At 38.1% G+C, this 419,731-nt stretch overlaps 52 protein-coding genes, 2 long non-coding RNA genes, 3 other non-coding genes and 5 pseudogenes across 77 annotated transcripts; 36 read left to right on the forward strand and 26 right to left on the reverse strand.

The window, feature by feature from the left end:
* Positions 1-1,091: 1,091 nt before the first annotated feature.
* LOC141828907 (uncharacterized) lies at positions 1,092-9,783 on the reverse strand. Of its 3 annotated transcripts, none has more exons than XM_074716297.1 (13): positions 9,520-9,783; positions 9,345-9,443; positions 8,138-8,239; positions 7,845-7,988; positions 7,174-7,268; positions 6,963-7,092; positions 6,781-6,885; positions 3,305-3,411; positions 3,171-3,222; positions 1,908-1,997; positions 1,741-1,825; positions 1,610-1,674; positions 1,092-1,257 (listed from the first exon to the last, which is right to left on the reverse strand). In XM_074716297.1, the coding sequence occupies exons 1-13, from the start codon at positions 9,775-9,777 to the stop codon at positions 1,171-1,173; spliced, it is 1,419 nt and encodes a 472-aa protein (XP_074572398.1). In that variant the 5' UTR covers positions 9,778-9,783; the 3' UTR covers positions 1,092-1,170. The 3 variants fall into 3 exon arrangements, with proteins under 3 accessions (XP_074572398.1, XP_074572396.1, XP_074572397.1); XM_074716295.1 differs by having other exon boundaries at positions 6,954-7,092; positions 9,520-9,777; XM_074716296.1 differs by having other exon boundaries at positions 6,963-7,268.
* A 1,592-nt stretch (positions 9,784-11,375) lies between these two features.
* LOC141830198 (uncharacterized protein At4g38062) lies at positions 11,376-14,719 on the forward strand. The gene has a single exon (XM_074717682.1). The coding sequence runs from the start codon at positions 11,376-11,378 to the stop codon at positions 14,280-14,282; it is 2,907 nt and encodes a 968-aa protein (XP_074573783.1). The 3' UTR covers positions 14,283-14,719.
* Positions 14,720-15,522: 803 nt separating this feature from the next.
* LOC141829313 (pentatricopeptide repeat-containing protein At1g26460, mitochondrial) lies at positions 15,523-20,656 on the forward strand. Its single transcript, XM_074716758.1, has 7 exons — positions 15,523-16,174; positions 18,207-18,423; positions 18,617-19,096; positions 19,539-19,745; positions 19,854-19,991; positions 20,073-20,261; positions 20,349-20,656. The coding sequence occupies exons 1-6, from the start codon at positions 15,558-15,560 to the stop codon at positions 20,256-20,258; spliced, it is 1,845 nt and encodes a 614-aa protein (XP_074572859.1). The 5' UTR covers positions 15,523-15,557; the 3' UTR covers positions 20,259-20,261; positions 20,349-20,656.
* A 636-nt stretch (positions 20,657-21,292) lies between these two features.
* Positions 21,293-25,780, forward strand: LOC141828889 (phosphoserine phosphatase, chloroplastic-like). Of its 4 annotated transcripts, XM_074716279.1 has the most exons (9): positions 21,293-21,552; positions 22,038-22,141; positions 22,232-22,274; positions 22,363-22,495; positions 22,589-22,696; positions 23,337-23,430; positions 24,308-24,457; positions 24,531-24,584; positions 25,477-25,780. In XM_074716279.1, the coding sequence occupies exons 2-9, from the start codon at positions 22,052-22,054 to the stop codon at positions 25,603-25,605; spliced, it is 801 nt and encodes a 266-aa protein (XP_074572380.1). In that variant the 5' UTR covers positions 21,293-21,552; positions 22,038-22,051; the 3' UTR covers positions 25,606-25,780. The 4 variants fall into 4 exon arrangements, with proteins under 4 accessions (XP_074572380.1, XP_074572377.1, XP_074572378.1 ...); XM_074716276.1 differs by having other exon boundaries at positions 22,038-22,274; XM_074716277.1 differs by having other exon boundaries at positions 21,293-21,403; positions 22,038-22,274.
* Positions 25,781-26,816: 1,036 nt separating this feature from the next.
* Positions 26,817-29,603, forward strand: LOC141828891 (protein SPIRAL1-like 3). Its single transcript, XM_074716280.1, has 3 exons — positions 26,817-26,893; positions 27,356-27,678; positions 29,352-29,603. Exons 2-3 carry the CDS (start codon positions 27,370-27,372, stop codon positions 29,433-29,435), a joined length of 393 nt encoding a protein of 130 aa, XP_074572381.1. The 5' UTR covers positions 26,817-26,893; positions 27,356-27,369; the 3' UTR covers positions 29,436-29,603.
* Positions 29,604-30,917: 1,314 nt separating this feature from the next.
* On the forward strand, positions 30,918-33,982 carry LOC141828888 (COBRA-like protein 1). The gene is made up of 6 exons (XM_074716275.1): positions 30,918-31,122; positions 31,809-31,888; positions 32,041-32,497; positions 32,641-32,800; positions 32,886-33,163; positions 33,370-33,982. Exons 1-6 carry the CDS (start codon positions 31,059-31,061, stop codon positions 33,660-33,662), a joined length of 1,332 nt encoding a protein of 443 aa, XP_074572376.1. The 5' UTR covers positions 30,918-31,058; the 3' UTR covers positions 33,663-33,982.
* Positions 33,983-36,987: 3,005 nt separating this feature from the next.
* LOC141828880 (uncharacterized) lies at positions 36,988-43,586 on the reverse strand. Its single transcript, XM_074716265.1, has 6 exons — positions 42,659-43,586; positions 40,317-40,956; positions 39,189-39,352; positions 37,970-39,066; positions 37,801-37,884; positions 36,988-37,424 (listed from the first exon to the last, which is right to left on the reverse strand). The coding sequence occupies exons 1-6, from the start codon at positions 43,317-43,319 to the stop codon at positions 37,062-37,064; spliced, it is 3,009 nt and encodes a 1,002-aa protein (XP_074572366.1). The 5' UTR covers positions 43,320-43,586; the 3' UTR covers positions 36,988-37,061.
* Positions 43,587-48,019: 4,433 nt separating this feature from the next.
* Positions 48,020-58,563, forward strand: LOC141829996 (protein SUPPRESSOR OF PHYA-105 1-like). 3 transcript variants are annotated; one of them, XM_074717468.1, is made up of 8 exons: positions 48,020-48,038; positions 48,883-50,398; positions 52,411-52,568; positions 54,743-55,580; positions 56,538-56,684; positions 56,961-57,278; positions 57,350-57,409; positions 57,807-58,563. In XM_074717468.1, the coding sequence occupies exons 2-8, from the start codon at positions 48,908-48,910 to the stop codon at positions 57,996-57,998; spliced, it is 3,204 nt and encodes a 1,067-aa protein (XP_074573569.1). In that variant the 5' UTR covers positions 48,020-48,038; positions 48,883-48,907; the 3' UTR covers positions 57,999-58,563. The 3 variants fall into 3 exon arrangements, with proteins under 3 accessions (XP_074573569.1, XP_074573568.1, XP_074573567.1); XM_074717467.1 differs by lacking the exon at positions 48,020-48,038 and adding an exon at positions 48,099-48,274; XM_074717466.1 differs by lacking the exon at positions 48,020-48,038 and having other exon boundaries at positions 48,618-50,398.
* Positions 58,564-59,095: 532 nt separating this feature from the next.
* Positions 59,096-61,553, forward strand: LOC141829486 (uncharacterized). 2 transcript variants are annotated; one of them, XM_074716967.1, is made up of 2 exons: positions 59,096-59,884; positions 61,218-61,553. In XM_074716967.1, exons 1-2 carry the CDS (start codon positions 59,177-59,179, stop codon positions 61,422-61,424), a joined length of 915 nt encoding a protein of 304 aa, XP_074573068.1. In that variant the 5' UTR covers positions 59,096-59,176; the 3' UTR covers positions 61,425-61,553. The 2 variants fall into 2 exon arrangements, with proteins under 2 accessions (XP_074573068.1, XP_074573069.1); XM_074716968.1 differs by having other exon boundaries at positions 61,234-61,422.
* Positions 61,554-62,640: 1,087 nt separating this feature from the next.
* LOC141830187 (enoyl-CoA delta isomerase 2, peroxisomal-like) lies at positions 62,641-63,557 on the reverse strand. Its single transcript, XM_074717673.1, has one exon. It carries the CDS (start codon positions 63,523-63,525, stop codon positions 62,779-62,781), a length of 747 nt encoding a protein of 248 aa, XP_074573774.1. The 5' UTR covers positions 63,526-63,557; the 3' UTR covers positions 62,641-62,778.
* LOC141830189 (uncharacterized) lies at positions 63,445-67,493 on the forward strand. 2 transcript variants are annotated; one of them, XM_074717675.1, is made up of 4 exons: positions 63,445-63,526; positions 63,852-64,234; positions 67,044-67,251; positions 67,390-67,493. In XM_074717675.1, exons 1-4 carry the CDS (start codon positions 63,482-63,484, stop codon positions 67,408-67,410), a joined length of 657 nt encoding a protein of 218 aa, XP_074573776.1. In that variant the 5' UTR covers positions 63,445-63,481; the 3' UTR covers positions 67,411-67,493. The 2 variants fall into 2 exon arrangements, with proteins under 2 accessions (XP_074573776.1, XP_074573775.1); XM_074717674.1 differs by having other exon boundaries at positions 67,044-67,255; positions 67,377-67,459.
* LOC141830186 (B3 domain-containing protein Os01g0723500-like) lies at positions 67,421-68,782 on the reverse strand. Its single transcript, XM_074717672.1, has 3 exons — positions 68,522-68,782; positions 67,816-68,442; positions 67,421-67,732 (listed from the first exon to the last, which is right to left on the reverse strand). Exons 1-3 carry the CDS (start codon positions 68,606-68,608, stop codon positions 67,490-67,492), a joined length of 957 nt encoding a protein of 318 aa, XP_074573773.1. The 5' UTR covers positions 68,609-68,782; the 3' UTR covers positions 67,421-67,489.
* Positions 67,646-68,324, forward strand: LOC141830191 (uncharacterized). Its single transcript, XR_012601932.1, has 3 exons — positions 67,646-67,818; positions 68,016-68,099; positions 68,207-68,324. It is a non-coding gene; the product is annotated as an uncharacterized LOC141830191 (long non-coding RNA).
* A 2,687-nt stretch (positions 68,783-71,469) lies between the features above and the next one.
* On the reverse strand, positions 71,470-78,353 carry LOC141830185 (glycerol-3-phosphate acyltransferase 1-like). The gene is made up of 4 exons (XM_074717671.1): positions 75,834-78,353; positions 74,756-75,670; positions 72,470-73,580; positions 71,470-72,372 (listed from the first exon to the last, which is right to left on the reverse strand). The coding sequence occupies exons 3-4, from the start codon at positions 73,127-73,129 to the stop codon at positions 71,521-71,523; spliced, it is 1,512 nt and encodes a 503-aa protein (XP_074573772.1). The 5' UTR covers positions 73,130-73,580; positions 74,756-75,670; positions 75,834-78,353; the 3' UTR covers positions 71,470-71,520.
* Positions 78,354-78,512: 159 nt separating this feature from the next.
* On the reverse strand, positions 78,513-78,970 carry LOC141830190 (uncharacterized). Its single transcript, XR_012601930.1, has 3 exons — positions 78,884-78,970; positions 78,689-78,781; positions 78,513-78,530 (listed from the first exon to the last, which is right to left on the reverse strand). It is a non-coding gene; the product is annotated as an uncharacterized LOC141830190 (long non-coding RNA).
* A 305-nt stretch (positions 78,971-79,275) lies between these two features.
* Positions 79,276-81,325, forward strand: LOC141829960 (uncharacterized). The gene is made up of 7 exons (XM_074717423.1): positions 79,276-79,541; positions 79,632-79,716; positions 80,286-80,394; positions 80,468-80,556; positions 80,619-80,683; positions 80,761-80,839; positions 80,982-81,325. The coding sequence occupies exons 1-7, from the start codon at positions 79,291-79,293 to the stop codon at positions 81,126-81,128; spliced, it is 825 nt and encodes a 274-aa protein (XP_074573524.1). The 5' UTR covers positions 79,276-79,290; the 3' UTR covers positions 81,129-81,325.
* Positions 81,326-81,626: 301 nt separating this feature from the next.
* LOC141829777 (fasciclin-like arabinogalactan protein 9) lies at positions 81,627-83,480 on the reverse strand. Its single transcript, XM_074717291.1, has 2 exons — positions 83,407-83,480; positions 81,627-82,440 (listed from the first exon to the last, which is right to left on the reverse strand). Exons 1-2 carry the CDS (start codon positions 83,478-83,480, stop codon positions 81,627-81,629), a joined length of 888 nt encoding a protein of 295 aa, XP_074573392.1.
* A 2,433-nt stretch (positions 83,481-85,913) lies between these two features.
* On the forward strand, positions 85,914-100,815 carry LOC141829417 (uncharacterized). Its single transcript, XM_074716877.1, has 14 exons — positions 85,914-86,291; positions 88,777-88,938; positions 89,430-89,495; positions 92,601-92,744; positions 92,871-92,984; positions 93,077-93,178; positions 93,252-93,437; positions 94,214-94,303; positions 94,385-94,519; positions 95,794-95,916; positions 98,395-98,480; positions 98,750-99,362; positions 99,459-99,536; positions 99,618-100,815. Exons 1-14 carry the CDS (start codon positions 85,998-86,000, stop codon positions 100,692-100,694), a joined length of 3,270 nt encoding a protein of 1,089 aa, XP_074572978.1. The 5' UTR covers positions 85,914-85,997; the 3' UTR covers positions 100,695-100,815.
* A 1,737-nt stretch (positions 100,816-102,552) lies between these two features.
* On the reverse strand, positions 102,553-107,570 carry LOC141828990 (calcineurin B-like protein 4). Of its 2 annotated transcripts, XM_074716390.1 has the most exons (10): positions 107,469-107,545; positions 107,131-107,188; positions 106,331-106,468; positions 105,409-105,491; positions 105,249-105,308; positions 104,869-104,977; positions 104,642-104,694; positions 103,845-103,925; positions 103,218-103,330; positions 102,553-103,060 (listed from the first exon to the last, which is right to left on the reverse strand). In XM_074716390.1, the coding sequence occupies exons 3-10, from the start codon at positions 106,413-106,415 to the stop codon at positions 102,994-102,996; spliced, it is 651 nt and encodes a 216-aa protein (XP_074572491.1). In that variant the 5' UTR covers positions 106,416-106,468; positions 107,131-107,188; positions 107,469-107,545; the 3' UTR covers positions 102,553-102,993. The 2 variants fall into 2 exon arrangements, with proteins under 2 accessions (XP_074572491.1, XP_074572490.1); XM_074716389.1 differs by lacking the exon at positions 107,131-107,188 and having other exon boundaries at positions 107,469-107,570.
* Positions 107,571-119,614: 12,044 nt separating this feature from the next.
* LOC141830016 (protein RADIALIS-like 4) lies at positions 119,615-120,465 on the forward strand. The gene is made up of 2 exons (XM_074717487.1): positions 119,615-119,998; positions 120,227-120,465. The coding sequence occupies exons 1-2, from the start codon at positions 119,706-119,708 to the stop codon at positions 120,249-120,251; spliced, it is 318 nt and encodes a 105-aa protein (XP_074573588.1). The 5' UTR covers positions 119,615-119,705; the 3' UTR covers positions 120,252-120,465.
* On the reverse strand, positions 120,436-125,448 carry LOC141830015 (protease Do-like 1, chloroplastic). Its single transcript, XM_074717486.1, has 8 exons — positions 124,946-125,448; positions 124,735-124,857; positions 124,342-124,513; positions 123,134-123,171; positions 122,733-122,931; positions 122,509-122,661; positions 121,552-121,686; positions 120,436-120,718 (listed from the first exon to the last, which is right to left on the reverse strand). Exons 1-8 carry the CDS (start codon positions 125,404-125,406, stop codon positions 120,641-120,643), a joined length of 1,359 nt encoding a protein of 452 aa, XP_074573587.1. The 5' UTR covers positions 125,407-125,448; the 3' UTR covers positions 120,436-120,640.
* Positions 125,449-126,728: 1,280 nt separating this feature from the next.
* LOC141829499 (protein LIKE EARLY STARVATION, chloroplastic) lies at positions 126,729-132,711 on the forward strand. Its single transcript, XM_074716989.1, has 4 exons — positions 126,729-127,161; positions 130,120-130,754; positions 130,832-131,028; positions 132,116-132,711. Exons 1-4 carry the CDS (start codon positions 126,753-126,755, stop codon positions 132,495-132,497), a joined length of 1,623 nt encoding a protein of 540 aa, XP_074573090.1. The 5' UTR covers positions 126,729-126,752; the 3' UTR covers positions 132,498-132,711.
* A 7,350-nt stretch (positions 132,712-140,061) lies between these two features.
* Positions 140,062-142,981, forward strand: LOC141828887 (type IV inositol polyphosphate 5-phosphatase 7-like). 2 transcript variants are annotated; one of them, XM_074716273.1, is made up of 11 exons: positions 140,062-140,091; positions 140,187-140,274; positions 140,490-140,558; positions 140,716-140,803; positions 140,887-140,991; positions 141,079-141,561; positions 141,654-141,789; positions 142,057-142,250; positions 142,342-142,450; positions 142,533-142,681; positions 142,759-142,981. In XM_074716273.1, the coding sequence occupies exons 1-11, from the start codon at positions 140,062-140,064 to the stop codon at positions 142,979-142,981; spliced, it is 1,674 nt and encodes a 557-aa protein (XP_074572374.1). The 2 variants fall into 2 exon arrangements, with proteins under 2 accessions (XP_074572374.1, XP_074572375.1); XM_074716274.1 differs by having other exon boundaries at positions 140,187-140,271.
* A 4,822-nt stretch (positions 142,982-147,803) lies between these two features.
* Positions 147,804-151,977, forward strand: LOC141828886 (uncharacterized). The gene is made up of 4 exons (XM_074716272.1): positions 147,804-148,069; positions 148,376-149,284; positions 151,286-151,333; positions 151,413-151,977. Exons 1-4 carry the CDS (start codon positions 147,875-147,877, stop codon positions 151,854-151,856), a joined length of 1,596 nt encoding a protein of 531 aa, XP_074572373.1. The 5' UTR covers positions 147,804-147,874; the 3' UTR covers positions 151,857-151,977.
* Positions 151,978-152,208: 231 nt separating this feature from the next.
* On the forward strand, positions 152,209-156,824 carry LOC141829778 (myosin-binding protein 7-like). The gene is made up of 4 exons (XM_074717292.1): positions 152,209-152,374; positions 152,426-153,699; positions 156,382-156,428; positions 156,541-156,824. Exons 1-4 carry the CDS (start codon positions 152,209-152,211, stop codon positions 156,626-156,628), a joined length of 1,575 nt encoding a protein of 524 aa, XP_074573393.1. The 3' UTR covers positions 156,629-156,824.
* A 1,093-nt stretch (positions 156,825-157,917) lies between these two features.
* Positions 157,918-160,542, forward strand: LOC141829779 (uncharacterized; annotated as a pseudogene).
* A 1,244-nt stretch (positions 160,543-161,786) lies between these two features.
* Positions 161,787-163,544, forward strand: LOC141829688 (U-box domain-containing protein 30-like; annotated as a pseudogene).
* Positions 163,545-165,103: 1,559 nt separating this feature from the next.
* On the reverse strand, positions 165,104-165,301 carry LOC141830256 (U2 spliceosomal RNA). Its single transcript, XR_012601945.1, has one exon. It is a non-coding gene; the product is annotated as a U2 spliceosomal RNA (small nuclear RNA).
* Positions 165,302-170,311: 5,010 nt separating this feature from the next.
* On the forward strand, positions 170,312-172,817 carry LOC141829159 (sulfite exporter TauE/SafE family protein 4-like). Of its 3 annotated transcripts, XM_074716576.1 has the most exons (11): positions 170,312-170,656; positions 170,729-170,888; positions 170,962-171,224; positions 171,305-171,347; positions 171,424-171,479; positions 171,558-171,644; positions 171,725-171,775; positions 171,876-172,115; positions 172,200-172,293; positions 172,372-172,512; positions 172,593-172,817. In XM_074716576.1, exons 1-11 carry the CDS (start codon positions 170,456-170,458, stop codon positions 172,670-172,672), a joined length of 1,416 nt encoding a protein of 471 aa, XP_074572677.1. In that variant the 5' UTR covers positions 170,312-170,455; the 3' UTR covers positions 172,673-172,817. The 3 variants fall into 3 exon arrangements, with proteins under 3 accessions (XP_074572677.1, XP_074572675.1, XP_074572676.1); XM_074716574.1 differs by having other exon boundaries at positions 171,424-171,644; XM_074716575.1 differs by having other exon boundaries at positions 172,200-172,512.
* Positions 172,818-174,213: 1,396 nt separating this feature from the next.
* On the reverse strand, positions 174,214-174,696 carry LOC141828877 (uncharacterized). Its single transcript, XM_074716262.1, has 2 exons — positions 174,387-174,696; positions 174,214-174,285 (listed from the first exon to the last, which is right to left on the reverse strand). The coding sequence occupies exons 1-2, from the start codon at positions 174,694-174,696 to the stop codon at positions 174,221-174,223; spliced, it is 375 nt and encodes a 124-aa protein (XP_074572363.1). The 3' UTR covers positions 174,214-174,220.
* Positions 174,697-176,524: 1,828 nt separating this feature from the next.
* Positions 176,525-177,182, reverse strand: LOC141830107 (small ribosomal subunit protein eS30z/eS30y/eS30x). Its single transcript, XM_074717595.1, has 3 exons — positions 177,099-177,182; positions 176,835-176,972; positions 176,525-176,718 (listed from the first exon to the last, which is right to left on the reverse strand). The coding sequence occupies exons 1-3, from the start codon at positions 177,100-177,102 to the stop codon at positions 176,672-176,674; spliced, it is 189 nt and encodes a 62-aa protein (XP_074573696.1). The 5' UTR covers positions 177,103-177,182; the 3' UTR covers positions 176,525-176,671.
* Positions 177,183-177,465: 283 nt separating this feature from the next.
* LOC141829225 (serine/threonine protein phosphatase 2A 57 kDa regulatory subunit B' kappa isoform-like) lies at positions 177,466-180,599 on the reverse strand. Its single transcript, XM_074716646.1, has 2 exons — positions 179,361-180,599; positions 177,466-178,052 (listed from the first exon to the last, which is right to left on the reverse strand). Exons 1-2 carry the CDS (start codon positions 180,522-180,524, stop codon positions 177,687-177,689), a joined length of 1,530 nt encoding a protein of 509 aa, XP_074572747.1. The 5' UTR covers positions 180,525-180,599; the 3' UTR covers positions 177,466-177,686.
* Positions 180,600-181,403: 804 nt separating this feature from the next.
* Positions 181,404-184,165, reverse strand: LOC141829227 (uncharacterized). The gene is made up of 2 exons (XM_074716648.1): positions 182,969-184,165; positions 181,404-181,674 (listed from the first exon to the last, which is right to left on the reverse strand). The coding sequence occupies exons 1-2, from the start codon at positions 184,078-184,080 to the stop codon at positions 181,635-181,637; spliced, it is 1,152 nt and encodes a 383-aa protein (XP_074572749.1). The 5' UTR covers positions 184,081-184,165; the 3' UTR covers positions 181,404-181,634.
* A 203-nt stretch (positions 184,166-184,368) lies between these two features.
* On the forward strand, positions 184,369-188,624 carry LOC141829226 (heterogeneous nuclear ribonucleoprotein Q-like). Its single transcript, XM_074716647.1, has 9 exons — positions 184,369-184,493; positions 186,057-186,444; positions 186,520-186,636; positions 186,730-186,870; positions 187,011-187,187; positions 187,287-187,491; positions 187,581-187,744; positions 187,856-187,938; positions 188,257-188,624. Exons 2-9 carry the CDS (start codon positions 186,088-186,090, stop codon positions 188,366-188,368), a joined length of 1,356 nt encoding a protein of 451 aa, XP_074572748.1. The 5' UTR covers positions 184,369-184,493; positions 186,057-186,087; the 3' UTR covers positions 188,369-188,624.
* An 831-nt stretch (positions 188,625-189,455) lies between these two features.
* Positions 189,456-194,902, forward strand: LOC141829304 (putative arabinosyltransferase ARAD1). Its single transcript, XM_074716748.1, has 9 exons — positions 189,456-190,052; positions 190,986-191,159; positions 192,452-192,609; positions 192,692-192,839; positions 192,960-193,075; positions 193,156-193,294; positions 194,222-194,332; positions 194,464-194,532; positions 194,594-194,902. The coding sequence occupies exons 1-9, from the start codon at positions 189,522-189,524 to the stop codon at positions 194,711-194,713; spliced, it is 1,566 nt and encodes a 521-aa protein (XP_074572849.1). The 5' UTR covers positions 189,456-189,521; the 3' UTR covers positions 194,714-194,902.
* Positions 194,903-195,506: 604 nt separating this feature from the next.
* Positions 195,507-210,769, forward strand: LOC141829224 (transcription elongation factor SPT6-like). 3 transcript variants are annotated; one of them, XM_074716643.1, is made up of 18 exons: positions 195,507-195,575; positions 195,719-195,861; positions 195,954-196,010; positions 196,141-196,267; positions 196,340-196,427; positions 196,514-196,649; positions 196,754-196,868; positions 196,964-197,165; positions 197,275-197,463; positions 197,553-197,660; positions 197,764-198,156; positions 198,381-198,491; positions 198,602-199,381; positions 202,616-202,745; positions 202,816-203,981; positions 204,079-204,288; positions 205,134-205,542; positions 208,747-210,769. In XM_074716643.1, the coding sequence occupies exons 2-18, from the start codon at positions 195,828-195,830 to the stop codon at positions 210,606-210,608; spliced, it is 6,117 nt and encodes a 2,038-aa protein (XP_074572744.1). In that variant the 5' UTR covers positions 195,507-195,575; positions 195,719-195,827; the 3' UTR covers positions 210,609-210,769. The 3 variants fall into 3 exon arrangements, with proteins under 3 accessions (XP_074572744.1, XP_074572745.1, XP_074572746.1); XM_074716644.1 differs by having other exon boundaries at positions 196,144-196,267; XM_074716645.1 differs by lacking the exons at positions 195,507-195,575; positions 195,719-195,861; positions 195,954-196,010; positions 196,141-196,267 and having other exon boundaries at positions 196,337-196,427; positions 196,756-196,868.
* A 1,914-nt stretch (positions 210,770-212,683) lies between these two features.
* On the forward strand, positions 212,684-212,881 carry LOC141830262 (U2 spliceosomal RNA). Its single transcript, XR_012601951.1, has one exon. It is a non-coding gene; the product is annotated as a U2 spliceosomal RNA (small nuclear RNA).
* A 350-nt stretch (positions 212,882-213,231) lies between these two features.
* LOC141829500 (uncharacterized) lies at positions 213,232-217,644 on the reverse strand. Its single transcript, XM_074716990.1, has 5 exons — positions 217,254-217,644; positions 216,055-216,132; positions 215,078-215,177; positions 213,939-214,081; positions 213,232-213,641 (listed from the first exon to the last, which is right to left on the reverse strand). The coding sequence occupies exons 1-5, from the start codon at positions 217,572-217,574 to the stop codon at positions 213,432-213,434; spliced, it is 852 nt and encodes a 283-aa protein (XP_074573091.1). The 5' UTR covers positions 217,575-217,644; the 3' UTR covers positions 213,232-213,431.
* Positions 217,645-218,779: 1,135 nt separating this feature from the next.
* Positions 218,780-233,824, reverse strand: LOC141830231 (putative transmembrane GTPase FZO-like, chloroplastic). The gene is made up of 11 exons (XM_074717716.1): positions 233,228-233,824; positions 230,787-231,340; positions 230,598-230,666; positions 229,044-229,241; positions 227,056-227,187; positions 225,418-225,504; positions 224,867-225,307; positions 224,545-224,712; positions 222,369-222,599; positions 219,959-220,074; positions 218,780-219,240 (listed from the first exon to the last, which is right to left on the reverse strand). Exons 1-11 carry the CDS (start codon positions 233,745-233,747, stop codon positions 218,958-218,960), a joined length of 2,799 nt encoding a protein of 932 aa, XP_074573817.1. The 5' UTR covers positions 233,748-233,824; the 3' UTR covers positions 218,780-218,957.
* A 1,602-nt stretch (positions 233,825-235,426) lies between these two features.
* LOC141828819 (uncharacterized) lies at positions 235,427-237,384 on the forward strand. Its single transcript, XM_074716207.1, has 4 exons — positions 235,427-235,761; positions 235,847-236,761; positions 236,851-237,084; positions 237,167-237,384. Exons 1-4 carry the CDS (start codon positions 235,537-235,539, stop codon positions 237,329-237,331), a joined length of 1,539 nt encoding a protein of 512 aa, XP_074572308.1. The 5' UTR covers positions 235,427-235,536; the 3' UTR covers positions 237,332-237,384.
* Positions 237,385-240,973: 3,589 nt separating this feature from the next.
* LOC141829388 (uncharacterized) lies at positions 240,974-247,738 on the forward strand. Its single transcript, XM_074716847.1, has 8 exons — positions 240,974-241,288; positions 241,407-241,691; positions 242,130-242,183; positions 242,263-242,472; positions 245,377-245,522; positions 245,598-245,695; positions 247,032-247,156; positions 247,235-247,738. The coding sequence occupies exons 1-8, from the start codon at positions 241,097-241,099 to the stop codon at positions 247,388-247,390; spliced, it is 1,266 nt and encodes a 421-aa protein (XP_074572948.1). The 5' UTR covers positions 240,974-241,096; the 3' UTR covers positions 247,391-247,738.
* An 891-nt stretch (positions 247,739-248,629) lies between these two features.
* Positions 248,630-266,872, reverse strand: LOC141829274 (protein LONG AFTER FAR-RED 3). Of its 4 annotated transcripts, none has more exons than XM_074716710.1 (15): positions 266,759-266,872; positions 266,496-266,644; positions 265,755-265,856; positions 264,172-264,244; positions 262,014-262,120; positions 261,787-261,910; positions 260,294-260,488; positions 259,714-259,799; positions 257,362-257,469; positions 252,447-252,542; positions 252,284-252,382; positions 252,087-252,161; positions 250,787-250,918; positions 250,576-250,691; positions 248,630-249,019 (listed from the first exon to the last, which is right to left on the reverse strand). In XM_074716710.1, exons 1-15 carry the CDS (start codon positions 266,841-266,843, stop codon positions 248,845-248,847), a joined length of 1,722 nt encoding a protein of 573 aa, XP_074572811.1. In that variant the 5' UTR covers positions 266,844-266,872; the 3' UTR covers positions 248,630-248,844. The 4 variants fall into 4 exon arrangements, 2 of the variants coding, with proteins under 2 accessions (XP_074572811.1, XP_074572812.1); XR_012601875.1 differs by having other exon boundaries at positions 248,901-249,019; positions 250,576-250,711; XR_012601876.1 differs by having other exon boundaries at positions 249,005-249,019; positions 250,783-250,918.
* A 4,097-nt stretch (positions 266,873-270,969) lies between these two features.
* On the forward strand, positions 270,970-273,151 carry LOC141830080 (scarecrow-like protein 3). Its single transcript, XM_074717561.1, has one exon. It carries the CDS (start codon positions 271,526-271,528, stop codon positions 272,945-272,947), a length of 1,422 nt encoding a protein of 473 aa, XP_074573662.1. The 5' UTR covers positions 270,970-271,525; the 3' UTR covers positions 272,948-273,151.
* A 326-nt stretch (positions 273,152-273,477) lies between these two features.
* Positions 273,478-276,730, reverse strand: LOC141828805 (uncharacterized). Its single transcript, XM_074716195.1, has 3 exons — positions 276,639-276,730; positions 275,305-275,342; positions 273,478-273,821 (listed from the first exon to the last, which is right to left on the reverse strand). The coding sequence occupies exons 1-3, from the start codon at positions 276,709-276,711 to the stop codon at positions 273,708-273,710; spliced, it is 225 nt and encodes a 74-aa protein (XP_074572296.1). The 5' UTR covers positions 276,712-276,730; the 3' UTR covers positions 273,478-273,707.
* A 2,151-nt stretch (positions 276,731-278,881) lies between these two features.
* On the forward strand, positions 278,882-280,696 carry LOC141830054 (uncharacterized). The gene is made up of 2 exons (XM_074717534.1): positions 278,882-279,009; positions 280,064-280,696. Exon 2 carries the CDS (start codon positions 280,083-280,085, stop codon positions 280,470-280,472), a length of 390 nt encoding a protein of 129 aa, XP_074573635.1. The 5' UTR covers positions 278,882-279,009; positions 280,064-280,082; the 3' UTR covers positions 280,473-280,696.
* Positions 280,697-280,962: 266 nt separating this feature from the next.
* LOC141829343 (eukaryotic peptide chain release factor subunit 1-2-like) lies at positions 280,963-283,875 on the reverse strand. The gene is made up of 3 exons (XM_074716794.1): positions 283,811-283,875; positions 281,305-282,752; positions 280,963-281,215 (listed from the first exon to the last, which is right to left on the reverse strand). The coding sequence occupies exon 2, from the start codon at positions 282,718-282,720 to the stop codon at positions 281,419-281,421; it is 1,302 nt and encodes a 433-aa protein (XP_074572895.1). The 5' UTR covers positions 282,721-282,752; positions 283,811-283,875; the 3' UTR covers positions 280,963-281,215; positions 281,305-281,418.
* Positions 283,876-285,071: 1,196 nt separating this feature from the next.
* Positions 285,072-287,842, reverse strand: LOC141830023 (pentatricopeptide repeat-containing protein At4g19220, mitochondrial-like). Its single transcript, XM_074717502.1, has one exon. The coding sequence runs from the start codon at positions 287,840-287,842 to the stop codon at positions 285,089-285,091; it is 2,754 nt and encodes a 917-aa protein (XP_074573603.1). The 3' UTR covers positions 285,072-285,088.
* An 11,137-nt stretch (positions 287,843-298,979) lies between these two features.
* Positions 298,980-307,356, forward strand: LOC141829602 (uncharacterized protein At1g51745-like). Of its 2 annotated transcripts, XM_074717113.1 has the most exons (4): positions 298,982-299,634; positions 303,767-304,074; positions 304,171-304,830; positions 305,402-307,356. In XM_074717113.1, the coding sequence occupies exons 1-4, from the start codon at positions 299,438-299,440 to the stop codon at positions 306,751-306,753; spliced, it is 2,517 nt and encodes an 838-aa protein (XP_074573214.1). In that variant the 5' UTR covers positions 298,982-299,437; the 3' UTR covers positions 306,754-307,356. The 2 variants fall into 2 exon arrangements, with proteins under 2 accessions (XP_074573213.1, XP_074573214.1); XM_074717112.1 differs by having other exon boundaries at positions 298,980-299,634; positions 303,767-304,830.
* A 1,047-nt stretch (positions 307,357-308,403) lies between these two features.
* Positions 308,404-312,955, reverse strand: LOC141829607 (nucleolar protein 12-like). Its single transcript, XM_074717119.1, has 6 exons — positions 312,317-312,955; positions 312,185-312,243; positions 311,833-311,902; positions 311,584-311,706; positions 311,333-311,461; positions 308,404-309,053 (listed from the first exon to the last, which is right to left on the reverse strand). Exons 1-6 carry the CDS (start codon positions 312,899-312,901, stop codon positions 308,601-308,603), a joined length of 1,419 nt encoding a protein of 472 aa, XP_074573220.1. The 5' UTR covers positions 312,902-312,955; the 3' UTR covers positions 308,404-308,600.
* A 2,108-nt stretch (positions 312,956-315,063) lies between these two features.
* On the reverse strand, positions 315,064-316,519 carry LOC141830006 (uncharacterized). Of its 2 annotated transcripts, XM_074717476.1 has the most exons (3): positions 315,746-316,519; positions 315,313-315,660; positions 315,064-315,226 (listed from the first exon to the last, which is right to left on the reverse strand). In XM_074717476.1, exon 1 carries the CDS (start codon positions 316,470-316,472, stop codon positions 315,765-315,767), a length of 708 nt encoding a protein of 235 aa, XP_074573577.1. In that variant the 5' UTR covers positions 316,473-316,519; the 3' UTR covers positions 315,064-315,226; positions 315,313-315,660; positions 315,746-315,764. The 2 variants fall into 2 exon arrangements, with proteins under 2 accessions (XP_074573577.1, XP_074573576.1); XM_074717475.1 differs by having other exon boundaries at positions 315,313-316,519.
* A 4,690-nt stretch (positions 316,520-321,209) lies between these two features.
* Positions 321,210-321,293, reverse strand: TRNAM-CAU (transfer RNA methionine (anticodon CAU)). The gene is given in 2 exon segments: positions 321,210-321,245; positions 321,256-321,293. It is a non-coding gene; the product is annotated as a tRNA-Met (tRNA).
* A 3,373-nt stretch (positions 321,294-324,666) lies between these two features.
* Positions 324,667-327,763, reverse strand: LOC141830160 (pentatricopeptide repeat-containing protein At3g57430, chloroplastic-like). The gene is made up of 2 exons (XM_074717644.1): positions 325,614-327,763; positions 324,667-324,683 (listed from the first exon to the last, which is right to left on the reverse strand). Exon 1 carries the CDS (start codon positions 327,732-327,734, stop codon positions 325,650-325,652), a length of 2,085 nt encoding a protein of 694 aa, XP_074573745.1. The 5' UTR covers positions 327,735-327,763; the 3' UTR covers positions 324,667-324,683; positions 325,614-325,649.
* Positions 327,764-338,636: 10,873 nt separating this feature from the next.
* On the reverse strand, positions 338,637-340,998 carry LOC141829237 (putative inorganic phosphate transporter 1-4). The gene is made up of 3 exons (XM_074716661.1): positions 340,916-340,998; positions 339,879-340,507; positions 338,637-339,812 (listed from the first exon to the last, which is right to left on the reverse strand). The coding sequence occupies exons 2-3, from the start codon at positions 340,367-340,369 to the stop codon at positions 338,780-338,782; spliced, it is 1,524 nt and encodes a 507-aa protein (XP_074572762.1). The 5' UTR covers positions 340,370-340,507; positions 340,916-340,998; the 3' UTR covers positions 338,637-338,779.
* Positions 340,999-345,394: 4,396 nt separating this feature from the next.
* Positions 345,395-347,262, forward strand: LOC141829410 (putative inorganic phosphate transporter 1-4). Its single transcript, XM_074716872.1, has 2 exons — positions 345,395-346,028; positions 346,095-347,262. The coding sequence occupies exons 1-2, from the start codon at positions 345,448-345,450 to the stop codon at positions 347,125-347,127; spliced, it is 1,614 nt and encodes a 537-aa protein (XP_074572973.1). The 5' UTR covers positions 345,395-345,447; the 3' UTR covers positions 347,128-347,262.
* A 2,411-nt stretch (positions 347,263-349,673) lies between these two features.
* On the forward strand, positions 349,674-351,071 carry LOC141829780 (putative inorganic phosphate transporter 1-4; annotated as a pseudogene).
* Positions 351,072-353,703: 2,632 nt separating this feature from the next.
* On the forward strand, positions 353,704-356,694 carry LOC141829405 (dehydrodolichyl diphosphate synthase CPT3). Its single transcript, XM_074716866.1, has 2 exons — positions 353,704-354,236; positions 355,568-356,694. The coding sequence occupies exon 2, from the start codon at positions 355,568-355,570 to the stop codon at positions 356,399-356,401; it is 834 nt and encodes a 277-aa protein (XP_074572967.1). The 5' UTR covers positions 353,704-354,236; the 3' UTR covers positions 356,402-356,694.
* A 1,225-nt stretch (positions 356,695-357,919) lies between these two features.
* LOC141829566 (uncharacterized) lies at positions 357,920-363,111 on the forward strand. The gene is made up of 8 exons (XM_074717077.1): positions 357,920-358,123; positions 358,215-358,236; positions 360,556-360,612; positions 360,692-360,773; positions 362,009-362,104; positions 362,288-362,412; positions 362,502-362,520; positions 362,611-363,111. Exons 1-8 carry the CDS (start codon positions 358,024-358,026, stop codon positions 362,890-362,892), a joined length of 783 nt encoding a protein of 260 aa, XP_074573178.1. The 5' UTR covers positions 357,920-358,023; the 3' UTR covers positions 362,893-363,111.
* A 2,868-nt stretch (positions 363,112-365,979) lies between these two features.
* LOC141830044 (BOI-related E3 ubiquitin-protein ligase 1-like) lies at positions 365,980-368,285 on the forward strand. Its single transcript, XM_074717526.1, has 4 exons — positions 365,980-366,046; positions 366,120-367,218; positions 367,303-367,529; positions 367,605-368,285. The coding sequence occupies exons 2-4, from the start codon at positions 367,164-367,166 to the stop codon at positions 368,088-368,090; spliced, it is 768 nt and encodes a 255-aa protein (XP_074573627.1). The 5' UTR covers positions 365,980-366,046; positions 366,120-367,163; the 3' UTR covers positions 368,091-368,285.
* A 9,715-nt stretch (positions 368,286-378,000) lies between these two features.
* LOC141829782 (uncharacterized) lies at positions 378,001-388,831 on the reverse strand. Its single transcript, XM_074717293.1, has 3 exons — positions 388,260-388,831; positions 386,295-386,860; positions 378,001-378,596 (listed from the first exon to the last, which is right to left on the reverse strand). The coding sequence occupies exons 1-3, from the start codon at positions 388,829-388,831 to the stop codon at positions 378,001-378,003; spliced, it is 1,734 nt and encodes a 577-aa protein (XP_074573394.1).
* A 189-nt stretch (positions 388,832-389,020) lies between these two features.
* Positions 389,021-390,545, forward strand: LOC141829783 (small ribosomal subunit protein mL103 (rPPR7)-like; annotated as a pseudogene).
* A 13,085-nt stretch (positions 390,546-403,630) lies between these two features.
* On the forward strand, positions 403,631-407,543 carry LOC141830045 (wall-associated receptor kinase 1-like). The gene is made up of 4 exons (XM_074717527.1): positions 403,631-404,606; positions 405,162-405,635; positions 405,993-406,142; positions 406,326-407,543. The coding sequence occupies exons 1-4, from the start codon at positions 403,664-403,666 to the stop codon at positions 407,501-407,503; spliced, it is 2,745 nt and encodes a 914-aa protein (XP_074573628.1). The 5' UTR covers positions 403,631-403,663; the 3' UTR covers positions 407,504-407,543.
* Positions 407,544-411,913: 4,370 nt separating this feature from the next.
* On the forward strand, positions 411,914-416,493 carry LOC141829379 (wall-associated receptor kinase-like 8; annotated as a pseudogene).
* Positions 416,494-419,731: the final 3,238 nt, after the last annotated feature.

A 419,731-nucleotide genomic window follows, 5' to 3' on the forward strand; every position in this document is an offset into this window, starting at 1 on the left:
TACTTTTTAATTTATTTTAATATTTAATATAAAATTAAATTGAATCAGTCAATCTACAAAATTAATAGAATTGTAAAAGTTAAATATCTAAATTATCAATATTATAATATTTAAAATGGTAAAAAAAATATTTTTTTAAAAATTACATCATTTATTGCACTTAGTCTAACTTCATTGGGCGTGGACTATAATTCAAATTTTATTCATAACATATTATATTTAAAATATTTAAAAAATTTATAATATTAAATCATCCATACGGATCCATCTATACTTTTTAATTTACTTTATTATTTGATAAATTTTTTTTTATAAAATTGAATCAGTCATTTACAAGATTAATTAAATATTTAAATTACCAATATATATATAATAATTTTTTAAAATTACACCATTTATTGCACTTAGTCTAACTTCATTCGAGATGGACTATAATTCAATTTTTATTCCTAACATATTATATTTGAAAACTTTAATAAATTTATAATATTAGATGATCCATCTATACTTTTTAATTTACTTTAATTTCAATAAATTTTTTTAATAAAATCAAATCAATTATCTACAAGATTAATCAAATTATAAAAAGTTAGATATCTAGATTACCAAAATATATATAATATTTAAAATGGTAAAAAACTGATTTTTTAAAATTACACCATTTATTGCACTTAGTCTAACATAATAACATTTTGAATATTTAAATTTCTCGTGAAAATGTTATGTAACAAGATATTAAAAAATTATTATTTAATTTATTAAACTAATAGCGTTCTAAGCTTGCTATAATAGTTTAAAATCCTTGCAGAAAGGTTGTACAAGATCTTATAAGATATCATGTAACTTGTTAAATTATTATAAAATATTACGTTGGCTAAGATATCCAAAGATTATAGTGTAATTTACTTAAATTGTACATCTTATGTTGCACGCTTACTAAACACATTGTATAAAATAATTTATTTTATTTTATTTTTCTTATTTAGAATTTAGAATTTAATATTTAGATATAATTAAATTTATCAAACAACATCATTATTATTTAACATATTATCAAATACATATCATACTAAAAGTCTGAAATTGTAGCCCCTCTATCAGATTTCCAGCCAATCACTTCCTAAGATTGTTTGAGCTTTATGTTTATCTTAATCTATATTAGTTCGCAATTTACCTGAAATAGGCAGCTTCCAAAGTCTTTGCCTTCTCCCCTGCCAAAAGCGCATCGGGCATACCTTCCATAGAATATGCCTTTTCCTGGATAAAACATGCATTTTGGAATGCATTTTATTTATGATGGAATTTAAAAGCAACTTCAGAACTAGGATTTGTTTTACTAAGTGAGTTTAGAAGGCTGTTACTGCGAGCAAACAGTATAATCTTTTTGTCTGCCATTGAATAAATAGTATCATAGCGAAGAAAAAGAAAAAAATATATGAAATCGACAATCAAAGTCCTACATTGAAAATATATGAAAAAGATTTTGAAATTATAAGATGGAGATATCTATATTGGTATAAGATCTTTTAGATAGAATTCAAAAACAAAATCATAAGGATATGAGTCCAAAGTGAACAATATCATATAAAGTTGCGGGATTCAAACGTACCAGCAACCGCCACAGGAAAGGTGCTCCTTGCCTTTTACAAACTTGCTTCTTCATGACTTCAATAGCTGTAGACGGCAAGTTTCAGAACCTACAGACGCTCTAAAGCAACTTTTAGATGGTAAAGTTGGTACCTTTGGGAACTTGGCCAATGTTCAGTAAGCTTATGTACCAAACTTCGTTGAAGACATCGAGCTGTTCATCAGATGCTCCGATCATCTAGGACGTATTTTAAATGAAAAATTATTTTAACTGCCACAAAGAAAGATGACTAAAGAAGCTGCGTTGCCGAGTTTATTACTTTAAAGTTGGCGGCATCAAAGTCTGGACCAAGCAAATCAAAGACTTTAGCAAGGTTACCTCTTCCGTATTCATACATAGCCTGTGCAAGCTGAAACAACCTTGAAATTAGATAGTAAAGTTCAAACGAAAGCATAAACTATCGTCTAGTGCAGAAACATAGTGTCCTCAGCAGGAATCAATCATAATTAATCAAATGTGGCATTCAACTAGCAGTTTTAGTACATTGAATTGGGTTATCCTATGATCCGTTGGAAGACTTTCCTGCTCAATCATAATAAAAATAGGGGGAAAAAAATTAAAAAGACACCCCTTTTTATTAGAATCGTAAAAAAACATCTCTTTTTCATTTATTATCAAAACAATGCCCCTTTTTATTAGAAATGCTTTATTTTCGGTGTTGTTGTATCAGCTATAGAATCGTAACTGCTACACAGTTGTAGCAGTTATGATCTCGTAACTGCTTCAACTGTGCAAACTATGATCTCACAGCTGCTACAATTTAATGTTGATCAATGTTGACTAGAGATGAGTTGTCTATTTTATAACAATTATGATTTATAGTTATTACAACATAGTGTTATTAGTGTTGACAAGAGTTGAAGTGTCCATGTTGTAGCAATCATAGCTACTATAACAATGTCAACTAAGGGTATTTTTGGAAATAAAAATGAGCCGAGGCAGGATGGGATACCATTTTGATAATAAATGAAAAAAGATGTCCTTTTGATGATTTTAATAAAAAGGGACACCCTTTTGATTTTTATCTATAAAAATAATTGATCTTACGATTAGTAGATAATATACTCTATAATTAAATGAAGTGCTTAAGTAAGTCATAGTGGAAAGCACAGGACGCAGATTCAAAGCTTGTGTCCATATACCTAAAATCCTTGACCATTCACAAGTAATGCTAAACACGCCACTAATCACAAATGACCTCACCCAACCCACCCTCTCGACTTCCAAAAATGATTCTGCAGTGAACATTGGCAGAATTTAATTTGTCCAGAGGAAGCAAATCCCTTTAAGAAAAGCTAACTCTGGCTAGTTGAACAGGAGTTTAGGCCAACGCTTGGTTACTATTATAATAGAAATCACAGTATGGACTATTGATAATATTTTAAGATGGAGGATTGTTTTCCAATTTTATAAAATTATACAAATATCACAAGCAATAAACATAAACAACTTTCTAAGAAATGCAGGGAGATCTGACAAATAGATAGACCAACATGATCAAAATCAAAGAAAGAATGCAAACCTGTATTGCAGCACGCATTGACTGTTGCTTCTGGCTGCTCAATGTAGAAAATCTAAAGAAAGTGGACCATTGTCAAAATAGTCACGAAAACTATCACTTATTTCCATATAACAATGGAATTGATTAGTTCAGACCTTGATTTAATTGAGTCAAGTAATCCCTCTGCTTCATTTCTCTCATTTGTGCAAGTCAATGCCCACAGTGCCAGTATATCTAGCAACCATTCAACATGCCATACGGACTGCAAGAAATAAGATGCACAAAAAAATCTGCTGATTAACTTAGTGATATTATAACTATAACACTACAAATTAGTACAGAATTGGATTAGCAGATAAATAAAAATCAAACTGGACAAAATTGGCCGAACTGGAATGAATGCTTCAAAAATGTTGAACTAGCGAATGAATCATGAATTATAATTGCAGCCACGAGTACAAATGCCACGTTGCAAAAGAAATGGTAGTGTGGTAGAGTGACAATTGTTGGAATAACACTTACAACGGAATCTTTTCATAGTTACAAACATGTTAAATCTTTACAGCGAGATGCAGAAAACTTTATGTGGTAAATAAACCATACCTGAATTCAGAGACATCTACTCTGTGCTATCCCCAAAATCAAAAGTCAAAAATCGAAGCATGATCTTCCGCAGGGGTTAGAACTTCGGCACCGTGTATCCTCACTGAATGAGGAAGCAAGGAATAATGAATCAATCCTTAACCCTGTGGGGATCACACCCTATATATAGCCTAATACCCGCTATCGGTTATCAACCCATTAATGATAATGCATGGTGAGTTTAAGCTAACCGGGTCTACACATTTAAAATCCACATTGGAAAACAAACCCAATAACAAATCAATTAGATCACTTTAATGAGTTTGGACTTAAGCGAGGTATTTCCAAGAGAGTTATGAGGTATTTGCAGAGAACAAAGGACTATATACTCCCGTATCAGAGATCAGATCATTTGGAGGTCATTGGTATTCAGATGCAGATTTTGTTGGATGCTTAGATAGCAGGAGGTCCACCTCAAGTTATGTCTTCATGTTGGCGGGAGGGGTTATATTATCGAAAAGTGTCAAACAGACACTAACAGCTACTTCTACTATAGAGACACAATTTATAATCTGCTATAAAGCTTCCAACCAGAGGAGATGGTTGCGAAACAACATCATAGTGTTACAGATAGTCGACGGTATTGATAGGTTGTTGAAGGTCAACTGTAACACTGTGATGAAGTTTTTGCAATTATATCCCCTAGTTGGAAGCTTTGTAATAGGTTATAAGTTCTACCTCCATAGTGGAAGTGACTATTAGTGTTTGTTTGATGTTTTTCCATGATATAACCCCTCCCGCCAATATGAAGATATAACCTGAGGTGGACCTCCTGCTATCTAACCATCCAGTAGAATCTACTCTGATATAAATTGTTGTTTTTCTTACAACACCATGGAAGATTCTTTTGTCAACTCATCCTTCGATTTTGTTTGTTAATCATTGAGAAGAGATGAATTACTATAAAATCATAGCATCACCAACAAAAAGAAGTGACACTAGAGTTGGAGAAACCAAAATGCATCAATATCAAGTTCCTATGCTTATTAAATTCCAATTATGTTAGTCCAAGTACACGATAATCTTTTGATATTAGTAAGGTACGAACATTAGTTGAGATAATGTTATATGTTTTTTCCTTTATGAATATTCTTCATAATTGTATCATTAAATAAATAACATTTGTAGTTGATCTTCAAGTATAACTAAAGTGGCAATTAAGAATTTTCACATCAACTTTTATCTTTCTCTCGATTCCTCTTCCCAAAGTTTTAGCATGGCCAATAATACGACACCTCTAAAAATTGTCAAATATCTTAAAGATTGTTGAATTTATTTTTAGAAATTGTTCTTAAAAGTTTTTTTTCGACAAAATCATCAACTATCTTCTTGTTAGAACATATTTAATTTTCAGTTGCACCAAAAGTATAGTAGTTATCAACGAGGGCATCATGGTTTGTAATTTACCAAAGGTGAGGCTTCAATTGCATACATTTTGAAAATTTACAACCTCACCAGCCCACTTGACTAAACATTGAAGGGCAGCCCGATGCATGAAACTCCTACCAATCTAGGATCTCGGGGAAGGGTCTATTATACGCAGTCTTATCCTGCTTTGCAAGAGGTTGTTTTCGAGACTCGAACCCATGACGTTTTGGTCACACGACAACAACTTTACTATTGCGCCAAGGCTCCCGCCACTTGACCAAACATTAAATCTTCAAAAGAACTTTAATGACCTTCCAATTGTTAAAATCAATAATTAGATGCATGAATGGATACTTACATAAATGCGAATATGTTGATGATCTCATCCTATCATTTTGACTGCTAGAAGAGTAGCAAATAGAAAAATATAGTCTTTTGGTGGTTAAACCAAATGGTCAAGGCATAAATGAAATCCTATGAACATCTTAAATGCATTGGTGATCTCATATTAGTGTGTTTTTAACCCATAAAAGTTCATCAATATATATTAGTGTGTTTTTCAAAATCACTTTAATAAGCTTCCTATTATCAGTATCAAAAAGAAGTAAGGGCATAAATAGATTCTTGGGCACACCATGAATGTATTTACAACCTCATAATGTTCTTCCCGTTATCTAAAATCAAAAAGCAAGGACTTCAGTGGACTCTTGGGAGCCCTATGAATGCATTGGTATGTCTCAAACTTTCATTTTCACCATCGGAGCACAATCAATGTTTCATTTATAAAACTATCAATACAATAATAGTTTCAAATTGTCCCTTTCTAGTAAAATATTTAGTTATTTCCACTCACATTCCACACTATATTCTTACCGCCAAAATGAGGCATACTAATAGCACCAAGTGATGTGTTAGAAAGACAACTATCAATTTTTGTGACCAAATAAATTAGTTGTTACTGCCATAAAAATCCAATGGCATCAAACATATAGCCTTAATGTAAATGAGCCTTAGATAAATTTCAGAAAGGGCTGACAAAAAGAATGCCGATTTTTTTTGCATGAATCATATTTAGTGTGTCATAATTGATAAAGACTAAGCTTGCTTGTACAAAACACAAACAAAGAAAAGGCAGGGAGTTAGAAAACAATAGAGGAAACAAGAACATAAAATCAAGTGTCATTAAACTAGTGCATCCATAAGTTAACTATATGAACAAAGCATATCTAATTGCCATTCAATCTCTTATATTAAATTATACTGATATGGCTTAAAAATTGGGGGTTAAATTAAGATTTACATGATATTGTATTTTTCAATATTTCAATAATTGTTTAAAGTTTTTTTAAAAATATTATTATTTTGGGTAATTAGACTTGACTTGGGATAATTGCGCTTTATTTTTGGTTTATAAAAGTGGTTTGGATCTCTAATGTAATCCATAGTAAAATTTTCCCACTTGGTGAGATTTTTTATGTGAGATTGTTCCTAGTGCTACATCATATACTCTCTCATTAGCTAAATTATATGCATTCTGATCAAGTCATCTTTAGGACATAACAAGTCAATGGCATACTCTTTTTTCCTTCAAAGTTCATTATTCTTGGGACAAAATGCAGACCTTATCCTTTAATGCAGTTGCTTGAAACTTCAGCCGTTCAGCAATATCATGGGTATGGCCACGCAGGTGGATTCGAAGCAGCAACCCTAGAGCATTGATATACACCTGAATGCACAAGAGAACATTCAGTATTGCAAGCTGGAATGCAAGTCTAAAATATATCAATAGCCAACCAGGCATACTTCTACTGGCTCAGCATCACTTCTCTGCAGCTCCTTCCAAATACTTTGGTCATAAATTTCAAGAACCTTGTTTAAAGGAGAATCACCTTCCAAATAACAGACAGCAACATGCCACCAATTATGTGTATACCTAAAGAATATTTTAAACAAGAACATAGCAAAGCATAATAGAAAGCGTGTAGATCCAGAATTGAAGTCAAGAATTGCATACATGAAAGATGAACAGGAATTCCATGAGGAAGCGCAAGCTTCCATGAAACTTGTGGCTTCTCTAAAACGACACTCATTTTGAAGAACATGGCACAACTTTGAGGGGGGAAAATAGCACATATCAGATGAAGATTTACATCAAGGAGACATAAAATAGAAAATTTGCATCCCAACATTCTGTTGAAAATAATAAAGCTTAAGATGAATACAATATGCAAAACAAATAAAGAAAAAGGCATGGAACACTGGAAGGTTTATCTACAAGTTAGTGAAAAACTATCCTCAATACCAGAAGGTTTGTCTATATGTTAGTGAGATATTATCCTCCATTGAATCATCCTTATAACCATTAAAGAGAATAGATGATAAAAAGAACAGAGAGACTCATTATTACAAGTTATTACTCCATAAGAGTTCCACTAACATAGCAGTCACAATTTTTTAGTAGTAGCACAATTTATAGTTCCTCTGAAATCAATCGTTTTTATGGTGATGTTCAGCAGAAAGTACAGATTTGTACATTTTAATTCTTTAGGTTCATAAAAACCGCAGAGGATTTTGAACTCCAGTTCACATGAAAATCAAACCACTAAAAAGGGAAACTACTTATTCAGGGGACCTAAGAAAAAAAAGGCTATAAATGAAAACAGTTGATGACTGCCATTATCTTACATTATGTTGTGACCAGATATCACAGCTGTTGATAAACAATCCTTTTCTTGCAGCTCCTTCAGCTTCAGTCATTCTCCCAAGCTCCAACAATGGAAAAGAAAGCATACCATAGATATAGCTATGATCTTCATTATGTATCAGTACCTGCTAAATAATTACTGTGTATAGTACTAAGCAAGAAGCATTTTTCACCACAATAAACCTGGGTGCTATATCAGAAAGTAAGCGTTAGTTGACACACAAAACTGTCAACTAATTAAATAAATTCTAGATTAATCGTATAAGAAAATAACCTGTTGAACTATGCTAAGAGACACAGCAGGCCGACCTAAGTAGAAACATAAGATCTGTACTCTCTTGAGTGATAAAAGATCCTTAGGAAACTCCTTCAACAACTGAAAAGTAAAATTACAATAAAAAACAAGAATAGGTGGATTTCTTGAAAAAAAATTACCATTCTAAAATTTTCATCCATAACATGTCCATTAATTGACAAATTGCATTCATAAGGTAATCTAGAGGAAGAAGCATAAGAAGCCAGTACAACAGATCAAAAAAAATCTAATGATTTTTTCCCATGCATTTCATTCCTCCAAAATATGAATCACATTACAAGAAATGAAAGGAAGACCAAACACGAAAATCCAACAAAGGATTGCAATAACAAAGAAAAGCAAAAATTCTTTCTGTCTCTAATAGGCACTTTACTACCATTGGAGTTTGCTTGAGCATTCTTTTGATAGAATTACTCCAGGTCAAATTTCAACTTATTTCCGTAGATGAATGAACCATCATCTGAAGTATCAGTAAGGTAAGATCTTATTGGAGAAGTCAAGGTGGAACATAATATGCAAAGGATTTGCAATACTTTTGAAACTAAGGCACTTGGATGGGCATTAAAGATAGGAGAGTTAGTACCTAGTAACTCTACAATATTTGTATTTATCTTCCATGAAAAGGTTTACAGGAATATAATTACAGAAGCATGGTTGATTCGAGGTTGAAGCAGAGATATGCCAAAGAGTGTGAAAATTCAAGAATTTGTGCTGGGCTCTTCTTTGCATTACCAACCGTAAGTTAACTTATTTTATGTCTTGCTTCTTTGCTCGTAATACAGTTGGATGAAGCCGTTTTACGTTTTTATTGCTTCAGGAAAATAATAATAATGATAATAAATAAAAACCATCTCACGCGAAAAACTTTTAAGCGACAAGTGAGGATTTGATTACTCCCACTTGATTCTGGAATCCTTGACATAGTTCCTACGACAACAACGAAGATCATTATTTTACCCCACAAAACTGAAGTTTAAAATAGTCTACAGATTAACATTTCTAAAATGTAAAACCATTGCTCCAGACAAAAGCAAAGAAGCGTCTGCCAAAAAAAAAACATTTTCCCACCATCGTCAAAAACCAAGACAAGATCCTCACAATAAAAAACAAGGAAACAACACAACATCGAGAAATAGAAACCAAAGAGGTACCATATACCACGAACCTCGACGTGCCGGCCGAGCGCCATTTCCTCGTCCTTGTCATCTCCCAACAAACAAGAGATCGCCGCGACCACTGCTCTCTCGTACGGAGTAGCATTATCCTAAAAATGAACATTCCTCTTTCGATAAAAGCAAGCGAATAAATCCAGTGAGAAAAAACGAATGATTCGGTCGAACCAAGGAAGCATTGGCGGCACGGAGTAGACGGTGAGCCTCCTCGGGGTTCTTGGTCGCGACGAAGTGTGCCGCGAGGGCGTTAGCTAGGGCGCACGACGGATCGTAGTTGGCCGCGCGGAGGATGACCGCTCGGCCGCGACCGTAGGCGAGGACCTGCTCGCAGTAGGCGTCGATGGCGTCGATGCAGGCGCCCGAGGCCGTCCTCACCGGGTACCCCCATCGGTCCCTCCTCGTCGTCGCCTCCTCGCTGCCGCCCATCTCTCTCTCCCGATGGCGACCGTCGAGCTGCCTCTCTTTTTCGAGTCTCCCGCGGAGTGGAGCATTTATGCGAAGCGACCCACTGAACCCGCATAAAGTGACAGCAACGTGGGCCTCATTCATTGGTGCCACGTATGCAAACGACGTTGTGAGTAATCGATTACGAAGAAAAGAAAAGAAGATAAATTTTAAACCAAAGAAGCACGAAGATAATATTATTTATTTAAACTATTATTTTAGATATGATAAAATATTTTTCAAAATAAAATTTTGAATTTTTTTTAAATAAAAATTTTGTACCGTCTTCACGAATCTTATAGCACGTTAACGAGCCGTACCTTTCCCATTCCCCAAACACGATGCCCTAATTTGAACCGGTCAAATTCCGGATCGCCCGCCCAAATCTCAGCCCGCTTCACCCAGAGCAAGGTAGATCGAGCGATCGATCGGGGATCAAAGTGTCGCGCCCGCCGCTCTCGCTTTCTTCAAGTCCGACAGCTCTTAGACGACGCGGCGACGGCCGGTATGGAAGCTTAGACACTGTCCATCTCGCACTCGCATCTCTTTCTGTTCTGAATCCAGTTTGTTATTTTCTTATCTTCTGGTGTTAATTTAAGCGCGAGTAAGTTTGTTTGGTTCTAAAGGCCGGATCTTTTCAAGGTTTGCATCGACAGTGGAACTCTGAAGCTACTTGTCTTGCTGTTCTCTAGGTCTTCCTATTTCTGCTTTGTCTTTCCTTTATAATTCTTTCGATATAATTTTTTGAGTTCCTTCCGCTGAGCATTTTTCTTGATCTGTTTTGGTGAAAATGATAAAAAGGCGGCATTTTAGCTAACCCTAACACCTACATGCGTTGAAGCACCTGGTAATTAGTATTTATCAGCTAACTAGCCAACACTAGCGCATTAGAGTTCCTCCCTAGCTTCACTCCTTCCGTTCGTTGATTCTTATGGAAACTCAGGCAACGGGTTATTTCTTTCGAGTATGAATTAATTATCAAATATTTCACAACTGTACTAGACTTTTGAACTCTTTGTCCTGCTCTCACGTAAAGTTTTATCATTTTGTGTTTGAGAGTTCTTTAGTAGAGATGATAAGAAAGTAGGAAAAGAATTAATTTCCTCCAAATTCCAAGATTATGATTTTCTCCCTGTTCTAATGGAAATGGACGTCAAGGAATTGCAACCAAATATTTTTATCATGGCGTATAAGTTAATTCCATCCTTCTACGTTAACCTTCAGGTAAACAGTGGAATGAATTTTGTTTTTTTTTATCATCTGGTTAATCACTTTGGTCTTCTACTTAGTTTTTCTGGCAGTTTGTTTAATTGCTCTTTTCTCATTTTTAATGGGCATTTCAATTGGTCTACAACCTTGTTATGGGTGCTAAGCTCTGTATATATGTTGATTAGCAACCATTCTATATTCTGATTTGTTAGTCCCAGGATTGTGAGTTGTTTTGCCCTTGATCTAATTGCTAAATTATAAGAAAATGTTTCCTTAAATATCTGTGATGTTTTTGTTCTCTCTATTGGATTCTTGTTGTGATAAAAAATTCTTTTATACATCAGGGAATTAGCAGCATAGTTGTCCTAGAGATGGAAGAAGTGTGTAGAGAGTTGGATGATTTGAGGTCTGAAATGAAGACTCTCAAAGAAGATTACCAGGAAAAGCTTGAACTGTATGGGAGTTTGAGGCAAGCTCATGAAGTGCAATTTGCTCGACTTCAAGAAGCAAAGCTGCAGATTGAGAAGCAATCTAAGGAGATTGATGAAAAGATTGAGGAGCTATCCTTGTCAAAAGAATTGTACGAAGATCTTCAGTCACGATTCACGGAGAAAGAGGCTGCACTTAAGCATTCAAATCTTGTAAACGAGAATCTGAAGACCACTATTAAGATGAAGTTGATGGATTTGGAAGCAAGGAACAGTGAGCTTGCTCTGGCTTTGGATGAAGCAAACACAAAACTGGAAGAACAAGAGAGGACGATATGCTCCTATAGATCAGAGATTGATGGGCTCAAGGGTCTTGCAACATCTCAAAAGAAGTGTGATGATGCAAAGCTCAGGACTCAAGCTCCTAAAGAAGTAAGGAGAGTAGAAGAAATGCTGGCTAAATTAGAGGAGGATAAATTTGATGTTGAAAACAAGCTTAAGTGGAAGACTGAACAATTTAGTCATCTTGAAGAAGCACACGAGAAGCTTCAAACAGAGTTTAGGGTCTCAAAGAAAGGGTGGGAGTCAGAAAGATCAACTTTAGTAAATGGGATCCAAACTTTGCAAACAAACCTGGATTCTCAAGCAGTAGTTATTGATGAACTGCATTCGAAATTGAAGATGTGCAACCAAGCATTGGCCCACGAGGAGAGCCGAAGGAAGTTCCTTGAAATTCAGATTTCTGAATCAAAAGCACGATACGACAACATGTTGTTTGACTATGAAGAAGCTAGATCTACAATAGAGTCTTTGACAGCAAAACAAGATGAAGAGATTGCTTCCTTGAGGATATCTTTGACAAGTAAGACTGCAGTCATTAAGGAGATGGAATTCAGGAGAACTCAACTAGAACATGAAAATCAGGAGCTGCAGGCATCTGTTAGAGAATACCAAGATTCTCAAATAAATGAAATTGATACTACTGCACTGAAGCTTCTCAAGAAAAAATTTAAAGCTTTGGAGCATACCCACAAGGGTTGCTCTGAGAAGCTGAAAGACAGGGAAACTGAATGGAGAACCCAGATGCTAAAGCTAGAAAAAGATTTGGATGATTGCTTTAATCAGTTAATTTTCAAAGATAAGGAGCTGTTGAACCTGGTTTCTGAACTAGAAACCTGTCAGACTTCCTTAATGCTACAGAAATTAGATAACGAAGAGATATCGACAGTGCTTACTATAGTTGAATCAAAATTTTATGAGTCTTGCTCGGCTATTGAACACCTGAAACTTGAGATGGCACAGCATAGTGTAAATGCTAGAGAAACAAATGAGGGTCTGACCTACCAATTAGAGAGAAAGAATGCTGATCTTATCCAGGTCCAGGCTGAAGCGCAGGTTGCGACTCTGGCAGAACATGATAGAATTGAATCATTTCAGATAAGGGACGATCACCTAGAGAATGTTGTGAAGAAATATAGTATCCTGGAGAAAGAGCTTGATACATGCAAAGAGATGCTTGAAGAGTCATATAATAATATTGATAGCATAAAAGAACAGGCTTCTAACACAGAATCTTCTATCCGAGATGACCTTAAAAGAGCCTTAGATGAGCTGGGTAGAGCAAATTGTGCTGTTAATGAAAAAACAACTGAGCTGACTAAGATGAAGTTTGAACTGCAGCAAAAAAATCTGGCTATCAATAGGATGGAGGAAGACAAGTTTGATTATGAAGCTGCACTGAATACTTATAGAGGTGACTTCATGGTGATTAGAAACAGATTGGATGTCGCAGTTGCTGACAAGATGATAGCGGAAAAGGAACTCAAGCAAGTGAGAGAAGATGTTCTGAAATTGAAAATAGAGAAAGACCAGATAATAGAAGAGCTTCAGCAAAATGTATGTTCACTCAAAGAAGATAATCTGAGGAAAGAGTTTGAAATGTTGATTCTGTTTACACAACAAGTTGAGAAATTATCTGAAAAAGAGAATCTTTTTGAACTTGCAAAGGGCATGAACATGAGACTTGGAGAAACTCAAAAGGCACTCAGTATGATAGAAGAGAAGTTCATAGTGAAAAAGATGACGGATTTGATGGATCTGGAGCAAGAAAGAGCCAAGTTTATGTGTGTTGTGAAAGATTGCGAGAAGTTTATTGATAGTCTTCAGCACCATTTTCTTTTACTTGAGGAAGATTTCTGCTGTTTTCTTGATGCTACCAGTTGTCAACTTGAGGAGAAGCAAGTTCAGATCCAAAAGCTTTCAGATGATCTGGAGTTAATCACCAGATCTTTTGTACTGAAAGAGCAAGAGTGTCACTTGAAGACCCTATTGTTTGCTGAACAGGAAGAGGAAATCACTACTCTGCAGTCGAACTTGAATGCTGAAGAACTAGTGTCCTTGGAGTTAAGAAATTGCATAAAACAATTAAGAGAAAATCTATCAACGCAAGGTGTGGAATATGAGAAGCAGTGTGCGAAATTACTGAACGAGCTGCAGCAGTCAGAGATTGAGAAAGGAAACTTGGTGGATCAATTAGGAAAACTCAAGAACAATATAGAGATCTTTCATGATGCAAATGGAAAGCTCTCCTTAGAAAAGAATGAGTTGATCCAAGAAATCTCAGAGGTCAGTGACATGTTAGTCATGATCTCTCATGCTGACGAAAGATTGACAAGGAACTGGGAGAGCATCATGCTGAAAGCTACATACGAGAATACTGTCAAAGAATCTGATAGGATGTATCTGCTCAACTCTGGCTTAATGGAAGACAATATTCATATTGCTCTTGTAAAGAAAAATGAGTTACAAGAGCCGGGCAAACGATCACCATTAAAGGAGCAGAACCGCTAGTTCTCCAAAGAACCAAAAGGGGTATTCACAAAAACAACAGGAAGGAGCAAAGAGGAAGTGAGAACTACACTACACATGCTCCATACCACGGGCAATTTATTAATCTTGATCAAGTGTGACAAATTTCCTGCATGTTCTTTTGTGTAAGCAAATGGAAATTAGTTAATTAGATTGAAATTCCTTTCAATCTATTACTGGAGTCTGATAATGAATGTTTCAAGCATGATATTACTGGCCTAATGGATGAAGCCACCACACTTTTGATGCAGCTGGATGCTCACCTTCACGCAAGTTGTTGTCTTTCTATTATGTGCTGAACTTGTTCACTAATTAGAGAAACCATCTTTCTATGATTGTGTTTGTTATCTCATTTGTATTGTCTACTTTGGGCTCAAGTCTTCGTGATTTTATTTTTGGATTTTATCCAAAAGGTCTTATATCAATATAGATATTTCCATTTTATAACTCCAGGATTCTATTGGGCCTGTTTAATCCGATGAAATTCATATATATTTTTAAAATAGTATGAGGTATGACATTTTAGAACTCCAAAATCTTTTCTATATATTTCCGTTGGGACTCCTTCTCACCCCTTTTAATAGTGGTATTCCATTGAGATACCATTATTAAATTTGAAATATGAGGTATGATATTGCCTACTTTGAATTTATGTTCTTAGTGACCAACTACAGTTTCCCAATTTACCTTTTCACAAATGGTTGTGGGATTGATCGTGTGGGGCTGCTAAGGTGGTGGATTTCACCTTTTTGTAAAAGAAGAATTTATGTTCTTATGATTTTATTTTTAGACTTTATTCAAAAGATCACATATTAATATAAAAATCTTTATCTTATATTTTCAAAATTTTTTATGTATTTTTAATGTGAGACTTTAATTGTATTATAATATTATAGTCATAATTAAATTTTAATTATTTTTGAAACCATTTTAATGAATTTTTTATATTAAATTAAATTTTAATTTTAATAATAATTTAATTTTGTATAAGAGTCGAAGGGGTTAGGGGTTAAAGGTTTTTTAAAATATAAAAGGTCGAAACAGTTAATTAATAAAACAGAACCATTTTTGGGGTAAAACATAATTAAAAATGTATTTTTAGAGTATTTCCCCTTAAATACATGTATATATGTGCATTAAACCGGACATAGTTATTGTCTGGTCCGAGTTAACTAACTCAACTTCTCGATCTCAGTGAAGTAACTACCAAGCGGCTCAAAAACCCTAACCCTTGCCGAACCCTCTGTCCCCAAGCCAATGGCGGCGGCGATCCTCCACCGCTCCCGTGGGCTCCTCGCCAAGTCCCTGCCCCAGGCCACCGCCCCCGTCGTCCGCGTCATCTCCACCTTCCCCTCCCTCTTCCAGGTGCCCCAGCCGCAGGAGGCGCCGACTCCCGACACCACCGCCCCCCTGCCCCCCAACCCCTCCACCGGGAGTCCCTTCTACCAGGAGAATTGGCGCAGCCCAAACACCAGCGTCGGAATCGGACCCCTCGGAGGTCAGGCACTCGTCCCACTGGGGTCCGCTGACTACGCTCGGATGATGGATTACTCCGAGACTGTCGACCTCTCCAAGTTGATGGATGATTTCGCTGACTGTATGACATCGCAGAGCTGGTCCGATATCAAGCAGCGGTTTGAGTTCTGGATCCGCTTACTGGATGCCAGCGGGAAGCCCAATAAGCCCGACGTCCATCTCTTCAATCACTATCTCAGGGCTAATCTGATGATGGGGGCGTCGGCGGGTGAGCTCTTGGATTTGGTTGCTCAAATGCAGGATTACCAAATTGCACCAAACGCTGCGTCGTATAACTTGGTTCTCAAGGCTATGTTTCAAGCGCGGGAGAATGAGGCTGCACAGAAGTTGGTGGACCGGTAAGGATATGGCATTCTTTTTGTCTTTTGAAACAATTTGCATTGAGCTTCGTTGCATCACCAACCATTTTTATCGGCAGTTCATGATGCTTTATGAACTGTGGTAACTAATGTTAGTAGGTTTTCAAGGAAGCTTTTAACTCTTTCAATACTAATTGTTATGAACATCAAGGACCGAACACCACAGGCAATGCTAACTAGCCTAATTGGAATAGAGGTGAAAAATGCTAAATATCCTTGATTTGTTAGAGAAGAGAAACAATATCTTCTTAGAAGATGGAGAGGACACCTATAACAAGGAAGGAGGGAGAACTCCATGGGTGTGCTTGCATTAGTCCTCCAATCACTTGAAAGAAAATTGACATCTCTAATCATCAACTCACCGTCTCTAGTTGTAGATGAGTTAAACATGTGTTCTTTATCGTTCCATGTTACTCATCTTTTCTCATGATAATGACAAGTCTCTGAGCAAGGATTAGCCCATGGTTGGTTTGATGCCGTTTTATGAACACCATGATCTAACACACATTGAAATGGAGGAGAGTCAAATACTATATATTTCGTGTTTCATTCATTTTTGTGAATTGAAGTAGCCTGACAATATATTTTGTTTGAGATAAGAGAGTCAAAGACACTCAGCAGAATGTGAAAGTAGTCTGATGCCATGGAAGTAGTATGTATGACCAAGATCTCAAATGAATGCATTGACCCCTTTGGGTGTCTTTGGATGTTATCAAGATATCATCTACATAAATGTGAATGCATGTCACGGTTGAAGCATACCTATAGGAAATAGGTATCTGTCTTGGATCCTTGCACAATCAGACAAACTCCTAGAGCTCTTCTATATCAGAATGTAGGTATGACTCAAAGTCCTCTTTTCTTTCCTTTTCCCTCTTCCCCTCGGTTCTTGCATTTCTGCATCAAATAGCCATAAGTTACAAATTGTTTGCTGTGAATCTGGAATATACTGCATATTAGTTGTGGAATTCACAGTCTTAATGAAATCTTCCACAGTCTCCTTTCTAACCTTCCTTCCTGAAGTCCATATCAAACACTTGGATTCTCAATCTCACAATGGATTGAGCAGATCGTTCATGATCTTAGACAAACAATTATTTCTTTACACCGTTTCTTTATATGTACCACTCTTTTTGTCCTGTATAATGGGAATATAAGGATCAGAATTTGATGATGTTGTTAGGTTTACATTTAGGTTCACTAGCTTCTTTGTTTTACTAATATTACAAGGATCTTTATTGTTGTGTTCTTGATTTATTAAACCTTGACATGTGGGGATTATGCTTGGAATAGTATAAGTGCTATTCACATTTTCTTGCCTAGATGTTGTGGAACCTGAGCTACAATGTTGCCTTTGATGAACCAACTAGTGTTTGATGAGATGAAATTACAAGATGAGTTGCTATTTCTTTAATGTGAATAATTTTGCCACGCTAGATGGAAAGAATTGTCTACACACTAAAAAATAACTAGTTTTTGAGTTGAATCCCTCAATGAAATGCTACATGCATATATCATGTGTACTTATATTAACTGTGGAATTTTGGGGGAAACTTGAACCATATGCACCAGTCAATCGGATAACAGAAAAAATATTAAAAAGTACACTTTATTTTACTACAATCATAGTGATCTTTCTTGTCATTTCCTGATTGATTGTGAATTGCTTTTGGCATCATTTCTGAAATACTACTCTTCTCTTCTATTAGTTTAATTTCCTATATTTATATCATATGACTTCTTATATACATACTTCTGAATTGTATGACACCATATCTTGGCTCACATGAAAACTGATGTGTATACATAGATGAGGATTGATGTTATGGTTGAAGATAATATTGGCAAACTGCTATGCATAGCATGAGTTCTGAGCTGCATAGTTAAAATTAGTAATAATGTGGCTTATAAGATTGTACAGAATTCCTTTTTTCCTCAGAATGGAAAGTAATTAATGCCTCTCTGTGCTTCTTTATAAATAAAACTATGATTTTTTATTGATTGGCTTCAGGATGCTACAGACAGGCACTATGCCAGATGATGAATCATACAATTTGGTAATTGGCCTTTTGATTCTAACAAATCAGATAGATTCTGCATTGAAGTATATGGATTTATCTATAAAGTCTGGTTATACGATAACATTAGATGTCTTTATGGATTGTGTACGGAGTTGTGTTAGAGCTGGGAAGCTGGACACCCTAGCATCCATTATTGAGAAATGCAAGGTACTCAGTCAATCTTTGTGCAGTCAAAAGCTATTTCTAATGTATAATACACTGTGGCATATGTCTCCATTACCTGCAATGGGTTTCTGTTTATTGCTATCTCGATACCGTTGTTATATTAACTTTGTTTTCTTGTAATTTTAGCTTTATGTGGTTTGTTTTGATTTGGTTTTTCTGATTGGTGTTCTTTCAGACAGCAGACCAAACCAAAGCCTTATGCCCTAGCTGGCATTTGTGTAACCATATTGCAGATGTAGCTTTGCAAGCAGATCATAGCAAATTGGCATATTACGCCTTGGGGTTTCTGGCCCGATGGATTGCTCGTGGTGAGAATACTAGTCCAGCAGTTCTTCTTTCTGCAGAGGAAGGTTTAGCCATCTCAGCATTAGCCACCGCAGGAAGAAAATTTGACTCTACACTTTTAGATGCTGCTTGGTTAATTCTGCGACATTCATTGCGTAAAAAGAAGGCCCCGAGTCCTGAAGCATATATTGCAAAGATATATGCACACGCATCATTAGGACAGCTGCAACGTGCTTTTTCTACTCTCAATGAATTTGAAACTGTGTATGGAAATTCTGAAGACACTGATCAGGAGCTATTTTCTCCTTTTTCATCTTTATACCCATTGGTGGTTGCTTGCTGCAAGAATGGCTTCTCTACATTGGATTCGGTATGGAAGCAGAAGTGCTTATTAGTGGCATTTACTTCTTAATTATATATATGCATTCAGTGGTGGCTCTGGTGTTTTTCCTTTTGTGCCAAGTGTACATTTGGGAATTTAGGGAACTGAATCTTGACATATAAGTTTTTTGTAAGTTGAATCAGGTGGCAATTATCTCAAGTTTTATGGTAACCCTCATTGAAGGCAAGTTATAAACCAGTAGAATATTCATTTTTTAGGGAGCAACAACACAACCAATAATGCAATATCATATTCTTTCTATTCTCTTGATAATTTTCTTTTCTAATGTGTCAATGGGCATCTACAGGCTATTAATGTTAGATCATTTTGGATATTTTAACCTCTCCCAACTTGTCTCTGTATCATCTGTGGGTGTAAATTACTATTGTGAATTTCCAATATTCTTATTCATGTGAATTATTTATTACAGGTGTATATTCAGCTGGAGAATTTGAGTCAAGCAGATCCCCCTTTCAAGTCTGTTGCTGCTCTGAACTGTGTGATACTGGGTTGTGCCAACATATGGGATCTTGATCGAGCATATGAAACTTTTGGAGCCATCAGTGACAAGATTGGATTGACTCCCAACATACATTCTTATAATGCTTTACTGTCTGCTTTTGGAAAGCTCAAAAAGGTTTCACTGGCATAGTCTGTGGCTCATTTATCAGTATTTACTTTCATAACACTATGATGATCATGTTACACTTCTCTCTGTGATAAATTCAAGCATAATTGATGGCAGACTGATGAAGCTTGCGAAGTCTTTAAGCATTTGGTGAGCTTGCACGTGAAACCAAATGCAATGACATACTCATTGCTTGCCGATGCTCACCTAGTCAATCGGGATCCAAAAGCTGCTCTCTCAGTCATCGATGAGATGGTATGGCCCCTTAGTGAACCCACTGATCAATGTTCATTCCCATTTCAACCTGTTAAAAAAATTGAAATTCTGTACTTCCAGATCGAGGCAGGTTTTACTCCTTCAAAGGAATCGCTAAAGAAGCTACGAAGACGCTGCTCTCGGGAATTAGATTTCGATAGTGATGAAAAGGTACAATCTCTCGCCCAAACATTTAAGTACAGACTTGGGGCAGAGAATCGCAGAGAGATGCTCTATAATCTGCAATACAGCACCAACTATTTGTAGGAGGTATCTTTGCTCAATCTTGACTCATATTTGTTACTCGAGTAGTTAATAGAAACAACTTGTTTAAACTATTTTCTATCCTTCTTTCAGGTTGATGATTTGCATCTGCATCCACAATACCTGAATCGCCGAATATGTAACCTGCACTTCGGTTGGATTCACCGGGCTGCTGGGTCTGTTTATTGGCTGCGAGAAACGGAAGCCGCTGGAGCAGCATGTAAACTTCTTAGTTATAATCTATTTTCACCTGCAGGTGAAAACTCTAGGATCAGTGATCGCTAGGTCCCTTGTTTCCGTTGATTTGATTCTGTTCCAACTTAGTCTGGTATTCATGTCTGAGTCTTCCATTTGCGAGCATATTAAATTTTCTAATAAAGTTGTGATTTGCTGGATGATAACGAAGTCCTTTGTTGATGTCGTTAGATGATTGATGGTTTATTCTTCTAAAAAAATGTTAAATCCCAGTCAGTCTCATGGACTCAATCTTTGGGGGTGACCGGTCCGGTCCTACGAAAATTTTCCACCGACCACCAGGATAAATCGGGAAGCGTATATGGCGGTCTGAAAATTTTTATAAATACGTCAGCTAGCTGGTTTATTCTTCTAATTTATGTTTGGGATAAGTCAGATGGTCAATTAAATTTGACAGATAAATAGTATTCTTTTCTTTATAATATATTTTTTAATCTGTCCAATTTAGTTTTCATATGATAATTCATTAAATAAAACTTTCATATGACATAATTAATGATTTGTAAAATAATAAGTGTTTAGTTTATATTATTTTTTGCTTTATCTCTAAGAAAAAAATTAGATTAGTTGCTGTTTTTTAACAAATTAAAATGTAAAATAAGTAACTTGATAATTTTTAATATCAAAGGGTTTTTTTTGAGTTTTTATAAAATGCTTTTAGCAATTAATAAATAGAATTGATGGTATTGGTTCTATGGTGGATCCGTTGCTTTACTATTTTTAATGCCTGTCATATTATTTAACTTTACTAGCTCCCTTTTGGGAGAAGAAGGTATCGAAATTATTTCGTCGCGTTGCCTCGGCTTCTCTTTCGTCTCCTCCGTCGATCTCCACGGCGATATCCTCCCCCGGCGATTCCTCCTCTGGTTTTGCTCTACCGCTCTCTCCCTCGGGTAAAGATCCATTCGATCCGACTGGTTCTGATTGTCTTTTTTCCATCGGAGTCGTTGTCGCTGCCTGCTGCTGCTGCTGCTTGAATGAACGACGAGATCATCCGGTCTAAATCATTCGGTTTCTGATTTTGGTTTTCGTAAGATAAAAGGTTAGATTTTGAAACAAATGCTTTCGTCCTTAACTTCTGCTTTTAGTGAAGCTATTCGATGCGTGTTCGGTCTAGGTTTCCTGCGAATCCATCTGTAGGATTGACAAATAAGTAGGTAAAGCTTGTCTATCTCGTGAAGTTGGTCGGCTAACTATCGAATTAAAAGAATTTTCTTTTCTGGTGCCTTTTGTTTACTGCTTCAATCATTTTTGTTAAATTGTTTTCTCAGTCTCTGTCTTATCTTGTTCTTCTAGTTGATTCGCTTCGTTTTGTTCTTCTTTTCGGCATTTTCATGCACTCTGAGAGTTAAAGATCACAATTTCCAGCGGTTTTGGATTACTTCCTTTCAGTTAACGTTGATTTCTTATTCATCTTGAGACAATTGTTAGATCTTGTATTCTGGTAAAGTTAGGATGTTTAACACTGCTATTTATTTCTCTGTGTTCACTTTCCTTTTTGCCCTTACATATGCTATTTATCTTTAGACTCAGCTTGCTTGATGGCTGCGTTAATTAGTGCTCGCGTCCACTCAGTTTGTTTGACCTACAAATGCCGTTCGTCTCCTCTTCTTCAAGTCACCTCTTTGAGGGTACCAAAATTATCACCTAAGCATCCTTTAACTTCTAGGAGAGGCTTAAAGTCTTTTTTCATTATGGCTGCATCTCTGCAATCGGAAAAGACCATCTCTACTACACAGTTCGCTAATGCTATACCTTCTGAAGGTTGTTCCCCGAACCTCTTTGACGTTCAGGAGTGGACTATTTTAATATGCTCTTTTAACATATATAAAATTGTCCTGACACCATGCAGAAGTGCTCAAAATCTGGCATAGTGCTGGTGCTGTATGCTTTGATGTGGACAGCACCGTTTGTTTGGATGAGGGTATCGATGAACTTGCTGACTTCTGTGGTGCTGGCAAAGCTGTTGCAGAGTGGACTACAAAGTCATTTCCTTTTCTTTCCCTTCTGTCATAAAGTAGGTTCAAATTCACAATAAATAAAGCTATTTTCTTCGCTTCTTATTTGTGATGATTCAGGGCTATGAGTGGCTCAGTTCCATTTGAGGAAGCTCTTGCTGCTAGACTTTCTTTATTCAACCCTTCATTGAAGCAAGTCCAAGAATTCCTGGAGAAGAGACCACCAAGGTAACTTTGACATTGTTAAAACTTGGCAATAGTAACCAGTTTGATTGAAAACACTCTATGTTAAAAATCAATTCAAGCCTATGTTTTCAATTTGACTTCATCAAAAGTGAAATTGTTAGATTATCTTTTCATATTCCCTAAACTCTTGCTTTTGAGAATTTTCTGTAAATATTTTATTCACTAAAAGTCTACTTGTGAGATTATGAAGACGAACTTTGACTAGGAAACAGATGGTGAACTGTTTCAAGAAATTATATAGGTTTAAAGTGACAGGATGAGAAATCATGTTGCCTCTTTTTTGTTTGCTCAGACAATGTCTGCTAGTTCAGTTAACACTTCTGCATGCATATGCTTTACTCAATCATCAATGCAGCTGTTCCTAGTCAATGTTTATAAATTGAGTTGTTGATCTTGCCCAAGATGCCTTATTTCAGAATGCAACCTGTTAATTATGATCGATTTGACTTGGATTTATTTTTTTTGTTGATTAGTTGTTTGGTTAGACACTTAGGGAAAATGACTGCATAGCTTTATTGATGCATGTATATACAGTTGCAATCATCTATGAATCTTCTACTAATTTTTGTGCTAATGGAAACAATCTGTTAGCCATGTATCAGTCATTTCATTTGATGTGCAGAATTTCACCTGGCATTGCTGAATTGATCAAGAAGCTGATGGACAAAGGCATTGATGTGTATCTTATATCAGGAGGATTCCGTCAAATGATCAATGTACGCTGCTTGACTTGTACTCTTCAAGAACATTGTAACAGACTAGTAGTATAACATGCTTCTTGAAGTTGGTATGGTCATACTTGGCAACAATTTTTTGTATAAAATCTAGAATCCTGTCATTATGCTTGACATGATACTAACCTTTTTCCCATTGATTTTAGTCCTGGGAGCCACATCTAACCAATTAAATATAATTTCAGTTTAAAGGGTAAACTTATTTTTTATCTGATTCAACACAAAAACTTTTCATATTATTTTACATGTTCTTCAATTGTGTCTCTAATTCTCCATTTTCTTCTCTCCTTGTGCAAACTCATTGGCCAAAGTAGGCATCTATAATTGCTATCTGCTTTAAACTGGTGTTTGAGGATTGCTCCAATTATGTGTTTGTAATTGATGATAGAAAATTACTCCAGCTGTCTACTTTTAGCCTTTAGATAGTGATAGAGAATTGCTCCAATGTGGCTGTTATTTCAAATCTTTTCTATATGGAAGGTTGTTTACACCTGCACATGATGTGGCTATTGTGTATTTTTTCTTTGAGTTTCTTATAGTGTTGACTTTGCACCGTAATAGAGTCACAGCATAGGTTAAAACTATGAGATTAGACCATAATGAATACTCAATGCTACTTGTTCAAGGGTGAGCCATCACTCATTCTATCTATCCTTTATCCACACACAAAATTAATTATTTTGGCATGCCATAATATATGGTTTTTCACTTTTCAGTAATTATATTTGCAGTCAAGAAGGTAAAGCTGTGTGTGTGTTATTGTTTCAGTGCTATAATATCTGCATTACAGTCATAAAGTTAATAGTTTCTCATATGCCTTGCCATTTTTCTGAAAACTGCCAAATTTTTTCTTTTGAAGCCTGTAGCATTGCAGCTTGGAATACCTCTTGAGAACATCTTTGCAAATCAATTACTCTTTGGAAATTCTGGTGAGTTTGCTGGATTTGATACTGGAGAGCCTACTTCGAGAAGTGGCGGAAAAGCAACAGCTGTACAACAGATACGAAAGGTCAAAATGGTTACTTCATCTCATCAAACATATTTACACCGAGTATGTCTGAATCCTTGTTTTGTATATGCAGGTGCATGATTACAGGTCATTGGTTATGATTGGAGATGGTGCCACAGATCTTGAGGTATCTCAGTCAATCACATTATAATTATCTTTAAAATTCCTCTTGCTGAGTGGCGAATACAGTTCTTTTTGGTTGGAAGCATACAAGTGTATTTAGGATCTTGAGATACTAATACCATTGAGTAAATGGCCCGGGAATAAAATGACCTAGGATTTTGATTTTAGCAATAATACTTCTCGAATATATGACAAAGGATTTGATTTGTGTAAAGGCTTTCTCTTATTATATGAGTATTTATGTTGTCAATGAATAAAAAGAACTTGAGAGAAATTGAAGCTAAACGAATAGGCATGTATCCAATGGGGTTGGGGTTCAAATGGTTGGAACCATAGCCTAACCATGAGAGTATAATAGACAAATCTCCTGTGAGTTCAGCTTGGGTCGCCATATGTATCTACTTCTCTAACACAATTTCTTACAAATAATTTCACTTAGCACCTCTGGATTCTCATTTATTATCACTTCAAAATGGATGATCCATCATGCAAGAAAGAGAAATAGACTGAATTCTCATGAAAGAAGCATTCCTATGTGTGACCATCTTTAAATCCAGAAGGAATACATGTTCCTTATTCTATTCCACATTCCAGGAACATATATATTACTCGTCTGTTCCATTTTCTGCAAAATATCTATTCTTACTTTATTCGACTATGGAAATGACATATACTACAAATGAACGAAGTTCAGTAAGCATAGGGGCTGATCGAGCAGGGCAGGTTAATCAGGCCAATAATAGAATCCAAATAAAGCATCTATTCTGTTAATGAATCCAGGAACAGAAATTACTAGTGTATTCTTTGTCCATTTCATGAACCCTAGTAGTTCATTCTTTCTATTCTTCACTCCTCAAAATTGTGTTTCAGCTTCTCTTTTTTGTGTTATCCTTAAGGCACGAAGGCCTGGTGGCGCCGACTTATTCATCTGCTATGCCGGTGTTCAGTTGCGAGAAACAGTTGCAGCAAAATCCGATTGGCTCGTCTTCGACTTTGAAGAACTACTAACCCATCTCACAGCATAATCTTTGCTGTGCCACTGTTTTTTTTCCTTTCACATTCTTGTCTGCGAGATGTTTCATTTTATTCGAGTTTTGTTTCTTCCTCATGTCAAAATAATTTGTTGAGTGTAAAATTTTGGGAGATGTCTCCTTCCTCTGTATGCCAATCAAACTGAATGTGTTGGCTTTTCCCACTTCAGTGTGTTGGGAGACCAGATTAGTTTGGAATGCATTTCATTCTTAGTTGAAAGTAAGTCATTTTTTTAATTTGTTGATAATCTAGGTATTTAAACTTTTGCTTGATCAATTTTGAAGATAGATAGTCTTTTCTTTAGTTTGCCTATCAAATAATTCAAAGGATAACTCATGTTTTTTTCTAGAATAATGGTGAGATAGTTAGGTCTGTCAATAATAGATTAGACATCTAAAGTTCGAAACTTACAATGAATTTGTGAGGATGTTTTTTCAAATGGATAGCGGATTTGAGAACGCTGACTATTATATTGAGTCACCATCTTTAATTTTTTATTTATTAAAAATGAAAAATGGTTGGATATACGATGTTAATTAAAAAAATTATTGTGTTTTTGTTTATTTTTTTGCTTCTGCATAAGGTGGAATCTGCTATTCCAGCGGCTTCACATGATCAGTCCTACGACCATTTGTGAAGAAGTAAATCGAGAAAGTTTATTGCTTAGCTTTATCGAGATTTGAATCCTTGTCCTTTTCAGTCTGTTTCATCATAATCAACTCAGCTATGTCTTAGGATATATTTTTATTTATTTTTAAAGTGTTTTAGGAAGACATTAAAGCAAATCATTTTGCTTAAATTCATCTCAATGTTTCCTTGAGATTAGTGATTATGTTCAAATTGATTTCCTTTTAATTTTTTTTTTATGGATCAACGTAAATGGATTTATCAAAGGGAGTATTTTATTATATCGGATCGAACATTTTTCCGTCACACGAAAATAGAAAATGAAATAGAGCCGTTGGGCGAAACGGCGTCTCCCTCCGATGACCGATCCTCAAAATAGAAACCGCTTTGTTTCCAACACTATTTTTTTTCTTACCAAAACAATTCGTACCCGTTATTCTTGGCCACCGCATTGGGACCCAGCGGAGTGTCCGCGGTTAATGTGGGTAAACTTAACCGGGTTAGTAGGTGCCCAACTAATGACGCATATTGCTTTCCTCTATAAATTTAGGAGAAGGGAGATTCTCGTGTTCCTTTTCCGTTTTCATTTCTCCTCCTTTTTCCATCCTCTGGGGAGTTCCCGATCGCCTCGCGGATCGGAGAAGAAGTGGGGAGGTGCGAAAACCTAATTCTAGTTTTGTGTTTAAATTCTTCTCCTCTTTTTGTTTCCGTTTTTGATCCTCAGATCTCTTATCGGATCAGGCAAGAGGTAGGTGTGGTACCCTAAATCTAGATCTATTCTCTTGCGGTTCAGATCTCTTTCCTCTCTGCATTTTGTGTTGGATCTGGGTTTTGATTTCGATGTTTATCGATTTTTCTTTGTCTTTGTTGTGTGTTTTTTTTGTCCACATTGTGTGAATTAGGCTGAAGACTAGCATGCTTTTTTTTCCTGGCCTGTTTGCATCGCGAAAAAACTAGTATTTGGAAATTTAAAAAATTTATAAAATAGATCTCAGAAAGTTACAGTATAACTGGCATTGTCTTAGTTCTTGTGTGGTTTCACGGATTTGTACGTTTCTGAGTGTTGGATTAGGGTTAGTGAAATTATCTTTTACCATTACAAAATATTATCTGCAGATCGAAAAGTGAAGATGGGCCGTGGAGTTAGCTGCGGAGGGGGTCAAAGTTCTCTTGGCTACCTATTTGGTAGTGGTGAGGCACCTAAATCTGCTGGAGAGTCTGCTGAACCTGTTCAGAAGCCTGCTTTTAAATCTACTGGAGAGTCCGCTGAACCTGTTCAGAAACCGGCTTTTAAATCTATTGGAGAGCCTGCTGAACCTCTTCAGAAACCAGCTCCTGCAACACAAGTTGATAGCAAGCAGATCCCTGCTGGCATCCAAGGGAGTCTAGCAAACAATTACCAGCGAGCTGATGGGCAGAACTGTGGAAACTTTATCACGGTAAGCATTCCTCACTTAGATCCCTATAGTTATCAGAAGAAGCTTACATTTTGCATGGAATATATTTGGAGAATTTTTAGGTTGTAAATTCATTATTGATGAATCACTGTGGAAAACTGGCTACTGGCACCTATATGTGCTTTTCTCATTTATGATTTATGAGATTCTTCATTTATATCTACCTTGTTGACTTTACTGTTTCCGTATAACCTATTATAGTTATTACTTGATTTTCTATATCATTTTTAGAATCTGTAACTCTTGATTTATATTTCTTCAGTTGTCGAAAGTGGAAAATAGAGCTGTTGTGAAACAAGTTCTTCTGTGAATTGTCTACATGTGAACAAACGTAACCCAATCCGAGTAAATTCTGTTCTCTTTTGAGATCACACTAAATAATATGTTCACTACAAACACTTCTTTAGTTTTCTATTCAGTGGTACCTCGGCTTAATTTTACATGCCAAAGAATTCCTTGTTAAAATACAAGATTAATGTATTATGATATGCAAGGTTTTCTGGAAAGGGTGAGAAGAAAGTGATGGTGACCCAATGGGGGCATCTTTTGTGGTGAGGTTGAGTCAGTGTTGTCAACTTTGGTTCATTTTGTGAATCATTATCGTAAAGTGTAAAAACAATTTTAAAAATATAAAATAAATTAAGAAAGGTTCCTACCTAATTTCAAGCTATACATCCTAAATATGTAAAATATAGTTTTGGCATATTAACGTGATCAACAATATTTTGAATATTACCTATTTTATTTGTTACAACAATTAAAATTTTGAAATGAGCATTTGTTGTAAGATCAACGTTGATGAAGAGAGGAGCGCAGAAGTTTAGTAATTGATGAGGGCAATGACTTCCACTTGGAAAGACTTTTTATTAGTCACTCTCTGCTCCACTCTTCGTGTCATTTTTAAGTCTCCAGGAGGATGATATCTTCTTTTACACCATCTTTCACTCTTCCAGTCTCTCCATTCATATAAAAAATTTACCTTATTTTTGATAATGGGTTGTGTTTAGTTTTGGATAGGTTGGGTTTAATCTGAGGGTTTAGGTTTATTGACATGCTGAGTAATTTTAATGGGTTGGATCCATATTTAGATCACACATCCAAATTATGAACAGTATGGTTCTAACAGCAAGTGGTCAGGGCGACCACATTTGCAGAATATGTAGTTGCTTAGGCTTTTAGATAAGCCATCACATTGCATATGTAATATAAGGCACCTCAAGGCTGTTCAAATGCCTAGGCGAGCTAGGTAAGTGCATATGCAGGCTAAGCAACCATCTCTGATATGGAAGTTTAAATCTCATAAAATGAGCTTGACTTTGAAATGTCGAGATTGCACATCGTGCATTTGCACAAGGTCAATATCCTTTCCCTACCCCTTCCACTCTCCCCTTCAGTTTCCCTCTAGTAGGAAACTCTGTTCACAATTGTTGCACAACTTAAAGTCCATAGTTAATTGTTGAGGAATATGCCTCTTATGTTTCCATACATTGTTTAAACAATACTTCAGTTTGCTAGTTATTTTTTAAATCAGTTTAGTAATCAGTTTGCTAGTTATTTGTAGTCTACTGGCTTCTCGATTATAAATAAGTTTCCGGGCTCAGTCAATGTCGTTCAATCTACATTTTGGAGCTCATTGTGAATTCCTCACCATGCAGGAACGCCCTTCAACGAAGGTGCAAGCTGCTCCAGGCGGAGGCTCTTCCCTTGGTTTCCTGTTTGGCGATGGCGGCAGCAAGTGAGGAATGCAATTTGTTGTTGCGTCTGCTTAAACTCTGCATCTATTGGTAAAGACTTGATCATGCATTATTATTATATCACTTCTTGTGGACAATGTCTCGGTTGAAGTTCCATGGTTCACTGCTATTTTCTACCCTTTGACTAATGAGTAATGACTCATTTTTACCCTATGGATTGTGTTTTTTTTATCTTTCGTTTAAGCGTCACTGGCAATCACTTGTTGTTTTAAAATCTTTATTCCTTTGATGCCAATTTTTACTTTGTTTTTGTTGTTGTTTTTCATGTCAATATTCTTAACGATTTCTGGTCTTCATATAAATCTAATATTAATATATAATTTAGGTGATTCTCTAACTTATGAGCATTGTCAATCAATTAATTTAATGGAAAATTTGAGGTGACAAGAATATTTCTAGCAATATAATCTTCCATAAGATTTAATGGAAGAATAAGTTAAGGGACATCACATCATAGGCTGATGTACGACCTTCACAGCATCTTCCTTTTTACTCCTCCATGCATTTGAAATTCCATCCAATTAATTAATTCCACTAGTTTTCTTTTTAATTCTTATTGAAAGCAAAAATATTTTTTATTTTGTTGGATGATGTGCTGCAAGCTATCCAAAATAAATAAATAAATAAAAAGTAGTGTGCATTCGAGCTGTTCGTGTGCTGTTACCCATGAACACTTCTACTCTTTTGTTGGTTAACACTCCTGTCTAGATACTAACAAACAAAAAGATGAAAATACCAAAAAAAAAATCAATATTTCTTTAAACTTAATTTATTTTCCCTCCGTCTTAAAAAATAATAATAAAGAGGCTCATGTTTAATGTTTTTAAATTTATTTAATAAACGAATCAAGATAAAAGTCTATCTTCGTAATATTTATGATATTTAAAAATTAATAATATTTACATATCTGAAGAAAAATATTGCATACTTTTTTATTTCTAAAAAAATTAAAAAAAAACGACGTGCGGACCGCGTGGATTTGAATGTATCGAAGAGCACGAAGTGTTTGACTTTTGTAATTTGTGAATATATTTTAGACTTATTATTATTTTTTCCAGCTGTAAGATAACGAGAAGAAGAATCTTGAATGAGCTTTACAAGTTACAACCTGAATAAACTATTTATTAAAAAACAACTATTTTTTTTTCTTTTATTATGTTGGGCTAAAATGATAATAAAATGAACCTCGGGGTGAATTTGGAAGTTAACCCACAAACCTTGTATTGCTGAGTCACCCCTGCAATTGCCACGGTGGGGTCCTGCTCGTGAGGTGCCACATCACCCATGAAGCCTTCCAGGTCTGACTCACTCTGCTTTCTTCGCCTTTTTTTCTTTTTTTTTTCTTTTTTTTTTCTTTTTTTTTTCAGTTAAAAAGTGGAGAGTGTGTGGACAAAAGGTTTATGCGAGCTTTTCTCCACGATAATAAGGAGGCTTTCAGTTTCCGCCTTTGGCTTTGGTCTCTCTCTCTCTCTCTCTCTCTCTCTCTCTACATCGCCATTGTTGCCGCGTTGAGTTGCAGAGCTCGAGGGGCTTGTCCGCTCTCGGCGACTTTAGGGACTGCCTTCCGCCTCCCCCTCTTCTTCCGCCACTAGGAGGTGCACAGCCAAGATGCGGCCTTTGGCCTTTTCCCTGGTTGCCTTTTTGGTTTTCTCCTCTCTGGCTTCTATCGTAGGTGAGCCCTCGTCGAGTTGCCTCCATTTCTTGCAGACTCAGTTCTCTTCGTGCCCTTTCTGTTCAATTTGCTCGGATTTTGGGTCTCCGGTGCCAAATTTAGCTGCCGATTGGTGCATCTCTGTGTTGACGATTCGGGAAAGGGGGGAACTTTTTCGCCTTTCCCTTTTATGTGGTTTGTTAAGTACAGATTAGAACGACGATTCATTACTGGCAAAATGATCGCTGTTCTTACAGGCTCTGTAGACTGCACCATCTTTTTTCACTGATTGTTACGTGGGTTTTTAAGGCGCAAAGGTTCAACTCTTGCATGGCTGGCTTCCTTCATTGGAGAAGTAGTGATGCTGAAAATATTACAATTTCCAAACTTTTTTTGTTCAAAAACTCTTGATGAACGCTGCTGCCCCCTTCCATAATTAGTGCAGATTGTTTCCATATGTGTAAAGAGAATGCATCATTTGGTTCATAGAATAAATTAGTCAAGCATTATTTGATCATGGAGTAAGGTAGGAACTACACTGGAACCTAATTTAGATGAGTTGAAAAACTTTATTTTGAATGATGAATTAATCGAACATCTTCAGTGACCACATGTTAAACATAGTCTTATAGTTTGTCATTCCATATATCTTTCTCTCTCTGCAGATTCATGCTGAAGGTTTGGTTTGGTTTTGTTTTGTTTTGCAGAAGCTTATGATTCCCTAGATCCCAATGGGAACATAACAATTAAATGGGATATTATGCAGTGGACACCTGATGGCTATGTTGTAAGTGCTTTTCAACATTATCAAAAGTCTTATGATCTGTTCTGCAGTTTCTTCAGCAACACACCAAAAGCTTGTTGAAATGAATTTTAGATGTAAGCAACTTGTATTGAAGATTTGAACTTTGAACTTTGATCTTGGTGTTGGTATTTCAGGCTGTCGTTACAATGTACAATTACCAGCAGTATCGTCACATCCAAGCACCTGGCTGGAATCTGGGATGGACATGGGCAAAAAAGGAGGTCATTTGGTCTATGGTAGGAGCACAGGCAACTGAGCAGGGTGATTGCTCGAAATTTAAAGGAAACATACCGCATTGTTGCAAGAAGACCCCAACGATTGTCGACCTGCTCCCCGGTACTCCATACAACTTGCAGATTGCTAACTGCTGCAAGGGAGGAGTTGTTAGTTCGTGGGTTCAGGATCCGGCCAATGCTGCAAGTTCATTCCAGCTCAGTGCTGGTCTAGCCGGCACATCTAAAAAGACTGTCCGTGCGCCGAAAAACTTCACCCTGAGAGCTCCAGGCCCAGGATATACATGTGGACCAGCAAAGGATGTATCCCCGAGCACATTTTTAACATCGGATGGAAGGAGAAAAACCCATGCCCTGAGTAAGTTGTCATTCTTTTTGTTTCTGATCATATCCTTCATGGTTCCTTTGATAACTATCAGAAGATGACTTTTGGATCTTAAGAATTTATTTCAGACAGTAATTCTCCAATTCTTTACATACTCTTTCATTGTTTGATTGCAGAGACATGGAACATTACTTGTACATACTCACAGTTTCTTGCGCAGAAGACACCTACATGCTGTGTATCACTTTCATCTTTTTACAACGATACAATAGTAAACTGCCCGACATGCTCCTGTGGATGCCAAAACAACCTGACCCAGCCTGGTAGTTGCGTCGAGTGAGTTTAAAGATGATTCTCTTCTACTGTCAGTTATTACATTTTCGTCGATTGTGTAACGACATTCTTTTGCTGATTGCCACAGGGCGGACTCACCTTACTTAGCTTCTGCAGTGAATGATCCTAGCAAAAGTGGGTATGCACCATTGGTCCAGTGCACATCACATATGTGCCCGATAAGAGTGCATTGGCATGTAAAACTCAACTACAAAGAGTATTGGCGTGTAAAGATCGCGATAACAAATTTCAATTACCGCATGAACTACACCCAGTGGAACCTAGTCGTACAGCATCCAAACTTTGACAATCTCACTCAGCTATTCAGTTTCAATTACAAGTCCATAACCCCATATGGAGACATAAGTAAGTAAGCAAGCTACTTCTCCCTAATCTTATTTTGTTGAACTGATTGATGTTCATGTCTTTTGTAAAGTATCTCTGTTTGTTCCTGAGTTTGGTAATTGCTGAATGCCTAATGTTGTTATAATATCCCTGTGAGGTAGTAGTTTCTGCTTTGTGTTGGTTTATCTTTATAATCATACTCGTCGAGTGGTTGCTTTGCGACACAGATGATACTGCCATGCTCTGGGGTATCAAATACTACAACGACTTGCTCATGGAAGCTGGACCCTATGGAAATGCACAGTCAGAGCTTCTATTCCGAAAGGAACCAAGCTTCACTTTCGCGAAAGGATGGGCCTTTCCAAGGCGCGTATACTTCAACGGCGACAACTGTGTCATGCCTCCTCCAGATGCATACCCATGGCTACCGAATAGTAGCCCTCGGTCGAGATTTACTTCATTTGTTCCGATGGTGGTGCTTCTTTGGGCAGCTTTGGCTTTGTCGTTGATTCATCTCTAGGGGGGCCTTGGAATTTTGCAATGTTCATACTTTCAACACAAACTAGTTGATAGCATATCACTGTTAGTTGGTTGGTTGGTCGGTCGGTCCGTCTTGCGGGTTCTAAACATGGAGAGGTCAGCCAAGCAGTCACTCAAAGTTCACTGTAATATAAATAAGCAATGGGATTTCATTCTCTGTTTAGTTATTTTAGTTCAACCATGTTCTATGTATTTTCCTTTCACATTACTGCAAGAGAAGGACAATGTATCTTGTAAGAATCATATAGAAGGTATATTTTTAGCTGTAAAGATCTTTTCTTTGTTGAGATTTAATAAGATGGCCTTATCTGTAAAAGAACTTTGTTGAGATTGATAGAATGCTGAATGTATCAGATCTTTCCTATTGTTCATTTGGCCTTATTGACCAAAGCATTTTGCTCTACCTCTACTTGGAATAAGTTTGGTTTGATTTTGTGAATGAGATGGCCGCTAAGACAACCTTTTGTTCAAAGTCTATATTAAAAAAATAATAAATTTATACAATATATGAGTGTTCCGGTTGGATCCCGTGAACGGTCAAACCACCAATCAAGAATCTGCCACCTCACATGTTGCCACTCTGGTTGGCGAAGGGACTTAAAGAAAAGTTGAGTGAACGGATTAGTAGGGTGTCGAGGATTTCTGTTAGACTACTTCGACGCTCAAGTCAGTAAAAGAAGGAGGAGAAGGAGGAGAAGTGTATGAAGTAGCTGGGAATCCAGAGAGATATCTTCATACCTGTGAGAGAAATTCTATACTCACAAGAGGGAATCTCCACGTTGGCATGAGGGCAGACTCCTATCATGACCGAGGAGACAAGCTCTGACAATCATTGTCAAGTAGTCTCGACATGTGGTATTCGGGGATCAAATTTGACAATCTCGTAATCGCCTGTGGCTCAGTAGTACTGATTATTTTTACCTTTTAATCGTAGGCGTAGACACAAGGAGATCCTGGGAACCAAATCTGACAACCTTGTAACTACACTAATTCTTTGATAGGTCTCACATGCTTGAGAGCTTTTGATATCTTCTGGGATAGAAATGACCGAGAGGGAGAGAGACAGAATTGAGATCGAAACAGGGGCGTAGGCAAGGCTGGGCTGCACTGGGCTTCAGCCCAGCTCCACAATGAGAGCCAATATACCCAACAATTAATATATTCAGTAATTAGAGTGGAGTCAATCCAGTCTAGTATAACAGCCCAATCCAACCTAACAATTAAAGCTAATATAATCCAAATTTAATAAAAACTCTATTTACATGGTTCGATGGAAATAAAAAAAAAGTTTTCTTATATTTGTCGTTCGACGCATCAAGGAGCCACTCAATCTCATAACGGTAACAGAGATTGTTCAGTTGGGATCTATTTTTAAAGTTGTTCAACATTATAGGTCCAAGATTATCTCATTTCCTTTCTATTCTTATTTCAATTTAGCAATTGAGTTTTATTTTATAATCATTTTCTCAGTTATAGCCGCCGCAACAAGTTTTGAAGCTTGCTATTATTTTTTTTTTCAATTTATATTGTTCCCTTAACCATTAGCCCTATTAAAGATAAATATTATATTGTTCTCTTATTAAAAAATGTATATTAAAAAGAAAATATAAATAGATACAAGGGCGGAGCCACACATACTTCTACCCGGGCTTTAGCTCGGGGGCCCATTCACAATTGCATAAGATGAAAAAGAGGATGCAAGTGAAAAAATTAAAAAAATAATAAGAATTTCTATTATAGCCCAGGTAGATTTTTGGTTAAACCATTTTAGCCCGGACACATGTATACTGCCATTGGATCGAAATGGCCGAGACAAGGACCGAGTGGCCAAGATGGTCAAGGTCGGAATGACCCAGACAGAGGTCGGGTAACCAAGATGATCGAGATCGGAAGGATCAAGAGATAGGTTGAGTGACCGAGCTTGTCAAAGTCAGAATGATTGAAAAATAGACCGAGTGAGCGAGCTTGTTGAAGTTGGTAAAACCGAGAAATAGACCGAGTGACTGAGCTTGTTGAGGTCAATAGGGCCGAGAGATTGATCGAGTGACCGAGCTTATCAAGATCGAGAGGGCCAAGATAGAGATCGAGTAACCGAAATGGTCAAAGTTGAAATAGTCAAGATAGAGGTAAGGTGACCAAGATAGTCGAGATCAAGCCAATCCACCTACAATTAACTATTAACCCTTTAATTTGCCACATCTATCTGCTTCTTAACTTTCACTGCCATGTAAAACTACTTAACATCCGCCACAGCCACATTAATGAGCAAATTTTAACTTTCATCTGCCATGTAACCCTTTAATTATTAGATGTATTTTTTTTTTGAAAATCCAATTTTTACATTTGATCGGTACAATCCTGCAAAAATTAAAATATTATAAATTTTTTAAATCTTTGTCCAACTTTATAAATAATTTTTATTGATCATCAAAATAAATCAAAAAATACATATATATCCATCTTGATAAACAATCCAACATTATAAAATTTTCAAACTCCTCATATATAATATATCATAAATAAAATTTAAAATTCTGATTTCGTAAGATGTCCGTCCCACTTTTTATCATTGCATTATAACCCGAAACACAAATTATTAGCTCGATTAGATATCAGAGAAGCCTTTATATTACTATCATACTTGGTTTTACTAAGATACCCCTATAACGTTATATTTTATTTGACACCTTTCACACTTTTATAAACCTAGTTCGTCGTTCACTCAAATACTCACATTATTTACAAGAGACCCGAGTAAATTACTGACATTTATAAAGAGTAGAAGTTAAAATAATAATTATGAAACTACAGGAAATATTTTGACACCATTATGAAACTAACTCTTTCCGAAAAATAAAATAAATCTAAAACGAATGGACCTATTCGAATTTTTTTAAAAAAAAACAAAATATATACATTTGGAAAAATATCAACCAAACCCAATCTAATTGAAAGCAACAAACATTCGGTTTAGAATTTAAGATATCGTATATGAGACGAGGAATTCATAAATTTGAATGCGAAACTTGAAAAAAAAAATCTCAACCGGAAGCAATGAAATTTAGTCTCAAAACTTAAAGAACTGTTCATAAAACTCAAAAAGAAAGCAGATTGCACGTCAATTTTTAGTGTCTTAAAAAAAAATAAAAAATCGGGCATGAGATGTGAAAGAAAAAGATTTACTCTCCGATAAAAACTTAAATACCGAGTAAAAGCGAGTAAAATAAAATCACTCATGAAAGATGGAAAAGAGAAAAGATGTAACAAAGAGAAGGGGGAAAAGGCCGAGAATGGAGCACGGCAAATGCACATTCAAGGTGAAAACAAAAACACTAAAAACCATGGCAGGCGATAGCATTAGCTAGAAAATTAATAACGTTCAATGTGTATTTTCGTCAAAATTAGGTATCCGACTTACACTTGCAGTATCCTCCTCTCTGGCTAGAGCAGTCTGATTAGTTTCGGGAGCATTGTTATAGGGATCGACCGCATCTGAAATGACAGCAGATCCAAGGTTTGGATCCTCAGCAGATAGAATGGCATTGTCAACCAACATGTTATTAGCAGAATCATCATCAGCGGATATAGCTAATATCTCCAAGGAAGCCAAATCATTGCCACTCCGTGCCGCCTCATTTTCTGAAGCTTTTTTAGGCTCAGTTTCTTCCGAACTCTCTGTCTGTAACGCTGCGTGATTCACGCATAATCTTCCGCTGTGCTTCCGATACATGAGCATGGCTTTCTGTAAAGAAAAAAGACCATAAATGCATAGGCATAGGAAGATTGGAAGGCCAAGCCAACCAGGACAGCTTTGAGCACATAAACTGACATTGATCAGCTTTCTGTCATCTGTTCTAAATGAACGCTACCTAGTCTTTTGTTATAGGATCTAATTTAGGTTCAGAATGAAACCAAATTCTAGTTTGAATTGTATCTGGAACATAAGCTTCTATTCGTGTCGACATAGACAAATAAAACACCAGTAGTCTTGGGAAATGAGGTGGACAAAATTGATGGGAAAACTCTTCTCGAGGAAAAATACTTAAGTTCATCATTTGTGAATGACTATATTTCCATATGAATTACTGGCATGAAATTTTAACAGGGCGAAGATATACCTTGAATATATCATCTTTTGCAGTGGGAAAGAATGACTTCAAAATAGAACTTTTCGTTTTCTCTTTGTTGCCATATGTATTCATCTGAAACAGAATCAACCATAAAACCAACTCAGCTCATGATTCTACTTTCTTATCAATATGCCAATGCAAGTAGTATACTCCGTACCTGGAAGCATCCATGGGAAGTTAAACTGCCGACATCTTTGATATCCAATATTCCAATTTGAGATGAGCACCTCTCGTACATCTCCAAACCCGCAAGATCAGATGAGATATCAATCCTGGAAAGGTAAATGGCAGGATAATTTGCTTTCTTATTGTCTGAAACAAAAGAGAGCTTGGATGTATTCTTGGATTCAACAATTTGAGGAGATTTCATCTCATTCTTAAATGTGGCAGTATCACTAGATCGCTTTTCGTCAATGCTTTCAGTTGGCAAAGATTTTGACTGGACTACTTCATCAGTTGGAGAATGTGTTGAAGATCCCTGTTCCTTTCTCAGTGCCAGAGTTTCCAGATTTTTGATGTTTTGATCCTTCCACATTTCAGAACCCATTCCCCAACCTCTACTGCCTATTAGCTGGCCATTCTCATCCCATTCTTGCCTTCCATAGGTAGGTGTCTCATTACCCAACAGACCATTGGTTCTGTCCCACATTTGCATTGGAGGTTGGCATAATTGATCAAGAGAATTATGCCAACTGATTGGCCGGCTAACACCAGAAAATCTCTCAGCCATCTCATGCATATGATACGAAATGCTACTATGGGCTAAATCCATAGGTCTAACACCAAACATAAGAGGAGGTGGAAACTGAGGCATTGTTGGATGAAATCCAGTAGGAGGTGGCCCATGCTGAAAGGGAAGAAAACCATTTGTAGCTGGTGAAGGCCAATTTGGGGCACCTTTCCATGCATTTCCATGTCCCTTTCCAATTCCAAGATCACTTGTCTGTTTGTTGTAACAATTATAAGACCTACGTTCACTACTATTTGCTCTATTATCATCTTGATATGGACCCAAGACTGAAGGGCTGTCAATCCCGACCCTTGTAGGTAGTGGAGGATGCATGTGATTAGGTGAACAGTCTGGAATATACCCACTTCTGTAAATAGATGATGACCCAATGGGCGTTGACTCCCTAGCAGAAGCAGCAGCCTGGGATACATCATTTCCTCTTCCTCTGTCTTTGTATTTAGCAGACCTTTGTACCATTTCAGCATCAAGGCTTTTCCTAGGTCTTTCAAATTTAGATGATCTTCCTGAAAATCAGTGGCCATAGATGAAACAAATCTTCCCTTTGACAAATTTGATGAACTAAAATCATCTGATGCAGCAATCATATCATACTATGAAGAGGCAAAAGTTTCTACTGATAATTCACCTGAATGGATGTCATCCTTTATAGTTAGCTTCCCTGATCGAGGAGCAGCATCCCTGTCACGAAGTCCTGAAGAAGTTATACCATCTCCTTTGGAGACTGCAGAGCAACGTCTTTCTTCATGTTCTGAAATTCTGTGAATTGATTCTTCATGCTTTGATGTATCCCTAAAAACAAAAAGGAGAATTAATAACTCATATTAAAGAATTTAGTGGAAACATGTAGTGAGGAAGAAAAAATATATAGAAAACAGAGCCAAGACAACAAGACCACAACAAGATCTTAGCCTTGTGGCTGTAAAAAATTAAGCAGGTTAACCCAGGTTGACATTGATTCCCGCGCATAAACTAGGCCTCAGTTACTACATCATGTAACAGTTACCATAGGCTGGGTTGTTCATAAGGCTGAAATCTATCAGTCCAATCTAGACTGACACATTTTCAGACTCCTGAAGGGCTAAACGAAACACAAGATATAATTAAGTACAGCTAAGATGAAAAAAGGCAACCACCAAATCATATGCATCACCCAAATGTAAATGACAGTTAAGTAATGGACTAAACAGAAAACAATAATGTTCCAAGCATTTGACTTGGCTATATAAATCATTTTCCACAAAACGAAACTAGATGACAAGCCATTATCTCCCAATCACTTGTTTAACTATTGCAGGCAACCTGAGATAATTTCTAGCAAAGTGAAAAATCAGACCAACTAATGTAGTATACTGCTATTAAATTATATCTTAACTTAAGATGAAATTCCAACAAATGCCACATAGATGATTGCTAATGTCAAACTAGAAGGTCAGGATATTAAATAAACCACAGATGTTGCCACTGACAATAAAACTTGTGCATTATAAAGATAAAAAAGGAGATTCCCAAAAAAGAATTCATTAAATTCAACTCAAAACCTCAAATAGCTGGCACATCTTAGTGATACAGCCAAATTCAATAGAAAAGCTCAAACATAAAATGTTTTATGATATTCCATCTTAGTACAGCATTTATTGTTTATATAGCAGGGGAAATGCATAGAGACCTGGATATTCTTTTGTTCAATTATCTTTAGAGACAAAAGAACTCAAAACTCTCCAACTCTTAGTGAGATTAGAACAACAATAACTACCTGTTTTGATCATTATCAGGATGTGCACTGGAGCTGGTAAAGCTTTTAAACTGTCTGTTCTTTGGACTTGAATCGACCTTCTCAGTATGACAATATGCTGATCTGGGTTTACCATTGTGGGAACTAGTCCTATGGACACTTGATGCAGTTTTCTCGACTTCATAACGCTCTTTTGTGCTTCTCAGCTTTAAGTCACTAATTTCATCTTTTTCATCAGAATACCTTTTCCTCCTGCTATCTTTGAGCTTAGTGTCAACAACATCGACAAAAGTACCATCCTGATCAGTGTCATGTAGTTTAGTCTTCTTATGTCTATCCTGTAATTTGTTTTCATCTCTGAATTTGTAGGATTTATCACTCATGCGATCTTTGGATGACCATTCATCTTGGTTCTTCTCATCATGGTGATTCTGATCTCTGTCATTGTCAATCCTATATTTACCTTTGTACTTGGTGTTGTCGTGCCTTTCATCTTTATAGCTTTTGTTCCGACTATGATCTCTAGAAGAAAGTCTTCTATCATCAAAGTCTCTACTATCCTCCAACCATTTATCTCTATCTTCATTCTCATCCCTCCGTGTGTGTTTATCTGGTCTCCTCTCTATCTCGGCACTTAGTAACACTTCCTGAACTTGCCTTTCTGTTACAAAATAGATGGAAAATGCAATCAAAATATATTAGATGATAACATTCATGATAAAGCACTAAAATATGAGCATGTAATGTGTATTTCTGTATATTATATCACAAAATACGACACAATAAATGACATCAAAAAGGAAAAAAGAAAACACAAGGCAGATGATAAAATATGAAAGATAAGCCCATCCATAAATATTACTGAAAATGCAAGCATGACTTCAAAAGATAATGATAATTTTTAAAAAAAAAAAGATTTGTTTTACCAATCACACAAATGAACAATGAAACTTCATAATAGATCCTGATAGCAGTGGATCAATATAGTTAACGAATATGGCATTATTATAGGAAAAGAAGATCAATGTCAAACAATGAAAACTAAAAAGATAAGTTCAAAACATCCGACAATCAAATTGCATTTTTGTATGCAACTAATATCTAAATTGCGACAGACACAAAATGAATATATATATATATATATTGCTAATCTCCAATTCAGTTAACAGAGAAATCATTAGAAGTTGCTTATCTTTTGTACGGCATCTACATCTAACTTCCAAAAATCAAAGGAGCAAGCATGATGGAAATAGCATTCTATTAAGTTATCTTTCTTAATTGTGTAAAGAAATTGAAATACAGTTAACCATTAGGTAGATAACAACAGCATACTATTTCCTCTGCTACTTGTGACTTATAAACGCACACATGGATATGCATTATCACCTCCAAAAGCAACATTTACTGAAATCAAAGCCATAGAATGACTTCTCACCCAATTTATACACATATAACCTATTCTCTTGATATCACTTGGTGCAAGATAGAAAATTCACATGTTGGAACATGTTGTATGAGCAAATGGAAATTTTAATTTATATATAATGAAGCATGAAAATTTCATACAAGGAACAGCTCAAGAATGGCAACATACAATTGAGCTTGATAATTTCAAATGGCGCTACCTCAAGCATTATATGAAAAACTCTAGGCTCCCTAGTCCAACATTTATCCAAATCCTTTACATCAGAGTGATGTTCAAACTTCAAGTAACAAGATATGTTCAGCTGTTATTTGGATACACGTGATTTATTAAATATCATCAAGCTATAAAGCAATAATTTGCTTCTATAAACTCATTCAGATCATGTTCACATCAACTAACAGTTCAACAAAAATGATTTCTAAACAAAATTTGACAGGATGTCAGGTTTCGAGGAACTTTAATACTTAGACGCTTCATCTATCTCTGCCCATGATAGATGCCTACACTCAGACCCCGATCCTATGAATGGGCATTCACCATCACTACTGATTGTGTAATTTTAGAAAAGGTTGGGTATAAAATCCAAATAGCTAAACTACTGGTATGCCTTTGCTACTCCTAAACATCAATCAAAAATCAACAGACAAACAACAAGGCACAAACTGTTCATATTTAGTTTCATATAGACAAATAGTGAAGATAATGATGCTGATTTTCCTTGGAAGTTCAGGCAGGAATCTAAGGTTGAAAATTGATAACAATAGAAAACACTGTTGTATTAACCAAAATGTCAGTATCTAATTAGGTGATGTACTTTGATTACAAGTTTGTAGAAACTATCACACAACGTGCATCTCCCTAATCAGTTAATTGTTACATTTGTCAGAGTAAGGTCTATATGCCATTAAATAAGGAAAAGGTTTGTGCTCACACTTACCATTGATTTTTGCATTCTTCTTCAATGCAAGTTCTTCAGTGCTTGACAGATCCCTAGAACCATGTTTCCGACTGTGTAAATCCTCTGGCTTCTCATGTCTGGAATCTTGGACCTCCTGATCGTTGTTATTCTCCTTCTCCTTTCCATCCTTATAATAATAAGTAACCTCTCTCTGACTTGAAACTCTCTCAGGCTTCCCCTTCATGGAGTCATTTCTCCCTCCACGATCCTCGTCCCTTTCATATGCACCATCGTACCTTCTGCTTGACCTATTCTTAGAATCAATAGCCTTTACCTTTGAACTTTTATCCAGCACCAACTGACCAAAATCCTCACCTTTTGACCTCTTTTCATCATTCTCCTTTCCGCCGTTCCACCGATCAGCAACCACCACCTCCTCGTTCCCTCTTGCTTTACGCTTTTTCTCACTGGAAGGATCTCCATTGCTACTGTTCAAAATATCTTTACCGGAATGCTCATGCATGGATCTCCATTTCTCCAGCTCCAGATCCCTAGAAACACTGGGTCCCGAAGTCCCGACGTTCTCCTCCTCTCTGGTTTTCCTCTCTCGGAGACTCTCCCCCTCCCCCTCCAAGGGATCAGAACGTTCACTCGAGCGCTTAGGCGAACGGTGCGAACGGTGACGCGAACTCCTCGGCATCTTCGAGAAACAACCGAAACCCTAATTTCCCAAGTAATGCCCGAACCACCGACACACAAGAAAACAAATCTCCTATACAAAACCTTGGTTCGAAATCTCAAACATCTCCAGCCTGGAGTGGATCGATCGATAGGGCTACCAAGGCGAGAGCCGCGTGCGAGCGACGACGAACTCCACGACGTCAAAGCAGAGAGATCGACAAGAAAACGAACAAAAATTCGTTCCTAGAACGGAAGGAGATCTAGGTGGAGAAAGACCGATGAGAAGGCGGCGCTACGGAGGAAGCAGCTGCGGCACCGGCTGCGGCGGCGACAGAGGAAGAGAAGGGAGAAGTGCAAAGACGAGACGGCAAGGGAGGCAGAAAACCGGGTTCAAGACGAGCCGGTTCAGCTCTTAGACGATGGCAACATTAAATGACTAAAAAGCCCTCATCTCCCCGAATTGTTTCGCCAAGATAAATTAGAGAGGTGAGGGCATTTTTGTATATTTACGTTTTCTTAGTGGTGGCAGTGTATCTTTTTTATTATTTTTATACCGACTTAAATTATTATCAAATTTTATTTAATTAAATCAAATGAATCTCTAAAAATTAAATATTTATGTCTTATTTTTCACTATTCTATTTGATATATTAGTTAGATATAATCTCAAGATTTAAAGACTATTTAATGATTATAATATAATATAATATATTTTATTAAGATAAATACATTGTCTAAGGAGAAGAAAAAACGAGATGACTCAAAATCAGCAAGGCATCTCTAATGTCATCATCAATCTATTTAAATCCCTACTTACATTTTTTTTCGATTTTTTTTTTAAATTTAAAGGTTAAGAGTATAATATTTAAATTTAAAAAATTGAAAAGTAAAAGAAAAAAATAATACTAGATGTACATGGGATAAGCAAGATAAAATTAACAGTATATATCAAACCCTATCTATTTATCGAGATATGATATACTGCGCGACGAATTCGTGCGCGCTCATGAGCAACACGTGATCCACCGTCTATCACACAATCGTGCACCAGATTTGAACCGTCCAAATGTGAGAATATACAGTGCCACCGTCCCGTTCCTTCTTAGCACGCCGCCAACAAACCACCGCGCCCCCCTTGTCCGATTGGAATCCGACGGTCGACTGGCAAGCACCACCTTCTGACCGATCAGGGCCCGGACTTCGATCAAATTTCGGTCGAAATCGGGCCCGCAATCGGGCACGCATGCACTGTTGACCTTGATTGGGCCGGATTATGATCAAATCGCGATCAGAGACTGGTCAAGGAAGGATCGTCGTGCGACGCTAGTCCTTCCTTGGCCGGTCTCCGATCGTGATTTGACTGGATTCTGACCAAATTTGTCGGATTCTGGCCACTATCTAATCAGAATCCGCCACCGAACGGAGCGCCCGCGAGGGGTGCATCGATTGCTCCTGAGGCGGTGGCAACGACGGTGGATCGCGAGTGTCACACACGGGTCGCGCAGCATGGGTCACACATTATATCATTTTCGTCTATATATATATATATATATATATATATATATATATATATATATATATATATATATATATATATATATATATATATAGTAGTTTTGATATTCTGCTCATAATTATATGACTCATTCGCATAGAAGATTTAGAGTGCCCGGAAGTATTCTAAACGTCCAAAATAATAACAACGTTACTTTTTATTTTTATTTTATTTTTAATTTATAATTAAGTCATTTAAGATTTTTTTCCTTATTTAAGGATGGAGTTATATTATTAAATACATATAAAATTTTAAAATGAAAAAATTAGTTATTCAGGAGTGATAGATTGTTATCTCATACTTCTTATTTGACATACTATGAGTAATTAATTTTTTTTTGTTTTAAATTTTTTTTATGTTTAATACTATAACCTACTCCTAAATTCTAAAAAAAATTTTAAACAGTTTAACTGTAAGAAAAAAAATAAATAAAAAATAAAAAATGACACTGTTATTATTTCGATTGTCTAAAACACTTTCGAGCGTTTCGAATTTTCTATCACGGACGAGTCACGCATTATAAGACGTATAAGATATCAAAAATTATATATATATATATATATATATATATATATATATATATATATATATATATATATATATATATATATATTTATATATTTATAACAATCCATACCCTGTGAATATTTAAATTTTTTTGTTTTAATTTTTTTTACTTAATGCTATAATTCTGTAAATCTTAAAAATGAAATATTAAATAGTTAAATCATAAATAAAAATAAATAAATAAATAATAAAAATTACTATTCGTATTTTGAATGTCTAAAAGTGATCCGGATATCCGGACTCTCTTATGATATCGGATTCGTGTATATATATTTATATATTTTTTCATAATCTGTTTTCACTTTATGTTTTTTTAGCTTGGGCAGGTTCGCTCATGGGCGTGCACCTTGCGCCTGCAAGTGCGCTTGTTCTCGCCAGCGGATTGGTTCGGCCACGCCTACAGGCGGCCTCGGTCGTGGCCACAAGCGAGCAACCTCGTGGCCCAGTAGCCACGATCAAACTCACTGGCGGCCATTATTTCGCCCCTGGCGCGAAGGGGCTCAGAGGGGCTCAGGGCCACAGGCCAGCGGATTGGAGGCTTCTTCACGAAGTACCCTGTAGACCTTTCGATCGTCTTGGGAAGAGCAACGAGAGGTGGCACTTGGCAACTGCCAGGCAAATTAAAAGGACTGAGAAAATAGCCAGTGAGAGAGAATGAATCTCACAAAGGACGCAACACAGAGCTCACAGTGCTGCATATAAAATTGCAGCAGTCGAACCCATTCGTGTCTATCAAGATAACCACGAACGAATGCGGATTTTGTTCGCTTCTAATAGTTTAACCGTTCCTTCATAGAACCTTAAAATTCTCAAATGCCATTTGGATCTTTTTTCACGTGGACTTCAAGCTCCGGGTCCGTTCCTCCCGGCCGACAGCCCCACACCTCCCGCGAACCAGCTTCACGTGGTGGCTGTCTCCCGGTCCCACCGGGCGGTGGCTCCTCGCTGACGAGGGCGTGGTACGGTGGTACCCCTCGCAGAGAGCGCAGCAGGAAGGGCCGTTCTTTTGGCCAATGGGACGTGAGCCTCCACGTCCTCGGGACTCCGCGTTGGCCCCACCGGGCAGGAGGGGCCCGCCGTTATTGGAGCGACGATGCATGGGGGAGGCCGACACGCTGCGGTCACGAAGGAGCCACGTCGGCTTGATAGCAGGGAGGTCCCAAAGGATATTTTTCAAATACCTCCTTGGTCTTTTCACACCCATCGAGGGGGCCCTCTTCCTCTTCAGGACTAGGAGTCACGCATTTGCAGTAGTTTTTGTCCTTTTTTTTATTTTTGATCAAAATCTTGTTCACCTGGATTTCCAACTTTTCACTAAACTACTTAATAAATGAGATTTTACATCAAAATCTGTGTAAATTAACACGATAAAGAAAATGTTTGACAATATTTATCGAGAGAGTTAAGTGACTGAGTTACCGATTGTCGAGTTGAGTGGTTGAGTTACCGAGCTGAGCCGTCGAGTGTCGAGTAGCTGACTGTCGAGAGTCGATTGCAAGGTATCTCAGGATTCGTCCCCCTCCAACGGTGCTTAAAGGTCACGAAGGATGTCATGTTTTCCAGAATAAGAGTTCACAAAGAACGTCTGTTTCTCAGAATATAACGACATAACCGTTAAACTGATCAAACACAGATTGTTATCGATGAATCAATTACACCAAAAGACTATCTATTACCAAAGAGGGAAAGTACAAGAAAGGAAAGCAGAGAAAAGAACCCAAAGGCAAAGATAGAAACGAGTAGAGAATGCGCAGTTAGAGTTAAGAGGGTTTAGACTTGCCCCTCTTACATAATTATGTCAGGGAAGAATGAACTGCTTTCTAAGCTTTTGTCGGAAGAAGCACTTTTCTAGAATCTGCCTTACCGGATGACATTCCTGCTTTACTGTATTGCTAGCAATAGAATAGCATATGAATGCTTTTTGTCTTAGTTTTTTTCTTTGTACTAACAATATTATAGAAAAGGTCTTTGAAACGAAGGGCTTGTTCTCGACTTTCATGTCCATCACTGGAGAGGGGAAGCACAAGAAAGGAAAGCAGAGAAAAGAAACCTAAAGACTATCTATCACTGGAGAGGGGAAGCAATTAATGGTATAATTGATCCGACATTCGATGTGCAACATGCGTAGGTTGCGTTCACACACAAGTTGCCTTGCGAGTAGTACAATTCAGGCCCTGAATTTATATCCATTGTGCACTCACACGTGAGAGAGAGAGCCTCTTCTTATACATTTATTCACAACATCAATACTTGTGATACAATATAAATCAACCAAGTTGCCCCTCAACTACTAATGTAGAACTAAAATTCCTTCGTATAAGAGTTCTCAATCTTTCCATTTCCTTGTTTCTATTCACATTTCCAACCCAAAAAACATTTTGGATGGAAGAATTGGATTTGATGTTTTTATTTTGTTTCCTTTGTAGAAATCTGATCGAATATGTAAAAATTAAAGCGTGGTAATTTCGTAGTTATGAGGGTATATTTATAAAATTTGAATTTGGAGGGAAATCCATGCAATTTTCCGTTAGTAGAGTGAGTCGGGTGATTCGCTTCCGCTGGGCTTTAAAAGCAACTGAAGACGGAGGAAGCGGATGGGGAGATTTTGGCTGCGAGGTAAAGTTTTCGCTCATTTTTAATGTATTTTTTTTGATCTGGAAATCATCTAATCCTTACTCGCTTTTCTGTTTGGAAAGTTGGATCCTGTTGATCGATTTGTTTTTGTTTATGTTTTTTTTTTCCCGTCAATCGTCTGGGTTTGGGAATCTGTTTGCTGCAACATCTGAGGGTAATCGTTTGCGTTCGAGCGGGAATCGTCTCCGCGATCGATTTTGTTCTTGCGGAGCCTCGAGGTATGCACGGTGACTAGGGTTTTTCTTCACACGGTGCAGTTGGTTAATGGCGCCATTGGCTCAAAATTGGTAGGAATTTGAGGTTCTTAAATCTTAAAAAAAAATATTTTTTTGTAATCGTTTGTGCAATCACATTGGAGAGAAGAAAAAAAGTAGCTGTTGCAAAGCGTAACGATAATCTTCCCCCCTTCGGCCTTTATGTTTGGTAATCATAGCGTTGCCCTCGATTACGCCTGTTGGATTCGACCATGTCGGCATTTCTTTATACTTGGATTAATAGCAAACATAGTGAAATTTTGGGTGGCAAGAATGTTTTTTCAGACCAGTAGTAAGTTATTGGTTTCCTACTCAAATGGAATAAGAAGAGTGGTCATAGTGCTCTTGGTTCTTCTTTTGATTGCATGGATGTACTTGTTTTTTTAGTAGTTCATTGGGGTGGGTCTCTGCCTATCTGATAATTGTTATGTAGCCGTTCCCAGTCTTGAGTTTAAATCCAAAATGGCCGTCCATTTGAAATCTTCTTCTAATCAATCTTTCTGAAAAAACATTCTTTGGTTATTCTGTTGTTATTGGGATCCCTATTTCTTACACAGTGTATATGTCTTCAGCGATTAAATAACCTGATGAAATTGCATGGAGGGGACAACTGAAGCAACTGAAAACACAGATACTGGTATTCCAAACGAGGCTTCTCATATTAAAAACATAGAAAGTGATCAGCTACCACAACAAGACAATGGAAAAACACTTGAAACACCAGGTCCAGAAGTCTCCCAAGATTCTGATTGGCCTGAGCAATTGTCTCTGCCGCAGTCACCTGAGATGAGTCTTCAAACTGTCTCTGGAAGAGAGTTCTGTTACAATATGGTAAATCGGGACCGTTTTCAAAGGCTGTGTACAAACTCAGAGCCTACTAACTTAGCACTTAAAGTGGAAGAGCTGACTTTGAAGAATTATAAGAGCCCTAACTTGTCCTTGGATGGTTGCTCGAGTAGTGGAAAATCCTCCACCATGGCACATTTATGGTCAAATTTTAAAATGGTTGCTGGCAAAGCAAAGGAAAAAACACAAAATGAGTATTTGCAATTGGGAAACAAGGATGCTGAAGGCAGAGCACATTTGGGTCTTCTTGACTCTTCAAGGCCACTGCCATGCATGCATTTTGAATCAAAAACATTGAAGATAACAGAGAAGGTTGAAGCAGCTGACAATCATATGATCTTAGATGATTCTCACAGTAGATTTTCTTCTCCTGGAAGCATCCAGACTAAGATCTTTTCTGCATCTGGATTTCAACAATTTTTTAATAGAAGTTTTATAAAGGGTAAGGGTCTTGCGTCTAGACATCAAGAAAGTCAGGATGCATTTGTTGCCAATGTTCACAAACAAAATATTATGAGACTTAATACCGATAGCAAAGGAACATCTATTTCATCACATAAGCAAGGTGATGTGGCAGATAGCATGTGCCTTTTAGGTGGTGGGATAGTGGCTCGTTATGAAGGGATTAGTCTACGTGAGTGGCTTAAGCTTAAGTGCCAAAGGATAAACAACATTGAGAGGGTGCAATTCTTTAGTCAGATTCTGGATCTTGTAGATGCTTGTCATTGCCAAGGTCTAGTTTTACAACATTTACAACCATCATATTTTCTTGTTATGCCTCTAAATCAGGTCAAATACATAGGATCTTTTATCCCGCAAGGACAGAAGGATATGTTGTCAGTTTCTGTAGAAAAGGATGTTCATCATGCTAGGTGTCTGGGCAAAAGGAAAATGCACATTAAACAAAGCAAGGAGCCTGGCGATTGTTTGGAACTGAAGTATCAGAAACTTACTGATGACAATATCAATGCATGTTCCAGACATTCTGGTTTTAGGGGAAAAGATCAAAGCCAAGAAAAAGGTGATATTTCCAGATCAGAAAATTTCAGATCTTATTTGGGTGGGCTGACATTGGACAAGCTTTACACAACTCATAGAGCAAGTTCATGCACCATCAGCCAACAGCCGATGTCTGAATTTTTGAAGTTGGAGGAGGGATGGTATGCTAGTCCAGAGGAACTGCATGATCGCATAACTTCTTTATCATCAAACATCTACAGTCTTGGTGTTCTATTTTTTGAGGTAAGGAGAATGGCACCATGAAATGATAATTTCATAACTCATGTTTGGTTCCAATTTGTTGATCAAAAAATCATTCAGGATTTTTGTTGCAGATATGTCATCATCACCATCTGTGGTTGGCTATATGAATCTGATTCTTCCATGAGTTCTATGCAAGATAATATCATTAGTAATATTAAAATTTATTCACTCATATTTATCTCATTGACTAATTATTTTTGACCTCCCTTTACTCTTTACACTGCTCATTATAATAGATTCATTTTTTTTAAGGGGAACCTTGGCGCAACGGTAAGTTGCTGTCATGTGACCTTGAGGTCACGAGTTCGAGTCGTAGAAACAGTCTCTTGCAAAATGCAAGGTAAGGTTGCGGACAATAGATCCAATGTGGCTTGATTTTTCCTTGGGATCTTGAATTGGCGGGAACTTTGTACACCCGACTGCCCTTTTGTTGTCTTTTAAGTATGTCCATATCATCTCAACCTATTTTCTCTCATTTGATCATTTTTGAAGCTACTCATTGGATCATTTGCATTTTTGAAGCTCTACTTAAATTATAATCGAATACTAGCAGTTTTTTTTTTAAAATCCTTTCAATAACTCCACATATCCTTCATAGTTATATTAACTAATTATATTTGTTGTGTTGTTCCCTAATAGCACAACACAGTATGGTGGGAAAGACAAACACATAAGGCTGTACGAGCTCTTTCCTTTTCAACCATTCATTCTTTATCCTGTTACTTATACCAACATCAATATCCATTTTTTAAATAATAGATCTGACATACCTAAAAGTCTAAACCTTGCACAATTTTTATTTTTGTCCATCTTAACAATTCCACCAATTCTTTCCTTATTACTGAAATTACATTTCATATGTAAGTTTTTGTTCTACTTTTCTTAAAACCTTTATTCTAAATTTCTTCTCGATAATTAAAGCTTCAAATTTAATCTAATTACACTCTCTTCAATTAACATCTATCTTTTGCAAATAACATACACAAGGAGGCTTATATTAAATATAATTATTTAGTTAGTTAGTTTACCTAGTACTGATGTGAATAATAGGGACTTGAAGTTGCTCTAATGTAAACCTACAACCATAGAAATCATGTCACATGCCTAGTGACTAACATTGATAAAACTACTTTCATACATATTTTCAAGTTTTATCACATTAATATAATTCTAGATATTACTTTCTTTCCAAAACTCATCACAGTATTAGTCTAGGGACTTTATCATAAGGGTTTTATATATCAATAAAAAAACACATGCAACTTATTCAATTTTCTCAATATTTTCTATTTATTGTCTTATTAAATAAATAACATATATGCTTGATCTTCCAAATATGACACAAAATTAATTTTTAGAAATAATTGTTTCATCTCCTATTGCCCTATCAATAATTCTTTCTCAAAGTATCATAATTTGACTCATCAACTTGATGCCTTCATAATATCATAATTTGACTCATCAACTTGATGCCTTCATAATTAGAATAACATTGTGTATTGCCTTTATTCTTATATGTAGATACTTAAAAATTTACCCTTAATTCTTTGGGCATCTTCTTAATTCTTTTCTTAACCAAATTTTACTACAAATAGATGATATACATTGCAAACTAATATGGCTGGAATCTTTTGGGTTCCTTCTTGTTGGTTCACTTAAACATCAAGAATTAAAAGCCAAAGGAAGCAGGAGTTTCGATTAATTGGTTTCCAAAGAAAAAAGGTGAAAACGTAGGAGCTATTCTTAAATCATTCTTAGAAAAAGATAGCTAGGAGAGAATTAGTATGCACCAGGATAGCTGTTGTTTACGTGCATTTTGGGTTTCTCTCTTGCTAGAGACCTTTTCCCCCTTAATTTAGACTCTTCTGGTTCTTAAAAAATCTAATTTTGTTAGTATCATATCATTGTGCCTGTAAATCAGGAGAATTTTGGGAACTTTTACCTCCTTTTCCCAGCTTATGAAATTGCCTCTGATATTTGTTTTCTTTCAGCTCTTTTGCTACTCAGAAACATGGGAAGTGCATTGCTCTGCAATGTCAGATATCGGTGTTCGAATCCTTCCTTCAAATTTTCTATCAGAAAGGCCTATGGAAGCTGGTTTCTGCCTTTGGTTGCTGCACCCAGACCCTTATTCTCGGCCAAAGTTAAGGTGCTTTTTCTGACTTTATAATTCATTCCGGGATTATGACCATTCATGTAACTGAGTAGACAAAAGAGGAGGAGGGACTAGAGTGAAGACCTAACCTTTTGTTTGGTGAGTGAACTCGGAGGTTATTATGGTAGCTAGGAGAGATGCAAGGAGTGGACATGATGGATGAGAAACTGATGGCAACTCCACATGGAGTAAGATGGAAAGGGCATGAGTGTGTAGGGGCATATGTAGGTGAAAGAATGTGAGGTATCCACAAGGCATGGTGCAGACGAGATTGTGGGCCTTAAAATTGTAGTGAGGTTTCATTGGGGGACACTACTTGTGGTAGCAATTGCTGATGGCGGGCTTGTATAAGTAGCTCATTTGTTGCCTCTTGTCATTCCGACACAACGTTTGAGTCAACAATGCCTCTCATTTCCACCTACCACCTACTATGACACCATCAAGAAGCTAGTTGGCTAGCTGGACATGACTTGTGCAAGAGTTGAGATGCAAGATGGCTGTGCAGTAGGGGAGGATATCATTAGAAGAAAGTGGAAAGAACATGTGGAGAAGGGTTGAAATAATGAGATATGGAGTAACAAAGAGTGTCGTGGAGGGAAGGTTGCAATGCCACATCAAGCCTACGACCTTACATCAAAGGGATCAAAGAAGAAAATTCTATTAATCATAAGAGATCCATTATATCCACACACAACAGACACATATTTTGCCCTCTATGTTTTAATCCATAATATCCTCCATGTTTTATCTAGAATAAAATTAATTTGTCTACAACTGAACTTTACCTTATTCAATTAAAAATCATTCTGCCCAAGTTAAAAGCTTAGATTGTGCTCAAAATCATCTCTAGTCACTAACTTCTATTAAAGTTGATTGTTAATCACTCATCATAATAGCTCAAGCTATAGGAAAAATACCTACTATGAATTATATTTCTATTTCTCCCTTTTCACATGTGGATGATGATGCTTGATTCAATTTGTCCAACCCTAACACTGGAAATAATAAAATACTATTTCTATGGGCAAGATTGGAATACAAGACCGCACACTCTGAAGTCCTATAAATTTATTAAAATTGATTGGTTAACCATTTATTATAAAAGCTTGAGCTATTTTGGAAAGGTCCCCGGGCCTATGGTGCCGCGGTAGGATATCCAGGTTGTCACCCAGGCACCCGCGGTTCGATCCCCAGCTATGGCGTATTTGCAGGAGTTTTCCTCCAAATGGGGATCGCAATCAAAGGATGCTGGGCATCTGGGTTGGCCGCTGCGTGCGCTTCCCGATTTACCCTGGTGGCCGGTGGGAAACTTCCGTGGGACCGGGCCGGTCACCCCCAGGGATTGAGTCAATGCGACTAACTGGGATTATCATTTTTTTTTTTTTGAGCTATTTTGGAAAGGATCAACCTATACTTTTATATTTCTATTGAAATCCTACCCATGCCATCTGAAATCTTATAGAATTTAAATAAAGCATTAAAAGGTCTAATTTCATATAGGTAATCAAAGATTCATTTTGGCTTAACCAAAGACATGTTAGTAATTATTATTTATAATTTGAATAAAATATGACTATACAATTTAAGTATATAACAACAAATGTATTTATATTGAACAATATTAACTTTTCAATTTGTTTTTATGCAATCCTAATTCCTAACTCAAATGACTATGCGATTATCCTCTTTTAGCATTTAAATATATCAAGTGGGAGGAGACTACTGGATGAACTTGGTCCAATGCTAGATTGGCAGTGTCCAACCTGTGCCATCTGGTAGCATGTGCTGATACTACAGGTTGGTAGCGGCTCCATGCTATACCAAATAAACTGAAACTTATACTGAAAGCAGCAGAGTTTGTGCACACCATATGTAGGCATAGGAGGCTCCTAGTTTCTTATGCTGCATGTTCCTTGCTTCTTTTTTTTTTCAGCAATCCATGTATTACTTAGAAAATAGTTTTGTAGATAGGCAGCCAACTGCTTTCACACTTAAGTTTTGTTTGCCTTCTCATCTTTCATTTAGCTATGTAAGTCATGGTTGTTGATAGTAATACTTTGTTCTATGACTTTTAGTTTTATGTGTTTCATGAATTCTATGTTTTAGCTACTTTGAATCACTGTGGTTATTGTCTTTTTTAACAGAAATAAAATATTTTTCTCGGACAGGGATATTATTTTGAGTGACCTGGTAAAAGAAAATAGAGAATTGTTAACCATAGATCATTCTTTGGCCTTGACTGAAGAGGAAGATGCTGAGGCTGACTTGTTGTTGCAATTTCTCTTATTGTTGAAAGAGAAGATGGAGAAGCAGGTGGGTGATCTTTTAACAAACCTTGAATGTATAAGAACAGATCTTGAGAAGGTTGATGGAGGGTCTTTATTGAAAGTTAAGTTCTCTTCGGGTGACAAATATTTGCCATCAAGCTTAAATTGTATCCCTGAATCTTATTCTCATGAGAAAACCATAATACATGTAGACAAACTGACTAGATCACCCCTGTCATGTCTATACAAAGAAAGGTTTTTGAAGAACATTGACCAGCTTGAGAATGCATACTTTGTCATGAGATCCAAAAAGGAGGCATCTGGACCCAATTCTGCAACCCGTACAGACACAGATGTTTTAAAGATGCGAGATAGAAATTACCATGTCCAACGCACTTCTGTTCCAGAGACAGAGGAGTTGGGAGCATTCTTTGACGGTTTATACAAATTTGCTCGATATAATAAGTTTAAAGTATGTGGCAGCCTCAAGAATGCAGATAGTGTTCACTATGCAAATGTGATTTGTTCTTTGAGCTTTGACCGTGATGAGGACTACTTTGCTACTGCTGGGGTATCAAAGAAAATAAAAATTTTTGAGTTTAGCTCTCTTTTGGATGACACAGTTGATATTCATTACCCATTGATTGAAATGACAAATAGATCCAAGTTCAGTTGTGTATGTTGGAATAGCTATATTAGAAATTATTTGGCATCAACAGACTATGAAGGTGTAGTTCAGGTCTGTACTGCTACGTCACTGGCTCTCACTGGCATCATTTAATTCAGTTCATTACATTTAGGAATTTGAATTTATGTACCATTTTTCTGAAGTGTCGTCTTGTTTCACTTACACCTCTTCACTGGCTCTCACTGATAATGTAGTCATTCTATTAGTTCTATTACAGTTTTCCCCTGTAACATGACCTAAAATGCAGGAAAAAAAATCATACGAAATGGTTATATTCATGGATCAGATTATCTGTATGAGAACTGATCATTAAGATAGAATTTATAATATCATAAATTTGTCTAGTCAAAAAATTATTAAATTTAATCATGAGGAGAAATCCATTTTGTGGTTCATCTATGAGTTTGTATAACTGGTGGTTGACCAATATTTAGGAAATCCTCTCCTGTGAAAAACTCCTTATTGTGATCTAAAATATTCTCAAGAAAATCATGTTTGACGTTTGAAGGTAATTGTTAATTTTGACTAGCTGATGCCTTATCCAAAAACTCAAGCTGATCCTTCAAATAATGTTGGACATTTGAAGGTAAATTGTTAACTTTGTTCCATTGGATGATTCCAGTGATTGCTGCAGTGACAAATTGTTGCAAGAACTATATTTCTTGGTATTAGGTTTATGAAGTTTTTAGTACTTATCATTTACTTCCCTCATAGGAAGAGGCCTGAGGAGTAGGATTAGAATATTAGAAGAAAAAAGGCAAATGTCTTACTTGTTTCTCTTAAGATCTAAAAACTCCTGTTAGTTGTCAGATTGAGTTGAGAGTATTGAGGCATAAGATTGGTTAGTCCAGATGCCATCTCATTTTCCTTTCTAAACGACATTTTGTCCTCTTCGTGATTTGTTTCGTGAAAAGTGCTTGCTAAAAAATGAGTGATATTATGCAATTTCTGTCTTTTTGGTTAAGATTTGCTCGCATGAAAATGAAATTTATCTGGAATGGAATGTAGTTATGGGATGCAAGCACTGGCCAAGGTTTGACAAAGTTCATAGAGCATCAAAAAAGAGCTTGGTCAGTTGATTTCTCACAAGTAGATCCAGCTAAACTGGCTAGTGGAGGTGATGACTTTTCTGTGAAACTGTGGAGCACTTATGAGGTACATTCTTCTAAGTAGTGTAACAAAAGCAACTTTTCTTCTTTCTCAATATAGCATGGATTTCAAGCAAATATCATTTATGAGGGAAGAGGCAATTATGCACTGATCAACAGATGTCATTAAGATTATAGACTCAAGCTGCAAGAGAAAATCTGATCAAATGTTTCAAATTCATCTTCATTTAAGAAAAATAATAGTTTTTCCCTATGATTCGTTAAGTGTTTATATGTCATGTCAAGCATTTTGCTAATTCCATTGCAATACATTGATCTGCAGAAAAATTGCATTGGCACCATCAGGAACGTAGCTAATGTCTGTTGTGTTCAGTTCTCTCCATACTCCTCCCATCTGTTGTCTTTTGGCTGTGCCAATTACAGAATTTACTGCTTTGATCTGCGAAATACTAGAATTCCATGGTGTACACTGGCTGGGCATGGAAAGGCTGTCAGCTATGTGAAGTTCATAGATGCAGAAACAATTGTGTCTGCATCAACTGACAACTCACTCAAAATTTGGGATCTGAAACAAACCAATGCAAGCAGGTTGCAAGACAGTTCTTGCAAGCTGACCTTGAGTGGTCATACAAATGAGAAGGTAAAGAACACTAAACTTTTAGATATTTTATTTTAAATTACGGTTGTTATCACTGACACTGCTTTCTGCAGAACTTTGTTGGTTTGTCAGTCTCTGATGGGTACATAACATGTGGCTCAGAAACTAATGAAGTAAGTTGTACTTGCACATACTGCCTTCTTCACGTACCAAAGAGTGTTCTTTTATGTTGTGCTATGCTTTGTTTTTCCAGCCATGTTGGTTTATTTTTTGTTTTCACCCAAAAGCCATCAGACTATTTTTTTTCATATCTATGCCGTGTTATTTGATTTATGAAGGAATTTTTATAACATCCAGATTTAATTTTCAACTTAGTTTTTTAATATTGAGTAGGCTGGCAGTTGACTATCTGTTACATGATTGACGAGAATAGAAGCCGCAGCTCTTGCTAACTTAGTTGGTCCATAAATATTGCACACTTCAATCAGAGAAGGAAGAAGATGGTTTCTTGACTGTTCTTGTCCTGGTTCCCTGGTTTTATCTAAGGGTGCACTGTTGTTTGCTTTGCAGGTTTATGCTTACTACAAAACTTTCCCTATGCCAATGGTTTCTCACAAATTTGGTTCCATTGATCCGATCACTGCACTGGAGACCAATGATGATGGCGGACAGTTTGTCTCAAGTGTTTGCTGGAGAGGCAAGTCAAATATGGTGGTCGCCGCAAATTCCACTGGCAGCATGAAAGTGCTGCACCTGGTTTAAGCATGAAAAATGTCAGGCTTAACCAAAATTTCTGGCATAACTACTCGTAATTCAGTCGGTTCAGAACGCGAAAATGGTCTCTGCACAAGTATGATATGGCATGAGTATGACATATCCTCGGCTCTTTCACAAAAGGCCCAGACATCAGGTTTGTCCTGATTTGGTTTTAACTACGACAATCGGAAAACTAACGACTCCATCTCAAGTCGTCCAAGCAGACTGGAACCTAGCACAACGAGATGAAACAGAAATTTTGGCTTCCCATGTACACTGAAACAATGTTTACCAAGATGGAAGCATCGGGACCTAGTGATTGCTGAAGCTGTATCACCTCCCAAAACTCAGCATCATCATATTTGCTCCTAGGCAAATCAGTTCCAGCTTGTGGTATAAAGATCTACTTCTCAGTGAATTTGGAGGGTGCTTTGGGTGGTTGCTTTAGGAGATTCATTGGTTGATGAAAATTTTAAATAGATTATGAATAGAAACACATGTTGTATTGTTGATTATAGATATTATTTTGTTGTTTAGAACATGTAATTTTAGGTCGTTTGTAGTAATCTGATCCATCTGATGTACATACATAAACAGGTTGTTTTAGAACAATCTTGTAGAAGTTCGATCATCAATTGATAAATTTTGGATTGTATGTTGAACATGTGATTGAATGTTATGATATAACATTTCATAATTATATTACTCTGAGGCATTTAAACAGTGTTCCATTTTTTGTTGTGCTAATCTGATCCATGAATTTCCAAAATTTTTAATTTTACAAATAATATTATTTAATATTTAAAATTGTAAATTAAAATTTAATTAAATCTTAATTAGATATTAAAATATGCTAAATAACCGAAACATATGTAATAGCTGTCATCCGATCCGATCTCGGTCGTGTAGGGTTTAGGACCCTCCCAGCTACCCGCGACATACCTGCTTTGCTGTTACATCAAGTAGCGGTGGGTCACGGGGGGACCCACATGAATAGCTACATCAGCTACTAAGTGTGCCGGTGGGTATGTAAAATCAGGTAACAGAAGTATTTCTTCATCCCGCTGTATTTCTTCTGCCCGCGTTTACTCGTTGCTTCTTGCGCCGCCACCGCCGCTTCCTCTCGTCGCCGCCCCAGCTACCTTTCTAGGGTTCGGTTCCTCCGTAACCGGAAACGTAGCCGGATGGAGGGACGCGGGTTCTGGCAGTACATGGTGGCCGGATCCGTCGCGGGCATGGCGGAGCACATGGCAATGTTCCCTGTCGACACCCTCAAGACCCGGATGCAGACAGTGGCCGTCTCTTCCGCTTCCTCCTGTTGCCCTCGCGGACAGCCCAACGTAGGCAGTTTGCTCGCCTCCATCGTCCGCTCCGAGGGCCCTTCCGGCCTCTACCGTGGCATCGCCGCCATTGGCCTCGGCGCCGGCCCCGCCCACGCCGCCTACTTTGCTGTCTATGAACTATGCAAGGGCCGCCTCGGTGGCTACTGCCATGATGGCTGCCACCATCCTCTCATCCATGCCGCCTCCGGGGTGGCCGCCACAGTTGCCAGCGACACCGTATTCACGCCTATGGACGTTGTCAAGCAGCGCCTTCAGCTACGCTCGAGCCCCTACAGCGGAGTGAGGGATTGCATAGTTAGGATGCTGAGGGACGAAGGGATCAAGTCGTTCTATGCCTCGTATCGGACGACTGTCCTTATGAACGCGCCATTCACCGCCGTTCACTTCAGCACATATGAGGCCGTGAAAAAAATTCTCTTTGAGATCTCGCCGGAGAATTCGAGTGAAGAAAAGCTCTTGGTTCACTTGACAGCAGGTGGCTCGGCCGGTGCTCTTGCTAGCGCTTTGACCACTCCGCTAGATGTGGTCAAGACACGGCTGCAATGCCAAGTATGCTTCCTAACTTCGTTTCTGATATTCAATTCGAATTCTCATCTTCTCCCCATTAAAGGATGAACCTTTAGGTGCCAAATTAATCCATATTATTGCCGAGCACTTTTGAAAAATGTAGAATGTATCTCTCTGTTTCCATTGTTGCTGAATATCAAGTACCAATTAGCTTTGTTTTTTTTTTAATTTCCTTAAGATCCTCAACGTCCATGGAAAACCAGTGTTTTGATCAAAAACATACATTATGACTATTATATAAATAATCTTGATGTCCAGTAGCTTCCTAATCGAATCAAGGTCCATATAAAATCCAAAGATGTTTTATAACTCTAGAATCTACTGGACATGTTAATTCAGTTTCATTTGCTGTTAGTATTGCTTTTATGTAAGGGCCAGTAAGCTCTTTGTATATCTTGCTCAAAGGTAATGAAATGTCATGTTAAGTGGTTCCCAAAAGTTATTATCCCCAATTAGAGATCCTCTACCTGGATATGTTGAATTTGTGCAAGGACCAACAAGGCTGTTTCTATAGACCTCCACATCATGAAAATGGAGAAACACAATTAGTACCAAACTAGGTTTATTTTTCCTTTTAAAATTTGATTTTACCACAGTGTTTTATAGTCAATACAACTATTTTCCTCCATTTGCATAACTGCCAAATTTTTTTGTCTCGGTTTCTTTACATATCCATTTCTTGATTGATTTGATGACATCCTTCTGCTTTCTAATGCTTACCAACATATGGGGTCTAGGAATATTGAAGTTGTTTCTCTGTTCTTTCTGATTTGTCATCAGTCATCACCTTGAAATTTTTCAGGTGTGATTTGTACCACTAAGTAATGAGGTCTATGCATAAGTATTTGTGCTTTTTATGCTACACTTCATCGACTTATCATACTAGCTGAAAATTTTTGAGCTTGTGCATTAACATTCTTCCTTGTCATTGTACAAGATGTATCTTTACATTGTATTAACCATAGTGAGGTATCTTCCCTACATACGAATTTGACCAAGATGATTTTGAATTTAATAAGAGATTAGCTTGCTTATTCAATATTCTTGGTGTCATATGGATTGATCCCACTGTCAAACAACTCCACTTAAAATCAGTTACTATTCTCCATTTCTATTATTTCTCCTTCATATTTCGGAAAGCTTGTTGATGTTTCTTGTTATGAGTTTTGAACAAACATCTGGTCTATGGATTTTGAAAGTTTACAAGAAGAGAAGGATAGAGCCTGAGACACAAACAAAAGTGAAAGCTATCTGTAATCTCTCATACCAATTACTGAAACTTTTTGCATGATTCATTCCCTTCATTGTCTCACAGGGTGTATGTGGCGCAGATAAGTTCGGTAGTAGTTCAGTTCACATGGTGATGAAGAAAATAGTGGCAAAGGAAGGGCCTCGAGCCCTGTTGCAAGGTTTGAAACCCAGGGTGCTATTTCATGCCCCAGCTGCTGCAATATGCTGGTCCACATACGAGGCTGTGAAAAGTTTCCTTCAGAAGAACACTCATGGGAGCTCTTCATCATGACTTCGCTGCAGATGAGGTGGCCGCTGATCAAATGTTTGATCACTAATTTTGCCACTTAATAGCTGCCCTGTAAGAATGATCATGTATTTTTATTTCACACCATAGTTTTGATCCTCCTTTCACCTTTTAGTAGGGGTGCAATCTAATCGAGCTGAGTCGAACAGTAAAAAGCTCGAGCTCGGTTCGTTTTTTCTATGCTTGAGTTCAGCTCAAGTTCGATTTGAATTTTAATTTTTAAACTCAAGTTTGATTCGTAATAAAATTAAATAGTTCGTAAACGACTTGAACTTAGAGGTGAGTAAAAATTCGATTAAATCAAATAAATCGATCAAACTGAACGAATTTAAAATTTTGATTCGGTTATTTTAGAATTTTAATTATTTTTTTTAAAAATTGATTAATTTAGTTTGATTTTGGTTTTAAAATTTTTTATTCGATTAAATTGAATTAATCGAATTCATCAAAATAAAAAAATAATTTATAAATTTTTAAGTAAGTAAATTTATAAATTTTTAATTGATTGATAAATTTTTTATAATATTTAAATAATTTGATTAATTCGGTTGAAAATTGAATTATTATATTTTTTATCGGTTCGATTTGTTTGATTTTTATTTAAAAATTTAGTTGGTTCAGTTTGTTTAAAAAATTTTGATTCAATTCGATTTTGATTAATTTGATTCGATTTTAATCGAATACTCATCCCTACTCGAGTTCGGTTCGAAAATGATTCATTTTTAAGTTAAACGAGTTTAGTTCGAATTTGGTTTGAAAATAACTCATTTAAAAATTAAACGAGTTTAATTTAAACTTGACTTGTTAATATATATATATATATATACACGTTCGCGAGTCTCTTAACGAGCACGTTCATGAACTTTTAAATGAACATGTTCGCAAGTTCACGAATTAAATATTGTTAAATTCGAGTTCAATTCGATAATATTTTCGAACTCAAAATCAAATTCAAGCTTGACTCGTTAACTTAATCGAATGAACTTAAATGAATTTTTTTTTTTGAATTAAGACTCGAATAGTTCTTGAGCAACTTACTCATTTATATCCTTATTTTTTTTTTTAGTTGATAGTAGCTTACTCAGAGTAAAAGGCAGAGAATTGTATTGTTTTTAGGTTTGCTATGAGAACAATGCTCATGCACAATTCTTAGTACTCCAGAAACATGGCTACGTTATAAAAAAAAGGGGAAATAAGTAAATTATATTAAGAAAAAGGGGCAAATCGCAAATTTTGTGATATTTATAAGGTGACAGATCCAAACACCATTATTGATACTGGCAGCCATTAACAATGTGACACGTTTAGCGTAGTGCCGTAAGCCCTAATCAGGCGCACCCTAGAGCTTGGAGACGAAGGTCTTCCCCTTCTCCTCGTCGCCCTCCTCCTCCAATCCCACCGCCGCGCAGGCCTCCGGGAACGCTCCCATCCGTATAGTCGCGTACACCCCGCCGTCCCAATTCCGCGCCGCCAGTTCCTTCGCCATCCGCAACGCCGCCTCCACCGTCTCGGCCGCGCTGCCGTGCACCGAGTCCACGATCCCCCTCGCCTCCGCCTCCGCAGCCGAGAACTTCTTCGCCCGCAGGGTCACGTCTCTCAGCGTCCTTATATCGGCGATCTTCGCCCGCATCAGCGACATGAAGTAATCCGGGAAGGGGAGCCCGATGTCGAGCTCGCTCATGTACAGGACGCCGCGATCCCCCCGCATCACGGCGTAGTCATGGCTGATCGCGAGCATGAACCCCGCGGCGGCGGCGTGACCGGTCACGGCGGCGACGGTGGGCATCGGGAGGGAGAGGAGGTCGGCCACCACCGGCCTGAAGAGGGCGACGAGGGAGGAGAGGCGCTGTCGGGAGGCGGAGGGGGTTCCCGCTGCGTTGGCCCAGGCGAGATCGAAGCCGTTGGAGAAGAAGCGTCCCTCGGCAGCGGTGACGAGGGCGTAGCCACCGGGGGCGGCGGCAACTTGCGAACGGATCTCGGCGAGGGATGATCGGAGAGAGGCGATCGCGTCGGCGTTGAGGCGGTGCTCGCCGTCGCCGGTGATGGTGAGAACGAAGACGCGGTCACGTCTCTCGAGGGCAAACATCGTGCGTATCTACTCTGGCTGCCGACTGATGGGAGAAGTCTTTTTTTTTTAATTGAAAAATTACTTTAAAATTAAATAATTTCGACTAAAGTTAAATTAAAACTATTCCACCCAATCGCTCACCGACAAACTCCGGGCCCCTCCCCCAGCTGTAATGGGGCAGTTGTTGTGGGACCCTGGCTTTCGTCGTGTGCGAGGTTCTGCGTGGGGGGAGCCAATCTGGGGACACGTTTAATTAAATCGAAATTAATTTCTTTAATTTAATTCATGGAAGGATTTATAGTATCGAAATCGGTTCTTCATTTCCGCCCGCTTGTCGTGTGCAGTTTCGGCGATCCCAAATTCCTGAACGCGAGAAGGAGCCTCGAATTCTCCGCGGAATGACGAGGAGCGAGCGGCGAAGTGAAGCAGAATCGAGTCCGGCGGCGGCGGCAGGAAGAGCGGGGAATGCGGGAGCGGACGTCGTCCCGGCGGAGGAGAAGGAGAAGGGGGGCTGTGTGGTCATCGACGTCGGGAGATGCAGCGGCAGGGAGGCAGAGGAGGATGGAGGCGACCGGGAGGGGGAAAGCGAGTGCCGGATCTGCCAGTTGAGTTCGAGTTCCGGGGGAGAGGGTTCCGAGCTGATCCTGCTCGGGTGCGGGTGCAAGGGCGAGCTCGGCGTCGCACACCGCAACTGTGCTGAGGCTTGGTTTTCGGTCAAGGGCAACAGGTAGGTTTTGAATTTTCTTCGATCTGCCTTAATTTCCTCGATTTCCTTTTCCCCCCTGCTTAGTTTGTGGTGTCTGGAAGCTGTGCGTATTTGACTTGGGTGCCTGTGCCTTTATCCGACGATTATGACGGCAAAGTTGCTTTTAGACAATTAGATCTAGTTTGAGAAAGAGTGTCCTTTTTCTAAGACTTTCTACTGGTTAATGCGGCAGAAAATTCTGGAGTTGTTTCATTCATCATTCTTGTTTCACTCCTTTTTATCTTTTTCTTGGATTACCATGTTCGAAAAAGTTCCTTGTAGGAGACATCTTTATGACTTTCTCTCCCTGGTTTGGGCCTAACCTTTTGACAAAAAGATGTAGCTTTTTCCAGGGAAGAAACTTCGAAGTTTTCCTTGTATAAGATAGTTTCTTATTCCATCATTTCCATGGCCATGCCATTTCTACACTCCATGAGCCGTGAGGACCATAGTCAAACCGTTGCAACTATAGTCCTTTGGAATTGGAGCATCATTCATGTCTCCAGTTGCGATCATTTACTGCTAAAAATAATTGTTCTCAACAAAGCGTCACATTAAGTTTCTCCATTGTGTAGCAATGTAGAGAGGATGGGATTTCCTCTATCTTCTTGTCATTTATGTTTGACATATGACCAGGTAACTCTTGTCCAAAATGAAGCTGATCTAGTGGTGCTGTTTAACACGATGACATCTGTGATCATATAGCTTCCTCTGTTTGAACCACATAGCCAGAGAATTATGACAATGGTAAGGAAAGCCAAGAAAAGAGGAAAGGAGAACATGAAAGAATGGATATAGGGTGATAAAATCGTTTCTTGAGAAAAGAATACAGGGATATGGAGTTGCATGACATGGGAGGATAACTTATTAACTAATCATCTTTGCACTAAATTGAAGATAATTCATATCCACTAACATATTGGTTTTGGAATGTTTCATAACGCAAAGAATTGGAGATTCTAATTTAGTCTCTCAGACATTTACGCTTTGTTTGGGAGGAGTTGAAGGAAGGGGAAGGAAAGATAAATAAGGGGAAAAGAACTTTGAACTTTGTTTGGAAAGGAGTGAGGGAAGAGGAGGGAAGGGTAAGTTTTAGCCTTCGTTAACCATGAAAAAGAGAGATTTTCTTACATTCCAATTTGGAATGTAAGGAAAGGAAAGACAATTCTAAATATTATTTGTTCGAATTTTATCTCTATTTTTAAATATTAACTCTTAAATAATTTATTTAATTATTTAATCTAAATTTTTTAAATTTCTCTAGTGGAGCACGATTTTTTCACTCCTTTTTTACATCAGTAAATTTTTATAGAAATATATATAAAAATACTGATCTATCTATTGTCGTATCAAAGTATACAGATTCTATATTTCGCATGCTTATTATATGTTTACTCATTATTTTTTTAAATTTTTTTAATTATTTAAATCGTAAATATTAATTTTAGTTGATCTCGTAAGGTGGTTTTAGCAAGAAAAATCTTAAATCAGTTCAATAGCTATACATATTTTTTTCATATGTAGATTTATTTTAAGAAATAAGAATATTTTTATAATTTTATATATTTAACTTTCATTTTCTTTCTTTTCTTTCTAAATAAAGTAACACATGTTACATTAATGAATTTTCCCTTCCTTCTAAACAAGAAGAATATAAATATTTTTATGAGCAATGATATGCAGAATGAAAAAATACAGCATGAAATCAACATGACACATTGCATGCAGTGGGTCCCACATCCATGCAATTGAGTGTGTTATGTTGGTTTCATACTGCATTTTTTTTCTCTTCCTTTCCTTCCCTTCCCTTCTGTTAATGAACCTTCTCTCACCCCATCTAAGCAGAGCGTTATTTAATTATTTTTTCTGATATAATTACTCTCTGTAAAAATAAAAACTTAAAATTTTGCATTAGTTGCATGTGGACAAATGAAAAGAAAGAGAACAGTCATAGTTCTCGTAATACAAGAAGCTTTAATTTTACCAACATAGAATTACATGGTTTTGGTGAATGTTTGAAACTAATTATAATTTGTTCATATATTATTTGCGGTGATTGTTTGAAACTAATTATGGTTTTCTTACTTCGAATGTATTTACTTCTAAGTTATAATCAGATCCATTGATCCATTGCCATACATTTTGTTGTAATTTTGATTCTTTTTTTGACACATGGACAAAGTAGGAAGTGTAATTGCTTGCTTTTTCTCAAACTAGTCATTGGCTAGCTCCGTTTCAAATCTTGCCGGCATTTATCAAACTATAGCCATATATATTACATAGATGCTATCATTATCTAGTAATTAGTCACAAATGATTATTTATAAGATACGAGAGAGACTATGGGTAATCATAAAGTTGACAAAGCAACAGCTGCACAAATTTGAGTGCACGATTGATGTTTAGAATGATATATGTAATCACATATTCATAACACCACTACCACAGCCAAAAACAACAGACTGTATATTTGCTATGGACTGCATGAATTGTCCTTCGTTTAAAATGATAAAAAAAAAACTCAAATTTGAACAGATACGGCCAGATCTTCTTAAGCTTACTGGCGTGTGTTTAGCATACTACTGTCACTGATACAGATCCTTACTTGCGTGTTCTATCTTTCTGATGTAATTTCTGATGTAAGCCTTTTAAATTCTTGAGGTTTCTGGAACTCGATATACAGATTATCCATCCCTACATATTTCTTGGTCAATCCATTGTCACCTCTACATATTTGAACATCTATAAAAAGGAAATTGTTTTTTACATAAATCATTTTCTGTGGATGCAGATGCTGTGAGATTTGCGGCTCCAGTGCGAAAAACATCAGCGTCGTCATGGACAGCAGGGTTTCAGAGGAAGGCCAGAGCAGGGGAGAGTCGAACGCACGCAGTCCGTCAGACACCGGCGAGAGGATCGTTTGCTGGAGGCGCCTTCCCGTCTGCAACCTGCTCATGGCTTGCCTTATAATAGCATTCATCCTGCTATGGTTCTTCCGCGTAAGTATGTTCTAAGAATTCGTCTCGAGTTTCTAATTCACACCATGAGTTGAGTTGTGGAACGCGTAAATAGTTCGATGTAATCTGTGAATTTGTTCTCTCTGTTTCCTATTTGATGATAATAGATAACTTCTATAGCTAGCTCAAAAGCCTCAATAGTATTAAAGCAGCAGGCTAGTTTGATGGTTCCAGATGGATCATTCACAAGATATCTATCAGAATAGCAGAGACCTCTGTCTCAAGCTTCCTCGACCACGCGGAAGATATGCACGCAGAGCTCGACGGGGCCGACGAGCTCCAGCGCGCAGAAGTCTCCTTCCTCGAGTTTGTTGGCTCGCACGAAGGCCGTCCACCCTTTGGCTATCTGGCACCTCAAGCTCGGGCTGTAGTTCACGGTCCATGACCTTCCGCTGGGGTCGCGGAGGACCATGCTCGATTTCTCCTGCGGAAGATGTTCCCGTGAAAACCGATTTGGGACATTCTGCAACCAAAGCTCGATCAGAAGCAGTGCAGAGACTCATGGCCCATCGACCTGGAAGAAGAAGAAGAAGAAGCATACGGTACCAGGTACGGTCTGTAGACGTGGGTGGGCGTCATGCGGACGACGATGTAAGGGAAGGGCGAGGTGAATGCGTTTGCTGCTCGCTGTGCTTTCGCCCTCTCTTCTTCCGTCGCGAGTCTTCTCGTCGATATTTTCTTGCGTTTTCTTTTCTCTCGAATCGCACGAATTGGAAGCTCACACTCTTCTGTTTTGATCTGAGCAGGAACAGGAGCAGGAGCAGGAGCAGGGGACGCAACCCACATTTCTCCCATTGGATTGGTTTCCTGTGCTTCGTGTTTTATGATCTGTAAGCTCAAAGCTTGTACAGCGGCTCTCGCACCTTTCTTCTTCCCTTCAGATTGAACAGGCTGCTTCCTCCACGGTTTGACGGCGAACACGTCTTCTCTCTCGCAGGCACTCGTGTCGAAGATCAACACCGTGAAGTGCATGTTGCCGTCGTACTGGAAGACGAGGAATTCGTACTCCTTGAGGGAGTGGTCCTTGACGAACTTGCGCCACCCTGTCGTCAGGAATGTGTCTTCCGGCGACCTGCCTAGTTCTACGTGCCATTTGCTCCCGCTGGGGCCGTGGAGGATCACCCTCTTGGACTTTGCTCCCGAAATGTGTTTCAGGAACTTCGGGGGGATCCTCTGCAATTCGAAGACCCGAACAAGACTGTGAATGTGGGATTACGAGAAAGAGGAGAGGCACAGGAAGAAGAAAGCTTGCCAGGTGGTGGGTGAAGTCGCCCAGAAGGACTTTGAAAAAGTGTGGCTTCCTATTCACCACTCCCTTCTTCTGCTTCTTCTTCTTCATCTCTGGCCGCCGCCGTTGCTGCTGCTGGCTCCACCTCCTCCTGGTTTGGTGGCATAGTTATGGATCTCAGATCGGTATCAAAAGCTTGTACTACTGCAGCTGAGTATTCAGCAGAGAGAGAGAGAGAGCAGAGGTGGTGGTAAAGAGGAGCCGGCGCTTCTTTTGAGAGCTCGCGCGCTCGCAACGCTGCGCCACTGGTCTGCTGCAACTGTCGCGACGGCAGGACGAAGGCGACCAACACGTGTCCAAAACCTGACTATTGCCGCTTTAAGCCTCCGTTACGTCGCTGGGTCGGATTCCCTTCGGGTTTAATTTAACCAGTCGAATCGAACCGAACCGGATAGTTGACTCAGTTAACTCTCTGACCTACTGACCAAATCGATCACAATTATACTTTTGAAATCAGCAACAATTTATTAATTAATCACGAATTTAAGCTTTTTGAAATATCCAAATAATATTTTTAATTTTAAATTTATCACCCCGTGTATTATTTTTTAAAATATAATTTTCTCCTCCTCCACACCCTATCAGGTCGATGGGCTTGATAGGTTATTCACATTTTTGTAAAATGTGGAATCTGCCACCTTAGCGGCCTCACATGATCGAGTTTCATAATCATATATGAGGAGGTAAATCGAGAAATTACAGTTGGTCATGACACAAGAAGGTATTATCTGACTTCGTCAGGATTCAAATCTTTGCTCTCTTTTGCAACGATAGGTTACTCACACAAGCTGACCTGATTGAGCATCCACTGATCACAATTTCATTTCGCGGCTTACAAATTCATTGTTAGACCTAGACGCAAAATGATAGCTAGATTTGATTACTAAATTATGACCGAATACTAGTTATGATATATTGCGACCGTTCTTACTTGAGTGGTTGTCAATCGAATAGAGAGTGAAGACGATGATGGACAAGTGAGGGAAAACTTATTTTCAAAAACGTATTGCAATTTTTGCTTGATTTAAGATTTAGATTTGTTTTAAAAAAAACGTATTACTTATATCTATAACTATTTTTTAAAAAACAAAAAAGGTCATTATTTGGATAGCATCCCTCCCTTACACATTCATAATTTTTAGGTCCTATTGTAACTTATATGTTTCTTTTCAAAATAAGATAACAAATCACTTTTTTTTGTAGATAATATTTTTGGTTTATTATTATCCTTTTATTTTTTTTTCATCTTCAAGTTACTTATCGTATGCATCTACTTCTCATCTTAGTTAAATCGGCATGTCACTTTCGTTACATCAAAATCACACGGTGTATTTTTATCATTCCCCTTCTTTTGTTTTTATTTAAAATTTGATTGTTCGTCGATTTCAGATCTGAGGACATAAATATATTAAAGAAACTTCCAAGAATACATTAATTTGGATTTAAAGTGATTTAAAATTTTTAAATTCATCAACCAATTTGGACGCATGATATATTAAAAAGACTTCCAAGAATATATTGATTTTAGTTCAAAGTGATTCGGAGTTCATCTATCAGACACAGAATTTAAATTGAGAATAATAAATTTTTAAATTTACAAAAATTTAATAAAATTTATCACAAGCTCGTTATAAGATTAAGACAATGATACTCATTAAACAACATCACTGGTAGATTGTTAAGACTCTAATGGTTCTAAAAATATAAATTTTTTAAATTTTTAAGTTCTCTATATCTATTAGTAAGTTTTGTTTGAAATTGACTAATAGACCATCTAAATCAGTTCAAACCAAAATTAATATACTCTTAGAGACATCCTTAATTTATCTATGCCCTTACATTTGAATTCGACAACATAAATTAGAAATAGTAAATTTTTAAATAAAAAAGAGAGATATAATGGAAATACATTGTGTGATTTTAATAATATAAAAATTAGATACGTGAAATGAGAAATCCCAAAATCTATATGCATATCATGGTTCAGTAAAATATCGATAGTTAAATTTAAGCCATTATTTAATTTTTTATAATTAATCTATATGGCTATTAGCTCTAATTATATTACAAAGTATGACACTATATATTTCTTTTCTGGTTAATTTTTCTATTTAAGTTTAACTCCTTTTATGTAAAATTCAAATAATGCACTAATATTCAATTTCAGGGTTATCAGATTTTGGCTCGGGTTAAATAAAAAAAAATCACAGACTCAGACTATAAGACCAGTACTGATTTTATTATTATTATTATTATTTATTTAAAATTTTATTATTTGTATTTTTTTGTAAATTCCAAATATATATATGTCATTATTACACATCCTTTGAACAACTAAAAATTTTTTATTTTAAAAATTTATTTATATTTAATACTATAACTCAATTTTTAAACTCTAAAAAATTTTTAATAAGTACTTAGCCATAAATAAATAATAATAAAAAATAAGACTGTTCTTATTTCGAATGCTCGAAATACTTTAGTACATCTAGAATCTTCTGTCATGGACGAGACGTACAAGATCAAGTATGCAAGATATATAAAATCTTATATATATATTAAAGAAATAAAATTAAAATAATATTCATAACTAAATTAATTTATATATTTGATAAATTTAATCAAAACTTACACCTTTCATGTGTGGAAAACTCTTAGATAGAGATTTCAACATAAAATGACGAACTGAATACCGTATGTATTTAAATTTATTTATTTAATATTATGAATTATTTAAATGGATTTATTTAATGGATTGAATAAACAGTAATAAATTCTTATCAAATCGATCATCAATCACACCGTTGCCCTCTGCATCTCATCCATATTTAGGATACGACAGATCTTTTTTCATATCGCAAAGGTAAACAAACAACAACTCATTTCAATTTCAAAGGTACTTGGCCTGGCCTAATGCTTCCCATTACATTAATTATATTGCGATTTCTTATGCTAATTACTAGTTACTGTTTCTCGCCTTCACGGCCGGCCGTCACCCCTTCGTTTCCGGCGAGCAACAGGTACTTCTCCCGCCGCGTGAGCCCAGTGCACTCGAACCCCAGCACCTCTGCTATGCGCCTCTGCACCGCGTTCGCCACCTCGGCAGAGCTCCTCCCGCCGGCGGGGAGCATGGGCGTCAGCACGTGTACCTTGTACACCGGCGCTGGGTCCATTAGGAATGAGACCGGATCCAACCACTTCCTCCCACTGGCCGTGGTGCCGTGCAGCGTCCCCACCCGGGTCTCCACCGCCACCGGCACGATGTCGTCGGCCACCTCCGCGAACAGTGAGCTGAAACGCAGCAGGTACGGCTCCCGGCAGGTGGTCCCCTCCGGGCACATCGCCAGCTCCCCCTTCGCCAGCATCCGCCGGATGGTCGCCGCGTCCCGGATCCGATCGCGAGCCAGCCGCACCGTCCGCACCGGTGCGATCATCTCCGACATGCGGCTGACGCTGTACGTCACCGCCGGCACCGGCCGCCGCAGCGCCGCCGAGAGCATCACGGGGTCGAGCAGCGTCCGGTGGTTGCAGGCGAAAAGAACACCCTTCCGCGCGGCCGGCAGCTGCCCGCCGAGGCGGAAACGGAACCCGGTGAAGGCGGCGACGAGGAACGAGAGGTCGTACGGCAACACGGTGCCGATCAAGATCCTAGATATGGCCAGCGGGACCGCAATCGGAAGCCAGAGGAAGAACGCGAGGGTGGCGCAGGGCGTGGGGAAGAAAGCGAGCCTGCCGTCGTGGAAAACCAGAGGCTTCGTGTACTTGCCCCTCGGCAACGCCGTCGCCGCTTCTTCCTCGTTCACAACATAAATTTCCTGCTCATAAAATAAAACGTATCCAATTTTGAAGCTCGCGACGTGTCATGCAAAAGTTGCCGCCGGAAAAGATGTCAGAGGAAGAAGTGCAGCGAACCTTGGAGTAGGTGGCGAGCAGGTGATCATGGCAGTTGCTGGGGCTCAGAACCGCTACGTCAGCCTCGCTCTCCCGAAACAGCTCTTCGAGAGCCTTCTGCCTCGAAAAAACAGAGAGGAAGCCGGTGAAGCGGCGGCGGTCCTCCTCCACCTGGAGCTCCGGCGCCACCACCTCGCTGACGCCCAAATACTCCCTCAAGAAGCCTTCCACCATGGGCCTAGGCATGGCGGTGACCACCACCCGCCGCCCCGTGCAGGCCGCGAGCAGCTCGCAGGGCTGGAGCCGCAGGTTCTCCAGGTAAAACTTGGGGAGTACGGCCCTGCGCACCAGGTCGACGGCTTCGGCGCTGAGCCCGCAGAAGGTGACAAAGGTCATGGCCCTCATCATCATGCTCTCCCTGCGAACGCGCGACATGAGCCACAGAAGAGGCCAGAGGAGCAAGAGGAGGGCTCGCAGCAGGCCACCGCCCTCGAAAGCCACGAGCATGAAGTAAGGGAAGGTGCATGTGGTGCTCAGCAAGGCGCCCTCGAAGTCACACACCAAGGCCTGGCCGTCTCTTCCATGCCAAGAGCCGCCGCCGCCGGCCACGGTGGGGGAAAGGGAATCCAGCTTCCGGACAACCCTGGAGCACGCGAAGCGCAGCAGCATAGGGACGACCATGGCCAGTCAGTCACTCTCCTAAGCTCCAAAGTGAGGAATGTCGATGCAGTGGAGGACTATATATAGCAATAAATATGGCACTAATTGAGGGCCCCGATGGCATTAAAGGGCAATGCCATGCATGGACTCGAGTTTGATACCGATTCTTCTCCACGCTGGGGAAGAGGGCCCGGCTCTGTTCCCTAATTAATGAACTGAGTTATTTTCATAATTCTCATTTTAAACACAGTTTTAGATCATTCTCTAGAACCACACTTGGTTGTCTCTCTGACAATGGACCTACGAATCAATACTCTTTCTCCTTTCTCAAAGTAAAGGGGGCAAAAGGAGGTGCACAAATTATGCATTGTACTTTGGAAGATCTTGATGGAGGATTTGAAACATCTACCCAAGCTTTTAAAATGGAACTCGATTGTCTAATACTTTGATCCTTTTGCAAAGTCTACTTAGCCTGCAAGGGAAGTAATGTCATTAGAGTGATAACAGCAAATGAGAAAAAATCAGTAATTATATGGCAAATGTAGGAATAGCTAAGCATCACAGTAACAAAAGTTGTTTCAAGGAGAGAAAAACAAATTAGACTCGGATCAGTTTTCCTACAATCATTCGAGGTTGAAGACGTCTGGTTAAGTCAGATATTTATTTAGATTCATGCTCTGCAGTTTTATTCCCAGAGTAGGTGAACATAGCAACACAGTAAAAAAACATTTTACTTTGAAGTAAAAAACAAACCGTGGCAACTATATGATTCACTTTGATCATGCAGGACATCTCTATCTGATTCACGTTTGATCATGCATGACATATCCCTATCCTAATTAGTAGCTTTAAATTGACATACAGTACTGTAGATTTACTTCTCTCAGATCTCTTCCCAAAAACAATCCAGTCAATCACATGCTTGCTTATACATTCTTAATCAAATACATGACAGTCCCCGAGGCAATGGTACAACGGTAGGACATTCAGATTATAACCTAGGGACCCACGGTTCGATCCCCAACTACGACGTATTTACAGGAATTTTTCTTCAAATAAGAAACGCAATCAAAAGATGCTGAGCATCTAGATTGACAGTCGTATGCACTTCCTGATTTATCCTGGTGGTCGGTGGGAAATACCAAACCGATCACCCTCAAAAATTGAATCCATGAGACTGACTGAGATTTATCATTTTTTTTAATCAAATACATGGCAGTATCATGTGTAAGATGAACCTTAATATTGCCGACGGTAGCCAATAATATGCAGGTGCAATACAAGATTGTTCTGTTTTACTTTACAGTTATGTTCATGTTTCCAAACAATGCGCCAATTACTCAAGGTGTTGAAGCCTGACATGCTTTTACTAGAAATGTCAGTTTGGTCGAGCCACAATAAAAGCAAGAGTGTTATAATTACCTCGCAGCAGAACTTTTCCATCATATCAAATTGCGCTAGAAAAGTGTCCTGACAAAATTAATTCCAAAAAATCCAATAAAAGATTCATAATGTTTTGTGGATGAAGTTAGTATACAGCAACCAAGAATAAATCCTGGTTGCAAAAGAGAGAAAAAAGAATCTGGATGAAAGAAATAATGGATATAATAAACAGTTAGAGATAAAGATCATAATGCAAAGGCTTACCTGTCCCTGTGCCCGTCCCTAATCCTCCGTGCATTGCACAGATGAACTTAGGAGTTGGGAACTATAAAAGCTTGTTGCTTTATCAAGATTCCCAGGAAGTAGTTTTTATGAGAGTTGCAACCCCTGCTCACTGTACCATGACATGTCGGAGTAGTCATGTCATAAAACAAGCCTTTCTCTGAATTCCTTCATTTTACTTCAATTGCAGAACCGACAAAGGATAGCAATTTGAACATCAAACTACTTTGGTGAAAGTAAAAACTCTCTTCCCATACCACAAGGGAATGACCATTCCAAATCATTGATGAAAGAAACACCCCCTGTTCTTCATCTGCGGATAAATTGCCTGATTCTTCTGTGTATTAAAGTCAATTGTTGGTTTGACAAATACCGACCATGAGAGCATTTTACGTCCGACTGACTGACTCCGTTCCATTAAGAGTTGTGCAAATCTCATCCCTTTTAGCAAGGAAAGGTTGATTATTTGTAAACAGGATGCCTCACTGATATTGCTGGAGCAGAAAGAGGAAGCAACGTTATGGAGCACAAGCAGAGGGAAATCGTTACTCCAGCAATAATATTATACAAAAGACGTTCATGTCTTCACTAGGAATTAAAGTTGCTTTCAACAAGTTTGTCGCAAATGAAAAATTCTGTGTGATATCTGCATATTTCAGATATCACACAGCGGCAACCCGGCACAATCTCATTGGAGCTGGAGAAGAGAGCCAAGCGGATGTTAGCCGGTAGGGTGGCACCACCGTGGTTGGGGTGAAGGGTTCACCATGGGCAATCCAGAGAAGCCCATCCATCGGGGTTAAAGGGGGCGAACCAGCGAAGCAGACGTTGAAGCCCATTTGCCCTCGGCTAGGTCTCTAAATCTGATGAACCACAGCAGATTAAGACTGCAAATCACTGTTAACTCATTCATATTAGTGAGTTACTTTCACACACCCTCTGCATGCGGGCAGATGCTTGCACCATTAACAACTGCAGACAAAAATGGCATGCAGAGAGAGCAAAATGCCTGGAGGTTTAGGCAACAGGGATAAAAAGGAAACCAAAGAGAAATTGGTACCTTGGCAAGGTTGCCCGAAGACAATGACGTGACAGAAGTATCTCAGCCTCTCAACCAGCTACTATGATTTTCTTGCCAAATCGAATTGTCAAATGAACGTGGGCAATTGCTTCTGCCATTAAACATTAGAGAGGGAAATGACATGCGACAGTAATATAACCAGGAGATTTAGGCAACAAGGATAAAAGGGAAATCAAATGGAAATTGGTGCTTGGCAATCCTTTCAATAGTTAAACAGGGGATTTCTAGCTGATGCAAGAGTAATAGTAACAACTACACCTGCCTATTGATTTCTATGCTATTATGATTTTGTAACCAAATTGAATTGTCAAATGCATGTAGGCAATTGCTTCTGCCATTAAACACTAGAGATGGAAATGGCATGCAACAGCAACATAGCCAGGAGATTTAGGCAACAGGGATAAAAAGGAAACCAAATAGATATTGGTGACCTTGGCAAGGTTGCCCTTCAATAGTTAAACAGGGGATTTCAAGCTGATGCAAGAGTAATATTACCAAGTACACCTATCTATTCTTTTCTATGCTACTATGATTCTGTAATCAAATTAAATTGTCATGTAGGCAATTGCTTCTGCCATTAAACACTAGAGATGGAAATGGCATGCAACAGCAACATAGCCAGGAGATTTAGGCAACAGGGATAAAAAGGAAACCAAATAGAAATTGGTGACCTTGGCAAGGTTGCCCTTCAATAATTAAAATAAGGGATTTCTAACTGATGCAAGAGTAATAATAACCACTACACCTATCTATTCTTTTCTATGCTACTATGATTCTGTAATCAAATTAAATTGTCAAATGCATGTAGGCAATCGCTTCAGCCATTAAACACCAAAGAGAGAAAAGGCATGCAAACAGCAATATGCCAGGAGATTTAGGCAACAGGGATAAAAAGGAAACCAAACAGAAATTGGTGACCTTGGCAAGGTTGCCCTTCAATAATTAAAATATGGGATTTCTAACTGATGCAAGAGTAATAATAACCACTACACCTATCTATTCTTTTCTATGCTACTATGATTCTGTAATCAAATTAAATTGTCAAATGCATGTAGGCAATCGCTTCAGCCATTAAACACCAAAGAGAGAAAAGGCATGCAAACAGCAATATGCCAGGAGATTTAGGCAACAGGGATAAAAAGGAAACCAAACAGAAATTGGTGACCTTGGCAAGGTTGCCCTTCAATAATTAAAATATGGGATTTCTAACTGATGCAAGAGTAATAATAACCACTACACCTATCTATTCTTTTCTATGCTACTATGATTCTGTAATCAAATTAAATTGTCAAATGCATGTAGGCAATCGCTTCAGCCATTAAACACCAAAGAGAGAAAAGGCATGCAAACAGCAATATGCCAGGAGATTTAGGCAACAGGGATAAAAAGGAAATCAAACAGAAATTGGTGACCTTGGCAAGGTTGCCCTTCAATAATTAAAATAAAGGATTTCTAACTGATGCAAGGGTAATAGTCACAACTACACCTGCCCAATCTTTTATGTGCTACTATAATCCTGTAACCAAATTGAATTGAATTGTCAAATACATATAGGCAAATGCTTCTTCCATTAAACACTAGAGAGATAAAAGATATACAATCAGCAATATGCCAGGAGATTTAGGCAACAGGGATGAAAAGGAAACCAAACAGAAATTGATGACCTTGGCAAGGTTGCCCTTCAATATGCCAGAGACTGAGAGGTACAAGAGGCAACTCAGCCTCTCTTATTGCTACTAGGATTTTATGACCGAATATCAAAAAGTAATGTACTAGAACATCAAATTTTTAACAGGAAAAAATTAAGCAAAAATAAAGCAAAAAAATTCTCTAAAATATGCTATGAATCATTGATATCTTTCCAATTGAAAAAGAAGAGTGGCATATCCAAAATTACAAAAATAAAAAAGCATTTATCAAATTTCCACATGTAACACTAGAACCAAAAGCTTTTTAATGTGGTAGCTTGATCAGAGAATTGCATGAAACTAGAATGCATTAAGCAGAAGCAGGGCTTCCAAAGGCCCAAAATAACAATGAAACTTGTCCATTCGAAAGGCATGCCCATTGTACAGTCAATAATTTGATGCAAACATTATCCATGAAGAGCATGTAACTGAGGTAACGCTGGGCTCTGCAAACTACAAATCAAAAAAAAACACATGTATTAAAAATGCACATGAGATAGCAGAAGAAGATAGACTTGGAAGCAAAACATAAGTAAATAAATAACAACATAACAATGCCAGTACTAGATATTGCAGAACTAAGATACCAACTAAATGAAAAATTTCAAAACAGAATCAATATGAAACCTTAGTTCATTGTTGATTGTGTATCAAACAAGAAAAGATAAAGTAAAAAAATTCAAGAACATAGAAATAGCAACTTAAGTTGTGTAATGTGGTTTAGCCTAAATGTGGACTTGGAGAGGCCTTTTTTTAAAGGAAGAAACTTGGTTTTGAGACATGGAACTGCTTGGTGCTCTCCCTCTTGCAAAGTTTAGAAGGAACCGTATCTGTCATGGCGTGAAGCCATCTCATCATGCATCTGCTCGACAACACCATTGAGAGTAATGTCATGGAACTCCTTGTACATGTTGTGATAACCTGTCCTGCTTTGGTACCTTAACCAGATGTCATAGTTCTTGATCTTAGTGGGGTTTCGGTCAAATATCTGCATTAGAAAACCATGGGCTTCATAAATCATGCCAAAATGATAAATAAACGAGAACAGAAGTAAACAACGAAAGAACACAAGAAGCCAGCATCAATGAACATGACACTTAGACACGTGATATCGAAAGCCCAGCAGAACTTTGACTTGGCACGGACCTCATTCGTTGCCGACAGCTTCATCCTGTAGATCTTCGGGTGCTCATCGGTCGCCGTTGATAGTCCCCTCCCAACCACTTGATACCGATGGAACTGCAACCAAGCAGCGAATGATGTTTCAAACTACAAACAAAAATCATTAGCCACAAAGGTCCAAGAACCGAAGCTCCATTCGGCGAGGGGATGATGGCAGACCAAACGACTAGGAACGGTACCGGAACCCGAGAATGGAGAAGGAATAAGTGCCACGATGTGGCAACGAACACTAACCCTGAAGGCGACCATCCGTTCGGTTTCCAGATCGCCTTCTCCGCTTCCTCTCCTCCCGCCGGCGGCGGCCACTCGATCATAAGAACGACACCGTTGGTTGTATATATAGATATTAGTGTGGGAGCGAAACCCTAATCTTGCTAAAACTGGGCCAGTGCAAGTGTGATGGATTCTGGCCCTTTTAACCCTTTTCAGAAGGGAAGTTGTTAAAAATATCTTTGAAATTTAATAAAATTTAATCGTATCATTCATCATTAATCATTATTCAAAATAGGCTAAATTTCAACCCTAGTTTAAGGCCCAACCTGGTCTTGACGCCGGAGACGCATCAGATGGGTGGCGGCGAAGCGGCGGCGGAGGTTGCGACTTCTAAACCCGTTCCCAAGGTTTTGGCTTTCAACCCCAACTGGGCGCAACTCCAGCAGAAGCTCAAGGCCCGCCGACCCTCTAAACCCTCGCGTTCCACCGATGTTGGCTCGGAAACCCTAGTGCGGTCCGTGTTGGGGAAGCGCAGGGAAAGGGAGGAACCCATTCCGGATGCATCGCCGCCGGTTGTTCTCTCGCCAACCTCCGCTGATTTCAGGTCACCTTCCTCTGCCCTCCGGTTCTAAGAAAGTGGATAGCTTTCTTCTTTCGGATGCGTTTTTCAGGTTCGTTATTCTTCTGGTTGCAGTTTGACGGATGCACTGGCTATGGACTGTGAGATGGTCGGTGTGAGCTCTGAGGGGAACAAAAGCGCACTTGGACGGGTTACGCTGGTGCTTAATGGTTTCCTATGTTTATTCTTGTTTCTCCCACACACAAAATGCCCATTCTCATTTCTACTCTTAGATTGCATTTTAGGTGAACTACGACTGCATTACTTTCTCTTGTATGTCACCAAAAGATAGCTCAATTTTCTTGAATCAATGAAGCATCTTTGGGCTCTGAGAACATGTATAGTTCGTGAACAATTGTAGCACTGAAATTTAACTTCCAGTAGCAATCCAAAATTACTAATTTAATTCTTGTTTTGATTGCATTTTAGCATACAATCAAGTTCATGGCTCTTCAAAGTATTTAGATTTGTGATTGGATTCTTATGATACAACATTCATCAAAGTATTTAGATTTGTATGCAAACTTATACATGGGACACAAATTGTGAAAACACTTGGTCCAGTGGTTTTGTTGTTACAATCCATCCCACCTTGTTCTGTTTTACGATTCTGTCAATATTAGTGTACCAATTTCCAGGGCTTCCCTCCATTTTATTAGGGACTTTGATCTAGAACATGATAGCTTGAGAATCTCTCATCATAGTCTCACTTTGCTACTTTTGTGGCAGGTGAATTCATATGGTAATGTGGTATACGATGAATATGTTCGCCCAATGGAGCGTATTGTTGACTTTCGTACTAGGATCAGTGGCATCCGGCCGAGGAACATGAAAAAAGGTCTGTGGTAAACTATTTTTCTTTTAGATTGTCTTCTATAGATGTGGGCAACATTGTTATTTATTCATTGCAGCAAAGGATTTCTGTGAGGTTCAAGACAAAGTTGCTGAATTGATTAAAGGAAAAGTCCTTGTTGGTCATGCTTTGCACTATGATCTAAAGGTACTGGCCTACTTGTTCTTATAATTTGTTTAGATTATATGATATTTAACTTTCATTTGAAGGTATTGTTGTTAAGTCACCCGAAGAAGGATATAAGAGATACCTCAGAGTATGAGCCCTTAAGAAGGTTTGACATTTTTAACTTCACAAACTGTTGTTTCAAAAAGGATACCTTCAATTATGTTTGACTCTAACCTTCATTAGGGGTAATCGGACGAGAGCACTAAAGCATCTTGCAGCCGAGATTCTTGGTGTTAACATTCAGGAAAATGAGCACTGTCCTGTAAGCATGATTCTCCCAGTAGTATCTGCTGCTTCTTTTAGTCTTAAGAAACCCTTCTAATTGTTACTAGTTGCAATGACATATCTAATTAGAAAATCATCCTTGATTAAGCTCAAAAGACTGGACCTTGTGCTTTTGTTAGATTGAGGATGCCCGAGCTGCAATGTTTATCTACATGAAATATAAGAAAGAATGGGAGAAAAGCATGAAGAAACAATTCGAGTTAAAGGCCAAGCTCAACAAGCGGAAGAAGAAGAAGAAGAAGCAGGTGGATGCAAAGAAAAGCTGAATGGTACTTCATTCACTTTCCAAAGGGATGGTTATCCAAAACGATCGTTCACATATTTTATCCTTTAGGGTTTGTAAACATTGAGGAGCTTGCTAAACGTAGAAAAAGCATCTGTTAAAAAGTTTCCTTGGTACAGTGATTTATTATAAGAACTTGTTTATCAGCGTGTGTATTAGTTTAGTAATATCATCATTATCATGGAGTAAAACATATTTTTTGTTTCCCAAATCCTTCTTAGGTGTTCAATTAAATATTGATGATTGTTGATTATGCACAGCAAGACTTCTGCAACGACATCATAAAACAGAGGATCTAATTAACCTCTCGTTTCTTTGTTTTTTTTTAAATATAATTTGAATTAATTAAATTCATGTGGTGAGCAGCATAAACAAACAATCTATCACCATATGTATTAATACGTACATCACAGAATCAAGAACAGCAATAATAATTAAGAATTAAGTAGCATTTCGATCGGTGAGATGGAAATAAAACAAATTAATTGATGAAGGCGAGGCAGTTGATTGCAATCGCAAGGGCGCCGAACGCCGCCATCAAGTTCCTCCAACCCGCGCGCAACCCAGCCGCGGCCGCGGCCGCTCTGTTCTCTCCCGCCGCCGCTGCCACGTCGGCGGCCGACTGCGCGGACGGGACCTTAGAGGCCGGCGGCGAGGACGCCGGGGATCTCGGCCCGAAGAGGTCGTAGGGCAGCAGCACCTTCTCGAGCGTGTACACCGCGAGCTTCTCCCCGTCGTCGAAGAGGCTGCCGGCGATAGGCGTCCGCACTACGCCGGTGGAGACGTTGACCCGCATGTCGCTGTCGGTAGTGATGTTGAGCGTGTAGGTGCCGTGGTTGCCGGAGGCCTGGGTGCGGACGGGGTTGCTGGCGGTGACGAACATGGGCGGGGAGTAGTAATGGGGCAGGAGGTGGTACAGCACCATCTCTACCTGGTCCTGCTGGGAGAGCGCGTTGAGGACGCCGGAGCGGAGGCCGAGGAAGGCGGCGTCGGAGGGGGCCAGCACGGTGAAGGTGTTGCCGGTGTCTTCGTCGCCGAGCTCCTTGTCCACCTGCAGATCCACCTGCGTCTCGCGAAGCAGCCGCGCGAACGTGCGATGGTGGGTCGCGTTGACCAGGATGGCGGTGATGTTGAGCGGACCAGCGGAGGGAGCGGCGACAGGGGAGTCGGCGGCGGAGGGCTTGGCGACGACGAGGGAGGCGGCGAGGAGCAGGAACGCGACGAGTGGCAGCAGCGGCAAGGGGGAGGAAGAGGAAGCCATGCAGTTGGAGGCCGTTCTCGGCGCGCTGACGATGCTCGATGAAGTGCCACCCAATTAAACGTTTTATTTATATTAATCGAGCTTTTTAATATTAAATCTGAGAAATTATGTTAATTAATTAAAACCGAATAATTTATTGTTGATGTGTAATTATCGAGAAGCTGGATTTGTCGGTAGACGAGAGCCATCATTATCCTCTTGACACTATACGAACTACTACTGTTTTTCATACTGTAAAATAGATTTATTAGAATATATAAGGGTTGAATTTTAATGAAATTGAGATAATGAGTTTTTTCTAGTTGTTCCCATTGAGATCGCTTCTCAGACATTATTAGCCACGCAGCACAAAAGGTTGACTTCGCAAAGAGGAATTGGAGACGATGAGTTCTGTGGGACTTGCAAGTACCAACACAATAAGAAGGGAAAGTCAGGGATGTCCTAGTTCGACCACTCCGACGCTTAAATCAATTATCGAAAAGAGAAAAGAAAAATACAGTATGATGAAGAGGTATGTATATGTTTGTATGCATACATATATCTGTACAGAAGGAAAATTATATAGATGAGAGTAGTGAAAGAATCATACAGTCATGCTTTGTTGTTAATTAAGGAGAATATTTACGCTTTGAGATTTTATCAAAAAATATGTCCCATCAAAGTGTGAAAAATATCTCGTCATTATCATAATAACATAAAATCGCATCATTCAACATCATACCCTGATGATCAGGTCACATAATTACTCATAATTTCTTAACAATGATTTGACTGGCTGATAAAGACAGGAGGAGAAATCGATATGACATAGGGGTCAGGAGAGATTAGCCGATGCAAAAGTTAGCCTTAAGTAAGGTTGAGCAGGGATTGGACACGACCAAGTGGAGTCTGGGCACGATCGAGTGGAGTCTTGGCACGCTTGAGTGGAGTCTAAGCTCGACTGAGTGGAGTCTTGGCATGGTCAAGTGGAGCTCTGGCGACCGTGGAGTTTGAGCTCGACCTCACTATAAAGGTAGTGCTCTCGATGAGTCGGGAGCTAGGGCTCTTACTTTTGGTACTGTGCTGGGGGGCCATGGTCGTGTGATCAGCTGAGCTAGTGTTCGGGCAGAGTGATGCCAAGCTGAGAGTCGGATAGAGAAAGAGATCGAGTTGGGAGTCGGGCAGAACGTGGTCGAGTTGGGCTTCTGAGTAGTAGATGAATTGGCCACTCTCGAGTAAGCTGAGTGAGCGGCTGACTCGGACCCCCGAGTGAGCCGAATGTAAAGTCAAATCAACTTTCTATCTGACGTGACTTGGATTTATATTGATCTTTACGAGCCGGATCGTAACACCCATAATAATAGTGATCTATCACAATGTAAAATCGTTCCAAATGTAAAATCGTTGGAACTTTTTCAATTTATAATATGTTAAATTGAACGATTTAGTACGTCCGTTAACACGTCATCCGTCAACGCGTCTTCCCTCAAACGTATGTCGTTAACTAGTTGGTAACCTGTGCGTTTCATATATATATATATATATATATATATATTGTCTGGATTATAAATTATTCAGTGATTGAATAATTGATAATAAAAGAACAATCTATGCTATATTATCGAGCAGGTATAATAAAATTTATTTAAAAAATTAAAAAGACATCTCTTATTATTATTTTCCTAAAAAAAGACTTATATCAAAATAACATTCCGACATAGTTCTCATTTTAAATATTCTAAACAACTGTTATAAAATATTAAAATAAATCAACTTCATTTGTTTTTATTTAATTTGGTCAAAAATTTGTAGTAGCTATTGATTTAAATAAAGCTGAAAAGTAATTTTAATCCAATTGAATAATTTAAATTAAGTTAAAACAATTTTAATATACGGTCATAGTAGTTATAATAATATTAAAATAAACGTATTTTTAAAATAAAAAATACATTGAAAATTATAAAAAAAAAAATAATCTGTGCATCACGACGTTCCAATAACTTCTAAGGGCATGTTTGGTAAGGGGTAATCAGGCTTGTAATATAATCAGGATTACATTACAAGATGATTTACTTTGTTTGGTAACATTTTAGAGATGTAATGTAATGTAATTGCATTACAAGAAAATAACCAAGATTTGTAATCTCGATTACAAAGGAAATAGTGTGGAATCTGATTACATTACGGATTTTATTTTTATCGTACCAAATATACCTTTCCGCTCCTCACTATCTCAATCTGCATGACGCTAAACCCTTCTCTTCCCTACATCCATCCGCACGCCGCGGCGCACAACCAGATCTGGCAACCCTTCGTTGTCGGTCCTTGCGGTGGTGTCCGATCTGGCGCGAGACCGCTTGGCGCTACAGGACTTCATGGCTCCACTCCACCACGAGGCGCGCCTCTAGTGGAGGGTCAATGGGTCGGCCTGCGACTGGGTTGGGGTCACCTGCGACTCCGCCTACACTGCTGTGCTCGCCCTCCATCTTCCTGGCGTGGGTCTCATGAGCTCCACGTCGACGGTACTATCGGGCGTCTCTCCATGCTATGCGTTCTTTCACTCAGGGCCAACCGACTCTCGGGTCCCATTCCCGCCGACCTCGCGAGTCTTACCCAGCTCCGCAGCCTATTCCTCCAAGGGAATATCTTCTCCGACGGCATCCCACCGGGCTTAGCCCGACTTACGCTTCTTTTCCATCTTGACCTCTCCAACAACAATCTTACCGGTACAGTCCCGTTCGCCGTCAATAACCTCACCAGGCTCACGGGGCTCTTCCACGAAAATAACCGCCTCTCTAGCAATCTTCCCAGTATCAGCATCGCCTCCCTCGAGAACTTCAATGTCTCTCATAACGAGTTCAATGGCTCTATTCCCCGAAGTCTTAAGTGATTTTCGACGTCTTCGTTCGAGGGCAATCCAGTGCAACCCCTTTTTTCCATCTCCGGCATTTGTCCCCTAAGGCCAACGAGGCTCCCACTCAGGGTTAGGGAAGAAGGGTATTATTAGTATTTTATAATAATAAAAATTATATTTTTTACTGAACATAATCATCATCCTTGTAATCAAAAATTACATGTATTCCTTCAATCAAACATAGTAATGTAATCTTGATTACATTATATTACATTACAAACTTGATTACATTACAACCTACCAAACGTAGCCTAAGCATTTACCGATTGAGTCTAAATTATGATGTTTTTTAATTTATTTTAATGATTAATAAACAATTTTATGGAATAAAAATTAATCTAAAAAATCATTAGACAACGTGGCACCGTTATGTGAAACCGGCACACCGGTATATAACATTAGAACCAGGAGAGACGAAAGATGCCGCCTCGCAGCCTGGCAAAGCCACCGCTACATCAGAAAAAGAGCGTTAAAAGAACGCAACGGTGTGAAAAAGGCAATGTAACACCATATCGGCCACCGCTACATCAGAAAGCGAGCGTTAAAAGAACGCAACGGTGTGAAAAAGGCAATGTAACATCATATCGGTCTTTTGTTTTTGAAACTCGACGGAATTTCTGCTCGATCGCTCTTCGTCCTCCTTCGTCTTGCCTTCCTCGGCAAGCGAGAAACGGAGAGTGGTAGCGAGCGAAGCAAAGATGATGCGGTTGTTCAACGGCAAGGCCGCCTCCACCCCTCTGACATCGTCGTCGAAGGAGAAGGGTGAGAAGGAGAAGGGAGCGTCCAGTTCAGACTCCAACCCTAAATCGAGTCGTTCCGCTGCTGCGCCGCTTGGCCCCGCCCGGCCCCTCCGCCTCGTGTACTGCGATGATCAGGGGAAGTTCCAGATGGATCCTGAAGCCATTGCGGCCCTCCACCTGGTCAAGGGACCTATCGGCGTTGTTTCCGTCTGCGGCCGCTCCCGGCAGGGAAAGAGCTTCATCCTCAATCAGGTGCTCTCTATTTCCCTCCCGTTACCTCTCGCTCCTTGTTGGCCTTGATGAATCCTTGAGAGGAGTTTGTGCTTTCTGTATGTATTTTTTTTTTGTTTGGGGTTTAGATTTCCAATTACATGTCTGAATTATGTTTGTTGATGCTCGTCGAACAACTGAGAAGATTTCCCATATTCAAACTAGGGCTTTTAGGAAAAATCGAAATACCCATTGAAGGGCTGATGATGTCACAATGTTCCCCGAGTTCCATGCACAGAAGACATCTTAATTCCTTATCATCCGATACGGATGGACCTATAGCTGATTAAGAGATAAGAGTGTTCAATTAAGGTGGGTTAGAGCTTGGATGTTTAGTGACTTTGACCTACCCAATGTGTCTTTTTGTATTAAATTTTGGTTTTTAAGAAAGAGTTTCAAAAGAACATCAAAGTTCTTCAATGCAAATCAAGTTATCACCAGGAAGGAGGGATTTTTTTTGGTGATCCTAACCAATGTCCATGTCATTTAGTGGGATTTGTGTTCCAATAGCCTAAAGGTGGTTATGTAGGATATTGAAGGATCTTTGGATGATCATTGAGTTTTAGTTGTTGGTAAAAGTGCAAATTGACCGATTAGAAATTGGCCTTTGGAAATATTCCCTACAGAGACTGGTTCATATAGAATAAAAAAAAGTGATCGATTAACTAGAAAACTTTTTCATGAGACCAACTGTGTATTTTATATAAGTTGTTCTCATATCAATTTATTTCAAATTTGATTGTCCAGGGATGTGAGTTGACAAGTAATTGATGAACTCGAAACGTAATTGTTTTGATGACTATGGTTGGTCTTTATGAATATTGTGGATTGATTAGAAAAATTAAAATAAAGGACATGGTGCTTATGTGATAGTTGAAGATGCATGGGCAGGACAACAAGCGTTGGTGCAATGTTAAGCTTGTTCCAGTTTAAGCTTTGTGACTAAAGCTGGTGCCATAAACAACCTCTTTGTTAAGCAAGGATGAGGTCATGCTATTTACCTTCCCAATATCGCATTGGTGGAGTATTTGTGTCTCATGCATTTGGACTGTCCTTTTCAGGATACATCTGAGTGATATTGGCATAGTGTTTTTTTATATGAATTATGACTTGAAGGATGTAGATGAAGCAAATATGTCCTAAATGCTATTCAAAAGAATAAGTGGGTTTGGAGTGATATGGTTACATGTAGATGTGTCAATAAGGCTATGCTTCAGTATGACTAGGTAGGCCTAGGCATGTTGTGGGTGCTGGGTGCAGATTTCTTAGTTGGCGGGCTGTGTTTATCACTACACAAAATTGGGCTTGTGTCGAGCACGATGAGAGACCAGGCTGAGCATGGTCCATGGGCTAAAACGACCCATTATATATATTATAAATTTTAGGAAAAAAACTCTTTTGCTACAAATTTTAAAAATAATTTAAAAGTTTACTAAATTATTTTAAAAAAATTGGAATATTCCTGTGAAATTTTATTGGGATTTGCTTTGGGCCTTAACTGCACAACTTAAGTGGAAGGTGAAGAAGGCCTCCTTGGCGACACTTGAGCCATCACTCATTTACCGCATAGGAAAAGTTAGAATTCTAAGCTTGTGTCATGATTTATTGTATTTTTATTATAAATTTAATTTTATAATTTTTTTATTAATATATCTTTGGTCCGTTTGGTTGGATAAGCTGGGCAGGCTCATGTACATGCTGGTTGGAGCTTGGATTGACCTAGGCCATGCCCAGCCGAACACAGTTCAACTCAGTCTGGGTCCGGCCAACATGGACTGAACTAGGCCATCCTGGGCTTGTGGTGCAATGATAAATATTTGGTTAAAAAGTAAATATGACATAAAAGGCAACATTCTGTACTTCTAGTACATACTTGAGCATGCACTAAGTAATAATTTCAAATGGAAGAATGTGAAGAGAAAAAGTTATCCCACTTGAAACTGAACCTTTACGATGTTGGAAGCAACATTCTTCAAAGGTAACAGTAATAACAGCAAGAAAAAAGCCCAAACTCTTGTCCAGTTCATAAGTTATTTACTGAATCAGAGTAGTGTGTTTAACTGTTGCAACAAAGAGAGATGGGTTATATCATTTTCTCATTTCGACAAATGAGATTTGCGTCAACATTGTGTTGTTAAATGAGCATCATCAGTTCTCAAATTCTTTATGTTATATAAAAGAGTGTAGTTGTTACTACCCATGTTATGGACATTCACCATCATATATGGAATCCACATATTTTGATTCATCTATTCAATTACATGTATTTTTGTAATCAATTGTTAGGCAATGCACAGTAACTAATTAATTGATATGGACGCTCCATTCTTTGGTTTTTCTTTTATGATTTTGAGTTAAAAAAATTCCTTTTTTTGTTCTTTATGCTTTATTTCTGGGTTATTCTTTTACATTAAATTTGGGTCTAAACTTGAAGTTTCAAACACCTAATATATTTCTTTGTTGGTAGCTTTTGGGAAGGAGCAGTGGGTTTCAAGTAGCTTCCACCCATCGACCTTGCACTAAGGGGCTATGGATGTGGAGTGCACCATTAAAGCGAACTGCTCTTGATGGAAGCGAATACAACCTTCTGCTACTGGATACTGAAGGAATTGATGCATATGATCAATCGGTTAGATTGCCTCTCCTACAATTGATTTCTTCATAATGCTTGTTGTTGGTCAGATTTTCTAGATTTTGTTTATTCTAGCGACTAACACATTATAGTCAGGATATAACTGATGGCACACACAACATGCCCATGAGGAAAATCAGGATAATTCTATTTTTTTCCACTCTTCTGCACTTGAAAATCATTTGCCCTATTACTGACCTACGAGATGACTTGGATCTTATGCACTTGGACAAAAACTGTGATTGGATCGAGTTTAAAATGGTTTAGTGGATCATATCCACTTCCCTATGTGGTAAATAGTACTTTGCTGATACAACTTTTTAATGGTGTAATCATACTTTACTTCATGTAGGAATAGTTAATTTAAGACAACAACTTGGAAAGTATTTTAGCGGCATGTCACATACTTTTCTTTCAACTATATACTTGTTCTTTGTTATATGTGCTAATATTATCTTTTGATAACTGACTATCTTTATCTTTGGCAGGGAACATATAGTACGAAGATATTTTCTTTAGCTGTTTTGTTGTCAAGCATGTTTATCTACAACCAGGTATGAATCATGTTCTAGGCTGTGATTATTGATCCTTCAAGGCAATTTCTAGAGCATGCATTTGAAAACTTTATTTTAAGTTTATTTTTTTATTTGTGTATTATAGGATCGAATGTGATAAAAAAAGTATATTCTAAAAGAAAAATATATATATATATATATATATATATATAGGACTTCTACATGATACATATTGACTAAATATATGATGAGAGACTAGACCTTTTGAGTTGGGTTTGGGAATGCTTTCTTAAAGTGCTTTAGATTGGCAAAATACTTTAGGAGTGAAATATAATGTTTGATGAACTTATGCCTAAGCTCAGTTTCTTAGCAGGAAAGAAACGTGCGGGAGAGAGAAGTGAGCGTAGGAAATAAGTTAATAGGAACAAGATAAGGTAATTAATCGTGATTTTCACTTTTTCCTTTTTTGTTTCCTGGGTGGGGTGGGAAGAAATAGGGAATTCTATAGCCGATGAAATTGATTGTTCAAAAATATAAAAACAATAAAAAGTAAGATGAGTTAAAAATTTTGATTTTTTTCATAGTCATTCAGGTGCCTAAATTGGTTCTTTTGGCTCACTTTAGGCGAAAGCAGTTTTGATCAAAAACTGGGGAAGTATTTTCCATGTAGTTTCTTTCCCTTCCTTTGTAGTCTTTTAAGGAAACACATGTAAAACGAAGGGAAAGGTGAGTTCTACACATAGTTTCTCTAACCACATTTCCTTCCTTAGGAGACATAGTGATGCAGCGGATAACTATTAATCTTGTTGATTTGCGTACAAATACTAGAAATAATGATGCAGCAGATAAGTATTGATTCCGTTGATTCGAACATAAATATCGAAAACAATCTTCTAAACTCTGTTGATTCGATAGAATATCAGGAGATAGACAATCAAATTTGACATTTGGGAAGAAACGGCGTGGCCGCAAATATTATTGATAAAAAATTAAAAGCCTTAAAACAACCAAACATGTGACCTTAACCTTGCAAAGACAAAAATACCCTTAAAACCCTAACTCGACAAAAATAATAAAAAGATTAAAATTGCTCTTCTGTTCTCGTATCATTCTTCGCATAGTGGAGAAAATTCGCCCTCAAATTGTTGGTCATATCATCATCAGAAGTGTTGTCTTCTCGGTGTAATGCAGTGGAAAGTTATTGAATCCGTTGATTTGCGCACGAATACTGGAAACAATCTTCTACAATCTGTTGATTCAGCAAAATATCCGAAAATTGGAAAGCAAAACTAGTCGTTCCCGAAGAAGGAGATGGCGGTTAACTCCACAAGATTAACCTCGCTCTGATACCATTTGATGCAGCGGATAACTATTGATCCTGTTGATTCACGCAAGAATATCGGAAATAATGATGCAGCGGATAATTATTGATTTCGTTGATTCAAACACGAATGCCAAAAACAATCTTTTGAATCTTGTTGATTCGATAGAATACCAAGAGATAGGCAACCAAACTCAACGTATTGATCAAAAACTAAAAATCTTAAACAACCAAACATGTGTTTAAATAGATTTAAGACTAACATTGCAAAGACGAAAATACCTTCAAAACCTAACTCGACAAAAACAATAAAAAATAAATAAAATTGCTCTTCTATTCTTGCATTATTTGTACCAACTGATGCAACGGATAACTATTGAATTTTTTGATTCTCTCATGAATATCAAGAATAATTGTCTAAAGCCCGTTGATTCGATAGACTACCAAGAGATTAACAACTAAATTTAATGTTTGGGAAGAAATGGTGTAGCCGCAAATTCTTATTGATCAAAAACTATAAACCCTAAAACAACCAAACATGTGTTTAAATAGATTCAAGACCCTAACATTGCAAAGACGAAAATACCCTCAAAACTCTAACTCAATAAAAATAATAAAAGACTAAAATCGCTGGTCTGCTCTCGCATCTCTAACCAAAGCATTGTGCACTCCGAAAGTCAATTCTCTAATTGACATTGGAGATTGTATTCTAAAAATTTGGAAAGGAGTTCTTTAAATACTTCCAAAACTTAAATGTGACAAAAATCAAATAAATAATAAAAAATGAGAAAGGAAAGGGCAACAAGCAAGAGCTTCATGCAAGCTCTATTAAATCTTTGCTCGCATACGCAAGCGATGGTTTTGTCATCTGCACAAGCTCCTTTGCAGGTAGGGGCAAGAATTGAACTTTCGACCTCCTTGCCTTGGGTTTACTTGTTTATTCTATGTTGATGGATCAAAGTCAGACCTTCTTGTTGGAGCTTGGGTTGGCCGAAGAGAATTCCCTGTAGCTAAAACTTTTACCAACTTCATGGTCTAGGCCTCGCAGAGGGGACCCTTTACTCTATTTAGTACGAGATTGCTCCCTTCATTCCCGAGCTATTGACTTATGTGATCAAAGCCTAATGAGTACTGAGTAGGAAGATCTTCATAACTTAGAAATCATTACTATGGGGAAAGAGATGTTGGTTGTTCAAGTGAGTGGAATATGAGGCTTGGGTCCCTAAAGATAGATGTTGTTTGAGGTTACCAGCTTATATATGAGATTTTGATGTACTTTCTGCTCCTGAGTAATTAATGAATGATTTCAACAGATATGGAGAGGGTTAGAATTCATGGCTATAGTCCATGAATGACTGTTTGGATAACTACTTCATGTTTCTATCTAATCAGTTATTCATTGATTCTAAGCTTGGCATGATGCAACTACTTTATATTTCGATTTTCAATCATTTCAATCTTCTTACTAATTAGTACTTTAATGATGAAAAATAGCTGACTGCCAAACTTTACTAACAAGAGTTAGAACATTAACATATCCAATCTTGTTTTATTGTCAACTGGACATGGCCATCGTCAGTCATAGCTAGTGTAGTTACTAATTTACCACTAGTTTTCTGACTATACTTTTAGTTCAAGAACTTTACTTCTACATGAAGTGAAGGAGGTTTATTTTGTATTTTATGATTTGTCACAATGAAGATCTTGCTTCATTGGAGCAACACCTAACATTTCCAGCGATATGGTAACTTGCTACCGCAATGCTCTCTGCTTTTAGTAAACATTGATCTTTTATAACCTTGTTTCTGTTATGGTTTCTTCAGATGGGTGGTATTGATGAAGCTGCACTTGATCGCCTATCTCTTGTCACTGAAATGACCAAACACATTAGAGTCAAAGCCTCTGGTGGAAAGGCTTCTGTGTCTGAGCTTGGACAATTTTCTCCAGTATTTGTGTGGTTGTTGAGGGTGATAATATCTTCTCTTCTTAATCAACCATTCTCTCTTTTTGCTGCTTCTATTATATTCTCCTAAATCTCTAACCATCTTTTGTGGTTATATGATCTGCTAATTGATCACGAACAATTTTTGCAGGACTTTTATTTAGATTTAGTAGAGGATAACCGAAAGATCACCCCACGTGACTACCTAGAAATAGCTTTGAGGCCTATGCAAGATGGAGGTAGAGATTTATTGTCTAGAAATGAGGTTTGTGGTACAGATCGTACATGCTATTTAGCAAATTAACTCATGTCAAATGGTTTCATATATTAATATGTGCAACTCAACATTTCAAACAGATTCGAGAATCGATTCGTTCACTATTCCCAGATAGGGAATGTTTTACACTTGTGCGGCCACTGAACAATGAAAACGATTTGCGACGTCTTGATCAGATCCCTGTGAGTAATCTTTTTTAGATATCTAATTCTTACAATCTATTTTGAATTGTAACATTGTCTTTCTCTCTTGCAGTTAGATAGATTAAGACCAGAATTTAGATCTGGCTTGGATGCATTGATCAAGTTCATTTTTGAGCGAACAAGACCTAAACAAGTTGGGGCAACTGTAATGACAGGCCCCATTCTTGCTGGTATAACACAGTCATTCTTGGAAGCCATCAACAGTGGTGCTGTTCCGACAATATCTTCTTCATGGCAGGTTATTCTTTAGAACTTTAGATAGGTCTTGTTAACAGTTCTAGCGAATTTCCTTTTGAACTCCTCACTGTCATTTGCTTTCATTATTGTTCATTAGTCTACTTATTATGTGAAACTGATTTTCTTGGCTATGCATTCTGTTGTTAAGCAACAAATAATAGTCACCGTTATTTTTTTCTTGATCAATGTCATGCCGTTTCTAAAGATACTATTAACTTCATTGCAAATGTCTGCCCTTACCCAATTTAAGTAATTTGATTGCTTGTGGGTTTTTTGTTTTCATGCTAGGTCTGGGACGCTTCAATTCTCATTGGAGATTAAAGAACCAGACTTCTAGTTACCATTTTGTTTCTTGCTATAAATTTAACATATAGATAATTCAATTACTCGTAGTAGGGCTTTTAGATCCGTATAAACAGAACTGAAGTTGGGTGATAAAAATTCAATTCATTAAGCTGAATTCTAGATTGCTTTCTGATTCATTTTGGAGCTAACATATTGGATTGATTGCTATATAAATGAGCTTAGTTGACATGAAATTATGTAGTGTATGCGAACCAACTCTGGAGGATCTAGGAAAGATTAAGAAGATAAAACATCATTTGCTTATAATTACTTTTATTCAGGTTCCCTTTTTGTGACCTGGAAGTAGTAGCATCTCTTGGTAGATTGGCAAGAGGGTGGTTTGACTTGTACTAATATAAAACAGACTTTCATGACTCATTATTTGCTTCTTTGAATAATGATTTCAAATTTTCTCCTATATTTCACATGCAGAGTGTTGAAGAAGCAGAATGCCGTAAGGCTTATGATCATGCTGCTGAGACTTACATGGCCACTTTTGATCGCTCAAAACCACCAGATGAGGTTTAAATCTACACTTTTCATATCTTATATGTTGTTAACACTACTAGTTGTTCTAGTTGCACTAACTTCAAGTACTTGTAGGCTATCCTAAGAGAAGCACACCAAGTTGCTGTTGACAAAGCTCTTGATGTATTCAGCTCCTGTGCTGTTGGCAATGGATTAGCTCGTCAAAACTATGAGAAACGACTCCACACTTTCTTCAGGGAAGCTTTTAAGGTAACTACCTGTGCCATCTACATGCAGAAAATTTTTCATCAGGAAGTAGGCAGCAAACTTTGCTATTTAACAATATATATTCAATCTTATATCTATATTTGTTATAAGAGATTTTTGCTAGTCCTGCTCTTGCTCCAATTTATATGGGCTTGATTTTTAAGGTTCAAGTAGGTGAAATGCATAAATAGGCTGAATTTTTTGATCAGCTGATTTACATGAATTTCTACTCTTGTCGCGCGTAATTAACTTTTGGCGACACGTTATCGTGTAGATGTAACAAATTCATGCTGGTCTTTTGAAAAGATATATGAAGGGAAAAGTTTCCTCTCCTGTCCCATTTTCCCCTGCATTGTTTTTTTCTCCTTTGATTCTAAGTGGCCTTTATTGCTGCTTAGACAACTCTGTGCTGATCAAAGGTAATTACCATAAGACAAATTTGCTTTTAACTGAATAATTTTTTAACAAAGACTTAATATCTCTAAGTATTCAGTTTGGAGCTTTTGATCATGATTCTAGTCGGGATGAGAATCATGCCTTTTAAATTGTAACATTTCATATAAACCATAAACTGACAAGGAATTGTGGTTTTTGAAATGTTAAAATATCCAAACACCTGTATAAAATCACATGACATGGATCATAGGTTAAATTTGGATGTCCAGCTTTCTCCATAGCATAATTAAAAATCTTGTTTGCTAAATAGTGCAAAAGAAGTGCAGTCTGATGATAAAAAAAATCCTTTAGATGTTATTTTGAGGAGTGAAACCTCCTTATAAATGGCATAGATAAAGGAAGTGCAGTTTGATGATCAAGAATACTTATAAATGTTGTTTTTATGGAAAACCTAATTAAATAGAAAAATTATTAGATAACAATGATGAATTGGAATCACTATGCTTTTACGTATTTAGTTTTTCTTCTTAAGTGATTTTCATTTACATGTAACTTAGTGTTTACAATGCTAAGGCAGCCTGTTACCCTTCGGAGCTCCATATTAGGAGTTTTGTCTGCTTCACTGTCTAACTGTTATGATCTGGTCAATCTTAAGAGACTACCATGCTGCACAACTAGAAAATTTTTGAATTTGTCCTGCAATTTAATATTTTCACTATTTGACAATCGGAGGAATCCATAGCTGGTTGGTTTTTATGTTTTGCTATCATATTGTTACAAAATCAGTTTATTATGTTTATTGATGCATGTGACATGCAGTCTATTTAGTTTATATAAACAAGGCTAAAATGTAATCGTGGTTAACTATATTGTTTGTGAAGGACTACAAAAGAACCGCACTTTTAGAGGCTGATATACAATGCTCTAAAATAATCCAAAGCATGGAAGCAAAGTTACGAGCAGCTTGCCATGCTCCTGATGCAAAACTTGATAGCGTGATTCAGGTAAGCTATACCTCTCCTCTGGAAACATATAGTGATACAATAATTGATGCTACTATGCACATGATGGCAAAATGTTAATTGCTGAATAGAAAATGGCATAAATCCCTGCACTTGTTTTGTCATAGGTGGTCTTCTTGTTAGTCATTCTGTTGGGAATTAGGACTTAAAACTCTTTCTGTTTTCTTGAATTTTCTGTACTTGGTTATAATCTATCAGCAAATCTAATCTTGTATACTTCTCTTTTGGCACTGAATCTCCTGCTGCTGGATGTATTGTGTCATGATGTCTTTTGAGAGAAACATAATGCTGTTTGTATAAGCTGTGGTCGTTCTCAAATTTGGTGGTTTTCATCCATTCTTCACAATGTCTTTTAGAAAACCAATTTAAGTGAATATTTATTTCTTTAAAAAGTCAATTTATATATTGTTTATGACTCCATATTAGAAATATATTCTCTTTTATCGATCTACATTTACTTCATGGGTCCATCTAAGCACTTTGGGGTATAGTTGGCGTCCAACTTTAGGAGTTTTCTACACAAAACATTCACTTCTATCTGGGAAAATTGGTGATCAATTGTAGTTTTAAGAAATTTTGATTCTCTCCATTTTTATATAACTTAGTTCCTTATCGTATTATACCGCTAGCAGAGGTCCACTGCTGCATAAGTTATGCTTATTTGACATACTGAACAAGTCTTGGATCTTGGGTAATTTTTTATTTAATTATTCTATCACTTAAGGAATAAGTACAAGCTGACTGTTCTAGAATAAACCCTTAAACTCCAGGTAAATCCTATTTGTGCGAATTCAAAAGGTAAAATATAACTTCTAAAAACAACAAATCACAACACCATTAATCAATGCCGTCAATTTGGGATCTGGTTCTCCTACTGTCTTTCCAACACTCTCCTCAAGATGGTGACTAAATATCTACTGATCTCAGCTTGCTGATGAGTGATTCAAGTCTTGTTGTTGGTAAACACATCTGCCTAGAGGTGTAAATGGGCTGGTCTGCCTATGGCTCGACTGGACATATTCTAGGTGCACTTAGCCTGGCCAGAGACGTCGGAGCTGTGCTCAGCTCAACCTGGCATGATTTGGGTCGTGCATAGCTTGATTATGCACAATTCAGGCAGTGTCAGACTGTGTTAAGTATGCCACTATATATGGGTTTGTGCTCAATGAGGGTTGCGGGCCTGAGTTGAGCTGTGCTTGACCGGTCACTGTCTACGGGCCAAGTTTAGCCCGTTGCTTTCTTTTAATTAAGATTAATATTATAATCATAAATATTAAATATTTTTAATAATATTTAATAAAAATATCAAATTTAATAAATGATTTTAAAAATATGTTACTGATTTTAGTAGTTTCAGCTTGACCCAAATCAGACCAGAATGGTTCATGCATGGCCTGATTTGGTCTGCGGCATGACAATTTTTGGGTCGAGGCAAGCCAGTTGTGTACAATACTACCAGCCCATTGACACCTCTACATCCGCCTCTTGACTTGCTGTAGAAAGACAAACCTTATTCCTCTTTCAACCTTCTTTATATTCTTCTGTCAATCTTTACATGCTTCATCTTATCACAGTGTGCTGTAGGTTTAAGCAAAATTGGCCATTGCTTTTTGTTATGATGGCTAGGTTGTTCTGGGCTCTGATTCCATGTAAAAAGAATTGGATCTTGGGCAAAGTTGATTTAATCATTCTATCACTCTAGAAGGAATGAATACAAGTTATTGTTCTGAAATAAGAAATAGAAAGTATCTCTAAGTAAAGTGAATCCCATAATTATGGAAAAATAAAATAGGTATAAAAAATTCTCAATACTACTACAAATCACAATCTTATTGATCCACTATCCAGGAGCTCCTACTGACTTTCCAACACTCACCAACACACTTCTATGCATTGTGAGTAATTCAAATTTTAGATGGCTGAAGGTTTTGTTTAAGTCCCATAAAATTAGGTATTCTAAGCCCTAGGGTACCATCTTCCAATCAACCTGAAGCTTGCCGAGCCCAAATGGTCTAGATTCACAACACCTGCACCTATCACAGTACACTTAAATTGACTGCACATAACACATGAAACATAAGAATCATACTAAGTATGCGATCTTATCAAGATAACATAAGAGTCATACCATGCATACAATCATATCAAGTTATCAACTGATGAACTTTAGCAAAATATAATAGGAAAAGAATGACAGGATCAAAATACAACATCACACTTTTCTCTCATATGATTCCTCTCCCTAAGCAACATCTTCGTCCCCACTTTCACAATATTATGCTTCACAAAAGAATTTTTTTTCAATTTCCACATGTACTTAATGTGTTGTTTGGATTCAGCCCAATTGTGATTATGGGCATTAGTGTAATGCTTTTCACACTTGAGCTAATTCTCTTTTTAATTACTTCCGTTCTGAAACATGGGCATAATGTTTTTTCTTGGATATTTGAACTCCTGCAGCTCTTGGACAGTTTGATTGGCAGCTTTGAGTCATCTGCTCATGGTCCCGACAAATGGAAAAAATTGGTTTCCTTCCTTCAACAAAGGTTCGTATTTCTCTTCTACAATTAAGTGAAAAAGTAGTAGGATGCAAAGTCAAAAGGCTCCAAAATGGTGGGATGGCTCCATATTATTATAAAACCAATTGCTGCAGGTTGTCAGATAAATTTTACTCTTTGTTGACTTGTATGATGATCCTTCAAGTCTATACTTATACTATAGTAGTCTCTAACATAGACTGAGATACAATTCAAAGTTCCAAAGCCTGATCAGCACACAACACAACCATTCTTATTATTTTCATTTGCTTCTACAGTTTGGAGGGTCCAATTCTCGACCTTTTCAGAAGACAATTAAATCAAGTCGAACTGGAAAGAAATTCACTCAAGTCTAAATGTAGCTTGAGTGAGGACAAGTTAAATTTGCTTAACAAGCAACTGGAGGCAAATGAAAAACATAGATCTGAATATTTAAAACGCTATGAAGAAGCTGTCAGGGACAAGGAAAAAATTTCAAATGATTACACTGGACATATTGCTGATTTACAGAGCAAATATAGCAAGTTAGAGGAGCGACACTCAAATTTACTAAATAACCTGGAACTTTCAAAAAGGGAATACTCTATTTTGAAAAGTAAATACGACGAGATAAATGCAGAGAAAAAAGCTGAGGAGGAAAAGCTTAAAGCTAAGGTTTCATCTTTGGAAGCTAGGATAGGTGCTGCTGAAGGAAGATTAGCTGCTGCCCGTGAACAGGCAGCATCTGCTCAGGAAGAGGCATCAGAGTGGAAGCGGAAATATGATGTAGCCATTGCAGATGCAAAGGCTTCCTTGGAGAGGGCAGCAGTAGCACAAGAACGCACTAATAAGAAGGCACAATCCAGGGAAGACACTCTAAGAGCAGAATTTACTGAACAACTAGCAGCCAAGGTAAATTTTTACCTGTCTGTTTGTGCATGCCCCTCTCACTAATATGAATTAATATCATGTGTATTTTTTTCATTCTAATTTTTGGTGATGAAACAGGATGAAGAAGTCAGAATGTTGACTGTAAAAGTTGAACATTTTGAGAAGCAGGCTAATGATTTGAAATTGAGGATGGAGGTAAGTTACAGTTTCAAGAGCTTCGAATTTTTTTTGACATTTGTAAATGGTTGTTTTCATCTAAATGTTACTTGATTGCAGGTTTTGGATGAAGAACGCAGAAGCCGTGAATCAGAGTCTTTGATTTTGAAAGATGAAATAAAACAGTTAATTGAAAGCTTAGAATCTGTTAAAACAGTGGCTCAGTCGCATGAGAGACGGGCGAAAATTCTAGAACAAGAAAAAGATCACCTTCAGGAGAAATATCTTTCGGAATGCAAGAAATTTGATGAAGCAGATAAGAGGTACAAGGATGCTGAAAGGGAGGCAAAGAGGGCAACTGAGTTGGCTGATACTGCTCGTGCAGAAATTGTAACAGCCCAAAAAGAAAAGGGCGAAGCTCAGAGATTAGCAATGGAGAGATTGACAATAATTGAGAAGGCGGAGAGGCAGGTTGAGAACTTGGAAAGAGAGAGAAATAGACTGGTAAATGAAATTGAGGAGGTTAAGCAATTGGAAATTGATGCTGTCTCAAAGGTTGCATCACTTGAGCAAAGAGTTGAAGAGCGTGAAAAGGAAATAGAGGAAATGCTGAGTGAGAACAATGAGCAGAGATCCAGCACCGTGCAAGTTCTTGAGAGTCTTCTGGCAACCGAACGAACCGCTCATGCTGAGGCCAACAACAGAGCGGAGACTTTATCCTTGCAGCTGCAAGCCACTCAAGGGAAACTAGATGCCATGCAGCAAGAGTTGACATCTGTTCGGCTCAATGAAACTGCACTAGATAGCAAGTTGAAGAGCGTTCGAGGGAAGCGACAAAGAGTGGACGATAACATTGGCACAGAGTCAGTGCATGATATGGACGTCGATGATGTTGCAAAGAGTAGAAAGCGAACCAAAAGTAGCACAAGCCCACTCTACTATGCTCACACAGAAGATGGTGGTTCTATTTTTAGAGGGCAGGATGATCATAATCAGAGTCAGGGAAATCAACAGGCTGAGATTGAAGAGGATTATAAAAGGCTCACCATCGGAAGACTCAAGCAAGAGCTTACAAAGCATGGATTTGGCGCACAACTGTTGGAGCTGAGAAATCCCAACAAGAAGGATATTCTTGCACTTTATGAGAAGCACGTCCTCAGTAAGGTAACTGCTTGTTCATTAACCCACCAACATTAAGCCTTGTGTGTTAATCTAGTACTTGTGATCTTTAGACGCGAGTTTTGAACAATTAGTTTTTTAGAAATGCTGATGATGTATACATTTAATATCTTGAGGGAGATCTTTTGGTTTTCTTTTGTATGCTTATGTAAATTTATACTCCTGACTGCTTGTGTGTTAGATTGATTCATGTCATACCTCATGTTTGCTTGTTTCTCTCAAAATGTGCATCAATTCAACTAGTGTGGCTCTTCCATGCACCATTCCTTTTAGGTTTTTAAATTCAGATCTCCCTTTTAGATCAAACCTCTAATCGTGCATTTGTTTGTTAAAACGTTTAGTTTTTTATTTTTCTCTTTTAAATAACATGAAAACAATTTTTAGGAAAAATCAAAAATTTTCCTGCTGAAATGGAAAAATGATGAGAATTTCCATTGAAATTCCCTTATTTTATAGTTTTACTAGCTAGCTCTCTGAAATGTGTATTTTGTATAATTTAATTAAATTTATTGAATGTTATATAATTTTAGTTAAATTTATCAATACTATGTAGAACAAGAGTGTGTTTTTTTTCTTCATTCGGGGCTCTTATTTCAGGTGAGAGGGATAAACTTAAACTCTTTTTAATAATGACAGTTATAGGGATTAGACTTTATGATTAATTTGCTTATCATTAAAGCAACTTATGGTTGATGAATGCAAAATAACTATATGCATTTACTGACCCAAAATAACTACATTATTTAATTTGTATGATATAAAATATACATTTTGCGCTTATGCAGCAAATGATGCATTTTTTAAAATATCAGATGATTACATGGTTTAGCTTCTCTTAATACTTTCATTTGCTTGCTGCTTTAGTCGCTGGATGATCTCATTGAATATTAGTCCACAATTAATTTAAAACTCAGTGCACGTTCTTTCCTATAGTTCCAGTTGGCTTGTGGTCCTTACAAAAGCCAAAGACTCAGTCACAAAAGCCACCAATTCACTCACAAAAGCCAAAGACTCAGTCAAGGTCAAGAAGTGCATCATACATCCACGGTACTCAAATTAATGGTGACGCTGGGTAGTTGGGATGTGAAGCTTTGAGCTTTTTGAATTTATTTGGTAATCTATCTATCAGGTTGTTCATCTTTAAAATTAATCGGATCATAAAAATTAAATATTTAGATTAAAAAAAAAAAATCAAGATCCGACCTCACCTATAAGATATACCTTAGTTGAAGAAGTGAAATAGTACGAGGTGGCATTTGGATGTTGGAATCAAGAGGCATCTCTTTTTTCATTTATTATTAAAATATATTTCATTCTAGTGCTGTAACATTTTATAAAAAAAATATTTTTATTTTTTTATATTATAATAATTATCATATTATTACATAATTATAGCATCCGATAACTATTATTCAATTGTAATTGTTATAATTTTTATAAAGCTACAATTGTACAATTATAAAAATTATGAAGTCACTTCTACAATACAAGATTAGTTGATATTAATCTAAAATAAAATGTGATTTATAATTATTATAATATAATATTAATTAACATTAACTAGTATTGATTAATATTGATAAAAATAAAATATTTATATTTTGATAATTATGTAATTTACTACAGTGTTATTACTATCAATAAGAGTTAAAATATTATTATAATATAATATTGATTAAAATTATTTATATTGTAATAATTATATGTTATACCTGTTAAAATAAAATATTTTTAATATTGATCAGAATTAAAATATTTATACTATAATAATTATTATAATTATATTACAGCTATAAATTACTAAGGATTAGCATAATATCGTAAAGATAATCTTAGAAGAAAAAAAATACACTAACATAAAAGGTGCATCATTTATTTAAAAGGTTCTTTCAATTTTTACCCAATCGAAAAGGTGCATCATTTATTTAAAAGGGAGACGTCCTCATCCCTCCCCTTAAGGACACGTGCAACCACTACCGTCCGCCGCCCCACCAACCGAGCATATCTAAATATAAGATTTTGTTTACCTCACTAAGTATGATATACACCGCACGTCTCGATCATTCTTTTCTGCTACTACTTCCACAATATTCACAATAACAAAAGGACGACAACATATAATTAATAGCAGCATATCCGTCCAAAATATGCTAACTAAGACTTGTACGGGTCCTGCCATTCTGGTGCTACTTCTCTTATGTTACGTATATGCAATTCTCAGCAACTACTGGTCGTAATCCTTCTTCATTAGGGCGCCGCAAGCATGCATCAATAAGCTGGAGAAGAACACGGGTGATGATATATAGTTTATATAATATCACATGGCGTCTGTGTCGCTCAGGTCTGCTTGCATGACAAAACTAGGAAATGAGGTCGTTAGGTCCCTGCATGAAACAAAATCCATATGCACCAAAATGTGAGTGGCGATCGTCGATACTGTCTGCCAAGATTTCGTTTGTAACAATGCTACAATGGAAGTGAATTAATAAATGTAGCAGACAGAAGTGACTGAGCAAGAATTAAATTCAGTTTAGGACTCACGATAAATAAGGAAGAGTCATGTTCTTGAGCAAAGATGGATTTTGGCTGACAAAATCCTTCCATTCATCTGGATCGATCTTCCCGTCACCTTTAGTATCTGCCTGATTGAAAGTCTTCAAAAGACAACAAATAAGAATTTGGTTTGGCAAGTGAAATCTACAACGGCAAAGGGTAGCTTAGTTGCGAACGAGCATATTACGATGTTAGGATCTCATTGTGACACCTAAAACGTTATCTTTTACTTAGATTATGATTTGTACAACACATTATTAGTTAATATCATTATTTAATTTTATAAGACCTTGTACGATTAACCATAGCTTGTAAATCAGAGCATTACAGAAAAAAAATGCTGGCAGAGAGGAGAATATAAAAACTAATTTGTAAGGTTACTCTTCAACTGATGGACACTTGAATGTTGAAGGTGTGAGGAGAGGAACAAAGAGCTTAATAAAGCTTGTTGATGCTGATGTTGCTAAGGGATTTAATTTGTTTACGTATGGCTGTCAACTATAAAATGCTAGAATTTTAATCAATATAGAAACATTGTTGCTTCTGGGAAATCCTACAATTTTTTTTGGAAGTTGATTATTTATGTAAAGATCCATCCAGGGGTGTAATACTCACCTTATTGACAATTTCTTCAACAAGTTCATCCGAAAGAGACAGATCTGATTCATTGAGAATAGCCAGCACCATCTCCTTCAACTGCACATCATATCAGCCAATGGAAATGATTTTCTCCAGATAAGACTAACCATAAAATGTCAAATTAAGTTATCCATCCATTTTCTTTTTAATTTTACTATATTGAACAACATCTGACAGACAAGCATTACTATCGACGAAGTTAATGCCCTGAGAATTAGTTACTAAATGTTTAGATGCAAAATAACAAGTATAAAGCCCTCCTATTCAACAGGGCATGAGACCAAATGCAGAGAATGTGGAGAACTGCCTCCAGGTAGGCCTCTAAAAAGCAAGATGTTGTAAGAGATTCTTTCCATCAAATTAAGTGTCCATCAATGAGTATAAACAAATTTATATCAGATTTAAAGTGGCTAGGTTGTGCAACTCCAATCACTCAGAGATGTTCAAGAAAAATAGAGACCCACACGAACATATGCAAAAGTTAGATGACAATCTGTAAGCCGTCTTTCTCTGTTGGATACCAACAATTGTCAAGAACATAAATTAACGTAACACAATCAAATATATTCTAAAACTAAGATGCAGGATGAATATGCATCCAATATGGATTGATTTTTAATACCCCCAGTATAGTTCTAGACGTTGGCAGTGAAATATCATTATATCAGTTTAGACAACAAAAGGCTAGCTCTTTCTCAAATGAAATAAGTCCTCGAAGAATTCATGGCAACAAGGAAATCTAGAGATAGAAAAAAGAAAATTCTTATGCTCACCTCCTCACGCTCTATGAAGCCAGTTCGCCTTAAATCATACAACTTAAATGCAACTGCAAGTAAAATGAAGCAAGCAAACGGAATTAGAAGTTAACATTAAATCAATTATTTGAAGACTTGTCCAACCATTCATTGTTGGAGGTTATTGTATAACGTAAACCAATTATTTCACTTCTAAGGCCAGCCAGAGCCTACAAGAAGGTAACTAATAATATTTAAGCATTTACATTCAATCTTCTCTGATTCCGGAGCTCTTGGGTGAAAGATGCTAAGCGACTGAACAAACTCTCCAAACTCGATAACCCCATTTCGTTTGATATCAAACATGTCAAATACCTGTAAATAAAACGCCACTATGAGCTTGAGCAGAATTATTCTACGGATAGCTTTTATGTTTGAGAAGAAATTTCACAAGTTTGTAAGTAAAGATAAACGATAATGCATGTTTTTGAATTATAATGAAAAAAAGAGAGGAAATTTAGCTATGGCCCAATAGATAATCATTCACCTAGAAATAAATTATTGGCATACTATTATGTTGCCCCAAGCAATAGCATATATGAACAAGGCTAAAATAAAAAATTAAAAAAAAACACAGCGAACTGACCCTGTCTGCAAAAAAATTTCTCCTGTTGCTGTTCCTGAACAAAGCAAGCTGGAATTCTTCCTGCTCAATGGCATAATTAAGAATAAGTGACAAAAGAAGCAACTAAGACAGCACATGATACCACATGAGTGATGTAGCTGTTAAACGCCCAATCATATACCTTGTGGATTAGCCCATCCGCAATGATCAAGCAACTCAACTTTTTATATAGCTCATTAAGTGCGTAAACCTCATTTACGGTGACTGTCAAATAATATTTCGGAATTTAGTAAATTCCTTTGCATATTGAACAGTCAAGATGCCAAAAGAATACTATCGATCCATTTTTCTGAAGCAAGCAAGCAGCTATGGACATACTTATAAAATATTGAAACATGTGAAATTTTAATCGCAAATAGAAAATGAAATCAATAGGAGTGATATGTCACACAAATTTACAGTAAACAGTATCATGCATCAAAAAGATTTTTTTTTTCATTAATTAACTAAAAATAAAAACCTCACCTGGTGAAAACGCAAAGTATTTCTTCCTCTAGAGTTTATGTTACTAATTTGTTTTTTGTTGATTGGACAAATATGGAGCCCACCTATTTGCTGCCTGATCTATCTGAATTTTAATCACAAACGATGATTGAAAAAAAAAAATCAAAAGTTGGGTGGGACCTCACAAGCGATGACAAAAAAATAGAGTTGGGTGTGTCAGGATGGAAAATGAAGGACGGCGGTGTGTAAAATCAGGAGTGATCCGACGGCAATAACAGGGAGTCAAACTAGAACCCGATCCTATTGTGTAAGGCATGAGCTTGGATGGGACATCTTGATCTTGCCCTATAGTCTATGACTGTTACTCGTTCTGTTGATGGTTGAATCCTTCGGTGCTAAGAGAGACAATAGAGGGGACGACGTAGGTGGCAATCACAGAAGCACGCTGTTGACATAGACGCCTTAATTGCTGAAAAACGCCAAACTAGTATTTCTTATGGCAGACAAAATATCAAGCAACAGTTCAGAGCGTGCATGCATGGTATATCGTGAAGCATGAACACCAACTGAATTGAAAAAGAAGAAAGAGGAAGAAATACAATTAGTCAGAGAAGCCAGGAACACAGGGTCGTCCTCGTATCCGACTGCGCGTTTGCCACTGAGCTTAGAAGTGCAACAGCCCATGATAAGTCAAGAAGTAGCTCAGTTCAGCTTGAGGCCGTGCTTACGGCGAGCTCCTGAGAAATAACACAGAAAACACGATCACATACATGTGATATGATAGTGTTAAACATAAAGAAATCGTTTTAGCTGAACCCACTGAAGTCAAAAACTGAACCATCCCATATGCAAACACATGATTTACAGCCAGACAAATACAAATTTGATTCTTCACCTATACTTTCTTATCTTCTATTTTTTTTCCTTTTCTGTGATTAGATAGGTGCTAACTGAACTGATCTGTCTCCAATCAATTCTTCACGCCAGCTGCAAAACTAAGCTATTTTATTTTCCTATATGGATTTTCTTTCTGTTAGATCGTTTGGGCAAATCTTGTGTTTATATGATTCATCTGATGTGTTTTTGCCTCCCTTCAAACGCTTCAATTTGTCTAAGCTATTTGTTTTCTTAAATGCACAATTGCACCCACTTCAATAATTTTCTATCTCCCTCACGTTTACTCCTCACTATCCAACACTTCCAGTGGACAAAATTTACTCCCCACCATCCGACCGCTTTGTTGAAGGGAGAACTTATTCATGATCATAAAAGGAAAAAAGGGGGTGTACTCAAAATCTCTAGCAAAAATTAAATCTCTGAAAGTGGCAGTGCAATTTTAGGCCAAAAAACCCAAGTTCATATACAGATCTATTCCATTCTCGCCGCAAACAGTATTTACCAGATGCAACCGGCGATCTCAGGATCACCACGCGATGCCATCACCTCGGATCTACCTCCTGATAATAACAATAGCATTCAAGAAAAAAAAGTACTAAATACCCCAAAAGATCTGTATTTGAATCCTCGAGTCCGTGTCCAACGCGGACTTCGATCTAAACCTACTAAACAAAAGACCGATTCCCCCAGAACGAACAAGAAGAAGGCAACAAGTAATCTGGTCCCCTTCGAAAAACACATTCCGGCGCCAGAACGAAAAACCGATCCGCATAATACGATCGAGACGAGAGCGATGGAATGAGATTAGGAATGAAGAAACCAGAGATTTCGACATCTTACCAAAGCGATTCCCACTCGTTCGATCTCGAGCCGCTACTGATCTCCGCGAGATCAGGGGACAGCCTCCTTCCTCCGTGGTTCCGCAACCGTGAGGGCTTCGTTGAATCCTAGCTACATATTTAAACAACAATGACGATTCAACAACTTTAAAAATTATTATTATTATTTATTTATTTATTTTTAAATTTGACTTTCCCCATAAAGTTTATTTTACAATGAGTCACAACTTTTTATTACTTTTCTAAAATTAGACATATTTTTTAAAAATCTCTTCCTGAGGAAGCCGCCGATAAACCAGGATTAATGTGACGTCAGCATCTATTTTTGTAATAATAATTGGGATTAAAATATTAAGAATCAAATTAATTGTCACAATTTGTACTAGATACCACCTAGATCGCTCACTAATGGTTCAAAATAATCACAATTATTTGCACTAAATACATTTTTAAATCAACTGTTTATTAAACTAATTTCATGCCTTATTCACATGCATAGTTCGAGTCGCTCCATCCAACTGGACCCGTTTGCAAGTCGAGCTGCACGATCCATGTCATGTCGGACCGAATTAAACTAGACCGCCCAACCGATTACATAATTGGGTCCAATCTTTGCCGACTTGATTTTTAAATTTTATTTAATTTGTGGGTCACACACAAAGTGGGATTAAAATTTTACAAAGTTAGGGATCAAAATATAATTAATTAATAATAAGTAAAGAATTTTTCATTTTGCCCTTTCATAATTTATGTGTTCTTTGTAGTATCTCATATTGTGGCTTAGCGCCTTCTTAGTTTTCTCGACCTCTAAGGATTAAATCTCAACTTTGATGAATTATCTAAGAATGTTAGATTGATGGACCATCCGTTATGAATGCTTTCCGATTTACTCTAGCAGCTAGTGAAAAACTTCTATAGGATTAATTAGTCGCCTCCAAAATTAGTCGATGTAAGTTGGATCCCCTGATGCCAACTAAAAAAAGACAAGAATCAAAGGGGTGATCTTTTACATTCCACTTTATTTTTTTATATAAAAATGTCTTCTATCTTCCTATACAATTACTCAACTATTTTTCATTATATTATTCTCATTGTTATCTCTTCCTTAAAATTTTCACTTAAATTTTGAATTGAAGATGCGTTATAGCAGCTATGAAATTTATAATTGTTATAACTATGAATGTTAAATAAGTTTTAAGATGTTATTAGAACTTTTATCTTGGTTGAATCATAAAACATAATATATTAAATTAAAGCTAGTTTAAAAATTTATATTTATTAATATTATCAGATGTAACTAATAACGATCTAAGTTTGCAAAAAAAATATCATTTAAAAATTTTTCAAAAGTTTAAAAAAATTAATCTTCTTTTTTAAAGATTATTTTTTATGTTATATATAGCAATTACAATTTCATAACTCCTACAACTATTATAATTGTAGCAGTTATGATTTCAAAACTGCTACGCCTTCTTGATTTTTATCTTTAAAATATTACTTTTTACCCTACATAATCTATTTTATTTTTATTCTTCCCCTCTTAAATAATTTTGTTGGATGAGTTATGTTGATGGTATATTCAATAAATTAACTTTTAATTTCATATAATGATCATATCATATGCCAAGGGAAAAACATCATTTAATCATTATAAAAAATAAGAGTAAATTAAAAAATTATAATTGATCATTATAAAAGATATAAAAGATATTATTTAGATTTTGTCAAAAAAAAATTAATTATATCTTTCTTGTACAAGAGAGATTGATCAGTTCTGCACAAATATGTTTTAATTAAATGAATCTGATACAAAGTCAAAAGGATCGATGGTTTCTAATTTAATGGGGGACGACCAGCATTGCTGTGCTCGACGCTGATGTTTTTTTTTTTTTTGAATTATTGCATTCGTTCACATAATTATGATTATGGAGCATTGTTCTCTCTAGGAAAAATTTCATTTAAAAGAATATATCAGATATATAATCTAAAGGAATGTTTGTTTACTAATCTAAAGTTGAGCTTCTCCTGCTAATTTAATGGTGGACGACGCCAGTTGATGAGCTCGACGCTGATATTTCCTTTTTTTTTATGAATTATTGTACGCACTTGTTGACCAAATTATTGAGCATTTTAAAAACGAAAACGAACGCTGTTGTGACCTCTGAACATTTCACATTTCTTTATAAAAAATTTCGTATATATATATATATATATATAATTTTTTATGCTGCGCTCCTTAACCCGCGCTCCTCGTCTGCGACAACCTGACCCCTCGCCGGTGCCGCTTCGCCGTCCGGCCACCGCGTCACACCCGATGGATGCGCCACTCGCTGGTGCACAGCCCGGCGCCGGATTCCAGCCCGATAGTGGTCGGAATCCGGCGAATTCGATCACGATTCGGCCGGAATCGGCCGCTCGGCACTGGCAGCTGAATCGCAGCCGGTTTCCGATCGGAGACCGGCCGAGGAAGGACCGACGGCGATAGCCGGTCCTTCCTCGGCCGGTCTCCGACCGAAATTTGATCGGAAATCGGCAGCGATTTGGCCGGAATCGACTGCCAGTGCCGAGCGGCCGATTCCGACCGAATTCGTCGGATTCTGACCACTATTCGATCGGAATCCGGCGCGGGGCTGTGCGTCGGCGAGCTGCGCGTCCATCAGGCGTGATGCGGCGGTCGGTCGGTGGTGGCCACCAGTCAAGAATATGTCACCTCAATCTTCATTGATCTCGTCGACGAAAGAATCTGAGGAGAAAGAAGGGTTAGCGAGACACCGGGGATTTTCGGCAGACCACTCCGATGCTCAAGTCAACAAAGAGAAGTGAAGAAGAAGAAGCAGTATATGAAGTTGAGTGAAATCGAGAGAGAGCCCTTCATACTTGCAGGGAGCTTATATATAGTCGCTGAAGGAAACATTCCTACTGTCATGAACGCAGACTGCTGAAGTGTCTTAAGGAGGCAAGTTCTGTAAATTGTTGACAAGTGAGCTGGTAATACATCATCAAGGGGAAGAATCTCAGATGATCTCTAACCACCCTACGGCTTAGCAGAGTTGATTATTCTCATCTTTCGACTGTAAGTATAAACACGAGGAGATCTAGAGGACCAGACCTGAAAACCTAATAACCGTCCTAGAGGTCGCACACTTGGTTGTCCCTTTGTGCGGAAGAGGGTTGAGAGAGACCGAGATGGAGCTAAGTAGAGGGGTCGGGCTGGTTGAGGCCGAGACCAAGATTAAGCGACCGAGCCGATCGAAGCCGAGAACAAGACTGAGTGGCCGAGCCGATCAAGGTCAAGAACGAGACTGAGTGGCCGAGCAGATCGAGGCCGAGAACGAAACTGAGTGGCCGAGCCGACCAAGGCTGAGAACGAAACTGAGTGGCCGAGATGATTGAACATATGTCTGAGCTGATTGAACGCATAGCCGAGTGGGCAAGACGTATGAATGTATAGCCGAGAACGAGTTATGTGGAGTGCCCGAGACGGCTAAGAGTGCGATGAGGTTGCACTAGTTGGGAACACAACGAGGTCGGACCAACCAAGAGTAAAGCTTAATTAGTGACCGAGCCAACTGAGGAACCTTCTGGTCGTGCCGAGTGAAGTTGAAGTCGGACTGAGTAATGGAGGTAGGGCCGAGCGTCATGGCAATCGGGCCAGTCAAATATGGTTTGTCCATTGACCTCTTGACTTGTCATGTCAGAATGATTATTGACCTTCTTTATCACGTAAGATCAATAAGGATCCGCCGTATCAATATAGAGGGGTGTGTTAATGAACAATGTGGAGGGATGTTAATGAACACCCCGCCACATGAACGCGTTCAATGTCTTGAACACGTTCATGTGGCAGTGGGGTGGGTTAGCCCCTGGCTGGCCCACCCCACATGTATTTTTTTTAATTATTAACATTAGGGTTATAACGAGGGAGCGTTGTGGATGGTCTAAAGTAAGGTAAGTCATTTAAGATTTTTTTTTCCTTTAGAATTTAGGAGTTTAGTTATTGTATTAAATATACCAAAAATTTTTAAAATAAAAATATTTTAATTACTCATAAGGTGTGCTGAATAAGAAGTGTGGGATAACAATTGATACACATTTGTGAGTAATTAATTTTTTTATTTTAAATTACTTATTACTCATCTATATCACACGGAAAAGAAAAGGATGACACGGACATTGCATCTAAAATATCATCTCTATCAAATTTTAAGATAACAGTTATATCAACTAATAGATAGTTACTATAATATATAATATTTAATTAGATTATGATCAAATAATATTTATTTAAAATATAATAAATATCATAATTTTTTAATTTATTTTTATTAATTAAAATATTATTTTAATTAAATTATCATTATCTAATAAATAAAATTAATATAAAATAATAATATTATTATAGAAACTAACAATCAGTACATGCTAGGTTCTACACCATTAATCATTATCAAATAATTTTCATTTAAAATTTAATGAGTGTCACGAAGTCCTTTTAATTTATTTTACTCATTGAAATACTATTTTAATTGGATCATTACTCTCTAATAAATAAAATTAATATAAAATAATAATACTATTATAAAATTTAATAATCAACTGCTACATTTATTGTATCTACCTGCTAACTACTCCAATTTAAATCTTAAAATATGATCCCAAGATATTTTAAATAGTACATCCATTTAATGTTAATTAAAAATCTCATGGTTTATCAAATATGGGCATCCTTTAATTATTTTTTTTTGCCAAAAAGAAAGTAAAAGCTAACGAGGTTGTCACTTTCTTTTAGTGGAAACACATATGTTAGATGTGTCGTTAGTAAAGTGCGACGGTGACTTTTGAACTTATTATTATTAGTTTTTATAATGCATACATTCAAATTTCCCAAGGGGGACGGTCCTCCTCTTAATTTATGGTCAAAAGCGAATTAAAGCTAAGCAGTGATAATTAAGATACTCCCGAAGAAAAAGAGAGATGTCTCTTACGTTATCCATAATATATGGAAGTATTAATGTAATTTCATCGAATCATTCGATCTGAATGCTACATGAAGAACATAAGCCAGATGATGGAACGGGGAGACCTAGGATGTAGAAGATCATAACATGAGTAATTCAGATCATAAAATTTAGAATTCCTATATATCTACTCATGTGGTACTTCATCATATGATTTATATAAGATCCATTTGTCTAGATATCATCATATACATCTAGAAAACCATATGCTTTGGAAGAAGCTTGTACAATTTGGGAAGGAGTTTTTGCTGATAAAAAAAAAGAATCCACTTCAACCGATATATCCTTAGGCACGACCATACATAATATAGAAATTACACTTAGAAAGGATGGACAATTAGCTAGAGCAGCAGGTGCTGTAACGAAACTGATAACTAATTCATCTATCGAATCGAATGTATCCAAAAATATTCATAATAATAATACATCAATAGTCATTCTCTATAGTCTTTATTGTCTCTATAAGGCCGTTCTAAGAATATTTTATTTGCGAGTTCTAAGAGTATTTTATTTACGAGGATAAACTCTTAATTTTTTTTCGGATGTAGATGCACTTTATGTAACGGGCTTTGTTTGGGCCAGGCCAAGTTAGGCCCAAACACCGCAATAAGCATAATAATATTCTGCGGACAAGTTCGCAGTCACGTTTATCCATTCTTTTGAAAAGTAATCGAACCGTGGCCACAGATGGGTAGTATTCTGATCAAGGGATCCACGAGGAGATCGAGGGTATTGTTCTTTTAGTGGCAAGGAATGATTATTATTATTATTATTATTTTATTCTTTATATATAAGTTTTTTAAAATTAAAAGTAAATTCTGTTTTTGAAAGGAGTTTTTTTGTCAGAGGTTCTCTTGTTCGGGCACCCCAGCTTTGCATAAGCATGAACGTGCGCCTTTGTATCTTTATACTCACAACCATTCTTTGATCCTACCACAGGCTGAGCTCTGTCGATCAAGATTTGCTAGCTAGCTCTTGGATGGCATCTCTATCTCATCGATGCATGTGAAAAAGATTCAATAATCTTGTTTGAAGATTTTACAGTAGTTGGTACCTACATTAGTACTGTGCAAAATATCTCGTTGGTGTGATTTTCCCCATGCAAAAGGATCGTTATATTAGAGTAAAAGTCCATCATGATTTATCCAGGCCCTGCTTAAGGTAAGGCCTATGTCTAAGGCCCCAATTTAAGCCATTATTATTTTAAAAAATTATTTTAATAAAAAAAATTTATATTAATCGAATAGTGTGTTCGTTTCGTGAGACTGCGGTACTTCGATTTTCGCAAGGTTAAATCACGCCTACATGGTTATGCATGAAAATTTGATGTCGTTTTATGCATTTGATGCACTGCTCACGCCTACACGCTTGCATGCATGAGAAGTTGCTGCATGCATGCATGACTGAATTGATACATCATTCTAAAAACAACGATAAGACTAATTAATTTTATATTAATTATAATCATTATATTATTATAAAAATATAAAATTTTATTTATATGTCAATATAAGTAATTTCTTTTTCTTTTATCTCATTTTATATCTTCATTTTTTCAAGAGCTAATAGATCAATACTGTATGCTCTGTAATTTTCTTTTGGCGATTTTCTAAAAGACATCCTTCTCTTCAAGGCTCAGTCCTTCTTCACTCGGTAATATTTTTTTTTTGCTATTTTTTTCTTCTAATTTTCTTCAAAATAGTTTTTTTATTTTGTATAAATTATAAATTATTAAAAAATCTAGCAATTTTATCAATTCAAAAAAATTTATTAACAAAACTTAAATATAAAATTTTAATTAATAATTTTGTATCTCAAAAAACTAAAAAATTAAATTTTATATAAAAATCTATTTTTAAATTAATAACTAGAAACTAAATTTTATATAAAAATTTATTTTTAAATTAATATTTTATTTTTATAAAAATTTAAATCTTCCGTTATCGGTCCCAAGTCCAAATGAAAAAAAGATGAGAAAAAATTTTATATTTAAAAAATATATATTAAAGATATTAAAAAATTTTAACCTAGGACCTCGTGAAATCTTAGACGATGGCCCTAGATTTATCTCCTTACGTAAGGCATATATCCTATAAGAATACTAAAGTTATGACTTCATCTTTTTACTACAACAACCTCGTTTGATGGCCGTTTATTTAATGAGTTTAATTTTCTTTACGACTCTTTTTATCAAGTAACTTGCTCATCAGAGATAATTAACAGAATCATATTTTGTGTGCTTATTTTGTTATGCAGAACTGTATTTTGTTAACTGTGAATTTGTGAAACAAAAGTTATGTTGTAATTAATGATGTTATAAAATTAATTAATTAATAATATAATAAACATCTAAATGAGATCGATTATATAAATTTTTTATCAATCTTTTACATTCTGATCTATACTTAAATAAATTTTATTTTATTTTATTATTTTTAACTAATTTTTTTAATTTCTTATTGATTAATATATATATTTATCGTGATTTCATATGCTAGTGATATTTACTAGTTACTAAGTATATATTTATATTATATTAAACATGTTTTTGATTTTTTTTTAATATCAGTTTTTTTTTTAATTTTTTAATTTTTTATTTTATTCACAGCACTTGTGTTTATTGCTTGCTTCATAACATAATATATGTTAAATATACTTTGCCGGAGAGAGCAGTGTGACTGAGTCGTCAACTGCCGAGTCGAGTGGCCGAGTTGCCAAGCCGAGTGCTGAGTGCCGAGTGGTTGACTGCCGAATGCCGAGTGGTCGACTGTCGACTGCCGAGCCGAGAGCCGAGTGGCCGACTGTCGAGACGAGTGGCCAAGATGCTGAACTGCCGGGCAAAGTTGCCGAATGGCCGAGGCGAGTTGCCGAATGGCCAAGCTGCCGAATGCTCGAGTCGAGTTGCCAAATGGCCAAGCTGTCGAATGGCTAAGCCAAGTTGCCGAATGGCCGAGTCGAGTTGCCGAATGGCCAATCTGCTGAATGGCCGAGCCGAGTTGCCAAATGGTCGAGCCGAGTTGTCGAATGGTCGAGGCATGCGTTCAACGCAGTTTTCTTAAAACAGATTTGTCCCCTCCGGCGGTGCTTAGAGGTAAAGACGGACGTTTGTTTCCCAGGATACAACGACAGAACTGGAAAACGATCAAACACAGATCGTTGCCGGCGAACTGATTACACCCGTAGGCTATCACAAGTTAATAATACTCGGTCGTTTCAACGTCAGTAATATAATTAATGGATTAATGGTACAATTAATAATATAATTAATAGATTAATGGCATGATTTGAAACGTCAGTAATAATACTCGGTCGTTTCAACGTCAAGTTATTAACTCATCCGTTACAAAAATGGAACGAGATGCAAAATATTGATTCATCCGCTTGGACAAATTCTGCCCTAACCGGTCTACCATTCGACACGCGCAGATCACGCTCACACACAAGTTACCTTGCGGACAGTGCAATCCGAGCCCTAGATTTGCAACCCCCTGCGCATCCGCGCGTGAGAGAGAGCCTCTCCCCTTGCATTTGTTTACAACATCAATGCTTGTGATACAATATAAATCAATCAAGTTGCCCCTCAACTACCAATGTGGGACTAAACTTCTCCATATGAGGGTTTTTTTGCATCCTTCCATTTCATTGTTTCCATTCATATTTCCAACAATATTCACCTTTACATAATATATCAAATAATATATAATAGACATGACTTACAATTTTAAGTCATCTAATTAATCAAGTATCCAGATTCTTAAGGACCTGATTAATCCTAGACGATTCACTTATTAAGTAAATTCAAAAGCACAAATGATTATTTTCACCTAGTGACCATTTTTCTATTATGATATAAGAGATCAACCGTGTTAAAAATAGACTTGACCAGACAATCCGTCCCTATCCAAACCAATTCAATCAGAAAAAAAAAAGTTGGAGTTGAGAGTTTTTAGATTCGGATCAAGTTGGAGTTGAGAGTTTTAGATTAGATTGAATTTATGTTAGATTCGGATTGACTCGATTGACTTAGATTTAGGGGTTAGGAGAATTTTTTTGATTAAATTAAATTTTATTTTAAAAATTAAAACATTTTATGTAATATTAGTATGATAATGATAAAATATTAAAATAAAAAATGAAAAAAATGATTATTCAGATTATATGGGTTTGGATTAAATTCGGATTTGAGTTGGGTTCCAATTGAGAATTTTTAATAATATTCTCTTTATAAAATTTAGAAGGAATTGTTTTTGGCAATAAAAAATAATAATTGACAAACTGCAGGGCAACAGCTTGGTAAAATTCACACAACATGGATTTGGGCCCCAGGACCAGGCCCAGTTCCAGGCCCAGCCCAGGCCCAGACCAAATTTCAATTGCCAAGTCAGTTAATCAATTCTTTTATGTTTGCCGCATTTCATTGTTTTAAAGAAGAAAAGTAAAAAAAATAATAAAAAAAGTTTTTTAACTAAGGAGAGAATGCTTTAATATTTTTTAAAACTTTATATATTTAATAAGTATATTTAAATTTATAACTCAGTTGTTTAATCAACTGATAATCCCAGTTAGTCGCATTTACTCAATCCCTGGAGGTGACCGATTTGGTCCCACTGAAGTTTCCCATCGGCCACCAGGGTAAATCGGGAAGCGCCAATCCCTGGGGGTGATCGGCCCGGTCCCACGAAAATTTCCCATCGACCACCAAGGTAAATCGGGAAGCGTCAATCCCTGGGGTGACCGGTCCGATCCCACGGAAGTTTCCCATCGACCACCAGAGTAAATCGGGAAGCGCACGCAGCGGCAACTCAGATGACCAATATCCTTTGATTGTGATCTCCATTTGAATGAAAATAAATTCCTGCAAATACGCTGTAGCTGGGGATCAAACCGTAGGTACCTGTGTGACAACCTGGATGTCCTACCGCGACACTATTAGCCCGGGACAACAATATTCTCTTTATAAAATGCAGAAGGAATTATTTTTGGCAATAAATAATAATTAATAATTGACAAACTGCAGGGCTACAGCTCGGTAAAATTCACACAACATGGATTTGGGCCCCAGGACCAGGCCCAGTTCCAGGCCCAGCCCAGGCCCAGACCAAATTTGAATTGCCAAGTCAATTAATCAATTCTTTTATGTTGGCCGCATTTCATTGTTTCAAAGAAGAAAAGTAAATAAAAAATAAAAAAACGTTTTTTTTTACTAAAGAGAGAATGCTTTAATATTTTTAAAAACTTTATATATTTAATAAGTATATTAAAAAAAATGATAAATCTCAGTCAGTCTCATGGACTCAATCCCTGGAGGAGTCAGTCTCATGGATTCAATCCTTGGGGATGGCCGATCCGGTCCCACGGAAATTTCCCACCGACCACCAGGATAAATCGGGAAGCGTATACCGCGGCCAATCCAGATGCCCAGCATCCTTTGATTGCATTCCCCATTTGGAGGAAAATTCCTGTAAATATGCCGTAGCTGGAGATCGAATCACGGGTCCCTGAATTACAATCCGGATGTCCTACCGTTGCACCATTATCCCGGGGATAATAAGTATATTTTAATTTATAACCCAGTTGTTTAATCAAATATAAATAAAGGTGGATCATGCAGTAATTAATTAAATTGGATCACAGCTTGCGAGGGAGCCGTACAGGCTCCTTTCTCCCTACGGTCCCTGTGGAAGCAACACAGCAGAACAGAAGAGAGCAGGGCGATTGGAGGTGGGCGTCAGTCAGTCAGTCACTACAAAAATTAACGAAAATGATTCTAAAAAAAGCAATCTGTTCTATCTGCGAGACAAAGAATCTGCGGCCCCCACGGGCGGGCGCAGCTGGTCAGGGCACGGTTGCTTGCAGAATGAGGTGAGTGGTTCGAAGGTCCAGGGCTCCATTTGAGATAACATCAATCTGGTGTCCTGTGCAAACCCTTCGGGCCCCGTGCTCTGGCCAGTCCCGCATTCACCGTGATTTACCTCTCCACAGATGGTCGGGGGGCCGATCGTGTGGGGCCGCTAGGTTGGCGGATTCCAACCTTTTGCAGAATGAGACAAAGAATCTGCGCCTTTTCGTTCCACTTACAAATTCCCCTAAAGCATTCGAGCAAGTTGGCCATGGCGCTCAATCAACAACCTCCCACAGCTTCAGCCAGACCAGCTGCATGCGCCTGGAGACGACGAAGAACCATATTCTGAAGGGGAGGCTGGATCAATCACCTCCAGAGTCAAAGGAAGATCAAAGATCTTTCTCTCCTTTTCTCCCCTTTATTTGCATGTCTCATGCAGCAAAAGCTAGATGCCGATTGTTGAATCCCCCCGCCCAACTTGTTGCTGTGCAGGAAAGGTGGGGGGAGGAATCACCAAAAGCTGAACTGATCTTTCGTCGTCGTCCCAAAAGCATTCCCCCAAGACTCTTCTCTCTTTCAGATCGTGACAGAGGACGAAGTACCACTCCTCCGCCAGCCGCCGGCGACGGACTGGCTGCATGGCAGCTGGCTCCCGTTGTCTGTCTGTCATGTCCCTCTCCTTGCAAATCAAACCAAACCCTGATCTGCTCTGCAGCTTTCCCCATGCTCTTGGAATATTTTCAGCAGTGGAATGAAGATCGTGAAAAACAGCAGATTCCAAAGAGCTCAGCCTTCTGGCCCAACTTGTCGACGATACCAAGATTCCGAGATGGATGAGTTCCGTCCTTCATCCACCGCAGCTTTACATAAAGACGAGCGCCTTTACATCTTTCGCCATAAACTCATTCTTTAGCTCTTAAATCTTGATTCCCTTTAAGAAGGATCTACTGTTCCACGGCGTCTCCATCTCATCCGTGAACATGAAAAATTAAAGATTATGCTGCATGCCTTTTCAGATAAGAGCCTTGCGTGCCACTCTTCGTGGTTAATCCGTCCAAGCGATGAACGACTTCGAAAACAGAGCTGAGGGCCAAAAGTTAATGAATCTCTAGGCGTAAGGTCAAAGACTGTCAAGGAGAGTAGTACTGGAGGAGGTACGTATACAAGTTACTATGAAGGAAGGAATTAATGGCGGATGCTGATTCCCATCACCACCCACCACTCCCCCCTCTCCTTTTGCATATGCTATTCCCCAAGTCTGCACCTAGCTCCCTCCTTATAAGGAGCTGCCTCATGCGTCTCTGCCACCATGCAACCGAGCGAGCAGTACTCGACTCTTTGAGCTGCGCGCGATTGCTGGTGGAGGAGGGATCGATCGATGGCGTCCAGTTCGAAGACCAGCTCGTTGAGGAAGGCGGAGCAGGCGTGGACGGAGGAGGAGAACGAGCGGTTCGAGATGGCGCTGGCGCGCTACGAGGAGAGCCACCCCGAGCGGTGGCAGAATGTGGCGCGCGCCGTCGGCGGCGGCAAGACCGTCGACGAAGTCAAGCGCCACTACGAGCATCTCGTCAGCGACATCAACCTCATCGACACCGCCAAGGAGCCTTTCTACAACTACCCGCCAGCCGCTGGCGGCCGCCGCCGCAACGGCACCGGCGGCCAAGATCCGCGGTACAGTATGCACCTTACATGAACAAAGATCGAACTGCCCCCATGCAGAAAAATTTTAAAGCATAAAATTAAAATATATTTTAAAAAATTTACGTGCCAAAAGGAACTGCATCAAGATCCATCAAAATTTTTTATTAATATTATTGATAAAGTATCTTTTAATCTTTAGGGTTTCACAGTCTCTTGAACTGTACACTCATTAATTAATCAAATTGCAAAATCTTGCAGGCCAAAGTTCTTAAAGTTTCAGTAGAAAGAAGCTGCCACACCTCGTTAGATGTGCTGTACGACGTATCCAGTTAGGAGTTTACAAGTGTATTTACCAATAAAATTTGTGGGAATGGCAGAGATCAAATATAGCTGATCTCGTAGTAGCCAGTGGCTTGCTGTGATTAAGTATTCTGCAAAATTGTAACGTATTGTTCGATCAATGGAACTTTGGATATGTGTGGCTAAACATCAAGAAACTGGTAAATGAGTACAAAAACTGTTGGTAATGTACAAAGGGCAATTTCCTTGATATGAATCTAACATGACATGATACAATGGAAACCAAGAGACTTTATATGCAAATCAGTAGTGATATGAGTGAAAATCCAGATGAAGTTTGTCAACATGCTGAGTGAGCCATTCTCGAAACCCTTATGATTCATCAGGCTTTGGCTCAAGAATTACAGGAAGTTTCTCTTTGTGGTCGCCTCGCAAAACTTCCACTGTCACCTATAAAATTATCAGGGCAGCAGAAATTAGCACAATGGAAGGATGTTATAACAAAATAAGGGTACAAGATGAATTACATTGGAAGGTGACAAACATAACAGTGAATAGTTAGAAGGTAAAATTTCAATGGTTTTGAGTTTCAGAGAACTCAGCTACATAGAATAGTTTACTTATATATTTGATGTTATAGGAAAAGGAAATGATTTAAGGGAACTAAGATTCAATGCAGAAATAACAGAAAAAGTTGGCAAATATATAAGGTTCAGGATGATTTGTAATTGCTGTTCCAAAAGTTAGATTGAAAACAATTGATCTAGTTTATGCCTTGTGGTTTTCACCCTTGCTGCAATAGCATTCAATATTGTGCAACATGGTAAAGGCAGTATGTTGTTCTAGTGCAGTTCTGACAACTTGATCAATGTTGCATCCTCAGTCAGCAAATTCACATGATGCTAGGCCCGTTTAAGGCATAGAATCCAAAAAACTGCTGGATCAAGGGCCATCTTGTCCTGCCCCAAAGTACACGCGAGGGCAATGGCACGGCTGTACAGTGAATAATCATCTCATGATCATATTAGGACTAGGAAATCATCCAAATTTATTTAAGCAAACATAATATTCTGTTTGACTGCTCTTCCTAAACCTTGAGATTGATCAACATAGATGTTAAAGAAACACAGTATGGTCAATTCCACATGTTAGCTGCTTCATGACCATTTTTTAAATTTAGTGAATAAGCACTTCAGACAACAAAACAATAGATTTGCAAAAAATCATCATCGAAATCACAGAGAAATTTGCGACTGTGTAACTCCATATGGTATAAAAATTACCGTTTCCCCAACTTTACATTGATCCAAGATCCGATATAAGTCACTTCCATTTGTGACTTTTTTCCCGTTCACTGATGTGATAATATCTCCCAAAACAAGCCTACCATATGCATCCCTCTTGGTTGGTTGCAGACCCTGCAAATTTAGAAGCACATGCAGGATTACACCATATTCCAACATCTAAAATCAACAATGAAATACTCCATCTAGACATACACAAGCAAAATCGTTGAAACTTCTTTGCCTGCTATACTTTACTCTTTTAAGGAATGCTACGGTCCATAACAATAAGATTTTTTTTAGTAATCATATAATAAGGTGGCTTAAATTTAGGGGAAAACGTAAAGTTTATATTGTATGTACATTCTACATTCTGGTGCAACAAAGACAAGCATTTACACAACTCTCCATTGAAGCATCACTTGGCTATCTTGATTGACCTATAAACTCTTTTCAAGTTTCAACTCATCTCAAGGCCCATATCTGGGAACTTAACCAACTCGAGATTCTTCTAAAGAGTATATTTATCATGCTTGTGGTTATATGATTTTACATAAATAGAAGAACACAAAAAACACCTTATCAATAAGTGATAGTTTATGCAAACATTGACAAATATTTCACGCTGCTCCTATTCAAATTTTTGAAACAAGGACTGTATTATGGTTCAGCTTTTCAAGTGAGACTTAAAGAAGCCAATTCCCATAAAGCCTCAACAAATTATTAACAGGATAATGGCAGCATGAATGGTGACACTTAATAGTCTTTCTTTTGATCATCAAATGCTAATGTTAAATATTTCAGCTTCATCACTAGACTCCTGGAATTCACAGTGTGCCTATGCAATATCTACATAAAATTGAGCATTAAAGCAAAGATTCATAAAGTGCATCTAAGAAATAGTGTTACAAAAGTTAGGCTAAGAGAAAAATTATCCCAAAAGTATCTATGCTATACCGCTTTTCCAGCTGGGCCATTGGGCGGAGCATCCAAGACAAGCACTCCACTGACTCCAAGCTGTTCAACTGATTGATCTGGTGCAAATTTTATGCCCAATATTGGTCTTGTCACTTTACCAAATTTTACAATCTGCTCTACTATACCACTAACCTATAATAACACTAAAAGTTAAGAGCTTCAATAATTAATTGATTTTGCAATAACGACTACGATCAACTTACTGTATCAACTGGAATGGAAAATCCAACACCAGAGGATGCTCCAGAAGGGGAGTATATAGCTGTGTTTATGCCTATCAAGCTTCCAGAACTATCAAGCAGTGGACCACCACTGTTACCAGGGTTTATAGCAGCATCAGTCTGTATTACATCCTGGATAGGTCGTCCTGTTGCTGCTGAGCTTATTTCTCTTCTCAGTCCACTGAAGAGAAATAATAGGGATGGGAAAAAAATTCAAACAAAACAGAAAAAAAGTGTCACATAGGCCATACATTAGTCACTTGATAGCTAAAAGATGAGACTTTTAATCTATCATGACATTCAACTGTTTTACTGCATCAAGCAGTTCAATGTTTCCAGTAGCCAAGGGTCATAATATCTATAACAGCTATGAGATCACCAACCTGATAACTCCCGTAGTAAGTGTGTGATCGAGACCAAACTGCAACGAGAAACAAAAACATAATAAACACTAGGGTAAGTTATTGAACCCTAGCTATTATAATTATAATAAATCATGATTGTTCATATCTCTACGAATAGGACATAGTGTAAGTTAGCATTCCTGATAAATGAATATTTAGAGAAAATGATATTTTAACTAATGGAGCCTTGAAACTTCTAACACAAAAAGAAAATGCGGCTTCTGCAATTCAAAAAATAAATAAATTTGAAAGTCCACATCATCTTCAGTCTTGTAATCTTCAGCAACATAACAACATTAAACCTGCATAATAGGGATTTTTGCTGTATAATCACTGTGAAGATTGTACAGATAGCTATCCAGAATGTTAATGAAGTATCATCCTTCTTTCTACAAAAAAATTTAGGTTGACTTCTTCCTTTTCCTCAAAAATACACCAGTTTCATTAACTTCAGATTCAACACCCTCCATGTTAGACATGATAGACTTAGCTCATTGGTTCATAAACAATGAATTTCTACCTATAAGGAACCTTCCTGGTTCATGGAACCATCATTTTGAACAGAGGCTGCCAAGGCTGCATATTTGCTTCCTGGGTGAATTTGGAAGGGACCACAGCCCGGTCTAACTTACAACTCTAATGTACTGTATCTCATACCTTCGAACATTTATCTTACAAGTGATGGACATTCTAAATCTTAGTTATATATTCTAACAATATTAGTTATATATAGAGAGAGAACCACACGCATACATCTATTCTATGTTGTTAATTAGTATGGATTTGTTAAATTTCATGTGTTTTGCATCTTAAGATTGACATACTTATAAATTAGATGTGTTGATCAATAATTTTTGCATATATATATGAATCGTTTCTATCAATACAGGTATTTTCAATATTTTTGCATATGTCCTTGCATAATCTATACAGGATATGCAATGGACTGACTGCATACCGCTTGCATATGTTTTATAAAACTTGCATGGAAAAAAATGAATGGACGTTTAGTGTTTTGGTGATCCTCCAATAACATGACAGTGTAGGTTGAATAGTTCTCCTCTGCTGCAGAATGAAAAATTTCTCAAAAAACTTATATGTTTATACTGATTTGAATGCCTAGTATGATGACAGAAGTCTATGGCATAAGAAGGCACTTGAAACAATAAAATTGTTGAATCACTTACAGGATTTCCAATAGCATAAACTTTCTGGCCCACCAGCAGGTCTGATGATATGCCAATCGGTATCGGTCTCAACTTTTCCTTCGGCGCATCAATGCGCAAAACAGCAACATCCTTGTCTTGGTCAAATCCCACTACTTGTGCTTCATATGTCGCCTGATCAGCCAGTGTCACCCTGTATATACCAAACAGGTGTAGCATAATCTCGATTTCCAAACAGATTGCTCAGAGCAAAAAAGGGAAGAAAAAGTATCAGAAAAGAAAAGCATATACGGGAGATGATGCAAAAGTTGCTCTGTAGGGAAAGCTCGAGTTGAACTAACAGTCGAACTGCACAATAAGTATTTCCTAGTAGTAATAACATGAATAGAGGACTAATCTGCTCTTCTCACCAACCTGAGGTCGGAGGCGCCACGGATGACATGGTAATTCGTCACGATGTGGCCTTTGGTGTCCCAGACGAACCCCGAGCCCGAGCCCTGAGGCACCTCCAGCACGTCCAACGTGAAAGCATCTTGCCTTAGATAAAGAAAAGAACCGATTTTTATCAACCACCACAATATCCGACTTATCTCAAGAAAGCAAAAGAACTGACGGGAATATCTACCGCGCAGCGAGGTTGGTGATGTAGACGACGGAGGGGGTGTTCTCCTGGAAGAGCCGGACGGTGGCGAGCTCGTCGGACTGGAGCTTCCTCGGGGAAGTGAGGACAAAGGCGGAAGCGGGACCGACGTCGGTAAGGATCAGCGAGGCCGAGAGGGCGACGGAGGCGAGAAAGGCGAAGAGGCAGTCCAAGGCGGAGGACAGGACGGCACCGCCACGGGAGGCGCCGGAGGGAAACCTCTGCAGGAGAAGAAAGATTCGGGAGGGGGAAGCGATCAACCTGTGAGATCGCTGCAGGACGAACCTTGAAGGAGCGGGCACGGAGGATGAATTGGGGGCAAAAGCTCTGATGATTCTGGGAGAGAGGGAGGGCAGCTTAGACGAGGAAGTGGTGGAAGAGGAGGAGGAGGAGGAGAAAGTGTTGATGAGAGAGAGTGGGGAAGTGGCGGATGCTGGAGCGGCCATTGACAGGCAGGCGAGCTGCTTGTTCTCGGCTTGCGGAGGAGCGGAGTTGAATTATTTCAGGATTTTAATTTGTGTGACTGGAAAATGGCCAACGTAACACCAGGCCGGACCAAACTAAGCCGGGCCCGGCCGCCCAACCGCCAGGCCTGGAAGAATCGCGAATAATAAATAAATTTTTATTCTTCATAAATAGAAAATTGTCATGAATCAAATAATTTTTTTTTTTTTTTTAAATAAATTTTTATTCTTCGTAAATAGAAAATTGTCATGAATCGAAAAAAATAAAGTATTTTTTTAAAACTAAAAAAATATGCTCCTAATTATCAAATAATGTTGAATATTAAGACCTTTAAAGGATCAATATAGTTTGTGAAAAATCAAAATGTCATCGATCGATAAAAGTTGTAATTGATTTCAAAATCAAAATCTACGTTTCGCGTAAATGGATCTAGACTATTAATTTACTCAAAATCGATTAAAAATGAATGAGAAATTAATTGTTCAAAATCAGTCCAGAATAATATTAATTGTTAATTAATGTTATATAAAACAATGCATGGGGATAGTCCCATATCATAGAATTTCGATGGACTTCCTTTTCTTTATTAATAATGCTGTGTTAATGAAGTTAATATAAAAAATCTATGTGCTCTCTTTCATGGACGAGCAGGTGCTTGCATCTGTGAATTTGCTGCTCGTCACTTGCCTCGCCATGTGTGTCGTTGGTTGTTGCTATTAAAAAATATCGTTTAAAATTTAATTAAAAAATATAATAAAATATTATTTTTACTTTGATCTTCGTCATTGAAAACAAATTACTGAAAATCCTAAAATTAAATTAAATTAAAATCTTTTCCGAGAGTGGCGACGAAGTAAGCATCGCCCACGCGTTCCATCTGAAGCAAACGCTTTTCTTTTCTTTTCTTTTTTTTTTTTAAAGAAATAAAAAAAGTAAAATAAAGCAATAACTCACCTTTACAAAAATAAGGGTAACTTCTAACATAGCCCAAGAATTATTATTAATTTCAAATTTTCAAAAATAAGGGTAACTTCCAACGTAGCCCAATATTTTGTAATATTTATTATGGAAAAAAAATTAAGCAATGATTTAATAAAATAGATATTTTAATCTCAATAAAATACATTGATAGATATTTTGGCATTAATGAAATTTGAGAGGGGTTTTAAAAGAACTATTAAATTTTAGGAGTAATTTGATAATTCCTTAAAAATAAAGAAAAAATAAAGAAAAGAAATAGCTTTTTATTCGCAGCTTAAGAGCCTCCACTGCTTCTTCTTCCCTCGGCTCTCAGTCTCTCGACGCTTCGCCGTCCCTAATCTTGTAGATGTCGGTGCACTTTGGCAGCTCACGCGCCCAGGCCGGCCTTGGCGGCCCACTCCTGCATCCTCTGCGGCGATGCTGGAGGCTCCGGGGCTCCGCCAAGCCCGGCGGCGACTCCTACCTCGACATGTGGAAGAAGGCCATGGATCGGGAGCGCGACCGCCAGGTCGAGCATTCGCTTGAAGTTCGCCGCCTAGTGGAGCCGTTGCCTTCTCTGGAGGACAAGACGAAACGCTTCAACGAGCTCCTTCAGGTGCCCGCCGAGGAGCGGGACCGGGTCCAGCGCCTCCAGGTCATCGACCGCGCCGCCGCGGCCATTGCCGCTGCTCGAGCACTCATCAAGGAAGTCCCTCCCCCAAGCGCTTCTGAAGTAAGGTCGACACCGGACGTCTCTGATCTGTCGACTCAAGAAGGTGATTCTAACCCCTGCTCTTTTAATTTGCTTATATGATTGTGAAGAAAAACAGTGTCATCTTAACATGCGATCTTTTCTCAAACGGTGGTAAATAATATATCGATGGCCCAAGATCTCTCTAACCTTTGTAGAAGAATAATAATCAAAAGAATAACTGAAAGCAAAAGAAATTTCTCTAACCTTGTATGAAGAAATTTTCAGGCCTAGCAATCTATCCATTTTATGGATAAAAGGTGATCCTTGACTCTAAGGCATGACTGTTAGAATAAACATGTAGATGATTCTCTATCAAGAGGCATAATCTTTGACATAGCTAATGCCTAAAAAATTAAAAATTAAATGTTTGCCAAAAATTAACTTTAATAATTCAATACCAAGATGTTCACAAGAATAATTCTCTGCGTGATGAACTGATCTCTCACGATATTGATAATACCCATTAGTTCTTGGCATCAAATAACTTTTTTCGGATGCAAGTCCTTATGTGATCTACACAGTTATCAAGGAGCATGAGTTGATTATTGAATTACTGGACATCTTTTACATTATCCTTTACCATTCTGTCATGATATAGTGACATTGATGAACTAGTTTTCAGATTAGATAGGGAGTTATATACTGTCCTTGTGAATGCTTGATAGTGGTTTTCTTCAATCCAAACTTTTCAATCCACTCTGCATCTCTATAACACCAAACATATGTTATTTATCAAACCTTGTTCTGTTTTAATACTTTCACAATCAAGCCATGTTTGTCTCAATCGTTTGGTGTCATATAGATGAATTTTATCCATTTGTTGAGCTATTTACAAGGCTATATCATTGAGATCACCTAGTCTTTCAAAAAATAGGATTAAGATTTACAATCATGGGGTTAAGACAATTTTGATTCTGGTTGCTCAGGTTAAACACAAATCTCAACTTTTTTCATTTAGTCTAGGAAATAGCATTGGCGGTTTTTGTACCCCTTAATAGGAATCACTTTTATTGTTGGTATGCAGCTTTGTTGATTGCGATATTTATTCTAGTCAAATCAGGTGGAACAGCTTACTTCCTATTTTCACATAATCTTAGCCATGGCTGTTTCACTGATCAGGTAGTAAGCGATATCTTATTTAAGGAACAAAAGGAAAGATGGGTTATACTATTATACATTGTTGTATTAGTAATCCAAGCCAGTAGCATTATACTCATAGTTAAATGCAGAATACATACAACAATAACAATCAAGCTTTTATTCCACAAAGTGGGTTCGGCTAAATGAAAAAAATGATAAATCCCAATTAGCCCCATTGACTATCTCTGGGGGTGACCGGCCCGGCCCCACGGAAGTTTCCCACCGGCCATTAGGGTAAATCGGGAAGTGCACGCAGCGGCCATAGACGCCCAGCATCCTTTGATTGCGCTCCCCATTTGGAGAAAAATTCCTGTAAATACGCCGTAGCTGGGGATCGAACTGTAGGTGCCTGGGTGACAACCTGGATGTCCTACCGCGGCACCATTGCCCCGGGGACGGTTCGGCTAAATGAAGAATACATAGTGTGGAGAATATTTAATCTGATCTAGCTAGGAACTAGGCATCTTTAGCATTGCAAATGAAAATAAGGGCACAGGAATTCCAAATGATAATTTCTGATTCTACTCATCTCTGGCTTTCTGATGATCATTTTGCTCCCTGCCAGTATCTCATTGTTGTGGCTTTCTGTTTTTGACATGCTATGAACAGGATGTGCCTGTTGATGCAGGTATAGGAATAGGCATATGCCAGGGAAATTATTTTGAGCTCTCCCGGTTTGTGCTAGTCTTAATTTTCATGAATTCATTCTCCGTAGCAATGGCATACAAAATTGTTAGTTCCTTTGTCATTGCTAATGTTTGACCTTTCAGAACCTTGCGACAGCATATATTCTAACATATTTCAGCATCTATGGAATAACACTTGCATTACTTTGCATGCTATACATATTTCTTTGTTCATATTTATCATTTATTGTACTAAGTATTACTCAAGCAAGGAATATCTGGAATATCCTCCAATATACATATTAGTTAATCTACTCTCTTTGTTTGGATATATTATAGATTTGAGACTAATGGATACTAGGTGCAAGAATATTTTATTTGTCAGGTGCATAGATCTCAGCTCTTAAGTCTTATCTGATCAATCAGAACTATCTTCTAAAAGATGAATATTTTGTAGCAATTAACTGACACTGTTATACTTTCTCTTTTTTCTTATGAGATGACACTTGAAGATTTCAATTTTTTTTTAAAATTATTTTTGTTCATTTGATGAAAAAAACAGTACATTAACTTTGATTGTGGTACAATTGGCTGCGGTTGTGATTTATAGGACAGATGATGCTATTTGTTGATTGGTTTAGTGTGAATCAATTGTTCAGAAGTCTGTTAGATACAATGGATGGTGGATGAGTGCAAAAGCTTGATTTTTTTCATTTGGATCTTCTTAATTTTAACCAGGTGATGCAACTCTAGAGTATCATAGATGAATTACTATTTCAATTTGAAGTGATCCATTTGAAGGATTCAGTTCCTGTTGGGCTCTTGTAGTTACCTTCAAATATCTGAATAGCTTATGTTGAAGCCACGACTTATTGCTAAATTAGATTAGCAGTTCAAAGTTGTTGAGTTGGTAATTCTTGATGGTGCACACTTCAGGTTCCTTGAAAAACAGTCCACTCACCATAGAACATAGCCTCAGACAATCTCCATACTTTCCCAGCACATTAGTTTATCTATCCATTTCATATTCCTCAGTCCTTCAGCCAAACTTTTGTATTTAGAATGTTTTCTTGTTGAAGTATTTTAGCATGCAAGCAAATTACCCTTTTAGCATGCAAGCAAATTACCCTTTGTTAGTTGTTGAAGTGTTTCACTTAATCTATATCCAATAACAACCATTTAGTTGTTTTTACTGGAACCCATTGGTATGGCAGGGTTGCAGGGTGGATATTCATCTCTCAACAAATCAGATGTTAAACAAAATGCAACTCCTGGCCCAGATTTTTGGTCATGGTCACCTCCAGACAGTATAAGAGACTTGAAATCTGCAAAGAAAACCATTTCAAAACCATATGCATCCAACATAGTGATTGAGAAAGAAAAGACTATTGATTTTCTTGCGATCCCACTAGAGAGCACATTACTAGACGGCCTGCATAATCCTCCTCTTCCACCTCTTCAATCCCTTGTTATGGTTGATAAAGTGGAAACAGAGACCACAGAAGGCATTACAATTGCAGAAGAGGAGAAAAAACTTGATAATTTATTCTCAAGTCATGCTGCTGAGGCTGCTGAAGCTCTTAGCAATAGTAATGCAGCATCAGAATATGGTATCAATCCAGATGGCTCTAAATGGTGGAGAGAAACTGGCATAGAACAAAGACCTGATGGAGTGATTTGTAAATGGACACTGACTCGGGGTGTAAGTGCTGATGAAATGATTGAGTGGGAAGATAAGTTCTGGGAGGCAGCTGATCAATACGATTATAAAGAGCTAGGCTCGGAGAAGTCTGGTCGTGATGCATTTGGCAATGTTTGGCGTGAGTATTGGAAGGAATCAATGGGCCAGGTGTGTCTTAATTGTCTTTTCAATATTGGAACGACTGGGTGCAAATGTTTCACTATAAATGTTTTTGATTGTCCTAGGACATGATGAGCGGGCTCATCCATATGGAGAAGACTGCTGACAAGTGGGGAAAGAATGGGGAGGGTGATGAATGGCATGAGAAGTGGTGGGAGCACTATGACACTTCTGGGCAAACAGAGAAATGGGCTCATAAATGGTGCAGTATAGATCCAACAACACCATTAGATGCTGGCCATGCTCATGTTTGGCATGAAAGGTATGGTTCAAACACTATTCTGTTTATTCTCTTTTTTAAAAAATTTATTTTCTGATGCAACCAGAAGTGACAGTAATATTCACTGAAACTTCTTAGCTAAACCCATTTAATTTGTTTTCTCTAATTTTGGTGTTAAAATATTGAGGATGTATATTGAGGATGAAGGGGAGTCTTGGTACCATGGTAAAGTTTTTATCGTGTGACCTAGAGGTCATGAGTTTGAGTCTCGGAAGCAGTTTCTTGCAAAGCAAGGATAAAATTGTGTACGATAGACTTTTCCCCGGTATCCCGCATTGGCGGAAGTTTCATGTACCGAGCTGCCCTTTTTATATTGTGAAGGCCTAACTTTTTGTCTTTGCCTTTATGAGCTTATTCAAATTCATTTCATACACATGTTACATTTTTGTGTGCCAATTTGATATATGAATTAGCTACAAGGCAAGCAATTTGGGAGTTATTAACTTTTATTATGAATTTCTGTTGCTTTATTATTTGATCTCTCTAGTGGTTACTTTTTTAGAATGAGCAAGTTTGTGTTTTTCTTGTTCAAGCCAACAATGTAGGAGGATTATATTATATGTTTTTAAGTAATCAAATAATATAAAGAGAGGAACATGAGGATGATTAATCAAATCTAGTGCGGGAGAGTTGGTAAATTAAATGAAGCACCCTCAATTGCCATCCAAAAAAGAGATATAAGGTGTAAAATCATATGGCTGTACACATTGATCAATTGTAAAACCTGTAAGGATCGATGTGTTTGAGAAATTTTGCATCATTGCACATTTAATCATAAGCATTGACAACCTTACCAAACTAAAGAATTTACAGCTTCTTGCATGCTTTCAAAGTTCAAATATGAGGTAGGGATGTGCTTTGATGGATCAAACAAACAGAAATGAGAAAAAAAAAATCCAGTGTGGTTAACTTTTATACATATAAAATATCTAAAATTTTGTCCTGTATTTAGCTTTAGATGATGCATGTATTTGCCTATCTAGTAATATCACAGTTTGAACTGAAACCTCCACTCCACTGCATGGATACTACCAAACTAAAGTTCTTATGACTAATCGTGTTGTTGCAGGTGGGGGGAGAAGTTTGATGGTAAAGGTGGCAGCATGAAGTACACCGACAAGTGGGCCGACAGGTCGGAAGGCGACGGTAGATGGTCAAAATGGGGTGATAAATGGGATGAACACTTTGATGCAAGTGGCCATGGGGTAAAGCAGGGCGAAACATGGTGGGAAGGGCAGTACGGTGAGCGGTGGAATCGCACATGGGGCGAGGGGCACAATGGCTCAGGATGGGTGCACAAGTATGGCAAGAGCAGCAGCGGTGAGCACTGGGACACACATGTGCAGCAGGAGACATGGTACGAGAGGCACCCCCATTACGGCTTTGAGCACTGCTGGGAGAACTCTGTGCAACTCCGGGCAGTTCGCCAACCGCTCGTCGATGCACAGTGAGTCGATTGCTCCAGTATTTGCATAGGTTGATGCCCGGTTGTGTTTTTTGCTCGTCCCACTTCAGTCGAATAATGGGTACCATGTTGACGACGATGTTGATTTGTTTCAGTATGCATTAGCATACGTATGTATACATATATGATACAAGATTTTGATAAGACTTCACAGTATGAATCAGAGATTTTGTCGACACAACTTGTTCATTCCTGAAGCTTCACCACTCACTGCCTTATCTAGTAACAAGATCATGAAGCATTTAACAAGATCATGAAGCAATTTTCGAAGTCAAACCTGTGAATATATTCCTTCATGTAGCAATGTTGCAAGATGGTGAAGTATTTTAGAAGACCAACCTGTGAATATATTGCAGCATTCTGATTGTTTCGGGTGACTTCATGGGTGTCTCAAATTATCAAATTAATTCGGTTTGATTATTTTTGAGTTAGTCCAATTTGATACATCGGTAGGGTTTAACGAGTTATATAATTGCTCAACCGAATTGAGTTAGTCTAATCTGGTAGACCAGCAACTAGGTTAACTTGATCCAACTATAGCTTAGATTTAGTGGATCATCAACCTAATTTGGCCAATTTAATCTGTCAAGGCACCAGTAATTCAATTAATCGATCAACTCAACTTGATCATACTACTATAATGTAAATGACTATTTATAGGAATCTCCAAATTCAAAGGATGCTGGGTGTCGAGCTACTTCCCGATTTACCCTGGTGGTCGGTGGGAAACTTCTGTGGGGCTAAGGTGGCGGCCACTTGAGATAGTCAATGGGGCTAATTGGGATTTATCATTTTTTTTATAGTGTAAATGACTAAATACCCCTAGGGCACAGTGTAATAGTAGTGTTCTCTAGAGCACTATGTGTACGGTTTGATTCTCGACGAAAGTATGTATATTTTCTATTTGATATAAAAACTATGAAAAGTAGCATGAAGTAGGATTACTTGAGTCGGACTACCACCTGGAGGAGCAACCTAGCTCATGATTCTAATACCCAAATAAAGCATAACGCTTTACAATGATGGATCGATAGTGAAGGTCAGATGTTGGTGGCTTAAACGTAAGTACTTTCTAAATGATTGGTCGAGGAAACTTCTATGAAATTAGGTCAATCAAAATTAATCGGTTTGAAGAACTGAAAATTTAGATTATAAAAAAAATGTAAATAACTAAATCAATCAGTACTTGATCAACTTGCATCAATCCAATAGTAGTCATTAAGTGTAGTCAACTTGGTTTCTTGGACAAACAAGTTTGAGTCTAATCTAATTGGTCAAGTCGATTTTATTAAATCTATCATGATGCATAAAGTAATTAAACAACTCCATTTAGTTGGTTGAGATGATTAAATCGATCTAGCTACACATAAATAGTTTTTCATTCCAATTTACATAACAAAACAAATAAATTAATATATATTAACATTCTTATAATTAACTCTTTGGAGCTTCATTACAAAAAATAATCATTTGTAAACTTGCAGATGACTATTTAGTGTGTTCACCACAGAAGTAATTAAGCTTTCATACATCCTCAGTGAAGAACAATCAAACTCACCAGTTCATTTTTCCCCCTGTTCTTTGGTCAGAAGTTCTTTTTTCCTTTCGATCGAATTAATTATTATTGCATCATTGCATGTAGATCTTCATGCTAATTGCTAGAAAAAACATGCTGAATGATTGATCTGATCCTATGAAAATTATCTGATCATCGAGTCAGATCACAATGAATATATAGATAGAGAGAGATGGAAGAAGGTTCAAATTAACAATTTTTAACAACAATTGTTATTTAAAAAAAAACAGTCAATCATCCAGTTTCTGAAGAAAATTTCTTGGATTGTGATCACAAGGATTAATTTCCTACTAATTGCAGGGAAAAAATAAAGGAAAATCTATTCAATTTCAACTTCTAACCAGAAAATTTGACAAAAAGTCTTGAAAGAAAAAAATTCACATAAAAAAGAAGAAAAGAAGTTAATCAGAAGCTCATCAAAGTTTCTGATGAAGTCGCATATAGAACCCGTGAATTCAGATTTAATTAAAGAGCACTCACCAAATTAATTTAGCTGGAACAAATTAAAAACCTCCAGTTCTATCCTCCAACTTGCTCATCAAAAAGGACCTTGAAAAGAAGACAAACAAACAAACAAACAAAACAGCATTCGGTAGAGATCAACACACTTCGCGGTGTGCTTCAGAAACCATTACAGAATTAGGGTTAGGTTCTTCTCCTGTGCCCCCATCAGCAGTTGAAACTGCCAGATGACCTGACCAGCTGCCTGAACATGATTGAAGCAGAGATCAAGGAGATCAGAAAGATCAGATCATGCTGGCAGCTTCAGCCTCTCATGGTGCACAAACTGAACCTTCTGCATGCGATAAATAGAACAGTAGAAAAGCCAAGCTGCTGTTTCTGGTTTGGCAGAGAAGAGAGAGAGAGAGAGAGAGATCAAGCTGAGGAAGGAGGATGAGCTGAGATGAGGAAAGTAGAGATAAATAGATGAGAACAAAGCAAAGTGAAAGAATGAGAGTAGTAACTAATTATTAATCTGTATCGTTAAATTTGTAGAAAAACAGGCATTTTATTTTATTTTATCTTATTTTATTGTATATTTTTGTGGTGGGCTACAAAAAAAGTTGAATCAAATTACTATTTTATAAAAAAAAAATTGCAATCGAGAGTGGTCCCAAGGGAAAAGGAAATTGATAATATTGTCTTTTTTAGCATGCCCAATGGTGAGCTTTAATTGCTTTAAGGAGCCACTCTCTATGATAATATATTCCTTCCTAAGGAATAGAAAAGATTTATTATTTTTATATCAGACATCCAAATTACACTGATTATTCTAAGATATACGTTTTGATCTCATAATATCAAATAAATTTAAGAAACAATGTGAGATATATGTTTTAATCTTATATTCTATCTATCAAATAAATTTAAGAAACAATGTGACTCATGATATTGCATTCTAGTGTTGCATTAGTTGTTCAAACGTCACATACATATATTGTATGAATTTTAAATCTTAATTATTTGAGAAAAATATCTTATTTCTTACCATCACATTGATGGCATTTGAATACTATAATTTTGATCCAAAAGGCTCAGCTTAAGCAATATTTATTTTGGAATCTTAATTTAATATTTACATTAAATTATAATTTTTATTTTTGCGTTTTTTGCTTTAAAAAATATTCTAACATAATTAATCTCTTTAATAGCATGATTTAATTAATGATTATATAAATTTTGTGACTGTGTTTTTCTATTTCGATTGCCATAATTGAGCTTTTCTTTGTTTAGCTTAATCATCTTTCCCCCACTTGCTTGCTTTCTAAAAGTGTGCTCTCGGCTCCCATCTACAATCATAGGCCTGAGTCAGACCCGACAAAATCTAATAGGCCCGAGCCCATGGCTCCGCGCGGCCACCGGCTGCCATTGACATCTCCATCAAACTTTTAAAATCTCTAAATTTAACGATCGAATTCGAATTAGTTCGACGGACTTCACTTCAATGTGGGGATGGAATAAAAATGACTGCGAAAGAAAAAGTAGTTCATCGGTTCAAGATTCTGGCAATCAGTCAGGGCTCCATGAATTGAAGCATCACGCATGCAGAATTGCTTGTTTCCTAGCGCAACTGGCAAGAGTTGTAGCACACGGCTCTTAAACTTTTCTTGCCACAAAAGCAACCCGCAGAATTGTCGCTATACGGGAAAAGGCAGTCGTCCTCGAAAGAGATAGCAGAGTTTCTGAGCTTCATTTGCTTTCGACTAATACTTTTCCTCTTTGATGCTTCACACAAATTAAACTTGCCGATTTACTATTGCATATGTATAAATATATATCGACTCTTTGAAGGATTTGCTTGATGATCGATCAGAAACAGATGAATGGAATTATGAACTTAAAGATCTTCTCTTCAATAGACAATGTGATGACTGGTTCCTCGAATTGTAGATTATTTAGTAGCTTGAAAATGAAGAACATGAAGCAAACAAAGGGATCAAGTTCAAACTAAGAAGCATAGATATAGAACTTCTGGTGTGTGCCAACGTTAAGGCGAAATTTGATGTGCTATCAAACAGAACAAAAGCAAATTTTCCACTGAGATCTCTTAAAACTTGGCTCTCTCTCAATGTTTTGTAGGCCTCAATGACAACGATGACTTCGTTAGCAATCAAATTCTCAAGACGAACAATCTGAAAGTTGTAAGTTAAATCTTTAGCATGGCCCTAGCATTCAAATATTTGAGGACCAACCCTTACAAAGCTCATCAAACTGAAATTGTTAGTGCCATGAAGTGAAGGCAGGCTATTAGATCTAACTCTTGCTCAAAATGGAGTGTAGTGCAAAAGCCAATCAGATCACTGATGTTTTCTCCAGAAAGCCAAATCGTAGCTACTATACAAATCCTCTGATGTTTCTGTGGCAACAATACCAAAGTGTACTAATAGTTTTAAGATGTCTATATCCAAATCAAATCAATTCTTACTGTTGATTATCCTTAACCTTTCTGAAAGTTGGACTTCAGTTTATAGGATACTTTATGCCCCAGAGATAAATGATGGAGAAGAGAGAAATTAGAGGTAAATTCATCAAGAATTAAATTAGGGACATAACATATTTCTGCTTGTGTTGCCACAGGTCACTCATTTTGATATGTTCCAGGAAACTATGTTCTTGCCAGTCTCATGCTTAAGGAAAATTAAGAGTATAAACTTACAATTGAAGTGGTATAGAGAGTTGCTTATGGCTCTTAATCTGGGAAGGAGAGAGTTGTGGTCCTCCGGCGTGTGATCCAAACTTGCAGATGACTCGGCGGCCGCCCTCGCCGTCCCCGGCCTCGGGGCTCTTCGCCACTGCCGGGTCGAACACCTCCGACATCTTCCCCCGTCGATCCTTGAAGCTTCCGCCTCATCGATCATAGCACGACACGTGTTTAGGACGTTGAGTTCTTTACTTGGAAAAGAAGAAGAACGGTCAGCGCCCCCAAGGAACAAGGGGCTGACGTGGAGGGAAGCAGAATCTAGAGGGATTCGGTCAAACACCAGAATCTAGAGGCGCGCGGAAATCCGACAGGCAGGATTAGCTAGCTAGGAGCGTATCCATGCTGGGGTAATCGAATTTATATGAACTTAAAGATTTGACTTTTGTGAAAGAATAAGAACCAAATGATTGGCAATAATCGAATTTATATGAAATAGAATTCCTATAATCTTAACTGGAAAGCCAGATGTACCATGCAACCACATATAAATTCAAAAAGAGGATCAAGAAGATCAAAGTTTGTAGTCTGAAATTCTTTTTATGTGATAAAGTTGGTCATATATATACCAATAATTACATAGAAGATTAGGAGAAATAATCTCCTTCTTTTGTTGTCATCTTTATGCTTTTTTATTCAGAGACAATAGAAAAAAAGGGGGGATTCAGCCACCGAGCCAGTCTTGATTCATGCATGACAATGACTGTCAAATCCTGCGACAAAAGGATGATCACACTGGATCAGATACCGTTCGAGCCCCGTCGCTTTCGATCTCAGTGGTCCATGAGAAAATGCGAGCGAGGCAAGTCACGTCCTGGAAGAAGAGAAAGGAGCTCACTACAGTGTATGGAAGTAGAATGCTAAGTCCCAGTTCCAAAGGTACTTTGCAGGCGTACGTATACATCAAATTTAAGGACAGTGACACTGGAAAAAAAGGCCTCAAGAATACTCTCCATGCTCGATATGAATGAAGCTGTTCACTTAGATGAGTGAGTGAGAGGAGTTCCATAAAGCCACAGAGAGAGATGCTTTGCCACAGTACGGACCGACGACCTTGTTTGACTAATTCCCCTCGCCCTTGGATCGTTATTAGTCTCCAGATTTGATGAAATCGGTTCTGGATGGATATGGATTATGATGACAAAGAGAATCTTAAGTCACTAATCATTGGCGCATGATACTGACAAATCCTGTAATAACCTCACATGGGCCAAGCTTATAGCAAAGTTTAGGTGTGCCTTTTTTAGTTGCATGGCCTTATTTATAGGCTTCTCGCCTTGCTCTGAAACATGGAAGCCCCTAAAGTTTGTGATCAGCTGGTTTATGGAGATCCATTGTTATATTGAGGTGAGTAGTTGAATTGTTTTTCTATTGCAGTCATGGTTGTTTGTTACTGTGCTTGATTGCCAAAGCTGTACTGTTAAAGACTGTGCCAAAGAGTTTGAACACAGTATCCCAAGACGGTCAAGTATTGAAATGCTTGGGAGCAGGGTAGTGAACCGAGAATGTGCATGGTTGCCTCGCAGCTGATTGGTCGAGGAGGATTTTGAATACTTTGTGAGGGGAAAAGAAGGACATGAGTGGCTCGATTTAAGAAAACAAAAGGAAGCCAGACGTTCAGATTCTGCATGGCAAACCTGAGGAAGGTAGTAGAAAAAAGGTCAGGTTAACCAGCCGGCAATGAACTTCGATGTGGATGGATCATGAGGTTTCAGTCGATCCCTTCCGTTCAGAGTTGGAACCTTAATTTGTTTCACTGAGGATGAACAATTAGTAAAGAATTTTTAAAGCATTTCGAGGAAGAAGGAAAGAAGAATACACTGTAAAAAGGGAGGAAAAGAGAAAATAAAAAAAGATATCCATGCAGAAACACACACACACATTTGAATGTTGCAGAAGGACTCTGAATGCTTTGCTTTGCTTTGCTTCTTTTTGTTTTCCGTTTACCTGCTCCATGGAAGAAGCCAAGGTGAGGAGGTGCTGAAACCTGACTGCAGCCAGTTGCTGTGAGGAGAAGATTCTAATTGCCTAATTGGTAGCAAGCAATTCTGGCGTGCTTTTGTTTTACATTTATTATTGTTTGTTGTTTTTCTGTTTTAGAAATTTCTGCTTCTTAACGAATTGTTTGCTTGCATTCACTGTTTTGGTTTGGTCTTGGATTTGGAGTAAAAAGCCTTGAGAGAAGCGAGAGAAAGAGGAGCACTTTATTCTCTTGAAATTGGATACTTTAATCAACTCCTAGGAAGAAGGATTTGAAGGAGAGAGTACTCCCTTCTCCTTCCCCTTCCCCTTCTCCTTCTCCTCTGTCTCTTTCACACTCTCTCACCACCACCATTCTTTTCTTCTCCTTCTCCTTCTCCTTCTTCTCCTTCCTCCTTCTCCAAAATCCAATCCTTTTCATTTCCATGCATTTGGTTACATACCTCCCAGTTCTCAGAATCTATACTTATAGTCTCCTTTCTTCAGTCGCCAAGCCTTCACATCAGAAGCCGTCTGGGGAAAGGGCAAAAAATTGCAATTTTTTTTCTTTTTCTAAAGAGAATCTGGCAGTGATCCTGTCTACTTCCTTTGGTCTTGTTACACGTTAAAATTAGCTACTAAGTCGATTGGCAAGGGAAGTAAAGGACTACCTCGTCTTTATTTTCCATAAAAAATCTCTGCTTCGCCATCCAGTTCTTGGGAGAATCCAAGAAACAGTGCGAGGAAGAGGGGAGTGGCTTCTTCCTGGTGTTCTATCAAATGCCTGAGTCAGTTGCATGAGGACATTCTGAAACAATGAAAGATGGGAGTTGGAAGAAAAGCAAGGTTTGATGTGTGCTGTTGTCTTCTTGGTGAGTGATTGGTGCGCCGAGCTTCATGGGTTACCAACTGAACTCTTTCTCTTCTAATTTCTCTTTCAGCTCTCATGGTCCAAGGCCTTTGTCAGAAAATGGTTCAACATCAGGGGCAAAACCCAGGACTTCCATTCAGATGATGTTGGAAGAGGTAGTAGATACCATACCTGTCTTCCTCATTAGCCTCTATCTTGTTTCTGCAAGAATATGAAAATATGGAAGATGTCTTCTTCTTCTGTCACAATTTTGTAAAGAAGAAATTTTTATTGTCATTTCCACAATCAGTGGTCTTCTTCTGCTCATTCCTGCATGCAAAACACAGCCTTGCATCCCTTTTTGTTTCATTTTGAATTGTGTGTTTCTTTGCAGGAGGGGAGGAGGAATGGAGGGGCAGCATTGCAGGGATGGAAGCATTCTCTGTCAAGAAAAGCAAAACAGGTCGAACAGTACATCCTCTCTGCTAAAAAGCTTTAGACCACACAAAAGAACTTGTCTTCTTCTTTTTATTAATAATATTATCTTCTTTCATAAGTTGCTTGGTATTGTGCTACTTAATATCCTTCCTCTTCATCTCTTTAATTTTCTCTGCCATTAGAGAGGTTGTCCAAGAAGAAATCTGATCAAGCTCGGCGAGGAAAGATTGATCTGAATGCATCTGAAGTCACTGAAACTCTTCATTATAGGTATTCCAAACTAGAGATATATAATTGACAAAAAATAACTCATCCAAATGCTAAAATGACTGCTAACTTCCATTTGTTGATAGGATCTTTGTTGCTACATGGAATGTAGGTGGCAAATCCCCACCTGGTAACTTGAATCTTGATGATTGGCTTCATACCTCACCTGCTGCAGACATATATGTGCTTGGGTACATTCAAAATTTTCATCATTTTCCATATTTTCGATAAGCTCATTTCAAGTGCATCCAGTGAAGTTGTTAAACTTGAAACCTCAGATTTCAGGAAATTGTCCCTCTTAATGCCGGAAATGTTCTTGGAGCAGAAGACAATGGTCCTGCAAAGAAATGGGTGGCTCTCATTAGAAAGACACTGAACAATCTTGCCGGCAATAGCAGCAGTGGTAGCTTCCAGACTCCCTCCCCTATTCCCAATCCAGTTATGGAGTTGGATGATGATTTCGAAGGAACATCTACTAGGCCAACAAGTTTTTTCCAACGTCGATCATTCCAGTCCTTGAGCCGTAGTATGAGAATTGATGGAGATATTTTGGCTCCACAGCCAAGGCTAGATCGTCGGCATAGTGTTTGTGAGCGAGTCATGTTTGCAAACAGAAGAAGTGACTATGATCCCAATTATCGATGGGGTGGCTCTTCAGATGATGATAACATTAGTGGAGATTCACCTAGCACAACAACATACTATTCGCCGGTGTCCTATGGCTATGGAGCTTCCACATCAATGGAGGCAGGGCAATCAAGGTAAGTAAATAAAAGTTGTTCATGTTCATATAAGCTATTTCATCAATGTTCGACAACAAGAAAAGAAACATGTTTTTAAATGGCTATTTCAGATATTATTTAGTGGCAAGCAAGCAGATGGTTGGAATATTTCTTACCATATGGGTAAGAGGGGAGATAAGAGAGAGTATAAGGAACTTGAAGGTATCTTGTGTTGGCCGAGGGTTGATGGGCTATCTCGGTAACAAGGTATGATTCGATAAGATCTTATCTAGCTTATAGTGCATACTTACTCTTTTTTTTTTTTTCAGAATTACAGTGCATATATACTATGAAAATTCCTGATCAAGGGCAATTTCTTTTCTTTTTCAATCATTGTATTGAAATAGATGTGCCATCTGCAAGTGTGGGATTGTTAATTTCTTCAAGGAGATTGGGAGTTAATTATGAATAGGAATGAAACATATGAAATCCACATTACTCGAACGATGCATTCTTAAATCTGTTTCTTCTCAGGGATCAATTTCGGTTAGCATGTCTTTGCACCAAACAAGCTTCTGCTTCATCTGCAGCCATTTGACTTCCGGACAGAAGGATGGAGATGAACTAAGAAGGAATTCAGATGTGATGGAGATTATAAGAAAGACTAGATTCCCACCGGTTGGTGGGTTTTATGATGAAAGGTCACCTGAAACTATCCTTGAGCATGAGTAAGTGTGTTCAAATTTGCTTGGTAAATAAGTCCTAAATTGTATTATGTAGAAAGCTCATGTTGTTGGTTTCAATCCTCTTTCTTTGTAGTCGAATAATTTGGCTCGGGGATCTAAATTACAGAATTTCTCTTTCGTATCGCTCTGCCAAGGCTCTTGTTGAAATGAGGAACTGGAAAGCTCTGTTGGAGAAAGATCAGGTAGCTAGGCAAATAACTTTTCATCTACAAGAAATTTTAGTTTTGTCTGAACATCTTCAAGAAATTTATTCCTTTAAAGCAGCTTCGGATAGAACAAAGATGTGGCCGGGTATTTCTGGATTGGAATGAAGGGAAAATATATTTTCCTCCCACTTACAAATATTCAAACAACTCAGACAGATACACAGGGGACGACATGAACTTGAAAGAAAAACGTCGAACACCTGCATGGTAACACCTTTGGTAGACTCCTTCCTTTCAGAATGTATTCAACAGACATATACTCATGACCTTGTTCAAATACTTAGGTGTGATAGAATCCTGTGGTATGGAAGTGGCCTCAACCAACTCTCTTATGTACGTGGAGAATCGAAATTCTCCGACCATAGACCGGTTTCTAGCATTTTTATAGCAGAAGTCGAGTCAATTAATCATAGCCGAATACAGAACATGAATTGCTCTAGCTCTCAAGTGAACATAGATGAACTTTTGCAGTTCTCAAATGGGTATACAGAACTGAATTTCTTTTGAAGATTGCATCAATACAGTTGGCTTAACACAGGATCTTCCATGTATATTCATTCAATTTTTGCGAAACAATCTTTTCACTGATCAAGGTAATTACTTTCTCTTCCATGCTATTAGTAACACAAAACTAGATCAAGTGTTTTCTCTCTACTTACAGTTCATATTTCTCGATTCCCAGCAACGGATTTGCTAAAGGTCAATGGTGAACTCAAGGATTGAATCCGACTCGTCTGCCTTTTTTCCTTTGATGTTCTGGTAAGTCCTATGAAAATCCTTAATGTCCATTTCTGCACTTCACCTTTGCATAACTTACATTAAACTTAAACTACTAGAAACTTAGTCCTTATTTGAAATGAACAGAATTCCTAGTTTTTTCTGTTTCATAAGAAAGTAAGAAACCTTATTCAAGAACTTATGTAGGTTATAGTGACTATTCTGCTTTTTTTGGTTATATTGTTTATCAATTTCAGGTTGGTCAGTCTTTCTTTGTTTAGCTAATAACTCATGTTTTTCATTGAAGATACAAACAGGAAGAAGCAAATAGCATGGGCAAAAGAGATTGGGTTTCTCATGAAAGATCGATATCTTCAGTTATATCGAGAATTAGATGGCTCTGAATTAACCAAGTTTGTTCAAATGAGTAATCAATGGTAGAGAAGCTTTTTTAATCCCATCTTCTTCTCTGGTCAACTCAAGAATTTTTGCTCTGGGTGACAAAGAGCTATAAAGAGTTCCTGACAGAACTAACATAAGCCATAGTTCATCATCAGCCACAGGCCCAAACTACTCGAGTCCTTTTTTTGAATTGGTACTTTTGATCATTTTATGTCAGGGCAGGTGAAAACTTGCAGTTTGGGGGTGGAAAAAGTAGGAAGCTGACAATAATAACATTTACCATTCTTTCTCATTTTGTATTCTAGAAAAGGGCAAATGAACATCTTCATGCACACTCATTGCACTGGGGATAAAGAAGTGTAGGCTATAATAATAAGCTGTTCCAAGAGCATGGCCAATGATCTTTCACTGCAAAAGGCTATTCTTATGACACTCTCTACAGAATCTGGTGTTGTTGTGTTCCTTCTTTTTGTTTCAAGGGCGGGGAGAAAAGCTAGAGAAGAACTGGTACGGTTTGAGCTTTTGGAAATTCTTTGAACAGAGAAATGGATCCATCTTCTGATATTCATTCAACTGCTCGACCCTGCTTAACCACTAGTGGATCTTCTTTGCTGAATATCTAAAATAAAGTTTTAAAAAGTGAATATTTTTTCTATCGATCAGCTTAATATCTTAATTATATCCATGAGGCACTAGTAATGGCTCCGGACGTGCATGGCTGCATGCATGGTACAGAGGACGTCTTGTCCAATGGATGAGGAACTAGATTTTGTACGTCATCATCCGCATGCTTCTTCGTCTCATCATGCATGCATGGTTTTAAATGCATGGTCTTGGATTGACCATAGCACATCTTTCACATCCCTAATCCAATTTCTTCAAGCGAAGTACCGATTGCTTTCGCCATCGCAAGCTGGCCACTGGAGCTTATATCACTTCATGTCATCGTCGAAAAGATCGACAGGGGAAATACAATCAAGCAAACTTGCTGTAGACTGACTGACTCGCCATCATCATCGATCATCACACCATTGGACTTCGCGACAACAGTGCCCCTGCTTCTCTGTCATTCACAGCGATCGACGACGCGAAAACCTTTCGTATTCACAGCGACAACTACTGCCTAATTCCACCGCCAGGGTAGGCGAGTAACGGGCATGCTGAGCTGCCTGTCACTGCTCATCGGCCAGGAGGAGAAGACAATTGGTACGATGGAACAATGGATGATGCGCGCGAGATTGAAGGTTTGGCGTTCGGTGGATGGACGAGGAGATGCGATGCGAGCAGAGGAGAGCAGAGCAGGAGGAGCAGATGATGTCAGGATTCTGCCATGTCTCTGAAAACCATGCCAGTAAGCAGTAGGTGCTTCTTTTAAGGAGGTCAAACCCCGGATCCCCATGCGCCCGCGCGCATGCCTCTGTCAAGCAGGAGGCAGCAGAGTTTGTAGGCTTTACGCTAAGTCCCACCTCGACTATTTGTGATAAACACTCTGAAATAAATATTTTTTTTTTCTGATTTATTAAACTATTAAAATAAAATTATTAAGAATAGTGAAGGATAGCTTACGGAAAGAATAAATAGAATTACTTATTTATTTTTGTTTTTCTTTCTCTTTAGACAGTCTCTGTTTTGTGGGAGATTGAAGTGGATAAGAGAGAGACAATGGAGGGGAGCTAGTTAAGATTTTCAGGTTTACTTTGTGGGACAAACTCCCAGCAAGTTTCTCAACATCCCACGATGACTGTAAATTTAGAGGCTAAGGGTCCCGACAATCAATAGGGTTGGAAACGAATCAAGCCGAGTCAAGTTTAGTGGTATTAAATTTATTTGATAAAATAGTTGAGTCAAACTAAATCGAACCTAAAATGAATCATTGTTTGATTTTTTTTTTATGAATTTGAGCTTTGTTTAAATTTAATTTAAATTTGGTTCATTTAGATGTTATTGAATTCTCAATTTAAACTTATTTGATTGTTTAAAAATTTTACAATTTTAAACTTATTTGATTGCTTATTAAACTTGATAATATAAGTTTATTTATTTATTTTGGAAGTTTATTTATTTATTTACCATGTTGATGAGAGTTTTATTGATGAACATGATTTCATAAATTTTGTTCATGAATAATTCACCATCCTTCCTCATAAACATTAACAAGTCAAATATATATGTTTATTTAATTTAATAAGTGTTTAAGTGTATTCATTTAATTGACTTTATGTGTATCGAATGAACATAAATAAGTTTATTACAAAGCCAAACATCAAATACATCAAATTTCAAGTAGAATTGTAAATGAGTCAAGTCTGTTAGTACCCTGGTGGTGTTTCGAGATATTGTTAAATAAGTTTAAGTTAGATCCTTGTTATACTTGATAAATGTGTCTAAGTGTATAGAGACTTAGGGGAACACATGTGTATCAATTGGTGAACCTTGGCAGAAGATGCAAATAAGTGAGACGGAAGGACGGGAAAGGAGCTGATGATCAAACTCACTTGATGCATCTAAGGTATGAAGAAATATGGAATAGTACTTTGATGGAAAGAGAAAAACACACGAAAGTGAGTCAAAAGGGCTCGGTGCATTCTAGGTGCAAGAAGTCAGAAGGAAGTACACTTAAGGCGATCGAGACATATCGGAGGAGGCGAACTCAGAAAATGATCAACTCAAAGCTGATCATTCCAAACGCCTATAACTGTTTCAAGTGCCTAGTGAGTTAAGAGATTAGATGTTAAATTGACATTGATTGGAGTATAATAGTCCTTCATTTGAGAGGAGAATTGTTAAGATTACAATCAAAGTTTCACATTAGAAATATATAGAAAAAATCATTGGTGTATAAGATGAAAGTATCTCCATTAATATAAAATCTTTTAAGCATAATTCAAAAATAAAATTACAAGGAGTTAATCTCAAATTGAATAATACCATATTATTATAGAAAATATGTATTTAAATTTATTCATTTAATTTAATAAATTACTTGAGCTTATTTAAATTTTTATCAATCGAATATTAAATTTATTTATGAATAATTTAATTTATTTACCGGCCTACCGCTCAGTGATTGTGAAAATCAGATAAGATGAAGACGATTAAAAATAATAATAATAAATTAATATATTCCACTAAACTCCCTAATCAGAAACCACTTGACGCTGTGGGAGAACGTACTGTTGCACAGAACGCTTGTTTGTCCTTTGTTAATGGACTTCTGTAAAATTTGGAAAAAAAAACATAAGTATACGTGGATATCTACTAATTCAAAGAAATAGGGAAATATATTGCATGGTTTTAACTTAAAAGTTATTGAAATAAAAATATTTTCAAAATAAAAATAGATAGAATATTATTTTAAAAAATAAAATAAAATACAATAAAAACTATTTTGACGATAACAAAAATAAAGAGTGCCCTTTTAATTTTAATTTTTATTTATATTCATTCCACATGCATAAAATTAATTAAATGAATAATATTTCATAGGCATAAAAATTAATTAAATGAAATAGATCATTTTAATTACATGCTCGATTTGTTAATGTGTAAATAAATCTTTTTATTAAACATAAATAAATAAATAATAATTACAAATAAATTCAAACTTATAATATTAAATTTACTAACCAATTAAATAAATTTAAAAAAATATAAAAACATCTAACTGAACTAAATCAATCATTTTAGCAGTCTAATTAATTTTATGCTCAATTTGATTTCACTTGGTTACCTTATTAAACTTATCAAAAATTTTAAGTTAAATTTTAATTTGGATTAATTTTTTAAAAGAAAATTTAATTATTTCTAAAATTTATCAAAATTAATAATCAAACTAATTTGGATCTTGATTTTTTTGCCGGATGCGATAAGAAATGTAACTCGATACGGCACTGGGTCCAGTCGGCCTCATAGTGGTCCCACATTTATACCTCCCTTTACAAATCGCCACTTCAGCACGGCGACACTTGTCATGCGTGTGTCAGAGTCTTCTTTTTTTGGTATTTCGTGGACACTGACATCTCCTAACTAAAACTGACGAACCAGTGAAATAATTACACGTGTCCCACGTGCGCCTCATTGGCTGTTTTAGTTTCGGCGGTTGAGAGACGCCTGCGACGCAGCGTAACCTTCTTCCCCTGAGTATTTATTACTTTTATTTTATAGTTGTCGGCTGAGGGCCAGCGAGGGAGGGGAGGGGGAAGGGGAAGGAGTCGAGGCCACTTGGCGGGGATCGAAACCCTAGTGCGGGCAGGAAGCGGATAGGGAGGAGACGGCGGCAGGATGGCGGAGGAGGACGGGCGGAGTGCGAGCAGCGACTGCACGTCGGAGGACGAGGGTACCGAAGACTACCGACGGGGCGGGTACCACGCTGTCCGGAAGGGTGATTCCTTCAAGCAGGGGGCGTATGTCGTCCAGGCCAAGCTCGGCTGGGGCCACTTCTCCACCGTGTGGCTCGCTTGGGATACCGTCCATTCCGTGAGTTGCCCTAAAATCTCATTTGGTCTTGATTCTTGATGTCCAATGAAATCTCAGCTATCTTTATCTTAGAATCATTGAAATGTTGCGGTAACTACTGTCAAATCCCTAAATCGCCTTAAACTGTCGATAGTGCGCCTCCCGAATGCAAGAAAACTTATTAGAAGTTTGGCCTTGATGGGAATATGATAGAAATTTGTTGCTATTTTATATTTATACACTTGGATACATGCCAAGAGCGGTTTTACTTTTTCGCTTGAAGTAGAGGAAATCTTGCTGAATTTGGGTTTGCGCCGTCAATTTCAGCGGTATGTAGCGCTGAAGGTTCAGAAGAGTGCGCAGCACTACACGGAGGCTGCCATGGATGAAATTAAGATATTGAAGCAGATTGCTGACGGTGATCCTGATGGCACTCGGTGTGTGGTGAAGTTGCTTGATCATTTCAAGCATTTGGGGCCAAATGGACACCATGTCTGTATGGTCTTTGAATTTCTTGGGGATAACCTTCTAACACTAATAAAGTATACAGATTATAGAGGGATGCAACTCTCCAAGGTGAAGGAGATTTGCCGCCATGTCCTTATAGGGCTTGACTATCTCCACCGGGATCATTCTATCATACACACTGATCTCAAGCCAGAGAATATTCTCCTCTTGTCTAGCCTTGACCCAGCCAAGGATCCTTATCGATCAGGCACTCCACTCATCCTTTCCACTGTCAAATCTGAAGATCCACCACCAATATCTCCTGCTCGGTCCAATGGTGATGATCTTATGAGATGCCAGAAGAAAAAAGTCAGGAGGGATGTGAAATGTGCAGCTGCTGCTACAGCTGGGAGCTCAACTGCGATAGCACAGGACACTGCTCTCTCAGAGGATAAAGGAGACTCAAAAGCAGTGAATGATGGTGGTGGTGGGGAGGCACACGATGGCACATCACATGGCCATAGGAGAGGGAGTAAAGCAACAAGAAAGAGATTGGCAATAGAGGCAGATCTTAGGTGCAAGCTAGTTGACTTTGGAAATGCATGTTGGACATATAAGCAGTTCACTAATGACATCCAGACAAGGCAGTATCGGTGTCCCGAGGTGATTCTTGGATCTAAATACTCTTCATCTGCTGATCTGTGGTCATTTGCTTGTATTTGCTTTGAGCTTGCCACTGGGGATGTTTTATTTGATCCACATAGTGGTGATAATTTCGACCGAGATGAGGTGAGTTTCATGGAACTTTCAATTTGTGTTATTATGATTCATTGGTTTGGTTCTTTGTGTTTAGATGATTCATTGGCTGGTTCTTTGATTGATACCTTAAATCAAGTAAAAAAAGATTTTGCTGCTAGAACTGCCGGTCCAAGTTGGTTACATATATCATACTCATTGTGCAAACTTTTGGCAATGTGCATTGTTCAATTCATCCTGTCCTGCTAAACAGAACTCTCCAAATTCTTTGGTTGATTATTATTCATCATGTTTCCTACTTTTCATTGAATTAAATTTCTTGGATTGTGCTTAATGTGCAACACATCTGGTGTTGTGTTTCTTAGAAGCTATTTTATCTTTGATGTGCTTCTCATAAGTCTCTTCTGTAATCAAACTAATGTTGCAATAACAATCTTGTGAACTCATGGCCCCATTAGGAGCTGGTGGTGCAGGCATCCCCACTAAAATTTTAATTTCTATAGAAGTAATATCCTCAAACAAATTTATATATTGTCCAGTTGTCTTTTGCTTCATTCTCCTTCAAGTTGTCTTAATTCACTGGTAAAAAATCAGCTCATAAGAAGTCTCATGTGTGTTTGAAATTAAGTGTTAACTAACAACAAAGGGGGCTGAAAAGAGAGAAGGATTTGATTGATTTCAAATGGCTAAACTTGGGGACTAGAAAATTTTTATTCTTTTTGCAGGTCATAAAACCTTTCAGGACTCAACTTGTCTTTGTTGAAAATCTTCCTCTAATAGATCAAGAACCTCACTTGTCAAGGTTCTTCCCCTTAAAGTCAACTATTTTCTCTCCATTCCATATCTTACCTCACTTCAAACCTCATTCAATTTGAAACAAATTTCAACTTTTTTCTGCCTTAGTGGAGAAACATCTCTCTTTTTTTTTTTTTGGCTTTTTATTATTCCAAATTGATTTATTATTTATTTTAGCCATGTGGTTGCAATATTTTTCTTTCAACCACAAGAGATATACCTATCTTAAGGCTTCCTTTCCTTTATATGATGTACAAGAAGACTATTTTTGTACACGTTGCAGCACCTATAATTCTATGCTGTATGCATCCCAATTAAGAGGATCTAATTATTAATATCCATAGAGGATTTTTAATTATGGTCAGCATAGCTGCAGTCCATTGGGTTTTTTTATCACTCAAATGAGTCACGTGTCCATTGGTGTTTGATGATGTTTGTTGACCTATTATATAAAAGGATATCCGAAACCTATTCTTGGAAATTACAAAATTAAAATGAAAATTTGAATGTTTTGAAGGTGCTTTGGATGTACCAAATCTGACCGGAAGAATAAAATGACCTTGAACAGTGCTGCAATTTGTGCCACCTTAAGCTCTATCTAGAAAAATTCAATAGTGGCCACGATACTGCAATTTGATTGTTACAATACAAAAAAAAAAATATCGGTACCACTTCCACATACCTCATGTTTCTTAAGCACAATCTTCTTTAAATATGAAGCCCCTTTTTTTTCTTATTATTATAGTGTTGCAAGATTTAGTTATTAGCAAAGTTTTAAGATAATCATTTGTATTTTGCAGTATGAAAAAGTCAATGTTATTAATCCGACTAACAAATTGGGCAACACACTGCAGATAAATTTTACTAGGAGCTGATAGAGACAATGATTGCATGATTTCTAACTGAAGTAGTAATCTACAGGACACGTCTGCTGGATTATATGCGTAGTGTTTTCCCTTAAAATTGATGGTTATTCCAGAAAGAATGACTACATTCAAACTCTTAGTTTCCAACCTTGTTTTTTGCTCTGGTCTCTTACCGGAAAATCCATCATTCAAAAATGCAAATTGTTTGAAATAGAGAAATCAATGTTTGGGCTTAGTAGATTGCTTATAGTAGTGTGTGCTAACTTCTGTTGCTTCAGTTTGCATTGCTAGAACCATCCAAGTAAATTAGTCTGTAGAAAAAAGAATTGTGTTTAATTTTTGTGTTGTAACCTTTTGTTACTTGTTTTTGTAGGACCACTTGGCATTGATGATGGAACTACTTGGAACGATACCTCGCAAAGTATGTGTACATTTTCAAAGGCAGTTCCAGAGTAACTCGTCATCAAATATTGTCTCACAGATATCCTTTGCCTTTTCAGATTGCCTTGGGTGGACGATATTCACGGGACTTCTTTAACAGATATGGTGACTTGAGGCACATCCGTCAATTGAGATTTTGGCCCCTCAACAAAGTTCTCATGGAGAAGTATGAATTCAGCGAACGAGATGCCAACGACATGGCTGATTTTCTGGTTCCGATACTAGACTATTTCCCTGAGAAACGTCCCACAGCAGCCCAATTGTTACAGCATCCATGGCTAGATACTGGACCACTGATTCATGAGCCAAGTTTGCCTCAATCAAATAAAATCCAGCCTTCAGCAGAAGGTCCTGCAGAGAAGCAGAGGAAGGAGAAAGATGAAAGGGAGGCAATGGCAGCAGGACTCGGTAATATCGCCATTGATGGATCTTCAAAGTTGGTAAAAGATCCTCAACCTCACAGCAAGTCATCCAAGGGAAATTTCTCTGCTTCCACGCAGTGATGTCTCCGACTTAAAGCAGAGGTTTGAGGTGTTTTTATTTTTTTGAGAAATGGAATTGCTTTGTCCTGTCTGATATTCTTGGAGGCTTCAACTGTGGATATTTGATGGGTTGGTTATTCAATTGTGTTGATGAGTTTTTTTTTAAAATTTAATTTTAATATTATAATTCAACCCTTAAATATTTTTTTTCTTAATCGAGCATTAGAAAATTATCTGGGCGCCCGAACTCACGTGGGCAACCTAATTTTAGCCCGTTATCGGGAGGTTCTCCAGTCTGTCTCTCCTCTCCGAACAAAAATAGAAAGCGCGTGTTTTCCCCGTGGCGTCGTTAATTTGCTGTCCGATAAGTGCAATGATTATTCCTTCCTCGTGGCCTCGCCCTCGTCTCCTCTCATTCATCCTCCGCCTCTGGTCTCTCCTTCCCAACGGCCGCCGGCGCCGGCGCCTGCGGGGCATCCCATCCACCAGCGGCGGCGATGCATCAGAGGGTGGCCTTCGAATGGCAACATTGAATCCTGGTTGAGGTTCCGCGGTTAGGTTTCTCGGAACCCATGGATTCCGGTGATCAGCTAAAAGCTCTAGCCTTTGGGGGAGGAGGAGGGGAGGAGGAGGAGGAGGAGGAGGAGGGGAGGGCTTCTTCGTCGGGAGTTTCTCTCCTGGGCGTTCCCCTTCAACCTCCTGGCATCGCTCTCTGAGACGGAAGCGGGACGCGAGCGCAGCCGATGCCCACATCCTCTCCTGCGTCGACCCCGATGGGGACGACTTCGAAACCGGCACCAGTGTTGCCAGGGTGGAGACCAGGAACGAGGAGGAGACCCTTCGCGAGGCCCTCCTCAGCCATCATCAAACGATCCAGAAGCTACAAGAGGAGCTGGAGGAGGAGCGGAGCGCCGCGGCCTCCGCCGCGCAAGAGGCCATGTCGATGATAGTTCGGCTCCAGCACGAGAAGTCGGAAATTGTCATGGAGAGCCGCCAGTTCCAGCGCGTCACCGAGGAGAATTTGAAGCATAACCAGGAGGAGATCTCGAGCCTTGAGGACCTTCTCTTCAAGCGTGAACAAGCTATGCAAGCCCTCTCCTGCGAGGTCCAGGCCTACCGCCACCGCCTCCTCAGCTACGGTTTTAGCCTCGATGAGGATGCGCCTCCTTCTGAACCGCAAACACCTGATACGGCGACCTCCTCCTTTGCCATCCCCCAAATCGAGTTCCCGCAGGAGTCTGAGTATCCTTCAATAAAGTGCATCAGCGACACTGGTGCCGAACTCGATAAGTACCCTTCTTGTGAGACTCCACGGGAGCACCTCCAGAAGCTGGAGCAGCGGATTTACCAGCTCGAACGGACGCCAAGTAGCATATTTGGGAACGTCATGGATAAGGGAGTTATCGTGGGTCATTCTCCACGAGCTCGGCCTTGGCATCTCAGAAATCTTTCCTGCGGAAGCTATGGATCTGTCCTGGAATTCAACAAGGGGGATGAGTTTCCGACATCGTTCGATGCCGTATCAGATTATGAGGAGATGAATGACAGAGTGTATACAGTGGATACGGTGCATGGCGTCAGTGATGACTATGTCAGCACACCAAGGGAGCTACACACTAGGAGATCTCGAATGGGTAATGTAACTGAGAAAGCGGAAATAACTAAGCTTAATATGCGTCTGCAGGAGCTTGAAGCTGATAGAGAGTCTATGAGACAAACATTGGTTTCCATGGGTGCCGATAAAGCACAGATGATGATACTGAGAGAAATTGCTCAGCAGATGTGCAAAGAAGGAACCATTGATAGCAGGATCATAAAGAAATCATCTTTTTCCCAGAGGTTTTCTTGCATGCCAATCATCAAGGTAAAAATTTATTCACTAATGTTTTCTATGTGTGCCTTTTACCTGTGTAGATCAAATTGCAATAGGCATTCACCTATGTGAACATGGAATAGAAAATTAGGATGGTAGTATTTGCAGAGATTATATCATGCATAGGCTAGGTCAATTTTTTTTTAAAAAAAAAAACACAATTACTTTGTTTGTCATTCAAAGTTGTTGGTTTCTAGAAGATGCACTTTGTTTGTCTTTACTTCCATAAAACAGAAAAAGGAGAAGCATCATTTAGTCATGAAAACAAAAGGCATTGGGTTAATTATCCAAAGCTCACCTTGCGAATCTTGATTAATTTTGAACCTTAACAAGGTGAATCCCAACCTGTAGCTTCTGTAACTAATCCCTTTTCCATAAAAGAAGGTATCGAGTTGATGTTACAATCATGACCCATGTAATCATGCCACATTAGCCATTTAATCATTTTTGTATTAAAATAGGTAACAGTTTTCATTTCAGAAAATCTTAGACTGTATTGATATCTGCAAGATGAAAATAGAGATTTTAGGACGAAATTTTATTGCCGCAATATAATTATGCAAGACATACTTGATTTAGACAGTGAATTTATCAAAGCAAAATAGAGTGACTAGTTGATCTTTGGATTTGTCATGCTTTAGAGATTGAGAGCAGATTTTGAATCATGGTGAATGTATTTCCACAGTCATCAAATGTAAATATTTTAAGAGGCAGATTACTATTTATTGTATGTCATAAATTAACTAGAAAACTCCATGGTTTATGTTAGCTTCCTATGTTTCTGTCGATTCTGTGGGCAGGATGTTTGGATTGCCAATCTTTTGAGTAAACCATGTGATAACAAGAAAATCTTCTATGCTTCTGTTGCCTTTTTATTTCTTAAAAACAGGTATATTATAGATATGAGATTCCATTATATTTTAGTATTCTATGCATGTTGAATCTCTTACTATTAGTCTATATTCTCATAATTCTTCATAATGTTAATGGGATAATGTTGAAAGTAGTGCAGGAAAGAAAAACATGGTAATGTTGTGTAACTCAGCGTGGGTTAGTAGTGCAATAGCTAATTATAATCTAGAAATTACCTGTGATGGAAGTTACCAATGTTTAAGGTTTAACTTCAATCAGTAAATAAATATTTAGTCTATTTCTTGATGATAACTGTTTTAGTTGATTACAATTATATATCGTAATTCAAGGGAAACATGTTTTAATTTCAGGTGCATTAATTAATTCAAATCAAGTTTGTGTCAGCAATCAGTGATCTAAGTGTCATCTTGGTGGTCATTTAAAAAGGATAGTGCATTGGGACCCAATGTATCATGATAATGAGCTAACTTGCTGGGATTTTACTAGGAGCCTGAGTTGTATTCTAATTTAATAGGATCTCATCATTAGCAACTAGATGGTAGCTTGTGTCATTCTGAGCTATGTATTTAGTGTGTATACAGTGAGGAGTTTGTTGGAATGATCAGCATAACCTTAACATCCAATGTGATCTTGAAGTTATCTTCCAAACCAATAGCAATAGCATGGAGTCAACCAATGTTAACCCTTCTTTTTGTGTTGTCTATCGCAGCTAGAAGAGACTTATCAATCATGTGAGGCTCAAAAGATGTTACCCTGTACATATCCTGAGTCTCCTAGGTCTCATAACAAGAGAAGAAGCAACAAAATATGCTCATGAGACTGGGAGGGATAAGAGTGTCATAGGTGGGGAAGCACAATTGTGCATTAATGCACTCTCGATGGGCTTTAGCAAGCTCAAGAATATCAGCTGTTGGAGCAGTAAGATGTTTTAGTTGGCCTTGGCCTATCAACCAAATCTGAACTCAATCTCTCTTAGGTAATTATCATCGAGCTGGAAGAGCATAAAGGACCACTGGTAGAAGGCAATTGAAAGATGTTTGAGGAATCCAGTATTTTGAATAGAGGGAATGAATTGAGGGGAGTTTATTGGTGACCATTTAAAAGATGTTTCCCCAAAAGAGAGATGCTTGTCATTCAAATCAAGGTGTTGCTTGTTGCTCAAAAATAGGACAGTAATGGTGAAACAACTTTGTGGTTAAATAGGATTGTAGAACATCGTAGGCGTTGAGATAAACATTGAGGTAGTATGTCACTGGTGGTTAACATCATGAAGGGGATCAATTGATCCCTACGCGAGACTATGGCACATTGGTGATGCTAAGTTGCCTTCCTTTGGAAGAGCTACCTTCTTGGATCGACAACATCGTTGACGTTGATATTGCAACAGAGGAAGCTCACGACAGGTCTTATTATTTCCGCAAAGAGGGAGTGACAGAAATCACTGTGACTCGATACAATGTTAGAAGTAGTGGGAAGTCATTAGGGCTTGCTACTTTGATAGCCTCCTCTACCTATGTCTATTATCATCAATGCAAGATTCTATTTCTCACCTTGTAACACTTGGTATTTATAATTGGATCCTCAACACTTTCATGACCCAAATCTGATTGATTGCCCAGATAACAAGTGCTAATTTCAATTTCAAATTTCGCTCATTCTCTTGATTTCAAATCTCTGATATGCATGTGTGTGTATTTATATATATATACTTACTGAAGTCAAAAGAACTCATCATGCCATGAGCCAAAATTTTTACTTCATTGTCATTATGTTTCCCCTGATTTTGTGCTGTTTCCGCAGGATGTCATTTCATTTGTTGTATTCTGTAAGAAGCCATCCCAAATCATGTAAGTTTCTACATTTCATTTTTTTTCTTCGAGTAATTACAGAGGATAGAATTCAGTAGTGTAGTTATAGAACTAATGCCTAACGAAGGTGACTTGGCTTTAATCCTTGTAGGTATACTGTTGGTATAGCAGCGGGAGCTGTTGGCTTTCTGCTCTTCTTAAACAAGCCCTGTCGCACAAGGCAAAGGAGGCTTCTCTAAACACAGGTGTAAGCATCAATTATCTCTGTCGAAAGCAGTAGTTTACTCTGAAGCATGAGCTGTGCAAGCAAATCCACTCCCAGCGGGTGTTAACTTTCCTCACATTTAATTTCCATTTATTATTTTGGTTTTAAACCGCCATTTTTTAATTTTTTATTATACTTGCAAAGTCACAAAACAACAGTAATTATTTTATTTTTCTTCTCGTTGAACTTAAATTTTAAAAAAAATGTTGTTAATAATCAGTCTCTTGGGGATTGGATTGTTTTAAGCTTGCTTTGTTTTGCAATCTAAGGCCTGGAGTAAAAGTATTATTAGACTAAAAAATATTATTATTTTGATTTTTTAAAAAATATATACGGTAAATTCTCAAAGGGCGACTTTAAATTTGAAAATGTTCAAAAAGCGCGTCAAAATTTTATTTTTCTTAAAAAATGTACTTAATTATCAACTATTGATTTTTTTTCTTTCTCATTTATATATAATATTTAATATTTCTCATTTGCATATAATATTTCTTTTATGTTTCCTCTCTTTTCTTTCTTTTTAAACTAAATTAAATTTTAATCGATAGATAATCATCTAAATTTATTTTTTTTTTATTTTAAAATTTAATAAAAAATTAAAAAGATGGTTAATAAAATATTATAAATATTTTTTTATTTTTTATTTTTAAATATTTAATTATAAAAGAATACAAAATTAATAAATTTGATTTTATTAATAATAAAATACAATAAAGAATTATTTTAGTGTTGGTTTTTAGAAATCAACATCACAACTTAAATATCAACATCGATGTGGTGTTAGTTTCTAAAGACCAGCACCATAATATTTTAAAAGTTTTAAATTATTTTGAGTACTGTTGGAAAAGTATTAAAACATAAATAAGAGTTTATTTGGACTCAGGTTTATCTAATATATTTATAGGAGTTGGAATGGTTCCGATTGAAAAGTGTGGAATGTGTAGAAGGTAAATATGATTAAAATTTTAATTGTGAGTCTTCTAAACCAAATTATAGGCTTGTGTAAATTGATACAAAATATGAAACTTTTCAAAATTTTTAAGAAATATTAGAAATCCTTTATGATGATAATGGAAGACATCCTTGAACTTCAGGGCACTACAGAAATCAAACTACTTCAAGGCTACCAATTTTCTTGGCTTTTGTAGGGATCAGGAATTTCCAATTTTCATTAGCATGATGTCTTTGTTGTTTGTTATGTCTATTGCTGTCTAAGTGCCTCAAGTGATTTGGAACGCCTTGAGTTGTTGGGATGATCAGGAGATGCAGCAGCATGTCTTATCTGGCTTTGGGGTCCGTTATGTTTTGTTTTGCCTTGTTTTATGGTGTGAAAGGTATTTAACCAAAAGGGTCTTGGCTTTCTGTCTGCTCAAATATGCTTCCAGGATTTTCTTATTCGTTCTGTAGTTTGTTCCCTTTTTGCTCAATATCATTATATCCCTCGAAGCTGAACATTATAATTTATGGCATGTTTGTAATGGCTATGCTTTTATGCACATACGTGAACAGAATCATTTGTGAGCCTCTCTCCCATATTCATGACTAAGATTTCTTGAAAAGAGTTGCTTTGGTAGTTTCTTCTTTAGTTATTCTTAAAAATCGGATTGTTTAACATTTTTTAGATCTTTATTGGTTTTTTTTGCCTATTCTTCAAAGGCTGAACATGTGCCAGGTATGTGAAGAATTTCAAATTTCTTTGGCTTCAACAACTTATGCCTATGCAATCTTTCAGATTTTCAAATGTCTGATGCCCAACTAGAGCATGCATATACTATCGATCGCCTTTCACCAAGATTGGCTGCTTTAAGAATTGAACTTTGCCCAAATATTATGAGTGAAGGGAGCTTTTGGAAAACCTATTTTGTGCTTTTGCATCCTAGACTAAGTAAACAAGATGCAGAACTTCTCTCAACACCTCAGGTAGGTTGGTATGCATTTGATAATTTGTTTGTTGAAATATCTCTATGTAATTGTGTTTTCTGAATATTTATTCTAGAGTCTTTTTCTTTGACTTTTGCAATAAGAAGGCGAGTTGGAATGCATGCTCAACCATACTATGGCAATGAGTCATTGATTTCCTAAAACAAATAATATTACAATCATGTAACAAGGACATTGCACCCTACAAGGGTATCAGTATCTTGTTAGGTTTGGTAACAGTCCTTAAAATGGAAGCACCATCACCTTGCCTTGTGCTTCTCTGCCAGTGTAAATAATAATATGATCTATAGATTTGATTAATCTGAAGTTGATGGACTCAGGAAATTAGAGTTGCACTAACAGTGATAGTGAAGTTAGTAATTGTGGCCTTCATCCCTTACATTTTGATCCTTTTGTCCCGATCTAAGCACATAACAAACTTTTGAAAACTTTCAGCCAATCATTTTGACATTAGAACCCATATTGTGTTTTTTTGTTCAGTAATTGAAGACTTTGAATTCCATAGAAGACTACAGTATGTCTTCTCCAGTGTCAATTGTGTGATGTTAAACCAATATGTTTCCACAAAATTTGGTAGGATGTGATCCTCGGAAAGTGGCTTTCTCCCAGTTTGTTAGTTTTGGTGAGAAGGTTGATTGCATGAGTGAAGGTTTATTTATCAATTTTTTTTCTGTTCCAGTTTATCTGGAATGGCTGTATATGATGGTGATTTGATCATTGTTATTTTGTTAATACTTAGGATCCCTGTACTTTAGCAGTATGATTTTTTTTTTCAGGTTGAAGCAACATAAATCAGATGGAAAAGTATCTTCTTAGCATTTAAAGTATTTGGTTATTTCAACTTCATTTAAAGTATATATTTTCTAATTCTTTTTTCTTTAAATTATTTTTGTACTCTTGTCCACAATTTTTTTTCCTGGTTAAATGATAAATTTTACCTCACTAAATCTTTTTTGATGTGTTCTTCAATGCGATATTGTATAAAAGTACACTTTGGGGGTCTGAGAGCATGTATATTTGAGTGGAACAAGAGGAGAAAGAAAGGAACATTAGTAAGGAAGAGTGAAGCAAGAAGGGATAAGGGGAAGAAAGACAGAGGAGAGGACTTGCCCTTTGCTTTCTACTTGAAAAGGGTGGAAATGAGGAAAAATGAGAAGAAAAAAATGGCTAGACTAGCCTTTGAGTTAAATTTACTATACCGGATCTGAAACCTTGTTTGATGGAGAAAATTAAACTTGACCTGGAATGTTTTGTATATTTTACAAGCAGATCATTGACCACAAGGGCTGCTTTCTCGCTTATGTGAGATTCTTTTGCTATTTTCGTTGAGTCTGTTTTTTTTCCTTCTCTCTGGTAAGTATCAAATTCATTTGGTATAATGGATATCTGTAGGTTGTGGAAGCTAGAGCTATGTTGTTACAGAAATTGCAGAACCAGACCAAGTTGGATTCACCAAAACTGGTAGATGTCTCCGATGGTAAATCTGAGACAGCATTCCCATTTTCGATGCCGGCCGTAGCCTAAGGATGCATTCGATACCTTTCTATCCGAGAACCAACAAATGGAATCCTTGCATGATGATAAGCACCCACACTCAATTGCAGCAAGTTTGATGGCTATCCACAAAACTGTTGCTGAAGAAGAGCGCCAAATGAACCCTTCAGTAAGTTCAATGTTGCCTCCAACCTCTCAGTCGAGGCGAACAGATGATCATGACTGACCAGAAGATGAGGCTTGTGATGCTACTTAAGTGAGCATCAGTATCCCTATTGTTGAGGATGTGTCTTTTAGTGATCTCCAGGAAGAAGACGAAAAATTGTGCCCCTAAAGCTCCGAAAAGATCGAGTCTGGTTACTATGAAGGGGCTCGACTACGCACTGTTCCCCGTGGCTGCAGACTCTGCAACTGTGATGTTCTTGGAGAGTCTGAATTGTTCTCTTGTACATATTTCCCTCAGCGTGTCTCAGCCGTGATGTAGCTTGAAATAATTCAACCAACTTAACAATTTGCACAATTAAAAAGCAAAGTAAGTTCATTGTGATTTTTTTATTTATAGAAAAGGAGATGCAAACACTTGTTGATTCTAACTGCAGTAAGATCTTTGTGTTGCTCTCATGCCTGTGAAGTTACTGATGATCTTGAAAGCGGATGCCATTGATGTATTGCTTTCCATTTCCCTCACAGACACTTAAGAGACTTCCATGATGAGGTAAGCTAGTGACTGAACGTCTCGAGTTCTCTCTATTTTGAATCTGTGGGGAGGTAAATCAAGAAACTGTAGTTGATGTATTTTTTCTCTCTCACATCTTAATTTACCTTTCGATCTATTTGGATATCACAGGATACATATGACCCTACTTGGTAGACATGATGCAGGATGAGGAGGTCAGGAGAGGACCAGCCAAAGTTGGGTGGTAACATCAAGAAATAGTATTAATCTTTTCCATGTCTCTCTCGGACTTTTGACCGAACAGATGACAGGCGAGTGGCCCGCCCCGCCCCTCTTCGTAAACTATTATATAATTTATTAAAAACAACAAAAAAATAATAATAAAATCGAATTAAATATTAAAGATGTCTGAAAACTTCAAAACTGGAAAGGACGTTGGGCTTGGGCAGGTGTCACGTGCGCAGCACGTATCTGCCCGGCTCGGTGTTTCCCTTTCAATTTTCTATTTTTGGTTATTTGTTGATCTTTTAATCTCCTCTCTCCCTGGTTCTCGCTCGACTGCGCTAGATCGAGCTGATGGAGCTGATCCGTTCCCTTCTCTTCCGACCTTTGACCTGGTGTTCTTGGAGTTCCTTACCTTTGGGGGCGGGGAGGTTTAATTAGTTTGGAGTTCCCTTTTAGCTCCTGATCTGGGCCTTTGCTCGCTTATCATTTCGCCTTTCTGATCTTTGGTGAAACCTGCGTGTGTCTGTGTGCGCGTGCTGGAGAGCTTTTAGGGTTTCGTGGTTGTGGCGGAGATCGGCCATGATAGCTCCATTATGCTGGTTATGATGGCGCATTGCTTCCTTTTGACCGGCGCCGTGGATGTTGCCTCCGGAATGAGGTGCCCTACGACGCCTGAAGGCCCAAAAGGAGCTCTCCGCTTCGCTCCTCCTATCTGCTTCTGATCCTTTCTGCGGCCTATTGTTCTCTTATTTTTGATTAAATATACAGTGAGGTTGAATTTTTCCGGTCTCCGGCGATGCCGCAGTACCGGCAACAGGCTTCGTGGAGGCTGGAGGGCGGTGGGCAGGTCATAGATCTGCATACCGCCGTCAAAGATGGGATCTTGGGCGGCGCGGGTGGAGGCGGAGGCCTCTTGACGGGGAAAGATGAAAAATTGGGGACTGCTGCTGCCGAGAAGCTCGACCTGAAGAAGATGATCCAGGAGCTCGAGCCGGTGACGGGCGCAGACGTGCCCTCGGTGTTCATCTGCCCCATCTCGCTGGAACCCATGGTAGATCCTGTGACACTCTGCACCGGCCAGACTTACGAGCGCGTGCACATCCTCAAGTGGTTCTCCCTGGGGCACCTCAACTGCCCCACGACAATGCAGGAGCTCTGGGACGACGCCGTCACCCCAAATCGGACCCTCCGCCAGCTGATCCACGCTTGGTTCTTGCAGCGCTACCTGATCTTGAAGAAGAAATCTGAGGACTTGCAGGCGACGGCCGCAGAGCTCGTCCGAAGCCTGAAGAAGGCCAAGGGGCAGGCCCGGGTGCAGGCCCTGGATGATCTCCAAAGGATCATCGCCGCCCATCCATCGGTCAAGAAGACGGTCATCGACTCAGGTGGCGTCGTGCATCTTTGTTCCCTCCTTGGCCCATTCACTTCTCACGCAGTTGGCTCCGAGGTGATTGCTATACTTGTCAATCTTACTTTAGACTCTGATGCAAAGACTAATCTGATGGAACCTGCCAAGATCTCCCTTGTCATAGACATGCTAAACGAAGGGACGATTGACACCAAGATAAACTGTGCCAAACTGATCGAAATGCTGATGGGAGAGAAGAGCTTTCGGTCAGAGATCGTGTCCAGCTTGAGTCTTTTGGTGGCCTTGTTGAGATTGATCAAGGATGAGCGGCACCCAAACGGCATTGCCATGGGCCTTAGCTTGCTCAAAGCTATATCTTTCCATGAGCAAGTCCGGAGTTTAATTGTGCGCGTCGGAGCAGTTCCCCGGCTCGTCAAGCAACTGCCCAATCTGTGTCTTGAGTTGTTGGAACCAGCTTTGCTCATATTAGATGACCTCTCGACGACAGCAGAAGGTCAATTGGCATTGAAGGATTGCCCTCAGACCATTCCTGATACAGTGAGGCTTCTGATGATGTCTGCGACTTGTACACGATGCGCATTGTCGATATTATGGACACTCTGTATGCTCGCCCCTGATGAATGTGTTCCGCTTGCTAAAGATGCTGGCCTCGAAGCCAAACTTCTGTTCGTCATCCAGAGTGGATGCGATCGAGAGGTAAAGCAGCGGGCCATTGAGCTACTGAAAGTCTTAGTTATTTAGCTACCCTCTTCATTTCCAAGTGCAAGCTTAAGACAATTCAGGAGATGATGGATGGATGGATGATCAGTGCTTTGAATTTGTTTGGGTTGCTTCGTTTGGCCGGCCGGCCGGCCGGCCAGAAAGCTACAATAGGAATGGGGAAACTAGTCTAGTGGTGCTTAATTTGGAAGAAGATCTGAAAAAGGTAAAGACGAATCATGGAAATTTGGCTCGTCTACGATGTACAGTGTGTATACTAGCAGACTCATTCTTATTAAACAAAAGAAAGCATCTTAACATGGGAGATTGTGGTGAGTGAAGAACAAGCTTCATGGCTTTGGATCCGATTCCAGAAGTTCTTTTTCTCAATAAGTGCCATGTTGCTTTCCCATCTTTTGCTTTTGTCAAATTTTCTGGATGTGTTTCTTAAGAGAGCTTGTAAATTCTTTTCCAGTAATTGTTAAAACTGCGAGATTTTTTTTTGCATTCAGAAGTTTGACATCATATTTGGAGATCCTTTAGTTTCTCTATATTTAGTTGAACTGAAAACATGTATTGTCATTGTATGCAGGGATCTTCACTTGCTAATCATTTCACAAGCTCCTTCTTCCCGCCACTTCTGAAAAATTCTACTGACAATTCCTTCTCTTCTCATGGTGATCAACGCCCCCATCGAGCTGCTAGCTCTCGCCTCCACGGACATCATCGCTATTCAATGAACATAAATGGCCACAAGACCACATGCAAGATGGTGATGGTGGATGATGGGGTTGAATCTGGGAGTGGATTCAATTATGGAGTTTTTGACGCTGTGCAGTCCTAGTCCGGAGAACAGCCATTTGGTGCATGATGGCGATGGTGCAGGATGGAGCTCGAATCTGCTCTTGAGGTAAAATATTTCCACAGCTAATTAGGAATCGAAGAATTAAATACCTGAATAAAAAAATAGCAAAATTATGGAGCTCGAATCTGAGAGTGGATTCAATTATGGAGCTTTTGACACTGTGCAGTCGTAGTCTGTGGAGATCACTCGACTGCTGCGGCCCCATCGGGAATTGACAGCACAGAGTGCTGAGTCTTCAAAGGACATGGGGGCTATAAGGCCACCTGTGGCTGTTCCCCCAACCAGCAGTTGGCCATGGTGGGCTTTATTGGATGCAAACAAATTGCCAGTTAGGAGTCCAGATCAACCCTCCTCATTCTCAGCTATAGTGGAGGACCAGCCAGTATGATCCATCAACGTGACCAGTCAAACAAAACTCAGATTGCTATATAACATACTAAACAAATAATTATTCTAGATGCAGTCATCTGTTTAACTCTCTTGACTCTATATGTCATGTGCATGTCTGTCTGGTCATTGTTTCTCATCATTCTGTCAAATTTATTGATCTCGAGTATGTTCGAGTTTCCTTTCTTGAATTCATAGTTAAAATACTTTTAAATAAAGTCTATTAGATATTATTTAATGATTAAAAGATTTCTTATTCAACATTTATTGAATTGTCAAGATATTTATGAGCTAGCTCTCGATAGTGAAATTTTGATGGGTTTGGGTCATCAACCGACCTAACGACCTTGCGTCCACATCTCATCAAGCGTGTGTCGACAACCATTAATCCCTATAAATACATGTTTAACATTTGCCTTAGGTTGCCAAAGATACTCATAAATATCCTCAAGCTTTAATCAGTTCATGAGTGATATGCTCAAGATTTGATAGGTCACTTTTGATCAAATTTACCATTGCTCCAGATATGCAATATATTAAATCAAAAACAAACTCAATTTCAGAAACAAACACAATTTAATACAATTTTAAAATCCATATTTATTTTACACTTGGTCGGGCGCGTCAATTTATTAGTTAAGCCAATTTTATTATCCACATTTATTTTAAATGGTCGGGTGCGTCAAGTTAACAGTTAAGACAAATTTTAATATCAATATTTACCTTATATTCAATCGGTCGCGTCAATTTATCGGTTAAGCAAATTTTAATATCAATATTTATTTTATATTTGGTCGGGTGCGCCAGGCCCTTGCAGTAGTGCAACGCAAAGGCGACGCGCGAGGATTCCAGTAGCAAGCTACTGTGACGAACCCTCTCCCCATAAAAAATTAATTTAATATCATAGTGGGCCGATGGCCCACGTATCAGATATTAAACTGATAAGAACAGATACTACACTTGATCTTAGCCAAAAGGCCGAGAAAGGTATGCGTTGCAGTTATGCATCCTACCTTCTTTTAAAGATCCAAATCGCAGCCGAATCGTTTGATTCAGCGATGTGGGACTAAAGTTCCACGCTATTAACCGTCTCATGCCATACCGTGTACTCGATGTAATGCCTACCTCGACTGCTCTTCTCTTCTGGAATCACACTCTCCGGCTTCTACCGGAGGCGCCGATGATGTCACCTGGAAGGCTCTTGGTGGCGTCCGTGTATTCGCTTCGGTCACTGGAGAGCCCCTCTTCCTTAGGGATCCATGGGGCGAAGCAAGGTATCAAATGTTTTTTAAAGAACAGAAGTGTTTTTCCTTTGTTTACGCGATTATAGATTTTATATCCTTTTTTGCATTCAAATTCAACACACTCAGAGACACAGGTAACATAAGCCTTTAAAACTTGCGAGTATTTAACTGCTGATCGATATCAGTAAGTTAACAATCAACGGAGATTTTGCTCGAATTGAAAATGGCAGTAAAAAGGACCCCAGATATATTGCTATTTTATCTATTTAGAAATTTATGGTGAATATTTTGGACGAATGGTAGCCATTGCATTCTAGCTAGTAGTTATTTGTCAACTGTTTCATCATCATTTAGCTTTACATTCTGAGTGCCTAAAATTTTAATGAATATATATTCGTTCTTGGGACAGCATACATTTTAAGGATTTTTAGATGCATGTGCTGTGAGAGTGTAGGTTCTACTTCTTCGATCTCTACGATCACTGGTGAATATGCATTTCACCAGTACATATTGACACATACTAGTTGGGAGCTTGCTATGATCTTAGAATTGATGTCCAGATTTTATGTAGCTGGAGTTAAAACTAATTGGGGTTGATGTTGGAACACTTGACAAAGTTTCTATGCTAATGATTCAGTCAACTCCTTGTTTACACTAATGTATTCTATTAGATATGAATCAGACAGTTTATTAACAAAGATCCTAGTCTGCTTTCTAAATACTTCAATTTTGTTGTGAATTGTCTCTTCTTCTTTTTTACAGAAAATTGTATTCTGTTGTAACTTTGACGAGCTCATTACATTCAACAAGATCATGAGAAACAGAAGAAACACATTGTAATGGGTAAATTTAGCAAGACTGATGCGACTATATTTTCATTAGTTCCTCCTTGCACACACCAAGTTGGCATGCTTTAAGAAATTGAGTTCTTTCATAATATCAGATATTCAGATTGTTTCATCAATCTCCATTGTTATTAATTGAATAGCCTGTAAACATTCTCAGAAATATTATAAAAACTGAACTCCTAATCAGTTTGCTGCTTCAGCCTGTAGTATTTGTATCACACGTAACAAAGAAGAAATCACATTTAGTAGAAGCATCTCGTAGAATTTAGGCGCCTAATAAATGTTCTAGTTAAGCGATGTGAGACCACGACAAATATACACATTAATTGAGAAAGAGGGAGATCAAAGAAAACTTGATTAGTAATGATAAAATTCATTTAAATATAGATGATGATATACTAGGGGATTGAGCCTAATGGCATAGGAGGATCCATATAGCTGACCCCATTTAATAAGATACAAGTTTGGTTGTTGTTGTTTTTTATTGTGGTGTTTGGTAAATGGTAATTTGTCTGTAATCAGAAATAGAGAAGCAGAGATGAACAGTGGAAAGCTGGGAAGTTTTTGGTTTCACATCATTAGACTTTGTAAGGTATAGACTGATATTTCTCTTATCCAATCTATTGGGATGGAAGTCACTCTTTACTTTCAGTATCATACTTTACTTATTGCATGGCATTTTCTTGAGGAAAAACTAGTTAATCCATCTTTTCTGCTACCCATCAATTTCTATACTGAATAAACAGATCCTCATGGTAATCTCCCAACCTCTCATGGTTGAAGGACCATCATTATCACTTCAAAAAGTGTAAGAAACAGAAGAGATTTGTGCACCCTGTGTAGCCTTGCAAGATTCCAGGTGCAACTTAAGACTAGTCAGGCAATCAGAAGGTGAAATGACTGTAGCATGTTAAATTCTCGCGCCAAATGTGTAAGTACTAATGGCAGATTCTAGTTTGAACTTTTCTCCTAATATTTGTAGCCAAGGACTTGCTAACCTCTTTCACCATAGATGAGATTGGACTCCAATTTAAACCTCAAATCTGATCTAAAAGGACTTTGATCAACTATGATAAAATCATGATTTGCTTAGGGCGGCCTCAATGGCAGCATAAAACTCAAGTGTACCTCCCAGACGAAGATCCCCTGAATGACTGACAAATGTTATCATTCACCTACTAATATTACTGAAAGTATAAAGAGGGTTCCTACCCTTCAGATTCAAGAATATCTATAATTAAATAAGTTAGTCTATTTTGTATTTACTTTCACATCCTTCAGAGATTGACTTGAGCATCATCCATGACACTGGATAGCACACTCAGCTATCATTTCCTTAAAGGATCTCCTTTAGATAGAGGCAGACATAGTAGTCCTTGACAAATCGACCAGGTTATTGTATTCCTATTAGATGATCATATTACTTCACAATGATTGATGGTAGAAGAAGGCTCTCAATGCCATTTGCCAAACCCTTCTCACAGTCTTCGGTTCACAATGCTCCCATGATCATCATGGTTGAATGACCCCTGGTCCTCATTCTATCCCTCTTGGTAAGACTCACCTGACCTTATGTGTTCAAGCAGCCTCTCATGATTTGCACCATCACCACCATCATCTTCTACATCCTCTTCTACAAATTGTATATACATCAAAGGCAGAAAAGAGAAGCCAGTCAGTTGAACACAAGAAAAAGGAATTTGGAGTTCCCTAGTTTTAAACAAGGATCTCCACCTTTTCTCTATTCGTAAGATAGAGGCTAGGTCGTCAAGAACTGACTAGTTGAGTTTCGGCGATGAAACAAAAACTAGCATGACTCTGCACACACTATATTCACTGAGAAACCAAATGACCTTTTCCTTAGCATTGGTCCCCAATGCATTCTCAAATAGCACCCCACTAGCTTCCCCTTGGCAGATTTGGGAGGTGGTGTCATGGGTGTGAGATGAAGAAGCGGCTAAGGTAGAACTCCCATACCATTTTCTGGATTGAGAATTGCCTCTTTGAAAGTACATCATCCTAAAAGTGCAAAGATATGAGCATATCAACGACTGTATCTCCACCATTAAAAGAAACAAATAGCCTTCTGAGCAAACTAGCTTCAACTCAATTATGACAACTTCAATTAACTTCCACACGGCAAGACTTGCTCCCTTGGCACACAATGGAAGGAAGAGTTAGACAGCATAATCATCAAGGTGAATGAGAACAAAGTAACTTTTAGCTAGCTTGGTCATTCTATTGGTACACCTCCTTGTATAATGTTCTCCTACATTGGAGGAAGAAAAAGAACCAAGTATTTGCTGTGAGTACTGTGTTAGAACAAAAATGGCTCCTTCTCGTTAGCCATGTTACCAGTCACATGCTGTGGATATCTTTGTGTTTATCTAATACTACCAATTTGGAGATTTTTGTCTGCACCTGCACTCAATCAGTCATCTCTCAATTATGCTGTACTCTAATTGTTTAAGGATCTCTAGTATTCCAATCAACCTAGGATAGAACTACTGCAATACTTAATCCTATATAGTTTGTAGGAGTGCTCATGTTAAAATAACAATTGATTTAAACATTTGGAGCATTTATTTATATGAAACATGTGCATGAATGAATGAATGAATGAAGAAGATAAGTTTGAGTGGTGAAGCTCTGTTCTGGACCTCAAGACCTCCCTGCTCATCCACTGCCGTCTTGCTCGAGCTAGTGATGAGATAGATAGAGCACATCCGACTGTGAAAGGGATACATGTGGATATGCGTGATGCATTAAAATATCTCATCTTGTGAAAAACTGCTTCTAGCTGCATGGTTCACTTTCGATCATTCGAAAAATATTTAGTTTATTTTACTTTCAACTAAGAAACCTGAGCAGTAATCATGAACCACAGACTCTTTCTTCTCTGCAACCTCGGAAACTGACTATTCGTTTCAGTGTTCGAGGCATGTAGTCAAGTTGATTAATGGACGTCGTTTTAACCGAAACAACCTTGAAGTTTGCAAGAAACGGGGAGATTTTTGTGTGCCATATTTCAAACGCCAGCCAAATTTGCCTTCTTCAACTACTGAAATCCATCCTTTTGTGGGAATTTGGCTGTGTTTCGTGATCGATAAGCTAGAAATAGAGTGGCATTATTATCTTTGTGGTGGCAGGGAGACCCCCAAGTCAATGCACAAGAGATGCATGCGAGAATGAAGCGAAAATGACATCTTTTATTGGAGGATAGTAACTTAGGGTGTCAATTCGAGTGAGTTCAGATAAGATCGAAGAAAGAATATTATAAAATAATTTCAATCCGAATAATTTGATTGACTAAATTTTTTTTTTATATTATCTTTACTTATAATTCTTCATTTTTATTTTAATACTTCATCATTGATATATTAATATTTTATTATTGATATACATAAAATATCTTAATTTTTAAAAATAAAATTTAATTTAAATTTTAAAAAAATCTTAAATTTAGTCAATCTTAAAACAAAAAACTTTTAATCCGAATTCGATATTTTTCAAATCGATTCAGATCGAATTGACAGGTCAGATTCATCGTAACACTCTTACGATGCCTCGTGCTATAAACTCTATTAATTATTAAATAATTTTGATCAAAATTATTATTACGTAATTAATACTTTCTCATAATCATTATTACGATTTTAGAAATCAATAATAGCATGCATTTTTGGAAGAAGAAAAAAATAACTCAAGTGTCATTTCAGAAATCCCAGGGTTATTTTAGAAAATTATTATTTTTTATTTTCTAAATTATTTTGTGAATTAACAAATAAATTCATTTTAAAAAAAATAGTATGAAACTGAAATTCTTGCAATTAAGAAATTTCTTTATCAATCAATATTTATTTATTTATATACCTGAGCGCTCGCCATCTCCTCCGTCTGATCTCCATGATCAGATAGGCAACGATCTTTTCTATCTTCTTCCTTCCAAAAACAAACCTGTGATTTCAGACGAGCTCCACTATTGCCTTTGTCTTCTCCAAAAACCTCCAGAGCAGAGATCTGTTACCGGGTGCTAACAGAGACATACGTGCTATGGACGCCGTCCCCGGCCTCTGCTCCGCCTACCGGATCATCAACGGCGGCGGCAGCAGAAGCTTCGCCGTCTACCTCGTCGCAGCGTCGTCCCTCGCCGTCGCCGCCGCCGCCGCCGCCACCTTCTTCCTGCCCTCCTATACCTCCGGCTTCTCGCGCCAGAACATCACCCTGTCCTCTCCCACAGTTCACGCTTGGCCTGTGAGTCGTCCACCTCCCGCTCCTTTATCTTTCTTCTGCAACTACGTATCTATTCGTTACCATCACGAGCAGGATCTGGAAGTGAGCTGGAGGAGCGCTTTGGCCACCGTCATTGGCTTCCTGGGCTCCGCCTTCGGCACCGTCGGCGGCGTGGGCGGCGGCGGCATCTTCGTCCCCATGCTAAACCTCATCGTCGGCTTCGACACCAAATCTGCCGCCGCCCTCTCTAAATGTACCACCAATCTCGATCCAAAGGGGATTTTTTTTTGAATTTTTATAAAACAGTATCTGAATTCCGTGTTCAGGCATGATCATGGGGGCTTCGGCCTCGTCGGTGTGGTATAATCTCCGGGTGGCGCACCCTTCCAAGGAAGTCCCCATCATCGACTACAACCTCGCTCTTTTGTTCCAGCCCATGCTTATGCTGGGCATCACCATTGGCGTCGACCTCAGCGTCGTCTTCCCCTACTGGCTCATCACCGTTCTCATCATCATCCTCTTCATAGGCACTTCCTCAAGATCAATGTTCAGGGGCGTTCAGATGTGGAAGCAGGAAACTCTCCTCAAGGTCGAATTATATCTTCCTTTCATGATTTAGATTCTGCGCGCTTCTCTGCGATACTCTGTTTGTTAACATAGCAACTGCAGATGGAGATGGGAGTAGCCGCTCAGCAATCGAATCAAAAACAGGGTCTGTAGCAAAATTAAATTTTGGCCAATTTATAGAGACTGATATATGATTAAATATGTATGTTCTTCTTCAACAGTGGATGTTGACACCAAATACGAGCCTCTCCTTCCTCAACCGGAGAAAACCACACTTGTAAGTGCTGCTCTTCCCTGCTCGAGATACTTACTGATTCTGTCACTGATTCCATGGTATGCTGATGAAATGCTGAAGGAGGTATTGATGTTCAACATAAGGTGGAAGGGGATCACTGTGTTGATGCTGGTCTGGTTCACCTTTTCACTCCTTCAGATTCTCAAGGCGCGTTCTTCTTTCTAAAAAGGTTCCTGAAACTTTTTTTTTCTGTGTGCTCTGTGCTCATTTTTGTCTGCACGTTGCAGAGCAAGTCGGAAAGCTGCAGCCTTTTCCACTGGGCGATCACCGTCTGCCAGGTGGGTGGCGTCGTAGTTTACTTTGGGACCTCGTTTTGGCCGCCCAAATATTTGTTCGAGATTGTTAATCGAGTTACCGCTGGTGGTCGGCGACGAGCAGTTTCCGGTGGCGCTGGTCGTGTTCGGGACGAAGGCGGCAGAGTTGTGGAGGGAGAGCCGCGCGCGGCGGATGCGAGGCGACTGGGAGTGCGTCTGCGAAGCCTCCATCGAGTGGACGCCGGTGCAGTTGCTGTTCTGCGCATTCTGCGGCCTCCTCGGCGGCACCGTCGGCGGTCTCCTGGGCTCCGGCGGCGGCTTCATACTCGGCCCCCTCCTCCTTGAAATCGGCGTCATCCCTCAAGTCCGCCTTCGATCCCAAACAAGCGTCGATCTATACGAAAAGAAACAAAAGAAAAATCTAATCTTTTTATCGTTTAAATTTCAGGTTGCTAGCGCCACAGCAACATTTGTGATGATGTTCTCGTCGTCTTTATCAGTGTTGGAGTTCTACTTCCTCAAGAGATTCCCCATCCCTTACGGTAAGCCAGCAATTGCTCGAAACCTGCATCAAAACACTCAACAGTTACCAAGATGTTTGTTCTTCCTGTGGCATGCAGCTATCTACCTCATCGCTGTGTCTGTGTTGGCCGGATTCTGGGGCCAGTTCTTCGTCAGGAAGATTGTGAAGATCCTAAAAAGAGCATCCATAATCGTCTTCATTCTCTCCTCAGTCATCTTCGCCAGTGCTCTGACCATGGGTATGCCTGCCTTCAGATCGCCACTAAATCGTATGTTTATGAGCATTGCTAACTCAAGTTGAATTCTTCCATTTTTTCAGGAGTTGTTGGCACACAGAAGTCCATTTCTATGATTAAACACCATGAATACATGGGATTCCTAAGCTTTTGTCAGAAATAACTAGTTTTTCTCAAGGTAGAGGATTAAATTGTCAGTAGAGATGCAGTCAGTGGAGGGTTTATCAGATCGTGTCTTGGTCTGTTTGTATTTGAAGAATTTATTTTGATTAGAAATCATCAGTTCATGACTGTGCACGATTGTTTAAGCTGACAGACTGCTTACAGATGAAAACTGAAATATATTGATGACAAGAAACAGCTAATTTGAATGATACAAAGTAGAAGATGAGAACAAACAGCTATTTTGAAGCACTTCTATAGCAAGCAACCTTCAAATTCAGAACAACGTCCACAAGTGTTCGATTCAATTCCTTCGAGTTAATTATTTTGTTTTTGTTTTTCGATTTGTTAGCAATGAAACGAAGAACACATTTATCTCTTCATCAGCCATCAGCCACGCACAGTAACTATCAACCATCTTTTTCTGAATTTTTCGCAACAATTCACTTCACGTTTGTTGTTTTTGCAAATTTCCGGAGATGACAAAGATTCAGAAACAAGGATTTGTTATCTCCTAGAATCAGGATCAAAAACCACAAGATTATATTTTTCCTGCAATCAAGGATTGCTTTCGATCTAATCAACTTAGAACATGAACTGTCTGAAAGCTGAACTCAGCTTCTTCACCAGCCCTTTTGCTGTCATTGAGAACTCATCCTCCATGATCTTATTTTTTTGGTGAATATGCCATTTTCAATCGTAACATTAACAACAATAATTTTCGATTATATTATTTTAAGCGTTACATTTTGATGTCATTTTCAAATGTCGTTTTTAAATATCACATTAATAACGTCCATTTCAAATTAATAAATTTTTTCAATTATTGGACATTTTGAAACATACATTGATATTTCAATTATTGGTGGTACCATATTAACGTTAATTCGATGTCAAGCGGCAAACAAAATTTTTATTAAATGGAAAGATATATAATTGATTGAATTAAACTAATTCCAAAATATGATTTTCTAATGATGAAAATTTGATCAATTAGATTCTAACAAAATGTGTATTTATAAATTCTTAATTAATTAATAATTTTTTTCATAATATTTAAAAAAATTATTTTTAATTAATTCAATTAAAAATTAAATTAATCAATATTTTATCAATTTAATTTATTTAAATTTTATTTAAAAATTCAATTAATTCTATTAATTTAAAAAAATTTGATTCAATTCAATTTAATCAATTTAATTCAATTTTAACAGAATACTTAACCTAGCCAGCCCCTCTTACTAAAGTAATAATAGTTTAACATTAAATAATTCAAGATAAATAAATTATAAAATTGTTAATAGAAAGATAGAATAATCATATTACAAAAATTAAAATTGTAAAATTAACTTTAATATAAAGATAAAATAATCCTAGCAAATAATTTAAAATAAATATTTTTAAAAATTAATTTTAATAGAATGATATAATAGATTAATTAATATTCAACTACACCATTAATATGATTAAAATATTACAAATATTATTACATTACAAATATTAAAGGAAAACATGAACATACTTAACAGCTAGCTAATGATCGATGTTTTCAGTGCGGCTGGTTGCGAGCCTTCTCCTTCTCCTTCACTTCACTTCCCTGCGACTCGTCAAAATCTTTCATGCAGCAGGAAAATAAAAGGAACAGGTTTAATTAAATCGCAAAATAGGAGGAGATGCAAATTGAGGCGAGCGCCGCCGGCCTGTGCTGTCCATACCTGCAGGGTGACCGTCCTTCGTCGACGGATTTCCGCCGTAGATTCCTCCAAAACCTTCCTCGTCGGACCTCGTCGAGTACCCTTCTCCGAATGAATGCGACATCATATCACCGTGATGATGCTCCTTCGCAGGATCCTTCTGCTGCTGCTGCTGCTTTTGCTCCTCCTCCTCCATCTTCTCTTCCTTATTCTTTTCCGACGAGATGAAGCAGACTCCGCCTGCAGCAGCTCTGCGACTCGACGGAGCTACGCGTGTGATGAGATTGGAACGATGACGAACAGCAACACCTCGAACTAAATTTTGAAGCATGTTACCGTGTAGGTAGGTATCTGCTTCTATTCCACTGTTTTTTTTTTATACAGACCTAGAAGCTCGTCGAAAGAGATACATACGGCTGGAACAGGCGTTGACAGTGCAGGTAGACACGTGTTTGTCGTTTTGACTTACACGGTTCACTACAATTTGTAACCGCTCGCCACGTTGCAGTATGAACATACGTTGGCAAAATGAGTAAAAGTATCTTCATACCCGCAGGAAAACGAAAAGAAGAAAGTATTTAGAAAAAAATTGATTTGGTCATTTTTATTATTTTTATTTTTTAGAAATTATTATTTATTTTATATTTTTCAATTTTATTTCTGAAAAATAAAAAAACATTTTTTAAGAAAACAAAAATAATAAAATATTTTTTTTTGAAAAATAGAAACTATAAAAAAATGCAAAAATACAATTTTTTTTCCCCTTTTCTGCATTTCCGTTCCCTTCTATTCAATCAAAATCTAAAATTTCATCCTCTATAAATATCTAAACCAACATTACATTCTCTCCCAAACCAAATAGCAAAAATCAAACACCGATAAAAATGAAGAACGAGGAAGGAGATCGATCAAACGATTAGTTCAACTCGATCCTTTCTTCAAACCCAACTCATACAAAAAAAAAACAACCAAATTTCTTCATAGATGACTCGTTATCTCTCAATCCTCTTCCAAGGCATCATCATTTTTCTTAATAGATATATCACAACCTTTTAATTCTAACTTATATTCTTCTTGTTTGAGAGGGAAGGAAGATTCTTATTTGAAAGGGAAGGAAAATTTATTAACATGTGTTATCTTGAAAAGGTTCATTAACGTAAAAGAAAAAGAAGGGAGCAAAAAAAAAAAAAAAAAATAAAAAAAGTATTTATATTCTCGTTATTTGAAAGAAAAAGAAAATTTATTAATGTCAACTGTGTTTTAAAGGAAAAGAAAAGAAATAAAAATTAAATATATAAAATTATAAAAACATCTTTATTTTTTAAAATAAATATATATGTAAAAAAAATATATATATATATATATATATATAATTCTGAGACCAACAAAAATTAATATTTATAACTTAAATAAATAAAAAAATTAAAAAATATTAAATAGACATATAATAAATATACAAAATAAAAAAAATTAAATAGACATATAATAAATATACAAAATAAAAAATCCATACACTTTAATACGACAAAAAATAAATCAATATTTATATATATATTTTTATAAAAAATTATTAATTTAAAATTTTAAAATTAATAAACATTCAAAATCATCAAATAACAAGTCTTACATTAAATAATAATAATTTAACAAACATTCAAAATTATCTAAGTACATAACATCTAAAAATATATTTTAACATAAAAATATAATTGAAATAAATATTTTTAAAATTTTTCTTCTTCTTCTTTATACCCCAATTTAGTATGTAAAGAATTATATGGATTCATGGACACGAGGAAAACTTATCCTCTTTTCCCTTCCCCTCCTTAACTCACTCCATCCCAAACAAAAGTCAAGCTTCTCTTTTATCCTTCCTTATCCATCTCTCCCTTTACCTCACCTCCTCCCGAACTGATAATGATATTTGAATTATGACATTTTAGTAATAATAATTAGAGTCTGTTTCCAGATTAACCAAATGGCACAACGTAAAAAAGGCCATCAAACAATTGGAATCCAGGAAAAAAAATCACAGGGAGATTACAGTAATCACAAATGTTAAACATTATGGTATAATTAAGTAATACTGGAAAGAAAAAAGTTGATGTAAAATCAGATTAAAAACGCCATTTTTTTAGAGAACAAGAGTGCGCAAAGAATTTCGTGGGCAAAAACAAAAATACTAATCGAATAGACATGAGGCATTCACAATTCCACGATTCAATCCATATCCAACTTAATCGATGTAATCTAAGATTAAAATAAAGAACAAATACACTGCAAAAACATAAAGTAAATACTGATCTTTACTTCTCTGACGAGTTTGGACCCCTCTTCTTCCCGAATCCAACAACTGCGAAGAACAAGGGGGAAAACAATCAGAGAATGCTCTGATGCCAAAAAAAATAAAAAAGAATAAAAAGAATTGAATTCCCAACATTTCATAAATTAGGAAGGCGAGAACATTACCGGCAGTGACAAAGCGGCGATTGTACTGCATACGCTTGTGGGCCCTCCCACGGGGCTTCTTCTTCTTGTCCTGCTTCGCAACCTTAGGCGTCTGCCCTCGGACCTTTCCGGCGCGAGCTAAAGATCCGTGCACCTTACCTGAAGTCCATCAGAAAATAATACGCCAAATTGGTTCCCGATAAGGAGGAATGAGAATGAGAATAAGAAGAAGAACAAGAACAAGGCACATCAATCATAAAACAAAGGAAGATCTCGATTGCTAACCCATTGCGTCGTGCGGCAAACAGGAACGGCCGAGGAGACGAGCTCTCTATTTTCTCCGGTGGCGGCTAGGGTTTCTAAAGGAGATCGAAGTTGGACTTTTATAGCCTCATAAACGTGACATGCACGTGTCTCCGCGACCGCGTCCACTGGTCTATAATATAATGCTTTATTTAAGCGAGGGAAAATACCACGTATATAATTACAACATATCCAACATTTTCTTCAACAATAATATTTAAAATTATCTTAGTTCTACACTAAAAGATTAACAACATATAAATTTTTCTCTACCAACAATCTCACACAATAAGTCCCACGAATATCTATAAAAAAATAAATCGAAAAATTATAAGCCTGAACGCAGCAAGATATTGACAAAATTCTGATCACAATCAATAGACGAAAACCATGGAATAAGCAATCTGCTTATGCTGATGATAAATATCGTCACAACAATGGATGCCATAACTCACCCAAGCTTTTCTCTATGACACATCTCAATATGGATAATAGTAACTAGAGGATCCAATAAGGTTCAAATACAACTCTTTGTAGGTTTTCTCACAAACCATACCAATCTCTGATACTTCAAGAGAGAGCAGCAACAACTGGAGGAGCAATAACAGGTCTTACCTGGACAGCTACGTTTCCAGTTACTGGTTGGAAAGCAGCAGTGGACTCCAGGTGCTCCCAAGTCATCCTTCGCTTCTGCATTAAATCTTGATTCACTTCCTCCTCCTCAAACTTCTTTTTGCATGCCAGAAATAGTTCTTCATCCATCTCATATAATAACTTCTTAATGTTTTGCGTCAGGTTCAAAACAGCTTGATTCCAATGACTGCGAATATTCCTTTCCAATGCTGGCAATATTAGTGGCATTACTGATTGCCAATTTTGTGATACCAAACTAATCACTCGGTCATTGTTCCACATGAGCAAGGCTCTCTCTGCAACCTGGAAGCCATGTAAACCCTTTTGTAAAAAGAAGGCACAAAATCACGTATTGAATATCATTATCATAACCAAATGTGCTAGTCCATACAGATCATTCCAATAACCAATTTACTGAATAGAAGGGATAGAAACACTTGCTTAAGAACTAAACATGATTCAAAAGGGTTTAGTTCACTAATTGCCATCTACAGACCACTATTACAATCAAACTAGTGATGAATTTTAGAATAAATGGAGAATCAGACTTAGAGTTTGTGATCTAAGCTCTAGGAATTACTGCATGTTCTTCACGAATACTCCCCACTACCAGGTTGCTCTTTCGTGGATCATATAAATGCTTACTTGGCCCGTAATTCATTGTTAAAGTCAGATTTGAAAGAGGCACTAAAATTGATGTACCTTCATTTATCAGATGCCCTATGAACAAGGTTTTATTAATCACAACCCATTTACATCTCAAGGACATAGCTATACTTCAAATTTATTCGGTGATTTAGTAAAGGACTCCATAAAGAAGCAGCAATCCAATTGTCTATTTGATACTAAATGACTGGTTAAACAATTAACTAACACCAAAATAAGTCCATATTAACACAGACATAATGACAACATTTAGCTAATTACAGGAGCACAGCATCATGGATAAGTAAGAACGGCCAAAAATTCATTGTAAAGGTTACATGAATAACTAAATTGCATATGCATTCACCCTGTGCTGTTGAAACATACGATACAAATAGATCAAGTAATTTCACATTCAGCACTTGCAAGTTCAACTGATTCAGCTGCAGTTGAGCTAGAATGGCATAGAATGCACAAATGTTAGAGATAAGTGAAAAAGTTTTCAATGCTTGAAGGTGTCAACTAGCTCAGTTGGTATCATGTTGGTGGTCTTGCTAGAATAAAATCCTAAATTTGTCTAGGGTAGAATTTATTCCTTTCATTCTCCTTGAGAAGAGGTTTTAAATGCTACCCCATAACTTCTAATAAGCTATTTCTTAAATTGTAAGGTCATTATTAAGAGCAAATAATGGAACATGAAAAAACCCACATTAGACTCTCTTTTTTTTTTTTTTGCAAGAAAACAGAAAGTATGAGGAAATTAATGTACTCGGTGACAATAATAATATTTTCAAGAAAACCTATCAGTGAACCTAACACAAGATTTCATCCCCATTCATCAGTAGGTCAAAAGGATCTACCTTTATGTTCACAATAACAAGATCAGACATAACTCCATTATGCAGTCAAAGTAAGTTTACATAAATAAGATAATTCGAGAATAACTGGTTAAAGGGTTTAGATCACCTGGAAATGGGAGCTATTAATACAATATCCAATCCTCTGGAACAAAGGAAGCATGCACTTCTGGATATCCACTTCATTAGCGGCTTCCAAGATTTCCTCCAACTCACTTAAAAACATGACTTCCTTCTGACTGTTAGTCACAGGCCAATATCTCAATAACCCATTTATAACTGCAATTATTAGCTTAGGTTCTTTCTCTACAAATTGTGTCACACAGTAAGTTAGCTGTTGATGATAGACACCTAGGGCTTTTGGCTTGTGCAGGGGTATTAGGACCCTCCATAAGAACAGTTTGTGCTCCTCTTTTAGAGGCAATGCAAACCCACTGATGACACTTCCGAAAACTTCAAGCAATTCAGCAATACCATTATGTCGGTTAGTCTCAAACACAAACTGGTAAAATATATTGCTCACTGCTTTCCGGATGAACGGACGATGCACCATGAATTTTCCATAGATTCTGTGCAAGATTGCTTTCAAGCAATCTCTTTCCCTAGGATCCTCGGAATCAAAGAGGTGCAGCAGTCTCACAATGAAAGAATGATGCACATACTTCTTTGCAATCTTGGCATCAAGTGAGGACGACTCTAAAAACTTAAGGAACAAATCATAGACAAGTTGCAGGTGTGACCAAGCTGGTTCAAACGCGGGTTCTTGCTCTTCAGTCTCGCCGCCACCAGAACTGGAGCGAGTATTAGGTGGGAAGGCCCTAAACAAGTTGCTAGCAAACATCTTACAGCTAGAAGAAATGGTAGGCTCAGTGAAACAAGAACCCTCAGCGTCAACGTAATCGATGATATCTAATAGTGCCTGCCGCTTCTTATCCTTCTCAGCAGAGTTCTTGTTGGGATCCGAGAAATCAAAAACAACACAACAAAGATTCAACTTGCTGACGAAAAGGTTCTGCTTTTCTGTATCAGAAACATCCTTGAATAGAAGTAGAGGATCGATGCTCGTTACTACACTTGACGGGAATATTGAAGAAGCAGTCCGCTTGACAGTGGTTGATCGGGAGGCAACTACATTACCACTGCTGGTCCTCTGTATTGGGTTCCCGTTCGAAGACGTCGTCACATCGCTGCCGGATTGGCCATGAGAGGAACGAGGGGAACAATCAGATTTGGAAGACTTTCGAGGTAATCTACTTAGGAATTGCTTCCACATGATGCCCGAGTTGGGAGTGGAGTCAGATCAAAAACTCATGCTGCCAAAGTTTGGCGACGAGAAAAAAAAAATGCCCCAAACCTACACTAAATTGCAGTTCGATTTCAGACAAGATAAAACAAAGGTACAAGAAAAAGAAACCGAAGCAATTGCAACGCAGTTCTGAATCGTTTTGAGAAGGAAAAAGGAGCATTTCTTTCGTAATGAAAAGAACGGACAATCTTGGCGTCAGAATTACTGTACTTTCCAGTAGAAACCAAGCAAACACAAGAAAGCATCCGAGATTAAAGAGCAAGCACAATGCCCACCCACCTGGCGTCAAGGCCGAGTAACCTGAAGCGAGCCCATCGAAGATGTCGATCTGGAAAGCGATTGCAAGAAGGAAGCCAAGGGAAAGAAAAACCTCAAGTGGTGGGGGAGTGAAATCGGACAAGGGGTTCCAAGATCACGGATCAGGCTAGAAAAACTCGATCAGAGACCTTGTTCGGAGAGAAGAAACCGAGTAACAGCCGGAACTCGATAGATCGGAGCCTCCCTCGTTCTCCCCGCGCGCTCATTCCGAGATCGGATGGGATCGCCCAGCAGAGGCGAGGAGGTTGGAAGAGGAGGAAGCAACAGTCCACGAAAGGGTACATACTGAAAATAAGACACAGCGAATAAAATAGCAACAGCAAGTCCCTCGTCCTCGAAAGCGACGGTTACGATTGCAACTGATGGCACACAAGAAGAATCTTAGCCGTCTATGCGGATCCTCAACTGGCAGGCCGATATATTAAAATTTAATTCAGAATAATAATCCAAGAAATGACAGTGATGTGATCTGATGTCATTAGTTTAAATATATATTTAATGAATTATCTCAAATAATTCATGTGATATTTAATAATAATAACTATATCATGCAAATGTATGAGTTACTGACGTCTTGTCCTGAACTCTTACATTGTCTTCAGTAGCTATTCAATATGATAGAAATATCACAGTTAAATTATTACAAACGAAAATACAATTTCCACAACTTCCAAGCACAACATTCTGGTTCTTAATCTCTTCTTGAACGTAGAGAGAGAACACAAATAGCTAATGGAAGGGAAGCAATCACTGGATCTATCATACAAAAGCAGTAAGGTAGAGGGAAGCAGAGATAAACCTACAACGAGAAGACAACAAATTAGAAGCCTAGAACAATCTGTGCTAAGAATGTTGAAGAAAATAAACATAGTGTCAAAGAAATTTCAAGGTTAAAGGCTTAAACCAATCAAGACAACAATCTGAGAAAACTTCTGAAGAAAGCATCCAAGCCCCACAATCTATTATTTGTGTGTATGATTTTACTGAATCACTCGTGTTTGATTTGCATTGCAAATCAGTCAATTATAAAACAAACTAAACTGAATAACCAATTTTACAATTGCAAATAATAAAATACATTTGTCATTGAGATTTTCTGAGGGTGATTAAACATACATGAATTTCCTCTTGATATTAAAATTAGAAAGCAAAAACTTATGGCACATAAACTCTAGTTGGATCAATCCTAACCAAACTGACAATTTCAAATTGGTTCACCTGTTAATTTGCTCCGGTTGTGTTTTTGAAAATTTCAATTTCATCTTATTTGGTTGGGTTTCAACAGGTTTGATTTGCTGCAATACTCGAGCTAATAAAAATCTCTCATAGAGAACTTATCCAATGAGGATATACTCAGCTTCAGATCACAGGACCCAGAAAATGCCATTAATTCTATAATCCAGATCTCTGATTTCTTGATCTCATATCCTAGTAATGCCTTTAAGTAAAAGCCATCAATTATAGCTTATGTTGTTACTAAATTACTTCAGTAAACATCAAAGAAATTTTATAAGTAGTCTATATGACAGGACATTTTTATCTGTATTGTCAATTACAATAAATAATCTCAGGTTTTATGTGAAAAGTTAGCTATAAAGCCTTTGTACATGAACCAACCAATCATAATATATTCATTCAAGATTAAGCTCAATGATTCACAGTTGAGAAATTTGCATGATGAGAATTTGATCAGATTAAATTATCAAAACTTGGTTGTGGAGATATGGTGTAAATCATTACTACTTGTAAAGTTGTATCAAATGGATCCATCAGTATGTCAAGCACCACATTTAATGTTACTGTACCCAGTAAAAACAGAAGCCTAGAACTTCTAGTCTTCTCTCAATTAGGAGTGAAGATTAAAAATATATCTATATTGCAACAAAATCCCAAATGTTATTAGAAAGCCATACGTAAATAAGCTACAAACACTAAGAAAATGTATCACGCACAATTTCAAATTTAGAAGAAAATTTGTTATCAATTTACCTAAGAAAATGGCCAGTAAGAAAGTACTGATAGAAAAAGAGATCAAACGCAGTAAAAACAATGAAGGGAAAAAAATTAACTATGTTGAAGTGATAGTAGATTACCCGCTCAAGTTCTCAGCAGAACCACTGGTATCATCATCGTCATTGTCTTCTTGTTCTTCATCATTACCATCGCCATGTTCCTCGCTTAATTTTGCAATTTCTAATTGTGCTCTCTCCAAAATTTGTCTTTTTTGCACCTCCAAATCCCTTTGGAACTCCTTTCTCATCCTTTCTATCTCTGACATCTGCTGCCTCTTGTTACTCTCCATCTTCTCAAAGATCTCCCCAAACTTCCTAATCGACTCAGCCAGCATCCTAAAGGAAGAATCTGAGCTCCACGATAAATTTTCCCTCTTTGGTGGAAACACATCAGAGTCATCCTCACTTACACAATCCCTCATCGCACTATTACCATCACAACTATCTCGGTGGACATAAGCATCAACACCATAGGGCAGCTTTGGTTGTGGTGGCGTTTGCGGCAGCGGCTGCTTTCCTGAAGATAGAAGGGGCGATGATGGCAGTGACATCAAAGCATCCATCTTCTTAAAATACACCCACTTGCTTCCAGATTTTCCGTCCGCTGTCAAAATCGCCTTCTCTTTTCTGTATTTCTTCTTTAGGGTATCGATACGGTTCCGGCACTGAGAATCCGATCGATGAACCCTGGAACTCTGCAAAACCTTCTTATGGACTTCGCTCCACTGATCTGGCCGGAGACTCTTCCTTCCATTCTGCATATAGCGATCACCCCAGCTATCGAGGAGCACAAAGGTCGATTCTTCCGACCACTCCGTCGGTAAAATCCGGGCGGGAGGCTTCGAGGGAGCCACGGGCGGAGCGGGCACATGCGGGGCAAGTTCGAACCCTAAATCAAATTTCTCGATCCGCCGACGCTTCTCGCGGTTTTCGGACGACGAATCAACGTCTTCACCGCTGGAGTCCCCATCGCGACCGCCTACATCATCATCTTCTTCGTCGTCTGAAGGTTGATCCGCATAGTTCTGCTTTCGCTTCTGCTGCTGCTCCTCGTCGTCTCTGGCGAGATCAGCTGAGTGACGACCAATTCGAGGAGGATCGGGGCGTGTCGAGGAGGAAAGGGCGTGCCGAGGCTTGAGGTGGCGGGGTTCGGGAGGATACCCGGCGTCTTCGTGGTCGGTGTCGTCGTCCATTGACGGAATCCAGGTGCTTCAGCCCTAATCGGAGAAACGTCCAAACCTATATCTTACTGTAAATGGCGAAAAATGCGATCCAGAAGCGACGCGGTACATCTTACCAACCAACCTCCTAAACCACTTTCGGAAACGGGTTCCGAAAAAATAAATCATATTGATAATTCGAATCGGTTAAATAAACGAATTTAAAACTTATTTATTAGTAAGATAATAATAATACAAAGGGCATTTCTGTAAAACCAATTAACGAATAAAAACAGCTGCTGCCGGTTGGATAGATTCTGTTCTCCGCCGCTAGGGTTCCCAAATCCCAATCCCACTTCTCTTCCAGTCTCTGGTGAGCGGGCGCTCCAACTACCGCCGCATCTCGAGCGGTTCCCATCTCTTCGTCGCCTGCGGTTGCTTCTCTGGTTAGTCTTTTTGCTCGCTTCTGCTCCACATGTCTCCCTTGTTTCGGTTTATCTTCGGTACAATTTAGTTATTTTAAGAAAACTTTTTTGTGGGATACATGCCTTCGAGGAAGCTCGAGGTTCCTCTCGCTTGCTGCCGTGCTGTGATTGGGAGAAAATGGCTAGGGGTTGACTATTTTTGGGGTGAGGACTTCGAGTGATTGTTCAGTGTGGCCCGGCTTCGATTTGCCGTTCTTGTTGTTAGGAAAGTGAGATTTTTCTTGACCTGATGAGTTGGGGGCCTTTGTCCTTGATGAGGTTCATCCCTTCATATTCTGAGTTCTGTTCCCCCTTGCCCACTGAACGGATTTTGATTTTGTACACTCGTAATTATGATACTGTAAGCTACCTCTTTGATAGATAAATGACGATAGGAGAATAAATTGAAGTTTAACAAAAGGTAAAACAAATAGAGAGACCATTGAGTTCGACCTACCATATCTGGTTGAGAAACAATCCATTGGCCTGCTTGGAGTAGATTCTTGGCTATTGTTGTCTTCTCTGGCCCGAAGTAAAGCCTATCAGGGATGGCTATATAAGTTCACCTCGAAGTAAACAATCTATTTATGCATATATGTGGGAATGCAATTGCCCAGGGTAGTAGAGTGCACGATCTCTCTTTTGAGAATTTGTTAGGCTATATGTCTGAAAAAATATATATAAAGTTGTTTTATATATTTAAGTTCTAGTCTGGCTCTGGCTTTGGAATATATGGAGAGATGATATGGGCGAGTTTTTGTTGTGAGATTGGAAAGTTTATAATGTGCATGCAGAAGAAGTTACTGAGTGATCAATCTCTTGACTAAGAAACTTGCACCAATGAAACTTAATCATCACGCTAAGCCATGTAGTTAGTTGTTCCCTAATAATATTTGGGTATGTGGTTTGATGATTGATCACGAATAGTTGATACTGGAATCTTATTTCATCAACTGATTAGCCTTATGAGATTAGAAATCATTTTGGATGGCTTAACTATTATTTTCTGCTTGCAGTAGCACTAATAATCTTTTCATTGAATAAGTGTATTTTCTGTTTAATAGTAGAATTCCTGCATACATTCTGTGATAACATTTGCAAAAATGATTGCTGTTCTCATTCTTTAATTTAGTTGTCAATATAATTTCATTTCATTGCTTATTTCTCACATCATTTTTTCCTTTTTCCTCTTTTTCTTTGATTCTTGTGCATTGGAAAATAAATATTTGTGCACATAGACCAACATGATTACATTGGACTTCTGCTTCATATCTTATTTAGTCATATTTTCTCGTTATGTTGCCTCCACGAGAATCACCTGCTTCATTATCATTGAAATATTTTCTCTTGCTTGTCTCTTAATACTCAAATTATTGTCAACCACAAAAAACTATGACTTTGGAATTCCTTTGAGCCATATCATGGCTCTGACTGTCTTCAGATTCTTGTTCTATAACACTTGTTGGCCTTTTCTATTTTCCTCATTCTGGTGTATCTATTTTCCTCCTCTTGGGAATGCTTTTTGCTCCTGTGCCTCTTCCACAGCTGCCCTGTGGGTTTCTTTTAAATACGCAAGATGCCAAGGGCGAGAGCCGCTTCTGTTCATTCAACTGAACCAGAAAACCCAGTTGAACCTGAGGAACAAGTTGACTTTGATCCAGAGATGGAAGAAGAGGTTGAATATGAAGAAGTAGAAGAAGAGGTGGAAGAAGAGGAAGAGGAAATTGTAGAGGAGGAGGTCGAGGAGGAACAAGAAACCACCACTACCAATGGAAACATAGATGGTAAAATGGATGAGGTAGAAAGAAAGAAGCACGAAGAACTCCTTTCTCTTCCTCCTCATGGATCAGAAATTTATGTTGGTGGATTAACTCTTAATGCATCAGAAGATGAATTGAGATGCTTTTGTGAGTCTGCTGGAGAGGTGACTGAGGTGAGCTAGATAATATTTTTCAGTTGTGTTCTGCATATTGGTAAAATCAATAATATTCAAGATCTGCAACAACAGGTGAGAGTGATGAAAGGGAAGAATTCCTCAGAGAATAAAGGATATGGATTTGTTACTTTCAAAACTTCAGAGTTGGCATTAAAAGCTATTGAAGAACTAAATAACACTGAATTCAAGGTGGATATCCTTCAGCTTTTTCTTTGTGAGTCACTTTGACACTTTGTTTTCAAAATCATTATTTGAATATCCATGGTTTTTCAATGTATTTAGGGTAAAAAAGTGAAGTGTTCGACATCTCAAGCTAAAAATCGACTGTTTATTGGTAATATTCCTCGGACTTGGTCATTGGATGATTTGAAGAAAGTTGTAACAAGTATTGGCCCCGGAGTGAATAAAGTGGAGTTGATAAAGGTTAATATTGGGCCTCACAACACCTATTTCCTTCTGTTCTTGTTTACAGTATCATTCCTCAAATCTAGCGTCGTTGTTATGGAAGTTTCATTATTTTCATAATTTTTTGAAATTAATTGAATAATTATTTCTTTTCTCAGTCTACAGACCCCCAAAACCCTTCTCATAACCGTGGCTATGCCTTCATCGAGTATTATAACCATGCATGTGCTGAATACTCAAGGAGCAAGATGTCCGCTCCAAAATTTAAGTTAGATGAAAATTCCCCAACTGTAAGCTGGGCTGATCCTAGGAGTGGGGACTCTTCTAGTTCTCAGGTAAATTATTTACAGCCTGACTTGTTACTATTTCATAGCCAACTTCAGATCTTTCCCAGAAACCTCTCACTTACATTGTCTTCCTGCTAAACCTTACAGGTGAAGGCTATTTATGTTAAGAACTTGCCAAAGGATGTGACAAACGATCAGGTTATGGAGCTATTCGAGCGTCATGGTGAAATCACAAAGGTGGTACTGCTTCCTGCAAAGCCTGGACATGAGAAGAGATTTGGCTTTGTGCATTTCAAAGAGCGGGTCATGGCTATGAAAGCACTCCAGCACACTGAGAAATATGAATTAGATGGTGATTCTTTGTTTTGCATTTTTTTTATCATGAAAATCTAGATGTTTTCTAATTATCATTCCGTGTTGCATATTGTTTCTCCTAAATAGGCGATGTCCTTGACTGTTCACTAGCAAAGCCTCCGACAGATAGTAAAAAAACTGAGCCAGCATTAAGTGCTCAGAAAGCTGCTTTGCTTCCAAACTATCCACCTCGGCTTGGATATGGTGTCCTTGGAGGTCCATATGGTGCTTTAGCCCCAGGGCTTGCTCAGGTATAAAATTCTTCTAGTTGCAAGTCGAAAGCAGTCGGAGATATTTACTTGATAATTGATTCCTCCATGTTTTCCTTTTGCCATGTGTTTCTTATTTTGTCTACCTTTCAGCCCATGATTTATGGAAGGGGGCCTCCTGCTGGTACTGCCATGGTGCCAATGATCTTACCGGATGGACGTCTTGGATATGTATTGTAAGTGAGCAGACTTTCTTTATGTTCAGTATTTGCCTCCTGTTAACAACTTAACTACAACAAAAAGAGTATCGAAGTCCTATGAATTCCATGAGAAGTTTAAACATGGTGCCATGGGTGAATGTCTCATCTCATAACCATTTTATTCTCCGTGTCAATCTTGATTTACACATCTAATCTTGTAACTATATAGGGTTCATTGATTCTATAAATTCATGAAACTCCAGCTACCTGGTTTCTTTGCAAAAATCTTTTTGATCAGGATATTGAGCAGTACAACTAACTACATTTGTCCTTGTGTTCCCTACAATGTTTCAGGCAACAACCTGGCGTTCCTGTGGCCGCGCAGCAGTATGGGCGAAACCATGGTAGCAGTTCAAGCGGAGGGAACAACGATAGCAACCGCGGGCGCAGATTCCGCCCCTACTGAACTCTTTGCTGATTCTTGTTTTGGTTGTAGCTACCAAGAACTTTGTACCGGGGGGCTTGCATTCCCAAGTTTCCATATCGACAACAAGTTCATTAAATTATCAATACTCTATTTGTAGGCTGGAGTGCTTGATTTTCTATTATACTTGTTAGTTGCTTGATTAGTAAAAACTAGGATGAATCAAACAATTTGGATCGTTTTGGTGATGCGTCTGTTTCACTTCTTTGATTCTTGTAGTTGAGCAGTTTACGAGTTATTTATTATTGGCAGATAATTATAGTAGAATTAAGGTCCAAATTAAGAGACGGCGTTCAAGAACTAAATTATCATGTTTATATAAAGGATATTAATTTTTTTTTTACATCCTATTCCCATACTGTTATCCACTGGCATGATCAGAATGCCGAATAACAACTTTTAAAAAATGTTTTACAATCGTATTCCAATACTGTTTATATGAATTAAGTATTGTTTAATTCATTCTTGTATAGAAATGGAATATATATATAAATAGATTTGATATTCTGTGTGTGCGGCACAGTTGACTCCTGTCACTTTTGGCCGCCTGTGCCATTCGTCAACCATCGGATCAGTTCGATCGATGCGCCACTCGCCGACGCATCAGTCGGCGTCGAATTTCGGTTGGATTGTGGTCGGAATCCAACGCAATTTGGTTGGAACGTGGCGGGCAGTGGCACAAATTACCACTGTCAGAGATCAGCGTGCCCCATTGCCGGCCGCGTTTCCGATCAAATTGCGTTGAATTCCGACCACAATCCGATCGAAAATTCAATGCCGATCGACGCATCGGCGAGTGGCGCGTCAATTGGACCCGGTCCGATGCCTGACGGTGGCTGGACAGTGCGGCGAGGGCGGTCGGAAGTGGTGGGGGTCGGGGGAGGCAGAATACTATGCATTTCCATATTTGGACATTTCTATATTTGAATGGTTAGATCTGACATACGATCGTGTGATGGACGATGGATCGCGTGTCGCGTATGGGCGCACACGATGGAGTACGTGTATATATATATTTTTTAGTGTAAGTGATTCTCCATTGTTCTTACACTAATAGAGCGGAGGCGCACTGAGATCAACGAGAAAGAGGCCCTCCTCACTACAAACGAATACACCACAAGATCGAACTGCACTCATGCCTCCACCGCATCAAGTTGCCCGATCCACGTCCTCCGTCGTCGCCTTCCTCTCTCTGCTCGCCCTCTTCTCCGCGTTCCTCCTCTTTTACTACGCGAGGTACTCTTCTTCGTCGAACTGCCTCTTGATCTCCGACTCGCTGGATGCTCCTCTTCACCTCTCCAAAGGAGGCCCTAACCCTATCCCTCCTGCCGAGTACTCCTTCCTCGCGTCGCTCGAGAAGTTCCTAGCTACGCGTGCACCCCCTTCGGGATCCCCGGGCGTAGCTGCCGCTAGCGATGGCGCTAGTGATGGCGGTGCTCCCTCCCCCGCCGTCAAGGCGCTCGACGACTCGATCTGGAAGGAAGAGGCGGAGAGGCTCTACGGAGAACCGATGGATCCGTGGTCTTCTCCCTCGGTGGTACGGGTCTACGTCTACGAGATGCCGGCTAAATTTACCTACGATCTGCTGTGGCTGTTCAGGAACACGTATAGAGAGACTTGGAACCTGACCTCCAATGGCAGCCCTGTGCACCGGCTGATCGAGCAGGTAACTCACGATCTCCATTGGGTTGTAGTTTCAAAGATCTGGACGTTTTATGTGAGCTGTGGTAGGAAAACTGATCTTTGATGCAATGTAAAGCACATTGATTTGGACAAGGAAAATCCTTGTTGATTCGTCTAAAAATTAAAGTTTCGGCGATCAGATTCTGATTTTTGCAGACACAGACCATTTAAATCCTTCTTATCTGGGAGCAAAGCAATGAATTTGGGTAGGACTACTTATTAACGCACAGAACTAACATATAATCCTCTTATCATGTTTTTAATTTTACAAACGGAGTTGTCAAAAGCCAATTAAAATAGCGACACATAAAATTTTGAAATTTGGAAAGATATTGGTTGATCAATCAACTTGGTTTAGGACCCTGAATAAGCATATAAAGTTACCGGAGCGTCGTTGGAAGACTGAAAGCAACATTGTTGGAAGTGCAAAAAATGTTGACTGTTTCCTCATCGGCTTCAGCTGCTACTATGCATTTGTTACTATCCTTTTTTCACTTGGTTGCTGATTGTGTGAACTCAATTTCAAACTTTTATTCTTGGTTAATTAGTTCTCTCGGATATTTCTTATGGATTTGTATTTAAGCTGTGTAACACAAGGTTTCTAAAGATATATTTTTTTAATTTCTTTGACTTTATATTTTTATTCATTTATTATTATTATTATTATTATTATTATTATTATTTTGCAATGGTTATTCTTTAGCTGGTACAGTTTGACGTTACTGTTCATAAGTAGCTCCTGGTTTTCTGTAGATAAGATATTAGTTCAGACTGGAGTCTAGTAATTCAATATTTTGATTTTTTGTTTCATGTAGAAGCTAACTGAAATTCATCTCTTATTCTTTGAATTAATTTTTCTATCAAGAGATGTTAGGTCATTTTAAACCTGACTTATTCTTTTATAATCTTTGTTCAGCATTCTGTGGATTACTGGATTTGGGCAGATTTGATTGCACCAGAGTCTGAGAGGCTTCTGAAGAATGTCATTAGGGTTCATAGGCAAGAGGAGGCAGACTTGTTCTACATCCCATTTTTCACAACAATTAGCTATTTCTTGCTTGAGAGACAGCAATGCAAGGCACTTTACAGGGTCTGATGAATGGCTCAAGGTTTATTTTATTTTTTTTGAGCTAACATATTGTTTATTGTGCTATCTTGTAGAGCATGCAGGGTGTGAATCTACAACCTCTTTTACTATCTATATTAGATGACTCTAAGAAATCAAATATTAGGAATATAAACACATTTACTGTTGTTCAACCTACTCCTTTCCCCATATTTAATAATATGAATGCAACTTAAAATGATGTATACCCATAGTGTTATTAGAATTCAGAAGTAAGAACCTCAAATTTTAATCTTTATATAGAGAACTTCGATATCTCATATGAGTTGGTTTTAATAGATGAATATGCACTCATTCCTTGTAACAGATTTGCATGACTTTGTATTCCCTCATCCTTCATGTGGAAAAGAGAGTGTCTAGTTAGTCCTCTCTGGTTTAGACATTTAGTTCATATTGAACTGAGGACTGTATGGTACTGAGACATTAGGATGAGTTTCTTACAGGTTAAAATTAGAAGTAATATGTGTAAGTTCACTATTCTTTGTGTTTCCGGGAATTAAGTGGCAGAAAAACAGAAATCATTATATTGACTAGAGCAAGTTATGACTTGTAAAAAGTTAATTTCTTGTGTATGACTGTCCTAAATCCAAAGCCTTGTTGATCTTATTGGGAGTGCTATACTAGACCTTCTTGTATAATGTGAGATGAGATGCCTCATTAACATATCCACACAAACATAACTCTGCTTGTATTTTTTCAAATTGTAATCATGTTCTTATAATCTATGTTGGCTAACCTAATACCATGAAAGTTCTTTTCAAATTATAACATTCAGTTCTTATAATCTATGAAAATGTGCTGTATATGCAAAGATTGTCTTCTCAATTCTTAATACTTGTTCTCATCTCTTCTCTTGCATTTGTTCTCCTGTTTGCTAAAATCTTAGTTTGCACAACGATAAGAGTAACTTTTGACTACTAACTTTACTGATTCTAGCAGTGTGATAGTATGTTGGAATTTGTGTTTTCTTCTACTTTATTATTGGATAACCTAAGTTGGCTTGTTCTATTTTGTAACATTATTCTCTTGTAGAGGACCTCAGTACAGTATGAAAATTTACTTCAATATACCTAATTACAGCTTGAATATTGTTCATGACTAATGTACTGTCAACACTTTATACATAATACATTTAAAAATATATCTGTATCAAAATTTAGAAGTAACATAGAAAATCTTTGTCACTCGCAATGAAGATTGCTTCTAGTTTGTTATTAGTATTCAGTTTCCTGTATCAGAATTTTGTGTGATTCTAGGAAGCTCTAAAGTGGGTGACTGATCAGCCAGCCTGGCAACGATCTGGAGGAAGAGATCATATACTTCCAGTCCATCATCCTTGGTCTTTTAAATCTGTTCGCCGATTTATGAAAAAGGCAATTTGGCTTCTTCCAGATATGGATTCCACAGGAAATTGGTAATTGTGTCATTTAGCTTTTTGAGTGAACTTGTGTGTCTCTGTTATTAGAGTGGTGAGTTGGCCTATTTGCCTTGTGTAGGTACAAGCCAGGGGAAGTCTGGCTGGAAAAAGACCTTATTCTTCCTTATGTTCCTAACGTTGATTTTTGTGATGCACAATGCTTACATGATTCTCAGTCAAAAAGAAGCACATTGTTATTCTTTCGTGGAAGGCTGAAGAGGAACGCTGTATGAGTTTGTCTCTTTTGATAATGCCTGATAGCCTTCTTGATGGATATGATAATCATTTTAGGCCCTTGAATATTTGGTTTCTGCATGCTAAGTCCTAAGGATATTTTCTTTATATAGGGAGGTAAAATTCGTAGTAAACTTGCAGCAGCACTACATAATAGTGAGAATGTTGTTATGGTAGAGGGAAATGCTGGTGAAACTGGAAAGGCAGCAGCGCAGGCTGGGATGCGCAAGTAACATGTTTATGATTCTAGATGTTCAATTCCTTTGGAAGCTTAATATTATGCCATCTTATTCTGTTGCATCCTTTTAGGTCCCTCTTTTGCTTGAGCCCAGCTGGTGATACACCTTCTTCAGCTAGGTTGTTTGATGCAATAGTTAGTGGTTGTATTCCAGTTATTGTCAGCGATGAATTGGAGCTTCCATTTGAAGGAATACTTGATTATCGTAAGGTATGTAGAATTTATGTTTTCATCTTTTCTGTCATGGAAATTCATAAATTGTGTGAATTAACTGCTCAATTGGTGAAGTTATATGATCATCATTAAAGTCACAAGTCTGATCGGTTTACCCAGTCATTGACAGTGGTCATGTTGTTCAGTAAGAAGTAAGAACTGGGCTAAAGTTTTAAAGCTCTTTCTTCTTGGAAATGCTCTAATCTGTTACCTAAAATTTCTAAGGTTATTGATAACTAAGAATTTGTTATAGACAAAATTATAGCGCACATGGAAATCTACTTGTCTCTTGATCTGCTCATATCTTGGTTGGGTAAGTTGGCTACAGAAGACCAAGTTGGGAAGAGCTTGGTCAAACTAGGATCTGGGCTAGACTCAAACATAGATGAACTACAAGGAGCATCATCAAAGTGAGTTGAGGCCAGTCAAGATGTAAGCACCTTGTCCTAGGTGAGTTAGTATGTGATTGGTTTAAGTGTCATGATTATTAAATGCTTAACCCAAATGAGCAAGCATTTGATGAGTGAGATACAATATGCCCCTAAAGCCAATGAAACTCTACTGTACAATCAAGCATTTGATGTATAAGGAGCCTAATTGTAATATTTATTTTATCAAATAAAGGTAGAGAAGGATTACTTAGGATTCTTCTTAGCAATAATTTTCCCACAATTCATTAATGTTATACTGCATAAGTTGTGATAGATGATTTTATTTTCTTTCTATGTCATGTGTGTTTGTCTGTCTGACTCATCCGACGCCCAAACAAAAAAGGTTCGAGATGTATAACATAATTTGGTTTGTGTTTTTTTGTGTTGAAGTACCAACTGTATATTATCACAAATTGTAGTTGAGAATCTTTTCTACATTGGCAGCGGTATGATAATGTCACATAAACTGAAGCTTTGCCCTTTTCTTCTGCAGATAGCACTTTTTGTCTCCTCTAATGATGCTGTACAACCGGGATGGCTCGTCAATTTCCTTATGAATGTGGATTCTAAGCAAATCATGGAAATGCAAAATAACCTAGCAAAGGTTCTTTTTAGATTTCATGGAACGTTTATTAGTTACACTTTCTATTTAGAACCTACTCAACGCTAATCGACTGAGAGAGCTGAAACAAGCCTTTTATATACCTTCATGTGCCATTGTGTTGATATTTGCAGTATTCAAGGCATTTCTTATTCTCGAGTCCAGCTCAGCCTCTCGGCGCCGAGGACTTAGCATGGAGAATGGTCTGTTCTTAATCTTTGAACTAATTGTTGATGCACTCAATACTTTTCTTGTTTCCAACAGATTGCTGGCAAGTTGGTAAACATCAAGCTGCATATAAGGAGGTCGCAACGCGTGGTAGAAGGTTCCAGAAATTTGTGCACCTGTGAATGCAGAACAGGAAACATCACCAGGGTAGCGTGAATGCCATCGTCTTTAGTATTCTACGGCATTTTTCTTCTTCTGTTATTATCTTTACCCATATTAGCTGTATAGAAATTTCTTCCACTATTGCATGTGTACGCGCATCTTGTAATTGCGATAACAGCTTCTTGCGATCCTTTGGTTGCCTAAACAAGTTCGCAAGTATTGAATTCTTTTTCATGTAGCCCATTTAATCCTGTCACTCTCTCGCAAGTATTGACTCGATGGGCCAGACAGTTCATTTAGCTAATTTATTGAATTGGTTAATATGTTTTGCTCGAGATCAAGTTGACCAAATTGAGGTTTAGAGCTTCCTTGTGTTGGGCAGACTAACTCGCCAACAGCAACTGGGTTAGTCATGATTTTAATTGTGATTACTAGGTCGAGTTATTGTTTGTTTGTGATTTTGTGATATTGATCAGGAGGGTACTGCTTGATTATGGCTAACTCGGACTCTATTGTGATTTCAATTTATCTGTTTGGCCATGTTTATTTTACCATTCTGTGATTAACTTTTCGTAATCGTCTGTTTGAGCGGCTGCTTAGTTAAGAATTAAGATAAGTGGGTAAAGAGTGGGAAGGTAAATGGTATTTTAGAAAATCATTGCATAATTTAAAATTTTTAAAAATAGAGTAAATAATTTAGATATTTAAAAATCGCTCGTTTAGTCACAAGACGACAACGTAAAAATTAATAATAGTTCGATTAATTTAGAATTTCAGTTTTTTTTAAAAAAATTATTTTAATTTATTCAGTTGAATTTCGATTCTCACGTCTTTAACGCCGGTGTCTGCGTCGCCTCCCTCTTGCTTCCGCACCGCCGCGCACTTCCCGATCTGTCGAGGCGCACGAGAGATAGTGGTTAGGGTTTCTCGATTGCATTTCCATATTTTCTCCTAAACCCTAGTGAATCTGCCTCTCTCGATCCGTGGTCGCCTGTGGTTGCTCTCTTCCTTTGGCCGCTTCCGTGACTCCCCGTTACCCTTTGGAAGTTTTTTTTTCAGCCTGGCATCGGGAAGCCCTTTACCGCATTCCCCAGCGTTGGGAGTTACTGGCTCGGTGGCTCTTTTCCACGCTACAAAAAACTAGGTCTGCGCATTCGAGTCGACCGAGATGAAAGACAAGGCGGTGAGCTCTGAAAAGAGAGGTACTTCTAGTATTGCTTCTTCTTAGATGCCATTCTGCGTTGTCTGCGTAAGAACGCATGCTCCCTGTTTCGATTTCTTTTCATATTTGCAGATAAGTTCAAAGGGAAACGAGCCGTGGCGGTTGATGCGGATGATGGTGAAGAGGAAGGTAGCATTGATTATTATTGTTGCTACGACTACTACTTCTACTATTTTTTCAGAACTTGGGATGACTAAGATATTGGATTTGGTATATGAGCTATATGCTTGATGAAATCATTTCTCCCCTTTTTGTGAAGAAGAAGAAGAAGAACAGGATGAGTATGAGCGAGATAGATTTATCGTGGATGACATAAAAGAGGAAGAAATTCAGGAGAGTGATGAAGAGATGCATAGTACAAAAAGGAAGAAGAATAAGAAGAAAAGGTAATGTAGCTTGAGGTTTCTAGGGTGACCTATTAGTAGCTGAATGTATCTTCTGTATGTTTTGCACTTAAGGCTTTTGGAGAAGAACTTTGTTCTTGATGAGGAAGATTATGAGTTGCTCGAGGAAAACAACACGAGTGGTTTCTGTCCACCCAAACCAGTATGTTTGCTGTTCTTGCTTCCTATTTGGATTTCATCTCGTGTCCTATGTCTTGTTCGAGTTGTTAACGATATGATTCTTTGCAGGGGAATGGTAAATTCAAGCGTCTAAAGATCGGAAGGGACAATGAATTGGAGGATCAACAGAAAGCAATTGGTTGGCATAGTCAAGGTGGCCGTTCAGCTGAAGAAAAACTTAAGATTAGCTTGTTCGGAGATGATGGTAAATATTTAAGTATTTTGTGCTAGCAATCTATGTTTTGTTGGGCTGTTATTGGTTGGAAGGGATTAGTCTTTTTTTTTTTCACCACACGCTGGTGGCCCTAGAGGATTTTGCTGATGAAGACGATCAATCAGAAGATAGGAACGTTCTTGGTGATGAAGATGAAATGGCTGATTTTATCGTGGATGAAGATGTGGATGGCGCTGGTGCCCTTGTGAGGTCTGATATGTTCCTCTTGAACTTTATCTTTTGAGAATACATCATCTCTTTTCTGATTTTCATAATTATCATGATTGTCAATTTAATTTGTATAGAAAATTGACAAAAGAGAAATCACACCAAGTGCTTTGCATTGCATCATCTACTTCACAAGAAACACTTGAGATATTTGGTGATCTTGACACATCTGTGAAAAAAAGATTGGACGATGAGTTTGAACCTTTTGTTCTTTCAGAGAATTGTATGACACAGAAGGATGACATTATACGAGAGAAAGATATTCCAGAGAGAATTCAGGTAACAAAGCAATTTGTTTGTCATTGAAATGTGGGATACTGTTGGGAAGTGCAGCTGCTTATAGATTAATTAACATTTTCTTATTCGTCTGATATTTCTTTTCTTGTAGTTGTATGAGAATACTACTGGGCCACCACCTATTGATGATCAGAATGTAGAAGAGGAGAGAAACTGGATTTATGATCAGCTTACCGATGGCAGATTCTCTCCTTTAGTTGGCTATGGTCAAGTACTCAATGATATAAATAAAGACAATATTGAGAATGTCTTAAGAATGATGCATGTGCAAAAACTTGATGTAGGGACTTTACTTCTATATGTTTCTGATCACTGATATCTAAGATTCACAAGAATGTGGATCGCTAATTCCTGTATTTTCACCCGCAGATTCCTTTCATTAGCATGTATCGCAAGGAATTATGTGATAGCTTGCTGAAGGATCTTGATGACAGTATGCAGGATGGTGACGAAATGAAAAGATTGAAGTGGCATAAGGTACTAAGGAAACATCATTCTAGTTTTTTGTGAAACAATTGTACAATCATCTTTAGTGGGATGATAAAGGATGTGCTGAAGGTGAATCTCATTTGTCTTTCAGATACTATGGACAGTTCAGTCATTGGACAGAAAGTGGTTGTTGCTTCAGAAGAGGAAGAGTGCTCTTCGTTCCTATTATGAAAAGCATTTTGAAGAGGAAAGCCAAAGAGTTGATGAAGAAACTGAAGAAACTAAACTCAATTTAAATAAAAGACTTTTCGATTCAGTTGTTTTGGCACTGAATGATGCAAAATCTGAAAGAGAGGTTGATGACATTGATGCGAAGTTCAATCTGTGTTTTCCTCCTTGTGAAGACGATACATATGATGGACAATTTAAGAGGCCTAAGCGAAAGTCATTGCACACTGTTTCCTATAATGCTAGGCTATGGCAGATTACTAACAAGTTTGGTGCTAGTCCTGAAACATTTGGGTCACTTCTTTCATCAGAAAAGGTGGCATATGCTAACAGATATTCTTATTGTTTAATAAAAGAAAACTATGTCACCATCTTTTTTTGTATTGGAATAGCCATCTTTTATGCTTGTTCTGGCTTTGCTACCACCTCTCTATGGTTTCAGTCAGGTTGTATTTATCTAATAATTTTATCTAATTTTTTGAGATATTAGGGGTAGCAAGTTTTGTTCTTCAACTATTAAACTACCTTTTCCCCTTTCAGATATCTAATGAAGTTGAAGATGACATAGAATCTCCTGAAGAAGTTGCTGCAAAGTTTACATGCTCTACGTTTGAAACTCCAAAAGATGTGCTTAATGGAGCTAGACACATGGTTTGATATTCCACTTCCTTTTTCTTCTAATATAAAGATGCTGCATACCTGTAATATTATTCTTAAAGCATTTTGGGTCCTTTTATATGTTGGGTTTTGTTCTTTGGCAGGCAGCTGTGGAGATTTCTTGTGAGCCTAATGTTAAAAAACATGTGCGCAATATTTTCATGGAGAAGGCTGTTGTGTCAACAAGTCCTACTCCTGAAGGAAATCTTGCAATTGATGCCTATCATCAACTTGGAGGTGTGAAATGGCTCCACAATAAGCCTTTAATTGAGTTTGTGGATGCTCAATGGTTGCTTGTCCAAAAGGGTGAAGAAGATAAACTGCTTCATGTCAGCATTAAACTACCTGAAGATGTCCAAATGAAATTATTGAGTGATGTTTCAAATTGTTTTCTGAGTAAAGGTGTCAGTAAATCTGGTCAGTTATGGAATGAGCAGCGGAGGATGATACTAAAAGATTCATTTCTCACTCATATTTTGCCATCAATGGAAAAGGAAGCCCGTTCATTGTTGACAGCTAAGGCAAAGAATTGGCTTTGTGTGGAATATGGAAAGCAATTGTGGAATAAGGTCTTGGTTGGTCCTTTCAAGAGGAAACACACTGATAGTGATTTGGAGAATGAATCTGAGGTAAGAGTTATGGCCTGTTGTTGGGGACCTGGAAAGCCAGAAACTACTTTTGTCATGTTAGATTCAGCAGGAGAACTGGTGGATGTGCTATATGCTGGTTCAATTAGTGTTCGATCCCAGGCTGTTACTGATCAACAGAGAAAGAGGAATGACTGCCAACGACTCCTGAAGTTCATGGTCAATCACCAACCACATGTTATCTGCATAGGAGCAACAAACATGTCTTGCAGACAGCTAAGGGACGACATTAATGAAGTATGCACAAAGTTTTTCATTTTGATCTTTTTAGTTGCCGGTAACTATTTTGGAGTTCTTTGTCGCAACCTTGTGTTCTAGTTTATGATTGTATTTTGATGTGTGCTATTGTTTGAAAACCTGCTGATGCCAATCCGAATTAGTTGAGTTCGTCTAGAATTGACTAAAGTCAAGTGGAATATAAAGTCACATTAGTCACAATTAGGAGTGAGATGTAAAATGGGTTTGATTGGCCAGAATAATTGGAGAATATTTGATATTTACTAGGAATTTGTATTTTTGGCTGCAAACTGATTGAATTGTTCTTCTGTATTCATTCTAAAGAGTAAAAGAGAGAATGAAACAAATTATATTAGTAAACAAAGCAATCTAAATTGAATTGTATATTATTTGCAAACAAAAAATCTAAAAAATTGAATAAAGCTTAAACGGTTACTATCTGAATATAGCCTTATAGATATTGTATTTAAATATGATCACTCTTTCATTATGCATTAATGGTGTACTCAAACATTATAAATTAATTAAATTGTGGCCTTGCATTGCCTTGTTAAGGAGAGCAAAATTTGACATGGACCTACCCTGCAACACATTCCTAATTTGTCTTTCCATTAATAATTGTGAATTGCCACATCACTAGTAAATTATCAAACTAGTGAAAGATGATGATGTGACATGCACAACAAGAAGATATTTATTTATTGGTATATGTATAGTTTTCACATGATTATTTACGAGTTGTACTTCATCATCATGATCTAGCTGTGTTATTCCAAATTATTTGAGGCTGGGGGTACATTAGAATTTATGGACAACTACATTGCAGTTGTAATCTTCTATTAGTGAATGCTTCAACTGATGTTTTCTTTGGTCTCCACCTATTCCTTACATCTTCAATACTAGTTGGTTCAAACTTGTCTATAACTGAATACTTCAACCAAAGATTTCTTTCTTTTACACCTTCGATGTTGGGTTTCTTTGGTCTCCCTCTATACTTTACACCTTCAACATCAATTCATTCGACTTGTCTTGTAGAATCTATTAATTGCCTTTCTACATTTCTGATTTTGCCTCACGCTAACAAGTGTTTCCTCTTTCCTTTAATTGTCTATTTTAAAATTGTTTAATTTTTGCAATCTAGAATTCCCTGATCTGATGTGTGATTTGAGTGGTATTGAGTTTTTCATTTATTTATTTGTTTTTATTTTGGCTGATGTCAATTCAGGTTTCAATTTCGTGTGATGTATACAATAATGCTTTGTCTAGTTATTTCTAATAACTATTTAAGAAAAATAATGAAGCAACATTCCCTGAGTTATGGGTTTTTTGAGTTATACAACTTGAATCGATGGGAATAGGAATGCATTTGTATGCAATTTTCATTCCCACAGGTGAGGTTTGGTGTAAAGTTTATAATGAGGAACTATGTAACCACATTTATATTGAAAAATTATTTCAACATATGAATTTTAGTTTTATGGCAATTAAATGCAGCACTTAAATTTCAAATGAGTGTGTTAGATGGAAAGAACCATCTTAAATGACCTATTGTTATTCCATTTTTTTTTTCAATTCCTTTCTTTTCTTTCTATTCTTGTGAATGTGATTCTTGATCATTAGACAGGACCTAATTTCTCTTAGATGGCAAACTGGTGGGCTTTGAATGGATTGATGGATTCTAGCAAGTTAGAATAAACCATATGTCATATATGGCGTTCACTATCTCCTTGTTTGCCCCGTCATTTGCTCCATTCTCCATCCTTTATCCATCCTCTCGCTCAGACTCTCTACTTCTATAATCTGTTCTGCGCTGCCTGTATTTTTTTTCTGATTGTAAGATTGTTGGGATTAATCAGATTTGAGGTTACCTCTCATTTTTGCAACAAATTTAGTTCATAATATTATATGCTGATAGGATATTTGCTAAATACAATGTAGACTCCTAAGTCCTGACCCATATGTTCTAGTAACTTCAGTTTCATTGTACTGTTACTTGTTACTTTTATTTGTTATGGCTTCTGAATTTTTGAACTTTTGAATGCTATCCAGTGACCTAAGAAAATTGTCAATTTAATGCTTTTAAAAAAAGGGTACTGCAGTGTGGTTGTTTAGAAGGTGGTTCATATAAATGCTTTACTGTTTTGAATTCTTTTAATTAGTGTGTTACACATGACGGAGTTTGATAAATTATTACACGCTCTTCAAATAAATGGTAAAGATTATATTCTATGATTCAACAGGTGCATGCCCAGTGGCCTTTATGTTTTTCTACACTTTAGATTTTATTTAAGACCTAAAGTCTTAGATCTGATTCATGTCATTGGATAGCTTATCTAAATTAGGTTGTAACTTAACTTGAAAACATTGTGTAGAAATTGCAGTATGGTACCCTATGTCAAATCATTGGTTTTAACAGTTTTTCCTACTACATACAAGTAAAAGCATTTATGACTTGATGTTAGAATTAAAGGTGCTGATGGATCTTTGCCAATTTGACTCAACCCAGATAAAAGTGAGCCAAATTGATAATTCTTGTTCGCTTTCAATTTGGTTGATATTAGTTATTACTTTGGTTCAGTTCAGTTTGAACCCAATGGACACCAAAAATATTGAAGTACTCATGTAGTACTTTTCAGGAAACATACAAGTTTAATATAGCAATATAAGTTGTTAACAGTTTTAATCAGCATAAAGAGTTCATGAAAAATACTTTACATCTACCTTGTAATATATAAGAAATGCAATTAAGATATAATATTTTAGACTTACTATTTAACAGGATACATGTTACCTACTGAAATGTTGTAAAAGTTTTATTAATCCTTTCAGGAAGAGAATTGTGCCTTTCTCAAGTTCTGTCTTTAGTAGTTTGTATGAGGCAGGGAAATAGGAAATACTAGGTGTTTGGTCATGCTGCTATTTCTTTTGTTGATTGCTATAGCCTCAAAAGACTTGGGTTTTAGCTTTTAGTTGTGTTCAAAAGGTTAATTGGTCAAAACTTAGTAAATTGAATTGACTTGGTCAAGGTTCAAGTAATCATTACAATTTCTCAAATGAGTTCATGTTTTGTCCATTGCAATATTGCATTATTGAATTTGCATATTGATAGTGGATATAACATATGGAATTTGATGAACCACTGGATTGTATGCAGATGGGGTCCTGTGGGTCTCTTTTTACAATAATGTTAATACCTAACATTTTTGTTTTATTGTCTTGTGGGTTATGTTCAAGATAATTGAGGATCATCCAAAAGAACTTGGTCAAGAATTGGAAAATATCACTGCTATCTTTGGTGATGAAACTTTGCCTCGTCTTTATGAGAACTCAAAGCTTGCTTCAGAACAACTCCCAGGTCAACCAGGTAAGGATTGTTTTCTTTAGAGATTTCACTAACTTCAAAATTGACCTTCTTAGATGTGGTTTTTCTAAAGGTATTGTGAAACGTGCTGTGGCACTTGGACGTTTTCTGCAAAACCCTTTGGCTGTGGTGGCTACTCTTTGTGGACAAGAAAAAGAAATACTGTCATGGAAATTTCATCCTTTGGAGCATTTCCTTAGTCCCGATGAGAAGTATGAGGTTGTTGAGCAGATTATGGTTGATGCTTCTAACCAAGTCGGTGTGGATATAAACCTAGCAGCAAGTCATGAATGGCTTTTTGCTCCTTTACAATTTATTGCTGGTCTTGGTCCACGAAAAGCATCTGTCTTACAAAAAGCATTTTTGAGGGCTGGATTTATTTTGAATCGCAAAGAGATTCCTATGGGAAAGATTCTTAAAAAGAACGTTTTCATCAATGCTGTTGGATTTTTACGGGTAAGACAGAGTGGGGTGGCTTCTTATAGTAACCACAATATGGACCTTTTGGATGATACTAGAATTCATCCAGAATCGTATGAACTGGCAAAGGATTTTGCCAAGTATATCTATCGCGATGATGCTCTAAAGGAGGCAAATGATATGGATGATATGCTGGAGGAGGTGATTGAACATGTTAGAGAAAATCCACACAAGCTTGAAGTGTTTGATATTGATGAGTATGCAAACAGTATATTTGACCAGTATGGAACAAACAAAAGGGAGACACTTTATGATATAAAGATGGAGCTTCTACAAGGGTTTCGGGACTATCGGGCACCTTTTAAAGAACCAAGTTGTGAGGAGGAGTTTGCTATGCTCTCTGGAGAAACAGATGATACCATTCCAGAAGGGAGAATTGTTCAGGTCACAGTGCGCCATGTACAGGAGAGTCAAGTCATTTGTGTATTTGATTCTGGTTTAAAAGGGATGGTGTCCTCTGATGACTTTTCAGATGAAGGATTTGATTATGAGAAGGTGCATGTAGGGGATATACTTACATGCAAGATTAAGCATGTGAATAAGAATAGGCACGTGGTTTACTTGACATCCAAAGCTAGTGACCTGCAAAAAGGCCCTTATATTGATAAGCGAGATCCTTATTACCACGAGCATAGAATTAGTATGGGCAGTGAAATGGTGAAGGTCCGGAAGAACAAGGAAAATGCGAATAAACCTTTGAGACCAAGGATGATTGTTCATCCCCGTTTTCAGAATCTGACAGCTGATGAGGCGATTGAGGTGTGCTTGATCAATTATATATAATAATTCACTAACCCTCTTGTTTACTTAAGCACTGCTTTACGTATTAAATCTGTGTTATAACTTACTATGGCAGTACCTCTTTCATAAAGAACCTGGTGAGAGTATTATTCGTCCCAGTTCCAAAGGGCCATTATTTTTGACGTTGACTTTGAAAGTTTTTGATGGAGTATTTGCTCACAAAGAAATAGCTGAAAAAGGAAAAGATCACAAAGATATGACAAGCTTACTTCAGCTGGGGAAGATACTAACAATTGATAAAGAGTCCTTTGAAGATCTCAATGAGGTAGCTGCATTATAATATTTCCCTCTTTGCATATTTCAACTTATCAATGTCAACCACTTCGTGGAGCTTTTAGTTTAGGGCAATTGTTAAGAATCTAAAGCAAATTATTGTAGCTTTGAAAGTGTCTCCAATCACATGCTTCATCACATATAATAATTACAAGGCTTTGGCTCTATTATTTTATATGTTTATATTCAATTTTGGATCAATTATGCATGAAATTTGAGATTATAAACTTCTGAACGAGATTTCTATTTTCTACTCTTCATTGCACTAGTAAAAAGGATAGATTAATTCTTATGTCTAGTATTTAATTGACATAAGACTAAATAATATTGTGTCTTAACTAAAAATGACATACTTGAACTTTGTTTAGTTCTGTTATCTTATCTTCTGAAAAGGCATCAGACAACATTTGCAAGTGACAGCGTTTAGATTTTGAGAATGAGGAACATAAAGAAACTAATACGAAGAGGACATGAGTTTTGCTTCTTATGGAGACCAAAACTTGGCGCACCTATTTTTGTTATCCAAAATTTTTTAGACTGAACTTCAGGTTGCCAAATGCTTTCCCATTCCAATATGCTGAAATGTTTTTTTATGCATTCCTCTGTCTGATGTTATATGAAATTTGTTGCTGCAAAATTGAAACTTTTGTCGTTTTTTTTAATTTTGCAATATAGGAATCTAATCTTTGGTTTTCCTACTTGACTGTGGTTGTGTCTTACACACCTTAGTTGTTCAACAATGATGCACTGTGAAACTATTTGCATGTTTTTTAAAAAATTCTGTTGGATAGTTTTGTGAGCTAACTTTCTAATGGGATCCGGTCTCTTGTCTTTTAGGTGATGCGCCGATATGTTGATCCACTGGTAACCCACTTGAAAAGCATGCTTGGTTTTCACAAATTCAGAAAAGGGAATCAGATAGAGGTTGATGATCAACTGAAGGCAGAGAAGGCAGCAAACCCAATGCGGATAGTGTACTGTTTTGGAGTTTCTCATGAGCATCCTGGGATTTTTATTTTATCCTATATTAGAAGTGCAAATCCACATCATGAGTATGTTGGGGTGTATCCCAAAGGTTTCAGGTTTCGGAAAAAGGATTTTGATAGCATCAATCGCTTAGTTGAATATTTTCAGAAGAACATAGACAAGCCACTACTTGGTGAGGGTCCATCTGTATGTACACTTGGTGCAGAGGCAACAACAGAAAATCCTAGATGGGTATCCTCTGGTGGTAGGGAATCTACAGGTAGTTCATTGTATCAATATCATTTTTGCTGATTTTGTTACTTTATGAAACCTACTAGTTCACCGAGTTGTGTGACTGAGCCAATGCCTTGGCTGATCAACTTCATGCTTTTGAAAGTTGATGTACTTCCCTAATGAATTATTTAAATTTAATCATTAGTTCTGTTGGGATTTTGATATTCATGGAGAATCTTCAGCTATATTTGGTTTTTTTTTTGACCTGTGTTCTTAACAACAAGTTGTTAAGAACAACAAACCGACCCCACCTAATTGGATAAGGCTTGGTTGTTGTTGTTGTTGTTACAACAAGTGCTACTATTTTTCAAAAAAAAATTACGTACACATACCTATAGTGCCCTGCTGTCTTCTCTTGGTCTGACAAGAACTAATTCTTATCCATTCACCAAGCCAGTTTGTACTGTAGATGCCACAGTGTGTTCTAGAAACTTTACATCAAATTGGGATGAAACTTTGATTTTTGTTCTGTCGGACCAACTGCAGTTATTAATATTATTTCTACCAGTAAAGAAGTAACTACTTGGTGGATGCAGAATTCTGAGTTTAGGACAAAATTCAACTAAGCTTTATTGGGAGGAGCAACGATTAAAGAGTTATTCATTGTTTGTTTTTTGGGTAGGGGTGGGGGTGGATACATATGAAATTTACCATCATTGACTAGCATGCTTGCATTGTTTGGTTGTGGTAATTGCCAATATCCAACCATCATCTGTATATCTATTATGCCCTGGTGCGAGCCATGCACTTTTATATAAATTGATTTCATAATTTAGCTAATATTTAGATCCTTGAAATCAAAATGACTGACTTGAATATTCTATTGTGTTGCTCCTGGCTTGCTTTTTTGGGAAATTGGGATTGTTTTATTAGCTTGATATTGTTTATTGTTTTGCTTTATATGTCCTTGACTGATTGTTTTGAACTAGAAGATAAATCAATAATGGTACTCTATATAGATGATGTTCATGCTTCTGCAGAGTTGCGGATTAATTTATCAATTATTAACGTCTTATGATCTTTTATATGTTTTGATCATCTTATTCTTGTTTTGTACTTAAATCATTAATGATGCATCTACATTAATTGGAGGTTCTTTTTGCCAGTTTGATTCTTAGATTCATGGTTTGATATAGCCGCCAATTTAACATAAATTTAATGCAGCTGATCTAAATGTTTCAGGCATATTCTTTACCTGTGAATGGTCTTTAATTAAAGGGCAAGTAGGTTACTAGGGAGGACATAAGCAACTTATATGGATCTACATTTTTTCTTAAAGTGAAGGGTTTTCTTTGAAATCTGTTTGTTTATATGTGTGTGTGTGTGTGTGTAATTAGAGACATCTAAAACACAATGCATTAGGTGATTAGTAGCATTTAACTGTTTATATATTTCAACACTTGATAGTTCTTGACACATTTTCTGTGAATTCTGGAAACAAAATTTTAGTATGATTGAATTGCTTCCACTCTGCAAATTATTATTGGTTGTTGAATTGTTCATTTCAAATTCCATGAGGTTTTGTTAGCTTACACTTGATAGTTCTTTGACACTTCATTTCAAATTCCATGAGGTTTTGTTAGCTTACTTCTTGACATGATTATTACATGCTCAGCTAGTTTGCCATAGCTTGGTGAAGTGGTCAAAAAAATCTGTCAGTGATTAAATAGTGACAATTCAAACTACTCATTTGATCTGTTATTTTTTGACCTGTTAGGTTAACTAGGCGCTAAGACATCGTAGATCCCAGGCATAAGGCATATGTACCTAGGAGAAGCAAGGCAAACTTTCAAAAAATCAAATATATGCTTTATATCAGTATCTGCAGCATACAAGTACATGCCATGTAACACAAAATGTGATTTAACACTTACATCGTTTATTAGTTTCCCTCAGTTCAAAAGAAATTCATTCGCAGTCACAGAAATGTAATTCTTGAATTCATATTTATGTAACCCATCAAAGAATCAGAGTCATATATTCCATGTTTTTTTGTATCATTAGTCATAACTGAGCCCATATAATGTTACATGACACTATTAGTCAAGAGCATCATTGTCACCATAAACCAGTTACAGTATACAACTAAGTTAGATAATCTAGAGGATGCAATCATGACTTTCAACATTCAAAAAATTGAGTTGTTAGGTGTTCTATTTTTTTTCTGCTCTTTTTTGAGGTCTAAGAAAAGATATAGGAATATAGAAAGAGATATGTGTATTATTTAGGCATATTTTTCTTGTGCGTTGAGCATATAATGCTGTCTCACCTGAACTACTAAATGTACCTGGGAGTGTGGCTCCTAGCACCATGGTGCAGCTTCTGAAAACACTGATTTTAAATCAAATTTTCTGTTGAAAAGATTAAAGGTTTTGATCATGAAGGATGAATATTGTAACATTATTTGACAACTCAGTGTAACTTCAGATGTATCACATGCATGTAACTTGTTAAAGAATATTTGTTCTCAATTTAAAGTGTATTTAATTACGGTTAGGTAACGAATATATCACGTATGGGACAATAGTGGTTAATCAAGTTGAAGTTATACTACTATCAAAAGAGATTTGTAGGCAGAAATGTTAGGTAGACCTGCAAAAAGAATAGTTATGCAATATATAAAGAAAATGAAATGATAAGAGAAGTGCTAAAGTGTGTGTCGTTGAGATAGATTATCCTTTATTTTATTGGTCTAATCACATGTTTTAGTCAATATGTTAAATCTGATGCTTCCCATCTAGGATTGCTTGAGAAAGGGAAGCATTTGACCACTAGAGCTTTCATTTCTAATCTTTATCAGGTACATACTTGGTTAAGGGCATTTACTGCCACCCTTATCTGGATTAGAATAGTGGCAATAGGTGAATGCTGCTCCTGAAATTCTATGCTGGATCGTCTTAGGGGCATATCAACCAGATTTACTTTGTTGATAGGGTTTATGCATTTTCTAATATTTCTCTCAAAAGTTGCTGATTTCTTTTGTACTTCCAGCTGAAAAGAGAATAAGATACTTGTGCTTCTGTGTAATTATTTTTGGAAGTCACTGTTTGACAAACTTTATTTGCTTCATTGCAAATAAATTAGTTACCCTTTATTGGCTACACATTTATGAGTTAATGTTGTCTTGTATTATTTATAAGTTTTACCATTGCCTGGTTAGTATAATTCTCTTTGTTGCTTTTCCTGGCAGATGGAAGATTTAACTCTAGAAATACTGGCAATCAACATGGTCATGATAGTGGGATACCTCGTCCAGAACGAGGGCGAGGTCGTGGACGTGGACGTGGTCGTGGAAGAGGAAGAGGGAATGATGTTGGTACTGATGGAAGCAACAACAGTGGTTATGAAGAAATGAAGGGTGACACTGCAGGTTCTGGCTGGGGTAGCTATAACATAGATGGCTCCAACAAAGGTGGCTGGGGTGGCGGAGATGGTGGTAGTGGCTGGGGTGGCAACACGAATGCGGGTACTGATGGTGGTGGGAGTTGGGGAAGTGTTGAAGGTAATGTAAGTGGCCAAGGGCGATGGGTTAGCTCAGGAGATAAAGGAAACAATAGTACTGATGGTGTCTGGGTTGGGAATAGCAGTGATGGCAGCAGTGCTGGTGGCTGGGGGAGTCTGGGAACTGGTGGTGATGAGTCTGCTGGGACTGGCAGTCAGAGGGGCAGTGGTGATGGTAGTTGGGGTGCAATGGATGATGTTGGTGGCCAAGGTGGAAGGGGCACTTCAGGAGATGTAGGATCAGGTGGTACTGATGCTGTCTGGGCTGGAAATAGAGGCGGCGATCGCTTCAGAAGTGGCTGGGGCAACCAAGAAACAGGTGGTGGAGTTAGAAACAATAGCGGGGATGGCCATGGTGAGAAGAATTGGTGTGGTGGTGGTGCTGCAACTGGTGGCGATAAGTCAGTTGTAGCTGGCAATTACAGAGGTTGGAACGGAAGAGGCAGTTCCAGTAGTAACTGGGGAGAAGAAGGTGGTGACAGTAGCTGCAGGGGCAGAGGCAGAGAAAGGAGTAGTGGTAGGAACAACGGTGGGCGGGGACAAGGTGGAAATGATATAACTGATCTTGGCTTGGTTGGTAATAGCGATGCTGCTGGCGTTGACGCCACTAGTGGCTGGGGAAGTAACCGACATGTGGGCAACAATAGAGGCAGTGATGATCCTGGTGGGAAGTGGGGTAGTGCGCCTGCGGCTACTGGTGGCGGTTATTCAGCTGGGACTGACAGTACTGGTAATAATTGGGGAGCAGTTGGTAATGATAGTAGCCATGGGGGCAGAGGTAGGAACAACAGTGGGTGGGGACAAGTTGGAAATGATAGTACTGATTCTGAATCTAATGGTAATGACCAAGGCAGGGGTAGCAACTATAGAAGCAGTAATGATGCAGATCTTGCAAGTGGTTCTTATGGTAGTGGTGACAAGTGGACTGGGGCTGGCAGTGGTGGTCGTAGCTGGAGAGGTGGTAACAATGGTGGCCGCAGGGGCCGGGGCAGAGCCAGGGATAACACTGACAGAGGTAGCACAGATGGCTGGGACACTGGAGGTGGCCAGGGCGGGAAGGATAAGTGGGGTAGTAATGGTGGTGGGGATAGGGGAAGTGGTTTTGATGACGTTATTAATGACATATCACTAAGCAACAGTGGTTTGGGTGGAAGAAGAGGCGGCGATGGTCGTTCTAGCTGGGGCGATGCAAATGCTGGTGGCCATGGGGGAAGTAGTCGTGGCTGGGTTGGTAATAACAGTGGTGGTAGTAACACGGGTGGCTATGGAAGTGGAAGCACTCAGGGTGGGAACAACAACGATGGCAATTATCAGGCACGTAGTTTTACTGATGGGAGCAATGATAAAGCAGCTGGCGCTAGTGGTGGAGGGTGGGGTGGCACTGCTAATTCTGGTTGGGGTGGCAATAACAATAGTGGCAGTAGCAAAGGTGGCTGGGGTGGCAACTCTGATGGTGGAGCTGGTAGTGGGTGGAGGATGGATAAAATCGAGGTGACTCAGATGTTGTTAGTCGATCTGACTGGTACCAGAAGTTGCATGTTGCTGGTGTGAATTTGCTTTGAGTTTGAGCAGTCTCAAAGAACATGCCTATTCAACCATTTCTTTGTGGCAACCTTGGATGTAATATTCTCTTTTGTCCTTTGTTCACAGCGTATCTAAGGTATTTTGTATGAACTCTTAATTTTTACTGTTTAAGTGGTGCTTTTCTCTCTTTGACCACAAGCTTGTTTCGTTATTTAATTAGATGTGATTATTATATTAGATATGAGATTTTTTTTTAATTTGGGCGACAGCTATAGAGTATTATGCAAATTTGAATTTTGACTTTTTTGATGAAAAATCTTTTAGATTTCACCCGATTATTGCTAGATCAAGTGTTGGAGTTTAAGAGTTCCTTTTGCGTTTACTGTATTATGATAAAACAAGATTCTTGTAAAAACGAACAGACCTGGGAAATGGACAGGGTAAGTTAATGTATGATCATTATTAAAGTAAACATACTCCCATGGTTGGTGCAGATGGTTTCTGTAGGGTATGCTATCAATAGATTTGGGGTCGATTTTCAAATGTAAAATATTCTGTTGGTTACCTCACCCTCTGCAGGTGCTATTATTATTAGGCGAATTTTTTTTTGTGATTTTATCTCATCTGGGAAGTGCGGGACTATTTTAGAGGGGTTATCAAAAGTGACGATTTCATCTTTTACTATCAATTATTAAAGTAAACATTTAAAATAAATTTATTTAAAGCTTAGTGTCGTTTGGTTTGACTGCAGTTATGTCTTAGTGGAGCATCTTGTTTTTTAGATTTATTTATGTGTGAAATGTGAGATCACAATCTACATCCAAAGATAGATTAATTGACTTGTAAGATTTAAATATCTTATTAATAAATAAAAAATGTATTGGAGCATCATGTTAAGAATTATTTTATTTTTTTGATTTACTTAGTGGATGAAATATGGAGCTGAAGCGCCCACTCATAAGGTGTGTCAGGCTATTACTTGCATTTTTTTATCTAACCTGAGTAATTAAATTTTTTTATATTTAATATTATAATTTAATTTTTTAAATTAAAAAAAATCTTAAATGACTTATGTTCCTACTTCGAGCGTTTGAAACCGAAAGTCTGAAATCTTCCGTAGCGCACCACGCACAAAGGAGACACGCAAGGTATTATATTTATTTATTTATATATAAAAACCATGTGAACTTTTGTCCCTCTTTTATTTTTTGACCCGATAACATTTCTGAGATTACATGCTACTCAATTCCTGACAAGGATTGAACAGAATCATCATCAGCATAGGAACTTTGTCAACAGTTCCACCACCCACCTTAATTAGTTAAACTCCAGCTACATAAAATCTTGACATTAATTCTAAGATCACAGCAAGTTCCCAACTAGTAGATGTCAATATGTATTGGCCAAATGCATATTCACCAGTCCTATTGCTAATGATCTAATTCAGTAAACCAACGTATTTGTGCTAGTAGAGATCAAAGGAGCAGAACCTACACTCGCACAGCAAATGCATCAAAAGAATCCTTCAAATTCATTAAAATTTTAGGCACTCAGAATGTAAGCTAGATGATGATGATGATGATGAAGGATCTCGATATGAATATTCGAATTGTTTCCCTACAGGTAACAAATAACTACTATAGCTAGAATGCAATGGCTATCATTCATCCAAAATATTCACTGTAAATTTCTAAATAGATAAAATTTCGATGAGCAGTGAGATACTTGCAAGTTTTCAAGGTTTATGTTTTCTGTGTCTCTGAGTTTGTTGACTCTGAATGTAAAAAAATATATAAAATCTATAATTGTGTAGACAAAGAAACAAGATACAATTATGTTCTTTGAAAAACATTCGATACCTTGCTTCGTCCCCATGGATCCCTAAGGACCCAGGAGCCTTCCAGGCGACATCATCGACGCCTCCAGTAGAAGCCGGAGAGTATGATCCCAGCAAATCGACAGAGAGCTTCAGCGGAGAAGGGGAGGAGCGAAGTGGTGAGCGAGGGGGGAGAACAATGGAACTTTAGTCCCACATCGCTAAATCTACCGCTCCGGGTGCGACCGAGATCTTTAAAGCGGGGAAGGATGCCAGGAGAAAACTCATACCTTTCTCGGCCTTTTGGCTAAGATCAAGTGTAGTATCTGTTCTTATCAGTTTAATATCTGATACGTGGGCCATCGGCCCACTATGATATTAAATTAATTTTTTATGGGGAGAGGGTTCGCCACAGTAGCTTGCTACTGGAATCCTCGCGCGTCGCCCTTGCGTTGCACTACTGCATAGGCCTGGCGCACCCGACCAAATCTAATTTAAATATCAATATTAATCGAATAAAAATTATATTTAATGGTTCTTCATTAAATATTTTTTCTCCAATCCAGTAGCTCGTTACATCGATTATATCTTTTTACTGTATAACTAATTTGGAATATTATTATGCTTGAAAATTGATAGAATTATTGTATAACTAATTTGGAATATTATTATGCGTGAAAATTGATAGAGTTATTCTAATTTGGAATATTATTATGCGTGAAAATTGATAGATTTGTGATGCTGTACTTGATCATTTCATGCAGAAACTTCATCTCAAATTTTGAATTAATCTACTGTTCATCCACTGGAGGTGGCTGAGAATAAAATTTGAAATGAGGAAGGTAGACAAATCATACAAAAGCAAAGGTCATAGCAACTAATACAGCTCATTTCATTACTTGTTCATCGTGTTAGTAATGTGCACCAACAAGCACAATGAAATGAAATCATATACTATTCTTGCTACTTAGTATTGCCGATAGAAGAGAGCTTGTTATAATCTACCTTACATCATATCTGAGAACTCGGAATTTTCAATCGGACTTGTGAAGGTTGTGCAAAATGTACAATGATGCTGATGACAAGCATATGCATATCGAGTAGCATAGAAGATCCATTCCAGTAGCTATCGTCACCATTTTGCTTCTTTCAAACATCTTCACCAGGAGAATCATGACAATGACATGCCCAACCTTCGTTTTTAGCTCATCCAGTGAGCTAATCTGCATCCACTTTGGCCTCTCCTGTATGGAACAAGAAACTCATCATTTTGTTTGTAGAAAAAGATTTGTTAGCAATTCCAACATTTTTGTTGCGCGTAGGCCAATTGGAACATAACTCGGGAAAGTAAAATTAGTTTCTTGTTTGAAGGATGTGGAGTAATACAACTTTGCTTGATTCAGTTAAGAGACAATTACCAGCAAGTCCAGAAGGAAAGAAAAATTGTTTTGAAGCAGAAATTTGGTGCAGAGTTGGAGCATTTGAAAAAAGATTGATTCCAGAGATTACTATTTTTTTTATCTCTTGAAGATTATTAGTACCTTTAAGGCAAACATCCCAAAGAGAGAAGATCCCTTTAGAGCACGATCAACACCGGAAGGTGTCTCAGGGGTTATATTGCTGATGAACAGTCCATATAAACCCATACCAAAAATCAGCATCACTGTTCCAGCAAGATAAACATCTGCAGAAATGATAAATTATCACTACAACTTTCGGGAAAGAAATAACACTTCAAGCAAGCTCGAAATACATGTCAAAAGAAGTTCAAACTCATCTTTTTTAAATTACAAATTCGTAGCATGTTTAACTTAAATGAATTAGCAAGTCCCATGTTCCAACAAGAAATTAAAATTCATATCCTGTTTGCTAACCATATTCTGTTCACATGTAGTATCAGTTGAGGGGCAGTTAGGAACATTATACTCTTTTGGATTACACTTTTAAAGCACAAATCAAGCTGCCAAAATCTATCAGAGTGAGGGTTGGCTTACAACCAAACCCACCCACACTCTATTTTGGAGCATTTTCTGCTTTGTAAACATGTAAGACATCAATCAATTTATATGCACCAGCTTGAGAGGGAGTGTCAAATGTACATATTTTTAACACGTATGGCCTATTATGCCATTAGGGTAATACCAAATATGGTATACAATATGTAGGACAAGAGCACCTAACAAAGTTACAATCTCACCCAAGACAAGACAAACTTGGTGAGAATGAGGAACCGAAACCACATTTGATATTTTACTTCATTTCCTAACACTATGCTTGTGATCCTATGTATCTTACACAATATAGAGATGATAACATGTTTGTCAATCATAAATTTTACTCATTCAAATTAATATGGCTTGCTATCCTTGATATGGTTAAAACTCTTTGATAGCAAGCTTTTACAGAAACTTGACTGATGCCTTCACTATTGCATATTTGGCATCAGTATATCGTTGCATGCTAGAACACACAATCCAGAATATTCTATTTTCTCAATCAGATTAGTTCGTACTTTGTTCTAATACATTTGGAAGTATACTACATGTTCTGGACCATAATAATAAAGCAATATAAGAATATTGTTGAAGCCTTGCAGAAGGGCCTTATCTCCTTAATGATTAATATGGTGGTATGATATGCAACAATCATCAAAGCCATAATTAATCAGAAATACACTTACCAATAGCCTCAACTAACCGGAGTACCATTTGTCCAGTATGAACGCCTTTAATACAGCTTGTCCAGTAAACCTTATATGCATCAATTATGTAAACGCAGCCCTAATAAAATGAAAATTTTAGGGAAAAAATATTCAAGGTACTTGAAACTTCAGAGGGACAAATTATGCTTACAGGAGAGTCAATGACATAAAAGAATATGAATAAAATGAAACATAATATAAGCCTGAATTTGTATGGAGTCTATACAAGTAACATCAACATTGAAGTTCGATGTTGTCTGATCTAGCTCCATATTCATACAACTTTTATTATAACAAGTTTGAATTCATCAGAAAGGGTTGCCATTTTTCATAACTTTGTATTTTCCTTTGTACATCAACTTCAATTATATATGTGCATCATCTAACTTCACAAGAAGGCACCAAATCACATGCACATTCTCCATTGACTTTGAAAATTAAAGTTCCATTAGTTTTGCACAAAGAGACTAGTGCTAACATATTGCAACATTTTGGTGAACACATTCATGTCATATGAATGTGACTAGTAATTTATCCTTGCATCGAGATGAATTGATGAATGGAGCGATAAGATCCATATAACCAACTCTTGGGACAAACATGAGTTGATGTGATGATTCATGTCAGCTAGTAAATATACTGTCGATTAGAAAATTGGAAAACTAAATGGTTCTTGTCTACAGTAATTAAATCAAAGATTAATGATATGAAAAAATCCCACTATAGAAACTTTTAGATTTTTGCATATGGACGATAATAAAGAACAAATGATGCACCACAAAAATAACATATTTACTAGTACCAGGTAAACTAGTCATGTAATGGTCATTGTTTCCCAAATTCAGAGCTATGAATGTGCTGTTATTAAATACATAATAGAAATAGTCTGTTTTGTTAGAAAAGGGACATACTTTATGTTTTTACAAGAAGAATATATTTAACTTGGAATAACTTACATTTAGAAAACATAATATAGATCCAGCAAGTGAGCCACCAACAGCCAGCAGGGCTAGGAAGCGAAAATCAAAAATTATCTGCATTTTAGTTCAGAAGTATATTTCATTATTTTGATAAGCTAGCAATAGTTAAAGAAATCCACTTATTTTGGTTACCAAAATTCAAGATTATACTATCAGTAAAATAGAAGTAAAGAACATTGACATTATACAAAAGCATATTAGAGCCAAAAAAAACTTCCTCTGGAATTCCAACTGCTGAGATTTTCATTAAAATCATATAACCATAAAGCATACATAGTACATCATATAATAAAATGTAAGACAAATTTCAGAATCGAAAGTGAAAATTTTGCTATTTTGGATTATTATTGAAGAATTCCTTGTGCCACCATGTGATCTGCAGTTCTTTGTGAATCTTGTCCTGTTCACCCAGCCCTCTCGCCTTGCCATAAGAAATTATGTAATAGCAATGTATTTTGAACAATCCATGGTAAAATCCATAAAGAGATTCTTGTTTCTCCTAAACCTTGTGAAGTGTATCCTTTTATTTTAGTAAAACCATATTGGTAGTCAATGGATGGAAAAACCGTATTTTTGTAAGGAAAGGGAGTTGAAAAGGATTTTACCTGCCCACTGTTATATTGTCAATTTTCTGGTAGTTACAATAATAATCAAACACTAAGGGGAACGAGAATCTACATGAGCACAATTGAGATAAAGAAGTTACTTAAATCTAGATCTTTTACCAAGTGGTACCATACTAAGTTGCTTGAAAAAATCAGTCTACAACATGAGCTGACAAGTTGTTGCCCCAGTACACTTGACCTGCAACTCATGAAATCGTCAATTAATTTAACCATGCAAAAGGCTACTTTTCCCCCCAAATTCTTGTAGCCAGAAATTTCCCTATACAAAGGTCAAAAAAATTCACTAAAAAATCCGGAAAACATTTAATTATTTGACATCTCCTGGTTAAAAACCCACATCAATAGATCACCTACAAATGTAAATTTTATTTTCACAGTAAATACCGCGTGGATCCCTAGTCACTAACTAAGCGAGATTTTTGAACTATTATGTACCAACAAGTGGTTCAGGAAAAGGGAATAGTGGTAAGTATGGAGATCATGAGCCAAACAACGAATTCGCCGAACCACAAGGACGAAGAAAGGAGGAATGGAAGCAGAGTTGCTTACCCTCTCGACGGTGGACTCCGTGGTAGGCACGGGGCCGAGGAGCGCGTTGGTGCTGGGATCGACCGTGAGCTTGTGACCGAACCTGGAATCGGGGTCGGCCTCGGCGCCCAAATAGGTTCCGTCTCGAGCGGCAGTGGAACGGGGGGCGTTGGGGATGCCTTCTCCATGGGAGCGCGAGCGAGGAGAAAAAGAGGCGGAGGAGGATAAGCTGCAAAGGCAACGGGCGCGACGGATCGGGGAGCTTCTGCCGGCTGGGCGGAGAACCGAGGAGAGGGGCGTCGACGGCGAACAGACGGAGATGGAGAGGAAGGCGGCTGCCATGGCGAGCGAACTGTGGAATCGATCGATCGAGAGAGAGCAAGTGAGACAATGACCAGCAGCGGGATCGTCGGATCCGTTTTGAGGTCGGTGGAGAGCCGATTGCAATTTCAATTTCTTTAGAAATAAAATAAAATAAAATAAATCTTTGGCCGTTTACCAAAAAGCCACGTGAGATTAATGGTTATTCGCCTGGTGTGGCGCGGTCAGTTACAGCCTCAAATTTTTTTTTAATAACATAAAATTACTCACGATTAAAATATAAAAATACATAAAATTTTGGATAAAATTAGATGGACGCCTTTATTTAGTGTCTTGTTTTGATTTTTTTTAAAATCATATGAAGTCCTATTCTCTTCTGTCATATATATATATCATACTAAATTTTATCATATATATTTACTCAAATACTCTTCAATATTATTCTATAATATCCAATACTATTATCTTTTATTTAAATTTTATATTATAACAACTATAATTACTGTTATAATGTAATTTAACCCATTGTCATAGTAATTAAATAAATCGTAATTGTGTAGTTATAATAATTATGAAATTTTAACTGCTATAACTACAATAGTTATTTGTAGTTATAACAATTACGATTTTGTAACTACTGTTATAATTATAAATAATTTATAGTTATGATAATTATGAAATCGTAATTATTATAATATATTTTATCCTAATGTATTGAAGGATATCCGTGTCATTTTATAAATAGAGTTGATCGAGTGGAGTGTTTTTTGATTAAAAAAATGATTAACACGTTCGATCCCTCCATCGCCGTCACGCATGAGCTCTCATGGTCCTCAACAGATTTCTACTTGAGCAAGTTGCCTGTCATATTTTGGACTTGTCTCATTTTTATAATTTAGAATTATTTATTTTTAAATAGGATAAGCCCTGTCCAACTAAAATATTAAATATCTTCGACATCAATTCTTTTCTTTCTTTACTTTTAAAGGTGACCAATGAATTGTTCAAATTCACTAAATATAATATATTTTGAATGAAATTTAAATAATAATTATTTAAGAAGTCCATCTCATCTCTTACTATCGCACAATAATCCTGAAACACATATCTGGTTCATAAACGAAGTTGTATTCTTACAACATCAAAGAAGTGGAAACGCATCTGAAAGTAATACCACGGCTGGAACATAAACGAAGTTGTATTCTTACAACATCAAAGAATATCGCTTGAAAACCCAACACAAGAAACTCTTTCTTTGCGGCTGAAAGTAAACTTTATGTACAATTGTTCCTCATAAGATACAGAGATTACGATACAGAAGGCTGCTATCGAATCCAACAGCACTTCACTAGCGATTCGAAACGTAGACCGAAGGGGCTTCTGGGGTCTGAAGTTGATTCGGCTTCATGAAACATGAAGGTTTTGAATTTCTACTCTCAGAGCTTGTAGATTCTGTTCAGCCTTTGCCAACTCCTCTTGGATTTCTATGGATCGATCTATTCTGTCCTGAGCTGCATCCGCATAAGGTCTGCTAATAACTTCAACAAACTGATTTAGTTTCTCCACGCTATTCATCAGGTCCTTCAACATAGCATCGTTGAGTTCGGTAGCCAACTTATCAGCCACCTTGCTGACCTTCTCCATCACCTCTTTTCTTCTTCTTGGAAAATTTGAAATTGCAAACCACCTGCAATGTCAAAAGAAACACTTAAAAAGGATAGGGCGATAATGGTACTTCGAAGCTCCATTCATCTTCGTGACAGAGCTAGAAGTAGAGAAAACAACTAAGCTGTCAAAGAAGATAATTATAACGAAAATCAGAAAAATAAGAAAGGATGATTAACTGAGAGATATACAACAGGCAATAAGACTAAACAGACTCGGTATTTTCATTCATCTGTCTCGAAATCCATACATGAAGGGCACAACATCTTTAATCCGAATTTTTGAGGTTTTTGAATACCTAACTAGAGTCTATTCACTATCAGCGTGGTTCGATCCCAATAATATCCTCCTCACATGTGCCCTGAAGCATGGTTTGATACATTTATCTGACAAGAGATTGTGTATCCTTAAGGTGCTACAAAGAAGGAAAACTGAGAATCGCCATTCTTGCTTAAACACATCATAAATATTCAAAATTGTTCACGTGGATTTTATTTTCTCAAACGACCATATGATTTTACTTTGAATGGTGGTTTATTCAATATTCATGACAGGCCATCTCCATTATCTCTTCCACTCTGCCTATGGCATCAGTGCCCAACTCCAAGCGTTGCTACAGTAGCTCCCAGCTCAAGAGAGAACAGACCAATAAGAGATAGAGTATATGATAGTCACCTAATTTTTGTGGGTAAGCAAGAAGTGAAATGAAGCTAAATTTAGTGAAAGGCCTTAATACTTACCCACCAGCTGAACAAAAAGCAAGAGCAAGGAGATCCTCTAAGGTGGTTGGCAAAACAGATGTAAGAAGCGAAGCAGAGAACCCTGCTGCTCCTAGCCCTCCAAAGGTCCCTACAACCTGTTAAAAAGTGAAAAACAGTTTATACTAATCCAGAAGCAAGAACAGCTTTTGTTAAAATAATTAAGCATATATCTAAAAGCATGATCTGCCTGCCTATATGTATAAGCTAGATTCAAGCTGAACAACATATAGATTACGTCTACTATAAGCAATCCACTACTAGTTCGGCATGTAATGCATGACAGAATAGGTCGAAGAAGGGAAAGAATGCATGCAAATTTGCATAATCATCAATATTCATGGCAAATACACTCTGCAAGTTGCCCAAGTAACAAAAGGAGCAAAAAGGGCAACTTTTGAAGGTCTCTTAGATCTAGATTCAACTATTTGAGCAACAGATGTAATTGCATAAGCTGAACTTTCAGTGGATTTGTAGAGGAATAAATAAGTGAAAGCAAAGAGCCTTCACAACTTCACATTTTTTTACACGGATTTTACACAGGAGGGGAAGGTGGTAGGTATCTTATATTAACAATAGGTATACGCCAAGGCATAATCTATTAGGTATGAAAGGCTGGGTACTACACCTGAGATTATGCTTAGTGGGATTATCCACAACCAGTATCCAGTACAGTTCATATACAAAACCAGTGGCTTGTACAGACGAGATTATCTATAGAAACAGTACCTGGTTGTGGAGAAAGTAAGGCTTCATCCTTTATGGAGTAAGCTTGAACCATAAGGATTAACAGACAGTAAGCTCAATGGAAACCAGTACCAACTAACAGTGTTGTAAAACACAGTCCAACTAGCCGCATATGCATCGCCTAGGATACAAGGGTTTGCATCACATACATGCAATATGTGGTCCCTTAGGCAGTTTAGGTGCTGAGGCAGGCCAAGCAGGTACATATGGGAGCTGGGTAGGTCATCTATGTGAAAAGGGAAAATAATTATAAATAGCTAAAACCTAATGGCTAGTTAATAATTTAAATTTTAAACCAGAGGAATTAACACTTCAACAACAAATTATGGCTCAAAACTGAGTTTACCTTTGTAGTTGTTATCCTTTCTGTTCTTTTGTGGAAAAGATGGATGAAAATCTTGGCATAGGGATAGTGTTAGCAGTAATTAGATGTACAGGGGAAAACCTAGGATATAGTGAAAAATTAATAAATAGAATCCACAAAAAAGAATCTTGCTAAAGCTCTGCGTAAGGGAAAAAGAGTAATTTAGGGTACGTGAATTTTTTAGCAAATGATATATAATGTGATCAAAGGTATTAGAGGAAACCTGCCTATTACTAATGTTTTTCTATTTTATGCCTCTCTTGTGGAGCCTATTTGCTAGAGCCTGCTCAAATACTCACAAACCTAATTCATTTGAGTCCTTTATATGTGGGTCAATCATTCTTCCTAATCTGATGTCTTAAATTGTTCAGCCGTTAGTATAAATAAAGACATTCATACCCACAACTTCCTAAACATTTATGAGTTTGTCTGCTTTGATCTTCAACAAGATTTGGGCATTCATAAAATTCTTTCAATCCGAACCTCATTTTGCATTTACATAAATGATAAATGATGTTCTATAAGGAGTATCCTGTTATACTCCATTTGTTGCACTTATATGTGAGCTAGGCAAGCCATCTGAGCCTTGACATCTTTGCCACTTAGATCCCACTTAGATCAAAATAAAATGTTTGACTATAGTAGGACCCACATGCTATGTACTTTGTGAGTCAAACAATAAGAAAACAACATATACAAAACATTAGTATAGAAAACATGAATATTCTAAGATGGATTTATGGAGTTAGTAGAAACCATAAAATCAAAAATACTATTTGTCGGGAGCAAGTGTAGCTCCAACCTATGAAAAAAGGAAATAAAATAAAATAGTAAAGATGTAACTTAAAAGACACAACTAGAGTTTAGTAAAGATAAGTTGAAACAATTAGAGTTGAATGAATGAGTAGAGGAGAAAAGTTATCTGTTTGATTAAAATGCTTTACAAAATCTGTACATTACTAGCTAATATATCCTTCCAATGGTGGGATAAGATGCATATAGCTGACCCCAAATATATGGGAGCAATTTCTTGTTGTTGAAGAGGAATCAGGAACTTGTTTTATAATTGCACTACAATCAGATCATTTTCACAAATAACCAATAGCTTAGGCATCATAATAATCAATACATTAGGTGAATGTATAATAAGCACGCACAGGATTTATCTTCCTCTGTCAACAACTTACAAAACTCCTCAGTAAACAAAAGGTTGTAAATAAAAGAGTAAATCAATGAAATAAACAAAAATGAGAAGAAAAATAAATGCAATATTTAACGAACCACTTCTCGTATTTCTTGTTCAAAAAGTCTTGCAGCTGCACCAGAACTGAAGTTCTCTATCACCTTAGAGCTGAAATCCCCAGACGCAATATCGATACCATATTTTTCCAGATGAAACTCGCCATTAGTATCAACTAATGCAGGCCACTGTTTTTTAAAGTGCTCCAAATAGAGCTTTGCTTCATGAGAATTACAGGACTCTAACCATTCTGAGTAATCAGCAAGAAGTCTCTGGAAACATCACCACAAAACAAAATAACTGTACAACCATTTTCAGGTAAATGAGATGGCATGATGTGAAACTAGCACACACAGGTTACACCTTCACCAGATATTTTCAGCAAGTCTGTTGAGTGAATTTAGATGAGACAATCAAGGATTCAAACAATTCAAGAAAATTGCATGCATGATATACATAAGACAACACTTCGAGTAGTTCCTAGAAAAGTGGGGGGAAAGGTAACACTTGGACTCAGGCTCTTTTTATAAAACATAAGCAAATATCATTCATAAAAAGAACTAGATTTCTGCATGGACCTTTTGCCATTGTCCATCTCGCTTGCTGCTTTATTGAGCTACATGAATTCAGTTCATTTACACATGGATTCATAAATGCTTGTTTAAAGTCAAGAAAAGTGATGGAAGAATGGAGGGACAAATATTTAGGCACAATTATGTGAAACTTGAGGTTCATATTTAAAGGTCACAAAAACAATGACAATGGGAAGGCAATTTGAAATTACATTGTCATTCAGAACTTTTCCAAGAAAATTTAACCATTTGCAATATCTTTCCAGACCCCACATTATGATCTGAACTCTGGAGAAGGTAATCTGATTTAATCATTTAAAACTTTGCTTGTTTCTTTTTGCCATTAGCTTAGTACAGTAAAAAAGTTTTTTTTTATTTACATTGTTTGGAATATATTGCAACAAATGAAATATTTTTTCAATTGATATCAGATCTAAAATCCAAGTAAATTATCTTATTGGAAACTTTTAGAAAATGTCAAAAAGGTAATAAACTTTAAATAAATTAAATTTTACTATATTTCATTTATTTCTATTAAAAAAATAAAATGGAAATAAAACAAAAAAATCAATCCATCTAAGAAAGGGTGAACAAAGGGCTACAGAAGGAAATCTGTTTTTAGTTAGTCATATCCAAAAGAGAAGGGAATATATGACATCACAGATAGTCCAACTTGTGGTTTCCTAACATTTGCCTTAATCTTCACGTATACAGCACAACTTATCTGTGCTAAATAAATGAAAATCGAAAAGTACCTAGAAATAAGACTCTAATTTATTTCCATATTTAGCTTATCTGCAACTAATTAGCCATTGAATTGTGCACTTCAGAGTGTTGTAATTTCCGTCCAATCGTCTTGGAACTCTTTGCCTATGGTCAGTTGTTGCCAGTTTCCATAGATGAAGTTATTAAGAGAGATATAGGCAGGCTCCTAACAGACTATTTTTATCTGCTTACATGCAGCATTGGGCAAAGAGAAACTTCTATTTGCAGCATTGGACAAAGAGAAACTTCTATATCAAAGATAAATAACATTTATCTTCTTCCTACATGCCATGAGAATTTCCAATCTTGTCTCAATTCCAATGTGTGACTTGCGCTGGGCAAATCCAGTATGTTTTCCTTTTCCAGTACTAACTTGTTTCCACTACCAACTGCCTTTTGCAGCCCCAACCTATGTATACTAACAATGAGATTAACATTGTAATACTTATCCTACCATTAAATTTATGAATGGAAAGTACAGCGAGACTTAAGTTCACTAAATAATTCCAGTTAATGCATAACAGTGTAATACAAATCAATCCAAACTCAAGCCACCATGATTTATTTGTTTTTATTTATTTATTTATTTTTCAAATAAATTGATTGTTTATGGTAAACATTGTATAATATAGATATAGTGAACTTCAAACCAGAGGTGACTATTCAGCAATTCTTGTAGTTCTATACTCATGGAAGTATCAACATGCACACTACAGTTACTAGGTCCTACTTAAAGAAGATGCAGAAGAGATCATAGATAATATGTTCAGTTAAACCAATTCCATGTACATTAATTGAACTAGAAACTATGCTTATGCTTAAAAGAAATGAAGAAAATGTTTAAAACATCTGACAGCATCAATTAGAACAAAAAATATACTTGTGCATCAGAAAGAGCAGGATCAATGATGTCATTTTGGAAAGTTGATGTAGTGAAGGTAGAACCAGCTCTTTCTGTTTTCAAAGCATATGTAGGAATAAGATCAATATTTGACAATCTGAGGAGGGAATCTGTCAGCTTCAGTGCTCGGGATTTTGCTGTCTCGACCTGCATTTTAAGAAAAGAAAGATGCTGTAAAGATAAACCATAATAAATTGCTTATAATCTTATAATATGAAGAAAATTCAGGAATAGAGATTATGCTGTTGTTTGTATGATCCCCTATTAGTACCCTGGTAATATTATCTATAACCATACATACCGCAGATGTGATACTCTTCCTCCATGTAACACTCTCACTCTCAATTTTTGCAGAATAGTCTTTTACACTGCTAAGGATTCCAGTGATTGAAATCAAATCTTCACTGGCAGTTTCATATTCTTGTTTTACAAGTGCTTGGCAGGAAGATAATAGCCTGTCAGCAATAGCAAGTGGTGTTTCAAGTTTCAACTTCACTCTCTCCAAACCACTTTCTGTTGTTCCATCTAAAAGACTAAATAAGAACTTCTCCAGCTCATAAAATTGACTGCTCATCCAACGACCATCACTAAATAAGGCTTCCTCATATTTTTCCGCACTGTAACTTGAAGAGGAGAGCTTCGCATCCAAAGCAGACCGTGCAGATACAGGAAATAACCTTATATCTTCTGAGTTAAGCACCTTACGTGCATTTTCTTTTACAAAGGAAGTTGCTTCCTCAAGCTACACAAAAGAATAAGTAGAACAGTCATTAAAATTAGAGATAAACAACATAGCTAAACAGCAGCACAAATTACAATGAAATATATCAGAGGAGGAATTCATAATCAAACCTCACTGCTTGTTCGATAAAGGTCCAATTTGTTTAAAACAAATACAACTTTTTTCTTCCACTGTTGGACATAAAGAAGAAAGGTAACCTGACATTTGGACAGATAAATAAGTCGGCACATACATAAATACAGAATTTCCACACCGCAGAAATATTTAACTGACATTGCTTAACAGTACATACCCAGAAACAGACTTAGCACAATTGAAAGCAAGAAAATGCTAAGCATGCAATCAGGTGAAGAATATCAGATTCTACAAAAGTTGTATTAGATACTAAAAACAGTGAAATTATATGATAAATCAAGATAATACCCATTATATTGTAGGCACTAATGGCTTCCTTAAAGTGAAATGAGTCTTGGAGGATGAATAGCTTGGCCACTTTCAAAAGATTCTAATGTTTGCAAGGATAAAAAGATTTGTGAGAGATTGCACAGTGAAATGAGAGATTGAGATTTCAATATCTGCTCTTCAAATAAGGAATAAACATTGGAAGAGAGACCATGTAAAATCCAATATTGCTCAAAGAGAGATCACAAAGAAAGACTTCATAAATTATGGCATTTACAAAGGACAATCTATCTTTTCAGAGTTACAATTAATAATGGAACTAAAAAAAACATCACAGATATGAGTGAGATCAGAATTCCAACATTTTTTCTGTTAGGGGAGGAATGTCAGAAAGTAACTAAGTTATTGGCCATTTTACTTTGAGAAAGGGAGAATGTGTTAAGGACAGATTTAAGTGAAATTTGGCACAAGCTCTGATAGAAGAGATGTTGAAAACGATAGATAAATAGTAATCTTGTCTTAAATCATGCAAAAAAGCAAACGAAGGGTGGTGAGGTAGAAACTATGTTAGCTAAATATTGTTACCTACCTCTAAAACTTGAACTCATCTAACCCCTCCATAACCGTGCTGGACAATGATACTCCAACACTGACGGCCCAAGATAACTCTTGATACTCCTATCCGTCATGTATAAATTTTTTTGAAAACAATCGTGTTTCATATTTTGATCCAACACATGTTTGATACCTGCATCCGTGTACAACTAACATAGATTGTCATAATAACCATTACAGAGAGTTCTTTTGTAATACTGATCACTTTAGTCAACGGAATCATCTAGAAGTTTGACCATTAAGTGTGAACCCAAAGAACATAAGAATCAGATGGAAGGGATGGACAATGTGTGGGGTTACAAAGATGATGTGCCATCATAAAAAGAGACAACCACATGATTTTGATGATAGAAAAGTAATTATAACATATGAATATCTGGTTGTATCAACAAATTTATGCAGTGGTACGCACCCACTTCGATACAATTAAAAATAACAAAACAAAAAATTGTCTCAAAATTACTAGCAGTGTAGCATGAGGGCTGCCATTGATAGAGGGAATTATTAAAATGTTACCTAAAGTATGCTAATTGCATTGCATGGCAAGTAATTAGATACAACCTAACTTTTCAAATAGGAGCACCAGTCTCTCCACTTATCATGCTCATAGAAAGTTGAATGCATCTTATTGTCTATTAATTGCATTGACTTTGTGTGATATTTAGCAGGTTTATAAGCAATCGAAATAACAATGTTATAGAAACATATAGTACTACACGCAAAAAAGTTACCTCACTTTCGGTCAATGGTCGATCTGCTGATATAACAAAGAGAATCAAGTCAGCACGGGGCACAAACTCTTCAGTTAGACGTTGTTGCCTTTGAAGAATCACATTTGTTCCAGGTGTATCTACAAGGTTCATCTGTTTAGTGCCAATAGGATTAGTTAAAAGGGATGAGATTCACATGTCAAACAAAAACTGAAGATCTATACTCAATTGAAAAGGTTGTTAAGTCCTGAGCATGAATGCTCAAAGATTCTTACTATATATATATATATTCTTAACTAGATACAGATTGAAATTTTAAATAATTACACTTCAACTGACAAATTAGTTTATACAATTGCAGTGCAGTAAGAAATAATAATCATTTAGATCATAATTTAGAAATAAGTAACATGCAGAAGTGAGACAAGATTCCAAAATAAGCAAACCCCTAGTGAACCAACGCAATGAGAAATCACATGATTAACCACAACAATAAAAAATTATGCTAAATCAGTAGGTGATCCAGGATTACTTCTCTGATTTGATCTATCAGCTCTAAATAATATGAATATATAAGAAATTAGTAATTCAAATTTCAAAATATTTGAATACACGTCACTATCTGGAGTTGATCACCAACTTCATAGCAGTAAAATTTTAAAAATTTTAAGAATGTTTATGTTAATGAAAAATATATAACTGTGAGGGAACTTTGTGCATATGGAGGTAATAGAAAACAAGGGTCAAATTGAACATAAAAATTTGAAGTTCTGCTCTCTTGCTTAAGTGGGATTAGTAGCAGCATGTGTATAAGTTCAACAGTTCAACCTTGTAGCCTTGGTAAGGCAAACTAGCTTAAAATCTTAAACTATAAAAAAACATTTAACTTCAATACCACTTTGAAAACAAGGGTTGGAAGACAACAAGAGGGGTCTTGTATTAACTAATTAGGCATGCATAGTAACACCTAAAACAAGCAAGAGAACCCTCAAATTTAAGCCATCAAACAAGCTATATATTTCCCAAAATCTAACATTTATGAACGATACATTTTTGAAACTCCTTGATCATTACAAACATCCAAAACCACTAGGTAAAACTCTCAATTTATCTTCATAGAAAACTGTTTTTGCTCCAAGTCCAACAACCTAAAATAGAGAGAAGCCGCCAACTCAGGAAGTTTCAGGCTAGTATTTGCATTCTTAGTACCAAACATTCTAGTATGATTTAATGGCAATTAATGGTATCTGTAAGATTATTTTTTAAGAATGTTACATTTGGAGCAAGAATAGCCCAAAAAACAGCAATTTACTGAACAGAGAGGTAAATTGAAATTTCTCTTTAACTTGCTAATAAATAAAGGTCATATTGATGTTCCTAAATGTTTACAGCTCACAAGCAAAATTCTGCCAATTGAGCAGAATGGACATTATTTGTATCATAATATCACTCATCAAAGTATTGAAAAGGACTTTAATATTCAAAAGGGGAGAGAATCCACTGGCTAATGTTGCCATCCATGTATTTTAGTATGCTTTCATAAATTTTAACTTTTCTTCTTGTAACGACCAGTGGCGAACCAGCAAATTTCTGATAGGACTTGATCCCTCCTTTTGGTGAATGTCTTGTTGAATTAATAAAGAAACAGTTGACAAACAAAACTTGTACCAATTAAATTAGTAGAGAAGACAATAAAATTAAACCCAGATCTTAATGAAGGACAAGTTCCTGATGGTAGTAGTGTTTGGTGGTTAATGTTGTATTTTCAAGCTAAATTATGTTGGTATTTAAAATGAGCTCTCTTAAATGAAAGGCTGAAATTTTAAATATGAAAATGCAATTAACTAAGTCTTTCCTTCAAGAGAGAATTCTGCAACTAATTCTTCTATTTGCTTATTAACTAAGACCTAAAAAATTGCTCAGAGATGATATGAAGCATGACTTTGAAAGAAATATGTAAGGACAAATAATTTGAACAGAATATTTTAGAGAAGTTTAGATTTACTAACTTGTTTGAGTATTGGAGATGACAAATAGCATATAAATTGTCCATCTGGATTTCTTTCACAGCGGCTGTGATTGGCAGACTCTGTCTCGGAATGCAAAAGCAGGGTGATCTCATTTGTAGTAGGCACCACTCCTTCCTTGAGATATCTCCGTCCAAGAAGGGCATTGATAACAGTAGATTTTCCAGAGTTAAATTCACCCTAAGAACAAAATGAACCATTTATCTTAGAAATAAGAAAGATTAAAATAGAAAAGGCAATTTCAGAAACATCCACTCAGATTTCTTTCAACAAGTTTATATTGCATAACAAAACAAAATGACTTAGCAGGGATCAAGGGAAACATTGCAACAATGTGCAGATAGTAATCAAGCTATTACTTGTCAGCCATTACAAAGTAAACAGTAAACAAAAAGCATACAACGAAATTATGAAGAAAGCATATCAACTGTTTTATGTGCAGCTCGCCCCAACAATTGAGACTAACCGTAACTATCATAGCAAAAGGTTAATAACTACATAATTGATTGTTGCACGAAGTTATAACAGCAGGGTTAAAGGCAGAGATGGTATTACATTAAAAATAGACATTAGGCTCTACCTCTTTACATCTGACAATAGGAGTCTGTCAAACCACCAATGGAAACAACAGCTAAGTATTGTGCAAACCCACATTTAGGGAATAGGTTCATGTGAAAATAATAATGGCAAAAATCACCAAAAAATATACCAACAACAAGAATTTATGATCAACATTGGAGTACATCTACTCAATCGCAAATCTCATTCCATAGTGGGCAAAATATACCCTTTCAGCTGTGTACATGAACAGTAACTCATCTCAAAATTTATATGTTTTACCCATGTTGCTTACTAACCATGCATCACTCATAGTGGGCAAATTGCCTACTAAGTATTCTTCCTCCTTTTATTCTTCCTCTTGGTCTTCTTCTTCTCTCTTTTTCTCTTCCTCTCATCATTCTTGTTATGCTTGATCCATCATTGCCCATTTAGGTCTCATCTCATGTTAGTTTCCCACTAGCAACTTTGTACAATCTTCACCCCTGATTAGTGTATCCTCCATTAAATGACATTGTGATTTCACTCTCTCTCTAACTTTCCCACGGGATCTCACACAATTCAGAGAAGTATAACAATATAATATATATGTACCTACATATGTAAATATTAAATTGAATCAAGTTGTTCCCACAAGTGGAGGGCATTACAGAAGCGGGTTGATTCAAAACTAGGTCACCGTGGGTAGGGTATCATGTGTTGATAGGCATGATACGACATCTTTATGAAAAGAGAACAAAATTTGTATTGATACATGAAATTGAGATTTTAAACTTTGTGTCTACTCATTACTATTAGGAAAATTTCATGATTTCAACTAATTTATCAGCATGCTTAACCTGTAATCATATAGGCACAATTCTAAATAAACATGTTTGGCCATGAACAGATAAACAAACATACCTGGCAAATCTTTCAGATTTCTTCAGCAACTACTTGCTAACTAATCGTATTAAGATATCTAATTTCTTAACTCACCACAATAACTAGCAAAAATGGCTCGCTAAGACGAGATGCAGCATCCACAAGAAGTGAAACATCCTTCATCTGCCATGAAATGATTAGAAATTTAACTAAAATCCAACACAAAATGAAGAAGTAAAGAAACTCAATTAAAATTTTATTATGGCATCTTCAACTACCAAATTTTTAACACTAGAAGATCACCATTGGTGTCGCTTTTTGAATGATAGAAACTGCTTCATTTATCAATATTCTTTCCCTTTCAATTAATTCTAGCTCGCGGTCATCTAATTTTGAGAATCCCATGATCCCTGCCTGCCTGTTATTTGCAAACCTAGCATCGTCCATTTTAGATCTTAAAGTTTGATATTTATCTTGCATTGTTCCATTGGCCATATATGGCATGGAGAACATCTTCAGAGTTCCATAATCAAAGTTTTTCAACTCATTCAAGCACAAAACTATTCCACTAGCACCTGCTTTCAACAAATTTGATGCCATGTTTGAAGGTAATCTGTCAGGAAAAAAGTCAGTTGCAATGAAGAAAAGTGGAACTTTCATCTGCTGAATGACAGAACTCCCGAGTATATCATCAAATTTGTCTGCCTTCATACTCATTATAAGAAAATCAGCACCTTCTGAACTAGAAGCACTTAAAGCAGAAGCTGTACTTTGTACTGTCCTTGCTACTAGAGGAAGATACACTGAATTGGACTTTGATTTCATCATCATGTTCCTGGCCACAAGTGTGGGAATAGCTGTAGGGAGAGGAGAAAATGTACTAAGATGCAAAATCTAGTAGCCCTAACTAATGAAAATTTTAATGACCGACAACACAATTTGTTTAGGCTTGCTTGGAAGGTTCATGGCTAAGAAAGGAAGCAACAAAAACAAGGTAAACAAAGGCCAATTTGAGATAGAGTCTAGCTGAGGTGATCAATTAGGTCTACCCACCTATGTCAACTACATGAACCTTATGCCTCCATTGGTCTCTATGCAGCTATATTACCTACTCAAACGAAAAAAATAGGATTAAGATTCATAATAATAATTTTAGAAAAATTTTAACATTTGGGCTTAATGCAACCCTCAACCCTTTTCATGAATCGTTTTGATTAATTGTGAATCAATCAAGTTGTAGATTGATTTGTTGTTAAATTGGATCTTAGGGAGCTGTAAAATTGAGAGGTGGCGGGTAGCTACATATTGGTTCAGATCAACAAGGCTGATAATAAGGTTTAGATGATTCAACTCAGGAGTAGGAGTATTATTATTGGAAGTAGAATCCTTCACTACTACTATTATTGGATTCAAAATTTGCCATCAAACACAAGTTTGTCCAAAGACTCAGAGTCAATCCTAATGAATGAAGCTACAACATCGTATTAACTCTGGGTTTTGATTGAACGGTTCTTTCATTGAATATCTTTGGTCATAATAGGCTTTGGAGCTTTATATGCTTCTTGTTGTATTTGTGATTAATGATTTGTTGTTGCCTTTTAAGTTGGTTCTAATCCCTTGGGAGATTATTTCTCAACTTGTGATTGTCATGTGATGGTATTGGTTGAGTTGATACAACGTTCGGAACTCGGGAGTGTTATGACGGAGCTGAGTGTTGTGGGAGGATTGTGCTCATATCATTTTGTTAGGGTTATATGTAGAATGGATGTCAATTGATGTACATGTCTGTAGTGTGTAGGAATTGTAGGATCCTATCCCTCATATTCAAATTGTAGTCTTACTCCTAGAATTTGATGGATTTAGGATGATTCAATTTTCTTTCCATGACTTGGTTTGTGTAGCTGTAATAGTGGATTTTTGTTAGCTGACTTCTTCTCAATTTAGATCTAGGAAGTTTGTGGATTGTATTTGTTAGCCATTGATGTTGTAATGGCCTATCATGTGAGGTGGTGTAAATAAATATGGTATGTGCAGTTTGTGCATGCTATCTCCTAAAAATTTTGCTGATAACATACTCATATTGGTTGATTGAATATATTATGGTTAATATTCTTGCACACTCACTGGAGTTTGTCAACACTCTGTAGTTGATTATCATTCATCTTGTTGATAGTTCTGGCCTTCTGGGACTGGAATAACTGGATGTTGTTACACCAGTTAGAGGTTTGGCAGTTACATTCGACATATTTTTTTTGATTCACTTATGCTGATAGATAGAGTTATTATGGCATACTTTCTACATTACTAATTAGCACATTTATGTTTATTCCTTGTCTTGCCTCCAGTTTTAAATGTTGATGTGAGTTGACTGCATTAGATTTTCAAGAGTTGTTGGGGTTATGAGACGGAGACACTTTATTAGGATCTTCGCTGGAACTTGTTTAGTAGTTATGGTTGCATGCGTGTCAATAGATTCCTGGAGGGTTGTCAAGAACATATTGATAAATGAGAAAAGCCAAATTGTTCTTCTATTCAAATTATGCAGATCTAACTGCCAAAAAACAACATTGCATGCTAGCGTGCTAGATAGTAAATGAACTCCCGTAGATTCATCATGATAATGGGCTCTGATATTAGAAATAAAAAAAACAGTTCACATAAATGATCGAACCCGATAGAAAATCAAGGAACTTGCTAACTAAATTCAAATGATTAAACTACGATAACATGGCAGGAATACAAACCCGAATCTGACAGAACCACTCCGTTCGCTCCGACAGCAGCAGCAATGTCAACGCGCTCGGCGATTAGAAGGTAAGCCCTGTCGCCGACCAATGATTTCAAAGCACACGCCGCCTCGTAAAGCCTGCCACCAGTCTCGTCGCCGCCGTCGAGCACAACCACTCCGACTCCTTTGGGCAAGGCAAAGTCAATTTCAGCCCCCCTTTCGAGCGCCTCGTCGACGCTTAACCGGAGCACCAAGGTGGGGATATTTATCTCCGGCCGCTTGAACCCGCCGGGGAACAAAGTCCTCACCTGCTGCTGTTGTTGCTGCTTCTGCTGCTGCTGCATCTGTTCTTGAGGATTGGGGAAGGAAGAAGGGTTGGGCCCGACGGCATTCACGGTTCGGGGAGTAGATCGACGGTCGGAGAGGGAGGGGCGCCGGCAGAAGGGAAGCCCCGAGAGGGGTTTGGGGAGGCGATGAAGGTGGGGGCTGCGAGCAGCGGCGACGGGCGAGTGGCAGTGCAGCAGGCAGGCTACCATCGGTGGCCGACGAGAAATTTGGACGAAGGAAGAGAGGGAGATGCGTTCGAGGGAGGCTTATCCACAACGATCCACTAATCCGGATTTCCGCTTGGCGAGAGCATCCATTTTTCAATTTCTCATCAGAATATTTTTCTTAAAATAGGAGAATACCTGGCTCCGTGATAGGCCGTCGGTTACTATTTTGGGAGGCGAAACGACTTCAACTAACCCACGATTCGTTGTTTTCGTTCACCAGTCACCACTCGTCTTATGAGTTATGATATTGAGTTTTTTTTTAATATTTAATAAGTTTGAGAAAAATCGATGATTTACAAAAGGACGCATACAGATTTCAATAATTCTCAAATTATGCATCATATTTTAAAAATTATCAAAAAAAACATATTAATTTACAATGGACATCTTGTTCTACGCCTCCCGCCTTTTTCATACTCGATTTCTAATGCATTCGAGTCACATTATCAAAAAATCTAATTTAAAAGTAAAATTTGTGATTTGCATAGACATAACCTCATCATGACTCTCACCCCTCTTTCTCCACCGTATGAATATATCCAACATAATAGTAGTGTTGTTTTGAAATTCAATAAAATTTACATCTTAATTTGTCAATGAAATTATAAACTTCAACAAATATATATATTCATTAAAAACAACGTGTATCCAAATCCAAAAAAGACAAACACAAATACTAAAGCTTAAACATGTCTATATTATATACCTTTGTAGATGATCTATCAGAAGTTGAAATATTTGTCACACCTTCTTGCATCATTCTGAAACGAGAGTATAGACAGAAAATAAAATTCTAAACTCGAATGTAGAGAATCGAACTAAATCAATATATGGTGTCATCGAAAACACTAAAATGAGTTGGAAAAAATATTTGCAAATGTTATGTCGTCGAAGATTACTAAAGTGAGTTGTCATCATCAAAGAGAGACACAAGAAAATTTTTACGAATGTTATCAGTCCAACATTCTTTGATTGCTGCGATTCTCATTTAAAGGAAAATCTTACGTCATAGACTAAATGACAATGTCAAATTTTTGCCATATAAAAAGTGATATGAAGTTGTATACATCTAACGGAAAAGCTAACATGAAAACTATTATGATATTAAATGAGCACATATAAAAAGTGATATGAATTTTTGTATACATCTAAATTATTAAAATTATTTTAAAATATAAACATTTTAAATTTGATTGGGATATAAAAAATCGAAGTAATGCGTCCTTCAATCATTTTTAAGACGATGCGTGATTTGAAATTTTTTAAAATTTGCGTGTGCATTTTGATAAATCGCGGTGCAAAAATTGACACTCACCAGGTTCCAGCTCCGCCAATTATTGACAGAGAGAGCGTGCCAGAAGCCTACCACGTTGTCGAAATAAATTACTAGCGATAATTCCTCCCACACCCACCAATAACGAGATAAGAAAGCAGCCGTCCCTACCAACCAAAAGCTTCGCTGTCCGGGGTCCACCTCCGTGCGTGACGGCGCCGTTAACTTGATCATCGACAGGTTTCCACCGTGCGTGACGGCGCCGTTAACTCGCCCGTCGACAGGCCCTGACACCACTGACGAGGAAAGAGAGGGACAGCCACGAGAACGCCAAGCCCACCACCAACGGCCACTTCCCGATCCGCATTCCGATAGAAAGAGAGAGAAGAAGCCGACGCGAACCTCTCTCCTCCGCTCGCCGGAAAGGAACACGAGATGGGCGCTTCTGCCTCCTTCGATTTGAGATAGAAAGGCGTCGCTTGACTTTTGCAGGAGGAGATGGAGCCGCCCGCCGCAGAAAAGGAGGAGAAGCTCGGCGGAGAAGCGAGATCGGATGGAGGAGACCGGAAGAAGGAGGTGGCGGTCGAGTCGTCGGCGGGGGAGACGAGGGTGTCCAGGTTGCAAACGCAGCATCCGGTGGCCCCTATCCAAGTCGCGCCGCCCGCCGCCGCCACTTCAGCCACCGCCTCCGCCGGCTACCAACCCACTCCAACCCTAAATCAGGTAATGCTCGTGATGTGAGATCGTTGTTTATTATTAAATGCGGGTGAGAGCGATTTCGAGCTAATTGAAAATGGTGGGAGATTAGGTCGACAGCCGCGCCTCGCTCAACTGCAAGGTGTACACCAATCAGATTTCACTGCTGCTCTTCGTCTTCCACCTCCTTGTGGCCGGCGCCGCCATGTGCTTCTTCTCCTACAAGGGCGTCCAGGGGTTGCTCGACTTCGGCTCCCCCAGGGCCCGAAGGGAGAGGCATGTGCTCAAGTTCTGGCTTCCGCCCATCGAGGGCGCCTCCGTCCTCAGCATCGTCCTCGCCTTCGTCTGGCAGAAAGCGGTGCGGTTATATCCCACCGTCATGGTCCACTTCATCCTCTGGGCCAGCTTCTTCGCCACCATGGCCGCCGGAGTCCTCCTCCTCTGCTTCTCCATCCCGACCACCGACGGGCTCGGCGTCGCACTCATCGCCTTCTCAATCGGCGCCGGACTATATACCTGCTGGGTCACTCGTCGCGTCGCTTTCACGGGGAAGATCTTCAGCCTGGCGCTGAAACCGGTGACCAAATTCCCGGACCTGAATGGTCCGGTCTACCTTATGATGGGCGTCGGGTTCCTCTGGATCTCGGCGTGGTGCTTTGCCGTCATCGGAGCCCTCAACTTCTACTACCCGCCACTGACCATCCTCGCGCTGGTGCTGAGCTTGGCTTGGACGGCCGAAGTGATGCGCAATGTTGCCAACTTGACGGTAAGCCGAGTGATCGCCCTGTACTACCTCCGGGGAATGCAGTCGAACACCCAGTTCAGCTTCCAGCGCGCCACCACCATCAATCTCGGCAGCGCCTGCCTCGGCTCACTCTTCGTCCCCTCCATCGAGGCGCTCAGGATCATCGCTCGCGGCCTCAACTTGTTGGAGGGAGAGGACGAGTTCTTGTTCTCCTGCGCTCACTGCTGCCTCAGAGTCATGGAGTCCATCTTCCGCTACGGGAACAGCTGGGCCTTCGTCCATGTAACCGATCGATTCCATTTCCACCCTCTCCGCATCTAATTTGTTGTTCCAATTGAATCAAAATGCGATCTTGATGAGGATGCTCACAGATAGCCGCATACGGAAAGGGGTTTGTGGCAGCGTCGATGAGCACTTGGGGGCTATTCGAGCGGAACAAGATGGAAGAGCTCGTCGACTCGGATATCACCAGCGCTGTCTGCTTTTTGACCGGCGTGACCAGCGGTGCCCTCTCGCTCATCTTCGCCGCGTCGTGGACCTTCTCGTCCCATAAGAACTACACGACCACCGTCTCTCTCCTCGCCTTCTTCGTCGGCTATCTCATGGTCAGTTCTCCTCTCTCTCCGTCTCGTCTCGTCTCGCTTCGCTCACTCGAGACTCCCTAATCCGTTCATCCCTTCCTCGCAGACTCGGATCGGCATGGCGCTGCCGCAGGCGTGCGTGGCGTGCTACTACGTCTGCTACGCCGAAAACCCGACCTCGCGGCTGTTCGACTCGACCATCAAGGAGCGGCTCAACCAGATCGAACGCGAGGGGACCGTGGCAACGCCTCGCCGCATCTCGACCACCTGAACCTCTCCTCCACACCGACGCCGGCCGGCTGTCCTTGCTCCTTCCAAGACGCGCCGTGCACGACAAACGCCCACCACGACCGCACCGACCATGCTCCCGTCTGGTCCGAACCAGCAAGCGCTGCGCGAATCAAGACTCGAGCCCGAGGACGCGCCTGCACCGGATGAACCAGAGCCGCACGCCAAGTGTTTGCATATTTGCCTCAGTGAAATAGACACGAGAATCGTAGTGACCAAGTGGGGGAGTCGTCGTCACTCGTCAGAGTTGTTGTCAGTGCATTAAGTGATGTGAGCGGTGGGTGCTGCATTAACTGTCATGGGAACGATCGATTTGATTGGGAGGACGAAAATGGCCACGAGACCAATCAACTGTCCTGTGCCTCGTACTTTTTTCTCCTAGAATAATTAATTATTTCATCATTTCGTTTGGCACGTGAACGCAACGATACAGCGCCGTCGTCAGCTGGATATTTTGCTTGATTCTATCTTGCATTTCAGTGGTCATTTTCCCAGACTGTTCCGTTCTATTTCATTTCACCGTAGAGAAGGAGTAGTTGAAGCTAGCTGCAGTTCTGAGCAATCCTCTCACCACGACGCTAATTAATGGCGTCTTGTTCTCCGTCCATTGCTGGACTACTCCACTTGCTCTGCCAACGAGTCTGCCTTTTGTCAATAACAACAAGTCCAAAAGTACTTCGAGTTGAGTTGTTCATCTGTCGAACAGAGAGAGAGAGAGAAAAAAAGCAAATAAATCAAAAATAAGAGAGATAATGGAGCATTGTTTCTCATTGTTCTTCATCAGTACTACTGTAGGTGATGCGGAGTGGGTGAGTTGGGAAGGAAGGCGAGGAAGACGAGGAGGAGCACCATGGCCACAGGGAGCAGGAGAAGGAAGGGAGGAGGTGGAGGGAGAGGAGGCAGCACCAGCGGCAGCAGCAACAGCAGCACAGCCGCCGTGGCCAGCGCCGCCGCCACTGCACTCCCACTCACCATCAAAGCAACACAAACAAACAAACCTATAGCTCCTCTCCTCTCCTCTCCTACCAGAACTCGGTGGTGAATGTGTCATCCACCAACTCATTCGCACATGCGTTGCTTCCTCCGACCCAGCACTCCGGTCCATATTTATACTACGTTTTACTAGCAATAGTGTTAGCTTGGCCAGGACCAGGCGCCCGGTTGGGTAGCCTAGTTGGTTTGAGCCAGAAAGTCAGTCCGAGCGAACCGAGCAGCCAACTAAATTGGCAGTTTAGGCAGTGTCGGTGGGTCAATCCATTGAACCTAGTTGGTCAGTTTGGATAGGTCAGGTTAAATGTATTGTTGCAGTTTTCTGTCAATTCCACACCACACTTATATATATATATTTGGCTTTTTACCTAACCACGTAGGTAAATTCAAAAACTGTAGTTGATCATTACGAGGAGAGCATGGTCTCGTCTTCGTCAAGATTCAACCCTTGTCCACTTCAACAAATCTAATCCGTCATAATTAACTCAATATAACGTCTTCTCAACGCACTTTCACTTTAGATCAATCAATCAGTTTCATCTATTTTCTTTTAAACAAATTGATAAACATAAAAAATTTTAAATCATTACAAACTAAAAGTAATATACTATAAAAACATGTATTTATGCCATTAAATTTGAATTCGATAGCGTAAATTGATAACAATAAATTTAAACTTATAAATGTTTGATAAAATTTATCATAAATTCATTATAAAATTTAGGATAATGATATTTACTAATCAATACTATAAATTGGATTCTTAGAGCTCTCTCGATTCAAAAAATATTAAAATTTTAAATTTTCAAATGACGTAGATTCATCAGCTAATTTCAAATGAAATAGATTTAAAGAATTTTAAATCATTTCAAATCAAAATTAATATATTTTTAAAAACATCTTTAATATATTTATACTTTCAATCTGAGCATAAATTGAAAATAATAAATTTTTAAATAGGTAAAATAAAAATTTAAAGATGTGCTCTACGCTATCTAATTTAAATTTGAAAGCGTAAATATATTAAAAAGATTTATATGATTTTAAATTTTTTAAGTTTATTAATCAATTCATTCATGATGAAATTGACTTATGGAACAGTATAAATACGTTATGTAATTTAAATATTATAAAAATTAAATATATAAAAAAATTGAAATTCGTACACACGATCTAGTAAAATATTGTATAATATTCTTTGTATTGGCCATTTGTGTATTATAAAAATTAGATATATACAAAAAAAATTTTGAAATTCGTACACACAATCTAGTAAAATATGTGTATAATATTCTTTGTATCGGCTTCATAGTAGACTTTTTTTTCTCCTTCATTTTAGCATTGAAAAAAATTATTTAGAAATTAACTAATAAGAGAATTTTAAAATATTATTTTAGTAATATTTTCCAAGAGTGTATTATTTTAGACGAATGTGATAGATATTGATATATTAAATGGAATTACGAGGAGGACCACTGTGCCTGTGTGCAGCAGCGGGCTTTAATTTGGAGTTATTCGCCTTATTTACTACTCTGCCATTTTATTATTATTATTATTATTAAATTATTAGGGTTCAATGAACCTAAACATGGGGATTTGGTGCCTTGCTGCCGCACAGTTCAAACGATCCTGGCAGTCGTGCGTTTTGTTTATCTTGCAATGCCACTGGTCTGATGGCCAGCTGTAAAATAGGGTGTCTAATGGATTTAATGTTTCATCATTGTTATACTAATCTCCTATCCATATAAAACATCTCCATTTTTAAAATAAAAATTAATTTAATTCTAAAATAATTTTTTTATTTTAAATTCGGATCAATCTAAATCAAATCTAGATCAATCCGTATCCGATTCGACCTGGACCACGACTCTCAGGCTATATTTCATGGAATATGATGAAATTAAGCAAATAATTTCAAATTTAGTTAGCATTTAGACATTTGAATGAATATAATAGGAAGATTTCATCACTTATAATTGATAATTTTCGCTTATAATTGAAAAGAAAAGTCAAAAGAGATTTTTCAAAGATATAATTTCCGCATATAATCGAAAAGAAAAATCAAAAGAGATTTTCCAAATGGATATAAATTTTCAACTCAGAATCTATTTTATGAGTTTTTATAAATATATATATATAATATAGTGTCCACATTTTAATTAAATTGTCAGATTGTGATTTTTTTAATTTCCAATGAATTTAATAATTTAATTCCAAGGCAAGAAGATAAGATGGCCATTCCCATCCTCACACAAAATCCCTTTTCCACAAAACGTGCTCATATTCCTAAATTATTTTATTTTTTTTTTCAGAAAAAACTAATTTATCAAGCTGAAATATAAAGTTTCTTCGTAAAGTTTTTAATATATTCTTATTAAATTTATTCACTATAACCGATGCATTTATTCATCTAGTACTATTTTTATTATAAAATTAAATAGAATATATTTTTTTAATCTTCTGTCCCTCTAAAACAACTTACAGAATCACGCTACTATTTTTTTTTTCAATTAATACATAAATCTAATTTAATATTTATGTATTTTTAAATCTAATTAAATGTTTAAATAAAAAAGGAACTCCTAGTATAACTTCCCATTCCCTTCTTTCACTTCCGGCGCCGCTGTTTGAGGACGAGAGATTAATTTCAAACTAACTGCGCCGCAGATATTTCGTTCCTCCACCGCTTCTCCGCCGCGGCGATTCCTCTAGTTCGAATCATCTTCTTCGATCTTCCTCGATCGCTCCGTCTCCATCCATGAGCTGCGTTGCGCTGACCCCTCTCACTCTCGCTCGCGCTTCCTCCGCTCTCCCGAGGAAGACCTCTTCGCGCCGCAGAATCCGAGCGGAGTCCCACTCCTGTACCTCCAGCGCCGCCGCAGAGAGACTCCCGCGCCTCGTGCTCCACGACTCCCTCGATGAAGCCGGAGTCGAGACCAAGCTCGCCCGAGTTCGTGATCCTTTTTCCCTCTCTGACTTTTCTCGGTGTCTGTTCGATCGTGGACGGAAACGAGGTGTCATTTTTTTTTAAAAAAAAATGATAATAAATTTGTTCGATGTTGGAGCAGGATGCCAGAGACGAGTTCGTGAAACAGATACAGAGGCTGTCGCGAATCGGCGGAGAGGCGAGCATCGTCGTCAGGGTCGGAACCGACCTCGCTAGGGCCGCGCTGCAGATCGCGGCGGAGGATGATTCGCTCATCTCCCATTCGTCGGTTCCGCTTCCGGTGGATTCTTTCATCGAACGGCTGGATGATCTTTCGATGGAGTTCTGCTCCCTCTACATGCCGCCTTTGAAGTCCCCGCCAGAGGTGTTTATTGGGAACCTTGAACGATATCTCTACGTTCACAAGGTAACATACTCGAAAACTAGATCAACAATGTACGAGATCATCGGCTTGTTTGGAACGCTCAAATTGTGCATTTTTGCAGACGAAATAAGCAAGAAAGTTGATAAGGAAAGTAATCTCAGTCAAAATTTGACAATGAAAATACCTGTCGATGAGTAAACATTTGGCGTTTCTGTTTTCCATGTTAAAAATGTGAACGTGGTCATTAATTGTCTTATGAATTTGTCGTCTTGATCACTATTTGATTTTTGATTAGAGGGAAAAGCCCATCGTCAATGCCATGTTTTTCAAACTATGTACTTAGTCAACATGAATTAGGCTGGGAATTCTTAAAATAAATGAATTAGGTTGGGAAATCCTTAACCATCTGTCATTCTTCTGAGATACATGATTTTTACCCTTTAATTTAGTCTTGTGCAACTCGTTTACATTTCTTTTTAGGGATTTCATAGAGCTGATGCCATGTCGGATGCTCGATCCTTGTATCTTCATTCGGTAATCTCTTATTTTGTCATTGATCTTGTTTGACTATTTCAGAATCTTCCTATTAACTCCTCTGTTTGATATTGTGCAGGCTTTGACTTGTCGATCAGGATCGGCAGGCATACTGTCACTCATATACTCAGAAATTATAAAAATGTTACGAGTGTATGGCTTTTTGGAGTTTGATGTGGAGGTCCATTTTCCTCATGACCTTAGTAGTCTTCCTAGGGGATATCAGAAACAGAAAAGCCAATTATCCGATCAATCTCATATTATTACGACGAAGTCGCTTTTGGTGAAGGTGAGTTCAAGATATTTTTCGATAGGAAAATTTGCATTTTTATTTATGCATGAAGCAAGTCATTGCCCAGTGGATTTGTGTCCTGTATAAGGGATAACCATTCTAGGTATGAACATCTACTATTACATCGATGAATGCACATGAGAAATATCTCAAAATATACGTTATGATTCATAACACATTTCGATTTCCTAGTCAAGACACAAACATGTCTCGACAACAAGATGCTCACAAACTTAATAACAATCATGAAATTCACACAAGAATCTGAAACTTGACAAAATTTGTGATGACTAAAGCACTCAACAAGTAGACCCCAAACTAACACATGTTAAGGAAGACTAACATAGCAGAAATTCATAAAATTACATCAAACAAATAATTTAAAAAAATCCAACAATACCAACATGTGAATTTCTGCAAACAAGAAAGCTCTAAAAAACATCTCAAAAACATTCAAAAATAACTCTCAACAAATATAGGAAATATATTTTTAATGTCAAGAATGTCTCTACACTTAAAAAATGGTCAATTCTCTTGCATCTTACTAATTAAAGATAACTCAACGCTCCCCATACTCAACACCTATGAATAACTTATGAGATAAAGAAATACAAAATAAATCAAATATGACTTTGCAACAAAATCCTCTGATCACATTGGTCTCATCTTGATATTTTACTCACAACTTTGCTCCAAAGAAGTGATTATTGCTCAATGGCATATATGAAAAGTGATGATTACAAAATTCAAGGGCATAAGGAATCCCAATCTTATTGGAAACACTAATACACAAGAACTAAAGCAATAAGTGTCAACTCTATTCTCATGGCTCATGTTTCTAAGTATCTCAAGTGTTGACATATCTACTACACCACTGTCCCTAAACATATGTATTAAACACCAAATGCTCGAACACAATATCCCCAATTACACATCCTTCTCTATCTATAAACACAATTCAATTTGTATCTTACTGAACACAAGATGAACAGTGTACATAGAACACTATAGTAGGTTGCACAATCTTACTGAATGCTAACGGTGCACTGAATCACATAGTATGATGCACAATCATCTCTATTAACTCCTCTACCATGTCTCTACTAGAATTTAGCTTTCTGCATTCTCACACATTAATGAATGCACAATAAACAAGAGAAATATCAGATCACACAGTAGTTTGTGCTTTGTTGAATCACAATTAGGTTGTATGCTACCAAATCATACAGCAGTTCACATACTGCAAAATTACATACTAGATTTTGGATTGACCTCCTTAACCAAATGAGTTGAACCCATAGTGGTAACATGGCCCAAGTGGTTCTTTCTGATCACCAAATTGTTGCGTTTGTTGTATATGTTACCTTTAACATGTGAAGTAAATGTTCTCATGATTCCAACCTTGTGATCTCATGAATGCCAAATTCAACCTTGTGGCACAGAATTATGTCTCGTAACTAGATACACATTCATAATCTTAGTTGGTATATATTCGAGATACCTAATTAAATGCACATAAGTAGCTCATAATTAACAGCAATAGTAACAATGCATCACTACTCACATTATGACAACTATACCTATGCACAAGTAACAATGTAACACTTAAGTTGTATGTGCAGGTCCCATTATGCATATTCAAAGATGGTTACAATACATGAGAGCCAACTCAAATGACAAGAAAATAATCCCTGGATTTAGGACTCCTTCTCTACCCTTTCCCTTCCTTGAGCTTAATACTCCCAGCCATCCCAAAATTGCTGAACTCTAGTTGCTCATCCATATTCCTTTTGAATGAGGACCTCAACCCTATTTAAATTCTCTCCCTTTTCTCCGCTCCTCTAACCTCCGAGCAAGCTATTAAATCTCTAATCACCAGTGTTCCAAACTACTCTTATTGCTCCCACTTTAATATCTTCAAATCATCATCCATAATTTTTTCCTCTCCTCTTCCTCCTCCTCCCCTCATGGTTAACACTCAAGCACTTCCCTAAACTCTGATTATGGGTTCTCACAAGCCCACACCATTATTTATGATCCCTCTAGCTCAACACATACAGCTCTAAATTCTGGGGTCCATTAATATGAGGTTTAGATAATCAGATGTAGGACTGGAATCATCTCAGTGAGTTTTATGTGATGTAAGTTGAATTTAAATACAAAGAGGACTTCTTGTGGCCATTGATGCCATCTAGAAAACCCTAGCTGAACCTCATCAATCTCCCCTTGTTTGATGCTTAATTACATTTATCATCTTTTTTCATAATCTTGATTATCGTCATCATTAACTATTGTGCCTAGGAGTTTTTTTATCTCCCTATTATTCTTAAAATTTGCTTGTGATTAGTATATGTGATAAATGACTAGTTATTCTTGTTTGCATAACAACATTCTTGGCACACAAAAAGAGGTTTGAAACACCTAGAAGCAATTCTTGTACATTTAATTGTATAGTACTTGACATAAATACTTTTTTTTTTTGTGTGAAACACGTAATGGTTATTGCATCACAGATGAAAATCTATGTAATGACTTCTATGCTGAAACGGAAATATGTAGAATAAAATTGTAGAGAAAAAGGGTGACTAACATCACTTTGTGATGGCATATCTTAACTTTAGGCATTATAGTTCTGTAGGTGTGACAATTGATGACTAATATGTGCTTACCTAGTACCTATTGTTTAGAGGAGGTATTATGTCAAAGCAATAATGCTTGACCTCATAAGTCTGATGGGATAATCATATTATATTTATCTATTATGCTCATTTTGTTACTTGGAAATTTTTTGAGAGAAAAAAAACTTTTGTGTTCCTTTTCACATGGTCATGCTGACATTTAACTTTTCTTGTGGTGACTAGTAAAACTAACATGGAAGGTTTGTAACATTGTCATTTATAGATCTTAAGGGATCTCAAGGATACTTTCTGGCCATTCCAGTATGATCGTGCTACTAGTTTATTTTTAAGAGCAGCGCACGCTGCAAATCTCACTTTTGGATCAAGAACTGTTGGAGAAAGACACTACAATTCACATGGCAATGTCAGGTCTGCATCTACTTGTCTAGAAAAATTAATATGAAAATGTCTAGCCCATTTTCTTATGTTTTTAAGCAACTACAGTGGTTTGGAAATAGCTTCTTCCAAGGCTGCTCATCATAGAATAGAGCGTGGAGTTTGGACTATCGCTCGTTTTGGTGATATGCGGCGTGCATTATCAGGTGTGTACCATTCCTATTGTGCGTTTCCAAGTTTACTGACCTTTTATTTTCATTCTTTTCTTCCACAGACCTTGGGTAGGAACATAGGTCACTATCACGGTGTAAGCACCATATGTGAAATTTGGATGATTATTACCAAATGAGGAATCCTAGATTATTCTATCAAAAAATAATTTTATATTTTGCTAGTGTTCAAGGGACAATGAAATAGTTACTTTATTTTGATTTTCTTTATTCCTCTTTTGTCAGGTTCCTCTCTTTTGCAAGGTGAAGAATAGATAAGTATCAATCTTATTTTATTTAGAAAATAAAAATGTGTAGAATTAAATGAGTTGGATAAATAAAGAATTTCATGATCTGCAAGACCTCTAAGATAGTGTGCTTATTAAAACAAATTGGCCAGATATTTATCCAGATCCTAGCAAGTAGAGGATTGAAGCATCTGCTATAACTGGTTTAGAATTTTTTCAGTAGTCCTTTGTTGTTATCAAGGAATACAAGTGAAAGCTATCTGTACTTAGAAAGTATAATGATTTGGTGATCCTAGAGTTAAAACCCTTGTAGATTCAATTATACATTTAGGGAAAAAATAACAAGAAACTTATATCATAGCTAATGTAGCATAATAGATAGTCCGATGTACATCATAAGCCACTCGCCCCTGATATAACATATGCAAATAACAGGTTGAGTAGATAAAGTCTTTTGGATATCAATCTTTGGAAAGCATTAAAGAGTGTTGAGGTACCTAAAGTACACCATGAGCTACGGATTACACCTCAACATATTTGGTTTAGAAGGATACAGTGATGCCAACTAGATATCTGATACTAATTGCGAGGGGTGTACATTGGATTGTTGTTGTGCTTGTGGTGGCTGAGGTCCTAAGGATTTTTGTTTGTAGAGGCGCGCAAGGCATGCTGCGCTCATGAGATTTCTAGGATGGTGTGCTTATGGTAGAACAACTAGTGATGAATCATTGTTTGCAATTACACAGGCGGATTGACAAGCGTAAAACATCAATGTCACCAACAGGAAGGCTTTCACTTATTCTAGGAAGTCCCCAATACCTTTATTTATTATATTATTATAACTTTACAATTTACACCATGTAATCGTCTGTAGTTAAAAATGATCCCTAATTACAAGATCCCTAACATTCTTCTTTCTCCTCGTATCCCTTCCTATCTTCATCAAAGTAAATTTTCCTCTAATTTTCCTTGGAATTTCTGTAGTCCAGATTTAAAGATAAATATATGATCACAGTGCTTTCTTTCTTTTCCTCTTAATTTCCTGTTGATGTCACAACAGCTTATTAATCTTTTTGTTGGCACAGCCTGTGAGAGACTCGTACTCCTAGATGCAGGTCATGAGGAGCTAAGAGATTATGCAGTTCTTTTGTATCACTGTGGATTCTACGAAGTATGCTTACAGTTCTTGAAGTTGTATCAAAGCACAAAGGTAAAAAGCCTATTTACCGGATCATATGCTAAGATGGAAACTACCTTTAACTAAAATCAAGGATCTTGTTCTGTTCAGGATTCTTGCAATTCGCAGCCTAGTAAAATGAAAGAGTTGGAGGAAGATCTTACTTTAAATTTGATGTCCCGAGTAAATCTCATTCTAGGAGAGGAAGGCTGGAGCAAGGCTGATGTTAGTACAAAATATTGGGGTAGAAACCTTGAGCCATGGTAGTTTTTTTCCATTTTGCCTGTAGTTCATATTGGTCATCTCGATTTCTTGATCCTGCACGATCAGTTTATCGTCACTGTAAGTTGTCTTATTGCTAACAGATGCATATAGAATGAAAATAGTGGTTATATATAGTAAGAAAGTTGTTTGTAGATGCATGTATTTGTACACTGCACTTACAGAACACTTGGGGAAAACTCTCAATTGATAGGTTTGTCTCTTTTCTGCTGCATTTGAACTTCAACTGAGAGTTCATTTGTTTGGTATAAAAATTGCGACTATGTATCTTGTAAAGAAAATTTGTAGTTTCTTGTTAATTATTGGTAAGATCCATGTCCCAAATAATTGAGAGTTGTTATTGGTATTCATGATTTGATTGGAAAGCTTGCATGAAGCTTCATACTGCCTTGAGAGTCAGGAAACTGTCCTTTCGAAAAAGATCTAAAAAACTTGCCAAATATCGGCATCAATCTCAAGATTTGATGATATTATTGCACATGAATTGGATGGACAAAAAGATTAAATTATAATGCTGTAACACCATTTTCAAAATTAAATGAGTATTATGCGCACGAATACAGATGGCTTTAGTGTTGGAGTGTGTTTACGTTACTCGTAAATAAAGCTTCTAATGCCAACAAATAATTCAAAATTGAAATAATTCAGATTTATTTTCTTAGACAAAAATCAAAGACTTTATTTTTTATTTCTAAATTTTTTATCAAAAAAATATTTCACCCTACTGTTATGTATATTTATATAAATATTCTTTAATATTATTTTATATTATTCAATATTATTAATTTTTATATTATAACAATTATGAAATGTTATGATATAATTTAATTCTCTATTATAACAGTTAAAAAATTATGACGGTTACAATCGTTATAGTTGTAATACTTACATTATCATAATTATTATAATAATTTTATCCTAATATATCAAAAGATATTTATGTCATTGTATCATGAAAGTTGGTACGATGCATGTTCTTTTAATAAAAAAATTAAAATAACACACCTCTCCTCTGATGATAGCATAACAAAAAGCACCCTTTTATTTTTGCTATTTTTTCTTTGATAAAAAAATGTTATAAACAACATAGCCATTCTTCTTAGATAATGATTCATAGTATGAAAAATACTAACATGAATACCAGACTAGATATGCGTGATAGTGTTAGGTTTTAGAAAACTGATCCAGAATGGAATGGAAACGTCATATAACCACCATCAAACCTCCCTTTTAAATCGTCATTTAAACAAACCGATCAAACTAAATTTGCATCTACAACGATTTGTTACAATTATGGTTACTGCACATAACATGGCAGGATCACCTTATAATTTGGAAGAAATAACTACTGTCACTGATCGCATAATCAATACCAAAATGGCTGACGAGTCTTTGATATCGAACATGTTGGAACATGGCTTACCAAAAATTCCACATTCTCAAGGATATACTTGGTTTCCATTAACATAGGTCGCCAGTACAGTAGCCGGTAAATTCTCCGAAAGTTCATCCCATGAATTGGCCGGCAACACGACAAAATCTGCATACTTGGCCTTGGACAGGCTGCCTAAATCTTTGTCGAGGAAGGCAGCATATGCAGCTGAAATGGTGGATCTAACATGGACATGAAACAAGAATAGTCATCATAAGTTCATAAGTACAACATAAATGACCTATAATCATGGAGTATAGCTACAAAACGCTTGGTCCACTCTAGCAGGAGATTAACATGGAAATGAACGTTAGGATCTTAAACTCTTATAAAGACATGAAGCAAGTCCAACTAGTGATTTGAATGTTCGGCTTATAGAGTTACTATGATTCAAACAATGGGATCAGAATTCAAATTCTAATAGAATAATCATTTCTTTTCGCTCAGGTTAGATATTCCTATCATCAACCAAAGCAATAGTCATTCCAACTTACCAAATTCTAAAAATATTGTTTGAAGTCATCAACATCCTACCTATCACTTGCACAGTTCTTGCAAGCAAACAGTGACAATATGGAGTATTTATTCTATTCCTTGAACCAGATTGTGGAATACATATTTCATTTCAATTCTATGACATCCCCAAGAATAAATATTACCATTTTACTCCTGAAAATTCCATTCCGTGAACCAAACATGATGTAAATATTTGATTTTCACCGTACTTAGAAAGCCCTGATGATTGTCACACAAGCTAATTGTGAGGTTCAAGACTGTCTTAACCACAAGAATACTATGGCAATATCCAACCTTGAACGTCCACCTGATTACACATAATCATGTATTATCTCCATTTGTAGCTAATACTTAATTTGTCAAGGCAAGATGTACAAAGCAGAAACTCAACGTCCAACTTGCTAAGGTAGACTACAAGATGCTGCAAGCATTCATTAACTCATGTTTCTTTACATAAGGCACCTCTGAGTACGATAACTAGAATGAATTGTATTTGTTGTGGTGACCTATATCAGCTATCAAACTTGAAATATCCATTAATCTCTTGGAGAGTCTACCAGATGATGAGTAAAGCTGACTTTCAGACTAAAGATCAAATGTGCAACGATTGTAAACACAATTTTGATGACTAAAGGATACATGCTGAGCACTTGGTGGACATGCAATATTATGATCCGACCATCACATGCCATGCATATGGATGAAACATCATACTATCGTGCTCACTTAAACAGACGGACAAGCTGGTCATGTGGAACTATCTCAACAATTGTGTATTGTAAAAGTTAACTTCACAAACTTGTTTTATATGATCTTTTATCAAGTTTCATATTTTGTTGAATTTATACATATAATAAACTTCGTAAAAATATTTAGAGACAAAAGATCTCATTTATTCAATTAAGATTACTTACATCCAGTCCTAAAAATTACTAAAGAAAATAGTTTTTTAATAAACAAGTTCAAATGAGTTTCCTATTTATAAGTCTAATGCTTCTTTCTAGTTGAGGTTGATGAGATTTTAATAAATAAGTATGAACATAAATTCTATGGTTCCCTTGGGACTGAACTTGGCTCAAGCTCTTCCAGTTTTTTTTAATGAACAATTTTGAATATAGTTAAAGCTTCACTTGACTACGGACCGAATTGTCTCACGATGTTTCCAGTAATATTCTTTATTAAATGATGACAAGAACCACTAAAATACAATAAGACATCTTACGCTTTCATGGCCTCATCCAAAGTGATACGCTCACTTGGAATCCAAGCCTTTTCCCATCCAGGAGGCACTCGGTGTATAGCAGTTCTGATAGCTCCTAGTGGATTGATATCAACAACCTAGAAAGAAATGCACCAAACTAACAACTCAAGTGATAGATTAAATTAAACCAAATCAGAAAATGAACATAAGTTTGGTTCCAAAAAATACACACTGGCCAATCAGAACCAAAAGCTACTGTTGCATTGCTGTCAAATAGCAATTTGAATAAGTATGATCCACTCTGAGCCCTCACGATCCCTAGCTTCTTTTCAGCAGACTCAGCATCATCCAGGAGATGGTCTGGCTGTCAACAATGATTTTGTTATTCAGTAGAATAATTTTACAAGAAAAGAAGTACAAAAAGAGGTGCCTTGAAAACATCATCATCATGTTTGACCACAGACCGAGCAATATTCATGAGTATCAGAACTTGAACCAGCCACACAAAACAGCTCAAACAGAAAATAACTTATGCAACAATTAAATTCAAGTATTTGAATTTCTGGCCGTTCACAGAGATCACCTAGTCAACAGGTTCAATAATTCACATTTCCATTTAATAGTATAAAGCCACAATCAGCATGTGCTTTGTAAATTAAAGAATATAATACCGATTCAAGCTGGTGGCAAAAACCACTTAAAATACACGTGCAAAATAGAATTTTTTTTCATCATGAATAAAAGTTAATCTAGAAAGGTTCCACTTCTTTAGCAAGTGTGGCATGTTCCTTGAACCATATACAAAGATAAAGGAAGAAAGCAATTTCATATATTGTCGTGTGTAAAGGACAAAGAAACAAAGAGGGAAGATATCTGCCTGAAGTCCGAATGACTAATGGCTAGGGCTTTTATATCATACAGAAATAATATCTTAAAATTTGACAAAAACTAACAATGAATTTCTCACTATAGCTCATGAATTGATTAGACAACCCGAAAAAATTGATGTTCAATGTTCAAAGCATCACAAAGTGGCAAGTAATAACTAAACCGAACACCCATAAAGAAAAGGATCAAGTGCTTATGCATGTGATGGGCAACTATCAATGATAATTTTGTATTATTTTCAGTGCTGAACCCTATTTTTCCCCCAAATTCTCAAGTGTGAAATCATTAGAAATGATTCACTGAGAGATGCTACTAAATAAGGGCTTGGAGATTGGAGAGTGAAGACATCCAGGACTACTTGGCTTCTTTGTAGTTTGTTTTTCTCCCAACCAGTGGGATATACAAGACTGACAGAACATAACCAGTTAATTCTCCTCTTATCTCCAAGAAATGGCATTCCTGAAAGCAAATTATGTTCTGGACATACATGTTCGAAAATATGGTTGAACAACCCACAATTCTACCTTAGAGAAGGCACAATCTACCATAAAAGGTATAAAGTTTGTTAGTTCAATGGAAAGCAATACTAAAGAAGTGAAATGTAATTGATTAAGGGGAAAAAAATTATACTTCCAATTACCTACCTGCACAGAGGCAATCACCAGTTGTTCACCAAAACGCTTGGGTGATTCTGGCACAAGATGCTGGCAATGTTCAATCTGAAACATGCTTAAGGTCAATTAGTTATCTCCCTAAGATGAAATTTCACGAAAAATAGGCCATCTTCCTGAGGCATTTTATAGTTCAAACTTCAAAAGCGCAAAGAACCAAAAGAACACACCCTAAATCTACGATCCCTCAATCCATTATAAGATGCAACAGTATTATACATATCCAGCACCATATCATTGGCTTTGTCTCCAATCGCATGAATTGCTACCTGGGTATACAGTTAACATAAATTAGAAAGAATTGAATAGTGAGACAACCATAACAGAAGATACCTGAAGTCTGCATTTGTCTGCATGCATTGTTGCATTTTGAAGCCAATTCATATCTGTTACTTGAAGTCCATAATTGTGTGGATCATTATCATATGCCTATCAGAACTCAGAGGATTTACATTGTCGATGTTGTATAACTTTATTAGGATAAAATGAAAGATGCGAGAATACTCATGAGCCTGACAGTGGTTATCAAAGTTGAAGTAGAGATCTTCATAAGTATGTCTCTAATCGTGTGCTGTAGTGGGTTGTTGGGTAATGTGGAAGCAGATCTAATCAAGAGAGCAGGTTAGTTGGAACGGTACACTGTGTGTCCTTGTGAGAATATAGTGTTTGAAGACCAAAAAAACTTTGTAGTTAGCAATGCATCTGGTGTCTAAGTGCATGTTATACAAACTATGTGCAGGAATAAGTTCAGTTTGGATGATTCATTACAGAAGTGCTAGTGGCGTGATTTGCACAGAAGTAATCTGTTGATATGGCTAGTAGTTGCTCAGTTTGAACCTAAATGAAAACTTCGATTTCTTCTTTTTCTTTTCTTTTTTTTTTGTTTGACTTATTCTACTATTGTCTTGCTCTTGTATAATTGTACCATCTATCTTTAATAACTACCAATTATTTGCATATACATAGAATTTGTAATCATGCTGACGCTAGTATGATATCATGTTAATGCATCTTTGCAGTTATCAATGAGAGTAGTTTGTGGTGAGGTTTTAGTCATGATTCCATATCATGTCATGTATTAACTGTTGATTATGCATAACATCTCATGATAGATATGTGATGGTTGGTGGTTATTGTTGATGCATGACTCATCATAGAGACATAGGATACCTATTATGGATATTTCATGCATGTGATATGTATTGTTTTCTGTAACCTTATACTTTACAGTAGAATGATAAGTATCTAACCATTTGCATGATAATATGATGGACGATTTATGGAACGCTTATGGCATATTGCCTATTGAATGTTTTATATAAGGTCCCAAATTATTTGCTCACATGTTTAATGCTGCTAACAACGAAATAGGTATCCCACTGGCCACTCTTAACGCTGATCAGTAAGTCTGAGGTGTTGAATGCAACAGCATCAAAAAACCACATTGTTTGAGTAGTCATATTTGTGTTTGAGCGGACATGTGGTACTGCTCTTGCCAATGTGGGAGTGTATGAGCACTCAATTGTCGATATATCTGCTCCTACAATGACATGTAGGTATGTAATGATGATTAGAGATGGAAAATGACTCGTCGTATAAGACTAAGAGACGTCTTAGTGAGACACCAGAAAAATCTCCAACGAGGAGCAATGTTTGTTTGCAAAAATTCAATTTTTTTTTTTCCTTTCTAACCAAATCCCACTTATCCATCAAACTTCATGGAGAAGGACTAAATAGGAGCGCAGGGCCACTTGGTTGTCGACATATACACTCTTTACACTCGACCTACATATGAAAGATAGGTATACTATATGATAATTAGAGATGCAAAATTAATCACATCGAAAGGAAGATATCTTAGAGAGCCACCAGCAAACCTCTAGAGGGCATCAACCTTTGTTTGCAAAAATTAAAAAAAAAAAACTTTTCTAATCAAATTCCTCACCCACCAAAATGCCCAATCCGTCAGGCTTCATCAAGAGAAAATTTCACTACACTTTTGTTTCCAGAAATGAAGCACATATTTATGCTAAGAAAGACAATATCACCATTCCAGCAGAGGAAATTTCACTAAGCTAACACCATCCATTATGGGATAGTGGAACAGTCAGCAAGAAGTATATTGCTAGATATCGTAGGGTCTCCCCAATAGTTAACATAGAGAAACAAGAGTGAGATAGTTGCAAGGCTATTCTATTTCCAAGTTACCCTGATTTTCTTTACATGTAGAGATTAGAGAGTGATGTTCTAGTTATCAAGACATTGAGTTGCCTTCACTGCCAGATCACAATGACACTTAATAGCATGGTTTAAAATTTCGAACCGTGTCAAAGTTTTGGTCCCGGACCGGAACGATACGTTTCGGTACCGTATTGTACCATGCCGATATAATTTCAATATTTTTTAAATATAAAATATATTAATTAAAAATAAAAATATAATCTAAATATTTAAAAATAAAAAATAATATATATAATGAGATAATTTTATTAAGCTTTAATTAAGTTTATTTAAATTATCTCAATCATAGATAGAACTTGATTAAAATTATTAACGTAAAATTATTTAATTAAACCTCTAAAATTTAACTCCGACATATTGTTCCCCCACGAGTTCAATAAAAACGTTTGGTCGTTCGGATCCAGAAAGGGGCACCCAAAACCTAAAGTTCCAAGTCCTTATTTTCTATATCACAGAGTTAGTCCAGAATATATAAAACAGGAAAATGACAGTTTTATCAACTGTCTGGTCTTGACTTTTAAATTTTCAGTGAAACCCTAGGTCAGACTAGCGTCTACTATTCCCTTCTAGGGAACACGTCCTCACCTACTTCTCTCAGGAGATTTTACCTTTACCAATTCGGTTTTCCAGACCTGTTGGACTTTTGCTCAGCATCTGACATTTAGCCCCCAGGACTTCCACCGCTAGACGCTCGATTCCCCAGACCTGCCTAGACTATCATGCTTGATGCTTTGATCTGTCAAGTTTTCTTGCCCAGTCTTCTTGACTAGGACTTCCTTGTCCAGTCCTCCAAATTAGGACTTGTCTGTCCAATCCTCCAAACTAGGACTTCCTTTGCCCAGTCGCAACTAGAACTTTCCTTTGCCCAGTCTTCTAGGGAACACGTCCTCACCTACTTCTCTCAGGGGATTTTACCTTTACCAATTCGGTTTTCCAGACCTGTTGGACTTTTGCTCAGCATCTGACATTTAGCCCCCAGGACTTCCACCGCTAGACGCTCGATTCCCCAGACCTGCCTAGACTATCATGCTTGATGCTTTGATCTGTCAAGTTTTCTTGCCCAGTCTTCTTGACTAGGACTTCCTTGTCCAGTCCTCCAAATTAGGACTTGTCTGTCCAATCCTCCAAACTAGGACTTCCTTTGCCCAGTCGCAACTAGAACTTTCCTGTGTTACCTGCACACTCAGTTCAGCTCATTAATAAAATTCACAAGCTTAACTTAAACCCTTTGTCATTATCAAAACTATGGTTCGATTATCCGGTACTCCTTGCACCAACATTGTTTACCATTTAAGCAAAGTGGCAAACTGATATTGTATAATCATTATTTTCAAAATGGGCTAACACATCAAGATCAGGAGATGTCAATCTGCTACTTTGTGATTGTGTTACTAGGACTCTTTGTTTACCCTTGTTGTACCGCCTCCAACACTAGACATCTGACACTCCTATTCAAAACCAACACCCTCGTTGACCACATTTAAAACATTTCATTAAAAAAATGTCAGACAACTAAATCCATTCTTATGTCAGTTGAGAATCGGGCGAAATGGGATCAATTGAAAGAAGAAGGGATCAATTGAGAATCGGGCAAAAATCAACAATTACAGATGTAAATATAAAATTTATTGTCTATGCCAGCAACTAGGAAATTAACATATTTAGTCAATGTTATCAGATGACTATGCATATTACATAGCCCTTAAAAAAATTTGACTTTCAAATTATTCTTGTCCAATTCTAATCTAGTAATACTACATGCCGATTCCCACCAGCCAATCTCAAATTTACTATAATACTACAAAATAGGAGTTACTCTCTGTACGAGTCGATTGTTATCTTAAACAAGTCTCTTTTGGAGGGAAAGGCATTTGAGTGGGTAGAGGGAACTGGCATATGTTGGAACCTACTCCAAGCTCATCCAACAATGTCTACCCACAGAGATCAGTTGAGGTGTATCAACAAGTTTGGTTTCCTCCCAACACATATTTTGCATCAAGATTATGAAATTGACCAAACACTAGACCCAATTTCTGAAAACTATGAAGCAATATGAGTCAAATTCAGTACAACAGCACCACAAAGACATTGAAAATTAGACAATTGGGCCGGATTTATAAGCAATTGTGATCGTTCAATTGTGTTAAGACTGCTGAAAGATCACAATGCTACAGCATGAACTTCCATCTTAAAGAAGTTGATTATTTGTTTAAGAAATTGACTACTAAAAAAAATTCAACAGATCTCTCATTAAAATTCCAAATCTAGCTCAAAGAAAGTTTCCACTTGCCCGAAGACCAGGAAAATACAATCGATAGGACCAATATTTTTGGCAAATCAACATAAAACAAGTGAGAATAATTGGTGCTCCATTTTTGTCATGTCTGCCTAAACATAGGACTAGAAAATTTTCAGTTTCAAGATGAAATCTGGAATCAAGTGGGTCTCGAAAGTTGCTAATTATCTAAAACTGAAATTAATTTCTTCCTTGGAAATTTTACTTCCTAGGATACATGTATTTGCAATTCAATTGATAGAATCTAAAGATTGAACTGCTATGGTACTCATTAACATTTGCTCAAACAGAAAACACATACATGTGCGCACCATGCTAGAAATTTCTTTTTGCAAAACCACTCTAGTGTGGAACTCTGCAAAACTAGATGGATCATGGCCTCATTGGTCAATTACAAATATACTATAGTATTACTTTTCAGCAACATGTAATTTAGTAACATTTTCATATTTGTGAAAAAATATGTTAGGCACAGCAGTTAATGGCCATTTCAGATAACCATATCTTGCTCATAACCTAAAGAGCAACAAGTAAAAAGTTGCAATCAATGAGAAAATGAATATATCAAAACCTCAGTCCTATGTTTTTGATAGTATCAAACAAATTACATATGTAATCTGATCATCCACCTACTCAACTATGCTATGACAGTACTTGTAATAAGATGGTTCTAATTCAAATTTATTGTGTTAGCTAAAACTGATTGATCACCTCATAGAACAGTGCACTATTTGAGCCCAAAGAACCATCTGCAAAAGCTTTGACACCACCAAAATGCATCCATTTACTGAACACTTTACCCTTTTCTTGGATGAGATCCTAAGAAATAAACAATTGAATAAACAAAATCACTTAAGATATACATTATATAATTCTACATTAAAGAAATAGTAGTAAGAACTAAATAAGATAAGATTGATCATAAGAAAGATGTGTTAAAAACAATGATAACTATAACCCTGACTTATGCAAATACATGAACAAAACATAAGAAAAAACAACCACATTGCATACTATAAGAACAATCACAAAAAAAAAGAAAGAAAACCCCCCCTTCATTTCTTTAGACAATACAAGTACATGAAAATTTTTACATGATCCAATAACTATTTGAACTACCCAGTAGCATGAAAATACAGGTAGAGAACTTCTGTTCTACAATTTGTCCACAACCAGAAATTTGCTGGTATTTCTAATCTACTCAATTAACATAAGAAAATCAACTGCGAGCTACTTACATTTCTTTTCATGTTTATGACACTTGCTGCACTTCTTTTTTCAGCATTAGACCTTATGCGTAGTTGGATTCTGCCCCAGGTTTTTGCAGTGGCATAGTGTTCTTTTTCTGTTATTATACTTTTGTGAGTGTTACTCTTGTGTACTATGTCCACCTCATGTGGATGTGTTACTAGCCTTGATTGGCATCCAGGTCAAGGGATGTGCCACTGGAATTGCCATGTTGCCAAGGTGAGTCGTCCTAGACATGGGAAGGGCCCATTCAGGGTGTGACACTATCTCTGTAAATTGTGCAAGTTAAAATGCCCCATGTGATTGTGTATTGGGGACAGAGAAGAGACAATCACTATCAATTTGTACAACCTACCAAACATGCCTTGTACCAATCACCTTTCCGCTCCATGAATCCTAGTGGAAACAAGTGGGCAGTAAAGTTTACTGCTCATAGATAGTAGATGCAAATAAAATATAGGTATATGAAGATAAAAAAAAAGTGGTAAAGATGGAGTGACTTGACCAATGTCCTGGACCTATAGTAAATATTGGTAGGATGAGATGTTGTAAGTTCGGAGAAAGGGAAAGATCACCAGGCATATGCTTAGAAGCTTCTAAGAATCCAATTTTTTTGCCAAAAGGCATGTGCCACACAAGCGCCAAAAGTACCTTCTTGAACTAAAGATGCCACTAATTAAGATGGCATACCCTGAGAAACTCACAAATGAAGTATCTATACTCATATGATATATCAGTAGTAGAACTAATATTAAAAGGTTTACTGCCAAGCAAACCATTGTGAGGAACTTTAGGATAAGAGAGCATTGGAGAAGTCATAGAATCCAATATTTTGTGTTTAACGGCAACCTTGTTCATAGCAAACCTACAAGAATTTTTAACATAACATACAGCTCATTCCAGGCTTAGTCTCCATGATCTGAATGGCTGTAAAATATAAAAACAAATGTTGGATGGGAGATGTATAGATGACACTGGCGATGACAAAAGGACATCATTGTTGTTTGTTTACCTAGATCTTGCTTGCGGTTGAGGAGGTCGTGTTGCGTAGGAAATTGCACAGATAAGCAGAAATGGAACAAGAAGTTTGATCTGAAGAGATGAGCTACTATGGGAGAACAGGAGACCTTGGGGGGGAGTCGACCTAACGGCAGCAGCTATAGGTTAAGATCACGAGATTGAGCAAAGCAGAATTACAGAATTGAGAAGTAGAAGAGATCAAAAAGAAAAGCTTAAGCAGAGGTCCGACACCAACAAGAGAGTAGCAGCAAACAAATAGCAGATAGGAGAAGATACTCTCATCTTCCACTGAGATGCTGTGGGCGCCAAATTTGAGAAGAAAGCTAGTCTTTGCAGTGGGTTTCCAGTTATTCAAAGCACCTGGTAGCGTTAGAGGAGCCCAGTATCGCACAAATAAATTACTAGGATAAACATATTTAGGATGGTAGAACCTTGATATTCTTTTGACTATGTGATGTATCAGAATGCACCAGACAAGTCTTGATAACAAAATGTGTCATTTATATTGCTCCACTAAGTCTAACTGAATAATAACTTGCATCAATATACTGCTTGGATTGATTGGTTGCACATTTGCCCTTACTATTAGTGTCATAAGATTCAGTTCAGTCCTTTGATTACACAGTAAGATATAGCCAAGAGGTTGATTAATTTAGAACAACTTAAGAGTCAAAGAAACAACAGCACAAGAAAATTCTTTCTTCTAATCAGTAACCAAATAAAGAATCTTAGCATTTTCATTATACAATATACTAAAAACTTCAAAAAGTACAAGGATATGGGAATGCCACTTACGGCTAATCGAGACCAAGTTTGCAATGGGAAAAATAAGCAAACTCTGATCAGCATTTTCCCAGAAGAATCAGCCCATTGGTAAACATCTGCAGAAATATACCAAGAACAGCTATGTAGTTGAGAAAGCACCTGACAAGGTGATGCTCATGAAGCACTCAAGTCTTGGTAAAGCATGTTTTCCTGATAATGATGGTCCACCATTAAATGGTTCTGTCTCTCAAAGAAGAAAAATGGCAGCCTTGACTCATTTTGTTACAAGTTATACAACAATACATGTTAAGTTGTATACTTCATATTTACAACTTAAGCATAAGAAATGACCTATGTTGCAGTATTAGAGAAATCTAACAACATCCTTAAGGGATAAACAAAATAGTAGGATAAAAGGCACCTTATGGGTGAGGATTGCATAATGCATTATGCCTTGACAGCCAATGTTAAAAATGTCTAAATCTATGAGCCTATACCCCACCCAATATTGTTAGGATAAACACCAATTGATGATGGTGATGATGATGATGATGGCAGGGTAACTTTTGTTCATAACTAATGACATAAGTTGGGGACACTCAAACATAACCTGAAAAGTCTTGCCAAACATGATGAACTGAGGCGCCTGGAAAGAATCTTCCCATATCAACTACTGTTGTCACTCCCCTGGAAACTGCATACTTCATTGCTCTTAACAAAGCATCCCTTCTCTCCTTGATTGAAACTTCAGGAATCACAGCTAGAACAAGCTTCATTGCAGAATCGACTAGCAGACCACTAGGATCTGCATGGTATAGAGGTACAAAGTAAACAAATTGAAGCAGAGATATATTATTTTAATGGGAGTAACTGTTAATATCTAATGGTATTCAGACTCTAAAACGTTTGAAAATGGTAACAAAAGTGTTATTGGCTCCCTTTGACAAAAGTTTCCATTGTCATTTTGTTTCTAATCCATAGCCATAAGGTGCTCTATCACCAAGGAGATCATAAGAACAGGTTTGCTAAATCAGTGACCATACAAGAAATTGTTGTAGCAAAATAAATCAAGCACAGATACAGATTTTCTTACCATGCACAAATTCAATCAATTTCCAAGTCAGGTTTCAATAGACTGAGCAACATTTGTTGTACTACAAAAACACTACTTGCAGCTTGACATGCACAAAAGTAACTTAGCAATTGCATGAAGTAGTCTCAAGCAAGACATGATTTCACAGTGCTTGACACTACTTTCTGTGCAAGCCAACACCAAGACTCCTGAACATGTATAATGCCTTTTGGTTTGCTTTGGTTGATATGCGATAACCCATCTCCCAACTTGTAGTGCAAATCACACAATCATATTAGAAAGTTCAACAAATGATTTCAATGACTTCCATAGTTAAGTTCAGATTTGCAGTCTTTGGAAACTCCCCAAAAGGTCTGTATATCTATGTTTCTAATATCCAAAATTAAGAAACATCTGAGGCTGACACCTACATCTCAATAGTGCAAACTAGCAATCAACTTTAACTATATAGAGTATCCAAATTCAGTCTTACTTACAAACTCTATAAAAAATCCTTATTCATGCCTATCCCTTCTGCCACTATTTCCAATTGAAATGAAACCTTAATTCCATAATGACATGCAAAATTCAGTTAAGTTATTTTTGCATAAAATATACCAACCAGAAGTAGCACTTAACCTTTGTTTTTTTTACCAGCAGCTTTCCTAGATTCCTATGGTGCTATTTTTAATCTATACTACATTGTCACAACCAAAGACCACACAAGACCATATTTTTCTGAAAAAGGGAATTAGAAAGAGTGTAATTCTAATGTTGTAAGGTGAAAATGAGGAGAATGTCAATGGCTTTGAGCTTATGATTGCCCTACTGATCAACTCATCCTCCTAAAAACATTATACTGCATACAAAGAGATAAGATAAATGACCTCATGAATCAAAATACTTGAGCGTACAAAGATTACCTCTGAAGTCCTAATTATATCTTGCATACACACTGTAATATGCTTCATACCATCTTTATCTTACTTGATCTAGCATACTATTGAATGAACTGAAAGCTTCATATTTACCTCCATCCAAAGTCTTCACAATGGTTCCACCAACTGGGTCAGATGTCCTGTTGCTAATTCCAGCTATCTTTAAAGCAAGTGAATTAGCCAGTCCCATATGACCATCCATTCGTGAAAGCCATACCTGTACAGCGCAATGTTATTAATACGAGATCAACATGTGTTATTGTGCTTCAACTTATAAATTTAGTTAAAACGCACACAGTAATCATAAAAACAAAACTCACAGGGTTGTTTGGCGTGATGCTATCTATCCAAGAAGAAATAGGTAAATCTCCTCCCCAGTTGTCATTATTCCATTGACCTCCTAATATCCATTCTCCGACAGCTTTACCTATCAAAGAAAAGTTTTTAGCAAAGTTAGAGGAATAAGCAAAACAATATCTCCACTTTACTATTATCATGCAAACAAGAAAAAAATGCCTACTTCAAAGTGTAGGAGCCAAAGGATATGAAACATAATAATATATAGGAAGTAAAAAGTCTGTCTAAATTTCAACAAAAACAGAAGTACAACAAATGGTCTTGGAAATGTTCTGTCTCAAATTTTGTCTCACAAAAGATATGTGAATGTTAGAAAACCAATGAAGTATAAAATGATATAACATGAAAATTGTAGAATGGGCCATGGGGTAAGCTGTTCGAATAAGCGCAATCACACACAAAAATGAGAAATTTAATACCAAACATGGACGAATTTCATAAATATGTGAAAGATCCATCTTCAAATTAGAATTACTCATAGAAGTCTCTATCCTAGAGCTCAGTTGCTCAGATTAAGCAACCTGGTACTATAATGGAGGAAAAAGAATGAAATTGTATTGTGGAATTTCTTATAATGGGTAACAATAATTTAGCAATAATACTTGTAAAAAATTTAGAGAGAGAGAGAGAGAGAGAGAGAGAGAGAGAATGAGCAGATACCATATAAAACTCTTTTGATGATGTATGGTAAGTACTAACTAGGCTAGCAATGACAAAAAAAAAATGATCAATTTGACATCCCCATCAAAGTTTGAATTAACAAAAGCAATGTAGCCTGAATCACTGGTTGGTACTGACAAAGGTGGCTTATGTTTATATTGATGTGAAATGTGTGATTCAATAACATGGATTCTAATCATTCATCCTAGGTAATTAAAAAATTGAGTTACTTACCCTCAACCTATCAGAGAATCATCTTTCCAGATAAAGAAAGGTGGTGTTGTTCATGAGTTTTTAAAGGATTTAACCTGGAAAAGTATAACTAAAAGAATGAGGATGTAGAGGATAACGAGACAGAAATTTGAGAAATTACTTTATCTCTTTTAATGTATTTAAAGCAGAGTGTTGAGGAATATTGAAATATTGGTTGTCTGTGCTTTAGAATGTGTACTGGTCCAACTTCACAACACAATGATTCTTTTATATGATATTTATCTTTGTGTTAAGTGTTAACTGTTATGGTTCACTTTAGTAGAAGTAGTCAGTGATCCATACTGGTCAAATGATGAGTGCAAGTGACCCTGGAAAACCTAAAACCCGTAGCTTTGGCTGTCTCAGAATCATATTGTTTGATTGGATTATTTGAATTAGTTAAGGAAAGAAAGAAGGCATTTCATCAAATCATGCCCCTAATATATTGTTTTTACCAAATCATACCCCAATGTTGAATTGTGCCCCCTCCAAATAAATTTCCCCCATTTTACCATCTATCTAAACCACAGACCCTTGAAGTTGATTCTGGGCGAACTCTATGTTTATACATCATTAGGACGTGCGGGACCAAAAAATGACATGAAAATAAATTCAAACAAGTTGATTTTGAGAGAAAATCAAGCCGCATATTGATTTCCGAATCAGCTTGCATATCATTTTTTTGCCAATTCACTCATGCAAGCTGATTCTGAATTAAACTAGCATGGGCAAACTCTTATGCACCAAAAAAAAAATATTTATTTTAGATGCAAATGAACTCAAACAAGTTTATTTCTGATTCTTTTAATCCGCCTATGTGAAGATTCACATATATTTAGGCACCATTAAAATGTGAGACTCCAAAATGAATATTAGAGGTACAAAGGAACTCAGACAAGTTGACTTTGAGCAAAAATCAAGTCAAAATCTGATTCACAAATCAACTTGTAGAAATCAGAAGGAGTAATTTATGAAGGGATTTTAAATTTGAAGGGTAAAATCAGAAGAAAATATGGAGGGGTGTGATTTGGTTAAAAAAAATAATAATATTGGGGAATCATCAATGAAAGAATCTTATTAAGGGTGTGATTCGGTACCAATTCATTCTTTTGGCATACCTTTGAATGAGTTTATCACATTCAGATCAACCAATGGCTCAACCATAATTTACATTAGTTGAAAAAAAAAGTCCATTGTATAAATAGAAACCTCTCAATGCTTCTTGGACCAATCTTACAAATTCTTCTCTACTCTTGATACCTCGAAGTTGCACTTGTCCCATCTGAAAGATTCACTGCCCATATAAGCCAAAATAGCATTGGAACAAATTCATTGTCAATTGCTGAGGCAGAGAAAAATACATTACAAAAGTATTTAATACCTGTATGAATCAGATACCTGTCCCAACTGAGTTATATTTAAACCCCTCGAAAAGAATATTAATAGAAAATAAGCACCGTTAAGAGGCAATGACTGGACCAGTTAAGTCAAGCAATACAGATTATGAGCTTACAGATAGTGCACAGAACAAAGACACATGTTTAAATTCATGAAACTAATCATATAGAACTTCAGCCCAAATGGCTACCTCGGTTATCAACAATTAGAGCATTAGTTACACAATGAAAACACTATGCTATCTCTCTAATATAGGCTGGCACCAAGAATTTTTTGTTAGTGATCATAATAGCTATTGAATTCTTCAAGACTAGCATCTTGTAATTAATGGCTGTTAATTATCATTGCACATTTCATGAAAATTGAAAATCATTAAACTACTCTACCAAGCTTTATCATAGATAGATAAGCATAATTAATGTGTCAACCCTGAAAGAATATTACTTATATTGAAAAGATACAGAAGTTTCATCTCTAGATACCAGTCTAATTTTTCACAGATATTGCAAGTTACCATCAGCCATCTTAATTCTTGGTATATAAATAAGATCTCTCATTAAATTGGAGTTTTTGGACATCACTAGCTTCTATCAGGCATCTTAATTCTTGTGTCAATATAACATTCATCGTTTACAAGAGTTTTTGTGCTCTGGGACTTGCAAAGGAACCTACAAGATTTTCTTGATTAGAATCAACCAGCATCAATCCGTGTCAACATATAGTACGGGTGTTACCAACAAAACCCAACTGTTCTAGCTAACCATTATATTGGTGCTTTGGAAGAGTAGATAAATTTAGCTGACTGAATTTTCTATTTAAAGAGTCCTGTGTGTCTTTTAGAAAATCAATGTTTCTCTGTAAGTCTTTTAAGTCTTGCTTTTGTAGTTCTACCTTTTGTATTAATTGTTTTAAGGTTATATGGTTCTGGATTTGGCAAATTTCTATAGTTTTTCCTAATCCTATTTGTAGATCTGTCAGTGTATTGAGATGTCCTGAACCAGAATGTAAAGTATGACTAGGCGATTGAGATTTATATAACAATGATGTTTGAAGGAGTCAGTTGTAGTTACTGTTCTACTTGGGTGGAGGGATAAATCTAAGTAGTCTAAGCTAGGTGTAAGAGTTGAAGTCATATGTCATGATCCTAAGTCTTAAAAGTTTTAAAGTCGTAAGGGTCTTTAGGTCGTCCAAGTACTCATTACTGAATTCAGACCAAGTCTACACTTTGAGATATGTTGAAAGGAATCTCTGACTGTATGTATCGTTGGATGCAAGTGAACGATAAAACAGAATTTATGATAGCCACAAAATAATGTGAAATATATAGGCAAGAAGCCTCAATCAGGAAAACATACATTAGCCAACAATAAAACAACAATATATAAGTATAATACCTGCAATCCACCAAATAGCAAGTGCACATGTGAATCAATGAACCCCGGAACTACAACCTTCCCATTAAGGTTCAATTGAGAAGTTCCATGTCCTATCAGACCCTGCAACTCAGAAGTTCAAAATATAGCACAACTCCAAGACAATTTCAATCTTCGAATATTTACTGCAAGTTTCTTAACAACATTACAACATTAGGAAAAAGTGCTATCTTTAATTGAGAAGGTGACTTAGCACCGAGACAAACCTCACACAGAGATAAATAGAGACTAGACACTTGTGATTGTATCGATTCGGCTCCACAACAAACAAGAAACCAACTTGACAAACCAAGGAACACAACTAATCATTATTAACCGGCTGCAATAGAATTACCAAATAACACCCAAAATACCAAATATCCTGAAAAAACTGAAAAATAAAGTAACAGCCCAAATAAAATTATTAGGGCTTACAAAAGGAAAAAAAAAAGTAGCAGATTATGTTCTTCGTTAAGAAGATACTGAGAGTGCAATAAAACTAAAACAAAATTAAACATACAGTAAAAAAGGAAAGAAAAAAAATTCATAATCTAGATAACATGAACGCCCCCCTCTTCCCCCGCCCCCACCCGCATTTCAAATAGAGATAAAGAAATAGAATGAGGGAAACGAAGGCATATCATCAATTCACCGACTTCTACACCAGTAAACATTAATGCGGAGAATGGAAAGGAGTTCTAGCTTGAGAAAGAAGACAGACACCTTGATGGAGGAATAGCTTCCAACTCGGAGAATCCGGCCGTCTCGGACGGCCATAGCTTGGGCAAAAGGAAGCGATGGGTCGCTGGTGTAGATGGTAGCGTTCATGACTACCATGTCCGCTGAAATCCCGAACCACCTCGGAGGAATCCCTGCAATCCAAACACAACATTTCTGTCCCTCTTCCAAACAATCAAAAAATTGGAATCCTTCTCTACTGCTCGAAGTCGATTTCTTGCAAGAAAGAGTAGGGAGATGGGTAATACATTCAGGGTAACGAAGTGGAGCGAGGATGATGGCCAGAAAGGCAGCAGCCACAACAGAGATCCGGATGAGGGCAGCATTAGCCATAGGAACAGCAGCCGGCGCCGGAGCGAATAGATCGGCTCGACCCCGGCGAAGAAGAGAACCCGGGGCAACCTGTGATCCGGCGAGGATGTGGGCAGTATTATAAAAATATTTTTATTTTTTAAATTAAAGGATGATTTAATTTTTTATAATATTAATATTTATTTTATAAATATAAATTAATTATTTTTAAATAAAAAATTAATTTGTTTACATAAGAGTATCATTCATTATACTAATTTAATAGATGAACTAATAAATCATATTCAAATTTAATTTATATATTTTAAATAAATTATGTGTTCAATATGTAGGCTTTGACGTATCAGTTTGAGAACTGATTTTTTTTTTTATATGTTTTTATGAAATATCATTAATGTTATATTATTATAATATATGATAATGATTTGAAGGGAAGGATATATTCACAATTAATCTATGAATTTATTAAATAAAGAAACAAATATTTATAGTTATCTAAAGTAGAGATTTTGATGAAGAAGAAAGGAGTGATGATTAATCTATGAATTTACTAAATAAAGAAAAAAATATTTATAGTTATCTAACCATAGCAGAGATTTTGATGGAGTAGCCTGAGAAATTTATAAAATTTAAATTGAATAAAGTAAATAAGTTATTTAATTTATCCTTCTCTTCTCTCATTGACTATCCTTGGGGGTAACTGAAAGTTTCTTACTGACCACCTATTGACTATCCCCTGGAGTGACCAAAAATTTCTTCTCCATTTGGAGAAAATTTTCTATAAGTTATTTAATCTATCATTCTCTTCTCTTCCCTCATTGACTATCCTTGGGATAATCGAAAGTTTCCTACCGACCACCTATTGACTATCCCCTGGGGTGACCAAAAGTTTCCTCCCCATTTGGAAGAAAATTTCTACAAATAAATCGTAGCTGGAGATCGAACCGTAAGTATCTGAATGACAATTTAGATGTCCTACCGTGACACCATTGCCTCGGAAACTCCCTCATTCCTTTCCAAATAAGGTTTAAAGTTTTTCTCCGATACAAAACGTAAATATTCTCAAAATAATAATATTGCAGTTTATTTCATATTTTCCAATAACTATTAACGTTTATTTTATTTCCTTGTTTCCAAATATGTACAACATATAACATCTTATGTTTAATTATGAAAATATCGATCTTTAGTTGGCAGATGTTTCAGACGAGTGCCAGAAGAACCTTTTTTTACACAGTGACATTGTTGAAGAGGTTTGCATGCAAAAACCACTTGGACATGTTGCTGGTGAAGACTAAAATATGCAATTCAGGGATGTAATATACAGTCTCAAGACTCAACTAAAGCTCCTGAACAACGTTTGAAAAATTTTGTTATAAATACTAATGGAAGAGAGAATACCAACTCGAAGGTAAAAAAATGAAACCTTCTGTTCCTCCTACAAGAGGTCTATTAGGATTTAGGACTTGTCATATAAGATTCTTATTTTGTTGGCCAAGGTTACACTTTGTTTCATTTAGTCTGTGAAGAACAACCACAACTAATTCATGAGATTGTTGCTCAAAAACAGGTTATAGTCTGTGGAGGGATATTGCATATTGGGCATGTTGCTAGTCCAGTTTGTGGACCTTTAGTAGGTCCTTGATAAATATAAATGTATCAATGTTCTTTTACTATATATAATTTTTTGTTTGGTGTGACAACTTTTAATTTGTTGCAGTCAAGCAACTGTGTTCGTTTGTCTTTGGTATTGTTTATTAATCATATTTATCTCATCTGTATCTGACTCCCATGTTTTTGCAGATATACCTAGATCGATCATATTTGAAAGTTTTGCATAATCTCAACCTCAATGTTCTGAGACGGTTGATCTGACAGATTCTCTGTGACCATGGAACCTGGTTTCAACGAGGACGAGGATCCTACAACTACTTCCTCAATAGATGAATAACTGAGTGAAGGATACCTTTGTTTTGCAGGTTAAAGAGTGTTTGCTCTCAATGGCTGATAAATCTTATAATCTCTTTTCCTATTGCAGATATTTATGCTCGCAAATCCAAATTCAAATTGATATAAGATTGAGAAATCGTGGAGATGAGAATTTCTGCGAAAACTTTGTAATCCTTATCAATTTGATGGTTTGTAAGTATACTTAATCCTTCATTTTTCACTAGGAATTTTATCATCAGCAGCATACATATGTATGTTTTCTTTCGTTAATTATACACGTCTATAGTGAAAAATACAAACCTAAATAGATGCTAACTAGAAACAAAGTCCAAACCAATAAGACACCACACAACCCTTATTCCAAACTTAGTGTTGAATTCTATGAAGGAAGTCTAAAAATCTGCACTCTTGAGAACAAACCTCATGTGGGAGGCCACCATGCATCCACCCCCCACAAACCAATTGAAGACAAAAGGACAGCCAAGTTCCCTCTGCAGTGATTGCCATTTTCACCTGCAACTTCAGCACCATCTAAAAACTGAATCAAATTCAAGCCAAAAACAAGAGAGACAGTCCAAGGATGGCACAGTGAATCCAAGGAGCCATGGCCTGTTCCAATCTTAACTTCTTGTAGTTGCTGCTTGGAAGTTTTTACCAGAGTCGATGATTCCTTGTCGCATGCCCCTCGCCATTTACTTCCATGGTTATGGTCGGTAACAAGTGCAGCTTTGGGTAGAAGCATTTGAATCTCCACATGCATTGCCTTGTGCCTGTGAGCAGGAGAGGCCAAGAGGGCAAGAACAAAGGAGAGGGAAGAGGGTGGATAGAAAGTTTGTTTGGCCTTGTGACTTGTCCTTGTAAGCTTTGATTCGTCTGCCTGCCACTGAACACAAAGTGGCCAAGCAGCATTGCCATTGCATTTGCATGAGGAGGACTGGGGCTGTACTCCAACCCTTGTTTGATTCTCCTCCCAATCCCAACTACTGTGTAAGAATCTGAATGGGCTTTGATGTCTGTTTGGCTTTCAAAATCACTTTACAGACCAATGACTTCACTTCCAATTACAATGATGGTGATAAGAGTTCTAAGGTAGCATTTGGTTTCAGAGACAGGGACACAAATACAGAGACAGAATAGAAATTTTTATCTCTGTCCCCGTTTGATTTTGAGAGACAGATACAGAAATAGGATTTCTGTCTCCGTCTTTGTCTCCATTTCTGTCCACTGTAAAAATGGAGACACTGAAACGGAGACGGAGACAAAAACTACCCATCTCCGCTTCCGGCACCGTCGCGCCGCCGTCCGGTCACCGACGGCCGCTAGGCCGGGCGCGTTGGACGCGCAACTCGCCGGCGCTCCGGCCGACGTTGGATTCCGGTCGGATTGTGGCGGAAATCCGGCCGGAATCCGACCAAAAACAGAGCCCTGCGCGCCCCAGCCACTGTTGGCCGGAATTCGGCCGGATTCCGGTCGAATTTCGGCCGAATCGGGGTCGGAGTCCGACCGCGGTCGACGCACCCGGTGCCGGCGCGTCGACCGTGGCCGGACTCCGACCCCGCCGACGCGTCGACCGCGGTCGGACTCCGACCCTGATTCGGTCAAAATCCGGCCGAATTCCGACCAATAGTGTCCCTGTCTCTGTATTACCAAACGCGATACAGAGACCATTGTAAATGCGTCCCTGTCTCTATTGTATTTCTGTATTTCTGTCTTTGTATTTTTGTCTACTGTAAATCAAACGCAGCCTTAACAGATGATAAAAGTAAACAAAAATGGTGAATTTGTGTTTTACATTGATTTTTTTGTTGTTTTTGGAGAAAAAAAAACAGAGAGAGTAAGTTGAAGAGATAAAGCAGTCAAACAAGTGCAACAAAAGGGCTACCTCAGTGTTGCCACCAAAGGGCCAAAAGGGCACCATCACCTGTCTCGCCTGCCTGCCCGAGCGTCTTTGTCCCCCTGTCCTTATCCGCCGGTGGATGAAGCCAGGGCGAGGTGCCATGCCGCTCGCGACGCGCCAAGAGCCAACGCTTGGACGCACCTTCGCCACTCGCTCGCTCACCCGCGCGTGAGACAAATTTCACAGGGAGTGCTATCTTTTGTTTGCTTCTGCCCCTGTCGGCCTCTTCCTTCTCGGCTACGGAATAAAGAGGCCGCTCTTATTCTCTGCGCTCCGCGACAAGCAAACCCCCCACCTCGCGTCATAATTGCTACTGTGCGAGGAAAAAGAAGCGAGAAGCGGACAAAAAGGCTTCGCTTTTGTCGCTATGGCGCTGGCTCTTGCGTCCAAGGTCCGTCCGTCCTTCCTTCCCCTACTTTCCTTTTAACCGCGCCTGCTTTGGTTTGGCTTTTGAGGTGGGAAGTGGGAAGTTGGGTGTGCCTGCTCCGGAGGCGGGGGGAGACTCGTTGCTGTGGAGATATTCGTGTTTCTAGCATCCGAGGCCTCGCCCCAGACGACGAGCTTGCTTTCTGGATCCCTCGCAGGAGTTTTGATGGCGAAAGGAGACTCCTTTGTCAACTTGTGAGATTACAGTTCTTCTTTTTCCTCCGCTTCTCTGTGCTTCCTCTGCAGATTTTCTAAGGCTTCGTTAGAGCTGAGAGAGAGAGAGAGAGAGAGAGAGAGTTGTGGGGAAAAGGCGACTCCTTTGAGAGGATTTGAGTCGCTTTGTTGCTTCGTCTTCCCGAGCTCGATCTGTTTAGGGTTTTTTGTCGTGATTTCTGTAAATTTTGCTCTATTTGTTGTGTCGGCGATCAAGATGGTGCCTTTGATGGGCAACGTGGCCCAGGACGACGGCTCGTCGTCGGTGACTTCGTCGCCGCTCAAGAGCTTCTCGTTGATGTCTCTTTCGCAGCCGGCGCTGTTGCCGTGCGCGCCGTGGCTGCGGGAGCTCAAGTCCGACGAGCGCGGGCTCTGCCTCATCCACCTCCTCCTCAACTGCGCCAACCACGTCGCCGCGGGCAGCCTCGACCGCGCCAACGCCTTCCTGGAGCAGATCGCGCTGCTCGCCGTCCCCGATGGCGACGCCATGCAGCGTATCGCCTCCCACTTCACGGAGGCGCTGGCGCGCCGCGCCATCCGCATGTGGCCGGGGCTCTACCACGCCCTCGACTCCGCCCGCGCGGTGGTCCTGCCCCTCGCGGAAGCCGCCGTCGCCCGACGCCACTTCCTCGACCTCTGTCCCTTCCTCCGCCTCTCCTACGTCGTCGCCAACCAGGCGATCATGGAGGCGATGGAGGGCGAGAAGGTTGTCCACATCGTCGACCTCAATGCCTCCGACCCGACCCCGTGGCTCGCCCTTCTCCAGGGGCTGAGGGCGCGGCCAGAGGGCCCACCTCACCTCAAGCTCACCGCCGTCCACGAGCATCGGGAGCTTCTCAACCACACCGCCATCCGCCTCTCCGAGGAGGCCGAGCGGCTTGATATTCCTTTCCAATTCAACCCCGTGGTGAGCAAATTAGACAACCTCGACGTCGAGAGCCTCCGCATTAAAACAGGGGAGGCGTTGGCCATCACCGCCGTCCTCCAGCTCCACACCCTGCTCGCCACCAACGACTCGGCCGACGCCCGCAAGGCGGCCCAACGAGCCCCACCGGCCGGAATCACCCAACAGCTATCCCTAGGCGATTACCTCGACAAGGACCATGGGGCGAACGGGCACAGCCCAAGCGCGGACTCGGTACTATCCCCGCCATTCGCCTCGACGTCGCCGGCGCGGATAGATAGCTTCCTGGCGGCGCTGTGGGGGCTGTCGCCGAAGCTGATGGTGGTGATGGAGCAGGAGTCGAACCACAACAGCGCGGCGCTGACGGAACGGTTCGTGGAGGCGCTGTTCTACTACGCGGCGCTGTTCGACTGCCTCGACTCGACTGTCCCCCGGCAGTCCGTGGAGCGGCTGCGGCTGGAGAAGATGCTGCTGGGGGAGGAGATCAAGAACATCATCGCGTGCGAGGGGTGGGAGAGGAAGGAGCGGCACGAGAAGCTGGAGCAGTGGGCGCGGCGGCTCAACGCCGCCGGCTTCGCCGCCGTGCCGCTCGGTTACTACGCGCTCCTGCAGGCCAGCCGCCTGCTGCAGGGCTTCGGCTGCGACGGCTACAAGGTACGGGAGGAGGGCGGCGGCCGCCTCATGATGTGCTGGCAGGACCGTCCGCTCTTCTCCGTCTCGGCATGGCGATGCTAGCGGTACGATCAACTTGTCAGCTTCTTTTCCGTTTCCATTTGTTTCCTTTTTTGCATGTAGATAATCTTTTTGGCCCTGCGGAATGCACAAACTTATTTGGAACAAGAATGTTTCTGTATGTTTTTCCTCCATTTCTTTTCCATTTTGTAATCGATCCTCCACTGAATTTTTGATAACTTTCAGTAACGCAATCCAACTATTAAGATAAAACGAGATAAGAGAGGATCAGGGCACAACTTATTATTGTAGCTTATGCAATTATGATGGATGATGGAAAGTTCTTCATCTGCAAGGACTGAGGATAATGGCGTGGTAGGACCAAGATTGTTCTTGGCATCTATCCTACCTTATCTTCATTTCCCTCGAGATGCCAATATCATCATCAGCATACACTGTTTAGAAAAGGAACTTTCTTATATGAGAGTATAAAGCTATTTTACGTATAGTTTATTTTATAAAAAGAATCTACATAACAAGAAATCAAGAGAAAATTTAGTGTGGACTTGGTATCACCCCATTGGTCTCTTGCTTTACTGTTCTTATGGATGAGCAATTCCTCCACAAGGGCAGAGCTGCTTGTTGAGGAAATAAACATTGAAGAACATAAAAATCTAGCTATGTGATACAAAAAATTGACTTCCCCTCAAAATTATTGGATGCTTAAATTTGACTGAAAGAAAGTGATACATTCACGATACATCATGCTCTTAATGCATCAAAACTAATGAATGCTAAGCTTCTCAAACAACTACAATGGAAGTCAGTACGATTTTCCACAATGTATCAAGCTCCCAGCTCCCATGAAGAGTCCAAAAACTGCTGCGCTTCCGAGAGTGGTTTGCCCAATATATCTAATCTTCAACAATCCAGGCACCTGCTCATCACATATTTCACGATATAACAATGAAATTTGTTTAGTCTCAGAACAATGGATAGAAAATCTAGACACTTTGGCAACCTCGAATGTAGAAGAATCAACAAATGGCTTATGAGACCAGACATAACATGGGATAAAAAGGGGCTAAAAGATTGGCCAGAAACATGGTCACACTTCTATTAGGCACAAGATGCCAGAGAAAGATAGTATCTTGGTTCCGAGATCTATTAAGCCCGTGATCAAAATTAATAAAAGCAGTATCATCAGTGCCAAGATGGACAAACAACAAGCACTGCAGAAGAGTTCCAGCAAACATCCCTCATCTTTTTCCTCGGATATTTTTGTAATAAGATCACCTAAGAAATTAACATGTTAAAAAAAATTGAACCATCATCATCAACATGAATGTGAAACATAACAATTGATATCATGGACAGGAGGGTACATTCTACACCCAACCATGATCAGTACTTGGACAACCTTTTACCAAAGGTTGGACCATGTGTATAGGAAGAAAGAAAGCTCCATTGCCTCGTATCTGCATTTGTACCAACTAACGTCATCCATATACCATGTTGCATAAGTGTGTTATTGTCATCTCTATCTTCAAGGATCTTTTGATTATTTTGACTACTCAAGTTCTGTGTAAGACATCTTCTATTTAATCTCCTCATTCTTCTCAAGCCCTCTTACACAAATTGTTGATCCTAATTGAACAATAGAATAAAGTGACAACAACCATGAGATTTTTCTTTCAATTGTTGTGATTTAACACAAGTGAAATGATTGGGGAATGCCAACCGAACTGCTCGACACAAATAATATAGGAGGCTTAGGAGCTCATTCGCTGGTGCTTTGGGTGCAAGCAAACACTATAACCAATATTCATCACACATGGAATTATGATGGTAAATATTCATTTCTGTATGGCAGGAGCTTCTACTAAACAGCTATTAACTTCAACAACATGATAGTTTCATTTAAATTAGCCTTTGCATTTACAATTTTTATCCAATTTTAGAAAAAACAGCCAACAATCAATTTAGACACCAACCATTTTTCAGTACAATAAATAATCTAGAATCAAATTAAAATTATATCTGGTAAGTATATAGTATACCTAAGAGCATGTATACAAATACCATGAAGTTTTGAGGCCTCTACTTAAATCATAGAAAACATAGGTGTTTGTCTAGTTCCTGAGGAGTTAACCACATCCTCAAGTTCTCATTCTGAGTGAAGCAATCAGTAAACAAGAGGCATCAAATATTCTATATCATTTCCCCCCCTCTTATATCTGTCAAAGTAAATACAGCATAATAAAACTTATCGCTTCTAATATGTATATTGCCAGAATACTAGGTCAATTAACCAATACAGAAAATATAATAATTTACAGACAAAAGGAAAGTATTAAATAGTAATTGCAAACTAAAGAAGAGGAAATTCTTGTAGGAAGATAGAAATCTGGGATAAATACCTTGTATCTGATAGCCTCATATGTCCCATAGACAGCACCTGCTAGGATTTAGAAAATACAGATATATCATGCATAATAGAAAAAGGAAACAAATACATTAGAATTTTGAATTAAATAAAATCTTATTTTAGGATAAGAAGAACTATATTATCAAAGAATCTCAAAATCACATTAAGAAATCTGAGTCCATTTTCTCATCTAATAGACCAAGACAACACTTAAGTCAGTGCACAGTGTTGGTAAATTAAAACACAATTTCCCTGTCCCATATTAGTATCAAGTATCAGATACCAAAAAACTAGAAGTTTGATATCAAGATATTAATGTTTTGTTAACTTGCAGGAAAGGAAATAGAAGGGGAAAAAGCGATTGCAAGTTAAGGACATGTAAAGAAAGGCATTAGCATTTACTTGGAAGGAAGTTTGCATGTAACAAAAATTTTAAGGTGCTGAGAAATTTGCAAGTTTCCATTCGTTTTCATTGAATTCCGGAAGACAAAATGAATGAAAATGGCACAAACTTGATTTCTCATTTCCTTTTCTGCCCTCATTTTCTTTCAAGTAAACAGATGAAACTATTGCTTCTCAATTAATTTCTTTCTCTTCCAACCAAATAAATAGGATTTGCAACAAACCATTATGATTCTTTTCATTTCCAATTCATATGTAAGAATTGTATCGTTTTATATATGAATTGTGTCATATTGTATGATATGAATCATGGATCCTATGATTGTACACCAATGCATAGGGTATTAAGTAAATTTAGTTGACTCTAAATTAGCTTTTAAAAAAATTTTGCGTGCACATAAAAATCACAAATGTCATATGCAGTCGCTATGTAGTCCCCTAAGTGGCTGCACATGCGACCCAACTTGGTCGATTATGGTATTAACTATGGCATAATGCATGATTTTATGAGTTAACTTGGTCAATTACAGATTTCCGATTCTTATCCAGTCTGGCATTTGCTATGCATTGAGGAATAGCGACAAAAGTTTCAACATCCTACAAAAACGAAGAGCCATTTGGTAAGAGAATCCATCTCACCTCACGTCTATAGACAAAAACGCGGATCAATCAACTTACAAGAAAAGAGCACTCGTCTTTCTAACACAGTAAAAAAACAAAACAAAAAAAAATCTTTTGACAATAAAGCGCATATATTGGCATCCCACGGACTAAAACCTAAATCACCTACTCTATAACAAAAAATGAATCTTCGACGCAGAGACGACTCGTTGAGCAAAGAGGAAAATTTTAGGTGGAGCTTTCGATCGGCGAACGAAAAGACGGGAAGATGAAGAGCAGAGATATGGGCTGGCAAAGGCATACCGACTGCGCCGCCGATCGATCCGCCTATCGCCGCTCCGGCCGTGACGCGAGCCAAGCAGCTGTCTCTCCCCATTTCTGTCTAGTCGATGAATCCTAAACCCTACCCCGTCTAATAACTTAAATATCATTAAATAGTAAATATTATTAAATATTTAATATTTAATATGTTCAATTATTAAATATTATTTAATATGTTCATGATGATTTTGATTAACTTAAATCTCTAGTAGTGTTTCAATTAGTATACATATTATCTAAATTTATATTTATTGATCAATTTTTTTATTGTAGTATACAATATTATCTAAATTTATATTTATTGATCATAAAATTTTTTAAAATATTTGTATAATTTTTCCATTTAATAAAGTAATAACACCATCTACTGGGATTATCATTTTTTTTATTGCACATTATTAGTGATGACTCCTTAAAATTAATTAAATGGTAAAAAATCAATTAATAATAGAATTTCATATTCTATTAATAAAATTATTTATTTGATTTTAAATTTTATGTAATCAATAAATTGTAATAAAATATCTAAATAATATTGTTGCTTGATATGTGGGATTTTTTAAGTATGTGAAATGATGCGGGAAAAAATCTCTTTGTTGTAGTAATTTTTAGAATAAGATATTAAATTTAAAGTATAAATCAATATATTATAAAAAATAATAAAAAAATATACACTCGTAGAGATGTGAGAGTATATTAAGATTAATCCTTTATATATTTCGGTGAAGAAATTAACATAAAATTTATCATTCAAGAAAAAAGAAAAAAAGGATTCACATAATTATATAGTTAGGATATCCTGTCCTCCTTCCCATCCATGCGTGATAATATAAAAGGTTCTAGAAGTTTAATACGGCTCAAATAAGTAATATGAAATCATTAACCTTAGCTTGGCTGCTTAGACCCTATATATTTAATAAGGTTTTGCTCCTAAGTAGGAGTGTAAATGAAGTTGCTTGCAAACTATTCGGATCTTAATTAGAAAAAAAAATTATTTGATTAAGTTAATAAGTCGAGCTCGAGTCTGATTTCAAATTTAAAAATATTATTGAACCAAGCTCGAGCTTAATAGTATTAGTTTGTGAGCTCGTAAACATATTCGCTAAGAGGCTTGCGAATGTGTTCGTTAAGACACTTGCGATCATATTCGTTATGAGATTCATTTATCTTATATATATAACTAAATATTATATGAATTATAAAAATTATATGTTAACGAGTTAAATTTGAATTAAACTTGTTTAATTTTTAAATGAATTATTTTTGAATGAAGCTTGAGTCATTCGTACACTATTTAATTTCATTACGAATTAAGTTCAAGCTTAAGAATTAAAATTTGAATCGAACTTGAGCCAGACTCTAGTTTAGGGAAAAATGAATCAAGTTAAGCTTGAGCCTTTTACTATTCAACTTGGCTTAATTCGATTACACTCTACCCCTCGGGTATAGTACGATGGTAAAAGGTAGTTAGCCGGGCCGAACTAGAACTGGCCTGGCAAGTTGGTTCAAAGGTGTATGGAGACATGTGTCATCAGTGAGTATTTAACTCTGTATTTAACTCCAGTCGACTGATGAGAAAAGTCAGTCAACTGGATTTTTGACAAAATTCAAGTGTAATTTCAGCAACATGTCTTTGTTGACTGAGGTGCTGTGGTAAATTTCAAAATGCACTTTTTTAAATAAATTTTAAAATTTTTAATATAATAATCTGAGGTGATGAACCGTGATATGGCGGGACCGTTTGTAACCGGGTTGGGCGATTAAGGTTAAGGGTCAACCTGCAATATAATTTTTATCCGAACTGATCAACGTCAATTTCTGATTTATCGGGTCTAGTACGATGGTAAAAAGTAGAATGCAAGGGTTCAAATCTCGGTGGCGATATCCTTCTCCGTCGTGACCAAAGGTAAGATTGATTTACCTCCTTTTAGACATGGATTTGAATTTCATTACACTCTACCTGACGGGTATAGTAAGATGATAAAAAGGTAGGATTGCTTTCTTTTTAACATGGATTTGAATTTCATATTAGATATTTTCGAACGTCTATGGAATTTAAATAACTGATGATGTTTGGATTGTTCATTTATATTTTTTGAATTTATAAAATTAAATTATTTATTTTTAAGATTACTCACTGTAAGAATTGAATATCTTAATTAATTTTTTTTAATGAGTAATAAGCATCAGGCCATGTGTTAGGTGGTACCACATTGCTTCGTGCTAATCCACACCACAGCCTCAAGTAATCCGAACCTACAGCTCGTACGGAAAACCATACCAACTCCGTCTCCTTATCAACCCTAACCCAATCACAGGGCGCTTCATCGGTTTCTCAAAGAGATATTCAGAGGTAATTAATAGTCCATGAGTAATTGCTCGCTCTGAATGTCATACCAAAAATATTTTTTTCACCATATATATAGATTTACTTGTTAATGCATTGGGATGATCTAGGGCAAACGAATTGGGAAACCGATCTCTTTCCGGCATTAGGGTTCGGTCGTCCAAACCTCTTCTTAGCTACTTTAGCATGAAAGATTGTGTTCTTTCTCAAGGTTCTTTATGATCTGCGATTTGTTGCTGGATGCTGAAAGATTCTTGTTTTTAGTCTCTGCAAACTTTCGCTTGGGAGTTTTTATGTATTTAAAAGAAGGAAAAAGATTTTTTTCCCCTAGAATTTGTTTAGCTTTTACGACTAGATCAGTACTTGTATATCTCATAGTTTCCGTTGTTCACCAGACTTTAGCTTATGATTTTTATGAGTTCCTTTTTATTATTATTATTTTTGTCTTGATTCCATAAGATTTGAAATCTGGAACTTTTGAGATCAATTGGTAGCCTGCACATGATGCTCCATGCAAAGCTTTGATATCTAAGATTTAGCAACACAAATATGTTCTCTGATTTCCCTCTCTTTTATCCTATTCTTTTGTTCTGACTTGTAGTTTCATCTGAGATCTTGAGATTGGCTTCATGTTAGTGTTTCATTTGAACAATCCCTAGGTCTCTGAAGGAACTCGATTTTGCTCATGTAGTAATGTAATTTCTGAAATGTTTATATCATTATCAGTATCTATGAAAAAAGTTTTACCTGGCAGAATTATAGTGGAGAAATGCTTGCTGTTGTATGTCTTATCCATGAAACTCATGCAAGGGTTCATGTGTTCCTTCTTCTATGTCTTTCTAACTTGCATCTTGTCAAATTATTCACATCAGTTAGATCAGAAACTGAGTAATGTTAGAGTAGAAATGCAGAATCATTTGTCAAGTATTGAAACAAAAATGTGAACAACAGTTCTGCTTTCAGAATACGAATTTGACTGTCTAAAGTAATAGTTTTGATATAGATTGGAGTCGACTTAGTCAAGAAGCATTCTAATTCTGCTTGTTTACCTTTCTTTCAGTAAGCGATAGGCGGTTTGAATGTCAATGAGTGGAACGGTAGGAGGGTCGTCTGTGAACCCAAATGCCCCACTCTCTGTTCTGATGTTGCTTCAACAAGTGCGGTCGTTGCAGGCATTGGTGGAACACTGGCTCCATCAGTTGAGGGAATTAGAGATTGCTGGCGAAGACATGTTTGAGACTGACTCTGTGGAGGTGGAACACTGGCTCCATCAGTTGAGGGAATTAGAGATTGCCGGCGAAGACATGTTTGAGACTGACTCTGTGGAGGCATTAGTCATGAATCTGAGCGCCAAATCTCCGAAAAAAGGCACGAGGCCTCGGTTGTTTCCGGGTAAATATCGGGACAAACCTGTCCGATGCATACACCCAAAGTGCAGCCCTCGCCGCATCATTCACCAGCCTCGCTGAGACTTCTCTTTATGTGGAGCCTGTTATCAGAGTGCTTCTTATTGTACATATATTGTCGGCTTGTTAGGATTGTAAAGCCACTAGCAACTGTTGAATCTTCAGTTTCAGAATTGTGGCGTTGGATGCTTGATACATAGCCATATCAGTACCAGTAGTGATAACCCTACTCACAGTCCCCAAAAGATTTTGCAGTTCCTAAACAAAGTTCATCGTGGCTTGTTCTACTTCTCTGTGATGCAACGAAATCAAAGTTACATGTTCTTAGCAAAGCAACTGAATAAATTAACAAAGTTGAACATTGGATCTTAGTGGTCAATCATGTTGAAACTAAAATTCTCATTTTACTTGGCATTGTCCTAACAAGGATGGAATTTACGAAATCTGCAGAATTAAACCATTCAGAAACATCAACCAAGTGTTTATTTTACGATGCAATTACAACAAACTGCGGGTTTAAACCATATAATAACTACTATTTTAAGTACCAGTAGAACAAACAGCTATGCTTATTATGATTTAAGATTATTTAAATGGTTCTATCATCGGCAACAGCATCAAGCTTTAAACTAAAAGGAGCAAGGATAACTCTTCCATATCGGGAAGAAGGCTTCAGTTGAGAAACATAAGTGATGACAGAAAATTGGTATTATCTATCACTGCTTGATTCCTCATTCCAACATTAACCACACTTTTTCCTGCATCGAAGTTTTCCATCTTCTGGCTTTAATCTAGTCCCGGGTGACCTGCATTTGATGGGCAGCTTCTCAGAGATCGATAAGGCAGTAGACTATAGCATCATAAATCAGTAACTACAAGAGCTGAGTTAACAAACCGTTGATATTGCTTTTGAAGTGTGCGCTTTTATCTGGGGGAGTACCAGTTCGGACTCAGGTTGGGCCAGCACGGGCTCTCCCTGGACCGAATCCGGTGAATGGTTGGCTGATTGCTATTCAAAATCTTGTTCATATTCTCCATCAGATATCTCATCAAAAACACTCAAGTCGAGCTGATAGCGAAGAATTCCACCAATACCACCAAAGCCTCGGCAAAATTGAGATCCCTCTTGAGACTTGTTGGTGACGAATTCAAGTGTACATCCAAAACGCTTGTATTCGTTGGCAAACCATTCCAGGAGTGAAATTTTCTCCTGCACTTCCAACTCAGCAGATGTGTTGGAATCTAGAAAGTTATATTGATCCGTCTCTTCGTCCTTTCTAAGATGTTTGACAATGATCTCTCCACTAGAACTGTGCTTGAGAACATACCTATTTACTTCCAAATTTTCCCACACTATTAGTGTCTCAACAGCACCCATTTCCAGGGCTTTCATGGTGTCGTCCGCACCGAAGCAATACTTTTCTGTGTTTTGACTTATTTCCTCAAAATATTTACCTATCAATTTCTTTTCCTGTATGAACTTCACGTTTGATAGAATCTCAGCAGATAGCTCGATGGCTTGGTTAAAACCATTCTCACCTCCATATGACACATCCACCACATTGAGAATTTTAGCCTGCAATCGATGATCAAACATGTCAGATTGGCTCAACTCTGTCTTAAAATCAGCAGATCCAGCCAAAATTAATCCAGCAACATTTGGCTGACTAGTGGCAGGATTGACAAAGAACTGTGTTGACAGCTCTGCAGTCTTGCGGACATAATTATGGCGCTTCTCCATCCTAAGTCGAGCAAACCGCAGTGCTGATTGTCCTCCTCGTCCATGCTTTTTTGGAAGGTCAACACTGAACTTATGAAGCACCTCGCGTGTGTTCCCACTTAAAGTGCCAAACAGTGTACCATTTCCATCCATAACAATGAAACCGAACTTGTCATCAGATTGTAAAAGTTCATTCAATGCCTCAGTATGAAACTTGTTATCACAGAGATAAAGAGATGCATTGATAGGTTTAAATGGCTCGAAATCAATTGTGACTTTCTTTTCTTTCCCATCCTCAGTAACTATGGTTCCTGTGTACAAAACTAGTCCATTTGAAGGAACCTTGCTGTAAAGCTTGAGTCTTTGCTGAGCAGAAGTAATAGCAGCTAATACAGATTGTCGATTGACTCTGCTTTTGATATTTGAAGCAGTTCCATATTCATCACCCAACATCTTAGTCACTCGAGACACTTGATCACGAGGTGGCATAATTAAAGAAATCATGCTAGTGCCATTACCTCTGGCTGATTCCAGAGCTTTGATTAACTTCTTGACCTTCCAGACCTGTATGTTCTTATCTGTTTCCTCCATTTCCAATATCCGTTTGCAGAATTGCAGGGGACCTGCAAAGGATTTTAAGTAATATGAGCAAGAAAAAGGAACAGAAATTCTACAACTAACACCAGAAGCTTCCCATAGCAATACCATATTTTGAAATATCTGAAAGAATGCAGAAGTTCTTTTAGAATATATTTTAATATTAAGGTGCATTACTATCATGTTTTTAAAATTAAGGTGTACAAAAAACCTCTGTATATCGTGGTCCTCAAAAGGAGATGCGGTTACATTTAATTAAAGTAGTTGACTTTCCATACAATTCAAGCATTGAAACAACTGAGACTTCCACATACATCCAGTTGAAACAGTGACCTTTGGTTCTGACAAATAGTTGTAATAACCAAGAACAGATTCCATCCAATTTTTCAAAGATCAAATAAGCATGGACCTCAAAGCATGCATCCATGTTTTCCCAACAGAAGAAGCAAGGACACACCTGAAAATAATAATAATAAAAAAGACTTGATAGCAATCGGATAGCAAAAAATACATCTAACCCTGGCTTTAACAGGAAACTTAAATAGATCGAGCTAGAAAACCTAACCTGATCATCAGTAAAATTGTCTCACCAGAAAGAATAGTCATCTTCCTAAATAGAGGAAGCTTCGTAGACCAAACATCCAGAAAAAATTGATGAACCCTCCTTGTTTCACAACAGAACATGCTAATAAATCTCAAACAGAAAATAAAAGGGGGGCAGATGTGAGGTATTCTAGGCCAATTTTAAATTGTGATGAACAAGCCAACCCTACAATCTATCTATAATTATTAATTTGGCTCTACAATCTAAATACAAGTTGATCGAGAGGAAATATTGACAACGTTGATTATGCAAACAAGATATTTTCTTCCTGTTTTACCACCAACGCTTCCGACGCTAAAACCATAATGCATACATGAGTTAACGATCGAGTAGGCGAAGAACCGCATCTCTCACTAAAAAAAAAACTTCAAATTCATATGATTCAAGCAACATGAAGTGAAGAATAATCGTAAGACAGATTTCAGATCGTAAAAGGCCAACAAAACATAAAATGTTAGCAGGAAAGAGAAGGAGATCGACCTCAAAGACTTCCCTCGAACAACTCCGACGAGCCGGCGAGGGCTCCTTCTCAGCGAGGCGTCAATCGTGGAGAGCGATAGCGTTGCATCGAGACGCGAATATATAAACAATCCAAGGCGGTGGCTCTCTCTCCTCAGCCGTGGAGATGACTCAATCGCACGGCTGACAAAAGCCTCGCTGTAGTTTCTTTCGCGTTACGGCTTTCCGCATAAAACAAGTGCTTTCCTAGCTCAAGCGAAGCACAAAACGTAACGTATATCAAACATCTCACTCGATGTCCACGTACCCCAAACGTTACCAGCGCCAACCAGTGAGTACATCTAATCCTTGAGCGGGTAGTGACGTGGGTATCTATGTCTATGTAAACGACGTCGCGCCGACATGCGTTAGGAAAATGATCTTATCGTGCGGTGACCATTTCAACTAATATCTAGTAAACGAGATTGCTATCAATGTTACCCTGCACGTACACATCCGTGCGCGATTCCCTGATCCTCATCGCCATTGCTGCCGCCCTGTTCGGCTACCGCCACGGCCGTGATCGATGTGCCGCTCACCTACGCTCCGTCGGCACTCTGTCCGACAACGGATTCCGACCAGATAGTGGTCGGAATTCCAATGAATTTGCTCGAAAACAAGACCGACCTGGCGCTCACCGCTACTGCCGGCCAAATCACGGTCGGATTCCGGCCAAATCGCGATCGGAGATCGGCCGAGGAAGGACCGGCTAGTGTCCTCGCCGGTCTTCCTCGGCCGGTCGGAATCTGATTGCGATTTGGTCAGACAGTGCCGGCTAAATCGCAATTTAGCTAAAATCTAACTTCCTTGGCCACAACTGAATCCGACCGCGATTTGGCCAGCAGTGGCAGTGGCGGTGAGCGGGCAGGGGTCACGTTTGGAGCAAATTCGTCGAATTCCGACCACTATCCGGTCGAAATCTGTCACCAGAAAAAGCACCAACAAGCGACGCATCGATCGCGCTTGAGACTGTGGCCGGCGGTGGCCGGACGGCACAACAAGGGCAGCGACAGCGCGGCGGTGGATAAAGGTGTTGCGCACGGATCGCGCAAGATAAGTCGTGCGGCATAACATTTCTATATATATATAAGTTATTTATTTGTTATAAAAATAATATTTTTTTAAGCTTAAATTTGCTGAACTTGGCAAATTGAGAATAAGATGAACTCCTTGATGCTGCAGGAGAATCTGCTTTGTCAACAATGGATTAGCCATAAGTTTGTATTGTATGCACACATAAAGCACAAAGGCAGCAAAAGGTCAGCTGCTAAGAACGTCAACAACACTGCATCCTGGTGGCTTTAGCAATCCTCTCTCACGAATCAACCCTCTCGTCTTCACAGCTTCATTCCACATTTCGCAGTTCGCAAACAAGTTTGAAAGTGTGACATAATAGCCTGTGTTCTCAGGTTCTGAGCAAAATAGCTTTTGTGCTGCTGTTCTGCCTATACTGAGATCGCCATGATCGCGACAAGCGCTGAGCAAAGCTCCCCACAGCCCTGGCTCTTCTTTGAAAGGCAATTTCTCTATAAGCTCTTGCGCATCTGTAAGTCTTCCAGCACGACCGAGCATATCAATCACATGAACACAGTGATCGACATTTGGTTCAATTCCGTGTTTCTGTGACATATCGTTGAAGAACTTCAATCCTTCATCGACGAGTCCACAGTGTCTACAAGCTGATAAAAGAGCAACAAATGTGCTTTTGGTGGTTTTGACAGCTGATTTGCACATGCTTGTAAAAAGCTCAATGGATTTTCTTCCCTCCCCATGCATCCCATATGCTGAAATCATTGAGTTCCAAGAGGCAACTGATCTTTCCTTGGAGCTTTCGAAAACTAGACTAGCAATGTCTAGTCTTCCAGACTTGCTGTACATATCAACGAGTGCTGACAATATAAATGTATTCTCTTCTAGGAAAAACCTGAACACATAGCCATGAACCTCCTTTCCATGTCTCAGATCTCCTAGTTGAGTGCATGCACACAGGATGCTAACAATGGTAAATTCATTTGGTACGCCTTCCATATTTCGAAACAACTTCAAAGACTTGCCGCCTTCGATGTTCTGCACAAAACCGGATATCATACAATTCCAAGTGCATACATTTCTGTCAGCTTCCACTTTGAACAATGCCTCTGCACTCTTAGAATCATTGCAACGAAAATACATGGTTAGTAATGCATTCTTTACACTGACATCAGAATCTACAAGGCTCTTCAGAGCTAACCCGTGCAGAGATTGGCCATAAAGCAACAATGCTAAGTGCCCACATGCTGATAAAGCGCTAGCGAATGTGATGGAGTCAGGTTTCACAGGAAAAAAGGAGTGCATGAATGTAAAATATCGTAGTGCATCCTTGTAAGAACCATTCTGAACATAACCCACTATCAATGTGTTCCATGATACAACATCCGATATTCCTAGAATGCTGTCTAACAAAATGGCAGAAGCATGCAGATATCCGGAGTTGATATACATTAGCATAAGGGCATTGACAGCTGAAACACTATGTGAGAACCCATACCTGATGAGGCAAGTATGAAGCGCCTTCCCAAAGTTAAGATCTTCAGGACAATTGCATGAAGGAAAAATTGCCATCAAACTAATCATGTTGCATCTCAGCTCACTTCGAAGCAACTCACGGAATAAGATTTGTGCCTCCTCCTTTAAGGAACTATTTTGACATAACTGAAATATCATTGTGTTCCATGAAATTATGTCCTTTGAAGGCATCCACTTGAAGAGATTATTTGCAGATTTAACATCACCACACTCCATGTACATGCCAAGCAATGCATTTTCTACTGAAGAACTCAGTGTGTCTGTTCCCCTACGAAAAGCATATGCATGAATAGATTTCCCTTCATAAAGTAGGTTCGAATTGCCACAAGCTGGAATGATTGCTACTAATGAAGTATCATCAGGACGAATCATGAATTTTGACTGCATTTCCAGAAAATGGATGAATGCTTCATTCACTTGACCATTATCCAATAATCCACTCACCATGGAGTTCCATGAAACTACATTCTTGTTTATGATACCTTTAAACACCATTGCTGCTGCTTCAATATGTCCATGTGCAAAGTAGAGTGAAATAAGGCAGTTTGATATAGTGACGACAGATTGATATCCCATTTTGATTGCAAGGCCATGCACTGATTCACCGACACCTGATAATTCTTCGAGCAAAGAACAAGCTGCTATCGCACTCAATAGGCTCACTGAATCTGCTTCGACATTCAAGCATCTCATTTTTCTGAAATTGTACAATGACCTTTTAGGTAGCTCATTATGTGTGCATCCATTGATCATGCAGTTCCAAGAAGCCACATCCTTGACTTCCATCTCCTTGAAAACTAGTTCAGAAGAACTAATGTCATCACACTTAGCATACATATCAATCAAAGCATTGCAGAGATTAACATCCACGCAAAATCTTTTCTTTATTATGGTGCCGTGCAAAGTTGTTGCATACTTCAGATTGCGAGTGCGAGAAAAGGCAGACAGCACGATCAGTAGTGTCGTAGAATCAAACTCTCCAAACTTCTCAACCATTTCCTGAAACAGAAGTATAGAACTTCTGAAATGGCAATTAAGAACAAACGCACTGATAATTGCATTCCACAAGATTACATCTCTAGTGACAGTCTCATCAAAAAGGGTTCGTGCAGAGTCCAAATCCCGAGCCCCAGCATATGCAGTGAGAAGGGATGTACGGGCCGAAAGGTCAGACAAGGTGTTGGTTTTAAGTGATAAGCAGTGAACAGAACTGACATGATCCAGCTCGAAAGAGTTGTGTTTTAGGAGACTGAGAAAGCGGAAGGATAAAATTGTCGGTTCAGTCATTTCGTCGAACAGGTGGTGGCTGTGGAACGAAATTGTATTTGAAACATTGGAGATTGGACTTGAGTTTAAAAATCTGGAACTCTGAAATAGCAATGGTGATGTTGGGATCCTGGAGGGGAGGTTTCTGCCAAGAGCAAGCCGTCCTAATGATCTCATCACCATCCACCTTCCTCAATCTCTTACTGGGACAGTGCTGCAGACATGGATCGGTTCGAGTGCATTATGTGCACTGCTTTCTACTCGGCAGGGGAAAGATTGACTAAAATTTCTCGTTGCAAATGGAAGTCCTGGTGTTAAATAGTAGAGGCGATTGAAGCTGTGATGACAAAATTTAGGGAGCCACATCAGGATTCAAATTATCATAAGTAAAATTAGCTATAAACGTAATGAAAATAAGTATTAAAAAGATTATCATAAGCAACACTATTTTATTGGATAACAAAACTATTAGAAAGAACTTAAATTTTCTCATTTTCATCATGTTGGTTTAGGATTTATGACATTTTTGTTTCAGAGGTTCGCTGCTTATACCTCAGCTGCCATGTTTATGGTACCTTCTCACAAAAAAGAACAACTTTCCTGTTGAAATATTGAAATAATAAGTATAAAAACACAAGAAAGATATACTTTATAGTTCATAGCGAAGGAGACATCTTTGTCCATGAACAACCCAACCCTTTTGGATCTTGTTAGAGTGCAATAACATTTAAATGGACACAACTTTAGTCCACCACTTGCAAAGAATCAACAACCATTATTTGGAGTCACCATCAGGAAACATAACTGTGATAAGTCACCCTCACAGGAATAAGAAACCACGACCAGACAGCATATATTAGGAAGAATGCTGAGACATTAAAGATATGGCATTGAGGAGGAGCTTCTCATAGCATAGAAGTAGCACAAAACTTTAACATGACAAGAATGATCAGTTCATCGCTGGCTCTCCCTTCGCCTAACATAACGGGTTCTATCGTTGTATCTGGGTCTATCTCTGTCATTTCTATGCATGGTTGCTTGGTCAATTCTCCGCTGTATCTCGGGAGGCCTTTGAACAATTTCCCCATTCACTAACAATTCAGCTGCAGAATCAAAATAGTTCAATAATATATCAGTTGCAATATTTGAACGTTTCATTTTATTGTTTCAAAAGATATTTTTTCTGGATCATCTACTTATGCTCAACTGAAAGCAGTAAACATTATTAATCAATGAAAACATGGGCAACTTCAACCACAGAGAGAAAAACAAAGAGCAACTTTTTTAATTGGATACCCCTTATTTAGTGACTATTTACATATGATCTGATACTACTTTCACAATGCTTATATGTTAAAAAGGAAATTATGTTTGTTATGAGTTTGAGAGAAATAAATCAAACATCATGCTGAAAAATGATGTTGGCAATGTTATTTGGGCAATTCTAATACACAAGTCAGCATTCTGGATCAATATATCGAACATGAATTAATCAGCTCCATGGTGGGTAAAGAATGAAGAACTGAATAAGCAAACAATATTTATATAGGACAAAAAGAATTTAGCCAAGATCCAGTACACATTTCAGACAAACTGTTATTGATAGCAACATCATATCAAAGAAAATAAAATTATAGTAAGTGAAGTTGAGTTTCCATTCACCACATTTGTGATAGATTTAGTATTATTCTTTATCAATAACTAAAAGAAAGTCCGTGTAAAAATTAAATACATGTTTGGTTTGCAAGTATAATTGGATTCCTGATGAATTTTCAGAATAGTATTATTAATTTCACTTCGAAGAATTGGCTAGAATACAAATTCTGACAAAATAGATGTTCTCTTTTACTTCAGCTCCTTCCATCAACCAAGTAATAGTTATTTAAATCTATCAGATTTTTTTTCCAGAAACGGGATAAGCAAACTTTTAGTTGTAAGAAGATTTTTTATCTTATGATGGCTGTTCCTTTTTTATCTAGCATAAATTTCTGCAGTTCCAACATAGAAATAGGAATGAAGCATCTATTCCTAAACTATGGATATAAATTCTTTTTCCATTCCTACACTATTAAATTATCCAAGAATAACAATTCTATTTGAAATCAATTTCATTCAGCATGCAAGAGGTGTTTACAAGAACAATCACTTGAAGTCTTAGCAAAAGAACACTGACCATGAAGAAAAATCTAACTCAAGAATGCAAAGAGATAAGCAGAGTAATCTAACACAAAATCCTGACACCAAACTGGAAAATAATAAGTGAAGCCTAATCAGATTTTAATGGTATATTTGTTTTGTAAATTACTCAAGTTTGCTTTGAAAATTACTGGTGAACTCAATGATATATTTGTTAAATTGCTCTTAACATTAGCTATCATTAGGTTCACAAAATTATCACATGGACTTTTGTATTTTTTTTTTGTTGCTTTTACTAACTATTAAGGCACCCTCATTTAATTTCTTAGATCTAGCACATATTATAGTGGAATTTTAGTACTAATACTGATAACACTAGCTAGCTGGCCTCAAGACATACAACTTGTTTTTTTGTTAATTTCTTGTTGAAGTTGACACACACTGTAGATTAACTTTTTTGGGCTAATCAGTTGTTTGATGCAAATTTCTTCCACACCAATATATTCTCAAGATCTTCCACAATACCAGTAATTTGGCCAAATGAAGTCCAAATCAACCCCGATTTGGACTAATAGACTCATCTCCACACTTACCCGATGGATTTTGTTCGACTCCAATCCGATTTTAATTCAGCACCTTCACTTCGTGTTCGATAATTCAGTTTGTTTATTTATTTATTTTGTTAAAAAAATCTAATACTTAACAAAACTTATATAGAAAATAATTTTATAAAATGGGTTGGACTATAGCCCAGGATCCATCACTGGTAGTAACAATGCTTGTTCCAGACTTACTGTCACTATAAAGTATTATTGGATCAGCAAGCTCCATCAATTTCCACAACTGGAGTTCCTTGGGCAATGATTTTGAACTTTTGAGTCTGGATTACTGTTAAAGCCCATATACATATTAGGGTTAAGGCCCATATTAACCCCTAGTTATCTATATATAGTTGTATGTAACTATTGGATGAGATATTCCAAATCCTATTTCGTCACATGGTATCAGAGCCAGGGGATTAGGTTTATCCGCCGCCGTCCTTTCTAGTTTTTTTCTTTTCTTCTTTCTCCACACGCCGCGGCTGTCCCGTCGCCTACAGCCCGTCGCCTACGCGCGCCTCGTCTCCGCGCAGCGCGCCTCGTCTCCGTCGCCGCGTGCCGCAGCCGACTCGCGTCCTCGCAGCGCGCAACTCCGTCGCCGCGTGCCGCAGCCGACTTTCGCCGCGCAGCGCGCCTCGTCTCCGTCGTCTCCGTCGCCGCGTGCCGCAGCGCGAGAAGAACAGAGGAGAAGCCGACTTTCTGCTTCGGAGCAAGCGACCAAGGGCGCCGACTTCGTTCCTCCTGATTTCGCCGCGCGTGTTCCTTCCCCTGCAGCGATCCTTGCTTCGCTGCCTCGAAAGGTCAGCCCGCCAGCGCCGGTTGAAGCGCGTGCCCTAGCCGCCACAGAGGCTTCCACCGATTGCCGCCTGCTTCCGTGTTCACGCCGGCGTCGCAGGCTTCCGTTCGGCCACCTCTCCAGTCGCGACGCGCCAGCAACCGCTACGCTGCCTCCGGTTCTTCTCTTACAAGCCTTCTCTCGCAAGCGACAGCAAGGTTCATTCTCTCCTTATCCTGCCGCCATTGGAACGAGTGCCATCTGCTTTTCTTTTCACAGCAAAGCAACGAGTGCCATCTGCCTTTAAGTGGACCTTCTGATGCATGCTTAATTGCTGCTTTCACATCATCATATAAAGCACTTTTCTCAAGACGGCAAATTAAATCCACAACAGAAACATTAAGTGGAGCCGCTGTTGTGTCTGCTCCAGCGCCGACTCCCTGTCCAATCTCTGTTTCTGAACAGAGAAATTGACCGAAAAGGAACTGACTGAACTAGTTGCCAGGTTCTTCCTATTATAGCTTCATTGAAATTAATCACGAGTATTTCTCAACATGTCTTCAATAAATGCAATAATTATTAATATCACCTTAGATGGTCAGAATTATCCAGAATGGGCTTTCTGTGTAGAGACTGCATTAAGGGGTTATGGTTTACTTTTTCATTTAAATGAATCTCCACCTGTGCTTAAGAATGATGGTAGTAATGCTGCTGCAATAACAGAATGGCATATTAATGATGGAAAAGTGATGGCTGCCATGGTCAATAGTACTAAACAATCCATGATTATGAGTCTTTCTAAGTTCAAAACAGCTAAGGACATATGGAACAACTTGAAGAAGCGCTATGTTCAGGATAGTGGTGCTCTTTTACATAATCTTATGCAGCAAACTCATGAAATTATGCAGAATGATATGTCCATTGATGAGTACTACTCTGCTTTTGATCGTTTGATGGGATCACTGATTTCCATGATACCAGAGTGTACAACTGTTCCTTGCCCAACACACAAGTTTATTGAAAAGTTTTTCACTTACAGATTTGTTATGGGAGTTCGGGCTGAATATGATTCTATTCGTACACGATTACTTCACAATTCTTCTGATCTCACTATGGCACAGGCATTGTCTGATTTACTTGCAGAAGAAACACGTCTCAAGTCTATGTCTTCTTCTGCATTTGTCTCTCATAGTGTGTTGGCAGCTTCTCAAAGGATCAGTGTACCAAAAAGCTTCTCTTCAGAGCCCTGTAAGCATTGTGGCAAGACTGGTCATCTTCCAGAGAATTGTTTTTCTATTCATCCAGAGAAGTTGGCTGACTATCGTGCACGTCGTGCTGCCCGTGGTACTGCCCGTGGTGCTCGTGGTCGTGGTACTGGTTCCACTCCTGGAGGTTCAGTGTCTATTGCTGCTGCTTCACCTGTTACTGCTCCTTCGTCGTCTTGGGTACTTGATTCAGGGGCTTCTTTTCATGTGACATCTGATCAGTCCCAGTTGGTCGCTTGCAAGCCGGTCACTGATGGAGCTTCTATTCGGACAGCTGATGGTACATCTTGTCATATCACTCATCAGGGTTCACTTTGCAATCCTTATTTTTCTGTACCTAATGTTTCTTTTGCACCTCAGTTATCCATGAATCTTCTTTCGGTTGGTCAAGTTACCGACCAAAATTGTTTTGTTGGATTTGATGATTCATCTTGTTTTATTCAGGACCGTCGAAGCGGGAAAGTGATTGGGACTGGCCATCGCCGTAAAGGTGTTCCTAGCCTTTACATCCTGGATACTTTGCGTCTTCCTTCTTCCATTGAAACTTCTGCTCGTGTGTCATCCGCTACATCGGGTTCTGTTTGTTCTTCCTTCGCCCAGTGGCATCATCGTCTTGGTCATCTTTGTGGGTCTCGACTGTCCACATTAATAAATAAAGGTTGTTTAGGTCATACAACTATTGAGTCTGATTTTCATTGTAAGGGTTGCAAACTTGGAAAACAAATACAACTACCATATTCATCTAGTATTTCTCATTCTGCTAGACATTTTGATCTTATTCATTCTGATGTATGGGGTCCTGCACCTTTTCCTTCAAAAGGTGGTCACAAATATTATGTCATTTTTATTGATGATCATTCTCGATATACATGGGTTTATTTTATGAAACATCGCTCTCAGTTGTGTTCTATTTATCAGTCTTTTGTCCGCATGGTTCACACACAATTTTCTACTCCTATTAGAGTTTTTCGTTCTGACTCTGGGGGAGAGTATTTGTCTGATGTTTTTCGCCAATTTTTGTCATCTGAGGGTACTCTTGCTCAACTCTCTTGTCCTGGTGCTCATGCTCAGAATGGTGTTGCTGAACGCAAACATCGTCATATTATAGAGACTGCCCGCACACTTTTGATTTCATCTTTTGTGCCTTCTCATTTTTGGGGTGAAGCTGTTTCTACTGCTGTCTATCTCATAAATAGACAACCCTCATCCAAACTGTCTGGCAAATGTCCCGGCGAAGTTCTTTTTGGTACTTCTCCCAGTTATGATCATCTCCGAGTTTTTGGATGTACTTGTTATGTTTTGCTTGCACCTCGTGAGCGAACTAAGTTGACTGCACAATCTGTTGAGTGTGTTTTTCTAGGATATAGTCCTGAACATAAAGGTTATCGGTGTTATGATCCTTCTTCTCGTCGCATACGTATCTCTCGCGATGTGACCTTTGTTGAGGATCGCCCTTTCTTTTATAACCCCTCTACTCAGCCCTCATATTCTCCCACAGAATCTACATCATTCCTGTGTTTACCTCCTATCTCATCCTCTGATGATGTCACTACTCCTCATCATATTACCCCCATTCATGCTCCTTCTATTTCCATCACGCCACCTTCACAGGGGACTACACCTCCTCCTGTACCACTTCCATTTCATCCTAAACCACCTATCACACATGTATTCCATCGTCGTCCCACAAATCTCACAGTGTCTCCATCTAGTTCTACCACCACGGCCAGTCCTGATTCACCTGCTGTTGATGTTTCTAATAATATTGATGAGTCTCATACTGCTCCTGATGAGTTACAGGTTGGTCCAAGATATAATTTAAGAGATCGTGCTACTATTGGTCCCGCTGCCAAGTATGGTTTTACATGTGTGAGTGTCGAGCCATCAACTTACCAAGAAGCTTCTATTATTCCGGAATGGCAACTTGCTATGTCTGAGGAGCTTGCTGCTCTTGATCGTACAGGCACTTGGGATATTGTTCCACTACCATCACATGCAGTGCCAATTACATCTAAATGGGTATTCAAAATTAAGACCAAGTCTGATGGTTCTATCGAGAGATACAAAGCTCGTCTTGTTGCTAGAGGTTTTCAGCAAACTCAAGGACGAGATTATGATGAGACATTTGCACCAGTTGCTCATATGACTACTGTTCGTACTCTTATTGCTGTGGCTGCTACTTCTTCTTGGACCATCTCTCAAATGGATGTTAAGAATGCTTTTCTTCATGGTGATTTGCATGAAGAAGTTTATATGCAACCACCCCTAGGTGTTGATGCTCCTCCTGGTCATGTTTGTCGTCTTCGTCGTGCTCTATATGGTCTTAAACAGGCTCCTCGTGCTTGGTTTGAGCGCTTTGTATCTGTGATACAAGCTGCTGGATTTTTACCTAGTGATCATGACCCTGCTCTATTTATTCATCTCTCTCCACGTGGACGCACTTTGCTTCTTCTATATGTTGATGATATGTTGATTACGGGGGACGATGTGGAACACATTTCTTGTGTGAAAAAGCAACTTAGTGAGCAGTTTCAAATGTCTGATTTGGGTCCACTCAGTTATTTCTTAGGGATTGAGGTATTACATTCGGCAGATGGCTACTATCTTTCTCAGTCCAAATACATACAAGACCTTATTCATAGTTCTGGCATTACAGATAGTCGAACAGCTGCGACACCTATGGATCTTCATTTACAACTTCGTTCTACTGATGGTACACCTCTTGAGGATCCGTCTCGATATCGGCGTATTGTAGGCAGCCTTGTCTATCTCACTGTTACCAGACCTGATATTGCTCATGCAGTTCATATTCTGAGTCAGTTTGTGAGTGCTCCTACTTCCATTCATTTTGGACATTTGCTTCGTGTACTACGGTACTTAAGGGGGACATCTTCTCAGTGTTTGTTCTATGCTCGTGATAGTCCACTTCAGCTTCATGCTTACTCAGACTCCACCTGGGCAAGTGACCCAACAGATCGTCGTTCTGTCACAGGTTATTGCATTTTTCTTGGTTCTTCTCCTCTTGCATGGAAGTCTAAAAAGCAGGTGGCTGTATCTCGTTCTAGTACAGAAGCAGAACTTCGAGCACTTGCCACTACCACTTCAGAGATAGTATGGCTTCGATGGTTATTAGCAGATTTTGGTATTTCTTGTGATGCTCCTACACCTCTTCTGTGTGACAATACTGGAGCCATACAGATTGCCAATGATCCTGTGAAGCATGAACTTACAAAGCATATTGGTGTTGATGCTTTCTTTACTCGGTCTCATTGTCATCAGAAAACAATTGCTCTTCAGTATGTGCCCTCAGAACTACAAGTGGCAGATTTTTTCACTAAAGCACAAACTCGAGAGCAACATCGGCTTCATTTACTCAAACTCAATGTTTCAGAACCTCCACTTCCACCTTGAGTTTGAAGGGGGGTGTTAAAGCCCATATACATATTAGGGTTAAGGCCCATATTAACCCCAGTTATCTATATATAGTTGTATGTAACTATTGGATGATTGATATTCCAAATCCTATTTTCGTCACATATCCTCCATCCATTTCCAACTTTCAAATGTGGCACTCATTAGATTACATGCAAGCATCCCTCTATTTCTTTCAGAAAGTCTTTTTAACTTTTTTTTTTCAAATTTTTTTTTTGCCTTGAGCTACTTTTATCGCCAAGAAGTACTTCATTTCCCCAAGGTCTTGAATCTTAAATTCGTCACTCAATTTCTTTAGTTTGTTAATTTCATGAGGTGATTACCTGTAATTGTAATGTCATCCTCACGTACAACCTGTCTAGATATCTTACCAGTAATGGAATGCTTTGTAAACAAATTGTGATATGGTTATCCTCGCTTGTATTTAAACAAAGCAAGAGTAGTGTTGAACCCCCTGAACCAGGCTCTGTGTGATTGCTTCAAGCCATATAATGAGTGTTTCAGCCTACGCACCTTTCTAATCTTTTCTCCTTTCTCGAACATTGGTGGAATTCTCGTGAGATTTGTTTTTCTTCTGAAGTTCACCATTTAGGAAGACATGTCTTATGTCAAGTTGAAATAATTTCCAATCAAAGTCAACAACCATTGAGATTAACACTCTTTTGGAATCAGCTTTGCCACAGGGGCAAAGTCATCATTATTTATCCCATAAGTTTATCATGAGTTGCCAATCTGGCCTTGTTTATGTTAATGCTTCCATCAGAGTCGTATTTGATATTTAATGCCATTTGCACTCCAACACTTTCTTGCTCTCAGGTAACTCTTTATAATCAATGCCTTTCTTTTCTCCATAGCTTCTTTCCACTTAGGGCCTTTGAAGGCATCATGGATATCTTTGGGGACTTCTACACTATCCAACAATGTAGTAAAAGTGGTGAACTGTGGGGACAATCCAGAATATGTTTAGTAATTTGAACATGGAATATCATAGGCAGTGGAAATTGCCTTAAGTTTATCTTTAGATTTTCTAAAAACTTCATTACCACAATTGTTCCAATGTGAAAATAGCAAGAAGGATTTTATAAAGTTACGATTATTATTTTATTCTTGGTATTATACATATATATATATATATATATTAAGAAAAAACTTGCAAGCCTGATTATTTTTATTTTCTTAGGTGTAGCAGACTAGTAACGGTTAGATAATTTGTTTAGGAGATTAGGGATATTATTCCGAACCTCTTGTTTCATTCAATCATTTATTAATACAATATAACAATTTCTTTGGAGATTCTCATGTTCTTCCTGTTTGAATGTTGACTGAGGCATGCAATTGCAAGAGCTGCTTGACTTTCTTTTTTCCTGTCTCTTGCCATGGTGCCTTTGTGTTGCCTCTTGATCATTCGAGCAATGGTATCTGCAAAAGTAATGTGAATTTGATAAATTAGCAAAACCTCCTTACAGAATGATTCATTTCTTTTTTGTTTACTTTTTTCTTTTCTTTGCAAATGATTCATATTCTTTATCATGTGACTATGGTACAAAAGATATTTTTAGTTGTGCTAGATGTTAATTGCCCATCAAGACTTTATTGCTTTCTTCGCCAACCTACACCCCCATGTTTACCTTATTACCTCAGGGAGAGAATGAATCCATATAAATGATCGTGACATTTTCATTTTGTAGGGTTCAGGCACCACTTCTATGGAGGTTTCAAGTTCAGGTGCCACACTGTAAGTAGGTTTCTTGTGTTGCAACACAAATACAACCCTTTTTTTAGAGTGCAGAAACATCTCTGCACGAGTTCTGAGGCTCTTGACATTCCTGAAGTTGGAAATTCGTTGAGAGACGCAGCCTCGAGTTTGTAATTGTATGTTCTGCTGGCTTAGAGCTTGGGCTTAGAGTATGTTTAATTCATGCCAAATTAAACATTTTGTCCCTAAAATTCTCATTTCATAAATTTTGATGTTCTCTTAGCAGTCGTCTTCTTTTGCACTGAATTGACATAAAATGCAATTTTAGTTCAGTTGGAATTCTTCCTTTGATCTAGTTGAGCCAATTTAGTCTTGGATTCCATGGATTGAATTGATTGACAACGCTCCTTTGTTCTTTGTGGGCAAGATGCCGGGACCAATGCGCCTAAGTGCTGCTCCAAATCAAGAAAAGTTAATTGTAAGATTTTTCGGATGGTTTTTTTCTATTGTGCACGAGAAATCCATCGCTGCTGCTGCCGCCCTCGCTGTGTCGTCCGGCCACCATCGGCCGCCGGCTCGGGCGCGATCGATCTGTCGCTCGTCGGCGCTTCGGTCGGCGTCGGATTTCAACCTGATTGTGGTCGGAATCCGGTGCAATTTGATTGAAATGTGGCCGACAATGGCCCGCGTCGGATTCCGGTCAAATCGCGATCGGAGACCGATCGAGGATCTTCGACCGGCGTCGGATTTCGATCGGATTGTAGTCGGAATCCAGCACAATTTGGTCGGAACGCGGTCGGTAGTGGCCCGTGTCAGATTCCGACCAAATTGCGTTGGATTTCGGTCACAATTCGGCTGGAATATGATGCCGGTCGAAGTGCCGACGAGCGGCACGTCGATCGCGCCCGGGCCGACGGGCGACAGTGGTCGGATGGCGTGGCAAGGGCGGTGGCAGCGGCGAGGGTCGGGGGCGGAATACTGTGCATTCTCACATTTAGACGGTCAGATTTAACGTGTGATCGCGTGATGGACGATAGATCGCGTGGCGCTCACAGACGCGCACGAGAGAGTCGCACAGGATATCATATCTGTTCTATTGTAACCGTATATTAATGAACAACGCCACGTCAGAACCAGCTTAAACCGGAGCGGTTCATCTAGTATTACGAACCGGACCAGGTTCATCTCCCCTCTCCGCTCGGATTACGCCAGCACGCAACGCCCTCGGTCGCGTGGATCACATGGATCCTCTCCTGCTCCTCCTCCTCCTCCGTTCGATGCCCATCGCGCGGGCGAACCGTCGCAGGATCCGTTGGATCATGATCTCATGCGACACAGGGAGCACGAGCCCGAGTCCAACTGTGCGGACCTTGCGAGCCCTTGCGTTGCATCTCCGGATCTTCTTCTCTCGTTGGCATTATTACGTTGAAAACGAGATCGGCACCGGTTGGCTTCTTCGTCGTCCATCTGTTCTTCTGATCTGAGCGAACGCAAGGGAAAAATAGCAAACAAATTAAGGAAAAAGGGGAGAAAAAATAGGACGGAGGAAGCATCTTCGTGGACTTTTTGGCGAGGAAGATCGGAGCGGCTCCAGCGGGGCGGTGGGGGCTTTAGTGGAGGAGGAGGCGGCGGCGGCGGTGATGGTGATGATGATTTGATGAACTTGTGGAAAACGTAATATTTCGAGGGCCTGCTATGAGGCGTTTTGTTTGAATGGAAACCCTTGCCAGGAACTCGCTCTGTTTGGTTGGATCTGAGAGAATCCGCTCTGGTGCTCCAGCGGCATTGACTGTCGGCGACTCGTCGATCGTCGTCAGTGCGGTGTTTGTTGCTAGGTTTGTTTAAGTTCTGGGAGGCGGTACGGAGGGAGAGAAGATGGGGGTTTCCGACGACGGCGACGGAGGTGGGATCGGCGTCGATTGCTGCGTCGGGACGATCGTCTGGGTGCGGCGGAGGAACGGATCCTGGTGGCCAGGAAGGATTCTTGGCCCTGAAGAGCTGTCGGTGTCTCATCTAATGTCCCCTAGGTCAGGGACGCCAGTTAAACTACTCGGAAGGGAGGACGCTAGCGTGTGAGAACTGGCTTTTCCTTGTTGATACTTCTTTGTCAAAATATGTTTTTTTACTGAAATTTTTGCTCGATGAACGGTATGTTTTACATGATTGTATGATTTTGCTTTCCCGGATACTTTGACCATTCTTGCATATATTCATCTGAAGTTCTATTTGCTGTTAGTTATTTTTCTAACTAGTAGCTATACTGTATGAACATATATTCTCACCCTAATCATTTTGGCTATCTTTCTTCGTGCATATGAAGAATAGCCGCAACCACTAGTGCAATTTTTAAGCATTTCTTTTTCTAATCTATCATCAACATTATTTTACAGACTCTTCTGTTTTTTTGAAGTCATAGTTTTATGTGTATATATCACTGGCATCTTAGTTCTCTTAACTTCTTACAAATGCACTGTTTGTAATCATTACCATTCATCTTTCTTATTCTATATCCTTCAAGTCCTCCACATCTGAATCCTAATTACCAGATTGGTGGTGTTATTTGCATCAACCCTCTTTATTGTTTGGTTTGCTGAGATATAACACAAAAATCAAGTCAAATTATGCAATGGCTCATTTATCTCTTAGAAACCATCTTTCTTACATGTGCTGCTATCTCTTAGAAACCCTCCTTTGAGCCTTCCTTTAATGACATTTTAGTTTGCTTATTTTTTTGTTGACCTGTTTAGCTTACTGATGACTTGAGGGACCCTCCCCCCACCTAATTGCCTTTAGTGCCTAGTCTATTAAATCCAAATCTGTACATTGTTATTTTCTTGTGTTGGCTAGAACTTTAATCTGTTGTTTGTCTAGGCCTGGCAATGTGGTCCCTTTTCTTTCTTTCACTAACTCGCATTATGAGGTTCATCTCATTGCTCGTCTGATGATTCTTGTGGTTGCATTCTTGAAATATTTTGGCATCTTTGATTTTTAATTTGATCAATTTTTCAATGTTTCCTTCATATCCTTCACTTTACTTCATGGCATGTTTTTGAGTTCTCTAGAATACTATATGCCAAGTAACCTCATAATGGATGTATCTTCTTGATAAATGGAGTACCTAGTAGTTCAGTTATGATTGTCCTATTGCTTTTTTTCACGGCATTTATTTTTTGGTTCCCTAGTATGAGTTAATCTAGTGGTAACTTTTGTACTTGTAGGTTAGTTTTAGCTGTCTAATTTCAGATTTTATGTCTTTATATTCATGTTAATGTTGACATCAAGTTAATGCAGCAATGTACTATGGGACAGTTTTTGTCATCAGGTTAGGAAGAGGTAAATTTTTATGCAAACCAACTTTATCATAATCAAGGAGTGATGAAACTAATGAAACTTTTTCCCAGAACATTGTAGAATTGGCAGTTCAGGCAAAGCTTGAAAAGGGTCACCTACAAGAAAAACTTCGAGGGCCTTAACAAAGAAAATTACAAGAAATGATAAAAACATGGATTGGAATGACATTTAGAGTATAGTTAGTGTTGAGTCTTTAGCTGCATGACACACTACCATCAAGTATCATACAAGTATCACCTTGTTACTTTCATATGAACTGTCAACCTTTTGGGCGAGCAAAGATTTGGAGATGATGGTTTGTGATCCCTATTATTATACCAGTTAAAATGCTTGTTGTCAAAAATCTGTGAACTGCAAACACGAGCTTGTATAGCGCCTATCAACCTTTGGTCGACCCAAGATAAGGACACTGTGGTTTGGCTTCCCTCCTATACAAATTAGCAATGTTTGTTGTCAAGGGTTTGTGAGTTAAAACTAGTTCTCCTATTAACTTGCAACATTTAAGGAGATAGAAAATTGTAGGTAGCACCTTATAGCACGTTGAAATTTGACATAACCTGTTTGAGTGACACAACGACTAAATTTGCCAGATTGAGTAAATGTAATTGTATAAATATCATAAACAATTCACAAATGAATTTGTCACCCTAAGGTCTGCAGGTTATTTCAGTTGCGTATTTGTTAAATTCAACTGACTTGCGTAGACTGAGCTATTTATTGGTGTTAACCAACTTAATCTCTTTAAGAGTGGACTGGATATATATTTATTTTCTAGTTGTTTAATTTTATGAGAACTTAAAAAAAAAAATCAACAAATGAAAAGAGCCCTTGAGTTAAAGAGATATGAGAAGCTTAAAAGAACAATCACTTATGGTTTAGTCCTATTAGAAAGCTACTAAGAAATCTCAATTAAGATGAAGTTTAGTCCTATTAGAAAGAAACTTCTTCTCGTAGATAGTAATGAATCACAATTTCATATGGTCAAATAGGGTGAGGGGTGTGATGATCATGGAAATGTAATCATGATTTCCTAATTGATAAGTGATATGTACTTTAAGCTATTTTCAATATATTATTGACTACTGGTGCAATCCATTATATTTTACATAAGTAAATCCACTATTCCATAAAACGCACCATTTTTCACCTTCATATGCCTTTCTAAAACCTTGGGATTCTGTGAGGAACTAGTTGAAGAATTGTAGCGAATAGCATCTTCCCATGGTACCAACTACAGGGTAGAGGCGAATTATATAGGATCACTCATTCAACCTTGCCATAACTTGTTGGACTCAATGCCTTAGCTATCTTTCACTTAATTGTGATCAAGCAAGGTTATTTTCGATCTAGAGAGGGTATTGTGGATTGAGATAGAATGTAATAAACTCTATCAATCAACAATGATGCTAAAACTATCTTCAATTAAAAACCAATTTGAATATACTTAGAACCCGACTAAACCCTATAACATTTCTATAAATATATATATTAACCATCGAGTGTTATTGAGTAATCTAGACTAAAAATATATATTTTATTAGTTATAAATTTTTTTTATCATTTGTTAATATTATATTAATAAATATAACAAGATTTGTATGTTACATTATTGTATAAAAACTTTCATTTTGATTTTATTACTCTTATTGACCTGATGCTACCAATATTTGAATTCTTTGATTCTATAACTCCCACCCCCTTCCTAATTTTAACAACTTTCGACTGAATGATATACAAGTCAACTATTTGATTTTTGAAATCTCAAGTGTATATGTGATACATTTTTTTAAATTAAAATTATTAATAATATATTTAAATAATGAATGCATCCCTTCATAATTTAAACAATCTTTAAATAAATATCTACTTATTATTTAAACAGCATATGCCTGCAATGACTTAAAGCTTTAGGGAGTACCATGAGAACCACCTATTATGTTGCTAGAGAAATAGATTAAATACCTTTGATAAAATCTTCCATTTATTTTCAATCCATTAAATCGCTGTAATGAATAACTCTTGGGCTTGATCAAAAGCAGCATGCATCCTTTGAAATTTACCTGATATGTGCCTTAGTCTCATCTCATTCACGGTAAAGATTCTTTTGTACAATAGCACTGCTAGTAATAGGATTGACAGCAACACTATCAGAATTTGCCCAATATCTTGGATAAAGACTAAGCTCCTTGTCAACTATCTATCTAACTCTGCATCATTAACAGATTTTGACTTCAACTGCAATATTTTTATCCAGTTAAACCTGGATAATTAATGAGACAGCTTTATGTTAGCTAATTTATTTTCTATATGTTGATGAAATTATGTGGGAGTTCTCTGCCTTTGACCCTTCTTCATGCTTTTAATATCTTGATTCTTGATCAATTTGATGGTTTTCTTTGGTTGCTTCTTGGTTTCATTTAATGTCAAAGTAACTTGTTAGCTTCACTGTGAACATGAGTTAACATATCAATTTTCTTTTTGGTAGACAAATTCAAAATGTTATCATTTGCCTAGCTTAGACAGATATTTAGCTCCTTGTAAAACTGTAAAAGCAATAGTTTGCAGAAGTCAAAGCAACATAATTTCCATTCCTACGTTGATGGCTGCTGTAGCATATATCATCGTTTCACTTTAATTGTTTGTCTTTTATGGTAGGGGGTTCCCTTAATCTCTCATTCCATTATATTCTGCATCTTCGAGAGATTTTCTACTGCACCCATTAGTATGGTGTGTTTGTAGTTTGTCTTCCTGGTCAGCTCTGTACCCAACCAAATTATTGGTAAATGATAAATAGATCTATTATTTCTTTATACACATTTTATTTATTGTTGCATTGTGCAAACGTATTGTCAGGGATTGGTACAACTTAGAGAAATCCAAACGTGTGAAGGCATTTCGCTGTGGGGAGTTTGATGCTTGCATTGAAAAGGCTGAAGCTTCTCTAGGAGTTCCTATAAAGAAAAGGGAGAAATACGCAAGACGAGAGGATGCTATTCTTCATGCTCTTGAACTCGAAAGAAAGCAAAATGAAATGAAACAGCAACAAGAAGGCATCAGATCCAATGGAGTTGATGCCAATATTTTAGGTGATCCAAAAGGAGAGTTCAAGGACTTGACACCTTCAGAGACTGTCATAAGAAATCAAGAGTCCTCGATGCAAGGTAAATGTTATATTCTGAAGTCTCCTACACTTCCCAGGAATGTGGATCTTTTGGATGAGGAAGAAAAAATGAACAATTCTTCAAATATACATGTAGGAAAGGATAGCAAGCAAACAGGACAGGAGGAAGGAATTTCTGGAACCATTCATCGGATGACAGGACTGCAGGATTCTGGCCTACGGACAGCTCCAAAGAAAAAACCTCTTCAGTCTGTTGCTTCTCCAATTACCAAGGGTCCTGTTGAAAACAATATGGATTGTCTTCCTAGTTCTGTGCATATAGTGAGAGGAAAAGGTAATGTCAGTAATGCCAATGGTTTCATGTCAATTAAAAGAAAAAGAACACAGTTACAGGGTGGTCTGGTTGAAGAATCTCTTGTCAAAAAGCGCGATCGACGTCGACCACTTGTTCAAGTATTACAAAGTAGTGCTAAGTTGCAGGGCTCTTCTCAGATTGATCATTTTCCTGAACTTGTAACTCTGGAAGGGGGACAAGATCATTTGGGTGATGTACATCGGGCAAAACGGAGCAGATGTGTCTATCTGCCATTGGATTCTGTTAATTTGCATGGTAATGGGGGCTATTCTGATGATGATGTGCAAAGACCATGCAACCAGTTTGAAATGGAAGATTGCCCTGACCATTCTTCTTTTGTAGAAGACTGCACGTCATCAGAGATGATCAAGATAAATGACTCTGATTCTTCGCTTATGGATTACTTGGAAACAGAGATAGAGGACGGAGATATCCTAGGAGGTATTTCACTTGAATGAGTCATGTATTAATTTCTATTCCTTGGTGAGAAGTTAAGATTCATGCCTTGCACATATTGTTTTTTTTTTCCACATAGTTTGCCACTACGTCCACTACAATTCAAAATGGGTAAAAGGATCTTGAAATTCTACTTGCTACAACTTGTGCCCCCCTCTCCCAAAACTTTAAAAGGAAATCCCAATTAGTCTCTAAAGAACCAATTAGTTAGCGTGTGTATCTTATCTTTCAAAAGTATATGGAATGACCATCAAATCAAATACCAACTTCAAAGACTGAGATTTTCTAAGTTTGAAGAGCAATAAAGATTATGACTTCAGCATTTATGGGTCAATTTGAAATTTATTTTAAATTGATCTTGAATTTTACTTATTCAGTATCTCCCATTTGATCTAGATCTTACTTAGCTTGTTATTGTATATGAAGTGTAATTGACTATTATTGTGCTTTTTTATAGTTATATTTCTTGCAATGTTAACGGCTAAAGACCTCTATTTGATCTGTTTCCTTTTCCATCTATTTCTCAAGAGTCACATCATCTATTGGTTGTTTACAGATACTGATCAATTGCTCACATCATCTGGACCAACAGATCACTTCCCTTCTGCATCTCATCTTTCAGAAAAATCTCCAGATATAGAAAATGATGAAATGCCCTTTTCTGGTTATGTTTCCCATTCACATCCTTATGAACATTCTTCTGCTGAGGTGGGAGTTTCTAAATGGCACATTAAGGGCAAACGCAACAGTCGAAGTCTAGTTAAGAGGCCAGTTGATGTTAGGGATGATAAAATCTGTGCCTCTAATTTAGATAAATTTGATGGTTCTGCAAGGGAAACTGCTTATAGAACCAAAGGTTCCACTTTGAGGATGATAAAAATAGAATCATCTAGCCATGTGAATGTTGAGCAAGATTTATGCCATATTAAAAGTGAGAACATTGATGCATCAGAGGAACTTGTTGGTAATGATGTTCTGCAGGAACAGATGAATGAATATAATGATCAAAGTTATCCTTTAGTCGCAAAAGCAGCTAGGGATCTTGGCAGAAGTCAGATTAGTTTCAAAAAATTGGAAAATGATACCCATTTAACCTCTGTATTTGGCTGGGAACCTGATGAGCTATCCGATCAAACTCAAATGAAATATTTGGAAGAATCTGATGAATGCTTTGATCCTCTTTATGCTTATTTCAGCAGAGGGATGGGTGGCTCTAATTTATTTAATGTTGATCTGAAAGTTAAAGCAAGCTATCAAGGTGAACATGTTCCTCTTGTTTCTTTGATGAGTAGATTGAATGGAAAGGCAATTATAGGGCACCCTGTGCAGATTGAAATCTTAGAAGATGGGTCCACTGATCAATATTTTCCTATCAATCATACTTTTCCTGATGGAAATACAACACACCAACCAGTCTGGAGGACTGCCAGAAGAACAGCCATGCAACGAGTTCCTCGGTCAAATCCAGTGACATCATCTTGGGAGAATGATGAAGCTGGACGATCTCAATGTTCAAAGGGAGGAAATAGATGCCTGCCCAATATGCATTTGGGTTATTCCAAGAATCAATTAAGGTCAACAAAGAAGAAAGTATGCTATCCTTACCAACCACTCTTGGGGAACTTCCATAAGAAGTCACATAAAAAAGCAAACTTGTCGAGCCAAAAAACTAGAACACTTTCATCTTTTGCATCTGAAAAGAAACTTGGTCGTGCGAATGGTGAAGTCAGGTTTGCTAGGGGTTGTAATATATTGGGTGGTCTCATGAAATCAGAAGGGCAAATGCCTTTAATCACATGTGTCCCTGCGAAGGTAGTGTTTAGCAGGATTCTAGAAGCAGTTGGAAGGTCATCATCAATCACAGCCCATGTTCGATTGTCAGATGCAACAACAAGAGACACGTCATAGGTAACAATTAGTGACTGTTGCAATATAGTCCACCCATTCGCTTCAGTGCTTCATAGGTTGACCTATAAACTTCACGCCAGATGGAATGGTTTGGAGTTTCACAATCCCATCAGTGATGAGTGAGAGGTCTTTGCAGCTAATCTGGTGATATTGCATGATCAGGCACTCAGGGCAGATGAAGCCTAGTTGCTGTTGTAAAATGTTGAGCTAAGAAGCCAAGCTTTTGCTGGGCCGAAACTGGACTTGGTCAGCAAAAGTGTCATTCGAGATGTTAATTTGCATCTTTTGGTTAGTTGACTCCATAAAATACTAACAATTCAATATACGCATCTCGTAAATCGTATAGCAAGCAATGCAACAGAGCCAGATCTGTAGAAGTTTATACTTGTTGCAAGCCAGTTATTTATAGTGTAGGTCTCAAACTAGTGTATGAATAGCAGCCAAGCAGGAACATTTCTATCATGTGAAGTTGGTACGAGACAATCTTCCTCACATCTGGACCATAAATTTCAGTTTGTATGCAGTCAGATATGTATATCTTTGTACTTGTTACAATTCAGTAATTAATTGATGTCCAGTGCTACAACTTCTGTGAATGACAGATGGAAACTTTATACTCTTTCCGTAGTTCATTAAGAATGGTCAATATGATAAAATTACGTCCTTTTCAAATCAATGTTTTCAAAATTCAGTCAGTCTGTCAGTCAGCCAGCCTGATTGATGGTCAATTGTTTAAGCGATTTCAAGATCAATTTACTTTGATTGACAGAGAGCTTTTTAATTTTCCTATGCATTTATCTGCACTAGTCATTCTCGAGAAGTTAGATATGTCATTTTACTAGCACCCAAGGCATTTGTTGTGTTCCAAAGCTACCTTCCTATACTTTTAATCTGTAATTGTCATTTGCCATTTCCTACTAACCAATGTGGCTAATTCACCCTCCAATTAAACTAGTTCTGTAATGAAAAATCGTAAACACCCTTTGGAAAACATTCCAAGAAGTATTTAAAGTCTGGAGGTGGGTGTGATTTCGTGGTAGTTGCAGTACTCAGCTCAAAAGATCATATTGTAGCTGCTTTAGGAGATTAAACATAGTTGGCGTGCGCCTTAAATATGTGGAGCATCTCGATTACAAAGCTATGTAGCAGACAAGATTCAATTTACTGGCTCATAAGAAAATCGTAAAATGAAATCGATCTGAAATCAAGAACAAGAAGCTTCGTGGATGTCGATTCATCAAATAAACACATCAAAATCAAATAAAATTGTTTTTATTTCAAGTCAATTTTTGTTTGACCACAGTCCGACTTGATTATATTAGATCAAGGAAATTCATTTGTTGGTAAAAGAAGAGTCATGTGCCTCTAAACACGAGGGAAGTGCAGTCGAAAGAAGTATACCTTGACGGGAATGGACTTGGTAGAGCATGCATAGTTCCTCAGTAGTCTTCGTGCCTTTGATTTGTAAGTCTTTTGTTGGCTCGAAGCCTCATATTCACGAGCTAAAGCAAGGGGAAAAAGGGTCTTTTAAGGGCACCAACATCAAATGGAAAAAAAAACTCAAAAATATAATCAGGTAAAGCAAGTAGTTGAAATTGCATACAAAGAACTAATTCACACTATTTGACCATCACCAAAAAATTCCAACAAATAAAAAGAAGCTCAAAAATTATAACAACAATAGTCATACCCAATCAGTTCCCAGATAATGGAATTTGGTAGGCTGTTCTTTTGACTATAAGCATAGGTTCACAATGCAAAATAACCTACAACTTAACGCTCATGGGGTCAATTCTCTTCCTCAGTTACATGAATGAAATATGAGACAGCTAAAAATATAGCATGAATTAATGTTTTCTTCCTTTCTTTTTCATGCGATTATCTGCCGGCATCCCACTGGCCATTTGCCCTTTTTTCTTTTGGAGTTGCTTTGCCTTTCTAGCAGCAACTGCAGGCCGCTTAGCTTCATGAGTCATCTTGGCTGGCTCTCCATCCCTCTTAATCTTCCGACCACCTTGACTGCTAGGTCTGCTCTGAAATTTCGACTTCTTGGGCGCACCAAACTTGCTAGATCTCATGCCTTGGTATGAAACATTAGTTACCTTCTCCTTAAGTTTGGTTTTTTCACCTGATGTTCCACTGTTATTCAGACGATTCTTGGTTTGTGGAATATTATTTCTTGTTCTTGATGCAGCAACAACACTTGGTGCTTTAGCATCCACGGCCTTTGCATGGCAAACTCTAAGAGCACGATTCCTGATCTTCCAATCCTTTTTCCAAACAGCTGAATTGGCAGCAGCCTGCATGTACAATATGAATTCCAATTAAACTCATTCTAACTATGACAACTAATGATCAGGATATCAATGAGATATCTCATAAAACTCAATTTTCTACCATTGTAAAAGATGGTAACAGGGACGAGGAGCCTAAAGCAATAAAGAGACCAACTAAACAATCTGAACAGCCCAGCAGGCAGATCATACATGTTTTTGGATATCAACATGATGCTCCCAAAAGAAACTGTAATATTACACAGTTTCACAGCTGTTCAAAATAATCATGTATTTGACAAGTTTCCTATTTTTAATATGGTTAAACAACATCAAGTGGAGTCTGTAGAAACAGTGTCATGAGGCAGTTAAATAATCTGGTAATCAAAACTTGTAGTTCATAATATTCTTGAACAAGCTTCATTCATCTATGACATAGTTTTCATATGTGTGCCGTTAACTTACAAATTCCTAAATGAATGGAATGAATCATTATAAGGATGGAAGATTTGAACTCTATCTTTGCAAACTAAGAAAACTTTGATCCCCCTTCTTGAATCAGGCAGAAACTGGCATTATGTTTAGATGAGTTCTGAGTTCTCCTTGCTAGATATATTGACAGGTAACAGTTGAAATTAAAGGCAGGTAATGAAATAAAAATAATCATACAAAGGGTAACTCTTCTGAGCAATATTTAACTACAGTAACATATCCACTAAACTAAAGTAATAACTAATTTTTCATATATGAACCTGTATGGGTGATTTATACAGAAAAGCTATGTCTACCCCATAGGTGAGGTTTATTGACACATAAAACCCCAAAAAGATTCGTCAAGCTAATACTAACATCTCCAGTTATTTACCATCGCCCACTAGTTTTGTTGTGATACAAATTTCTAGGTCTTTCAGAAAAAAAGAACAATCATAAAACAACAATAACCAGAGATATCATCAATGCACAAAATCACAGTTCTCCATCATTTCTTTCACCACGAAGTACTGTGTTTACACTACTGCTTTGTCAAGGTAGATGACGGAATACCATCGTGCTTCATCAAATTGTACTGTCTAGAAAAAAGACAAGATATCTAACATAGCCAAAGCCCAAGCATCGGAATCATGACCATTTATTGAATTAAAGAACAAGATTAATCACATTTGATTGGCAGCCTAGTCACCTTGATAGCAAACATAAGTAAATAATGTTATCCCGACCAACTATCATAAACTTCAGCTAATGATTTTGTTCAGGCATCTCAAATCTTTGGATGTCTTGAACAATGAAGAATTTTTTTGGATTAAATGAATGCTTGAAGATAGCTTGCACTAATTTCATGAGTTCATCATCAAAGATACAATGCATCTTCAAGTCAGGTGAAGGTCAGGACCAGATGCTACACACACAGACATATTGATGTGATAGCTGTTAATAACTGTCCTAAGATTTTCTGTTAGTGCTGATAGAAAAGCTACTCCAAATGTTAATAAGCTTCTCACAAACATATGCACCAGGAAGATGTTAATTAAAAGAAAAACAATCAAATTATGATATGAATTCAGATAAGAGATAAAGAAAATTTTCTGAAGGTAACTTATAGATTGTATAGGCTAGACATCAGACAGAACAAGAAGCAAAGCTACTAGTACAAAAGTTCAGAAGCAAGATGAAATATAGTACATTGAAATTCACAAAAGAGAGAGAATGATGGAAACATTTCTTGTGCTGCAGTAAATCTCAGACCAAACAAACTACAACAAAGGTGTTCCAAGGCACAACTAGAGGCCAGCAATCTGACATATAAGGCAACTGAAGGAAACAAAAATTTCTTGGTTTTAATTCTGAAGCATAAAAATACTAGGAAAATAATACATAGAACTATTCTAAAATGTATCAGCCGACCTGGTTTACAAATTTATTCCAACAACCAACAAGTTCCTAAGATTTTAGGTGGAATAAGAACCATAATCCTTTACACTTCTCAAGGTATAATGACAGATTGAGAAGCTCGATGAGAAAAAAAAATTGGAGAAACAATTGGAGCAAACTTTTGTTATATATATGATGATCCTCCTACTCCAATATCCTAATTTTATCTCTAACTTCCTATTTTTATATAGAAGAAATTGAATTATATAACTTTTCCTTCATTAGTTGATACTTCAACGAGAAAATTTGATTCGTGAAGGTTTAATTACTGTATTGCTTCCCAACGTAACAAGTTTGTGCAGAGAGTAGACACAATAATATAAACATAAGATCAGGGAGAAAAATATACCATTAGGATATAGTCTAGTCAATCATACCCGTGTTTTAAACAAGATATATGCAATTCCCTTTCCCAAGCTTGTATGAGGATCCCTAACAACACGTATAGCTTCCACATTAGATGCTGATATATCTGATCCACAAAACAATTGATAAAGCTCTTCATCCTGCAAGCCAAGCACAACAGGTAATTATAGAAATCCCAAACAAGTGAAAGGAAATAACCCCCATCCTTGATACAAGACATAAAGATTATATATGACAAACCATCAAATGTATAAGGTGGTACCTTCACATCAAAGGGAACATTTCCCACAAAAACAGTCTTCTTTCTCTCATAGAGGGAAGCCTCTCCTATCTCCTGCTTACGTGGTGGAGATGCTGTATCAACACGAATATGATTTCCTCCAAACTAAAGTCAAGCATCAGTATCTTAAATTAAAAGGAAGAATATAATCCAAGAAATTATACCAAACATCAAAAGGAAAAGGAAATAACTAACTAAAGCTTATGAGCATCTTCATCAACAAACACTCACCAATGTCATATTCAGAGATAATGCAGCCTTAGCTGATTGCTCATTTTTAAACACAATGTATGCATTTACACTGCCATGTAAAAGAACAATTACACAATGATAGATCAAAAATCAAAAACAGAAAATTATATGAGTATACTGGTATATGCATAAATAAAGCTGCAGAAGAGCACTTGTAGCAGGAACTATTAGAAAAAGTAATGCAAGTCCTCTTGCCAAGCATACTGCAATCTCACAATTCAAATTGCTTGGTTGTTTGAATCCCAGTAGAAGAATTCTTGAAAGAGAAATAGGATAACAAACTTAGCACTAAGAAGTTCCTATAACAAACTTGTACGAAGAACTCACTGACCGATCAACAGCATCATTAACTTTTCCCTTCAGTATAGCCACTTTTCTGGGAACCTTGGTCTAAATCAGAAAAACAGAACAATGAGGTTCAGTAGAAGTGAATATCCACGATTCCAAAGTTTCGAACACTCACATCAACAATCGGCACGGATCTAATTCTGACCGACTCAATCTGCCCAAATTTTATAAATTCCAGGGACAAAGCCTTTCTGGTGGTCTTCAATGGTAAATTACCCACGAAAATCGTCCTCGCAAGCTTGCTCTCATCATCAAACGATTTCTCGGGGACAACCTGTTCCGATGAGTCCGAATCCTCCGCTTTCCTCCTCTTCTCAAACGCGGCGACCCTTTCACCGCCCTCGGAAGCATTCTCCTCTACACCGTACTTTCTCTTCTCGTACGCCTCCTCAATCTCAGCCTTCTTTCTCTTCTTTCGCTTCTCTTCTTTCTCGTCACCAACTCGCACCCTTTTCTCGGGAAGAACCGAAGCGAAGGTCGAGTCGAGGACTTTATCACGCTTTCTCTTCCTCGCCACTGCGACATCAACTCCAGCGCGATCTTCTCGGTCCAAGGATTGCTCAGCGAGCAATAGCTCCGGTGCCGGCGAGGCGATGGGCAACTCCTGCTGGGGCGTGCGGCGGAATGGGTTATCGGCGGAGAAAAGAGACTGGATCACGTCGGATCCATTACCTGAATCCTTCTTATTCTTCTTCCCCATTCGAGGGTTCGACGGAGGCGGAGGAGGTTCGACGGAGGCGGCGGCGCCGATGCGTCGAGGGTGGGCGAACTAATGGGCCTAACGTTCCTCGAAGGTATATGTAGCATTTAGGGTTTCGATGGGCCGGCTACTAATGGGCTTCAAAATAAGGTTATAAATGGGCTTTAAACAGAAAATAATTCCCGATGAAGATAAAAGAATAAACTTTCATTTTTTTTTCTCAGAATATCAAAACATAATAATAAAATGGAATATTAATTAATTAATTAATTAATTATTATGAAGCATCTGATTTGACTTGGCTGCTGCATTATTCAGGGGAATCGGAGTAGACAATTTGGTCAACTGTAATGATGACTGAATTAATTTGATGGGACTCGAGAGTCACCCAAATCACCAGCAACCTACAGCATTTCACAAATGATTATTTCATAATGCAAAAACAATATACATACAAGGAAACTTAACTCTAGCTACTTTTTTTTTAATAATTCTTTAACACAATGAAAATAGTGTTTTTATTCTTAGTTGATTTTTGTTATGGGTGTTATAAGGTGGTTGGACTCGGTCCGTAAAGATCGGTCTAAGTCTGAGACACGTCGGACAAAAGGATGATTGGACCTTATATCCTGTATTAATCTCCAAGTTCGATTGGGATTCAAACTCCTGATTCCGCTCAGAAGCCTGACTCAGCTCGGCCACTCACTCATGGCCAGACCACTCGGGAGCTCGACTCCCGGCTCGACCACTCAACCATGGCCAGACCACTCAGGAGCCCGACTCCGGTTGGCTCGACCACTTACCCATGGCCAGATTACTCGGGAGCCCGATTCCCAGCTTGACCACTCGCCTATGGCTAGACTGCTCTACCTTGCCTATGGCTAGACTGCTCTACCCGAAGTCCAACTCAGTCGCTCACACATCCATGACCCTCGAGTACAATACCAAGAACAACTCTAGTCGGGGTCTAGCTCCCGACCTGACTTGGGATACCCCACTCGAGAATGCACGACTAAAATCGAGCTCCGACTCTGGGACTCCACTCAGTCGTAGTTTGGGGCGACCTCCTACTCATCTCGACTCAAGGCCATTTTCTCCATCGACTAGTTCCGTCCTGTCTTATACTAGACTGATTCCCCTTCCTATCATTAATCAGTCAATCAAATCATCGTCAAGAAATCATGAATAATTATGTGACATGATAATCTACCCTCTACTTGTGATGTCTGTTATCACAGTATGGTGTTAAATGATGCAACTTCATGCTATTATGACAAATGATGAGATCTTTTTCTCACCCATATGGGACATATGCTCTAACAAAATCTCCGCGCACACATATTCTTCTTAATTAACGACAAGACAAGTCTTTATCATTCTCTCACCCTTGCTTATATAACTCTCATGTTTTTGCATAAGCAAGTACGCATATACATGCATCTTCATCATATCCCTCAAATTAATTTTTCTCTTCTTCCGGTTATTGACTTAAGCATCGGAGCGATCGAGTCAGGACACCCCTATCCTTCCCTCTCAGTGTGTTGGTGTTTGTGGGGTCCTAGAGCTCTCAGTTTCCTTCCTCTCGCAAAGTTAACTTCCGGTGTTACGTGATTGGTGATGCATCCAAAAGGCGATCTTAACCGGAACAATTTTTATTTGAAGTTCTTTTTTTCACAAATCCCACGTGACATGAAGAATTGTGAGATAGTGAAAAAAAAACTATAAATTCAGATGAATAACTATTATTCTTGACATAGTAATTAATAATGAATAACGAGCGGATTTGAATTAGAATTCATATTCTTTATCCTTATTTATTATATCCATACTACATCTCTCTTTTCATCTTACATCCAATTTTCATCTTCATCATCATATAGAATATTTTCTATATTAATAATTTTTTTCATTTCATTCAACTATTATTATTCAACAAAAATATATTAAAAGTAATATCATATTTAAAAAATATACAGTTCATAAAAAATAGAATAAACATTTATATAGTTTAGGAAGAAACCAAGAAAGAAAAAGAAAATATCATATTTATTATTATTTTTTTAATATAATCAGATATTCGGATAAGATATAAATAATTTTATTAGAATCATCTTCTGTATTCGAAAATCTGGAGAAAATCACCATCCTTAACGGTGGAGGAGCCGAGTGTAGCAAGGTGGGTGGTGGAGCTAAGAAAGAAAAGGGGTAGTTTATCAGTCCATTATCTCAGACGATGCGTCCCTGCCGATGGCAACGCCTACCTACTTACTATTCAGCAGGCTTCAGCTAGCTCTGCGCCTAGCCATCAATGAACCCTGTCCATCCCTACAGGAATAAACAGTAGTCACACAAGATGACTCCAGGAAAAAGAAGACCCGACATAATGATTGAGGAGAGGCATGTTTAAGTACAGAATGTGGCCGCTGAGAAGCAAGGAGTAGGACCACTCAACAGTATACTTCATGCTGCTCTTGCAATTGATTTGATGAGATGGAAAGTTGTGGCGATGGAGAGCAACTCAGGAGAAGGACCATCGTCACGCACCTTTTTAACCTAAAAATATGCTCAGTTTTCTTGAACGAATATATCGTGTAGAATTGGAAGCTAAATATTTGGTGCAGAAAAAAACTGGAATCGATCGGGAATTAAGAAATTTTCTTTTTTCTGCATCATATTGGAAGTTCAGGGATTGACAGATGCATCAGAATTGCGTTTAGGCCTTGTCTTGCTGGTGGGCTCTAAGACCGTAAGACCATCGGCTTGAGAGGCATGCGAAAATACATCCGGAGGAATTAGTTTTTCCGGAAAAGGAAAAAAAAAGCATCGAGGGTTTGTTATGGTCACCGGAGCCGCGCAGTGAAGGCTATCGTACCTCCTTCGTCGTCGTCGTCGTCGCCGCCGCCGCCGCCTTCCTGCTTCGCAACGCCTTGATTGGGCTCGGGAAGTGCCATCGCGACCCCTTCGCTCTTCCCTCCGCCTCCCTTCCGGCGCCTGCCTCCGGCAAGCGCCCCGGCGCCACCGACCTCGATCTGTGCAGATTAGGCTGGTTTGTGTCCTCCAGCGGTTCGTTTCGCCTCCAGAACGGCGCCCAAATCTTGAATCCCCTCGATCTCGAAGGCGGTGGCTCGACGTCGCCTCCCGCGGGGTTCGATCTGAGAAGCTGGAACCCGACCGATCGCGACCGCCGGAACGTCGGCTCGCTCTCGATGAGCCGCAAGACGGGTCCCACCGCTCCGATATCCGCGCCGTCGCCCCTCCGGGAGCCGGATCTGATGGGCTCGGCGGAGGAAAGGGAAGAAAAAGATGAAGAGGAGGAGGAGGAGGAGGCGAAGCTGCCGCAAATGCAGGGGCGGATGCGGGCGCAATCCGGGCAGAGACGGAGAAGGCGGTCACGGAGGCAAGCGGGGCAGACGCCGTAGCGAGGTTGCGACGGGTGCTGCCAGCACTTCCACCCGACCTCTTCACCATTCGCCGCCATAACGACGCCGCCGTCGTCGTCGTCGTCGTCGTCTTCCTCCCGCCACAGAACCGCCTCCAAGGCATCGACCGAGAACCTACGGTCACCTCTCATCACTCTTTCGTCCGCCTCTTTGGTTTCGACAGATCAGTGGAAGTCTACTTTGGTGGCAGAGGACCGATGCCTTCGCCGCTTGTGGTCCCATATATAGAGGCTGGGAGGTGATCGTGTGACAAGTGCACCGCGGTTCACGATACCGTGATCAGGCTTGGTGCCACACAGGTAGGCGAATTGTGACAGGACTGGAATGATGCCCCCATGATCAGGGGTTTTTTTTTTCGCGTACATATATTTTAAAATAAATTTATAAGACAATATTATTTAAGTTCAATTTCTAATATTTTATTTTGGTATGAGTGCGTTCTGAAATGAATCAAACGAATAGTAGTTATAACACCTATATATTTTTAATAAATATTATTTAATCGTAATTAATTGTTAAGAATTTAACAGATAATTAGTACCATATGTATGTATTGTAGCAATTGATTGTTAACTTTTACCCAAAAAAAATATTATCTTATATTAATTTTACTTATTGGAGGATAGTAATATGATTAAAATAATAATTTCGATAAGTAAAATAAATGAATGGAACACTCACTCATTTCAAATGAATATTATTTAATCATCACAATCGATCATCTATCAGGTAGCTATTACAATATGTAATAGTTGATTGCTAGTTTTTATTAAAGTGTTATTATCTTATGTTAATTTTATTTATTGGAGAGTGATAATATGATTAAATATAGCTAGGGGTGTCAAAAATAAATTTGATCTGTCAATCCAACCCGAATCGACTCAAAAAATATTGGGTTAAGGTTGAGGGTTTTCATGTTCGGATCGGGTTCTGGTTGGGGGTTTTGGATCAGATTGAGTTCGAATCGAGTTCGGGATGACATGAGTTGACCCAAATTTAGAATTTAAGGGTTTTTAGGAGTTAAATCAAATTTTATTTTAAAAATTAAGATATTTTCATAAAATTTTAGTATGATAATGATAAAGTATTAAGATAAAAGTAAAAAATTATCAGAAAAAATAATAAAAAATCTGGATCGGTCGAGTTATTCAAGTTGCTTTAGTTATATGGATTCAGGTTTAAGGTCTTTTAGTTGAATTCGAGTTTGGGTTGAAATTTTTTATAATATTTTGACTTCAACCCAACTCGATCCACCCGAATTGACACCCTTATTAAAGTAACATTTCAATTAGCAAAATAAATAAAAGAAACTTCATGACACCAACTACATTTCAAATGAATATTATCTAATCACAATCGATCGTATAGAAATTAGTAGGTAGCAGCTACACGTTGTAGTTGTTACTCTTTAGCTTTTACAACAGTGTCATTATCTTTTGTTGATTTATAATAACTACCTATTAGCTTCTGCAACAATGTCATCATCTTATATTGATTTTACTTATTGGAAAGTGATAATATGATTAAAATAATATTTCAATGAGCAAAATAAATGAAAGAGACTTCATAATATCCACTATTTTAAATAAACATTATCTGATCACGATCGACCGTATAGAAGTTAACAAATAGCTACAAGAACATGTAGTATTGATTGCTAGCTTCTACAATAGTGTCATTATCTTATATTATTTTTGTTTATTTGGAGAGTGATAACATGGTTAAAATAATATTGCAATGAGTAAAACAAACAAAGGGGACTTCGTGACACCCACTACATTTCAAACAAATATTATCTGATTACGATCGATCGCGTAGAAACTAGTAAGTAGCTACTACAACATGTAGAAGTTGGTTGCTAACTTTTACAATAGTGATAATTTTACTTACGAAGAGTGATAATATAGCTAAAATAACATTTTAATGAGCAAAACAAACAAACAGAACTCTATGAGACTATGACACCCGCTACATTTCAAATAACATTATTTAATTACGATCGATCGTATAAAAGCAGATAGATAGCTTATTCAACGTATAACAATTGATTGTTAATTTATACAAAGTGTAGCAGTTGGTTGTGGTTCTTAAACATTAAATCCAATTCAGAAATATAAAATTTTTAAACCAAATACACATTGATAGTATTTTAAATTATTCATTTTAAATGGGCATCCATTTGACTTTAATTAGAAAAGAGTTGATCATCTAACATTTGATAGATGATGGGCGTTCTTAATAATTTTTTTGTTAACTTTTAATTGTCTTGTCTTGAGTAATCCAATGCAAAATTATATCTAATAAGCGAGGAAACAATTATTATGCTATTTTAGTATGTTGCCATTCTCTTAAAAAAATATGTATATAGTTTGTCCCCTCAACCTGTAATATTGTATAATATCCATTTTTAGAAGGTAGAATCACTTGATCTATTAATAAATGAGCTAATTCAAAAGTATTTTTTTTTGTCAATATATAGGGTTTAAATTTAAATAACAATATTGTTAGGAGAAAATTTGTTGTCTTTTCAAATATAAAAATCTAATCTAGTATGGGGATATAATTTTTTTAAAAATAAAATTTATGCAAAATATAAATATAATATTATGCATAGAGAATTTGTCAGGCAATGTTGTATAAACAATATTTATAGCTAGCATAAACTATGGGAAGCAATGAGAACATAATACAACTATTTTATTGATCCAATAATTGATGATGTTTGTACATAGTGAATATTATGCAAAATGCAACTATTTAGGCACATAATTATGTTTTTTCTAAAACATGATTTTTATGTATGTCAAATTGGAGTTGAAATGTAGAGAAATTAAATGATAGATGAGAATTGCTAGATGTATGAATGATTATCCATGTGAATCAAAGCCATTGAAAAAAAAGTAGTCTATATGATTTTGTGCATAGAATTTGTTTGGTCATCTCACCAAACAACAATCAAATTTCTAATAGTGCCCTTGATGCAGGGGCAATGGATGACGTGATTCTTTTTCGGATGGAGGTCAAGAGTCAAATGAAAGTCACGTCTATGACTGACTTGGCAGTACTAGTCAAATGAACTAGTGTCAATCTTTGTCTTTTTATGAATTCATGAACAAAAACTGCAAATATTTCCAAAACACATGACAACATATAAAAAAGAACAATTAAAAAGAGCAATTATGAAGTTGTCAGATCTGGTGCCTTTGAATCTTTTTTTTTCTGCATATAATGTCAAAAAGAAAAATAAAAACAAAGGACACCCGTCAGATATGGTCTCTTCATACACTTACATAAAGAGACCGTTCTAGCAAACAGAGGGGAGCTCTTCTTCTTCTCCGCTGGCTGGTTCGACTTTTTTTTTCTTCTTTTTCAGCAATTTCATTATTTTTTCCACGGAATACTAACTTGAGCGTCGGAGTGGTCTGTCGGAACTCCTCGGCATATTCTCACTTCCTGTTGAAGTGCATTTCAGGTTCTCATCATCCTCTCCCTCGAGCTCCGCTAGGAAGGAAGTCGATCGTTCGTTGATTGGTGGCTTGACCATCCACGATATTCAGCCAGAACAACCCTAAATCAAATTTCAACAAATGGATGAATGGATGGATGTGAGTTTCTTGCACATCTAAATGTCCTCTTCTCTGTCAACATCTCGATCGTTCCACAAGGTTTTATGTAATTTTAATACTTCTTAGCTAGCCACTTCTCGAGTAACATGTCTGTCATCTCTGTTCTAATCTCATCGCCTCTCCTTCCCCAGTGCGTTCTCCAAATCTTCTTCTCATTTGTTTCCTCTGTATCAATTTATATTGGGAAAACACAGATCCTATGCTCTCTTTCTACTATATCTGAATGGAGCTTCCTCATCATCATCAGTAAGAAAAGGAAAAACTAGATTTTGTGTTGTCACTGTGGATTCCCATTTCTGACATCTCTGGCAATACACTAGTTAATTGGTCGATATTGCTGATCGAGCTTCTTCCCCTTTCCAGTTCTTATCATGGTTCATCAAAGTAGCAGCATTCTGTCCTCTGGTTAATTGCGATAGGATCGGGCTGATCTAATCAGTGAGGCATTTAGGAGTTTCTGTGTGTGCGATTGATGCTCAGAATTGATGTCCGCCTGCCTGCCTTTAACCTGAATGCCCTCTGAATAAACTTTACGACTATAACATCGCACGCAACCGGCCAGATTCTGATAATCTTGCTATTCTGAGCCGCCATGAGAGCGACGACAAGCTTACAACCGACAACGAACTTTAGATGAAAGATACTCTGATGCACTTTGTGTTACTTAGGATGGCTCCATGGATCTGAAATCAGTGGGTGAGCGAGAGGGACACTCGGAAAAGCAGCAGCACTACTTTGCTCTTCTTCCTGTCCTGCCATAACGAAGGTTGACGAGGAGCTCCACTAGAGGGAAAGCGACGTGACTTCACGACTGACTGCCACCATGCATGCAGACACGCACGTACGCTGCAGCTCCACTATGTGGGCGTCCGTAAGGTCCCTCCGGATGAGACGATGAGGGGTTGGAGCAGGCACAGTTTGACCTCGACAGCCAGTAGCGTTGACATTTGTTGTAAGTACTGATTGGCTCTTCATAATTCACTGTGCGTGCTCAGACTTCACGAGGCGATGCCTCCTTTGCTTCTTTCTTCATTGGCATCAGGCTTCACGAGATTTAGGTTGTGTTTACGCTCAAAGAGTTTGAGGGGATGGATTTTTTGATGGGAAGAGGAGGCTTTTTTTAGTTTTGTGAAAATGATTTTAGGCAAAATATTGTTGATAAAATCCAGGAATGAACTTCGTAAGGCAGAATGTTGAATACGAGTAAATTAATTTGATTGTGAGGTGACGGCAAAAAGGAATTGGGGTGAGAGAGGCTCGAACTCTCGACCTCAGGATTCCTCAGTGCTATGAGACCTACGCGCTAGCCAACTGCGCCACCACCCCGTGTTGTTAATGGCCCAGATGTTGACTATATAATATAATTTACTTTTTGGGTAAGAAAATCTATTTTTTTGGGGAAAAAATTATTAACTCGCTTGCCAATGCAACTTATATTTTCAAAATTGAGTTATTCACATAGAACTAAATTAATTAAGCTTCTTAAAGTAATATCCAATTTTAACTCGACTTTTCATTGAGTAAAGTAAATTCCAATAATTAAATGATGTCTATTTCTCATACAATCCAATTGATATCTATCTCATATTTTTCTTCTAAATTTCTCTGAGATGCCAATCTCTTCAAAAATATCGATACTGACTCAACTCGATCAATCCGCATCGATGTCAACTGATCGGCCAACTAGGTTGCTTTCTTCCAGCGATACAACTCTATTATTGCCATTTCCACAATCCTTTTCATTAACAGGTCCCTGAGCTTTTGTTCAAAAAGTCTTCTCCAAGTTTCCAATTTCAGCTCTTCTTAACACGATCCAATGTCCAAACCACAAGAATCTTGGTAGCAGTGCAAGATCCATTAATGGTGTAAGGTGACGATGAGGGCAGGATTTTCAGTCTGTTATAGCGTCGATTTCTCTGTCATGGACTTTAGCGAGCAATGATACGGTTCTCAGCTAAATTTAGCTCAGTGATTTCCTGTTGGGGTGGAACCATACTGTTCCTACCTGATATATATATGGTAAAAGATTAAACTGATTTATTTAGTCAAAAGTTGAGAGAAAATAAAACTTATTTAAAAACATATATATGGAAATCTTAGTCAGCTTGGCTAGGTCAGCTCGGCCACACGCTCAACGCTCAGTTCAGCCACACATTTAGGTAAGCTTGTTCACACGCTCAGATCAGCTCGACCACACATATAGATGAGCTCGGCCACATGCTCAGGTCAGCCCGACCACACATTTAGGTGAGCTCGGCCACACACTCAGTTCAACATGGCCAGTTCAGCTCGGTCACATGCTCTCACAGTTCAGCCATTCATACAGCTCGGCCACATACTCTCACAGCTTGACCATTCATATAGCCCCGCCACATGCTCTCATAGCTCGGTCATTCATACAGCCCGACCACATGCTCTCACAGCTCGGTCATTCAGACAGTTTGCCCACATATCTTCCGACCTCACGCGTCAGATCAGCCATCAACGGACAAATACACTGATCCTTCTCCTTGGTTCAGATCGCCTTATCAGCTCATCCAAAATGACAAGGACAGGACCAAATTCCCAAACTTAGTCCTCGAAAATCCCGCACACTTATGCGCACAACCGTTGAATGAAGATAATCAACCTTGTTGGGTCATTGGATGTTTGGAAACCGTCAAAGGTTATGCCTTTAATACCGCATTAATGACACATTAACAGCTAATCACATGCGTTAATCTTTGGAGATTACACTCCCTCTGCTATTATATAAACTCCCGCAAGTATGAAAAAAAAAAGCTCTAGCCTTCTCTATACATACTACTGCTCTTTCTTTATTCTTTTTGCTTTCTCTGCTGACTTGAATGTCGGAGTGGCCTGTTAAAGAATTTTGACGCCTCACTGACCCCTTTGCTTAGCTCTTTCCTTTCAGGTTCCTTCATTGGTAGGATCAACAATAATTGAGGTGATATATTCTTGACTGGTAGCTAATACTTGATCGTCCACAATATTTAATTGGAACACTAAAGTTCTAAAGGAAGAAAGCATTCGAGCGAGTTGAACATGTTCAGACTATTTTAGTTATGGGCCAAATTTGTTCTTCCAAATCCACAATGATAGCACACTCTTCTCTTGCGTTAATGAAGTGGTTGATCTGTTGGTCTCACGACAGAGGATGGTCCACAGAATGCGTAATTAATGCAATTATAGAGACTTTGAATTCAAAAAGAAAGAGAATGTGTAATCCAGAATTTAAGATGATGATGATGAGGTCCATCATTTTTTGAGGTACGAGATGCGATTTGCTAACAATTTGATGTCTCCGCTTTTGTTCTCATCTCGCCATCATCTCCCTATTAATAATTCCTCCTCTCTCAGACGTCTCCGCACCGCGAGCCATGGAGGCCTCGAAGCACTACTGCTCCGGCGAGGAGACCTTCTCCTACCGGTGGCTCGTCACCCTCGCCGTCGCCGACGGGGATGACGCCGCCTGCTCCTTCATCGAAATGGACCCCGCCGCCGCCGCCTCCACGCGCTGGACCATCGACGTCAACGGCTTCCACTTCGCCAACGCCGCCGGAACAGAACCTTCCTTCCCCTGCCCTTCGCTCCCGCCGCCGCCGCCGACGCAGCCGGCGCTGAATTCCAAACCGACAAACCTCGAGCCCGGCGGCAACGCGAAGCCCAAGTCGACGGCGCTCATCCACGGCGCGGCCAGCTCGCTGAAGAGGATCCTGTGGACTTACTACCTCTGCCTCCTCGTGCCCCTCCGCAACAAGGTCAAAGGCTTTAGTTCGGCGATTCCGAAGAAGGCAGCGCGTAAGAGATGCAGGAGGAGCGCGAGCAGTGGCGGCTCGAGAACGGGAATCGAGTGGTGCCGGAGCAATGCGGATGTTTCCGTCCACGACGCGATTCTTCACTGCAAGAAATCATACGGCAGCCTCTGAATCACTCTCACTGTTTTGCAATCCATTCTGTACCCTTTCTCTGTTACTTGTTCTGATGCATCTTAGCAAGTTAGTTAATACAACCAGCCACTTCTAATATCAAAGTTAATGGTGTCCATTCATTCATTCAACCGAGCAGCATGAAGATTTTTTTCCCACTTCAATCAAGCGCAGTTGCCATCAAAAGCTCCGTTGCTGATTGATGTAGATCAATCATTTATATTCTCCAAGAAATCAAATCATTCCTAATAAGCGAAGCAGGTCTCCTTAATCCTTCGCTTAATCATTGAAATCCAATCAGTGGTGGAGGAAGGCCATCAGCCAGTGGCGCATCACCGTTTCTCATCGCCAAGCAATCTCATTGCGGGTCGTCGCCGAGGAACAGAGACAAGCCATTCCAGGCCACGCACTGTGTCCCCGGAAGAAGAAGAGGAGACGTGGGGCCGAGCTGGCCGCGTGAGAAGGCGCACCCGGGAAGCAGGGAGAGAGATGGGATGCGTCCTTCACCTGCCACTTGCTTCGTCGTCTTCCCAAGCGAGGCGAGAAGGTCCAGGACCAGGCGTGGGATGGCGTGTCAGTGTCAGCCCTGGAGGAAACAGGATTGCAACTGGGGATACGTGAAGACAGATCAGATCAGTTTCACAATTTGGCAGCTTGCTCAGAGAATCTAATCGCAAATGTCTGTCAGGTTTCTGAACGATTATCTTACTGTTCAAGGATCTTACAGTTGCAGAAAAGTCATGTTTGAAGGGAAGTAGGCAGCCAGTTGTGGACAAAGATCTTTGAACTGCAAGATGAAAATAGTCAAGAAGTATTTTGAATGTGAGATCTTGATAATCACTAACTTTGCCATCATGAAAGGAGAAAGCGCAACAATGCATTTGACAGCAGAATAAAGAGCAAAGGGAACTTCAGTTGATAGCCATGCAGCTGTTTGGCCCGAACGCTATCCTACAACATGAAAACTTCAGTTGTCCTACCGTGGACCAGGAGCATCGATTCAAACAATGCCCATCTTTATCCAGATTTAAATTCGGGGAACTACTCAAATAACTGAACAGAAAATCGCAAGTTGGTATGCCATTGTTTCACTGCATTAAACAGTAAACACTGACTGCAATCAGAAGAAATTAAGACTTAATTTGCAGGAAAAAGTACCTCTCACTGGTGAAACAACATCTCTAATCAGAAGAAATTAGAACTGTGAACCTGGTGCTTTTGGATTCTCTTTATGTACCCTAAAGAATTGTTTCATAGGCGATCCACAGCACAAGTTTCCACACCAATGTGTACGTTGATGAACAAAAGGACGTTAAACAGAATAAATTCAATTTCTTGTTATACTGCCTTTCCCTATTCAAGCTACAAGACAACAAGCCTAAAAACTTGCCTGCTTCATTAAATAGTGCATTTACAGTGGCTAAAGCTCATGGCTTCCTTCGTTCCTTTCTTTACAGGAGCAATCCTTCTCTCCATCCTAAAACCAATCAAATATGATCATTTTTTTTCAATTCCGCATGTAGTAGCAATATGCTCAGTTTGGGGATTTCATCCATATGGAACTTCTATCTTCCAGTTAGCAGATGGAACATGGAAATGCATTGACCAGGGGCATAAAGAAACAAAGAAGAATAAGCAGGGATAGCTCACTAACAATCTTACAATGAACAGTAAGAAGATTGCTCAGAGGTAGAAAAGGGAAGATGATAATGCTTACTAGTATCAGAGTGATCAATTTTGACAATGAGTACCATCAGAGTGTCTCAACAAATCCATCTGTGATATGCTCCATGATATTCCTCCAAACCTGATATATGCTATCAGTCTCTGGATGCCGTGTGTCGCCCACTATGAATTTAAACTGTTCCATGCCCGGCAACACAACATAACTCCAACCAGGCTCCTTTCTTGATCCCTCCCTTTTCATCTCAGCTCTCACCTGTGCAGCTTCATCCCACAGTCCAGCAGAAGCATATACATTTGATAATGCTACCCTCCAGACATTACTATCCGGTTCCATAACAGACAGCTCCGCAGCTGCTCTTTTGGCCATCTCAACGTTCCGATGAATAACACAAGCACCTAACAGTGACCCCCAAATTGATGGACCTGGTTTGATAGGCATCTCTTCAATAAATTTCTCTGCCTCAATAAGCTTTCCACTTCTCCCCAAGAGATCTACCACTGCAGCATAATGCTCTATAGTTGGCTCAATTTCATAGTCCCTTTGCATGACTTTAAAGCACTCGAAGCCTTCCGATGACAAACCCGAATGACCACAAGCTGAAATAACATTGACAAATGTTACAGCATTTGGTTTATGTGTTTGTGTAAGCCTGAGATTTTTGAATACTTTTAAAGCAGAAGCTCCCTTTCCATGGATCCCATAAATCGAAATGATTGAATTCCAAGAACCAAGGTCTCTTACATCCATCTCCTGGAAAATCTGGTTAGCGGAATTAACCCATCCTGACTTCCCATACATATCTATGAGAGCATTACAGACAAAAACATCTGAATTGAAGCCTGATTTGATGACTAAACCATGCAATATCTGCCCCTTCTCCAGTGAGGATATCATGGAACAAGCTTGTATTGAACTGATTATGGTTACAAAGTCTGGCATTAACTCACCTCCACTTGCAGCATGGAGTTGACTGAGGTAATCTAAGGATTCATCGGCATGATCGTTCTTCAGTAAACAGGAGATCATTGTGTTCCAAGATACAGTATCTCTCTCCTCCATCCTTTCAAAAATAAAATGTGCTGACTCAATTTGCCCATGCTTTGCATACAAATCAATGACGGAGTTCTCTACAATGGTACAATGAAGGAAGCCCATCTTGAACACACACCCATGAATGGCCTTGCCATGGTCCAAAGATCCTGTTTGGGTGCAACCATGGATAAGTGCCGCAATAAGATCAGGATCAAAGCACTCATTCTCATTTGGCGAAAAGAACCCATGGAAAACCTTCATTCCCTCATCAAAAAATCCATTCTTGGCATACATTATGGCGAGAGACTTTGCAACAGGAATACTACGGTGGAGTTCCCACTTAATGAGACAAGTATGAACAGCAGTGAACAAGCTTGGTCTTCCCAACAATGAGCAAGCCTGGATGATGCTCAACATCGTTACTATATTCGGCTCGATGCCCTCTTCTAACATTTCAACAAACAGAACCAGTGCATTCTCAAACATGCCATGGAGAACGCAGCCTGATATGATGGTACTCCAAGAAACCACATCCCTGGAACTCAAGCCACCAAGAAGCCTTTCAGCATCCACGATAGACCCAGCCTTTGCGTACATATCGATCAAGGAGTTAGATACGAACGCGTCATATGCAAACCCAGAGGCGACTAGGTGACCGTGAAACATTCTCCCCATCCTCTCGTCAGTCAGCATCCCACAAGCCCGCGAGACCGCCGCAGCCGTAAACTCATTGGGAGAAGGCGCCGTTTCCTCCGACAACATGTCAACGAAGACGCCGATCGCGTCCTCCGCCGATCCGTTGAGGCAGTGCGCCGAGATGATGGTGGTCCAGGAGACGACATCTCTGAGGGGCATTCGGTCGAACAGATTGAGGGCCAGGTCCAAGTCGCCGCATTTGGTGTAGGCGTCGAGGAGCGAGTTGGCGACGAAGAGGTTGGAGTGGAGTCCGGACTTGAGGAGGGCAGCGTGGGCGGCCGCTGCGAGGCTGAGGTTTCTCCGGGCAGCGGAGAAGCCGATGAGGCGGACAGTGGCTGCGGAGTCGAGGAAGATGTTGCGTGGGTCGGAGAGATTTGGGAGAAGAGGAAGAGAGGAGAGGAGAGATGGAAGGGAAGAGACCATTCAGTCCGCTGCTGCTCCGTTTCTGTAGTTTTTCCGATCTTGTCGTCGAGCCAGTTCTAAAGCTGGCTTTCACAGACAACCAACGACCTTAAAAAGAAGCGCTTTTTATAGTCTCTGCTCTGCTTGCCGGAAAAGCACTGACAAATCTTTCCGTGGGAGTGAAAATATGGATTCTGTCAAAGCTTCCTCTGATCTACCGATCACTGGACAAAGCACTTTCTGATACAGGTGGGCGGTCAGTTCAGTCGAGGCTCTCTGTTCTCAGCCTAAAAGTGCAGGCCTAGAAGAAGCATAAGATTAGCAACAAGTCCACCTCCTCCAAGACACTCCTGTGCTGCAGCCCATGAAGGTGTTGTACTGCTGACCTCTGCTACAGTCGTTAATGGGTCTTCTTCCAAAATCCAATGGCAAAGAAAAGAAGATGATTCTTGAGAAGAAATTATATCTGACGCAGAGATAGCTAAGGAAGATGATTCTTGAGAAGAAATGAGAGAGCTAATGTGCTCTAACACTGACCGTTGCGCTAAGGCTGAAGCTCAAAAATTAAAAATGATAAGGGCATAGGGCGAAAGTGGATAATATTGTACCATTGGTGCATAGGCAAAGGAGTTCCTGAAGGGGTCCTTCCTGAACAAACACTTACTGAAGCTTTCAGCAAGCACTTCAAAGCTGCTGCAGTTGGATAACAATCAAAGTTCCACATTGGAAATATAAAAAAATCCATGAAAAATATTCATTGATACGAGATTTAAAATTTTAGCCACAATATTATTTATGAAGATATATATGGATTCCATCAGATCTAACAAGCACTTTGCTGCAGTTGGTCGGTATTGTTTAGTTTCATCGAGATTTGAATCCTTATTCACTTTTATAATTATGTACCAACTCAATTATGTCCCCGAAGTAATATATAACTTTCTTCTCAGTTCATCTATGATGTTTTTTCATTGCTCTATCTCTTCCTCCCTGTTATTTTTAGATATTGGAGTCAATTTGGATTGAATGTTTGATCTTTTTCCTCCAAGTTTTGGCCTTTGATATAAGATAAATTACTGGTTAAATATCTTCGTATTCAAAAGTTAATTTTGATTTAAATTTTTTTCCCAAGAATAATTCATATAAAAAATAAAAATAAAAAACATAATAATGGTATTTATAATTGGAACTGTCATAAAAGACCACGCCATCTTTGGCAGTTACTTGAGATTGTCAGAAAAATATATATAGCGGTCCAACAACCATCCAAAGTCTCTGCAGCAAGTTATAATGTGTTTTCAGGCATTTGGGGCCTATTTGATAGCATAATTTTTTATAAAAATAAAAGAGAAAAGGTGTTTGGTGAGTTAATTTTCTGAAATTTAAATTTAAATTTTGTAAAAAAAATTGGAATATGAAAAATTTGAATGAATTTTAATTTATTTTCTGATTTTGAATTGTCTTATTAGATTGTTTAATTTACTAACTGAATAAATAAAATTTTCATCTTTGTAAACTTATTTTTTCTAGTGTGATAAATGTTTTTTCCTTCTTTTATATTTCTATTTCACTGAAATGAAATGAAATGATTTTTTTTAAAAAAAAAATTATGAACCAAACATAAAATTTACCATGACTTCTAAATTTTCCTTGAGCCAGTTGGCAGAACCACTGCTAACAATCAATTAGCTTTTAAAATATAATTAATCGCAAATAAGTACAAACAAAGATTTCCTTTCAGATTTCTGGGATCATTCACAGGATTGATCGATCCTTATTATATTGCAACAACAAACTAAAACGTGAAAAATCTGCAACTAAAATCTCAGAAAACATATAATCTGATGTGAAACCTGAAAAAATATGACACTGGACGACCGACTGTTTACTTTCCTGAAGCACAAGAAGCACCCACTGAAAACACTTCCTTAAGCTCCCAAGAATACCTCAAAATTGTGAAGCACAAATGACATATTTAAGAAGATGTAAATAAAATAGAAAAGAAATGCATGCATGATGGGGTTGATGATGAGACAGAAACCTTTTTTCATCAAGATGCAGCATCATTACAGCAATCTGCTCCTGCAGCAGCATCATTCAGATCGAAGATGAGTGGCGAAGCCTAAACAAGAGAACCAGATGCATTCATGATTTGGCAAAGTGAAGCTGGATATTGGGGGGAATGAAGCCTGGTCCGAGATCTCCAAACACAAATATCAATCAGAGACGAGATAATTAGTTATATTTCTGGATGCCCCGAACCAGACAACATTCCCCTCAAAGGAAAGCTTCTTAGGATCTGAGAGCGAAGATAGAGAGGTAGTTGTAGGGTGATGATCATAGATGAAATCATTACCAAAGAGAGAGAGAGAGAGAGAGAGAGGAGGGAGGAGAAGGTGGTAGTGGTGGTGGAGGAGGATTGAGGAAGAGGACAAACAGAATCAAGAGGGGATGGTTGGGGAAGGAAAGGAGTAAAGACAATATAAATAGGACAGTTGGCGAATGGTCCTTATTCAATGCACACAATTCTCTGTTATTTTGTGAGTTTTAGGGGAAGAAAAAAGAGAGTGATCTCAAAGAATGATTTCAACTTCAACATCATGTATGCGTCAATCCTCTCACTGCAGTCATCTGCATGCAACCTACAAACTACATGTACTGCTGCTAAACAGTGTCGTCCTGGTCGGAGGGAGTCACGTCATTCCCCTGTTCTTCTCCTCATCTCGGAATCCGGATCCCTATCGGATACCCTTCCAGCGATCACACCCTGAGTAGCTCAAATACAGAGAAGTTTCTGGCCTGAATTAATGGCTCGGCTCCAGAAACGTATTCATTCTGATGCTAACTTTACTAGGCGTAGGACGTACGTGGTGTCGCATTCCATGCCTCCCTCGAGGATTTAATGCTCGTCCATATATTTGAGGAGGGTTTCAGGACTTGGAAAACGAGAGGTTTCTGTAGCCCCACCTCCCGGACATGGACAGAGAGAGCCAGAGGAGCAAGTTAGAAATTCAAAGGCGTGCTTGGAGACGGTGTCAGTGCTCCTTTCCTCGCTTGGTTTCCTGGTTGCACGGTTTAAGCTAGCGAATGCCATTTCATCAGACATTACGCGATGGAGGGAGGGGACGTGCAAGGGCATCTGCATTAACTGATCCCTTTATATATGTCATGTGTTTGCAGGATTCAAGAGGAGATGAGATGAAGAAGTGATGGCCACCCATCAAGCCAAGTAGCCAACCTAAATATTTGAGCAAGAAAGCAGGTTTGCATGGGGCCTTGGACAGGGACACTAACTGCACTGCACTCTGCACCCTGCACCCTGCACTCTGCACTGCACAGATGGATATATTTCAAATATATATCAACCATTATAAACTTTTAGATGCTTTAGCTAGAACATTTGAACTTTGACGGTAGATTGTTGAAACTCTTCGATAATTCTTAATCAATAAATGTGGTGATATAAAGTCTCATTTTGATATATATTTGTTCTTGAAGGTCCACGCTTAATTCACATGTAAAAGATGGTCGATTCAATAGGATTGCCTTCGGAAGTGGTGAATTCAAACTTTACATCATCACGAGGCGCCTTTGACACCAGTTCTGGACCAATTGGCATCGAGGTAAACGAGGCGAGAAGGTCAACGCCATCCATGAATTCCGATCACCATGCTTCAGCGGATCAGAGAGGTGGTAGAAGCAAGGAAACGGGGAAACGCCGCGTTCGTTGACCAGCCTTGTTTCAACTCCGGCTCTTCCCGGGACCGAGCTGCATGTGAAATTGGGTGAAGTGATTCACGCGAACACGACAAGGCCTCCGAATTCCAAGCAGGACAAAGCAAGCAAGCAATCATGCGAAGTCAACCCGTGCGTAATTTGCACGTATAAATTCCCCTGCAGCCTTCCCATAAGCTGCTCATTCCATACCAACTCGAGTAGCAGAATGAATAGAATCATGCCGCAGCAGCAGGAGAGGAAGGGAGCGGCGGTGCCGGCGAAGGGGTGGGTGACGGTGAAAGTGGGGGAGGAGCAGCAGCGGTTCGCGGTGCCGGTGGAGCACCTCAGCCACCCGCTGTTCGCGGAGCTCCTGGAGGAGGCCGCGGAGGAGTACGGGTTCAGCCAGCCGGGCGTCATCGCCATCCCCTGCGCCGTCGACCACTTCCGCCGCGTCGAGGAGATGATCGAACGTGGCGACGGCGGAGACCACCACCGCCGCCGCCGCCGCCATGCTCCCTTCCATTTCCCCATTTGGAAATGAGTGTAGACAGAAGAAAAGGAGCTGTTGTTCAATCATTTTCTTAAATTTGTATATATTCACTGCTGAATCCTTTGATCTTGAAAGTATGAGAGCATGAATTTTGAATACAGTGGAGGAATTAAGATTGTTCCAAATGAATATAAACAGTTATTTTAAGATGGAATTTACTTCATCCAAGCTCTATCAAAGCTAGATTTGTATCTCTCATATAGTCATGAGTTAATAACTGATACAAAGAAGAACAAAGCATATAACTTTACAACCCTTTATGACCAAGATAGATTGTTTTGGTCGTAGAGAACGGGCCCTAGGAATCAAACCCGAATGTAGCGCATTGGGTGAAACTTGGAACTCAGTCGCCTACCCATTCAAGCCCGGCTTGACTCGTAGGGACCGAGCCGGATCCCCGTCTCCAGTCGAGCCAAGTCCCCATGATCATCTGAGCCGAATCCCCGTCTCCATCCGAGCTGAATCCCGATGAGACTCCAAGCCGAATCTCCGTCTCCATTCGAGCCGAATCCCTTGTTCGGGTCGAATTTAAGACCGAACCGAACCCCTAGCAGACCGAGTCCGAAGTCCTCAGAGATGTGGGTTCCTAAGTCCGAACCGAGTCTTCCAGAGGACCCGATTCTCCTAGTCGGCTCGGTCATATTATCCTTTTGTGATCTTGGTCCCGACTCGGTTCAGTCAACTACCTTTGTTGCTCTTCGTTGCCCTGCTCCATTAAATATCACTCCTCCCATCATACGATTATGAGTGACGCCTTTCTGACATGCCTGCGACCCATCGCGATTATACTCTGACAGGCATACGCGGAATGACCCATCAGTCGCAAGTCAATGATGGAACATATGCTCTGATCATCCCATTCTTTTTGACAAGATCTATATCAATGATGGGACACCGGCTTTACTTAGGATGTGACATGACTCCCTTTTCAGAGACATATAAGGTTTGTTCTTTTTGAAGAATAGGTATGCACTCACATAATCTGAAATTCTCTACTCGTTTTCTACTTCGTTCTCTTCCTCATTCATTTACTGACTTAAGCATCGGAGTAGTCGAGCCAGGGCAACCCCTGGCCTTCCTTCTCATGGTTGCTCTATTTGCAAGCTTCCTTGATTCTATGACCTTTCTCCCCGCTCGACCTCATCTGATCTCGATGCTGAGAGAATGGTGAAGCATCCAAAAGCAGATCTCAACAGGAACATAGATCATTCTTAAAATACTGAACAATCTTGGGTAATTCATGATCTTGTGAGGAGGTTTTGACTCTCAGGGTTGCTCCATACGCCATTTTTCAGATAAGAATTAAGCATCCATGTGCAAACACATTTGCATCTAATTTGTCTTCTACATGTTCCAGTAGGATGTAGACGACGACTAGCAATAGATAGTGTGCTACAACTCTTTGACTTCTACTTTCTCGAGGAAGAGAGAGCAGTCTGCACATCACTCCTTTTCTACTTCTTAAAGCAAAGAAAGTATTCTTAATGTTTCTTCTTCATCCTCAATTTTCTGCTCAATTTAATCTATATATATTTTAAGAAATTGCAGTTTGATCAGTTATTATTATTGTCTTCTTCTTTTGCAAATGCTTTTGCTGTGGACAATTTAACTAGAAACTCTTTTGCCTCTCTATCTGACGTAATAACACAGTTGTCAGCACTTTTGTTTTGACAACTTTCATTTACAAGTTATCAATGGCAGTCAATGCTCACACAGTAGAAATCATATTAAATTTTAAGACTTTTGTTTTGAAACTCTATAACATTCTCATGAACAATAATTATTATGCACTTGATCTTTGTTGGAGTCCAAAGAATGAATAGTCCTTTTCTCTCTTTTAATTTGTAAGTTAAGTTTTTACTTTTGATTTTTCCAAATAGAGATTTTGATTTTTCAAATTAAGCTCTGGCTTCCAAAATGCTTCGATTAGGTAGGTCTCTCATTTTTGTAAAGATAAAAAAAATACCATTCATTTTGTTTACTTTTAAAATGAACTAGATAATATACACCTTTTCAAAGAAGAAGTAATCTAGCATTTAAAGCGTATAAGATGAGCAATTTTATGACTTGTTAAATCAGCTAACAAAATTCAATTTTATGACTTGTACTTAATCAGCTAACAAAATTTCAATTCTGGCCTGTAAATCTAGTTTACAATTCTAGTTTCCAAACCATGAGGAACTAGTATAGATTGAGATCTGTTGATGATAATCGGGTTAGTCGAATCAATTGAATGAGTTTGACTAGGTGTTTTATACAAAAAGGACCATCTTCACTACATTTTCTATTAATTATTGTTTTTATTGAACTATAATATTTTATTCTATTGCAATTAAAAATCTTGAAAAATGTTTTTTTATAAGCAAGTGGAGCTTTATTTTCATTTTTTTAGCATTTAATTGGGGGTATCAATACAATTGAAATAGAAAGTTTGTTTTCATATATCATTACAAAGTGTACTTACAGAACACGACGTGTTAATTAGCTATTAATCCAGGAACATAAAACGTGTTAGCGATGCAAATGGATTTTGTAGAACTATTCGACAAACAAATTTTCCTAAGTCCTTGAATTGATAATTTCCTACCATTGACAACAGTGACAAATTGATTTAAGGAATAATGTTCAAATCAACAAATGTGTTATTTGATTTATCAAAAGTTGATGAATTTTGCTTATTTTTCAAAAGCTTGTATTCCAAAATCTTGTGGCCTGATTTCCCTAAACCCTATGAGGAAACACAGATCTGTTGATGATAATTGTATTAGTCGAATCAATTGAATGAGTTTGACTAAGGGTTCTGTACAAAATGATCATCTTCACCACATTTTCTATTAAGTATTTTTTTATTGAACTATAATATTTTATTCTATTAAATACAAAAAAAAATTAAAAATCTTGACAAATACTTTTTTTTATAAACAAGTGAAGTTTAAAAATCTTCACAAAGGTGGGTGGAAAAATAAGTGGCAAAAGGGTAATTAGTAAGCTGGAAGCTAGAAATCATATCCAGTCAGGCCTCGATCAACGTTAAATTCGAATCCAATTGAGTTAAATTTGCTCCCAATTTAAGATGACACCCAATTCTAGTAGGCTCAACCACTTGAGCACCTAACTTTAATAGGCTCAACCACTTGACATCTGACTCCGATAGTCTCGACCACTTGACATTCAACTCCAATAACCTAGACCACTCAGCATATTCCGATAGGCTCAACCACTTGGCACCCAACTTTGGTAGGCTCAACTACTTGCCACCTGACTTTAATAGGCTCAACCACTCGATACTCGACTCCGGTAAGCCCATCGCTCGACACCCATATTTCGATAGGCCCATCATTCGATACTTGGCTCGCGACTCTAGATCCTCCCCAAATGTGATGAATGTGGAACCACATGTGATCCCATGACCAACAAGAAATGCGGGACTACATGACCAGCTAGAGATGGGGAACATGGACCCTGAGATATCCCCTTTATTGGGTTGTGGTTGTTGCATATCTTGTTAGGGGGAGTAAGTATAAAAAGGTGCTCGCTCCCACTGGCCAAATATATTTTCTCACTTGGATTGAGAACTTCTTTCTACTTTCTAATTTCTTCTAAATTTGAATCATTAAAGATAACTTGAGTAGTCGCTATGCCAAAGTCTGCCTTGATCCTATTTTGATTTTCTTCGAGTTTTGCAGGGGACTAATGACTTTGCCGTTTTCTGTAAAGTGTCTTGACCCTGCTCCGGCCTCCACATTGGTTGTCTCCTCCTTCTTGATTTCAGACCAGATCATTGGTATTATTTTTTTCTTGATAAGAAATAATTAAACCAATTAGACAGGTTTATCTTCATTACACAATGCTCTTTGTCAAACTATAACTAACTTGAAGATGATCCTTCTCATATATGATCATGGAGCCCCCACGTGGAAGTGTTGGAGTGGCGAATCTTCTACTGGAGATGACGAAGGGTACTTGGGGAAGAGAAAGACGGCGTCATGAGGTTGTCAAGAAAAGCTGCTGCTTCTTGGAGGACGACGAAGGCTGCGGCGGCGCAGGGTAGACGACATCGTCGACGGCGTTGGACTTGCAGTGGAGCGTTTTGGCCCACGTCGCCCTCGTCATTTGACGGCGACGGCGAGCAGATGCGTGTGAGCTTTGTAAGTTAATGAGGAAAAGAAATGAAGGGGATTTGGGGGAGGAGGGTGGTCCTGCGGTTTGGATAGTAAAAGGCTTATTCAATGGTGGTTTTATCAGTGCACAATACTTAAGGATGAGATTTGAAATGAAAGGAGATTATTAATGTGTAAAGTGACGGATTTCACCTTTTTGGATTTGAAATGAAAGGAGATTATTAATTCCATTATTTTCCAATATATATATTTAAATTTAGAGAGACTTTTATTTTGTCCCTTTAAATAACATGAGTTGATTATACTCATTTAGCTAGTCTTCATTAGTAGATATCAAATTATTTTGTCAACTAATACTGAAATTTATGACACATAAAAACTGCAACAGACATACCAAACTTTTATTTTGAGTTTGATTGGTTGCCGAGTGCCTAGTTCACAGATGTACCTAACTTATTCTTACGGGTTTAATCTAGTTGGTACTCGGACGATAGAATTGTCATACAGATGTACCTAACTTATAAGTAAGTTTCATATGCTATATATGAACTCCCAAGTCAAGCTAGTACATATATATTTAGGTATCAACACAATGAAGGTGGCTCTTAAGTTTGGTTTATTAAGGTCTCTATCACATCAACAAGATAGTAGTAAAACCTTTATCATGCAACACTGTTAACTTTGAATGAAATCTTTTCACTTGTATATATTATCTGTTTCAGTTGGATATTGTGGACAGTCAAAGTCAATTCACTAGTGAAGAATTTGTCACTCACACACTGTCAATCCCGCCGACGAAGGGACCTAAGGAAAGAGGCTGAGCGAAAGGATTAGCGGGGTGTCGGAGATTCTCGACAGGCTACTCCGACGCTCAAGTTAGTAGGAGAAGGAGAAGAAGAAGAAATGTATGAAGTAATGGAGACTCCAAAGACTAGAGAGAGTCTTCGTACCTACAGGAGAAATTATATACTTATCAGAAGGAATCTCCATGTTAGCACCGGAGCAGAATCCTGTCGTGAGTGAGGGGACAGGTTCTAACAACCATTGTTAATTAATTGGCTCTGACATGTGGTATCCAGGGGATCAATTTTGACAACCTTGTAACCGTCCTATAGTTCGGCAGGGCTGATTATTCTTACTTTTTGGCCGTAGGTGCAAATGCGAGAGGACTTAGGGGACCAGGCCTGACAACCTAATAACCGTCATATGGTTTAGCTGGGCTGATTATTCTTACCTTTTGATCATAGGTGCAAATACGAGAGGACCTAAGGGACTAGGCTTGACAATCTAGTAATCGTCCTGATCCTTTGGCAGTGTTCGCATGCTTGAGAGCTTTTGTCGTTTCCTAAGCGTAGAATGGCCAAGAGAGAATGAGACCAACTTAGAGTCGGGCCGAGTGGCCGAGCTTGCCGAGGTTGGGAGTGGTTGAGTGACTGAGTTCATACAAGTCAAGAGGGTCAAGATCGAGGCCGAGTGACTGAGTTAGGAGAGGTCGGGAGGGCTGATAGCGAGGCCGAGTGACCAAGTCCGTAGAGGTCGGGAGGGCCAAGAACGAGGCCGAGTGACCGAGTCCGTAAAGGTTGAGAGGGTTGAGAGCGAGACCGAGAAACCGAGTTTGTAAAGGTCGGGAGGGCCGAGAGTGAGATCGAGTGGCCGAGTCCACAAAGGTCGGGAGGACCAAGAGCGAGACCCAAAGACCGAGTTCGTAAAGGTCGAGAGGACCGAGTAACCAAGATCTTCGCTACCACGGAATACCATTTGGGATCCCGCCGCATCATTATCTAAGCATGATAAACACTTGCAACATTTATAACATGCTTCAATACAAAATTCAAAAAGTGTGTAAATCTAAATCGAGTTAGAGGTTTAACTAAAACCATCTAAATGCTATAAACTCGAGAGTAAGTTTCTTTTCATTGTTTCATAGGTTATGGTGCAAAACTTTTTCCTAATCTTCTATTTTCTCCAATGCACACAAATACTTGTTTACCCCTTCTTAAATTCAAGATATCTATCTCACAAGATAGCTATCAAAGGTAAATAAAATATCATGCAATGCATAAAAAAAAAGGAGAATTTATTATTGAGAGACAACATAAAGTCAATATTATCGTGGACTGTTGCCATTGTCGATCAAGTTTGAGTACCTTGTTACCCTTGAGCTGTGGATCATATGGCTATATTCTGACCAAGATACCAGGAAGGGGCACCTTCCTCCTTGGGCCGTGGAATAAAAAAACAGAAGCAACAAAGAAGATTCTTATCTGATGATGATTTCTTTATGATGATGATTACTTATCTGAAGCATCATTTGCTGTTTAGTCAGTATGCATTACATTATTCAGAGAGTAGATGACCGAAACTAGATTCTCTCATTAAGACAACTCCCCAGAACAAGGATAGGATCCTGTTATTATATATACAGAAGACGTGCCATTTGATACCAGTGCCTTTCTTGATGCATGATCAAACTCCATGAACAGACATCAGAACTAGCACTGCACAGCTCCAATGACTCAAACACAAGTAGCAGAGTTGAAAAATAAGACTCAAAAGAGTAGTGTTTATTCATTTTATCACACTGCTATCTCTGCATAGGAGCGACAGACTACCAAGTCTTAGTTGTTTTACGATGAACACCGTGCTAAACTGTTGTGTTTCACGAAATGGCAAAAATCCTAAACGAGGATTGTTTTGCTGGGAGCTGCAGTGGCTTCCATCTCCTGCTCGCCCTCGTTCTCGCCGGACATTTCCTCGAGAGACTTCCCCTTCGACTCCGGCACCAAGAAAGTGAAGAGGAGGCCGAGTAGGTTGCAGGCGGCAAGCACGAAGAGCGCGTTCCGGACGCCGATACCGGCCGGGTATCCCTTGTCGCGCTTCGCAGGGTCCCTGCTCTGCGCCGCGTACTGGAACCCGAACGCCCCCACGATGGCCCCGGCCTTCCCCGCCGCCGCCGAGATTCCGTGGCACGTCGACCGCAGACGCGCCGGGAATATCTCCGCAGGCACGATGAACGTCGTACTGTTCGGCCCGAAGTTGGCGAAGAAGAAGGTCAAGGCGTACATGAGGACGAAGCCGATGTGGTTGCCCGGCGTGGTCCAGTGGTGGTAGGGCACGGCGAGGGAGAGCATGAAGACGGTCATGAAGAAGAAGCCCATGACCTGGATGGTGAAGCGGCCGATGATGTCGATGAAGGCGACGGTGAACCAATAGCCCGGCACGGTGCCGCAGAGCGCGATGAGGGTCTGGGCGCGGGCGATGCGGTAGACTTCCTCGATGGCGTTCATGGTGGCGGCCTTGGGGATCCAATTGATGGCGCTAAAGATGTCCTTTTGGAACAGGTTCTGGCTGTAGAAGGCGATGTCGAGGAGGAACCAGGTGGTGGTGGTGCCGAGGAGGTGCATGCCGTGGCGCCGGGCGAACTCCCTCGAGAAGAGTCCGAAGTTATTCGCCTGCTTCGAGGTCAGCTGCTCCACCTTTTCCTGCTCCTCCACGATTTCCACCTGTAGGACCCTCGACATATCGGCGGCCGCCTGCTTCGCGTTCTTCGCCACCAAGGCGGTGTACCGCGCCGTCTCCGGCATCTTCATCCGCCAATAGTAGGTCAGCACTGCCGGCGCAGCGCCGAGCATGAGAATGATTCGCCACAGGTAATCGGCTTCGGGCACGGTCGAGCCGGCGCGGTCCACTGCATAAGGCAGCGCGTCGAACCTGTTTGATAGAATGCGTGTGAGGCGATATCAACTAATAGTAGAGAAGTATTGAAGAAGACGGAACCTGCTATTGAAACCGGCAGAGAATATGAGGGCGACGATGCCGCCGGTGAGGATGCCGAAGCCCTGCATGGCAAAGACGGCGGCGATGAAGGCGCCGCGCGTCTTCTTGTTGGCGTACTCAGACATGATGGTGGCGGAGAGCGGGTAGTCGCCGCCGATTCCGAAACCGAGCCAGAAGCGGAAGAAGCAGAGCGTGGCCATGACGCCCTTAGCGGTGTGGCCGAAGGAGAGGCCAGAAGCCACGGAGCAGATGACCATCAGCATGAGAGTCATGCCGTACACCTTCTTGCGGCCCAACTTGTCGCCGAGCCAGCCAAAGAACAGCTGGCCTGAAAGCGTGCCACAGAAGGCGACGCCGTTGACGGCGGCGGAGATGTTGGGCGGTAGTGTGCCCGGCTTTTCAGAGGTCGGGTCGAAGTAGTAGATGCGGCCGAGGAGCTTGGTGACGAGGGAGATGCAGAAGAGATCGTAGGCGTCGGTGAAGAAGCCCATGCCCGCGACGATGATGGCGGTGAAGTGGTACCACTGCGTCTTCGCCGCGTCCAGCGCGTGCAGCACTTGCAGGTTGTCTCCTCCTGCCTGCCATTGCTCTGCTTCTTCCTCAGTTAATCCTTCCTTCTCAACACACAACTGCACATGATTAGCAGAGGCAGTCTTTAACACATACAGAACACGACGCAGAACAAATCTCTTTACATCCTTCAGAGTCAATCTAATATCAAAACATACAAAATATCTTCACTGGAATCTTTTGTCACGTAATAACCTTGAAATCTGATAAAAACAGAGAACCATGAACTCAAAAAAACATAAAAAAAGTTGAATCCAAACCAGATTCCCAAAGCATACATCCGAAAAGAAGTGGGTCGTGAGAAAATAAAAAAATAAAAAAAACCTTGAGCATCAGTCGGAGACACAGAAGTCAAAAGAAGATAACCAGATAACCATGAAATTAAGCTGGAAGAGAAAGCTTAGATCTCTTGAAGAAAGTGCACGAGTTGGAGGAGGCTACTGAAGTGTAATTCGATTCGCGCGTACCTGGTCTTTGCTTGTTGGGATTGGGGAAGATGAAGGTGAAGACGAACGCAGAAGATGAGTCGATATGGTCTCAGGGAAGGGGAAGCGCGAGGTATTAAATAGGCGTTGGGAAATGCGCTGCAAAGAGGAGGCATCAAGCAATTAACTTAATTAACATTTAGGCAAGAAGTAAGTTCCAGTTTAACCTGAAAAATGCAACTTAAACGTGCTGCCCAACTTTGCATGATGATTTCCCATCATGCAATAACTAGTCATTGCAATTGTGTTAGGAATATGGTAATGGAAATGTCAAGTTAAGCCATGAAATGACAAACAATGAATGAGGAATAAGTGATGGTCATTTCTTCCCTCCTCATTTATTGCCCAACAAGACATGCACTTGCCTTTCCGTATCAGTAGATTGGCTGCCCATGCGTTCCTCTGACAAGTGACAGACTCCAAAGATTTGCAATGGACTGATTTGTGGTCAGTATGATGCAATATCTATATCGCAGATTTACAGGAGTTTCATCTCAGCACTGTATGCACTTCTGAGTTCGCATCGTTGACTCTGTTCTTAAACTCAAATTATGTTTATGAGCCACTGTGTACAAAAGCAATCTTCTCCTTGCACGTAATGGACGACAGACAAGTGATCAGATAAGCTTAGATCTTTTCGTTACTGGAGAAATGCGATGCATCATTGCACTGTCCAAGATTTGCAAACTAAACGTGCACGCTTATCTTCACACAAGGACGAGAAGAAGAAGCCAAGCTGCAGGACAATTTTACTTTGGAGCTTCGAATGAATAAAGGTAGTTCGAGATATTGCATGCTATACTCCTTTATCATCATCATCATCATCATATGCATCAAAAGTCAAGCCTCTTATCTTGACTAATCACCAAAGATTCGAACTATATATATAATAAGAATTTTCCAATACCTTTTGAAGTCTAAAGCTGGAGATGCTTTCTTCTTTTTTACTTTTGGGATCTACGATTGCATTCTAGTTCATGAATGGAGATAAGCCTAAAGGTACACACAGCTTGATCTCCACAAACTAAACACTGCTCAAAGTCAAAGGTTTCATGCCTCGTTGTCTCATTTGACCTTAAGTCAGTGCATCAAAATTGGCATCGTCCTACATTCTCCTCCAATCACCTCAACTTTAGTTAGATTCTAGCTCCGAGCCTGTTGCTTGAATTGATTCAGAAAAAGAGATCCAGGGAAGACTTTGTGTTAGGATTGGAAAATGGCACTGTGATAAAGAAAACAGAATGTATATAAGCCTCTTAATATTGGAAGTTTGAAGGTATGATTGTCACTGTATTTGACTTTATAAAGTACGGATATGGACGTATAATTGATGTACATCTATTGGTAAAAAATTTGGATGGCACATTGTTCAAAATCTGTCAATTAGGAGCTAGCTCTCAATTCTCACCACGCTAATGAATTGTGTCTGATATCACAGCAACCCTCACTTTTCTCCATAATTTTTCCACGACGGGTGATACTGAGACATCACACAATGTGAAATCTAACGATTATATATATATATTTTTTGAAAGATTAAAGTTGATTGTAAATGAATCAAATGTTCGTGAATAAATTTGATAAAATTTAATTTAATAAAAATTTATTTATGTTCATTAATATACATAAAATCAATTAAATGAATAAAATAACTTGTTAAACTAAATAAATAAGTTTGATCATGTATGTGTTCAGCTTATTTTAATGTCCTGAATTAATGTTCATGAACGATATTTATAAATAATATTCATGAACAATATTTTTGAACTATATTTATTGATAAAACTCTTAGCAATATACTAAATAAATAATAAAAATTAAAATAAATAAATAAATTTATATTATCAAATTCAATAATCAACTATAAAAAATTATAAATATAAAAGTTTCAAATAATCATATAAGTTTGAATCGAAAGTCTGATAATATCTAAACAAATAAAACTCCTTTAGCAACTTGAATAAAACTCAAGCCAAGCTCAAACTAAGTTAGAATCAAGCTCAAGTTTATAATAAAGAGTTCAAGCTAAGCTTGAATAATTATTTCAATAACTTGATTTGACTTGATTATTTTATTAAATAAATTTAAATATCATAAAATTTAACTTGACTCGACTAATTTATGGTCCTAAAAGTGAAAAATACAATGATTTATTTGGGTTTACGATTAAGCAAATCAATTTGGGTTGAGAAAAATGGTAAATGAGTACTTATCCACAAGTTGAAAGCACTGAAGAAAAGAAATAAGAGATTTGTAATAACAAAGTCACGCAATAAATTAAATAACCTTATCTTCGGATGAAGACTATCACAATCAGATCACGCAGAAAGGAGAGATAAATCTATAAAATTTTTAATGAGAATTTGAGTATTATTTACAAAATTTAAATATCTTTTTTTTAAATAAGAAAAAGGAACTTTTTAACTTGTAAATTTATGATTTGAATAACTTAATCTTCTTTTTAATAAGTTGATTCCATTAATTTGGAAGTTGAGAACGATGTGGAAGCCCTCGATTTACTTGTGAAACTTGAAAAGCATGGAGGAAAATGATATCCATTAAATAAGTTGACTACTCGAATGATGACAATGTTGACAAGTTCACAATGTGCAATTAACAATACAAAAGGGACTTAATAACTAGCTCTTTTTTATTATTATTAGAAAATGTTTTGTTTTAGAAAATGAATTTTAAATTCATAAATTAATGGAAAATCTAAATCACTCATTTATCATTAGACTAAATAACTATTGGTGCTTAAATTTTACACACAATCTTTGTGGATCTTCGACACTCTTAATGAGCATTTTTTCCATTTATGGATAGAAGGAATGTAAATGATTAATCTAATATACATCTTAGTCCAAATTGAGGAATTTTTTTGCTGGAGATTTCGTCTAATTAGTCAGTGGTTCGGTCCCAATTAAGTTGACAAGTCGAATAGAGGTCTTGGTCATTTCTTCACCAGCCATTAATTTAATTCCGAAAAAGGAATTTATTTAATTGGATGCTAATCTTATATTGGGATATTTTTGTTGGATGAAAGTAAGAAAAGTCAAATTGGCGTCTCTTTTCGGCGGTTGACTAATTGGTGGAGCAGACTTGCGTCTGCGTCGCGACGACCGAATTCGTTGACTCCAAAAGATAATGCTCAGAATGAAGGCTCAATAGCTAGGACAGTCCATTGAATTTAGACCGATGAATCTGACCTATTCCTAACACAATGGCGATCGTGACCACCATGACCTAAAAGACGACAACAAATATAACCATGGAGTGAGTTTTGCTACCCTGCACTCCGCCTCGTACGCTCCTGTGCGCTCTCACTCCGACCCAGCCCTGCTCCAGCCGCTACTGCATCGCCGTCCGGCCACAGCCGGCGGCAGCATCACGCCCGATGGACTCGCACTTTGCCGGCGCACAGTCCGGTGTCGGATTCCGGTCGAAAAGTGGCCAGAATCCGACGAATTCGGCTGGAATTTGGCTAGATTTCGACACGATTTGGTCGGAAACGGCCGCTCGGCACTGGCAACTGATTTCCGATCGAATTCATCGGATTCCGACCACTATCTGATCGGAATCCGGTGCCAGGCGGTGGGCCCGTGAGTCGCGTTTCCATCTTGCCAGAGGCGGCGGCCGACAGTGGCCGGACGACGAAGCGGCAGCGACGGGCAGTGACGAGGGATCAGAGGAGTGCACACGAGTCGCGCAAGATACGAGCCGCAGCATAGCAATATACACCAAAAAAATTTAGGGCTTTAAAGGAAATAAACTCGATCAAAATTAATGTTATTTATTTGATTAGATAGTCAAATCAAATCGAACTGTGCTCCTTCCTAAATGTTAATTAACTTCAACTACACACCGACTCCTCTTCTCCTGCGCATTTCCCAACGCCTATTTAACACCTCGCCCCTTCCTCTTCCCTACACTACTCATCTTCTGCGTTCTTCTCCACGCCTTCGTCCTCCCCCTGATCCCAACAAGCAGAGACCAGGTACACATACGTCGGAATTGCACTTCAGTAGAAGAGATCTAATTTCATGGTTATGTGGTCTTTCAGTTTAACTTCTTTTGCTTTGCGTGTCTGCAACTGATGCTGAAGTTTTTATGCCGTCTCGCTTATTCCTGTTGCTCCTTGTGCTGACGGCTCAGTCTTGTAGATATTTCACTTTGGTGTGGGTTGTGTCCTTTTCGTATGTTCTCTGTTTTTATTAGATTTTAAGCGTGATCGGAAGATCCTAGTTAAGATGTTGTATGTGTTTGAAATTTGATTAGCTCTGGAGGAATCTTTTTTTTTTTAAATTATTGAGAGCTTAGTTTCTAATCAAACGTGACTTTTTGTTGGATTCAAGCACTTGAAAAGTGTTGTGGTGTCTGTCACGGTGACCGAATTATTTGTTCTTCGTCGTTTTCTGTGTGTGCTAAGACTGCCGCTGCTAATCTTGTGCAGTTGTGCGTTGAGAAGGAAGGATTAGTTCATAACTGAGGAAGAAGCAGAGCAGAGCAGAGCAATGGCAGGAGGAGACAAGCTGCAAGTGCTGCACGCGCTGGACGCGGCGAAGACGCAGTGGTACCACTTCACCGCCATCATCGTCGCGGGCATGGGCTTCTTCACCGACGCCTACGATCTCTTCTGCATCTCCCTCGTCACCAAGCTCCTCGGCCGCATCTACTACTTCGACCCGACCTCTGAAAAGCCGGGCACGTTGCCGCCCAACATCTCCGCCGCCGTCAACGGCGTCGCCTTCTGTGGCACGCTTTCAGGTCAGCTCTTCTTCGGCTGGCTCGGCGACAAGTTGGGCCGCAAGAAGGTGTACGGCATGACTCTCATGCTGATGGTCATCTGCTCCGTGGCTTCGGGCCTCTCCTTCGGCCACACCGCTAAGGGCGTCATGGCCACGCTCTGCTTCTTCCGCTTCTGGCTCGGTTTCGGAATCGGCGGCGACTATCCGCTCTCCGCCACCATCATGTCTGAGTACGCCAACAAGAAGACGCGCGGCGCCTTCATTGCAGCCGTCTTTGCCATGCAGGGCTTCGGCATCCTCACCGGCGGCATCGTCGCCCTCATATTCTCTGCCGGTTTCAACAGCAGGTTCCGTCTTCTTCAATAGTTCTCTACTATTAGTTGATATCGCCTCACACGCATTCTATCAAACAGGTTCGACGCGCCGCCTTATGCAGTGGACCGCGCCGGCTCGACTGTGCCCGAAGCCGATTACCTCTGGCGAATCATTCTCATGCTCGGCGCTGCGCCGGCAGTGCTGACCTACTATTGGCGGATGAAGATGCCGGAGACGGCGCGGTACACCGCCTTGGTGGCGAAGAACGCGAAGCAGGCGGCCGCCGATATGTCGAGGGTCCTACAGGTGCAAATCGTGGAGGAGCAGGAAAAGGTGGAGCAGCTGACCTCGAAGGAGGCGAATAACTTCGGACTCTTCTCGAGGGAGTTCGCCCGGCGCCACGGCATGCACCTCCTCGGCACCACCACCACCTGGTTCCTCCTCGACATCGCCTTCTACAGCCAGAACCTGTTCCAAAAGGACATCTTTAGCGCCATCAATTGGATCCCCAAGGCCGCCACCATGAACGCCATCGAGGAAGTCTACCGCATCGCCCGCGCCCAGACCCTCATCGCGCTCTGCGGCACCGTGCCGGGCTACTGGTTCACCGTCGCCTTCATCGACATCATCGGCCGCTTCACCATCCAGGTCATGGGCTTCTTCTTCATGACCGTCTTCATGCTCTCCCTCGCCGTGCCCTACCATCACTGGACCACGCCGGGCAACCACATCGGCTTCGTCCTCATGTACGCCTTGACCTTCTTCTTCGCCAACTTCGGGCCGAACAGCACGACGTTCATCGTGCCTGCGGAGATCTTCCCGGCGCGTCTGCGGTCGACGTGCCACGGTATCTCGGCGGCGGCGGGGAAGGCCGGGGCCATCGTGGGGGCGTTCGGGTTCCAGTACGCGGCGCAGAGCAGGGACCCTGCGAGGCGCGACAAGGGATACCCGGCCGGTATCGGCGTCCGGAACGCGCTCTTCGTGCTTGCCGCCTGCAACCTACTCGGCCTCCTCTTCACTTTCTTGGTGCCGGAGTCGAAGGGGAAGTCTCTCGAGGAAATGTCCGGCGAGAACGAGGGCGAGCAGGAGACCGAAGCCGCTGCAGCTCCCAGCAAAACAATGCCCGTTTAGTATTTTTGCCATTTTGTGAAACACAACAGTTTAGTCTCTCTTTCGATACTCACTGACGGTGTTCATCGTAAAACAACTGAGACTTGGTAGTCTGTCGCTCCTATGCAGAGATAGCAGTGTGATAATATAAATAAACAGGCCTTATTTTTCAACTCTCCAAGTTGTGTTCGATTCATTGGAGCTGTGCAGTGCAAGTTCTGCTGTCTGTTCATGGAGTTTGATCATGCATCAAGTTAAGGCATGGTTATCAAACGGCACATGGCTTCTGTATTATATATCTCTCTCTGGATCCTTAAGAGTTGACCAATTGAGAGAATCTAGTTTCGGTAATTGCTCTCTGAATAATATAATGGCATAATGACTACACAACAAATGATGCTGCAAAATAAAAAATTCTTCATCAGTTTGTTCCTGTTTTCTTTGTTCCTGTTGTCTTTGTTCCGCAGTTCGAGAAGTTGATCGTGCTTCTTTCCACGCTTGCAAAATGCAAGCTTGATAAAAAGGAACGAGTCGCTCCTTCTGGGTATCAAACTGCGTGAACGGCTCAAAATTAAGGGTGATAAAATATCAAAAATTTTGATATATTGATCGATGTCTACTGAAAATTTCAATATATCAAAAATTTAGATATGGTATTATATTGTATCAAGCTTTTCGATATGGATATCAATATTGATATATGATTTACTATTTTTTGATATTTTTATTATTTTAAAATTTTATTTATTTCAAAAAATAGGTTTATTTTTGGACAATACATTTAATTTCAATTTTAAAACTCCTAATCTGATTAAATTGAATAAATTAATATTATCAATTGAATCAGATAAAAAATTGTATTAATGTAGTGTTAATTTTCAAAAACCAACACCATGATGTTGAATTTAGGATTTCGATAATCAATACCACCTTAAAATTTGAAAATTAGCACCATTTATGATGATTTTTTAAATAAAAAGAACCATTTAGAATCAAAGAATTAATGAATTTTAAAAATATTTAAAATTATATTATTTATAATAAATTTTAATTTTAATTTATATGATTTAATAATTTAGAATCGATTAATATTTTTTATTTATAAAAAAACTATAACTTCATCTCTATTATATTTTTTCTATTTAAAACATTTATTTTTATATTTTTCAAATAAATATATAAAAAGTTTTATTGTTAGTTGTATATATTTTGTTTATTGATTCAATTTATTTGATTTTTACAGATGATATTGTATTGAAATTTAGATATACCAAGTATGTCAATGTAAACGCTATGAAATTTATATCATATTGAAATCTAATACATTGCAATTTAGTATATCTAATTTTCAATACTATATTGGTGTAATTTTTCTTATACTAAAATACATATATAATATCATATGTAAAATTCGATATAATATACCGAATCAACCCAACTCAAAACAGCATGTGTTGATTAAAAAGTTTGGGTAAAAACATATACTTACTTACCATAATCGAAAACCAGTCTAAACAAAGTTGCTATTTGTACTGTTTCTTGTAATGTTGGCATGCATTGGCATAGCCTTCTGTCCGCCGGAGCTGTGCTCTTCTCTTTTTCGAGTTGCAACAGTGCCAATGAATTGACATTGTTTCCTCTCCGTTTTCCTCTTTCCTGCTGGTTCTAGTAGGTTATATTATTTAGTTATTTTTTTAAAATTTAGGAACCTAATTGAACGTCCAAAATTTAAATGGGCTTATTTGAAAATGTTCAATTTGATTAATCTAATCATCTTCCTAACCGGTGCCCTAAACATGCTCAATTTGATTAATTTAATCATCTTCCTAACCAGTGCCCTAAACATGCTCAATTTGATTAATTTAATCATCTTCCTAACCAGTGACCTATTTAGTTATTTTTGCCCTACCCACTACGCCCCACCCCTCACGCTTCTAACCTATTTGGTACGATATTATAAATAATGTATTATTTTTTAATATTTTAATATATATTGAAATATCAAATAATTCTTTAATAAATTATTTATTTTTTAATTAAGATATTTCGGTATTTTGATTATTTTTTAAAAATATAATTATTTTAGATAATTCGATTAGTATTGATTTTTAAATTTTTAATTCGATTAAGTGAATAAATTCATATCATCATAGCACTGCCCTTGATTTATGATGATTTTTTTAATGAAAAGAACCCTTCTAATTTAAATTTGAAAGACAAATAAATTTAAAAAAAAATTAAGATTATTATATTTATAATACAATTTAAATTTTATTTATATGATTTAATAATTTAGAGTTAATGGCAGGCTGTTTATTTCATTTCATTCCTGCGTTATTCTCCTTTCTTTTTGTATCAGTGGTATCAGAGCCGTGGACGGCGTTCTCATTCAATACAACCTCCTCCACCATCGTAACAACTTTTTGTTTGTGGTCTCTGTCATGGTGACCGAATTATTTGTTCTTCCTCGTGTTCTGTTCTGTATGTATGTGCTAAGACTGCCTCTGCTAATCTTGTGCAGTTGTGCGTTGAGAAGGAAGGATAAATTCATAACTGAGGAAGAAGCAGAGCAGAGCAGAGCAATGGCAGGAGGAGACAACCTGCAAGTGCTGCACGAGCTGGACGCGGCGAAGACGCAGTGGTACCACTTCACCGCCATCATCGTCGCGGGCATGGGCTTCTTCACCGACGCCTACGATCTCTTCTGCATTTCCCTCGTCACCAAGCTCCTCGGCCGCATCTACTACTTCGACCCGACCTCGGAAAAGCCGTGCACGCTTCCGCCCAACATCTCCGCCGCCGTCAACGGCGTCGCCTTCTGTGGCACGCTTTCTGGCAAGCTCTTCTTTGGCTGGCTCGGCGACAAGTTGGGCCGCAAGAAGGTGTACGGCATGACTCTCATGCTGATGGTCATCTGCTCCGTGGCTTCCGGATCTGCTCCGTGGCTTCCGGCCTCTCCTTCGGCCACACCGCTAAGGGCGTCATGGCCACGCTCTGCTTCTTCCGCTTCTGGCTCGGTTTCGGAATCGGCGGCGACTACCCGCTCTCCGCCACCATCATGTCTGAATACGCCAACAAGAAGACGCGCGGCACCTTCATCGCCGCCGTCTTTGCCATGCAGGGCTTCGGCATCCTCACCGGCGGCATCGTCGCCCTCATATTCTCTGCCGGTTTCAATAGCAGGTTCCGTCTTCTTCAATAGTTCTCTACTATTAGTTGATATCGCCTCACACGCATTCTATCAAACAGGTTCGACGCGCCGCCTTGCCAGAACCTGTTCCAAAAGGACATCTTTAGCGCCATCAATTGGATCCCCAAGGCCGCCACCATGAACGCCATCGAGGAAGTCTACCGCATCGCCTGCGCCCAGACTCTCATCGCGCTCTGCGGCACCGTGCCGGGCTACTGGTTTACCGTTGCCTTCATCGACATCATCGGTCGCTTCACCATCCAGGTCATGGGCTTCGTCTTCATGACCGTCTTCATGCTCTCCCTCGCCGTGCCCTACCACCACTGGACCACGCCGGGCAACCACATCGGCTTCGTCCTCATGTACGCCTTGACCTTCTTCTTCGCCAACTTCGGGCCGAACAGTACGACGTTCATCGTGCCTGCGGAGATCTTCCCGGCGCGTCTGCGGTCGACGTGCCACGGTATCTCGGCGGCGGCAGGGAAGGCCGGGGCCATCGTGGTGGCGTTCGGGTTCCAGTACGCGGCGCAGAGCAGGGACCCTGCGAAGCGCGACAAGGGATACCCGGCCGGTATCGGCGTCCGGAACGCGCTCTTCGTGCTTGCCGCCTGCAACCTACTCGGCCTCCTCTTCACTTTCTTGGTGCCGGAGTCGAAGGGGAAGTCTCTGGAGGAAATGTCCGGCGAGAACGAGGGCGAGCAGGAGATGGAAGCCACTGCAGCTCCCAGCAAAACAATGCCCGTTTAGGATTTTTGCCATTTCGTGAAACACAACAGTTTAGGACGGTGTTCGTCGTAAAACAACTAAGACTTGGTAGTCTGTCGCTCCTATGCAGAGATAGCAGTGTGATAATATAAATAAACAGGCCTTCTTTTTCAACTCTCCAAGTTGTGTTCGATTCATTGGAGCTGTGCAGTGCAAGTTCTGATGTCTGTTCATGGAGTTTGATCATGCATCAAGTTAAGGCATGGTTATCAAACGGCACATGGCTTCTGTATTATATATATCTCTCTGGATCCTTAGGAGTTGACCAATTGAGAGAATCTAGTTTCTGTAATTGCTCTCTGAATAATATAATGGCATAATGACTACACGACAAATCATTCTGCAAAATAAAAAAATCTTCATCAGATAGAAACAAGAGAGGGTTCCTGTCTTAGTTTGTTCCTGTTTCCTTTGTTCCGCAGTTCAAGAAGTTAGATCGTGCTTCTTTCGACGCTTGCAAGCTTATTGATAAAAAGGAGCGAGGCGCCCCTTCTGGGTATCAAACTGCATGAATTGCTCAAAATTAGCGATTTACTATTTTTCTATATTTTGGTTATTTTAAAATTTTATTTATTTTTAAAAATAGGTTTATTTTTGAATAATACGATCTATTTTAGATTTTAAAACTCTTAATTCAATTAAATTGAATAAATCAATAATATCAATGGAACTGGACAAAAACTGTATTACTGTAGTGTTGATTTTCAAAAACCAAACACTATGATATTGAATTTAAGATTTTGAAAATCAATACCATATTAAAATTTGGAAATCAACATGATTTATGATGAATTTTAATAAAAAAACCATTTAGAATCAAAGAATTAATGAATTTTTAAAATATTTAAAATTATATTATTTATAATAATTTTAAATTTTATTTATATGATTTAATAATTTAGAATCGATTAATATTTTCTATTTATAAAAAAATAACTATAACTTCATCTCTATTATATTTTTTAAATATATATAAAAAAGTTTTATTATTAGTTGTATATATATATCTTTGTTATATAAAATTTTTTAGTAATTAGTTTTTTAATTAATTAACTTTATTCTAATTTCAACAACACTGCCCTATTGAATTTTAAAAATCAACATCACAATTAAATTAATTTGATATTAAAAATTAAATTAATAGATATTTTATCAATTCAATTTGTTTGATTTTTATTTATGATATTGTATTAAAATTTAAATATAACGAGTGTTTCAATATAAATGCTATGAAATTTATATCAAATTAAACATCTAATATATTGCAATTTAGTATATCGAATTTTCGATACTAAAATACATATTGGTACAATTTTTCTTATACTCACATTTTTGATACATCTAAAACATCATATGTAAAATTCGATATAATATACGGAATCAACCCAACTCAAAACAGCATGTGTTGATTAAAATGTTTAGGTAAAAACATAAACTGACTTGTATTACACCATAATGGAAAACCAGTCTAAACAAAGTTGCTATTATTATTTAGTTATTTTTTTAAAAATTTAGGAACCTAATTGAACTTCCAAAATTTAAATGGGCTTATTTGAAAAATGTTTAATTTGATTAATCTAATCATCTTCCTAACCGGTGCCCTAAACATGTTCAATTTGATTAATTTAATCATCTTCCTCACCCACCCACTGCGCCGCCCCCCTCACCCCTCAACGTCTCTAGGGTTCTAACCTATTTGGTGCGATATTATAAATAATGTATTATAAATTTTATTATTTTTTAATATTTTAATATATATTGAAATATCATATAATTTTTTAATAAATTATTTATTTTTTAATTAAGATATTCCGGTATTTTAATTATTTTTTAAAAAATATTTTTTAAAAATATGATTATTTTAGATAATTCGATTAATATTCATTTTAAAAATTTTAATTCGATTAATCAAATAAATTAATATTATCATCGGAATCCGACTCTATTAAATTTTAAAAATTAACACCACCCATAATTTATGATGATTTTTTAATAAAGAACCCTTCTAATTTAAAATTGAAAAACAAATAAATTTCAAAAAAAATATTTAAGTTTATTATATTTATAATAAATTTTAAAATTTATTTATATGATTTAATAATTTAGAGTCAATTAATATTTTTTATTTAATAGAAAATTATTATGCCTTTTCTATTTAAAATATTTATTTTTAAAATTTCCTTAGATCAAAGATATATAAAAAATTTATTTTTATTTATCTTTCTTATATAGAATTTTTTAGTAATTATTATTTTTAATTAATTAAATTTTATTCTAACTTTAATGATTGATGCGGATCGTCGAACACATTTTTGATTTTTGATCCTTTGTCCTCTTTCCTATCTATGTGTCCTGATTCGTTCTCGTAGGTTACATTATTTATAATCATTTTTTTGAATTAATATAACAGTTAGATTAATTTGAATTAATCAATTAACACTGCCACATAGTTTCATCTCCTTTGTACTCTTTCCTATCTGTTCTCGTTCTCGTAGGTTACATTTTAAAAAATTTAGGAACCTAATTGCATGTCCAAAATTTAAGTGGGCTTATTTGTAAAATGTTCAATTTGATTAATCTAATCATCTTCTTAACCGGTGCCCTACTTCATTATTTTTTATTTAATTTCCTGCCGACGCCAACGACCGCTTGCCCCCCACCTTCTAGGCCTTTTTCTTCCCCTCCGTTTGGACAGCGCCGCCCCGCCTTCTCCTCCTGCCTACTGCCGTTCTCCATCGTCGCTGTAGCACCTGCGCCGGAGGTGGTCGTCGCGGCCGCCGCTGCCTCGTTGGGGGTCGCTACGCGCGGTCGTCATCTTCGGTCAGCCGTAAAGGTTCCACCTTTCCTCGCGATAAAGGACCCCGCGCCCTAGGGTTTCTTCTTTTCAGCTTGCACGCTACGGGGCCTCCCTTTTCTGTGGCAACCGCTGTAGCAGGGTCTGAAGCTGCGGCGCATAAGGTTCTTCGTACTGCTTTTGACCCTAGGGATCCGGATAGATAATAAACAAAGATTAAGGCCGCCGAAAGTAGGCATACAACGCGACGGTCTCTACCGTCCAATTGATTGAAAAGAAACAGTGAATCCCCAGCGAGTTCCTCCCTTTAAATAAAGTCTCGCCGTCAGTTCCTTCCAAATTTTGGATCGGAGGTCGAGATTTTCCTTGGGAGGGAGAGAGGTATGAGCTACTTTCTTCTACTATTTCCTTTTTTCTACTTGTTTTAGTGCTGCCAATGTTTATTTGCGCTAGATTTCTTCTCATATTTGGTGATGGTCTCCGTTGTTTATTTTGATTTGCTTTAAAATAAAGCATGATATGTTCTATAAATTTTGATTTGCTTTAATATTTATTTTGCATGGGTTTAGCTTATCCCACGTTTTGTTCCTTACATCGTCTACTGCTTAGCAATCATACATCTTATGGTTCACCACTTATTTCTCATAACACAACATTCACAAATCATTTGCATTTTGATTAATCTGTAAATTTTGTTTTCGAGATGAGAATGATGTCACTTCTTCTGGTGCAACAACAACTCAGCAACCTTATATGCACGTTCATATTTGATATTCATGAGCCAACAATGGCACATAGCTTAATCCCTCTGCATAAGCCCATCAACTGGTAAAAACTCCTGAAGAGAAATATGTTATTAAGCTGAAGATCCTTTAATATATGAGATTCTAACCCTTTTTATAGACTCGAACCCAGATCTTTTATTTGTAAAAATACAATTTCGTTCCCTCAAATTTTAACAACTCCCTAATTATAAAAAACCTTTTATTTAAAAAATAGCAAAAAAATAAAATAAACACTAAACTACACCCAGTCACCTAGAAGAGGATCGAGAGTTTGACTTTGGTACCCTGCGAGAAATTGTGAAGATATAACATAATGATACATAATTTCTTAGTGACATGGCAACATTGAAAAGAAATGTAAAGGAAAATACATATTGAATAGCAAACTTAGATACTAGTGTAAAAATACATCACAATCAGTCAGTGTGAAATTTGAGACTAATTGAGAAGGAACCTGAGGCGAATTTGTAAAGAATCAAAATAGATTGAGAGGGAGGAATGAATCAAGATTACATTACTAGATATGCTCTTTCCTTTCACAATTACATGTCATACAGAAATACAATTATCCACCTCATGCTCAGATAGAAAGCTGACCTTCTGAAGTCTCAGTACGTGTGATAAACATGAGACCAAAGCATCGTGACAACATGACTAGTATCCATTTGTAAGCACTTAAACCTTGTGCAGCTTCAAGACATAGTAATCACCACGAGCATAGCATTAATATACAGTATACAAATTGTTATTTTGTGATTCATAATTAATATGCTTGGGTTGATAATGTGTACCATCTTGTACCTGTAGAGAGTTTTACTTTACATTATACATTCCCATTAAGTCTTTGCTTGGTATTTCTGAAAGGTTTTTTCTGTTTGATTGAACTCCGTTCCAAATATTGTCATTAATTGATATTATAATTTCCAGATGGAGAAGCATAGTCAAAGATCTGAACCAAAAAATCTCAACAGTGTATGGCGATTCTTGCGAAGGTGTCTTTTCTCAGTGCTCTCGTTTGGTCCAATGCCCAAGCATATTGCATTTATCATGGATGGTAACCGTAGGTATGCCAAGAAAATGAAAATCAAAGAAGGCTCTGGCCACAATGTAGGCTTCACATCCCTTGTTTCTAGTCTCCAATACTGCTATGAAATGGGCGTCAAGTATGTGACAGTGTATGCTTTTAGTATTGATAACTTTAAGCGAAAACCAGAAGAGGTTGGGTCCCTTATGCATTTGATGAAGGAAAAGATTGATCAACTTTTGGAGGAAGAGAGCATTGTGCATAAATTTGGGTTGAAGATCAATTTTTGGGGAAGCTTGGACCTCTTGGCTGAGCCAATACGGTCTGCTGCTGAGAAGGCCATGGTACACACTGCCAATAACACTGGGCCTGTTCTTTCAATTTGTGTAGCATATACTTCTACAAATGAAATTTTACGAGCCATTAACAAATCTTGTGCGCGATTAGAAGACAAAACAGAAGAAGTATGCTCAGATCCTGCTAACTCTATTCTTGTCACTGACTTGGAGGAGAACTTAGACAGTGCTAGCTGTTCAGAACCTGATATTGTACTCAGAACGTCAGGGGAGACTCGGTTGAGTAATTTTCTTCTCTGGCAGAGCACTTTTAGTCATTTACAGTACCCGAACCTTTTTTGGCCTGAATTCTCTCTTAGACACCTAATTTGGTCTGTTTTAGAGTACCAAAAGGTATACCCTTACTTAGAAGCAAGGAGAAGACTGTGCCAGGAAACTTAGATATGATTTCCTGGAAATTTTGGTGCATAGGAAGAACATCAACATCAATTGGGAGAGGTGGAGCTGAAAGAAAGAAAGAAAAAATCTATAAGATTTCCAGTGAAACAGCCGGAAGAGTTTTCTTCAGTGCTATAGTGGCAACTTTTTTCCTTTAGCAACTCTTTGTAAACTATTGTCTGAGGCGTTGGCTTCACTAGTTGTCTATTGTTCTATTAATTAGTAGTGTTTGGTGAACGATTCCATATTTTCTATGCTACTTGTGATGATATTTAAAGATAGAAAGGTTTTGTTCACGTTCTGGCCGATCATGCTTGGCTGGTCACAATGAAACATGTGCTTGACAGCTCTAATCATACGGATATCTGACACTTTTATTATCTAGTTGGAAAATATTTGTGTTTGACTTAGTGAAATTAGTGATTGTACAAGCATTGTTTGCTAGAACCACCCTCTCAAATCCTCAATTCAGTTGCTATGAGACAGTGTATGCGTATGTACCCATAAGAATTACATTATTATTAGTGACAAAACAGAATCCACAAACTCCAACCACAAGCCAATGCAGGTTGGTTTATGAACTTTTCAAGCACAAATGCAAGAGGACCAAAGACTGCAAGAGAAATCAGATGCCTGTACACTGCTAAACCCAGGAAGCTCATCCCCTGATCCAATGCAAGCTTGCAAAGGATGCTCGTAAACCAATTGCACCACCACCATGCCTACGTAAGGAGCAATAGCTTTCAGGTGACTCATCTCCATAGGAAATTCTCAGTCCAACTGATGGCTTTATTATAAATTGGAACTTAGCAAGTACTTCACGTTGGTGGTTTTCACTCATCCATGCATTAACGTCACAACTGAAGATTGCTGATGTGAAATCCAAGCTAGGAATGCGATTCAAGTTCCTTTGGTTTGGCACAGATTTAGGTCGCTCAGGGTGTAACTGAGATACTATAGTTGTTGTTTCCGAGACATAGCTAAATTGATTACGACGGAACAGAATTATAGAAGAGGACAAGAGTTCGAATCTCGATAAAGTCGAGATAATATTCTCCTTTATCGTGATTAATTGTAATTTCTCGATTTACCTTTTCACAAATGGTCATTGAGTCTAGGGCAGCACCCCATCCGTCTGTTTCGATGAAATGACAAAGAGCGAAGATGCAAAGGGAAGAACATATTCTTCATATCTATTTTATGCTTTATATTTTTTTCCTATTTTTATTATATCAATTAAATATATATTTTTTATTTCTTCTAGATAGAATTTCCATGTATTCCTCCGTTTTTCCGACGACGACTAACAAGCTACAGTCACAACTCGCCTTCGCATATAAGTAAAACGATTCACGCCCCATTAAGAAACCCACCTTTTTACCTTCCTCTCAACTGGTTGGATAAAGGGTCCCACGGAGGCATAGTGCGGTATGAGATTGGGTTGATCGTGAATAATCCGGGGAAAATGTATTTTCTTATCTTGCTTGACCCGCCATCGTAGTAAACAGCTGGGGGCGGATACTCGATCCCCACAACCGCAACCGAATTCGATAGCCTTTCTTCCTGATTCATCCCGATTCCTCAGAGAGTTGCTTGGATCTCGCGTCCGCGGTGGGTGACCGGAAATGGCGTCTCAGGCGTTCCTCGACAAGATGCAGCTCCGGCAGAACTATAGGAACCTCTGGCACACCGACCTCATGGGCACCGTACGAGCTGACTTCCCCTGTAAGATCTCCCCTTCTTCCCTTCTTCTAATTTCATCCAATAATTCTTGATTTTCGTGATCTCTGACGGATGCGCCCTATCCCTTCTGCAGTTTGCTGTCTGGCGCTTTGGTGGTAAGTGACCAGCTTCCTACCCTTCGATTCACCTTTATTTTGAACCCCATCTTGTGGATGGTTCCGAATTCCGGTTCGTTGCCTTATATATATATTTCTGTTGATAACCGGACAGATAGTGCCAAATTTCGGCGGATGATAGTTGCTATTGATTTTTTCTTTTTTACCTGAAGATCTAACGAAAAGGTTGATTTGTTCTACGAGTTTACATTGTGTTGAACTGTCGTGTAGCTATAAAGAATAAGGATCATAATTCAGATTACCCTCAACGTTTTCAGTGCCAAATGTGTTTTCTTTTGAAACCACCTTGCTGGAATTAACATAATCTTGTCCTCTAATTTTGCTCCAAATTCCAAATTAGTACCACTAGTAGTATATATGTTTCTGTTAAGATTAATTGGCCATCTAATATCTGGTGCAACGATTGAAGTTTTTTTGCTGAAACATGCTAATTGTTCTTAAGGATGTCTTCTTAGTGCACATTGCTTTCATAAGTTTAGCATGATCTTGCATAATATGCAGTAGAATGTCAAGCTAGACCTTCGATAATAAATGGTTTCCTACAGATTCTTGTAATAGCAAAGTTATGCAGCTAGTTTTATGTATACCATAAAAGATAAAACATTTGTTGCTTTTATGCTATATATTTTGTGATAACTGCACTGCTTCTCCATTCATGTAAACTTACTAGCAACTTGAGTAGTTGCGAGAACTTTTACCTTGCAGCAATGGTACATAGATAGCTGAAGGGGAATCCAAATGGATGATTATTTTTTTTCTCAATTAGCCACAATTCTTCTAACAATCATTTTGGAGATTGAATCTTTTTAACAAATGGGCTAGGGAATTTCAGTTAAGTCAGGGAATTTATATCTACTTATCTGGATATGTCACTAAATAACCACTAATGACAAAATAAAATCTCCCTTAAAGAAAATTTGAATCGATAATATATGGAGGTCCATGCATTTGACTCCTATTACCATTAGATTTAGAGATTATCTATGAACTTATCTGCAATCATAGAGTTCATTTTCATTCACTGGCTCACAATGCCTATTTTGAAAGTGAGATCCTTATGTTTTTTTTTCTTCTTGAAAGGTATGGATCTCCTCAGGTCTTATATGGCTTTGAGGATTTTTAATTTTTGTCTATGTGAGACAGAAGTCTTCTAATCAGAGGCCCTCAGTGTGAGCTAGATCGCTTCACTCTGTTCTAAAAATTGCTATCTTTTAAATTTCATTTTTGCCATTGACCTAGCAATTGCAAACTTGCACTTGTCATGGTATTATCCCTCCTTAAAGTGGGGCTAAAGCTTCCTTATCACACAATATTCATCCATCTTAGAGAGACTTGCTTACATGATTTATAGTCTTAGTTCTAAATATTTTTATTTCTTATTGAAATATGGTATATTGAATACACTTGAATGAGCCATCTTATAGACTTGATTCAAGCTTTAATTGACTGAGGGTTGATGCTCAATCATTCAAAATGAGTTTTCTTTCCTAGTGCAATATGTTTCCTTCATTAGGTTTCTCAAGTAGATTTTGTCTTTTGTATCCATAAAATGTTTTGTTTACAGATTAGTGTTCAATTAGTAGAAAGAGTGTCACCTTCTTACCAGGTTTTGTTCAGAAAGTTGCAAGACATTTATTTGGGCACCATGCTAGTATATCTCCTTTTATAATGCCATGGAATGCCTTGAAGAAAAGAATAAAATTGGTGGATGTTTGCCCACATCTTGCTATTAAGTATAAAGGTACGTGCTAGGGCAATGGCAGGCTTAAGCCAAGCTTAAGCTTTTCTGATGCATACGTAACCTTTATCAGCATCAGATCAAACTTGTGAAATAGGGAATTGCTTATGAGGATTAAAGTGGAAACATACAGGTGGAACCCTTTGCCCATTTCAGGCTTAAGCACTTCATCTCAATAGCATAGGATTCTCTTGATACTGATTTTAAGTACAAAATTTGTAGCATATGATTGAGTCCTTTGAGATTACTTTCATGCTTAAGCAATAAGCGTCATAACTAGTCAGCCTAAGATTCCCCTGATGTAAGCTGGTTTTTATAATGTAAATAGAATGAGCGTACATGCTACATCTTGTTCTGAATTGTGCTTATTTTTGTAAGACATTCAAATCCAAATTAATAATCCACGGTAGTTTGATTGATTGTTTAAGCATATTGTAGTTACACATTATAGCTATTATGTAAATATAATTATTATAAACAACTGTATTGTGTAGGTTTTTATTTTTACTAATTTAGAGTTTTTGGACATACTATTTAATTGATGTACTTGTTGTTTCTAGTGGACCATGTGTCTCGTACATGCTTCGCAAACGAGCTCTTTACAATGACATGTCAAGGTAATGTCAATGGACCAGTAATTTCTACCTTTGCTAGCAAAATTTGTAGAATATGATTTCTTACTCGTTTCATTTTTAGGTACACATGTTGTGCGGGGTATCTACCATGCAGTGGAAGATGTGGAGAAAGTCGGTGCCCAGAGTTTTGCCTTTGCACTGAGGTACTTAATAGTTATTTTAGCACTTCATTTTCCTTTATATTTTTTTACTATGATATATAGCATAAAGTTAGCTAGCCATGCCATATTAACTTGTACTGAGCAGAATAGTATTGAACCAAAAAGTAAGATCCATTTATTCAGTCTTAGATGTTTCTTATTTCTCCAGTCTCGTCACACCTTGAGTTATTTTGTCTAACCTGTACATCCACCAGTATTTGGTTTACTTTAAACATGAAAATACCATGTTTGACAATCTTACCCATGAGTATTATGAAATACACTGATTTGTTTAGCAGTAGCTGTATCTGCCATTATATGATGCACTATCTCTCATTTATCCTATTGTATATTTCAATGTTGTCATCTGTATATTGATAAACTTGGTGATGTATAGTAAATCAATATATCCACCAACTTTTCAACTATAGTGATTTTTTCATCATGTATTTACCCATATGCGTTCATATTTCACAGAACATTTGTATCACATTCTGGTACTCTTAACTTAGTTCCGTTTAACCTCAGGATTGGTTTATAACTAGGAGAGGAAAGGGAAGGGAAAGACAAACAGACACAAAAATTCATAATCCATGTGCATTTTTAATCCTCTTCCTTTCCTTGCCCTTTTATCTTTTCACTCAAGAAAACCAGCCCAAGGAATTTGCTTCTAGGTATTCATAATTCAAGTTCAGAGCTTAAGACTCCATCGATCAAAAAATATTCAAGTTCAAAGTTTAGGACATCCAACATATGAGATGAATGACAAGGTATAGTCCAGATTCGAGTTCATGACTTGGTCTGGATACCATATTGAAAATTTAAAAGGGTTGAAAGTTGATTGGCAATCATTATCCCAAAATCATGAGCAACTAAAAAGCGCATGATATAAGATTCAGAACCTAAACATTTTCTTCACTTTTAAATTGGCCTAAACCTGAATCATGAACTGAACTTCAACAGAGCTAGCCAAAGATGTATAGGTCTAACAAGCCAGTGACAGAAGATAAACCAACACTAAAGGGATCTGAAATTTGAGCTAGTCGTCTATGCAAATTCATGTTAACCATTAACAATACATATTTTGAACAAGGAAACGACAATTTTATAGATTTATGGTCTAATAGAAATAGATGTATCTTATATTTATTTTACTGTATGAATTTTTGCTAATATATCTCATAATATGTTATGGTTGGTATTTGGCTCAAACTTTCTTCTGCTGTTTTGTTCTCTAGGTTTTCTTGTGCTTTGGCAATTCTGTTGCCTCAACTCGCTTCTTGCTCCAAGATGAGTTCAACATACAGACTACTCAATGTGATAACTGCATTATTGTAAGTCCTCATTGCTTTATTGATTTCTCCTCCATTATCTAACTTTGTCAAGGTGTGGTCATGAATTCCCCCATGAGCTGCCCCGGCTCAAGGGCTAAGAACTATTCAAAGGCTTGTTTTTGGTAGGATTTGCTATCCGAAGCTAAAATCAGCAATTACCTTAATGTGGAAACTTGACTGCAGGGATTCATGTTTTGTCTACAACAAGTTGCTTGCATCTTTTCCATCGTCGCGATGATCGTCGGAAGCTCGGAGCTCCAAGAGGCTTCCCAGATCCTGAATTGTTTGGCTGACCTCGTATACTGCTCGTAAGAAACAAACTTCCTCCCTCATATTTTCCCCTTAAAACACTAAATGTTTCTAAGATCTGATCCATGCACTTGGGAATACTTTGCAGAGTCTGCGCATGCATGCAGGTATGAAAACTTCAAAATTTTGTATTTATTTCAAAGTATTGCATCTTCGCCTAAGTGGAAACAAAACACACGATCCATCGTTGCGTGCAGACACAGCACAAGATTGAGTTGGATAAGAGAGATGGCATGTTTGGACCAGCACCAGTGATGGCTGTGCCTCCAATCCAGCAAATGTCGCGGCTTGATCAGCCTATTCCACCTCCTGCGGGCTACGCCCCCTCTCAGCCAGTTTATGGGCAACCTTATGGTTATCCTCCACCTGCTGGTTCATACCCTCCTCCTGCTGGTTCATATCCTCCACCTGGCTCGTATCCACCTCCTGGTTCATACCCTCCACCAGGATATCCTCCTGCTGGCTACTACCCCAAGTAGAGGCATGAATCGTGAAGCATTCCATGGAGGTAAGAGTGAATATAATCGTAGATTATTCTGTGTGCCCAAGATTATTTCGATGAATTGAATTGCAGTAACATGTCGTGAACTTCGATGTTCGCATTGTGAAGTGGTTGAGAAACTATCATTGTCACTGTATTTGTCTTGACTTTGGCTCTGTTTAATCCAACTTCTCGTAGTCTGAGGTAACTTTTTTTCTGTTCTTCTATTCCTTTCTCATATTCTTGTTCCTTTGTGATATAAACAACATGCATAATTAGAGACATTAGATTTTGGGGACAACCATCACATCTGCAGTAGATTTTGGCATAGCTTTGACACCCCAACTTCATTTCTTTTCCTATATTCTTCATATTTATCAGCAAAGTTGAGCTCAAGATTCTGTTCATCAAGATTACATGCCTTAGGGCTATCATGTTGGTATGAACTTGTACTCTCTGGTCTCTGCTCTGGAATACACATCAAGATGGCCATTGTTGCAGATACCTACCCGATCAGAATGTGCAGTAGTTCCACCAGAGGTGCCATAAGCTGAAACAAAATTTCAAGGGTACCTGTTTAGCACGAATAGCACTGCCAGTCCAAAAGATGTCGAGGAAGATTACATAGACAACAACATAAGCGGAACAATGTTGGGTATGCACAAAATTTAGAAGATTACGACATGCATGGAAAGGTGGCATTTTTGTTACATGATAAATTAATAATACTGGTAAAATATTGTATTTAAACAATATCAAACAAATTAAGGAAAATTTTGAATTAACTTTAATCTCCATTAAAAAATGAATTAATGCTCATAGACAATGCGTTTGCAAACTATTAATTACAATTTAGAATTTACTAAATGGCGCGGCGCATATTATTCTTAAAGTACCACTGTAATTTTTTAATTTTTTTGAAAATATTTAAAAAGTATTTTATTTTGTCTTTCTTCCTATGGTTAAAATTAACAAAGAACAAGAATCTTATTTTGACGTGAAAAGATTATTAAATATTTGGGTTGAAATATTTAGATTACATTTTAATGATCAAAATCAAAGTAAGAATAAATGATCAAAATTTAATCATAAAAGACACATTGATTGATAGGCCTTTAGTGCTCAAAATGAAAAAAAAAAAATAAAGACAAATGTTCTCTTGTAAGAATTATAAATATAATAATTGTCTTATATTACCACTTTAATCATTGAAAACATCATATACTTTGATCAAAGCATTTTTGATATCTTCTAATAGTCAAAATTTAAAAGTAAAGTTATGAATAAATTCATGAGAGCATCACGAGGGCAATAATGATCTTTTATTGTCATCTTAACTACTACAAGATTATTAAATTATTTTGGTCAAAATACTTATACTTTAATGACCTTTTAGTAGTTAATTTTTTAAAAATAATAATAAGGGTGTGAATGGACTTTAGGAAGTAAAGATGATTTTATTTTATAATTTGACTGCTAAAAAAGTCACCAATATATATATTGATGTGTTTGATCAAAATGCCTTGGTAACTTTTTTCAATAGTAGCATAGTAATATAATGCAAATTGCTTTTTCCACCCCCTGACACCGCACCCTCCTCCCCTCCTCTCTCTCTTTCCCATTCAAATAACATTTTTACCCTTTTTTTTCTTTGTTTTTTATTTTATTTTACTTATATATATATTTTAATTTTAATTAATTTTTATTTAGTTTTATTTTTAAATTAATTTTGTTTATTATTTTTTAATTTTATTTAATTTTTATAAATAATAACTCCTAAAATTTATAATTAAAAATAAACAAAAGATTATAAACATATAAAAAAATTATTCAAAAAAATAAAACTGATAAAAAAAATTGAAAAAAAACTGATTAACAAAAAAATAAAATCAATAAAAAAACAAAATTTAAAAAATAATAAATTGAAAAAAATACAAGTATTATGAAAAAATAATAAATAAAATTAATTTAAAAATAAAATTTATATAAAATTGAAAAAATATAATAAACAAAATTGATTAAAAATAAAACTAAATAAAATTTATATAAAATTCTAAAAATAAAGTATTGATAAAAAATAATAAACAAAATTGATTAAAAAAAACTAAATAAAAATTAAATAAAATTGAAAACAATATCGTATTGATGAAAAAAATAATAAATTAAATTAATTAAAAAATAAAACTAAATAAAATTAAAAATATATGAGAGCTATTTTTAAATAAAATTAATTAAAAAATAAAACTAAATAAAAATTAAAAAAATAAAAAATAAATAAAAAAAAGAGGATAGAAATGTCATTAGAATAGGAGGGAGAGAAAGTGGGAGGGAGGGTGCGATGTCAAGGGGGTGGGAAAAACAACTCTCTAATATAATACATTTTGTATTTACGGTACTTTTTTCAAAAGAGATAAATCAAAAAGTTATAATTAACCATTGTGGGAAGGATATTTTTCTCGACTTTGTCGAAATTCGACCCTCATCCATTGTAGCAATATCTATCCTGCATTAACCATCTCAACACCCGCATTACTTTGTTAATACTAGTGTTAGTAGGTCATAGAACACTGTTTAAGAAATATTTATATCCTACAAAAAAGTTATATTATCAACTTCTTAAGACACTTGTGCATAGAAGGGTGAAGAGCTAGCAGCTTCACACAGATAGAACTCATCAGTCACAAAGAGATTTCTTTATTTTCAATATTTTATCAGGTTATATTTATTGTGGAGTAAATAATGCTCATATAACAACACAAGAGAATCAAATCAATCAAACAACAGTTCTGTAGCACCATCCAAACCCCATCTCAAGAGGCCAATGTTTGAAGGTGAGAATGAGATAAATACGACTCTTGATTATTTTGACATTTTAATTTTTTTTTTTTTTGAAAAAAGGCTCTACCATGATACTGACATGGAGATATCAATCAGTATCATGCAGTGAAAATAAAGAAGACAACAAAGAAAGAATGGAATCCTCATCCTTGTTTTTCACTTTTAATTTCTTTGTTGATGTGGAGATGAGGGAAATCCACATATAATTCAATTCCGCTGCCATCTTTTTCAGATTAACAGGAGCTTCGGAAGAAGAGAGATCAGATGTTCAGACACTCCTTGATTGCCACCTGAATGATCTCGATCAGTATCAAGTAAGATCTTGATTGGTGTTCGTTATTCGTGTACTGTTCAAATATCTTACTTAGCATAGTTTTTCTGTGACAGAAAATAATTAATAGCAAAAGGCAGCTGAAAATCCAGATCTCTTGTGAGAACCACTGATCGAAGAAGACGAAACATTGCCTCCTTGGTTGCAGTGACAGCAGTGGTAGAAACCGAAAGCGGGTGGCTCTTTTAATGGCGGATTCCATGCCCATGGCTTTCTCCATGACATTGACGTCCTTGGAAGTAATTGGCGTTCTTGAAAGGTTCCCATTTTGACAGAACTCAGAACCCCATCATGCGTTTTTCAGCGATGCAATGGACCAGAGAGCAGAAATAGGCTCCTGTTTCTGCTCTGCTATAACCAAGAAAAAACAAAGTGCAGATAATTGTTTTTAAATTCTTTACCTGACTGGAAAGTAAAAAAGTTCGTGTTCGAGTTCTCTTCTCTACTGTGATTCACCAGATGAACTGACCTGTTCATTTAATTTGTTAAAACGCTCTGTCGATGAAAATGAGTTGCATACACGGATGTGTTCTTTAAGAGGAAAGGAGAGAAGGATTGAGAAAGAGCTAAGGGGAGAAAGAAGGACAAGGGAAAAAAAAAGCAGCAAAAGCATCAGCAGCATCGAAAATGTGTTAGCCTAGAAAGTCTCAACACGAGATGAGACCCTGCAAATGAAGAAAGTTGATTCATTCAAACCAATAAAAGGAGTGGGGTTTTCATGGTCCCCTGCGCCTTCAAAAGGCCTCCACCTCCCTGTTCTTTACTCCCTGTTCCGTTCCTTAAGAGGCCAATTGTTGCATTTCTTATTCATCTTTTTCCAGTTTTCCTTGCAGCTTTGAAGCGAAGAGGACAGAGCAGGTGAAAGGTGAAGAGTGGAGTAGCAGGACAGAAGCTCCTTTTTTCCTCTCTCTCTCTCTTATTGTTCCATTCTGGTAGTTCAAGGCCAAAGCTGCTGCAATTTTCTGCGCCTCAATCGTGTTTGATTTTTCCATCAAGTTCCAATTTTGAACGGCTTGGTGGAGGATTTCACGTTGGTTTCGAAGTAAAGTTCGAACCTTGGCGATTCTCTGTGTAATCTGAATCCGGAATCGCTCGAGGTGATGATGTACTTCCCTCAAGCCGACGATGCATCCGCCTTTTTGTTCGCCAATGGAGGTGAGTTGAAGTTGCCGCCTTTTGATTGTTTTGGTTGCGTCGGTTTTAATCCTCGCCGGAGCTGAGATTGGTTTCGTGGAATAGCGGCGCGGAATCCAGCGAAGAGAGGGAGAGATTCCACGGAAGCCCCACCGGCGGCGGCGCCGCAAAGCCACCTTTCGTCCCTGCAACCGCATCCGCCGCTTGTGAGCCCCTCTCAGCTTCAGGTCCACTTGCCTCCTCTCGTCCCCACCGGCATTGGCCTCTCCTGTGATCTCGCTGTCTGTGTTAATCAGCAGAAGGATGAAATCGAGCGCTTTCTTCACGCTCAAGTAGAGCATTCTCTCCCTCTCAATCCGATTGCTTCTGTTTTTTTCCAATAAGACTAAAGAAGATTCTTGTGACAGGGAGAGCACCTGCGGCGAACGTTGGAGAGGAGTCAGAGGAGCATCTGCTTTTTATTGGTCGCCGCGAAGAAGTCGGCCGCGCTGCGGCTGCGCGAGAAGGAGGCGGACGTGGAGCGGGCGGCGCGGCGGAGCGCCGAGCTGGAGCACCAAGTCGCCCGCCTCCTGACCGAATTGATGACGTGGCAAGAGAGAGTCAACGCCGGGCATGCAGAAGTAGCCTCCCTCCGCGCCCAGCTCCAGCAGGCCGCCGCCGCGCTGCTCCCGGCGAAGAGAGCTGACTCGGCCGAGTCGGCCTTTAGCGGCGCGAACCGAGTCGAGGCTGAGCGAGCTTGTCGCGCCTGCTGGTGCCGGCCGGCGTCGGTCGTCATCCTCCCCTGCCGCCATCTCTGCCTCTGCGAAGTGTGCGACGGCGGCGGCGGGTCGGCGGACCCGTGCCCGGTTTGCCTATGTGACAGAACCGGCGAGGTCCGAGTCCTCGCCACTTGATACATCATCAAAAATTCTTTATCCAAGAACCCAAAAAAATTTACTGGGAAAAAAATATATCAGAGAACTTGTTGAATTTTCCCTATTTCTTTTCTGGATCGAAAAATTATTTACGATCAGATTATCCCTCTGTCTGATTGTGATCATGTGGCAGAGAGTTTACAGTAGAAATTCCATTGGCTGATACTGAACTTATTTCATGTTGGATATTTGGACAAGATTATAATTTAACCTTATAAAAATAGAACAAAATCTAAGGAAATACGTTCTGTTGAAACAAGGAAACACACTAGTTGCCATGATTTAAACCAGAATGGAATCAGTTTCAAATAACAAAGTGATCAAAAAATATGTCAGCAGCCAACCTGGAATACTGAAGTTGGGAAATGAATGGCTAAACATAGAAGTTACACTCGCTCTGTAGTTACAAGATTCCGATGAACTTGGAGAATCAGACATCCGAATGTAGATAGTGCCTCGTCTTATCTACACAAATCGACTCTGAATATTAAGCCCCTCCAGACATGAATTCTCCCTGCAAGGTACCTTAAACATCATGGTTTGTGAATCTTGTATCCAAATACCCTAGGGACGTATCTTTGCGACGGTTTTTGTGGCTTCAGGTGCCCATATGTCATCAGAAAGAGGTGAGGAAATGTGGTGCCAAAGTAAGCTCCATCAATATCTATGCAAAATCAAGTAAATTCAAATAGCTAAATCGTGCAACAGATGTACTTTAAGTTAATTTTTTTAAAGATAGATAGATAGATAAGCAGTTTGTCCCACTTGCAAAATTTAAAAGAGGTAGAAGGATACTGCCATGATATTTCGATCTTGGATAGTATATATCTTCACATTTGGGACAATATACTTTCACAGTACTAGATCTAGGAATGTCTGATTGTGCAACAGGAAGACAAGGCTGACCAGAACAGTAAACTCGAGGGCATCTTCCAAAATCATAGTTTTTGAACTTTTCAAGCTACACAAATTGTTACTAGAAAAATGTCATAACCCATGAAAAGATCAAGAAATTGAGAAGAGAAAACAAAAGATGTTTTTGTATACATTACCATGGAAGACATCCCTCTACTGGTTAATATATAGCGAACATGAATCAGACCATACAGCATCTCTGCTGCTGATTCGACCAACTCATTTTGTTCTTCTGTGAATGTGTCTCCTGCTCAAATAATAAGTCCACAAAAATTTCTGAGTTCAATTACCTACAGAATCTTGTAATCCACCAGTTAAAAGTAATCAAGAACGCTATAGAAAATTCATAAGCAAATTGAGTGATCCAATAAACGAGTAAAATGTAGATTACATATTATATTAAACATCTTCGTTTTTCTCTTTAGGTGTGCATACGCAGGTCTTTTGTTGCATATGCTTGGGGTGTTACTTTCAAGGATTTGGCTAGTTAGGAAGAGGATATTGGAGAGGCAGAAAATTTTCCTAACTCAAAAGACCATGGAAAATATTAAAAAGCCCAAGTATCATCCAATTCATTAACAAACCACCAAAATAGTGATCAGTCAAAAAGAAATAGTTCTACTGCAAAAGATAATGGTATTAACATTTGTCAAAATGAATCCAAAACATTATTTGATGTTTTTTATTTTATTTCTGCCTTTGATATTATATTTGAGCTCCTAAAGTAGATCATGAAATATGACCCTTATCTTATGGTACTGCAATTATCAAGTTAACAATCAAGGTTCAGGGAATATCAAGGGAACTCAGTATTATTTGAACTAAAAATGTATTTTGCATACAGGCATAATGGTTGCCAACATATATCATTTAGCATTCAATTTGAAGACAATTCCAAGGACTTAACAACAATAATTGCTGACATTCCAGTTGAATAAGGATCAACAAGGTTATTTATTGTATTATGTTATTTAACCCTTCTAGTTTTGATATGCTATATCCAGGTAGGATTTGGCATGACACAGATAACCACCAGAACAACAAATTTGATTTAAATTAAGCATAGAAAAAGATCTAAAAAATAGAGGCATAGTAGAGCTACACCTATAAATATATCTTATGAAGAGTTATTTACATGAATTAAAAATTTAATTATTAGATTTTAAAATCTAACATAATCTCCTCTTCTCTTCTTGCTGCCACCCAACAAGAAGGCCGCCACCAACCAACTAGGGTTCTTGTTGTTGTGGGCCATAGAACCTCTTCCAAAGCTCACCATTGGTTTGTAATCCACCTAGGATCAGTACCTCCCAAGAGCCAGTCATTCTAGAGCCAAAGGAAGTTGCAAATTGATAGTGAAAGCGAGGAACGCAAGAAGAAGCAATGATTGTTTCTCCATCGACAAGTATCGCTTATTCTTTTCGATTTGGTTTTTATTTCAGGGCGATTGTTGCCGCTGGAACATCCACACCATATTGGTTCGCTGACCCTTCTTGACAGTGAACCATATAACCTTTGAATGGAGGTGTGATCCATTCCGTTTAATCTGATTCGTATCGTTAGGTTGCTTCGAGCTGTCGAATACGGAATTAGACTGTAGGTTCTCTCTCGGATTACTTGTCTCCTCCCTTTGACTAGTATCACAGCGAATACATGACATGTGACTTAGAGAAGTCATCTCGAGGAGATCTCGGCATGAATACTAGTAAAGGCAACCTTGCTTAAGATTGCTAGTTGATATCGTTTCCACTCCACGTCATTCAAAAGGTATGAAGTTGTTTATATCTTATTTACGATTATGTTTGCATGTGAGTGATTCTTTGGATGGGTTTTTATGTAATTAGTGATAAAATTATTTATTATGTTTCCATTGTCATGATTTATGAAATCAAAAATTAAAATTATGTATGTAGAAATTCAATGTAGTTCAGAGCCACCCAAGGCGAGGGTGGCAAATTTGTGATGAACATAACCAGAATCCTAGCTATGTAAATAAACATTCTAAAATAAGAATCACATTTGGTCAATGTTTGCATTTAGTTTTTATGCAAGTATCCATTTAATCTATATTGTAGATAAACATGGTGTGCGGAGTCACACACAGAAGACCATGTTATCAGTTCCTTATAGATTATAAACAGTGTTCACAACCAAGATGGATTGGACAAACCATTAGAGTGGTTGTAGTATAATTTGGTTCTTAGTCTGTCTTGACTATAGAATTACACTAGTACACTAAGTATGTATTGAGCAGGACCATCTGAGGATTGTTCGATTTATACTGACTATATAATCGAACTAAACCTTTGTTACTATAGATGTACATGCTCTTAATCCCGATATAATAACAAACACATGTACTTAGTATGTACTTCTTTGATTCATCAAAGGGTGAGATTTAGAACGATAGATCAAAAGGCCCGATGAGTTGGAAAGTAGTATTATGTACATGGTGTGTTGTTGATTATACAAAGGAAACTGTGTCCTATAATCTAGGCTGATGATGTCCCCTTGAGGAGCTCATAAGGATTATCATGTAAATCCTGCAGATGGACCTTGTCCGCATGATAATAAAGTTGAGTGGTACTACTATTGGATTAGAAGTTGATTAAATTCGAGTTGTCAGTAACTCATTTAATTGACGGACATACGATATCTTAAACACAGGGAGATTAATGTACTTATAGTAAGAAGGAGCCCATATTGTAATATGGGATTGGTGCGGTAGTGCGATGATAACTCTCTAGTGGAATGAGTTATTATCGATGGACTTAAGCTGTGTGTTTGGTGAAGAACATGGGAAGCTTAAGCCCATCGAAGACCTAAATCAATTCCTCCTCTAGGTCCCTACTATAGTCTCTGGAAATCCTCAAATCTGTCTTGAAAGAATTCGTGAAGAAACAAGGCATTCGAACCCATACAAAGCAGTGTAATCGATCAACTGATCGATTACACACCTTGGTAATCGATCACTTGATCGATTACCAAAGCTCCGTAATACGGAGGCTGGTAATCGATCACCTGATCGATTACCAGGCTAGTAATCGACCACTTGATCGATTACCAGGCTTAATGAGAAAAAGTCATACCAAGTTTATGAGATAGCTAGGCTATAAAAGAGGAGGCTTGCAAAGGGTTTGAGACACACGAAACAAAATCCTTTTGGTGGCCGGAACCTCTCTTTGGTCGGCAGCCAGCCTCTACTCTTCTTCTTCTCTTTTCTCCAAGATAAAGAGAAGGAAGGAAAGCTTGCTAGCTATCGGAGAAGTAGAATTCTGGTGGAGATATTCTCAAAGGATCGTTGCCCATACAACGTTCGAGAAGAGGAGAGGAATACAGCAGAAGATCGAGGGGTCATCCACATCCTTCACAATAGTCCGAAGAAAAGGTATAATTTAATGTTTCCGCGTTAATTAAATTATCCTTTTTATCTTGGATCCTGTAAACCAAACACAAGAGCCCAATGATCTAAATGCGTCGATCAAACTTCGTTTGATCGACTATAAGGGCAACTTGAAATCATTTTCGAGAAAATTTTTGTTCTACAAGAATCAATCGGAACGGTTTTTCAAGACTTTCCCATCACCAAGTGAGGGTCTCGAGCCACCGATGGTGACTCTAATCTCTCTTGGAAGAAGTACAACCAAATGGAATGTATGATAGTTATCATGCTAGTAGCCGAGTCTGAACCTATACTAGGACTTGGCTTATGGATAGGTCATGTATTTTTTATTTGAAATGTGATAACATATTGGTAAATCTTGATTTGGCAACCATTGGGAGATTCTCATGAACCCAAAGTTTTATGATGATTCTTATTATGGAAAAGTGATAGGTGGTGTGTTTACCAATCACATTGAGAATATACAGAGAAAGTAGAGCGCTAGAAAGTTTAGATGGGATATTTGTGGTGCATTACTTGGTTATACTCATCATGTGTATCATTCCAATATTTTATTTTTTAAATTATTCTCTTTGGTTTATTTTCTTACACCTATATTGTTTCTCTTTTGGTTCCTGTTTGTCCCATTGCAACTCTAATAAGTGCTTTTGATTTGTGCATTTCTATATTTACAGTAGTGGAGTGTAGAAAATAAGCAAACATATTATAGTGTAATGTTGTGAGTAGCATTGAATGGAACTCTACCTTTATAAATTCTTTTGAGAGTGAGAGTAACAATACTTAACTTGTGAAGTTATATCATTCTTAGTTTATTCAAGTTGATTGAAATCACTATACTTGTTAACTTGTGTAAGAATTGAGTGTAGGCAGTTTCTGTAACTGCCCACGGAGTGCACGATGTGCACTCCATGATGGATGCGTCCTCTCCCTATTAAAAGGGATAGGAAAGCCCTAATGCAAGTGAGGCGTGCAAGTTAATCAGAGAAGGAGAAGAGGGGAATACCAGGCTGCCAGAGAAGAGGACAGGAACATCGAACGCGGGATTTGGTTTGTAAAAATCTGAGGAGATTTCCTTCGTAATTGTTCCTCGGACATGAGCGATCCAAAACATAATTTCACCAAGAACAGGTAACATTTCAGAAGCTTACAATGGTATTAGAGCAGTAAGTTAGATTTTGTTTTACTTGTTGAGTTTCTTTCCACGACGGATGAACAGAACAAAGAAATCGCTCTCTTTTCAGCACCCTTCTCTGTTTTGGCCAATGACGCACGTGTTGGACTTTCCGAGCCGTAAAAATCACTTTTGCGTTGCGGAAACCCCGGAAGTCCATGCCAAAGGATTCGTGCGAAATACAAAAACTATTTGCTTGTACATGTTAACATAAACTCTACATCTACATGAAGAGATCATTTACCCTCGGTACGTGCCCTTCCTGTATCCCGCTCGTCCAAACAGTGCCGGATCTCGAAAGCGTCAAGTGCCGCTCCTCAATTGGTATCCACACAGACAAGATGAGTGGAAAAACTGAAACAAAAGGTGTGCTAGCACCTCCACAAAGTTTCGGCCAGCACTAGAGGAGAGGGAGAAGGAGAAGAACTCTAAGGAGGAAGAAGGAGAGAATGAGAGATAGAATGAAAAATCAACCCCAAACCTCACATAGAGTGGCCGACCACTTCAAGTCTTCATCAAAGCCATTTAATCCCAATTAAATGCCATCAATTGCCATGAGTTACAAACCTCATATGTAACCTCCATGAGGTGGCAACCTTTGATGATGTGGAGCATCATCATTGGTCACCACTTATGCCACCTCAACTCAAAGTCAATTGGTCAAGTCAAGCATTGACCATGAGGTGGCATAAGTCAAGTCAACATAGACTATGACATGGCAAAAGTCAAGTCAAACTTGATGATGATGTGACACAAAGTCAAGTCAAACTTGACCCCCAAGTCAAGTCAAACTTGACTATAAAGTCCTCCTTCTCAAGTCAAGTCAAACTTGACTTCTAATCTCTAAGGTTGATCAAATCAACTCTACTAGTCTAGTTTGGATTACACTTAACCCAATTTGATTCATCACATGAATCTAATCCTCTTGGTTCATCATATGAACCTAATCTCCACCTAATTACCCTTTGTGTGTGACTCTATAGGTTCTTGTAACGTTGACAATGCTTCTAAACCGATTTAGAAACATAAGTAGTGAGCGGTATCTAGCAACACATCACGTCTCTGTGCCAGTAAACGAAGGGCCATATGCTAGTGCACTCAATGCAACAGAACAATCTGCTCAAGTCACTGAGGGAACAAGCAGTCCAGCTGATCACGAAGCACGAACGAAGAACGTTTCTACTGATCTTGATGCAACTGAACCGAAGGAAAATTAATGGCTCGTTAGGAAGGGCGAGCATACGATGGCTGAGGAAACCACGAGCTCTTCGTCGCGAGCAGTAGCATATGACGCTTCCTTTTAGTGTATGGACATTAGTAGGCTATTTTGTTCTTGATGTAAAGTGTCAGCAGCTAAACTGGGATTAATTCTCTGCCATTACAATGTGTGCATGTCTACATTGAGGGTCCGTTTGCTGTTTGTACTTGTAGGGAAATTTCGAAGTTAATCAAAATAATGCTAAACCATTTGTTCCAGTTGGATGTCGCAGATGGTCAAGCTATCAGTCAAGGATATGCCACCTCAACCGTTGGAGGTTCTGTCGACGAGAAGAACTTGAGGAAGAAGGAAACTGCACAAGGGGATTAGCAGAGCGTCGGGGATTTCCGACGGAGCTACTCCGACGCTCAAGTCGGTCCAGTAAAAAAAAGAAATAGTGCTTCCGGGATATAAGATTTTAGAAAGAGTTTTCATACTTGTCTTGGAGTTTATATACTCACTGAGGGAGATATCTACACGGAGGCGCGAAGTGGTTGCGGGGACAAATTTTGTACAACTTTGACAAGTGAGCAGACAGGATAGCATCTAGGGGACAAGGTCCACAGACCTAACAACCGTCCTATGACTTAGGCATACAGATCATTTTTATCTTTTAGCTGAGAATGAAAACCCGAGAGGATAGAAGCCTAACAACTTAGTAATCGTCTCTCTCTTGTGGCAAAGCCCGCATGCTTGAGCGTCTGGCTGCTAGGTATAGCTAGGCTGCCTTTAGATAGGGAGGTATCAAGGAAGGACAGTGTCAGAGTGGCATAGAGGGATCAGGTTTGTCGGGGTAGAGTCGGAGTGGCATAGAGGGATCAGGTTTGTCAGGACAGAGTCGATCGAGGTTGGAAAAGAGATTAAGCAGTTGAGCCGCTTTGGGCCAAGAGCAATGGCGGGCGGTCGAGGTTGAGATTGAGCGTACGAATGAATGAGAAAAGTAGCCAGGTCTATAGCTAGGTGGCCAAGTGGCTGAGACAGTCGAGTGCCGAGTAGCTTGGTGGTCGAGACAGCTAAGTCAATGCTCGAGACAACTTAGTGCCGAGTGGCTTGGTGGCCGAGACAGCCGAGTCGGTGGTTGTGACAGTCGAGTGCCGAGTGGCTTGATGGCAAAGACAGCCGAGTCGGTGGCTGAGACAGCCGAGTGCCGAGTGGCTTGGTGAAAATCGCAATTGAATCAGTCATATGAGATTTGACCATTGACCCATTAATCTATCAGATTGGACTAATTATTGACTCCCATCCTACCAAATCAGGCCTCTAAAGACCCTCTGATGAGTTGGGTTTTCTATGACATTTTATGGATTCAATTTGGATTTCTACATGAAAATAAAATGCTAAATGACATGAATTGATTGCAATTATGATTTGTTGAATATTTGGATGATTAATTCTAATTTTTGTGATTTAATGGTTAATTTGATATTAATTGAGCTTGATTTCTTGTAGGGTCCAAATTGAACCACGATTGAGCCAAATAGAGACCGAGTCAAGCCAAAATTGGTCAATTTGATAGTCCTAAAACATCATGATCAAGATTTGGATTCAATTGGAGCTGAAATCGGATCAATTGGAGCTTAATTGGATGAATTGGGCTGAACCTGAGCTAACACAGGCTGAACCAACTTAACCGAGCCGGCTTGCTACAGTAGCTAGTTATAATGAGAAAGAACACTGTAGCAAAATCGCGGTTACTGTAGCGTAGTTACTGTAGCACCTTCGTTCTCGCGTTTTTCAGTTTTCTGTTTCGTAGGTTTAGCGCAGGATCTCTAGATTTTTCTCTTCCAGATCATTCTCCAGCTACCAGAGAGTACTACAAATCCAGATTTGGGGATTAATTGGAGGCGATCGCATCTGTTGAGGGTTTCTTCAGATCGTCGTTGTCGCCGCAATGACCAGCTGAATTTTTCAGATCTAAATCGATCGGAGCTATCAAGGGCAATCCGAGGGGTTCTTTGAATGTTCTTGATGGTTTTCGAGCACTGCATCGCAAGCGTCTTGAAGAATCTTTGGCTGGACTTTCAGATTGGACAGAGCTCTGTTCAGCGCAAGCAAGGAGGGTTTTCGAAGCTGTGTTGAATCGAATTCAGTCAGATCAAATCAAGCTGGGTTTGATAGGAGTTTTTCGGGTAGTTTTGATCTTTGATCAAACTTGTGTGACGGCAAGGAGGAGATTGATCATTGAAGGGAAGATCTGAGATCGGTTTCTGTATTTTTGCTTCTGTTCTTGTTTCTGAAATTCCACATTTCTGATTTGTGTTTTGATTAGAAACTCATGAATTCGGTTTATTGGTTAAGGCTTTAGTTTTTAATTGAATGTTAATCTCTTTAGAATTTCTTTAGCTTCAATTACTCAACTTGTGAATTTCCTTGAATCTGAAAATCTCCATGCTACTGTTCCGTATCATGCATTGCTTTTGTATCAGGTTTCATCAATTTTCAGCAATTATACCCGTTTCATCATTGTGATATTGTTTTGTATCAGTAAATATGATTCTGAATCAGATTTTTAGAAACTGAATTGCTAGGGGAAGAGTTGAGTTTACAATTGCTGATTTGTATAAATTCTGAAGTTTTGTTATCAGATTTGTTTAGAAACTTAATCATGTGCATGTTTGATTCTGAATCCATTTACATTTCATTGAAAATATCAAAACCCCCATTTACATTTGAAAACCTAAAAATAGAACGACATCCTAGCTTGATTTAGACAAGTCTTCTACTAGTCCTTGGAAAATACGACTCGTGGCCCCTATATTACATTTTCTTGTGAGTTTAAGGGTTTTCGATTATAAATTCTAATTTGAGGCTCATTGACATCATTTGTGGGCTTATCACCCTCCGTATCATCATTATTAATTGATTGATTTTTAAAATATTTTTGAACAAAACAAAAAAGAAAAATGAAAATGAAAATGATACCAAAGTATTATAACTTTGTTGTTCGCCTGATTTTTCTTCGTTTGACTGACAATTTTGCTACAGAGGAGATTACATATAAAGGTTTAACAGACTTCATTTTATATTGTTTACATGGTAATTAACACTCATTAATCACATACATGTATAACTAGTTATCTTTGTAATTATAATTATATAATAATTCTCTCTTCGTAACTTGGCCCATTAAATATTTGTCTTCTCACTCATCGGACCAAGTGATGTCATAAACCCCCACGTCGGTATCGATTCCCAGCGCCGCCCACACCGCCGGCGAACCGTCCACCACGTTGTTGGGGCAGGGCGGTTGGAAGTCGTGCTCGTCGTCGCACCCATTCACAGAGTCGCACTCGTCCACCACCTTCGCCACCACGCTCCTCCCGTTCCCGTTGATCCTGATCATCTTGTGGCAGCGGCTGCCGCCGTGGTACCACCCTGTCGACAGCGCCACCACCAGATCCTTGTCGCTGTGGTACTGGCCGTCGCACTCCGAGGGGGCGCCTCCGTCGCAGTTCTCCTGGAAGCAGTTGACGGTCAACTGGGCGCGGGTGTTGCCGGAGACGGGCGGCGAGCAACGATACTGCGGGTAGGATTTGCCAGGCTGGCAGCAGTCGGAGTCGAAGCCGGGGTCGCAGTGGCCCGACTTTCCGGGGAGGTAGCCGCTGGGGTTGCAGGCTCCGATGAGCGGGCGGTGGGAGGCTGCAGGATGGACGACGAGCACCAAGGCTGCAACGAGCAACATGGCGATTAGTTGAAACAGAGGAGAATCAGAAGAAGCCATTGCTGTCTGTCTCTTTGCTTAATTCCGACTCCCTTATTTCTTGCTTAAATTGATTAAGTGGATGCAGAATGATAGATCCAATGAAGGACTGGCTATATATAGCTTCAATTCACTGGTTCCATCTTATATATGTTAACTAATTATCAGAATTGAATTGAAAGCAAGCGTACGTAGTAGTTTTCCTTTTCCGGATCATCTTAAAAAAAAGGACAGGGATAGCGTACGTAGTTGAATGACAAAAAATTATAGCCCCTAAAAGATTATAGCTTGGTCTTCGACCTCATTAGGAGATCGAATCTCTTCATAAATTCTCTCAACCGAGCTCAATCTTTCACGATAATCCATGGCCGACCTCATTATAAGGTCGGCGCAAGATTAAAGATACAAACCGAGCTTTCCCTAACCTCAGGGTCTATAACTCAAGTCCCTATAATACCCTAGGCATCAGGCTGACCTTAGTATAAGAAGGTCACGGTCCATGATACTTAGAACGAAGATGTGTAGGCTCCGTCTCCTTGCAACGAGCCCAACAAAGTACCGGTATCACATACCGACCTCATGACTTGGTCCCGATATCACATACCGACCTCATGACTTGGTCTCGATATCACATACCGACCTCATGACCTGGTCCCGACATCGTATGCCGACCTCATGATCTGGTCCCGGCATCACTTCCTTCAGCTATGGCCTACATAGCGAGTTTCAGAGCATACCTAGCTCAACTCCCCAATCCATCTAAGTTTATTGTATACCTGCACATCCCGACCACACATATACGAGTCAGCCCTTATCGACCTCAAGTAGCTGGATTGAAGCCAACAAATCACCACACTGACCTGTTCGTCAAGCTTAATAACTTACCTACAAGCATTAAGATATAGACCAAGTCCTCCTACTTGGTCCCACACGATCCCAGCCATCCAGAGAAGATAGTTTACGCTGCTAAACCATCAGATACGCGGAATCTGTCACAAGATTGATCCGACGATCTTGCCTCCACCACCAATTGCAAATATAGAGATCCGAGGATATCACTCCCGCCACCTCTATATAAATCCCGCAGGTATGACAATCAACCATCTTGAGTTCTCTCTACACGCATTACCACTTCATTTATCTCTATCCCTGACTTGAGCATCGGAGTGGCCACGCCGGGATTCCTTGGCGCCTTGCTAATCCGTTCGTTCAGTGTTTGCTTCTTCAGGCCCTTCTCATCGACGTGGAATTGCCGGTTGACGCGGCCTTATATTGTCTGGTGGCGTAACTATCGTCGGCAAGGAGCCGGAACAAAGATTAAACTGAGTTACTTAACAGAGAAAATTCAAGAAAATCTACTTAGGTATATGAAATGACATTACCATATTAGAAAGATTTATCTTTAAAAATCAACAATAACCATCATTTATTTCCCTTGAGCACATATCTCAAGCCAGAATGAAAAATCATGCTCCAAATTATAAATTCAGCAAATATAGACAAACGAACGGTCTTAGAAGTTGAGATGTAGTAAAATTATATGCAGATGGAATTAAAAGTGTATATTATTGACGCCGGATGGGATAACGATTATCTCAGGGGCAATATTAAATCCGTTGATTCAATTGCGAACGTCGAAAATAATCTTCTAAAACCTGTTGATTCAAAAGAATAATAAGAGATAGGAAAATAACGGCATTGCCGAAAATATTATTAAACCAATAAACTTCTTCTTCCTTAAACATCAACTCATAATATGTTTATATAGACTAAAATCTTAAGAAAGATTCCTAATTAAAAGGAAAATTTTTTAACAAATTTGAAAAGAAAAATTTCTTAATAAACTCGAAAAGAAAATTTTCTAATAAAAAAAATTTCTTAATAGACTCGAAATACTAAAAAACCTAAACGGACTCTAAATATAAAATCCTAAGAAAATTTCTTAACAAACTCAATCCTAAAAATCCTAGATGGATTTAAAAAATTCTAAAATAAAAAAATATAACTTTTCAAAGCTACTCTAAATACTAATAATTTTAAAAATTATTAAAAATAAAAATTATCAAAATTAATAATAAAAATTTTTAAATCCTCCTGCATCAGTTGCCCCAAGTTGAAAAAAATTCATCCTCGAGTTCATAGAAGTATCATCAGCATCCTTCGAACACGGACTCAAATGTTTCACATTAAAAATATTGGAAGTCTTCAAGTGACTCGGAAGGCACACATGTATGTATTATCATTGATCTTCTGCAGTATCTCACACGACCTAATCTTTAGATCTTCCTGCATCAGTCGCCCTAGGTTAAAAGAACTCGTCCTCTGTAGGGATCTATATGCGCAAAAAACCGATTAAACCGCATATAACGCAGCGAAAAACAGGATCCCTCCAGAAGATCCATGCGAAAACATACTCGTTTGATGATTCTACCTACTAGAATCGAGTTTACCTTCGATGCGTGCCCTTCGCAATCCCGACAGCAACTCTTGCCTTCAAGGTCGGCAGATCTCAACACGATTAGTGCGTTCGTGCCTCTACGGTATCCACACGAACACTGATATGGAGAAGAACCCAACTGTGGTGCTAGCCACAAAGGTAGGGTTCGGCCAAGAAGAAGAAGAGAAGAAGAGGGAGAGCAAGAGCAACCAACAACCTCTTCATCAAGAGCCTCTCACCCTCTTTTATAGCCCACCATGAGATATAATGGATGAAGGGGGAAATTAATATAATATTAATTCCGAAATTAATATTTTATCAATTCCCATGCATCTCATGCAAGAAGATCTTTTCCCCTTTCAATAAAGATCATGCATCTCATGCATACTAATCTTTCTCTTCTTTTAAGGAAGATCATGCAGCTTTTAATGATCATGCATCTCATGCATGATAACCATTTAATCAAATTCGAATTTGGCTTGTGTGACTTGAGTCCAACTCGAGTCTCACACAATCTGAGCTGACTTGAGTCCAACTCGAGTCCAACTCGAGTCCATCTCATTCCGAATTGACACTAAGGGCTAATTTTAACATCCTCGAGTTTAAAGTAGTGTCAGATGGTCGCTCAAGAAGAAGATCATCTGATATCAATTCAGCAAAATTTTCTAGTAGTTGCTAGACTTTAGAAATCTTTGTTGATCCGCTAACGAGTATAACATCAGAATGTCACGAATTGATCATCTTTCTTGTTGATAGTCTCAATCATCCTTTCAAGGCTCAAACGGGAGGTTGGTAGCCTCGAGTTCTTCTTGTCACAGCTCGGAGAAAATATAATTATATCGAAAGACATGAACTAATCGTGTTGCTGAATGCTCCTGCATCATATATTGAATTGGATATGTTAGTTGTTTGTTTTGAATAATGCATAAGATGTGTTTAATATTTGTGTTGTAAAGTTGAAGTATTATTTTGATGTAAACAGGATAAACGAATAGAAGCTATAGAAAATTGTACTAATTTGCGATGAATTTTATGACGAATATAGTTTCGTCGCAAAACTATCGTAACATACTGTATCCTATCGAAACTTTGATGACGAAAATAAGTTTTCATCGCTAATTTGGCGACGAAATCTGTGTTCGTCGTAAATCTCATCTATTTTCCATGAATAATTTTCACCCCTCCATAGCGACGAAATATATTTTCGTAGCATAGTTTGCGATAAAATATATTTTCGTCGCATAGTTTGCGATGAAAATATGTTTTGTTGCAAACTTTGTGACAAAAATTTATTTTCGCCCCAGATTAATAATTACTCAATTTTACGACGAAAATAGTTTCGTCGTCAACTTGTGACGAATTTGACGATGAAAACTTTATTCGTCGCGAAATTGACAATGAATAAATATTTTTTTATCGTAGAATTTTACGATAAGCTATTATTCATGAAAATATTTTCGTCGTCAAATAGTTTTGCAATGAAAATTTTTTTCATCATAAATTTCATCACAAATTGCCTTTATTTTTGTAGTGATACTTCTCCCGATTATTTTCCCTTTATAATATTAATTATATCTTCATCAATATCTAGCTATATATGTTTTTGAGACCAACTATAGAGCATCAATTTTATATATGCAACAGGTGGTTTTTACAAACTATATATATATATATATATATAGATTCTTGTCCATCTTTAATTCTTATATATCCTAATTATGTTTGATGGGTTCCATTGCTCAGACTCAATTGATAAGTATGAAGGAAACGTTGTAAACTCGAGCCATCGACTGATAGGACCCAATTGTTGGATCAACACAACTGCCAATTCCATTCAACAACATGAGTAAGCTCATTTGCATTCAACAACATGAGTAAGCCAATTAAGGTGGAAGAAGACATTTCAGTAGGATTTGCTAAATGAACAGCAAAAGGCTCTGTACATAACATGAAAGGGAAAATGTATTAATTATGGGATCTCTTGCACGGATGGTAGTCTCTATCTTCTATTGCCAGTTCATAGAGGTTTCCTGACTGCATATTTAAATCACTATTATTTGTGATCTGATATATTTGTTTCAAAACTTATTCTGTGCCAGTTCTTTGTTTTCTGTGTTCTGACATTGTAAGGATATATTCCTTTGTGATGGAATCCTTAATGTCCTCTCCCTTCCTCCTTGCAACTTCAATAGAGCCCTTCCTTTGACTGTTCGGAACTTGGTAGCCTGTGAATCAAAGTGCATTAGCGGGAACTGATGTTGCCGACGTGGCGCTCCAACGATTAAGTCAACTCTGAACAGAAGTAAATGACCTCGTGTGAATGCTAGCGAGCTAGGGAGAAAGCAATAATCAAGGAGAAGAGTAACTTCTGTTTGAGAGCTAGAAGGAGATCATATCTTCGCTAGGCTTTATATAGCTGCAGAGATAGAAAATCTACATAGACAATCATGTAAGCTCTAAGTGAGTTACGTAGATGACCGCACGAGTAAAGTACTGTCCACTAGCTAGTTTCACGCATGGAGCTAGATAGCGCGTTAATGTTCCCGTCAAGAACTCCGCTGGGCGCACACGTCACTTCCTCAGATGCACTGTGCGGGAAAATGGTTGAAACTAGCTTCTGATCGCCGGAGACCTGCAATCACAGACACCGTGAGATGGCTGGCCGGCGGGACCGGCGAGACCACTCCGATGCTTAAGTCAGCAACAGCAGGAGAGTAAAATGAGAGTAGAAGTAGTAAGCCAGTGACCAGAACATACCTCGCCCCTTCACAGGGGGTCGCCTTATATAAGGAAGAGGAGATCCGTACCCTGAGCACAGCAAGGTGAACCTCACTGTGCGGGTACTTTCTGTACGGGAGAGGAGTGGTGCCTTTAATGTTGGGGGCACACCGTTGTCAGAGGTGTACGTCCGGCGGCGCGTCGCCATACCTCGTGGCATGCTTGTCCGTTGGAGCGGTCCTAGGACAAGGAATGGAGTGGTCAGTGGTAGGGCGTACGACTCGGCCCCGACTCCCTGGGTCGAATCGGAGATGCTGCCCAGTCAAGGGTGCTACGGAGTCGGGCTATCCGGGAATCGGTGAGCCGGGTGTGCCACCCACTCGGATTATCTGGGAGTCGGCCCGGTGATATTATTCTTCTCCTTGATGGGCCCACCATGCTGTCGGGCTTGGGCGGAGACTCTCGGGGCGGTTACCTGGGAACCCGGATCCGGGTCCTAGTGCTTCTGCCGACTATCCCCGGATGGTTGACTCGACTCGGCCACGTCTCTCAGTCGGGTCCGGACCTGTATCCTTACGACCGTAACATCAGCCTTCCCGCTAGTCTAGTCGAAGGAGACGTGTGTTCGACTGACTAGACCGAGTCCGAGTCGAGTTACGCCGTTTGATATTCCTGCGCCAAACTGCCAGTGAAGGGCTGCCACGTGTCGGGTAGACATTGGATGACTCGGTCGGCGCACATGATCGGCATGGGGTGCTTTACTGCGGCGGGGTGTCCGATGGGACAGCCGAATCATCGCCATAATTGCGCCGTATCACGCCTCGGAAATCTGCGTCATCGGACGGCCGCCAGGAGATCCCGCCTTTTTCGACTGTCTGATCGGACGGCTGAGCTTCGCTAGGGTTTGGTATAAGTAGGGGAGGGGTTGGCGCAACAGCGCCTTTCCTCGCCGTCTTCATCTCCTTCTCTGCGTTCTCTCTGGTTTTCTTCTCGCTGCCGCTTCCTTTACTGCCTCAAGTAAGCTTTCTTCTCTCGCTGAGTCCCTTTTTCCTTCCTTAGCAGCGTCGTCCTAGGTCCTTTCTGGTATCCATGGCTTCTGAGGGGTCTGTGCCGTCAATGGACGCACCGTCCGCGAGTGTTCCGTCGACGGGGACACCGTCTGAGAGTGTTCCGCCTACCGGTCCTTGGTACGAGTCCGAAGTCACCAAGTTCACCGAGAGAACCCGCTCGAAGATGCGTCTGAAGTACGAAATCCCGAGTGAGTATAGGATAGAGGTTCCCGAGCCCCACCATCGTCTCCACACTCCCCCACCCGGGTACGCCACCTTCTTCTATGGTCAGCTAGAGGGGGGACTTCGATTCCCGATTCCTGCCTTTTTTCAAGAAGTGGCCGAGTACTTCCAGCTTCCACTGAACCAACTTGCCCCGAATTCTTTCCGACTCCTTTGTGGAGTCGTCTTAGTCTTCCGCATGCACCGAATCCCCTTAGACCCCGCAGTATTCCACTTTTTCTTTTATCCGAAGAAGATGAAGAAAGAGGGCGTCTTCTTCTTCAACTCGAGACCAGGCCTCCCTTTCCTGATCGGGTATCCTTCTTCCAACAAGGGGTGGCACCCCCAATTCTTCTACATCTCCCCCCCCCCCCCCCCCCCCGAGTCCGTTCGAACCACGTGGTCGTGGGTTCGTTTCCCACAGACGGCGCCAAAATATGTTCCCGTCAAGAACTCCGCTGGGCGCACACGTCACTTCCTCAGATGCACTGTGCGGGAAAATGGTTGAAACTAGCTTCTGATCGCCGGAGACCTGCAATCACAGACACCGTGAGATGGCTGGCCGGCGGGACCGGCGAGACCACTCCGATGCTTAAGTCAGCAACAGCAGGAGAGTAAAATGAGAGTAGAAGTAGTAAGCCAGTGACCAGAACATACCTCGCCCCTTCACAGGGGGTCGCCTTATATAAGGAAGAGGAGATCCGTACCCTGAGCACAGCAAGGTGAACCTCACTGTGCGGGTACTTTCTGTACGGGAGAGGAGTGGTGCCTTTAATGTTGGGGGCACACCGTTGTCAGAGGTGTACGTCCGGCGGCGCGTCGCCATACCTCGTGGCATGCTTGTCCGTTGGAGCGGTCCTAGGACAAGGAATGGAGTGGTCAGTGGTAGGGCGTACGACTCGGCCCCGACTCCCTGGGTCGAATCGGAGATGCTGCCCAGTCAAGGGTGCTACGGAGTCGGGCTATCCGGGAATCGGTGAGCCGGGTGTGCCACCCACTCGGATTATCTGGGAGTCGGCCCGGTGATATTATTCTTCTCCTTGATGGGCCCACCATGCTGTCGGGCTTGGGCGGAGACTCTCGGGGCGGTTACCTGGGAACCCGGATCCGGGTCCTAGTGCTTCTGCCGACTATCCCCGGATGGTTGACTCGACTCGGCCACGTCTCTCAGTCGGGTCCGGACCTGTATCCTTACGACCGTAACAGTATAAGATGGAATTAATCACTGAAGCTATATATAACCAATCCAATCCTTCATTAAATCTATCATTCTACATCCATTTAATCAATTTTAAGCAAAGAGAACAGACAGCAATGGCTTCTTCTGCTTCTCCTCTGTTTCAACTCATTGTCATGTTGATCGTTGTAGCCTTGGTGCGCGTCGTCCATCCTGCTGCCTCCCACCGCCCGCTCATCGGAGCCTGCCACGCCAGCGGCTACCTCCCAGGAAAGTCCGGCCACTGCGACCCAGGCTACGACTCCGACTGCTGCCAGCCTGGCAAATCCTACCCGCAGTATCGCTGCTCGCCGCCCGTCTCCGGCAATACCCGCGCTCAATTGACCGTCAACTGCTTCCAGGAGAACTGCGATGGCGGCGCCCCGTCGGAGTGCGACGGCCAGTACCACAGCGACAAGGACATGGTGGTGGCGCTGTCGACGGGGTGGTACAACGGCGGCAGGCGCTGCCACAAGATGATCAGGATCAACGGGAACGGGAGGAGCGTGGTGGCGAAGGTGGTGGACGAGTGCGACTCTGTGAATGGGTGCGACGACGATCACGACTTCCAGCCTCCCTGCCCCAACAACGTGGTGGACGGTTCGCCGGCGGTGTGGGCGGCGCTGGGAATCGATACCGACGTGGGGGTTTATGACATCACTTGGTCCGATGAGTGAGAAGACAAATATTTAATGGGCCAAGTTCTGAAGAGAAAAAAGAAATATTATATAATTGTAATTACAAAGATAACTAGTTATACATGTATGTGATTAATGAGTGTTAATTACCATGTAAACAATATAAAATGAAGTCTGTTAAACCTTTATATGCAATCTCCTCTGTGTAGCATTTTGATTAATTTCGAAATTTCCCACAAACAACAAACGGACCATCAATGTAGACATGAACACAGTTACAATGGCAGAGAATTAATCCCAGTTTAGCTGCTGACACTTTACATCAAGAACAAAGTAGCCTACTAATGTCCAAACATTTAAAGGAAGCATCATATGCCCCTTTAAATTAAAGGCTTTACAGGGAATACTACAAAGGAATAATTAATTTTAAAAATTGGATAATGTAGATTCATATAATAATTTTGACTAAAACTACTACATAATTCCTAACTCAAACAACAAATCTAATAAGATATATATAACTATTCTAGAAGCTTTAAGGAAAACAATAACTTTAAAATTTGGACAGTTTGTATTGATGTGTTAGATATTTTAATAATTGAAATAATTCAAAGGAATATATAGTTGCTACTTTTGAGAAAAATTGTGACTTTTGGGAAAAGTAATAACACTTGAGAAAAGTCACAACCCTTGGTCATTTCAATGTCATGATAATCTATAAAAGGGCTAAGTTGGATGAAAAACAAACATACTTTCTTGCTCTTCTTTCTCTTGTTTTCTGAATTGTCTTACTTAGTGCAAAGTAAAGGCAATTAGTTTTATCTAATCCTAAAGAATATTTGGTCTTTGTATTGCACAATTTATAGACCAAATGAAGTCTTAAGAATAGTATTTTGATGATGTACGTAGTAGTTTTCAAAATTGAAAAACAAAGATACATGATGACTTTATAGGTTGTGTGGAACACAACAAATAAACTATTTTTGATAGTTTCTGACAGTATAATAGTTGTGAACTTTGCGTAACCATTTGTGACTTAAACAACAAATCTGACAGTAAGAATATAGAACGACTCAATAGGTTTCTTGGGGCACAACTATTATAAACTTTGATAGATTATTCACGTGAATATGTCTTCCTTCCTTGTATGTCATGCAACTTAGCTTAGTAGAGAACTTGTAAGAAAAAAAGTAAAAAACTTGTACTGAAAAGAAAAAAAAAGGTTAAGTGTGAGAGAGAAGGGTTTCTTTAGAAATTACAAAATAAAGGCTTAACATACTTCATTTTATATTGTTTACATGGTAATTAACACTCATTAATCACATACATGTATAACTATTTATCTTCGTGATTACAATTATATAATATTTCTTTTTTCTCTTCAGAACTGGACCCAACTAATTAAATACTTGTCTTCTCACTCATCGGACCAAGTGATGTCATAAACCCCCACGTCGGTATCGATTCCCAGCGCCGCCCACACCGCCGGCGAACCGTCCACCACGTTGTTGGGGCAGGGAGGCTGGAAGTCGTGATCGTCGTCGCACCCATTCACAGAGTCGCACTCGTCCACCACCTTCGCCACCACGCTCCTCCCGTTCCCGTTGATCCTGATCATCTTGTGGCAGCGGCTGCCGCCGTTGTACCACCCCGTCGACAGCGCCACCACCAGGTCCTTGTCGCTGTGGTACTGCCCGTCGCACTCCGACGGGGCGCCGCCATCGCAGTTCTCCTCGAAGCAGTTGACGGTCAATTGAGCGCGGGTATTGCCGGAGACGGGCGGCGAGCAGCGATACTGCGGGTAGGATTTGCCAGGTTGGCAGCAGTCGGAGTCGTAGCCGGGGTCGCAGTGGCCGGACTTTCCTGGGAGGTAGCCGCTGGCGTGGCAGGCTCCGATGAGCGGGCGGTGGGAGGCAGCAGGATGGACGAGCGCCAAAGCTGCAACGATCAACATGACAATGAGTTGAAACAGAGGAGAAGCAGAAGAAGCCATTGCTGTCTGTCTCTTTCTCTTTGCTTAAATTGATTAAATGGATGTAGAATGATAGATTTAATGAAGGATTGGATTGGTTATATATAGCTTCAGTGATTAATTCCATCTTATACATTAACTAAAAATCAGAATTGAAAGCGTACGTAGTAGTTTTCCTCTGTTTTCCTTCTCACTCTAAAAAACAGAGTCATGGCTAGCGTACGTAGTTGAATGGCAAAAACCATTTTCCATATCAAAGTTATTTTATTTTTAATTGGATTTTAACATTTAAATTGTAAGGAATTAATTTGCTTAATATATTTTCCAAAGCTTTTTTAAAATATATTTTATAAAACGAAATATTAAAATCATAACCAATAATTTAGGACCTCGTGCTCTGTTAGTTCAGTTCGGTTTGGGCCAACGACGAGTCCCTATATAAACCGACCCTTGAGTTTACCGTTAACTCCACTCTCCAGATCCACCGTCTCCATTCCTTCCATGCCCGGCTTCTCCTTCTCCGGCGTCATTCCGGTGACCTCGTATCTACCCTCCGAGCGGCCTTCTCCGCCCTCGCCGCACATTCCGATCCCTCCGCTTCCACCGGTCGCAATACCATCTCTGCCCTCAAATGCGCGATCCTCTCCGAATCTGACCCCGACCGCATCGCCGACCTCTTCCAGTCCTCCGCGCACCTCCCCAGCTTCCGCGCTCTCTTCTCCCTCTCCGTCCACAAGCTCGCCCGCGCTCGCCGCCCCGACCTTGTCGACCGCCTTCTCTCCTCCCTCCTATCCGATCCAAGTCTCCCAAAACCGAGGGCTTTATTTATCATCCGCCTCATCTCTCTCTACTTTTCCGTTGGCATGCTGGATCACGCCACGGCCACCTTCAACCGAATTCCTCAACTCCTTGGCGGGCCCCTCTCCGACAAATCCCTGTCCGCCCTCCTTTCCGCCTACTGCCACAATCGCCGATTTGACCTCGTCATCGAGACCTCTAACCGTGCATCAAAGGAGCTCGACGTCGTTCCTGGAGTTGTCTCCTATTCCTATAATGTCCTCCTTCAGGCATTGTGCTAAAAAGGCGATCTTGAAGCTGCACGCGATGTGATTGACGAAATGGCTCAGAAAGGAATTGCTCTGGATATCATCTCTTTCAATACTCTTTTGAGTGGATACTTAAAAAATGGAAAAGATGATCAGTTTGAAGAAATTCTCAAGCAAATCATGAGTTCTGGGTTGGAGCCAAATGTGGTTACCTACAATAATTGTAGGATATCCAAATTCTGTCGAGATTTGAAGACGCTTAAAGCTCAAAAATTGCTGGATGTGATTATTTCAAAGGGGATCCGCCCGAACTTGACCACTTTTATTACCATAATTAGTGGATGCACAACAGAAGGAGACGTCGATGTTGCACTGAAGGTTTTCAAGAGGATGAAGGTCATGAAGATGACAAACAGGAGTGAGGGTGTGTCACCTAATGCACATATATATGTCATCTTGGTTTGTAGTTTGGTTGAGAAAGGTGAGTTTGCTGAAGCACTGGAGGTCTGCAAAGAGTGCTTGAATAATAATATGTGCCACCATTCAAGGTTGCGAAAGCACTGATTGATGGTCTGCTGAAGGATTCAAGAATTGACGAAGCAAAGGATGTTGTAGCACAAATGAGAACGGTAGTTAAAGGTGATGCCCTGGATGCATGGGACAAGCTTGAAGGTGAACTCTCTTTGTAGGCAGATGAGTTCCCTGTTATGGATTTCATCAGAGTCGTGTAACACAATTAGTTTAGTTCTTTTTTTTTTTGTTATAATCTCTGTTGGCGTATGAGAACTAAACAAATCTCATTCAATAACTTTTCATTTATTTAGCATCCATTAGCCTGCCCACTCCAACTAACTGAGTGATTAAATCGGCTCAATTAGTTCCTCATTGTGGTATCATGGGATTTTTGTGATTTTGATACATTGTATCTCTTGAATGCTTATAGAGAAGAATAGTAGTTCTGGTAATTGTCAAATATACATTGCTTTGTTTAATTTATTGTCAAATATATATTATTATGCTTAATTCTCACTGTTAATTGGTGCTCTCATTTTATTCACAGATTTCAGTTAAGTATCAGGTGAATGATTATCATGGTTTCTAATCAAATGTTCCTTGTAACAAACGAAATCTCTTGATCTAAATAAGTTTGAATTATACAGTTCTATTTATCATGTCCTTTTCTATCTCTGTTTCTTTTACCTAGTTTTATTTGCCTGTTTTATTATCCAGGATAACTTGATGTTGAGTTTTGTTCTTGTACATGAGTTTACTTCGTGCATTTATTATTATTTTTATCCATTTAGTTGAATTTCTGGCTCTTCAACTTCTAAAAAAAGGAAAATCATAACTTGGTGTATTGATTGGTTCAAATAGGCATGCATGATGAGCAGTGTTCTTATTGGTGATGATATGCAGCCTAAAGTTATCAGCTCTAGTAATGATGGCGTCTGATCTGTAGGTTCATTCCATTGGATTGTAGGTTATTTTCTTTGTAACGACTTGGATGCTGAGATCTCTTGTTATGGTATCATCTCTTGAAGCCAACATGATTACATGAAAGGCAAACAAGGTCAAGGATTCTAGAAAGTGCTTACATAGACTGGAAGCTTCCTATGGTTATCATCTCCTGAATCTTACATGATACCATGTAAAGGCAAGCATGGCCTGAAGATCATGGAAACTGCTTGCATAGACTTGAAGCTTCATTGTATCATCTTCTCAAGACATGATACAATGTGAAGGCAAGTTGTTAGGGCAATTGGGAAGATTGTGCGTACAATCGTCTTTCGGAAACTTAAGGGGAGGTTGTTGATCCAGTCGTACTTGAGTTGGGCTCATTTTGTTGTCTTGGCTAAATCTATGATTTTATGTTTAAATTAGACAAAACTAGTTTGTATTTGTTATAACTGATCTATTTGAAAAGTATGCAACTCGGCCATGTTGGTAGTTGAAGCCCTGAATTAGAGGCCTAGCAAGTGAAATTCCAAACTAGAGGTTCTAACAGTTGATTGACTCATATGGTCTAACATGCTTACCCCATCTAGTTGACTTGATTCAGTTGACCTATTCAATTTTCCTAATTGGCTTTCAAGCTTGACTATCTTGATTCATTTGGTCTAGTCAACTCACTTGATTGCCAAATTCATCCTCTTGGCTTGGTTGGCTTCCCAACTTAGCTTGCCCCATCCGTCATCACTTGATTAGTTTGGTTTGCTTATCCATTTGGCTAATAGATCATTAGCATAGCTTGCTTGATTTGATTATTACCTGATTATTTGTAAAACTGTACCAAGTTATTTAATTTTTTAAAGTAGTTTTACATTTTGAAATCATTATAGATTTTGCAAGAACCTTTAACCATTATTAGGTTTTAGTAGATGGTTGAACATTTGTGACGATAATATTCAATGGCAAAATTATGATTAGATTTTCTCTATTTATCTAAACAATTATGGCAATAATTAGTGATCGCAAAAGCTCTTAGATATATTGAGAAGAATATTTATAGCTCAGACTTGAAACCTCAACAAGCTAGTCGTCAAGATTTGTGATATCTTTTGTTTTAATGGTGAGGGCCATGTTGGCTAAACAACTTGTGAATATTGTGACTAATAGCGGTATGGAAATTGAAAGCTAGCTAATTGAATTGAAGTTCAAAGTAGACGTATATTATAGGCTTAGTTTGGAAGTCAGTCAACTCCACAAGACTAACCTTTCAGAAAAACATCCCAATATTATTCTTCTTCTTCTGTGGAAAATCAGGATGCATTATTGAAATTTCACATCACATTATTAAATATAACGTATACATCTGATAATTAATCAGGAAATTAATTTATATGGATTTTTTTTAGTTGGCATCATATATCCAATTTATGCCGACTAACTTTAAGGATGATCAATCTAACTCTACGAAAGTTTCTCATTGATTACTAGGATAACTCAAGAAGCACTTGCAGCGGACGGTCTATGAGCACCCAACGTTCTTAGGTTAACCACCCATTAAGAAAAATTCATCGGTTAAATTTACCAAAGTTAGAACTTGATCCTTAGATGTCTTAAAAACTGAGAGGGCCCTACTGCTGCACCGTAGCCTCGGGGATATATGGAATTCTTTCTTTTATGGAAATAATAGTGGTCGTACTCATCACGTTATCGTTCAAAGTCAAGTCTATAGCTGAATAATTATGGCCAAAAATTAAGAGGTTCCAAATTATATAAATCATTAAAAGGATGATTTTTTAAAAAAAATACTCCATCAAATATTTTATTATGAAAAATATCTCTTATTCCAATATTATTATAGCAACTACGACTAATTATTATAACATGTAGAAGTTATTCTATAGCTGCTACAATGTGTAACATCAAATATAATATTATTATAGTATTGCAGTAGCTATCTAGTAGGTTTTACAAGTGTGTAGCAACTACTTGGATAGCTGCTACAATTGTTTTAAAATGATTTTGGCCAAGTTAATAAATAGTATTTTGATATATAGTGTTTAGAGTTTAAAATTCAATGTTTTAGAATTTAAAATTTAGAATTTAGAGTTTAGCTACAATTGTGTAGCAGCTACTAAGTAGTTATTACAATTGATAACTGCTACAACTATTTTAAAATGATTTTGATCAACTTAGAGCGATTTTGATAAAGTTAAGCAATTTTGACCAAGTTGATAAAGAATATTTTGATATAATAATGCTTTATGTATAATAATTTTGATTAAAGTAAAATAATTAAAATTTTACGTTATAGCTGGTAAATCCTAAACTATAAAATCTTAAACCATAAATTATAAACTTTGAATATTATTATATTAAAATATAAGATCAACTTGGTCAAAATTATTTAAACTTTATTAAAATCATTTTAAATTGATAAAAACTATTTTAAAACGGTTGTATTAGCTATCTAAGTAGTAATATTATAATAATATTATATTAGGTGTTACACGTTGTAGCAGTTGCAAAGTTGCTTCTACACGTTATAACAGTTAGTCGTCATAACTTCTACAATAGCGTTGGAGATAATGAACAACATTGTAGTAACTATTCGGTAGTTGCTATATATATGTTATAATAGCTATCGAATAATTTTTATACATTGTAGCAACTACCAATAGCTATTACAATAACATTAGAATAAAGAGAATAACATCCCTTTGATTTCTTTTTGAAAAAGATGTGTTTTTTTATTGACTATTTACATAATTTGATATGTTTTTTTTTTAAAAAAAATTCTTTTAATTATTATTAGGTAACTGTAGATGGTTGAACATTTGTAATGACAATATTCAATCACAAATTATGTTTACATCTTTTGCAACACCACTATGACAAAAATGAGTGGCTACCCCTTTTTATTAAAAGGTGTTTCAATTAGAAAATATTAGATATGTTCAGAATTATAGTTAAGTCTTTTTGTATCTTAACGGTGACGTACGGCCGTGTTAGCTAAGCAACAGCAGTAAATGTAGTGACTAATAGTAGCGTGGAAATGGAAAGCCAATTAAATTGATGTTCCAAGTAGAAGTATAGCCTTACTTTGGAAGTCAGTCAACTCCACAAAACTAATCTTTCAAAAAACATCCGACTAATCTTCTTCCATGGAAAATCAGCATGTATGATTGAAATTCCACAAAGCTAACCTTTCAAAGAACATCTGGCTATGCTTCTTAGTTCTTCCATGGAAAATCAGCATGTATGATTGCTATTACTCAGCCCGTTATTTACGTTTAATTTGAAGTCAAGTCCACTGCTAATTTATTGTTTTAGTTGGGAATGCAATTATTTGATGATTATCCTATGGTCATTAATGCTTAATGGAAGCCAAAACTCACCTCTATAAGAATCCATTCTGCATTCGTTGGAGACATCGAAGGAGCAAGGGACGTAATTAGCCAAGAGACGATTAGTTCGCCAAGTTTAATTTATGCAGAAATATTAGCAGTGGTGACTGGTGAGTGCATCCTTCTTGCTTTTCCTTATCGTACTCAACCAATATTCCTTTTATTTAATACCAACGATCATGATCAGCTGTAGTTCGACATAGATATATAAAGCGTTTAAATGTTTTTTGATACAACCAGAATGAATGGGATCGGAGTTTTGTCTTAAAAAACTACAGTAAATGAAGATTAGTGCTTATGGCACTCCAGATTAGTGCTTGTAGAAAATGGAGAGTTAGTGTTTTTTTCTTTCTTTCTGGAAACAGCTTATTTTTTTCTAACTACTTCTTAGACATTCATTACGTTTTTCAAGTTTTAACATGATTCATGCATGTTTTCTAAAAAATTATTCCAAGCAGATTAATTAAGTTTTCTCTGTATTTTGTTAATTAATTATTATAGACTGTTCCATTTTTCGGAAGAATTAAGAAAACGACGAATAAATTTGCAACCTCGTGATTAATGATCTACAGTTATGTAAACTCACAGTTGGAAGTGATGCAAAATTTGTGCATGAACTGATTGCTTTCTCTTGGAATTAATATTAGTTTGATTGTACGTATGTATCTGGATTTCTTAATCAATCTTTCAATTTAATTTGCAGATTACTCTTTTATATACTCGTAAAGATAGTCGAATAGTAGGACAAATGGGATTCACTGAGATATTGCTACTACTGATTACATTGACACTAGTGAAAGGCTCCACAAATTCAAAACACAAATCAGAATTTTACTCTGCCTTCAAATTGTCTTAACCAAACATGTGGGCATATTAAAATTAAGTATCCTTTTGGCATCGGCAATGGTTGCTTTTATGCTGCTGGATTTAATCTTACTTGTTCGATCAATGACTACGATTTAGTAATCGTTATTCTCTAACACTATAATAGACAATCATTTTATTGATTTCACACCATCTTTACTCTTGTATTTGAATTTTGAAATTTCGATCGTTTCAACTTCAATTCTCCAATTCTAATGGAAGGAGATTCATCTTGGTCTCAAAAGGGCAATAAAAGTAGTCACTCAGAATATGGATCTCTATAATATTTAATTTATTGATGATGAACTAAAGTAATTTAAAAAATCATTCTTCCTTAATTTGAAAGAATTATATCCAAAATGTAAATATTACAAAATCTCTTATAAATTCCAATTGGGCATCGATTATGAGTCATTGAAGTGATATTTCAAATTGAAGTACCCAACGGAATTTAATGCCAAATGCTTTTAAAATTAATTATCTAGATTTTCATCGACTAGTGGAGGGACCGATTCAAGTTTATTTAAATATTCTGATAATAAATTAAGAGAATTATTAATTAGATTTATTTTTATAGAATATCTTTTTTTTAGTTATATTTGAGAGGTGTCCTAAGGTAATTACCTTAGATAATGTACTATTTATTGGATAAATAAAATTACTATTTGAGTGTACATTCTCTATGTATCTGATTAGATCTTAAACTCAATTAATGATGTCCACAATACAATGCATAACATGAGAGAAAATGTGATTGAATCACAATTAGTGGGTATCTCTACATATGTAATTATGTACGTATTGAAATATTTCCTAGTCGATGAATTGATGAGATTGGACATCATTAATTCTGTAAGATTAGTATACGTTAGACTCCTTAGTTTAACTAAGTAGTTGATCCTAACTAACTGGAAATATTGGGATATTGAGAGTTAACATATGGATGTTGGTTAAGGGTAACTAGTTCATGGGATGTGATCTACCATGATACTTCATGTGATTTTATACATGTCTATGAAGATCTCATTGCAGCTCAAGTGTAAGTTTCCTTCGACTTGAGGTATTCAAGTCATCTTGGTCATGAAAACTTATACTTTGACATCTTAAGCAAACGTCTCTTCAGAGGTGTGGATCCAGAATTATTGGGTATAAGTTGAAGTGTTCGAAGGTGATTGAGTAACCCATAGAGGATTCATCACTCCTTTTATTAAGAGACATATATCCTAAGGCCACTTGTCAAGATTGTTACTCGTAAGTATTTGGCCAAAATAGAAACACGTCAAGAGGATGATCTTCTTGGATAGATATTTGAGTAATTTGAATCTGTAGAATAAGAGCATCCGCAACGCGCGTTCAACGCACGTTAATAGGGTGATGTGGAGGAGGGAGGGAGCGACGTGGAGGAGGGAGGGAGGAGTGAAAGAGGAGAGAGGTATTTAACGCGTTCAGAGTTCTGAACGCGTTAATCGGTGGGACCCATATTTTTTTTTTTATTTTTGTTAACGCGTTCGGCAGTTCAGAATTCTGAGTGGTGGTCGACCAGGTAGGAGGACTGGGAAACGTTCCGTCGACAAAGCCCAGAAAAGAATTTCAGATTCTAATGTAGGAATTGGGATTTCCAAAGAAGATAATTGGTAGAGTCAAGTTTAAGGGAAACAAGATGGGTTATGTTTGGTGTAACTACCATAGGATTGGGGGTCTCTTCCTGTCCTGAAGAAGCAGCGATGAGGGATTGATGAAGGAGAAGCCATAGTGTTGTCAAAGCAGCTTGGAATACTACAATCAGAGGCTCCATAGCTTTCCGTTTCTATCTATCATAAGCGGAAAGCGACCATCCCTCAAAGTCAGTGTGGAACAAGGCTAACTTCGGTAAGAAGATGTTCGATGCAAGTGCTGTGGAATGGAGAGAAAAGATAGGACAGAGAAGGGGAAAGAGTTCAGTTCTGGTCTTACCACCACCACTGGTCGACCAGTGGTCGACCACCACCACCACTGGTCGACCACCACTGGGCGATCACGTGGCAGTGGACCCAGTCGATCTCTGTTAAAGGCGTTATAACGCCACGAGCGTTGCGGATGCTCTAAGGAACTACTATTGAGTTAGGCGTGATGTAGTAAGCCTAGTGGTGGCTGACATATAAACCATGTCCTGAACTAACACTACAAAAAAAATAGGGCTTCAGAGATAAAAAAATTTCATCTCTAATTAAAAGTCATTTTTTTGTCTCTAAAGAATGTTTGAGATGAAATATTCTATCTTAAAAATCTATTATTGAAAGCCCTGTGACTAATTTTGAGACAGAAATATTTCATCTTTAATTTTAAAAATTATTAAAAATTATTTATAAATCTATTTTTAATTTGATTAAATAAAATTAATTTCAAATACAAATTTGATTTCTATTTTTATTTTGAATCCTTCATTAGTCTATCTCAAATTACATAACAAATATAATTTTAATCTATTTATAAATCCATTTATAATTTTTATTTATAAATTTGTATATAAATTCCATCTCAAATTTTATTTTAAATCTGTCATTAATCTGTCTCAAATAACATATCAAATATGATTTTAATCCACTTATAAATCCCTTTATAATTTTATTTATAAATTAATATATAATTTTATTTTTAAATTTATCACTAAATTTATATTATATTATATTTTTATATTTCTTATCTACATAATATTTTACAATAAACAATCACACATTTCAAATAATTAAAAATATTTAAAACAATTAATTTCTAATGCAAAAGTATCATTCAATTAATCTTGAGATAAATAAATATTCACATCATCCAAACATATTTAATCATTAATCCAAAATAAAATAATTTAATCTTTATTTTGTCTATCATGATGCTCACAGGGATTAAATCCTTTTGAATATAAATAATTTGTATATCTTACCTCTTGAATCATTTTATGAACTATCTCTTTGATATTTTCTTCTCTTTCCCTACCTTTCTCAATAAGTTTTTCTTCCCTATGTCTATTTTATGTGATAATGAGTTTCAATTTATTTTTTCTTTCAATAATTTTTTCCTCCATCCTCTTGCTAGTAGCACGTATGTCATCAACTACACCAAATCCAATAAGTAATCAATGGTTATAAATAATATCACAGGCGAATATAATCAATGGTTATACAGAAATGAAATGAAAGCATATAGTTGAATTGCTTCCTTATACATACTACGATTTGATAATAAATAATGATGCAAAGAGTATCTCTCATTCCAAATGGATCTTTTTTACTTACACAATTTCATTATCATACCCTTATTTTTATTGGCAATAACTCTCATACTACAACCAATACATGCAAGGGATGGGATTCATATTAAATAATAGCATATAGTTGAACTGACTCTTAGCTTGCTTCATGCCAACTGGCGCGCACACCCTTTTGCAGACCTAACCATACAATGCATCAGGGCTTAGACTAGATAAAAGAAGTATAATATTGTAATAGGCGGATAAATGAATTTCTAACTAGAGTGCAGGAGGCAAGGCATGGAAAGTCCAAGAGGGAGTCTTGACATGGAAAGTCCTTGTAAGTGAGAAGATCGGAGCAAGACAAAAGAAAAGTCCAAGAGGGTCGGGGAGCGAGCTCTTGGCACGGGAAAGCCTTTACGAGGTAAGACAAATTAAGATCAAGAAGGTCGACGACCAGAGTCTTGATCAAGCGAGGAAAGAACTCGGTAAGATTTCATTTCAGCCATCTTTCACTGATTCCAGTCGACTGAAGGGTAAGTTCAGTCGACTGATACCTAGTTATTACACTTGATACGCAGTTTCAGTTGACTGTTTTTACGTCCAGTCGAGTCATTTTTAATCTCAGTCAACTGACTTTTAAGGACAGTCGACTGAGGCAACTCAGAAGCGAACAGAAGCCAGAATGACTCGACTGATCATTCACATCAGTCGATTGAGGTCACAATTAGTCGACTGAGGGTGAAATTCAGTCGACTTGATTTTGAATTCTGACAAAAATCTAGCGTGATATCAGCAGTTCAGTAGCCGTTTTCGGTGTTTGACCATATCAGTCGACTGGAGTGGTAAATTCAGTCGACTGGTGACTTAAAAACTGAACTGATATAAGAGGTGAGTGCACTTCGTGGAAGAACACTCACAACCTTTGAAGCTCCAAGCTCCTGTGCTCTAGTGATCAAGAAGTGATCTGGTGATCAACCCTAAAAGCTTGGAGCAATCTTGTGAACAAGAAGAAGTCTTCTATTGTGTAAACATCTTTTCCTTCTTCTTCATTCTTGTGTTTGATTTGTGTAAACTTGTTGTAAGAAAGTTTTTCCGCCTTCGGTGTTTGTCCGATAAGGAGAGGTATAGTGGAAGAGTGGCTGAGCGAAGATCCTTGGATTAGTCGCCTCAAGGAGGCGGATATCAAGTAAAATAACCTTATTAGCATTGTAGAGTTGTGAGGAAGTGTAGAGTGTCTTTCCTTCATCGACGAAAGTTCAAGAGAAGCTATTCAACCCCCCTTCTAGCTTCAGGAGGTCCTTACAAATTCATCCAATCAATTGACTATACTCATGTTTCAGCCTTACTAAGATTGAATTTTCATCTTGTCTAGTATTTATTTAACCTTAACCTATTAAGACTTCCTTTGTTCAATATTTGATCAACCTTGATTTGTCGAGACTTTCTGTTGACTAGCATCTAATCAATCTTGATTTGTTGGGACTTTATCATTATTGGCATCCGATCAACCTTGATCTACTAGGACTCCCTCGTTATCTAGCATCCGGTCAATCTTATCCTATTAAAACTTCCTTATTGTCTAGCATACAATCAACTTAACCTATCAGGACTTCCATCATCACTAAGTGTCCGATCCTTTATGAACCACTTGGACTTCGCTTCTCATGTTAAGTATCCAGTCCTCTTTGATTCACTTGGACTTTCCTTTTCATATCAACTCCCTATTAAACTTCCAACCGTCAAGTGTCCAATCACTCATGATCCATTTAGACTTTTCATCTCATATCAATTCCATGTTAGTTTTCTGACCGTCAAGCGTCCCGTTATTTATGACTAACTTAGACTTTTTGTAGGATCGTTGAGAGCGTTAGAGGAGGAGTGAATAGCGTTTTCGTAGAATTTTTGAATTTCGTAAAATGCTCGTAAATCTTTACGATCAAAGAAGCGTAGAATGCAGCGGAATCATAAGAGACACAAAGAAAGAGAATACTGATATTTACTTGATTCACAGCCATAGGCTACTACTCCAAGGCCCACGATCAAATGATCGTTTCCAATGAGCAATCAACTATATAACTCCTCTTATGAAAGAGAGTTAGCAATTACAAAATTTAGGATCAGTAACAACGATACCATCCTAATGAAAATGAAGTACAAAACACAATTATCGAAGGAGTGAAGATGCTGACTTCTTGTGCAGCTCTTCGGCGTTAGGACGATGCTCCTGGTTGATGTTTCGCGTGCAAACGGTCGTTGCTTGTCTGTAAAATAATGCTCCAAGGGATCTCCCTCGAGACTCTCTTATTAGCCTTTTCGAGCGCTTGGAAGTCTTTCCAGGCGCCTCCATGCTTCCGTCGATCCACCATCGACGTTGCTAACTCGGTATATCCAAGCGCCTGTATCCCTTTTCGGGTGTTTTTATGCTGACGTGGAGGTTCTGAATGAACCTTTGACTCTGTAACGCCTAGAAGCTAAGGTGTCCCAACCACTGGGACTCTGCCACCTCACTGCTTTACTGGTCCTGTTTCATTGACGTCTGATCGCCTAGAACCAATCCAGACGCCTAAAGTCCGATTGCTTGGATCCAAATAAGGGAGTTGGGTTAGATCGACACATATTGTTCCCCTTACCGGGAACGCCCCCTCACCCACTCCATTCGGGAGAATTTACCTGTTGTCAACCAAGTCTTTCAGATTTATTGGGCTTCTACTTAGCCTCGTTCCTCAGCCCCCAGATTTATTTGGTCCACCTGACCTGCCTAGACTTCCACTGCTAGGCATCTGATCCATCTGATCTGTCTAGATTTCCATTGCTAGATATCTGGTCCAACTGACCTGCCTAGACTTTCACCTGGTACACTTGATCCGTCAAGTCTTCTTGCCTAGCCTTCCAGATCAGGACTTCCCACCTAACCCTTCATGTTAGGTCTGTCTAGCCCTCCAGCCAAGACTTCCACTGCTTAGTCTCCACTAGGACTTCTATTGTCTAGTAGCTACTAGAATTTCCCTGTGTCTAGTCTCAACTAGGACTTTTCTATGTTACTTGCACAGATCAGCTTATTAGTAAACATCATACACTTAACTTAAATCTCTTGTCATTATCAAAACTAAGATTTGGTCATCTGGTGCTCCCTCCACCAATAATTTTCATATCTTATCAATTAATCTGTCAACTTTGAGCTATTTGACTCTTCGCTCAACCAATTTAATATATTAATCAAATATTGAAATTCCAACTTGAATTAATTACTCAAACTTGATCAATCTGATCAACATTGATTAAAAATTGATTGCACCAATAAAGTTATCCATCCAATTTAACTTATTTTGTCATCCATAAATTTAATAAGAATAAAATAAAATAAATTTTAGATGGATAAAAGATAGATGAAATTTTGGTTTTTTTAACGGTCATGGTAGGTAGATCCCCACTAATTTTAAAGTGTTTTAATTGTAATCGATTAGATATGTTCAGAATTATAGTTGTACTTTTAAGTTTAACAAGACATCATATTTTTTCGTATTTTAATGGGGAGGGGCTCAGCAACAGCTGTAAATATAGTGACTAATAGAGATATAGAAATTGAAAGCTAATTAAATTGAGTTCCGAGTAGAAGTATAACATTGACTTTGAACCTTACTTTGGAAGTCAGCCAACTCCACAAAACTAATCTTTCATATTGACATTGACTCTGGCTTCTTCTTCTTCTTATGTGGAAAACAAGATGCATGATTGAAACTTCACATCACATTGTTAAACACAACGCATACATACGTCTACGAAGTAACCAGGAAATTAAGCAATGTAATGGTGAGGGGGCCGTGTTGGCTAAGCAACAACTGTAAATGCAGTGACTAATATGAAAGCTGAAGTTCCAAGTAGAAGTATAGCCTTAATTAGTAATTTGGAAGTCGGTCAACTCCACAAAACTAACACTTCAGAACAACGTATCAGACTATTCTTCTTCTTCTGCGGAAAAATTAAGAGGATGTATGGTTGAAATTTCACATCATATTCTTAAATATAACGTAAACGTCTATGAAGATTAAACGAGGAAATTAATTAATTTACATGGAATTCGTTCTTTGGTGGGGACAGTACGCGTCGTAGTCATCTCATTATTGTTGAAGTCAAGTCCACTGCTGATTTATTGTTCTAATTGGGAATTAACGCAATTATTTGATAATTACCCCATGACCATTGTTTAGTGGAAGCCAAAGATCTACGTCTATATGAAGAAGAATCACACACCTATAGAATTCATTCTGCATTGGTTGGGGACTTGAATTCGTATGAGTAAGCTAAGGGACGTAATTAGCCAAGTGAGTATTGTTCGCCAAATTTTATACATAAATATTGGCAGTGGTGAGTACATCCTTTTTGTGTCAAGCTCCTTATCTCACTCAGCTGATATCTTTTTATTAAGCACCTACAATAATATTAGTGCTTATAGAAAATTGAGAATTAGTGCTTTTTTTCTGGAAACAACTTAATTTTTTCTAACTTCTTAGGCATTCATTACATTTTTCAAGTTTTAACATGATTATATTTTTTCTAAAATAATTCCAAGCAGGATAATTAATTAGATTTTCTCTATATATATTCGATCTGTTATTCCATTTTCGGAACAAGAAAACGAATAACTTATTAATTTGCAACCTCGTGATTGATGATGTGCAGTTACATAAACTCACAGTTGAAGCGATGCAAAATTTGTGGATGAACTGCATGCATGTTTTCTCTTGGAATATAGTTTGATTTTGAATTAAACAACTGTGTATATATGAATAACTGATCAATCTTTCAATTTAATTTGCAGATTGCTCTTTTTATATACTCATAAAGATAGTGGATTAGTAGGACAATGGGATTCACTGAGATATTGCTACTACTGATTACATTGACACTAGTGAAGGGCTCCACAAATTCAGCAAACACAAATCAGAATTTTACTCTGCCTTCAAATTGTCTTAGCCAAGCATGTGGGGATATTAAAATTGAGTATCCTTTTGGCATCGGCAAGGGTTGCTTTTATGCTGCTGAATTTAATCTTACTTGTTCATACGATTTCAATCCTCCGAGACTCCTATTGGGGAATAGCAATTTACTAGTAAAGGGTTTTGATATGAAAGAGAGATTGGTCTATATTGAATCACCATATGTCATATTGGACGTAGCTAAAGAGTCGATCAACACCACACTAATCGATCTCAAGAATTTGCCATTCTCTATGACTTGGCAATTTTATTTTGAACAATTTTCCACTACGATAACAAGTGAAAACTTCTTGTACGTGCTTGGTTGCAATGCTACTGCTAGCATAGTTGATCCCATAACCAATAGCATCGTGGCTGCTTGTTCATCAATATGCTCTTCCAATACTTCAACAATTGATTATGGATTTACGTCTGGCAATGGATTCTGTAGTATTAGTTTGTTTGACTTGAAATCTAGCCAGACTTCATTGGCTATTCAATTGTCTCGTCCCAATGAGAATGATAATAATATTCATACCAGTGGTAGGTCCAACATCACAGCCATCTTATGCAATGAATGTAGTCCCTATAACGAAACGGAACACGAAAGATTTATACAAAGGGAAAACAAAACGAGAGCACAGATCTCTCTTTATTGGTACATCAATGACCGTCCTTCGTGTAAAGATGCCAGGAATCATGCTTGTCGCAGTCCTAATAGTGAATGCCACGACGTCTACGGCTTCGATACTGGAGATTTTTATGGATATATTTGTCAATGCTCTTTGTATTATCAGGGAAATCCATACTTACCAGATGGTTGTCAATTAGGTGATACTTCTGAATCTCTTTATATGTGCATACATATATATATATACAAGCATGTTAAAAAACTAGTATTAATTACCTTCTTACCTCCATCGTGCTAATATTAATTTTGTTCACCATTATTGCATCGAATGCTTAGTTTAAAATTTCAAATTCATATTTGATAATATATATAGCTTATCCCTATGATAGAAGCGAGAAAAATTGATACATGCATTCAACCCATTTAAAATTTGAACTGATCAATTAATTTAAACAAATTTAGATTTGTTTTTAATTAGTTTGGTTTGGATTTCCATATTCAATAATGTATAAAAATTCAAAATCATGCGTATCATATGAATTAAATTAAATTATATCTCATATAATTAGCTAATTAATACATATATATGTTAAACATCTTTTGTTAACATTTTTATTTCAAATGGTTAGAATTTATGATAAGTGATTCATAAGGTTTGTTTTCCCTTTTTTTCTGATTTCATTTAGCTACATGCGTTGTTATATCTCTCTTTTAATTCACAATTTATAGTTCTGATGCATAATTTTTATGAATAGTAGAAATTGCAAATTTCGCACTTGTTCCTGCAAAGGATTGTCCAAACAAATGTGGAACTATCACAGTCCCTTTTCCATTTGGTTTAAAGGACAAGTGTTATCGATCCCAAGAGTTTGCCCTATCATGCAATGAGTCCACTCAGCCTCCAACTCTCCTTTATGATAACAATTTTAAAGTGAATGCAATTTCATCAGAGGATGTGCAATTGGAGGTGCTACAATATGGAGAACAATATAATTCATTAATATTCGAATATTTCCCTTCAAGTAAAGAACAAGTCATCTATAATTGGGTAGTTGGCTATGATACTTGTGACGATGCTAGGAAGAACAAGAGCGCTTTTGCATGTCTCGCTCAACACAGCTCATGTTTGGACGTGAATGTCACAAAAGATCATTTCAATCATTCAGCATATCGATGCAAATGCGTGGAAGGCTACGAGGGAAACCCTTACATTCAGAATGGATGTCAAGGTACTAAAACTATCTTCTCCTTCATATAAATCATGCGATGAAATAAGCAAAAGACAAATGCAAAGTACTTATAAAATTTTAATAATATATTTAATGCATTAATTCTCAACGAGAAGAGGCATTTAAATTTGATGATGATTTTGGCCTAACAATAACTAAATAATATTATTTGTTGCAACTTTTCTAAGTATAATTATGAATTATTATTGATAAATGGATATTTGGACTTAGATTTTTTATCTTAATATTTTATTACATGCAAATTTGGTCAATTCTTTTATATGAATGCAAATTTAGTAATATATAATAATATATAACTTAGACTTGAGAAATAATGACAAGTTTTGTGGATTTTAGATATCAACCGATGCAATTCTTCTTCAAATGTTTGTAAAGGAATTTGCACAAAAACAGAAGGCGGCTTCAATTGCACATGTCCTCTGGGAACATCAGGAGATCCTCTACATGGACCGTGCATCCCTAACAAAAAGAAAATACTTTTATTAGGTAAGATCTCAATTATATATAATGTTTGTGATCTCATTTGATCGATTATGCAACGGAATAAGTAAAAAAAATGGAATGAATACATAGATATATATATTATTCAACATCACTAAAAGAAAAGCTAATTAAGCTATTATAGGTGGAATAGAATTTATGAAGTTTATATATTGGTATATGATGCAGGGGTCTTTGTTGGTGCAAGCCTTGGAATATGCCTTTTGCTCTTATTCATTACATTGGTCATCCTAAGTAGGAAGTGGAAGGAAAGAAATCAAAAGAAAATAAGACAAAGAAATTTTCATCAGAATCATGGTTTGTTACTTCAACAACTAATCTCCACAGATGAACATGTTAAGGAGAAAACAAATATATTTTCTTTGAAAGAAATAGAAAAGGCAACAAATAATTTTGATGACACTCGAGTAGTTGGAAGGGGAGGGCATGGAATTGTCTACAAAGGAATTCTATCTGATCAAAGAGTTGTTGCCATAAAAAAATCAAAAATGGTTAACAAGAGGGAGATTGATCAATTCATAAATGAGGTTGTTCTTCTTTCTCAGATAAATCATAGAAATGTAGTTAAGCTATTTGGATGTTGTTTGGAAACTGAAGTTCCTTTATTAATTTATGAATTTATCTCAAATGGAGCCCTTTCGGATCATCTTCATGTTGTGCAAGGTGAATCTAAATTATCATGGGATGATCGTCTCAAAATTGCTACAGAATCTGCAGGAGCACTTGCCTATCTACACTCAGCTGCTTCTATATCTATTTTCCATAGGGATGTCAAGTCATCAAATATTCTTTTAGATGATACTTTAAGGGCAAAGGTGTCAGACTTTGGAGCATCAAGATTTATTCCTATTGATCAAACACACATAGTTACTGCTATACATGGTACCTTTGGTTACTTGGATCCGGAGTATTATCAAACTTGTCAATTGACAGAAAAGAGTGATGTGTATAGCTTTGGAGTTATTCTTCTTGAGCTTTTAACAGGAAAGAAACCCATCTACACAACTGATACTGGATTACAACAAAGTCTAGCAATTACTTTCCTTCAAACAAGAGAGAAGACGCTCTTTAATCTCATCGAAGATCGTATTTTGCAAGAAGGAACAGAGCAAGAGCTTCTTGAAATGAGTAGTTTGATAGAAATGTGTTTGAGTTTGAAAGGAGTGCAAAGGCCTACAATGAAGGAGGTTGAATGCAGATTACAAAGCATGAGAAATATAAAAATGAAAAAGAAAGGACTTTGCATTTCAGAAGGCAATGAGGAAATAGAAGGCAATGAAGAAACAGAAGGCTTATTCACTCTTTCATCTTATTCTTCCCCTGATTTAGTGAACCAAATAAATTAAGAAAATTACAAAAAATATAGCTTTAAGAAGGAATTCATGTGGGCACTAAATCACCCATAGTAGGTTTGTTTTATGCATATGCTAGTTCATGTACAATTGGTATATCCATGTGTTATTATCTTAAACTGTGTACAAGTAATCTTGCAGACATTGATGTATATATATGTTGTCTAATGTACATTCAATCTTGATTCTAAGTTTAGTTAAATTAAATTCCTACGTGTGTTAAAATAGCATAAATGACCTGTTTTAAGGACTGATGGTATTTGTTTTAATTAATCCAATAAGTTCAAATCATTAAAATTATCAAACTTCTTCTATTAAGCAGGATGATTTAAAGACAAATATATATAATAGAATGAACACAAGGGCATTTTATAATCAAACCTTAAAAGAGAGAGTCACAACCTCTAAAACCTTGGACTTAGTATATTATTTATGTATAAATATTATAATAATGTTAATAACTTAATTCCTTCGTTGTTCGTTTCCTCCATATTAATTTTCCTTTTTAATGAATAGAAAAGATAATCTTAACTGATTCAATTTTCAGTTTAATTTTTAAATTAACTTCAGGCATGCATATGATAATAAGAGTGTACTACCATCTCATTATAAACTATGTATAGCCATCTCTAGTCATTAAACTAATCAGCCAGTTAAAAAATAAAAAAAAAAGTTAGAAACTAAGTGCGCAGTCATCGTGCACTGGACAATGCATGAGCCGATGAGCGGGCAATGTTGGGCTACAAGCAAGCAGCCTCCTGGCACTTTTGACGGGCGGAGCCACTTCCTCCACGTGCATCGCACCGTCTCCTCCCTCAGCCTGCAGTTCTCCTCCCGGAGGAGGACCGCCTCCGCCTGCGCCACCCTCTTCTACTTCTCCCGCCGCGCCATCGCCTCGAAGCACTCCCGGTTCTCCTAAATTTTGCAAATTCTCTAATAATTTGATCTTGATCTCTAAATTTAGAAAAATTGAACTTCTAAAATTTTCAAACTAGCATAGATATACATTAAGCAATTCCTTGTATATACATTAAGGAATTCCTTGTATATCTAATAATTTGTTTAACAAGACTTCATACAGTAAGCCTTTTTATATTACTTGTATATGTGCGCCAATAATTATAATTGTGGGGATGCCTAACAGATTTTAGTTTCAATTTTTGCATTAAGCAATTCCACAAGTACTCAACTTTTTATTTTTAAAATTATGGAATTATTTTTTTAGAACCTTGCTTACTAAATTCATCATATGAAGGTTCAAATCTGAAGGACTTTACGAAAAGATGGTTAAAGATAGGTAATTCATATGATCAGATAATTAAAGATGAGTTACTTGTGGTGATTGTTAAAGTTTCAGTTTATAAAAAAATCATTTCAAAGTCGATTGAAGTATATCACATGAAGTGTAACAAAACAAACTAGAATTATCAAGCATCCTTTAGCTTTTATCTCTCTTCCTTAGCTTACTCCACTTTTGTGCTTCAATCAGAAGCTTGTTCTCTGTGTAAAGGCATCTATTAATATATGTAGGGCAGATTTACTATAGGACTTCAGTGTACGACCTCCTCAAGGCGGCGAAAGAGTTTGGGTTGTCAATCGCTCAGAAGAGGACAAGAGTTCGAATCCTGACGAAGTCAGGCAATACGTCGCGACCAACTGCAGTTTCTCGATTTACCTCCTCACAAATGGTCGGGTAACCGTGTGGAGCCGCGCGCTAAGGTGGCGGATTCCACTTTTGCAGAAATTGGGGTGTCAATCGCTGACTAATCAATCACAATTGGCATAGTTAAGAGACGCATCAACCCGCCCCCTCCCCCAAACCTACCCGGCCCCTTCAAACTTAGAATTTTATATCCACCCCTAAATATATGATTATCTTTAAAGATGTTAATGATACGGATAAAATTTGAGGTTATTTAATTTTGTAAATTAGAATCTCACTATGGCGTTGAGATCACTATAGTCTTTGTAGAAACCTTGTTAGTATTATGGTTTAACATTTTTGACGACAATATTTAGTATTAAATATTTGCAACAACTATTACGCCAATAATTAGTGGTCGCAAAAGAACTTGTGCATGAATCTTGGGTCTTTTGCAACGGTGGAGTGAATAAACACTTATTTTTAATATTGGTAATATTTACTAGTCAATATTTAGATTGTAAGTGAAATATACATCTTAAAATCCTAGTAGACCTAAACCACTGATTATAGTTAGACTTTGAATTTTAACAAGACGTATGTCAAGATTGGTGATGTCTTTTCGTATCTTAATGGTGAGAGGGCCGTGTTGACTAAGCAACAGCTTTAAATGTAATGACTCATAGAGGTGTGAAAATTGAAAGCCATTTAAATTGAAGTTTCAAATAGAAATATGGACTTGATAATTTGGAAGTCAGTCAACTCCACAAATTAAACTAACCTTTCAGAATGACATCAGACTATTCTTATGTGAAAAAACAGGATGCCTGATTGAAATTTCTTTTTATATTCTTAAATACATTGATTGTTTCTTTGGTAGGGATACTAGTATCGTACTCATCACGTTATTCTTTAAAGTTAAGTCTACTGCTGCTAATTTATTATTTCATTTGAAAATAAAAATAAATACTTATTTTTTATATTGGTAATATTTACTAGTCAATATTTAAATTGTAAGTGAAATGTACATCTTAGAATTATAGTAGACCTAGACCACCGATTATAATTGGACTTTGAATTTTAACAAGATGTACGTCAAGATTGGCGATGTCTTTTGTATCTTAATGGTGACGGGGCCGTGTTGGCTAAGCAACGGCTTTAAATTAAATGTAGTGACTCAAGAAATGTGAAAAATGAAAGCCAATTAAATTGAAGTTTCAAGTTGAAGTATGAACTTATTAATTTGGAAGTCAGTCAACTCGACAAATTAAACTAATCTTTCAAAACGACATCATCAGACTATTCTTACATGGAAAAACAAGATGCATGATTGAAATTTCTTATCATATTCTTAAATAAAATTGATTTTTTTCTTTGATAAAGATACTAGTGGTCGTACTCATCACGTTATTCTTTAAAGTCAAATCCACTACTACTAATTTATTATTTCATTTGGGAATAAAAATAAAAAAATATTTTTTATATTGATAATATTTACTAGTCAATATTTAAATTGTAAATGAAATGTACATATTAGAATTATAGTAGACCTAGACCACTTATTATAGCTGAACTTTGAATTTTAACAAGGCATACGTCAAGATTGACGATGTCTTTTTGAACCTTAATGGTGAGGGGACCGTGTTAGCTAAGCAACAATTTTAAATGTAGTGACTCATAGAGGTATGGAAATTGAAAGCCAATTAAATTGAAGTTTTAAGTAGAAGTATGGATTTAGTAATTTGAAAGTTAGTCAACTCGACAAATTAAACTAATATTTCAGAATGACATCAGACTATTCTTATGTGGAAAAACAGGATGCATAATTGAAATTTCTTATCATATTCTTAAATACAATTGATTATTTCTTTGGTAGGGATACTAGTGGTCGTACTCATCACGTTATTTTTTAAAGTCAAGTGCACTGTTGCTAATTTATTATTTCATTTGGGAATAAAAATAAATACTTATTTTTAATATTGGTAATATTTACTAGTCAATATTTAGATGATAAGTGAAATATACCTCTTAGAATCATAGTTTGATTATAGTTGGACTGTGAATTTTAACAAAACATACATCAAGATTGACGATGTCTTTTTGTATCTTAATAGTGAGGGGGCCGTGTTAGCTAAGCAACAACTTTAAATGAAAGTGACTTGAGGTGTGGAAATTGAAAACCAATTAAATTGAAGTTTCAAATAGAAGTATAGACTTAGTAATTTGGAAGTCAGTCAACTTGACAAATTAAACTAATCTTTTAGAACGAAGACTATTCTTATGTGGAAAAATAGGATGCATGATTGATATTTCTTATCATATTCTTAAATACAATTGATTGTTCTTTGGTAGGGATAGTAGGGGTCGTACTCAGCACATTACTCTTTATGCTAATTTATTATTTCATTTGGGAATAAAAATATATGATAATAATCTCACGGCCACTGTGTAATAGAAGCCAAAACTCTACCTCTGCAAGAAGACACGACAAACCTGTAGAATATTCACTCTGCATTCATTGCTTGAAGAGGAGCAAGAGACCTAGTTTTATACAGAAATATTAGCAGCAGTGAGTTGAGCTTAGTTTTTCTAACTTCTTAGACATTCATTACACTTGGAAGTGATGCAATATTTGTAGCATGTTTTTTCTTGGAATAGTTTGATTTTCAATTAAACAACTGTGTATATCTGGATAACTAATCAATCTTTCAATTATAATTACTTTTATTAGGTGCTGATAATGATACTTGATTTGTAGGACAATGAAATTCACTGAGGTATTGCTGCTACTGATTACATTGACCCTAGTGAAGGGCTCGACAAGTTCAGGAAAGGCAAATGAGAATTTTACTTTGCCTTCAAATTGTCCTAAAGTATGCGGTAATATAAGCATTGAGTACCCTTTCGGCATGGTAATGGTTGTTTTTATGCTGCTGGATTTAATCTTACTTGTTCGTATGATTTTAATCCTCCAAGGCTCTTTCTATGGGATGGCACTATCCAAGTAGTGGGTTTTGATATGAAATTGGGACAGATTCAAATTGAATCACCGTACGCCATATTGAACGCAGATACAGAGTCCATCAATACCACGTTGATCAATCTCACGAATTCGCCATTCTCTATCTCTGCACAATCATATGCTGATGATTCATCCACATTCAGTATGGGGGGCAACAGCTTATATGTGGGAGGGTGCAGTGCTACTGCCAGTATATTTGATCTCGTTACCAACAGCATCGTTGCTATTTGTCCGTCAATATGCTCTTCAAATGGATCCTGTCAGATTTCGTTGGACTCCTTCAAGTTTAACAAGACTTCATTGATTCTTCAGTTATATCGTCCAACTGAGAATGAGAATAATCATACGATTAACAGTGGTAGGTCCAGCATCATAAGCATCTTATGCAATAGAAGGAACTGTCCCTCTAACATAGGAGAGTTTCAAAGTTTTATAAAAAAGGAAAACAAAACAAGAGCAGAGTCCTCTCTTTCTTGGCATATCAGCGATCATTCTTCATGTAAAGAGGCCAGGAGTTCTTTGGCCACTTATGCTTGCCGCAGTTCTAACAGTGACTGCTACGACATCCCTGCTCCAGATTCCATCTCTTTTCATGATACAATTGGATATATTTGTCAATGTTCTTTGGGTTATTACGGAAATCCATATTTACCAGATGGCTGCCGATTAGGTGACGATTATTATTACCTTCTTACCTCCATCTTTTTTTTTTATTGATTTTGTTCACCATGGTAGCTTCAAATAGTGGTGTCCAACACTTAGTTCAAAAACTCAAATTCATATCTCGCTATGATAAAGGCGGAAAAAGTAAAAAATTTCAGATTCAGTAGTTTATATTTTAGATTAGGATCAATTTGTTTTATAGATTTCAAAAAAGTATGGGAATAATGTATGTGTATATATGTGTGCTATCAAATGTCAAACACTGGTAGCGACATTTTGGCAAATAACCTTAGTTATGCTTGGCATATTTTATGTACCTATATGTGATGATTGTTTGTCTTTTAACAGATACAAATTTTACAAGCTTTCCTGCGAAAGATTGTCCAGACAAATGTGGAAATATCACAGTGCCTTTTCCATTTGGGTTAAAGGAGAATTGTTATCGATCCCAAGAGTTTGCTCTATCATGCAACAAGTCCTCTCATCCTGCAACTCTTCTTTTTTATGGCGATTTAGAAGTGAAAGCTATTTCATTAGAGGATGGGAAATTGGAGCTCTCACCTTTTGATGAAGAATATCATGAATCAGAAAATAAATATATCACTTCTCTGAAACGGCAAAGCATCTATAATTGGATAGTTGGCTATCAGACTTGCAACGATGCTATGAAGAACAAGAGCACCTTTGCTTGTTTCGCTCTACACAGCTCTTGTTTGGACATGGATATAGCAAAAAATCACAAGGGTTATCGATGCAAATGCATGGAAGGCTACGATGGAAACCCCTACATTCATAATGGATGTCAAGGTATTAAATATATCTTCTCTTTTCTATATAAGAATGAAGTAACAATAAATATCCATATAACTACAACTAAAATAAAAATATTTACAACAAAAACAGGCATTTTATTTGAATTTGACTTTGATTGTTGAAAAGAGATGATTTTGATCCTTAGCTTAGCTTGTTCAATACAGTCATTGATTAGTATTATCAACTCTGTAGGTATAATTATGAATTATCATGGATAAATAATGGATATTTTCTTGCATATAAAAACAATTCTTTTACATCATGCAAATTTAATAATATATAGCTTAGACATGCACAAGGAATGACAAGTTTTGTGGATGTTAGATATCGATGAATGCAAATCTTCTTCAAATGTTTGTAAGGGAATTTGCCTAAACACATAAGGAAGTTTCAATTGCACATGCCCCCTGGGAACATCAGCAGATCCTGTACATGGAGCATGCATCCCTAACAAAAAGAAAATTCTTTTAATAGGTAAGACCTCATGACAAAATAGATCATAAGAAACCGATCGAGTATAAAAATCATATTGGTTATTCATTATAAAAGGCTAAGTTATAATTGATGGCGTAGAGTTTTATAAGTTTATATTGGCATATGATGCAGGGTTCCTCATCGGTACAAGCAGTGGAATAGGCCTTTTGCTCTTCTGCATAAAGTTGATCTAAGTAGGAAATGGAAGGCAAGAAATCAAAAGAAAATAAGACAAAGGAACTTCCATAGGAATCATGGTTTATTGCTTCAACAATTAATCTCAACAAATGAACTTGGTGTTGAGGAGAGAACAAATATATTTTCTTTGGAAGAAATAGAAAAGGTAACAAATAATTTTGATGAAACTCTAATAATTGGAAAGGGAGGGCATGGAACGGTCTACAAAGGAATTCTATTAGATCAAAGAGTTGTTGCCATTAAAAAATCAAAAACGGTTAAAAAGAGTGAGATTGACCAATTCATAAATGAGGTTGCTATTCTTTCTCAAATCAATCATAGAAATATAGTTAAGCTATTTGGATGCTGCTTGGAAACTAAAGTTCCTTTGCTAGTTTATGAATTTATCTATAATGGGGCTCTTTCAGATCATCTTCATATATATTTTACAAGGTGAAACAAAATTATCATGGGATGATCGTCTTAGGATTGCCACAGAATCTGCTGGAGCACTTGCCTACCTACACTCAGCTACTTCTATATCTATTTTTCATAGAGATGTTAAATCATCAAATATTCTTTTAGATGATATTTTAAAGGCGAAAGTGTCAGACTTTGGAGCATCAAGATTCATTCCTCTTGATCAAACACATATAGTCACTGCCATACATGGCACTTTTGGTTACTTAGATCCGGAGTATTATCAAACTGGTCAATTAACAGAAAAGAGTGATGTCTATAGTTTTAGAGTTATTCTTCTTGAGCTTTTAACTAGAAAGAAACCCATCTACTTAACCAAAACTGGCTCACAGCAAAATCTAGCAATGTATTTTCTTCAAGCAACAAGAGAGAAGATGCTCTTTGATCTAGTAGAGATTGTATTTTGCAAGAAGGAACAAAGCAAGAGCTCCTCGAAATAAATAGTTTGATTGAAATGTGTCTTAGTTTGAAAGGTGCCAACAGGCCTACGATGAAGGAAGTTGAATATAGATTGCAAGGTATGAGAAAGACAAGAATGAAAAAGAGAAGACTTTGTATTCTAGAAGGCAATGAGGAAATAGAATCTTTCCTCACTCCATCTTACTCTCCTTCAGAATTGGCGAACCTAACAAATTAAGAAAATTTCAGGAAGTATAGCTTAGAGAAGGACTTTGTGTGATCACAAAATTACCCCAGGTAAGCTTATTTAATGCATATGCAATCTCTTGTACAATTTGCATCTTAGTTATCACATTGATGTATTTGCTCTCTAATATACATTCAATCTTGTCTATGAATTTAGCTCAATTGAATTCCTATATTTGTTAAACAAGTATAGATGACCAGTTTCAAGGGCATACGATACTTGTTTTAATCAACCTAATAAGTTCAAATCATTAAAGTTATCAAACTTCATCCTTGGCAAAGGCATTGCTGCCATTTTAGTGCTTCCACCAGAATTATCATTCACCTTTTGCAAATCCAGAAGATAATCTGCTGATTCAATTTTCAGTTTGATTTTTAAAGCATTAACTTTAGAGCATACTTATGATAATAAGAGTGCACTACCAGCTCATTATAAACTATGTACAGCCATCTCTAGTCACTAAACTAATCAACCAGTTAAAAGTAAGAAAATAGGGCTACAAGAAGCAGCCGCCTGGCACTTTTGCTTCCTTCACGTGCATCGCACACGACGAATGGGCCCACTCGAACTTCCGTATCCTGTCCCACCAGCTCTACCGACGCCTAGCTCGCGCCGCCTCCGTCTCCTCCCTCAGCCGGCAGTTCTCCTCCCGGAGAAGCACCGCCTCCGCCTGCGCCTCCCTCTTCTCCTTCTCCCGCCGCGCCATCGACGCGGCCGGTCTCCTTCCTCGGCCGGTCCTTCAATTTTGATTCGGTAGAAGATCATATTTTACAAAAAGAAACAGCGCAAGAGCTTCTTGAAATAAGTAATTTGATAGAAATATATTTGAGTTTGAAAGGTGTGGACAGACCTACCATGAAAGAAGTTGAGTATAGGTTGCAAAGTATAAGAAAGACAAGAATGAAAAAGAAGGATTTTTTTTTTCCTGAAGACAAGGAGCGCACTGAATATTTACTCACTCTTCCATCTTCGTCAGAATTGAATTGATGAACCAAGTAAATCAAGAAAATTCTAGAAACTATAGTTTAGAGAGAGAATTCATGTGGTCACAAAATTATCCACGGTAAGTTTTTTTATGCACATGCAAGTTCATGTATAATTTGAATCCATGTGTTATCATCTTAAACTTTATACACGTAATTTTGAAGACGATGTATATGTTGCCTAATGTAGGTACATTCCACATTCTCTAAATTTAAATAAATTGACTACCTGTATTAAACTAGCATATATATATATATATATATATAGATGATTTGTTTAAAGGATATATGGTACTTGTATATCTGCATTTGGTCTCATGGATATGGATTAAGTTATGCTCAACTCTTCTTCTGTAAAAGGTAGAATTCGTCATCCCAACGGTTCTATACAATTGGTCTCACGACTATTTGTGAGGAGGTAAATCGAGAAACTGTAGTTGACCACGATGGAGAAAAGTATTGTCTCAACTTCGTCGAGATTCAAACCCTTATACTCTTCTGTAACTCTGTTCCATCATAACCAACTCAGTTATGTCTCGAGAGCAAATTACGCTCAACTCTTCTGCAAATTTATTTCATCGTAATCAATTCAATTATGTCCCAGGGCGAGTTACGCTCAACTCAATATAATGCATGATATGCAACTCAATATAATGCATGATATGCGTGAGGGTGTATTTAGACAGACGTTGAGACTGATTTCTGATGTTTTAATTAACCCATCGATCTCAAATCATTAAAGTTATCAAACTTCATCTTTTTAGGTAACTTCTTTTCTTTGGTTTTAGGACATCTCAAACACCTTCAGTCATCCTTTCATGATTTTGATTTCATTAGCAAATAGCACAGAGTAAGCATTGATTTTGATTTCATTTCCAGTCTTGAGTAAACATTAATGTGGCGAAGTGAAGCCGTTCTCACTGTAACTACACGGAAAGGATACATATTAAAAGAATATATAGATCATATAAAATGAAATTTGTTCATCATGTCATATTAAAAAAAATAGTGTTAAATTAAATTAGAATGCATTTTGATATTAGTGTTAATTCTTCTAACAGGGAGTTTTGTGACAAGCACTAACTAGGTTTACAATCGATCTTAATAAAGAATTAATTTGAATGAATTGATTTAGTCGTATTCTTAGTTCACTAAAATTTCGAGTTTTTTTAAAAATATTTTTGAGGAGTCTGAGTTTTTTAAAGCGAAGCCGCTCCTGCTAAAGTAGGCTCCGTCGGCGAAGCCGCCGCCTCTTCCCTATATGATCTCTTCTTCCTCCCCCTCTTCTCTCGATCTCTCCCATCGGGCATCGGTCATACTCGCAAGCATCTACGATCGTAGTGAGCACCGATGTCGCCCCTTGCTGCGAGATCTGACGGCACTCGAGATTTTTCCCCTTTCTCCTTTCCGTTTCGGCCACAGCGAGTCCTCGACGAGCATCAGCGAAGCTTGAGTTTCTATGAGTTCTACGAACCCCTAGAGGTGAGATTGCGTCGTTTGTTTTCCTCATTCAATTTAGTTTTGTTTCTCCCTGTATCCGTCTGACCTTGAACCCGTCATTCCTTTAGGTTGGATGTTAACTTGTTGTGTCCGTCTGATATTAACTTGTGTTTGGTTAGTGTAAATTCGTCATACATTCATGATTAGAATATATTCATTGTAGATTCAACAACTAATAGTGATTTGGGGTTGTAGGGAGTCAAAACTTTTGGTTTATCAGGTGTGTATTTTCCTGCTTGTTTGATTTCATTTATCTTGTGTATGATTAGATATAGAACATTGATGATATGAGATTAATTGTGTTCTTGTTTTAAAAAAAAGATTTTTTTTTTTTTGACGTATCTCTACTCTTGTTGCTTGATAACTTAGGGTTTTCATGATTTTAATTGATTCAATTTTGGGCTTTTACATTAAAATAAATTATGAAATGGATTGATTTGATCTTAATTGTCCTATATTGCATAATCTGAGGTTTGATTCTAATTTTCATGATTTTATGGCAATTTTTGGTATTAAATGTATTTTTATTGATTTTAGGGCTAACTCGAATCCGACTCGAGCTCAACCGTGGTCAACTCAAGTCAAAATTGCCAAACCGATCGCGCCCACACGGAGGACATGATTTAGATCGAGCTTGGTCAAAATCCCAGAATTTTTTGGAAGCCCTAGACTGCCCTAAACCTCAGATCAAGCTAAATCGTCGGATCAAGATTGGACGGTCAGGATCGGCTGATTAATGAAGCCTATATAAACTCGAACTTAGGAGATGAACAGTGGCTGCGCCTACTGTTCATCTTCGTCCCGCGAACGCCGGCCCCTGCTCAGCGACATACGTCCACGGGTAGCGATTTCCACCCAAACTTCATCCATTGCGTTCCTTGATCCACGAAGAGTACGAAGCCGGTCGATTGGGCATATCCCAGCAGCTGGATGAGGCTCGCCGGCGGGGGTTCTTCCGGCGTATCTTTTCCCTGTTTCGGCGTGTTCCGGCCAACCACAGAGAAATCGGGAGCTGCAATCCTTTGAGGGGTTCTCCTAGGAGCGCTAAGCATCCCGGAATTACCAGCAAGGCAATCGGAGCATCGTTGAAGCATGGAACTCCAGTTTTGCAACTTCAAACCCGCTGTTAGCGCCTGATTTTGCTCGGAGAGGGTTTTTCCGGCCAAATACGTGGTGCTGGCAACGCGAAAATCATCCGACGACCGAATTCAAGCTCCCAAATGGATTCAAAGGCTGATTGACAACCAGCCGAAGGGATTCGAAGGAGAAGGGATGCGATTTCACTGTTTTATTTCTGATTTCACATTTCGGCATTTCTGATTTCGTTCACTGTTTCTGTAATTTTAAGTGGATAGTTACATGGCACAACTACTCTACATGCTAGAATTGCAACCGGATATTTTAACCTAGCCGTTGTTTGTTTTTGTTCTCTAATTGCATTTTAGGTTTTAGCTTTTATTTCAATAATTTCGAGTGGAGTTTTGAACTAGGGTTTCATGATCATAGGTTTCGATTCCTAAATCTCTACCATCGTTTTAACCTCTCGAAATTGATTTGAAATGCACCTTAGGATTTGTTTGAGATTTAGTTCAATAGTTTCATTTTTTTTTTTTGGTTAGATTAGACTTGCACTTTTGATTTATTTGCTCATTTTCATTCATATTCCATTGCAAAACACCAAAAACCCCCATTTTTATTAGAAAACCCAAAAAGAACGACACGATAAGCTCAATTTAGGCAATTTTCTACTAGTCCTTGGAAAAATACGACTCGAGGCCCCTATATTTCATTTGCTTGAATTCATCGTGGGTTTTCGATAAAA

Source organism: Curcuma longa, chromosome 5 (genome assembly GCF_044706935.1).
Source record: "Curcuma longa cultivar G26 ecotype Majalengka, Jawa Barat chromosome 5, ITB_CL_G26_1.1, whole genome shotgun sequence".
NCBI classification, from domain to species: domain Eukaryota; kingdom Viridiplantae; phylum Streptophyta; class Magnoliopsida; order Zingiberales; family Zingiberaceae; genus Curcuma; species Curcuma longa.

Coding starts and splice junctions, on each gene's coding strand:
- LOC141829388 (XM_074716847.1), top strand. CDS start 241,097: ATGAGCTGCGTTGCGCTGACCCCTCTCACTCTCGCTCGCGCTTCCTCC. Junction 242,473..245,376: donor CGAAGTCGCTTTTGGTGAAG/GTGAGTTCAAGA, acceptor TGTCATTTATAG/ATCTTAAGGGATCTCAAGGA. Junction 247,157..247,234: donor AGTTGTATCAAAGCACAAAG/GTAAAAAGCCTA, acceptor TGTTCTGTTCAG/GATTCTTGCAATTCGCAGCC.
- LOC141830198 (XM_074717682.1), top strand. CDS start 11,376: ATGGAAGAAGTGTGTAGAGAGTTGGATGATTTGAGGTCTGAAATGAAG.
- LOC141828886 (XM_074716272.1), top strand. CDS start 147,875: ATGGCGGAGGAGGACGGGCGGAGTGCGAGCAGCGACTGCACGTCGGAG. Junction 149,285..151,285: donor ATAATTTCGACCGAGATGAG/GTGAGTTTCATG, acceptor TTGTTTTTGTAG/GACCACTTGGCATTGATGAT. Junction 151,334..151,412: donor TTGGAACGATACCTCGCAAA/GTATGTGTACAT, acceptor TTGCCTTTTCAG/ATTGCCTTGGGTGGACGATA.
- LOC141830107 (XM_074717595.1), bottom strand. Junction 176,719..176,834: donor TCGCCGCTTTGTCACTGCCG/GTAATGTTCTCG, acceptor TGTTCTTCGCAG/TTGTTGGATTCGGGAAGAAG.
- LOC141829405 (XM_074716866.1), top strand. CDS start 355,568: ATGGAGAAGCATAGTCAAAGATCTGAACCAAAAAATCTCAACAGTGTA.
- LOC141829304 (XM_074716748.1), top strand. CDS start 189,522: ATGCCTCCACCGCATCAAGTTGCCCGATCCACGTCCTCCGTCGTCGCC. Junction 191,160..192,451: donor AATGCAAGGCACTTTACAGG/GTCTGATGAATG, acceptor GTGTGATTCTAG/GAAGCTCTAAAGTGGGTGAC. Junction 193,076..193,155: donor GCGCAGGCTGGGATGCGCAA/GTAACATGTTTA, acceptor GCATCCTTTTAG/GTCCCTCTTTTGCTTGAGCC.
- LOC141829777 (XM_074717291.1), bottom strand. CDS start 83,480: ATGGCCCCCCAGCACAGTACCAAAAGTAAGAGCCCTAGCTCCCGACTC. Junction 82,441..83,406: donor AGCACTACCTTTATAGTGAG/GTCGAGCTCAAA, acceptor CACTTCATCGAG/CATCGTCAGCGCGCCGAGAA.
- LOC141830006 (XM_074717476.1), bottom strand. CDS start 316,472: ATGAGAGGTGACCGTAGGTTCTCGGTCGATGCCTTGGAGGCGGTTCTG.
- LOC141828877 (XM_074716262.1), bottom strand. CDS start 174,696: ATGCTTCAAAATTTAGTTCGAGGTGTTGCTGTTCGTCATCGTTCCAAT. Junction 174,286..174,386: donor GAAGGACGGTCACCCTGCAG/GTATGGACAGCA, acceptor GCTGCATGAAAG/ATTTTGACGAGTCGCAGGGA.
- LOC141830080 (XM_074717561.1), top strand. CDS start 271,526: ATGGTGCCTTTGATGGGCAACGTGGCCCAGGACGACGGCTCGTCGTCG.
- LOC141830016 (XM_074717487.1), top strand. CDS start 119,706: ATGGCGTCCAGTTCGAAGACCAGCTCGTTGAGGAAGGCGGAGCAGGCG. Junction 119,999..120,226: donor ACCGGCGGCCAAGATCCGCG/GTACAGTATGCA, acceptor AAAATCTTGCAG/GCCAAAGTTCTTAAAGTTTC.
- LOC141829410 (XM_074716872.1), top strand. CDS start 345,448: ATGGCAGGAGGAGACAAGCTGCAAGTGCTGCACGCGCTGGACGCGGCG. Junction 346,029..346,094: donor TCTGCCGGTTTCAACAGCAG/GTTCCGTCTTCT, acceptor TCTATCAAACAG/GTTCGACGCGCCGCCTTATG.
- LOC141829343 (XM_074716794.1), bottom strand. CDS start 282,720: ATGGAGGAAACAGATAAGAACATACAGGTCTGGAAGGTCAAGAAGTTA.
- LOC141829566 (XM_074717077.1), top strand. CDS start 358,024: ATGGCGTCTCAGGCGTTCCTCGACAAGATGCAGCTCCGGCAGAACTAT. Junction 360,613..360,691: donor CTTTACAATGACATGTCAAG/GTAATGTCAATG, acceptor TTTCATTTTTAG/GTACACATGTTGTGCGGGGT. Junction 360,774..362,008: donor AGTTTTGCCTTTGCACTGAG/GTACTTAATAGT, acceptor TTTGTTCTCTAG/GTTTTCTTGTGCTTTGGCAA.
- LOC141828819 (XM_074716207.1), top strand. CDS start 235,537: ATGGAGCCGCCCGCCGCAGAAAAGGAGGAGAAGCTCGGCGGAGAAGCG. Junction 235,762..235,846: donor CCACTCCAACCCTAAATCAG/GTAATGCTCGTG, acceptor GTGGGAGATTAG/GTCGACAGCCGCGCCTCGCT. Junction 236,762..236,850: donor ACAGCTGGGCCTTCGTCCAT/GTAACCGATCGA, acceptor GGATGCTCACAG/ATAGCCGCATACGGAAAGGG.
- LOC141830023 (XM_074717502.1), bottom strand. CDS start 287,842: ATGGTGATGAGATCATTAGGACGGCTTGCTCTTGGCAGAAACCTCCCC.
- LOC141828880 (XM_074716265.1), bottom strand. CDS start 43,319: ATGCCGAGGAGTTCGCGTCACCGTTCGCACCGTTCGCCTAAGCGCTCG. Junction 39,067..39,188: donor AAAGGATGACATCCATTCAG/GTGAATTATCAG, acceptor ACTGATTTTCAG/GAAGATCATCTAAATTTGAA. Junction 37,885..37,969: donor CTTCCCATGGATGCTTCCAG/GTACGGAGTATA, acceptor ATTCTGTTTCAG/ATGAATACATATGGCAACAA.
- LOC141829313 (XM_074716758.1), top strand. CDS start 15,558: ATGGCGGCGGCGATCCTCCACCGCTCCCGTGGGCTCCTCGCCAAGTCC. Junction 16,175..18,206: donor GCACAGAAGTTGGTGGACCG/GTAAGGATATGG, acceptor GATTGGCTTCAG/GATGCTACAGACAGGCACTA. Junction 18,424..18,616: donor CCATTATTGAGAAATGCAAG/GTACTCAGTCAA, acceptor GTGTTCTTTCAG/ACAGCAGACCAAACCAAAGC.
- LOC141829960 (XM_074717423.1), top strand. CDS start 79,291: ATGGGTGGCGGCGAAGCGGCGGCGGAGGTTGCGACTTCTAAACCCGTT. Junction 80,395..80,467: donor GCCGAGGAACATGAAAAAAG/GTCTGTGGTAAA, acceptor TATTCATTGCAG/CAAAGGATTTCTGTGAGGTT. Junction 80,684..80,760: donor GAGTATGAGCCCTTAAGAAG/GTTTGACATTTT, acceptor AACCTTCATTAG/GGGTAATCGGACGAGAGCAC.
- LOC141830045 (XM_074717527.1), top strand. CDS start 403,664: ATGGGATTCACTGAGATATTGCTACTACTGATTACATTGACACTAGTG. Junction 404,607..405,161: donor ACCAGATGGTTGTCAATTAG/GTGATACTTCTG, acceptor TTTTATGAATAG/TAGAAATTGCAAATTTCGCA. Junction 406,143..406,325: donor AAAGAAAATACTTTTATTAG/GTAAGATCTCAA, acceptor TATATGATGCAG/GGGTCTTTGTTGGTGCAAGC.
- LOC141828887 (XM_074716273.1), top strand. CDS start 140,062: ATGAAAGATGGGAGTTGGAAGAAAAGCAAG. Junction 141,790..142,056: donor TGGGCTATCTCGGTAACAAG/GTATGATTCGAT, acceptor GTTTCTTCTCAG/GGATCAATTTCGGTTAGCAT. Junction 142,682..142,758: donor AAACGTCGAACACCTGCATG/GTAACACCTTTG, acceptor TCAAATACTTAG/GTGTGATAGAATCCTGTGGT.
- LOC141828889 (XM_074716276.1), top strand. CDS start 22,052: ATGGCTGCGTTAATTAGTGCTCGCGTCCACTCAGTTTGTTTGACCTAC. Junction 23,431..24,307: donor GATTCCGTCAAATGATCAAT/GTACGCTGCTTG, acceptor TTTCTTTTGAAG/CCTGTAGCATTGCAGCTTGG. Junction 24,585..25,476: donor ATGGTGCCACAGATCTTGAG/GTATCTCAGTCA, acceptor GTTATCCTTAAG/GCACGAAGGCCTGGTGGCGC.
- LOC141830187 (XM_074717673.1), bottom strand. CDS start 63,525: ATGTTTGCCCTCGAGAGACGTGACCGCGTCTTCGTTCTCACCATCACC.
- LOC141829602 (XM_074717112.1), top strand. CDS start 299,438: ATGGGGGTTTCCGACGACGGCGACGGAGGTGGGATCGGCGTCGATTGC. Junction 299,635..303,766: donor GGAAGGGAGGACGCTAGCGT/GTGAGAACTGGC, acceptor ACGTATTGTCAG/GGATTGGTACAACTTAGAGA. Junction 304,831..305,401: donor GGACGGAGATATCCTAGGAG/GTATTTCACTTG, acceptor GGTTGTTTACAG/ATACTGATCAATTGCTCACA.
- LOC141829499 (XM_074716989.1), top strand. CDS start 126,753: ATGTCGGTGCACTTTGGCAGCTCACGCGCCCAGGCCGGCCTTGGCGGC. Junction 130,755..130,831: donor GGAAGGAATCAATGGGCCAG/GTGTGTCTTAAT, acceptor TGATTGTCCTAG/GACATGATGAGCGGGCTCAT. Junction 131,029..132,115: donor GCTCATGTTTGGCATGAAAG/GTATGGTTCAAA, acceptor GTGTTGTTGCAG/GTGGGGGGAGAAGTTTGATG.
- LOC141829227 (XM_074716648.1), bottom strand. CDS start 184,080: ATGGACGACGACACCGACCACGAAGACGCCGGGTATCCTCCCGAACCC. Junction 181,675..182,968: donor TCTGCTGAGAACTTGAGCGG/GTAATCTACTAT, acceptor TTCTCGTTGTAG/GTTTATCTCTGCTTCCCTCT.
- LOC141829778 (XM_074717292.1), top strand. CDS start 152,209: ATGATTATTCCTTCCTCGTGGCCTCGCCCTCGTCTCCTCTCATTCATC. Junction 152,375..152,425: donor AATGGCAACATTGAATCCTG/GTTGAGGTTCCG, acceptor TCCGGTGATCAG/CTAAAAGCTCTAGCCTTTGG. Junction 156,429..156,540: donor AAGAAGCCATCCCAAATCAT/GTAAGTTTCTAC, acceptor TAATCCTTGTAG/GTATACTGTTGGTATAGCAG.
- LOC141830185 (XM_074717671.1), bottom strand. CDS start 73,129: ATGGTCGTCCCTATGCTGCTGCGCTTCGCGTGCTCCAGGGTTGTCCGG. Junction 72,373..72,469: donor TGCTCGCCACCTACTCCAAG/GTTCGCTGCACT, acceptor TTTTATGAGCAG/GAAATTTATGTTGTGAACGA.
- LOC141828990 (XM_074716389.1), bottom strand. CDS start 106,415: ATGGGCTGTTGCACTTCTAAGCTCAGTGGCAAACGCGCAGTCGGATAC. Junction 105,492..106,330: donor CCTGGCTTCTCTGACTAATT/GTATTTCTTCCT, acceptor ATTATTTGACAG/TCACCGTAAATGAGGTTTAC. Junction 104,695..104,868: donor GGAATCAGAGAAGATTGAAT/GTAAATGCTTAA, acceptor TTTTACTTGCAG/TTGCATTTAAGTTGTATGAT.
- LOC141829996 (XM_074717468.1), top strand. CDS start 48,908: ATGGAGGGGACAACTGAAGCAACTGAAAACACAGATACTGGTATTCCA. Junction 50,399..52,410: donor TTGGTGTTCTATTTTTTGAG/GTAAGGAGAATG, acceptor GTTTTCTTTCAG/CTCTTTTGCTACTCAGAAAC. Junction 56,685..56,960: donor AACTGTGGAGCACTTATGAG/GTACATTCTTCT, acceptor ATTGATCTGCAG/AAAAATTGCATTGGCACCAT.
- LOC141829237 (XM_074716661.1), bottom strand. CDS start 340,369: ATGGGCTTCTTCACCGACGCCTACGATCTCTTCTGCATCTCCCTCGTC. Junction 339,813..339,878: donor TCTGCCGGTTTCAATAGCAG/GTTCCGTCTTCT, acceptor TCTATCAAACAG/GTTCGACGCGCTGCCTTATG.
- LOC141830189 (XM_074717675.1), top strand. CDS start 63,482: ATGGTGAGAACGAAGACGCGGTCACGTCTCTCGAGGGCAAACATC. Junction 63,527..63,851: donor GTCTCTCGAGGGCAAACATC/GTGCGTATCTAC, acceptor TGTCGTGTGCAG/TTTCGGCGATCCCAAATTCC. Junction 64,235..67,043: donor TTTTCGGTCAAGGGCAACAG/GTAGGTTTTGAA, acceptor CTGTGGATGCAG/ATGCTGTGAGATTTGCGGCT.
- LOC141829782 (XM_074717293.1), bottom strand. CDS start 388,831: ATGGCTTCTTCTGCTTCTCCTCTGTTTCAACTCATTGTCATGTTGATC. Junction 386,861..388,259: donor GACATCACTTGGTCCGATGA/GTGAGAAGACAA, acceptor CATCGGACCAAG/TGATGTCATAAACCCCCACG. Junction 378,597..386,294: donor AAGCAGAAGAAGCCATTGCT/GTCTGTTCTCTT, acceptor GTCGGAATTAAG/CAAAGAGACAGACAGCAATG.
- LOC141830231 (XM_074717716.1), bottom strand. CDS start 233,747: ATGGTAGCCTGCCTGCTGCACTGCCACTCGCCCGTCGCCGCTGCTCGC. Junction 231,341..233,227: donor AGTGGTTCTGTCAGATTCGG/GTTTGTATTCCT, acceptor CTCTCCCTACAG/CTATTCCCACACTTGTGGCC. Junction 230,667..230,786: donor TTCAAAAAGCGACACCAATG/GTGATCTTCTAG, acceptor ATTTCATGGCAG/ATGAAGGATGTTTCACTTCT.
- LOC141829607 (XM_074717119.1), bottom strand. CDS start 312,901: ATGGGGAAGAAGAATAAGAAGGATTCAGGTAATGGATCCGACGTGATC. Junction 311,707..311,832: donor TATCTCTGAATATGACATTG/GTGAGTGTTTGT, acceptor GCTTGACTTTAG/TTTGGAGGAAATCATATTCG. Junction 309,054..311,332: donor ATATCTTGTTTAAAACACGG/GTATGATTGACT, acceptor TTGTACATGCAG/GCTGCTGCCAATTCAGCTGT.
- LOC141829226 (XM_074716647.1), top strand. CDS start 186,088: ATGCCAAGGGCGAGAGCCGCTTCTGTTCATTCAACTGAACCAGAAAAC. Junction 186,637..186,729: donor TAAATAACACTGAATTCAAG/GTGGATATCCTT, acceptor CAATGTATTTAG/GGTAAAAAAGTGAAGTGTTC. Junction 187,188..187,286: donor GGGACTCTTCTAGTTCTCAG/GTAAATTATTTA, acceptor TAAACCTTACAG/GTGAAGGCTATTTATGTTAA.
- LOC141828805 (XM_074716195.1), bottom strand. CDS start 276,711: ATGGGGAGAGACAGCTGCTTGGCTCGCGTCACGGCCGGAGCGGCGATA. Junction 275,343..276,638: donor ATCGATCGGCGGCGCAGTCG/GTATGCCTTTGC, acceptor AAATCCTAGCAG/GTGCTGTCTATGGGACATAT. Junction 273,822..275,304: donor ATGAGGCTATCAGATACAAG/GTATTTATCCCA, acceptor TGTGATGAGCAG/GTGCCTGGATTGTTGAAGAT.
- LOC141830186 (XM_074717672.1), bottom strand. CDS start 68,608: ATGAAGAAGAAGAAGCAGAAGAAGGGAGTGGTGAATAGGAAGCCACAC. Junction 68,443..68,521: donor GCGACTTCACCCACCACCTG/GCAAGCTTTCTT, acceptor TTCGAATTGCAG/AGGATCCCCCCGAAGTTCCT. Junction 67,733..67,815: donor ACGTCTACAGACCGTACCTG/GTACCGTATGCT, acceptor CTTTGGTTGCAG/AATGTCCCAAATCGGTTTTC.
- LOC141830054 (XM_074717534.1), top strand. CDS start 280,083: ATGTCAATGAGTGGAACGGTAGGAGGGTCGTCTGTGAACCCAAATGCC.
- LOC141829417 (XM_074716877.1), top strand. CDS start 85,998: ATGATGCGGTTGTTCAACGGCAAGGCCGCCTCCACCCCTCTGACATCG. Junction 93,179..93,251: donor GACGTCTTGATCAGATCCCT/GTGAGTAATCTT, acceptor TCTCTCTTGCAG/TTAGATAGATTAAGACCAGA. Junction 98,481..98,749: donor GTTTCCTTCCTTCAACAAAG/GTTCGTATTTCT, acceptor TTGCTTCTACAG/TTTGGAGGGTCCAATTCTCG.
- LOC141829225 (XM_074716646.1), bottom strand. CDS start 180,524: ATGTGGAAGCAATTCCTAAGTAGATTACCTCGAAAGTCTTCCAAATCT. Junction 178,053..179,360: donor TTAATAGCTCCCATTTCCAG/GTGATCTAAACC, acceptor CATGGCTTCCAG/GTTGCAGAGAGAGCCTTGCT.
- LOC141830160 (XM_074717644.1), bottom strand. CDS start 327,734: ATGGTCTCTTCCCTTCCATCTCTCCTCTCCTCTCTTCCTCTTCTCCCA.
- LOC141829274 (XM_074716710.1), bottom strand. CDS start 266,843: ATGGCTAATGCTGCCCTCATCCGGATCTCTGTTGTGGCTGCTGCCTTT. Junction 262,121..264,171: donor GGTCCAAGAAGCATTGAGAG/GTTTCTATTTAT, acceptor TTTCTTTGATAG/GTAAAGCTGTCGGAGAATGG. Junction 250,692..250,786: donor CTTTTGGTTCTGATTGGCCA/GTGTGTATTTTT, acceptor ATTTCTTTCTAG/GTTGTTGATATCAATCCACT.
- LOC141828907 (XM_074716296.1), bottom strand. CDS start 9,777: ATGGGCGGCAGCGAGGAGGCGACGACGAGGAGGGACCGATGGGGGTAC. Junction 3,223..3,304: donor CTTGACTCAATTAAATCAAG/GTCTGAACTAAT, acceptor CACTTTCTTTAG/ATTTTCTACATTGAGCAGCC. Junction 1,675..1,740: donor CATTGGCCAAGTTCCCAAAG/GTACCAACTTTA, acceptor TGCCGTCTACAG/CTATTGAAGTCATGAAGAAG.
- LOC141829224 (XM_074716643.1), top strand. CDS start 195,828: ATGAAAGACAAGGCGGTGAGCTCTGAAAAGAGAG. Junction 196,428..196,513: donor GTTTCTGTCCACCCAAACCA/GTATGTTTGCTG, acceptor GATTCTTTGCAG/GGGAATGGTAAATTCAAGCG. Junction 196,869..196,963: donor GGCGCTGGTGCCCTTGTGAG/GTCTGATATGTT, acceptor TAATTTGTATAG/AAAATTGACAAAAGAGAAAT.
- LOC141828891 (XM_074716280.1), top strand. CDS start 27,370: ATGGGCCGTGGAGTTAGCTGCGGAGGGGGTCAAAGTTCTCTTGGCTAC. Junction 27,679..29,351: donor ACTGTGGAAACTTTATCACG/GTAAGCATTCCT, acceptor CTCACCATGCAG/GAACGCCCTTCAACGAAGGT.
- LOC141830015 (XM_074717486.1), bottom strand. CDS start 125,406: ATGGCCGCTCCAGCATCCGCCACTTCCCCACTCTCTCTCATCAACACT. Junction 124,858..124,945: donor ATCACCAACCTCGCTGCGCG/GTAGATATTCCC, acceptor TCTTTATCTAAG/GCAAGATGCTTTCACGTTGG. Junction 120,719..121,551: donor AATGTAAAGTTGGGGAAACG/GTAATTTTTATA, acceptor ATAATTTTATAG/GTGACAGTGGAAGTTTTGCG.
- LOC141829159 (XM_074716574.1), top strand. CDS start 170,456: ATGGACGCCGTCCCCGGCCTCTGCTCCGCCTACCGGATCATCAACGGC. Junction 170,657..170,728: donor CCACAGTTCACGCTTGGCCT/GTGAGTCGTCCA, acceptor CATCACGAGCAG/GATCTGGAAGTGAGCTGGAG. Junction 171,225..171,304: donor AGCAGGAAACTCTCCTCAAG/GTCGAATTATAT, acceptor TAGCAACTGCAG/ATGGAGATGGGAGTAGCCGC.
- LOC141828888 (XM_074716275.1), top strand. CDS start 31,059: ATGCGGCCTTTGGCCTTTTCCCTGGTTGCCTTTTTGGTTTTCTCCTCT. Junction 31,123..31,808: donor CTCTCTGGCTTCTATCGTAG/GTGAGCCCTCGT, acceptor TTTGTTTTGCAG/AAGCTTATGATTCCCTAGAT. Junction 32,498..32,640: donor GAGAAAAACCCATGCCCTGA/GTAAGTTGTCAT, acceptor GTTTGATTGCAG/AGACATGGAACATTACTTGT.
- LOC141830044 (XM_074717526.1), top strand. CDS start 367,164: ATGATGTACTTCCCTCAAGCCGACGATGCATCCGCCTTTTTGTTCGCC. Junction 367,219..367,302: donor CTTTTTGTTCGCCAATGGAG/GTGAGTTGAAGT, acceptor TTCGTGGAATAG/CGGCGCGGAATCCAGCGAAG. Junction 367,530..367,604: donor AGCGCTTTCTTCACGCTCAA/GTAGAGCATTCT, acceptor TTCTTGTGACAG/GGAGAGCACCTGCGGCGAAC.
- LOC141829500 (XM_074716990.1), bottom strand. CDS start 217,574: ATGGCAGCCGCCTTCCTCTCCATCTCCGTCTGTTCGCCGTCGACGCCC. Junction 216,133..217,253: donor CGGAGTCCACCGTCGAGAGG/GTAAGCAACTCT, acceptor ACTAAAATGCAG/ATAATTTTTGATTTTCGCTT. Junction 214,082..215,077: donor CCGGTTAGTTGAGGCTATTG/GTAAGTGTATTT, acceptor TCATTTCTGCAG/ATGTTTATCTTGCTGGAACA.
- LOC141829486 (XM_074716967.1), top strand. CDS start 59,177: ATGGAGGGACGCGGGTTCTGGCAGTACATGGTGGCCGGATCCGTCGCG. Junction 59,885..61,217: donor AGACACGGCTGCAATGCCAA/GTATGCTTCCTA, acceptor ATTGTCTCACAG/GGTGTATGTGGCGCAGATAA.